The sequence below is a fragment of the Asterias rubens genome, chromosome 22 (genome assembly GCF_902459465.1).
Source record: "Asterias rubens chromosome 22, eAstRub1.3, whole genome shotgun sequence".
Classification (NCBI taxonomy): Eukaryota; Metazoa; Echinodermata; class Asteroidea; order Forcipulatida; family Asteriidae; genus Asterias; species Asterias rubens.
This window is the reverse complement of record NC_047083.1, coordinates 757,847-1,251,344: the sequence shown is the minus strand read 5'-3', so window position 1 is coordinate 1,251,344 and position 493,498 is coordinate 757,847. Positions and strand designations below refer to the sequence as shown.

At 38.0% G+C, this 493,498-nt stretch overlaps 28 protein-coding genes and 1 long non-coding RNA gene across 49 annotated transcripts; 7 read left to right on the top strand and 22 right to left on the bottom strand.

The window, feature by feature from the left end:
• Positions 1 to 12,150: 12,150 nt before the first annotated feature.
• Positions 12,151 to 95,019, bottom strand: LOC117305387 (leucine-rich repeat-containing G-protein coupled receptor 5-like). Its single transcript, XM_033790258.1, has 16 exons — positions 94,928 to 95,019; positions 94,277 to 94,381; positions 42,126 to 42,197; positions 38,549 to 38,620; positions 34,809 to 34,883; positions 33,637 to 33,852; positions 33,283 to 33,432; positions 31,638 to 31,706; positions 30,935 to 31,006; positions 30,106 to 30,171; positions 29,150 to 29,293; positions 28,629 to 28,700; positions 27,586 to 27,793; positions 26,526 to 26,577; positions 25,889 to 26,011; positions 12,151 to 15,684 (listed from the first exon to the last, which is right to left on the bottom strand). The coding sequence occupies exons 1-16, from the start codon at positions 95,017 to 95,019 to the stop codon at positions 13,502 to 13,504; spliced, it is 3,771 nt and encodes a 1,256-aa protein (XP_033646149.1). The 3' UTR covers positions 12,151 to 13,501.
• A 6,147-nt stretch (positions 95,020 to 101,166) lies between these two features.
• On the bottom strand, positions 101,167 to 143,582 carry LOC117305386 (ankyrin repeat and sterile alpha motif domain-containing protein 1B-like). Its single transcript, XM_033790257.1, has 24 exons — positions 143,377 to 143,582; positions 140,594 to 140,674; positions 133,330 to 133,486; positions 133,013 to 133,087; positions 132,194 to 132,415; positions 131,666 to 131,849; positions 130,062 to 130,523; positions 129,438 to 129,664; positions 128,637 to 128,879; positions 128,086 to 128,260; positions 127,334 to 127,617; positions 125,130 to 125,658; positions 109,672 to 109,895; positions 108,744 to 108,837; positions 108,178 to 108,281; positions 107,552 to 107,663; positions 106,632 to 106,771; positions 105,779 to 105,890; positions 105,302 to 105,318; positions 104,754 to 104,885; positions 103,812 to 104,180; positions 103,298 to 103,456; positions 102,776 to 102,913; positions 101,167 to 101,435 (listed from the first exon to the last, which is right to left on the bottom strand). Exons 1-24 carry the CDS (start codon positions 143,487 to 143,489, stop codon positions 101,292 to 101,294), a joined length of 4,497 nt encoding a protein of 1,498 aa, XP_033646148.1. The 5' UTR covers positions 143,490 to 143,582; the 3' UTR covers positions 101,167 to 101,291.
• Positions 143,583 to 144,742: 1,160 nt separating this feature from the next.
• LOC117305001 (liprin-beta-1-like) lies at positions 144,743 to 191,532 on the bottom strand. Of its 3 annotated transcripts, none has more exons than XM_033789676.1 (24): positions 191,486 to 191,532; positions 183,224 to 183,399; positions 180,785 to 181,032; positions 175,302 to 175,493; positions 171,551 to 171,682; positions 171,090 to 171,152; positions 170,617 to 170,679; positions 166,101 to 166,149; positions 164,908 to 164,969; positions 164,004 to 164,088; positions 163,688 to 163,806; positions 162,736 to 162,945; positions 162,091 to 162,325; positions 158,818 to 158,944; positions 157,991 to 158,125; positions 157,125 to 157,275; positions 156,557 to 156,757; positions 155,783 to 155,905; positions 154,223 to 154,270; positions 151,213 to 151,338; positions 150,517 to 150,705; positions 149,484 to 149,675; positions 148,789 to 148,872; positions 144,743 to 147,915 (listed from the first exon to the last, which is right to left on the bottom strand). In XM_033789676.1, exons 2-24 carry the CDS (start codon positions 183,303 to 183,305, stop codon positions 147,868 to 147,870), a joined length of 2,964 nt encoding a protein of 987 aa, XP_033645567.1. In that variant the 5' UTR covers positions 183,306 to 183,399; positions 191,486 to 191,532; the 3' UTR covers positions 144,743 to 147,867. The 3 variants fall into 3 exon arrangements, with proteins under 3 accessions (XP_033645567.1, XP_033645569.1, XP_033645568.1); XM_033789678.1 differs by having other exon boundaries at positions 162,196 to 162,325; XM_033789677.1 differs by lacking the exon at positions 154,223 to 154,270.
• A 1,319-nt stretch (positions 191,533 to 192,851) lies between these two features.
• LOC117305184 (probable methyltransferase-like protein 15) lies at positions 192,852 to 196,555 on the bottom strand. Of its 2 annotated transcripts, none has more exons than XM_033789991.1 (6): positions 196,494 to 196,555; positions 195,621 to 195,836; positions 195,214 to 195,308; positions 194,388 to 194,524; positions 194,012 to 194,203; positions 192,852 to 193,579 (listed from the first exon to the last, which is right to left on the bottom strand). In XM_033789991.1, the coding sequence occupies exons 2-6, from the start codon at positions 195,748 to 195,750 to the stop codon at positions 192,955 to 192,957; spliced, it is 1,179 nt and encodes a 392-aa protein (XP_033645882.1). In that variant the 5' UTR covers positions 195,751 to 195,836; positions 196,494 to 196,555; the 3' UTR covers positions 192,852 to 192,954. The 2 variants fall into 2 exon arrangements, with proteins under 2 accessions (XP_033645882.1, XP_033645883.1); XM_033789992.1 differs by lacking the exon at positions 196,494 to 196,555 and adding an exon at positions 196,468 to 196,486.
• A 198-nt stretch (positions 196,556 to 196,753) lies between these two features.
• Positions 196,754 to 209,151, top strand: LOC117305323 (kinesin-like protein KIF18A). The gene is made up of 19 exons (XM_033790183.1): positions 196,754 to 196,831; positions 197,466 to 197,691; positions 198,369 to 198,555; positions 199,173 to 199,330; positions 199,690 to 199,794; positions 200,272 to 200,583; positions 200,849 to 201,025; positions 201,460 to 201,534; positions 201,879 to 201,985; positions 202,212 to 202,377; positions 202,600 to 202,767; positions 203,381 to 203,502; positions 203,867 to 204,123; positions 204,589 to 205,482; positions 205,591 to 205,771; positions 205,987 to 206,153; positions 206,636 to 206,714; positions 207,418 to 207,516; positions 207,938 to 209,151. Exons 2-19 carry the CDS (start codon positions 197,479 to 197,481, stop codon positions 207,993 to 207,995), a joined length of 3,525 nt encoding a protein of 1,174 aa, XP_033646074.1. The 5' UTR covers positions 196,754 to 196,831; positions 197,466 to 197,478; the 3' UTR covers positions 207,996 to 209,151.
• Positions 209,152 to 211,956: 2,805 nt separating this feature from the next.
• On the bottom strand, positions 211,957 to 226,736 carry LOC117305340 (fatty acyl-CoA reductase 1-like). 3 transcript variants are annotated; one of them, XM_033790203.1, is made up of 14 exons: positions 226,607 to 226,736; positions 220,668 to 220,874; positions 219,531 to 219,706; positions 218,088 to 218,160; positions 217,041 to 217,147; positions 216,749 to 216,926; positions 216,455 to 216,499; positions 215,251 to 215,369; positions 214,685 to 214,752; positions 213,880 to 213,958; positions 213,483 to 213,572; positions 213,163 to 213,292; positions 212,485 to 212,612; positions 211,957 to 212,338 (listed from the first exon to the last, which is right to left on the bottom strand). In XM_033790203.1, the coding sequence occupies exons 2-14, from the start codon at positions 220,872 to 220,874 to the stop codon at positions 212,179 to 212,181; spliced, it is 1,560 nt and encodes a 519-aa protein (XP_033646094.1). In that variant the 5' UTR covers positions 226,607 to 226,736; the 3' UTR covers positions 211,957 to 212,178. The 3 variants fall into 3 exon arrangements, with proteins under 3 accessions (XP_033646094.1, XP_033646093.1, XP_033646092.1); XM_033790202.1 differs by having other exon boundaries at positions 226,623 to 226,736; XM_033790201.1 differs by lacking the exon at positions 226,607 to 226,736 and adding an exon at positions 221,239 to 221,946.
• A 953-nt stretch (positions 226,737 to 227,689) lies between these two features.
• Positions 227,690 to 236,052, top strand: LOC117305366 (coiled-coil domain-containing protein 91-like). Its single transcript, XM_033790235.1, has 11 exons — positions 227,690 to 227,980; positions 229,012 to 229,156; positions 229,769 to 229,938; positions 231,073 to 231,168; positions 231,585 to 231,800; positions 232,156 to 232,335; positions 232,464 to 232,571; positions 233,046 to 233,207; positions 233,489 to 233,665; positions 234,096 to 234,209; positions 235,015 to 236,052. Exons 1-11 carry the CDS (start codon positions 227,903 to 227,905, stop codon positions 235,135 to 235,137), a joined length of 1,569 nt encoding a protein of 522 aa, XP_033646126.1. The 5' UTR covers positions 227,690 to 227,902; the 3' UTR covers positions 235,138 to 236,052.
• Positions 236,053 to 236,284: 232 nt separating this feature from the next.
• LOC117305164 (oocyte zinc finger protein XlCOF15-like) lies at positions 236,285 to 239,785 on the bottom strand. Of its 2 annotated transcripts, none has more exons than XM_033789962.1 (2): positions 239,692 to 239,785; positions 236,285 to 238,854 (listed from the first exon to the last, which is right to left on the bottom strand). In XM_033789962.1, exon 2 carries the CDS (start codon positions 238,378 to 238,380, stop codon positions 237,592 to 237,594), a length of 789 nt encoding a protein of 262 aa, XP_033645853.1. In that variant the 5' UTR covers positions 238,381 to 238,854; positions 239,692 to 239,785; the 3' UTR covers positions 236,285 to 237,591. The 2 variants fall into 2 exon arrangements, with proteins under 2 accessions (XP_033645853.1, XP_033645854.1); XM_033789963.1 differs by lacking the exon at positions 239,692 to 239,785 and adding an exon at positions 239,287 to 239,684.
• A 1,529-nt stretch (positions 239,786 to 241,314) lies between these two features.
• LOC117305163 (zinc finger protein OZF-like) lies at positions 241,315 to 244,403 on the bottom strand. Its single transcript, XM_033789961.1, has 2 exons — positions 244,178 to 244,403; positions 241,315 to 243,005 (listed from the first exon to the last, which is right to left on the bottom strand). Exon 2 carries the CDS (start codon positions 242,964 to 242,966, stop codon positions 241,737 to 241,739), a length of 1,230 nt encoding a protein of 409 aa, XP_033645852.1. The 5' UTR covers positions 242,967 to 243,005; positions 244,178 to 244,403; the 3' UTR covers positions 241,315 to 241,736.
• A 1,236-nt stretch (positions 244,404 to 245,639) lies between these two features.
• On the bottom strand, positions 245,640 to 255,605 carry LOC117305385 (zinc finger protein 585A-like). Its single transcript, XM_033790256.1, has 4 exons — positions 253,041 to 255,605; positions 250,138 to 250,149; positions 249,697 to 249,778; positions 245,640 to 248,176 (listed from the first exon to the last, which is right to left on the bottom strand). Exons 1-4 carry the CDS (start codon positions 254,749 to 254,751, stop codon positions 246,679 to 246,681), a joined length of 3,303 nt encoding a protein of 1,100 aa, XP_033646147.1. The 5' UTR covers positions 254,752 to 255,605; the 3' UTR covers positions 245,640 to 246,678.
• Positions 255,606 to 257,808: 2,203 nt separating this feature from the next.
• LOC117305162 (zinc finger protein OZF-like) lies at positions 257,809 to 260,400 on the bottom strand. Its single transcript, XM_033789960.1, has 2 exons — positions 260,282 to 260,400; positions 257,809 to 259,048 (listed from the first exon to the last, which is right to left on the bottom strand). Exons 1-2 carry the CDS (start codon positions 260,345 to 260,347, stop codon positions 257,954 to 257,956), a joined length of 1,161 nt encoding a protein of 386 aa, XP_033645851.1. The 5' UTR covers positions 260,348 to 260,400; the 3' UTR covers positions 257,809 to 257,953.
• Positions 260,401 to 263,403: 3,003 nt separating this feature from the next.
• LOC117305160 (gastrula zinc finger protein XlCGF26.1-like) lies at positions 263,404 to 267,966 on the bottom strand. Of its 2 annotated transcripts, none has more exons than XM_033789958.1 (2): positions 266,172 to 266,259; positions 263,404 to 265,508 (listed from the first exon to the last, which is right to left on the bottom strand). In XM_033789958.1, the coding sequence occupies exon 2, from the start codon at positions 265,500 to 265,502 to the stop codon at positions 263,664 to 263,666; it is 1,839 nt and encodes a 612-aa protein (XP_033645849.1). In that variant the 5' UTR covers positions 265,503 to 265,508; positions 266,172 to 266,259; the 3' UTR covers positions 263,404 to 263,663. The 2 variants fall into 2 exon arrangements, with proteins under 2 accessions (XP_033645849.1, XP_033645850.1); XM_033789959.1 differs by having other exon boundaries at positions 265,423 to 265,508; positions 266,172 to 267,966.
• Positions 267,967 to 268,302: 336 nt separating this feature from the next.
• LOC117305384 (gastrula zinc finger protein XlCGF7.1-like) lies at positions 268,303 to 270,306 on the bottom strand. The gene is made up of 2 exons (XM_033790255.1): positions 270,283 to 270,306; positions 268,303 to 269,137 (listed from the first exon to the last, which is right to left on the bottom strand). Exons 1-2 carry the CDS (start codon positions 270,304 to 270,306, stop codon positions 268,328 to 268,330), a joined length of 834 nt encoding a protein of 277 aa, XP_033646146.1. The 3' UTR covers positions 268,303 to 268,327.
• Positions 270,307 to 272,689: 2,383 nt separating this feature from the next.
• On the bottom strand, positions 272,690 to 280,262 carry LOC117305158 (zinc finger protein 260-like). Of its 5 annotated transcripts, XM_033789953.1 has the most exons (5): positions 280,179 to 280,245; positions 277,930 to 278,061; positions 276,159 to 277,593; positions 274,614 to 275,806; positions 273,163 to 273,247 (listed from the first exon to the last, which is right to left on the bottom strand). In XM_033789953.1, the coding sequence occupies exons 1-4, from the start codon at positions 280,227 to 280,229 to the stop codon at positions 274,659 to 274,661; spliced, it is 2,766 nt and encodes a 921-aa protein (XP_033645844.1). In that variant the 5' UTR covers positions 280,230 to 280,245; the 3' UTR covers positions 273,163 to 273,247; positions 274,614 to 274,658. The 5 variants fall into 5 exon arrangements, with proteins under 5 accessions (XP_033645845.1, XP_033645844.1, XP_033645842.1 ...); XM_033789951.1 differs by having other exon boundaries at positions 276,159 to 278,075; positions 280,179 to 280,262; XM_033789949.1 differs by having other exon boundaries at positions 276,159 to 278,061.
• A 1,905-nt stretch (positions 280,263 to 282,167) lies between these two features.
• On the bottom strand, positions 282,168 to 286,069 carry LOC117305159 (zinc finger protein 260-like). Of its 3 annotated transcripts, none has more exons than XM_033789957.1 (3): positions 285,990 to 286,069; positions 284,190 to 284,571; positions 282,168 to 284,105 (listed from the first exon to the last, which is right to left on the bottom strand). In XM_033789957.1, the coding sequence occupies exons 2-3, from the start codon at positions 284,567 to 284,569 to the stop codon at positions 282,428 to 282,430; spliced, it is 2,058 nt and encodes a 685-aa protein (XP_033645848.1). In that variant the 5' UTR covers positions 284,570 to 284,571; positions 285,990 to 286,069; the 3' UTR covers positions 282,168 to 282,427. The 3 variants fall into 3 exon arrangements, with proteins under 3 accessions (XP_033645848.1, XP_033645847.1, XP_033645846.1); XM_033789956.1 differs by having other exon boundaries at positions 282,168 to 284,115; positions 284,200 to 284,571; XM_033789955.1 differs by having other exon boundaries at positions 282,168 to 284,571.
• Positions 286,070 to 289,832: 3,763 nt separating this feature from the next.
• On the bottom strand, positions 289,833 to 299,895 carry LOC117305378 (CD151 antigen-like). The gene is made up of 8 exons (XM_033790249.1): positions 299,742 to 299,895; positions 295,914 to 296,093; positions 295,373 to 295,570; positions 294,652 to 294,726; positions 293,759 to 293,863; positions 292,874 to 293,062; positions 291,277 to 291,360; positions 289,833 to 290,769 (listed from the first exon to the last, which is right to left on the bottom strand). Exons 2-8 carry the CDS (start codon positions 296,001 to 296,003, stop codon positions 290,725 to 290,727), a joined length of 786 nt encoding a protein of 261 aa, XP_033646140.1. The 5' UTR covers positions 296,004 to 296,093; positions 299,742 to 299,895; the 3' UTR covers positions 289,833 to 290,724.
• Positions 299,896 to 305,878: 5,983 nt separating this feature from the next.
• On the bottom strand, positions 305,879 to 336,901 carry LOC117305214 (tetraspanin-18-like). Its single transcript, XM_033790032.1, has 7 exons — positions 336,695 to 336,901; positions 310,630 to 310,739; positions 309,838 to 310,047; positions 308,668 to 308,856; positions 308,316 to 308,444; positions 307,265 to 307,348; positions 305,879 to 306,871 (listed from the first exon to the last, which is right to left on the bottom strand). Exons 2-7 carry the CDS (start codon positions 310,690 to 310,692, stop codon positions 306,815 to 306,817), a joined length of 732 nt encoding a protein of 243 aa, XP_033645923.1. The 5' UTR covers positions 310,693 to 310,739; positions 336,695 to 336,901; the 3' UTR covers positions 305,879 to 306,814.
• Positions 336,902 to 337,459: 558 nt separating this feature from the next.
• LOC117305085 (ER membrane protein complex subunit 10-like) lies at positions 337,460 to 344,055 on the top strand. Its single transcript, XM_033789816.1, has 7 exons — positions 337,460 to 337,548; positions 338,087 to 338,174; positions 338,474 to 338,589; positions 338,872 to 338,976; positions 339,594 to 339,775; positions 340,303 to 340,399; positions 340,895 to 344,055. The coding sequence occupies exons 1-7, from the start codon at positions 337,465 to 337,467 to the stop codon at positions 340,985 to 340,987; spliced, it is 765 nt and encodes a 254-aa protein (XP_033645707.1). The 5' UTR covers positions 337,460 to 337,464; the 3' UTR covers positions 340,988 to 344,055.
• Positions 344,056 to 345,200: 1,145 nt separating this feature from the next.
• On the bottom strand, positions 345,201 to 371,002 carry LOC117305282 (protein kinase C and casein kinase substrate in neurons protein 1-like). Of its 4 annotated transcripts, none has more exons than XM_033790123.1 (11): positions 370,884 to 371,002; positions 358,736 to 358,994; positions 357,468 to 357,670; positions 356,453 to 356,590; positions 355,755 to 355,981; positions 354,213 to 354,333; positions 353,676 to 353,839; positions 352,950 to 353,045; positions 350,475 to 350,513; positions 346,552 to 346,652; positions 345,201 to 346,023 (listed from the first exon to the last, which is right to left on the bottom strand). In XM_033790123.1, exons 2-11 carry the CDS (start codon positions 358,944 to 358,946, stop codon positions 345,917 to 345,919), a joined length of 1,407 nt encoding a protein of 468 aa, XP_033646014.1. In that variant the 5' UTR covers positions 358,947 to 358,994; positions 370,884 to 371,002; the 3' UTR covers positions 345,201 to 345,916. The 4 variants fall into 4 exon arrangements, with proteins under 4 accessions (XP_033646014.1, XP_033646015.1, XP_033646016.1 ...); XM_033790124.1 differs by having other exon boundaries at positions 352,950 to 353,042; XM_033790125.1 differs by lacking the exon at positions 352,950 to 353,045.
• An 877-nt stretch (positions 371,003 to 371,879) lies between these two features.
• On the top strand, positions 371,880 to 375,931 carry LOC117305093. Its single transcript, XM_033789834.1, has 6 exons — positions 371,880 to 372,307; positions 372,604 to 372,764; positions 372,914 to 373,098; positions 373,221 to 373,356; positions 373,606 to 373,735; positions 374,106 to 375,931. The coding sequence occupies exons 1-6, from the start codon at positions 371,941 to 371,943 to the stop codon at positions 374,189 to 374,191; spliced, it is 1,065 nt and encodes a 354-aa protein (XP_033645725.1). The 5' UTR covers positions 371,880 to 371,940; the 3' UTR covers positions 374,192 to 375,931.
• LOC117305094 (myotrophin-like) lies at positions 375,065 to 380,582 on the bottom strand. Its single transcript, XM_033789835.1, has 4 exons — positions 380,377 to 380,582; positions 379,032 to 379,145; positions 378,125 to 378,208; positions 375,065 to 377,661 (listed from the first exon to the last, which is right to left on the bottom strand). Exons 1-4 carry the CDS (start codon positions 380,440 to 380,442, stop codon positions 377,578 to 377,580), a joined length of 348 nt encoding a protein of 115 aa, XP_033645726.1. The 5' UTR covers positions 380,443 to 380,582; the 3' UTR covers positions 375,065 to 377,577.
• A 1,391-nt stretch (positions 380,583 to 381,973) lies between these two features.
• LOC117305122 (40S ribosomal protein S10-like) lies at positions 381,974 to 386,790 on the bottom strand. The gene is made up of 6 exons (XM_033789889.1): positions 386,686 to 386,790; positions 385,427 to 385,568; positions 384,996 to 385,170; positions 383,789 to 383,854; positions 383,029 to 383,093; positions 381,974 to 382,300 (listed from the first exon to the last, which is right to left on the bottom strand). Exons 2-6 carry the CDS (start codon positions 385,565 to 385,567, stop codon positions 382,262 to 382,264), a joined length of 486 nt encoding a protein of 161 aa, XP_033645780.1. The 5' UTR covers position 385,568; positions 386,686 to 386,790; the 3' UTR covers positions 381,974 to 382,261.
• Positions 386,791 to 387,676: 886 nt separating this feature from the next.
• LOC117305127 (lysoplasmalogenase-like protein TMEM86A) lies at positions 387,677 to 394,865 on the top strand. 2 transcript variants are annotated; one of them, XM_033789897.1, is made up of 2 exons: positions 387,677 to 387,850; positions 393,469 to 394,865. In XM_033789897.1, the coding sequence occupies exons 1-2, from the start codon at positions 387,833 to 387,835 to the stop codon at positions 394,213 to 394,215; spliced, it is 765 nt and encodes a 254-aa protein (XP_033645788.1). In that variant the 5' UTR covers positions 387,677 to 387,832; the 3' UTR covers positions 394,216 to 394,865. The 2 variants fall into 2 exon arrangements, with proteins under 2 accessions (XP_033645788.1, XP_033645789.1); XM_033789898.1 differs by lacking the exon at positions 393,469 to 394,865 and adding an exon at positions 390,101 to 391,696.
• Positions 394,866 to 397,722: 2,857 nt separating this feature from the next.
• Positions 397,723 to 401,910, bottom strand: LOC117305197. Its single transcript, XR_004520651.1, has 2 exons — positions 399,445 to 401,910; positions 397,723 to 398,825 (listed from the first exon to the last, which is right to left on the bottom strand). It is a non-coding gene; the product is annotated as an uncharacterized LOC117305197 (long non-coding RNA).
• Positions 401,911 to 402,920: 1,010 nt separating this feature from the next.
• On the bottom strand, positions 402,921 to 416,008 carry LOC117305370 (serine/threonine-protein kinase 38-like). Of its 2 annotated transcripts, none has more exons than XM_033790239.1 (11): positions 415,602 to 416,008; positions 411,620 to 411,828; positions 408,817 to 408,862; positions 407,270 to 407,476; positions 406,376 to 406,499; positions 406,032 to 406,186; positions 405,327 to 405,429; positions 405,090 to 405,163; positions 404,718 to 404,959; positions 404,385 to 404,569; positions 402,921 to 403,222 (listed from the first exon to the last, which is right to left on the bottom strand). In XM_033790239.1, exons 2-11 carry the CDS (start codon positions 411,760 to 411,762, stop codon positions 403,065 to 403,067), a joined length of 1,437 nt encoding a protein of 478 aa, XP_033646130.1. In that variant the 5' UTR covers positions 411,763 to 411,828; positions 415,602 to 416,008; the 3' UTR covers positions 402,921 to 403,064. The 2 variants fall into 2 exon arrangements, with proteins under 2 accessions (XP_033646130.1, XP_033646131.1); XM_033790240.1 differs by having other exon boundaries at positions 415,793 to 416,008.
• Positions 416,009 to 416,713: 705 nt separating this feature from the next.
• Positions 416,714 to 434,289, bottom strand: LOC117305210 (tetratricopeptide repeat protein 17-like). Of its 2 annotated transcripts, XR_004520653.1 has the most exons (23): positions 434,127 to 434,289; positions 432,486 to 432,745; positions 431,054 to 431,168; positions 430,430 to 430,546; positions 429,895 to 430,004; positions 429,349 to 429,496; positions 428,557 to 428,699; positions 428,080 to 428,237; positions 427,363 to 427,478; positions 427,084 to 427,143; positions 426,411 to 426,607; positions 425,541 to 425,727; positions 425,137 to 425,220; positions 424,547 to 424,771; positions 423,737 to 423,886; positions 423,106 to 423,426; positions 422,871 to 422,961; positions 422,214 to 422,340; positions 421,384 to 421,624; positions 420,869 to 420,988; positions 419,826 to 419,969; positions 418,453 to 418,663; positions 416,714 to 418,405 (listed from the first exon to the last, which is right to left on the bottom strand). XR_004520653.1 is itself a non-coding variant. In XM_033790027.1 (22 exons), the coding sequence occupies exons 1-22, from the start codon at positions 434,274 to 434,276 to the stop codon at positions 418,511 to 418,513; spliced, it is 3,417 nt and encodes a 1,138-aa protein (XP_033645918.1). In that variant the 5' UTR covers positions 434,277 to 434,289; the 3' UTR covers positions 416,714 to 418,510. The 2 variants fall into 2 exon arrangements, 1 of the variants encoding a protein (XP_033645918.1); XM_033790027.1 differs by having other exon boundaries at positions 416,714 to 418,663.
• Positions 434,290 to 436,369: 2,080 nt separating this feature from the next.
• LOC117305256 lies at positions 436,370 to 441,379 on the bottom strand. Its single transcript, XM_033790086.1, has 3 exons — positions 440,991 to 441,379; positions 438,523 to 438,683; positions 436,370 to 437,988 (listed from the first exon to the last, which is right to left on the bottom strand). Exons 2-3 carry the CDS (start codon positions 438,592 to 438,594, stop codon positions 436,492 to 436,494), a joined length of 1,569 nt encoding a protein of 522 aa, XP_033645977.1. The 5' UTR covers positions 438,595 to 438,683; positions 440,991 to 441,379; the 3' UTR covers positions 436,370 to 436,491.
• Positions 441,380 to 442,665: 1,286 nt separating this feature from the next.
• Positions 442,666 to 452,086, top strand: LOC117305257 (CD63 antigen-like). Its single transcript, XM_033790087.1, has 8 exons — positions 442,666 to 443,048; positions 446,833 to 446,949; positions 447,313 to 447,519; positions 448,135 to 448,209; positions 448,561 to 448,665; positions 449,086 to 449,304; positions 450,449 to 450,532; positions 451,204 to 452,086. The coding sequence occupies exons 2-8, from the start codon at positions 446,869 to 446,871 to the stop codon at positions 451,330 to 451,332; spliced, it is 900 nt and encodes a 299-aa protein (XP_033645978.1). The 5' UTR covers positions 442,666 to 443,048; positions 446,833 to 446,868; the 3' UTR covers positions 451,333 to 452,086.
• Positions 452,087 to 453,764: 1,678 nt separating this feature from the next.
• On the top strand, positions 453,765 to 493,277 carry LOC117305287 (CD151 antigen-like). 2 transcript variants are annotated; one of them, XM_033790134.1, is made up of 11 exons: positions 453,765 to 453,888; positions 469,808 to 469,930; positions 472,945 to 473,041; positions 486,036 to 486,202; positions 486,592 to 486,789; positions 488,342 to 488,416; positions 490,134 to 490,235; positions 490,629 to 490,832; positions 491,383 to 491,466; positions 491,585 to 491,682; positions 492,459 to 493,277. In XM_033790134.1, exons 4-10 carry the CDS (start codon positions 486,137 to 486,139, stop codon positions 491,642 to 491,644), a joined length of 789 nt encoding a protein of 262 aa, XP_033646025.1. In that variant the 5' UTR covers positions 453,765 to 453,888; positions 469,808 to 469,930; positions 472,945 to 473,041; positions 486,036 to 486,136; the 3' UTR covers positions 491,645 to 491,682; positions 492,459 to 493,277. The 2 variants fall into 2 exon arrangements, with proteins under 2 accessions (XP_033646025.1, XP_033646026.1); XM_033790135.1 differs by lacking the exon at positions 453,765 to 453,888 and adding an exon at positions 469,173 to 469,347.
• Positions 493,278 to 493,498: the final 221 nt, after the last annotated feature.

The window sequence follows — 493,498 nt, the reverse complement described above, 5'->3', positions numbered from 1 at the left end:
CTGACACAAAAAAAACAGTCAAAGACATTGAAGGCAAGTCTAGTCTGTAAAGATTTAATAAACTTGCCCAAGTCCAAAATCATGAAACCATCTGAATGACTTTGCTGTGCCAAGCAGAATGTTGCTGACAAAAAAACAGTCAAAGACATTGGAGGCAAGTCTAGTTTGATGTCAAAATTTAATCAACTTGTCCAAGTCCAGGTTTATGAAAATCATGAAAACCATCTGGATCTGCATGACTTTGATATATGCAAAGCAGTACTTTGCTGATAAATTTAAAAGTCAGATACTTTGAAGGCAAGTCTAGTTTGATGTAAGAATTTCACAATTCTGACCGACTTTCTAATAATGAATCTGATGACCGAAATAATTAATTTTTTTTCTGGAGCAGGACTTGAAATCTTGTTAGGGCCACTGATTTTCCGCGATCGCGGAAAACGGACGGAATTCGCGGAATCCGCCCTTTGAAACGGAAAACGGGATTTCAGAAAGTTTGATTTGTTTTTGTTTTTTCTTGACGCCAAAACTATTGAAATTGCATTCTTTATTAAGATTCTTTTTGTTAAACTAAAAAAGCATCAGAAATCAGACCATTAAAAAGTACGAGATCGTAACCGTGGATCATTCTGTTCTACTTCACACCATCCTCCATTGTTTACACACATGATGTACACACGTTGTTAACATGGTTAAGCGAAGGGCATTATTCGCGGCACGTTTTTAACTTTTTTTGTTCACCCAAATTGCATTTTCTCCCTCTCTTTTACCAACAATAATAGAAAAACTAGCTTACCTATGATCTATAAGAACACATACAATGTTTTTTCATCTCGGAGAGGTCTAAAATAAAACCGTAAACTGTCAACATTCTGTCGCCAAAGCGAAAATAAAATGGCTGACATTTTGTTTGTGGATGGAGAACGGTCACGTCCATAGACTTGTTCCCAAGTCTTTGATCATGCTGAAACAGCGCCCTCTTGTGGATACACTCCTGTCATTAGCATACAATGTGGCTGATGCAGATAATCAACTGCAGTTTTAGACGTGGAATCAAGTCTATCACATCATGTGCATTGATACTGCAGTCACAGTGCAACCTTTTTACCCTGACTACATGTTTTTGTTTCATCGAACAGCAGTATACAAAATAATCCACAATTATAAATATAAAAAAATTAAAGTTTTTTTTTGAAATTTGTCAGTTCAAATGAACATTTTACGAAGTCATCAGTGCAACTTATCTCAAATTGATTTTTATAAGTGTGTCCCTGGGTATTAAAAAACCTTTTATCTAATTAAAAAAACATGAAACGGAATTTTTTGTGCCTGAAACGGAATTCATGTTTTTGCCAAACGGAATTTGCACTTTTCTGAAACGGAAAATCAGTGGCCCTATCTTGTTATTTTCTCTCTGTTGTGTTTTGATGGTATCGCACATGTACTACAGTCGAATCTTGATAATATGAGGTCCACCGGATTGGACAATTTTCCTTGAATTATCCAAACCTTGTTTTAAGTGCAACACACTGTGTACTGTACACATGTCGTAGTGCATGCACTACACACGTGTCAAGGCTAGAAACGGAACTGTTTTGCTTCTTAGTACAGATCTTACAAGCATCCTGTTCACAAAAAAATATCAATGATAAATGCATTTTTATTCACTTCTTAATTAATGAAATTCAATATTTTGTATACCTCTGGCAAAAATCATTGCAAACCTTGTAATAAACAGGTGTCTCATATCTCCCGAGCTCATATTAACGAGAGGTAACTGTACAAGTACGTCACTTTACACATCATTCACGAACCATACTGGCAGTACGCACTCTCCGTGTCTTTATTTCTGTGATTTTTAATTTAATTTCTTGGTTTTTCCCCCTTTTTTGTGTGACGAGCAAAGATACTTGTAATTTGATAGAAAGGCAAGTTTAGTCTCTGTTCTTTGTCGTCTGTCGTTCTCTTTTATACACTTTTTACCAAAGTACATTTTGGGTGCCCAAAAACGAGTTCTTATACAAAAGAAAGATTCTGTCTCCAAGTTTCTTTCGACTTTTTCTTAAAGAATATCAACAAATGTAATAATAGATGTTACATTTGCATCAGGGAGAAAGAATATTCATTTTGGTTTTAACCAATATACACCGTTGTGTGTTTAAAGCACTGTATACTCAGTACTTTCCTGATTTCTGTGAAGAAAAAAACACAAAAAAATGGGCATATTACTTGGGTGGGATTCAATTCTAGGGCAATGTAATTAGTTGTGTATTAGCATTGGGTTTAATAATTAACAGATTATCAGATTACCTTACCAAATTAGAGCCCCATTTTTTTGTATGCAAAACATGCATTCTAAATCAAGCTATTTTGTGAATTACTCTCCTGTTGAAAGTTCTCTGAAGCAATGTGTGGTGTGTTTTTTTGTTTCTTTTTAATTTATGAAATTTGGCAATAAGAATTAAGTTGTAGTAGGAGAAACAATTGTAAACATATCTTAACCAGTAGGTCAGACCACCGAGCATACCAGGTGTAAAAAATCTAAAAGATGATAACATTTTTCACCAAATTTTTGATGGAATAATATGGTTTGTGTGCCCCCCATTTGTTGGATATATTATTAAATAAAGGGTATACGTTTTGTAATTACTCCAACAATTAATGACCATCAAAAATCACATTGGCTATCCTTGTTTATAAATTTACGTGTGCGGAGTGCGCGGAGACATGCAGTGATTGGTCCAGCAAACTCACCGCGCTTGAAATATGGGCTAGGCAGTTTGTGCACAATATTACAAGTCAATACACGATGTGTATGCATTCCAAATTCACCACGCACAGGCATGACTCCCCACATTGTCAAGTCAACAATATCTCAACACTGAAATTGAAATCCATTGGTTACAGGTTCGAATCTAGTGCTAATAATTATCCACACTCGTATGAATTATGTTGATGAATTTACTTATGAGGGATCAATTTCATACAGCTGCTTAAGCAGAATTGTGCTTAACACTTGCCTGCTTAGCAGAAATGAACAGGATACCAATTAAAAACTGTACCTGTGTTGAATAGTATCTTGGCTGGTAACCTTATTCTGGTAAGCAAAATTTTGTTGTGCTTAGCTACTTTTTGTGCTTAAGTGTCAGTATGAAATTGGATCCTGCTAAAGATTTGTTTGAATTATTATCTGTGGGTTGCATTTAATTTAATATTCACAAATTCTGTTAGTTGTCTTACGACTAGATTTTAATGGCCGTCAGACCAATGGTTTTTTTTCTTTCGAGTTTTATGTGTAAAAAATGTAGATATATAAATAACGGAACATTCTTATTTCAATTAAAATATTTGTGAAAAGAAGACTGAAAAATTGTTCATTTGATTGAAGTTTCATTTGCAAAAGTGTTTGTGGTTTTATGATCTTGAAGATTCCCATTTCTGTGGGGGTAGTTTCCTTAAATGGTGTCTGCAGAATTGAAACAGAGCTTACTTTGGCACTGCTCACATAGAATTCTACGTTTGTGGCCTTCAAGTAGAGTAGGCACTTAAAGGTCTGTCGGCGCAGAGTTTTGTGGTGAGCACAGCCAAACAATTGGACCTGACGAGGGCTTCAAGGGAAAACCTTTGCAGGCACCCAAGTCTGGTCACATCTTGTCCTGTGAAAACCATCTTGAAGAAAATTAGGCCAGCTGATAAAAAGATGATTTCAAACAGTGGACAGGCTTGGGTGGTTTTCAACTTGGAGTGATGGGCGATGATGAACAGACAAACTTGGAGAAAGCTGCCCTCATTAAAGCCCATGGGACACCTCTGTACGAGTTCTCCAACCAAGCTGTTGTAAAGGTTCTGTATTGTCGGAAGTGGTAAGTTTGTTTTCTTTATTCAGTCCAGATGAAGCCATTTAGGACAAGTGTTTGAGTGTGTCAAGATCTGCAACGACTTGCTCAATATAAATCTGTTGTTCATTTCTGCCTGGGTTTTGTTGCTCTACATGTAAAGGAAGGAAAAAAAGGAGGAGTTGTTTTGTCAATGTTAGAACAAATGTTAAAAATTTTGGAGGCTTATCCTTACTTGCAGCTGAGAAACTGAATTGTGAAGGAGGCAACTTCACCGACAACATGTTTAAACTACAGGCATGCAAGAGAGTGCTTTTGGCAGCCAGCCTCATTGACCCATTCATGACCACGGAGCGCAGCCAGAGATTAAAAGTGTTTGATTTTTCTAGAGGGAGGCAAACTGGTGGGCACGGAGAAATACATGAACCCTTGTGGCACAGGAGAGAAACAACGTTGGAATCTACTTAGCTGGGAATCGAACCAGGGATACATTGGTGAGAGGTGAGTGTTTTATGCACCAGCCACACGTCACCCAAGTTGTTAAATTTGTTTGCTGTAATAAAGGGTCAGGGGTCAAGTTCACAAAGAGTTAGGACTCGTCTTATTTCGAGTTAGGATGTGTAACTCGTCCTAACTTAGGATTAATCTCAAGGTCTGCATGCTACAGTGCAGGGTTGGGACTTGTCCCATTCCTAAGATTAATCTTAAGTTAGGAACAGTTTTGTGAAATCGACGGCTAGGTACTTTTTGGTATCATATGGCTGTTTTTGCAGGGAATGTTTCACAGTAGTTGAATACAGCTCAACTGTTGCAAATTTCTGACGTCAAAATTCTTATTTGCATTTTCAGGAAGTATGGACCGGGCTTAACTGGTCATGCTGTCCAATCAGAGCAAACCCTAGGCGCTATAGAAATGTGGTTGTTAGACACTGGACACTATTGGTAATTGTCAAAGACTACTCTTCACAGTTGGTGAATCTCAACATACGCATAAAATAACAAACCTGTGGAAATTTGAGCTCAATCGACCATCGAAGTTCCGAGATAAATATGAAAAAATAAACACCCTTGTCACACAAAGTTGTGTGCTTTCATCAGATGCATGATTTCGAGACTGCAAATTCTATATCTAAGGTCTCATCAAATTCGTGGAAAATTACTTCTTTCTCAAAAACTACTGCACTTCAGAGGGAGCTGTTTCTCACAATGTTTTATACTATCAATCTCTCCCCATAACTCGTTACCAAGAATGGTTTTATGCTAATTATTTTGAGTAATTACCAATAGTGTCCACTGCCTTTAAATAACGGAAGTGCGAAATAAAATGATCAGCTCACATGGGTCTCAATATATTATCTCCCTTTCACAGTTTTATTTCCAGAGATATAAATACTTCACACAATCACAATTATGCCTTTGTAATATAACATTTATTTGTAATACTGAGTCAAGAAAATATAGATAAAATACACTTTTCTGACAAAAACACCTCACAGCACCTTGTTATTTTGATTCTTACAGACGAGATACAACATTGGTGATGAAGACAAAGCGGCTGATATAGGTAGGAAAAGACTAAGCATTTGAATCAAAATACATTGATTAAATAGCCTGTTAGACTTTATTTCAAGCCTAATGTAGCAGTTATTGGTTTTCCTCCAAAAGATATGGTGAATTACCTCTCAGGCTTGAAACAAAGTCTATGCTTTACTTAAACATTTCAATGTAGAGCGCTTGAACGCTAATCCAGAGGTCGTTGGTTTAAATCCTACTTGTGTAAACTTTTCTGTGTTCAACCACAAATAATTTGTAAATTACTACACAATTCCAACAAATTAAGTCATAATTTCATTGGGTTAAAAAAGACCACCAAAACTTGATTCCTGATAACCATGATGGTTTATGTAGCCTGAGTAATTTTGGAATTCCAACCCCCCCCCCCAAAAAAAAAAAAAGCTAAACATATTCCTCCTCAACCAACTACCCTGTAGACCATATTGAATAACCCCTTCTTTGCTATGAAAGTAACAATCTTGTAGCGCGAACCGTATACGCGTCTCCTAAATGCGTACATCAATGAACCATGCAGCACGCAGCGTTCTCGGATTGATTTCAACAGCACATGCACGCACACCCCTACGCACACACTCACATAGCCCATGTTGTAGAGCAGATATTTGAATGGTGACGTCATATTCAATACGGTCTATAATAATGACATTCATGTAGACCCCACAGCCAGCCATGTCTGAAGTTCCAGCCCCCCGGCAGTCGACTCCTTGGCCATCAATAAGAGAGTCATTCACACAGGATCAATAACTCATTCTAAAAGCAGAGACACTTTTGATTCAGCTGCGAAACACTAGAGCCAGACAGATCGTTTATCTGGCTGAACCCTGTTAAACCAAAAACCTCTGATGACATTGGTCTCAAATTTCAACAGGTTACAAACCCTGATTAAAGACGCTGGACACCTTTGGTAATTGTCAAAGACCAGTCTTCTCACTTGGTGTATCTCAACATTACGCACAAAACAACAAACCTGTGAAAAATTTGAACTCCATTGATGCTGCTAGATAATAATGGAAGAAAAAAACACCCTTGTCACACATATTAAGTTGTGTGCATTTCAGATGCTTGATTTTGAGGCCTCATGTGCGAGGCCTCGAAATCAATTCAAATATTTTACTCAGAAATTACTTCTTTCTCAAAAACTACATTACTTCAAAGGGAGCTGTTTCTCACAATGTTTTATGCTATAAACAGCTCTCCATTGCTTGTTACCAAGTAATTTTTTATGCTAACAATTATTTTGAGTAATTACCAATAGTGTCCAGTGAAGTAATTTTTTATGCTAACAATTAATTACCAATAGTGTCCAGTGCCTTTAAATGGTCTGTATACGTTTGGTAATTTTCAGACTCTGGAAATTAATTGCAATTAAAATTTACTTGGTTAGACCATAGAGCAAGAAACCAAGTACAGCGGCTCTGGACACCGGTAGTATAATGTGAATCTGACATTAACAATTCTCAAGAGTAAGTTTGATCGTCCCTCCAGTCGGCATTTAACTCATATCACACTAGCACACAGCTGCACTGAGCGTTTAAAGGCAGTGGACACTATTGGTAATTACTCAAAATAATTATTAGCAAAAAAACTTATTTGGTTCCAAGTAATGGGGAAAGGTTGATAGTATAAAACATTGTGAGAAATGGCTCCCTCTGAAGTAACGTAGTTTTCGAGAAAGAAGTAACTTTCCACGAATTTGATTTTGAGACCTCAGATTTCAAATTTGAGGTCTCGAAACCAAGCATCTGAAAGCACACAACTTCGTGTGACAAGGGTGTTTTTTCTTTTATACTATCTCGAAACTTTGAAGACCAATTGAGCTCAAATTTCCACAGGTTTGTTATTTTGTGCATAATATTGAGATACACCAAGTGAGAAGACTGGTCTTCGACAATTACCAAACGTGTCCAGTGAAGACTTGTCTTCGACAATTACCAAACGTGTCCAGTGTCTTTAAAGGACACAAGAGGCCCTACTTATATATACATATATATAGAAAGGTTTGCGGTAACGCCATGTAATGATAATCTCTCAATGAGTTGGGGTGGTTCTGAAAAGAACCGTTGGGCCTACTAGTACTTAGTTTCCCCAAAGAAATTGGAGACACGATTTAAAACTTTGATAATGGTACTTGGGTACGATTCTCAACTGTGTTTTTCCTGTCTAGTCTCGATCCATTTTCTCCATCCCTCCTTCATCATCCTCCTTCAACTTCACTCTTTCTTCGACCCTTTACTTTGAAACCTCTCTCTCTTCTTTCAATCTTCCTTCTCTCTCTAAAACTCTTCAAAGCAATCATGATCTCAGGATGAAGAAACTTTGGGAAATAAATAAATAAATAAATAAATAAATTGAAACCACTTATTGATCTCTTTTGGCTCGATGACTTCCTTTCTATCTCTTCTTTCATACGTCTTTAACCTCCTCGCTCAACTCTCCTTAAAGTAACCATCAAATGTTGGCTAAGCAGCAGTGTCTCCGATTTGGCCTACTCTCTTTGGTTCAAGATAATGTACAGCAATGGTGTTAATGTATTTTGTCCAAATTTTTTTTATGTTGCGAAAATTGTTTGCACTGTTACTTGTAACATACGAGTGAAAAACAATGCAGGCGACCAAAATTTGTTTGACTCGTCCAGCCAGAAAGTGAAAAATAGTCAAGGGAAGCTCATTCCTTGTGTTCACCTCCGCGACATGACAAATTTTAATCTTTTTCATTTCTTCAGAATCACACCCCTGATTTCTGCTTTAGTAAACACATACACATTTACCAACTACTTCATAAAACTGGCCCTTGGTCATTTTCACCTTTCTGAAATCTCACAAATAATTTACTCTTGAATCGCTTTCATTCATCTTTCCAATTATTCTCATTCATGTACAGAGGCCGGGTTTCTTCAAGGAAGTCATAAAAACAATCTCAAGTGGTAGGAGCGTCTTGACAGAAATACCAGATCCTGTAAGCTCTCATCCTTCATTATGACCTTTGATGCCCTCTCCAGCTAACCATACCAGGAACATCTAGCTAAACCCCTTCACTTCAAGGTAAGGTCTTAGATTCGTTTTGTCTATCATTGCCTCCATGCCCCCCAGGTCAAAATTCCAGTTGAACCTAGTTAAACTGGGTTTAACTGGAACTAGTTGAAACCAGTTGATAAACTAGTTAAACACAGTTAAAACCAGTTGGTTTAATATGGAAAATGGACAGAAACCAACTGGTTTATAATTTCAACCTAGTTAAACACAGTTAAACCTAGTCCAAACCAGTTGGATAATATGGAAAATGGACGAGTTTGATCACTATCCAGTTGAACCAGTTGACCCCAGTTAACTAGGTTCAACTGGAATTTTGACCTGGGCCCTGTTCATTGCCTTGGTGCCCTTGAAATGCTAAGTAGCTGTAGAAATTTAAGATTTCCTCAGAGGGTGCATACCAAGGAGAAAATGCCTTGGTGCCCTTGCGACCCTTTCAAAAACAAAGCATACAGGCCAGGGTCCAATTTCATAGAGTTGCTTAAGCACAAAATTTTGCTTAAGCAAAAAAATCCTTGCTTAGTAAAATCAGATTACCGGCCAAGACTCCACTCAATTGTTATGCTAAGTAAACAACAGCTAAATACCAGTCACAAGCAATGTATGTGGCATGAAATTTTGGCCAGTAACATGTGTAAAATAAGCGAGCTATTTTCGTGCTAAAGCAAATTTTTTGCTTAAGCAGCTCTATGAAATTGGCCCCTCTATGTAATTGCTGATTTTCAGGCACGACAGACATCTCTGGCCGCAGCATTCGCAAACTAACATCAACCCTTAAAAATCTATGAGTATGAAACGAAGCATGGATGAATTGTTTCTAGGATTCCAATAATTACACTGGCATCACACTTTCAAACATACTCAGCCCTTATTCACAGTGGACCGTTCCGGCTTTCTACTAAGCTCCGCCCACCGCGCACGTGAGCAAGACACGTGTACAAGCACTCCCAATGACACTCTGCATGATTCTGCCGCGCGTGCCAAATATATGCACATGCATGACCGAGTTTGTCCGACCACAATCATTGCTGTGATTGGTCAAATGGGTAAACGCGCAGTTTGATTGACAGGCCGGATCGGTCCATAAACAAACATGAGAAATTTCAGACTTTTATCTAAATTCAGGCTTTTTAGTTCAGCAATTTTTCCCCACCATTTCACACGAACCATTCGTGACTGGTATCCTGCTCATTATATGTTTACTTAACAGCAATTTATTAAGAAATATTCAGCGCTTTAAGGAAATTTATTCTGTTTGGTCTGCTTTGTAGACTCAAGAAAAAAATAATTAAAGTCACCAAGCTACGTACGGCTCTGCTGTAGTTTTTTTAAAGGCAGTGGACACTAATGGTAATTACTCAAAACAATTATTAGCATAAAACCTTACTTGGTCACGAGTAATGGGTAGCTGTTGATAGTATTAAACATTGTGAGAAACGGCTCGCTCTGAAGTAACGTAGTTTTCAAGAAAAGAAGTAATTTTCCACGAATTTGATTTCAAGACCACAGATTTAGAATTTGAGGTCGAAATCAAGCATCTGAAAGCACACAACTTTGTGTCAAGGGTGTTTTTTCTTTCATTATTATCTTGCAACCTCCATGACCACTTGAGCTCAAATTTTCACAGATTTGTTATTTCATGCATGTGATGAGAAACAGCTGTCTTCAACATTTCTGTAATTTTGTTGTATCTAATTCTCTTTATTTTCATTCATAACTTTGCCTCCTCTCGTTTCACTCACTCCTCGCTCGTTTCAATCACCATTACTCTGAAACACCATCTCGTCTATCAATGGACTTGTCCCCTCAAAAATTAACTCTCAATCTGCAATATTTGATATTTAATTGAAAGTGGATTTTAAAACGATTTGGGGTTGAACAAAGACAAATTGACAAGAGCTGGATTTGAACCCGTGACCTCCAGATTAACATGCATGCGCTCAACCAACTGACCTATCTAGCCCTATACATATATATGTCAGAGACTTGTACCCCCCCCCTAAACTTTAATGATAGGACTCGTCTATTTAAAATGTGTGGTTTAGAAAAAATGGTTTGACCTTTGAACCCTTCATTGACACAGCTATCTGTTTGACATACAGAGAGTTACCGACCTTCAGTGTCTATTTGCAACAAAAGATTGAATGAAGATTTGAGACAAGAACGAGACGAAATCTACTTGCAGTTATCCAGTACAGAAATAAGAATAGTAAGTGAACAATTTCATTTTTAGGTACATTTTTTGAAACCTCTAACCATTTAAAGACCATTCATTTATTTTTGATCATCACAATACGATCAGACATGTCTAATCTTTTTGACACAATCTTTTTCTTGTAAAAGTGTCCGAAATAAATAAAATGAAACCGAAATTCGGTTTTGTTTCACAAACATAGATACTATGTTAAATTCAGTTAAGGACTTGACTCTATTTCTCTGACCTTTTTGTTTGAGTGTAAGTAGGTCAGATCTTGCAGGTGTTTGCAGCCGCTAAGGGCATTTTGGTACAAGCAGTTTCTGGCTGCAATGGTCTTTAAAGGGTTACACATTCTCCCCCAAAACTGCTTCCATTTAATAACCATGTTTATCATACAGAGAACTAAAGTTTCATTAACAACTTGAATAAAAAGGCACAAATATTACAAAATATAACGGCTGTTCTTTATAGATAGATGATATAGTTTGACCCTGTAGATTTAAATACTTTTTTGAACACTCATTCATTTTTAATAAACTTTGCTGCTTTTAAAGCAACATTTTCGACAATAATACAACATTTTCAAGCACTAAACTTTAATCTAAGATGCATGGCCCGATTTTCAGAACTTTTTTTTATATAATTTTTTTCTGAACAAATTTTTAAAGACAATGTTGATTAGTTATAAAAAACATCCACAAGTTTCACATTCGCTACAGACTTAAACAACATATATGTAACATGCAAACTGTTTGTACATAGCCGATAGAGGCAAGATAATGTTAAGTTCTCGACACTTAAGCCTGGTTCATACGTCACGTAAATGCAAATCAAAGCAGATTTTTGTGACGCAATAATCACTAAGCACGTTTCCAGTTGTGATGCAAAAAATTCTCTTCGCTTAATTCAGTTTTTCATTGACTACCACATATAATTGGTGGAATTTTTTTCGTACAATACTTTAAATGAAAGCTTAAAACTTTCCTGAATCTGATTCAAAATTTAAATCAAAACTTTCCGGCCAAAAAACGGACCTAGCATCTTGGTCTAAGTTTTCAGATTCCCCTCTAGCATGTCTAGTGCTAATACTACCCCCCCCCCCCACACACACTGTACAAGTAAAAAATATCGGTGGTGTTAAAATCTGAATAGTTGATTTTTTTAATCTTTTTAAATATACAATGGAATTACACCACGCCATTGGAATAGCATTTTTTATAAATAATTTATACAATTATTTGCTACACTTTATACATTATAACGATGCTTTAATCAAGATTAAGACAAACTTTGTTCCTATCAATTAACAATTTTCAAGCTCACCAAGTGAGGAACAGGGCCCAATTTCATAGAGCTGCTAAGCACCCAAATTTGCTTAGCAAGACATTTTTGCCTTGATAATAACAGGATTACCAACAAAATTTCCACATGATTTTCAAAATAAGCAAACAACAGCTGAATGCCAGTACCAAGCAATATGCAACAATTGGAAATTTAGTTGGTAATCCTGTTTTTATCAAGGATGAAATTTCATGCTTAGCAATTTTGTTGTACTTATATAAGCTCTATGAAATTGACCCCATGTCGGAAGCACAGGTGTATTTTCTCTGCAGTTAATGTAACGCAAGCCACCGGTGATTCTAACCAAAGACTATACAAAATTTACATTTCTTTTGAAGCCTCTTTAACTCAAAGCTCACAAAGCTTTAAGTTGCTTGGTACCTGGCAGCATCAGTTGGTGTCCAATATCACAACAATATTATCACATACATGTAATTATTTGCTAAAAAAACTAGGAGGTGACCAAAATTTGTTTGACTCGTCTAGCCAGAAAGTGAAAAATAGTTTAGGGAAGCTTAGATTACTTGTGTTCACCTCCCGCGACATGACAAATTTTTAGTCTTTTTCATTTCGTCAGAATCTCATCCCTGAATCTAGGAGGGCGTTTTGGCGACTCCAACCAAAGCCTTACCGAGTCAACAAGTCCGTTACCGGTTGGTCTGAACAGCATCTTCATTGCGCCAACTGAACACGCGAAAACGCTCAACCGATGACCAATGTTTCTGGTTGGGGTCGCCAAAACACATTCTAGGATTAATAATTCTGTAATTGATTAGTTTGTGTTGTCTTTTAAAAAACACTTAGCAAATAAGTCATTTTCGAGTTTGATTTGAACGATACCTGCAACCATGCTTAGTACGATTCAATGCTCAACTGGAATAGACCTATGGGCCTTGGCATTGTACCAGAGACATCATACAAATCTAACAGGCAAATAGCTTATTGTTATTGAATACCCTGTTTCCTTAAAAATTGTATAATTAACTGTGAAATAATATTAGACAATTCTGACCAAGAGTCAATTATGGTGTTTTTATCGTCAACAGATTTGCTATCACATTACCATTCTGTGCATGTGCTGCCAAACCTTGCCATCATCTGGACCGCCAACATCTTTGTGCAAGTGTCACCAACGCTTCAACCTTGTCATCGACTGAAGCGTCTTTGTGCAAGTGTCACCAACCCTTCTCACTTGCCATCAACTGATTCGCGAACATTTTCGTAGAAGTGTCGACAACCCACCTTGCCATCACCCGGATTTCTAATGTTTTTGTGGAAAAGATGCCAACCTTTGCCACCAGTTGGATCTTCCCCAAGTCACCTCACAAGAACAGAGCTTCTGTTGATCCAAGACCAAAGACAAGCAAGAAGCAACCTCCTGTAAATTGTGTAAGGTGTCTTGAGCAAGTGTCCAGGAAATCAGGTGAGTTAAGTTCTCCAAGAATTTTGAGTTTTTCATCAGGATCGGTGTTTCAAAGGAAAAGGTTGACGGAACAGAATATTTCAAGACTGCTGGTAATAAGAAGCTAAACAACACTCTCCTTAGGTCTGCAAATCTCTCTGGAGGCTTTTGTTGGGCTGTCTGGAACCTCGTTGTAACACCTGCTGGGTTCTGATCTTGTCAGGTGACCAAACAAGCCTCCCAACACCGACGGCTGACTTGTCACTCTCGATGAATGGTCATCAAGTTCCGAGTTACAAACCACCTCAGGGGTCTCAAGAGAGACTGGTAGGAATCTCATACTCTCTGTGGAGTCAGGTAGGGGTGAGGAGGCTGTACCTAGACCTGAATCATTATCAGGAACGTCTTTATCAGCAGGAACAACGGAATCGACAAGAACAAGTTTTTCAGGCCGATGAAGCTGCGGAGATGGTGTGGCCGAGGAAAGCTGGTCCCTTACAGGATTCTCATGAGCTGCTAGCATTCCTGGCGAATCGGTGTCATGAGGAGATCTGTTTTCAGAGAAATAATTGTTTGAGGCTCCGATCTCTAAGAGAGTTTGGGTCTCCATACCGGCCTGGTCGATGGGGAAATTTGATAAAGGGGGTTTCGGAGGCTCCTTGGGAACGTCAATGCTGTAAACTTTCTCATCGGCTTCTGTTTGTTTAACAGTTTTGTTCTGGTTCTGTTTGTCTGGAACTGTTATGCAGATACCAATTGAGATGCCATTGATGCCTTGATCAAGTTTCTCTGAGCTTCTTGAAATTGGTGATGAAATGCCTGGAGCACTCTTCATCGATGTCAAGGGCCTCTTCCTGTTCATTTTATGAAGAAGGCCTTCTGTAATAGAGTGGCTTCGTTTTTGACGCTGAGGGGTTGGACTTCTTCTGATGGAGGTGTTTGCCGAAGACGAGTGTGTTGGTTCTTTAGTGGGACTGCGAGTCGAGAAGAACGGGAAAGGAATGGAAAACTTCCGCCTGACCTTTGATTTAGGTTTAGCTTCTGGATCTTTGCTGGTCACCTGTGTCATGAGGTCAAGGAGTGGTGAAGTGGAGCCGCGACGCAGATCGTCCAGATCGGAGTTGGTCAGGAGCATTGGATCTAACATCGCAGAGGAATCCGAGTGTGAGTGGTCGTTTGAACAAGAGCCGTTCTGTTGGGGTGTGTGGGTCTCTGCCATGGTGGACATGGTGTAAACGTTAGAGGATGGTTCTCCGTTTTCAGTTTTGAAGGAAGAGACCATGCAGCCATCACCGGTGATGTCTTGACTGATGCTCCCGTTCGTCCGCCACGGGAGCTGCGATATCTGATGAGCTTGTGTGCTTCTCATTGATGGGTGGCGGCCGAGACTTGGGTTGGTGGACTTACGCGGTCGGAGCACCTGGTTACGTAGAGATCTTAGAATCATCTGACAGTCTTTCTTAAACTGTTTAGTAAGGATTGTGTATAGGAATGGGTTTGCACAGGAGTTGAGCGGCAGGACAAAGATTGTTAGGACCTTGGCACCTTCCATGGAGATTAGTTGAAGACCAAATGCTGATGTTAGGCTGAAAAAAGCAATTGGCGCCCAGCAGGCGAAATCAGTAAATACTAGCAAAGACATCCTTCTTGCTACTCTGGAGTCGTTGCAGTTCCATGCATGCGAACCCTGGATCGCCATGTATATATTGGCGTAACACAGCATTATTATCACAAACGCCGTCACATTAAGAAGTAAGATGGAGCTGCCGTATACTTTACCGATGGTGGTTGTTATGTCTAGCGGGAGACACACTGGGAACTTGTAGTAACTGCTGATGTGTACAAGTGGCATGATGGCAACCACAACGGCAAAGATCCAACCGAATGCCATCACGGCGACAGCATGTGGAAGCTTCATCCTCTTCTCTAGATGCAAGGCGTGTTTGATGGCGTAGAAACGCTCCAACGTGATCACCGATAAGGTGTAGATTGAAAACTCTGAGGAGAAAACAGCCAGGAATCCTGCGAGGCTACAGCCGGGGCTAAGCTGCCATTGTGCGCCGTACTTATGAAACACACCAAGCGTCGACGTATCAACCCCGGCAAGGAAACCTAGGTAAACACCTAAGAAGAAGTCTGCAAAAGCCAAATTGCAGATCAGGAATCTTGGGACATCCATCTTAGTGTGGCTGACTAAAATGACAAAGATGACGATTGCGTTTCCGATGACGGCGAGAAGAAAAACAAAGTAAACTCCGATTCGCAGAAACCATGAACCAAAGAGATCGACGCAAGGTAGGAATGGCCCTGAAAGAACAATAATGAACTTAGAATCAGAACTTTAATAAACTCGGCCTGTGAACATGCTCTACTTGTTTTGACAAAACTGTTAGAAAACTGTTTTGACAAAAGTGTTCAAAGTTTTTATTTTTTTATTTTTTAGCCTTGTGAACTTTTTTGCTTCAAAAAGTGTACAAGGCCTTGTGAACTTTGCATTTTTTGCTTGAAAAAGTGTACAAGGCTATATATAGCCTTGTGAACTTTGCATTTTGTGCTTGAAACAGTTTTTGCTTGAAACAGTGAACAAGGCCTTGTGAACTTTGCATTTTTTGCTTGAAAAAGTGTACAAGGCTATAGTCTTGTGAACTTTGCATTTTTTGCTTGAAACCGTGTACAAGGCTATAGCCTTGTGAACTTTGCATTTTTTGCTTGAAAAAGTGTACAAGGCTATAGCCTTGTGAACTTTGCATTTTTTGCTTGAAAAAGTGTATAAGGCTATAGCCTTGTGAACTTTGCATTTTTGCTTTAAAAGGTGTACAAGGCTATATCCTTGTGAACTTCGCATTTTTGCTTGAAAAAGTGTACAAGGCTATAGCCTTGTGAACTTTGCATTTTTTGCTTGAAAAAGTGTACAAGGCTATGAACTTTGCATTTTTTGCTTGAAAAAGTGTACAAGGCTATAGCCTTGTGAACTTTGCATTTTTTGCTTGAAACAGTGTACAAGGCTATAGCCTTGTGAACTTTGCATTTTTGCTTGAAAAAGTGTACAAGGCTATAGCCTTGTGAACTTTGCATTTTTTGCTTGAAAAAGTGTACAAGGCTATATAGCCTTGTGAACTTTGCATTTTTTGCTTGAAAAAGTGTACAAGGCTATAGCCTTGTGAACTTTGCATTTTTTGCTTGAAAAAGTGTACAAGGCTATAGCCTTGTGAACTTTGCATTTTTTTCTTGAAAAAGTGTACAAGGCTATAGCCTTGTGAACTTTGCATTTTTTGCTTGAAAAAGTGTACAAGGCTATAGCCTTGTGAACTTTGCATTTTTTGCTTGAAAAAGTGTACAAAGTGTAAAATGCAAAGTTCACAAGCCTTGTGAACTTTGCATTTTTTGCTTGAAAAAGTGTACAAGGCTATGAACTTTGCATTTTTTCCTTGAAAAAGTGTACAAGTCTATAGCCTTGTGAACTTTGCATTTTTTGCTTGAAACAGTATATAGCCTTGTGAACTTTGCATTTTTGCTTGAAAAAGTGTACAAGGCTATAGCCTTGTGAACTTTGCATTTTTTGCTTGAAAAAGTGTACAAGGCTATAGCCTTGTGAACTTTGCATTTTTTTCTTGAAAAAGTGTACAAGGCTATAGCCTTGTGAACTTTGCATTTTTTGCTTGAAAAAGTGTATAAGGCTATAGCCTTGTGAACTTTGCATTTTTGCTTTAAAAGGTGTACAAGGCTATATCCTTGTGAACTTCGCATTTTTGCTTGAAAAAGTGTACAAGGCTATAGCCTTGTGAACTTTGCATTTTTTGCTTGAAAAAGTGTACAAGGCTATGAACTTTGCATTTTTTGCTTGAAAAAGTGTACAAGGCTATAGCCTTGTGAACTTTGCATTTTTTGCTTGAAACAGTGTACAAGGCTATAGCCTTGTGAACTTTGCATTTTTGCTTGAAAAAGTGTACAAGGCTATAGCCTTGTGAACTTTGCATTTTTTGCTTGAAAAAGTGTACAAGGCTATATATATAGCCTTGTGAACTTTGCATTTTTTTCTTGAAAAAGTGTACAAGGCTATAGCCTTGTGAACTTTGCATTTTTTGCTTGAAAAAGTGTACAAGGCTATAGCCTTGTGAACTTTGCATTTTTTTCTTGAAAAAGTGTACAAGGCTATAGCCTTGTGAACTTTGCATTTTTTGCTTGAAAAAGTGTACAAGGCTATAGCCTTGTGAACTTTGCATTTTTTGCTTGAAAAAGTGTACAAAGTGTAAAATGCAAAGTTCACAAGCCTTGTGAACTTTGCATTTTTTGCTTGAAAAAGTGTACAAGGCTATGAACTTTGCATTTTTTCCTTGAAAAAGTGTACAAGTCTATAGCCTTGTGAACTTTGCATTTTTTGCTTGAAACAGTATATAGCCTTGTGAACTTTGCATTTTTGCTTGAAAAAGTGTACAAGGCTATAGCCTTGTGAACTTTGCATTTTTTGCTTGAAAAAGTGTACAAGGCTATAGCCTTGTGAACTTTGCATTTTTTTCTTGAAAAAGTGTACAAGGCTATAGCCTTGTGAACTTTGCATTTTTTGCTTGAAAAAGTGTACAAGGCTATGAACTTTGCATTTTTTCCTTGAAAAAGTGTACAAGTCTATAGCCTTGTGAACTTTGCATTTTTTGCTTGAAACAGTATATAGCCTTGTGAACTTTGCATTTTTGCTTGAAAAAGTGTACAAGGCTATAGCCTTGTGAACTTTGCATTTTTTGCTTGAAAAAGTGTACAAGGCTATAGTCTTGTGAACTTTGCATTTTTTGCTTGAAAAAGTGTACAAGGCTATGAACTTTGCATTTTTTGCTTGAAAAAGTGTACAAGGCTATAGCCTCGTGAACTTTGCATTTTTTGCTTGAAAAAGTGTACAAGGCTATAGCCTTGTGAACTTTGCATTTTTTGCTTGAAAAAGTGTATAAGGCTATAAGCCTTGTGAACTTTGCATTTTTGCTTTAAAAGGTGTACAAGGCTATATCCTTGTGAACTTTGCATTTTTTGCTTGAAAAGTGTACAAGGCTATAGCCTTGTGAACTTTGCATTTTTTGCTTGAAAAAGTGTACAAGGCTATGAACTTTGCATTTTTTGCTTGAAAAAGTGTACAAGGCTATAGCCTTGTGAACTTTGCATTTTTTGCTTGAAAAAGTGTACAAGGCTATGAACTTTGCATTTTTTGCTTGAAAAAGTGTACAAGGCTATAGCCTTGTGAACTTTGCATTTTTTGCTTGAAACAGTGTACAAGGCTATAGCCTTGTGAACTTTGCATTTTTGCTTGAAAAAGTGTACAAGGCTATAGCCTTGTGAACTTCGCATTTTTGCTTGAAAAAGTGTACAAGGCTATAGCCTCGTGAACTTTGCATTTTTTGCTTGAAAAAGTGTACAAGGCTATAGCCTTGTGAACTTTGCATTTTTTGCTTGAAAAAGTGTATAAGGCTATAAGCCTTGTGAACTTTGCATTTTTGCTTTAAAAGGTGTACAAGGCTATATCCTTGTGAACTTCGCATTTTTGCTTGAAAAAGTGTACAAGGCTATAGCCTTGTGAACTTTGCATTTTTTGCTTGAAAAAGTGTATAAGGCTATAGCCTTGTGAACTTTGCATTTTTTTCTTGAAAAAGTGTACAAGGCTATAGCCTTGTGAACTTTGCTATTGTTGCTTGAAAAAGTGTTCAAGGCTATGAACTTTGCATTTTTTGCTTGAAAAAGTGTACAAGGCTATAGCCTTGTGAACTTCGCATTTTTGCTTGAAAAAGTGTACAAGGCTATAGTCTTGTGAACTTTGCATTTTTTGCTCGAAAAAGTGTACAAGGCTATAGCCTTGTGAACTTTGCATTTTTTGCTTGAAAAAGTGTACAAGGCTATAGCCTTGTGAACTTTGCATTTTTTTCTTGAAAAAGTGTACAAGGCTATAGCCTTGTGAACTTTGCATTTTTTGCTTGAAAAAGTGTACAAGGCTATAGCCTTGTGAACTTTGCATTTTTTGCTTGAAAAAGTGTACAAAGTGTAAAATGCAAAGTTCACAAGCCTTGTGAACTTTGCATTTTTTGCTTGAAAAAGTGTACAAGGCTATGAACTTTGCATTTTTTCCTTGAAAAAGTGTACAAGGCTATAGCCTTGTGAACTTTGCATTTTTTGCTTGAAACAGTGTATAAGGCTATAGCCTTGTGAACTTTGCATTTTTGCTTGAAAAAGTGTACAAGGCTATAGCCTTGTGAACTTTGCATTTTTTGCTTGAAAAAGTGTACAAGGCTATAGTCTTGTGAACTTTGCATTTTTTTGCTTGAAAAAGTGTATAAGGCTACAGCCTTGTGAACTTTGCATTTTTGCTTTAAAAGGTGTACAAGGCTATATCCTTGTGAACTTCGCATTTTTGCTTGAAAAAGTGTACAAGGCTATAGCCTTGTGAACTTTGCATTTTTTTCTTGAAAAAGTGTACCAGGCTATAGCCTTGTGAACTTTGCATTTTTTGCTTGAAAAAGTGTACAAGGCTATGAACTTTGCATTTTTTGCTTGAAAAAGTGTACAAGGCTATAGCCTTGTGAACTTTGCATTTTTTGCTTGAAAAGTGTACAAGGCTATAGCCTTGTGAACTTTGCATTTTTTGCTTGAAAAAGTGTACAAGGCTATAGCCTTGTGAACTTTGCATTTTTTGCTTGAAAAAGTGTACAAGGCTATGAACTTTGCATTTTTTGCTTGAAAAAGTGTACAAGGCTATAGCCTTGTGAACTTTGCATTTTTGCTTGAAAAAGTGTACAAGGCCTTGTGAACTTTGCATTTTTTGCTTGAAAAAGTGTACAAGGCCTTGTGAACTTTGCATTTTTGCTTTAAAAGGTGTACAAGGCTATATCCTTGTGAACTTCGCATTTTTGCTTGAAAAAGTGTACAAGGCTATAGCCTTGTGAACTTTGCATTTTTTGCTTGAAAAAGTGTACCAGGCTATGAACTTTGCATTTTTTGCTTGAAAAAGTGTGCAAGGCTATGAACTTTGCATTTTTTGCTTGAAAAAGTGTACAAGGCTATAGCCTTGTGAACTTTGCATTTTTGCTTTAAAAGGTGTACAAGGCTATATCCTTGTGAACTTCGCATTTTTGCTTGAAAAAGTGTACAAGGCTATAGCCTTGTGAACTTTGCATTTTTTGCTTGAAAAAGTGTATAAGGCTATAGCCTTGTGAACTTTGCATTTTTTTCTTGAAAAAGTGTACAAGGCTATAGCCTTGTGAAGTTTGCAATTTTTGCTTGAAAAAGTGTACCAGGCTATGAACTTTGCATTTTTTGCTTGAAAAAGTGTGCAAGGCTATGAACTTTGCATTTTTTGCTTGAAAAAGTGTACAAGGCTATAGCCTTGTGAACTTTGCATTTTTGCTTTAAAAGGTGTACAAGGCTATATCCTTGTGAACTTCGCATTTTTGCTTGAAAAAGTGTACAAGGCTATAGCCTTGTGAACTTTGCATTTTTTGCTTGAAAAAGTGTATAAGGCTATAGCCTTGTGAACTTTGCATTTTTTTCTTAAAAAAGTGTACAAGGTTATAGCCTTGTGAACTTTGCAATTTTTGCTTGAAAAAGTGTACAAGGCTATGAACTTTGCATTTTTTGCTTGAAAAAGTGTACAAGGCTATAGCCTTGTGAACTTTGCATTTTTTGCTTGAAAAAGTGTACAAGGCTATAGCCTTGTGAACTTCGCATTTTTGCTTGAAAAAGTGTACAAGGCTATATAGTCTTGTGAACTTTGCATTTTTTGCTCGAAAAAGTGTACAAGGCTATAGCCTTGTGAACTTTGCATTTTTGCTTGAAAAAGTGTACAAGGCTATAGTCTTGTGAACTTTGCATTTTTTGCTTGAAAAAGTGTACAAGGCTATAGCCTTGTGAACTTTGCATTTTTTGCTTGAAAAAGTGTATAAGGCTTGTGAACTTCGCATTTTTTAGCCTTGTGAACTTTGCATTTTTTTCTTGAAAAAGTGTACAAGGCTATAGCCTTGTGAACTTTGCATTTTTTGCTTTAAAAAGTGTACAAGGCTATAGCCTTGTGAACTTTGCATTTTTTGCTTTAAAAAGTGTACAAGGCTATAGCCTTGTGAACTTTGCATTTTTTGCTTGAAAAAGTGTACAAGGCTATAGCCTTGTGAACTTTGCATTTTTTGCTTGAAAAAGTGTACAAGGCTATACCCTTGTGAACTTTGCATTTTTTGCTTGAAAAAGTGTATAAGGCTATAGCCTTGTGAACTTTGCATTTTTTGCTTGAAAAAGTGTATAAGGCTATAGTCTTGTGAACTTTGCTTTTTTGGCTTGAAACAGTGTACAAGGCTATAACCTTGTGAACTTCGCATTTTTTTTTGCTTGAAACAGTGTACAAGGCTATAGCCTTGTGAACTTTGCATTTTTGCTTGAAAAAGTGTACAAGCCTTGTGAACTCTGCATTTTTGCTTGAAAAAGTGTACAAGGCTATAGCCTTGTGAACTTTGCATTTTTTTCTTGAAAAAGTGTACAAGGCTATAGCCTTGTGAACTTTGCATTTTTTGCTTGAAAAAGTGTACAAGGCTATAGCCTTGTGAACTTTGCATTTTTTGCTTGAAAAAGTGTACAAAGTGTAAAATGCAAAGTTCACAAGCCTTGTGAACTTTGCATTTTTTGCTTGAAAAAGTGTACAAGGCTATGAACTTTGCATTTTTTCCTTGAAAAAGTGTACAAGGCTATAGCCTTGTGAACTTTGCATTTTTTGCTTGAAACAGTGTATAAGGCTATAGCCTTGTGAACTTTGCATTTTTGCTTGAAAAAGTGTACAAGGCTATAGCCTTGTGAACTTTGCATTTTTTGCTTGAAAAAGTGTACAAGGCTATAGTCTTGTGAACTTTGCATTTTTTGCTTGAAAAAGTGTATAAGGCTACAGCCTTGTGAACTTTGCATTTTTGCTTTAAAAGGTGTACAAGGCTATATCCTTGTGAACTTCGCATTTTTGCTTGAAAAAGTGTACAAGGCTATAGCCTTGTGAACTTTGCATTTTTTTCTTGAAAAAGTGTACCAGGCTATAGCCTTGTGAACTTTGCATTTTTTGCTTGAAAAAGTGTACAAGGCTATGAACTTTGCATTTTTTGCTTGAAAAAGTGTACAAGGCTATAGCCTTGTGAACTTTGCATTTTTTGCTTGAAAAGTGTACAAGGCTATAGCCTTGTGAACTTTGCATTTTTTGCTTGAAAAAGTGTACAAGGCTATAGCCTTGTGAACTTTGCATTTTTTGCTTGAAAAAGTGTACAAGGCTATGAACTTTGCATTTTTTGCTTGAAAAAGTGTACAAGGCTATAGCCTTGTGAACTTTGCATTTTTGCTTGAAAAAGTGTACAAGGCCTTGTGAACTTTGCATTTTTTGCTTGAAAAAGTGTACAAGGCCTTGTGAACTTTGCATTTTTGCTTTAAAAGGTGTACAAGGCTATATCCTTGTGAACTTCGCATTTTTGCTTGAAAAAGTGTACAAGGCTATAGCCTTGTGAACTTTGCATTTTTTGCTTGAAAAAGTGTACCAGGCTATGAACTTTGCATTTTTTGCTTGAAAAAGTGTGCAAGGCTATGAACTTTGCATTTTTTGCTTGAAAAAGTGTACAAGGCTATAGCCTTGTGAACTTTGCATTTTTGCTTTAAAAGGTGTACAAGGCTATATCCTTGTGAACTTCGCATTTTTGCTTGAAAAAGTGTACAAGGCTATAGCCTTGTGAACTTTGCATTTTTTGCTTGAAAAAGTGTATAAGGCTATAGCCTTGTGAACTTTGCATTTTTTTCTTGAAAAAGTGTACAAGGCTATAGCCTTGTGAAGTTTGCATTTTTTGCTTGAAAAAGTGTGCAAGGCTATGAACTTTGCATTTTTTGCTTGAAAAAGTGTACAAGGCTATAGCCTTGTGAACTTTGCATTTTTGCTTTAAAAGGTGTACAAGGCTATATCCTTGTGAACTTCGCATTTTTGCTTGAAAAAGTGTACAAGGCTATAGCCTTGTGAACTTTGCATTTTTTGCTTGAAAAAGTGTATAAGGCTATAGCCTTGTGAACTTTGCATTTTTTTCTTAAAAAAGTGTACAAGGTTATAGCCTTGTGAACTTTGCAATTTTTGCTTGAAAAAGTGTACAAGGCTATGAACTTTGCATTTTTTGCTTGAAAAAGTGTACAAGGCTATAGCCTTGTGAACTTTGCATTTTTTGCTTGAAAAAGTGTACAAGGCTATAGCCTTGTGAACTTCGCATTTTTGCTTGAAAAAGTGTACAAGGCTATAGTCTTGTGAACTTTGCATTTTTTGCTCGAAAAAGTGTACAAGGCTATAGCCTTGTGAACTTTGCATTTTTGCTTGAAAAAGTGTACAAGGCTATAGTCTTGTGAACTTTGCATTTTTTGCTTGAAAAAGTGTACAAGACTATAGCCTTGTGAACTTTGCATTTTTTGCTTGAAAAAGTGTATAAGGCTTGTGAACTTCGCATTTTTTAGCCTTGTGAACTTTGCATTTTTTGCTTGAAAAAGTGTACAAGGCTATAGCCTTGTGAACTTTGCATTTTTTGCTTTAAAAAGTGTACAAGGCTATAGCCTTGTGAACTTTGCATTTTTTGCTTTAAAAAGTGTACAAGGCTATAGCCTTGTGAACTTTGCATTTTTTGCTTGAAAAAGTGTACAAGGCTATAGCCTTGTGAACTTTGCATTTTTTGCTTGAAAAAGTGTACAAGGCTATACCCTTGTGAACTTTGCATTTTTTGCTTGAAAAAGTGTATAAGGCTATAGCCTTGTGAACTTTGCATTTTTTGCTTGAAAAAGTGTATAAGGCTATAGTCTTGTGAACTTTGCTTTTTTGGCTTGAAACAGTGTACAAGGCTATAACCTTGTGAACTTCGCATTTTTTTTTGCTTGAAACAGTGTACAAGGCTATAGCCTTGTGAACTTTGCATTTTTGCTTGAAAAAGTGTACAAGCCTTGTGAACTCTGCATTTTTGCTTGAAAAAGTGTACAAGGCTATAGCCTTGTGAACTTTGCATTTTTTGCTTGAAAAAGTGTATAAGGCTTGTGAACTTCGCATTTTTTAGCCTTGTGAACTTTGCATTTTGTGCTTGAAAAAGTGTACAAGGCTATAGCCTTGTGAACTTTGCATTTTTTGCTTGAAAAAGTGTATAAGGCTATAGCCTTGTGAACTTTGCATTTTTTGCTTTAAAAAGTGTACAAGGCTATAACCTTGTGAACTTCGCATTTTTTTTGCTTGAAACAGTGTACAAGGCTATAACCTTGTGAACTTCGCATTTTTTTTGCTTGAAACAGTGTACAAGGCTATAGCCTTGTGAACTTTGCATTTTTTGCTTGAAAAAGTGTACAAGGCTATAGCCTTGTGAACTTTGCATTTTTTGCTTGAAAAAGTGTACAAGGCTATAGCCTTATGAACTTTGCATTTTTTGCTTGAAAAAGTGTACAAGGCTATAGCCTTGTGAACTTTGCATTTTTTGCTTGAAAAATTGTACAAGGCTATAGTTTTGTGAACTTTGCATTTTTTTCATGAAAAAGTGTATAAGGCTATAGCCTTGTGAACTTTGCATTTTTGCTTGAAAAAGTGTACAAGCCTTGTGAACTCTGCATTTTTGCTTGAAAAAGTGTACAAGGCTATAGCCTTGTGAACTTTGCATTTTTTGCTTGAAAAAGTGTACAAGGCTATAACCTTGTGAACATCGCATTTTTTTTTGCTTCAAACAGTGTACAAGGCTATAGTCTTGTGAACTTTGCATTTTTTTCTTGAAAAAGTGTATAAGGCTTGTGAACTTCGCATTTTTTAGCCTTGTGAACTTTGCATTTTTTGTTTTAAAAAGTGTACAAGGCTATAGCCTTGTGAACTTTGCATTTTTTGCTTGAAAAAGTGTATAAGGCCTTGTGAACTTTGCATTTTTTGTTTTAAAAAGTGTACAAGGCTATAGCCTTGTGAACTTTGCATTTTTGCTTGAAAAAGTGTATAAGGCTATAGCCTTGTGAACTTTGCATTTTTTGCTTGAAAAAGTGTACAAGGCTATATAGCCTTGTGAACTTTGCATTTTTTGCTTGAAAAAGTGTACAAGGCTATAGCCTTGTGAACTTTGCATTTTTGCTTGAAAAAGTGTACAAGGCTATAGCCTTGTGAACTTTGCATTTTTTGCTTGAAAAAGTGTACAAGGCTATAGTCTTGTGAACTTTGCATTTTTGCTTGAAAAAGTGTACAAGGCTATGAACTGTGCATTTTTTGCTTGAAACAGTCACTTTTGGTTAGCCAAATTAGCGTTGATTTGTAGTGTTTTCCCTTCCGGGGTTAGTGACTATGGGTATTGATACAGGGCGCTGCCCATAGACCTTTTTGCAAGCAACCACTGCGCAAGCCCTAACTGATGAATGAGGTGCATGCTTGTCTAGCTTTGGATCAAACTTGAGTGCCAACTAGACCAGCTACACCTCTTCAACACCTACAGCGCGCAAACCGAGTATTTGTGATAAGTTCTATGGTAGCGAGGGTTTTGTTTACCTGGAACGGGGGAACAACTGATGTTTGAATGAATCTGAATCGGAACTCCGCTGAGGTTGTACTGTGGTTCCCAAGTACTATCATACCACTCCTCTGCCCAATCAGAGCTGCTGCCGTTACCTCCTGTAAGCAGATAAGTTAATCCAGAATAAAGACAGTGGACACTATTGGTTATTACTCAAAATATTTATCAGCTTAAAACCTTACTTGGTAACGAGTAGTTGGTTGCTAGTATAAAACATTGTGAGAAACTGCTCCCTCAGAAGTAATGTAGGTATTGAAAAAGCATTTTTTTTCCCATGAATTTGATTTTGAGACCTCGGAATTAGAGTTTAATGTCTCGAAATCAAGCAAGTGAAAGCACACAACTTCGTGTGACAAGGGTGTTTTTTCTTTCATTATCATCTTGTTAGTCCAGCTTAAAGGCACTGGAAACCTTTATTAATTGTCAAAGATCAGTCTCCTCACTTGGTGTATCTCAACATATACTTACTTCTACAAAACTACAGCACCTCATCAAGTAATTTTTAAGGGAAGCTTTCTACTATCATAATCTTCAAACTGTGTAAGTTCCATGTAAATCTGTGGACATTGTGTTTTGTGTTAGAAAAAAAGTACGTAGACCCTTTAAAGTTACCATTGTAATCGTAGGTTGAAGAAGATAACGTCCAAGTGTAAATCTCCTTGATCTGCATTAAGAAAGAAACAAAAGAACTCACTTAAAACATCTTTAAGGCAGTGGACACTATTGGTAATTAGGCCCTACACAAAATAATTACTAGCATTAAACCTTACTTGGTAACGAGTAATGAAGAGAGGTTAATAGTATATAACATTGTGAGAAACGGCTCCCTCTGAAGTGACATAGTTTTTGAGAAAGAAGTAATTTTTCCTCCGCGAATTCGATTTCGAGACCTCAGATTTAGAGTTTGAGGTCTCGAAAATCAAGCATAAAGCCCCTGTCTTGTCCCGGCTTTTTAATCTATCAAACGTCATCAGGCATTTGTACAACGCCATCATTTTACTTGCCTATTCTAAGGCACTTTAATATGTTTCTTTACTAAGCACTGGTTCCATTTCTTGGCACTGCAGCCACAGCCTTGTCTTTACGCACGCACCCCTACTTCTTCACACTACAAGCCATGTAGCAGGAATTGCGCATTCAAGAACTATCAGCTGAAATAACATGTGCATACAAAGTACAGCAAGATCAACACAGAATTTGTCCAACCTTAGACAGTGAGTCAACAATGTACATTACACTGAAGTAAACTCGGGCAGGCAGAAATCAAGCCCTGGTAGTGTAGCCCTGTTACCCAGGAATTTGCCAGGGTTAGCATTTCTAATGTGAACCAAACAAGCCAGGGAGTTTCCTGGGAATCTCCTGGGAGATTCCTGGGGTCAATTTAACAAAGATAGTCCTATGACTCTTTAGGAGCTATTAAAAACTTAAGGCTAGTCCTAAGTTAGGACAAGTAACTCATCCTAACTCGAGATAAGACTAGTCTTAGATCTTTGTGAAATCCACCCCTGGGAAGTACCAGTGAATTTCCTGGGGATTTTGTTGTTTTGTGAACCTGGCTTATGTTTGATTTCATATTCAATCTTAAGGTTGAAAAAGGAAACAGCTAATATTGATTTTTTTTTCATGACTGGTTCATTTGTGGAACTTTTCTTGCAAATAAAAATTGTCATACCTCTGGAGTATTTTTGACGGAGTTGACTTCGTTCAGACTGATGTAACTACAACAGTGGTAAGCATAGGATGAGATGATTATAATAATCTTGGGAAGTTCGGACGGTTTAGGGAAGGATTCAAGATGAATGTTATCGAAGGTATAAATGTTGAGAAGTCTTTCAAGTCCAGCTGTCGGGAAATCGGGAAACCTGTTCCCGTTTAAGCGTCTACAAAAAAAAGAAAAAAAGTGACAATTTCAATACAGTATCAAGAAGATTTAATCGTCCAATCTATTAAAGGGTTTGGGTCCACAGACTTACATTTAAATACCTTACACCATTTAAGATAATGATAGTAAAAACATCCAATAAAATATTAATTGCTGAGATGGTGTAGTTTTTTAGAGTTGAGTAAACAATTTCCCAAAAACTATTTGAGCAGGTGCAACGGATTTACATGAGTCTCCTGTTATGATTCCTCTGTGATTTTCACTTTTTTTTTCTCAAAAACTTGCCTTGAAATGGTCCCAAAAGTTCAAGGTCTACTTTACCTTTAATAACAACAGTGGTGTGTATTATTTTCATCAATTTCCTTGGAAAATCATTTGCTAAACTCTAGTGAAATTCAGTCATTATGAACGTGTGGGTATGATTCTAGGAACAAGGCATTAAAAATAGATTGTCTGTAGTTCTTATAAGTGCTTTATCACTCTTGTTGACAGTTCTCTCAAATTGATCATTATTTTTATGACAGGTCTGCAGAGCTATGTTTGAATTATGAGACTCTGAATATTGCATCTTGCAGAGAGTTAAACACAGTGATGTAGCACAATCTGCAGCCAACCGTGCCACACACACCGCGGCAAACCACTTATCTTAGAGGTCGTTAAAAATAGTACATAAATAGATTAAGGCAGTTTTTTACTCATTCGGTTTTAAATTTGTGTGTCTGAACGCTCTTAAAACTTTAACAAATCAAGTTTAAACCGAATTAAAAGAAAATACCCCATTTGACAATTTATTTAGATTTAAACAAACACGGGAATTATTGACCTTTACTTACAATGTTTCCAGTTGTTTCAAAGGCAAGAAAGCTTTCTCATCAATTTCAATGATGTCGTTGTTGCCAAGATCCCTACAAATTAAAAGTGGAAAATAATGTTTTGTCAACTCCGTCCACAATGATATGGTTTTTACTTTGAAGGGACACGTTGCCTTTGATTGGGCAGTTTGGGCTTTACAAAAAATGTGTGAATATGGTCGATTTGAAATTAATATGATTTGAAAGAAAAAAATTACTAGATCCAGATCAGAACCAACGGCGCTCTAGCAACTGAGCTATCAAGTCCTATGCTGGCAGTCTCCCTATTTTGTCAATACCTTTGTTCGGGGGTGCCAGGCAGAAGCCATGTAACCCTTATTGGCTGTGTAGCCAGGGATCACATGCAAAGTACGAAATAACCTGGGAAGGGATGCGACTTGTTATTTCAAATATCAATATAATAAACCATAAGGGAAACTGACTGGGTAAATTTTAAATGATTTGGGGTGGAACAAAGAAGTAATTCAAGCTAAAACACTTACAATTCATAAGCTGCAGATAGACCCTCAAAGCTGTCTGCTCTGATACGTTCAATGTTATTCTCTCCAAGGTAGAGATGTGACAGCTGATTTAGACCTTGGAAGGGTGTGCTTTCTAACGAGGAAAGCTTGTTGAGACCAAGATTCCTTTTGGTGATGGAGAATATGGAAGACATTTAAAGGCAGTGGACACTGTTGGTAGTTTACTCAAAATAAAATAATAGCATAAAACCTTACTTGGTAACAAGTAATGAGGAGAGGTTGATAGTATTAAACATTGTGTGAAACGGCTCCCTCTTAAGTGCTGTAGTTTTCAAGAGAGAAATAATTTTCCAAGAATTTGATTTTGAGACCTCAGATTTAGAATTTGAGGTCTTGAAATCAAGCAACTGAAAGCACACAACTTTGTGTGACAAGGGTGTTTTTTTCTTTCATAGTGACCTGTCAACTTCGACGACCAATTGAGCTGAAATTTTCACAGGTTGGTTATTTCATGCATATGTTGAGATACACCAAATGAGAAGCCTGGTCTTTGACAATTACCAATAGTGTCCACTGTCTTTAAGGAGAGGGCATACCTTTGGTAGTTACACAAATAAAAACTTACTTTGTGAAGAGCATGGGAAGCTGTTGATCTGAGCCTCGTAAAATGGAATCAGAGGTTCAATACTTTTGAAGTAAATTTTTGTGTGAGTATGGATGGGCGTTTTATAAGGCTTAATTTAGCCTTCATTATGCAGAGCCCGAATCTACAGGTATGTTCAGGTTTGTGTATAGACCAATCCGACGCGCACCCGGTGCGCAAGTGTGGAGCAACGCGCGCCATTTGCTGCAGTGTCTTCAATGCCTAGATTGTGCACAAAAAGACACCGCTGTTGGCAATTTTCAATAGAGGGCGCTACCAATTTTGTTTTGTCGGATTGGTCCATAGGACACAAAAATTACGTTTTAATACTTACAAATATTGGAGTTGAGAGCAATTTGAAAAACTAGGTATTGACTCGATCTTGTTATTGTGAAGATCTCTGAAATTAATATAAGTTTAAAATATGTAAATTTTAAGAGTTACATTTTTTATATTATGATTGAAATCTAGAGGATTGGATTGATTGTATTCTACCAATAAGTTACGCTTTACTCTCTAAATGTAAAAGAGTTAAAAACACCCCCCTTTACATTTCGAGTTGTCCCTCATATGGCTCTTTAAAAAGAGTGGTGGTTGATTTAGAGGGGTTTCACTCCAGGACAGAGTGAAAAATCACCTAAAAAGATGCAAACTTCAATCTAAAAGAGTGGGAGACCACTCGAAAAAGAGTTGTCCCTCATATGGCTCTTCAGAGAGAGCTTTTTCACTCCTTTGTTTTACAGAGTACCATCCCTGCATGATAAGTTTCCGGAAAACTAGATAATCGGAATGACTGCAATTCCAATAATTTGCCATCCCTTTTAATGTTTATTCTTGAATACTAGACGATTGGAATGAATGTACTCTAATTCTAAAAAAACAATTATGTGTCATCCCTCTATGATATGTTTCTTGAAAACTAGAGGATTGGAATGACTATACTCTTCAAATCACCAATTATGTTTTTTCCCTTTGACATGTTTCTTGAAAAACTAGAGGATTTGAATGAATATACATACAGTTCCAGTAATTTGCCATCCCTTTTTTATGATATTCTTGAAAACTACGGATTGGAATTAATGAACTCTTCCAATAACCAATGATGTTCAATCCCTTTATGATATGTTTCTTGATAACTAGAGAATTGGAATGAATATACTTACAATTCTTTAAGATGGTGCATTCCGTCACAAAAAGTTGTTGGTATGGCTGTTAGGGAACACCTATCTATAGTCCTGCAAAGGAATCAAATCATCATTTATTTTGCGGCACAAATATTTCACAACTTTTAAGACTAAAAATGTCTTAGAGATCATGATAAACAGTGTTTGTTTTAATTTATCAAATATTAAAGGAACGATTACACAGAACTGGTTTTCGCTATAAGAAATTGCTGGCAGTGTAAGCACTTTATGTAATCCACCATATACATAAACTGACAAACCTGTAGAAGTTTGAGATTGATCGGCCATCTGGGTCATGAGAAAGTAGTGAAAAACCGATAACACATTTTGCCTGACATCGATTAAAAAATATTGAATAAACTGCTCACTGAGTGATAAACTCCAAACAGGAAATTAGTTGTATTTATTTATTATCATAATATGACATTTCAGACAGAAATATTTCAAGGGATGTTTTCTAATATCATCATCATTAGACGCTGTAAGTTTTATGTGAATCTGTGATCTTAGACGATTTTTTCTTACCAATTCTGTAATATTCCTTTAAAAAAGGATCAATAGAGAGCAAAATAAATACTCCTGAGATCATAATTTTACAGAAGTCTGTGTTAATTTATCAAATATTAATTTGGATTACAATTTTTTAAATAACTTTTGACGAATCCAAAGTAATGAAGCTTACAATCTTTCTAGGCTGGTTGTTCCTGACAGGTCTGGAAACTCACTGAGGTTGTCGACGTCTGATATTGCTCTGAAGAAAGAAACAAAGGCAAAGCAAAATATTTACTGGAGAAAAAAAGACAAAAAACAATTTAATTGAGGAAATATGAAATCTAAACACTGAAAAACAGAGTTAGCAGTAGAGTATTTTAGATTCAAAGGTGTTCAACATCAGTAGTTTTCAGTGGCTTTTCCTGGCTTACACCAATTATTACTCATGGTTTATTAATTTTGGTTTTTACCCATACACCGATGTGTGTTAGCACTGTATACTCAGTACTTTCCCCGAGTCCTGTGAAAAAATATCACAGGCATATTACTCGGGTGGGATTCGAACCCACGACCCTTGCAATAGACTACCGAGGTTGCCCGGTAGCTAGAGGCAGTTCGAATCCTATGTTTTGGCAGCGGGTACCGCAACGATATAATAACATGCAAATTTAACATCTATTATACTCATGGTTTATTAAAACACTGCCATATAGCGGCCAAAAACCTGAAATGTACAGTTTACAAAGACAGTCATTAAAAATATTACACAAAAAAAGAAGGAAATATGAAACACACAGGCAACACATTTGTGACAGAAAAAAATTCAAAAGAGCACAAACATATTTTGATTAGATTACAATTCAACCATTGCTCATGATCCAAAGAGCAATTTTCAGTTAATTTCTTTTGAACCACCCACAATTTCTGAGAAAAATAAAATCAAAGTGCTAATCCCTTAGTGGCCCTTCTATGTGACATTAACCATTTTATGCCGGCAGAGAAGTCCATGCTCAATTGTAAACTAGAGATGTCTTCATCAGTAAAGGCACTGGACACTATAGGTAATTACTCAAAATATTTGTTAGCATAAAAACTTAGCTGGTAACAAGCAATGGAGAGCTGTTGATAGTGAAAAAAATTTTGAGAAACGGCTCCCTCTGAAGTAAGTTTTTGAGAAAGAGGTAATTTCTTACTCAAATATTTAAAGGCTTCAGGCCTGAAGTATTTTAATGTTTTGTTAGGCATCTGAAAGCACACAACTTGTGCAACATAGGTGTTTTTTCTTTCATTATTTTCTTGCAACTTTGATGACCAATTGAGTGAACATGATTAGTTATCTTATGCACTATGTTGGGATACACCAAGTGAGAATACTGGTCTTTGACAGTAACTACATGGTATCCAGCAGCCAATTTCCTGAAACGCTGGGATTAATCCTATCTCGAGTTAGGACAAGTAACTCGTCCTAACTTAGAATGGGTTCAATGCGTCCTAACGTCTATGGATATGGAACTTTACTCGTCCTAAGTCCTAAGATTAATCCTAAGTTAGGAAGAGTTCGGTGAAATCAACAGCAGAGCCTTTAAAGAAACCACAGCGATATAATCAGAGAAGATCAGATAATTAGAATAGAGAAGAGCAGGGCACTTAGCAAGAAAGGTAAACATATAAACCAAGAGGCTCACAGAATGGCAACCAAGGACAGGCAGAAGAAGAAGAGAAAAACAAGAAAGCTGGAGAGATGAAATAACCACATAATTACCAACATGGAGTAGAATGACAAAAAAAACAGTAGAAATTGTTTTTTAGACTATCTTTGAAAAAAAACTACTCACAGAGCGTTGAGGTTGGTAAGGTTCCGGAATGCCCCTTGTTTGATGTTTTTTATCCGATGGTAGTTGTACCTAAAGTCTAATCCTTTTAGATTGTACAGTCCTGAGAATGCATGAGTTGAAATCACTTGGATGCTGTTGTTATTCAAGCTCCTAAAAAAAATAACAAAAATAACAAGAAAATAGAATTAGCTGTTGGTAACGGCTTACAAATCAAAAGGACCTATCGTATAAATGCAAGTAATAGTTAACGGCCTGGCGTTTTGATTCGACCCTAGCAGACCCTAGACAAGTTACTCGTCCTATCTTAGCCTCAGCCTTAAGTTTTTAATATCTCCTGGGACTAGTTCTACTTACAGCTCAATCAGCTTAGTGTTATTCTGAAAGGCGTGATCCTGTACCATCGTGATGGCGTTGCTGCTAAGCAGAAGAACTGTAAGCTCTGGAACCAGGCTGATGGCTTCCGTTGGGATTCGGTTGAGTCTGTTCCCCTCAACATAAAGATGTCGGAGAGAGTGAAGGTTCAACAGGGCATGTCCTGGAAAGTCTTCGATGTAGTTGCTGTTCAAGTTTCTGTTGAGAGACGAAGAGAAGATGATGATTGGACAGAGAGAGAAAGTATCAGAACATTCAGGTCTGAGACCTGCAGCCGATTTAACGAAATGCTACCAAAATCGCGAGTTACTCGTCCTAACTTAGGACCAATCTTAAGGTTAACATATTACAGTGTAAGGCTGGGACTCGTCCCAAGTCCTAAGGTTAATCCTAAGTTAGCAAGAGTTTGGTGAAATCGACGGCTGGAGATCTTAAGACTGTGACCCAAAGGTACAACATAAAGTTCTGGGGGTCCAAAACCAAGTTCCGGAGGTGAAGTTTTAGCCCTGATGTATACTCAAGTTGGAAAGTGTGTAAAATTTTGTTAATGAAGGCTACGGTCGGCCACTTAAAGGTGAGGACAGTAGGACTACACTTTTAGTGTCACAAGGGCCATGTTGCCACCTTCTCCTTGGCCTGAAACAGGGTTATCAGCAGAATGCACTTCCTTCCCAACTTCTTACGAAGCAAAAGGTTAAGTTACTGCTCAATGGAACAAGTGTCATGACCAGGATTGGAACCCACACTCTGCTGCTGCCAACACCAGGGGTGGATTTCACAAAGAGTCTCATCTGGAATAAGGATGAGTTACTCGTCCTAACTTAGCCTCAGCCTTAAGTTTTTAATATCTCCTGGGACTAGAATCCCAGCCATATCTCGTTGGGGCCCCCCTGCCCCCTTTCAATGTTTTCATTGTTGCATGGTCTTCTACGTTCCAGTCAACATTGAGCAGGGATATGGGGGACAGGGGAGGGAATGTTTTTTGTCAGGGTAAGTGGACAGGGAATGGTTTTTGTAACGTTAGGAATGGGTGGCCCAAGCATTTAGGCCGTGATTATAGTCCTAAGTTAGGTTTGTCTTTGTGAAACTGACCCCAGAGCTTGGGTCTGGTGACCTAGACCGATGGGCCATGAATACTTTTACTTTCTACTTACAGCGTTCTTAGGTTGGCAAGGTCGGGATGGAAGGCCTTACTGGGAAGTTTCTGGAATATGTTTAGCTGAAGATCACTGTGAAAAAGGTCAAATAAATATTGCAATCAAAACATAAAACAAAATCATAAAATTAACGGGAAGGGAATATAGCCATTGTTTAAAGCTGGGGTTGGAAGAGTTGGGGGGGGGGGTGGGGTGGAGGAGATTTTACAAAATCAAACGACCAAACATCAAGGCTCTTTCCAATCATGAAATAGAAGCATAGAAGCATAGTTTCATAGGGCTGGTTTGACACAAAAAAAAGCTTAGCCCAACAACAAAATGCTTACCAGGCAGAGTAAGGTTACCGGCCAAAACACATTGCCACACCTTTTGTGACTGATATCCTGCTTGTTCCTGCTAAGCAGAGAATGATGAAGCTATATTTTCTGCTTAAGCAGCTCCATGAAACTGGGCCCAGGTGAGATAATTGTTCCCTTTAAACACCTTGGTATGAGCCTGGCTTTTGGTTAACAGAACCCCCACATGAGCTTGAGAACAAAATTAAGCAAACTACCCCCTGCTTATCCCCCTCCGCCATTCTTCATCAAATCAGACACCCTCTTTGCTTCTCACAAAAACCTTCTTTCTTCGGTCTCCGTATGAGTAAAAACTAACAAGTACAACCGCCTCCGCCATATTGGTGTTAAGCCGAGATTTTCTCCACACACGAACTATCTGACATTAACGATGAAATATTTCTCTTCACCGATGACGACGGTCTTTTTCTTTTTAAGTCCAAGATGGATGAGCCAGAGTCTTGAAGACCATCTGTCAAGTCTCTAAGATTAAATAGAGAATTCACGGCTGACTGGGATGCACTATGTGGCGTCTGACCCATGCCTAACTCTTTTAGGGTGTGTATTTCCGTTAATAATGCATTCTGTGGAGGAAAATCTTGGTAGGAATGAAAACCAAAATCAAATGTCATCTTTAAAGGAAAAGTATACCTTTTGTTTTTTGAGCCGATTGATTGTTTTAATCCAATGAAATGTAGATGTGTACAGTAAAACTAAAAGGAATTATGGTCGCATTTTTGAGAACGTACAGGAAACCTGGAGCGAATATGTCCATGCAGGAAGAATGCTCCCTAATAGCAAAGCCCAATCTTAGTAGCGGTACTGCAGTAATGCTTCTCAGATTTAAATTTCGGGGCGTTAATGCTCATATGCACGGGCACCGAGGCATTCTCTACTTGGTAAAGGGCAGCCTTTGAGGAAGTTGTAAACTTCTACTGGACCATTTCAAGGGCACCAAGGCAATGATCAAAGGCAAAGGGCATTGAGGCAATCAGGCCTGACATCCCTTTAAACAAATTGTTTGAACAAAGAGGGATAAAATGTTCAAAGTTTTTCTTGGAACAGAATTACTTTTTTTTCAAAAGGTCTCCCGCTTGAAAAAGTCAAGCCCACCTTGTTATTTGAGTTGATGCAAACTCATGCCTTCTAATTCTAGACAAAATGAAGTCTGCCGATGGCACTCTAAGACCCTTTCTCTTCTCACCTTGGGCGTGAATTTTAACGACCGTTCTTGTCGGGTTCTTGCCGGTGGTTTCTTCCAGTACGTTTGGCACTCAGCGAAAATTGCCAGACACGTTTAAGCCAACACGCTCGGTCGGCAAGAAGAATTAACTTCGGTGCATGCATTTATACTCTAGATTAAGTCTGATTAAGTCACTTTTTTTCAGCAGTGACAACCCGAACAGTCTACCCACATTTACAATCACTTAAAGGCAGTGGACACTATTGGTAATTACTCAAAACAATTATTGGCATAAAACCTTACTTGGTAACGAGTAATGGGGAGAGGTTGATGGTATAAAACATTGTGAGAAACAGCTCCCTCTGAAGTGCCATAGTTTTGGAGAAAGAAGAAATTTTCCACGAATTTGATTTCGAGACCTCAAGTTTAGAACTTGAGGTCTCGAAATCAACCATCTAAACGCACACAACTTTGTGTGACAAGGGTGTTTTCTTCTTTCATTATTATCTTGCAACTTTGATGACCGATTGAGCTCAAATTTCCACAGGTTTGTTATTTTATGCATATGTTGAGATACACCAAGTGAGAAGACTGGTCTTTGACAATTACCAATAGTGTCTGCTGTCTTTAAGTCACTTGTTTTTCAGCAGCGAAAACCCGAACAGTCTACCTGCATTTACAATCACTTAAAGATGAATTTTTTTCTAAAAAACTTCTAAAAAGGAGTTACATTTAAAAGTTTTAAGAAAAAATAAATAAAATCTGCTTCAAAAAAGGAAACAACAAAATCTTATAAAAGCAAAGATATTGACAAATATTATAGGGAGACCACTAACATAGTTCAGTTGGTAAACCACTGGTTCATTTATCCAGAGGTCGTTTGTTAAAATCCCCCAAGAGTTAATTTGTCATTGTTCAACACCAATGACAAATGTGTAAAATATTTTTGTCAGTGCATCTTTAAAGATGAATTGTTCATTGCCATTCTTGATCCCACAACTCAAAGAAAAATATTGAGCGATGATTTGTGGCAAGGCATTTACTGGAGTACTACCCCAGGATATTTTCCCAAGATTTCTTGTATTTCAGCTAAATTAAAGTCGGCAAGCTTTCTTGTTTTGTCGACGAAGTTACTCAACCTCCCAGCTTTGAGAGGACCCTCCCTCCTCCCTCAGGAGGAACACAAGTGGATTCAAAACGGATTGATTTCAACAAAAACACATAAAACGTTAAAAGTTTTTAACCAAAGTGGTAATAAATCATAATAAAGTTTTAATGAATAACGCTGTCAGTGGCAATACAGTAGCCATAAAAATTTCAATTAGCAATAAATGCACATTTTGATTTTATTTCTGTGGCTAAATTTCCGGTTGTTAAGAGCTTCGTCTAAACCATAAAAGTAGTTTTTTTTAATGTCAAGACTCAAAAGTTTTGCCTACTGTTGTTTCCTCCGGTGACAGAAATCCCCGTCTCTGAAATCCGACTGATTTCCCGACGGGGCTTCAAGCCAAATGTTTCGTAACAAGTGTTTCAGACTCGCAGTTTTCCGAAGGGGACTCTAACGATAAATTCAGGGAGTAATCTGCGCAACTATTTTCCTTATTTAGTGAAAGTTGTGAGACAAAATATGCTCTGGGAATTGTCTGAGACCATTTCTATAAAAGTATTGTGGAATTTATTTGTCCTCTCGCTACATTTTACTCAAGACCCTACAAGTGGGAACACTAACTCCTGTCGCTGGCGTTTACCGTTTATGCCCATACACCTGTCACAGCTCATTACACGTAATGTCATGTATTTCTTTTGAATCGCAGAGTGAAACATAGTGTGAGGGATTTTGTGCACTTGTTTGTCTCCTCAAGTTTGAGAAAGAGGACAACAAAGTAAAAGGGAGAACTTTAAATTAGCTCTGACAGATTTGAGGTGAGAGGGAGGGTGGGACGGGAGGGTGTAGGGTAGACAGTAAGGCCAACAATACAGACTCTTACCCACTATGGCTGATTTGCAGTTAGTTAAGGAGTTAGGAGAAGGGGGCGTAGGAATGGAAGTGTTTAGAGGTGAATGGGATGGGATGTTTGTCACTAACATAAAATACTTGTCTCATGCTACCCCCCCCCCCCCCCCCCACCTTGCAACTCAGTTTATAGTGAAAGGAGGTGACCCCCCTTTCTTCACCAAGCTAACTCAGCCCACCCCCCATCCCATCCTGGGCTACTCACAGTGAATGCAGCTCCTTGAGCCCTCGGAATACGTCTTCGTTTAGAGTCCGGATGCGGTTACCGACTAATTTCCTGATGAAACAAAAGAGAACGACCCGAAAAAGAGATAATTAGGAGGTTATTTCTTGAGAAGTCATTATTTTGTGGAAAGACGTCAGGATCAATTATGATTTCGAGGAAAAAGAGTTAATTGTAATGTTTTCCCAAGATGAAATGGAAATGAAATGAAATTGAAAGTCGAGGATGAATTTTCCCACGACATTCCTTCTCCTCAAAGGGTTTCACTTTGAGTTCAATATTTCTATTGAAACACATTTTGTTTTTTGTTTTTTGGGGGTTTTTTTTCTTCAAAATTTTATAGAAATGGAAAATGTGCAATTCCAGGACTGGAGTTTCATATTGGAGAGGGCAAGAACACCTTCCTTTTGCAAAGAGCGATTCTATTTGAAAATCTAAAAGTCTTCAAGAAAATTTTCAAGGGGCACCAAGGCCAAGACCAGGGGGTGGATTTCACAAAGAGTTAAGACTAGTCTTATCTTGAGTTGGGGTTAGGATGAGTTAATCGTCCTAACTTAGGACTAGCCTTAATTTTTTAATATCTCCTAAGACTAGTCCTAACTCTTTGTGAAATCGACCCCAGGAGAAATGGGGCCCATGGCCTCTGTGTCGTTTATGTTATTTGTGTCATTCATGTTATCAAGGCCTGCTATTCTTCTACCTCACTTGCATTTTAAACAGAGGCTAACATTTTTTTAATCACTTTTGCCCACAGATCTTTTCTCATATGCTGCACCATTTCTTACGCATAGTCTTCCTGTGCATTTTCGCCATGCTACTTCTTTACAATACTTTCAAGGCAGTGGACACTTTTGGTAATTATCAAAGACTAGCCGTCACAGTTGGTGTATCTCAACATATGCATAAAATAACAAACCTGTGATAATTTGAGCTCAATCGGTCATCAAAGTTGTGAGATAATAATGAAAGAAAAATAACCCTTGTCACACGAAATTGTGTGCATTTAGATGGTTGATTTCGAGACCTCAAGTTCTAAATCTGAGGTCTTGAAATCAAATTTGTTGAAAATTACTTCTTTCTTGAAAAACTATGGCACTTCAAAGGGAGCCATTTCTCACAATGTTTTCTTACCATCAACCTCTCCCCATTACCCGTCACCCAAACAAGTATTATGCCAATCATTATTTTGAGTAATTACCAATAGTGTCCACTGCCTTTAAGTCTCCGTTAAAAACTCATTTGTTTGAAGCTGCTCATTTGTAATCTGCTTATTTGTAATTTGCAGCTTGCTCTCATTGTATCTTGTTCTCTTTATGCGCTTAGAGGCTTTTCACATTAGGCGCTTTACAAATGTCTTTATTATTATTATTATTATTTTGGCTGGTCCATATTCATACGCTTATTCATAAATGCCCTTTATGGTAACAGGGGTACTAGCGTAGGAAAATCTGTAAAACTTTTCTCTAGAATTTCAACTCCTGTGTTCCTTTGCGAAGGTTCACAGTACGTGCGACACTTAATTGTTGTGCGTTCGTGCACCCACTAACATGTTTTATATTAAGTACCAGTATGTATTGATTGCATTATGCTAAAATGAACACATGCGTAAGCCTGCAGTCTAACACGCTCAAAGCAGAGTCAAATCGCTCGTTAAAATGGCGTTATTGGGAACTATTATGGTAAGAATCTTCCCACAGTACTTTTTCAAATAGATACTTTTTTTCTGCCAGATAATTTGTAGAGGTTATTTTAGAGCTATTTTTATTTTAGATTTCACAGAGTCTAGGAAAAGAGAAAGCGTTAAGATTTGAGGTTTAAACAAAATCTCATTATACTCTGATGGGTAAATTTTACACTTAATTTGTGGTAAGGTCTCTAATTTTACTGTTTCATTGGCAAAACCTACGCAAACCAACACAATCATGACATGGGGTGATTTTGTAAGTAATTTTTCCATCGCAATACAATATACCACTAATATATAGGGGAAAAGTCATAAACACTTCCATTTAGACAGAGTACAGCGTGGAACCACGACACCCAGCATGGGCCAAACTACATCAGTATGGAGTAATTTTGAGTCACTGAATCCAGCGAAAGGAGACCCCACAAAGTTCACAAGGTACCCACTCAATAAACGGTTACCATGGAAACTGGAACGTTCCATTCATCCCCGAGGAAAATTTATCATAACCTGTGGCATGTATTTATATATTTTGAGACCTACACTGTACAATTAATGAACTTTTTTTTCAGGAAAATTGTAGGGGAAAAAATATTGAAATGAAAAAAACACAATAGAGGAAACCCTGTTTCAGAAATGAGACGGTCCAAAGTTCTCCTCACAGTTGTGTGGTTATAGAGGGAGTTGTGGAGCCTGTAGCGCAGGCGGAAATGAGCCCTGGAGGGTATATTTTGACGAGCTATTTTTAAATATTTTGCCTGAAATCAACAAAAAGGTTTGCCTTTTTATTGTCTCAGTCGGTGTGAAAATGCTTAAAGAGAGGATGAGTCACATCGTACAACGGACTCCACTGTTTTCTAATTTTTACCTAGGATTTAAAACTTTGCATAGTGGGAGTATTAATCAGATGAGCTTTGTGGTACCACCGTGTGAGTAGTGTTGGTTCAGAAAAGAACCGGTAGTTGACAACTCAACATTTCGATCAGTGTGCTCTGATGGTCTTCAGGAGTTGGCAACTCGCACCTGCTCTTCTCAGAACTAACACTACTCAAAAGAGATTTACACATGATGCTACCGAAAAACCCACCTAAATTTTGTTAACCTAATTGAATTAACCACTTTGCGGAAATATCCAGAGGGTTTATGGGTATACCACTAACCAGATGCTAGTTACAATACAGCAACGACCCTGCAAGGTTTAAATCGGCCGTTTAAGAACGAGTCACTACTTTTTTATTCCCATTCATGAATGCCTTTTTGGTTAAAAGGCGTAATAAAGTAAGAAACTCTGTAAACCTTATCCGTTCCGACGTGCTTGAGCTCTGTACGTCCGTGTGTTCCATTGTTATGACTGAGACGACAGTTTCTGGATCCGTTAGTCGAATATTTAAAATATAATAGCTCGTCAAAATTTCGCAAAGAGTTAGGACTAGTTCTAACTTACTAGGAGATAAAAACGCATGCCAAGTCTTAAGTTAGGACGAGTTATGCGTCCTAACTCGAGTTAAGACAAGTCTTTAACTTATTGTGAAATCCACCACTTAGGCATAGTTTGATAGAGCTGCTTAAGCTTACAAAATTGCTTACACCTCTGTGGACCCCGGTTCGAATCCGACCTCAGACTACGTGTCTTGCGTGTGGATCTGGTTTTTCAGTCCCTGATTGCATGGGTTTCCCCCATTTGGGGTCTTTCTCCGACATCTAAAAAAAAATTCTTCTCATTTCCTATTTTTCATGATATATTGTTAGCTGAATGCGAAATAAAATAAATAAATCAGAAGTTTTTCTTTAAAAACTCAAGGAAACTGAATCTTGGCTTGTATGGTAAAAATAGTGCGGTGACTTATTAATGGCTGCACCCAAGTCAATACTTACAGATGGCGGAGTCTGGTTACATGACTAAAGGCATCTGCAGGGAGTGCGGTGAGATTGTTGAAACTCAAGTTTCTGAAGAGAAAAAACAAGAATGGGAAGTTTGGTTATTATTACAGTAAAATAACAAGTATCGATGTTGTAAGAATTAAATTATGGATGTGATCTTACATAATGACTGTCACCTATACATCTAAATTTCAAACAGTTTTAACTACCTAGAAGTACTACACACAGTAATTATTCTTCAGTTTTGTATTTGTGCAAAACATCAATAGAAATCAAAGCCTTTACGCAAGAAAAGGTGCATAAACACCAAAATACTATAAAAACAAAAAACCCAATGCAACTTAGGTACAAAAAAAACCACTGAAAAAGTTCACAGTCAAATAAACGGAATACAATGACAAAAAGTGATAACAATATTTAAGTTCTCCAAATAGCTTGAAAACTAAGTGTATTCTCAACAGCTGTTTTCCATTTAGGCAGTACCCACCCAAGTAAGATTAATCCAATTCCCTCCCAAAATGACAATGGTTTTCTAAATGTGACCTTTGACCCACAGACAGTGAAAAGGTCAGAGGTGACATATTTCAAAAGACTGTGATAGAGTACACATGCCTATAAGATGTGGCTGGCCACCTGTGTAAGTTGCTAAAATGATAATCGACAGCAGTGTTTTTGTTCTCACAATTTCTTGTCCCACCAACCCCATTCCTTAGAATTTAGTTGGCCAGAGTACCCCCCCCCAAAAAAAAGAGAACAAAGAAAAGAAAAAAAGGTGCACCCCTTGTGCCACCCCTCAAGGCGATTGTCAGATTGATGTTGTGGTAACCTTGCCTTGCCTTTCACCTCTCTGGACCTGGTTCGAATCCCACTGGGGACACTATGTGGATTGGGTTTTCAGTCCCTACTTGATGGTAAAGGAATAATTCTCGGAGGTTTTCCTCCCACATCTAAAACTGAGACGTCCCTTCCTTGTCCTCCCTCCAATTGGGTTCTTGGCTAGTACAACGATTAAGTTCTTGGAGACCTTGGCTTTATTACTAAAATAAATGAAATGAAACGGCAAGTTTACTTTATTCTTTGCTTTTGAGAAAATAATATTCTCATCTTAAAGTTGTCTAAGATAAACTTCCATCCTGTCCCACTCCCGCCCCCGCCCCCTACCCTAGGCATCTTCCATGCACCTTGACAAGTGCAACCTGACGCCAAAACAGGAAAAATACCCAACATCCCTTCAGCAACATGATCCTTAAACGTTACTGAAAGTCTTATTCTTGTTTCACATATTAAATAAAGCAACTATTCGATTTTTGTAAGTGATGATAAAATGTCAAAAATTGATATTTTGGTGTCAAACAATCTCTTTCCTTTTTTCAAGGACTTTTGCAAGTTTAAATTTCTCCAAACATATCATTTTCAAGAGTTTTCCCACTTTTTTGGGATGCATTTTGAATAAAAATAATATCTTATTTATAGCTGGATTAGATTATGTTTTGGGTCAGTGTTGGATGGAGTCACAGCATTCTTTAAAGGCAGTGGACACTATTGGTAATTACTCAAAATAATTATTAGCATCAAACCTTACTTGGTAATGAGTAATAGGGAGAGGTTGATGGTATAAAACATTGTGAGAAACGGCTCCCTCTGAAGTGACGTAGTTTTCGAGAAAGAAGTAATTTTCCACGAATTTGATTTTGAGACCTCAAGTTTAGAATTTGAGGTCTCAAAATCAAGCATCAGAAAGCACACAACTTCGTGTGACAAGGGTGTCTTTTTCTTTCATTAATATCTCGCAACTTCAATGACCGATTGAGCTCAAATTTACACAGGTTTGTTATTTTATGCATACGTTGAGATACACCAAGTGAGAAGACTGGTCTTTGACAATTACCAAGAGTGTCCAGGGTCTTTAAAGAGTAGAGGTTAAATTTGTGAGTGTTACTGTAACACCACAACTTACTCCAGATACTGAAATTGCTTTTGAAGAAAACAAATACTTACACCAGATATTAAAATTGCTTTAGAAGCAACAGAATAACAATGAAGCATCGGTTTGTCAGATGCCAAGTTTCATTTCCAAGCCAGTGATCTACTTTTAACTTTAAAGGGAAGGTAATTGCTCTTAAAATGATGATGACGAGAGCATCGGTTTGTCAGATGCCAAGTATAATTTCCAAGCCAGTGATCTACTTTCAAGTTTAAAGGGAAAGCAACCACTCTTAAAATGACGATGACTAGAGCAAGCTAGTCTAAACAATGAGACCAATTTATGAACTGACTCTGCAGTAGTGCAGTTAATAATGATCCTATAAGCTAAAGTCAAGTCCAAGCCAATTGTCTACCTTCCACCCGGGTAGTAGTATTAAAAAAAAGAAAAAGAAGGACAGTTCTTTTCAGAACTGAGAAGTCTCCCGAACAATCCAAAAAAATCTACTCCGCGGTAGTAGAATATATAGCAGACATTTCTCTAAAGAACAAACTCTCCCTGGCATTAGTAGATACACACGTGTTACCGCAAACCAAATATATATTGATACCTCACCATGCAATGCCTTAAACCACATACACTTACAAATTAAAGATGCCCTATGTCAGATGTTTTGCCCCAAACATTGAAAAACAGATTTTTTTTGAGTGAATGGTATTTCAAAGAGTATCACCCGCTCTAACAAAAAAAAGTGACTTGGTTAAAGTTACAACAACAACAGGACAGGTATAAGTTAGGTGGTTATTGAAAAGATATCACTTTTTATCCCCCGAAATTTGAATATGAGAACACTTTTCAGACTATATTTCAATTGCAGAAATATTTATCCTGCTAGGACATGTAAACTGCTAGAGATTTTCAGTGATATATCGAAGGCCAACCACCACTATTTAGATATAAAGAAATGATTCTCAAAATGCTTAATACTATCGAACAGCAGTACTTCTAGCCAAGTATGTTTTGATTGCCATTAATTTTGAGTGATAACCAAACACGGATGCACGAAAGTGAAATATAATGCTTTTTTTTGTTGAAATTGATTCCTGAATCTTCTTTTGCCACAAATGACACAAGAAATAATAAATCCAAATTGAGATGAAAATGTCATAAATCTTGCTCTCTAAAATCAAAAATGAAAATATTTTACACTTGGCAAAGATTTATAGTTTACATACAGCAGGAAAAATTAGGTGGAAATTGTGGTGATGTTGAATATTGGTGATGGTCGGTCGTAACGATTTGATGTTTTGATGTCTGTGCTACTGTGTCCAGGGGTAAAATATTTGCCTGTGTATGCCTTAAAGGCACTGGACACTATTGGTAATTATTCAAAATAATTATTAGCATAAAAACTTACTTTGTAACGTGCAATGAGCTATTGGTAGTATAAAACATTGTTAAAAACACCACTCTTTACATTTCGAGCTGTCCTCCATACAGCTCTTCAAAAAGAATGGTGATTATTTCACTCTTAAGAGGGGTTTCACTCCAGGACAGAGTGAAAAATCATTCAAAAAGATGCAAACTTCAATCTAAAAGAGTGGGAGACCACTCGAAAAAGAGTTGTCCCTCATATGGCTCTTCAAAGAGAGCTTTTTCACTCTTTTACATTAAGAGAGTAGTTTTTGAGAAAGAGGTAATTCTCACTCATATATTAAAAGACATTCAGGCCTGAAGCCTTTTTTAGGGATCTGAAAGCACCAACAACAAAAATCTTGATTTAAAAAAAAAAAAAATTAAAGATTTTTTTCCTGCAGGACAGACCAATAGTCACCGCTCAAGTTCTGGGTTTATAAAATCAGCTCAGTTCCATTTCTGATTTATGCCATTTGGGTTTTTATTCCATAGGGAGATAGTTGTGCACTGGTACTCCACAGAAGTTGTCAAAAAAGTAATAAATCTTGGACCATTAGCATCCAGTAAGAGGGCGGAGGTTTATTTTGTTCGTGGGGTGTTTTTAATTTAGGGGGGGGGGGTGGAAATAACAAAAAAGAGTGGAACACGCACATCCAGTCCGAACTTTAGAAGGAGCAACCAAAATATGAAATTTAAAAACAATTTTTAAAATATAGGATTTGAGGCATTGCATGGTGAGGTATCAATGTATATTTGGTTTGCGGTAACACCATGTGTGTATCTACTTGCCAGGTAGAGTTGTTCTTAGGGAACTGTCTTGCTTTATTCTACTGCCGTGGAGTAGATAATCGGAGGTTCGGGAGACTTCTCAAAAGAAGTTGAGCTCAAATTTTCACAGGTTTGTTATTTTATGCATATGTTGATATACACCAAGTGAGAAGACTGGTCTTTGACAATTACCAATAGTGTCCACTGCCTTTAAGAACAAGGATTTAAAAAAAACTTGGAATGCCTTCATAAAAAAGATAAGTTTTGAGGTTTTTCTTAAACTGGTTTAAAGAAACCAATTAGCGTGCGGGGAATTTGTTCCTTAACCCGATGCAGGGCGAGAAAAAGATCGGTCACCCCATGAACAATTAGATAAAGGCTGATTGAGGAGGTTAGGATCGTCAGAATAGAGTTTGCGTGGAGGATTGTAAGGGGCAAATCATTAATATGTGAAGGGGGGACTGTTCAACGATTGGTACTCAATCCTGCTACTTACTGGGGCCAATTTTATAGAGGTGCTAAGCACAAATTTCTTCCTTGATTAAAACAAGATTACCAACCAAATTTCCAGGTGATTTTCAGAAAAAAGCAAACAACAGCTAAATACCTGTACTACAAGCCATATGCAACAAATAGAAATTTGGTTGGTAATCCTGTTTTTATCAAAGGAAGACATTTTATGCTAAGCAATTTGTTGTGCTTAGCAGCTCTATGAAATTGGGCCTAGGTAACTAGTGCAACTCTTATAGACTAAAGCTATAATATCGAAGGACTTATTTGACAAATATGCGCAGTAGTGAGTTGCACATGTATAGTCAAGAAACTAGTGACAGAATGTATAATTTACTCTGCGGCATTGATTTAAAAAAAACAATTCTTATTTGCTGTATTTTTTATGTGAAAGAATGCTGCACAAGCAATAGTAATTAGAAACGCAGTACCATGACAGGGTATACTTTAGGTAATTACATGGACTCAACAAGTAAATGACCATAAAAATGTCCCCCCTTCACATATTAATGATTTGCCCCCCCCCCCTACTTGGTAAAGGGCATAGGAGAGCTGCCAATGTTCCACCCCCTTTGAAGTAAAGTAGTTATAGATCAGGAGGTAGTTTTTCATCCCAAAAATTTGAATCTGAGAAAGACATCAAGGTCATTTTTACTTTTCATTATTTTCTTGCATTTTTTTGACCCATTGAGCAAAAATTTGCTGATGTTTTTTTATTTTATGCATACAAGTATGAAGGGGGATACACAACGTTAGAATACTTGTCTTTGACAATTACCAGAAGTCTCTTTCATCGCAAACATTTTCCAGCCGCCAGGAATAGTTTTGTTCTCCTTCCACCATGTTCAAAATGTAACCAACGTTTCATAACAAACAAAAAAAGTGCACAAAAAAAGTTTGACTTTCGTGTGACACAAGACCAAAGGAGGATTTACAACTTGTCTTGAGCTTCTTGGCATGGGGTAAGGGGTGACAAAGCCACCCCCTGAGTGCGTGTAAAAATGCCAAATATGTCTCAAATCAGGGTGTTCTGAGACGCCAGTTGCTCCCTGTCATAAAATTATTTATTTATTTATGGTGCGTTTGGGTATTTTAACATCCCCTGCGTGAAACCAGGCAAGGAATACCTGGGGTCCATTTCTCAAAGAATTAGGACTAGTCCTGACTTAGGACTAGTCCTAGGAGATAGTAAAAACGTATGAATAGTCTTAAGTTAGGAAGAGTAATGCGTCCCAACTCGAGATAAGACTAGTCTCAACTCATTGTGAAATCCAACCAGAGGGACCTGGGAATTCTGAAATGTATTGTCTCTACTGCAAGGAGGAAATTTCCAAAGAAATGGGGATCGCCTTAAGGGAAGGGGATTTTTTTAATTTGATTAAGGATACGATCACTATTAAAATTAATGGCAATATAACTTTTGGTTAGAAACATACACTAGCTTTCAAAAAAATAAAATAAAATAAAATAAAGCATTTTTAGAATCATTTCACTCGAAATATTGTGGATATGTATGTATTAAAAGAATACCAGTAGTTTTTATGCCCCAAAACTTGAATTTTGGAAGAGTTTCTTAGATTTGTGTATTCCTTTTTGGGATTATTCTTCTTGCATGAACATAACCGCTCCAGATTATTCTTCTTGCATGAACATAATCGCTCCAGATTTTCGGCGAGTTGACCCCCTTTTGAGATGAACAGTAGCTTTCAATAGCATTTTGAGAATCATTTTACTTGAAGTGATGCGGTTACGGTAAATATAAAAAAGAATGTGCACCAAAATTTGAATGCCAGAGCGCTAAGCCCGGTTCATAGTCCTGCAAATGTGAATACGAAGCAAATTTGACGTAAATTTGACGTCACAACCCTCCTTTCGCAGCGATATTCGCAAGTGAGTTGAACAAAGTTGACCTGCTGCGAATTATTCGTTGCGAATTTGTGACGTCAACATTCGTATCGCATTCGCATTGGCAGGAAGTATGAACCGGGCTTTACTGACAGTTTTGTTTCTTGGATACAACGAAAGAAGTACCAATGTTTATCCTCAATGGGAGACTTAATGTAAATATAAGCATATATAAATGTCAGCATAAAAGTAAAGTTGGATAACCTAGTTAGGTCCCCGACACCCGATCTCTCAAACTCAGTTCAAGCCATATATCACAATTAATTGACAAATGATACATGATATATGAAGCAGACAACGTTGTCGTTTCATGTTTACTTTATGTTGTATTTCTTCAATAGGTCAATTGGTCGTCGAAGTTGCGGGAAAAAACACCCTTGTTGCATAAGTTGAGTGCTTTCAGATGCCTTGAATTCGAGACCTCTCAGTCAGCTGAGGTCTCAAACTCCATTCAAACATTTTAGTGAGGAATTACTTCTTTCTCGAAAACTACGTTAATTCACATGGAGCCGTTTTTGTCATAATGTTTTATACTATCAACAGCTCTCCATTGCTTGTTCCCAAGTAAGTTTTTATGCTAACAACTATTTTGAGTTACTACCAATAGTGTCCACTGCCTTTAAGAGAGGATCAAAGATCTTCTCGCAGCATACATGCCAACAAAAAACCTCCATTCAGCAAACAAAGACACCCTTGTTTTCCAATTATTGCCACCATAACATATGGTGAACATAGTTTTCAGTTCGCTGGACCTCATTTATGGAACAATCTCCCTCTTCACATAAAAACAAGCTCCTATTTCAAGACTCTTCTAAAAACATTTCTGTTCTCAAGTTTTCAGTTTGCTGGACCTCATTTATGGAACAATCTCCCTCTACATTACACACCAAACAAGCTACCACCATCTCACGTTTCAAGCCTCTTCTAAAAACATTTCTTTTCAAGTCATTGTAGTTCTTATTTTCGTTTCGTTCTTCTGAGCTCTACCTCCGTCTGAAGGTATTAGGCGCTATATAAATACAGTTGTTATTTTTTATTTCTCAGAAAGAAAAAGTCATACAATTTTATTTACATTACAAATGATACATCCAAATACACAAGGAATCCTATTATCACAAATTCACTTTATGCTCCTTTCCTTTAAGAGCAGAGCAAATAACTACTCAGAAAAAAAGAATAAAAAACAAACAACACCCCTTGTAATATATTTACTTTTCTTGTCAGGAATGAATAATGCACATGAAAGACAATCCAGGTATTAAGTAAACAGTCAATACCCGGTACTGGTGGATCAACCAGTGACATTCACCCGTCCGATCAACGGAGAGGCGGCCGGCCGCCTCCGATCAAAATCACAACAATACCGACACTGGAGATTCGAGTAAATTTGTTTGAACAAGACATTTTCCTGGGTCCGGGACTGGCGATGATTCTTGAGGGATGGTTTCGACGGTGTGATTTATGCCGAGCCATGAAAGCAAACAGACTCTCTGGAGGGAGAACGAGCCCACGATCCCAACCACGTTGAATGTGACTGACAATAAACCTCTCCTCAAGACTACTGATGATGGCACCGTGTTTCCTACCCCCCCCCCCCCCCCAGTGGGGGGTGTTGCACGACAATCTCCTAAAGGGAGGTTTCGGAAAAATCACTGCGATCACAAAATGATTTCTGTTAGGTCCGGACCTTCTGCAATCCACTCTTTACTTTCTCGTACAATACAGGTTTTTCCAGGCCAAACAAACTGGAAATAATGCCATGCCAAACTGATTACATTTCACTAACTCCCAAAAATTTCTTTTGATTCCCCTGTTATTCTAAAAAGGGGAAAGATCCTCGGCGCTTTTCTGTTTGTGTTTTTCGGTTGCTCTTGATAATCTTGTTTTGATACCCTAACGTTTAAAAGGAAATGTATTGATCTTTGGATATGAAGAACCCCCGTCTATCTTGACCGTGATGACAAAAACTCAGGTGCATCATGCTTAAAAAACGATTAGCTGCCCCACTTCATTTCAACGAAACATTAGTTTACTCAACCAAGAGGCGAAGAAACACACAAAAGACCCAATAAAAACACACAAAAGATCCAATAAAAACACCTAAAAGACCCAATAAAACCTCACAAAGGACCCAATAAAAACACATCATGGTTGAGAATTGGACCGTAATGGCCTAGTTTTCAAAATCAAGTTTAAAGGGCCACCTTCCCCCCCCCCCAACGTGTATTGACCAAGTTCATGCCTCGAGTCACTTCTCATGGTGACAAAGTGAGAAATTGCATCAACTGTTTACTCAAATCCTCTAAAGACTTTGACTAAGTCTTGGATAAGCTCCCATATAAGAACGGGATGCTGTCATCAATGACAAGATGCAAGCAGGAAATATTAACAAGTCAACAAGTTGTCTTCGATCTTGTTTGATATACTGACAGCTGATGCGCACAGACTTTGATACAAAGCAAACCAATTAACAATACATCGTTATACCCCTCCAAACATTCTCCTTTAAGTTTGGTTTGACATTCCTGAAGAAAAGTCAAAGGATATTTCTTTTGCCAGGGTACTAGTTTCAGAATGAGATTATCTAAGAAGCGTCATTTAAAAAAAAAAAAAATCTCTTGAAAAAAAAAAGTTTTTAGGAATGATGAATTCAAGGTAAGTTTTCCATAGGGCATCTAAGAGCTATGATGAAACAAGATAGGCCTAGAATTCCACAGAAGGCATGAAGGTCATTGACTCTGTTGCCTCTTGTCTTGGCCTTGATGTCTCTTCAAACATTCCCCATAGACTGAAAGATTTTCCAATGGAAGAATGAAAAATGGCTTTGCTCTCTCAAAAGACAAACTTTCAGGCCTGACGGGAAGTGCGGCCAGTATCCGAAGCGGCATCAAAGCAAAGAAGCCACCGGCAATTTAATAAATAGAGCATTATACCTCCTCTTCAAACCTTAGTTCCCTTAGCTACTAAGAGGGTCTGGCCAAGACTTGAAGAGGGTTTGCGAGACTTGAAGACAGAATCTGTCATCTGGTTTATCTCGCTGCTTTGAAATCACAACTAAAAGGTCCCTGACGATTCCGGTAAAACTATTCAAGAAAACAATTTGCAGGTTTTGGCGTTTGGGTTTTTGAGGGCTGTTTTTGTCCACTTCTTGTTCAAGAGCCATGTGAGCTCTGTGCAGAGAATACTAACTAATTCATCCAAGTTTTTCGAACAACTCTCGGATTTTAAATGAATGATTGCTTTGTTCACTGATTGAGGTTTGGGGTAAGAGATGGTACAATAATATCTTCCGCACTAACAACAACAAATAAAGTTGTTGGTTCGAATCCCACCCGAGTAATGATGGCCTTAGATTTGTCTTCACAGTGCTTCACAGGAAAGTGTGGAGAGTACTGAGTATACAGTGTGCTTAAGACACATCCGAAACAATTATGTCCACACAGGACGAATAATCCCTATTGGAATACACATTCTGAGAAATGTTACGGACATAACCGCTTCTCAAATTCAAATGTTGGCACATAAAATCTTCCATAACCGCATTACTTCGAAGTGAAATTTTTCTCAAAACGCTTTAAACTATCGAAAGGTAGTGTCGGCTTTCAAACAAAAGTGTTTTTAATGCTGTTTATCTTTAAAGTGTTTGCCAAGCATTATACCTTCCCTTTAAAGCCAGTGGACACTTTCAGTATTAATAGTATTTATTAACTTGTATATAAAATAACAAACCTGTGACAATTTAGGCTCAAACGGTAATTCTCAATCGGTAATTCTCGATGTCGAGAATTGATAATTGTTTTAATAGTTTTTCAAAAAGTAAAGCATTTTATGGAATAATATTTCCCGGAAGTCTTTACCATTACCTTCTGTAAACCCTGTAAGTTATTTGTAAATCTGTGAACTTTTTTTTTTTTTTTTTTTTTTTTCCCTGTTCAGAGAGTGTATAATGGCTTAAAGGTAGCTGTTATGAAACGGTGAAATTCACAACTGTCATACCCTAATGGACAATAATATATTGCTCATTTTGGACTGGTACTCTTTTTTTATCTCAATAAATCATTCCGTTGTAAATGATCAATACCTGTATTCGCAGTAATAAAAAAAAAAAAGTAAAAAAAAAACGAAAAAGAAAAACCAGTCAATTATTTATCAAAAGAGGAATTTGTACCAGCAGGTAATTTCCGAAGTCTGGTGTTGGACTCCTCACATAGTCTGGTGTTTTATTCGAGGGATGATATCTAGCCAATTAGGCGAGCAATGCTATAAAACAAAAGCTATCACCTTGCTCTCGCGCCAGCTACCGGAGACGAGAAGAATAATTGTCTGCTTGTAGATAAATTACAAGACCTCTCGGTGACTGTTAGCATTTTCTTTTACAAAACAACGCAGGATTCGGCAACAAATCAAGCACTTTCTTTCCTTGTCTCTTCCCTCTGGCAATGTCACAACCTGGTAGATTTGTTGTTAAAAAAAAACATTACACCTCTTTGGTTTCTGCTGGTAGAAATGAAGTCTTGAGCCAATTTTTTTTAAATCCTTTTAGTTTGGGAAAGCTCTAAAGTTTCAGGATTTTAATTGCGACTTGCAAAAATGTATACTCATGTGGAGTGGAAACAAACTTGATCTACTACCAGTAACTTCCACGGGGAATTGGTTTTATAGGTTACTGTAGCAGTCAGGACTTGGATTATTAATCTTTGTTGACATCGATGTAATGTTACACTCCTCTCTGGAGGAACACCATGACACGGAAAGATCCGATTTGAGGAAACATTTTGAGGGAAATATCGGTCTCTCTTATTAAATTATGTTTGAGAGTAGATAAATTTACTGTTCTAATCTTATTCTGACAAACATTAAAGGCATGGACACTGTTGGTTATTACTCAAAATAATTGTTAGCCTAAAAACTTATTTGGTAACGAGCAATGGGGAGCTGTTGATAGTATAAAACATTGTGAGAAACGGCTCCATCTGAAGTTTTTGAGAAGGAAGTAATTTCTCACTCAAATGTTTCAGTTGATTGATCAGCTGAGGACTCAAGAAAGTACTGATTACAGGCCTACAGTCCTTACACACATCGGTGTATGGGTAAAAAAAATATAATTCTCAGTGACGACAGGAATAAAGTAGCATCCTGTCCGATGTCTAAAAGCAGGGAGGGGCGGTTATTATCAGAGTGTCCTAACACTCACAGACCCACCACACTGTCAATTTTGACTTTCAATCCAAAACCATTAAAACAAACCGTCAGTTTCACGTTTCAAATATCCGCCAATATTTGGCCCTTCACTCTAGCAAAGAGCATAACCCTAAAGTATCTAATTCACAGAATGGTCGCACCGGCCGCGCCGTTTGTCAAGCTAGTCCTGATCAATTATTGCCAGCTAACTCTCTAATCATAAAAACGGTAAGGGCCATACTTCGGAGAAGCCTCAAGGCGTTCATCTCAAGCAGGTAACCAAACCTCCGGATCGGATAGATTAGCATTCTAGCTTCAGCTCGGCTTTAAAAAAGAAAATGCAACCATATTTTCTGCTGGTGGCCGCTACGATCGAACTTGCTGGATACTGTTTCGAGGACTGTGTTCACTTTCTTCAAAAAGGTTTATGGTGTATTTTTAAGAAGATGGAATGTAGAGATCTTATTTTGTTTCTTCTTCTTAAAGACAGAGGATGAAAAGGAGATTGTAAGGTCAAGAAATACGTGAAGCTATGGAGAGAGTTCTAGTTTCAGTAGTTTTTAAAATCTGGATGGATTTTGTAAAGCTGGAGAGATTTCTAGCTCTAGTGGTTTTTAACAACTGGATTTTTTTGGTGAAGTTTTAGAGGTTTTGTTTTCAAGTGGAGTTCTGTGCCCCCCATGACCTCCTCCAGCTAAAATTTTGGTTTTTAAGAAAACAAAACACTGGAGTAAAATTTTACATTTTATAAGCTTTATTATTATTATTATTATTATTATTATTTATTCGGCCAGTGTCAAAAACAAATACATACAAGTAAAACAAAGGATAATAAGACTTCAAAAAAGGTAACTTAAATACAGGGTAACTAGAGGAGCGGGATTAGACAAAAGGGTATAGGACAGGTACGGGATGTGGAGGAAGGAAGAGGAAGGGACAACAATCCATTCTAAGACGGCCAGGATAAACAAAAGCGTAAATGATATAACAAGAAAGCTGAAAAGGGGTTTGTTTATGAGAAATGTTTCTACAAACTTTGGTTTTAATTGGGCAGAGGCGCCCCCCCTAGAAAAAAAATTCTACACCCCCCTGCGCTCCCCTAATATTTTACCGGCGCTGGCTAGTTGTGCAGATAATTAAACAAAATTTAGTTAGATGGATTATTAATAGAAAAGGTAGGCAGAAATTGCAGCATTTGTTTGGTTTTCTAATAAAATAAAAAAATGTTTGTTTAATAAAAAACCATATTGCCTGCTCAACTCTATATGACTTTTCAGAGCTAATTTTAGAATCTTTGTGTTGGTTTATTGACAGGGATGGCCAATCCATTAGAGGTAAATATATCCGTGCGAGTCAAAAGCATCTTAATGCGTATTGTCCGTGATTTTAGACTGACATGTCTACGTGCAATCAAGCAAAAATACCCTCAGGGGAGGAGTTGGCAACCTTCTGCCGTCTTTGGAAGGTTTTTTTCTGAGTTGCTCCAGAAAGAAACCATGGAAACCTCTGAATAATTACTGCAGAAGCCGGACAGCAATTAACAAATTGACTGCCATGTTAAAATTGTTATCAATTTGTGAATAATCTCCTGAAATGAGTTGCTGAATGTTGAGGTATTTGTCGCCTGAATCCAGGATGGAGCTTTTAAAAGCATGAGCTATACCTCCCAACCCATTAGTGAGGCAAATTAAATGAACGGGAAAGAGTAAAAGACATAAATGGGACAAGATGACAAAAGACTGCATGGGGGGAGGGGGGAGGGGGGCGGTGGGGAGGGGGCGGGACGGGACTTGATTTTGAATAAAGAGGATCTAAACTGACATGAATTTAAAGACACTGGGCACTATTGGTAAGTGTCAATGACCAGTCTTCTCGATTGCTGTATCTCAACATATGCATAAAATAACAAACCTGTGAAAATTTGAGCTCAATCGGTCATCGAAGTTGCAAGATAATAATAAAAGAAAAAACACCCTTGTCACACGAAGTTGTGTGCTTTCAGATGCTTGATTTCGAGACATTAAATTCTAAATCTGAGGTTTTGATATCAAATTCGTGGAAAATAACTCCTTTCTCGAAAACTACGTCACTTCAGAGGGAGGTGTTTCTCACAATGTTTTATACTACCAACCTCTCCCCTTTACTCGTCACCAAGTAAGGTTTTATGCTAATAATTATTTTGAGTAATTACCAATAGTGTCCACTGCCTTTAAGGGGAAGGGGGTTAAGAATTAAACCTAGTGTGCCCTGGGAATGAGTAAGATGATTATTGTCTCTTCCTGTGTTACCGCACTGTCTTGGGATGGACGGATTTACAGACAACATTTTGTACTTGCATAAAATAGTTAATGGCCTGACGTTTTGATCCAAGCAGAGTGTTTCTTGGCTCAATAACAAAACAACACACTTATATAAGTGTTTATGTGTGTTGTGTTAGCCTTTGAGACAGACTCCTCTAGGGTCGAAATGTTATCAGACCATTAGACCCCTAACTACTTGGTAACGAGCAACTACTTTTTTGCATTTATACATGTACCATAATTATTTTTTGTTGGTAAGCAGTTTGAAACATCAGCTAATACTATTTTCAACATTTGCACTTGAGAAACTAAAGCTCCTTGAACAGTTATTTTACTCCAAAGGAATTAGAGCAATTTTTTGATGGATTTTTGGGTGACAATCAAAAAGGCTCCTGCCCTTGTCGCTCAAAATAATTACTTTATCAGAATTTTCTTTCACAATTTTTTTTCACGAGACCGGAAATAAAGTAAGAAATAAAATATTATAAAGTTACAATTTGAACCACTTTCCAGCGTAACTGAACATTTGAACGCAAACACAAGACTGCCAGACTTGTCCAGTCATGATTTTAATAGCCCAATGCTAAAATCACTACTAAGCTTGGGCGATATCACGATATTATCGAATATCGCGATATTAATTTGGACACGATTTCGATATCGTATTGGTTTTAATCGAAATATCGATATATCGCGATATATCGCGATAATCGCGATAATGGCGATATATCGATATATCGATTAAATATTTCGATGTATTTGCTAGCTGAGACATCTTGCTCCCCATAGGTTTGGAGTAAAACCAGAAGAATAGGTCATTAGAACACCTCTCTTATGCTAGGACTGTCTCTTCTACAACTTTCACTTGGAGTTTTAAGACTGATGATGTCAAATTTCATTAATCGCGATTATATCGAATATCGCGATATATTGTCGGCGATATATCGTGAATACAATAAATCGATATCGCCCAAGCTTAATCACTACTGTATATTTTGAGCCCTGCGTTTTGTACATGTAAATGTGTGCAAGTTAAACCCCCATACACGTATGTCTATAGCATTCACCTGATAAAAAAAACAAAAGACCATCGTCGGACTTGTCCATTCATGAGTTTATTGGCCGAATACTAAAACCTCCGACCTGCAGCCCAGTATGAAACTCAAGTCCTGCTTTACAACATACAAATATGTGTAATTCAGAGCCCCATACACGTCTAGCATTTGACTGAATTGAACAGCACAGCCAGACTTGTCCAGCCATGAGTTTACTGCCCTGATACTAAAACCGCAAGCCCGCAGTCAGCAGGCATGATATTTGGTCCAAGGAAAAACGTAGGAACATTTGATTGAGTAAAGGCTGACCTATGTATGGTATAGACTGTAATAGACTTTAAAGGCCTTATAAGCAACAATTCTTTCCAAGGGCAACACAAATTTGAAAACAGTCTAAAGTAGGAAGAATATTATGCATGAGTCAAGAGTAAAACTCAAACCCTGGAGTTTAAATTTTTCAAGAAGATGATGAGGTTGGAATTTAGTTACCAATCTCATCTTTCCTTTAAAAAATCATAGTCAAAATGCAAAATTCTCCTCTCAATATATTTTGGGGAAAAAAACAAAACAAAAACCCAGAGTTGTGAGGTTTGGAGTGATTATGAGACAAACCCATGGGACAAGGACGTTACTTCAAAATTGGTAAGTGAGAAATTGAGTAAAAACACCGTATTCAAGCTCTGGTGTTTGATCGGCGGAGTATGTGTTCGAGTCCAGGTCATTACACCCTGGTCCTTAAAGGCAGTGGACACTATTGGTAATTACTCAAAATAATTATCATCATATAGTCTTTCTTGATTACCAGTAATGGGGAGAGGTTGATAGTATAAAACATTGTGAGAAACAGCTCCCTCTGAAGTGACGTAGTTTTCGAGAAAGAAGTAATTTTCCACAAATTTGATTACGAGACCTCAAGTTTAGAATTTGAGGTCTCAAAATCAAACATCAGAAAGCACACAACTTCGTATGACGAGGGTGTTTTTTCTTTCATTATGATCTCGCAACTTCGACGACCGATTGAGCTAAAATTTTCACAGGTTTGTTATTTTATGCATATGTTGAGGTACACCAACTGTGAAGACTAGTCTTTGACAATTACCAATAGTGTCCAATGTTTTTAAGCAAGACACTTAATCATGATTGCTTTGTAAAATTGGGGGGTAGTGCTTTCTGCTCTACCAGCCAGGCTTCTGATTGATGATACCCAAGACAACATCCGTAAATTGACTGTAGAGGGGGTAACCTATTTCAGCCCCACGACTAGGTGACAAAGGCCCCCTGGAAAAACAAGTTGATTGTATCCCACACCTTCAAGTGGCCCTTTAGGCATTATGTGTTTCTTTGGACTTGCATAAAAAAAAACTTCTCTTAAATCAAGAAAAGTCCAGTGAGGAGTGGAGAGATGGTGTTGAGTCAATTAATTGATATCTCCAGAGTCTTGAGACGGGAAACTGTATTCTTAATGATTGCCGAGGGGGAATAAGGGAAGGGGGGGGGAGCAAAAATGAAGATTACAATTCTGGGAACAGTTATATTATTATTCATATATCAAATTATTATTTGTTATAATGATGTGGACAGACTGAAAAATTGATTTTGATGAATTTTGGTCAAAAAAACTAGCTCCCACCCCTTCCTTACACTGATCCAGCAAGGCTGTGATCAAAATGTTTTTTTTTTTTAGATTATAAAACCATTTCTATTGAGTTTTACTTAATGAAGTCATTACAGATTTGTTTACTTTTCTGCAACAAAAACCCAAATAATGTTAACTTCATTCAAGTTAATCTTTTAGACGATCGTCACATTAATTTGCCGACTCTCAATCTTCGAGCAAATACCAGAGGACCCCCCTCCACGGTAAACACGGTGTTTTCTCGGGCAATTGGCAAAACATTTCCCGAGTATCATCAAAAGTTATTCATGGCAGATCCAGGGAAGAAATTAATTGCTCGATACAAATTCATCAAGTCCTTTTTTCTTCCCCTGGCTGCGAGACCCGAGACGAGTCCCGAGACTTGATTGAGCAGAGTCGTTACATGTCACCGTTCACTTAAATACACATGTATGACACTCACCGTTTGATTTACAACAAAGTGGGATTAAATGTCACTTTGTTTTTATTGGTGCTACCTAGACAGTTTCTGAAGCTTCACTCTGCATGCCTGTGACAATAAGCCTTTTTGAGATATAGGCCTAATAATATAATATATTAATATTGAAGTCTTAAGTAGCGCACGTATCTACCAAACAAGGTACTCAAGGCACTGAGTATATACAAACTTTCAGAAAGATTATTACAGTGATGAATTCTGAGACCCAATTATTTAGCACCTTATGGGTTTACAAGGCGCTACGGCGCATACGGCAGCCACAGCCAGGAACACCCGGGTGAACCCCTTCTCTTTTCGATAAGTGCACTGGGTTCTTTTACATGTGTTACAAAACACATGGGACCAACGGCTTTACATCCCATCCGAAGGAATGGTTAAGTGTCTTGCTTAAAGGACACAAGTGTCACGGCTGGGGATTCAAACCCACACTCTGCTGATCAGAAACACCAGAGTTTGAATTCGGTGATCTTAACCGTTCGACCACAACAATGCTACAACACTATTAGGTTTGGGTAAATTTGTCTATATACAATGTACACCCATACAACAGTACATTCCTATCACGTCCGCCATACCTCAAAAAGGCTTATGGAGCAAAGGCTACGAAGCATAGGAGGATTTTCCAATAAAAAAATGCCCTGCAAAATTAAAATGGCTTTGCCCTCTCAAGGATGAAAATCCTTGTCCCAATTTCATAAAGCCTGTAAGCACAAAATTTTGCTAAGCATGAAATTTCTTCCTTGGTGAAAACAGGATTATCAACCAAATTTTCATTTGGTGCATATTGCTTGATACTGGTATTCAGCTGTTGTTTGCTAAATCCTGAAAATCATGTGGACATTTGGTTGGTAATCCTGTTTTTACCAAGGAAAAAATTTCAGGCTTTATGAAATTAGGCCCAGGCTTTAGGCACAATAAGCTCATAGAAGAAAAAATGAGCCCTTATTAGCAAAATAGTGTTAACACAAATAAGTTTCCAACAAAACTGACGTTTTGAGGTTTTTGTTTTATGTGCCATGAATTCCCTTTAAACTTGAAGGGTATTAAACTTGCATTATAGGTAGCATTGATTCCTAAGCCACATCAAATTTCAGCTGCATCTCCTAAAACCCGACGCGGGCTGAAGCGAATCGGTCTAATCATGACCAATGTATGTACGCCCTCGCCCCTTCACAGGCCAACCCCCGTAGATGACGTCCCTCCCTTTGCGCTATTGTATATGTTTAACTCTCAATCAATAAATCACATGATAAGATTCCTATAAATAAAACCCCTTTATTGCACAAGACGATTGAGCCAATATTTTTTTCTTTTTAATCGAGGAGATGGATGCGTAGGCATTTCAAGCTTGGATTAGATTCTACAATGAAGTGATCGTAGTTTTTTTAAAGAGGTGATTTTGGAGTTCCACGACATGGGGGCCACTTGAGATTGAATGCTGACGACGTTTTTCTTTTTTCACAAGAGACTAATCGAGTCATTCCCCCACAAAAATAAGTCACTGCTCTAGATTCTGATACCCGTATGCCCGTATGTTTTAGCACCTTGTAAAACATTCGAAGGTGCTACATAAATAAGTATCATCGTTCTTTGCTTATCCTGTTGGGAAAGACAAACAAATATTAAGCGCTTTGATAAGCTACTAGGGATATGATAAGGCACTATATAAGAACCCAGTATTATCATTATTTGCTTCTTCCAAAGTGCAGTTTCCATCGCCCACGGGCAACAAACTATCATCTAACAAAACGACTGTCGAAATCGCCACATTCGTTTCGCACCGATTTCCCCCTTGAATCCTATTTCGCACGCATGGCCAAACATTTCTCTCTCAAACCATTGTTGACGCCTCCGCAATCGGTACCTGTCAGTTTATCGAGAATACCTTCAATCACAACTCTTAGAGGTATGACCCATTTTCACGTTGTTGATAAGAAGTCCAGAAAATATCAGTTCATAGAAATTTGTCTCTAATTAAGGGACAAACACAGGATGGGTGCGGCATTTCTCTAAGATCCCAAATTTAATTGGCTACCCCCCTTCTCCTAACCCATCCATCAAAACAGTTAACCCCATAGGCAGCTGGCCAAGGGCTTCAAATACATTTTAAGGTTTATCTGCCAGAAAGTAGTAAAACAAATCAATTTTTTTTAATATTTCATAAATGTTACTCTGACATGAACAGGATATTGTTTTTCTACAAATGCCACATCCTCGAGCAAAACATTACCCGAAAACAGCAACATTATTAGATCCACACAGTGGGTCACAAACAAAAAACTTGTTTTCCCTTTTTTTTCTTTTCGGGATGGTACAGCAACACATGTCAAGACCCTCACCTAGACGCTAATTAACTTTTAAATATGAGCTTCCTTGTTCGTGTGAGGCCCTATTATGGTTTATTAATCAACATTCTTAAAGATGGTGTAATGAACTTTTAACCCTCTCCATAGTAGCACTAGCACCCTATGTATATTTTGATCAATATTGTAAAACAAAAGACCGAAATTCCAAATCTTGAAGAATCTGCCCCAGAGAAATGCTTGATTATGATGAATTTGGGCTGTACCCCCAAACCACCCAATCTTAGTATGAGGCCAGGCGTACCAATCTTATCACAGTCCAAACACTAATGATGGACCATCCCTTTTTAGTGTTTCTTAAAGTAAGGTTTTATGCTAATAATTATTTTGAATAATTACCAATAGTGTCCGCTGCCTTTAAAGTAAAAAAGCAATGACTTAAACTGACACTGAATCTTATCTAGAAGCTAGCAGACTACCTCCGAGCCTTCAACAAGTTGCAAAAACAAGAAAACATTTGAGCCTAGGACAAACAATTATCCACACTCTAGCAGCTGTCAAACACCTTGCATTAACTAGCTCCCTCCTATGGCGATCCAACGGCAAACTACCTTCCCCATGGCGATCCAACGGCAAACTACCTTCCCCATGGCAATCCAACAGCAAACTTTGACAAAAGGAATAAACATGATACTTTTTTTTTAATGTCAGATTTCTGCGCTGTAGTATGATTTCAGGTCTAAAAGAATGTGTGATTTTCAACAACAGAGTCCGGAGTAATAATCTATACAGGAAAAAAGGGAAATGGAGCTCTCCATACGGCATAAAAATAAAAATTAAAGTTACCTGGTAGTTTAGATGTCGAATACTAGAAAGACAGCTGTTTTGATGAACTAAATGATTGTCTGGTTTGGGAATTAGGAGTGTAACAGTTCTAAGAAACTTGCATCACACAAAACCATCAAACTGTGATTGGTTACTTCCTAAATCACCCAAGAAAAGTCAATGAGGTTATTTGTGATAATCTTGGATTATTTCTATTGCAGTGCTGCGAGATGTAATTGAAAAAAAGGTGTTGTTTTTTTTGCTGAAAATATATGAACAGTCTTGCATCTGAAACCAATGTACAAACAAGGTTTGTGAGGAAATAAGCGTTGTGAGCCAGGATTTTGAAGGTGAGGAAGGTTTCAGTGTGGTTGTGGGTGGTGGGTGGGGGGGGGGGGGGGTACAGGCAGGGCATGCATTTCAAGGAGGGACTTGACATGAGACCCAATCCTTGTAGCTCTGGTCCAAGGTAGGATTCAAACCAGAGTCCATAAGGCAAGACAAGATGATATGATATAATAAATACTTTGTTCTGATAGCACTTTACCGCATCCCTATTGGGGAATATTAAAGCTCTCATTATTGTTTTTCAATGGGATAAGCATAGAGCTATGCTTTTTGTTTATGGCTCTCATTAAGAGCAGTGCTGCGGCACATTCAGCAGCCGCTGCCAGAAACACAAGGGAAAACTCCCCTTGCGAACAGTGCATTCTTTTAAGGCATTGCACAACACACATGACCAACAGCTTTATGTCCCATCCGAAGGACGAATCAATAATTGCAAAGTGCTTGCTTAAGGACACAAGTGCCAAGGCAAAGATTCAAACCCACACTCTGCTGATCACAAACACCAGAGCTCTAGTCCGGTGCACTAAACCACTCGGCCACAACACGTCAAGACCAGGAGTCAAGACTAGGACTCAAACCCACACTCTGCTGATGATCACAAACACCAAAGCTCTGGTCCCATGCGCGTGACCGCTCTGCCACGACACACAAAGCTTACCAGATACCTAAAGGCCACTCCTTACGCTATCTCAGATCCACCTAAATAAAGGGTTTATTTTCCAATCCAGTTTTGTTTTGTTCTCTGGTGTAATGTCTACTGAACAGTCCCCATCTTCATTTGCAAATACAATCTGTCTGCATTCGGCTCTTTCCTTGGTTTCCTGCTGAGCACTATGTATAAATTATACTATTACTTACAATAGTAAGCGGTGGGTGCGCCTAAATAATCACCCAGGCAGATGTGTAAATTACCCCCACGGACATGAAGTCAATAGAAGTCCTTCCTGCTACAATTCTATCCCTGCTGCGAAGTAATTATATCAAGAAATAAACGATTTGAAGAAGAAGAAGACAAAAAAAAACCTAGATATCCTGGGGGTTGTATGTTTAAGAAGCTTCTACAATGAAATTGTGTTTAAAGACACTGGACATCTTTTGGTAATTGTCAAAGACCAGTATTCTCCCTTGGTGTATCCAACATAATGCACAAAATAACAAATCTGTGAAAACTAGGGCTCAATTTGGCATCGAATTCGCAGGAGAAAAATGAAAGAAAACACACCCTTGTTGCACACAAATGTGTGCTTTCAGATGCATAATAGGCTTCAGGCCCGAGGTATTTTATTAATTGAGTGAGAAATTACCTCTTTCTTAAAAACTACGTTACTTCAGAGGGAGCCATTTCTAACAACATTTTATAGACCTACTATCCAACAGCTCTTCATTGCTTGATACCAAGTAAGTTTTCATGCTAAATATTATTTTGAGTAATTGCCAATAGTGTTCAGTGCCTTTAAAGAGCTGGCCTGTGAGTGGAGAGTGACGATGGGAAATTACATCCGTGATTTGAACTAAAAGTGACACAGTTTGCAAACAGACACAAACAGGGTCCCAACGAAAGGCTTGCTTTACCCTATTGCAAGAAATATGTGCACAATGTTGCATTGCTTAATGTTAGCGAATTGTACAGGGCCCAACTTTATAAAGCCTGGGCCCAATTTCATAGAGCTGCTTAAGCACAAAATTTTGCTTAAGCAAAAAAAAAACTTGCTTAGTAAAATCAGATTACCGGCCAAGACTCCACTCAATTGGTATAATAAGTAAACAACAGCTAAATACCAGTCACAAGTAATGTACATAGTATGAAATTTTGGCCAGTAGTATGTGAAAATAAGCAAGCTATTTTCGTGCTTAAGCCAATTTTTTTGCTTAAACAGCTCTATGAAATGTTTTAGCACAAAAACTTGCTTAGTGCAGAAAAACAGAAACAGGTCACCAGCCAAAGTTACATTTATACTTAATTTGATTAGTGCCACACTTAATTTTTGCTTAGCAAGGAAATTTGTCAAGCAGTATTTTCTGCTTAAAGGCAGTGGACACTATTGGTAATTGTCAAAGACTAGCCTTCACAGTTGGTGTATCTCAACATATGCATAAAATAACTAACCTGTGAAAATTTGAGCTCAATCGGTCATCAAAGTTGTGATATAATAATGAAAGAAGAAAACTAGTCACACAAAGTTGTGTGCGTTTAGATGGTTGATTTCGAGACCTCAAGTTCCAAACTTGAGGTCTCGAAATCAAATTCGTGGAAAATTACTTCTATCTTGAAAACTACTCCACTTCAGAGGGAGCCGTTTCTCACAATGTTTTATACTGCCAACCTCTCCCCATTACTTGTTACCAAGTGAGGTTTAATGCTAATAATTATTTTGAGTAATTACCAATAGTGTCCTCTGCCTTTAACAGCCTCATGAAGTTTGGCCTAGGTAAGCACAGTCTATTTGCTAGTGTTTGCTTCAGATTTTGGAATCAGGATGGCTCACTGGTTTCTATCCCTGCCTTTCATTTCCGTGGACCCCTGTTCGAATCCCACCTCAGACCGTTGCCTTTGCATGTGGATTGGATTTTCAGTCCCTACCAGGGCCCAATTTCATAGAGCTGCTAAGCACAAAAATTTGCTTAGCATGACATTTCATCCTTGATAAAAACGGGATTACCAACAAAATTTCCATTTGTTTCATGTTGCTTGTACTGGTCTTCAGCTGTTGTTTGCTTATCCTAAAAATCATGTGGAAAATTGGTTGGTAATCCTGTTTTTATCAAGGGAGAAATTTCACGCTAAGCAAATTTTTTTGCTTAGCAGCGCTATGAAATTGGGCCCTGATTGTGTTGGTTATTCCCCCATTTGTGGTTTTCCTCCCACATCTAAAACTAAACATTTCTTCTCAAGTTATCTTTAACAACCTTTAAATTGCAAAGGAGAGAGACAAATACCTGCCACCAATAGCAACAAAAAAAGCAAGTTCAAAAAAACAAACTTGAACTGCAAATAGGAGAAATCTTTCCAAGAAAATTAATTCACCAATTTCAAACTCATCAGACTTGAAGATGCGCAAAAACTGCGACTTCACGTCCAGACGCTCACAATCATCTCAGAGGTCATCGACCCTGAGTTGATAATCCAAAAACTGGGGGATCTTTATGCATCCATCACCGATCGCCATCACAACCAATCACAACATTAATCAATCAGTTTATTAAAAACTGGTATGAGTTTTTTTTCTCCTTCTGGGAAATGAAAGCTTTGCACAAATTGTGAGGAATTATCATGATGGGCGATGCGACTCTGGAAGCTTAATGGAACATTCTCTGATGATAAGTAATTGATGATTAAGGATTAAAGGAACACGTTGCCTTGGATCGGACGAGTTGGTCTATAAAAAAACGTTTGAAACCGTTTGTTATGAAACGTATATGGTTGGAAAGATGTTTTAAAAGTAGAATATAATGATCCACACAAGTATCACTCAAAATTGCACGGTTTTCATTTTACGTTGCGAATTAACACGGTCGGCCATTTATGAGAGTCAACTTTTTTACTCCCATAAATGGCCGACCGTGTTAGTCAACGAGGTAAAACGAAAACCACGCAATTTTGAGGCATATTTGTGTAGGTCATTGTATCCTACTTTTACAACATATTTCTAACCAAATTAATTTTATAACAAACGGTTACAAACGCTTTTCAAAGACCAACTCGACCGATCCAAGGCAACGTGTTCCTTTAAGGACTGAACTCGACTCCTCAGACATGTCTGGGGGTAAAAACTCACCCTTTTGGGGTATACTACTACCTTGATTAGGTTACACTTTAAGGACTAGAACAAAACTATCCCGTTCAGATACAATTAATGACTGAAGTTTTTAGTAATTGATGATAACTGGCCAAGGAGGAAGTACTCTTCTCAAAGGAGACGTCTGTGTTTAAGTTAACCCTATTCGGGGTAGACCCATACAATCCTAACTAGGATATATCACAGCCTTGACTGGGTACCCATATGATCCTCATTGGGGTAAACCATTACTCTGATTTTACCTGTCCTCTTTTGATGCAGTACCTGGTCACACCAACCATTTAAAGATGCTACGTCAGATTTTTGGCCACTTTGACCCCAAAATTTTGATGGGGGTCGAGAAAGTTACAAGCTTTCATTTGAGCCATTGCTCAAAAAAGTCCGCCAATTATTAGTAGCAGTGAACTAAAGTGCTCAAAATTAGTTTTTGTCGGGATCCCGACATTATATCACGTGACCAATTCTTATGTGTTTTATAAGAAACGTTTTACATTTTTGTCATGGTTCCTGACCACTAAAAGTAAAAGTTGAACTTTTTTTCGTTAGAGCGGGTGATAATCTTTGAAATACCATTCACTCAAAACAAATCTATTTTTTCATGTTTGGGGCCAAAAATCTGACATAGCATCTTTAACCAAAACATAATCTAATTTCCTCCCAAAGACATAAATTATATAAATCAACTGAACTTAAAAGCATATCATATGTTTTTGGCTCTCATCACAATTTCTTCTGGATAGCTTATTTAACTTTCAAGACCTCCTAAGAGCGATCATGGAGTAAAAACAGAGTCTATGGAGCGATTAACCACAAAAGCTTGAAGGGACTCTTTTGGAATTTGTCCCATGGCATGATAGGACTATTCTACAGATGATCCGCATGTGTAATATGTGTGTATAACCTACATTCACACTGTCTGCTACAAAACCAACTTCATGATCAGTGTTAGTTTTGGATCAGGTTAAAGGGAAAGTACAAATTGTATAGTATTTTAACGATTTTTGGTTATCCGTCCATTTTGGGGGATTGCGCTGTGGATGTTGTATGAAACTAATAAATATATAAACAAAGAAATAAACTTTCGGTTTTTGGAATCGTTCCTTTCTTAACCCTACATAAGAGTACATAATTTAAAATAAAACAAACTGTAATAAAAAATAATACAGTCTAATATAGCACAAGTATCTAGTACGAAATGTTTTCCTATCCTAAGGGCCATGTCGATGTGGTAATTTATAGAAAACCAGTTCCAGGCAATCTCTGAACCCCCCCCCCCCCCAAAAAAAAAAAAAAAAACATTCACATTTCAATGTTCACATACTTTTCCTTTGGGACTGGAATACATTGTTTGAACAATGACTCACATGCTACCAACGTGATCCTGTAGCGTGCACTGCAGTTAGTTGCCTCCAAGTTTGCCTCTTGTGTTACGAGACCCTAACATGACTCCATCATCCTGTAAACTGAAATGCAGGTCGCTGACAACATAAAACCAAAACCACAACAACATTGCCCCATATTGGTTACCAGGAAGAGGTCAACGAACTGACAGGTGTAACCAGACCCTGCTATTAATAGAATTACGGTTGCCAAGGCTGATACTGATGCGCTGCTGCGCTGCTGGTAACCAGTGAAGTCCCCCCTGGTGGTGGCTAAGAATTTTTAAAGCTTCGGGGCAATCAGCCGGGCCTTGGAGGTCAAATCTGACCTCAGATGACACAAAAGCCTACCACAGAGGTCTACCGTCCGGCTTGCCAGCTGAAACCCTTTGGCACTTTCTTAAGATCTCCTTCTTAGAAATTAAGCTCTTTAAGGTGGAGGGCGTGACCTCTTGTGTACAGTTAAAGACAGAAAGGCATCTACAGCTGAAACATGCACGCTGGAGGAATGTCGTTAAAGAGCCAGCGAGACCACTTAAAAGCAGTGGACACTATTTGTAGTTACTCAAAATAATTATTAGCATAAAACCTTATTTGGTAACGAGTAATGAGGAGAGGATGATAGTATAAAACATTGTGAGAAACGGCTCCCTCCTGAAGTAACGTAGTTTTTGAGAAAGAAGTAATTTTCCACTATAATATTTGAATTTGATTTCGAGGCCTCAGAATTCAAGCATCTGAAAGCACACAACTTCGTGTGACAAGGTTTTTTTACTTAGAACTTCAATTATTATCTCGCAACTTCAACGACCAATTGAGTTCCAATTTTCGCAGGTTTGTTATTATGTGCTTTTGTTGAGATACACCAAGTGAGAAGACTGGTCTTTGACAATTACATGTACCAATAGTGTCTAGTGTCTTTAAAGAGGAAGCGAGACCACTTAAAGATGATGTCAGAGTTAGTCTCCGTCTCTCTGGCTGACAAGATGCTTGGCCTGCAACTACATGGTAGCATTTGAGGTCAATTCCTTGGTTGCTCATGGCCAACAGAGCCAACGACTCCGAAGAATAGTGGCCAAACAAAAACCTTTTGGCAATGACTCCGAAGAATAGTGGCAAAAATACCCTTACTTGTACGAACAGCTAAAGCAGTTTTTGATTAGCATTTTGAGAAATGTTTCACTTAGAAGTACTGTGGCTATACCCCAAAATTAAGTGTTACTGACAGTAGCATTTCGGAGGGGGGGGGGGGCTATTTATTGAACCATCATTCATTTGTGGAGTTTCACAGGGGTCCTGAGTATCGTAAGTTATAGGAATTCTTAGCGCTGGGTTTTACCCGGTAATTATAAAGGTTTACGTCTTCATTTGACAATTTTCTTCATATTAAGTTTACCAATGAGGGGTCCATGATTTGTACAATAATATTAAACAGGAGTTCGCAAACACACTATAAAAGCTCCAGGCTTCATCCAAGCACGGAGTTCCGACTGAAATCAAATCGTATAATTGGAGTGTTTACTAACCAAACAACCACCACGAAGATATGCAGAGGGCCTTAGGGTCGCCGCACTTCTAAGATTTCTTTATTTCTTCCAGACGACTCCGTGACTAAATGATTTTTTTTTTTACATTGGACCCACACCTTGCTATTATTGTTCCTAGGATAGTAATACAAAGAGCAGCTGACGCCTATGAACAATCAGCCTGATATTATTATGGGAGTGATTGGAAGAAACTGTTGCCGAACCAGTCATTTTAAGAACTAGGAGGAGAAGTATTCGCTACTCTCCTCAATTTTTTTGAGTAGAACTGCTTCAGCGTTTGCCTTTACTTTTTTTATTGAATTATTTAAAAGGGAAGTTTTGTTCTTAAAATGTGTCCTTTCAGAGCAAGACATCAATGATTAAATTGAATCACTACTCCAGATAATCTGACATCTATGAACACTCAGCCTGAAATTATAATAGGAGCCATTTGAAGAAACTTTTGCCGAATCAGCCAGTCATTTTAAAAACTTAGAGGAGAACTTAATGATACTCCTCTCCTTAAATTATTGAGGAGAGCTCTTTAATAATGGTTAGCTCTAACTTTTTTCAAGGACAAGTCAGTTTTTCAATCTACTGGTCTGCCAGCTTTTTCACTAGTTCACACTCATATTAAAATTAATCATTAAAATTAATCACTACTCCAAATTGTATCATTTCAACTTCTGCTGTTACAGTTTTACTTTCATTTAAAAAATAAATAAATAAAAATAAACATTTCCTTTAAAGACACTGGACACAACTTGGTTCTCACTTGGTGTATCTCAACAATGCATAAATTAACAAACCTGTGAAAATTTGAACTCAATTAGTCGTCAAAGTTGTGAGATAATAATGAAAGAAAAAACACCCTTGTCACATGAAGTTGTGTGCTTTTAGATGTTTGATTTCAAGACCTCAACATGTATTTCTGAGGTCTCAAAATCAAATCGTGGTCTGAGGTCTCAAAATCAAATTTCTCGAAAAACCACGTTACTTCAGAGGGAACCGTTTCTTATAATCTATAATACTATCAACCTGTCCCCATTACTCGTTACCAAGTAAGGTTTTATGCTAATAGTTATTTTTAGTAATTGCCTTAAAATCCAAACCAGCCTCTCTGCAGTATGCTTCACATCATCACAATCTGTTTACTCATGAAATTTTGATAATTTGGCCAAAACAATTTGCGGTAATCACCAATGGTGAAGAGCTCAACGTTTAACCGGGTGTGGCCCACCTGGGAGAAATTTGGGTTAATTGGCAAAATAATGCCTTCTTTCTTTCGTGAATGCAAGACCCTCGCTAAAAATACACCTGTGAGATATGAGAATCCGTTATGCGGTTTACTGAACAAATGTTGACAATAACAACACTTTACCCAGTGTTTAAATTACATGGTTAAAATGGCCAGGTAAAGAAAAGTCACGCTATAGGGGCCAAATTAGGCAATTAGCCCACAATCAAAGGCAAATTGTTTGTTACAAATACACCAAAAATAACAACATAAACTGTGACCTTGCCTCATTTTCAAACAGAGATAGGCATTTTCTCTAAGATGCTTAGAGTTTTATTAAAAATATTCATCCAAAATCAAACCATGCACACAATTAACTTTAAAAAAATATATTTAAAAAAAATCTAAGGAAAAAAATGTAAATAATTAAAAACAAAAATACAGCAAACCCATTTTTTTTATTTCGTCCTGGCCAAGAAACAGTATTATTACAGTGCGGTTTTATGCTATTTCTGTGCGGGTGGTATTTGGTTTTCCCCCCTATAGTGTTCTCAGTATGTGTTCCGCTTCTCTAGTTTTACCACGAGGAACTATTTTAAGTCTAAATAGAAACCTCTATTGTCGATGTCATCAACCTCAATTTCATAATTTTTCCCACATGTCGGACAAAGTGTCCATTATAGTTTTAAAGTCAACAGTTTTTGCTCACTCTGACAAATATTTTCTCAAAGTGAATACACTACTAATTTGTATAAGAGTTATTCATCCAAACAGTTTTGTTTTGGCAAAATATTTTCTCTCGTTTCTCTCCTGCTTCTTAAAAATAAATTCAGTCAACCACACTTTTATGATTCTTCCCAAATGAAGAACAAAGGGTCCATTTTACTTTTTAAGTCCATGGTTTTTGCTCAATTACAAATATTTTCTTAAAGTAATTATAGCCTATAAGACCTACTCATTCAATAAATTTGTTTTCTTGCTTTTTTGTTGTTTCTTTACAGTCAACCAGAACCTTATAATTCTTCTAAGATTAGGGACAAAAAGGCTCCATTTAACCTTTAGTCAATGGATTTTGCTCAATGACAAATACAGTAGGTCATCAAAATTTCAGTCTTCTACCTCAGGAAAAGAAGTAACCGAACAATTCTTCAACTATCAAAGACAATCCCAAATCCTGTCCCTGCTTTGATAGACTCACACGTTTTCATTTGATCTGTTTTAAAACATTTCCAAATCATAATTCATGGGAAACAACAATCATAGAAACTAACAAAGGGGTGTCAAACGCAGCAATCATCAACAGAAAAATGACACCAACCGTAAAAGAACCAACTTCTCGACCGACAGAAATTGCTTGAAAAACTCAATCAAACCTTCATAGCCTCGGTTCAATTCTCAATCTACACAAATCACTTCACACTCACTGACCCCCCCCCCCCCCCCCAATAAAATGATACCTATCCGCTTGAATGATCACATTCTATAAATAAATGTCAAATCAACACCTGAAGTGGACTTAAAATAAAGAAAGTAGGTTATTACATGCCAGCTTGGATCCTTTTGCTTGATGATGTCGACGGCACACACAAGAGATGAGAGAAGGTTTTTTCATGCATGGATTTGGCGAGCAATCTTATGGATATTTTTTTAAATTCTGAAATAGATTGGGAAAGGCTACACATAGCATACCAAATAATGGCTGCTGTTTTTACTCAACCTAATTCAAGGAAAGCAGTCAGGTGCTTTGTTTTCCTACTGCAGTATTCATTTAAAACACAGGGAACAAGACAAAAACAACTGGGCCCAATGTAATAGAGCTGCTTAAGCACAAAAAGCAGCTAAGCACAACACAAATTATGCTTACCAGAATTAGATTACCAGCCAAAGTACCATGTCACCTGTATAATTTGTGACTGATATCCTGCTAATTTCTGCTTAGCAGATAGTTGTTGAGCAATATCTTTGCTTAAGCAGCTCTATGAAATTCGGCCCTGCTGCTTTCTTGACTACACTTTGAACGAAAATTGACGATCCAGAGGTTCTGGAAAAGGGTTTTGTATAAAAGATTGCGTGCACTTCAGCTCTCATCAATAAAAAGTAGGTTAACGTGGGCATTGTGAATGAAAATCATTCATGACGTTCCCTGACGGCTTTGCCATTAACAGCCATCAATGTGAGTGAATTTCTCTTACTTCCCAACCTTGAGGCGGGGAGGTGCTAAGACTTTAATGTCTTGCAAATGAATGATGACAGAGATAAAGAAACAATCTAAATGAGGTTAGGAGTCAAGGGGAGGGGAGGGAAGGGGCAGAGTTGTTTGTACAGATGCCTACTAAGGTAGTATACCTGCCCCCCCCCCCTCCTTCAAACAAAAAAGACTGCTTCACAAATTTCTTTGATAAGCAAAAATTGAGTGCGCCACCAGCCACACCAATGCAAACTTAATATTATTTTGGCTGGTAACTTGTTTCTGCTAAGCAATACTACTCTGTGCTTAGCAAGTTTTAGCAAGTTGGACACAGGTCAGATCTTGCAGCTGTTTTCGGCAACATTTTGGTAGAAGCCGTATCCAGTCGCTGTGGCCTCTCTGAAGTCTTTAAAAATAAACTCACTACGAACCCCATAATTGAGAAAAAACAATCCCCATCCCAAAAGAGGGAATTCTGACCGCCTTTTTAGTATCACATGACCGATCGAGCGGCAAAAATAAAAAGGAACAGTTTGTAAAACCCTCCAAAGATCTTAATCTATCAATGATAGATGGAGAGGAAGAAAGGAATTGATGAAGAGAAGAAACGTAGAAGATAAAAACTACTTTATGGATGAAGTTGCAGATCTGTTAAAAGCTATTCTCCATCCTGGATATTAAAGGTGAACCATTCGGCCATTTGTTTGATTAGGCCATTGGGATATAAAGTTCTGTTTAAGGGGCTTGTTATTGTATGGGATTTGAGGCATTGCATAGTGAGGTACCAATATATATTTGGTTTGCGGTAACACCATGTGTGTATCTACTTGCCAGCTAAATTATGTTCTTTTAAGATCTTGTCTTGCTTTATATTCTACTTCCACTGAGTAGATTTTCGGAATTCTGGAGACTTCTTAGAACTGTCCTATTATAACAACTTAAAGACCTGCTTGAACGAAAATGTAAAGTCGTGAACTTTGCTGAATTCCATTTAAAATGTTTCCAATGAATAAGGAAATCGAGTCATATGATTATAAATAGATTTTGATTGTGTAAAAAAACAATCATTTTGAATACCCTTATCCAGTGCTTTTCTGAGAGATTTGCGAAAAGCCCCGTTACGTAACCACTCTTAAAACGTCATAGTTGGGAGCTCAAATTTGTAAAGCCGCTTTGTTGCAGCGTGGAGGTATAACAAAGCAAACTCCCACAAATGACGTCAGCGGCATTGTCCTTTGGCGCGCGCTCTCAACGGCAGAAGTGTTTTTAGTTTTTCAAAACCTTTAGGTTGGGGCCTGATTTTTTAATCGATAATTATGAAAAACTCAGAAGTGTAAACATATCAAAATTACATTAAAATGGTCAACAAGTGCATTATAAACAAGTCTAAATACCATTTCCGTTAAAAACCTTCCGCTCAGGTAGCTGTTTAAAGACACTGGACACAATTGGTAATTGTTAAACACCAGTCTTCTCACTTGGTGCATCTCAACATATGCATAAAATAACAAACCTGTGAAAATTTGAGCTCGATTGGTCGTCAGAGTTTCGATATAACTATGAAAGAAAAATATACACTTGTCACACGAAGTTGTGTGCTTTTAGGTGTTTGATTTTGAGACCTCAAATTCTAAACTTGAGGTCTCGAAATCAAATTCGTGGAAAATTACCTCTTTCTCGAAAACTACGTCATTTCAGAGGGAGACGTTTCTCACAATGTTTTATACTATCAACCTCTCCCCATTACTCGTTACCAAGTGAGGTTTTATGCTGATAATTATTTTGAGTAATTACCAATAGTGTCCATTGCTTTTAAAAAGAGGGAGACGAAACAGAAGATGGGGAGATGAACCAAGTACATAGGGGATTGCTTGGCAACAGACAGCGCAGGATAGAGTGAAATGGAGAATTGGTGAACCGTTCCTCATGCAGTGGAGTGAATTTAAGCTAGACAGAAGAAGGGGCCTGTGCTAGCAGGAATGTTGTTTTCCTTTAAAGGCACTTTTAAATGCTGGAACAAGTTGACTGTAATCATGGGCATCCCATAGAGTAGAAATCTTAAAAGATGTTTGTAAATGTTGATGGTAAAATAAATAACAGCTCTTTGAGTTTGTTTGCATAGTTCATTTTGAAGGACAATTGAGAAATGGTAAGAAAGCTTTTAAGAATGAGTCCTTTCTGTAGAAAAAGTATACAACTTGTAACCTTTGAGAAAGACTCTGCAAGGGTCGTAACATCGAGCAGTTTACTATTTTTTGCGTTTATACCATAGGTCCTTTCGGTTGGTAGGCAATTTGCTAATTCTATTTTCTCATTATTCATAAGAGTAGCATTTAACTTTAAGAAACTCTTAAGACATATTCTACAGTCCTACACAGAATCAATTGTACTAAACAACTTAAAAGTTTTTCAGTTCATTCTTTTCCCCAGATTTTGTATTTATTTTTCTTCCTCTTCAGAACTGCACCAGAGACAGAACAAAAAAATCCCTCAAGTGGAGTTTTTATTTCTCCATCCCCCGAAGAAAATGTCAACACTCTCTACTGGCACTAGTTACTTCAATAACATTATCGCACAACTGTCGCTGATATTACAGACCTATAAAACGACGGCTTTGTGGAAATCACCACGGGCTATACCCACACCACAACAATAATCCTTTTCATACACTAGAGATTCAATGAGATGGGAACGTTTAAAGATGATAGCATCAACGACTACAACATTTTCTCTCTCTTTTTCTAACCACCCTCCGGGCCGCATCCAGCATTTAAAGGCACCCGACACCTTTTGTAATTGTCAAAGACCAGTCTTCTCACTGTATCTACACGTATCTCAACAAATGCATAAAATAACAAACCTGTGACAAATTTTAACTCAATTGGTTGTCAAAGTTGCAAGAGAATAATGGAAGATAAAAAACACCCTTGTTGCACAAGTTGTGTGCTTTCAGATGCTTGAATTGGAGACCTCAGCTGGGGACTCGAATTCCATTCAAATATTTTAGCGAGAAATTACTTCTTTCTCAAAAACTACGTTACTTCAGAGTGAGCCGTTTCTCACAATGTTTTACACAATCAACAGCTCTCCATTGCCCGTTACCAAGTAAGTTTTTATGCTCACAATTATTTTGAGTAATAACCAAATAGTGTCCAGCGCCTTTAAAGATGATAGCGCTGACTAAAACATGTTCTCCTTTTTTTCTTCTAACCCCCCTCTAGGCCGCATGCAGCATTTAAAGTAAAAATTGCCTCGATTCCCCATTGACTGTTATTGTTAGACATTTATCAGGGACTGCCATCAGCAAAGCAGCCCTCTGATTACATTAATTCTCTGCTAGACCTCCACAAAACAAAACGAGAAAGAAATCTCTTTCTCTCGGGGGTTCTTATTCCACGATGACGAAAGTAGAAAACCCGGGGATTTTGATTGGCTTTATCAAAGTGTGTTCAGACGTTGGTTGATTTTGAATTAGTTCACCCTGTCCAACAAAACAGAGTTTATTTCCGCCAATAAAGACAAGATGTGATTTTTTAAATAAAAAAATAACAACTTTTGTACGAAACAAACATGAAATATAGCTAATCAAAAATTATCCATTTCCCCAGCCAACGAATAACACCTTGGTAGACCTACAATTTTTGAAACAAATTGCTACTTTTGGTTGGTCATCCTTTAATGTTTACTCTCTCAGACGAAGAGGTGGATACTAAAAGCTATTTTTATATATTTTTCGTCCCCCCACTTCGTCATAGATTCTGTAAAAAAGACGTAAATACACAATACACGTAAAATTTAAATCAAAATCAATCTCCTGAAAAATCGCAAACGTATTATGTCAACTCAATACACATCACTACTTGAGAAAAGTTGACACTCAGACAGAAATTCAGCCTACCCCACCCTTCATTACCCCCCCCCCCCCTCCCCCGGGCTACTGATGCCTGTTGTCACTTTACAGTGGCTGAACAGGGCCACACTGAAACAGACTACAACATGTTTACACTGGGGCAAATCCCTTTAATTGAATTAGCTCCACAGATCTGAACAAAAGCCATTTCTTCGTCTGTCAGTAATTTTTGATGTGTGATTCCGTGGGGAGGAGGTTGACTGACTCAGGTTGAGACCGAGTTTGAACACCCCCCCCCCCCCCTTCCTGGGTAAACTTATTGTATCAAGTCTTGCAAAACAAGTCATAAGATATTTTAAGATTTAATCTTGTTAATTTATTAAAGGCTTGTTATTCTGAACAGTTATCAAGAAAAACAAGCCAGAAAGTTTTTTAATTACATTCAGAAACGGTTCAGTCTAATTCGGCATGTGTGTCACATGGTTTTTTAGTTAAAAGAAAATTGTAACTTTAAAAAAAACCAAAGAGGGCACCTTTGATCGGAAGGATTTGAACAAAATTACACAAAGTTGGATAATGTTGTCGCTGTTTTAACAAAGCGACGATTTGAGCCCGCAGCCAAGTACGCTTAAAAAACAAGTCACTTTTTAAGTAGAACTATTTTCAAAAGTATTGTTTATGACACATCTCACTAATAATAATAATAATAATAATAATAAGACTTGTAATGCGCACGTATCCACCCTGCTGGTTGTTCAAGGCACTGAATAACATCGACATGGTACACTAAATTCCCAGAAAAATGCACAAGTTTTAAAATTGATAAGAAAGAGCTCCATTTCGTCACCCCTGGGGCAAAATCTTCAATTAAAAAGTTGGCTCATTTACAAGCCCTTTAGCAACAACCCTTTCCTTGAAATCGTCTCCCGGTGTCTCTAAAGGTCCCTCTTCCTTGAGAAGGTAAAGAGTTCTCCAGCCCCGATTTATAAAGTTATGTCTCAATATTCATTATAACTAGGTAAGGTGTCCCATTTGCCCTAACGAGAGGGTTTTAAAAGAAAATGGACCCGAAGGCCCGTCGCAGGTCTGATTTCAACGACCAAGTTTTCAGTTACAGAAATCTACCTTAATTCCTTGCAAATTCTGGTCCGATGTCGGTGTTTATTAAGCAGTGCAGAAGGTTCAGTTTCCAGTCGATTTGTTTGGTTAAAAGAAATCGTGCAAATGGTTCTGCCGTTCTATATTTAAACTTAAAGGTGTAGTTTTCAATATTTTAATTTGTGTACATTCACTGCCCCAAATTCAAATATCCAAATTGAAAAAAAAGTAATCAAAAGCTCTCTACTTTAAAGATTTTTCTCATTTAGTGTATCCCAACATATGCATTAATAACAAATCTGTGAAAATTTAGACTCAATTGGTCATCGAAGTTGCAAGAGAATACTGAAAGAAAAAACATCCTTGTTACAAAAAATTGTGTGCTTCAGATGCCTTAAAAAGGGCTTTAGGCCTTTTAAGATTTGTCTTTTAATATTTGAGTGAAAAATTACCTCTTTCTCAAAAACTATGTTACTTCAGAGGGAGCAGTTCCCCACAACGTTTTATACTTTCAACAGCTCTCCATTGCTTGTTTTCCATGTAAGTTTTTATGCTAACAATTATTTTGAGTGATAACCAAGAGTATCCAGTGCCTTTAAAAGTTAGTGTAAACATTTTACTTCAGATATTTGGAAGCACTCCTACAAAATTGTCCCACAAATCTTTCATGTTAGCCCACAAAGACATTCTCCAGGTACCGCATAAACCAGCAATCCTCACCAGGAAATTTCAATTAATTAAGTTGCCAAAATGGTTCCGCTAAATCCCTCAACAAATCGCAACCCTTTCTGTGTTTATTCAGGTTCCTCGACCAAATTTGAAGAGGCACGATGAAAGTTGGTCAAAGCAAATGTTGAAATTTTTTCTTTAATTACAAAGGGTGTGGTATGAAACAAGACAGTTTGTTTGTCACGACAAGGACAGAGCTGTTTCATGACTAGCAGTAACCGATACATAAACTCAGATATTACTTTAAGAAAGTTGCAAAGTAATCCTACGATGGTTTCTTTAAAGGAAGGGTCTAACTACGGTCACTTGTTTTGAAGATGGTTTTGGTAGTAAACATCCTGTGAAATTATTCTGCCAAAAATGCCCACATTGATTAAAAGTATGTGGACAATTTTGAATCGCCAATTTCGATAATTCTAATTCTATTCATAGGTGTCTATTTGTGAATGCTGCGGCTGTCCCCTTCCTAAACATGGATGGATTTTACGCCCCCGTTGAAAACATCGCGACAGTTGTTTTGCAAATTTGTAAATTAGAGAGCTTAAGTCCTTCACCCCAGACAGCTTGGCCTCGACAACCCACAATAATTACTAGGTATGTATCTCCTCTAAGCCGACTCTACATTTAATTATAAATAAGAAGCTCACATGATTGGGACCGCGGACAACTTTCAAGCCAAGTTGCGACAAGTTTCTAATCCCCCTGCAACCTTTTACTTAACAGCACCCTCCAGTCACTAGGAATACATCAGCCTATATACCCACTAATCAACACCCAATTCGGACTCAAGAATCTCTTTAATTAAATACCCCTCATCAGCAACGAGCAGTCTGTTGCAACCTAGATATCTAAGCGCTCCAATTTTCTACGACTAGCCAACATTCCTGTAAACAAGACTTGCCTGTTAATTAACTACAAGTAGCCCTCAAATGTTACCATGAAAATTGATCTGTGCATGCCTAAGCCAACCCCGGAAATGTTAGAAATTAACTGAATCATTCATGGGAATATGCAGATCTTAAAGGCAGTGGACACTATTGGTAATTACTCAAAATAGTTATTAGCATAAAACCTTTCTTGAGAGAAACGGCTCCCTCTGAAGTGCCATAGTTTCCGAAAAAGAAGTAATTTTCCACGAATTTGATTTCGAGACCTCAGATTTAGAACTTGAGGTTTCCAAATCAACCATCTAAACGCACACAACTTCTTGTGAGAAGGGTGTTTTTTTCTTTCATTATTATCTCGCAAGTTCAATGATCGACTGAGCTCAAATTTTCACAGGTTTGTTAATTTATGCATATGTTGAGATACACCAACTGTGAAGGCTAGTCTTTGACAATTACCAATAGTGTCCACTGCCTTTAAAAAAAAATTATTTGTCGAGAGGCCAGATGGTTGGTAACATTTTTTTCAACGACTTTCGATATTGTATTATTAATGTGAGATCACATTGGGTATAGCTGTTAAGATCAAAAACAAATCCCACGGAATGTGTTAGTGTTGTATTTCCTCGGCCCAATTTCATAGAGCTGCTTAAGCAGCAAATATTGCTTAACAAATGTCTGCTTAGCAGAAATGAGCAGGATACCAGTCACAAACTGTACATGTGACATGGTAGTTTAGCGGGTAACCTTATTCCGGTAAGAACAATTTTGTTATTGTGCTTAAGCAGCTCTATGAAATTGGACTCTGGTATAAGAATTGGTATAACAAAGGGCTTAAAAAAAGCCTCGCAGCAAAAAACCTGAGAGTAAACAGTTACTCTAGTAGACACGTCTTACAGATGAAAAAAACCTTTTACCACAATTAAGTTACACAGGGTCCTTGCTCTCTTAACTCCCCCCCCCTCCCTGAAACCGATTCATTCAATACATTGATCCAATTTGAGGTACTAAAGACATGAGGAGAATGAAAGGATCTACCAAGAAAGACTGACTACTTGCTTCTCTGTAGTTAAGAACCCCTTTTAAGACAATTAAGTTAGAAGATTTGTTTTGGTTAAGCTCACCCCCCCTCCCCTTCCTACCATGGAATGGCAGAGTTCACAAAACTGAAAGAAATGTGATTCCCAGTCACCAAAGAAGAGGGGCTTCACCTATCATATTTACAGCTGATAGAACCGCTCACAAAATGAATGAAAAATAGTTCAATGTCAGAATTTACATAATCACTGAGGGCCCTATTTCATAGAGTTGCTTAGTGGCAGATTTTTGTGCTTACTGTGTGATTTCCATTTCATAGCGCTGCTTACTGTAAGCACACAACAAGGCATGCTAACCTTAAGGTGCTTACTACACTAAAATGAAAGACGTCACAATGAAAACCCATGATGGACGTGCAAGATGGCCGCCTTAAGCCCGGCTCATACTTCCTGCGAATGGGAGTGCGAATGTTGCCGTCACAAATTCGCAACAAATAATTCTTAACAGTGGAGTTGTGCTCAACTCTCTGGTGAATATCGCAACTAAAACTGACTTGTAGCGTCAAATTTACGTCATATTCGCATCGCATACTCATTCGCAGGAAGTGTAAACTGGGCTTAATTCGCTTGCTAACCTGTGAAACACGTTTACACCTTTGCACATCTTTCTATGAAATCGGGCCCTGATCTTTTGAGTCGACAGTGAGATGACCAAGTGGTTTCACTCAACCTTTCTCACCTTTAAAATGGATCCTTCTTACGTTGTGTCAACGCAAAACAAGCCACTATTTATATACACCACTCCCTGTCTTCCATTACACAATCCATCGTGAACCTGTCGCTAACCGGAGTCCGGTTACCGACGACATTCTCACACATTGACAAACGCAAACCAGCCTGGTGGTCGGGGGAAACCGAAAACCCCACTGCGTAAAGCTTTTTCCCTTGTTCACCGGCAACCATCTACATCCTGCAATCCAATTACTAAAGAATCTACACGGTCCCCTTGTTCATAGGGACGATGCCGCTGCAGGCTTAAACCCGATAAAGCATTAATTAAATTTTTGTTGAGATCTGATCGGTTCGGTATTTTCTTGTCCTGTAGTGATACAGGTGTTCTCTTTATCGTGGATCTTAAAGTATTGCAATTTCGAAAGAAAGAAAAAATCCCCAGGGTAGAGAGTTAAAGATAGCCCACTGATAACAACTCCCCTCCCCCCTTAAAAAATCAATTCAATTATTTTCTCTTTTGAATAAATAGGATGGGATAAAAGAGCTGGGAAGCTGTTATTTACTTGAGGGGCGTTTGGATGATCAGAAGAAGGGTTGCTCGTAGGAGTAATTATCAACTAACCTTAAGCCTACAAAACAAAGCAATCCACAAACCCTGGTAATTTCAAGGTTTTAAAGAGGCTTGTAAGTCTGTATATATTCAAAAAAGGTCTATTTTCCCTTTAAAGGCACTGGACCTTATTGATAATTACTCAAAATAATGAGGTTTTTCCATTTTCATTATTCTTATTTATTTTGGCCATGCAAAAAATCCAGGCAGTCAAAGTAAGATAAAACTGTATTTGATAAAACACTTTCCTCTCCATCTTTTGTGCTTATTATTTTGCTTATGTGTTTAATATTTTGAATATATGTTTTTATTTTGAGAAGAGTAGTATAAAATAAATATTGATATGGATTGAATTTTTTTAAATTGTGATGCAAGGAAATTAGCCAATGAAAGCACCCCATATTGTCAACAAATGCAGCCAATTACTGATCATGTACTCTGTCTTTAAGTCTACGCAATCGATAACGAAACGTTCGCTGTGACGAGGGCATACTCTGTTCTACGCCACGCACTCCCATGGGTAGTCAAGTTTAATTAGTACGCCCTAAATAAATGGAAGACTTGGAGGGTGACAAGGGTGGACGTAACCTTACTCTTAAACTGTAAGACGAGTCTGTGTCCCTAAAACACACTTGTTAGCTTCAGATTTCAGCTAAAATGTAGACAATTTTAGGTAGCAGGGTTGGTAGAGCTGACTAAATAGTCGCAGACAGTGTTCATGTCTTGTGTGATCCACATACGACAAACCTGTGAACATTTTGGCTTAATTTTTTGTGTGACTGAGGAGAAAGTATCCAAAAAACAAACTCCAGTAAGTTAAAAAATATTGTTTTAGTTATGGTTGTTACAACTTTTTTCAAGGATTCCAGACAAGAGTTTTCTCAAAATATTCAGAGGAAAATGTTCCACAAGGGGGAAATGGTTCTCGTATGAACTTCTGGCAACCAACACTCTTAAAAAAACTGAACTATGAGCACACAGCGTGAAAGCTTGCAAGCGCAAAGCGTGAAAGCTTGCAAGAGCAAAAGCTTGCAAGCGCAAAGCGTGAAAGCTTCCAAGCGCGAAAGCTTCCGAGTGGCGAATTCTGCTTACATACATTTATCTTAGGTTTTGAAAGCCCTACTCTTTAATCTGGGGTGCTCATATGGTTTTTTTATCTTCACTTTCTTGTGAATTTGATCTTAGTTGTAAAATTAAACAGCTGGTGTTTAAAAACAGAGAAAACACAAACAGAGATTCTCACAACTTCCCCACAGTTTTCTCTTGTTATTGCACTACCTACACTGTCAGTTCAATAAAACAGCGTCAACCCATCCTGTTGCAAAGATCTCATCCATCATTCAAGCGACGCTGTGAAAAATCACACGCTGCGAAAAATCACACGCCGTGAAAAATCGCACGCCAGGAATCCGGCCAATCAAAAACTGAGTGAGGTACGTGTGACATTGTGTCCCTGATTGATTCACTTTTGGTTAAAAATCCGAGGGCAGGAATAACAATTCACACAAAAAATACAAGATCTAGGAAAAGTTAACAGGGTTGGTTTTTAGGTTGGGGAACAGTTCATACAAATTCTATTTAAATTTTGTTTTCAGTAAAAAAGTTAATACAATAATAACAGACAGTACATGTAGTCTCACCTGTAAAGTCTTTATCCTATACTAAAATTTAATGAAATTATTTTCTTGTTTTTTTCAAATTGCCAATTTTGCATCGTAAATTTTTTAAAGGAATTACAAACTCATTTAAGAATACCCATTTGTTAAAGGCAAAGTCTAACAATTTAACCCTTCATTTGTTGAAGTCCTATAAATGTATACAATAAAAATAAAAATGAAGGTCTTCAGAAACAGTCTTCTCTAATATGACTTCATTTCAGAAAAAAATATTTCACACAAAAATGGAGTTCTTGAATAAATTTTGTAATCAGTAAAGCTTTCAGACTTGCAACTAAACAATGATGCTTGTATCCTTACTAAATACCAACTATACAATACCTTTAACAAATAAAAGATCACAAAAAAAGTTCTTGAATAAATTTCACCATCAGCTTTCAGACTAGCAACTAAACAATGATGCTTTTATCCTAACTAAGTACAATACCTTGAATAATTACCCAAAAAATCAATGATAATTGATGCAGAATCATGAATATTTCAGAGTGACCATATAAACAAAAAAAGCTGGATCCCATTTCAAGTTTGTTTTTTTATATCTCCTATGAGGATGATTTTTTTTCTTGATCAATATCGGCCCGGCCAAGTTGCCAGAATGTGTAATTTAATGATAACCAGAATGTGCTTTATGAAAAATAAATATAGAAAAATCCACCGTCAATGACATGACAAAGGTCAAGTTACGGCAGAGCAATTGGTAATCAATTTTTTACCGAGAAAAACATTGTCAAGTTTCGCCCTTAAGTATGTCTTTTGTATGTTTGCCGGAAATGTCTTTTGTTACATCGTCTAAAAAAAGCTCGTAATTTAATTTTTGATGAGTTAATAGAATATCCTGTCCTGTGAATTATAGAACATGTTCCAATAAACACCCTCAAAATGCCCTAGATATGGGCCACTAGTGTGACTAGCGTTGAAGTTGCGACTATTCATTGTTTAGGCGGGCGCAACTATTGTTTTTTCAACTCTGCAGTTAATCGTGCCGCCCTGACTACTAGAAAAAAAATTACGACTTCCTGCTTGGTGAACCATTTGCCTGTTGGTAAACTTCAAATTTGAAAAGGCAAGACCATTTTCATTTTGCAGAGGGGATTTTTGAAGGGGCCTCAAAATCTTAGAATGAAAAAAGATCCATTGCTTCCCGGCCCCCCCAACAACACCAAAAAACAAAATAAATAAATAAATCTTGTTAAAAAAAATCCTAACAATAAAATCCAGAGGGGCTAGTGGGTTTTAAGAATCATCTCCTTCTCCCGGTGGAGTTGCAAACTCAAGTTATATTATCATGGCGAATGCTCCCCTCCCCTCTCCACTCTAGCCGCGTGTTTGTACACGCACGGCTAGTTTTCCCGAGGCTGGCACTTATGTTTAGGCTGTTCAAACGAGCGGGAAAGTACCCTGCACCGTGGCCCAAACCTTGTTGACCGTTTCCAATCTTCGACTGGAACTTGATTCCATGCTGATGACTTGAACCGCGTACATGAGACTTCTAAACTACATCTTAGGCCAAATTAAAAAAAATACCAGTTGATCGTCCCCTCCCTCATCCTTTTTTGAGACTGCATCCTTCTTCTTCTTTTTTTACATTTTTTTCATTTTATTTTTTTTTGAAAAAGAAAAATTTTCTGTGAATTTCTCAATAAATTTATTAAATTTTAAGAACTTGTAACTGCATGAAGTAAGTGGTGACTTAAACAGAAAAAATTGTGGCCAGTTTAAATTAAAATGCTTGGCAGCCACCTTTAACAGAAATAAAATATAACAAATAAAAATGCCCTCATCTTCCTCTTTTTGGGAAAACCAGGATGGTCAACTTGTTTTTTATTTTAATAGGCCTAATAAGGAGGGATCATCAAACGTCTTCTAGACTAGTGTACTTCTTGAGAGTACAGATACTTTGAGTGGAGTGCCTCATAATGGAGTACGAGTGCGTGGTTTTTTAGTTGAAGCCTGAAGACGAAGATCTTTAAGGAGTCGAATCTGTTGTGCAACTCAATTAACTTCCCTCTTTACGATGACCAAAATAACCCAGTAGATCGTGGGAGTCTGTTCTAATCTATTAGGGATTCTCTTGTTTTAAGTGTGGTTCGGAAAATATCCCTTTTTTGACGGTGGCTAAACATTCCGTATTGTCTGAGCATCCGTCATAGAGTTTTGAATAATTTAAAATAATCTGCACACCATGAGGTGAATGCATCTAGACTGTACACAGTTAACCCTCACACTGTTTGACCCGTCAATATCATCCACTGTGGTTTTTTGATTGATGAAACTATGCCAGTCTGTAAGATGATATCATGTGGTGAACGCATCTAGACAGTACACAGTCAACCCTCTAACTGTCTGACCACTTAACTTCATCCATTGGGTTTTTCAATTAGCCCTCAAAACAAAATTTGCTCATCAGGGTCGTCAACAATTGTTTTGCAAAAGTAATAAATAGTCAAAAATAGAAACAATAATCACAAAATCGAGGACAGCTTAGCCAGGCTTGAACCATCCCAGACAAAAAAAAAAAATATTTTCGATAGAAAACAATCTTTCCAAACTCGTGCCCAAGACGACTGTAATCATTCGACTGAGTTCATCCTTCAAGATGAAGCAGAGAGATGAAAAAAAAAAACATCGGACAAAAGGGCATCGGATTGAGCAATCAGTTTTACAAATACCCCCAAGTGGCCATCTCCGCTCTAATTGCTATAGTAGAGTGTTGCCAAACATTGACCAAATAGATAGTATCATTTAGCCTTCAAAACAAATGTTGCTCAGGGTCGATACATGGGGCAGCCTGATGATGCACCCAGGATAGGGTGTGAAACTGTCGTCAGTCACAAAAAAGTAAGTCCAGGACCCAATATTATAGAGCTGCTAAGCACAAAAATTTGCTTAGCATGAAATTTCTCCCTTGATAAAAATAGGAATGCCAACCAAATTTCAATGTGATTTTCAGGAAAAGCAAACAACAGCTGCATACAAGTGTAAGAACCAACATGCAACAAATGGAGTTTGGTTGGTAATCCTGTTTTTATCAAGGAAGAAATTTCATGCTAAGCAAATTTTTGTGCTTAGCAGCGCTATGAAATTGGGCCCAGTTGTTCAGTTTATAAAATCTTTCAAAATAATAGTCGCCTGGATGACAGAGAATATTCGTCAATGCATTGATAGTATCTTTCATCTCGGGTCAATATTGAACCATTCTTGAAGCTTGTTTGCCAGACGTGCTTGTCGGTAATAACTAAATAAATCATGGCAAGACTAAGTGTAAAAAAAAGTGAAATTTATAACTTCGCGATAACAAATTTTAAATGTTCTAGGGTTGCAGACTTTGGATACATTTTCGAGGTAATGGCCAAAATTTAGTTTTATGGTGACTAGATTGCTTGCAACTGAAAAGTAGGTCACCCGAATTGTTCAATTACAATACCCTTACACGTAAAAAGTGGAGCGTCAATGTTTAAAATCGGAACTCCTATGTACTCAATGATGCACTTGCATTGAATATCAGGGCTTGAATGTGGGGTAAAGCATCCAAGAGACCACGGGGCTTGAAATCTTGAACTTATTTTACACAAGACCATAACTTAAACGATGAGCACAAATGTTTCTCAGGAGTTGAGCACAATTCAACTGATACAAATAACTCTCTGCGAGTTTGTGACGTCAACATCTATCACTTTCGTAGGAAGTATGAACCGGGCTTTACACTATGACGTTTGCGCCATTTTAGAGTAAGATTCTCTACATGTTAGTACAGCGAACTTCCTTTTTAGCTCTCAAAGAATTGGCAGACCATGGAACAAGGAGCAGACTAAAGCCACATGTGAGGGGTGAGTGGTCCACAGGGATGGGAAACCACACAGGGATGGGAAACAAGTGACTAGGGCCGAGGGACAAATGATGGAAACAAAATCCATACAAAGAGGACCTGGACAAACACCACATAATTCTGATCATTGTGAACCGAAACCGAGAATGGGAGGCGGGAAATTAGTCTGGTCCCATTTTGGTAATATGAGAGTGAGTATTCAATCCTGCTATTGTAACACAGAGAACAGACCTGTGCTCCCATTGGAGTTTGTATTCCACTACCACGCGGAAAGTTACTGTGACTGGCTTATATAACACAACGTTCTCGCGGAGCGTTTTACAGCGTGGTGTCGGTAGGTTTACAGCACGGAGCTGTTCCCATTTAACTTTTTAGCAGCCCTGTTAAGTTACTGTGGCTGCGCTGAAGTCTTCCGCGACCTCTTTCCTGTTAGTTTTGCATCGAGGTCACAGTAAGTTGACAGGGAGGTCAGTTTACCCTGCGTCCTTCATGGATTTACAGAAAAGACGCAGTACTATAACCAAAAAAAGTCCATGGGAACCCAGCTCAAGATTCGTGGAGAATGAGAAAGTCCTTAGCAATGCACCCTCCCTTTTCTTATTATGACAGAGAGGAGAGGGCACATCTTATCTTATATCTCGTATTTACATCGAGCAAACATAAATCTCAATTTGGCTTGCAACTGGAGCCTAGACAAATTTGACAAGTTACGAGCATCAACCGACTGCCATTTTGCGGTCAATAATGCTCAACCCTCTGCTCTTTAGTACAACCCCCGACCCCTCTTAATTGCTTGTTAAACAAGTCGAGATCAATGAGCCAATATGTTTCTTTAAGTTCGGAAGCGCAATGATCACCGAAAAAAATTCTTCTTTGAAATAAAATGCGTACAAGCATTTTCAATTCAGTAAAGTGGTTTGAATGTATGCTTGTAATCTATATTTAGGAGAATAGCTTTTGTATAGTTTGATAATGAAGATCTCAAAACGACAAACGTGAACACGCCATGGAAGAGAAAGTTGGACATCTTTATTTCAAACTGCCATTGTTTCTTTCCACTTCCAAGCAAAATTTAAACAGGACAGCTGCATGCAGTCACAACATTATGAATTGCATAGCATTTTGGCTGGTAAACCATTTTCACTTAGCAAGCTCGTTCTCTTTTTGTCTGTTGTCTGGGATTTGAGGCATTGCATGGTGAGGTATCAATGTATATTTGGTTTGCGGTAACACTGTATACTCGCTGGGTAGATTATGTTTATTTGAGATCTTGTCTTCCTGTATATTCTTCTACCGCAGAGTAGATTCTGTTAAACACGGATAGTCTAACAATTTTTACACAAAAATAAAACAGGACCAGTCACAACAGTAAGAATTGCATAGCATCTTGGCTGGTAATCTATTTCTACTTAGCAAGATAGTTCTGTGCTTAGCAATGCCTAATGAAAAGACAAGCAGTCTAGTGCTGCTGATTATTAAGTCACTGAAAAAGTTAAAGGGAATCAAGGCATTTCCTCCATGGTAAAGGGCACCCTATGAGGTAATTGTAAATCTCTACTGGAGCATTTCAAGGGCATCAAGGCAATAACCAGGGGGCGATCGATGGAGGCAATCACCTTTCGATGCATCCGTGAAGTGTCATGCCTGTATTCCTTCACTTTAATAATAAAATTATATTTATTGTTTATTTCATAAAACACTACAAAGAAATGCACAGTAATGATATGGTTGAATTGCACATGAACATTTTGCTACCCAAGGCTCTGCAAAAATATCCTTAATCTCGCAAATAAAAAGTTGACTACAGAGTGAGACCAACATGGTATTTTAAAAAGGGTCATAATTATAGTCCGGTTGAAATATTTCCTAACACCACTCTGTTTAAAATAACAATAGTGGAAATAGTACAGCACAGTTACCATATTTGGAATCATAATAACACAAAACACATTTAAATTGCAATAAGTCAACAGATACAACGGACCACTGGATGGGACATCACTAACATGTATTATCCTTTAAAGGATTTGGGTACTTTTTCAAAATGTCCATAGATTTACATTAAACTTACAGGGTTTGAAGATAATGATAGTGGAAAGCTTCCCTTCAAATATTACTTACCGAGGTGCTGTAGTTTTTGAGATATGAGTAAAATAAATGTCATGAAAATACATTTGTAAATGATTAAAATAATTTTCGTCTCATGAGACGAAAGTTGTTTTCATGACATTGATTTACTAATTTCCCCAAAACTACAGCACCTCAGCACGTAATATTTTCAGGGAAGCTTTCTACTATCATTATCTTCAACCTGTGTAAGTTTAGTGTAAATCTGTAGACATTGTGTTTATTTGTCCTACAAAAGTTACATAGACCCTTTAAAAAACCATCTTGGTAACTTGTGTGTATCAGTTACAAGTGGAGCTTCTGGGTAATGGACATGGCTCTAGCATAACTCACCAGGGAGCAAGCTGTGAAACCACCGGGGTATACCCTAAAAATAACCCTCGCTAAATGAGGCCACAGGATGGTCTTAGTCTCTAACTGGCTTGGAATAATTGTAAAGACAACAACAAATATCAGCATATTTATATTGATTCAACTGTTGGCACTTGTTGCCGCGCTTTGAGACGCCCTTCGGAAGTATATTCAAATTTTTTAGTGAGAAATTTCTTCTTTCTCAAAAACTACGCTACTTCAGAGGTAGCCGTTTCTCACAATGTTGTACACTATCAACAGCTCTCCATTGCTTGTTACCAAGGAAGTTTTATGCTAAAAAATATTTGGAGTGTAAATTACCAATAGTGTCCAGTGTCTTTAAAGATGATAGCAAGAGGACTACAACATTTTCCCCTTTTTTTAACGACCCTCTGGGCCGCATATATATGGAATATATCTATTCTATTCTGTTCTCTGACATTCTATTTTATAATGTTCTATGTATGTTGTATTATTTTATATTCTGTTCTCTGACATTCCATTCTAAATTAATGTTGCAAAAATTTCAAGGAACTCAATGAATGCACCCCTCAAAGAAAGAACAAATATCCCCCCTCCTATTAAAATGTAGTGAGCTGAACATTACCTTACAAAACGAAGCTGTTGTTTTGGACAAATGAAGACTAACGATAATCTTGAAGTGTCAGTTGACAAAGAAACATTAGACAGGATTTCCTGAATGTCTTCGTTTGTTCTAACAAGAGCAAAGTCCGAATAAAAACATTCCGATGAGATACCCGACCATCTTCCATTAACAAAATGCTCCTCGCCTAAAAATTAAGCGCTGGCATTTCGGCAAAGATGAATTCGTGTCACATCCGTTGTGTAGGGCGTCAAGTGTTTTCTCAGCTATGCTTTCAGTGAGAGGCAAACTTTAACTGTTATTCTTACACTTGTTTTTTCTCCGAACGTTTTTATTATTTGCTATTGAATCTACGCAAATGGTATTTTGTACCAAATGCTTTTAGTGATTAAAGATGCTATGTCAGATTTTTGGCCAATTTGACCCAAAAATTTTGATTTAAAATTCAATAGGTATTTTGATGGGGGTCGAGAAAGTTTTAAGAGCTTTCATTTGAGCCATTGCTTTTTTTTGGGGGGGGTCCTTCCAGTTCATTTGGGTAAGACAACCGACTACCCACTGGCCTCCCCAACTATTTACATCACCATAATGTCACACAGTTTCACTTATAATTGACAACTTGAAAAAGTGGGTTAAGATGGGTTACCTAGATGCCAATAGAAGGAGCAAGTGGGATACAATGGGTTGCCAATGACTGAGAAGTTCCACAGTCAACAGAAGCTCAGCAGTTATCGCTCCACCAGTAAGAGTGGAGACGCTAAGGGTAAACGTTGCACTCTTTCTAGGTCTTAAAGTCACAGGTGTATTTTAGTCATGATTTATTTCCCCACCAGCAATTAATCAATCAGTTAGGCAAGTGTTGCATCAAAGAATGTAGCGCTCCGACGAATCTCAGTCAATTCAAAGGGAAAGTTCTTACCATTGTTATTTTGGAATATCAGACCCTTATGCTTGGTTTTCTGTCTAGGGCAAGGGCACCAAGGCATTTCTGTCTAGGGCAAGGGCACCAAGGCATTTCTGTCTAGGGCAAGGGCACCAAGGCATTTCTGTCTAGGGCAAGGGCACCAAGGCATTTCTGTCTAGGGCAAGGGCACCAAGGTATTTCTGTCTAGGGCAAGGGCACTAAGGCATTTCTGTCTAGGGCAAGGGCACCAAGGCATTTCTGTCTAGGGCAAGGGCACCAAGGCATTTCTGTCTAGGGCAAGGGCACCAAGGCATTTCTGTCTAGGGCAAGGGCACCAAGGCATTTCTCCTTGGGAAAGAGCACCCTATGACTGTATGAGGAAGTTGTAAATTTCTGCTGGAGCATTTCAAATTAGGGCACCAAGGCAATGACCAGGGGGCATGGAGGCATTAGCCCTCGTTGCATACATCATCAGGCCTGAAATATATTGGTAAACTGTATAAGAACATTTTATAAGGGAAAAGTGCGGAAAATGTCACCAAAAACAAAATGGATGAAGGAATTCCTCAAAAGTTCACACTGTCGAACTTGGACTAGATTAAAGTAACTAAAATCAACAGCTGTACTTTATTCCTTTCAAAAATGATGAACGTGATCATTCTAAACTGACAAGCTCCAACGCAGCCTGACACCCAGAGATTTATCACAAAACCCACCCCAAGAGGGATTTTTCAAAGTATATTTGCGTGCGTAATCTTGATGTAAACGGTCTTCAGGGAACGCAAAGGGGGCAAGTGGCTAAACTACACTTGTCACGCATGTATAACGTCTACCCAAAGTGTCAGAAATGCACGCTGTCATCCTGGCTCTCTGCTGACGAGCCTCCCACAATGAATGGGGCACAGGTTTGGTAATGGGGCAATATGGTTAGGTGGGGAGACTGGGGATTAGTGTACTTTGTAACACAATGTCCACAGATTTACATTGAACTTACAAAGTTTGAAGATACTGATAGAAGAAAGCGTACCTTCAAATATTAGTTGCTGATGTGCTGTAGTTTTTGAGTAAAACAATGTAATTAAAATACGTTTTTACATGCTAAAGTAATTTTCGTCTCACATGTCCACTGAGACGAAAATTATTTTCATGACATTGTTTTACTCATTTCTCAAAAACTACAGCACCTCAGCAAGTAATATTTTTCAGGGAACCTTTCTATCTTCATTATTAAACTGTGTAAGCTTTGTGTAAATCTGTGGACATTGTGTTTTTGTCCTACAAAATGTACCTAGACCCTTTAAAAAGGGTCTACCTCTGACAAGATAATATTCATTGGGGGAGGCCTCAGGGGATGAAATTTGTTTCTCTTCAAAAGGGACTTAAAGATGCAAGAGATAAATGATTTTAAATTTAAAGTCTATTAAAGGCAGTGGACACTATTGGTAATTACTCAAAATAATTATTATCATAAAATCTTTCTTGATTACGAGTAATGGGGAGAGGTTGATAGTATAAAACATTGTGAGAAACAGCTCCCTCTGAAGTGACGTAGTTTTCGAGAAAGAAGTAATTTTTCACGAATTTCATCTCGAGACCTCAGATGAGGTCTTCATGTGACCATGGTGCGACAAGGGTGTTTTTTTCTTTTATTAATATCTCGCAACTTCGACGACCGATTAAGCTCAAATTTTGACAGGTTTGTTATTCTTTGCATATGTTGAGATACACCAACTGTGAAGACTAGTCTTTGACAGTTACCAATAGTGTCCTGTGTCTTTAAAACAAGTCCAAACCCTAACAAGAACAAACCAGACCCCAAAATTAGGTTTACATGTTTTGCCCCCAAAACATCATGTAGTCTTCCCTCAGGGTGTTTGAGTCCAAATACAGTTCAATATTTATAACGGTAGTGTAATTAAGCTCCCAATGCTTGCTATTTCTGACCCTTGTTTTGATAACGAATGGAGAAAGACTAGACTGGATGGGTAGAGACAATCAGTATACTATCTCAGCGTGAAGGACGTTCACCGAAAGCATCGACATGAAATCTATAAAGACCCTTTTAGAGGGGAAAATCGGTCAAGCATGAAACCACGCATCACAAGTGACTCACAACATCCTTCAAGATTAGGATTTTACTTCATTACATTGATGTGCTTTCAGAGTTGTGCTAAAACAATAAACAATACCTCACAGGCTACTCGGGTGGATGTGAACCCCGCAACTATAAAGTTTGTACTTCCTGCGAATGTGAACGCAATACGAATTTTGTCGTCACAACTCCATTTTCGCTGCAAATATTTCGCAGGAGTTGAAAACAGCTCAACTTGTGTGAAGTATTTGTTGCGAATTTGTGACCTCAAAATTGGCGGAAGCATGAACCAGGATTATAAAAAGGGGCTCAAATTGAGGGGTGAATACTATTTGAAATATCATCCTTCCTTGCTCATGAGTTATATTATAACTTAGAAGCTGAATTGTGAAGGACGTAGGACGCAGCAGCTTCATATATAAATCTTTAATACTTCCTCGACCTACTTTACTCCAGTTGATCTCGTTTGTTTACATTATTCACATTTTACACGTTTACCTTTAAAACAATAACAACAACAACAATTACCGGCTCTTCCCCAGAGCCACCACTACTCATGAAGAGATTTTACTTGGTGTCACCTTACTTCTTAAGTTCTAGAAGCTATATAAGGCTCACGGGGGGGGGGGGAGCCTTGTTATAGTTTCTAGAGGTAGTGTCAACTGTCAACGCAAACCTTATACTATATTTACTATACTAACTTCTGACAACAACAACAACCACAGCAGCATCAACAACAACAACAACAACAACAACAAAACAGCCCCATACACCGACTTGACATATAACAAACAGCAATTTCTATGATACAACCATTCTCTACGACTACGTACGAGACGAGGTACTTACATCTCGACCGTGTTCGCTGGCAAATCTAGCGGGACCTCAGTGAGGTTTCTCCGGGTGCAGTCCACAGCTATGATGTCCACCGACCCACCGTTGGGATTTTTCGGCCTGTAACAGCAACATACACTCGAGCATAGAGAAGAGTTTCTATGACAGTTAAACTTCGTTGGGGTGGCAGGAAAAACAGGCAGCATCACCCCGTACACTGCAGCCCAAAACAACATCAAGATTAACTCCATTATTTCACTGAAAGTTTGACATATTTTGAAGACTAGTGTAGTGGTGGTCAGTTTTCAGCAACAACTTCGCCGCACGACATGGCAATCAGACAAACACTGGTTTTATGACAGTAGAACGCATGGTCAATGTATACGCACGTTTGTTGCACACACACACATAGAATGTTCCATTTAAAGAAGGGGATTTTTGAAAATACAAGAACATAACGGTTCATTCAAGAGGGGTCACAAAGCTTTATTTAAAAACTATATTATATAAAAAAGTAAATTTGTAATTAGGTGTATGAGATTTAGTGTTCTTAGTGAGAGTTGTATAGATTTAGTTTATTTTTTTCCAAACAGCCACTTTTAACTATTCGCGTAACAAGCTCTTAGACCCCTAAACTAAAATGTAATCGGCCACTCGGGTTAGTACCAATCAAAATAGTCCTGGCCACCTGCTGTAATCTTATGCGATGAAAAGTTTTGGAAGGTGCCGACAACTAAATAGACTTCACCAAGTCCCATTTTGAGGCGATTGTCGGTTTGATAAGGTTTAGAACGAGGGTTAATTCCCATTCTCTGAGTATAAGATACATAAAAACAATACAACTATAAGATGTTTAACAAAATTTGAAGAGCATTGGTTAGAGGCAGTGGACACTATTGGTAATTATACTCAAATTAATTATTAGCATAAAACCTCACTTGGTAACGAGTAATGGGGAGAGGTTGATGGTATAAAACATTGTGAGAAACGGCTCCCTCTGAAGTAATGTAGTTTTTGAGAAAGTAATTTCCCACATTCAAGACCTCAGAATTAGATTTTGAGGTACCGAAATCAAGCATCTGAAAGCACACAACTTTGTGTGACAAGGGTGTTTTTTCTTTCATTATTATCTTTATCTATTCATTATATTATTTATCTATTATCTGAGCTCAAATTTTCACAGGTTTGTTATTTTATGCATATGTTGAGATACAGCAAGTGAAAAGACTAGTCTTAGACAAATACCAATAGTGTCCACTGTCTTTAAAGTCACCTGGAAATAGAATTTTTTTCTTTCAAACATAAAAGTATATACTTACGAACAATAAAACAATTTTTTTAGTAATTGTTTGCCTTTAAAAAATATATAAAGTTGTTTTGGGGGGCTGACTCCGCCTACCCCTTTTGTGACGTCAATCGAGGCAGACTTTGCCTGCAATGCGTATAGTAAACACACGTGCAAAGTACATGTACGTCCAAGTCGTGAGTTGGTACATTTCAAAAAGTGTTTTTCTGCATTCAGCAGCAATACACCTGGTCGGCATTGCCGGAAAAAAAGTTAGCTCTTTGGTTTTGGGAATGCGAGGAATGCCTCATGGAAACTGGCAGCGAATTGGTCGGAACATCTTTTGACACGATTGAACACTTTGTTATCATTCGGCCGTCCATTCATGCCGACCTGTGTAATTTATTTATCGGCATGAAAGTTCTATAAAAAGCGCATTACAACAAGTAATGGTTTGTCAAGCTGCGTTGCGTTTAGACCCCTACTATACCCGACGTACGACGACAACCTCAACAGGTGTTTGTACGGAGACCAATACAGATACAGATACGCCCTAGCCCATCCCGGCGCCTTTGGTTTCGGTGTGGCAGAACATTATTTCCCCCTTATACGGTGAACTGTGTACAAACAACTTCTGATGGCGCCCTCTGTTGAATCATCCTCCTTCATTCAGTCCACGTTAATACTTTACCAAATCTCCGGCAAACGGATTTCCCTGGATTTTCCATGCTGGGGCAGACTACTAACGGAGATGCTATACAGCGCCCTCTGCTGATAAAATTTACTTACTGCGTTTGAGCGGCATTATATTCATGTTGAAGGGGTTAAAAAGGTTCATTTTAAAACTACGTTATTAGCATGTAGATGTTTTAATTTATTTGTATCAGTTTTTGTGTTTACAGTTTAAAATAAATTATAGACCCCTACTCTTGAATGTTTTCGTCCACCCTGGTGTACCAATCAAAACAGTCCTTGCTTCTCTAGTGTTACGTGATGAAAAGTTTCTAAACGTACCGACAACTAAATAGACTTCACCAAGTCCCATGTTAAGTAATGGTTTAACGCATGGCGTGGAGCAAAACTAAAAAAAATATAGAGGTATGTGGTAACACCATGTGAATGTTGTCTTTTTTTTTTTAATTTATCAAGAACCAGGCCTCAGCGGGTTTGAACCACTAGTTGAAAACCGATTCAACACACTTTGATTCCCATTCATAAATACCTTTTCGGTCAAAAACATCAACACTTTTTGGTCAAAAAGTAAATTAAATGCAAAAATTATAATTGTTCAATGATTTGTTTCAACACAACACCCCTCCAGCTATGAAATGGTAAGGCCCTCCACCGCCCTCGGGTAAACAACTCCTTATAAGGGAATCAAAGAAACTGTCTTTTAAAAACAAGTGCAAGCTCGCGGTCACGCCCATGCTTCAACACTTTTTACTGGTCATAAACAAAGGTTTATACACACCCACGCGACGCACTCGCCACCAATAGGAATAGCAAAACTGAGGCATTTATGAATATTTGTTTATAGTTTCTTCTTACCTTGTGTACCTTCCCTTTAAAAAGTTATGAATATAATATATGGGTGATTGTTCGCAAGATACAGATACAGTGTGCACACTCCACTTTGTAAAAGGGGAAGCATTAATTTATGTTAGCATTGAATGACCAAGTTTATATTAGGACGGGGTCCGCCATGCAATTCTGTCCACTCCGGACACTTTTGCATATGCAATCATGTCACGGCTATGCAAAAAACGTACGGTGGACATGTACATGACTGTGCATGTATGTGCGCGCGTAAGCGAGCGTGTATGCACTGAACCTATGCAGCATGAATAATTTACGTATTTTATGATCGCAGCGAATACCCAACGGCCGAATTTCCCATGTCATTCATGACATGCAGTTACCTTGTAAAAAACTGGCGAACGTGTTCCATCGACCAAGGGCGTAATTTACTGCAAGGACCATTTTGCACAGGGGCAGACACAACTGCATATGCAAATGTGTCCGCGCGGACACAATTGCATTATGCAGCAGCGTCCGGGCGGAAACGATTGCAAAACCGTCCGGTGGACATTACTGCATATGCAATCATGTCCTCCAGATACAGTATTGCATTGAGGACATTTGCACGCAACACCGTACGCCAAATGTAACTGTAGTGCGCACTCTATTGGCGAGATATGAACACTGAAAGTGAAATAAAAGACCAAGCAAAAATAAAAGTTCATAGTTTTTCTCATCATATTTATTCATTAAGTAATAGAGATGTTCTGTTAGTACAAATCAAAGCATTGACACGTGATTTTTCTTTTGTCAATGTCAAGAGGAAGAGGTACAAGTTTTTGATCACAAAAAGAAGAAGAAAAAAAAGGTTAATTGAAGGCTTTAAAAGGGCCAACGTTAGACCACTATAGACCTTTATCATAGTGCAGCCCATTGATATCAACAATTTCAACAATTTCACCCATTGATATCAGCGTTACCAAACCGAGGCTGAAAGAACAAAATGATTTTTAGCATATTGTTATTCGATACGAGGAACAAGTCTCTGTGTTAACTTTAACCAGGCAGACACAGCCCAAGCCTGTGCAAGGGTTAATAAGCTAGCCCAAGAAAAATTCCCATTGAATCCCATTGAGTCCCACTGATATTTTGAATGGGATTCAATGGGATCTACCGGGATCGACCCAGGGAAGCTAATCGCACGCACCCATGATGAGCTTCACTGCATAACCGACACGAGTGCTATAATAGGCAGCCACTATTTTACCATTTTACTTCCAAGGGAATCCTTTCTCAAAATAGTTGACCCTATCAACAGCTGCAGTGCTTCCCACCAAGTATGTTTCAATTAGGGAATAAATGAGTGATGACGAGTTCTTAAACAGACGTTTAAAACCGGCAGGGTCAATGCCACTCGATAAATAACCATGTCAAATTTGTGCGGATAGTAATGCATCCTCGCATCCATGGGCTTACCCGCACAAATGCTATCCGAAAACAACCACCTGGTCTTTATCAACCATTTAAACACCCCCCATGTGACGCAGTCTCCACCAATAGCAATAGCGAAACTGTCTAGGGTATTTATGAATGGTAATTAATTTTTACCAATCTATAACCCTACCTATAAAATACAAGGTCTCCTCATGGTACAACATTTTTGAAGATTAATTGCAGATAAAATAAAACTTGATAAATAACAAATATTAAGAGTTAAAATAATGATTGCGTTGAACAATTATACAAAGCACATACTGACAAATGGTAAAAATTATCAAATATATATATTCCTTTACATGTGTTTTGGTTTAGACTATTTACATATTTACAGAAGATTTTAGTTACACTTTAAGTGACATTTTCTGAACCCCCAACAATTAAAAAAAGTACAAAAATACAAAATTATACAAATAAAAAGAATTGTAATAAAATTTGTCAGCACTATTGACACAAAACACTGGTCTATTGGTACTTTTTAGGAGATAGTAACATTACCCTTAAAAAACACATGTAATGGGGAACCTCCTTATGTCCCTTTTGAAAAAAAAGTTTAAAACCAAAGGTTTAAATTGGTTTTTTTTTGGATTGGGGGAAATTGGATACAGGTCTGTTTTATTCAACACTCGCGTCTTTGAGCTCAGGGGAAAAAAATCACTGCAATAAGTGATCAAGAGACATTTTAGCTTCAACCAAAACAAAAAATAGGGTGACCAAAAATGGCAAAGGAACACAAACATGGAAAGGATTTTCATGATAAAAAAAAGAAAAGCATTTGAAAGTTGAGAAAGAAACTTTGGGTGAAGAATTTTTCTATCATTAGCTGTTTCACAGAGATAAATATTTACATGAACAAAAACAGTTTTAAAGGATGGCAAGGAAATTCTAGGTTTAAAAAATATTAATAAGTTGTTAATAATTTTAAAAGGTGAATGTAAAAGACGAACTGATTTGTTTTACCTGAGTTCAGGGAAAAGGTATGAGGTTGTTTTTATTAAAAAGGTTTTATTTTTAATAACATTTTGACGAAACTCTCGAGTATGAATTAAGAAAATGATTCAAATCATTAAATCTTTTTAAACCGCCATTTTCATGTTTCAAAAATTTTCTAAATTTTGTTTGGTTTTATTTTAGGCTCAGTCTAAGCCATCCCTAGAATGGGAGGGCAGCAGACTTACAATGTCAATCCATTCTTCTTTGAAGTGTATACATAGTCAGAATTACGTAAATGAACCTAGATCACTGATCTTTATTATACTGACTGGATAGGGAAAGCCATTTTTAAACACCAAAGACAACAACACAAACACCCCAGGGCATGCACATCGGTGCAACCTGTTTTTTTTTTATCCAAAATGCGCTCTTTTACAGATACTCCTGTGTTTGTGGAAAGATGTTCTATCTATGTTTATTTATTGCTGAAAACTTTGGGGGGAGGGGAAAGGAAAAACATGTTTATGTGACAAAATCCCTTCTGCAAATGAAAAAAAATTCATTGTGTTTTGTATACCCGCTAAGTGCAAGTGCAGCTTTTTCAAATTGACGTTTTCAAAATGGTGTTTCAAAATGGCCGCCGCTGTGTGTGCGTTGACTTCCTGTGCACATGGTAGGCCAGCCAGCTATCCAGTCAGTATAATAGAGATCAAGATCCAATATGTCTGAAGCCCGGTTCATTTGACGTCACAACTATACTTTTTGCAGCGATATTCGCAAGTGAGTTGAGCAGAGCTGAACTGCTGCAAATATTCGTTGCAAACTTTGTGACGTCAAAATTCGCTTCGCATTCGCGTAAGTATGAACTTAACTCTATCTTGCATTCCCTAGTAGTATTAATGCACCATATTCAAATGTCAAGGCAAATTGCTTTTAAGTAATACTGAAGATTCCTTATCAGTAATTTAAAGGCACTGGGCTCTATTGGTAATTACTAAAAATAATTATTAGCATAAAAACTTACTTGGTATTGAGAGCCATTGATAGTATAAAACATTGTGAGAAACGGCTCCCTCTGAAGTAATGCAGTTTTTTGAGAAAAAAGGTGAATTCTCACTCAATATAGTAAAAGTCTATAGGCCTGAAGACTTTTATTGGGCATCTGAAAGCACACTATACAATTGTTGTACGCTGTGACGGGGTCCATGGCGTTTTGTACACCCGAGGGGGAACGCCGAGGGTGCCATTTTCTATCGAGGGTGTACAAAACCCATGGACCCCAGTCACAGGGTGCAACAATTGTTTTGTTATACCTTTGTAACGATCTTATTCCTCTTCTCGAATTTCTGTTGTCATCTTCAAAAAATTTTACGACGGACTATTCATTGTTTAATAAGCAGACGAACAAGAAACAATTCCCTTGTTTCGTACACAGCGCTGGAAACCGACCACTGCTGGGAACGATCAAGGTGATGTACACCAGTGTACATCACTTTTCATGTTACCCGGTCCGTCGAGCCATGTAACATGCGTATTTGTTGCACAGCACGTGATTGGTTCTCGACCAATCAAATTCACAATTTGTACAGAGGTATAACAAAAATGTTTGCATGCAACAAGGGTGTTTTTCCTTTCACTATTCTCTGTAACTTCAATGACCAATTGAGCCAACATTTTCACAGATTTGTTATTTTATGCAAGTAGGAATATCATTCTTAGACATTTACCAAAAGTGTCCAGTGCCATTACAAGGTAAAATTTCTTCCACAATTCATTTCAGGAAAACTGAAGACAATCTCATAACTTTGTGTCGTGGTCGGTATCAGACGTATTCGAGGGATGCCTGGTTATTTCGTTAGACATCGGTCTTGACTTCAGAAGCATCTGGTATGCAATCTCGAAAGCTTGGCCCAGAGTTAAGATTATCTCCGTCGACGTCTCCTAAAAAAGAAAGATACAGAAAATTTAAAAACGTAATCATTGTAACAACAATAATGCATTTATAATGCGCCATCTATCTTATGTACAAGCCCCTTTTCCAAGGCGCAAAAAAACCCAAAAACCGATAGTAGTAGGTTTACATGATGTAAGATTTAGGCCTATCTAAAGTAAAATGTAAGTGAATAAGTTGGAACAAACATAAACTAAATACTAACACACAAGTAAAATATAGGCCTATCTAAGTAAAATGTGAGTGAACAAGTTGGAACAAAAATAAACTAAATACTAACACACAAGTAAACAACTGTTAAATAAAAATACACAGTCACTTCTAGGCACCATAAAATCTTTATGTATGGAATATCAACAAAAGTTTGGAGTTTCGAAGTTTTGAATTTTCAAACCCACAACAATCATCATTGCAGGACCTTTTCAAATCACAAGAGCAGTCAGAGGGTCAAAGTTATAGTGAAACAACATAAATTCAGATGGTACATAATAATAACAATAACAAGTTCTTATCAAGCGCATTTCACAATAACCAACTCAATGCCCTTCAGGCCTGTATGCTTCGTTTTTGAAAGGGCAAGGGCACCAAGGCATTTTCTCCTTGGTAAAGGGCACCCTATGAGGAATTTGTAAATTTCTAGGGCACCAAAAGGCATTGACCAGGGGGCAGCAGAGGCAATCGCCTTCGTTGCCTCCGTGAAGTAGCAGGCCTTACGCTTTACATGCCCCGGGGAAACCGTAACACTGCAAAGGCTTGTTTATTATACACAATATCAATTCCTCTACCTTCGCAGGTACCCATTTAAACCCCATTATGATCCCTAACCATTGATCACATGATACCAAAACACTCAAACTTTGGTATTGTCAACTTTCTCAAAAGATATTTTAAGAAATTTTGGGTGTCTAAACTTGGCAATAAATGAACCAAATAAAATGTACAAATAAGCATGTCTCACTACAAGTCAATCACAGTAAAATGAAATGAGCAAATAAAAAGCACAAACAATGAATTATTATTGATATATCATGTCTTCAGCTGCACCTTCACATACAAGAAAATATACAATTGGACAAAGGAGCAGATTTTAATATCACACTTTAGCAGAAGTAAAGAGTATTCCAACTGAAAACTTAAAAACGAGGCAAACACGAGTTTAGAAATCGCACAGAACAAATAAACAAATTATTAGTGGGTTTACATTGTTATATTGAATAAAAAACAGATTAGTATGAGAAATAAATACTTTGATCAATTGAGACACATATAGTTAAGGCCATAAGTTCATGATGTCATAAGGTCACAAGGTCATAAGGTCATACGATCTTACCTGTCCTTTCACGCTAAAGACATGACAATATAACTTCTCATTCTCACTGTCTTTTGTGATGTAAGCAAAGGTTCGAAGGTCGTCAGAGTCTTGCGTGACGCAGGAGATGTTGCAGATCTCGTGTTCCGTGATTATCAACTGCGAAACAAAGAACACAGAGAGGCCAAGTGATTGGGCGTCGAGAAGACTCTTCTAGGGTCGAAATGTCAGACCAAGTGGGAAAACTGGGGTGGATTTCACAAAGTGTTAAGACTAGTCTTATCTTGAGTTAGGTCGAGTCAGGACTTGCCATGCGTTTTTAATATCTCCTAGGAATAGTCCTAACACTTTGTGAAATCGACCCCATGGGTGGATTTCACAAAGAGCTAAGACAAGTCTTCTTTTGATTTAGGACGAGTTACCCGTCCTAAATTAGGACTAGCCTTAAGTTTGTAATACCTCCTAGGACTAGTCCTAACTTTTTGTGAAATCGACCCCTGGACTTTGATAATTATCAAAGGTGTCCAGTGCCTCTAAAGATACCTTGGATTTGAAGTCGATGAACTTTACGCCAACGTAGCTGATTGACAGAGTGATGGAAGGGACCTTCTGCAGATGGGAGGCGGACCTTCTCAACTTGGTACAAGACTCTTGAGTTGAGTCGATGCCTTTTACTTCCTTGACTAGTGTCGACCCAAGGTACTGAAACAACAACAAAAGACAAGTTCTCAAAAAGAACATAATCTACCCAGCAAGCAGATACACACCGGGGCTCAAGTTCATAGAGCTGCTTAAGCACAATAAAATCATGCTTACTAGAGAAAAGGTTACCAGCCAAACTACGTACCATGTCAAACATAAGACAAAATAGCACCTCGAAAGATAAACAAGAAACAAATGAAGAATAAACAGTACAGGAGATCTGGTGATATGTCTTTCTTTGACCTCAATGAGGGCGCTGTTTGCCATTTGCAAGGAGTCTGTTGCAAAAAGCTAAAGGAAACCCCTACCATAAAAGTGGAAGGAACATTCAAACGAAGCGGAAAAGCATACTCACAGACGCTGTGTAATTACAACAGCCTTTAATCAATGCTTCTGGTGGATGCATCCATTGTACCGTAGGGGTGTTTTCCTCACCCTCCTCCGACCCAGACCCCCTCCTCGTTGTTACCATATTATCATAGTCCTCAACTGTAGATATCTGCCTCGCAGCTCTCTGTCCGTTTTCTCCGCCAACTCTTGACGGCGGATGCTCTGCTGTTTCTTGCTCTACTGAGAGAGAAGTTTGAAAGTTTCTTGGTTTGGTAGGCGTGGTTACCTCCTTGGAGTAATCCTTGAAGAGGTCGATGTCTAAGGAGGCGGATTGCTCCGAGGCTGAGCTTGAAAGTTGCTTCCGCTTCTCGAAAGACGTTAACTTGATCTCCTGCTGGAACCGAGAAAGAACATTTAAGTTTTGTCATGCTACAGAGACTTCGGCTAATACTTTCTGGAAATGCGAGTGTGATATGAGTTCTGATGTCACAAATTTGCAACGAATAGTTCGCATCAGTTGACTTGTGCTCAACTCTTACAAGATATCACTGTGAAAACAGACGTGTGACGTCAAAACTCGCTTCGCATTTGCATTCTGTCTGAAACAGTCGTAAGTTTGATCTTAAGACAATAGCAATTTTAACACTTCATCTTATCAAGTCCTTGTGAAAATCAAAGTGTAGGCAATATATGAAGTGGCGGCTACAGCTACGACTGTTTCTAAGGGTGTTGCTACGGACGTCCTATACTTCAATGTATGATGACACAGAAATCTAGCCGTAGTCGTAGCCGCTAATAGCACCTTATAAGGTGCTTCATAATTGGGTCTCAGAATTCATCACTGCATTAAACCTATCTTTCTAAAAGTTTGTATATACTCAGCGCCTTGAGTACCTTGTTTGGTAAATACGTGCACTATCTAAGATTTTGATATTATATTATAATTCGGCGTCGGCTTTAGTCTTACCAGATCACTAGTGGTGAGTTCCAGAGAGTTTGGTCTTTGTAAGCTACCACTGCTGCTACTAAAACTCTGTCTTCTATCACCCAGCGAGGCTAAAATACGCTTCCTATGCCCCAACATATGAACCTCTAGGACCTGAAACAACAGCAAGAGGGGAAAATGGTTAATACAGAGGAAGTAGTGGATTGGTATGCTACCACTGCTGCTACTAAAACTCTGTCTTCTATCACCCAGCGAGGCTAAAATACGCTTCCTATGCCCCAGCATATGAACCTCTAGGACCTAAAACAACAGCAAGAGGGAAAATGGTTACAGAGGAAGAAGTGGATTGGTATGCTACCACTGCTGCTACTAAAACTCTGTCTTCTATCACCCAGCGAGGCTAAAATACGCTTCCTATGCCCCAGCGTATGAACCTCCAGGACCTAAAACAACAGCAAGAGGGAAAATGGTTACAGAGGAAGTAGTGGATTGGTATGCTACCACTGCTGCTACTAAAACTCTGTCTTCTATCACCCAGCGAGGCTAAAATACGCTTCCTATGCCCCAACATATGAACCTCCAGGACCTGAAACAACAGCAAGAGGGAAAATGGTTACAGAGGAAGTAGTGGATTGGTATGCTACCACTGCTGCTACTAAAACTCTGTCTTCTATCACCCAGCGAGGCTAAAATATGCTTCCTATGCCCCAACATATGAACCTCTAGGACCTAAAACAACAGCAAGAGGGAAAATGGTTACAGAGGAAGTAGTGGATTGGTATGCTACCACTGCTGCTACTAAAACTCTGTCTTCTATCACCCAGCGAGGCTAAAATACGCCTCCTATGCCCCAACATATGAACCTCCAGGACCTGAAACAACAGCAAGAGGGAAAATGGTTACAGAGGAAGTAGTGGATTGGTATGCTACCACTGCTGCTACTAAAACTCTGTCTTCTATCACCCAGCGAGGCTAAAATACGCTTCCTATGCCCCAGCATAGGCACATCTAGGACCTGAAACAACAGCAAGAGGGAAAATGGTTACAGAGGAAGTAGTGGATTGGTATGCTACCACTGCTGCTACTAAAACTCTGTCTTCTATCACCCAGCGAGGCTAAAATACGCTTCCTATGCCCCAGCATATGAACCTCTAGGACCTAAAACAACAGCAAGAGGGGAAAATGGTTACAGAGGAAGTAGTGGATTGGTATGCTACCACTGCTGCTACTAAAACTCTGTCTTCTATCACCCAGCGAGGCTAAAATACGCTTCCTATGCCCCCACATATGAACATCTAGGACCTGAAACAACAGCAAGAGGGGAACTGGTTAATTAGGTAGGTCTCAATATTCAAATACTTGTTTGAAGGCAGGGCATATTTTTGGTAATACTCAAAGACCAGTATCCTCACTTGGTGTATCTCAACAAATGCATAGAATGTCAGACGGTTACTTGTAAAAACTTTACTTTTTTACAGTTACACAAAATATAAACCACAAGGGAAACTGAGTGGGTAAATTTATTAATGATTTTTGGGGTTGAACAAAGAATTGACTAGAGTGGGATTCGAACCAACGACCTCCGGATTAACGTGCCGGCGCTCCACCAACTGAGCTATCTAGCCCTATGTTGGCGGTGTCCCTATTTTGTCAATAACTTTGTTCGGGGGTGCCAGTCAGAAGCCATACAACCGTTAACTGCCGTGTAGCCAGGGATCACACCCAAGTTACGATACAACCTGGGAAGCGGCAGCCAGGGGATCACCTTAAGGGGATGCGACTTTTGTTTCAGATATCAATATAAACCACAAGGGAAACTGACTTGGTAAATTTTGAAATGATTTTTGGGGGTAAACAAAGAATTGACTAGAGTGGGATTCGAACAAAATATGGGTTTACATTTTCCAGCTCCACCTCCCAGAGTTCCATGGCTCGGTCCATGGTGATGATTCCGTTGTCGATGAAGTTTGGTATGCAGTCACTGAGGAGTAGGCTTCTTAACCACTCGGAGACTGAACTTGAGCTGCGGCATTTAGCATCTTGGGTTGAAAATAGAAGAAAAATTTAACAATTGATGAGATGAACCGGTGAACAAATGGAAGATACAAAAAAAATTTTAAAAAAATAAAAAATTTAAGTAATTGATGCTGATTTATCATCTTGGGTTGAAAATATAAAAAAATAAACAATTGAAACAATTTATGAGATGAACAGGTGAACAAAATATTGAGGGGTTCAAAATACAAGAAATAAAAATAAAAAATTGAAATAATTGATGCTGATTAATTATCTTTGGTTGAAAATATAAAAACAAAAATTTTAATTAAAACAATTGAACAAATTGATGCTGCTTTTACCAACTCGGGTGAACAAATGGAAGGGCGAAACCTTGAGGCCATCTTAAAAAAGTAAAAAACAAACTAATCAGACAAAAGATTGGCACAAGTGGTTCCGATGTCACTGCAGTCTTATTTTACTGGGAAGCACCAAATCTATTCTCCCCAGGGAGCAGAGATAGTTGAAGGAATGAAATAATGCCCCAGTGACCAGGAGTAATAATGTACGAGCACCATGAGCGCCACTGACTGACGGCTTTGACCGCTATATATATTAGATGCGACTAATATTATTAATGGAATAAAAGAGTGGCCGAGTTCTCAAACGAATAATTAACACCGGTAGGGTCGTGGTCGTGAGATAAAGACCCGTTTGAAACAGCTTCAGCTATGTCTTTATCAGCCATTTAAACACCCCACGTGACGTGCTCTCCACCAATATGAAAAGCGAAACTGTCCAGATTCATTTACACAGGTACTCACCTATTGTCTTCATGATTGGAAGCGCATTTGTAGCTTGAAGGATTATCTTACGATGAAGTTCCTCCATGATGCCCATCTCAATCAAGTCATTCTCCTCAAGAATGTTCCCTCCCTGTCAGCGACAATAAGAAAAGATGAGGCAAGACAAAAAACACTGACAATTGAGATGGTTATCAATGTAGAAGTATATCAATGTTTTGGGGACCAGGGGTCCATTTCACAAAGAGTTAGGAACATAGGACTAGTCCTAGGAGATATTAAAAACGTATGGCTAGTCCTAAGTTAGGACGAGTAACTCATCCTTACTCGAGATAAGAATAAGAGTAGCCTTTTTCTTGTATAGCAGCGAAAAATGTTACACAACATGTTTAAATTGCTACTCAAACAAATCATAAGTTGCAACTAAATATCAGCACAAAACAAGTTCATTGTAAATCCCGCAATTATAAGGGAATGTATGGGCTCTTGAGGGCGCAATTGTGGTTGGGTAAAAAAGAATCTAGTGAAAGCCTATGGCTAGGGCAAATATGCAATTGTAGGTTTAACAGGTAAGGGAGTCCCTGAAGTGGACTTTCCCGATTTACAAAATTGCCGGACAAAATTTTACCCTGTTTTCCTCCACATACCATAAAATCCAAGTTATCGAATCCGTTGGCTATCATCATGTTCTCATATTGTCCCATTCCCAAATTCTCCAGCCAGGCGCCGACACTCTGCGGCCTTAGAGGACCTGTCACATAAACAAGAAAAAATTAATTAAAAACTATCACATTCATATTGGCCTGGGCTCAATTTCACAAAGCTGCTAAAGCAGAAAAATAATGCAGAAAAAAATTTCTGCTAAGCAAAAACAAGCAGGATACCAGTCACAGCCTGTACATGTGACATAGTATTTTGGCTGGTTACCTTATTCTTGTAAGCATAATTTTGTTTGTGCTCAGCTCTTAAATGTGCTGTCCTGAAGACCAGGCCTTATCCTACTCTCTGGAGGGGGGCACAACAATTTTTATCTGGTAGGGAGGGGGGGGGGGCACTTCTAGGAGGAAAATGTAAGTTTGTGTTGGCACTGCAGCAAAAGCACAAGGCACCACGGCAATTGCTGTTGTTGTCGTGGGTAATTTCAAAACTTGGAAGACCTTGCATGAAAAGTCCTGTCTCTATTCACTAAAAAATGTTCAGAAGAAGTGTTTACCTTCAAACATTTTTTCAAATTCTTTTTGGAAATCTCTGACATAGACCGACTCTCTGACAAGTCCAGCTCCAAATGATGCCATAATGCTTTCAATCTGCGAGATTAAAAAAAAAGTACAAAGCAAAGTAAAAAAAAAAGAAAAATTGAAAGAATTATTGGTTAACAAATTCTCTAACAAAGGAGTTTAGATGGTGTCAGGAATGCTTAAAGGTACTAGACACTGTTGGTAATTACTCAAAATAGTTGTTAGCATGAAAACTTACTTAATAACGAGTAATGGAGAGCTTTTGATGGTATACAACATTTTGAGAAATGGTTCACTCTGAAGCAACATAATTTTTGAGAAAGCCTCATAAAGGGCTTCAGGCCTGAAGTATTTTAACATTAAAGTGAGAAATTCCCTCTTTCTTAAAAACTATGTTACTTCAAAGGGAGCCTTTTCTCACAATGTTTTATACCATAAACAGCTCTCCATTGCTCGTAACCAAGTAAATTTTTATGCTATCAATTATTTTGAGTAATTACCAACAGTGTCCAGCAGTCGATTTCACCAAACTCTTCCTAACTTAGGATTAATCTTGTGACTTCGGACGAGTTAAAATTCTGCATCCAAAGACCTTAGGACGCATTGAACCCATCCTAAGTTAGGATGAGTCGCTCTTCCTAACTCAAGACAGGATTAATCCTAGCGTTTCGTGAAATTGGCTGCAATGCCTTTAAAGACACTGGACACTATTAGTAATTGTCAAAGACCAAAACTACGTTACTTCAGAGGAAGTTGTTCTCACAATGTTTTATACTATCAACCTTTCCCCATTACTCGCTACCAAGTAAGGTTTTATGCTAATAATTATTTTGAGTAATTACCAATAGTGTCCACTGCCTTTTTAAAGGGGCTCTGAAAAAAAAAGAGTAGAGTTCTTCTTACCTGCGCCCATTCTGATTTCTCATCGATCCCCGTCTCATCGGATCCTTTCTCATGCCCCCTGCTCACTCCCTCAGGTACATGGACATCTAACAATCCGTTCTCCATCAGCATACTGGTCCTGGTTGAGCTAGCGAGAGACCAGTCCGCCATGTGGGAGAACGAGAACCGAGATGAATTCTCTAGAGACAGGTTGCGACTGCCGCGGTTTGAGCCGTAGATTAAACCTGAAAAATTAGACAGATTATAACCAATTGTTAAAGGCAGGGTATACTTTTGGTCATTGTCAAAGACCAGCCGTCAATTTCACAAAACTCTTCCTAACTTAGGATTAATCTTAGGGATTCTTAGGTTTCAGATGATGTTAGGAAGTAATTTTCCATGAATTTGATTTCGAGACCTCAGATTTAGAAATTGAGGTCTCGAAATCAAGCATTTGAAAACACACAACTTCAAGTGACAAGGGTGTTTTTTCTTTCATTATTATCTCGCAACTTCGATGACCGATTGAGCTCAAATTTGCACAGGTTGGTTATTTTATGCATATGTTGAGATACAGCGAGTGAGAAGACTGGTCTTTGACAATTACCAATAGTGTCCACTGCCTTTAAGTGTATGGGTAATTCCACTGTGACTCATGTTACATTGACCTTATGTGACAACAACTTCCCGCCCTGAACCTCCACTCTATGGCCTGCCAACACCAACATGCTTGCGGACTGTGGTTTGTGTTTTCTCACTACCCTATTGCAAGTTATGAGAAAACTAAAATGCAAATGTCTGTTCTTTTCTCAGAGATCATCTTCAAGATTGTCTTTAAGATTGTCTAGCTAAGACATGTCCTCAAGTCTTGTTCAAATTCGTCTGTAAGTCTGCGATCAATATTGACACTAGCAACCCTAACGACGGGTGAGGAAGAAGATGTTGTGATTGGTTACAGCCTCAGGTTGGCACGGAAACGAAGGCCTCAGGTTGGCGCGGAAACGAAGGCCTTTGGCTCCAATCATGAATGGCTTATTGATTGAAGAGTGAACTCTACTGGCGCAGTAATGGATAAAGAGGAACTTGTTTATTCAACAGCAATGCATACTGTCAGTGAGTTGAAATTGGGTTGGCAAGGTAAATTATAAAGAACCAGGCCTCGGCGGGTTTAAACCACTAGTTGAAAACCGATTCAACACACTTTGATTACCATTTATAAATACCTTTTCGGTCAAAACCATCATCACTTTTTGGTCAAAAAGTAAAATAATTGCAAAAATTATAATTGTTCAATGATTTCTTTCAACACAACACCCCTCCAGCTATGAAATGATATGGCCCTCCGCCGCCCTCGGGTAAATAACTCCTTATAAGGGAATGCTGTGCGCGTCGCGTGTATCGCGTGATGTGGCACAACTGTCCCTAAGGTATATATGAATGTAAATTTAATGTATAATTTTGGCTGGTATCCTATTTCTGCTAAGCAGTTATTTTCTGTGCTAAGCAAGTCTTTGTTCTGAAAGGCTGTATGAAATTGGACCCTATACTACATGTAAATTTCATTACAGCGAGCGCATCCATGTATGCAGGAGACGAAAGACCATCATTAGAGGCAAATCATTGATGACTAACACTATGTCAAGTGTCTATTATATACAGATATTCATTGGAAAAGGTATGGACTTTGGACCTTTGTGTAAACCACATGGGCATCTCGGCCCCTTCAATGACAAAACAGTCTAAATCAGAAAATTTGGTTTGTTTTAAAAGGTCATTTCTGAGTAATGCTTTTGACAAGGGCCATCGGTTACCATGGTTACTGAGTGACGAATGCCTCCAATTTGAGAGGTGGTCCAGGCGAAAATTCTACGCGAATATTCTACGCAAATTTCTTGGTAACTTGAGGGAGCTTTTCCCATTTCAAAGTTTCAAAGGCATACTATTATATGAATGTGAATAGAACATGTGCTATCTCGGCCGCTTTTTACACTTTCATAAATGAAGTTCTGGAACTTTCAATTTCTATCTCCTCAATATACTCTGCCTAACGAAGACATTTCATCCAACGAGCTGTATTTTCCAAATTATATTTTGTACTGTCAATAACTAATTTAAACTACCTACTTTTCATTTACAGTTAATTTCGACATCCTACCGACAAATGCTGGGCTACAAATTGTATTTTTCAGCAACTAAAGATAAAGGCCTGTAAATGTTCTCTTCCGAAAAATATTTTAAGCCAAAAGCTGAAAATAGGAAGTTCCACCATCCCTTTAATTCCAACCTACAGGTGCAAATTAATGCGCAGGTAAAATTCAACTCTATCATCGTTATGGAAACAGGGGATTTTAAACAGTCAAATAAAAGCAGCTCTTCACAGTGTAAAATATTCGGCTGGACCGCCTCTCAAAGTGGAGGCATTCGTCACTCCGTAACCATGGTAACCAATTGCCCTTGTCAAAAGCATTACTCAGACTACATTACTGTTTACTCCTTTATCATGTAGTTGTAGTCAGTGAAGGTATTTATGTATTTTGTTCGTGCAGATATGATAATCGTACCATGGCGCGGACAAATTTGGCCCAATTTATGACTGGGAATTTACGGAGAGCGATTTCATCCATGAAATTTTGCATCAAAGTAAAATATTTAGACATTTTGAGTGTTCTGCACACTGAATGGAACAAAATTGAGAACAAGTAGCAGAAGATTTTTAAGTAGATTTTTGTTCACTCAGATATGATAGTTCAAGCCTGTAAGCATAAAAACTTGCTAAGCACAGAAAAATCTTGTTTTTAAGCAAGATTTTCAAACTGGTTACCAGCCAAAATTCCCTACCAAGTTTGCATTGTTGTAACTCGTGCCCCACTATGTAATGTTTGCTTGACAATGAAATTTGCTAAGAGCAGTTTTATCTGTTTAACAACTTTTTGAAATCGGGCTGCAGACTTATGTTCAAATGACAGAATACACAAACATTTCCAGAGGCAAAACACGACATGGAATGGGGATGGTTTACACTTCAGCTTTGACACTCGCAAATTTGACCACCTCTCTGATAATGTAGCTGACATTTCAGATATGCTGACCTGTCAACTGAATGTAGAGGGGGAGAGTTGAAGACAAACAGATCAAGAAAAAGATAAACAGACCAAGAAAAAGATAAACAGACCAAAAAAAAGATAAACAGGCTAAGAAAAAGATAAACAGGCTCAGAGAAGATAAACAGCACTTTGTTTTATACTTGGTTATTTAACTTTTACTTTCATTTTCTATGCTTCGTAAATGTGCAATTTTTCTGGGGACTTTTTTCTTGTCTTTTCGATCACACCATTTATTCAACATCACATGAATGTTGAGAATCTTTGAATAATATACAAATGCTACTTTAGAGATGTTGAAACTCTCTGTTTAGATTATAGCTGTAAAATACACAGCTCCATCTGATTTATGATTTCAGATCTTCACCTTTACATCGCAGAGATACCAACATACTCCAGGGGCCAATGTCATAGAGCTGCTTGAACACGAAAAGTAGCTAAGCACAATGAAAGTATGCTTACCAGAATAAGGTTACCAGTCAAACTACAAGTACATGTTGTGCCTGGCATCCTGCTCATTTCTACTTAGCGGGAAAATTTTAAACAGCAGCTCTATGAAATTTCCTATTTCACAAAGCTACTTAAGCAGAGAATATTGCTTAGCAGAAATGAGCAGGATACCAGTCACAGGTTGTAAATGTTATATGCTATTTTGGCTGGTAACCATATTCTGGTAAGCACCGTTTTGTTGTGCAGAAAAGTAGCTTAAATCAAAACCTAAGCTTCTTTGAATTTGAGCTAAGCTAAGTTACATGTTGAGGCTCCATTCCATAACACAAATAGTATTCTATCTGAAAGTATGCACAGACCCTTCTAAAATAAATAGTAAATTATATTCTAACTATTCTTAATTTAAATAATATATTTTTTTCTCTAATGAACAACAAAGCACATACCTGTAACATCACCAGTATGGTAAAAATTTTCAGCTGTTCCAAACTAGATCCTTGGACAATCTATTTAAAACACGACCATCAAAAACACAACTCCCTTGAAAATACCACCTCTCAAAATCCAGATGTGTACAAAACAAATCCTCCAAAACCACCATCTCCATACAACCCACAACTACAGACTGAAATCAACCGCATTGTTGCAACGAACACACACAGCAATCAATTGTGAAGGAAATATAATAATATCCACGACCCTGATGACATCACAAACAAACAACCTAACGATAACGTCTTAATTAAAGCTTCTCCTTCCCCCACTCGCACCATCCGAGGCTACGCACGTTGATATGTCCATTAATTTCCGGTTAATTGAACAGTGTCGTGCGGTACAGCTGAACCTACAATCAATTGCTGATTACGACTGCTACAAGTCCAAGGGAGCAGGGCCCTGTTCCATAGAGCTGCTAAGCACAAAACTTTGCTTAGCATGAAATTTCTTCCTTGATAAAAACAAGATTATCAACCGAATTTCCACGTGATTTTCAGAACAAGCAAACAACAGCTGAATACCAGTAACAAGCAATATGCAACAATGGAAATTTGGCTGGTAATCCTGTGTTAATCAAGGAAGATATTTCATGCTAAGTAAACTTGTGTGCTTAGCAGCTCTATGATGTTGGGCCCAGCTGTCAACACAATCAAACACTGATTATGGCTACTACAAGTCCAAGAGGGCAAGCAATAACTGGTTTTTGATAACAAAATTTCGTTGGCCAAGGTGATTTGAATATCAGTAAGGGCAGATGGTACTACTTTAAAGGGTAGGTTTGACGCTAGATTTCTTGAAAAATGGCATGACAGAGCCTCTGACATTCAGGGTGATTTTATACAACAAGCAGGGAGAATCATATTAATATGAATAATGATAATAATAATAATAAAATACTAATAACAAACTCTTATGTTTTACATTAACCGTATTAATGCGCTTTACATTAGTGCCCTGGTCATTGGGTCAATAACATTCCTTTAGTCTTTCTCAGCTCCCTGGTGGCGTATACAACCCCGGGCAACCAGTGATGTTTTCACCCCAGGGTTACGGAGAAGCAAACATAGTAAAGCATCCTGCTAAAAGTGTCACAACCAGGACCCGAACCCACACCCCAATGACTTAACCACCAGAACTTGAATACGGCGCTCTTAACCACTCGGCCATGACACCCTTATACTACAAATAATGAGATATTTATTTTACTAAAAACGTATCAGTACTTATGCATTTCCTCCAACGCTTTGAAATGCAAATAAACATCTCTTCTCAAGAAAATTCAAATAAACTTCCTACAAAAATAAATATTTCATACGTAAATATTTCAATATTTGTATCAGTAGAAGCAGTTTCACTTCCACAAACTCAATGAAAAATAGTTTACCATTTCAACATCAGATTATCTTTCCGCAGATTATTCCCACAGATGTCAAATACACGACTTCCAAAAAGAAGCCTCACATAGAAACATCAGGTCGTTGTTAACAACGATGCTCCTTGCTACCGCCTCCTCAAGACACAGCAAACGTCTTCATTCCCGATGTCAAACCGTTCTCTCCAACTCTAACCCTCCTTCAAAGATATCGATTCCTAGCGTATAATTCACGTCTCATAAATATTCACTGCATAACTAGGGACTGGTTGCCGAGGGCGTCTGGAATAGTCCAACCATTTGGGAATTCCGCTGGGGAGGCTCCTTAAAGGCACAGTTGTACCATTTCTTAAAGGCACTGGATACTAATGTAATTACTCAAAAATAATTACTCAAATTGTTAGCATAAAAATTTACTTGGTAACACGCAACTGAGAGCTGTTGACAGCATAAAACATTGTGAGAAACGGCTCCCTCTAAAGTAGTGTAGTTTTTGAGAAAGAGGTACAAATTTCTCACTCAAATATTTGAATATGATACGAGACTTCAGGCCTGAAGCCTATTTTAGGCATCTAAAATCACACAAATTTATTCTACAAGGGTGTTTTTCCTTTCCTTATTCTCTTGCAACTTCTATGACCGATCGAGCTCAAATTTTCACAGATCTGTTATTTGATGCATATGTTGAGATACACCAGGTGAGAAAACTGGTCTTTGACAATTGCCAAAGGTATCCAGCCGTCGATTTCACAAAACTCTTCCTAACTTAAGACTAATCTTAGGACTTAAGACGAGTCCCAACCCCGCACTGTAGCATGCAGACCTTAAGATTAATCCTAAGTTAGGACGAGTTACTCGTCCTAACTCGAGATAAGACGAGTCCTAACTCTTTGTGAAATCGACGGCAGTTCCTTTAAGATGACACTGTGTGGGTATTACACAGTGATTCACACACTCAAAGATATGGCTTTGCATTTGAGACTTTCGCTGTATCAACTTTCCTCTTGATCTCTCAAATTCATTTTAACGAAGTGTTGGTTTCGGAAGTATTAGTGTTGGTTGTCATTCTTGGTGAATTAGGAGGGGGGGGGGGGGGGGGTTGATCGATAAACATTGAGGTGAGGTTCTGACACCGGAGGATACTTATGGTACATAAGTAAGCTGTGATTTAATAGCTTCTGACTGGATTTGGATTTTCGATTTAGATATATATTCTCAACGCTCTTTTTAGAGCCAAACAAAAGAGAGAAGACAATGACGTAAATTCAGTTTAATATGTGGGAGAAAAACCCAAAGAAAATTATTTCAGGGAAAACCCACGCAGTGAAGTTGGGACTGATAACCCAATTTCACATAGTGCCCCCGGTAGGATTCAAACCAGGGTCCCAGAGGTGGAAGGCGAGGCAAGACAACACTACACTAACCTGATTGCCATTTGATTTGCAACCCAAACAAAAGCATTGTATTACTATTATATACAAGGCTATAGAGAGCTCAGTTGGTAGAGCGCAATCATGTTAATCTGGAGGTTGCAGGTTCAATAAAATGACATTTTCAGAAGTTTTACAATATCTTGAAAACCAACACCCAGCTCTCGAACTTACAATAATTCCCCAAATCAATGTTTTACCTTTGCCACCATACATCTTCTTTCACTCATGACGTTGAAATAAAACCCCCAACAAATCCAGAAAAACAGACAGTACAGAAAAAATAAATCCATGAGAATCGGAGTCTTGTGCTTCCAGGTCCAAGACACCATACAGTTTCGGTCACTCATGACGTTGAAAGAAAAAACCCACACAAATCCAGAAAAACAGCATTTTCAGAAAAATAAATCCATGAGAATCTGAGACTTGTGCTTCCAGGCTTTCAAAGAAAACAAAACTCTTCATGGTGGTTTAGAGTCCCCTTGGAAATCAAAAACCAGAGTTCTTTGTCCATAAACTGTATCCAGATTGAATGGAACACAACAGGTCTATAAGCCTCCTGTAGCAAAACCAAAACCTTTCTCACTTGTTCAGACTCAAAATGTCAGTGAATTCCCTGGGTAGGAACAATGCATTGGATGAAGCTCTTATTACAAGACTTTTCCAAATTACCCCTGGAGAAAATGCTAGGGACGTACAAGGCTTTTATCCCTTGGGGGGGGGGGAAGACCACAAGAAAACTGGGTGTAGGGGGTAGGGGGGACTTGTTGCCTCAGTGCATTGTATGAGGGCCTCGTGCTTAAAGGCACTGGACACCTTTGGTAATTGTTAAAGACCAGTCTTGTCACTTGGTGTGTCTCAATTCAAATATTTTAGTGAGAAATAACTTCTTTCTTAAAAACTATGTTACTTCATAGAGAGCCGTTTCTCACAATGTGTTGTACTATCAACAGGTCTCCATTGCTCGTTACCAAGAAAGTTTTTTTATGCTAACAATTATTTTGAGTAAAGTACAAATAAGTGTCTAGTGGCTTTAAAGGGAAGGTATATATTATGCTTAGTAATCACTCTCAAAATGAATCGCAATAAAATCTTACTAGGTAAGAAGTGCAACAGCTTTCGCTAGTTTATAAAGCATTCTAAGAATCTTTTCACTTTGAAGTAATGTGGATTATGGAAAAACATATCAGTTTTCATCCCCCAAAATTTGAATATAAGAAGTGTTACTGAGAGTAATGTTTCTCAGATTGTATATTCCCTTTACAAAACATTCTTCCTGTGTGGACATAATTGCACCAAAAGTTTGATAAAAATATCTCCAAAACAAATATTGGGGGGGGGGGAATTGTGAGTGGTAATATATAGAGCTGTCTGTAGCTGTTTGTTATTTCAGCTCAGTCTGCACTATTTAGTTAATCTTTATCTAGCCTTATTTTTTCAACCCCAATCTAAATGTAATTTGCACCTGTTTTTATCATAATCCAATTAGTCAATAATCCTAGCTATTAATTAAGAATCTGACCAATCACTGTCAATCAAGTGGATACAGATTAGGCTGATATCATCATCCAAGAGTACACTTTACTCTCAGTATTGCAAGAGAGTGTAGTCTTTCTACCAGCAGTGTTCAGCTGCAGTGCTTAAAGACAGTGGACACTATTGGTAATTGTCAAAGACCAGTCGTCTCACTTGGTGTATCTCAACATATGCATAAAATAATAAACCTGTGAAAATTTGAGCTCGATTGGTCAACGGAGTTGCGAGATAACTATGAAAGAAAAAAAACACCCTTGTCACACGAAGTTGTGTGCTTTTAGATGCTTGATTTCAAGACCTCAAATTCTAAACTTGAGGTCTCGAAATCAAATTCGTGGAAAATTACTTCTTTCTCGAAAACTATGTCACTTCAGAGGGAGCCGCTTCTCACAATGTTTTGTACTATCAACCTATCCCCATTGCTCGTTACCAAGTGAGGTTTTATGCTGATAATTATTTTGAGTAATGATCAATAGTGTCCACTGCCTTTAAGAGCAGGGCCCAATTTCATAGAGCTGCTTAAGCACAAAAAGTAGCTAAGCCCAACAATATTATGCTTACCAGACTAAGGTTACCAGTCAAAGTACCGTGTCATTTGTGACTGGTATCCTGCTCATTTTTCCTGCGTATGAAGCTTTGAAGCAGTAATTATTCTCTGCTTAAAGGAATGTTACAGAATTGATACAATGAAGAGGAAAGGTCTAGTCGCAACTACTGACTCAAGATATTCATCAAACTTCCATCAATAAAAGGAAAAACCGATGATCTGGCCTTGATAACCCATTATTAAATTGCTTAATTAAATTTTTACATTCACTCTGTTTATTGGAAATGGGGAGGGAGTTTTCATTACATGTAGGTCTGGGAGTGAAAGCTTCTAGACAAATGGATCTTCAGGGTCATTGTTACAGCAAACATATTAAATATTAATGTAATAAAATCAAGAGATATTTACAAGCTTACTACCCCCCCCCCCCCCCCAATCACCCCGTATTAACCACCACTTCTTTTTAGCACCATCACTATTTAACAAGAAATTGGCGAGCTCAGATAGTGTTTACCGCAAACCTCTCTCAGTAACCAAGAGTAAGCACCCCTCCCATTCCTCTTGGATTTGGCTGGAAAATACTTGATAATTCAAATCGAGGGAAGTCGATTTCAACTTACAATTCATGATTGTCACGCCATCAATTAAATCCAACACCCCAAGCTCCATGCTAAGTAAACATCTCGACACCATATACTCCAGTAAAAACTCCTCAACTTTTTTCACTCCTGTCATCTTGCGTCAACCTCCAAATCAACAATCCATTTGTCTAGCCTCACAGATCAGAACCGGCTTACAAGGACAAATTTGTTACCCCCCAAAAATAAAAAAAACTACATGCCGCGCTCCAGTCACCTGTTCCTTTGAAATGACTCACTGATCCAATCAGTCCGATTATTGTTATGCATAAATGACTGACAGGTATGCCATATTCTAGTTTGTTTAGCTTTTCAGTTTCTTTTATGCATTTGTTTTGTTGTGTTGGGGCAGTCGGAAAGTTACACAAACAGGGGTTAATGGAGCATACAGGGGCACTGAATGGATACCGGTGTGCGGGTTACCGATGAGTGTGCACATACAACGGATTCTGGGAATTAGCTTCTGCGGGTGTCGCAGTATAAAATTGTTTTGTCTAGGAAGCATAAGGGAATTTCTATTATACATGTATCCTAGAGCTGGTTGATAACGTGTTTGTATGGACTAGATCGTCACGGTTTGTTGGAGCAGACGGCATTCAAATGCTAATATTGAGTTCAACGACATTGATAGACGGGGCAATGTGAAAGGAATGCTTGATCACTGACAGTGGTTTTTCAGGCAATGTTTTCTTCGTATTCTTATTCAATGCAAACTCAACTTTTATTTTGGTATTTTTTAGGTATGCTTTTTATGATTGCTGTCAAGAGAATTCAAATTATAAAAGTTTGGGTTGAACAAAGAAAAAATTGACTATAGCAGGATTTGCACGAACGACCTCCGGATTAACGTGCCGCGCTATCCTACAAACTTAGTTATCTACCTCTTTATTGGCAATCTCCCTTTTTCATCAATATCTTTGTTCATTGGTGCCACTCAGAAACCATACAACATGTAGCTAGGGATCACACCAAAGTTTTCGATACAATCTGGGAAGTGGAAGCCAGGGATTACCAAACGGGACACAACTTTTGAAATTTCAAACATCAAATAATAAACCCAGAGAAATCTGACTAGGTCAATTTTAATTTTGTTACAATCTATGTACGAAGAACTTCATGGTAATTGTATGGAAGGATAAAGCTATTGACCACAAACAATTTCTAAGCCTAATATTTTGCTTAGGAAAAATAAGTTACCAGCCGAAATGTGTATTATAACTTGTGACTGGCACCCCGCTAATTCTAATCAGGAAAATTAGCTAAGCAAAATTTCCTGGAAAACAATGTGGCCCCTTTCGGTCCGAGTAAGAACCTGTATTCATTATCATTATTGAACACGAGGAACAAGACAGTTTTGCAGGTGAACCAGTATCACCTTTAAAAAACCCATTAATCTGTGCATGGAGGTCTATTTCTATCTCCATGATCCATGTCAATGTCAGACGTTTGAATTAAGTTCATGGAATGGGTATAAAGGCAGTCGATTAACGTGTTGGAATGTTGCTTGAATGACACACCTCCGCTTTCTTCACATGAATGAAATCCACTCATTATGGGCGTCAGTGGGCGACACTATTTTCTGGGTAGCTTGTGGAATGATTTTAACTATATTGTTACTGTTTGAACAAACAAAAAATAAGAAATACAATTATCTCTGCTGTTTATGTGTGGTATAAATCAGCAGGGTTTACAAATATTTTTGAGACTCAAGTTTAACATTTGAATAACATTTTTTTTTACAAAGATGTTGAATTGAAGGGAAAACACAAAAACCCCTGACTTGTCTTTTCTTGAGTAAACTCAAGAAAAGACAAGTTGATAAAACTGTGTTCTAATTTTAATTCTAGTCTAATCTCTGCTCCGGTAATGATTCTGAGCTCTTCCAAGTCCTGCGGTCTTTTAAATTTTTCCGCCGAACTGACCAAAAGATATTCATGAATTTAGGAACTGAAAACTTTGTACCTGTCCTTAGTTACTATTCACTGACTTTAAAGAAACAGATTGATGTGAAGAACACAGTTCTTAATCCTAACTAATGGACTCAAAAGAAAGCAGATTGACAAAGACAGTCCATAGTAACTATTTCCTGAAAGAAAGAGATTGGTGTGCAGAACACCAGTCCTTAAAGGCAGTGGACACTATTATTAGCATAAAACCTTTCTTGGTGACGAGTAATGGGGAGAGGTTGACGGTATAAAACATTGTTAGAAACGGCTCCCTCTGAAGTGCCATAGTTTTCGAGAAAGAAGTAATTTTCCACGAATTTGATTTCGAGACTTCAAGTTTAGAACTTGAGGTCTCGAAATCAACCATTTAAACGCACACAACTTCGTGTGACAAGGGTGTTTTTTCTTTCATTATTATCTCGCAAGTTTTATGACCGATTGAGCTCAAATTTTCACAGGTTTGTTATTCTATGCATATGTTGAGATATACCAACTGTGAAGGCTAGTCTTTGACAATTACCAATAGTGTCCACTGCCTTTAATCCTGATTAATGGATTTAAAAGAAAGCAGATTATCCCAGACAGTCCAGAGTAATGATTAACTGACTGACTTTCCATTCCAAGGTTTCTTAATATTGTCTTGTTAATCAAATCTTTCCGCCTCAGTAAGTTTCTTTCATAAAGTGTCACTGCTGGATTCTTAATTCCCTCTTGCATGACAAGACACGGCTGTAAAATATGCCACTTCATGCATGGAGAAGGAAATATGTAATGCGATCAAGCGGCACTAGGCAGTAGACATGTTTGGTAGCCGTCAAAGACCACGGGTGGATTTCACAAAGAGTTATTATTGACTAGTCTTTTTTTTAATCTTTTTTTTAAATGCAAGTTCGACCAAAACGAGGCTTAAAGCCATTCTAGGTAAAGGGCTACAAGAAAGAGAACATAGACATGCAGAAACTTGGTAGAGCTGAAGGTAGGAATTGATATTCTTCTTAAAAGATGGCAGATCATAGGATGAAGGGAAACATGCACCAGGCAAGGTGTTGCAAAGAGATGCAGTACGAGGGAAAAAGCTACTGGAGTAGCTCTTTATTCTACATATCTCGAGTTAGGACGATTTACTGGACCTAACTTAGGATTAGTCCTAACGACTAGTCCTACATGTAAGTCAGGACTGGTCATAACTCTTTGTGAAACCGACCCCTGTATTCTCACTTGGTGTAGCCCACCATACATGTAAGCACAAAATAACAAATCTGTGAAAATTTGGGCTCAATTGGTCGACAAAGTTGCCTGAGAATAATGAAGAAAAAAAAACGCTTTGTCGCACAAACTTGTCTGCTTTCAGATCAGATTTGAATATTTTAGTGAGAAATTACATTTTTCTCAAAAAATTTGTACTTCAGAGCGAGTCACTTCTCGAAAAAAGTTTTATACTATCAACAGCTCTCTGTTGCTCACTACCAAGTAAGTTTTTATGCTATTGTGTATACACAGGTAAACGTATGTATCATGCTTAGAAAATTTCCTCTTCATAAAATATTTTCTGTCCTTGAAATATAACGTCATACAAAAAATAATTTACCCTTGGAAAAAAATATCACCATGTACATCAATGTACAAACATGTGAAGGGTAAATGCCAAAACTTGATCTTTGGACCCTAGTTCAACCTTGATTTGATTTATAAAAAAATATATATATAAAAAAAAAAAAAAAAAAAAAAAAAAAATAATAATAATAATAATGGTTACATTTACAGGTAAACCGCCCAAGGTGGAGTCATATTTTGGCCCAGAAATTGTCAGGCTATTTTATAAAAAAGTAAACAAAAAACCAAGCCTGTTGTGTCAGCTTTTCATGTTTTCTCAAGAAGTAGACACCATATTCAACCGAAACTCTCACAGATGAAACTTATCCCAGAACATAGTTTTATCTGTTTTTAATCTGTTTTTAATGATACCTGTAAATAGCGGCTATCCGCTATTAGAGATCAATAATAAAAAATAATAAAAATAATAAAAAACATTCTTAATAATTATGCCTATAAATAAGCACAACGTTGACAAATAACAATCGATGACCCTACCTTTAGACTGAGCTGCTCAACACAGTATGTTACAGTAAATTCTAATACTCTTGCCAAGATACAAACGACACAGTAAAATAAACCCCATCTGGAATAAGAAGTAAACTGTGCAGGACTACTTGACACTGAGACATTTTAGGAAACAGGACAGGACGAGGGGCAAAACACAGATGTTACAATAATCAGCTTCCGGTCATTACGTTCTCAAAAGGTTAACTCTTCAAAAAAAAGAAGACAAAAAGGAACTGGAAGACGCTGAGAATTATGCTTGTATTTCGATTCAGAGAGAGCTAGAGCCAAGCTTCACAAAGCTCAGTAAAAAAGCCATGGATGTTTCAAAAGTGAACTTAAAGCAATTATAAATACAAGACCAGATTCAAAATTTGTTGAACAAGCAGATTTATCTCATTTGTCATGCTACTTCGATACCCAACAGAGTTTAAAGATACAAGTATCAGATTCATTGTAAACAGTTTTTACAAAAATCCTGGTGAGAATAAGCATATATATAATCACTTTATTATATAGCGCTTTTCACACCCAAAATTCCTTCTCAAAGTACTTCCAACACTATTACCCCATGGAACGATTTCACAAAGAGTTAGGACTAGTCCTAGCTTAGCACTTGTCCTAGTTGATATGGCTAGTCCTAAGTTAGGATGAGTACCTCGTCCTAGCTCGTTGATATAAGACTAGTCTTAACTCTTTGTGAAATCACTGGTCACTGGGACTGGGCCTTAGTGCGTTCCTGCAGCAGCCACTAAAGCCAGGACAGAGAGTCAAACCACAAACGTTCTCAGAAAAAAAAAACCCCAAAAAACCAATTCCCTAAACCAGTCACCAACAATTCTCACTTTTGTACAGTCATTAAATAGTCACTTTGCCCGTCGATTTTTACAAAGGGACTGAGCTCTTAAGTACCTCAGGCATATACCGCGTTGAAAATCAACATGGACACGAACAGTTTTTTAATTAAGGGAATATTGTCCTTGTGTCCCTGACTACCACAATAACGCCACCAGCTACGATCATTACATATTTACGCACACCCTCGAAATTAAAGTGTATTTATATTAAAGGTTTTACACAGGTTGGTAAAGCTGACAAAATAGTCCAAACAGTGTTAATGTTTTGTGTGAGCAACCATTCACAAAGAGGTCTGTATGCTTCGTTTTTGAAAGGGCAAGGGCACCGAGGCATTTTCTTCTTGGTAAAGGGCACCTGTGAGGAACTAGTAACTTTCTACCAAAGCATTTCAAGGGCACCAAGGTGATTTCTCCTATGAGGAATTAGTAAATTTCTACTGGAGCATTTCAAGGGCACCGAGGCAATGACCAGGGGGCATAGAGGCAATCGCCTTCGTTGCCTCCAGGAAGTACTGGCTTGCACATGAAAATTGTGGCTTAATCTATTGTGTGAGTCGGCACAAAAACAGTAACATACCGTGCATAGTTTTCAGCATGTAAACACATTGTCCTTAAAGCAACCAACATCAGGGGCCGATTTCACAAAGAGCTAAAATTGATCGTTACTGCAAATCAGTCGTCGTTGCTTAGTAAAGTGTGATGTCACAATGCAAATCACTATGGTGATACTGAAAATTTGTCTTATGATGGATTTTATTGCTTTGTGAAATCGAGCCCAGCTGTTTTCTTTTAATTTAAGCTTTTAAATAAATACAGGATTCTCAAATCTTTCAGTTTCAGACTTAAATTTACGAAAATTTTGTTATCAGGGAGAATTTCAATGAGCAAGAAAAGAATTACTTTTTAATTGTCCATGTTAAACTTTTAGCATTATTTTGTTGTTATTGTCTTTTAGCCCTTTTATGTTTTGTTTTGTGAATAAAGGCGAAATGAAATGTTGAACTTACCGGCAAAGGGGTCTTCCTCGTCTGGTCGGAGTAACTCTGTATCTCCGTTGCTACTCGTATCGGTACTCAAAAACTCATCGTTTGCCTGGTACCCGTCAGAATATCTCTCCGAATGATGGTAATGCTGTCCATTCACTGGTTCCTTATCAACGAATCTACGACCGTGTGCATTGTAGCGTGGCGATTGATGATTGGTGGGAGTCTTCTGCGAGATGGCGCTGCCGTTACTAGAAGTCCGATTTGTAAAACGATTCGGTTTCTCCGGATGGTGATATTTTCTCGCGTTTGCGTTTTTCTCGTAATGGCCTCGATTAGGCAACTCGCAAGACTCGTGATTATTTCCTCCCGGGATGAGACAGATCTCCTTGGAGTGTAAGTAAAGGTTGGACTCGGAGAGGTCTGCAGTCTCCGTGGTGCGTTGTCCGCCCGCTGACAAAGAGATGAAGGCTGATTTGTGGTCTGGTGATGCTGGCTGCATCCACGCTTCGTTTGACGACTCCCTCCGTGGTGTTCCGTGGAGCGGGAACGACTACAAAATTAAGAGAGAGGAAGTGCGTTGGAGTCAATTGAACGTGATTAACAGACGCACTCGTGAGCAGGGTACGAATTTGCTGATTTAGGAAACGGAAAACGGGGGAATGATGGCACGGCCGAGTTAACCATCCTGATAGGGCTTGGCTTTGATCAATTGGCTTAAGACGTGGTTGGCTGGCCCGACCACCTCTAAGACATATTTTGTTCTAATCTTAATTGACTGAAAAGTGCTCGGAGCATGGATTAAGAACCCACAGAGTCATATTAAATAGGTCTATTGTGCCGGATACAAGGCATTCTGGAGATATAATCAACATTTTCTGGTATTTCATTAAACTATGAATACAACACTTTAGGACACAGTGCATTTTGTTATGACAAAGTGACCAAATATGTCAGGGTACAGCGCTCTTTGTTAAAAAATAGTAGTATTATTAATTGAACCAGACATACAAAGTAGTACTTGGTAAATTTATAACCACACAGAGTTACTTTTGATGTACAAATTTACTACAAAATCCAAACAGAATTTTGTTGTTTGATGCATATTACTCACCCCCCCCCCCCCCACCTCTAAAAAAAAAAAAAGAAAAAAAAAAAAAAAGGATGACCTGTTTTAAACTAAATTACTTTTGATGACTAATAATAATAATAATAATAATAATAATAATAATAATATGGATTTATAATGCGCACTTCTCCAGAAAACTGATCAAGGCGCCTACACAAAATGAAAACATTATACAATAGAAAATGAAGAATAAACAAAACATAATGAAGCCCAATGAAAGTCTAAGTGAACAAGTGTGTTTTTAGTTCCCTCTTGAAGTTGTTGAGAGATGTTGTTTTGCGAAGTGAGACCGGGAGCTCCATAGAGTAGGAGCAGCATGGTCTTTGTAACAAATTGTTCTAGAAGAATAGTTTAACATTTTAACAAAAATTTACAAGTATTATTAATTTTATACCAAAGATCGAAAACGAAGGGAAACTGATTGGGTACATGTTTAAAGATGCTATGTCAGATTGTTGGCCGATTTGACCCCAAAATTTTGATTTAAAATTCAGGTATTTTAATGTGGTCGAGAAAGTTACAAGCTTTCATTTGAGTGTTAGTTCTTTGAACAGTTATTGTTAATCTATGACAAAACATCTGATTTTGTATAGTAATTTTCAGTTTTGAATGGAAAAACTGAGATTAAAAAAAGAAAGGGAATCAGCTAATCAGAGGAAAAGTTGTATGAAGAGATAGTTGATCATTAATATATCTCGCCAATAGAGGGCGGTAAAGCTAAAGACAAAAAATTATACTTGACTTTAATCCCCAACATACAACCAAGGCTGTGACTGAAAGGCGGCTGGCTACAGCTAAGGGTGTTGCTTAGGGTAGCCAATATTTATAGCAGCTCATCAATATTCATATCAGCTCATCAATATTCATGTCAGCTAGTGAATATGCATTAAAAAAACAAAACTACAGGGTTTCTGTGTGACAAAGAAGCATAAATATACACCTATTTTTGTGATTTTTTTTGCTGATATGTTCCCCTGGCCTGCTCACTTTTGCATTCATAGAACGATATTACTCACATGTGAGGCTTGTACTTGTATAGAAAGAAGAAGCAGAAGAGGAAGAAGAAGAAGAAGAAGAAGAAGAAAGATGAGTAACTTACTTGAGGAGATAGTTTAGCTTGAATCCCAAGCATCGCAGTGTGAGGGGACGGCGGAGGGTGATCCGGGGTAGGCAGCTGTGAGTAATAGCTCCCCGGGGAAGACGGCATGTCCGAATCATCCGTCTCTGAACTTGGGAAGTCCGAGTAGTAGGAGTTAGTCGCTGATACGGGTAGAGGGTAGGAACCGTTGTGCTCCTTTTGAGAGATGAGGACGGTGGGATGGTGGGAGGTTGGGGAGCTGCCTTGTTTGGAACGGCGGGGTGGAGGGATTGGAATTTCTCTCTCTGTTGGAGACACAAAAAAAGTATGTTGAAAGTTAAAGTTCCACATCAATGATTAAAGACACTGGACACTATTGGTAATTGTCAAAGACCAGTCTTCTCACTTGGTGTATATCAACATATGCATAAAATAACAAAGCTGTAAAAATTTAAGCTCAATCGGTCGTCCAAGTTGCGAGATAATAGCGAAAGAAAAATACCCATATCACACGAAGTTGTGTGCATTCAGATGCTTGATTTTGTGACCTCAAATTCTAAATCTGAGGTTTCGAAATCAAATTCGTGAAAAATTACCTCTTTCTCGAAAACTACTCCACTTCAGAGGGAGCCAATTCTCACACCATGTTATACTACCAACCTCTCCCCATTACTCGTTACCTAGTAAGGTTTTATGCTAATAATTATTTTGACTAATTACCAATAGTGTCCACTGCCTTTAAGAACAGAATGTTATGAAAAAACTAAACTCACTGATTTGCCGCTGTTCCACAGGGGGTGGTTCATCAGGGGAGTGGCTTAATCTCGGTGGGGGGATGTCGTAATCATCATTCTGACCTGTAGTTGCTTCTGAGAGTAACTCGTACACATCGATGTCAAGATCGCTTCCTGTGGACGAGCCTATGGTGCTGCAGTTTCTTACCACTTCCTAAAAAAAAATGATAATTCAGATGAAAATGGTATTTGTTTTAAGTATTGTTTAAAGCTTTGCATGGTGTGGATAAATAAGAAGAAACTATAAATAAATCGTAAACTTTTGGTGACTGTTTGTTATGAACTTTAGTTGCAAACAAAGTAAGCAATATGTTTCAATCAATAAACTTTTGGGTTTGAACAAAGACAAATTGACTGAAGCGGGACTTGAACAAACAACCCCTGGATCAACAGACCGGTGCTCTACCAACTGAGCTTTCTAGCTTTATGTTGGCGGTCTTCCTATTAGCTAATTTCTTTGTTCAGGGGTGCCAGTCAGTAGCCATACAACCGAACGGCTTATTCAAATGGGATAAGGTATCACTTCTTACCTCCTGGCGTAGCTTGTTGTTAACGTTCCCGCTATAGGCCTCAGACAAGTCTTCATAGACGCTCTCCGATTGCCGTGGGGTGACACTCGTAGACTGTCGAGGTGTGACACTTGACTGCCTAGGGGCTGGGGTAGGGACCTGGGTAGGGGCCAAGGTGGGGAGCTGTTCCAGGTTTAGGCTCTTCCTTATCTCATTGACATCCTCCTTGGTAGACAGAAAGGGCTCATCAGTTGGGTTAGATGCCTGGGGGTGGTGAGGATGAGAAGTGATGGTAACGAAAAAGAAGCAGGCATTTGGGTCTTAAAAGAAAATGGACGTGCGGGTTATGGTTGTTTGGGCCTTGGGAGGTTAAGGGTTAGATGCCTGGGGGTGGTGAGGAGGCGAAGTGATGGTAACAAAAAAGAAGCAGGCATTTGGGTCTTAAAAGAAAATGGGCGTGCGGGTTATGAGTTGTTTGGGCCTTGGGTGTTTAGGATTATATGCCTGGGGGAGGTGAGGATGAGAAGTGATGGGTACAAAAAAGAAGCAGGCATTTGGGTCTTAAAAGAAAATGGGCGTGCGGGTTATGGGTTGTTTGGGCCTTGGGAGGTTTAGGGTAAGATGCCTAGGGGTGGTGAGGATGAGAAGTGATGGTAACAAGAAAGAAGTGGGCGACTGGGTCTTAAAAAAAAGATGTGCGTGCAGGTTGTGGGTAAGTAATGAATATTTTATCTTCAAACTGTGTAAGTTTAATGTAAATCTGTGGACATTGTTTTTTTTTTGTGTTAAAAAAAGTACCCAGACCCTTTAAATGAGACTCACATAGACATTCCGATGTTTCGCAGATCCTGATCTTAACTTCACTTCAGAACCGGGCGGGGTGTAATTTGGTGGGGTGGGGCACTTGAAGGAAGCTATTCTACTCTTACTAGGTACTGCTGAGGCGTCTGGGAGGGAATTCTTGATAGCACTTACTCGGAGTTGGGTATACTCCCCTGCTAGATCTTCGTCGTAGTAGTTCCGCTCAGGCAGGGGTGGAGGTGATTTATCTGGGGAAATATTTAAGTAATTATAGTGCAGGATAAGGACAAATAATCAAAAAACATGTTTAGCGTCTGGCATTTTTGAAAAAAGGAAGGAGGTTTTTTTTAATTTTTTTTTTTTAAGACAAAATTTAAATCTAGACAAAATATAAATCTCTTTTCTAAACTTATCTTATGTCACAGGTTTCAAGGACTAATTCAGTTGTGTCTGTTTATCTTTATGGGGGGATTTGGTTCACTGTGCCATGATCACCTAGCAGGGTGGGGTATGTGCGCATTATAAGTCTTTTGTTATTATTATTATTATTATTATTATTCACGAAGGAAGAACATCATGCCTGCAAACAGCATAAAAACTAGGAAAAGCTGGTGCCACCTAGTGTTTGAAAGTCTGCCATAGTACCTGGACTTCTCAACTGAGGTGACGATTTACTCTGTTGCATAGACGATTTTTCAAACATTGAGGTACTGGAGTTAACTAGCGGTGATTCAGCCTTCGGGGACGATGACAAATCCACTTTGTCCATCAACATGATCCCGATGGATGACCGAGCCGGTTTTCTTGGTGGCACCTTAGCAGGTATCTCTAAGTTCTGATAGTTTGTGTTCCTTGTGTGTGCGCCGGCGGACGGTCGGTACTGGCGCCCTTGTTTCTTGGTAAGCGGTGGGGTGTAGGCAGAGTGGCGTGTCACCATGGCAGTCACTGGGGTGGGAGGCGTCCGTGGATGCTTTGGTGGGACGACGGAATCGGTGAGTGGTACGTTATCATATGTTGATCGCTGTTCTGCGTCGATGGGGTGGTTGGTTTTTCGAAGCAGGGTTGGGGTTGCCATTGATGGGGGTAGTGGGTCTCCCTTCATGAATGCTGAATTAAATTGTTTGAAGAGAAAAGACAAATTTATTCATACATTATTTTTAAAGACTAAATTCTCTATTCCTGATGAAATTTAATGAAATATATTGAATTTTCTACAAATATATCCAATTTATCATTCATTTTAACTGAGAAGAGAGTTCTGCTGAAATCATTTAGTGTAAAAACTGTAATTCTGTATGGCTAACAGGTTGTGAATTTGTGATTTTGGGGTGGATAAGATTGGCGAGTGTGGGTTGGTTTTGGTAAGCTTGCGGGTGGTGTGTGGTGCAGAGAATATTGTGAGGTGGGTAGGAGATGGTAGTGGGTTTTGGGGTGGACTGCGAAGGGGATTGTTAAGGTGTGGGGTGGGTTGGGGATTGTATTAGCAGTGGTTGGGGTAGGGTGTGTGGTAGGAAGGTATTTGTGGGTTTTGGAGTGGGGTGTACAGTAGCCTTTAATCAAGGCGAGATTGTTACTATGGAGGGTTGGAATGGTACTGGCAGGGTGTGGGGATGGAATTGGTAGAGTGTGGGGTAGGGTGGTGGGGTAGGGTGCAGGATGGGGAGGTATTTGTAGCTCTGGGGTGCGAAGGAGACTGTTACGGTGTGAGGTAGGTTGGGGATGGTATTGGCAGGGTATAGGGTAGGGTGGTGTTGGTAAGGTGTGGGGTAGGGTGGTGGGGTAGAGTGGTATTGGTAGGGTGGTGTTGTTACGGTGTGAGGTTGAGATGGGATTAGTAGGGTGTGGGGTAGGGTGTGTTTGGAGTTAGTAGTATTGGATATATATGACGAGGAATATTACCTTTGATCATTGCTGCAATCTCATAGTGTCTGGTTAGGGTGTGGCTGGGGATAAGATTGGTAGGGTGTGTGATGGGGATGGGATTGGTAGGGTGTGGGGTAGGGTGTGTTTGGAGTTAGTAGGATGCTATAGATGTCGAGGATTCTTACCTTTAATCATTGCTGCAATCTCATAGTGTCTGGTTGGGGCATGGGTGGGATTCAATTGGTAGACTATGGGGTGGGGATTGAAGTGTCTGGTTAGGGCGTAGGTGGGATTGGTAGGGTGTGTGATGGGGATGGGATTGGTAGGGTGTGGGGTAGGTTGTGTTTGGAGTTAGTATGGATGCTATAGATGTCGAGGATTCTTACCTTTAATCATTGCTGCAATCTCAATAGCTACTTTGGAAGGATAGCCTTCTACTTTCTGCAATGCTGTCTCACCAGCTACATCCTTGATGTGAAGACTAATAGGCGGATTATTCTGAAGTAGTACCCTGACTGCTTCCACTTTACCAAATAAAGCTGCTTCATGTAATGCTGATCCTGTCTTGAGCTGTTCAGACAGCATACATAAAGAAAAAACTTCAGTTGAGAAATGTTAGATGACACCAGAAATATTAGATGGGAGTCGCAGACCTGCCAACATTCGTATCCCAGAAAGAGGACAAACCTGGACTGATTTTGTTTTGACGCGGGAGGTGAACATACAGAAACTATTATTCCCCTTGACTCTGTCTTGGGGGGCAAACAAATTTTGGGTCCACTAGCCCACTTTTTTGTTGTTAATTAATTTTGGTATTTGATTTTCATTTCTTTAATTTTTTTTTATGGGGGGGGGAAATAAAAAATAAAAAGAATAATCGGTTATAAAAAGAGAAATCCCAATCCTGTATGTACCTTCTTATTGATATCACACCCTGCTTCCAAGAGAGCTTTGATGACAAGAGGATGACCGTTCCTAGAAGCGAGATGGAGAATGGATCTCTGTGGTGATATCTTGGCAAGAAGTTCTGGCCGTCTGTGTAGGAGTAACTCCGCTGTCTCGAGACGTCCGTATTGAGCAGCGAGATCTAACGGAGTCTCCTCCTTCTTGTTGTAAATTGTTGGATCTGCTCCGTTCTGGATGGAAATTAAAGAGACGCAAATTAGTAAGACACTTCTCTAGAATTGCAAAGGTTGTGGGTTTGAATGCCACCCGAGTAACATGCCTGTGATTTTGTTTACAGAACTTTGGGAATTACTGGCTATACAGTGCTAATGCACATCGATGTAGGGGTAAAACCAAAATTAAGACGCAAATTAGTACACAAAAATAAAAATCTTCTAGAAAGCACATGTTAAGTGTGATTTTGAAATCACATAACATAGCACTGGACACTATTGGTAATTATTAAAACAAAATTGTTAGCATAAAAACTTTCCTGGTATCGAGCAGTGGAGAGCTGTTAATAGTATAAAACATTGTGAGAAATGGCTCTCTCTCTGAAGTAACGTAGTTTTTGAGTAATTTTCCACGAATTTGATTTCGAGACCTTCGTGTGACAAGGGTGTTTTTTCTTCCATTATTATCTTGCAACTTCGACAACCAATTGAGTTCAAATTTTGTTATTTTGTGCATATGTTGAAATACACCAAGTGAGAAGACTGGTCTTTGTAAATTACCAATAGTGTCCAGTGTCTTTAAAAGGAATACAAAAAATAAAATAGTTTACTCACATCCAGTAGAGTAGAGACAACGTCTGTGTGGCCGTACTGAGCAGCAAAATGTAAAGGAGTATCCCAATCGTGGTTCTATTGTAAACAAATAAACAACAACAACAACGAATGATGAGGAGAGAATGTTTACTTTTGAAGTAACATGTTTGTTTGACATCAAATGTTCATTAAAGGAATCATTTGTAACGATAAGATATACACTATAAATAGTAAACTTGCAGGTACAGCCATGTGTAAAAATACTTTTGAAGTAGTTTTGGAATACAACGATTCTGGTAAGAGTAATTTTTTTATGCTTAGCTACTTTTTTTTCGCACCTGTTCGTTGACCTGACTGTAAGATCTCGGATGGTTCATAAGGATATGAATAATTTCAACATCGCCAGTCCAGGCCGCAAGGTGGAACGGTGTGCTCCCCTTAGCGTCAGGCATTCCTGGTGCCGCATCATACTTCAGAAGAATCTCCACTGCCATTCTGTAGTGGGGGATCAAAAACAGAAAGAGGGAAAACTGTAGTTGGGAAAACATCCTTAGTTGGGAAAAAGAACTTTAGTTGGGAAAACATCCGTAGTTGGGAAAACATCCGAAGTTGGGAAAACATCAGTAGTTGGGAAACATCTGTAGTTGGGGAAACATTGGTAGTTAGGTAAACATCCGTAGTTGGGAAAACATCTGTGATGATCCAAGGGTCTACACGGGGGAAGGGGGGAGGGGGAGGGGAGGAGGAAGGGGTACTTAAGAAAGTTGGGGGAGGACTATTTTATGGATTGCACAGCATTTTCAGGAGATTTAAAACATCAAGGGTGAGAGTAAAAATTATGGCTGACTAAAAACTCTGTAACTACATGTAGGCGTTGAATTTTACAAGATAAAAAAAATACAAACGATGCAAGGACATTTTGAGGTCAGTATCCTCAGCGATAGAGAAGAAAATCAAAGAGTAGGATTTCTTTATCTATATCCATCGAGAATATACGAGCAAGAGGTCAATAGAATATATTCCTAAGATATATACAGACCAAGAAAAATAACTAAACCATACTTCATGAAAAAAAATTTTTGAGAGAAACAAGCATTACATTTTCAGAAAGTCAATGGATTTTTTTCCTATTAAGAGAATATAGACCAAGAAAACAAACTAAACCGTACTTCAAAACAACAGAGAAACGTGACTTTTTTGCAGCTGGCCAGACAATTTAGAGATGATATCCCTAATTGAAATCCAATAATTCCTGTTTATCAGAGAGTGTGCTTTCTGCCAACCAGGAAATACAGCCTGGGGTACAGCTCTGTAGCGGAGTGATTGAATTAAAAGGATTCACAGCCAGTACAGACAAGTGTCAAGTTGAAAATGTATGTCTACAATACTACATGATATATATATGCTACTACATGTAAATAGTTCTACAGGTACAATGAACGGATGTTATGCAAGTTATTATTGACTTAATAACTGTGTTGGTACAGGGACTAAGGCCGTATCCGAATTGGCGGCTACGGCTGTTGCTAAGTGTGTTGCTAAGTACGGACCATACTTCAACACATGATGCAAGGAAATCTAGTCGTAGCCGTAGGTATAGCCGCTAATTCGGGCACGGCCTTACTGTACAAGCCTAATGTTGTGATTTCATGGCTCTGCTTACCACCCAATAGACCGATCCAGTAGGCTCAGCCCACAACGCACGTGTGAGCAAGAACATGTGGGGCTCTCCCATGCTTTTCTGCACAAGTCTGCTGCGCGCGCAAAGCATACGCGAACGCATGTCGGACCTTAGTGTCGACCTTCGTTGCGTTGTGAACTTGTGATTGGTCAATACGCAATGGGGCGACGCTTAATGGATCGGTCTATTCTGCGCTTAGAGTTGGGAGAGCGCCGGCACGTTTGAATCCTTGGTCCATGGTACAAATCCCGCTCTCAAGTCAATTTTGTTTGCTCAAACGCTGATTCATTTTTTTTTAAATACAATAATATACACTGTAACTTTTTACATTATTACTTCAAGTACTGTTTGACACTCCATGCCAAAACTAGGCACTTCCTGTCAAAACTCAAAACTGTGTTTATGTTTTTTTGCTCATCAAAAAAGGCGAGAAAATGAGCTCTAAAACAATACCTTATTTGGGCCTACATGTAAACACGATAAACTCAACAACATACTGCGTAATTATAGAATTTTAAAGAACGAAGCCTTTTTCCTCCAAGAGTACATTCCAGGCGGTACATTGTGAACCAATAATACTTACACAGTACAGAAAGTACAGCACAGACAAAACACTGTCAGATGTTTTTATGACTTTTTAACTTCCCTTGGAAATTGACACTAGATTGTTATTGATACAAGAAAGATAAACTAAACTAAACATCATGACAAAACAGTAACATGTAAACTATGATGGTATGTTTGTATGGTATTTACACAGTATTTTAAGGTTACCAACAGACTGTGTAACAAGGGGCCTTTCAGACCAGTCAATGTTAACAATTTTTTGTGTTTACGGTCATTATTTGACATGGCCCAGGGCCCAATTTCGTATATCCAAAAAGCACCTAGACACTTGCCTAGCAAAGAAAACTCTTGCTATGCAAAAGTAGGTTACCAGCCAAAATTCATGTACCATTGCTGTGACTGGTACCCCACTCATTTCTTGCTTAGCAAAGGAATTTGCCAAGCAGAATTTTAAGCTGTCAAATAGCTTTATGAAATGGAGCCCAGGTCTGCGCTTGATCCCTGGGCATGAGACACGTCTGTACGTCTACTGACTTGCAAATTATTTTCAAACACAATCATTCAATAACTCATATTTTCCCTGCAGAGCTCGTGCGAATCTTCTGTTGAAAGATTTATAAAATAAACAAACAGGAGAGATTCGGGTTTACAGTCTTGTTAAGCTGGTTTTATCCATGACGTTTTTCTGAATGTCAGTATGTGAAAGATGGACTGTGGAATTCCTTGTTAAAATGTAAGGGTCTGCAAAATGCATTACAAATCTTCTTAGATACAATGTTTCTGAATGTGGTTTTGAGATATTCTTAAAGGCAGTGGACACTATTGGTAATTACTCAAAATAATTGTTAGCATAAAACCTTACTTGGTAACAAGCAATGGAAAGCTTTTGATAGTATAAAACATTGTAAGAAACGGCTCCCTCTGAAGTAACATAGTTTTCGAGAAAGAAGTAGTTTTCCACTACAATATTTGAATTTGATTTTGAGACCTCAGAATTAGATTCCGAGTCCAGTGACTTTAAGGAGGAAATACAAGACGAACAGATACATTTTTAACTGTGGATTAATTTAAATAAGACAACTGGACACACAAGGCCAAAATTAAAATGAGAAAAAACCTGCCGGTACACAATTTAAATTTCATTTGTACCACTACATGAGTAAGTATGTTTCACTACTCAACAAAACTGTAAGGTATCATAAGACTGAAAGTATACAATTGAACAAAAATACAAGACAGCTGGACTTGTCCAGTCATATAATGAATAGTTCGATGCTAAAAGCACTGACCTCAGACCTGGGGTCCAGTGTAAATTTTGAGCTCTGATGTTTCTGATGTGGATAAAAGATCTTGAGATGAGCATCAGTTCTTTAACTGGTGAATCTTAGGAGATTGCGATGGGGTTTGTGAGATAAATGACGATGATGAAAGAGGAGTATGGATGCAGGAACTGGGTGAAGAAAGATGAGGAGGAGGACTAAGGTGGAAGGTGAAGATGCGAGAGGCAGTCTTTATTGATAGAAGACAAAAAAAACAAGAGACGACTTGGAGAGATTGGAGAGCTACAATGTCTTGAGATGATTGATGGGGCTGGGGAGATGGATGGATGATCTGAGGGCGGTTAAAGAGAAGATGACAGAAGATCTTCCAAGAAGGGAAAGAGTAGGGATGAAGGAGACTGAACTTTTTAAGGCCTTATTAATAATAGTTTTACCATTTTTTTCTGAGGAAAAAAATATCAAAAACAGACTCAAGTACGAAGACTAAATGTATCATGATTTAAACCTACTGGGAGGAGATGGAGAAAATGGAAGAAAAACCATGGAAGATTTCTGGGGAAAAAAGGAAAACACTATGGCTGCCACTTGAGTTGTACTTCAAATCAATTTAATCACTAGACAGAGGCTGGAGGGAAACATAGCCTGTGACTGACTTGTAGGATAAATATCAGCATGTAATATTGTTACTTCATCAGGGAATACGACCAAGAAAGGCTACTTTGTGTTGCAGACAGAGAGGAAATAAAGGTTGAAAATGCTGAACTCTTTTTGTCATTGGTCTTGGCAAAGTGCCACTAAACATCAGGCCTCATGTATTTTCCTTTAATAATACCAAAAAGAATGTCCCAATAGAAAACTCAGACTGATTAAAATCGGAACTCACAAAAGCTTTAAGTAGAAAATAATGATAAAAAAAAAAATTGCTGAGCGAAAATAATACAGGGGTACAAGTCTGAACATGGGTAAAGACATACCATTTTGGCTGGTAACCCATTTCTGCTGAGTGCTAAGCATTGCCAACATTCTCCCTTAACAGTGAGGACCAGTACAACATTCTTTCCAAGTGGTCTGGGCCCAATTTCATAGAGCTGCTTAAGCACACAATTTTGCTTAAGCAAAAAATCCTTGCTTAGTAAAATCAGATTACCAGCCAAGACTCCACTCAATTGTTATTCTAAGTAAACAACAGCTAAATACCAGTCACAAGCAATGTATATATGGCATGACATTTTTGCCAGTAACATGTGAAAAATAAGCGAGCTATTTTCGTGCTTAAGCAAATTTTTTGCTTAAGCAGCTCTATAAAATTGGCCCCTGGCTGCCAAGTTCAGTGTTGAAAAAGCTCCCTATTTTTTAAGAAATCATTCTGGTACAGTACTCTGGCCTTAAATACCAAAAAGAATGGCACAAACAAAAATCAGACTTATTCAAATTGGAGCTTTCAAAGGTAGAAAATACTAATCAGCAAATTAATGGCCGAGCAAAAATAAAAAAGGGGTACCATTTTTGCTGGTGACCCATTTCTGCTGAGCAACATTGTTCAGTGCTAAGCGCTGCCAGCATTCTCCCTAATATCAGTGAGGACGAGTAAGAAGTCTTTCCAAATACAAGTGGTCTGGCTGACAAGCTCAGTGTTGAAAGGCTCCATAGTTAATATGAAATATTGGCTAGAGAAAAAGCTGACGGACAAGTGAAATGACTTGTAAGCTAAACTGGTCCTGCTGGCTAGTAAGTCCCTAAAATAAGTTAAGCGCAAACCCTGATTCCGCTTACCAGCTTTACGACATTCTATTTCCAATCGAAACTCATGTTCTAATGCAAACCACAATACTTTTTCCGTCCAACCTCATTTCCATGGACACTAGAAGTGAGAAAGACAAGGTGTTAAACTACCATGATATTTGAGAGGAAATGAAGGCTTTGTTTTGGACTATCCCAAATCCCGCCAAAGGAAATATGAAAAGCTACAGGCGGATGTGGAGATTGTATCATACCCTTGAAATGTACATGGACTACATGTGAACAGTGCTTCCCACTCAATAGCAGAGCTCTACACTAGACTGCAGTGACAGAGACCAGTGATTTTAGCACAGGATCAGTAAACTCACGACTGCAGACAAATCTGGCACTCTTATGTTTTACTTTTTCCCGGCCTGTATGGTCGGGTTTTTTGAGAGGGCAAGGGCACCAAGGCATTTTCTCCTTGGTAAAGGGCACCTTATGAGGAAATTGTAAATTTCTACATACATCCACATGTAGCATTTCAAGGGCACCAAGGCACTGACCAGGGGCCAATTTCAATTTCTAAAATAGCCCCTAGGCAGTTCATGTATGCACATTGTACCCGGAGAACCCCTTCACCAGGGGTTAATTAGGGTCCACCCAGGCGCGAAGCCAGAAATACCTTACAAGGAGGAACAGGGAGTAAGACCAGAGGGGTGTCTGGGCGTCTTTTGTACATCCTGTTGTTGAATTTGACAATCTTTTTTTATCTTTCCTTTTTCACATAGATGCCCCGCTGTCTATTCGCCAAACTCTTCCTAACTTAGGATTAATCTAAGGACTTAGGACGAGTTAAGTTCCGTATCCATACTCGTTAGGACGCATTGAACACATCTTTAGTTTTTAGACGAGTTAGGACGAGTTGCTCGTCCTTATTCGAGACAGGATTAATCCTAGTGTTTTGATGAAATTGACCGGTCTCGTTTCAACTGACGGCACAATCTAGCATTTGGGTCAATACATGGAAATTTAAGGCAATTCCCGAAAGACACTTCTTCTTTTGTTTTTGTTTTACTTCAGATATCACATTCTCAAAAAGCATTTAAAAAAAAAAAACATGCTAGAATTCCCCAGATTGCACGGTAAAAACAAAAATACACACAAAGTAAAAAAAAAAACATCCTGAGGACCTCGTCTCTGTTCAGAATGCTTAGGCCATACTATGAATGGTTATGAATTTGTTATGAATGGTTTGTAAACCAATTCATTGACATAAAGTGTGAACACAGGCCTAGAATTTCATCATTGACAGGGCACGACCATTTTCATTTGCAAAGGGCAGTTCTATATGATGCCTAAAGGTCTATAGGAAACTTCTGAAGGGGCATCAAGGCCAAGAAAAAGGGGCAACAGGGGCCATGGCCTCCGTAGCCTCTCTGTAATTCCAGGCCAGGTGAAGATAATGCATCGAAAGAGGAAATCTAGTTTTATTTTCCACACAAAGTTCCCTTTTTGAAAGAATTCAATACGGTTGTTGTGAAAGATTGCTATCGAATGTTTAAAGGGAAGGTATACATTTTGTATAACCCTTAAAGCCATTGGACCCTTTCGGTAAACAGTGTTGTCCAAGGCCCACACTTCGTGTATCACAACTTCTATATCAAATAACAAACCTGTGAAAATTTAGGCTCAATCGGTCATCGGAGTCGGGAGAAAACATTGGAAAAACCCACTCTTGTTTCTGCGCGTTTCGCCGTGTCATGACATGTGTTTAAAAAAATACGTAATTCTCGTTAACGAGAATTTATATTGTTTTGCTGTTTTCTCAAAAAGTAAAGCATTTCATGAAATAACATTTCAAGAGAAGTCTTTCACCGTTGCCTTCTGTAAACCCTGTAAGTTATTTGTAAATCTGTGAACTTTTTTTTCTGAACCAAAAGGGTCCAATGGCTTTAAAAAACAACGGCAATAAAGACTTTTTTGTACTTGGTTAGAAATACAGTCAGCTTTCGATATTAAATTATTTTCTCTTCAAAGAAATGTGGTTATAGAAACAGATGTCAGTTTTGTATCCCCCAAAATTTGACTCTGAAAACATTACTGTCAGATACTTTTCTCAGAATGTGTATCCTTATTACTGGTTATTCTTCAAGCGTTAACATACATGTAACTACTCGGATTTTCAGCGAATCTCAAAAACGCCACTCACCTTTTGAAATGAAGTTGTCACAGGTTAGTTTGATTGTGTATTTAAAGTTTGTATTGGATTGAAACAATCGAACGGTTCCAAAAACCAAAGGTAGACATTCCCCACAAGAAACCAGATACATTAGAAGAGATAAATGATCTTACTTGTGGCCATTCAGCACTGCATGATGTAACGGTGTGTAGCCTGACCCATCTTGACAGTTTGGTGCGACACTTCGTCTAAAACTGGGAAAAAGAAGGTTTTTTGTTTGTTTATAAACATTGACTGAATTCAACGTCAACGAAAGTACCAAAGACCGTGTTCAGTTCTGGCTGAACAACTTAAACGTGGTGTGTGGACCAATAAGAACACTGGCATTTTATATTGCCATCCATAAATCTTGACCAAAATTCCTAGCCAGATATGGCATGCCATCAATCAATGTCCTGGAGAAGATGTTCCAAATTTGGATTAAACGTGTCCAATCATCATGTTCGTATTTTTTATTTTTTTGCTTCATTAATTTTGTTTCAATAAACAGGGTTCAGTTTCATAGTTACTTTAAAGTACAAAATACTGCTTTTAACAAATGTCTGCTAATGCTAAGAAGGGTCACAAACTTTTGCTAAGGCTGTGTCCAAATTGGCGACTACAGCTACATGTATGGCTACGGCTGGATTGTCGTGTCATCATGTGTTGAAGTAGAGGACATCCTCAGCAAAAGCCTTAGCAACAGTCGTAGCCGTTGTAGCACCAAATTAGACATGGCCTAATTCAGTGTAACAAACCAATCTTTTTACACATAAGTACAGTATAAAGACATTCTTGTACAAAACCACATTCCAGTTAGTCATAACAAAACAGGCTTTGATCATCTTGAAATTTAACAAGGAAGCATGGCCGTATAAAAATAATTAATTGTTTTTGGTAACATGCATGCTCTGAAAAATTGGGGGCAGTAGGCGGGGAAAATAATAAATATAAAAACAATACAACAAATTCTGGAAAAACAAAATGGTTCAGAGTTAACTGAGGTATAAAATGGAGTATCATATCAGGCTAAAAATAGTACAGCACCTGTTTATATTAATATTATCTCAAAATAGATGTTTAGACTGTTTTATTTCGCCACAAATGTTGATAACATGTTTACAGTCTCAAGGTTTTAGCACGTACACCCGGGTTACAAGAAACAAACAATCATTTTTATCAGGCCCAATTGTAACCTCTTAATGATGCATTCAAGTCCTTTGAGCTACTCCAAACACACAATGTGTAACACCTACCCATACTACCTTGGGGCAGGTCACCCAAGGTCAATCTTCCAATGATACTTAAAGACTGTTCAACAAATAACACATGTGACACAGCCAATATTTCATCACAGCACGGTTCAGTTATTAGAGGAATTTGAACATGCCGAGTAGAGCAACCCTTTGGGACTGGCGTTCGAGATTTGTCTTATCATTTTTCTGCCTGTAGCTTATAAACATTGTAGACATTAGATGTTTCTTTAATCTTTCTTGAAGATGTAAGAGTGTTGAAAAAGTCACTATTGATTTATTTTAAAGTGTTGTTTTAACTTAGTAATTTGTCTGAATCTTATCTGTGTACTTGTACATTGTATACCAAGTGATTAGCACATTTCTTTCTTTAACCTTTCTTAAAGGCATGGCACTGGCAAACAAGGACAACTTTGGTAAATTGTCAAAGACCAGTCTTCTCACTTGGTGTTTCAATTTCTACCTCTCTATCTCAACATATGCATAAAATAACAAACCTGTGAAATTTAAACATTGGTTGTCGAAGTTGCGCGAAAATAGTGGAAGAAAAAACACCCTTGTCGCACACCAAGTGTGCTTTCAGATGTTTGAACTCGAGACCTCATTTTAATAAAATTTGTCACTATATCATATTCGACTATAAAGATCTCCATTGGCATTGGACATATGCCGAAAAATCCCTTCCTACTTTTTTTTAGAAGTTTAAAACGACCCACTATAATAATTAGTGAAAGAGTGTCAATGTTGGATTCAGCATAGAACTTAATTATTTCTTTTTTGCATGCATGCGATAATGCAACCCTCCTGCCAACGGCGAAGCCGGCTTCGCCATCAGCAGGAGGGTTACATTATCGGTTGCTCTGTCATCTGTAAAGTTCAACTGATGGGTAGGAACAAAGTCAAACTAGGTAGGAAGTTCATTCCGCTATAGTCTCCATGTTCGTTCATGGAGTTGATAGAATAGAAGCAGAATAAGACTCATTCATAGGAAAGATGATAAAAAATCCCGGAAAACTTTCCGTATCCTGCCACCACTTTTTCACTCATTTAAAAAAAAAAGGAAATATCATTTGAGTTATTTAGACACTATTTTATTTCATAACGAATGAAAAAGTGGTGGCAGGATACAGAAACTTTTCAAAATTTTCCACAAACTGAACTCTTTTTGCCACTTTTTACTCTTCTTAAACTGTAAACAACTTAATATTAATCATAATAAAAATGACCCACATAATTTCAGAGAAAATAATTCTATGAAGCAGATGTATTGTTAATTTATGGAAAAATCAGTTAAAATACAAAAAAATATATACAAAAATCACCAGCCAGTCGTCATTGAGTCAATGCAACAAAAGTGAAAGTCAACAATTTTATTTTGATTAGGAGATAAAAACAAACAATGACCGAAACTGACAAGTGACAGTGACACACATGTCCATAGCATAAATCCATTCCAGAAATTTACAGCAGCAGTTGCTCTCCCTTTTAAAACTTAAAGTCAGCATGAAATTCCTAAACAAATACCACGAGGTCTTGGACCGTTGGACGAGAGGAGACCAGCCACTGCGGTCAGCCAGTCGGCCGTCTAATCTACCCTAACCACGGTAGAGCATGAGGCTGTGCTGTGCGGTCAAACCTCGTTTGTCAACCGTCTGCGTACTTACCCAATTGCAATCGCCTGTGACAGAACATTCTTAGGGCGAGCGGACAATAACTTCTCAATCATGTTAACATTCCCCGTCCTTGCCGCCTCTAGAAGGTCTTGATCCTTCCCCATGACTTCCCCTAAAAAACTTAAATTTAAACGAAGAAAAACCGGTAAAATCCGGCGAAAATAAAATCCGGAAGCTTTCTGTAAGTTACTTTCACGTCATCGCCATATTGCATAGTAAAAACAAGTCAACATACCACATACCCAGAATGCAACTTGATTGGTAGAAATCCGGCCAAGAAAGTTTAAAAAGTTGTTAGTGGTCTACTAACTGCATGAAGGGGGCCAAAAGATTTCATTATTTGGTTTGAACAACACTTTCATAAAACTATTTTTGAGAGGCATTTATAAACAAATTCTCATCAAGGAGAGGGTAAAGCCATAAGAAGGTGCAACTATGAAATGCAGTACCGCCCCAAACATCTGCCCACACAGACAAGGCTATTACATTTAGGCCAATGTCCCAATAGACCGTTCCGGCTTTTTACTAAGCTCCGCCCACCGCACACGTGAGCAAGACACGTGTACAAACACTCCCAATGACATTCTGCAAGATTCTGCCGCGCAGAAAATATACGCGCAGGCATGACCGAGTTTGTCCGACCACAATCAGTGCTGTGATTGGTCAAATGGGTGAACGCGCAGTTTGATTGATAGACCGGATCGGTCCATTGACGGCAACAGCTACAGTTAGCTATGGCTAGATTTCTGTGTCATTATGTGTTGAAGGAGAGAAAATCCTTAGCGAAACCCTTAGCAACAGTCGTAGCCAGAACCCTAGACGCCAATTCAAATACAGCATTATCACAAAAAGTGTTTGCAACTTTATCACAAGTTGTCCTGCGCTTTCTACAGTTACTCAAATTGAGTGTCCTCATGTTCAAATTAGGTCGCCATAATTTAAAAAAATACCTTAAAGAAAATAAAAAATTGAGGCTCGGATAAAAACAAAAAAAGTCTGGTTCTTTTTCAGGGGTATGAGTTGGTACTCATGTGATTGAAGGAATCAACAGATATGGGGCAATACAAAAGATACCGGTGTCATGAATTCTTTCAAGAGGAACATGCATAGTGTGTAAAAGTATTGGAACATTAATGATAATTATAACAATAACAACATTTATAACATGCTTACAATGCATTCAGAGAATGACCAAGAAAAAAACAAACAATGGGAATGGAATCAGAAACCAAGTGGTAAACTATTTTCTTGTTTTCCCTTCTTTTTTTTTTTTTTGGGGGGGGGGAGGTGGAATACCCTCTTACCCATATCAGGCATGGTATAAGGTATTAAAGACACAGACACAAATACTACAAAATAGTGTTTACAGTTTGGTTTAAACTTAGACCATTTTATTTGCGTTTATCTTAGTTGAGGTACAGTACATAGTCTTAGAAATACTACAAATGTTATTTAGGAAAGTTATACATAGCTATTTACAAATTTTAATTTTTTAAGATTACAATATTAGGTGTCTGTCTGAACACCTTTTTAAAGTTCCAGTTATTTCCCTTAAACTTGCTTTCATCAAGTTTATAATAACTTTGAAATCAAGATGTCAGAAATTGTTAGTAAACCTAAAATGGAAAATAATGATTCTGACAAAACTAAATAAATAGAAAGGATTGAAGAAAAAAAAGTGTATGCAGTGAAATATTTACACCCTAGAATTCCATAAAATGTGAACATTTGCAAGAAAAATTCACAAAGTTTTGTCATTGAAATCAAGTTACCCAGCGCTCTCTCCTTTCTTGAAAATAAACTCTGATGCGATGCGGGTATCCGTTTTTATCGGAGTATAATAATATCCAGATCCAGATCCAGAAGTTTGAACAACCATAACGTGTTTAAAATTTACCCAGTCAGTTTCCCTTGAGAATTATTACCTAAAATAAAACAATGAAACAACTTTTGGAAATTTACTGTTCTAAAAATGTGCTCAAAATTTCTTTACCAACTATACAGTTCTACTTTTCTACCAATACATATCCAAAAATAGATTGTGTTGTTGTTAAATGCTGATGAAAATAGAACGCTATTACTAAAAACCCTGTGTGCTAAATAGTTCCCTGTCTTCACTATGTCATCTACCATAAAGTTTTATCTACAGACTGCATATGAACACGTTCAAAATTAAGGCTGTGTTGGAATTTCTATCTCGAGTAAGGACAACTAACTCATCCTAACTTAGGATGGGTTCAATGTGTCCAACGTCTTCAGATATGAAACTTTACTTGTCCTAAGATTTAGCCTAAGTTAGGAAGAGTTTGGTGAAATCGCCGGTTGGACAAACACTGAAATTCAAACTATGAAAATGGATTCCTTAGTGAAATAATTCACATTAAATATTTGCTAAAAATGCATTTTTGGTTTGAAACGATTTGCATCCGTTTGAAAAGAAGTTTGACACTTTTATTTTCCAAAAAAAAAAAAAAATAAAAACATTTGGCACAAGAATAAGCAATATAAGACGAACAGCATCATTTTTTTTTGTTAAAAAGATTTTCTTTGAGCACAGTCGAGATCATTACAGGGTAAGAAAGGTAAAATGTTTAAAAGATATTAAAGGAAAATGTAAGGTACACTTTCTTAAAAAAGAAGTGGAATTTCAAAAAAATATATATTTACAAATTTGTCGCATTATTAACTAATGATTTTACAAAGGGTTATTTCATTTCTCAAGGTTTAAGGTATAAAGCTGCCACCACATTAGTCTTGTCCCCTGTGTGCAATACATACTGATTTCAGTTTGAAGAAATGGGCCAGACTTAAACTCTCAGAGCGATTTTTTTGCATTGGTTTCCCTCCATAAAGTTAATCATACTTAAAAAAAAATATATATAAAAAATGTCCAGCAGCAATTTGGGTTGCTTTTGGTGTGAGTACATTAACCTAACAAGTTTGTTAATATAAAATGTTGCTTAAGAAGAAAGATTCAAAGTCAGTTATCAATTCTTCCATATCTACCAAGTCAAAACTTGTGAAGTAATACTCTCTGGTGTATTTAAAAAAAAAATTACTCTGCATAAAATACTTTTTTCAGAGGTTCAAATTTGATTTTTGAAAGGGCGGGCATGATCAAGGGGTTGGTTTCCCCTTGCAATTTAAAACTATAAATACTAACAAATATGGTGACGGTTCTGCATAATACTATTTTACTGGGATTTTGCATATTGTTAAATACCGTAGTTGCTTGTTTATTTTGCTTGGATCTTATTTTATGAGGCACCTCAAATATCACTTTAAAAATAAGTTGTGATTATTTCATTACAAAAACTATCATTTGGAGATTATTTAAATGGACAGTTGTTAAATTCTTAGAACATCAATACACTTGTTACATCTGGCTATGCTTTTGAGCAATGATTTGTGAATTCAATAAAAAATCTAAAATTCACATTGATTTTGAAACATCGACTTTAGTAGAGAATATTCTTTCCAATAAAAAAATCATGTGTAGTTGTCTTTCAAAAATGCCTTATTAACAATAATTGTTTTTAATTAACTTAAAATAACAACAAAAACCATATTAATACACAAACGTACAAAATAATTTAACAATGGCTATGTATATACAATTGAAACATTTTACAAAGTGATTAAAAAACCAAAATGTGTTTAGGAGATGTAAAGACTGGAAGGGTAAAAGTACACTAAGAAAATTCTTTTGATTAAAAAAAATTTATTTTCGTTGCAATTTTAGTATTTTTATACCAACTTAGGGAGTCTAATTTATATCACTGCTTAAGAGAATATGCTTGATAAGCAATTGACTATGCAGGGTACCAGCCATAAGCAATGTATACATAACATGCTTGGCTGGTAAACCTACGTGTACTTAGCAAGTTTCCATGTATGTCTTAAGCAGCTCCAGGAAATAACTTTTTGTTTAGATTTTGGTCGACTCCTCAGTTGATTAAAAATCTGCATAAACTTTACTTTCTTTTATAGAGCAAAGTGTGCTTCGTTGTTTATTCACAGAATATGGGCACTTCAGACATTTATACCTAAGAAGGTATCAAATATGACAAAGCTAGGAGAAGGAAAATGGTGAAAGTCTTGGGGTGTAGTTGGAAAGAGGACCAGTCCAACTATAGACAGGTTTAAAAATCTGCCACAATTATTAGAGCCTTTTAGCTCTCCGAGAAAGACTCTGCCAGGGTTGAAACGTCAAGCCATTAACTTTTTTCCCAATTATTATAGAACATATGCTTTGTAATGAAACAAATTGCCTGTGCATTTGCTAAGCAGGTTAAGTAGAGTAGATCAGGGCTTACAGAAGAAGTGCCTTCTCCCATCAAGGGGGTCCTTGGGGGTGACCTACTATCAACAGCCACACATCCATACGCAGCAACGTACAGCACGTCAGCGTTTTTACTGGAAGCCCTGATAAAAAACTGTACATCATCTTGAAGATTTCCAAGTGTCTTAAAACAGCCTCCCTCAGACGTTTGTTCCACCGTTCTCAGTCTTGTCATCGTTCAGCATGCTCTATTTGAACAGAAATAAAAAAAAATTAAAATTTAAAAAAGAGGAAAAAAAGTGATTTGGGACGCCCTTTGGGTGTGAAAAGCGCTATATAAAAACTTACAACTATTATTATATTACACATCATCATCACAACATCTAGAAAACTGAACTGTGAGGGAGTTGTCATCGTTCAGCATGCTCTATTTGAACAGAAATAAAAAAATTAAAAAATTTAAAAAAGAGGAAAAAAAAGTGATTTGGGACGCCCTTTGGGTGTGAAAAGCGCTATATAAAAACTTACAACTATTATTATATTACACATCATCATCACAACATCTAGAAAACTGAACTGTGAGGGAGTTGTCATTGTTCAGCATGCTCTATTTGAACAGAAATAAAAAAGAGAAAAAAAGTGATTTGGGATGCCCTTTGGGTGTAAAAGGGCTATATGAAAACGGACTATTATTATATTAAAGGAACACGTTGCCTTGGATCGGACGAGTTGGTCTATAAAAAGCGTTTGTAACCGTTTTTTTTATAGAATGCATATGGTTGGAAAGATGTTTTAAAAGTAGAATACAATGATCCACACAAGTTTGCTTCGAAATTGCGTGGTTTTCCTTTTACAGTGCGAACTAACACGGTCGGCCATTTCCATAAATGGCCGACCGTGTTAGTCGACGAAGTAAAAAGAAAACCGTGCAATTTCGAGGCATGTTTGTGTGGATCATTGTATTCTACTTTTACAACATCTTTCTACCCGTATGCATTTTATTAAAAACGGTTTCAAACGCTTTTCAAAGACCAACTCGACCGATCCAAGGAAACGTGTTCCTTTAAACATCATCATGACAACATCTAGAAAACTGAAGAGAAGATGATGGCAAGATTTACCGTGAGGGAGTTAATCTCCTGTGAGAAGGCTCCGATCTGACTAGGGGCATTGCCGTCTGCTGAATCAGGGGAACTAACGCTGCTCTGAAAACCAAAACAACAAAAACAGCATTGATCAAAACAGTCCTGCTAAAGATCATAACAGTTGCAAGCAGGTTTTGAAATTAGCGGTTACCCGGTGGCGAAATGCGAGTAAAAACCGGGCCGGGCGAGGCAAATCACATCTTGACTCCGGTGGGCGAGTTAAAAAAGTTAAGCTGGTCGATATAAGGGACCCAAAACGCCCCCAAATTATCCAAAAACACCAACATCGTTGTCGTTCTTGTTGACCAAACAAAACCACCCCTCATCTTCCCGTTTGTGGACCTTTTCAGCACCCTGTACCTTAATCCTATAGCTAGCCCCAAAACACCCCAAATAACCCCAAAACACCATAATAAGTTCCCCTTACTAACCCACAGACAGCCTTCCAACACCCAAATTACTCCCAAAACACCTTCCACATCTTCCTGTTTGTGGACCTTATCAGCACTGCATACCTCAAGCCTATAGCTTGCCCCCCCCCCCCCCAAAAAAAAACCCTAAAAACCCCAAACCACCCTAATTCCCCTCATCAACCCATAGACAACCCTCCCAAACCCTAATTCCTCCCAAAACACCCAAGTTATACATAAGTATAAGTATATAGTTATTACCTCATCTTCCTGTTTGTGGACCTTATCAGCACCGCGTACCTCAATCCTATAGTTGCTACCCTTGGTGCCGTTCTGTAACCCATCCCTCATCCCTTGGACGGCTAGAGGAGCCTCTAGGTTCATGGGGCAAACATAGTCCTCCTCCTCCATGCCTCTCTTCTTAGGACGACCTCCAAATGGTCGCTTCTTGGGCTGACGAGTGAAAACAAAATAAGATTTGAAGCTTCACATAAAAGAAACAGAAATAAGTTTAGAAAAGTAAATATATTTATCGAGGGGTAGTTCCAAGCACACTTATTACAATGAAAACTAAATAACTGTTTTCAGTTATTGAAAAGACAGACGTGCGACAAAACAAAATTATTCAGAAGGCTGTCCTGATGATTGGTTCTTTTTTGCATAAAGACTGCGTGCAGATTTGGTAATTCTCAAAACAAAACAAAATTATTTGATTATCTTCAAACTGAGCCCCATTATATTAAGCCTGCAAGCACAACTGTTTGCTTACCACAAAATAATCTTGTCGAGCAGAATCGGCTTCGAGTCAGAATTTACTAGAGCTGGGCCAATTTCATAGAGCTGCTTAAGCACAAAATTATGCTTAAGCAAAAACAATCATGCTTAGTAAAATCAGATTACCGGCCAGGACTCCACTCAATTGTTATGCTAAGTAAACAACAGCTAACTACCAGTCACAAGCAATGTATATGGCATGAAATTTTGTCCAGTAACATGTGTAAAATAAGCAAGCTATTTTCGTGCTTAAGCAATTTTTTTGCTTAAGCAGCTCTACGAAATTGGCCCCTGGACTTGAATGGATAAACGTTCTGGCGTTAGTTTAATCTAGCCCTACATGTACATGTATGTTGTCTCCCTATTTTGTCAATATCTTTGTTCGGGAGTGCTAGTCTTTTTTGCTTAAGACCTTCATAAAATTTGGCCCTGTTTGCTAAGCACTTTTTTTAAAACTTCTTTATAGTCATCTTCAGCAGTCTTCCAAACTAGTTGATATTGCTTTTGATTATTGGTTTACCTTGATTTTGGAGAGGGCACTGAGTGGCACATACCCAGAAGCTTTTTCTGATTCTCTTTTCTGTGCTTGGATCTGACTGCCAACCAGCGAGACAAAGTGTGTACTGAGATGCCTCCTGAGGAGGGATTTAGAGTTAGGGATGCAGAGGGTTGCAGCGAGGGTCTCAGCGGAGAAACGAGGCTCAAGGACCTGAGGAAATAAGAAGACGGGTGTTGAAGATGTACAATGTTAGCCGTATCTTGGCGTATTGTGATGATTATACAGAAATGAATGGTCTCTAAAATAGTCCAATGCGTGCCATACCTGCACAAGTCAAACAAGTCAAGTAGAGCTAAATTCTACTTCATAGCAGTAAATTAACATCAGGAAAAGTTTTTTCAGAAGTCAGTTTTTCAGAACTAATTTTGTTCAGAACTAAGGATGATGGGTTCCTACCTGTGTAGTACTCTTAAAGAATGCTTTTAAAATGAACTGTTCTTTTAAAATTGGAATAGTTCCTTTTTTAGTTTTTCGAAATCTTTCTTGAAATATAGAGCATTGCTCCAGGGGTGGATTTCACAAAGAGTAAAGACTAGTCTTATCTCGAGTAAGGACGAGTTACTCGTCCAAACTTAGGACTAGCCATACACTTTTAGTATCACCTAGAACTAGTCCTAACTCTTTGTGAAATCGACCCCGGAATCGTTGCATTCTTACCATTAAAGCACCGTGAATACCACTTCCTCTGAGGTTCGGTGCATACTCTGACAGATCTACTGTACGCAACCATTCCATAACTCGATGGTTTGTCCATAACATCACTTCTCGACACGCTTCATAAGGCTGTAAAGGTACCATGAGAAACCAAGAGTAATTAATTACCATAAAGACACTCAGGGAACAGGTGTTAAGACGGGTGTATCTAAAGCAGAGCTGCAAATAAAGAACTGTTATGCAGGTTTGTTAACGAGGGGCTCCGAGGTCAAAATCATTTTGGATGAAGATGATGAGAGAGTTAGGTTGATGATAGCAAGAGGATGAGAAGGTTCTTAAGATTAAGATGAAAACAGTTGCGGAGGAATAGCAATTACATACATGTACATGTAGGCGGTAAACCTAATTGCAAATACTCTGTACGCGCGCGTTAGGCCTGTATAAATGAGGTGCATGCTTGTCTAGCTAGCAATCAAGTTTGATCGCTAGCAAGACCAGCATGCACCTCATTCAAGAATTAGAGCTTGCGCAATGGGTATTTGCGAAAAGTTCTATGGAGGCCGTAGCCTCTGTTGCCTATGCTGCTGATTAGAATGATAAGACAATTACAATAATAACAGAGAATATAAGGAAGAAGCAGACAGATATAAAGATCATCATCATGGTGCCGCCATCTTGTTTTTTGTCCCATTCAAACCCATGTAATATGCCGAGTCTGAGTAGGTCGCTATTGCTTTGGCTACAGGCTAGATTGCCGCATCATCATGTGTTGAAGTATAGGGTGACCTTATCAACACCCTTAGCAACAGCCATAGCCGTAGCCACCTACTCACATTCGGCTTAACCAAACCAAGACTGGAAAGTAAAAATAGTCTGGCCCCTTTTTTGCATGAGGAGAATCAGTATACATGATTGCCAATGGATACAGGGTACACAACAAAGATGGCAGCAGGAATGATGTTTATCAATACAATAAAGCAGCCTTGGCAATCCCGACTCTCAACCATCAAATGAAATCCAAAGGCAAATAAAATCATCTAGTGATGACAAAAGAAATGACAAAAGATAGATAGAAACTTTCTCTACACCAACACCAAATACAACATCTACTCCACAATAAAGCATACCAACTCCACAACCACATGGTCACTCAATCCTGTCAGGAGAAAAGAGTGCCCTCTATAGTTCATGCATGGTAAGGTGACTGAAATGCAGTTTCCTTTCAAAGTGAACACCTTTATAGATTGGATCTGAATCTCCTTAAATCCATGAATCAAATGGACTTCACCCTCTCAAAAAGCGCAATCCCCAAGACCGAAAGGAGGCAGATCATTGGACGATAGCTGTGCCTAAAAACGTGCACGTGACCTCGGTAAACCTAGTAGGGTCTCTTGTTATGCAAGGTGGTCTAGTGATGTCTATAGACACTTTACATAACACGCCTGTCGCCTGCAATGCGCGCTTTCCATTTCCATCATTTTGGGAGTCAAATCTTTTGTGATCATCGTTCAAAACTTTGACTTCCAAAATGGCAGACAGGATAGGCGCGTGTGAGTGCGCTGCTCAATGCGCAAGGGTTTACTTACACCCTGTTCTTTCTGTTGAATACAAGGTCATGTCCTAATCAAGGGGCTTTGGCTATGGCTGCAGCGACAACATTAATAAATAATACTTTTGAGCAATCCAGCCATAGCCACAGCCTAACTGTCACTGTGTCAAATAAGGGGATGCTTTGGCCATAAAGAAAGAAAAAAGTGTTTCTGCACTTTTGAAAAGTCACAAACACTGGATTCTAATTAATTTGTGGGCAGTTTGGGTTCAAGGAGATCACATACCCACAACCACTTAACAGACTAAAAACAAACATGCTTCTCCTTTAAAACCACAAAATCACACACTCTACCATACCACGTGAAATTAACATCAGCATTAGAAATCATATAAGGATGAGAGATTAAAGGGGCTGTCTGCATCCAGTTTAAATCACCATATCTGATAAGTAAACGCTCTACCCTAATAATGTGCTATAAACCCACCAATACAATCACAGATTTTCAAGTACAAATGAATAGATTGGTCATGCGGCAAAACCTTGTTCTAACCTCTACAATCGCAGACGCTGTAGGCGTTTGAAGAACTTGCCAGTAGGGGCTGACTGTGAAACAGCCGTTTGCGTGCAAGATTTGAATATTGTCTGGTACCATGGTTGACTACATGTTATCACTTAAATTTGAATTCATCAGACTAAAGAGACAGTTGATATGTCACATGATTAGGGGCAAGCTTTTGTTACAAGAGACGGGGAACACCCAAAAACAATTCTGAATTAATGTTTATGCCACAATGGTACCAGGGTTTGCTCATCTGGGCCCAATTTCATAGAGCTGCTAAGCACAAAAATTTGCTTAGCATGAAATTTATTTCATGATAAAAACAAGGTTACCAACCAAATTTCCATTTGCTGTATGTTACTTCTTACTGGTATTCAGCTGGTGTATTCTTCTCCTGAAAAAGTCACGTGGAAATTTGGTTGGCATTCCTGTTTTTATAAAGGAAGAAATTTCATGCTAAGCAAATTTTCGTGCTTAGCAGCTCTATGAAATTGGGCCCTGGAGGTACAAATGCTTGTATGAAACCATGTGACAAAGTAACTGTCTCTATAGTCTGAGGAACTCAAACATAAGCAGTTACATGTACTTGTGACCAAGCAAGTCATTGTATCACAGACATTATTCAAATAAAACTCCCAAATGGCTTATTGAATATCACATGACCAATCTAACTGGTAGACTCTAATGGGTAGCTGTGACCTCTCTTGACCTCGTTGATGAGGTCAAGTGAGGTCATAGCTAGAGTTTACCCTTTAGAATCTAATCATTTGAGTATGAGATCTGTTGATACAGCCATGCAGCAAAAGAATAAATGAAAGAAAAACAAAATAACTGAAGAATATACGTAAACACCACACTGAGCATGCCCCATTGATCGCTGGTTGGTTTGTTTGTTTGTTTACCAGTTCTGAACTCCAGGGGGGCATTGTTTTAACCTCATGAAACCAGTTCTGTGAAAGGAAACAAATGGTATTGAGCTCTGGAAGACTTGTATCAAGTCTAATGTTATTGGTCAAAACTGCTGGACACAATGGAAGACTGGAAGCAAGTTTAATATCCCAAGTCAACTGTCGGACACAACCGAAGGCCATGTCTGAAACGGCGACATTTCGGCAACAGCTACAACTAGATGAGTGCGTCTGCTAGTTTTGAAGAATAGGCGGACATAGTTGTAGCCTAAGTCTTAGTTTCAGACATGGCCTAAGACTGGTATTAAAATTTAATATCGTTAAACTCAATTCATTAAACTCACCTAGTTTAAAGTTGTTTTTATAAATTCATCACTGTAACTATCTGATGTAAGTAACCCCCCCCCCTTTTTTCCCACAGGTCCCTCATACCTATTTTTAAAATCATCATACCTTTGATCTTGCTATTCTTATTAATTGACCATTGTTAGTTGCATCATGATGCAACTTGCTCTCTAATCCTACCCTTTCATGTCTCCCTCCATTGTTGTCGAACAATACATTTACCACTTTTATGGTCCAGTAACCCTTCCTTTCATTCTAAACATCCTTTGTCCTCGCCACTTCACTCCTATTGGTTCATAGCCCCCAATATTGTTTCTGAAATAGGAACTTTGATTGGCTGTTATTTTCCCGCTTCTTTCTGGATCCTTTCCTTAATCCCTTTCCCCCTCTCTTTTTCTATAAATGGATATGTATTTATTTGTACTTGTCTTATGCCTCTGAAGAAGGTCCGGATTGGATCGAAAGCTAAGGCCATCTACCCTATTCATTAAACTCAATTCATTTTATAATATATGTTAAACTTGCAAATATTCAATTCATTTTATCATGACATAAAGGTACTGTACACTGGCCCCTTTTGACACCTTGTCAAATACTTTTGATACAGGGCTATTATAACCTGGGCCCAATTTCATAGCGCTGCTTAACAGTAAGCAAATTTGCGTGCTTACTGTAGCAGAAAAATTTGCTTAAGCCTTAGCGTATTTCACAGGTTAGCAGAAAAATTGGGCGGTCATGTTGCGTGTTTATCGTGGATTTACATTGTGACGTCATTTATTTCCGTGCGGTAAGCACCGGAAGGTTAGCATGCCTTTTCGTGTACTTACGGTTAGCAGCGCTATGAAGCACAAAATCGGCCGCTAAGCAGTGCTATGAAATTGGGCCCAGACAGAGTCCAAGGCGGAGACAGAGACACGATTTCAAAAAGGGGATACAATTAACAAAATCTTGAAATTAGGTTAATGAAGGTTATGAAGGGATTTTATACCCCAAATCAACAACTTTGAACAGAACTTTGAAACAAATTTGACAAACTTTTCACTGGGCCGTTCCATCTTCCATATATTTATCTTTAGTTTAAAAAGCTCTACTCTGGGGTGTTCCATATGGTTTTATCTGCGTTTTCTTATGAATCCAAGTTATTGGGGGGGGGGGTTAAAAAAAAAAAAATTCTGGTTAAAACTGGAGAAATCATATCCATGGACTTACTTCATCTGTAGGTCGGCGACGGAGGCAGTTAGGCTGGAAATGATGAAGACGCAGGCATTGGATTCCTCTCATTATACTGACATGGTGCATGCCACTGGTAACCCGCATCAACAAAAGATCATCCTGTTAAAAATCAATGAAATAAATCTTGTCTTATATCCTGTCTGCAGTAATGATTACAATACTCATACTCAGAAAGGGCCCAGACTACTTCACACTGGTAACCCGATCACCAAAAAATGAATTTGTATATATACGAATTCATAATGATGCACACATCTTGTCTTTTACCCTGTGTAATGTAATGGTTAAAGCACTCACACGAGCAAAGGGACCACACTAAGTCAACCTGTCACCCAAAAAAATTTAAATCTGGAAAAAAAACCACAATTTCTTGTCTGATTCAATGACTTAATCATGTTTATAGCAGTGATAAAAGAAAACGGTGCCAGACTACTTAGGTAACAAGAACCATGTTATAACCAAAAGATCATTCTTTAACCAAAAACTAAAAATAATGCAGGCAACATTGGTTCCCTATCCCTGTATCACCAGTTACAGCACTATCACACACAGGCACCAGCCTATTCTCACCTCCAACCCCCTTTACTTACCACAGTCAGATAGTGCAGCATTCTCCCATCAACCTTTGCTTCACTAAAGGCATCCTTGTACTGAGGTAACCCTGTATTGTTCCCCATCCCTGTATCACCAGTTACATCACTATCACACACAGGCACCAGCCTATTCTCACCTCCAACCCCCTTTACTTACCACAGTCAGATAGTGCAGCATTCTCCCATCAACCTTTGCTTCACTGAAGGCATCCTTGTACTGAGGTAAACCCGCATCGTCCAACCACCTCAAGACCCAGTTGTGATCAAGGAGACTGAATTTATCTTCCTCTTCAGAACCGATGGCTTGGAGGGCGAGCTGAATCTTCTTACGATGGAGGACGTTCTTGACGCCCAGTTCCTATGGTAACCACAGAAAATACAACCAGTGATATTGAGGGAAAGTTTCTACTTTTTGTAACACAAAACACAAAGTCCACAGATTTACATTAAACCTACACCATTTGAAGATAATGATAGTAGAAAGCTTACCTTAAAATATTAGTAGCCGAGGCGCTGTAGTTTTTGAAACAGTGTTACAAAAATACGTTTTACATGCTAAAATAATTTTCGTCTTTAGGGACGAAAATAATTTTGGTGACTTGTTTTACTCATTTCTCAAAAACTACAGCACCTCAGCAACTAGTATTTTAAAGGAAGATTTATACTATCATTATTTATTCAACCCACCAAGAGTTGAAGAGGGTAGAATGATAGAGGTGACTTACCCTTTCTAGGTCAAGTGGTGAAGCTTTGAGTAGAGTAGCTCCATTCTTGACCCACACCCGACACATTGACATGTACTGACCAAGCCCCATGTCATGAAGCCACGCTGCAACCTGGTCACTTTCCCACTTAGCAAAGGGTGCGTCGGAGTCCCTAGGTAAACAAAGAATCAAAATATGTCATGTAAAAACGTAAAGACAAAGAAAGTACTTCAATTCTCTGCTCAACTTCAATGCATTCTCCTAAAGACCAGCAGAGTATACTATTTGGAATGTTGAAACCACACCGGCTCTTTTCAGAGCAAACACTCCTTCCAAAAGAGATTTACACATGGCTGTACCCACAAGTTTAATAGTTATCATCATCATCCTTCGGCTGCAGAGTAGAAAACTACAACAATCCTGGGAAATTTGGTCAGGTCCCACCAAACCAAATAAGTAGCAGACCAGACTGGCAGCAGACCAAGGGTAGATTTCACAAAGAGTTAAGACTAGTCTTATCTCGAGTTAGGCTTAGGACTACCGTTAAGTTTTTAATATATGTTCTTTGTGAAATCGACCACAGTAACTAGTAATAGTAACTTCTCATTTACCACACCTGGGCCCAATTTCATAGAGCTGCTAAGCACACAAATTTGCTTAGCATGAAATGTCCTCTGTGATAAAAACAGAATTACCAACCAAATTTACATTTGTTGCACATTGCTTGTTACTGGTATTCAGCTGTTGTTTGTTCTTCTGAAAATCACATGGAAATTTGGCTGGTAATCTTGTTTTTATCAAGGACAAAATATCATGCTAAGCAAATTGTTGTGCTAAGCAGCTCTATGAAATTGGGCCCTGCAAAGCTTCAAACTTCACTGACTTACTTATTGGTTCTAAATCCAGCCCAACCAATCCTAGGGCCAGCAGTAGCTCTTAATCGTCCTCCACGTTGGAACCCAATAGACGAATCTTCATCCTCTTCTGCAAAGGTCAAAGTGGCTGAATTACTCCTTTTCAACCTGTAAGACAAGAAGCCAAAAACCTTTGTAGACCTTCTCGCAAATACCGTTGCGCAAGCGCAGACTGTTGAATGAGGTGCATTGTGGGATAGATATGGATCAAATTTGATCACCAGCTAGACCACAATGCACCTAATTTCAAGCTTTACGCGCACACGCCCCAGTATTTGCGAAAAGGTCTATGTACATGATGTCATTTGAGTAGAGTGCCCTCACCTAGAGGTCAACAGGAGGTTGTTCATGAATTTGTTTGATTTGATTTGGATACGTTTTCAGGATACTTTCCATCGCACTTAAAGGCTGAATTGCGTAATCTATAACAATTGTTATGAATAACAGATTCTTAACAAACAGCAAATATAATAGATGTTAAATTTGGATTTGGGGATATAGAATATTAATTTGGGTTTTTACCCATAAGTTAGCTCTGTATACTCAGTACTTTCCTGAGAGGCATATTACTAGGGTGGGATTCGAACCCTTGCAATTCTAGAGCACGTACAAAATCAAATACAAGAAAGCAAATCTATATATGTAGATGAAGTATCAATAGCTTGCTTACACAAAAAGGTTGAAAAAGAGGAACGGATTTGTTTCTGAAGTTATGAAATTGAGCACAGAACTACAACATGCTACAAATATAAGATTAATTTTCCTCTAAAAATAATTTATTTTTGTTTAAAGTCACTCACTTGCCGAAGAGTTTCTTAATCCCAACTTTCTTTTTCCGTCTCTCAGCCGGTGGGGTATCCGGTTGATCGGCAAAGTTGACACGACGATTCCTCCTAATGATGTCCTCGTTATCGGATTCTGTGGAGGCTGTGGTTACCATGGAAACATTAACATAAAGGATAACCAAATGTAAGCGATACAATTCTCAGTTCTTGTTTGTGTTTCTTTGAAGAAGAACTACAGACAAATATAAGTAGAAAAAGGTTCATCATATTTTCAGTGAAAATCTTAATGTTTCAGTTTGGTTTACTTTAAAAAAAAAATTCTGATTATAATTATGAGAAGTTTATAGCAATCTTTCAAAATATATTGGTTAGTTTCTTGTTTTGGATTTTTATTTGCCAAAACTCATTTTCACAATCTTTTGGAAAAAATATTTGTATTTGTTCTCAGGAATCCGAGGACTTAAGTCAACATAAAATGGAAATATAAATCCAGGTTTACGCCATAACACAAAGTTCACCAATGACCTACTTTATCTTGACTTTAGTGAGGGCACTATAACATTTAAAAACGTTCAGTTTTCGTTATATTATTCTTGATTTTGTACAAACCCGAATGTAGAACAATTTATAACATACAAAATAAACAATTGTTTACATATCACCATCATCATACAGACTTGGGGTAAGGGGATGTGGTGGGGAAGGTATGAGGTTGGTAAGGAGTAGGTGCGGGGTAAGGGTGAGGTAGGCACTGGGTAGGTGCGGGGTAGGTACATGGTAGGTATAGGGTAGGAAGGAGTAGGTATGGAATTGGGTGCAGGTGGGTATGGAAAGGGTGAGGGGTAGTTTTGGGGAAGGTGTGTACTAGGTATGGGTCGGGTATGAGGTAGGTATTGGGTAGGTATGGGTTAGGTATGGGCATGGTACGGGTTAGGTACAGGGTACATTAGGTACAGGGTACATTAGGTACAGGGTAGGGGGAATTAGGGGTCACTCTGTGGGATAAACAGGACTGCAGCATAGCCTTTTTTGCAACTTTATTTTGGCTTTTCGTGCATAGAAGCAAAGCAGGTGCAGCACATGCAAGGCACTACAAGCAGTACATGAATCATGCAAAAGATGCAAATAACATGAATAAATCTACATAAATTAATCCTTAAACAAAAGGAGGAAACTTCACAAATGGACTGGAGGATTGAATTTAAGCTCTATGCTGTATAAACTAAAAGTGCAAATAGACTTAGTAAAAAATTGCGCTAATGCAGCTTTGAAGTTGAGGGTTTAACTCCTCCTCCTCGCTGAATATGCATGAAGTCTTGGAGCTCTGCATGAGCACTAAGCATGTGAAAGTGCAATGAATGAAACTCATCTCCTATTGAATATGCAAAATTATGCAAATTTGCATTGCAGTGCATGTGAATGTGCAGGGCTACAATATTTCAGACTGATAGTTCAGCTTTGACTCTTCCCCCCGTTGAATATGCATGTCTGAATATGCAAAGTGTGCATGTGCAAGGTGCAGGTGATGTGCCCGTGATTCAAAGTGGAGCTGAAAAGTGTAAAGTGTGAGATGAGATTTGTGAATATTCATTTTAAAATTTCTATAAATATTCATAACGGTAGTTGAAGAGAATGTGTGGTTTACATGTGACACTGCAAGGAAAGTAGTGATAGTGCCAATTGACTATCTCTTCAAAGACGAACCACCACTTTTACCTAGTACTGGTTTAATTGTCTACAAGCACGCTGCAATTTATCTTTAAAAAAACTGCTTGGAATTATAAGGATACACCTCGTTGACAAATTTGTTTAAAAGTTCTAATAAAATTGGTATAATCTTTATCGCCAACAATAAGTAAAAAAAAAAAAAAAAAAAAAAATGTATAAATTCTGCTAGTTTTAAATTTGGTTAATTCATGCAGTGCAACTTCAAACAACTTGACAAATACTTACCAAGACAGATTCTTCAAGTGCTGTTAATTATTTTATAAACCAAGCAAACCTTTTTTTGGTATTTTAGTAAATGGAATCATACATACCTTCAAGCAGTTTGACAGCATCATGCTAAAAACTAATCATTCACTATCCAATTGTTGGATGAATAAGAAATCCTCTTTTAGGATTTTACCCCAGTTTTTAAACTCTTGTGGATTTATTTTTTGGGTTGCGCCAAAACTGGATTTAGTCAAAAGGGGATCAGGTTTATTTTCATGCCTTTTACCTCTGTGGACACTAGTTCGAATCCCACCTCAAACCAGAGTCTTGCTTGTGGATTGGGGTTTCAGTCCCTTCCTGATTGCGTGGCTGGTGGGTTTCCCTATTTGGAGTTTGTCCTCCCAATTCAAAAACTGAACATTAATTGCTTGCGCTGTTGAAAATGTAACAAAAATATTGATTCCTTTTTTGTTTGGCTTTTTCGTCTTCTTTTGTTGAAAAAAACACATCACCCCAAGTGGAAAGTGACTTCATCAAAACAAATGATTTTTGAACAAATGATTTTGTTTTTTTATTAGACTTGAAACATACATACCCACAGGCCGTGCGTGGTCAACCATGCCACATTGACATCACTACATTCATGTAAACTGTACACAGAAAAACGTCTCCAATGACAGCGTATAAATATAAAACATCAGGCAAACAACTCACAAACATAAAAATATTAATGTGTTAACATGGCCGAGGCTATCCTAAAAGGAGACTTTAGCAGGAATTTAGATAAGATCTAAGACTGTGACTAGCTTGGTAAAGAAAACAACGGGTGTTCTTAATCTTTACCCTTGTGAAGAAAGCTTCATTTTTAGTGGATTTTTTTATCTTGAAGACATTTTTGGTCAAGAGGAGTACTTGCCTGAAGCTTAATGAGGCAAATATTTGCAAAACCAAGAAATTTATTTGTACATCACATGAAAATTAAATGTAGACATTGGACAAAATGACAGAAGAATTATGAAATTGTCCAATGTCAATTTGACTTTTGGAAAGGAAAGTTGTCACAAGACGTCACAGGTGTCAACAACTGTCACCAAGTTACATCAAGTTACACCAAGTGTCACATGCATTTCAAAATGTCACACAGTGTCACCAAATGTCACCAACTGTAAGTGTCACTAAAAGTAACAGTGTAACCACAAAATGTAAGTGTCACCAAATCTCACATAGCGTCACCAAATGTCACATAGTGCCACCAAGTGTCACAAACTGACAAGTCAACCCCTTTACGATAGCCTAGGCCAGTCAGGAAATGCCACATGAAATGAGTGCAAGCATGCAGAGCGAGACCCTCACCCAGGTTAGGTGCGCTGGACGTCTTCTTTGAGCCCCGCACCTTAAAGAGCCCCCTACCGAAGGACCCCGAGCGGTCCTTACGTTCACGCCTAGATTCTGGGCTACCTTGTGTCATGGTTTGGTGTTGCGTCATTGTCACCGGGTTGGGCTGGGTAAACTGGAACTCTTTACTCTTGCTGCGGGGGGATGGGAGGGTGCTATAACCCTGATGATGGGCAGCGGTTGTTGAGTCATTCTGAGAAATAACAAACAAATAAGGAGTGTTTGTGAAATGAAATGGTTAAATTTGTAACTACCAAGATCGCTTGTTTATTTTTAAAAAGATAGCTTAGTTGGTAGAGCCGGCACAATAATCCTGAGGTCATTGGTTCAAATCTTGCTCAGGTAAATTTGTTTTGGAAACTTTTTTTTTTGACTTAGATTGCAAACAATGATGTTTCCATTTTAAAAGCGAGCCTTGTGAATTTTTTATCTTTTCTTGGTATCAAACGTTCCTTTATTAAAGGAAGTATTTTTAAACCCTGCAATAAAATACTTTCTGATAAAAAGTCAAAAAATTAGAGAGTTCAATGGATGCTTCATTCACAAACTCAAAACTTTTTTCATTATCCTTTTTTTTTGAAAGACAAACAAACAACTTCTCACCGTAAATGACAACGTTCCAGGCTTAAGATCCTCGAGGCTTGCAGATTTTCTCTTCTGAAACTTAATATCATCTTCTGTCGACCCCTTTCCTACTAATGGCACCTCCCGATTAAGTGAGTTATTCCTATCTGTATCTGTTGGTGAATGAAGGGGTGATCCCACTCTCAGGATAACCTCGGGGGTGGATTTAGTTGCAACATCTGGTTGGTTCTGTCAGTAAAGGAGAAGAGGTCAAAACTTACATACTTTCCCAGTGTCAAAACTGGCAAAAGTTTTTGATTGAAAGTTTTACAAAGATGGGTGTTCTTCCTTAACTGTAGGCCACTACACGACTGAGGGACTTGCCAAAGATTTCAACATTTCAGAGAGAACTACTTTTGACGACTCCCCTCCCTCCCCGAAGGTGGTATTTATCAACATTTTCTTTGAAATTTGATGCAAAGTATTTTATAATCAACATTTGACAAACCTTTTAGAGTCATAATTTTTAGAGACCAACCAATTTCTTGATTTGTGCAATTTATAATCACAGACGTTAAACCAATGTTTGTATGGAGAGATTGGCCGTTACCATCTTGGTGTTTATATCCCCTTGGGAGCTTTGCCGAGTTCCCTTGACAGGGAAGATCATCTAAACCGTGTTTATTTACGATTGCTACCAAAAGGACCAAGGGTATTAATGCAAAAAATAGTTAATGAGGTTTATTATTTTTATTTTTATTAAACAAACAAACAAATGAGAGAGATTGGCTGTTGCCAGCTTGGTGTTTATATCCTCTTACGGGAGCTTTCCCGATTTCCCTTGACGGAGAAAACCATCTAAACAAACAAACAAACAAACAAACAAACAAACAAACAAACAAACAAACAAACAAACAAACAAACAAACAAACAAACAAACAAACAAACAAACAAACAAACAAACAAACAAAGAAGGATAAGTAAACAATACCTCCATTCTAGGCTCCCTCCTATTGGTTGAGCTCTCGTCAGTGTCGGCCATACTCACTGAGCTACTCGTTGAGAAGCTATCGGAGCGAATCGGGTCATCATCCATCATGCTTCCATCAGCTGAAACAAAGTTTGAAGATTAAGAGGTAAGTTACTGATGCAACATCCCAGGGCTGGATTTCACAAAGAGTTAAGGCTAGTCTCATCTTGAGTTAGAACGAGTTACTTGTTCTAACTTAGGACTAGCCATACACTTTCAACATCTCCTAGGACTAGTCTTAAGTAAGGACTAGTAAGGGCCAGTAAGTGTTACTAACCTCTTCTACCCTGGGCAGTCAGCATGAGTTCCTGCACCTTCTTATAACGGGAGACACTCTTCTTCAGATCGTCAATCTTTTTATCCTAAATATAAACCGGGAAAAAAAAGTCAGAATTTTCAGTCATTCCACAAATTTGGGTTTTCTTTCCACAAACTTAAATCTCAATAACTTAATGCACATAATTTTTTAGATAGCGTACAGCCTTCCTGGGCTCAAGAGATTATTTGGGTGATTTCCAATTCATTTAATCTCTTAATCCTTTCAAGCCATTAATATCCCCCTTTAACCTGATAATCGCTAAGGTTCACTGAAGGCTGCCTAGCAACAAAATTTAATATTTTGCGTCTAGAATAAATGCCAGCTTGAGAGCAGCCAAGCAACTACACTATACAGCTGCAGCCGAGTAGAAATTTAAAATATCCTTGAGAGCTGAACTATATCAACAAGAGGGTTATCAACCTCGTTCTTGTATGTTAAAAGCATGCGCATAGAAGTAGTCATTTTTAGGAGTCAATCAGCGTTGTTTCTCAGAACATTCTTACCAGGGGTTAGTGACGAGAGGTATTGATACGGCGCGCTGCCCATAGCGCAGCCGATTTCCCGAAACGCTAGGATTAGTCCTATCTCCAGTTAGGACGAGAGTCCTATCTCCAGTTAGGACGAGTAACCCGTACTAATTTAGGATGGGTTCAATGCGTCCTACGTCAACGGATATAGAACTTAACTCGCCCTAAGTCCTAAGATTAATCTAAGTTAGGAAGAGTTTGGTGAAATCGACGGCTGGGCTGGATTATTTATTTATTTTTTTTTTTTTCAATGTGCAGTCTTCTGAATGAATCTGAGAAGTTCTTCATGGAAACTTGAGGCTTTATACTTTTATAAGAAGTGAGTACATCTTTACCTTCTCATTGTTTGCGGCCAGCAGGGACTCGACTGCTCTTTTTAACTTCTCAATCTCGGTGGCTGGAAATTAAGAAAATGTAAAACAGAGAAACATATAAATATATGCCTTGGCCAAAGGTGGCTCATCATCATATAAGTCGTTTTGGGATTCACAGCTTCGGCTTTGGATTCGGCTTCAGGCTCCATTCTCACGTCTGAAATCCTGAGCATGTACATATAAAGCACACGCAATTGACAAATCAACCATGGGGCCAAGCTAGCCTGAGCCGAATCTGGAGCCGAAGCCATGGTTTCGAAAAGGGCCACAGTCTACAACCTCCATGTTTGACTTCACTGTTCATCAACCAACATCATATTAACAAAGTCCACAAGCTTTTGAACAATAACATCTGTATCACTTAATCTAACTCCAGAACTTAAATCTTTTCCTACACTCTGGCTACCGGCCACACTCCAGCCAGTGGCCAGCCAAATTGGCCTCTTACCGGATGGCTCGTCCTCATATTCTACATACACAAAGTCCATATTTGACTCCATTGTTCCACAACCAAAGTCACTCAACCGTAGTGTACAAGTCTGTATACATGTACAATGACATTTGTATGGACTTTGTCTCAAGCCCCAAATATCATGTATCTTTTTCCTGTGCGTGCAATCACTTCCTGTATAGTGTTCACCCCATATCCTTTAGTCTGACTTTGTAAACAACTTGTGAGTATTTATATATCAAAGGTTAGAATAACCATGACTACAGAGTGACTACAGTGGTTCCAGAACCATCTGACCTGGGCCCTGGGCTGCTTAAGCAAAAACTTATGCTTACAAAATTCCTGCTTAGCAGAAACGAGTAGGAAACCAGTCACTAATTGTACATGTGACATGGTAGTTTAGCTGGTAACCTTATTCTGGTAAGCAGAAGTCTGCTGTGCTTAGCTACTTTTGTGCTTAAGCAGCTCTATAATATAAAATTCGGCCCTAGCTGCTTAAAGGTTGTGTCATAGGTCATGTAGGTTGTTTTTGTCAAGGTAATGCTGAAAGTCTAGGATTTAAAATGTCCATTTGAAGAGATGAGTTTTAACCTGTCGTTTAAAGACTCAAAGGATTGTTCTATGTTCCGGGGTCAAGCTGCAAAGAATTCCATAGACGAGGTGCAATGTAACTCTGTACATGTACAAGGCTTAGAATATTTACCATAATCCACTTCTTTGTAGTGAGCCGCCTGAAGTCTCTCATTCTCCCCCTGTCCAATCATCAAAAAAAGAAAACAACAAAGTTAGAAAAGGATTTCAGAAAAGGATTTCAGAAAAGGATTTCAGAAAAGGATTTTATTTTTGCTGAATTTGAAGTGTTTAATCTTGCTTCTGACTGGCAACCTGAACAACGATACTGACAAAATACAGAGAACGCAAAAATTAGTTACTTAAATGTTTTCTTAATGTCAGAAAGGGATTTCAGCTTTGTGGAGTATGTAACAGCACTTGATCGATTTTGCTTATGACCAGCACCCCCGAACAAAGATACTGACGAAATTAGGAGATCGCCAACATTAGGGCTAGATGGCTCAGTTGGTAGAGCCGGGTTAATCAGGTCGCAGGTTCAAATCCTGCACTTGTCAATGTTTAATTGTTCAAACAAAAAGTATTTTTCATTTCCTTTCCTAAATTATTCATTTCCTAAAATTTAACAGAGCTTTCTTGCCTCCACTTGAGGAGTTTGTGGACATCCTCTGACAAACATTCTTCTGCAGTACGAAATTTGTTTTCACTTTGATTTTGTAAGGATGCCAGGTAATAGGGAAATCTCATACCTATTTACATGAAGTACATTATGTGGTATTTCTCAAGCATGAGAAAATTCAGCAAAGGACCCTTGCTTTTTGCTTTCTTGTGAAAAGGGCTATAAATCTAAAGTGGTTCTAGTATATTCAAGAGAGAAAGTTTGTGAAACTTGAAAGTGCAAGAAAGTTTGACTTAACACAAGTAAAAGAATAGCTCAGTGCAGTTTGTGAAAAAAAACACCTGGTAGTGCATATTTCCATGACAACATCAACCAACAGTCTGGACTATGGACTCTTGACATGCTTAATGTAAGTGCTATGTATCAAATCTCATGAAGCTTAACTGAAACCATGCTAAAATCTACTACCAATGTCACAAATTTCTCTTACAAGAAAATGTGTTAAAAACATTAGACACACAATCTTGTTTTGTCTTTGATTTGCAGAGAAGTGTTCAACTCCGCTATTTATTGTATAAAAACAAAGCAACAGGTTCACACTGTAATTAAATGCCGATCAGTGTGTTTTCTTTGATAACACATCAAACCATGCAGAATGTTTTCTTGTGTGTTAGTTTCCGGTTTTACCGATCCCACATATTCATTTAGTTTACTTAAAAAACTAAGAAATTCCACGACATTGGCCAAACTTCATTCATCATGCATAAAAATAATAATCACAACCGATGCAATTCATTCTGCCAAAACACACAAAAAAAAGAACATAACTGTGCCTTAAAGTCTCAACAAAGACCTCAAGTCAAATATGACCAGTAACCCATATTTACTAAGCAATATTTCAGCGCTTAGTAAATTTGTATGATTAACTCTTTGAAATTTCCCTCGAGTTTGTTGGGGTTAATGGCAGACTTTTGGTGACTCTAGGTGGCAGCAGACTTTACCAGGTTAATCCATTCTTCTTGGAAACGGAGCATGCTCAGAATTGTGTAAACAAAGAAAATGTTCTGCTGCCATCTAGTGTTCAACTGTCTCCAATTAAGTTAAAGGCATTTGACACTATTGGTAATTATTCAAAATAATTGTTAACTGTGGCTATGCCCTCAGCTTCGCTTCGGGCATAGTCATGGTTTTGACATCACCTTGGGCCTTTAATTTCAACTATGCCCCTCATACCAGTCAATATTTCCATATTATATTTATAGTTACTCTTATTGGAAACTCTAGCTTGACTTGTGCTTGACAATGTAACATGAGAAGACATGAGTTTGTTGTTAAGTCCTGCAGGTAGTTTTCATGTCTGTCATCTGATTCTAATTTAAAGGGTGGCGTCTATGGTGAGTATTTATGATCCTGAGGTATTTTCATTCCAACAGGGAATTTCAGTTCTGATTTATTAATCTCGAGAGGCAATTTGGAATTAATTCGAGAAGGATGAGAAATAGTTTGTTGAAAATGGACCTTATGCACATGATTTCTTTTGAGAAGAGCGCCCTCAGATAGAGTTGAAAAGAAGGTTGCTCATTGGTTCATCCTATACGCTGCGCATCAGGGATATGCAGTTACCGTTGTTTTATCCTTGTTTTACCTCTAAGATGGCGAAGTGATGACACCAACACATAAGGTCCATTGGAATATTTACTATTTTTTATTTTTTTTATTAACACAGAAATGCTCTTTCATTCGTATCTTTTCAAGCAGCAAACCTGACTTAACCAATACCACTAAGCATGCACAAACCTCTGCAGGCACTTAAGTAAAATGGCAAAGTGCCCTCACAGACCAACGGCAAAAGCGCCCTCTTGCTACAACTTACACTACACTGTCTTAGTCGACATTTAACCTCTGCACATTCAGATTGCGTACGGACAAGCTTCACCTACGTTTTGGCACGTTCGTTTGCATAAAAGGTCAAAGGTGAAAATGAACAATGGATGGAGGAACACGGGGGAGAAAACATCTTCTACGGAATTTTTTGCAAATGAAAAATAACATGAAATGGAGAGGGCAACCACCTGCATATAGAATGATTTATAACACTAGTCTAAACAACAACAGAAGGTAAATATTGTACTACAAATATTGCAAAAAAGCAACAACAAACAAACAAACAAACACCGCAACAAACACCTCAACAAACAAAGTTGGAGTAATGGCTTTGCTTTTTTAAATATTTTTAATTATTTTTTTTGCTTGCACCTAAGCAGGAAATGGGGGTCGTAAGCGCAGAGTTTAACGGTAAGTTGAACCATGAAATTGGGTCCTGATGTTGAACGCCTTTAAAGACACTGGACACTATTGGTAATTGTCAAAGACCAGTCTTCTCACTTGGTGTATCTCAACATATGCACAAAATAACAAACCTGTGAAAATTTGAGCTCAATTAGTCGCCGAAGTTGCGAGATAATATTATAATGAAAAAAAAAACACCCTTGTCACACAAAGGTGTGTGCTTTCAGATGCTTGATTTCGGGACCTCAAAATCTAATTCTGAGGTCTTGAAATCAAATTTGTGGAAAATTACTTCTTTCTCAAAAACAACGTTACTTCAGAGGGAGCCGTTTCTCACAATGTTTTATACTATCAACACCTCTCTATTGCTCATTACCAAGTAAGTTTTTATGCTAACAATTATTTTGAGTAATTACCAATAGTGTCCACTGCCTTTAACCTCATGAAGCATTTCAAAGTCTATGGCTGACAAACTTTGTAATGTTTCAAACAGACTGTATGACTTGTATCTTCACTTTACAGTCAACATGGGGTCATATACATATACATGTAATTAAAGAGGGGCTCCAAGGTTTAATTAAGTTGTGTATGAACTCATTTTCTAATAGATAAAGACCTAATAAAGGTCTTCAACCTCAGATTAAAATAGTGTTCAAGTAGGTGTTGCTGCAAAGCTCATGTTAATTTTTCATTTAATTATTAGGGGGGCCTAAGTGCTACCACCACTATTATCTTTGTTTTATCTATCAGATTAACACAGCTATTTTTATTATCGCTTTTCAGAGCGAAATTTCAAAATTACAGACAGCCCCCAAAATGGGTCTGTAAATTTCAAAGAGGAATTTCTGAGTCAGGCATAAACTCAAAATTCAATGTGGATTTTAAATATCATCAGAATTTAGAAAGTAATTCAAAATTTTCTGAACAAAAAAATACAAGTCATATTTTTTAAATGTGACGCCATTAACAAAAATTACACTTGAAGTGTCTTTATGTGGCATTTGAAGAAGAGTCAATGTAAGGTTAGCGACTTTTAGATTTCCCTATTTTTAAATAAGGATTCACTTTGGAAAATGAGTGAATCACAACACTTAATTTGACAATGGAGCCCTGCTTTAACTTCATTTGAGGCCAGATAATTTGTACAAAATATTCAAAACACCTCAAAACTTGTAAAACAAAATTAAAGCAAAAACCAATTTAAATATTTAACAATTATCAACAACCAACTGGCATGCAAAAAAATAACTTTTTAAAAATAAGCTCAACCAAACATTTCACCAATGGAACGCAAAACTCAAGATTAACACCCCTTCAAAATAATCATCAATTTTTTAAAAATTCATGACCCTTAACGTCACGCTAGACAAACTCTGGCTTTTTTGAAAGTGCCGAGTTCCACACAATCCTTTGCATTGCTAGAGCAGACTGTCTTACCCTTATACCAACAAGCTTGCCCAGTGGCTGGGGGGGGGGGGGTGTTCTAAAGACTAAGTCACTGTCAAAGGAAATGAAGACAATGGCCTCTTTAAAAAGTCTACAACAGCCTTTAAATGCATCTGTGACAGAAATAACTCCTTACAAAAGGATAATGACAGTTCAGGAAACCAAACTAAATTATTTAAACCCCTCTTGACAAGGTTTCCAAGGTCTTCCCCCGCTCGTATATAAATGATCTAAATGTCAACGTCAATTGAGCGTGACTAAAAACACAACAAGAATTAAATATTGACGCTCTCACCTGACTCTGCATGTATTTCTCTTGCCACGTGTTTGATTCCCCCTGAAGCTCTGAGATCTTGTTCTGTTGAAAAACGGCACAAGAAAAAAGTTTGTGAGTAAAGACCGGGTTAGAGTCATGGAAATCTTGACGCGGTGGTCATAAAAAACAGAGTTAATATGACTCAGCGATGACTATAAACTGTGTTTTTTTTTAGGATCGCGCACCACGATTTCCATCGCGGGACCAATGCGCCACCGGCTATAAACCAGCCTTTAAGGCACTGGACACTATTGGTAATTGTCAAAGACAGTCTTCTCACTTGGTGTATCTCAACATATGCATAAAATAACAAACCTGTGAAATTTTGAGCTCAATCGGTCGTTGAAGTTGCGAGAAAATAATGAAAGAAAAAACACCCTTGTCACACAAAGTTGTGTGCGTTTTAGATGCGTTTTGAATAGTCCCAACTCTTTGTGAAATCCACCCCTTACCTGACTCTTTTGATACTTCACAGAGAGCTCGCCCGATTCTTTCTGCTTTTCTTCCAAGAGTGACTGTAAGAAAAACAAAATTTGTAAAATTAAATATAAGCCTAAATTACTTATCAATTCAAAGTTCAATGCTACTCAATTTGTGTTCTACTCACTTCAAAGTCAAGCATAAACAAATAAGTAAAAATTCTACTAATTTATGCTTTTGCCTATGACTTAAAATTCACCATTTAAAAAAGGCCCTGGAAAAAAATGCTACAAATTGTTGGTCTTACATGTAACTAAGGAATTCAAAGTTCATTGCTACATAAATCTAATTTGTGTTCATCTCACTTCAAAGTCAAACATAAACAAATAAGTAAAAATGCGACTAATTAATGCTTTCACTTACAACTTAAAATTTGCCATTATAAAATTCCTTGAAAAAAAAATTCTAAAAATTAATAAAATTGTGGTCTTACCTCTGCTTTTAACGTCCTTTCCCTGTAGTTACTTAAGTCATTTTCCACGGTGCTCAGACGTATCCTAAGGTTGGAGACTTCTGTCATCTGGTTCAGCTTGGTTGACTCTAACTCCGCACGAGCCATCATCTCCTATAACCCATGGAGACAAAAATAATAATCAAAACTCTGCGGGAACTTTAAAGGGAATGTATCCATTTAGTAATCACTCTTGAATGAAGTGAATGGCAATAAACCTACAGGCCTGTAAGCTTCGTTTTTAAGAGGGCAAGGGCACCAAGGCATTTTCTTCTCCTTGGTAGGGAAGCACCCTATGAAGAAATTGTAAATTTCTACTGGGGCATTTCAAGGGCACAAAGGCATTGACCAGGGGGCATGGAGGCAATCACTTTCATCGCCTCGGTGTCGCATCAGGCCTGAACCTACTTGGTTAAGAAGTACAGCAATTTTTGATAGTATAAAGCAATTGATAAGTACTTTCACTTTGAAGTAATGTGGTTATATGGAAAAAGATATCAGTTTTATCCCCAAGAATATTTTAATTCAGGAAACTCTACTTATAGAGTATTCTTATAACAGATTATTCTTCCTGCATTAGACATAACCGCTACGGATTTTTGGCGCTATCCCCAAAAATGCAACCACCTTTTGAAATTAAATTTCACAGTTTAGTTTTATTGTATTTTTATACCAACATTTATATAGGATAAAAACAATCAAAGGACTAAAAAAAAAAAAAAGGTATAATGTAAGTTCCCTTTAAAGGGATTGTGCAGTATAAATATTTTTTGTTTTTGGGAATGTGATATCCAAAAGATAGGACAAGATAAGCTGTTGAGGTTTAGTTGCAGTGATTGGTAGTTTTTCCGCAAAGCATAATAATCATAATGATTTGTGAGGGTAGAGGTTTTGAGCAACTCTAGAAAAAATGGTGCCTGTGCCTAATTTCATGAAGCTGTTTAATACTGCTTAGCAAATTTCTTTTTGCTAGGCAAAAAAAAAAGTGTGAAACAAGTGGCAACAATGTTCTGTAAACACTGTCAGTTTTGGCTAGTAATCAGTTTCAGCTCAGCAAAATTGTTCTTTGCTGACCAAATTTAAACGCTTGTAGGTTTTATGAAATTGTGCCATGGTCTTTTCATTGGTACCCTCTTAAAAAGCTCCCATAGTTTTTGTTCTGATTTTTTTTATTTGAATTGAAGTGCTCTTAATTTTCTCCAGAAATATTGCTTAGCAACTTTTTCAGGCATCAGATCCTTGCTTTAAGCACCTCATAAACAACTGTGTCCATATGTCCAGTACAAAGTGCTATGCTCTAATTATAAAGGAAACAATATTTAGGCCACAGGGTTAGAGAGGATGTCATTAAAATTCCGGAATATTTCTTGAAGCTCTTCCAAGACTTGCAACACTGGGGGCGAGCATTGGTAGGAATATTTGCTCCTTTATGCCTAACGTGAAGAATGATTTGGTGAAAGATGAACATGTAGAGCACAGATGTACATGTGCGATGTCTAAAGGTTAATGCAGTTGTGAACGTCACTGAGGTTTATGATAGTGAGAGGGTTTTTGTCAAACTCAGTATCTGCACTCAGTGAGTTTCTGTAAGACTTGGTGGATTTTTTTATTCAAACTCAGTGAAATTCTGCAAGTTCAGTGATTTTCTGTAAACTCAGCAGGACTCGAAATAACCCCCGGCACCCACATCAACTGATCCTTCAAGAGCGAAGTTCAAGCTCTGCTCATGTAACATCTGTAAACTTATTGAGTTTTTTGCAAACTCAACGACTCTAAAAACTCAAATTAAGTTGTGTGTAACCCGGATACATAAATTACACCATTGTTACATCTTCCAGAAAGCACAGCTTTTTCATTTGCGCGCCAGAATACAGTCATCTATCAATTAATGTCAAATGTACGTATACTGTACTGATGTACTTAACTTGAGAGAATTTGTAAAATTTTATTTCAAATTTTATAACTAAAGCTCTTGATGGTAATTTTCTACCACCGCTCGAAGAGTATTGACATTAAACGCTTAAGGGATAGAGGGGGTGATGGCCAAGATAATTCATCAACAATATTGCGTTTTTATTAGCGTCAGGGATTTGGGTGTTAAACCTGCCATCTGTCATAAAATATAAACCATCTTAAAGGGACTGTCAGGCTTGAAAAAAATATCTTAAAGGAAATGTCTGGACTTCCCTCATAAGATCAGAAAGTATTTGAGGTGTTTACGTTGTAAGGGGCATCGAGGCCAACACCAGGTCAACTTGAACTTAAAGGGAATGTGACAGATGTGTTGTGGCTGAGCGATCTATTGCATCGGACTCAAGTTCTGATTGCACAACAGTCTGGACTAGCAGAAACAGGTTACCAGCCAAAATTACATTAAGTGTGCATTGGGTGACTGGTGCCTCACTCAATTTTTGCTTAGCAGTATTTTCTGCTTATCAGCTTTATGATATGGGCCCTGGAGGGGATGTTATAAGTTCTTCTTGAGAAGAGCAAATACTCCTTGAAATGAGTTACTCAGATTTCAAGATGCTTGGCAAAGAAATTTGTCAACAGTGTTTTCTGCTCAGCTTTATGTTCAGCTTTATGACATTTGGGCCCTGCTGGGGATATTAAAAGCTCCTCTTCAGGGAAGATAAAATACTCCTTGAAATGAGTGTCTCAGATTTCAAGACGCTGCCCTTGAATCTTGACTGAAGCCCAACACCTCTGCTAAGAGACATCACTCCAAAAGCCAGCTGCTGGTTTCACAGGAAAGCACTAAGTGTTGAATGTAATTGACTTAAATCTTGGCAAATTTGTTACTCATCTTCCAATGTCGCATTTCAGAACATTTTCATGTGAAAACATTAAGGGGAGATGTGTGGCCAAGGTAAGAAGAAAAAAGTTATGTTTCTCATCATTACAAGTAGACTAACCAAAATAAAAATGATACAGTAATTATTGTGGCCAAGGAAATAATAAAAAAGTTATTTTTTCATTATTTATAAGTAAACTTCCCAAAATAAAAATGATACAGTAATTATTGTGGCTAAGGTTTCTCAAAATGTTTTATACTATCAACAGCTCTCAAGTAAGTTTTTACGCTTACAATAAATCTGAGTAATTACCAACAGTGTCCAGGGCCCAATTTCGTAAAGCTGTTAAGCAGAAATTACCGATAGACAAACTTATTTGCTAAGCAAGAATTTTGTGGGCCACCAGTCAAACTTAATGGAACTTTGGCTGGTACCCTGTTTCGATTAGGCAATATTTTTCTGTGCTTAGCAGGTTTTTGTACTTACAGGCTTTATGAAATTTGGCCCAGCGCCTTTCCATTCATCCATTCATTCATTCATTCATTCATTCATTCATTCATTCATATTCAAGGGGTCGTTTGTAGACCGCAATAATCAAAAGTTTGCTTTAAAGCCATTGGACACTTTCGTAACAGAAAACAAAAAAAAGTTCACAGATTTACAAATAACTTACAGGGTTTACAGAAGGTAATGGTGAAAGACTTCTATTGCAATATTATTCCATGAAATGCTTTACTTTTTGAGAAAACATTAAAACAATTATTACGGATTTATTTTAAACACATGACATGGCGAAACGTGCAGAAACAATGGTGGGTTTTCCCGTTATTTTATATATATGTTGTGATACACGAATTGGGGCCTTTGGACAACACTGTTAACCGAAAGTGTCCAATGGCTTTAAGGCACTGAGGCACTTTAATGGCAAATTTGTTTACCTCTTGTAGCATGGCTTCTGTTTTGGTCAGCTTGACCGCCTCATCGGCCAGACCTCGTTCCATTTCTTGAATGGCCTCTGATTGTGCCTCCACCTGGTCATTTAGGACGGCTAGCTGGAGCACCAGGGACTCTTTATCTCCTTCTAGACGTTGGACCTGCTCCGAGGAGACCACCGGTGTGGGCCCATTCACCTGGAATTGAAAGAAGAAAAAAATAATAATAATTACATCATTGGAGTAAACTATTTATTGATTTTTTTTTTTTTTTCTTTTTTTGATTTGGATTTTGAAATAAATTTTTGCATATATTTTTATATATATTATTTTGATTTTGATTTTGATATTAATTTTTGCATATATATTTTTTTTATATTTGCGATATCACCGAAAATCCGGAACGAATATGTCCACGCAGAACGATAATCCTTAACACACAATCTGAGGAATATACTGTACAATGTGAGAAATGTTAATCCCAGATTCAAATTTGGGGGGATAAAAAGTAAATTCTTTTTCCATCACCGCAGTACTTAGAGGTAACAAAATTCGCAAAATGTACTGTGTACTATCCTAAGTCAGTTAATATTGCCATTAATTTTCAGAGTCGTTACCACCAAGTACAGACCCTTTAAAAAACACCCTTAGAATAAAATGTCAAATGTCAACTCCAAGTATCTGTAGCTTTACATACCACGCTCAGTCTGTACTGGAATTTCTCTGGTCTCCCTGGGGACACTGTGGTCTTTATAAGAGAAAAAGTTTTCCTTCGCCTGATTTGAACTTTTGTCGATGGCACTTGACCCATTATTATTCCAGTGAGTTTATCAGGTGACTAGATAGACAATTCCTTCCTGGGAACAAGTGGTTTCAAAACAAAGTCGCTGCCCAGACATTGGACTGCAAAGACGAGGAAGTGTCTAAACACCTAATAAAACGTTTACAAACTTTGTCAGAGTTGCTTCCACCGTCGTTACACAAATATCTTTAGAGTGAACAGAGATTTCAAAGCTTTTCACCAAGTGCACTCAAAAAATGTTCACAAGCACACTTTGTCACGCTTGCACCGTCGTAATAAACAAATGTCTTCTGAGTTTCAGAGAGTTGGAGTCATGTTGATATACAATTGTCTTCTGAGTTTCAGAAAGTTGGAGTCTTGTCATCACCTGCACTCACAGTTCTCTGAAGACCAGACTGCTTATCACCTGATATAATGTTCACAGACACACTTTGTCATGCTGTACCATCTCATTACAGAAATGTCTTCAGAGTTTTAGAGAGTTGAAGTCTCGTCATCCACTGTACTCACGGTAAACCCAGACATTCATGGTCATATTCATGTCCAGTTACGTCAACTCCAACAAATTATACAATCCAAAGTCTGGATTCCTGAAACCTGGGAGTGGTTAAAGTCAAACTTGAAAACTCTTTCTTTCCTCCAAAGCTGATTTGAACTTCAAAAAGGCAACATTTCAAAATTCTGCACATAAACGAAAAGCACTCAGTAAAACTGTGAAATATTGGCTTTGGTTTTTAAAATAAACACAGACACTCATGGTCAATTGTCCACCTCATATCCTGGTAACGGAAATCTGTTGATCTTGAAATCTTCACAAATCCCACAAGGATTCCTTGAAGATAATCTGGAGATCACCGTTTATGACAGCGTAAAAAATGACATCACATTTTAGCACCTGGTTTAAAAATCCCAAGAGAATATCATCAGGTAAGGCATTTGACTTCAAGACTTTGCCGCAATTGTCCCGCTTAAAAAAATCTACTAAAACTTGTCCAGTAAAGTTTTAAGTTAAAAGCCTGAAAGTTGCACAAAATTGTTTACACGTCCAAACAAATCACAGAAGAAGGTCACTTTATGTATATCCAGTGTTGTTTTATTTCCAGTTCAAAAATATCGGTTTCTGATAAATTTTTGAACAAAATCCAGCGTCGTCTTGCTCGTCAAGTGATACTCCCAACTACATAGCTGTGAATGGAGATTATTGATTCAAGCCCAACCGAAGTCTTTGGTTTACGCCTTACAAGGAACTTTATATCTGGAGATCCTCAGATCAGTTATAGCCAACTCAACTCTGCATGTCCGCCTAATGATCAGCTGCTAGAATTAATCCCCAATTTCCGTCGAATCTCACTAAATCCCTCGTTAGTCCTTCTTAGCCCAAAATATTAATCCTCATTTTGTGGAATATCCGTGTTAAACAAGGCACCTTTGCGAAACTGACTTCCATCCAAGACGGCACGTGAATTGAAAATGAGACAAATCAGCACATTATTACTCATACTCCACCGGGTGCTTTCTCAAAGAGCCCAACTTGTTCCCCTACCACCCCTCCCCCCCTGACTCCTCACCATATTGATGATTGTCCCCAATGAGACAAGATTTGGGCTACTGAAATAGCAGGATTGGGCTTGTTTGACTGCAGTGTTTGTAATGAAAGGTAATGAGACCTTCCTACAAACGCTACATTGTGGTTTGCAGGTTACTAGGTCAGGATCAAGTTCTTCTCGAGACAGAAGAAAATAAAAACAAGTTTCTCTTTTTCTTGATGAGCATTTTTTTAAACTCCAACTCCACATAGTTTTATTTGAAAAGTTTTTACTTTTTTTGACAGAAGGTCATGCATGGAATTTTTTCTTTTAGAGGGCAAGGCCATGTTCATTTTGCAAAGGGCAGCAAGTCAATGGGCAACTTTTGAAGGGGCACAAAGGCCAAGACCAGGGGCCAATAAAGGCCATGGCCTCAGTTTAAATCCAGACCTGAACTTTGAAAGTCCAAGTGCCAAGAAAGATGAAAGTATTTAAGTTTCCCTGCAAATCTTTGTTTCTGCCTACTTTTTCCTCCTCAAGTAAAGCCCGGTTCATACTTCCTGCGTATGCTATACGAATTTTGAAGTCACAAATTCGCAGACGACGAATCCGCAACAGTTGGGCTGTGTGCAACTCCTGCAAAACATTCACTCGGGCTTAACATGAAAGAAGAAACGACTCTTGTTCTCTGGTTTCCACCCAGCCTAAGGGACAGGATGTCACAGTCGGTGACATTAAATCACGCCAGCTGTCCCGAAGTGTGTGACTAACCATTAAAGGGAAGGTATACATTTGGTATATACTCTTAAAAATAATGGCAATAAAAAACCATTGGTTAGATAGAAGCCTACACCAGCTTTCGATAGTATAAAACATTTGGAGAAACATTTCACTTCAAGTAATGTCAGAAAGTGGTTTATGTAAGAAGAAAACAAAAATATGTCAGCTTTTATGACAACTTGAATCTGAGAAGCGTAACTGTCAGTAAGGCTTCTCAGATTAAGTATTCCAATAAGGAATTATTCTTCCTGCATGGACATATTTGCTCCAGATTTTCAGCATCTCAAAACCCTGACCCCCTTTTGAAATGAAAAAGTTTATAGGTTACGTTTTAATGTATCCTACACCTACATTTATCCATAGGCTTAATACAATCGAATGGTTCCAAAACCTAAGGTATACTTTGCCTTTAAGATGACAGCGAGAGGTATGACTGCAATCAGCATGTACTGTATCTATGTTTGTATTGACAAGTAAATCTACACACCCTGCCGGTCTAGATCTTAGATCACAGGGGGGTGTCTGGCTAGGGGTAAGAGGGGAGATCCCCAGGGTGAAGATCCCAAGGGTGAAAAGAGGGTAAACTTCTGGATTGAATATCAAGCTTGAGTAAAAGGAATTCAGGAAAAGTTGGGAGGGGGGAAAGGCGTGTTTAACTAAATCAGACCGCCAACAGGCGCTAATGTCTAATTCAGGACACATTGTAGACATAGCACCAGAGGGTTGCCTGACTTGAGAAACTGAGCAAAGGAAAAATCAATACAGCAAAGGAAGAGTAGATTTGGGGTAAAACTGTGTAACCTGGGCCCAATTTCATAGAGCTGCTAAGCACAAAAATTTGCTTAGCATGAAATTTACTTGATAAAAACGGGATTACCAACAAAATTTCCTATTGTTTCATGTTGCTTGTTACTGGTATACAGCTGTTGTTTGCTTATCCTAAAAAATCACGTGGAAAATTGGTTGGTAATCCTGTTTTTATCAAGGGAGAAATTTCACTTAGCAGCGCTATGAAATTGGGCCCTGATTATCGGCATGGTGTAAAGAGTACAGTCTGCTGGTATTCATGATGAAAACAAAAAGAGGAAATCTTAAAGGACGGAAAACTTTCAAGTATCATCTGTGCAATGCAAATACATGGTGAACGCGCAAGCTGGTCGCCTAGTTTTATTACTAACCTGTGAAACACCTACAGTACAAATTTAGCAAACTTTTGTGGATAGGTAGCACAAAAATGTGCTTACCATCAAGCTGCGCTATTAAATTGGCCCCCGGGTGTATGTCTGTACGAAGTTGACCAGTGAGGTATGACCAATTATACCAGTCAAATCTAATCTACTTGGCTGACGTACAAGTAGGAGTAATTCACTTTCAGAATAACTTATTGATGGGCTTAGTTTCCTCCTAATTACCAGGTTTTTAAAGGGAAGGTTTACGTTTGTTAATCACTCTCAAAATTAATGGTAATAACCACTATTGGTAAGAAGCCTACTGCAGCTTTAAATAGTTATAGCATTTTGATAACCAGTTTACTTCGAAGTAATGTGGTCATGGAAAAAGATATAATTTTTTGTGCCAAAAATTGTGAGGATTCAAACAATAAAACAGTTACAAAAACCAAAGGTAAACGTCCCTTTAATTTCCCCCTAATAACCAGCTTGGTAAGATACGTTGACCGTCCTTGGCATGACAGACCAGGCACTGTCATGGTTACCACACTCATGCATGACTTGTTTCTAAAGTAAAGGTAATTTGCACTTTTTTGTGATAATTGGGTCAACAGAGGGCGACAAACTTTCAGACAAATGGGCCTGGAGTTATACACTGAAAAGGACCCTAACAACTATTTTACCATTTGTGAAGTATTTTTGCTACTTTATTATTTTGGTGTTGGGCTGAAATTTTATAGAGATGCTTCAGTGTAGCTGTCTCTTTAATTGTGAAATTTCTTTAAGATGGATCTGAAAAGAACTGGTGGTTTTATAAGAACCAAAGGTACTCAAAAGGGATTTTCACTACCGCAATCCTCTCTTAGAATCAACCCTACTCAAAATGGATTTTAAAAAAGTGTTACCTGGGCCTTATTTCATGGCTCTGCTTAACGTTAGCAAACAATCGACGCTTGCAGTTAGGCAAGGAATTCTGTGCTTGCGTCACAAGTGCTTCACGAGTTCGCAGGGAATTTTGGCTTGTGCGCGTGCATACTGCACGTTACTAGGCATTCTACGCTTACAAGGCTAGTGCAGAAATTCAGCACTTGCATGTAAGCGGAGAATGGTGATTGTAAGCGCAGAATTCGGCAGTAAGCAGAGCCATGAAATTGGGCCCAGGTTACTGCAAACCTCACCTTATTGAAAAGTTATTGTTTATTGTTTACATACCGGATAGGAGTTTCCCTGCAGCCAACGTGTCAAGACTCGTCTCGTACTCTCTGGGATTCCTTCTCTTGAGATCCCTGCCTCTCCTCGATCTAGAGCCATCTCCACGGACTGCTTGAGGTCGTCAGCCTGCTGGGAGATTCCAAAATGGTTGACTGAGATTGAGGTGGATGAAGAGGAAAAGTTGGCATTGTGAGAATCCATTGTCCCGTTGTGAAGGCTTGAGACTTCAGACGACTGGTATCGAGTTCCTGCGGAATTAGAAAAAATTACTACTTTATTCTCCTGTTTCGCTAAGATGGTAAGATGGGCTCAATTTCATAAAGTTGCCTCAGCAGAAATTATTGCTTAAAAGGTTTTTGCTAAGCATCAATAAGCACGATACCAGTCACAGCTTGTACATGAGAATATTTATGAATTTTTTTTTGTGACTGGACAAGTCTTTTGTGTCTGACAAATATCTTTCAATTCTGTTGAGTATTGAAGAATACTTTCCGATAATACAAATGAGATAAATCTCCCCCCCAACCCCGGGCCCCAGGTCTTTTAAAAAGAATTCCGGTCCAGTTAACTCTTCTTGCTACAAGCCAAGCAGTTTTGTGGATTTTCACCCTAAGTTCAAGCCCTGCATACCGGACTGAGAATTTAAATTGTTACTTGAAGGCAGTGTTGATTTTGTCTTCATTTATCCTAACCCCAAAGGGTCCTTACCCAGCAGTGGTCTGCAAATACATCAACATATTCCACTCTTAAAACAACACCCCAAAACATTCTTAAGACCAGCCCCTCAACTATGCATCTTAAAGGAAGGGTCGTAGATTGGTAAATGCTCCAAAAATTTGACCACAAAAAACTTAATTGATGAGAAGCACTTAAGATGTTGATGGTATTTAACTTTTATTGAGAACGAATCCCTTCGAAGTAATATGGTTTGGATAATTTTTCACCCCTTTAAAAAAAAACTAAATCTAATTTTTCACCCTTTAAAAAAAAATTAAATCTACTTTTTCACCCCTCAAAAAAAACCTTAATCTTAGAAATGATTCAGGCATGAATCATTTCTCAGATTTCTGAGGGAAGGCGTTTGTTTGCAAATGCTTCAGCCAGAGATACCCACCGTCACATAGTTAAATGTGGATGATATGACATTCTGTGCAAATACTGTGTCAATTTTCTCAGCAAGTATACACTGAATTCAGCTGAAACTATGACTTTTATTGTATTTTCTACATAATCTTGCTTATAAATCAGCATTACCATGAAACAAAATTAATAACCCTACCTTTAAGAGACCATCTGAGCGCCTTACTTCTATTTACAGAAACAACAACAAGACCCTCAATCTTCCTCCAGGGATGTATCCATGTGTTTTTATCGTACAGTGTGTGTCTGCTCCGTTTCAGAGCAGAGCATAAGAGGCGGACAAAATTAATAATCGTAACTCATGTAAATTTTATCAAATAAATTGATTAATTCCAAGAACATCCTCTCCGAGGGTTTTTTAATTATTTCATAGAAGGACTTCCCTTATGATGTCAGCGCGAGTTGGTTATAAAAAGCAGAGGGAATCTTGGCGGTCAAATTTGACGTAATCAAAACAACTCTAATCAAATCAATTGATTAACTGTAAAAGTCTTATTGTTCAGTTTTGCCTTGAGGTAGTTTCTTAAAATGTCGTCCTCGTGAGTTTTTTATAATGTAGGAGAAAGAATCTTGGTCACACTGACGGTCAAGATTGACGTAATCAAAACAATTTGTAACCTAATCAATCGATCACTTTTAAAGTCTTATTTCATTTGTATTAAAGGCACATTACAGATAGAACTAACAATGTGTATTCTACATTCACTTGGTTTTTTTTAAGAGTAACTTAATTTTCATCCTCTAGTTTTCTATAAAAACTCATCCTGTGGGATCAGGTTCGTTGGCTCAGTGCTTTCAGTCTTGGCCTTTCATGCGGGTTTTTAAAGGATTTGGGTACTTTTTGCATCACAAATCACTATGTCGATAGATTTACATTAAACTTACACAGTTTGAAGATAATGATAGTAGAAGGCCTCCCTTAAAATATTACTTGCTGAGGTGCGATAGTTTTAAGAAATGCGTAAATTAATGTCACGTAAATACTTTTTACTTGCTAAAATAATTTTCATCTTAATAAGACAAAACATTTTTTTGGGGGGAGATTGTGTTCAATTTGTGTAGGCTGTCTATACGTAATAAAGGGGCAGGACCCAATTTCATATAGCTGTAAGAAGAAAATACTGCTTAGCAAATTTTTTTACCAAGCAAAATAATTAGCAGGGCACCAATTGCAACAATGTAAACTTTATGAAATTTTGCCTGGTAACAAGTTTCTGTTAAGCAACATTTTTTGTACTTAGCAAGCTTTCAGGCTTTTATGAAACTGGGTCCACGAGACAACTTCATTAAATTACATACCTGCAATTATGTCATCCATTTGCTCTAGCGCTGCAGCCAGCATCTGAGTGGCATCAGAGGCCAGGTTTGACGAAGTCGTCATCTTGTTATCCAATAAAATTTCTCTCAGCTTGTTAGAAACCAACCGTCTTAAATGTTTGCGTCGCTGAAGGTCTTTGGAGTCTCAGAAGGGTGGTCTGTGTGGGAAGAAATAGAGAGACAAGAAGAGGCCATCAATCATACAATTGGGACAAATTTATACTACAGTTGTGGTTTGTAAACGGTTGCCCTCTAATTAGGCACATTAGAGATGATGTACTGCTTTTGAGAAAATTTACTTAAACAATTCAAAAACAAGTTCACATACGTAGGAGAAACAATGGGTTGTTACATGGCGATTCATTTATGTCACATTTGTTGTAACAAATAACAATCATCAGGTCCCAATTTCATAATGTGGATCTGCTTACATGTACATAGTGTGTAAGCCCAATAAAATTATGCTTAGCAGAATAAGTTACCAGCAAAAATACCATGTCACATATACAATTTATGACTGGTATACTGCTTATTTTTGCTTAGTTATGATTCCAGCTAGCTATATCAGGAAGAGACTATATTTAGGCTTCAAGACCTACAATGTAATAGAACCCTTTTAAACACGAGAACTATACATATCGTTGTGCCATCCCTTTAAAGGGACAAGTTGGTCTTTGAAAAGCGTTTCAAATTGTTTGTTTTGAAATACATGGTTAGAAAGATATTTTAAAAGTAGAATATAATGATCTACACAAGTATCACTTGAAATTGCATATTTTTCCTTTTACGTCACGAACTAACACGGTCGGCCATTTTATGGAGTCAAAATTTTGTCTCCACAAATGGGCGACCATGTTTCTTCGCAACGTACATGTATAAGGAAAACCGTGTGATTTCGAGGCATGTTTGTGTGGATCATTATATTCTACGTTTAAATTATCTATCTAATTGGCATTGGTTTCAAACGGTTTCAAATGCTTTTCAAAGACCAACTCGCCCTATCCAGGGCAACGTATCCCTTTAAACACAAGAACTCTACACAATTTTGTACAGTGAAGCAGCTGCTGAGTCAAGCCATGCTCTCACATTCCACACCGTCACTCATCCTGCATTTTCACCCTACACCTTCTCTTCACTTCAAAAAAACATTCCAGACACACATGCATGGCACAAATTATGTTCACGTCGTTTGTACGATACATGTGTAAGAGTTATAATTTACGTTTCTCAAATTGAATAACGAGGATGTAACGTGTTGTCAAAGTGCCGCATTCACGACGGTGGTCGCTCACGGCATGAGTGCGTTACTTAGTTCCAGTTGCAATATTTTGTTAGGATATATTGATCAAATATTGGGTCAAGCTATTAGGATGACACAGCATTTTAACCTCCATCTCTCTGTGTTCCGATGTTTGTAGCCAATGTCACGGAGATCCGACATAGGCCTGGATATTAATTTTCAAGAAGGCAAGGCCATTTTCCTTCAAGTTCTAAAGGGCAATTCCATTCGGAAAATCTGAAAGTCTATGGGAAACTTCTGAAGGGGCATCAGGGCCAAGACCAGGGCAATGGAGGCCATGGATCCATGTAAGTCCAGGCCTGAACACCATCTTGGTCATGTTCCCTACTGCAATGAATACTTATTCCTATTGTACAAGAGAGGCGTCAGACTACATGTGTATTTTGTCCTTCCAGCCTCAATTTGAAAGCCCTTTTTGTGCGATATGGGTGGTTTTATCTGTGCATGATTTTTGCAAATTAGATTAAATTTACAAATTACCAAAAGTATACCCGTTAAGCAGCTCATGAAATTGGGCCCTGGCCCACATGTAGTACTTATCAGTGACAGAGCTATAGTCAGGATATGTAGTACTTATCAGTGACAGAGCTATAGTCAGGATATGTAGTACTTATCAGTGACAGAGCTATAGTCAGGATATGTAGTACTTATCAGTGACAGAGCTATAGTCAGGATATGTAGTACTTATCAGTGACAGAGCTATAGTCAGGATATGTAGTACTTATCAGTGACAGAGCTATAGTCAGGATATGTAGTATTTATCAGTGACAGAGCTATAGTCAGGATATGTAGTACTTATCAGTGACAGAGCTATAGTCAGAATATGTAGTACTTATCAGTGACAGAGCTATAGTCAGAATATGTAGTACTTATCAGTGACAGAGCTATAGTCAGAATATGCCGGAACAAGTATTTTATCAGTCACATAATACTTCACTATTAATACACACCTAAAAAATATCATAAAATTGACTCGTTCAAATTTTATCTTCAGCTGACTGACCGTAAATTCATTGAAGCGTGGCGATTTTAATCCATCATACTTGAATGCACACCACGGCTGATGGTTTTGTACATAACTAATGAACAGTGTGCTACTATTAACTAGATGAACACGACCCACATCTAGTGGTTTCAAATGAGGCTAAAAAATACCAGTGACTTGTTCACAGCTAGCATTTCCTTTTCTACATTTAATTAATGTCGTTGTGTAGAGTTGCGTTTACAAAAAGTGCTCATAAATTATCGACACTGTATGTATGAGGTTATGTTTTTTCACAGGACTCGGGAAAGTACTGAGTATACAGTGCTAACACACATCGGTGTATGGGTAAAAACCAAAATTAATATTCTTTATCCCCGATGCAAAATTAACATCTATTATACCGTTGCGTTACCCGCTGCCAAAACATAGGGTTCGACCTGCCTCTAGCTGCCGGGCAACCTCAGTAGTCTAGTTGGTAAGACACTGCTCTAGAATTGCAAGGGTCGTGCGTTCGAATCCCACCCGAGTAACATGCCTGTGATATTTTTTCACAGGACTCGGGAAAGTACTGAGTATGCAGTGCTAACACACATCGGTGTATGGGTAAAAACCAAAGTTAATATTCTTTATCCCCGATGCAAAATTAACATCTATTATATGTATGAGGTTGTTATTCAACCAAAACATCAACATTGTTTGTTTGTTATATTTACATATTTTGAACAGTGATGATACTACAAATAATTTTGTTTTAAAACAACAATGATACATTAATAATTTAGGTTTTGTTGGTACTGTACTGTACATACGGGTAAAATTATCTCGATGTAAATTTCCATCTATTAAATAAAATATTTTTTAAATAAACCATTTTTCAATTAAAATTTGAAAGAATGTGAGGTCAATTTATAATTACTGAGAGAGAGAGAGAGATTCATGAACTAAGCCGTGTCCTAAACGGCGTCTTCGGCTACAGCTACGGCTAGATCGCGCGCGTCTGCTATTCTTCAACACTGGTAGACGCGCTGATCTAGACGTAGCTGTAGACGAAGTCGTCGTTTCGGACACGGCCCTAATTAGTTATTGGTTGTCCTGAGACAGTATTCTGTACAAGTACTTCCCAAGAGGATTCCTATAGTAATAGATATATTGAGTAGACAGACTGCAGATGGCATTGATGTTCACTACAGTCTAAATATTTGCTTTGTGCCAGCAGACCAACAGTTAACCACAACTAAAGACCCAAGGTCAACCAGTCTAGGTGTGTTGTATCATTCAATTCTCAAATACAAATTCTCACCACTTCACTGATGATGTGTACATTGTGGTGTGTGTTTACATCCATGAACTTTCTGAGAAAGTTCCCAACCTTTGTGTGGAGGTACTGTGGTTGTGTTGCATTGAAACGCCTTCGAAAACGGTTGATTTAAGAGTTTTATGGCTTCAGTTGTTTCCTTGATTTGTCCACTGTCTAGTAAGCCTACCCTCGCCTCTAGCTCTACGTGTACGTGCTTGATCGTAATTTTGTAGCTAGTGTACACCAGCAATGGCACACACTTAGTGTAAAAAGGGCAAAATGAATTGAACACCTATGGGCCAGCAGCCAATTTCACGAAACTTAACGCAAATCTGCATAAGTTCACTGCGAGTTCCGCCAATTTCACGAAAGTTACGTCACACGCCTGAAAGTGGCGCAACATTTACATGCGTAATTTATGACATGGCGCAAATTATGACTACTTTCGTAAAATCGGCTGCAGCAGTTACAAAAATCATATTTTAAAATCAAGGTATTGTAATGTTTACACCATTGGTTTTGTTTGTGACCTTCCTGATGGTTTGCACAGGCATCAAGGCATTTCCTCCTTATTAATAGGAGCCAAGAGGAGATTGATAATAAATAATATACTATTGGAACATTTCAAAGGGCACCAAGGCAATAAAATGGGGCAACAGAGGCAATTGCCATCCTGAAGTACAAGGCCAGCAATGATGAATACTTAAAATTCAAAGTATTTTTACTGACGGTTTAAAGCCATTGGACCCTTTCGGTACAGAAAAAAAAAAAAAAAAAGTTCACAGATTTACAAATAACTTGCAGGGTTTACAGAAGGCAGTGGTGAAAGACTTCTCTTGAAACATTATTCCATGAAATGCTTTACTCTTTGAGAAAACATTAAAACAATATCAATTCTCGATATCGAGAATTACGGATTTATTTTAAACACATGTCATGACACGGCGAAACCTGCGGATACAAGGATGGGTTTTCCCGTTATTTTCTCCCGACTCCGATGACCGATTGAGCCTAAATTTCCACAGGTTTGTTATTTTATATAGAAGTTGTGATACACGAAGTGTGGGCCTTGGAAAATACTGTTTGCCGAAAGGGTCCAATGGCTTTAAAGACCGACAATGTTCAGAATACAGCTCCCTTTTAAGCTGCCATTACAATGGGTAACAATAGCTACACATGTTTGTTGAAAAAATAAAGTCAGCATGAGCAGCCAGCTTTATTACTTTGATATTCACAATAAATCACAACTGTTAGTTTCAAAAGGTACATGGAGTTCATGATAACATCACTCAGCACTCAATGGAGTCTTTAAAACTGGATTCGGAATCAGCAGCCAACCTTCCAAAGCGATACTGGGTGCGGAGTGTGTTTTCAATGAGTTTGTATCCAAATGTCATGCCCTTTACAATCGTACAATAATAAAGAACTTGTGCTTTGTAGTTTGAGGTTAATGCAGGGTTATCCTGGATATTTTGGGGGATATGACCTCTGTCTGATAAGTACCCATTGTAAATTGTACTATCAATCCGTAACCATGACAACATCCTGTTTCCACTCAGGATTTCCCCAATAATTTCCTCAGTTCAACAAATTAAAACTGGAAATTTGTAATAATCCCAAGAAACCTGGATAGACTGATCGTTACAAGAGTCTACTGTTTGAGTTGCCAGACAATGTATGAAAATTTTGGGTGCAGCAAAAAAGGAAAAGTGTCTAGCAACTCAACTTCTTCAGATTCGTCCAAAATGGTGGTAATCGTATAATATGCAAATTGTGCCTGTGCTTTCTGCACGGTGCAAAGAGTCACTAAAATGTCTTATCCAACATTATGGAAGTGTCGTGGCCGAGCGGTTAAGATCACCGAATTCAAACTGTGGCGTTTCTGATCAGCAGAGTGTGGGTTCGAATCCCCAGCCGTGACACTTGTGTCCTTTTAAAAGCAAGACCCTTAACCATTGCTTCGTCCTTCGGATGGGACGTAAAGCCGTTGGTCCCATGCGTTATGTAACGCATGTATAAGAACCCAGTGCACTTATCGAAAAGAGATGGGGTTTGCCCCGGTGTTCTGGTTGTAGCTGCTTAATGCGCCGTAGCACCTTGTAAACCCTTATAAGGTGCTAACTAGTTGGGTCTCAAAATTCATCACTGCAATAACCTATCTTTCTGAAAGTTTGTATATATACTCAGCACCTTGAGTACCATGTTTGGTAGATACATGCGCTATAAGACTTCGATATTATTATTATATTATTATATTATTATATTATTAAGCATTTATCAGTACAGTCCTCAGTCCACCAGAATCAGACAAAAACATGCAGTGGATTTTAATGGGTTGGGGACGACCAGTGCCAAACAAAATGTCAAACTTACCATCAAATCCGATTCAGTGCTAGACCATTGTTGAAATTGCTTTAATTTGCAATAAAATATCACAAAGGCGCACTCGAAATGAATATATTTCTTTGTTTTAAAAGAGGAAGTTAATTATAAATGCATTCGTCCACGCCAATGTGGAGCCTAAATTTATCCGGAAAATGTTTTGGTTTCATTCCACAAAATAATACCATACTGTACTGGTGCTGTCTCTCTTGAGCTCCATGCAGTTTCTTTTTATCCAAATTTAGATTTCTGATTTTAAGCCCTATCAATGAAAAAAATTCCTCTGCGACGCCTGCCGACAGATGGCCCCTCAAATATCACCAATTAGCCTAGGGGCAGAAATGATTTCAGTTTTGAGGGTGTAAATTACAACCGTTAAAGGGAAGGTAACATTTTCTATTTTAATTAGTTTCCATTCCATGGCATACATGTAATGATGAAATTCCATGACGTAGAAATTATACAGATACATGTATACCTGGTTGACAATTGTTTTTCATATTAAAAACTGCTTTTCCCTCAAAAAAAGGAAGTAATTTTGTCTTCAAAGTACAGATAAGGTATGACTATTGAAATATAATTCAGGGAAAATTTTGAACAAAAATCATTGAAGCATCGAACATCGGTCATAAGCTTTGACTTTGTGAACTTGCTTTCCTGAATTATTTTCTGGATAAAATAATTGCGTTTCAAATAACATCTTCCACATCAAAAATTCAATGAAAACTCTGTTTAAATTCTAAATCAAGTGAGCTCATAATTTAAAAACCGAATTTTACTACTTGTTTTTTCCTATAAATATAAAATTAAATTTATCTGTTTTGCTTGTGATAGTCTCGGTGTGTCACAGCATTTCAGGAAATGCTGTAGGTATTATTTACAAGGAAACTATGATTCAAACTTTCTAAACAAGAAGTCTTAATTTACAGTTGGCTTGGGAATACAAAATGTCATAAATAACCTTTTGGATTGGATGTCCATAGAGGAAGCCAAGGATGCTGATTCAACTTCAATTAAAAACATCGGAAAGGACTCCGTATCACGCCACCACATTTTCATTTGATACAAAAATAATATAGTATCTAATTTACCTCAATGAGATATCTCTTCGTGTAAAAATGAGTGAAAAAGGGGTGGCAGGATACGGAAAGTAATCCAAAACATCTAATGTTTAAATGCTCTTTTTAGTTTTTCTGAATCTGGATCGATACTGCAGTCAATCTCCCAACGTAGGGATGTATAGGTTGCAGGTTTTACATTGCAGACTACCTTATTCTAGATCCAGAAAATTGTTTTTTTTGATAGTGTCGTGATGGTGACCTACCAGCTTTAGTTTGACGAAACGCTATATTAGTATTATGCCAGCAAATCTTAGCGTCTCCTGTGACGCATACACAAGTGAAGTAGCCAACATTGATACACAATACAATTTTAGCTCAGTACCCAGAGTCAGACAGCACACTCCGCATTTGAATCTCGTTTTTTGGGGGGTCATCCACAAAAATATTAAGAGTCTGAGTCTTTCACCATTTTTTTTTAGAATAAAAGTTTACTCCGGACACCAAAATGTTTTTTTTCTTCTAATTTGTGGCTTACAAGGCCTGATATTTTCTTTAGTAGGCCTAATCATTATTTTGGTATTTTGTTGAAAATTTTTTGGGGAAAATTGCATCTGATTATAAGACTCTGCCAGCATTGTTGAAAACAAATTGGGTTGTAAATGTTTGTATTACAATGTTGTGCCACATTTTATTGATGACTGAATGTATGGGGGGGGGGGGGCAAACAGTACAATTTTTTTAAATAGACAACAAAACAACATTCTCTTTAATTATTTATCGATTGAAAAATCAAGTTGCATGATAACTGGTGATGAGATAGTGGGCGGTCGGTAAGACAGTACATTTTTTGACCAACATTTTTTGTTCTAAGAGTGTGAACAAGATTTGTCTAAATAAACGGTAAATTCCATCTAAAAAAACTACACCACCAGCGATGCAAAATCAGTGCGCTGTCACAACCGCGATTGTTTCTTGTCAACCGTGCCGTGCCGCAAGCGCCCCCAGTTTATGGTAGTAAGCCAATGGCTACTCGGTAAACTTACATTTTGTACGAAGATGTTCGTACGTCCACGTTTCACGTCAGATAACTAACACAAAACAAGCTAATTAGAAGTTATAATTACCAACTATCACGTGCTTCCTCTACGTGTTAAAAATAGTCTCTTAAAAATATTATTTCCGGGATTAAAATCTGACAGGAAATGGTTTTAATTCTTACCACATTCTTTCACCGAACTTCTGTCGTTTGAAGCTCCTCCATTCAGTTGTGAATACTAGAATCGACTCTCTAGTTGTGAGCATTATTCGCTAAAACTATAGTAGAATCGATACTGCTGATTCGCCTAGTGTTAGCGTTGGAAGGTTTATTCGATACTATTTGATCGTCCAGTTTTAATGTTTCATAGAGTGAGCTCATGCGGTTAATCGGATTTATAACAGTCATCATGTCGTCACTGTTGTAATAGAATGACCGCACATTGACATATCAAAACAATGAGAGTTTGGAATGTAGAAACTTTAAAGGGGCTCTTTTTTTCGATGATCATTAAATTGTTCAAAATGACTTGCAAACTCCTAAGTATTTTCAAATTATTAATTATTTGTGATAATAGTAAGCCTATTATTTTTCCCTGAAAATAATTTAAAAACTATTTTACTTGTTAAATAGACTTTTTGTCAAAGAAATTTAAAAGTTAAAAACAATATTTTTTTTTTTGGAACAGTAGGTTGCAGCAGATCATCAATTGTTTTCCATTTGAAAAAAAGAATGTGAAAATTTGGTCACCTAATTTCATCTGGTATGTGAATAAAAGCAGCAAGCGCCCCGGCCACCCAAGCGAAAAAGAAAAACAAATTATGTCCAGAATAGACACACACCCTTAAAACACAAAACTTGATTGAAAGTTTATAGTAACTTAAACCAAAAAAAACACAGAAAGCAAACAAATACGATACACAGAGTAAGTTTGCGTTTATTAATTTGACATTAATGATAATTGATATCAACAATTGAAAAAGCTCATTAGGACTGCAGGATAATAAACTTACTTTAAATGTATGGTCATCGATTCGTTTTTGTTATTTCTCAAATCCAACTGTTTTGGGGTTGAAAATTATCCAAACCTTTTAACTTGGAAGGTAATCCTTTCTAACAAATACTTTATTCCAACAGCTGCAGTTCTTCTCACCAAGTAAGTTTTTATGGTCATTTATTTTACGGAGTATTAACCAATCTATGACCCTTCCTTTAAAGGCAGTGGACACTGTAGGTAATTGTTCAAAATAATTATTAGCATAAAACCTTACTTTACTTGGTAACGAGTAGTTAGGAGCTGTTGATGGTATAAAACATTGTGAGAAACGGCTCCCTCTGAAGTGACATAGTTTTTGAGAAAGAAGTTATTTTCCACAAATTTTGTTTCGAGACCTCAGAATTGAATTGGAGGTCTGAAAATCAAGCATCTGAAAGCACACAACTTTGTGCGATCAGGGTTTTTTTTCTTTCATTATTATCTCGCAACTCCGAAGACCAATCGAGCTCAATTTTTCACAGTTTTTTTTTTATATGCATATGTTGAGATACAGCAATGAATATCAGCATCCATTACTGTCGTTGGATAAAGGGAACATGACCAAGATGGTGGCAGAATGATAAAGGTCTATTGATGCAGGTGATGAAACTGGAGACTATTGTCCGAGTTTAACAGCAACTCTAAGTTTAGCCGATCGTGACCTTGGATTCCTTTCTACTTCTTCCTCGCTTGGTAAGATGACTTTATTCCGATTGAGAGGATCCCAAAGCCTAGCGTCCTCCTCATCATTGTCTGTTATTGAACTCTTCAAGATGTCTCCACTTGATTGTCGCTTCTGATGGATGCTTCTTCCTTTCTCATTAACCTCACGACCCTGGAAGAACCTCTTGACGATTCGATCTTCCAATGAGTGGAACGACAGAATAGCGAGTTTCCCACCAGGTCTTAAAAACTTTCCGGCCATCTCTAAGCCGCTACTGAGCTCATTGAGTTCATTATTCACAAATATCCTCAAACCTTGGAAGGTCTTTGTCGCAACGTGAGCAGATCGACCGATCTTATCCCTTTTGATGCGAGACTCGGTGTGGCTGAATGCGCAAGAGATGACGGTCGCGAGTTCCATCGTTGTCGTGATCGGACGATACTTCTGGCGGTATTCCACGATGGCCGTTGCGATTCTTTTAGCATGGGATTCTTCACCGTAGGTCTTGAAGAGTTTGGCAAGAGTCGTTGAATCGAGTGAGTTTACAACGTCGGCTGCTGTTGGCTGGTTCGGATACCTAGAACACCAAAGTAAAAAATCATACCCATAAGTTCAGGAGACATAAACTTTCCTTTGTGAGACTTTTAAACCATCTCGATAAAAACAATTCAGGGCCATTTTTCTGACAACCGGTTCCAACATTATGATAATTTAATTTTTCTATTTTATATTTATATGCTTTTTTTTTCATAGAGCTGCTAAGCACAACAATTTACTTAGCATGAAATGTTTGCCTTGATAAAAACAGGATTACCAACCAGATTTCCACGTGATTTTCAGGATAAGCAAACAACAGCTGAATACTAGTAACAAGCAATTTGCAACAAAGAGAAATTTGTTTGGTAATCCTGTTTTTATATAGGAAGACATTTCATGCTTAGCAAATTGTTGTGCTTAGCAGCGTTATGAAATTGGTGGCAGCAGTTACCATAAAGATAGACACTCATACCTGTCTTGGTCCATTCTCATGTCCAATGGTCCGTCTTTGCTGAGTGCAAAGCCTCTCTCTGGAGTATCAAACTGAACAGATGAACAACCAGCATCTATAAGAATCCCATCAACTGAGTTGGGGCCAAGACCCTCATCTTGAAGGAGTGTTTCCAACTCGCTGAAACGACCTAGAAGAGGGTGAAGTCTCCCTCTACAAATGATATTAATATAAATTAAAAAATCTCAATGGCAACAACAAAGTATACATCAGGCAAATCCACTGAAATTCAAGATCTTCAATTTCAAAGCTCAAAAATAAAAACGAGAAATACTGTTTTATTTTTTATTTAAAAAAAAACAGGATACAAAACATCCATAACCGGCTGTACACTTACTTGAACTTCTCAGCCATTCTTTGAGCAAGATCAAACGCAACCGGGTCTCGATCCAGTCCATACACCTGTGTATCAACGCCTTGCTTAAGAAGCGCCCTCGTGTGGCCACCTGCTCCAAAGGTCATATCTACAAAGATCTGCAAAGGGATGATAACACATTGCAGAACTTTTTTAACTTGGGGGTTGAACAAGAATGGACTAGAGCGGGATTTGAACCAACGACTCTAGCTCTACACCAATCAGGCTTGGAATTTCATCTTTGAGAGGGCAAGGCCATTCTCATTTCGTAAAGGGCACATCCATAAGGAAAATCTTGATGTCTATGTGAAACATTTGATGGGCCACCAAGGCCAAGACCAAGGCAACAGAGTTCATAAGTCAATGGGAAACTTTTGATGGGCCACCAAGGCCAAAACCAGGGCAACAGAGGTCATGGCTTCCATGCAATTACATGCCTGACCAACTGAGCTATCTAGCCCTGTGTTTGCCGTCTTCCCGTTTGTAAATATATTTTTGACTTTAAAAGACAAACCTGGGTTTGAACTGCCTCCAGCCATCGTGCTAGCAAGATGGTCTAGTAATAAGACATCTGCTCTAGAAATGCAAAGGTCGTGGATTTGAATCCCACCCGAGTGATTTTCCTATGGATTTTTTTCGCAGAACTTGGGAAAGTACTGAGTATACAGTGCTTAATACACATCAGTGTGGGGGTAAAAACCAAAATATTAGTAAATTATTACTAGAAATGCAAATGTTGTGGATTTGAATCCCAGCCGAGTGATTTTCCTGTGGATCTGTTTCGCAGAACTCCGCAAAAATTGTTTACCCGATTGTGTTGCGGAGACAATGCAGCTATGACTTCCTCCCTCATGACTGGAATATGAAGCTCACTGTCTTCATCTTCTTGTTTGTCTTGGATCTCTGAGAAGAAAAATAAAGTGAACAAACAATCATCATTGATTTTTTTTACTATGTATGGATTTGTGACAATACAGGAGTTGTTCACTTAGCAGGCGCGCAATCGCGCCTGCATCACGCATTCAATAGCCATGTACAAAACAGCGCGATGTTCCCTCATTTTGCCAAGCAAAATGTAAGTGCGCACGCACTTTGTGCAATTTACATATTTCATGGGAAGGGAAGGGTCCATTGCTGCTGTAGGTGCATTTGTTTACTTTTCTAACAAACTGGTCTAAATTCTAAGCGGCTAGCAAAGATCCATACAAGACCTACTTGATATCCTTGTCCTTGTTCCTCTTGGGTTAAACAATGAAGCGGACACAGAGAGGGGCCTCCCGTGAAGTGTCAACAGAGAGGGCAGCAGACTACTAGTAGGGCAACGGTGGAAGAAAACTCTCCCCATCTTCAATGAAGAATTCACGGCAGCCTGTAGGCTATCACTTTGTTTTGCTTGTAGTTTTTACATTTGGTTGAAACTCGAAGAAGAGGCTGTTGATAAAAACATCCAATTTTGTTTACTATACTAGTATTAGGCCTATTATTATTAATTAATTATATATAGACCTTATGCACATGACGTCATTTCAGTACGGCGCCCCCGCATTGAGGTCAAAAGGAGATTGTTCATTGGTCAATCTATCATTAGAATCTATGTGCATTTTGATTGTTTCGTCACCGTTTGACCTCAAAGATGGCGGCTGGATGACGTCAATGCATAAGGTCTATAATAAGGCTAGCTGTTTTAGTTGCGATAACGTTACCAACTTTTTTTTTCGCATTGGGGTTATCAGGTTAATTATACACCGAAAATACTTTAAAATACCAGTAAATATCAGAAAATACCAAAAAACTATTGGAAACTCCTGTAAAATGTTACAGTGCAGATTGCAACAAACACTAACAAATTATTGGTAGATTGTACTGTAGAGTGTAGAGTGTGCAAAAACCAACAAATCATGCAAATTCATGAAACAAAAATGCAAAGCAAAGCCATTTCTGATGGGCAGTTTTGAATGTACCAATCCTAACCTTCTTTAAATTATTGGTTGTAGGATATGGCATTTTCCCCTATTTACATTTTCATTCAAATTAACATTTCCCAATCAACAAGTTTCACTACCGGTTTTATCAGAAGAAAGTGTTTACCTTTTCTCAACCCCGTGCAGCATGCATGCATGCCATGTGGGAGTGATGATCTCTCGAGGGCGCCCTTTCAAAACTGCGGTGCTTTTTAATTTAATACAAGTGGCGTTCCATACTTTGATGTGCTCGCCAGTGATGAGAGTTTGGCCAATCAGCAAGAAGCAATGAAACGAATGACCAATCAGTGAACGATAACACAACGGCAATATTCGAATGACTGAAAATAAATGCCGAGAAGTAGTGGGCATTTAAATAATGTGAGAGAAAACTTTCGTGCTATAAAGAGTGGAAATCAAGAAGCAGATCGTCGAAGTTAAACCGAATTAACGATTCCTTCAAAGGTAATATTAATTCTTTCATAATTTAGAGCAATAATCTCAGAGTTTCAGACCTTAAAAAGATGACTTTTGTTAATTGTTGACATTGTTAATTTTTAACGTTTACGTTTTTGATTTTACGAACCCGGAACTTGGCTACCACGGCGAAACGCCGGATGATGATGGGATCGAGTAACGACTATGATTGACTGACTGAGCACACTCAGCATTATTCGGGTTGTTGAATATTTTGGCGTAGGTTAAAAACGGATGAAAACGTCATGACCATTCTTTAATTTTAATTTAAAAAAGATAAATTTTAAAAATTGAGATTCACACACAAAAAGACAGTAAAAAAGACAAAAAGTTGGAAAAAAGAGATTTTATAAATAAGTTTGAAAGTTTGTTATCTCCCACCAAAATAGTACTTCCTTGGTTTGGTAGTTGCGATAACGTCAGGAGGATCAAGGAGGGTTACGTTATATCGCAACTATTTGGTTTGGATGATTTTACAGTGAAGCCGTCAACGGTAAGTCGGTAGAAACAAAAACAAATTTTTATCAAAATTTGCCATGTTTTTGTTAAGTCTTATTATTTCTATTAGATTTTGATCTAATTATAATTTTAATCTTTACTTTTACGTCATAAACTTTTGCAGTTCATGTTTTAAGATGTCAACAGCACGTCGGCGGAGTAGTCGAGGTGGACGTCGACAATCATCAGGCACAGCATCATTAGGAAACAACAATGATCAGAACAACAGTACCAACATCCGTGTGGTTGTTCGGATACGACCTCCAAATGCTGCTGAGCTAGAAAATGGATCAGGATCAAGACCTGTTGTTCAAATGCTGGATGAAAAACTTCTGGTCTTTGATCCAAAAGTAAGGAACTCGTGATTTAGCCTCCGACTCTGAGCGATTGAGCACACTGAACATGGAGGAACTCCATGACTGAACTAAAAGCATTTAGTGGCTGACGCCGAGTCATCTCAATGTGGGTCTAAGTCTCAGTCCTGGCACTTGTGTCCTTGATAGAGCAAGACACTGAAATAAACTCTTAAATAAATGCTTCTTGGTGTTTACTTCCTGGCTTAAATTCCAAATGGAAATGGACTCTGCCAAGTGTAGCAAAGTAAAACTTTGGGCCAATTTCTTGGGTGAATGATTGCTGTGTGTTCCGACACCCCATAGATGTTCTTACAACTCTGTTTTGATAAGCCCCTCATTGTGCTCATTGGTTTTCACAACTGTTCATAATTCGCGTGAAAGTGAAGCAAATTTGCTTGGGTCACAATTGCAAAAACAGCGCATATTGATTCAATGTGTCACAAAATTTCGCTTGTGCATTTGTGTAAAGTATGAACAAGGCTTAGTTTAGGATGAGGACAATTCAATCGGATGTCGAAACACTACAGGGGTGTCAAAGTGTAACCCACTTAACTGGCACTGTATATCCACTAATCAAGAGTTCAAGTGCAATAGATTAGCCATGAAAAGTTACCTTCTATAGCCATTGACTTCTAAATCAATTTTGCAAAATATTTTTTTGTGAAACACAGGAAGAATCTCTCCCCAGCTACTTCCATGGACGCCGTGTCGCTAAGAGGAACTTCATGCGTAGGAAGAACAAGGATATCAAGTTTGCGTTTGATCACGTCTTTGGTGAGAGAGTAACGCAGGAGTTCGTGTACGAGAACACTACTAAAACCATCGTTGATAACGTTCTAGCTGGGTACAATGCTAGCGGTGAGTTGAAAAGAAAAATTGAATAAGTCTACTCCAATTGGGGAATATTAGACAATTAAAAAAAAAACATTTCCAGTGACGAGCCAACAGGACCAAGGCTCGATTTCACAAAGAGCTGAGGCCGTATCCGAATTGGCAGCTACGGCTGCGGCCGAATCGCCGCGTCGTCATGCATTGAAGTATAGGACGCCCTTAGCAACACCCCAGGCAACGGTCGTAGCTGCAGGCAGAGCCACTTATGCGGAAACGGCCTAAGATTGATCTCAACTGCAAATCCATCTTTGTGAACTTGAGCCCAGTTAACTTGCCATTCTAGTGGTCCATATTTCATATTCAACAGGGATGCTTTGCAACAATGAATTAACCAGCCGGACCACTTGGAGAGAATTTTGACTGGTCCTCTCTGGTTTTTAACTGGCATTTGGCGAGCAGACCACTGTTGGTGTTATAAAGGGAGAACACAAAGTGTTACTAAGTAATTTTCTGTTGTTTATTTACTCCCAAGTATTTTCAGCAGACAGAACTAATTTGCCTTCAACTTAATAATCTTGACCTTATTTGGGCTCAGACTCCCTTATTACTAGTATTTTGAAAACCTTTCTCTGATTCATACATAGTGTTTGCATATGGAGCCACCGGAGCAGGCAAGACTTTCACCATGCTAGGGGCCCCTGACTGCCCAGGGGTCATCTTTCTAACCATGGTTGATCTCTACAGACGTATTGGAGAGATCAGCAATGAGAAGCTGTGTGATGTCGCAGTGTCGTATCTGGAGGTAATTTTGAGGTGTATCTCAACATATGCATTAAATAACAAACCTGTGGAAATTTGAGCTCAATCGGTCGTCAAAGTTGCGTGATAATAATGAAAGAAAAAACACCCCTGTCACACCCTTAAAACAACTAGGCTTTCAATTTACAGGCAATCAGTTGCAGGCAATCTCCAAGAAGACAAGGCAGTCACATTTGAATATTTTTTCTTAGGGATCATCAGACATTGTTTGAAGAATTACTCTGTGCTGTTGCCAACTTATTGCCAATTAAGTCCGGTAGCATACACTGCAGATATGGTTGCCTCAAAATTGCCTCGTACAACAAGGCCCTGAGTTTGTCGCTCTTTATATTTTACTTCTAGGTCTACAATGAGAATATTCGTGACCTTCTGGCACCATCTGGTCTCCTTGCCGTCCGGGAAGATCCAGAGAAAGGAGTCGTAGTCAGCGGTCTTTCCCTCCACAAGGTAATTTTTCACTATGCTGAAGAAACTATTTTTCTTTTAACGCAGAAACAAACCAACCTTTAGAACAATGCTGTTTAAAGGCTTTTGTTTTTGCAACAGTTTGATTGTTTTAGTCATATTGTAAGTGTAGCATACAATAAAACTATAACAAATTGCATTTCAAAAGGTGGTCATGTTTTTGAGATATCGCCAGAGCGGTTATGTCTTCTTTGCGTTCCTTGCACAAAGAATAATTTGTAACTGGAATACCCAATCTGAGAAATGCTGACAGGAGTACGTCTCAGATTCAAATTCGGAGGGCTAAGCAATTTTGTTTAAAGATGACTACACTTCTTGGGAAATATCATTCTCAAAATGCCTATCGAAAGCTGCTGTAAGCTTCTATATCAAAAGTTATTGTCATTCATTTCAAGAGTGATTGTCAAACACAAACCTAACGTTTCCTTAAAACTTTTGGGGTGCCTTTTTTTTTCGTAGCCAAGAAGTGCAGATGAATTACTTCGCATGTTGGAATACGGGAACAGAAACCGGACTCAGCATCCCACCGACGCCAACGCCCAGTCCTCGCGATCGCACGCCGTCTTCCAGGTTTTCGTCCGACAAAAAGACCGTACGGCGAACATCAGCACGGACTTCCGCATCGCAAAGATGTCGCTGATTGATCTGGCGGGTTCAGAGAGGGCCACCGTGACGACAAACAGAGGCGCGAGGTTTCGTGAGGGCGCTAATATTAATCGGTCCCTGTTGGCTCTTGGAAATTGCATTAATGCTTTAGCCGACTCCACAAGGGTAAGAAAAGACTTCACTTGAACGCATTTTTTATTATCAGTAGGGGGAAAAAAACACCCACAAATTCCTTTGCTTAGCAAAAAATGTGTGGGACACCATTTGCAAGAATGTTAACCATGGAATTTTGGCTGGTAACCAGTTTCTGTTTTTTCCTGTGCTGAGCAAGTTTTTATGCTTACTGGGTTGATGAAATTGGGCCCTGGAGAAAGGAATGTCTAAATCTTTTCATTTTTCTAATTTCATGTTTCATTCCTTTCCCTTGTAGGCGAAAGGCCAGCACATTCCATACCGAAACAGCAAACTGACAAGGTTACTGAAGGACTCCCTCGGAGGTAACTGCCGGACGGTCATGATCGCAGCCATCAGTCCGTCTAGTCTCACCTATGAAGACACTCTCAACACGCTCAAATACGCCAACAGAGCTAAAAACATACGCACCACTGTAAGTACTAGAAGTGTCTCCGTTTGTTGTTTCATTCGGTGTTTTTGATTTGTAGACTTAAAATATGACATCACAAGATCAAACAGCGCCCTCACTGAGTTTGAAGGATGACTATAATTGACTACAGGGATTGCCCCATATACACAAGCTAGTATATCAGGCCGAGATACGCGCAAATTATTGCGCAATACGCTAAAACATTTTTATTTTATTTTTTACTTTTGATTAAATACCGGTACACAAACAATCTTCAGGATAAATGCCATTATTAAGAATTCACCAGAGTGCATAGTAGTGCTTTTAAAACCAAGATGAAAAGACGAACCCATTATTGCGTCGCCAAAATTTGCTCCGCATTCGCAGGATGTAAGAGCCAACCCTCAATTGAGTAGTTTGATAAGTTAATGTTGTTTCTGTTTTCATTTCTTTGACAGCTGAAACAGAATGTAGTCAGTGTGGACCTTCACATCAGTCGGTATGCACAGATCGTTGAAGAATTAAGAACAGAGGTATGGAGAACGTTTTTTGATAGTTTAGTTTTTCTTTCAAAATAATTGTTATGCAAAATAAAGTAGGTGAAGGTCTGACGTTTCGACTCTAGAGAGTCTTTCTCAAAGACATTTTAGCTTTCTAGAATTTACTGACTCATTCTCTTTGGAATGTTCGAATTGTACTGAGACAATTGTTCCGAGACAAATGTCAAAATATGAGACAACTGAATTAACAAAACTTGTCTAACATATTTTATTTTAAGATAGTAACTCATATAAATCAAGGATTTGCTTGTCTATTGTTGGAAGAAAACACCAAATAAATAAATAAATTCCTAAATAAATAATGTTTGATTTTGTAGGTTTCTGAGTTGAAGGTTAAACTTCAACGCTACGAGTCAGGTGCACTGAAAGTGAGCAATCCACAACCTTCTCCCCGTAATGATGCAAATGATGAGCAAGTCCACAGGTAAGCACAAAAAAGCAGCAGAGCACAACATAATTTATGCTTACCAAGATAAGGTTTCAAGCCAAACTACCACGTCACATGTACGTGACTGCTCATTTTTGCCTTTCAGAAATGCGCCAAACAATATTTTCTGCTTAAGCAGCTCTATGAAATGAGGCCTGTGTGGTCAAGTATGTTCTGTGAATCTCAACCAATCTGTCCACTTTGATTCTTCTAACCATCTCAGATTGCAGTTAGAGCTTCACAAGGTGTTCGTCCAGCGTGGCAGCATCCGTAAGGAGCTCCTAGAGCTTGAGTCGTCGGATCGTGACCTGACGATAAAGATCAGTCGCAAACATCTAATGGTGGAGAGGTTGAGGTTAATACATGGAGGGTCTGCTCAGGGGGATAAGGTAAGGGGCAACAAACCTCGTTTTAATACTCGTTAACAAATTGACCACCACAATGGTGAGCATGGCACATCGCCATGTGTGACAAGCGTGCACAGGGTCAATAGTCAATTAATGTTACTGATTTTTTTTTAAATGTGAACATTTTATTTAAAAAAAATTTGTCCACAAAAATTAAGATTCGGAAGAATAAATGTTCTTCATCTGTCAATGTTTGTTTCCTAGACAATGGGACGTTTTGAGAGAGTCATCGCAGCGTCAGAGGCCAGACAAGCTCGACTCCGACAACGGAAACCCGCAGTGGAGGAAAGATTCAAGAACAACGAGGCAGAGCTGGAGAAAGTTCAATTAGAGATAAGAGGGGAGGAGCAAGGAGACGGGCAGACCTCTGAGGTTTGAGAAACTTTCGTTTTCTTAGAGATTTGTTTTTGTCACTGTCAAATTCCTTAGAATTCACCTTTGAAAAGTAACTTTGAGGCCAGCAAGGGTTTAAAAACCCTTGCTGGCCTCAAAGTTCAAGAGGTGAGCTTATGTTAATCAGAACAGGAGTCCGAGTTCTCCTCAAAACATGGCTTGAACTGCCATTTTTTACACTTGCCAATATACTGCAAAGAATCAAACGCTTTTTGATATTTGCAAATTCTTTCATCTGGCTTAAGATCCTTTCACGGAACAACACCTAAATAGGTTATGGAGTCAAAGATATTATGTTAACTTGACTTCTATTCAGGGCCCAGAATGGGTCCCAAGACAATGTGATGGCGTGTTCTTAAGAACAAATAGTACAGGCGATTTTAGATATAATAATGATAAGAAGATTGATAAGACTTGTAATGCGCACCCTCCTGGGTGTTCAAAAAAAAAAAAAAAAAAAACAGACACAACAAAATTAAACACATATGGGTGTTCTGTTATTCCAGTTACTACCGAGTTTATATATGGCGAGGCAGACTAGCATTAAAATCAACTTGTAAAATTTAACTGTTTCCAAAAAATATGTTTTCAGGTGTTACAGGAGTGTTTGCGGACAAGACATCTTGAGATTGAGTTGAAGGATTGCAGACGGCAGATTAAACATCTGAAGAGGTTTGCCAGACATCAGGACAGCCATCAACAAAGCTCTGAGAGGTAGACCCAAAACAAAATACTCAAACAGTTTTTTTAAACATGGAAAGTTCTTTATACGCTTGTAGAAAAAGGGTTTGAAAAAGGGTCTGTCTAAAAGACAGACAGACCGCAGGAGAGATGCAGAAGCATTTTCGATCAGATAATAAAGATCGTGTTGAAAACTGCTAATTCCTGAGCTTACTGTGTTTGTCATTAGAACAATTGTCTGCTTTAATGGTTGTCTTCATAAGATTGGTGTCTTCTCGTCTTGAGTTAAGATGTCTTCCCTTTTTTTCAAAACTCTTGGATGACAACAGTTTGGAGGACACCATACAGTTAAAATGTTCATGCCAACAACAAATCTTTCGTTCCCTTGTGATCACAGATTGATTGTCAACCTCATTTCCATGGTTCGTAAGCAGTACTTCCTCCTGAAGGGTTCCGGACTCGCCACCACCGACGTCACAACAGACTTCGAAGCCTTACAGAAACAAGTTGAGGGAGACCGAGAAGTCGCCTGGGCTGACCAGAGCATGTCAGAGGTCGCAGACTCTAACCCCAACTCTGCCGCCGCAGCAGGGGTTGATTTGAACTACCTACTACTCCTCCCTGTCATGAAATGTGTTGACTCTACTCCAAAAGGTAGAACTCTTTAGTTCTAGTTCACTGGAGCAATCTTGGTTTGGTTCCTTGTGTATTTCAGTGCAAACAAAGTGCTTATAATCAGATTAAAGGAGCCAGGCTAATTCTCTGTCAGAGACCTACGACTTATACCAAGCCCGATTTTGGCTGAGGGTATCCTACACACTATTTCATCTTTAAGAAGTATACTTCCCTGAAAACCTCTAAACAATTTCTCTGAGATTCCAAGCATACAATAAAGACACGAAAGAGTGCCTCATCGAGAACCAAATGCTCCAGTTTCACAACTATACCAAATAATGTTTCATTCACTTTTTGACAAATTTTTGTCTCCTGTGGTTGATATTTTAGATAAGATGTCCATCTACCCTCAAGGCTCGAAGCCCCAAAATCATCACAACACATTTGCTCTTTTGATTTTCTAAATATCCATTTTGCTCGTTTTTTTGTTATTCATTGATAAAGCACCCTCAAGGTCGCCAAGGAAGAAGAAAAGACGGAGTTCCGTCGGACACCACACCCCTGCGAAGGGAGTCAACACTCCAATACGTCCGGAAGGTACTGGCGGACACCTTGGCACCCCTGCTAAGAGAGTCAACACTCCAATACGTCCGGAAGGTACTGGCGGACACCGTGGCACCCCTGCTAAGAGAGTCAACACACCAATGCTTCCAGAAGGTACTGGCGGACACCACACCCCTGCTAAGAGAGTGAAGACACCAATTCAATCTGAAGGATTACACATGCCGACACAGAACAGCACACCGGCTCAACGGGGATCGGCTGTTAAAATCAGCGACACACACCCTCCTTCCCGCCTCCCAACGCCGAGTAGGCACACCCCTGGCACACCAGCTAGGAGGACCATTACTGAATGTGACAACAACAGCTTTAATCCAATCCCAACAAACGGACTATCGACAAATGTTGGACTTACTTCCAACACTAGCAGCCTGGTGTCAATATCAGAGGTTGTGGGGGAGGAAGGTTCTGTCCCCTTCGTCAGAAATGAAGAGGATGTTGTAGGACGGCTAGGTGAGACTGTGACCAAGAAACAATCAAACCAAAGTGGTGAGGATATAACAGAAACAGAGGGCCTAAGAGTGAACCTTGCGGGCACCTTTGAAATGGAGGGCATCTCTCCGCTGACGTCTCCGCCCACTTGCGGTCAACCTCAGCTGGACAATAACGACCATGACACGATGAACAGGGTCATCGAATCACCATCTCTTGCTGTTACATTGCCAGAGGGAACATCCAACTCTGACATGCGTCCGGACTCTCAGAAGCCTGTTGCCCGGGTGATAACCTTTGACCAAGAGAACGTAATACCCAATCAGAAGATCAGTCCAGTCACAGGTAAAGATGAAGCCTTTACAACAAAGAAAACGCAACCTTCCCTTATTAGAATAAAAGTTAAATAATTGCTCATTTGTTAATTTGTCTTTCTTTTCCTCGCATTCCCAGGTCGAGTGATGTCATATGCCGAAATCCTAACCACACCCCAGAGATTGGATGCAAAGGCCCAACAGAGGGCTCCCTTTACCGTCATCACGAACAATTCACCCCAGCTTCAGAACAGACCAAACACAATGGGTAATGAGAACAAGTGTAATGGGAGCCAGTCTACTTCCAAACCTACAAAGAGGTACGATCTCATTTCAATGACAATCATTTCCAAACTACGTTAGCAGTAGACTCAAAAATCTCTTCTTTAAAGTGAAAACATGATTACGTCAAGAGCAAAACACAATGACACTGTCAACACAGGTGCTTGCTAGTATATTCTAAACCCTGAACTAAAGAAAACACACTTTGTGACTGTCACCTTATTTTTGTAAAAAAAAATTTCTACATCATCAGGGGTCTACAGAGATCGGGTACTTTCACCAAACGCAACGCACCCCTGCATCACAGACGCAGTAAGTCTCATGGCGTCATTGGCGAGGTGCCATTCTCATTCCAGGAGGCGAAACACGCCGATACCCTTCACCGGTTTGGACTCCCCTCAATGGCGGATCAGCCAGCAGGTTAGTAATCCGATGGACACAGAATAATAAAGACTTGTTTAAGGTTTTATTCAAGGGGAATTAAAATTTCTTTTCCCTCCACGAAATAGTCCAAATGAACCTTGATGTCATTTCAGGGTTTGGTTACCTGTATGCTACAAAACACAAATGTCCACAGATTTACATTAAACTTACATGGTTTAAAGATAATGATGGTAGAAAGCTTCCATTAAAATATTACTTGCTGGGATGCTGTAGTTTTTGAGAAATGACTAAAACAATTTCACAAAAATATTTGTTGTATCTATTAGCGAGACGAAAGTAACTTCAAGCGTACACGGGATTTACGCGATTCTCCTGAAAACATTGCTATCTGATTTTCAATTTGTTTTTCTCTCAAAAACTTGACATCTAATGAGGCTGAAACATCTACAGGTTAATTTTATTACATTATATCGCGGGGAAAAAACTTAAAAGACTGGATTTATTTTGTTTTATTCCAGCTTCAGTGAGAAAGGCAGCACCAGCTTACATGTCCCTGACAGCCTCAGCTGCAAATAAACGAAGGAATTACGGAAGAGGGTAAGTCTAAAATATATTACCAAAATAACAACCCAATGTTAAACACAATAATATACGCAGCGCAGAGAGATCTTGCTTTGCAGAATTAGGTTGTCGACAACAATACAACATAAGCTTACATTACTTGGGATAAACCAAATTCCTGTAAGTTAATGGTCGTGGAGAAGTGTTGATAAAAATAAAACATTGATAGAAAAATGACCCCATTTAAAGTAAAGTAGTTTCTAAAGAAAGAGGGAATTTTTCACAAAAAAATTTGATTCCTTCTTGGGCACCTGGGGCCGATTTCACAAAGGTCTCAAATTGATCGCAACTTCAAATCAATCGTAGTTGCTAAGTAAAGTGTGATGTCACAATACAAATCTCTATGGTGATACTGAAAATTTGTCTTGCGATGAATTTTATTGCTTTGTAAAATCGGCCCCGGAACGCAAACAATTCTCTCCAACAAGGGTGTTTTGGGTTTGTTTGTTTGTTTGTTTGTTTGTTTGTTTGTTTCAGTTTTGCATCATTTTCTTGCAACTTTGATAACAAATTGACCCAACATTTCCGTAACAATACGAAAAACTGTGAATAATTAGTTAGAAAAATCCTACATTAAGGGTCAGCTCTTGTACTTGATAGAAAATAAATTAAGGGCTTAATAACCTGCCTGCAATGTAGAGTATGGGGTTGAAATAAAATTGTTCTCCTTCTCGGACAGGTTACCATCCTCCCAGGAGAACCAACCCCCGGCAGGCCACAAGGGTCCGATACGGCTCCAAAGAGCAGAGAGCCTCAAACGACCACCACTCAGAATACCGTAAGTATTTACTTTGAAGTTTGAGTTAGGGTTGATTGACCTGTGACCTCCAGATTGACGTGCCATCGCTGCAACAACTGAGCTATCAACATTAGCAGTCTCTGTTTTTTACAATGTCTTTGTTCGTGGTGCAAGTCACTGCCATTTTGTTTTTCTTTCTTTTCTTTTTTCAAATATAAATTTCTCTTTGAAAAAAACAGTAAACAAACTTTGTGATCTTTTCAAAAAGTTTCTGGAAAGTGTCATTGAAAAAGATGGGTAGAATCCAAGGGGATGAAATCAGCTGAACAGTCGAGAACTCCACACCTAAAAAATTAAATTTTCTCTTACTAGAAATTTTCAAAAGCCCTACTTTTGTTTAAACACTTTAATATTCTAACATACGATATTCTAACAAAAGTTTGTTTTTTGTATCTGTCAGGTCGTTCAACATCAAGAGCCGATCAGTGAGCAACCTACATGAAAAAGCCAATCCGTGATGGAGTTATACTGCCCTCTATTGGTCATCTTTGAAAGTGACAAAAGCTGTGTGCCTTGCATCAATGCCCATGTATCATTGACTGTAAGCAGCTCTGAGCGGACAAGATCGTTTTTTGCCCCTCGCCAATTTCTTTTTTTTTTAAACACACATAAATAAAATATGCAAACAAAATGAAAGGACCATGTGATCCAAGGAAATAAAACAAGTCCTTAAGCAAACACATTACAGCCTCCTATATTTAAGCCTATAGTAAAGCCTATACTTCACTGCAAAAAAATGGTACCTGCTGTTTTTTCAATTTGCGATGCAAAAACAGTCACTTCGCTTCCGCTTGAAGTATGTACCAGGATTAATCAAGATTCTCCAAACAAAGTCTGTTTACAATTCACAGTATTTTTGAATGTGTGTGGGTGTGTGTGCATCAAAGTAACATCTCCCAAAACAAGTAAAATTGTCCGTTTTAAATTTTGTTTCCTTGGATGTTAATGTTATTTATTTGGCCATTGATACAATAAACAGGCAGTCAACAAAGATGAATATACAAATTCTGAATTCGGTATGTAAAATAGTCCATTTTAGTGTTTGTAAATAACCCACAAAAAAAAGGCCTTTTGTAAAAACAGAAAAATGCCAAATGTATAATAATTTCACTAATGACTGGAACTGCCGCCAAGTCTCAATGAAACCTCAGCTTTTATAATATTTGTAAACTTGGTGTAAAAAGCTCAGAGTTTTTTAATTGTTTCCAAAATTACAAATTGTATGATTTTCAGTGCACATATATCATAGTCATCGGCTCACCTTTAACTGAAACATTTTTAAATGCACACATGATGTAAGGAACATGGCTGTAAATATGCATGACAAACTTTCACTTGAAACTGTAAATCATAGTAAAAAATTCTGTCGATGTTGATCGTGAATAAATGAAAATGTTTTAATGTGGAAAGATTCATTGTACCCTGGAGGTCTTTTTTCGACCTCTATGATTATTCTTTTGTATGTTTTTTTGCCGGGGGGTTTGGTGGTGTTGTTTATTTTGATTTACTGATGACGGTTTTAATTACAGTGCAATGCCAGCTTGACTTCTTGTTAATTAAAGGATTCGGGTACTTTTTCAAAATGTCCATAGATTTACATTAAACTTACACCGTTTAAAGACAATGATAGTGGAAAGCTTCCCTTCAAATATTACTTACTGAGGTGCTGTAGTATTTGAGAAATGAGTAAAACAATGTATTGAAAATACGTTTGTAAATGCTTAAAATAATTTTGGTCTATTTTCATGACATTGTTTTACTCATTACCCAAAAACTACAGCACCTCAGCACGTAATATTTTCAGGGAAGCTTTCTACTATCATTATCTTCAAACTGTGTAAGTTTAGTGAAAATCTGTAGACATTGTGTTTTTTGTCCTACAAAAAGTACATACACTCTTTAAGGCTACATGAATGACATTTTTGAAAGCATGTATCATGGTTGTATAAAAAAAACACTCACTGAATTGCAAATAAATTGCTGTAGCATGCAAAAGAAGATGTTTTGATTTTCATTATTTAAGGGCCAGGTGACACAACAAGACAATTTACAAACTAGTTGCGAGAAACCTAAAAAAAATAAAACACTAAAATTTCACAAATCACCTGTCTTAATCTTCCCATCAAGGGACGTCAGCAAACTCCCAAACAAGGAAATAACCACCAAACTGGCAATGGGCAATCTCTCTTCTACAAACATTGGTTTAACATTCATGGTTATGTATGGCACAAATCAAGAGGTTGTGACTCACGAACTAGACGACAATACTTATTCTAGTCGTTGTGAAATCAGCGGTTAGCTTGGTAGGATTCGAACCCACAACGTTGTTATTGCAAGTCCTGCAGTCTAACCACTAACCCTATAACGGTACAGTTGCTTGTGGAAAATGCCAGGAGGGACAAAAGGCTTTGAAAATTAACAGCTCGGGCAGGATTTTACAATTGCACATTAAAAAAAAACAGTCTCAATCGACACTTTCATTTCTAATTCTGTTTTATAATTTTAAATAAAAGTATTTGACATCATACTCCGAGCTCAAGAAAGACAAAAATGTACTTTTTACATTTTGTGACAATATATTAACTTTGGTATAATTTCAGAGCTGCCAACACGCTCTGATTTGCAGAAAAATCCCTGAAAATAAACAAATTGTCCATGTTTTGATGAATTTGAAATCCCTGATTTATGAAAACTTTCCCCCTATTATGTTAAATGTAATTGCAGAAAAATCTCTGAAAATAAACAAATTGTCCATATTTTGGTGAATAAATTCGAAATTCTCTCATTATGGAAACTTTCCCCCTATTACGTTGAATGCAATTTAGTTAATATCTCTATAATTTTTACACAAAAGCTATGTGGTTGCAAAATGCTAATGATGGCAGCGCTGTAATTGTTGAGTAAAAAATTGAACATGCCTAGTTTTATAGACGTCTTCACAGGCAAATATCTAAGCACAAGGCAATCTGCTTACAATATGTATTAGAATTCCAAAAACATGCTTTGAATTTTCATGATAAACTTTTCAGAAATTACGTTTACTTTGATTCTTCATCCAAGACTATAGCTGCTGACAGAAGCTGTATTTGTTTTTTAAAAATAGTGAAGTACTTACCAAAAAAATCTGTGAACATTACACATTACCATGACGATACTATTATAAAAGAGTCTAGTTACAAAGACGCTATCACCATTTTGAATATCACGAAACAAATCTTAACAAAGTAATTGCCACATTCTGCAACACCGAAAAAACAAAATTCACGTCCAGTTTAGAGTCGTCCAGAGACTGCTACGTAAAGTCAATATTGTTCAGTGAAATTGAAATCCGTTAATAATTTTACAGAATATCACTAATATACATCAAATTTAACACTTTGACATAATCTGGAGCTAATTATAATTTCATTTATAAAATGTTAAACCTGGTTTGCACTCTCAGCAAATGCAAACACGAAGCGAATTTGGCGTTAGAAAGTCGGAACAAACTATTCGCTTTTGTGACCAAATCTTTGTGCAAAACATTCACCTTAATATACAAATTTAAGGTCAAGTTCGCTTCCCATTCACTTTTGCAATAAACATGAACCCAACTTAAGGCTTTATATGAGTTGGTAGAGAGCGTAGTGAGACAGACAACGGGTTCAACTTGCCGCCTTTAGGTATACAAGCAGAACAGCCTATTGTAAGGTGCAAATATCAAGGATTTTGTATTGAAAAAGTTCATTAAATATATATTTTGAGCAGAAATAAAGTTAATCTTGATCTTTTTAGTTTAACAAACAAAATTTTGTTTCCAAATTTACAAAATTGTGGCTCTTCGTGGGAGGAGTTAGCTTTTTATGGGTGGAGCTATGCTAAATTAGAGTTAAACCACTCCTATAGTGGGCGGAGTCAAGCGCTATGCAAATGATGGGCAAAGCCACTCCAGGTATATTTACTCATTTGAATATACTCTTGTTAGCAATGTTGGCGGGTCAACATTCATTGAATGTTTGTAACTATTCCTACTAACAAAGCCACTCCCAAAAAGGGTGGGGTTACATTCTTTGAATGTATTAGACTAGTACGATCTCTCTCCAGCAAAGACCACACCCACATTGGGTGTGGTCGACATTCATTTGAAATCAAAGCAAAGGCCATTCGGAAAAGAAAGTGGAGTCAACGTCTTTAGACAAAGCCTCTGACACAATGGTCTGTACATACATCAAAGCAGCTTCAAAATCAAGCATATTTGTTTTTGATTGTTTGTTGAGATGATCTACCCAACCCGTGACCTTGGCAAAAGTCCCACAAGGGGATATAAACGCCAAGCTGGCAAAACCCAATATCTCACATACAAACATTGGTTAAGATGATCTTCCCATCAAGGGAACTCGGCAAACTCCCACAAGGGGGGTATAAAAACCAAGCTGGCAACAGCCCAACTTTCCCATACAAACATTGGTCTCACATTTACGATTGTGAATTGCACAAATCAATTAATTTTGATTTAGTAACAAGACGCCGTGTGAAATCAGCCGTGAGCTTGGTTGGATTCAAACCCACAACTTTGTGATTTCAAGTCCTGTAGTTCAACCACTTGACCGCAAAAGCATGCGAGGGGGTAAATATAAATGTTGAAAGGGCGTGGCAATTTTTCTATTGGGTGGAGCTTGTGGCGCGACAATACCGGAGGAACTTGAAGAAGAGGTTTAAGACAAAATACCAGAGGTTACGAGCAATTTGTGATCGAGCGATGAGAACTCGCCAGAAGACGACCAACAAGACGGTGTTGAACATCCAACGAAGATTGCGAAGCCTGAAGAAAAACACACATTAAAATAAAAATGAATAATCTTAACTTTAAAAAAAATAAAGCTACTATTTTACAACCCTAATAACTTAAATCTGTGAACACATTTAAAAACTTAAAAAGTAAAAGGACTATAATTAAGATTTTCTTACATTCTGATGTGTCGTCTTGCAATGTGTATGGAGTTTAGGTCTTCTTTGAGCACGTACTGCTTTGTCCCAACGCAATACGCCTCAATATAGCTCTGCCAGTCTAGAGGACGAACATCGGTGTAAAACACCTGTTGAAGGAGATACAGAGTACAATGAATGCTTCATTAATCCTATTAAAGCCCACTTTAACCCATCTACAACTCAACTAACTCACACCCAAACCAGTTGTACCCAATTGAATCCATACCTTCACCTCACTGTCTTCTACTGAAAAAATACATCATAACAGCTTACATAGCTTCCATATAGTGAAACCCTGAAAGACCCATGACAACCCAATTTAACCCACTAGAACCACTCTACACACAACCACATCCCAAGTGTACCAAATTGAGCCTAAACCCTCACCTTCTTGTCCTCTGACAAAAAGTTTGCATAGCTTCCAAATGGTGAATCCCTGAAACACCCACGACAACCCAATTTAAGCCACTAGAACCACTCTACACACAACCATTTAACCCAATTACGCCTAATCCCTCACCTTCTTGTCCTCCTCTGACATAACAGCTTGCAAAGCTTCCAAATGGTGAATCCCTGAAACACCCACGACAACCCAATTTAACCCACTAGAACCACTCTACACACAACCATTTAACCCAATTACGCCTAATCCCTCACCTTCTTGTCCTCCTCTGACATAACAGCTTGCAAAGCTTCCAAATTGTGATTACTCCATTCCCAGTGATTGAATGTGAAATACTTCAATGTATCCACACTCTTGTAGATTCTGTTGCACATTTTCACCATCCTACAAAACAAGAAGATAAACCCTTTTTAAAAGTCATGGACAATTATTTTTAAAAACTTTTGTTTTTTTAACAAAATGTTATCATAATCATAATCATAGTAAAAACTTTGGACAAGTTTGGGGCGAACTCGCAAAATAAAAAATAAAAATTGTAATGATGATAAAAGACTGAAGCGCGCCCTCAACTTACCTGGGCTTCTTTCCTTTCAGCTGAAGAAGCATGTCAATGAAATAACTTGGAATCTTCGCACCGACCGTTTGTGCGTAATTGTAGATGAATCTGCAAAAAGAAAACAATTCAAATACTCCAATCCAATTTCAAGTACAATCTTTAAAGGGTCTTGAAGACGAGCAGAATATAGACGATGTGACCTATGACATCACTTGTTTATAAAAGAGCCACCAGAGCCTGGACTTCCTGCAGGCACGACAGCTCAATGGAAGAATCGTAAAATCTTATGTGTTTATAATTTAAGGTTGAATTATGATTATCTAGCAAAAAAAGATAATTACAAGTGCTATCTGTGAGGATTATAAGAAGGGGAACATCTGGTGTCCCCTGTGGTAGAGAATGGAATAATCCTTACGGGTTCTGTGTGAAGAAGGCACTGGGTCGTCTCACTGTCATCTCAAGGGGTGTTTTTGTGTAGTATTCAGCAATATCCTCTGCAAGAGAAAAATCAACAACTCATGGTAAGTTTGAAGATCTTATTTTTCTCATCTTTTACTACAACTCAAACTTAACACGTTTTTATACAATTATTTCAATTTTTTTTCAAACAGTAGGGCGGTTTTTTAATACTTTTACGGGAAATTTAGGTGGCAACAGACTTATCGAGTCATTTCCTAAAGAGTATGTTATTCTATAGGTGCACTAAGTAAACTCCCATACTATCCAATACAAAATACTAAATATTAGAAAAATACACACACAAATACTTAGAAGCCTCAAAGCTTTTTACAGTAAAGGGGATATTATTCAGCGACTCTTGAACTTTTATCCTCTGCTCAGTCTGCTTTGGGAAGTCCCAAGGCTTGTTGAGTTATTCTCACTCCAAATAAAAACACCCCTACACCGATGGAAGTTTCCAAACGTCCAAGAATCTTGAAAACTGTCCCTACACCTCTCCGAAAATAGGACCATTTATTTCTTCTTCTTCTTCTTCTTCCATAAAAGTACAGTCCAACGTCTGGTGTATCGGCACCGAGGTTGTTGTGTGCATGCGAGGGTGTGAATATATACAGTGCAGGAGGGAACACAGAGTGCGGCCAAAAACAGCTCAGGCTGACCTAGCGTGCTGGACTGACTGTACACCCTGCTTGAAACTAGCAACAGTCAGGGTAAATGAATCCAAAAAAAAGAGAAGAAACACAACAAGAGGATAATCTCACCTACGACGTTCCATCTTGAGGGGTTGGTTGTACTCGTTACGCAGTTGTAGATCGGAGGTGAAGCTGGTCTAATTGGATAAAGGTAACAATGAATGAGCAGAGTTAGCATAGATTTCATTTCATTTATTAATTTCACAATATAAGAGGACATTAGATGGACATTATTAAACATGGCTTACAGTATAAATATGTAGAACTATACATGCAATTGTGACTATAAAAGCTCAAAATGGCATTAAAGGCAGTAGACACTATTGGTAATTACTCAAAATAATTTTAGGCATAAAAATTTACTTGGCTACAAGTAATGGAGAGCTGTTGATAGTACAAAACATTGCGAGAAACGGCTCCCTCTAAAGTAAATGTAGTTTTCGAGAGAGAAGTAATTTTACACGAATTTGATTTTGAGGCCTCAGATTTAGAATTTGATGTCTCGAAATCAAGGAAAATGTAAATGTGTATCGGAAGCTTCCAGAGCAGTTGCTGTGTGTGCTGTGGGTTGAGCTAGTCATCAATGTATCAAACGAATAAAAGAGCGCCCTCACGGGGCAAATGATGGTTCATACCTGTGTACTCCTGTATGCCAAGACGCAGCGATAAGCAGGTTGCAGACGTAATCTACTGGGGAGATGTCCGCAAGACCGTCTATGTTACCTAACATGGATCGGAGCATTCCAATCCCAGTCTAGGGGTGTGGCGGGGAAGGGGGGGGGGGGGGGAGAGGGAGAAGTGAAAAAGAAAATTAAAACCTCAAAAAGACATGATCATTTCCAAACATTATAAATTGAAAAACATTAGAATTAAACAGTTTGTTTTTTAAACTCATTCAATACATATTTCAATGATTAAGAAAAAGGTGTTCCCATAAAAATATATAAATAAATAGTTAATTAATTAGTTAATAAATACCAACAAACAGTTGATGGGCCTTCATTTTGACCCTGGTCTTTCTCAAAGACTACAATTTTTAAGCCTGCTATGGTCGACAACGTCAGACCATTACCTAGTTTTTGCACTTATACTGTATGTCCTGGATGGTAAGCAATTTGCAAAAGCTACTTAAATTTTGTTTTGTTGTAGTAAAAAGTTAAATACAGGAATATGAACTACAATCTGACCCCCTTTAAGGCCAATAATTATGTGATAACACATGCAGGTAAAACCCTAGAAAAAGTAGAATTAAAATAGAAGTAAAAATTAGGCCAGTCTTCGATAGAAGAAAGTTATTTATTAAATATTAAAAAATTAAAAATAGGAAATACAAATTAAAAATACCAGTTGTTATAACATCATCCAATAAAGATTTTAGGAAAACAACACATAAAGAGGAGAATATTAAGAAGAAGTGAAATTCAAATAGAAGTAGAAATGCAGACATGGATTATAACAATCAATTATAAACATATCAAACATTATTAATAAAACAACATTTTTTTAAAACAGTTTTTTTTTAAATTCATTCAATACAAAATTCAATGATAAGTAGCCATGGATTACAACAATCAATTGTGAACATTACAAACATTTATATAAATAGAAAAACATTTGAATAAAAAAGTTTTTAAATCCAATCAAAACAAATTTCCATGATAAAGAAAAGGGTGTTCCCAAAAAATGGTTTGTTTTGGTACAGAAAATGAATACTTTCTGAGATCTAATGCATTCACAATTTATTTAACATTTCCAACACTATAAATAGAAAAACATTTAAAAAACCAGTTTATTTAAATTCATTTTTTTTTTAACAGAATTTTATAATAAAATACTCACTGCAATGAAGAGACCGCTTGGTCCATTAAAGTTGTCTATCCATCCCTGATTGACGAAAAAGAAAGAAATTTAAAGTAATTTTTGGCTTTTACCCATACACCGATGTGTGTTAGCACTGTATACCCAGTACTTTCCCCGAGTCCTGTGAAAAAATATCACAGGCTTATACTCGGATGGGATTCGAACCCACAAACAAAAATCGTTTACAAAATATTTTTTCTGATGCTGACTAGAGCAGGCTAGTCGAAAAATTTGCGACCAATAAACATTTTAGGTTGAATAATATTTCTTTACCGGCAGTGGTTCTTTCCAGGCAGCTCCGACGATGGACGGTCTGACGATGCAGAAGGGTAGGCCCTCACCTTCTTGCATCAAGACATACTCAGCTAGTGCCTTGGTGAAGGTGTACGTGTTGGGTCGGTTCCCTATGATCTTAGTTGTAATAGATGTGATCATTTCTTCACTCATCCATCTGGAAGAAAAAAAATTAGAAGAAAAATGTAAACTCAAACAATGATAAGGTTGGGTCTTACATTCTTCCTTCTGAGACAAAATGAGAAGAAGAAAAGTTGCCATGGTTACTTACTCAGTTGTGTTCATGAGTTTATAGGGGTCCATAGGTGGTGGGTAGACTACCTCTTCTATGTGCTTTCGGTCACAGTTTGCGTAGGCCGTGGACACATGGACCAAAACCTTTAGTTTATCAAAAAAACAGAAAGGATTATAAGAAGAAAAAACTCAAGCCCATTTCCCCTGACAAGTCATTGACATAGTATCGGCAACTCTTGAGCCCAAACATCACAAACATTTGGTTTAAGTTTATTGAGACAAAGGAGTGTGTTTGGGTTTGAATCTTGGCAATAGATATTTATCACCCGGCCACCATCTTGTCGTGTTTCTTGTATCCTATAGCATTATAAATGATGCAACATTCATTGTACAAAAAGGAACCAGACGTTTTCTCCTTCCAACCTTGGTTTGGTTACACTGATTTGAATGGGAAAAAATCAAGATGGTCGCATCATGATAAAGGTCTAATATGCTTCTTCCTTTGGGCAAGATACAGCATTAATTGCTTATCTTCGCCTAGGAGTACACAGGTGCCTCAAAAAGCAAAATAAGGAACTCTTCAAGATGCAAATTTGAAGCTAAAAAAAAAAGCTTAATGTAATTATTAACCAAAGATGTTTTTTCTTGTAGTGGCTTTTACCAATAGTGGCCTAAGCAAAAACAGAATGAGGGCAAAAATAGAAAAGTTCAAGCCATGAATTCTTTAGTGCACCAATTTTTTCTCTTAAGTAGGATTTGAAACTTTGCATGGTGGAAATACCATATAGAAAGGTTTGCGGTAACATCATGTAATGACTATCTCTAATGAGTTGGGGTGGTTCTGAAAAGAATTGTTGGTTTCAACTCGACGTTTCGATCAGTATGCTCTGATCGTCTTCTGGAGATTTTTCTCTTGTAGTCTTACCACGAGTGACTTTTAGTATACAAAAAGAAAGAGTTAAATCGAAAAGATTCAGTCGTGAATTCTAAAGTGAATTCTAAAGTGAATCCTTGAGTAGAAGGGTAAACCTAAAAGGGGAGAAATCACTCAAGGATTACAGAAATAAAACTTGGAAATAGCTACCTCAAGTTTCTTCATGCCGTGACAAAGCGCAACCATCTTCTGAACAGAACCAACGTTCAATTTCAAAGCAAGGCTGTAAAGAGAAAGCAGAAAACTCTATTAAGCAAAAAGTTGAACTTCCAAAACAGAACTAAGAGTCAATTTTTTCCTCTCGACTTCTACAACAAGTAAACTAAAAATCGGAACAACTGTTTATGATGATCATTTGAACAACAGGCAATTGGTTACAAATATGTTATTATGGCTCTTGTGCAGGGGGGGGGGTTAAAGGAGAATCTGGAATTAAAGTTTAAAATCCCTGCCTAATTTACAGCTGCTTAAGAACAACCTTTTACAGAAACATTTCAAAAAACAAAACTTTAGAAGCTTTTGAGCAACTCAACTAAACAAGATACATACAGGCTTGATACTTCAACGAGGCAACGAAGACGATTGCCTCCATGCCCCCTGGTCCTTGCCTTGGTGCCCTTGAAATGCTACAGTAGAAATTTAAACTTTCCTTATAGGGTGCCCTTTACCAAGGAAAAAATGCCTTGGTGCCCTTGCCCTTTCAAAAAGGAAGCTCACACGCCTGTACATAGTCATCAGTTAAGCAGCGGTGATGGCTTTATGAGATAACTATTTGAGATATTGTTTTTAATCCCATAGATTAAAGTAAAAAAACCACTGATAACCAAATTTGTTTAATGTTACCCGGCTTCTAAATATAGGACTGACAATCAATAATTTTATCCTAATCTAGAAGCCAAACATTGATAGGCTCATTTTGGGAAATAACTTTTTCGAGGTTACGTCTTGTCTTTCAGGGTTGTTGGGTGCACGGTAGACTGAAGTGAGAAACAACCCCCCCCCCCCAAAAAAAAAAAAAACCCAAAAACATAAAAATCCCAGACATCAATTACAAGATGTTAAACTTGCATCAGGATAAAGAATGTTGTTTGGTTTTTGAGTGTAGATTAAAAGAACTGCAAGTTTTGACAGGTCAATGAAAGCTTAAATATCTTTCATTAGTTAATGGCAGTGGACACTATTGGTAATTACTCAAAATAATTATTAGCATAAAACCTTACTTGGTAACGAGTAATGGGGAGAAGTTGATGGTATAAAACATTGTGAGAAACGGCTCCCTCTGAAAAGACATAGTTTTCAATAAAGATGTAATTTTCCACGAAGATTTAGAACTTGAGGTCTCGAAATCAAGCATCTGAAAGCACACAACTTTGTGTGATGAGGGTATTTTATTCTTCCATAGTTATCTCGCAACATCAACGACCAATTGAGCTGAAATTTTCACAGGTTGGTTATTTTATGCATATGTTGAGATACATTAAGTGAGAAGACTGGTCTTTAACAATTACCAATAGTGTCCAGTGTCTTTAAAAAATTTCTATTTTGCAATCTAATTTTTGGGTCAAATCAGCCAAAAATCGGACTAAAACTCACCTTAGTTTTTCATCAAATTTGACGGTTGCGGCGCTGTGATATACGACAGATACTTCATTATGAAGTCTTGCAGTATCCTCCTCTGAAATACCGAGATTCGGCTCCTGAATGTCGCCCTCTACAACCACCAGCTTTTTCAAGCTGTCCGGCTGTTCATTTTTCAATTTGTCGAACATCTGAAAAATTACACAATCAAAATAAATCAAATTTGTATTGTCTCAATTTTTTTCTTCCTGGGGAATGGTTACATGTACAACAATAACAAAAATTAAATTTATAACACAACAAAGAAGGAAAGGTTAGCAAGAACAAATATTAATTTATGTTTGGCTTTCATTTAACTTAAAAGCAGAAAATATGTACTTCGCAACACAAATCATGTAATGTCATTCTCCGTTAGCATACTAAAATCTGTGTAACTTTGACCCATGGTATCATACAATTTCTTTCTTAAAGCCACTGAACACTACTGGTAATTCTCAAAGACTAGTCTTCACAGTTGGTGTATCTCAACATATGCATAAAATAACAAACCTGTGAAAATTTGAGCTCAATCGGTCATCGAAGTTGCGAGAAATAATGAAAGAAAAAAAACCCTTGTCACACGAAGTTGTGTGCTTTCAGATGCTTGATTTTAAGTCTTCAAGTTCTAAATCAAGACCTAAAGTTCTAAATCTTCGTGAAAATTACGTCTTTATTGAAAACTACATCTTTTCAGAGGGAGCTGTTTCTCACAATGTTTTATACTATCAACCTCTCCCCATTACTCGTTACCAAGAAAGGTTTTATGCTAATAATTATTTTGAGTAATTACCAATAGTGTCCACAGCCTTTAATACAGTAAACATTAGCAAAAACAAGTGAAATTAACTTCCCCTTCAACATCCTCCAAGCAGTGAATACATACACGATCCTTAAATTCTACACTCAATTATTCTACATTAATATCAAATGTGGTTTTATCCGCAACCCAAGGGATGTGTACAAAAACTTGTATCAATTTTGATTTGTTTTGTCTTTCTTTGCCAGCGTCAATAGGAGGTCGTGGTTCAAGTCCCGTTCCACTCAACTTTCCTTTGTTCAAACCGAAAATATTGATTCTTGAAAAAAAATGAATGTGCTAGTTTACTTTCTTACCTTGCAAGAAGTGATATCTTCAATTCTTGATTTAGCAGCCTGCCCCGCCTTCGGCCGGACCAGGAGGAAGATTTCTTTCACCGCTGGGCAAGATCTAAGAAGCTTCTCAACCAAGACTTTCCCGATAAAACCGGTAGCTCCCGTGACGAAGATGGACTTGTCAGCAAAGAACTCCGCAATGGAGGGCATTGTGTTGTTATTTGCCATCTGTAAAAATTGGAATAAAAAGAAATTTAAGCATAAAATTCAACTTAGGCCTGGGGTCGGTTTCACAAAGAGCTAAGATTGATCTTAACTGCTAATCAATCATAGTTGCTTAGTAAAGTGTGATGTCACAATACAATTCACTATATGGTGATACTGAAAATTTGTCTTACGACAGATTTTATTGCTTTGTAAAATAGAGCACCAATACTTCTTGGAGGCAATAAAGGTGATTGCCTCCATACCCCCAAAGTCATTGCCTTATATTCTGAAGATTGGTTTGGTGTGAAATGGTCCGAGATCCTCTCATAATTTCCCAACCAAACTCACGCAACAAAACTTCACAGCTGCTCGTAGCACCACTTACCATGTCCCAACTGCTATTAATCTCCTTTTTTCGCACGGAAACGTCTTTACTCCCAACCGAACCATCTCCCTCAGCAAATGCAGGCATTATTCTCAAAGAACTGTCTCCACAAAGTTCAGAAAGAAAGTTCAAGCAAAGTTGTACCTTGCTCGCAAAACAGTTCGTTGATAGAAATTGATCAGACGACTACTAGACTTTCTAGGATGATGACCAAGTCAAGTCTATTGATACTTTACAAGCTTCATCAACGGACCAAAAGGCAACTTCACCGTTCTGTTGAAAATTGTTTACTGATGATCAAGTTCTTCCGACGATAACAAAATCCCGTTGACGAAAAGTCAAGTTAACACCACCAAAGTCTCTCTCGCGAAAAACCGTACACAATCACCTCACATATGAATTCACTAGCTGTGTCTACAAACAGCCTTGCAACACAATCACCTCATCATACTTTTGAAACGTTGTGTCGTAACTATTTCAATATCGGTCAAGTGATCCGTACCAAGCTAGAACAATGGCGTACCCCCAAGCGGCTAGACAAACTGGTTTAAAGACCCTTGCTTCCTAGGTTCGGGTTTTATAGTCAGAGCCCTCCCTCCAGCTGTCTATCAATCACATTTAGACCAATAGAAATATAAAGCACCATATTACATCCATGAAAAAAACATAGACTTGACCAAGTCACTGCAGTGTTTGTTTGCATACACAGCTCAGCTGACAAGCCCTTGAGTCCAATGTAAGGTTGTCAAATTGCAGCAATGGGTTTTCAGCTGTTTTTATGATTTTTTTATGAATACCAGCAATTTAGTTGACAGATCTAGAATGTAGAGTCAAGAAGTCAAGTATTAGTCATTAGAAAAAAAAAAAAGTGGACAAGGTACATAAGTTTTTATAGGCTTTTCCGGCTATTAAAAATGAAGTTTGATGGTTTTTAGAAAATCCGACTTACGAATAAAAGGTGTTGATTCCTTATACGCTTCTCTTAATATTCATGCATGATAATTCTTACCCAAAATGAGGCTATAGGTGCAAGCCCACCACCACTTGCAGGGGCTGCGCCTAAAACCTGTGACCTAACTCAATTAAGAGACATATTGCACAAAGTTTCTGGCCACGACATCATGCATCCCTACTAATTTTGAATCAAGAATATAATGTATTTGCCTGTAGAAGTTTCAGCTTAAGTTTTTATGGGGGAAAAAAGTGAATATCACAAAGCAATACTTTCAGGAGAGTTTCACGTTTTTTATAGGTTTTATTGGCTGTTAAAAAAATGTTTTAATACCTCATTGCATATAAAAAAGTTTTTGGACAATACATGAATCCCTATTACAGGCCCCCCTATACTTTTTACCTGTAGAACGTAAAAGCTTAGCCGTCAAGTTTTCATGGGGAAAAAAGTGAAAATCACAGGAGAGTTATATGTTTTGTATAGGCTTTTCCGGCTGATAAATAAATGTCTGATTTGCTATGTAAAGAGTTTTGATACGTCATTGCATACGTAAAGTTTTGGGCCAATACATGATTCCCTGTAATAAATGTTTACAAGTAAAACGTTTAAAGGCAGTGGACACTATTGGTAACTTCTCAAAATAATTATTAGCATAAACCCTTAATTTGTAAGTAGTAATAGGGAGAGGTTAATAGTATAAAACCTTGTGAGAAAAGGCTCCCTCTGAAGTGATGTAGTTTTCAATAAAGAAGGAATTTGATTTCGAGACCTCAAGTTGAGAACTTGAGGTCTCGAAATCAAGCATCTGAAAGTACACAACTTCGTGTGACAAGGGTGTTTTTTCTTTCATAGTTATCTCGCAACTCCGACGACCAATTGAGCTCAAATTTTCACAGGTTTGTTATTTTATGTACATGTTGAGATACACCAAATGAGAAGACTGGATTTTGACGATTACCAATAGTGTCCACTGCCTTTAAGCTTAGCCGTCAAGTTTTTATGGGGGAAAAAAAAAAGTGCAAATCACATAGCAATATTTTCACAAAAAGTGCGAATCACATAGCAATATTTTCAGGAGAGTTGCTGTACATGTATTTTATAGGTTTTTCCCGCTATTAAATAAATATCTGATTTTCTGTGCAATAGGGTTTTGATACCTCATTGCATAAACTTACAAGTAGAACGTTTAAGCTAAATCGTCAAGTTTTTATGGGGGGAAAAAAAAGTGCAAATCACATAGCAATATTTTCAGGAGAGTTGCGGTACATGTATTTTATAGGTTTTTCCGGCTATTAAATAAATATCTGATTTGCTGTGCAATAGGGTTTTGATACCTCATTGCATATACTTACAAGTAGAACGTTTAAGCTAAATCGTCAAGTTTTTATGGGGGAAAAAAAGTGCAAATCTTAGCAATATTTTCAGGAGAATTGCATAAATCCAACCCCTGTACCTCGACCGATTGAGCCTAAATTTTCACATGTTTGCTATTTTATGTATAAGTTGTGATACACGAAGTGTGGGACTTGGACAATACTGTTTACCGAAAGTGTCCAATGGCTTTAAAGACACTTTCGGAACAGAAAAAAAAAAAAAAAAAGTTCACAGATTTACAAATAACTTACAGGGTTTACAGAAGGTAATTGTGAAAGACTTCTCTTGAAATATTATTCCATGAAATGCTTTACTTTTTAAGAAAACAGTAAAACAATATCAATTCTCAATATCGAGGATAACGGATTTGTTTTAAACACATGTCATGACACTGCGAAACGTGCGGAAACAAGGGTGGGTTTTCCCGTTATTTTCTCCCGACTCCGATGACCGATTGAGCCTAAATTTTCGCAGATTTGTTATTTAATATATAAGTTGTGATACACGAAGTATGGGCCTTTGGACAATACTAATTACCGAAAGTGTCCAATGGCTTTAACATAGTTTATTTAAAAATTATATCTTCTTGTTAGGAAAGTAACGTTTTGCTTTGCAACATATTACGGTAAAATAGGTAAGTGGCATATGGGATTCCTAAATCTTCGTCTGAAGTGTTAAGTTTGCTTCAACGTTAATTTGTTCACAAATAATTTATTACTGTATTATGTATTACCGAAGAATTGTCGCAAGCTCAGAATCATAAAAAAAAAACAGGAAACAACATGCTATTAAACCATGGAGGTAGCTGGCAGGTCAAACTAACAAAAATTAGACAAGTCTATGTTTTTGTATTTGTGCTAGTAATTAATTCACATGGGAGGGCGGCTACTTCAGTGGATTAAGTTTTCAATACCCAACAATACCTGATTGATAATGTATCTTGGTAATATTTGCGTTAACTTTTGTGGGTCAGTCATTGCGACACAGGATATAACAGTACAATCAATTGACAGCTTGTTCAGAGTCCAACTTGAATGTGTCACTAAAAAAAAAATGAAAAGCCACCCCAAAAAACAGTACACATTTGGTAACTACTCAAAACAAATACTAACTTAAAAACCGACTTGGTTACGAGCATTGGAGAGCTGTTGATAGTATAAAACATTAAGAGAAACGGCTCCCTTTGAAGTAGCATAGATTTTGAGACAGATGTAATTTTTCACTAAAATAATAAATGACTTCTAGCCAGAAGTCTTAATTCGTCCAACAAGTGTGTTTTTTCTCTCATCATTTTCTCGCAACTTCGATTTAACCAATTTAGCAAAAATTTTCAGTCTTGTTATTTTATGCTTAAATGTTGGGATAGACCAAGTGAGAAGACTGGTCTTTGACAATTACCAAAGGTGTACCTTTCCTTTAACGGCCTGACGTTTCGACCCCGACGTTTTTTAGGCCAAGATGATAATTGTTCCACCAGACTACTTGATGTACACTTAAGATCCTGTTCAGGTGTGTTGTGGCGCCATGTATCCCAAAAGAAGGTTTATTCTATGGTCAATGTCTGGCCTTGGCATTCTGGCAGGCAAGCATTTTTCAACAGCTACTTTTACTGCTTTTATTAAAAGAATATGCAAAATTTACCAGCAGATCACGGGGGGCTGCTGAGCATTGTGTTTGACTACCCTCATGTTTTTGATGACCATCAAAAATAAAACAATTTTATACTGGTAGCAACCTTCATTTATTTTAAAAGTTTATCAACCCGCCAATTTGCTGAAAATATTAAGAAGCTTTATTTAAAACATTATATTTACAATTCTCAATTTAGATCCTAGACGCTCTAAATTTAGCTGCGAATATTCTTTTTATAGTAACAATGTTAGATAAAATACATTGTTTAATTCCTAAGTCATGTTCTTTCTTTGACCCATAGATAAGTATTGATTATTTAGAGATGTTTGATTAAAGTTATGTAACAATGCTGAAGCTTAAAAAAGGATGAAGTTTCTTAAGCTTGGGCTAAATATGATAAGATCTTAATCTGTATTTAGGAACGGAAAAAGATAATAATGCAAATGATTTGCTCAAACTCAAGGTGGCGATCCCACAGGTTTCTCAATTCGTGAATAGAACATGTGACCTCTGTAAGTTTGACATCACATTATTAAATATTACAAAGAAAGCCCACTGAGTCCATGATTTGTACGTGCAGCACAACCATGAAGAGGGGTGGCTCAATTCTAGACCCAGTAAAATAGTTTTTTAAATATTTTTTTTATCCATCTTTTCAAAAGGACTGGCCTAGGAGCTTTTCCCAAATCTAACTTGATGCTCTCGAACACTTGTAATCGTCTGTTTCATCTACCAGCAAATCTTTTGAGTGTTATCCGACCCTGTTAGTGTTATTGTTAACACATCCTCATGAAATAAGTTTGCGGTTGATTCAAACTGAAGAATTGGTGGCCTGTTTGATTTGAAATACTTAGCGGCCATCTTGAAAAAAATAGTAAATAGTAAATAGTAAATAGTAAGGTCCTCATCCTCCTCTTTTTTGAAAAATCCGGACGATCAACTGGTATTTTGGGTTATTAGGTCTTAGTTTCCTTACTGTAGTCATGGAGAAGTGTAAGTCTTAGTAAGTGTAAGTTGTGGAAAAGTTTCCGTATCCGTATGGCGCCACCACTTTTTCATACGATATGAAATAATATAGTATCTAATTTACCTCAATGAGATATCCCTTTTTGTAAAAATTAGCGAAAAAGTGGTGGCCTCGTACGGAAAGTTACCCGTTATCCCTTTTGAAACTTCCAAATGCCATTGTCTGTGTCACCAGTCTGTGTGTGGGTACGGTCACCGGTCATGTGGACACGTCAAGCAATCCCTATTTTTTTATTTTTTTATATACTCATACTGTCTGTATGTACCCCTCTACTCTAGCTATCTATCCACCCACTGCGTATTCTGCATTTTGCACACTATGTCACATGTGCATTTCATTCTAATAATTACACATACGTTATCATTATTTATAATAAAACTCACAAAACTGGAAAATTACCGTGTCTTTCCACTCTGTCTCCACACACGTACGTCCGTACGAGCGTCTACCAAAATATTAACGGTGAATACATATTACCACAATACACGAAAGGGTGACACCAAAGATACTGGCGACACACACGGAGCTAGCTAGACGATGATGGATGGAGAGTGCGTGCAACGTGCGTGCTCCGTTAAAATACAATGCTGAATTTTACATCAGGTGTTCATCTGGTACCTAGCAACCTACCGGTTTATCTGAGGAAGTCAAAGCGTTGAATTTCCATGTGGCAGAGACATCATCATTGGTATCAGACTACACTATGTCAGACTTAATAAACTTGCAACAGTCATTTGGCGTTTTCTTGTTTTATTTTTGCAAGTTTATTCATTTGAATAATAGTGTAAACAATAATGGTTTTAATTACGGTGGGAAGTTCTGAATTGGAAAACAAAAGGAATGTATTGTGACTGTAAAAATCACTTTGAAGGAATCGGTTGAATGACAAACAATAAATAAATCATAAAGAGATAGCGCCATCTACCTTTTTTGCCCCCCCCCCAAAAAAAAACACATACTAAATTTGGAAAGGGAAGTGACCACTCCTGCAATGAATAATTAGAAAGCAATAGAAAAAATCTACACTATTTTTAGAGACCTACTCTATCAATGCAAACTGTAGTTTGTTACGTTAAAGTCAATTACCATAAATTAGAAAAATGTACAAAACAAAATTGAGCACAAATTTATGTGCAAAACCAGACATTGACAGCTAGTTCCAGCAAAAACATGATAAAAACAAATGTGGGTTGACCCATTCGGGTTTTTGTTTTGTTTTGTTGTGTCTCAAGTTTTTGTTTTACTAAGTTAAAATGAAATTGCAACATTGATTACAATCTATCCACAGCAAAGCTAAAGCTCTAAAAATTGCAAAGTCTGCTTTGTTAAAAAAAATAAACAAACAATTTATTGCCCATGCTAAAATCCACGCCAAGATGCCGGGCCGGGCGCGCGGGTGCGCGGGTGCGCGGGCGCATAGCCCAGCTGGCCTGTGACGGCAATTAGTTGAGTTTTGAAACAACACACACACCCACAAAAAAAAATGGCTGCTTCCATGGACATGGCAAATGTACATTTTAAATAGTGGCACTGGGAAACTTTGCGTCGCAGGAATTTCGAAGCTTATCCAGTGTCACGCTTGACATCTTTCGACACCCTGGGTGTGTGGAATTTGTTAATTGGCCGTCGAGACGGTACTATCGGCTGAGAAAGAAAGGGAAGTTTGATTTGAAGTAGACATGGCGGACAACTGGGCAAACTTCCCGAATGCTGCGGCCGAGGCTGCAGCGGCGGCCGCGGCCCAGGCGCAAGTTCAGGTAGGCTACTCTCCTGGTCCTGGTCCGTCATGGTCCGTCAGATGTGGTTAAGTTGTAATGTTTCAGGGTAATATTTTTCAGGAACAATGAGGAAAGGAATGAACTAACCTTGTGGAATTCGTATTTATTTATGTATCGTTATATTGGAATAATAATATAAGAATTATAAATAACATGAATAACGTTAACTTTAACTAATATCTTTCTTAAAATCAATTTCTTTGAAAATAAAATGTTAATTTTTAATACTAGTAGTTTTTAGGTACAACTTCAATTATAACGTTTTCTACCTCCTTGACTCAATCAATCAATATCAATCAACCATTGTATGTAAATTGTGTTTTTTTATGTCTCAAGTTACTTTTGTGAACTAGCAATGAACTTTGAAGGTAGTTGCGATAACGTAACACTCCTCCTTCGCCGTCGGGAGGAATTTGCGGTGTATGCATTTTAATAGTAATACAATTACAATCTATATTTTACATTGAAGGGAAGCTACCTTCCTTTTTTAGCAGTCCCCATTTGGGGAATCCGAATGTCACAATGATGTTCCGAGCCGTTCCAATAATTCCCTAAACCTGATCCTAGCATGTAGATCACTAGTTGCGATAACGTTACCCTCCTCCCGACGGCCGCAAGGAGGAGGGTTACGTTATCACAACTAGTAGATCACAAGTGGAAATAAGGGGAATATTGTCAAAACTAGGGGTGTCTGAACATGGGATGTTGGAACATAGGGATGTTAGATAGATCATAGAGCAGTCAACATCAAGAAGGCAGGTTAAAATTGTGACAACTATAATAATTATAGGGAACTTTCGGGACGCTTGGTGCCAGCAGACTTACCACATAAAAACAATCGTTCTTGATAATGTGCACATGCTCAGAACTACGTAAACAATGGAAATTTACCTGGTAAGTCTGCTGCTAACTAGCGTTCCGAAGTCTCATATTGATTTGTTCATTCTTCTAAATTGTCACAGTTTAGTTTTCAATTGTAATTTGATGTTTTCTTATCATTTGGACTTCAGGGTGCAGCAGGAGGAGAGATTGACGATGACTGGGGTGACTTTGGGGGGTTTGAGGAGGCAGCACCACCCCCTCCAGAGCTTGGCCACCAGGTGCCTGGTCCAGGGGTAGAGGCCAGCCCTTCACCATGGGCCTCCTTTGCTATCGGTAACTCATACTTCACCCGTCTCCGTCCCATTCCCAATAGAGGGTTTTTGTTTTCAATGACGGATTGTTCTGTGACGATATTAGTAGTTTTCAGCCAAACTTTGTCGTTTTCGCAGATTCATCCCAAGTACTGTCTTAGAAATTAAAGGATGACCATCCTCAAAGCTGACGCATGCGCAGATGACACCTATTGTCATCATTACCGTCACAGCATCCGTCGCTGAAACAAAAACACTCAAATATTTCAGAAGGGTTGATAATTCTCATATTGGCTCAGAAGTTTTGTATGGAATTTAGGGCCCCCAATCTATGCAAAGGGGTCTATATAGTCTAAATATTTTGAATCCCGTGTAGAAAAAAAGTACAGTATTTAATTAAAGTACAGCTTTTTCATCAGTTCCCAATTGTGAAAAGCTGTTCATCGGCAAATATTGATCTACTTAATACTCTGCTTTATAGCATAAAATATTGCAGAGAGGCATTTGGCAACGAAACTACTACATGATGTCACACTTGGTATTCTGTTTCTGCTCAGCAACGTTGGGGCATAATGCATGTTTCCCCTTGTTACATATTTCATATTGTTCGAAACAATACCTGTTTTTCCCGCAGCTTCCGTTCAAAACCCAGCAGCTGGGCAACCAGACCTCCTAATGGCCCAGACCCAGCCGCCCCTCCAGCCACAAATTGACCCCCCTTTTGCCGACCCTGTACCCCAGATGGTTGCTGCCGCACCCCCTGAACTGACGTCACAAGCAGAGGCTTCCAGACAGCAAGCTCAGGTAAATGTAGCTTGCAGGTCCCCCAACCCCCTCAACCAACTTCTAACGGCTTAATTAACTCACCCAATGAGCTAACTTTACCATAGACTGGGCCCCAAATACAAATACTAATGCCCGTATTCACTTGTGTAGGATTGCTCCATCTCCTGTACTTCAGCACAATGATGCAGTCTTTCTCTCTTAAGTAATAGGCACCTCTATGAAGGCACATCTATGCCTCTAGCTATCAGGCAACCTCGGTAGTCTAGTTGGTAAGACACTGCTCTCAAATTGCAAAAGTCGTTGGTTCGAATCAAACCTGAGTAACATGCATGTGATATTTTTGCACAGGATTCGGGAAAGTACCGAGTATACAGTGCTAACACACATCGGTGTATGGGTAAAAAACAAAATTAATATGAGTAAATTGTAAATTTCTATTTGAATTTTCAAAGTGCACCAAGGCAATGACAAGGGGCACTTGCCTCCATTGCCTGTGTGAAGGCCTAGCGTGCATACAAATATTTAGGCCCAATTTGTTAAGCGAACGCGAGGAACCTTGAAGCGTCTCTATGCTCTTAAGTGCCCTGGGGTGGATTTCAAAAAGAGTTCATGTAAGACTAGTCTTTTTATCTCAAATAAGGACGAATCACTTGTCCTAACTAGCCTTAAAGACAGTGGACACTATTGGTAATTGTCAAAGACTAGCCTTCACAGTTGGTGTATCTCAACATATGCATAAAATAACAAACCTGTGAAAATTTGAGCAAAATCGGTCATCGAATTTGCGAGATAATAATGAAAGAAAAAAACACCCTTGTCACACGAAGTTGTGTGCGTTTAAATGGTTGATTTCGACACCTCAAGTTCTAAACCTGAGGTCTTGAAATCAAATTCGTGGAAAATTACTTCTTTCTAGAAAACTATGGCACTTCAGAGGGAGCCGTTTTTCACAATGTTTTATACCATCAACCTCTCCCCATTACTTGTCACCAAGAAAGCTTTTATGCAAATAATTATTTTGAGTAATTACCAATAGTGTCCCCTGCCTTTAAGTTTTTAATAACTCTCAGGACTAGTCCTAAGTTAGGACTATCTTTGTGAAATAAACCCCAGAGTCAAGAAATATTACTGAATATCATACTTTTCTTCTAGGCACAGCAGGCTGTGGCCCCTTTGCAGAATCAGTCTATCAATAATAATCTAGATGATGTTGATGTTAACCTACATGATGGCTTGGCCGGAGTAGAGGTAAGTCTCTTCAATTTCAGGGACTCAAGAACCTTGGCCGAGCGGTTGTGAACACCGGACGGAAGTTCTTGTGTTTCTGATCGGCAGAGTGTGGATTTGAATCCCGGTCGTAGCGTTTGTGTCCTTTACCATCGTTGCTTTGTCCTTTAGTCGAAGCATTAAAGCCAAAGGTACTGTGTAAAAGGATTGGTAGATCACGTAAAAGAACCCACAACACTTGTCAAGGAAGAGTAGTGGTTAACCCTGATGTTCATGGCAAGCACCCTTGTTACAAATCCTCAGGCTTGCAAGCTACAGTGATCATGTTCACTTATAACGCATCCTTGATTTCATTACAGAAATATTCAATATAATAGTAACGCATGGAACACTCTCGCATTACGACTTCATCAACAGCATTTTTTCTTTTTCTTTAGGGTGCTGTCGGGCCTCTCCCTGTTGAGAATCACAACGCAGCGTCATCAGCAGAGGGCGACCGTTTCCAGGACCCAGCAGACTCTCCAGCAGGTCAACGCCTTGTCCAACGCTCTTCATCATCGGTGGAAGTCTTCGCAGCAGAGATGACAGGAAAAGTTGGAAGGTTGGAAGATCGCCTGTCAGCCGCAGACAGAGAAAAAAGTCGCTTACAGAGGGTCAGTGAAAACTTTTCTAAAGCAAGTTTAGGTGTTTAAAATACTAGAATGAAGAAATTAATAGTGGTCAAAATGAGTCGCTTATTGTTGATCTGTAAAGATGGTTCAAATCAACCAAGTTTTGATGGATTATTGCTAGGCTTTTTATTTAAATTACTTTGATTGCTTGTTGACTTCACTTGAATGTTTTACCATAAATTGCTTCCCTTCAAAGAGTACAACTAACAAGCAGGCAGCTACAGATGGTGGTAATTCAGGTCTTTTGCCTGAAGGAAAGTTTTAAAAAAAGTTGTGGAACATTGCCGAGTTATTGGGTATAATCTTAATTCAAAGGCGATACAATTTATATATTCAGATCAGAGATGAACTGACCCAGAAACTAGAAGCCCTGGAACAAGAGGTTGAAGGTCACCGTCAAGAAACAGCCGAGCAGAAGCAACGCTACGAGCAAGTCCAAGCCAGGCATGCTTTAGAAATGGACGAGATACGCAAGGCTGGGCATGATGCATTGGCCATCATTGTTGAAGAGTACAAGGTATTATTCTCTATTGGGGGGCAAACATGGAAGATTAAAAAAAAACAAAAAAAAACCAGCAGAATGCCCCTGTACGCTTTGCTCTTTCTTTGTTGAAATTCTTTTATTACGTATTCAAATTTATGCAGGAATTATGCAAATGTGCAGTCCTCCAGCAACAAGAGGCAAGTGAGAAACAACTGCAGGTGGCCATCACCAAGGAAACGGAACGCTGTCAAGAAATCCTCAAAAGTCAGGTAAAGAGAAGTGTCTCACTTTATAACCCCCCCCCCCCCCCCCCGAAAAAAAACCCCCAAAAACAACAAGATGTATTGTGCTGTATCAAAATAATTATGTCGCCTGGCAGCAGGCGGAACGTCCTTCCACAAATCCACTCTTCTCTGTTCAGAGACAGACAGCTCTCTTAATGGTCTCTACACCAGCATAAATCCTTGGGACTCTGACAAAGCTCATTCTCTTTCTGTCCATAACCCTCACCCCATGAGTTGGTTCCCACAGAACCAGTTGGCTTGCCGGCAATTCTGGATGTCCAATCTTCTGTATTCCATATTAAGGCATACAGCTCTGATGGTCCTTGCACCAGCATCAATCCAGAGAACACTGACATAGCTCGTTCTCTGTCCTGCCCATCACCGTCCATCACCCCATGAGTTGGTTCCCACAGGACTAGAAAACAATAATAAATGTTGTTGATGTTATTCATTTTACAGCACGACAGATTAGCAAATGTTCTAGACGAGGAGAGACAGAAGAACGAGGACAGATTAAAAGAAGCGTTGCAAGAACAACTAGAAACTCAGAAGACAATGCTTCAGACGTGTTTACGAGAAGAGCAAGATAAGAATAAATCGGAACTCAAAAAAGCAACTGAGGTATGTTTTGTAGCGGCCACAAGGCAACCATTTTTGTTTTCTAGAATGCAAGTTTATTAGGCCGAAAGTGAGGCTTGGTATAAAATAGTCTGGTTTCACATTCACTCCTCAGGGCTACTAAAACTTCTGAGTTACTAGCCCTGCTGACAACCATGAAAATAAACTTAATTTGCCAACCATCCTCAGGTCATCCGTGATGAACCAATGTATTACAACTTTCCTGAAGGGCACCAGGCTCAAATATACAAAGAGTGCTATCACCAAATCTCTTCTTTCGACAGGAAATGCAAACTACTAATCAGGAAGCACTCCAGAGGGCGCTAGAAGAGGAGAGGTCAAAGGGCAAGGAGATGCTAGAAATACAGAGATCCGAGGCGGCAAGATCACTGGAGGAAGAACAGAAGTGCCATCGGGAAACGTTACAAACGGAGTTAGAGAGGGAACGACAAAACAGCAAAGTAAAGATCACCTCACAAAATAACGAATAATTAAAAAATCAACTGATGAATTAAATGCAATGCGGAAAAAACATAGTAGTTTTCCCTTAGCCTTGGTAAAGGTAAAACCTAACAATGCTAACAAAAGCAGTAACAGAACGGCTCAAAAGTCTCAGCAAAAAAGAAAAACATTCCTGTTGGCACACTGGTGTAACCTTATGTACCTCAGAAGAATCTGCTAGAATGAAACCATTTTAAATGCAGAATAACTTTAAAGCAAAATCTTCAAGGCCAGTTATTTGTATAACACTGTTTCAACAAGATGCTTCTCTTGAACATCGAGTGTTTTCCTGTACCCTGTTCACTTTCTTTTTTCCATAATTTGATGTTCGATTTTCTTATCCCCTTTAAAGTAATGAGTCAGTATTTCTTTCTGATTCATTTATGAAAGGTCGCGATAAAAAATGCACTTGAGGAAGAGAGAAAGCGCCACCTAGAGGCCATCGAAGAAGCCTCTGTCAATTCTAGGAAAGCAATGGAAGAATACAACGCAGAGCAAAAGAGGGTGAGGTTTTATAATTTATTCATGGTTTGTGCATATATTATGCAGACAGTTCTTTTCAAAACTGAGAAATCTCCCGTAAAATCCTATAGATCTACTCCGCAGTAGTAAAATATATAGCAAGACAATTCTCTGAAGAACTAACTCTACCTGGCAAGTAGATACACAAATGGTGTTACCTCAAACCAACTTATACTGTGTTGTTAATTTTGGGGGATTTGAATATAATTATATTCTCAAAAAAGTCTCCAAAAGTGGAGATGGGCAGGAAGGAGGTATGGCAACAGGTGGGCAAGAAAAGAAAAACAAAGCAACAAAACAGAAGATGGAGAGATGAACTAAGTACATACAGGGGCATTGCTTGGCAACAGACAGTGCAGCATAGAGTGAGATGGAGAATTAGTAAAGAGGCTTTCCTCCTGCAGTGGAGTGAAATAGGCTAGAAAAACAGAAATTTTCAACTCCCTTATAAAATCCAAGAAACCAGACAAAATAAAGAGGGAGAAAAAAACATAAGACGGAGAGATGAACTTAGACTAAGTTCATCTCTCCGTCTTATGTTTTTTACTAAGTCTTAGTACATAGGGGCATTGCTTGGCAACAGACAACGCAGGATAGAGTGAAACAGTGAAGAGGCTTCCTCCTGCAGTGGGGTGAAATAGGCTAGAAAAACAGATATTCTCAACACTATTAGAGCCAAACGAGAAGGAAGAAGACAATGTAGCAATTTCAGTTTTAGTAAAATAACTCTTAAATGTTGTGGTTAGTGGTTTTCAAATAAACTGAACATTTTTCTCTTTTCTTACAGTTGGACTCCGTTTCGAGACATCGTTCGTTTGCGAGTTTGGATTTATTCCTAGAAAGCGCCAGACAGCAGCTGAAATCATTAATGGACGATAAACCTGTAGAAATGCCAAAAAGCTCTTCCTAAAATTAATCTTTTTAGATTTGTGTGTGTTAAATATTTCAGTAAGTTGTCAATGTAGAGAGGTGCGGCCAATTTGTTTTTTCTTCTATTCATGTCAATGTAACCAAACCCAAGTGTTGATTTACTCGATGGCCGTAGATTCAGTGGGCCCTAGCCTCTGTGCTCCTACAGAAGTTTCCTTATAGACTTCAAGATTTGGCAACAGAGGTACCAGGCTTTGCAAAATGCAAATGGCCTTGCACGCAATCATCATCATCTTCCTTCGTCCGTGGACAGAATAATAGAAGTAGCATTGATGAAGTGGTGCCAGGTTGCTTTGTCCCTCATGAGTTGTTGAGTCTCGTTTGGACCGAGATAAGTGTCTCTGGTGATGGTGTCTGCGTAGTTTATTTTCCTCCTGCCGCGGTTTGGATGTCCGCCAGGAGGATTCCAGAAGACCAGGTGCGATATAGGTTGATCATAGGTACGTAAACAGTTCCCGGCAAATATGGAAATAACAAATATTGTTCTTCATCAAAGAGGCCAGAAACACTTGTTTGAAAATGTGCAGCGTGGTTGGACTCATTTGTGAAACGTTCAAAGCAATTTTATTTTATCTTGATTGCATTACAATATTTTTAACAAATGAAAGTGTAAATGCCTTTGGTATGTTCTAGACTGAGATTTCATGGCATTAGAGATTTTTCAACTTAAATTTAGGCCTATATTATGAATAGATACATGTAGCAATAAAATTAGAGAAAAAATGTGGTGTACAAAAATATCAAATATTTTTCATTTATGGGTATATTTAAAGGACCTTTAAGACAGTACAGTACATCATTGTTTTGGAATAGCATCTTTCTCTAGTTAAAGGCAGTGGACACTTGATAATAACTCAAAATAATTATTAGCATAAAGCCTTACTTTGTTACAAGTAGTGGGGAGAGGTTGATAGTATAAAACGTTGTGAGAACTGGCTCCCTCTGAAGTTATGTGAGAAAGAAGTAATTACCCACAAATTTAAATTTAGAATTTGAGGTCCTGAAATCAAGCATCTGAAAGCACACAACTTTGTGTGCCAAGGGTGTTTTTTCTTTCATTAGTATCTCGCAACTTTCGACGACCAATTGAGCTCAAATTTTCACAGGTTTGTTATTTTATGCATTTGTGCGATACACCAAGTGAGAAACTCGGTGAGAAGACTGGTTTTTGACAAATACTAATAGTGTCCAGAGTCTTTAAGATAAATGCACAATCCTGAGGGCTACAACAAGTGTTATAGCTACACAAGAATCATGTCTAAAATAAACTCCTTCAAGAGAGGGCGACATACAAAAACAGCTTGGCGCAGTAGAACCTTTTGGTGTATGGATTATGATGGAAACAAATTATACAAACTTTTGCATTGACAGCAATTTATACATGGTAGAGAGGTTTTTAGTAATAATTTTGTTTTCTTTCCAAATGGGCAATTTGTAAACTTTCAGTTACTAAAAACAGGAGCCATTATCCGCAAAGAAAACAGGAGGGGACGAGAATCATCATTTTTGTCACATGGGCTAATGGTTATTAATGTACTTGATTCATGCCACCATGCAAAGCTTAAAAACACATACAGTACTCTTTGCAAAAAATATATAATCCATTACAACCAAATAATAGTGGGGGAAATTTGTTGTCGCCCCTCACAAATTTCTTTGATACATTCATCAAAATGGTTGGATTATAAGGAAGATTTGTTAATATTTTGTATTCAACTGTACTCTGCAATAAAAATGTGGAATATTACACATATGTAATCTGTGATTTTGGTTCCAATTGGGTAGTTTGTATATTCTTGTCACCCATCAGCGTTTTGCCCAGGACTTCTTTAATCAGTTAGGGAGTGTTGAAAAATGTTTCCCGGGACACCATTGCGAGGTCGATCAGTTTTATGGTAGATCATAAAGATAGACTAAATGATCAGAAGCGCTCAAAATTAATGGCTTTGGATACAATGCAATTTCTAACTGAAAGTACACGAAATGGCGTGCTAACCTTGCGGTGCTTAGTGCTTACTGCAACAACAATGCAAATTCTTTGTGAACGCGCAATATGGCGGCGTAATTTTTCTTTGAACCTGTGCAATATACGCTAGCAGTGTAGCAAATTGTTTAGCTACGGTAAGCACAAAAAGTTGCTTACCAATAAACACCGCTATGAAATTGGGCCCTAGTACTGCCTTGTCTGGTTTTATTTGAGAATGCTTTGCCGCAAAAGTCACAAATAAACGGCTCTTCTCTCTCTTTCTCATGGGTTAACGGATGACCATTTAAATCAGTTTTGAGTGAGAAGGCCTTTCCACAAAGGTCACACAGTTGATGTCTCGAAGTGTTTTCCTACAACAGAGTTTTTGAAAGTCACTGAGCTGAACGACCAGATCAGTGCTTCTTCCTTTACAAAGAAGGGTAGGTAGTAAGTTCAAAAGTAACACTCTTAATCAGTACCAAGGCTTTTCAAATCTGCAGGGTGGACTCTTTGATGTTGTTCCAGATAAGCCATCAATACGAAGGATTTTCCACAAATACCACAAACAAAACGTTTCACTTCTGTGTGGATCTTTTGGTGTTTCTTTAGGGTGTATATTTGAGTAAAAGCCCGCCCACAAATCTCACAAACGCAGGTTTTCTCTGTCACATAAGAACCCGTATGGTTTCTCTGATGATCTGCAAGGATGGATTTGCGCTGGAAGGCTTTTCCGCAAATGCCGCAAACAAATCGTTTCTCACCAGTGTGCACAACCTGGTGTTGGACGAGATTGGTTTTATGTGAAAAAAATGTCCCACAAATGTCACACTCGAATGGTTTCTCTCCAGTGTGGACCCGTTGATGTTGAGACAGGTTGTTTTTCTGTGAAAAACCTTTTCCACAAGTACCACAAATAAATGGTTTCTCTCCAGTATGGACTCGCCTATGTTTTACCAAAGCATCTTTAAAACAGAATGCTTTTCCACAAATATCACAAGCAAATGGTCTTTCTCCGCTATGAACACTGTTATGTTGTGTAAGTATAGTGTTACTTGAGAAGGCTTTCCCACATACTTCACAAACAAAAGTTTTCTCTCCACTGTGGACGTTCTGGTGCCTCCTTAAGGAGCTGCTCTGAGCGAAGGATTTCCCACAAGTGTTGCAAACATACGGTTTCTCTCCAGTGTGGACTCGTTGATGGTTTGTTAGGTTGTTTCTGCATGCAAAGTCTTTTTTACAAATGTCACAGTGAAACATCTTGCCGTCTGAGTGAAGATGCTCCTTAAGACTTCTTTGCTATGGGTGATCTATGATCTATACCGATGTCACAAACAAACGTGGACTCATTCATGCTATTTTGGTTTATTTTATAATGTCTAAATCTCTCACGCAGATTGGCAGCGTTGTTTTTCGATTTCTTCTTAACAATTTTCACTGAAAGGAATAGGATCAACTCCTTTCAAAAAACTCTTCCAGTTGAAAGTTTATTTCCATGCAGGCCACAGACACGAATTTTCGATCGAATGGAAATAAATCTGAGTTGGTTGACATTGCACAAAAAATAGTTTTTCTCGAGTCGTTTCCTGCAGTGCAAAAACTTCTAGATTCAAATTTTCTGTCAGTAAGTTCAATTTTATCACAACATTTGTAAAGATTAAGCAAAAAGAAGGAGTGTTACCAAAACTTTCTTGCACAAACTTTCTTCTTCAATGTGGAGTCGTTTACTTCCAGCTGTGTAAGTAAAATAAAATGGATGGGAAATAGTTATAAACAGTTGAGCGTCTGTATAAAAACCTAGTTTACTCTATCTAGTTCTAACACCAACAGTCAAACAGAGTGAAGCCCAGGTTATACTTCATGAGAATGCTAAGAAAATTTAGCATGAATTTGACGAAACAACTCTGTTTTCGCTGCGAATATTCGAAAGTGTTGAGCACAGCTCTCAACTGCTGCAAATTATTCCTTGACGAATTATTTGTGACGTCAACATTCGCTTCACATTCTCATTAGTCATTGGATACTTAAATAAGGCTTACCGCTACAGACTCTTAAAAACAGATTCATTAGGAAGGCCCATTGTGAAACTTCAGTTAAGAAGGTGTTTATTTGTAACTATTCTAAGTTATCAGGTTATGGATAAAAAAGAGAGCACAAAATACTCACAAATTTTTCAGTGACATTTCACCACATTTCATTGACAACTCTTAACAGCTAGTCGATTTTTCTCCTTTTTACAACTGGAAGTGGTCTAGAAAGTGATCCCACAAATAAAGTCATGGACCATGCATGGCTGTGATGTTCACGAACAACAATGACATGATGATGATGGAAGGTAACCTAAAGTTCACAATTCACTAAACCAAAAATGGAGGTAGAAACCCGAAATATCTACCTAGTACCAATGGAGGAAGAAATAGATTGCATGACCATGATCTGACGACTAATCCGTAAACGTGGTCTTGGGTAAAAAATAAATAAGGAAACAAATCCAACATTTCCAATGCCATGCAACCAATGGAAACTGGAAAAGTTATGCACTATAAATAAATGTGGAGAAACTGAACTTACCTTTCTGGTAGACTTGAAGGAACAAGTTTCTCGACCACAAAGTGGTGCAAATAATAAGGACGTCTTCTGCTAAAAATTTGAGCTATTGTTTTTTTTCTTCTAGGGGTTTTGCAGCGCCCTCATGCGTTTATGTAAACCTGACAACAAACGGCGCGCAGCATGCAGGGGCCGCGGGTTTGGAGGGGGGTTGGATGTGGGTGGCGGGGGGTGGGGGGATTGGATATGGGGTCGCACAGCATATGAAGCATATATGTTTACGGGGATAACTAATACCTTGTGAATCTTGGTTTCTGACAGGAATTTAGAGAATAATTTCCAATCAAAAGTCGACTGCTATTGTGTTTTCAAATTTTGGGGCAGAGCGATTTTTTGGAGCTTGAACCCATGGTTGAACAAAAGTAATTAAATGGGTAACCCTTCATATCATAAACAAAAGTAATTAAATGGGTAACCGTTCATATCATATCCAGACCCTTCCAGAGATCCAGGCATCTGACCTTTCATCATTGCTGGCAACTTTAACCCACGATGAAGACTGGCAATGACAAAATTTACTTTTAACTTCCAAGTTCATCATGTCCCCCATGTGCTACATCAAAGATGATGATGCCGTATGCTATGTAGATCTCGTTTTAAAGTCCATAAGCCAGTTTACGGCCAAGTCCTCAGCCAGGTGAAGGGCTTTGATGCCACCATCAAGGTGAGAGAGTGGGCAGTCATCTATCATGTGGCGCATCGTCTGTGGTGCTCCACAATCACAAAGTGGAGATGCAAGGTAGCCCCATTTGTGTAGGCTGCTGCGGCACGGCCCTGCGTCTGTACTGAACCGGTTTAAGACGCACCAATGGCCGCGGGACATCAAAGATAAATACTCGTTTTAAAAGCACAAAATAATAAAGACCAGAATACCCCCACTTCAACAGCCTCATTTAAAGCTTGGTGAAAAAATAAACACAATGAAAATCTTTTTAAAAAAGTATAAGGTTGATTCCCAATTGTTTATTTATTTTGTGAAATCATCAAATGTTCTCCAATCTATAACAAAATACTTTCTCTTTAAAGTTAATCATCTTACTATTTTTACAAAGTTTACAAGTTCAAAACAACACAAATGGAATACGTTGGCACTGGAGTCTATAGTGCCTTTAACTAACTCTATTTGCGTTGTGGACACTGTTGGTAACTACACAAAATAATTGTTAGCATAAACACTTCCCAGCAATGGAGAGCTGTTCATAGTATAAAACATTGTGAGAAACGGCTCCTTCTGAAGTAACGTATTTTTTTGAAAAGTAATTTCGCACTAAAAATAATTGAATTGATTTTGAGACCTCAGCTGAAAACATGTGTGACTTTGGTGTGAAGGGCTGAATACAAATGGCTTTCTCAAATGGGGACTCGAAGACATCACAGTAGAAATTACAATTTGTTAATAAAGTTTTTTTTACAAAGAAAACAATACAAAATTGTTTCTCTCAAATGCTGATGAAAGGTTTGGGGAGTTGTTACATAAGAGTGGACTAACCACTAGGACCTGGTCGGCACGCTCGGTGTGTGTGTGTGTTCGGGGGGGGGGGGGGGGGGGGGGGGTTGTAGGGGGCGATTGGATGGGTTGGGGGGGGGAGAGTAATAGGGGAATGTTATACGTGAATTGTGGCGTCGGATTTTCAGGCAGGCTTTAAATTAATAACTAGTGGATCTTTATGTCCCCCATGTGCTACATCAATGATAAATATTGGTTTTCAAAACACCAGAAAGCTGATGAAAGAAGTTATTTTCATTTGACAAGTCGTTTCCACCAAGCGATATCCACATGATTTTTTCTGAGAGTGGACTTGGTGATGGTGTTGGCAAACTCAAACTCTTTCTTTAAAGTGCTGACGTGCTATAAGTGATCATGTGATTTCTAAATGAGAAGAATTCTCTTCACACCTCACAATCAGATAGTTCACAATCTGTGGATACGCTGATGGATTGTCGAATAACTTTTACTCAACTCGTAAAGGCTTTTCCAACAAAAGTCACAAACGAATGGCTTAAATATCTCAATGTGTGTGGACCAGCTGATGGCGTGTTAGATTATATTTATTTGCTAAGGATTTTCCACAAATATCACAAACATATGGCTTCTCTCCTGTATGGACCAGCTGATGGCGTGTTAGGTTACGTTTAATTGAGAAGGATTTTCCACAAATATCGCAAACAAATGGCTGCTCTCCAGAGTGAAGCAGCTTATGGCATGTCAGGTGACTTTTTCGTGGGAAGGATTTTCCACAAATGTCGCACACAAATGGCTTCTCTCCAGTGTGAACCAGCTTATGGCGTGTCATGTTACTTTGTCGTGAGAAGGATTTTCCACATTTATCGCAAAAAAATGGCTTCTCTCCAGTGTGGACCAGCTTATGGCATGTCAGGTTACTTTCATGTGAGAAAGATTGTCCACAAATATCGCAAACAAATGGCTGCTCTCCAGTGTGCAGCAGCTTATGGCATGTAAGGTGACTTTTTCGTGCGAAGGATTTTCCACAAATGTCGCACACAAATGGCTTCTCTCCAGTGTGAACCAGCTTATGGTATGTCAGGTTACTTTTTCGTGAGAAGGATTTTCCACAAATGACGCAAACAAAAGGTTTCTCGCTAGTGTGGACCACGTGATGGCTGGTCAGGTAACATTTACGCGAGAAGGATTTTCCACAAACATCACAAACAAAAGGATTCTCGTTCTCGCCAGTGTGGACCAGCTGATGGCGTGTCAGGTTACATTTTTTAAAGAAGGATTTTCCACAAATATCGCAAAAAAATTTCTCTCCAGTGTGAACTAGCTTATGGTATGACAGGCGAATTTTTTGTGGGAAGGATTTTCCACAAATGTCACAAACAAAAGGTTTCTCGCCAGTGTGAATCAGCTGATGGGTGGTCAGGTTACATTTTTGTGAGAAGAATCTTCCACAAATGTCACAAACAAAAGGTTTCTTATTAGTGTGGACCAGATGATGTTGTGTTAGATTACTATTGCGTGAGAAGGATTTCCCACAAAAATCACAAACAAATGGCTTCTCTCCAGTGTGGATTTGCTGATGGACTGTCCTCTTAGCCTCAGTTGGGAAAGCTTTTCCACACAGATCACCAACAAAGGGTCCAGTTTGGTCATGCTGTTGGTCTGTCTGATTTATTTTTCTACAAAGTTCAGACACGGTCAATTTTGTTCCTAAGCTCACGGACAGACAACGCCTTTGAATGCTTTCTAGCAAGATGTCACTTGCTAACTTCTCCATCACGTTTGTCTCAAGCAACACCTGGACTATACCATTAACCTGCAGAGGGGTAGACAAAGGGATTTAAAAGTTCAAAAGCCTTTTCTTTTGACAGACTTAAATTGCTTCATGGCAATTCACGCCTGCAGGTTAAATAATGACCATAACCTTAGAGCAAGATGGACCAAGGAAGAGATAACAGTTACAGGTTAAGCCAAATAAAATAAAAAACAGTTGATCGTCCCCGTTCCCTGTCTGCATCCTTTTTTTTTTATTATGTGTTATCTTTCGTTTTTTGTAAAACAAAAGAAAATCTAACGCAATGCTCTCAAACACTTGTAACCGTCTGTTTCATGAAACAATATTTAGTGAACGCCTACTTCTAGAAAATATCAAGGCTCCCCGTGAGGAGCCTTTATAGTTTCTAGAAGTAGTGAATGCCTACCAGCATGACCAGCAAATCTTTTTTAGTGTAATCCGACCCTGGTGTAGTCAGGTTTTTAGTGTTAACACAGCTCCTCGGGTATAAAACAAGTTTGCGATGGGTTCAAACTAAATAATTGGACTGGTGGCATGTTTGATTTGAAATACTAAGCAGCCATCTTGAAAATAGTAAATAGGCTAGACCCAGGCACCCAGTATTACTGGGGCGCTGTACTCCTTTTTTTGAATTTTGACATTTTCGGTCATACAACAGATAATGTCAAAATTTTGAAAAAGGAGTACAGCGCCCCATCCCAGTGACTGCACTTTTACTGGGTCTATAAATAGGCCTAGGTAAGGGCTTAAGGCCCTCATCCTCCTCTTTTCTGAAAAGTTTCCATAAGGCGCCACCACTTTTTCATCCGATATGAAATAATATAGGGTGCGTTCGTTTAGCTTCCCCAGGTCGAATCCGGTGTGTGGCGGTTTTTTTCAGGACGAACGTGTGCAGATAATATTAACAACCCACGTTCGTCCTAGAAAAAAAAACCGCTACACACCGGGGTCGACCCAGGGAAGCTGAACGAACAAACCCAGTATCTAATTTACCTCAATGAGATATCCCTTTTTGTAAAAAAGAGTGAAAAAGTGGTGGCGCCATTGGCATACGGAAAGTTATCCCTTTCTTTAGAAACTTTAGTTCTACCTCCCTTGCTAGGACTAGATAGATAGGATAAAAGGATGACAACAGTATCAAACTTTCAAAGGGTTTTATGCTATGCACCAAGTTGTTGAGAAACTGAACTTACCCTTAGATGTTTATACACTGTATCCCGAATTGTGTCTTTCAAGGGAAAAGGAGACTGCTAATATTATAAGTTGAGCTCACTGAAACAAGATCTTGCTTCTTGATTTGCAGCGCCCTCTATATATGGTATATGCTGACGTGACGACACGGACGACATGGCGTGCGGCAACCTCGTCCACATGGAGGGTCGAGCAGTACTGCAATATCTGTTTCATGCATGGTTAAAAATAAAGTTAACCATGGTGACGAGGTTGGTTGCACGGTAGATGAGAGAGGTTTTAGGATCGGTGGAGGGGGCGTGTCAGGACATGTTTAGAAAATAATTGCCCCAGCTTAAATAAGCCCAAGGGACAGTTTTTTTGACAAAGTTGTTTGGTTTAATTATGGGGTTTGTTTGGTTCTTGCTCTATGGTTTGATCCCGGGAAACATTCCAGCCAGTATCCAGCCACCATTTTCACAAAATTGTTATAAAAATTAATATCAATTAAACACTTTTTTCATTTCAAAACAAATGAAAAAAGTCAAGACAGGATACAGGAACTTTTCTGTGATCCCTCCTAGTGCCTGGGGTGGATTTCACAAAGAGTTTGGACTAGTCCAAACTTAGACTAGTCATAACTTAAGACTAGTCCTAGGAGATATACAAATTGCATGGATAGTCCTAAGTTAGGACAAGTAATTGGTCCCAACTCAAGATAAGACTAGTCCTAACTCTTTGTGAAATCCACCCCTGCAGCCGATTTCACGAAACGCTAGGATCAATCCTAATTCTAGTTAGGACGAGTAACCCGTCCTAACTTGGGATGAGTTCAATGCGTCCTACGTATTTGGATACGGAACTGAACCCGTCCTAAGTCCTAAGATTAATCCTAAGTTAGGAAGAGTTTGGTGAAATTGACGGCTGGACCCATAAACCTGGACGCTATAAAAGAAAGAAAAACATTGCTACGGCCTATGTTTTTCAATTACCAGGGGATGCATGACTCGACTCCTTCTCCCCATCCAACCAAAGTTTAAGAGAAGCATCTGACAACGCTAAGCCCGGTTTTTAACTTCACGCAAATACAGATGCGCATCAAATTTGACGTGAAAGTGACGTCAAAACTCTGTTTTCGATGCGAATTCCCAAGAGAGTTGAGCAACACTCAATCTAGCAAAATATGACTAATTGCGAGTTAGTGACATCCAACATTTGCTTCGCGTTTGCAGGATGTATAAACCAGGCTTCACTTTTCAGAAAAAGTTCATGTTTATATGCTCTGTAAGAATCATGTTCCCCGTTTGGTACATCAATGATGAATACTGGTTTTCAAAACACAACTAGAGACCAGACTAGTCCATGCTTTCAGAATCCAACCAAGCAACATCCAAACAAAAGTTTTTTCTGTTGATTCCCATTGGTTTTATTTCCGACTCATTATTTATCAACTCATCCAAAATAACTTCATTTTATAACAAATAATGTTTTTTCACTATTATTATTAGAACAACTTTTTATCATTGATACAAGAGCGTTACATGTACGCACCCGGTAGTATCTGAATGAGCCATTTGCACGTTAATCTTGAATGACTTGTTTAAACACAATGTATATCTTACATCTTGAGTTCCTCAGACTATAGAGACATTTGCTATGTCAAATGTTTTGGGGCAAGCTTTGTATAGCAACCTCCAGATAAGCAGACCATGGTACCGCTGTGCCATACGCATCAATTCAGAATCATCCATAGGTGTTCACGGTCTCTTACGCAACTAAGCAAAAGCTTGCGCCTAATCATGCAACATGTATCTCGATAGTCTGAGGAATTCAAATTTGTTGTAACCAAACATTCATTGTAACAAACATTTTAAAATATGTAACATGCAAAAATGGCTTATTGGTAGCTACCAGAGTGGCTTTGACTGTTGTTATAAGAATTCACATTACTGCAGAATGCCATGTCATCTAGCCAGAGCCATAATGCAGCTCTAGCTACAAATATTCAGAAGCACTCCAGTAGTTTGCTTTTGAAAATACAAAGAGCCCTCGTGTGTCCAAAATACAAACATTGGTTTTTACAAATCTTACACACTACATGCAAATGGAGAACATAAATTAAATATCATTTAAAAGTTGAAACATTTCAGTGCATTAATTGTGAACTACAATGTATGTACAAGCAGCCAAAAGTTTGATGCAAGAATTTTAACTGTCTCTTAATGATGATTTACTTACTCTAAATGATGGTTTGTTCATAAACTGTAATTTTGTCTTGGCTTCAGTTTGGGTTTTTATATGCAGGGGTGAGAGTCATCACTTACAAAAAAGTCTTAAACTTGGATACAAATTTAAGGTATAAAATGTCGAAATGATGCCATTTCTAACACTTGGTGGGTTTTATACCTAGCTGAAAAAGAGCATACAACAAGATTTATTTATTGGTTCAAAAGTTATGACCTTTTGAAACGTAGATTACGTCACAATCTGAAAATAAACCATGTAGAAGAGAGGTCTAGTTTATTTATAAAGGCGGAGGCTCTTCTCCAATCACAAAAAGCAATGTTTTCTCTGAAGTGTGGATACGCTGATGGCTCGTCATGTTACTTTTTTTTGCAAAGAATTTTCCACAAATATCGCACACAAATGGCTTCTCTCCAGTGTGGACCAGCTTATGGCCAATCAGGTTACTTTTTCGTGAGTAGTGTTTTCCACAAACATCGCAAAGAAATGGTTTCTCCCCCGTGTGGAAACGCTGATGGCGTACCAAGTTAGGATGAACGGAGAATGATTTTCCACAGATGTCACATTTAAATGGTTTCTCTCCAGTGTGGGAACGCTGATGGCGTTTCAGATCTGATTTAGCTGAAAAAGTTTTTTCGCAAAAGCTACAGTTAAATGGTTTGGGTTTTTCTCTATGACTGTGGACTTGCTGATGCCGTGTTAAGTCACTTTTCATTGAAAAAGGTTTTCCACAAAGGTCACAAACAAATGGTTTTTCTCCAGTGTGGATACGCTGATGGCTTTTCAAGCTACTTTTGGCCGAGAAGTGTGTACCACAATGTTCACAAACAAATGGTTTTTCTCCAGTGTGGATATGCTGATGGCGTGCCAGCTTGTACTTAAGGAGGAAAGCTTTTCCACAAATATCACAAGCAAAGGGTCTCAGCCCAGTGTGGGTACCCTGATGGACTGTCAGATCATCTTTTCGTGTGAAGGCTTTTCCACAAATATCACAAACAAATGGTTTCTCTGCAGTGTGAATACGCTGATGGCGTCTCAGGACACGTTTACTTGAATAGGCTTTTCCACAAACATCACAAACAGGTGGTTTCGCTCCAGTTTCGACATCCTGATGATTGTTTGTCTGATCTTCTTTGGTCTCTCCAGTGTGGACCAGCTGATGGCGCCTCAGATCCGATTTAGCTGAAAAAGCTTTTTCACAAAAGCTACAGTTCAATGCTTTTTTTCTACCCTGACTATGGACTTTCTGATGCTGTGTCAAGTAGTTTTTCTTTGAGAAGGCTTTACCACAAAGTTCACAAACAATTTTTGTTTCTCCAATGTGGATACCCTGATGACGTGCCAGGCTGTTCTTATTTGAAAAAGCTTTACCACATACATCACAAACAAATGGTCTCTCTCCAGTGTGGATACGCTGATGGACTGTCAGGTTACCTTTTCGTAAGAAAGCTTTTCCACATTCATCACAAACAAACGATTTTTCTCCAGTGTGGATACGATGATGGTTTATCAGGACAGCTTTGAGTGAAAAGGTTTTTCCACAAAAACGACAAACAAATGGTTTCTCTCCAGGCAAATTATTCATTTTCTCCTCTTTTTTGCAAAGGTCAGAAACGTTCAATTTGGTTCCCAAGTTCACAACCAGACAACGCCTTGATTCGCTTTCTAGCAGGATGTCACTTTCTAACTTGTCCATCCTTTCATTATTGTTCATAACTCTTAGTCTTACAGACTCAGTGTCAAGCCAGGCTCTAAAGTCTGAGGAAAAGTATTGCCAGCTGTACAAATGAAAGGAAATTTAAAATAGTAATTAATATTAAAAATATTAAAAATGATGTCATCAAGGTACACTATACAAAATGGAATATGTTGGTACAGTATAAACCTAGTTTAGTTTTGATAATTTTACATGTTTTTGTAACCTGTAATCTTCTTTGTAATAAAATAAAATGTTCATCTTAGAATTTGTTGAGAATAGACCTTATGCGTTGACGTCATCCAGCTGACATCTTAGAGGTAAAACGGTGACATAACAATCGAAACAAACAGATTTGTACGCGCGGCGCACAGACTTGGCCAATGAACAACCTGCTTTTGACCTCTAGGTGAGGGCGCCCTTCTGAAATGACGTCCTGTGCATAAGGTCTATTGAATCATAGAGTAATCAACCAGTCCGGAACTGGTCAAATGGGTGACAAATAATTTTCTGGAAGCCACTTGTAAAGTTTTTTTTTTTCAATGGAAACTTGATGACTGTATTGTCATGTTTAGGTAGACAGGGACGGGTTTCACAAAGACCCGACGAAGGAGGAGGGCAACAACTACTACTAGAACTATTTCGGTTTCGTCCGGCTATCGTCTCCCGTACGGGAGACGATAGCCGGACAAAACCAGAAGTTCTAGGAGTAGGCAACAATTAACTAGTGATATTGGACCCCCTAGCCCCATTTGTGTGGGCAAGGATCTAAGGATTCAGCTATCCTTGGCCACACAAGTGGGGCTATGGACCCCCAAGTCTCTGGCAAAAAACATGATTGGTCCAGTAAATATTTAAACAAACTGCAGTCTTACTTTAACTTGTATTGTAGAATTTCTCCCCAAATTTGAACAAATGACAATGTCAAGCTATTAAGCCTTTGGTATGGTTTGGAGTTGTTGAATGTTGGTTGGATCATGGACCCTCCATCATGTCCGACCATGGTTGGATGTGGACTGTTTTCAGTTTCACGTCAAAAATGAGTGCTTGACCTTGAGAGATTTAGATGAGTTTTTGAGCTCTTGAATAATTCTGATTAATTTGAGGAGGTTCACGCAAAAATTAAATCATGACATATATATTATTATAGGCCCTAATATTTATAATACTAATAATAATTATTAAATAATGTAAATAAATGTAAACTTTAATTAACTAAGCACATTGACTCGAGTCTGACATGAGATTAATTTTTTACTGGAAACTAGTCTAGCTAGGCTAGGACTCTATCTATCAATATTATGTGATGACGTAACTAATATACACACGTCGAGTTGTATCGAAGGTCGAGTTGTCTAAACCGTCGAGTTGTCCGCCGACTGACCGCTCCATGGACTGACGAGTTGTCTTTACACAAGTGACAATACAGTCCTTCCTCTATGGAATATGATGTACAGCATATTCCCACCGTACAAAAAAAAAACGGTTCATATTTTTACGTTCTTCTTCAAATCAAAGTCAACTGATTACGCCTATCAACGAGTAGAAACCACGGTTTTAAAATTTTTAAAGTTATGCACTTCATTGTAAAATATAACTTACCATTCTTGTCGACAGACGTGTGAAAAATACAAGTTTTCAAGTCCACCAATCACTTTCTCGACGCACACACAAAAAGAACGTTCTAATCAATTGAGCTCTTTGCAGCAGCGCCCTCTATGCATTTCTGCGTTTAGTGAGAAATTAATAAAAGGGGCGGAGACAGTGCATACGCCCAATGGGTAACTTTTGTGTTATGAATCGATTTAAAACATCGGGAACATTTTGTTTGAGGATGGTACATAATATGTACAGGAAAAAACACCATCCGATGATGATATATCCTGGTGGAGACTCTGGAGTTTGGAAAATACATGCAGTTTTTATCTTTGAGCCAACAATTTTACTTGACAGATTTTTGACAAAGCTGTTTGTGTTTAGTGCATAATTATTTCTTAATTATGTGGACTCCCATCTAAAGGCCTGAGGTTCTTTACAACTGACCAATAAAGAGTGCTAGAAAAACAAAACAATGAAGGCTGATAATGACATTGCATTGTCCACTAAAACTTCAAATTCATCATTACATCGTAAACTCTTTAAGTTGATTTCTATACCTTACTCTGTGTCACGTTCCCTGTATGCTATAAGTGATGAGTACTGGTTTTCAAATCACAAAATAGAGACCAGAGGGCACATTTTCAAAGAGCTGCTTAGCACAAAAAATGTCCTTAGCATGACATTCCTTCCTTGATAAAAACAAAATTACCCATCAAATTTCTATATGTTGCATATCTGTGGGAAATTTGGTTGGTAATTCTTTTTTTATCAAGGAAGAAATTTCATGCTAGGCAAACTTTTGTGTGCTTAGCAGCTCTTTGAAATTGGGGCAAGCAAGATTAGTCTTCCCTTCCCACCTCATACTGAGGTTTGTCTAAATCATCAAAACAAATCAAAGTCCGAACAAAGGTCAGTCCTGATCCTATTGTTTTTATTTCTGTCTCCTTTGTCAAAATTACTGACATCTTTTATATTACAAATAATTTCTCTTCAAAACAAATCCTCACAGGATAACTAGACTACTATTGTTTTTGGTTCACTCAAAAAAGTATTTCTAGTACAAAAGTTAAATTGCTACAAATGTTATCAGTTAAAACGACACATCAAATTACCCGAAAGCACTTAAAGCTAAACTAAAATACAAGTTAACACAAATAACACAGTACTCCTTTAAAAAAAGAAAAGAAAACAGATTTAGTTATTGCAAACCGCTTACCCTTAACCAAAATGACATTTTACATTTATAAAGCAAATAAAAGTTTAAGGCTTGATGTTTTGACCCTTGCAGAGGTTTGTGTCCTAGCTCTCTAGTTTCAGTAGTCTTGAAGTCAAGACGGTAATTGTTTAGCGCGGAGTGGTTACGGGGACGGTACACACACCCTCGATCCCAGTATGTGTGTGAGTCAGTCGCAACATGTGTTTGGGGGGAGGGGGGGGGGGCAGTGATAATTTCTTGTCATCAAGTCTATTGTTTCAGCTACTTTTCTCACTCTTCCCTTGTGCTTCCAAATTCCTACTAGATGTACATGTAGACTGTAGCCGTCAGTTCGGACAGGCCTTTAGATAAAACTACCATCAAAAAGCACAGAAATTCATTGAAAGCGCCCTCATGGGGTCAAAAATACAGTCAATGGTTTCCACAAATCTTACACACTACATATAAAAATAGAGCTCATTAAAATAAAGTCACACATGATTTCACTTAAAGGCAGTGGACACTATTGGTTATTACTGAATATATTTGTTGGCATAAAAACCTACTTGGTAACGAGCAATTGAGAGTTTCTAGTATAAATCTTTGTGAGAAACGGCTCCCTGTGAAGAAACGTATTTTTCGAGAAAGAAGTTATTTTCCACAAATTTGATTTAAAGACCACTGAAAGCACAAAGCTTACTGTGACAAGCATTTTGTTTGAAACTTCGATGACCACTTGAGTTCAAATTTTCACAGGTTTGTTATTTTGTGTATAATGTTGAGATACACCATGTGAGAAGACTGGTCTTTGACAATTACCAAAAGGGTGTCCAGTGTGTTTAAGAAAATGTGATGTGATCAAGCTAAATGAGTCTTTGAAATACAGGCCAACACAGTTTAAACTGAGAAAGAAAAAAATGTACAGTTAGGCCTAAATGACAAAATTATTATTTTATACCAAAACCTAATACATATTTAAAAAAAAGGGTTAAAATTAACAAATAATGAAAAGGTGTTGATGTGGTCAATTAACAGTGACTTCAAAACCTCTTTTCCCAGTTTAATTCACTTGCACATCTAGATTGTCTACAACTTTAGTAACCAAAAGTGGTATCAGCACAGGGTTTAAACGAATTAAAGCATAGATTATGCCATTTTGTTGAAATGTATCAACAAACAAAAAATTACTGTGGTCAACAAACACCTTTTTTTATTTGATCGGATCAAAACTTTGCTTCTGTTTGGATCCTTTGCTGGTCTTCATTGTGTTTTAATGTGTAAAAGCTTTTAAAGTCACAAAGACATTATCTCTCCCCAGTGAAAAAATAATACAGTATTTGTTCACGAAAGGTTTGACTTCGGTATGAACTCTCCTTTGTGGTCGTCAAGAGAAGGCTTTTCCACAAATGTCACATCGAACAAAAAGACTCTCTTGACTGTATTGGATTTTTTTTTTTTTTTTTTTAACTCAAAGAAAATATCAATATGACAATATTTCTGGACAATAATGGCCTCCTGACTGGTTGGTAGTTGCAACAATTCTTCCTGTAAAAGCTTAGCCCACAAATGTCAAAAATTGTCTCTGTTTTGGGGTTGCCTTTTAAGTTTCCTGAAATTCTTAAATTGTGAGTTACGGTCTGCTAAAGGGGTTTCCAGAAAATGTCAGAAAGAAATTATCTCTCAGAAGTGTAGACTTGTGAATAAATTTTATTTATACAACAACCAAAAACTTGGATTTGACACCATTATCCAATCTCAGAGTTCTGTGTGTCTATGCCGAATTTCTGCACTAGCCTTGTAAGCGTAGAATGCCTAGTAATGTTTAGTACACATGCGCAGAAGCCAAAAATCGCCACTAGCTGCTTGTGAAATACGCTTGCATGTATACAAAATTCTCTGCTTCCATTAGCGCTGGTTCTGTGCTAACGGCAAGCAGAGCCATGAAATTGGACCCAGGTGTGGACAAGCTGCTGATGACATGTTAGGTTACACTATCAACAAGAAAAGGTTTCTCCACTAAATGGTCAAAATCATAATGTTTTCTTTCTAGTGTGGACACGCCGATGAGACCCCAAGTAACCACTAGTTGCCAACCCTCTTCCACAAACGTCACAACAACAGAGACCATAATTTTTTTTATTTAACAAAAATTATGGTCTCTTTTTAGCGTGGATTTTGTGATGGGTGTTCCTGGAAATTTTACTTCCAAAACATTTCCCACAAATTTCACAAGCAAAAGCTTTCTCTTCACTGTGGACACGCTCTTGATGGGCGATTACATAAGCTTGTGTTTTGAAGAATTGTCCACAAACATCACAATCAAAAGGCTTCTCTTCTGTGTGGACACGCTGATGATTTACCAGAGCATCTTGCCGTGAAAAAGCTTTTCCACAAACATCGCAACCAAATGGTTTCTCTCCAGTGTGGATACGCTGATGGCGTCTTAGATGTAATTTTATCGAGAAGGCTTTACCACAAACGTCGCAGTCAAATGGTTTTTCTCCAGTGTGGACAAGCTGATGGGTGTTCAAGGAACCACTTTGTCTGAAAGCTTTTCCACAAACATTACAAATATATGGTTTCTCTCCAGTGTGGATATGCTGATGTATTCTCAAAGCTTTAGATTCAGCGAATGCTTTTCCACAAACATCACAACTAAACAGTTTCTCTCCAGTGCGAACACGCTGATGTCTAACAAGTTGGGTTTTATCAGCAAAACATTTCCCACAAATTTCACAAGCAAAACCTTTCTCTTCACTGTGGACACGCTCTTGATGGGCGATTACATAAGCTTGTGTTTTGAAGAATTGTCCACAAACATCACAATCAAAAGGCTTCTCTTCTGTGTGGACACGCTGATGAGAGATCAAATTACCTTTGATTGGGAAGGCTTTTCCGCAAACGTTACAACAATATGGTTTCTCTCCGGTGTGAAGACGCAGATGGATGTCCCTGTAACTTTTACTCCCGAAACATTTCCCACAAAATTCACAAGCAAAATCTTTCTCTCCATTGTGGACTAGCTGCTGATGGGTGGTCACATAAGCTTTACATTTGAAGAATTGTCCACAAAGATCACAACCAAATGGTTTCTCTCCAGTGTGGACACGCTGATGATTTACCAGAGCATCTTGCCGTGGAAAAGCTTTTCCACAAACATCGCAACCAAATGGTTTCTCTCCAGTGTGGATACGCTGATGGCGTCTTAGATGTAATTTTATCGAGAAGGCTTTACCACAAACGTCGCAGTCAAATGGTTTTTCTCCAGTGTGGACAAGCTGATGGGTGTTCAAGGAACCACTTTGTCTGAAAGCTTTTCCACAAACATTACAAATATATGGTTTCTCTCCAGTGTGGATACGCTGATGTATTCTCAAAGCTTTAGATTCAGCGAATGCTTTTCCACAAACATCACAACTAAACAGTTTCTCTCCAGTGCGAACACGCTGATGTCTAACAAGTTGGATTTTTTCAGCAAAGGATTTGCCACAAGTAACACAAACAAACGGTTTCTCTGAAGTATGGTTACGCGTATGATGAAGTTGCAGGTTACCTTTCGTCGCAAAACCTTGTCCACAAAGATCACAAGCATACGGTCTCTCTCCAGTGTGAACACGACGATGGGTTGTCACATGAGATTTTACCGCGAAGGCTTTTCCACATATGTCACAGTCAAATGGTTTCTCTCCAGTGTGGACACGTTGATGAACTGTCACTGACCCTTTCGATGCGAAGCTTTTACCACAAACTTCACAGTCAAATGGTTTCGCTTTAGTGTGGACACGCTGATGGGTGATCAGTTTGGATTCATATGAGAAGGCTTTTCCACAAACATCACAAACAAATTCTTTTCCAGTCTCCATATTTTTCAAAACTGAAGTCGTCAATAGTCGACAAATTTTCCAGAAATGGCCCCAAAAATTTAAAACCTTTTTTCTTGCTGTTAAGCAATTTTAGGTTTGAAACTTTCAGTCAGTTTTTATTTTGGAGGGGCAGGGAAATACCTGTCTGCCCAAATTTCCTAAAAATCCGTCACAGTAATCCCATAAATGCAATTAAAAAGCAGGGAGAATAAGATCTCTATCATATCATGTCTATCTGAGACCGTGAAGATATGCTGACAGAACAGTGATGAGATTGGGAGAGGAGTGAAAAGCTCTACATCAGTGAAGTCCACTGTGTGCGTATGCCACTCAGCATAATAGCACACCCAGCCCAGGATTGTTTCTATTAATTTGTGTACTCTCACCACGGAGTTCCCTCAATGGTACCAGAGATCATCCAGAGATCATCCACTGATCCACCACGAAGCTCAAACCGGACGGTGTAACTTGGCACTTAATATTTATAGTCGCACCTTGCTCTGAAACAAGACGAGTGAATGTAGGAAATATCTAACCGTTTTCCTCTCCCCGGTCTACTTGGGTCACCACGTGTACTTTACGTACCTTTAGTGTCTTTTATTGTTTTAGCAGGATGATGGTCGGCCGGCGATCAACGGCGCTGTAGGATCGACTGAAATATTGCTTGTCATGTCGGTCATGAATGTGTTCCCAGCATAGAAGGGGAAACTGCTCCGACTACAAAATGCAAGTCAAAACACACCACTCCCGCCAAAACATTATAAACCATTGAGTCACACAGGGTCGATAATCCAATTAAAATCCTCTGTACGTATGTGGATAAGCTCGCATAGAAGTTGGTACTATAATACAATGCATGCAAATGAACTGGCGTAAAGTAATAGAGGTTTAGTAGTAAGCACTTTGTGCATTATTGATAGCTCTATGACTTTTTGTGCGGCGAGGGATCGGGGGGGGGGGGGGGGGGTGCATTAAGAGTCCTTAGCAACAACCGGAAGACGAAGAAGAAAAGAGCGTCAACGAAATATCCGGGGGGGGGGGGGGGTGCCAAAGACAACCATCAAAGAAAGGAAATTTAAAAGACCCCTTTTAAAAGCTACCTATTGCATGCATAAAGTGGAACCATTCAGAAACCGCTGATGCCGCCATGAACGCCTTGAAGACAGGCAAACACCCCCAATGGGGCGAGGTGCACCCGCCGCTACCAATAAATCAACTCGCAAATAGTAAATAATGCAAAATGCTAAAAAAAAAAACTTTGGACATAAAAATATACACACTTTAAAAGTTTTTGGAAGAAATTGAACGTTTGTCCCTGCTCAAAATTATATGGGGAACATTGCTCCAAAAAAAAACCAAAAACACAAATTTACAAAAAACATAAAGACCATTTGTTTTTTGCTAATGATATTCTGATTTATTAGCAAAAATATCAAGTAAAAATACAAGTCACATGTGGAAGGTTCAACCGAAAACAGTGTTGATTTGCTGAGAACACAGAGAGAAAAAAGTCCCGGTATTTTCATATTTAGCAAGGTAAAAGAGTGTACAAACTGCATCAGTAGCCACAGCATTAATGCCTGGACCTCAATCCTCAGAAATCTGAAAAAGAATTCATGCATGAATTGTTTCTCAGATTCAAATAAAGTATAAGAATAAGAAATGTTTTCAAGATTTCTAATCAATGGGAAATTTAGGATGAGATCAAGTGTGCATTTGGCAGCCAGCCGCAACTACCCATGACCACTGAGCACAACCCGACATAAAAAACGTGTAAATTTTCCAGTAGGAAAACCCATCTTGACCATTTAACATCTTGGATCTTGTTGTACTCCAATCCAATTAAGTGTAATCAAACTGAGACTGAAAGAACAAAGAGTCTGGTTCTTTTTTTGTGAAATGAGTATTATCATTTATTACTGGTACTGAATACCGGAAACATGGCAAAGATTGTGGCAGAAATTAAGTTTAGTGACAGAGGGCAAATTTTTCTGCACCATAGACTTTGTTTTGTTTACAAAAAACAACACTTTGTAGTATTTAGTAAAAATTTAAAACTGTGAAGATTAAGTCTACTAATGATAGCAAAATACTACTAAGCAATTCATGAAGAATGACATATAAAAACATGTGTAATAATAAAATAGATGCATCACTCTGCAACCAGTTTAAAGAAAAAAATCAAAACTAAATAAAGACATATTATGTTGGTTCTTTTAAACACAAAGGTTACTGTTTCAATGGCTGATAAATTTAGAACGTCTTGCAAAGATGTAGGCATATAACTCAGAGTTTACAAGCAAGAACTTTGGGCAAATACCACAGCTGGTGCGGTCTTGATGTTTCATTCCAGACTTATACTCTGCTCGTCTTCAGGAGAAGTAGATTCAACTGTTCAAAACAATTGAGACCACACAGGCTCTTTTCAGACCACACACTCCTCTCGAAAGAGGCTAAACTTATGGTTGTATAAGCCTGCAAGTTTACTAGTTATAGTAATTTCTATGCACACCATGCATAGATTCAAGCATCATCATTTCTGTTTAAATTGTCGCTTAAAGGCACTGAACACTATTGGTAATTACTCAAAATAATGGTGGCATTAAAATTTACTTTGTAACAAGCAATGGAGAGCTGTTGATAAAAGTTTGTGACAACAGCTAAAAGCTGTTTATTATGCATCTGAAAGCACACAAAGTTCTGTAATGTTTTTTGTCTTCTTTCATTATTCTCTAGCAACTTACTTTGATGCCCAATTGAATCAAAATTTTCACAGATTTGTTATTTTTATGCATTTCATATGTTAGGATACACCAAGTGAGAATACTGGTCTTTTTGACAATTACCAATAGTTTCCAGTGCCTTTAAAGGAAGCTTTCGAACATTATTTGCTTCAAACTGTGTGAGTTTGATGTAAATCTGTGGACATTGTGTTTTGTGTCCTACAAAAAGTACCCAGCCGTTGATTTCACCAAACTCTTCCTAACTTAGGATTAATCTTAGGACTGAGGATGAGTTAAGTTCCCAATCCATAGACGCTACGACGCATTGAACCCATCCAAAGTTAGGACGAGTTACTTGTCCTAACTCAAGATAGGATTAATCCTAGCGTTTCGTGAAACCAGCTGCAGACCCTTTAAAACGAAGGGTTTCTCTCAAGAGTGGATGCTCTCTGCATAGAATGATTTGATGAGTTAGAAGCCTATCCTACAAATGTCACAAACAATGGTTTGGCTGCAGTATGCATACGCTGATGAACAGTTAACTGGCCATTGCGTTTAAAAGCTTTTCCACATGTGTTACAAACAAACCGCTTCATTTCCGTGTGGACAAGCTGATGGGTGGTTAGGTTAGTCTTATTTAAGAAGGCTTTTCCGCAAAGGTCACAAACGAATCTTTTCTCTCCAGTGTGTATTCGCTGATGAATTGTTAAATGGCCTTTACGTTTGAAGGCTTTTCCACAAATATTACAAGCAAAACGCTTCAGTTCAGAATGGACAAGTTGATGGGCAATAAGGTTCGGTTTATTTGAGAAGTTTTTCCTGCAAACATTACAAACAAATGGTCTCTCTCCAGTGTGAAATCTCTGGTGATTTTTTAAATCTCCTTTTTGTTTGTAACTATTTCCGCAAATATCACAAACGAAGGGTCTCTCTGCAGTGTGCACGCCTTGATGATGGTTCGTCAAGTGATGTTTATGCGTGAAAGCTTTCCCGCAAATATCACAAACAAAAGATTTCTCTCCAGTGTGGACACTTTGATGGATTGTCCTTTGCCCTTTGCGCTTAAAGGCTTTCCCACAAACGTCACAAACAAATGGTTTCTCTTCAGTGTGGACATCCTTATGACTAGTAAGGGTCTTCTTACGTGAAAAGGCTTTTCCACACACGTCACATGCGAATGGTTTCTCTCCAATGTGGGCACGCTGATGACCGGTCAGGGTATGTTTATGAGAGAAAGCTCTTCCACAAATGTCACAAACAAATGGTTTCTCTCCAGTGTGGACCAGCTGATGAGTGCTTAGGTTCTTTTTTTGTGAAAAATCTTTGCCACAAATATTGCAAACAAATGGTTTCTCGCCCGTGTGGACTCGCTGATGATATGTCAAGCTGTGTTTTTGTGAGAAGGCTTTTCCACAAAGATCACAGGCAAATGGTTTCTCTCCAGTGTGGACACGCTGGTGATTGGTCATTTGAACTTGACGCTGAAAGGATTTGCCACAAATATCACAAACAAAAGATTTCTCTTTTGGACGTTCTTCCGTTTGATGCTTCATCTTTTCTATGTTTTGAACGTCCTGTTTTAAAAAGAAAAAAATCAGAAAGCAAATCTTTTAATTGCACTTTTTAAGGTTTAAAATTAACTACCCTTCCAATCACAAAAATATTTGTACTCTTACGTAAATACCCCCTTCATAGAATGGTTGGTCTGATCATTCAGATTCGTCAACTGTTGCGCTTCATGTGTAGCCTCAAGTGTTTCTAGTGGCACTAGCTAGAGCAAGCAGCGACCACTTTCATTCAACCATGACCTTAGTCAAATGGTTTTTTTTAAATGATTTTGAGACTAATGTCTGTGCCACAGTCCCTGTAGTACATTCTGACAACCCTTGGCCCATTTATGGTAGAACGTCAGTCAGTGCCTGGGCTAGGGGCTGCTGTAATCTGCATTTTTGTTGCTGAAATGTTGACATGTGGTCGTACTATAACTACAGAAGAGCCCCTAGACTTGTGGACAAGTCGTTTTGCCACGGTGAGACAGTCGAGTTGTGGCGGTGCTCTCGCAAGAGCTGGATGCCGGCTTCTACTCCCCATTAAATGGGACTGTAGTCGTGAGAGCAGTAGGCACACAGGGTCAGCAGTCTTGTGGGAATCGCGGGGAGATTCGGAATAGAGTTGGAACGCTATCAGCAGGAACAGAAATTTAACAACCTGTCCACAAGACTCAAGTCCACGAGGAATACGTAGCCCAGGTCTGAGGTTTTGACTCCTCCGTTGCAGAGTGTGACACTGACTGACGACAATTACGTCCTTTCCCAGCAGGGCTAGACTCTAGAGGGATACGTTATCGCAACTTTATAGTTTCTAGAAGTACACAACCATCATCCCCTCATATTTCTCTATTTTATGGAACCTGGTGATTTCTAGACCCAGTAAGTAACTGGGGCGCTGTACTCCTTTTTTCGAAATTTTGACATTCTCTGTCTGTCAGTGTCGTACCAACTAGTTCGACGGAGAATGTCAAATTTTCGAAAAAAGGAGTACAGCGCCCCAGTTACTGGGTCTAGGTGATTTCCATCCCCATGCATAACTACATATTTTCTACCTCCACATTACAAACAATGAATGATGACAAAATAATGAACAATTACTGAACAAAAACAAAAGAGAATCAATCATTTTCATCCCATACAATTTAATTACAATGACAGTTTATCATCAACGACTTAATTATTACTGGGTAGAGGCCTGGCAAACCTAGACAATATGAAATCTATAGACACGATAAAATAAAGAAAAACTGTACGTACCCCTTCAACAACAGACGAGTTCACTTCATCACATTTTCGACTCGTTTTTATATCGTCTTCTTCCATTTTCCCCGGTGCATGTTTTTGTATGCGCGGCGAGCTAGCGATGGAGATGTCACTGTGTTTTTGTCATTTTTTTTGTAGACTGCACACACGCGCCCTCTACGGTCCAACAGGCGAGGGCGGGGCGGGGTCGAAGGGGGGGGGGGGTAGGATTAGGGATAGGGCATGGAGGAATAAATAGGGTTAGGATTGACAATTGTGGGTGGGGGAAGGTTGGGGTTGGGTTAGGGTAAACAACATTCCTCCTCCCCTTTCACCTTGGATGAACCCAACCACGGCGAGAGCACGTAATGCGTATATGCCTCCTATGCAATACTATCCAGAGGACATTATTGCATATATTGCATATGCAATAACGTCCGCCGGATGGTTTTGCATATATGCCTCCTATGCAATACTATCCGGAGGACATTATTGCATATGCAATAATGTCCGCCGGATGGTTTTGCATATGCAATCGTGTCCACCCGAACGCTGCTGCAAGATCAATTGTGTCCGCCCGGACACATTTGCGTATGCAGTTGTGTCCGCCCCCGTGCAAAACCGTCCTTGCAGTAATTTAAACGCCCTTGGTCGACGGAACACATTCGCCATTTTTTTTACAAGCTCAGTGCATGTCATGAATGACATGGGAAATGTTCGGCCGTTGGGTATTCGCTGCAATCATACGCTACATGAATATTCATGCTGCATATAAGTAGGTTCAGTGCATGCACCTCGCCTATACGCGGGCACATACATGTACAGTCATGTACCACGCATAAACATGTACAGTCATGTACATGTCCGTCGGACGGTTTTGCATAGCCCCGCACCCGATTGCATATGCAAAAGTGTCCAGAGCGGACGGTATTGCATGGCGGACACAATCGCATCTGACACCGGCCGTGCGTCAAATTTGATCGATTATGAAGGGGGGGGGGGCATAGGGGGGGCGGTTTGGTAGGGGGGGGGGCGTAGATGTGACCTTGATTCAGAATACAACAAGTGCGCTGTACATGTTCACATTTTATTATACAGTATTTCGAGTGTGGATAAAACGATCCCACTAGTTACGTAAGGCGCGATTACTAGTTTGAAAAATATTTGTGCAAGAGGATCATGATGGCACTGAAAAAGGGGTGTTTTTGGACTAGGGGAAGTGTAATTTTGTTTTTAAGGCCATATCCGAATTTGCAGTTACAGCTACGGCTGCGACTGTTGCTATGAGTGTTGCTAAGGACATTCTATACTTCAATGCATGATGACTCAACAATCTAGCCTTAGCCGTAGCTGTAGCCGCTGTTCCGACACAGCCACCTTCGAGAGGGGCACACCAAGACAGGGGCGGAGCAACAGAGACAATGCCCTCTGTGCACAACGCATGGTGTTTTGGCTGATAGCCCTTATCAAGAGTAAGCACATTCATATGGTGCTTAGTAGCTCAATGATTGGGCCCAGGAATTTAACAACTAAAACCAAAACAAAGAAGCTTCCATTTTTTTAATCCATGAATTTTATTTTACTTGTACATCCTCTCTTACTGGAATCACAGATGGCTTTCCTTGAAGTTCTACGCAAAATAGAAATATTTACATATTACATTTATTAAAGACACTGGACATTTTTTGTAATTGTCAGAGACCAGTCGTCTCACTTGGTGTATCTCAACGTATGCACACACAAACTGTGAAAATTTGAACTCAATTAGTCGCAAAGTTGTGCGAAAATAATGGAAGAAGGGCACCCTTATCACATTTAAAGTTGTGTGCTTTCAGATGCTTGATTTCGAAACCTCAAAATCTGATTTTGAGGTCTCGAAATCAAATTAAAAAACTACGTTACTTCCGAGGGAGCCATTTCCCACAATGTTATATACTATTAGCAGCTCTCCATTGATTGCTAACAAGTAAGTTTTTTATGCCAACAATTATTTCAGGTGATTACCAGATGTGTCCAGTGCCTTTAAAGGCAGTGGACACTATTGGTAATTACTCAAAATAATTATTAGCATAAAACTTTACTTGGTAACGAGTAAAGGGGGGAGGTTGGTAGTATAAAACATTGTGAGAAACGACTCCCTCTGAAGTGGAGTACTTTTCGAGAAAGAAGTAATTTTCCAAGAATTTGATTTCGAGACCTCAGATTTAGAAACTGAGGTCTCAAAATCAAGCATCCGAAAGCACACAACTTTGTGTGACAAAGGTGTTTTTTTCTTTCATTATTGCATTAAAAAAATGAAATAAATGCCAATACAGATGGCAGACTTTACTTCCAAGATGTCAAGTCAATTTTTTAAAGGCACTGCAGCCGATTTCATGAAACGCTAGGATTAATCCTATCGCGTCCTAACTTAGGATGGGTTCAATGTGCCGACGTCTTTGGATACGGAACTGAACTGAAATTAGAAAGATTTTGATGAAATCGATGACTGGACACCTTTTGTAATTGTCATAGACCAGTGTGCTTACTTCTTGTATCCCACAAGATGCATACAAATTTTGCCTCAATTGATCATTGAAGTTGCAAGAAAATAATGAAAGAAAAACATCATTGTTTTGGTGCATAAACTTGTGTGCGTCCAGCTGCAAAAACTAACCAAACACAAAATATTTATGAGTCAGTTTATAAGCTTTAAGTACCAAGTAAAAAGTACACTTTGTTTCCTAATCAATTTTACTTAGCAGAACATTGATAAGCAACATCTGCTTAAGCAGCTCTAAGAAATGTGTTACAGAGCTCAAGTTCATACAGCTGCTTAAACGAACATGTTGCCTTGGATCGGTCGAGTTGGTCTTTGAAAAGCGTTTGTAACCGTTTGTTGTAAAATGCATATGATTAGAAAGATATTTTAAAAGTAGAATATAATAATCCACACAAGTATCACTCGAATTTGCATGGTTTTCCTTTTACCTTGTCAACTAACACGGTCGGCCATTTATGGATAAATGGCCGACCGTGTTAGTTCGCAAAGTAAAAGGAAAACCACGCAATTTCGAGGCAAATTTGTGTGGATCATTGTATTCTACTTTGAAATCATTTTTTTAATCATATGCTTTTTATAGCAAACGATTACAAACGCTTTTCAAAGACCAACTCGACCTATCCAAGGCAACGTGTTCCTTTAAAGCACAAAAACTAATTAACACAAAACAATCGTAGCACATTTTTCAATGACATCTGAAAGTGAGTTGTTTGATGTTTTTTCAGGTTTGCCCTTTTCCCGAGTGTAGGTTGTTCCGGATCTTACATTTTTAAAACATGGTTATGTACACGACACTGAAACAAAACCATCATATAAAAAAAAATTCCAGACTGTCGAAAAAATACACAGGTCCATTTAGACAGCCTCTTCTTGTGTACACTTTCTAAAAAACCCAGAAACATTTGCTTTCTCTTCAGAGTGAGTTTGTTGATGATCAATAAGACTACGCACATAAGTAAAACGTTCACCACAAATGTCACAAATAAATCGCTTCTCTTTGGCATGGATTTTCTGGTGCGCATTTAGACCTCCTTTTTGAGGAAATGCTTTTCCACAAGTGTCACAAACATACGGTCTTACACCAGTGTGGACTCTTTGATGGCATGTTAGGGTGGTTTTCAGTGAAAATGCTTTCCCACAAACGTCACAACCATATGGTTTCTCTCCAGTGTGGGTTCTCTTGTGTCCGGTTAGGGTAGTTTTGATTGTAAATGCTTTCCCACAAACGTCACAAACATATGGTTTCTCTCCAGTGTGGATACGCTGATGGCTGACCAGGCGATGTTTTCGTGAGAAAGCTTTTCCGCAAAAGCCACAAGCGAAGGGCTTATGTAAAGTGTGGACGCGCTGATGAACACTTAGGTTACGCTTACTTGCAAATGATTTGTCGCAAATAGCACAAACCAATGAATTCTCTACAGTGTGGACATGTTGATGGTTGGTCAGGAGAAATTTTTGTGAAAACGCTTTCCCACAAATGTCACAAACAAACACTACGTTTTCTCTAGTGTGCACATGCTCATGTTCTCGTAAGTTCTGTTCAAAATTAAAAACTTTCCCACAAATGTCACAAACAAACGCTTTTTCTATAGTGTGGACAAGCTCATGTTCTCGAAAGTTCTTTACACAATTAAAAACTTTCCCACAAATGTCACAAACAAACACTTTTTCTCTAGTGTGGACAAGCTCGTGTTCTCTAAAGTCCTCTTCACAATTGAATACTTTCCCACAAATGTTACAAACAAAAGGTTTTACTTCAGTGGGGGCAGGCTTAAGGATCGGGTTACACCTCATTGCCAGCGTTTTTTCACAAATGTCGCAAACAAGAGGGTTTTCTCCAAGGTAGCCACTCTGATTGGTGTCCAGTTTGTTTTTTTGCGAGAAGGCTTTTCCACACATGTCACAGACAGATGTTTTTTCTCCAGTGTGGACATGCCGATGCTTGGATAAAGTCTTTTTAGAAGGGCAGGCTTTCCCACAAATTGGACAGACATAGCATTTCTTTCCAGTGTGAGTTCGCTGGTGGCCGGTGAGGGTCGTCATGAGAGAAAATGCTTTCCCACAAACATCACAAACGAATGGTTTCTCTCCAGTGTGAATTCTCTTGTGGCCTATAAGGGAGGGTTTAAGTGAAAATGCTTTCCCACAAACGTCACAAACATATGGTTTCTCTCCTGTGTGGATACGCTGATGGCTGACCAAGCGATGTTTTCGTGAAAAGGCTCTTCCACAAAAGCCACAAGCAAACGGCTTGTATAATGTGTGTACACGCTGATGGATGCTTAGATTACGTTTACTTGCATACGATTTGTCACAAATATCACAGACAAACGAAGTTTCTTTAGAGTGGGTACGTTTATGGGCAGTCAACAAATTTCTTTGTGAAAAAACTTGTCCACAAATGTCACAACCATATAGCGTTTGCATATTGTGAGTATTGTGATGGTCACTAAGTACTTGCTTATCAGTAAAACGTTCTCCACAAATGTCACAAACAAATAAGTTCTCTTCAGTGTGGACTTTTTGGTTCTCAGTCGGTCTGCAATCATGCGGGAAAGATTTATTACATATGGGACAGACACATTCTCCCAGTGACTTCCAATTATGGGTCGTTCGATGTTTGTCCAGTTGCAGTTTTTCAGAGTAGGTTTCCCCGCAAAGTTCACAAATAAATCTCTCCTCAACAGAATTCATTTCAGTCTGGAAAGAAAAACAAATGTACAATAAATTACCATTATTCTAAAGGCACAGAACACTTTTGTCAAAGACCAGTCTTTCCACTTGGTGTATCCCAACATATGCATAAAATAACAAGGCTGTGAAAATTTGGGCTCAATTGGTCATCAAAGTTTTGAGAAAACGATGAAAGAAAAAACACCCATGTTGGACGAATTTGTGGGCTTTCAGATGGGAATCAAAGACTTCTGGCTAAATTTTTTCAATATTTTAGTGAAAATATTTTAGTGAGAAATGACCTCTTTCTCAAAATCTACGCTATAGTATGCTACTTAATATTAGTGTATTCTCAAGAAGCCGACAATGGTGTTTTGATGTGAAAATATTTTTTGTTTCACAAACCTCACGCTGATTGGCTTTCAATTTTCAACCACAAAAGAAGGGCTTTCCCATATAAAGGTCACAAAAGAGTTTCTTTCCAGTAGAGTTTCACTGGTGTTTTGAAACACTACTCTTAAGTTTCTAGATGTGTCCATAAAATTAATGGTCTCTCTCCAGGTGTCTATTTAGACTTCCCTTTTGATAAAATGCTTCGCTACAAAGTTTAAAGGTATGTCCTTACTATTGATTTGCTCCACAAATGTCACAAAAGAACAAATAAAACAAATCTGTGGCAGATACATGTACCTTTAAGTGTGTTCTTGATTATGATGAATAATTTCGCTAATGTTGCTGAAGACTTCTCCACACAGGTCACAAACTAATGGTTTCTCTTCAGAGCTGTCATGCGGATGGGTAGTCAGTGCATTGCCGTCTGAGAAAGCTTGTCCACAAATGTCACTAACGAATGGTCCCTCTTCAATGTGGACACGCCGATGGGTCTCTACACTTGACTCACAACTGAAGGCTTCTCCACAGATGCCAAAAACGAGTGGTTTCTTTCCAGTGTGGACTCTCTGGTGGCATTTCAGTGACCATCTATGCGAGAAAGCTTTTCCACAAATGTTACAAACAAATGGTTTCTTTCCAGTGTGGACACGCATGTGGGTAGTTAAGGCACTTTTTTGTGTGTAGGCTTTTCCACATATGCCACATTCAAATGGTTTCTCTCCAGTGTGGGTACGCTGATGATCTGTAAGGGCTGATTTCTTCGTGAAAGCTTTTTCACATAAGTCACAAGAGAATGGTTTCTCACCAGTGTGAATACGCTGATGTTCCGTCAGGGATGATTTCTTTGTGAAAGCTTTTTCACATAAGTCACAAGCGTAAGGTTTCTCTCCAGTGTGGACACGCCGATGGGTCTCTACACTTGACTTACAACTGAAGTTTTTTCCACAGATGTCACAAAAGAATGGTTTCGTTTCAGCGTGGACTCCTTTATGGCATTTCAGTGTCCATCTATGCGAGAAAGCTTTTCCACAAATGTTACAAACAAATGGTTTCTCTCCAGTGTGGACACGTTGATGGGTTTCTACTTTTGATTTACGACTGAATGCTTTTCCACAGATGTCACAAACAAATGGTTTTTCTCCAGTGTGGACATGCTGATGGACTGTCAGTGTGGAACTATGTGAAAAAGCTTTTCCACAAATACCACAAACAAATGGTTTCTCTCCGGTGTGGACACGCTGATGGAGTTCTAATTTTGATTTAGTTAAGAAAACTTTTCCACAAGTGTCGCATTCACTTGGTTTCTTTTCGATGTGGACATGCTGATGGTTGATCATGTGTTGCTTTTGTGAGAAGGTTTTGTCACAAGTTTCACAAACAAAAGGTCTCTCTTCAGTGTTGAAACACTTATGGGTGGTTAGGCCATTTTTTTGTGAAAAGGATTTTCCACAAATGTCACATCCAAATGGTTTCTCACCGGTGTGGACACGCTGATGTGTGCTCAGTGACGAACTATTGAAGAAAGCTTTTCCACAAGTGTTACAAGCAAAAGGTTTCTCTCCAGTGTGGACACGCTGATGCTCCGTCAGGGATGATTTCTTAGTGAAAGTTTTGTCACATAAGTCACAAGCGTATGGTTTCTCTCCAGTATGGACACGCTGATGAGTGTTTAGGTAATATTTCAACAAAAATTGTTTCCCACAAACATCACAAACAAATTGTTTCTCTCCAGTGTGGACAAGCTGATGATTGGTCAGCCCTTGCTTTCTTGAATAGGCATTTCCACAAATATTACAAACAAATGGTTTTTCTCCAGTGTGGCCTCGCTGATGCACTTTTAAGTGTGATTCTCGGAGGAAAGCTTTTCCACAAGTACTACAAACGAATTGTTTCTCTCTGGTGTGGACGCGTTGATGGTTGGTAAGACAATTTTGTCCGGAAAATGTTTTTCCACAAATGTCACAAACAACTGGTTTCTCCTCAAAGTGATCTCTCTGCGTCTTTTGTTTATGGGAGATAGATTTATGACCAACGTTGCACACAATTTCAAAAGTATTTTCCCCACAATTCATATTCTATTGAAGAATTGTTTTCTTTTTAATGCCATACCAGAATCTCAAAGGCAGCTATGCTCATGGCAAGTTAGTAGACAGGTGTTCTTTGTTAAGTTTTGTTTTCTTTCCAAGAGATATTACAGGTCATGACCTCTGTTGCCCTCGTCGTGGTGCCTCTTCACTAGTTCCCATAGACTTTAAGGACATTCAAACACCCTTAACCCCTAGCTGTCACAGATGAAATTTTAGGCCTGGAAACACTATTTTTATAGCAATCTTCAAAATACACCATTAATAAGTTCTGTGCCAAGTTTCCAGAGCACAAAGCTTTTGTGGGTCCAAAAGAATGTCACGCCTTAAAGAAGGAGAACAAAAGAAGTCTTCCCCCAAAAAGTGGTTTTAATTGATAAGGCCACTCTGCAAACGCTGCAAACATGGTTTCTCATCAGTCATGTCAGTATTTACATTCTGATGGCTTTTCAGAAAGGTTTCATGTGACACAAAATGTTTCTCTCCAGTGTGATTTCTTTGGTGAATTCTTAAATTGCCATTATGAGAAAACGCTTTCCCACAAATGTCACAAACAAATGGTTTCTCTCCAGTGTGGGTTCTCTGGTGACTTCTTAAATTGCTATTATGAGAAAATGCTTTCCCACAAATGTCGCAAACAAATGGTTTCTCTCCAGTGTGGACTCTGTGATGGTCAGTTAGACTGTTTTTCTGAGAAAAGACCTTTCCACAGCTGTCACAAACAAATGGTTTCTCTCCAGTGTGGACTCTCAGGTGACGAATAAGGCTGGTGTTCCTTGAAAAATCTGTTCCACAAATGTCACAAACAAATGGTTTCTCTCCTGTGTGGTTTTTTTTGTGACTTTTTAAATTGCTCTTGTCAGAAAACGCTTTCCCACAAATGTCACAAATAAATGGTTTCTCTCCAGTGTGGAATCTCAGGTGACGGGTAAGATGGGCTTTCCTTGAAAAATCTGTTCCACAAAGGTCACAAACAAATGGTCTCTCTCCAGTGTGGACTCTCTGATGGTCAGTTAGGATGCTTTTATGAGAAAATGCTTTTCTACAAACGCCACAAACAAATGGTTTTTCTCCAGTGTGGGTTCTCATGTGGCGGATAAGGCTGGCTTTACTTGAAAAATCTGTTCCACAAATGTCACAAACAAAATGGTCTTTCTCCAGTGTGGACACACTTATGGTCTTTCATTTGACGTTTACTTGAATAGGCATTTCCTAAAACGTCACAAACAAATGGTTTTCCTCAAGTGTGATTTCTTTGGCGACTTCTTAAATTGCTCTTTTTAGAAAATGCTTTCCCACAAATGTCTGAACAAATGTTTTTTTTCCAGTGTGGACAAGTCACTATCTGGTGTATATTTAGAGTAACCTTTTTGAGAAAAAGCTTTTCCCCAAACGTCAGAATCAAATGATTTTTCTCCAGTGCGGACGCGCTGATGGATAGTCAAATGAAGTGCTTGTGAGAAATACAATCCACAAGATCGCTAACAAATGGTTTCTCTCCAGTGCAGACTCTTCGGTGCTTTCTCACTGTGTTAATGGGAGAAATTTTTTACAAGTGTCACTCATAAATTTATAAATAAGTAGTTTTTTTCTAGAACTTCTGGTAAATAGTAAAACAAATTTGTTCTCTTATTTGCCAAATTGCTGTGTTTTAATGGTGAACACACTCATGATCACCAAAAGACAGGGTATACTTTTGGTAATTCCCAACTTCAAAGAGCTGCTACAGCAAACGTATTGCTTTAAACAACCCTCTGCTAGTGCTAGAGAGTTTAAAATGAGGCAATGATTTTCTAGACCCATGCATTTAAAATGAGGCATGGATTTTCTAGACCCATGCACATGCAGTGTTCAATGCCAGACTGAAGAACACACTTAAATTTGTGACGATGACTAGAGCAAGCTAGTCGAAACGTTGAGACCAATTTCAGAACTGACTCCGTGGCAGTACAGTTAATTACGATCCTATAAGCTAAAGTAGTAGTCTAGTCTAATTTCTATACCATCCGCCCTGGTAACAGTTAAAAAACAGGACAGTTATTTTCAGAACTGAGAAGTCTCCCGAACCTCCAACAATATACTCCACGGCAGTAGAGTAAAGCAAGACAGTTCCCCAAGAACAACTCTACCTGGCAAGTAGATACACACATGGTGTTACCGCAAACCAAATATACATCAAGAACACACTTACTTACGTGTAATTTTAGCTAACTTCAAAGTTCAACTTGGAAAGTTTCCGTATGGCATGTATGGCGCCCCCACTTTTTCATTTGATATGATTCCCCTGGCTAGCGTAGCTACATGTGGGTAGAATACTAATTTACCTCAATGACAACGAGATATCCCATTTTGTTAAAAATAAAATGAGTAAAAACGTGGTGGCGCCATATGGAAATTTATCCTTCAACTCAACTCAAGAGTTTACAAATGTCACTACTCACTCACAAATTTAAATGTCTTCTTTCTTAATTCTAGAACTACTTTGAGCATTTGGTTCAGATTTTAAGACGAGGATTTCTCTTATGTTTTGAAAAACGTGTCAGACAACAACATACCATCTTATATCGACAACATCTCATGTGAGTTCAAAGTCAATTTACAGAGGTCTTTGATGGATTATGGTGCAGTTTTTGGTTGACCGTTTCTAAATTTTGATTGAAAGTTAATCATTTGCTGATGCTCAGCTTAGTCCGAAATGGTCCATAGTTTACCAACTCTCAGAAAGCGTACGAGACTAAAGAACATGTAATGTCTGGCCTCTAATAAGACTGTGGCAAATGCACTGTTAATTAACAAACAAACTAAAATAAAAACATACCTGGAAGTGTTTTGATGGGAATTTGTCGAACGGTCCGTCTAATGTTGACAAAAATCACTCACATCATCACACGTACGCTTTCTTTATTGACGAACGATTAACAAACGCCCTCTATCGTTCATTATTAATAAGAAAGGCCAGTCATCTCGCCCATTATTAATAAGAACGCCAGTCATCTCGCCCCTGGCAAAGTTGCTCCCTACAAAGTCGCCCCCAGCAAGCTCGCCCCCTCCGTGTACAAACTCGCCTTCTCACAATGTCTCCCCTACAAAGTCGCCCCAGACACAGTCGCCCCATGGTCGCCCCCTGACAAAGTCACCCCTATGCATTTTTGGCTATTGTTTCATTGTTTCAAGGATTTTGTAAGGGGAATTTTTTATTGTTTTCAACTTGAATCAATTCATACATTTTTGCTGAGGATAACCTTTTTTTTTTTTTTTTTTTTTTTTTTGGGGGGGGGGGGGGGGGGGAGTTGCGGGAGACGATAGCCGGACGAAACCGAAATAGTTCTAGGAGTGGGAGGGGGGGGGGGGTTGTTTTTAACTTGACTCAAGACAGGTGATCCTAGGCCTAACTAATTGAAAAACAACAAAGTTGTACAAAAATTCTCCTGTTGTAACGAAGTATTTAATAGAAAATGTAGTTCTAGAAATATTTTCTTAAACAAACTTAATAAAAGCCAACTTAGGCTAATGAACATAAAAGACTAAAATGAATTAACAAATAACATGAAACATATCTTACAGAAATATCATTGCAATCACCAGAAAAAGTGATGGAAATAAGCCCCAAGTATTTTTGCTGTTTTCAAACATTGAGTTTTCGACTCATGGGATCAAAACTAATTGTTTTACTAATTTCTAAAAAGGATAGCAATTTTCAAACAAAAATATTTCAAAGGGAGTTACCCATCATGTTGAAATGGATCTTTATCTATTTACAGTAACTTCGGTTTTCGGCATGACATCCTTTAGAAACCCTTTTTCGAGCCTGGTCACTAAATTGTTCTTTACTCAATATTCCAAACTAACAAGACGTTCTAACCATATAGGAGAAGTATTTGTAGCCCGTTCATACTTCATGCAAATGCTAAGCGAATTTGATGTGAATTTAATGTCACAAACCCTCCTCTCGCAGCAATATTCGCAAGTAGAGCAGAGTTGAACTGCTGTGATTTATTCGTTGCTAATTTGTGACGTCAACATTCACTTTGCATTCGCATTCGCAGAAAGTGCTTAAAAAGGCAGTGGACACTATTGGTAATTACTCAAAATATTATTAGCATAAAACCTGACATGGAAACAAGTAATGGGGAGAGGTTGATAGTATAAAACATTCTGAGAAACAGCTCCCTCTGAAGTGACGTAGTTTTTGAGAAAGAAAAAATTTCCACAAATTTGATTTCGATACCTCAGATTTAGAATTTTTTTTGAGGTCTCGAAATCAAGGATCTGAAAACACACAACTATGTGTGACAAAAGTGTTTTTTCTTTCATATTTATCTTGCAACTCCGACGACCAATCAAGCTCAAATTTTTACATGTTTATTATTTTATGCATATGTTGAGATACACCAAGTAAGAAGACTGGTCTTTGACAATTACCAATATTGTCCACTGTCTTTAACAAGTCGAGAGAACCCCGAGCGTTATAGTTGAGCTTGCCAAAAGAAAACCACAGGGCTAGAAACCACAGGCCTTATAAGCGATGCTTCCGTCAGTGACCGAAGCAACTTGAAGGAATTGCACACCAGACAACCACCAAGTTTCTTTGGGTCTAAAAGAATGTCAAGCCTTAAAGAACAAAAGAAGTCTTTCCCAATAAAGTGGTTTTCTCTGCAAAATTGTACATTTTCTCGCCCCCTCATCAGTATTTACATTCTGATAGGACTTTCAGAAAGGTTTCATCTGACACAAAATGTTTCTCTCCAGTGTGACTTCTCTGGTGACTTCTTAAATTGGTTTTTTTAGAAAACGCTTTCCCACAAATGTAACAAACAAATGGTTTCTCTCCTTTGTGGACTCTGTGATGGTCAGTTAAACTGTTTTTATGAGAAAAGGCTTTTCAACAAATGTCACAAACAAATGATTTCTCTCCAGTATGGACTCTCAGGTGACGGGTAAGGCTGGTTTTACTTGGAAAATCTGTTCCACAAATGTCACAAACAAATGGTCTTTCTCCAGTGTGGACTCTGTGATGGTCAGTTAGGCTGCTTTTATGAGAGAACGCTTTTCCGCAAATGTCACAAGCAAATGGTTTCTCTCCAGTGTGGACTCTCAGGTGACGGGTAAGGCTGGTTTTACTTGAAAAATCTGTTCCACAAATGCCACAAACAAATGGTCTTTCTCCAGTGTGGACTCTGTGATGGTCAGTTAGGCTGCATTTATGAGAAAACGATTTTCCGCAAATGTCACAAACAAAAGTTTTGTTCGCCAGAGTGTACATGCTGACGGTTGTCTTAGAATTCAAATCTGTAATCATCCAAATCAAAGTGAAATACAAGTTAAATGCCACTTGAGAATGATTATTACATTTTGAAAACCAATTTGTTTTGTACATCATCCCAACCTGGGAAAGTCATAACAACCACAAAACAATCCTGCTGAGCTAAAATGTGTTCCCAAGTTGTATTCACAAATGCCAGAAATGCTTCTCCAGTGTTTTCTTATAAAAATGCAGTTGCAAATATACGTGTACTTTTCCGTAGACAAGTTGTTAATGGTCTGCCGCGGTGAGATAGTCGAGTTGTTATGTTGCTCTCACAAGATCACTGTTCTCGCATGAACTGCTGGTGGCCAACTTCTACTCCCCATTAAATGGGACCGTAGGAGTGAGAGCAATAGGAGTGAGAGCAGCTTATCTCTTAAACCTTTAACCACTTCATGCTTTATATCTAAGAGCCAGTGGTTAAGAAAATTTCTTCGACAGGATTTGCAAGCAATTAAAAATAACAAAATCGTGGCAATACCCGATGCTAAAAATACAGGATTTGAACTGCCTCTATCTAGCGGGGCAATCTTGGTGGTCTAATTGATAAGACGCTTAGAATTGCATAAGTCGTGGGTTCTAATCCCACCCATGTACAATGTAATATATCTGTGATTATTTTCACAGAGCTCAAGAAAATACTCAGTATTCAATGCTAACACACATTGTGTATACATGTATTATATGGGTCAAAACCAAAATTATATTTTTTTTTTCCAGAGGCAAATTTCCATCAATACATAAATATAACAAAAAATAAATAAATGATGTTTTCCAGCGTGAGTACGCTGATTATGTCAAGGGTCATTTGTATAAAAAGGCTGTTCAATTATGTCACAAAACATACTTTGTAAGTGGTTTATTCTAGTGTGTTGGTGAACAGGCTGATTAAATAGGCATTCTAGTGAAGTTTTCATAGAAAAACGGTTCTCAAAAAAAAAGTATTAAAAATAGGGTTCACTTCAGTGACATAATCATGCTCCCTATAAGCCCAGCTCAAGGCAGTCGAATTATTCACTCCGAAAAAGACCGTCGCTGTAAAAACCCACCCATATACTGTGCATAACGGGTGTGATCAAATCAACTGACACGACATGTCGCGATACCTACGTTCGTACACTATTCACTTGGGGGAAGTGGTATGAGTGCAGATGACTTGTTTACAGTAGTAGTCATACGATGGGCGTTGCGCGATGTGACAGTGTATACGGATGTGTCGTGCGGTTACATTACACACACTACGCACAAAAAACGTGCGGGTTTACAGGAGAGTCTTTTTAAGAGTGAACATTGCAACTGTGTTTGTGTGAGACATTTCCAACAAATATCACAAACAAAATGGTTTCTCACCAGTGTGGAATCTCTGACGGCTGGCAAACTTCTCACAAATGTCACTCACAATGACTTTCCTCCAGAGTGGATTCTCTGGTGAAGACTTAAACAGTCCTTTCGAGAAAATGCTTTCCCACAGATGTCACAAACAAATGGTTTCTCTCCAGTGTGGACTCTGTGATGGTTAGTTAGACTGTTTTTGTGAGAAAAGGCTTTTCCACAAATGTCACAAGCAAATGGTTTCTCTCCAGTGTGGACTCTGTAATGGTTCATTAGAATGTTTTTATGAGAAAATGTTTTCCCACAAATGTCACAAGCAAATGGTTTCTCTCCAGTGTGGCCTGTCAGGTGACGAATAAGGCTGGTGTTCCTTGAAAAATCTACTCCACAAATGTCACAAACAAATAGTTTCTCTCCAGTGTGGACTCTATGATGGTCAGTTAGACTTTTTTTGTTAGAAAAGGCTTTTCCACAACTGTCACAAGCAAATGGTTTTTCTCCAGTGTGGACTCTGTGATGGTCCGTTAGACTACTTTTATAAGAAAAGGCTTTCCCACAAATTTCACAAGCAAAAGGTTTCTTTCCAGTGTGGGTTCTCATGTGGCGAATCAGGGTGTTTTTACTTGAAAAATCTAATCCACAAATAACACAAACAAATGGTCTTTCTCCAGTGTGGACACGCTTATGGTCTATCATTCCACGTTTAGTCGAATAAGCTTTTCCACAAACGTCACAAACAAATGGTTTCTCTCCAGTGTGACTTCTTTGGTGACTACTTAAATTGCTCTTTTTAGAAAATGCTTTCCCACAAATTTTACAAACAATTGTTTTTTCTCCAGTGTGGAATCTGTGATGGTCAGTTAGACTGCATTTATGAGAAAACGCTTTTCCGCAAATGTCACAAGCAAATGGTTTCTCTCCAGTGTGACTTCTTTGGTGACTACTTAAATTGCTCTTTTTAAAAAATGCTTTTCCACAAATGTCACAAACAAATGGTGTCTCTCCAGTGTGGACTCTCAGGTGGCAGATGAGGCTGGTTTTCTGTGAAAAATCTGCCCCACAAATGTCACAAACAAATGGTTTCTCTCCAGTGTGGACAGGCTTATGGTCTGCCATTTCATGCTGCTGTGAAAAGGTTTCTTCGCAAATGTCACAAACAATCCTTCTGTTCTCCAGTGTGGATATGCCGATGGTCTTCTGAAAATTCAAATCTGTAATCATCAAAATCAAATTGAAATACAAAATAAACGCCTGTTCCACTTATGTCACAAACAACATACTTTGTAAGTGGTTATATCCAGTGTCCAGTGAACAGGCTAGAGACGTTCTCATAGAAAAACGCTTCTCCAAAAACAGTATTTAAAAAAGGGTTCTTTACAGTGACAAGCTCATGGTCCCTTTAAGCCTTGCTCAAGGCAGTCAAATTAAATCAACGCACGGCAGTCCCTTATACACTGTCACATCGCTCAACGTCCTTCGTACTACTAGTTTACACAAATGGTTTCTCTCCAGTGTGGGTTCTCATGTGTCGGGTAAAAGAGGATTTAACAGGAAATGCTTTACCACAAAAGTCACAACAAAATGGTTTCTCTCCCGTGTGGACACTGTGATGGTCAGTAAGACTGCTCTTCTGTGAAAAGGCTTCCCCACAAGTGTCACAAACAAATGGTTTCTCTCGGGTGTGGGTTCTCATGTGTCGGGTAAGAGAGGATTTAACAGGAAATGCTTTCCCACAAAAGTCACAACAAAATGGTTTCTCTCCGGTGTGGACACTGTGATGGTCAGTAAGACTGCTCTTCTGTGAAAAGGCTTCCCCACAAGTGTCACAAACAAATGGTTTCTCTCCAGTGTGGGTTCTCATGTGTCGAGTAAGAGAGGATTTAACAGGAAATGCTTTCCCACAAAAGTCGCAACAAAATGGTTTCTCTCCGGTGTGGACACTGTGATGGTCAGTAAGACTGCTCTTGTGTGAAAAGGCTTCCCCACAAGTGTCACAAACAAATGGTTTCTCTCCAGTGTGGGTTCTCATGTGTCGGGTAAGGGAGGAATTAACAGGAAATGCTTTCCCACAAAAGTCACAACAAAATGGTTTCTCTCCAGTGTGGGTTCTCATGTGTCGAGTAAGGGAGGATATAACAGGAAATGCTTTCCCACAAAAATCACAACAAAATGGTTTCTCTCCAGTGTGGACTCTGTGATGGTCAGTAAGACTGCTCTTATTTGAAAAGGCTTTTCCGCAAATGTCACATACAAATGGTTTCTCTCCAGTGTGGACTCTGTGATGGTCAGTAACACTGTTCTTATTTGAACAGGCTTTTCCGCAAATGTCACAAACAGATGGTTTCTCTCCAGTGTGAACTCTGTGATGGTCAGTAAGACTGCTCTTATGTGAACAGGCTTTTCTCCAAATGTCACAAGCAAATGGTTTCTCTCCAGTGTGAACTCTCAGGTGACAGATGAGGCTGGTTTTCCTTGAAAAATCTGTTCCACAAATGTCACAAGCAAATGAATTCTCTCCATTGTGGACTCTGTGATGACCAGTTAGAATGCTTTTATGAGAAAATGCTTTCCCACAAATTTCACAAGCAAATGGTTTCTCTCCAGTGTGGACTCTCAGGTGACGGATAAGGCTGGTTTTCTGTGAAAAATTTGCCCCACAAATGTCACAAGCAAATGGTTTCTCTCCAGTGTGGATTCTGTGATGGCCAGTTAGACTGTTTTTCTGAGAAAAGGCTTTTCCGCAAATGTCACAAGCAAATGGTTTTTCTCCAGTGTGGACTCTCAGGTGGGAGATGAGGCTGGTTTTCCTTGAAAAAACTGTTCCACAAATGTCACAAGCAAATGGTTTCTCTCCATTGTGGACTCTGTGATGGTTCATTAGAATGTTTTTATGAGAAAATGCTTTCCCACAAATTTCACAAGCAAATGGTTTCTCTCCAGTGTGGACTCTCAGGTGACGGATAAGGCTGGTTTTCTGTGAAAAATCTGTCCCACAAATGTCACAAGCAAATGGTTTCTCTCCAGTGTGGACTCTGTGATGGTCAGTTAGACTGTTTCTCTGAGAAAAGGCTTTTCCGCAAATGTCACAAGCAAATGGTTTCTCTCCAGTGTGGACTCTCAGGTGGCAGATGAGGCTGGTTTTCCTTGAAAAATCTGTTCCACAAATGTCACAAGCAAATGGTTTCTCTCCAGTGTGGACTCTGTGATGGTTCATTAGAATGTTTTTATGAGAAAATGCTTTCCCACAAATTTCACAAGCAAATGGTTTCTCTCCAGTGTGGACTCTCAGGTGACGGATAAGGCTGGTTTTCTGTGAAAAATCTGTCCCACAAATGTCACAAACAAATGGTTTCTCTCCAGTGTGGACAGGCTTATGGTCTGCCATTTCATGCTGCTGTGAAAAGGTTTCTTCGCAAATGTCACAAACAATCCTTCTGTTCTCCAGTGTGGATATGCCGATGGTCTTCTGAAAATTCAAATCTGTAATCATCAAAATCAAATTGAAATACAAAATAAACGCCTGTTCCACTTATGTCACAAACAACATACTTTGTAAGTGGTTATATCCAGTGTCCAGTGAACAGGCTAGAGACGTTCTCATAGAAAAACGCTTCTCCAAAAACAGTATTTAAAAAAGGGTTCTTTACAGTGACAAGCTCATGGTCCCTTTAAGCCTTGCTTAAGGCAGTCAAATTAAATCAACGCACGGCAGTCCCTTATACACTGTCACATCGCTCAACGTCCTTCGTACTACTAGTTTACACAAATGGTTTCTCTCCAGTGTGGGTTCTCATGTGTCAGGTAAGGGGGGACTTAACAGGAACTGCTTTCCCACAAAAGTCACAACAAAATGGTTTCTCTCCAGTGTGGACTCTTTGATGGTCTGTAAGACTGTTCTTATATGTGAAAAGGCTTTTCCGCAAATGTCACATACAAATGGTTTCTCTCCAGTGTGGACTCTGTGATGGTCAGTAAGACTGTTCTTATGTGAAAAGTCTTTCCCGCAAATGTCACAGACAAATGATCTCTTCCAAGTCATGCCAGTGTGGACTCTGTGACAGTTAGTTAGACTTTTTTTCTGAGAAAAGGCTTTTCCGCAAATGTCACAAGCAAAATGGTTTCTCTCCAGTGTGGACTCTCAGGTGGCAGATGAGGCTGGTTTTACTTGAAAATCTGTTCCACAAATGTCACTAACAAATGGTTTTTCTCCAGTGTGGTTTCTTTGGTGACTTCTTAAATTGCTCTTTTTAGAAAACGCTTGTCCACAAATGTCACAAATAAATGGTGTCTCTCCAAGTGTGGACTCATTGGTCAGTTAAACTTTTTTTTTTTATGAGAAAATGCTTTTCCACAAGTAAATGGTTTCTCTCAAGTGTGGGTTCTCATTAGTTGCAATAACGTAACCCTCCTCCCGACGGCCACCAGCCTCCGGCCGTCGGGAGGAGGGTTACATTATCGCAACTAGGTTCTCATGTGACGAATAAGGCTGTTTCAGTTGAAAAATCTGGTCCACAAATGTCACAAACCAATTGTATCTCTCCAGTGTTATTTCTTTGGTGACTTCTTAAAGTTGCTCATTTTAGAAATGCTTTCCCACAAATGTCACAAACAAATGGTTTTTCTCCAGTTTGAACTCTCAGGTGGCGGGTATTTAAGGCAAGGGTGTATTTTATGCACAAAAGCTTTTCCACAAAATGTTACAATCAAAAGTTGTTTCAGCTCCCGTGTCTGAACTGAATGAAGATAGGTTTGAAGTTTAAAACTAAACTTTCTTTTACCACAAACTTGTCACTAACCATGGAGGTCGTTTCTCTCCAGTGTGGACAAGCTGAGTGATGCTCCTATCGATCATCAGAAGACATGTTCGTGAAAGTACTTTTCCACAACAATGTCAATGGACAATAGATAGCAAACTGTATAATAATTATTATTATTAATTAGTCAAACAGTTATATGCTATATGGCAGTTTGTCAAGTTGTCTCACCCTCCAACCATGGTCTCACCATCCATGGAGGCCATGAGTGCGTTTTGGCGACCCCAACCAAAAACTGTTTCTGACGTCATAACCAAAACGGTAACCGAGCTCACAACTCGGTTATCATTCAGTCTGAACGAAAAATTTCTGTATGGCGCCACCACTTTTTCATTTGATATGAAATAATATAGTAAAAAATAGTATCTAATTTATCTCAAGCTCAATGAGATATCCCTTTTTGTACAAATTAGTGAAAAAGTGGTGGCGCCATATGGAAAGTTATCCAGCAGAACCAACGCAACGACCAACAACCGAAACAGTTTTTGGTTGGGGTGGCCAAAACGCACTCCATGATGGACGTCACTGATAACTGTGTCGAGTTGTCTCACACTGGATCGGACGAGTTGTCAAACCCATCCAGTAAGACTAAGAGAGTAAACCGAACAAGTCATATTGAAGTCGAGTACCAAACAAAAGCGTCTCTGAAAACAGAGTAGTTTTATATTTTTAACGAAACGAAACAAAATTTGTCAAATGTTGCCAACAACAGACTGTGAAAAGTACACACTTCATTGTTACTAAAAAAGCAATATACATGTAAACATACCCTTCTAAAAATCAAGAACTTCAGGTTAATTTCTGCTTCCAAATCACCCATCGAGAGTACGATCCCGACGAACTCTCCGTTTTGCATTAAACAGCGCCCTCTACAGTTCAGATTAAAATAATAATAACAAGTAGGGGATGGGCGGGGTTACTGTTGTCTGTTTCGTGGGGTGACTAAAACACCTAGTTACAATTTTCTTTTAACAACAACACACCACCCTGTTTTGGGGACCTTAGGGGCTAACTCTAGGATTGCTGCACCTCCAGATATTGCAAAGTTGTAAACAACAGTCACATGATCAGTTTTATTTTAGCCCCTCAATTTTTTGTTTTAAAGGCACTGGACACTATTGGTAATTACTCAAAATAGTTATTAGCATTAAACCTTACTTGCGTGATGAGTAATGGAGAGAGGTTACCAGTTTGAAACACTGTGAGAAATGGCTCCCTCTTAGTTTTTGGGAAAGAAATAATTTTCCACGAATTTGATTTCGAGACCTCAGATTTAGAATTTGAAGTCTTGAAATCAAGCATAAAGCACACAACTTCCTGTGACAAGGGTGTTTTTTTCATTATTATCTCGCAACTTTGATGACCGATTGAGTAAATTTTCACAGGTTTATTATTTTATGCATATGTTGAGATACAGCAAGTGAGAAGACTTGACAATTACCAATAGTGTCCAGATCTTTAAGACTCCCCTTTTCCATGTTAATTTCTTTCTAGTGCGCTATGATGTTGATGGAATTGTGCATAATAAATGTTAAGGTGTTTTCAATTAAATCAATGGTGACAACTTTTGAAAATCTGTTTGTTTTCCTAATTTTGCACAATAGACCTTTTCACAAATGCCCCTTTGAGGTGTATGCTGGTGTGGTTAGCGATCAAACATGAACGCTAGCTACCAGGGTCCAATTTCATAGAGCTACTGAAGCACAAAATTTTGCTCAAGCAAAAAAATCCTTGCTTAGTAAAATCAGATTAGCGGCCAAGACTCCACTCAATTGTTATGCTAAGTTAACAACAGCTAAATACCAGTTACAAGCAATGTATATGGCATGAAATTGTTGCCAGTAACATGTGTAAAAGTTAGCAGCTCTATGAACTTGACCCCGGCAGGCATGTCATTCCATGCCTAACAAGCACACATCAAGTATTTTGTGATAAGGTCTACGAAAATGTGGTTCTTACTTGCCCTCAGGTGGTAATAAAACTACACTTTGAATAACAACTTGCTTGACTGTGCCTCAAAATTAATGAGCTAACTTTTATTTTCCAATCTTAATCAATGTACACAAATTTCACAGCTATGTATGAACAACTTTTGAAAAAAAGTTAACATGTACACAAGTGAACGAAGTGGTCTTAAAATATATATAAAAAATGAGTCAGGCACCAGCCAGAATGACGTTTGGGTTGATATCCTGTTTTTGCTAAGCAATAATATTCTGTGCTTAGTAAGTTTTTGTGCTATCAGGCTTTTGGGCCCTAGAACTTCCTATCTGGGCCCAATTTCATGGCTAACCACAGCAAAATGTTGACTTCTGGAATAAGGTTACCAGCTGAAATCATATCTCTAATGTACTATCAGTGGCTGGTATCTTGTTATTTTGGCTAAGCAGGAATTTTTTAAGCAGTATTTTCTGCTTAAATGCAGTGGACACTATTGGGTAATTACTCAAAATATGATTATAAGAATAAAACCTTACTTCGTATTGAGTAATGGGGAGCTTTTGGTAGTATAAAACATTGTGACAAACACCTCCCTCTGAATTGACGTAATTTTTGAGAATTAAGTACACCAATTTGATTTCAAGACCTCAGATTTAGAATTTGAGGTCTCGAGATCGAGCATGTGAAAGCACATAACAACTTGTGACAAGGGGGTGTTTTTTCTTTCATTATTATCACGAACTTCGACGACCAACAATTGAGCTCAAATTTTCACAGGTTTGTTATTTTATGCATATGTTGAGATACACTAAGTGAGAAGACTGGTCTTTGACAATTACCAATAGTGTCCAGTAGTGTCTTTAAAAGCACAAAAGAGGCTAAGCACAACAATAGTGTACATTGTCTTTGAGCAGCTTCATGAGTGTAGGCCCACGGCTTTTTACTCAAAATTTGTTATCAAATTGTAGTGAGGAATCAACCACATGCACAAATTGCTCAGCGTTTTTTTAAATTTAACATTTTAACAATGATGAGAGTAAAATAAAGGAATGTTTTTATATAATGGTTATTTCAATATTATTGTTTTTGTTTATTGTTTGTATTCATCACAAACAAAACTTTTTCTCCAGCATGGATTAGCTGGTGTTTAGTTAGAGTCCCTTTTTGAGAAAATTCTTTTCCACAAATGTCGCAACTAAAAGGTTTCTTTCGTGTGTGGATTCTACAATGAGTACTTAGACTGCTCTTTTGAACAAATGTTTTTCCACAAATGTGACAAATAAAAGGTTTCTCTAAAGTGTGAGATCTGTGATGTTCGGTTAAATAACGCTTACAAGTATATGCTTTTCCACAAATGTCGCAAACAAATGACCTCTCTACAGTGTGAGTTTTTTTATGTCCATTAAGATAAGCTATATAAGTAAATGCTTTCCCACAAATTTCACAAACATATGGCTGTTCTCCACTGTGGACTTGTTGGTGTCTCTTAAACAAGCGTTTGAAAAAATATGCTTTTCCACAAATGTCACAAACAAATGGTTTCTCTAGAGTGTGCATTTTGTGATGTTCGTTAAGATAACGCTTGGAAGTAAATGCTTTTCCACAAAAGTCACAAACAAATGATTTCTCTAGAGTGTGAATTTTGAGATGTTCCGTAAGATTCCCCTTACGAGTAAATGCTTTCCCGCAAATATCACAAACAGATGGTTTATTTTTAGAGTGAGTTTGGTGATGTTTCAGAAGGTTATTCTCAAAAACAAATGCTTTTCCACAAACGTCGCAAACAAATGGTCTTTCTCTAGTGTGGACTTGCTGCTTGTGTTCCTTTAGAACCCCTTTTTCAGCAAATACTTTTCCACAAATGGCACAAACAAATGATTTCTCTCCAGTGTGGACTCGCATATGTAAAATTAGACCGTAATTTCTAGCAAATGCTTTTCCACAAATGTCACAAAGAAAAGATTTCTCTCCAGTGTGAACTCGCATGTGTACATTTAGACGGCATTGTTTATTAAATGCTTTTCCACAACTGTCGCAAACAAAAGGTTTCTGACAACCGAATGGTTTCTCTCCAGTGTTGACACCCATGTGCCTATTTAGTACGCCTTTTTGAGCAAATGCTTTTCCACAAATTTTACAAACAAATGGTTTCTCTCCAGTGTGAACTTGCTGGTGTACCTTTAGAACTCTCTTTAAAGCAAATGCTTTTCCACAAATGTCACAAACAAAAGATTTCTCTACAGTGTGAACTCGCATGTGTACATTTAGACGGCATTGTTTATTAAATGCTTTTCCACAACTGTCACAAACAAAAGGTTTCTGACAACCGAATGGTTTCTCTCCAGTGTTGACACCCATGTGCCTATTTAGTACGCCTTTTTGAGCAAATGCTTTTCCACAAATTTTACAAACAAATGGTTTCTCTCCAGTGTGAACTTGCTGGTGTACCTTTAGAACTCTCTTTAAAGCAAATGCTTTTCCACAAATGTCACAAACAAAAGATTTCTCTACAGTGTGAACTCGCATGTGTACATTTAGACGGCATTGTTTATTAAATGCTTTTCCACAACTGTCACAAACAAAAGGTTTCTGACAACCGAATGGTTTCTCTCCAGTGTTGACACCCATGTGCCTATTTAGAACACCTTTTTGAGCAAACGCTTTTCCACAAATGTCACAAACAAATGGTTTCTCTCCAGTGTGAACTCGCATGTGCCTATTTAAGGCACCTTTTCGAGCAAACGCTTTTCCACAAATTTCACAACCACGTTGTTTCTCTCCTTTGTGAACTCGCATGTGCCTATTTAAGGCACCTTTTCGAGCAAACGCTTTTCCACAAATTTCACAACCAAGTTGTTTCTCTCCTTTGTGACTTCTCAGCCACTGTGTCTTAAGAGGTTTTTTTCGAACAAGAGTTTTTTTACAAATGTCGCTAACAAATGGTTTCTCTTCGGTACCAACACCATCATGAGCTTCCAATTTAGGTTCAATGAAAAAGAATTCTCCAGTGTGGACCCGTTGATGATCTTTCAGCGACTCTTTGAGAGAGAAGATCTTTCCACAAATATCACAAATGAATGGTTTCTCTTCGGTGAGGACTGTTTGGTGCTTTCTTAGCTCAGACTCAACTGGGAAGGCTGTGTGGGTTATTTGAGGTTTTTCCATTTCTTCCAAGTAGTTTGCTCCATGTGGGTCACATGTCTTTTCTTGAGAATCCATATCTGTAATACAAAAAATGACAAAACAATTTCACGAAAAATGCAATAAAATCTTTACTCTTCAGCATCTTGCTAATGACGATCTAGAATTCCTCTTCTAACAAATGCTTTCTGAAAAAAAAGACCAACAAAACTAAAAACAGTTTCTCTTTAGTGTCAGTTCTGTGAATGAAAGTCAGTAAGATTATGCTGGCAAGTAAAACCTTCTCCTAGAATTATGAGGGTCGTTCCGCTATGGTCTCCCTGTTAAGATGATAGCGGACTGAACCTATACATGTAGCATAGTTCTTGGAGTAAGTAAAACCATGGAGGAAGGACGTTCTCAACAAATGTTAAAGCTAAATTATTACTCTAGTTGGACTCCATACATTTATGTACTTTTTCCCTTAAAGGAACACGTTGGATTGGATCGGTCGAGTTGGTCTTTGAAAAGCGTGTGTAACCATTTGTTATGAAATCGACATGGGTAAAAAGATATTGTAAAAGTAGAATACAATGATCCACACAAACATGCCTCGAAATTGCACGGTTTTCCTTTTACCTCGTCGACTAACACGGTCGGCCATTTATGGGAGTCAAAATTTTGACTTCCATAAATGGCCGACCGTGTTGGTTCGCACAGTAAAAGGCAAACCTCGCAATTTCGAGGCAAACTTGTGTGGATCATTGTATTCTACTTTTAAAACATCTTTTTAACCAATGCATTTGATAAAATTTGTGTACAAACCCTTTTTATAGACCAACTCGCCGGATCCAAGGCAACATGTTCATTTAAATGTCCTTAAGTAAATGGGTTCGATCTGGTCTCGCTTTTGATAACATTTCCAGGAAGAATATTAAATAATCTATCCATGTATACTATTTTTGGACTGTTGCTGACATTCATAACGGGACAATCTTGAATCTGTCGTGTTTTTGTGACTTGTTTTCTTTCTTTTTGAAGCAATTTTTTACGTACAAATTTCTCTTTTAAAAATTTGAGTTGCACCGTTTTTTGTCATACAAAACGACAGATTAGATATGCTCTTTGGTCTTTTTGGAAGTTTATTTCAGTGTCACCGCTACATTATTCCTTTCTGTCAATACTTTTCAGATAATGCCGAAAAAGCCTGAATTTCAGAAGCCCTTTCTCAAACCATACCGAGGTCACGCATGAAAAACCACACACACCAACCCCTCCTGCAGATAAAAGCGGGCAAAAGCTGATTAAAACGCATCGGCAACGCATCGGCAACGCATCGGAGTTGCGGGTAGACTCGGGAAGCAAGTGGTGAGTGACGAAAAAGGAAAATTTATTTACATTGTACTAAAATTAAAAACTGCCTCTACTAAAAATGGTTTTGCGTACCCGACATTATGTACAATCTTAACAGCCTGTAAGAAATACACATATAACTCATTAACAAAAAGCAGAAACATACCTTTTTTTATGTGTAAATTCAATCAAAAAACTAGTCTATGTCACGCCGTTCGAGAATTGACCCGCCACACAGAGAATAACACAATGACCATTTTAGCAAATCCCGCCCTCTACAGTTTAGGTTTAACAAGTGGGTGGGCGGGGTAGCTGTTGATACCGTGGGGGTGACCATGAAAGTGTTTTTGTTTTGCTTAGCATGAAATTCTTCCTTAATTAAAAACAGGATTACCAATCAAATTTGCATTGTTGCATATTGCTTGTTAAAGGTACTCAGCTGTTGTTTGCTTACCCTGAAAATCACATGAAAATTTGGTTGCTAATCTTTTTTTTATCTAGGCAAAAATGTCATGCTAAGCAAATGTTTGTGCTTAGCAGCTCTATGAAACTGGATCCAGGTCTCAGATGATGTGCTAGGGGATGGTATAGGAATTTGAAAACAGAACTTATATGAAAAAGTCATGAAAGTTTTTTGAATTACCTGTTGTCAGAGTTTAGTATATTTATGTATAACCCCCAGGACCTGTTTCTTGACATGGGGATGGATATAGGTGAAAACAAAACTTTCAGATGCTTTGAATTTGAGACCTCAGCTGGTTAAAATATTTAATTGGGAAATTTTACTTTAGAGGGATCCGTCTCTCACAATGTTATTTTTTACTAACAACAGCTCTCCATTGCTTGTATGCTACTTAATATGTTTTAATGCTAACAATTATTTTGAGTAATTTCCAATAGTGTCCAGTGCCAAAAATATCCACAAAACAATTTATTGGTTTGAACAAACTAACACATTTTTGAAACATTGATTTTTTAATCTCTCAAACAATAGCAGCAAACATTCTATACCTTGTATTAATGCAAGACATTTACATAATCATACAGAGTTATGCCAAATTACAAAAACTATAATAGTTGTAAAAAAAAAACCTAAAAAAAAAAACTGAAATAAAACATACTAACAAACACATAAATTTGAATGAGAATTTAAAAACGTTTACTGGCAACAATACATTTGTGAAGAGTTTGAAATAATTCTCCACGTTCTGGAATGTACTTTCAGCAAGTTTAACTGTGATAAAAACCATTTGTATAACTAAAATAGTTTTTTATTTATTTTTTAAACTAAGTAGCAATCTAGTTAAATTCGCACCAAATATTACTTCCTTCTCTTAAACTTCGGATGACATTTAAAAGCAGTTTGGAATTTTTAGTTATGATTCTTATGAAGTGTCAGATTTTAAACATTAGTATGCTTTGCAAAAAAATTCTCTTGGCTGCATTTGTGTTTTTTAGCTTATAATATCCCAAACCCCAAAACTTCTCACCCTACCCCCCCCCCCCAAAAAAATGGTTACAAACCTAAAATTGTAGAAGAATTTGGAAGAAAACAACTGCTTAAAGCGCTTTTATTATTTGAATATTTAAAGCAAAAGAAGGTATAAATCCTGACCACAAATATAAGCGAATATAAAATAAAAAAATTCAACTTTGAAAAATAATATTGTTTAAAATATCACATCCTGCATAGCCTATTGTTGTTAATGCCTTAAATTTACTTATTCAGCATAAGTACATGCTTTTTAAAACTTGATACATGCGTTAAATAAAGATCACACAATTTACAACAATATTAAAACAAAACTTATTCTGCAAATTATTTCGTGTTTTTATACAATTATTCTAAGGCACAAAAGGAGGATGGCTGCACCATTTCCCTCCTATAGAGTATGGTGGAAGTCTTATTTGCATTTTTTATTAATTTTGTTTTTTCTTTCATGATTTTGTTAATTTAGCTATGTATGAACACTAGCCTTGTGATCCTTTGACCTTGTGATGTTACATGTCACATGGTTTTAAGGTAAAGTATACATTTTTTTTTGGAACAGTTCAATTGGTTTAATCCGATGTATGTAAATTTAAAATATAATATTATTATGTATACAATACAACTTATTGCCTCTGAAGAAGGTCCGGTTTGGATCAAAAGCTAAGGCCATCTTACTGACTCATTACATGTGAAAATTCGTTCACGTTTTTCAGATATCGCAAAAATCCGATGCGGTTGTGTCCACACAGGAAACATAATCCCAAATAGGAATACATAATCCCAAATAGGAATACATAATCCCGAATAGGAATACAAAATCCCAAATAGGAAAACATAATCCCAAATAGGAATACATAATCCCAAATAGGATAGGAATACATAATCCCAAATAGGAATACATAATCTGATAAGAATTACCGCAGTAACGCTTCCAGATTCAAGTGTTCAGGAATTAAAACTGATATCTTTTTACAAACCACATTACTTTTTGAAAGGTTTCCCATGATACTTCATACTATCACAAGCTTATGTAGGCTTGTAGTACAAACTTTTATTGCCAATAATTTCTAGAGTGATTACCAAATGTTTACCTTCCCTTTAAAGACAGTGGACACTATTGGTAATTGTCAAAGACCAGTCTTCTCATATGCATTAAATAACAAGCCTGTGAAAATGTGAGCTCAATTGGTCATCGAAGTTGCGAGATAACTATGAGAGAAAAAACACCCTTGTCACACGAAGCTGTGTGCTTTCAGATGCTTGATTTCGAGACCTCAAATTCAAAATCTGAGGTCTCGAAATCAAATTCGTGGAAAATTACTTTTTTCTCAAAAACAATGTTACTTCAGAGGGAGCCATTTCTCACAATGTTTTATTCTATCAACCTCTCCCGATAACTCGTTACCAAGTAAGGTTTTATGCTTATAATTATTATGAGTAATTACCAATAGTGTCCACTGCCTTTAAAAGAGGAATTCCTGTTTATTATAAATTTCATACAGACTTAGTAAGGCACTGCTAAATAATTTCAAATTTTACATTATTTACATTTAAAAATCTCAGCCTATTTAATATTTCATCCCCCACCCCAAAACAATTCTAAACTCACCGTTTTTCAGAACCTCAGGTTCTTTTCAGAACCCAATGTTCTTATCAGAACCCCAGGTTCTTTTCAAAACCCCAAGTTCTTTTCAGAACCCCAGGTTCTTTTCAGAACCCCAAGTTCTTTTCAGAACCCCAGGTTCTTTTCAGAGCAAAACACAACTCCCAGAAAGACATGTGTATGAACATGACATTATTTCAAACCCTACAAGATTAAGTGTGTATTTTTTTGTTAAGTAACTTGCCAATAAATTAACATTATTGATATTTCAAAGGAGATAACCCTTTAAAATCAAATCATCAATAAATGTATCAGGAACATCTGTTTTAAAAATCAACATCAGTTTGAAATTGATTCTTGCTTCAAAATTTATTTGTTAACAGGTGAGAACAAAAACAAAATTTTAGAAAAACAAGGCCTTAGGCCCCCCAAAAACTAAAACATGTTTAGCGTCATCGCCAACATCCTATTCAGAGGCCGCCTCCCTTTTTAAAAAGGGATAAGTTTATACAAACTCAGAAAAAAGAATAAAAAAGTTTGAAAAAAAAAAAAAAAAAAAACCGAGTCAGTTGTCTTATAAAAAGAAGAGGAAAAAAAACCTCCTCGTTTTTTTCTTTTTCCAAAAGGCAGGATGTTAAACATATTTTTATTTTATTTAGCCTTATAATAAATACATTGCACCACACAGTAAAAAAAGGCAATATGAAACCAGCTTAGTGTTAGTAATAAAATATAAACCAAGGATAACGAACAATTGCACTGCAAGTTGAAAGACAGTAATATAACAAATAAACATTGAAAATAACACAAGTCATATGAGACAAAACTGGGTTGTAATAATTAGGTGCAAACATTTAAATCCCTTTTCACACTACTCCTTTCCCTGGGAATAGGCACCCCGGGGGGGGGGGGGGGGGGGGGGGGTCATAAAGCTTTATAATTAATCTTATCTCCAGTAATCAATCTTATCATTGATCAATCAATCTTTGGGTTTGGTCTGCCAGCGGTACCTTCGAACAGCTTTGACCTCATTCCAGGGGCTCACCTAGGTCAGCCAAGAGCCCTGCTTTTGGGACGGGTCACTTGGGGATGGCCCGAGGTGCACAACGTCACCACGAGAGGGTGAGTGATCATTCTATAAGCTCTTGTCAGGGGCTCATCCGAGTGAGCAGGGGACACAGGGAAGCTTATTGAACGCACCGCACCCTTAAACTCCGCAATTTGTCAACCAATCTTATCTCTGTGTCATCAAAAGCAAGTTAGGATTAATACCAATCGATCGTAGCCAAACACTTGAGTAGGGGTGTAAGCGATAAAACCCTGGGGTATTCTTGAAACATGGTGCATATATAGAACCTCTGTGATCTCATCCAGCCATATGTACCAGCACGTGATCACCTACGTTCAGCTGCTGACAAGTTTCGTTTTGTGGATTGTGCTGGAAGTAATTCATGTGGATCCCATTCTTTCCAGGTAGCTGCAGGGAAGGTGAGGAATGGTCTACCACATTCCATCAGAGCCATCCAGATAATAAACACTTTCAAATCAACCCTGAAGACCCATTTTTTTCCAAAAACATTTCAGTAACATTCACTAGACATTGGAATTTTTCTTGATCTTTGCACTGCTGGAAAACAACCAAGGGGGAACGTTTTTATTCGAGCAAGTGCCATGAGCACTTTGTTGTGGATACCGGTGCTATAGAAGATGTCATTATTACTATTATTATTATTATTAGGGACATAGTTGAACATTTCATGCTGATGAATTTTTTTAAATATATTTTTAATTCAAATTTGGTTTTGGTCAGATCTGTCGATACAAGCAGAAAGCCAGGATCATTCCAAACAGCTGTGAATAAAAAAATAAAAAAAATACAAGAATATTAAAAATAAATTTAACAAAACAACATTGTTTGAACGTTGTTATAAAAATTATAGTCACAATCCGGGCCCAATTTCATGTAGCTGCTTAATCAGAAAAAGTTGCTTAATAACATAAATCTGCTAAGCAGAAATGAGCAGGATACCAGTCATAAATTCTACACAAGACATAGTAGTTTGGTAACCTTGTTCTAAGCAGAATTTTGTTGTGCTTAGCTTTTTTGTGTGCTTAAGCAGCTCTATGAAATTGTGCCCCTTCTGCTAACATAATACAAATGTATTTATACTGCGCCAATTCGAGGCTAAAGCTGTTCAAAGGCGCATGACAATGAACAATAAAAATATTAAACCATTAAACGATCTAGGAAGTAAACAATAAAATATAAAAATACACAGTGTTTAAAATGCAGATAACCATGAAAACTAGAAAAAGAGACAACCAAAATTAAAGGCTCAAAAGTCTCAATTGACCAACCTGAAACAGAGAGATGCCTATACCAACACCAGCTAAAATCGTTGCGAATTTGTAGGCCTGCTGAACAACCATAGGGTGACAGCCCTGCAGAAATAAAACAAGGAGACAGAGAATATCAGAGACACCGCTTATGAAAGACACTGGACAGTCACTATTGGTATTTGTCAAAGACTACTCTTTTCACTTGCTGTATCTCAACATACCTGTATGTATAAAATAACAAACCTGTGAAAATTTGAGCTCAATCGGTCGTCGAAGTTGCGACATAATAATAAAAGAAAAAACACCACTGCCTACTGAAGTTGTGTGCTTTCAGATGCTTGATTTCAAGACCTCAAATTCTAAATCTAAAGTCTCAAAATCAAATTCGTGGAAAATTACTTCTTTCTCGAAAACGACTCCACTTCAGAGGGAGCCATTTCTCAGGATGTTTTATACTACCAACCTCTCCCCATTACTCGTTACCAAGTAAGGTTTTATGCTAACAGTTATTTTGAGTAATTACCAATAGTGTCCACTGCCTTTAAAACACACCCATACACCAATGTCTCTAAAGCACTGTATCGACCCCTTGCACGCACGGCACACGCGACGACTGTGTTACGCTCACCATTTTGGTGGCCAAAATGTGTAAATGCCTAAAATGCACACTTCATTTCAACAGTGACATTGCCCACCAAAATGGCGCATCAAAGATTATTCTGATGATGACGTCAGTGAATTGGGTTAATGCTCAGTACGCTACCTCATCCACCTAACTGCATGCCAGACATGTGGAAGTTTGAACACCCCCATAATGAAATAAACAATCGGCCACATTAAATCTAGCGCAAATCAAGACTTGTCAAATCATTTTGCAAACTACAAAGCAATCTCTCCTTAAGAATTTACCACCATACCCTTCATTTATCGTGCCAATGAAAACTTATTTGACTCGCCTGGCAGACTAGTAAAGAAAGGGTATGACTCACTCGCCGATTCAAAGGTCAATTTCACAGAGTCCCAGATCTTAAAAAGACAGAGCTGAACAATTTCTCAAAGTCAAGAAAGTCAGAATTACACCCAAAGGCAATAATATAATCTTTTCCCTGAGAATGGTAAATGGGTTACTCATCCCACCCAATTACAAACCCTTTTTTGTAACAAACACTTTATTTACAAGATTTTAGGAAAGATTAAAGTACAACTTCAATGTTATATTTCAATCTAAAGAATTACTTTATACTTGTTAACCAAAAGTTTGATGGCCTTTACAAGTCAAATTAACTTGTGCCGTATTTAGCCAAGGATAATTATGACTTACATAATCCTTATGCTCGTGTTTAATGACCAATCAGAGTAGTGCAAGAGGCATTTTGTTGTGAGACGCTAGCTCCTTGCATTGTTTGCGCACCCTAAAAACTATTTTGGACGAGTAACTTGATATCTGAGTGCATGTTCTGCTGAGTCAGGCGGTTTCCAGCTCCATTACAGTAGGATGTTTTACACACATCGGTATTAGGGTTAAACAAAAATATAATTGTCTTTATCCCGATACTCTCCCCCCATCCGCCCCCCGCCCCCCAAAAAAACAAAACAAAGGAGAGCAGACACTTACCACGTTGTTGACCCAAGTCATGTCATTATTAAACTCGTTCTGACAACTCTTCAGATTAATGGGGTCACCTTCTGCATCACGTTTACAGCAAGAAGGAGGAACTTTAAGATAAGTATTTTTAAACCAAACAGTGGCTTGAAACAGCATTGCTGCGTCGTGGGTTTCACCAGTCCAACCACAACACTCAAACTGTCAATGACAAGACAATACAATACAATAAAAGTTTTAAGTTTTATGTCCCTGCATGGTAAAACATTTTTTGGGGCCTTTTTTGCTCACATAAGAACCACACCAATAAAAAATACACAAGCTTGCACCTGTGCTTTTAAGGCAGTTTCTTCATTCCTATTGGTCGGGAAAAAAAACACGGCTGAAACAGTTGTGCCACATCATGCGACTACACAGGATCTCAGTTATAAGGAGTTGTTTACCCAAGGGCCTTACCATTTCATAGCTGGAGGGGTGTTGTATTGAAAGAAATCCTTGAATAACTAAAGTTTTTGCATTTATTTTACCTTTTGACCAAAAAGTGTTGATGTTTTTTTGACCTAAAAGGTATTTATTTATGAAAAGGTATTTATTTTACCTCGATCTACGTCTCGGTAAAATTATCAAGTCCAGGCCTCGGCAAGGGTTTAAACCACTCCTTGAAGACCTCTTCACCACACATTGATTCCCTTAATTTTTTTCATCTGAGATTGTTAAAAAATGTAAAAATGGGGGGGGGGGAAAGATAAAATAAAGGTGTCAGCCTCTAAAAAGGCAGCGGGCAGTTTTATTTGGCCTAAGGGTGTGAGATAGGAACTAACTATTATTAGTAAACATGGGTGCAACCGTGTGTAAAAATCTCTTCAGAAGGAAAAAGAATATTGTGGAGTGTCTTACATTTCGTTGAATATAGTTCCAGGCATCTGTTGCTTCTACTTCATTTCCCTGTCCGTACTTATAAATCAGGGAATCTCTCATTTCTCTATTGGCAAGGGTTGAGGCCTGAAAAAAAAGTGAAAAGAAGGTTCAAAGGTTACGACCTTAAAGTGTCTTGGTATTTTTTGTATGTACAAAACACAATGTCCACAGATTTATATTAAACTCACCGTACAGTTAAAACAATGGTAGAAAGTTTCTCCAAAAAATTACTTTCTGATGTGCTGTTGTTGTTTTTTAAAATGAGTAAAATGGTTTCATGAAAATTCTCAAAGTAAGATCAAAACCATTGATCTGTGATTTTTTTTTGTAATCAAAAACTTGACAACTCATGAAGCTGAAACTTCTACAGGTAAACTATATACATGTACTGTACGTTTTCATTCACAGTGAGTAGGGAACAATGTAATGGCTGGAAATTTGATCAGAGCCCAATTTCATAGAGCTGCTTAGCATAAAAACTTGCTTAGCACGAAATTTCTTCCTTGATAAAAACAGGATTACCAATCAAATTTCCACGTGATTTTCAGGATAAGCAAACAACAGCTGAGTACCAGTAACAAGCAATATATGCAACAAATGGAAACTTGGTTGGTAATCCTGTTTTTATCAAGGAAGAAGTTTCATGCTTAGAAAATTTTTGTGCTAAGCAGCTCTATGAAATTGGGCCCTGGAAAGGGTATCAAAACTCTAAAAAGGTTACAGTATGAAAATGAGTGACGTAAAAATACAAAAGATAGAAGTACCAACATTTTTCTACGAGTTAGTACAAAAAATTTGAAATTGGGCTCAGATAAATTGGACTAAAAAGAGAAATTTCTGCTTAATTTTACATGATTTCGGTTGATACTTACTTGAGTGTAGAGCGCCACTGAAATAACACCAGCCGCAAACTCAGCAATGAACACCACAAGAAGGCTCACTGTATACTGTGGATAACAAATATCACAAGAAAAATGGGTTAAAGGCAGTGGACACTATTGGTAATTACTCACAATAATTATTAGCATAAAACCTTTCTTGGTGACGAGTAATACGGAGAGGTTGATGGTATAAAACATTGTGAGAAATGGCTCCCTCTGAAGTGCCATAGTTTTCGGGAAAAAAATTTTTTTTTCACGAATTTGATATAGAGACCTCAGATTTAGAACTTGAGGTCTCGAAATCGACTATCTAAACGCACACAACTTCTTTGTGACAAGGGTGTTTTTTTCTTTCATTATTATCTTGCAACTTTGATGATCGATTGAGCTCAAATTTTCACAGGTTAGTTATTTTATGCATACTGTTGAGATACACCAACTGCGAAGGCTAGTCTTTGGAATTACCAAAAGTGTCCACTGCCTTTAACATTTTAAAATATCACAAATAGGTAAAATAAAACAAAGCACTTCAAAATCCCTTTTCACACTCCTCTATAAAGCTAAGTAGCAGTCAACACTGCTTAGCAAATACATGTAAACTGAGTGGGGCACCTGTTTCAACAATGTAAACCTTAATGGATTTTTAGCATTTTTCTGTGCTTAGTAAGTTTTTTATGCTTACAGGTTTTGTGAAATTTGGTCCTGTACTTACCAAAGCAATGAGACACTTGCTCTCGTATCGCACCCCACAGCATCCAATAACACCGACAAAGGATGCGGCAATACCTGCTCCAATCAGTATCAAAGCGGAGAAGACGTACAGTTTAGAGTTGAGAAGAACAACGATACGAACACTCGTTGGATCCGCTATGGCCCAAATCCCTACGGTAGCGGCACCTACTCCACTTATCTACAATAATACAAAGAAAAATCTACTGTTTTGTGTTCGTGTGTAAATACTGTTGATTACAGTTAAGGCCCGGTCCCAATGCAGCGATAACGAGAACGGCAACGATCACGACCAGAGAGAACGCGAATTGCTCCACATAGAATACGCACATGCTCATTTAACCAATAGAATGCGTTATCTTGCGTCGTTATCGTTCGCGTTATCTTTGCAGAGGGAACAGTCCTTTACACTGCTCAGACGGCTAGTTCTTGGGACACTTTAAACCGCTTCTTTTTTTAGTGTCCTCAACGACAACTGTAGTGGGGGAAATAAAAATAAGTTAAATAGTTGACTTACAACTTACCATAAATAATATATTGAAGACCAAGAGCAATATCTTGCAGCACTTTCCAAAGCAGGACAAACTGGACACGGGGGCTTCAAAGCTCACCATGGTGCTGTCTTTCAAATCAAGTCAAATCAAACTTTTCAAAGTTGTCTTTAGTTTTTACAGGATCCGTTTCTTTCGAGTCTGCAGCTCATGCTGAGGGAAGACAAATTATGTAATGAAAAGTTAAGAACTTTCTCAATAACCGTTGAAGGAAGGGCTCTGTTAGTACTAAATTGGATACTCGACTAGCCCCGAGTTTATTCATGTTTAGATATGGGGGCCATCATTGCAGTGCAATCTGAGGGAAATCTGTGGTGGACAGAACAGTGTATTTCGCTCAGAGTTCTGGGCAGGCCTGCCCGGTGACGCCCACCGTGGCAACAACTTACCAAAGGTGTCCTGTGCCTTAAAGCAATTCAATGCATTCATTTGTGGGAGTTTGGGGGAAGTCTGGAGTTTTAAACTATTGACACACAAGTAGTTGACCTTCAGTAGTTGAGGTCAAAAGTCATAATAACCTATTAGTCACTCAACTATTTCCTGTGTCTGACGCTATTAACCCTTGGTCTACAAATACAGTGAAGAAGTTCCGTCCTTTTGGGCTGAGAAATAATAGTTTTGTGAGACTGCAAAAAAAAAAAAAAGATTTTAAAACCAAACATGAACACCATCTTAAAAAAACCAGGACCTTGTTTCAAGTTGATAATCTTGTAAAATTTGGTTCAAGATTTTCCCCTCTTATGAAAAATCACGTGAAGAACTTGCGTCAGTCCCTGATTCAAGTTCACAGAGCAATGACTCAAATCATATTGAGTCACTGAGAAGCCATGGCCAAGTATAGTATGAAACAGTGTTCAATAAACCATAAACCATGCAAAAACTCATCTCTAAGTAATTGATTAACATTGGGTAAATTTGAGTGTAAAATTGTTGTTTTTCTCACACATTCAAAGGAAGGTAGAGGCCTATTCATTTGGGAATCACTCTTAAAATTAATGACAATAACAGGCCTGGGGTCGATTTCACAAAGAGTTAGGTTAGGACTAGTCCTAGGAGATATACAAATTGCATGGATAGTCCTAAGTTAGGACGAGTAACTGGTCCTAACTCGAGATAAGACTAGTCCTAACTCTTTGTGAAATCCACCCCTGGTATTTCATCTTTGAATATGTTGAATGGACTAGGCCATTTTCATTTTGCAAAGGGCACTTCTATTGGAAAATCTTAAAGTCAATGGGAAACTTTTGAAGGGGCACCAAGACCAACTCCAGGGGCATCGGAAGCCATGGCCTCCGTGGCACAAATTAGTTTTGCTGGTCAGTCAGCACAGGGAAATAATTGCTTAGCAGAATTATTGCCACCTGTGCTCTGTTAGTTTTCTTGGTAGCAAACAATATACATAGCAGTATTTTCTGCTTAACTAATTTTAAATACTCTGAAAATACTTTATTATATATAATTGCTTAGCAGAATTATTACCTCCCTATAAACTTTCTGGGTAGAAAACAATACCTAGTGATATTTTCTGCTTTTAAATTAAGTTTAAATACCTAACAAATTCTTAGTTATTATACTTAAAAGAAAAGAAGTCCAAAGTCTAGACATGCACACCAAGTCTCTTAAATCAAAACAGTGGAAGGGGTTGCTCCCAATCTGCCATGAAGGTTAAATTGCGACTCCTGTATCTGAGGGAAATACTCCATTAAAATGTGCCCCCTCAGAGCAGGAACATTTAATAACTCATTGACCTTTCTGGAGTTCCGACCTGAGTGAGACAATGAATGGTAGCCTTGAGTTTAAAGGTATTATGCAGGCCAGATACTTCACGGAGGCAACGAAGGCGATTGCCTCCGTGTCCCCTGGTCATTGCCTTGGTGCCCTTAAAATGCTCCAATACAAATTTGCAATTTCATCATAGGGTGCCCTTAACCAAGAAGAAAATGCCTTGGTGCCCTTGCCTTTTCAAAAACAAAGCATACAGCCCTGATTATGCATAGGACTGCCGGGCTTGAACTAAACACTGGACCACAGGGTAAAGGCTAGGGCTTTAGTGTATTGGGCCAATAAACTTATGGCCCAAGAAGTCCAGCAGCCGATTTCACAATACGCTAGGAATACTCCTATCTCGATAACTTAGAATGGGTTCAATGCGTCCTGACGTCTATGGATACGGAACTTAACTCGTCCTAAGTCCTAAGATTAATCCTAAGTCAGGAAGAGTTTGGTGAAATCGACAGCAGTAAACTGTCGGGTGGTCTTGTGTTTTTGAATAATACATCACTGGTTTTGATTATAGTCTTGTAACATATTCTCTGATCAAGTAAAGGTTTTGGGCTAACAGCTCTTTAGGTTTGTGTTTTTTCCCCAAAACTTGTGCCCTGGACTTGTATAGCTGACAAATAGTCGCAGACAGTTCATTTAATGTTTTAACTTTGTGTTGAACAAAGTAAAATTGACTAAAGCGTAATTTGAAGTTTTGAACCATTGTTTTGAAATTTGTTTTCTCCAATATGACTTTATTTTAAGGAAATTGTTTCACAGGGTAAACAGCTCTATATTAGAGTAAACGTGGAAACTTCTTAATCTTAATCTTACTCGGCAAGCTTTCAGATTAAAATAAAACAACGATCAGATGACACTTTTATTTCTAGGTAGTACGTAGGAGCAATCCTGTATAAATACAACTAACAACATAAGAGGTATATTCTGACATTTACGCAATCAGGTTTGGCTAAAAAAAAAACGTGTTTTTTGGTAATTTTCCATATTAAGTTTCCCGGTACAAAAGTTAAGTCTGGTTGAAGTAACTCTGAAACCAACGATGCTTTTTTAAAAATACATTTTTGAATTTGCTTCTGGCCAGTCGTCATCATCATGAAATAATTCATAAAAAATTAAATGTCCAGCAGGATTTTAACTTTGGAAAAGTTTCTGTATGGCGCCACCACTTTTTCATTCGAGATGAAATAATTATAGTATCTAATTTACCTCAACAAAGGCTCAATGAGTTATCCCTTTTTGTAAAAAAAGGGTGAAAAAGTGGTGGAGCCATAACGGAAAGTTATCCTTAACTTTATAAAGTTTAAAAAACAAGGATTTTTGTTGTTGCATTCTCTCAATCTCATACTCACAAGTGTAAGCAACTCAACTGTATTAATTAACTCGGACTAGGATAAAGGATGCAAAAGGAAAGACAATTTTTATACATCGGCAACTTAACCGTTGAAAGCCATGAAAACTAGTGCACTTAAAGCCATTATACACTTTCGGTAAACAGTATTGTCCAAGTCCCACACTTCGTGTATCACAACTTATACATAAAATAACAATCCTGTGGAAATTTAGGCTCAATCGGACATCAGAGTCGGGAGAAAGTAACGGGAAAACCCACTCCTGTTTTCGCGCGTTTCGCCGTGTCATGACATGTGTTTATAAAACAAATCCGTAATTATCGCTAATGAGAATTTATATTGTTTTACCGTTTTCTCAAAAAGTAAAGCATTTCATGGACTAATAGTAATATTTAAAGAGAAGTCTTTCACCATTACCTTCTGTAAACCCTGTAAATTATTTGTAAATCTGTGAACTTTTGTTTTGTTTTCTGTACTGAAAGGGTCCAATGGCTTTAAACATAAACCATGTAAACAAGACACAACAACCTAGACTCACATCCACGTCCTTTCTGCACTCACTTTCATCAATATATCACACTCACAATCACGCGCGCACACCCAAACCACAACAATATTTGAATGGCTACTTCCAAACTCAACACACGAAATTGATTGAACGTTCTCCTACCTTTCTGCAGCATTTTTTCAGCAACAGCGAATGTTTAACAGTTCGCCCATGAAGCTTCGGCAAATCCGTCTTTAATATATTCCCTGGGAACTACAAAAACGTGATATTCCCACCAAATACTGGCAGAGTAGTAGTTAACGTTCACTTTGCGATACAACACACTGAAGCCATAAACTGATATGCCATTCACACTTTCACTACCAGTCTTGTACCTGTGTACACTCAATGTAAAATACCAAACGCGAGTGAAACCATTGTATGGGAACCAGTCTTTTTTTGTGACCTTTAACCTGAAGTCACAAGCCTAAAACTGGCCACGCCCATAAATTGACTAATTGCTTCTTCCCTTGTTATTTTTAAATAATTAAATGACATAAATTTACGACCAGCGCATTACGTCACAATCCAATTTGTTCATTGGGGGCGGCAGACTCAATGTTTATAGGCATTTTTTTTCCTACATTTTTTTAGTTTGTTTTTTAGTAAACGATTAAATTTTAAATATAATTAGGCCTATACTTCATACTTGTAAACATGTGGAAGCATTATTATTTAAATGTTTCCATAGATTCTCTTTTCTTGATAAAAAAAAACAGTAAACAAAACAATTCCACACAGATGCAAGCAGCAATTTGTTAATTTGTTTACCAGTTTAATCCTAAATAAAAGAATTAAAAAAAGGTGTTCGGAATTCAAAGGTCAGTTCTAATCCATATCAACACCTGTTTGTCATAGGCTACAAGGAAAGCACCTCGAGTGATTTGCCGTTAGAAAGTGCGCTTAATAAATTTGTATTATTGAAAAGAAAGCACCAAGTTACACTTCCCACCCCAAGTTTAGATGTTGGGTGCAATGGTCATAATACTTAGAGATGGTCCAAAACTTGTTTTAGAGCTACTTATTTTCCAATAAATCAACAAATATGAAACTTTAAAAAAAGTCAAATTCTCAAACCGCAAAGGGGTCAAATCAAAACTCTCCAGGAAAGCTTAATTTGTTTAAATCTTTATTTTGATCAAAATTTTACATTTCAATGTTTAGCGTTGTGTGTTGCTCTTGCATAAAAATGTCTTGTCTTATTTTTAATACATAAATATAGGGGTGAGAGTCGATCATTACTAACAAAAAAAGTTTGAAACCTGGATGCAAATTCAAAGTTATGTTAAACTGATAGTTTTTCCACCTGTCGGTAACCTCTGTAGTTATAGATGCCAAGAAGCTTTTTGGGATTGTTGTCTACAGCACTAGAGAAAGTAGACCAAAGAGCAGGATTTCTGTACTTGTGGAAAAAATACTGCCTGATTTTTCGTCACCAGGCCGACATAAAAAGTCTGAATTCAGCCAGAAGTCTGAAAAATCTCATCCCTGATAAATAATATTCTTGATCCTCGGTGTAAATTTAGCATCAATTATAAGAAGTTAACAAGAAAACAACCACCTTGGTTTTCCACTGTTATTATTGAGACACCATTGATACAAGATTACATAGACAAGTCTACAGCATGATACATGTTAACCTTTTAAAGACAATAAACATTAATAATTTCATTTAAGTCAAAACAACACTTCCCAGTTGACAATATTACAGGGGGAATTTAATTACTTCCATTGTTATAACACACTTTTTGTATAATTATAATTAACCAAATGTTATCCATGCCAAGAAAAAAACTAAATAAAACAAAAAAGTTGTCTTTGTACAGTTTTTGTTTTATATTTTCATAAAAAGCACCAAAATTACATAACTCTTTATACCATCAAATAATATAAATTTGTTTTTCAGTTTGATCATTCAGATCTCTTGTTTGCACGCCAAATTGAGTACCAGTAAATGTAAACAACAATAAGCCACTTCGGAATGTCTGTTACTGCTGATAATGGATTTTGTCCATCTCCCGTAACCTTTGACAATAACTGCTGGTATTGTCAAAAGGTTTATTCAGTTCCAAGAACTTAACATCATTCAAAGAAAGGTCAAAGTTTAACGAACTTATAGTTCAAAGTTTGTTAAGCTTTAAAAAAAAATTTATGGAGTCTATTCTGGCTTTTTGACCCAATTCACCTGACGTCATCATCAGAATAATCTTGGATGCGCCATTTTGGTGGTCAATGTCAACGTGTGTTATTCAGAGAAGTGCGTATTTTAGGCGATGCGGCGTTTACACATAAACCTATTGACCACCATCATGGTGAGCGTGGCTTCAGTTGCCGCGTGTGACACTCGTGCAAGAGGTCAAAACAAGTTCTGGCTGCTTGCATGTTAGCATTCAAACGGAGCAGCTATCAAATGAGATTGCGACACCAAACAAGCAATTAAACCAGCCAGTGAACCAGCCAGTAAACCAGACAGTAAACTAGCTAGTTATGACTATGGGTTACCAGCCTAAGATGTGATTGGTCAGAGTACCACGAGGCGGGGCTTTGTAAATTCAAAGATTGACCTTTCATCAAAGAATAAAGAATTTTTCAAAGTCCATTTTTTAAGTGTCTTTAGTTTTTTTATTTTACATGATAACTTTCCTACTATGGTACTGTCAAATATTCCGTTTAAATAAAAGTAAAAAAAATACTTCAGACAAAATTTCAAAAGCCACAAAACATACATTATTACAGGGAAATAAAAAGAATAAACAAAATATAAAAGTACATTTGTTTAAATAGTACGCCTACAAAATGTAACCCTGCAACAAATTGACATAAAATATAGAGAAGTAGTTGATAAGTATTTCAAGAGATGTCGGTAAAAGTTAAAAAGTATTTAAAGCAACCATAGAAGAAGGGGATCCAAAGTCAATCTTTCCGAGTAATACAACCCCCCTCCCAATAACATTTCATGAGCCTGCGAAGGCAGTCTTAAATAGCTCAGAACAACCTCATCTGATTGAAACTGGAAAGGTACCTGGAAAAGTGACATAATTGGGCAAAAAAGCAATTTGTGAATTTCGATTGGACATAATCTCAGGATCATTTGAATGACAGCAATAGTAAACACTGAAGAAGCCATACACATTGGCCTCAGTTGGAGAGCTTTAACCCTAGCCAGAGCCTTAACTCTAGCCACAGCCAGAACCCTAGCCAAGATCAAAGCCATAACCTGTTAGAGCCTTAGGCCCTAGCCAACATAGATCTCACAGATTTCAAAGGGCCTCGTTTCCTTGCATTTTACCAAAAGACACCACAGTCGTGGGCGTTACTTTCAAACTCAATTATTCAAAATAATATTCTGACTAAAAAACACCATTTCATGGGTGAAAGTTTGCTTGGATAATTTGTCTTAGTCAGCGGACCAGGCATAGCCCCCATTTATAAAAAAGTACAAAATATACAGTTAAATAGTTTTACCTAATTTCAGGGCATTATTTCTCTACAACTCCTACTGGATAAGATTAAACACAAGTCCCGACAGGTCTATTATATACATACAAAATCTTGTACACACTCATGCAAAGTTTAGCCCCTTTCACACGACAGCAATCTAGCAAGGGTTCCTTGCTAAATTGTAGCATGGTTGTAAAATTTAAAAAAATGTATCTTGTGTGAAAGGACAACAATTTTTTTTCTACTGTCAAAGTTCTCTTGCAAAATCTTGTCAAACATTGCTACATTTTACAGCCTTGCTAAAATTAAGCTAGGGACCCCAGTTAAACGGCTGTTGTGTGAATAGCACTTTAGTCTACGGTTTCGAGAATGAATAAACACCAGACATTTTGGAAAGACTGTACAAATGGCTTAACAGACACACAGGTTCTTACTGTTAAAATAGTAACGAGTACACATAGTATATAAGTACATTGAAATTCAATTGTTTGTGTCATTAATTTAATTACCACTAAGTCGCTTCTAATTTCTAGTACGCACTTTTTATAATTTCTTTCCTGACCTTTTTCAATTGTTTGGAAATAATATTATTACATTTTCAAACCGTGTCTTAGTACATGATTCTATTTGACTGTTAATGTTGTTTTCTTTTCAACCATTCGCATATTCAATTGATCACACAGCCTGTACATAAACCACCCCTTTTTTACACAAATGGAACCTTCCAACGTATTAGTATTTATAAAGGATAGTCGCAAGAACTCTGTTCAACAGGGGTGTCAGCTTTAGGCACAACCACCTTCTTAATATCTTTATTTGTTTTATTTTTTGTGGGTTTTTTTTCGTACTGAATCGCGAAAAATTCCATTCCCGTAACTCACAAAAAAACATAAAAATACTTGTTGAAAGATAAAATCTACAAAGCCTCAACAATTATTAACAATATACACTAGAGAAAGCTACTACTTTAAACTTCATGAGTAAAACATATTTTTCTTTGTAAAAGATGATTATTAATATTCATAAAAAAATGTCCCACAGCTCATCAATATGCAGAATATTTAATACAGTATGCAAATTTAAAGCACACTACCACAGCCAACATCAGAGCACAAACCCTTCAAATGTCCACAAACAACCTCGTCAATAATTTAAGTCAAAATACTGGAACTGTAAAGTACTTTTTTTTCTTCTTCAAATTTTGAACCAGGAATGATCTTAGTTTGAATGTCAAAATCTGTATCTAGGAATACTTTCCTCAAACAATACCAATCTCCTTTCTTTGAAGTCCTGATACTGACAATCACGCGATGCTTTGTCCATTTTGAACAACCCAACTACCATAACTTGTTCCAAACTAAACCCCTACAGTATACACAAGTCTTCACATAAATTCTACTTTCTAGATCTGGACAGTTGCTTTCTGCAAAAGTTCTTAGAACTATTTCACATCAGCCCACGAAAAATATATTTGAACAGCGCTTAAAGGCAGTGGACACTATTGGTAATTACTCAAAATAATTGTTGGCATAAAACCTGACATGGTAATGAGTAATGGGGAGTGGTTGATAGTATAAAACCTTGTGAGAAACAGCTCCCTCTGAAGTGCAGAGTTTTGGAGAAAGAAGTAATTTTCCACGAATTTAATTTCGAGACCTCAAGTTTAGAACTTGATGTGTCTAAATCAAGCATCTGAAAGCACACAACTTCGTGTGACAAGGGTGTTTTTTTCTTTCATAGTTATCTCGCAACTCCGACGACCGATCGCACTCAAATTTTCACAGGTTTATTTTATGCATATGTTGAGATACACCAAGTGAGAAGACTGATCGTTGACAACTACCAATAGTGTCCACTGGCTTTAAATGTGTAGGCATGTATTATTTCATATGCACAATAAGCCAATCAAATGAGCCGAGCCCTGCATGAACCATGGCCCTTTTCTGACCAATCATTATTGATGTTTCAGGCAGCTAGTCACATATCAAGAAATAGAAGCCTTTTCATTGGTCCAACCACAACTGCCTAGTATGTAAACTTTTATCAACCACCCAATCAGAGTCAGTTATGCTAATTCTATACTTCTAGCCCAACCATTATAATCCTTATTCATGAAAGACTGATATTTGTATATGTGTTTTTTTTTCCGTCTCTTTCTTGGCGCATGGCAGCATCCCTCACAAAATCTCATAGACGTGACCGAGGTAGAACACACATAAATAATTTGTTTTCGTAAACCATTCTGGGAAAATAATGCAATTTTGTTTTCCTTGTTAAGAAAATATGTTTAAAAGGGAAAAAAAAAATAAATAAAAATGTTCCAATCCTGATATCATTGTTACCATGTTTGATGGCCCCTCACTCAGGATATGAAACGACTATCACATAACACCCATTAGCACTTAACATTTGAATCACCTTTATCCATGGCGCAGGGCCACTAACATCATTTTGTGTCCATTTTTTTCCCAGAACGTTGATAACATCACAGCAATTTGTTTTCCAAGACAAATATTTTTTTTACAGAGATGCAAAACTTGATACAACAGTTTTACTCTAAAACTCACACCTTACATTTAGGCTACACAGGAATAGAAAAGAAGAAATAGTTTTTTTTGCGTACACAACGTTTACTTTTATATTTTATAAGTTCTCGAACGGTGAGTTTAATCTTCAAGCATCCAAAATATGCAGATTTCCATTGTGTGCAACCACTGTGTACAATTTCCGAGCCTCGTTCAACTACGGTCGACCAGCTAAGCTGTGTAATACTGTACAAGCAAAAAGCTTTTATTCTACAAGGCCATTTTTTTTAGCAATACCAGACGTTCTTGACGTTTCTTTACTTAATTAATTTGTTTTCTTCAAAATTGTTTCCCTGTTGTACCTTTCTAGAGAACTATTTACATCATCTTTCTTTTAACTCTCTATGATTATTTCTGGAGGGGTGAACGTACCAAATTAAAGCATGAATCGCCGCCGTATGTTTTGAATAAAATCTCAATTTAAAGTAATAGGCCATGATCAACATGGCGACTTCGGCTAACCTGGATAGCCGCATCAGCATGCATTGAAGTATAGGGTGTCCATACCAACATTCTTAGAAACTGTCCTAGCCACAGCCGCCAAATGGAATACGGCTCCAACAGTTGAGCAACCATGGAGCAAGTTCGAAAGTTGACTATTGTCGACCATTGGGCGATTTTGCCTGGTACCCAGGATGTTCATCATGCATAGTTAACCATGGAACATTGACTAGTGGTTGACAAATGGTCGCTGATCAAACTTGCTCATGGTTGTGTTAATAAAAAAACTAAAGCACGCCCTCTGGAGGCCATAATGAGACAGGCACTCAGTACTGTATATAATATATTTCTGTTGTCTCATCAGGAACCTTGCTTATCTACAAAAAAACTTCTGAAATCCAAACTTTTTACAGATTTTGTTTATGATCGTACTTTGCATACACCAGGGTGTACATTAAAGGTCGTTAAAAATGCTAGAAAATCATACTTTTTACCTTATTGTTTTGGACAAAACCTGGGGAAATTTTATCAAGTCTACGAAGTTGACTGAAACGACTGTTTGGATTATTTCTAGTTGACACAGAAACTTAGCTGAAATGTTATGTAACTCTCAAGCCAAGCACACTTCACATTCTATTTTTTTAAACCGCTGACGAAACTGGTGATGTGATGACATTGAGCTGTTTAGCTAGGTAGCTAGCTGCCTGACTAAATGAGGAGGAAACAAGTCTACAAGTCGTCACCGATATTCCTACAGACGCAGATTGCCAGAAGCATGCAGCACAACTGTATAACAAACAAAAAAACACGATTCATTAGAAAATGACTGATATCAAATAATGAGTACCCTATTGTCAGCGCGGGTCGTTAGTGCAGTTTTTTGTGGATTTATTAATTTGAGAAAATAGAATTAGCTGTTGCAAACAACTTACCAACCAAATGGACCGAGAGTATAAATGCAAAAAATAGTTAATGGCCTGACGTTTCGACCCTAGCAGAGTCTTTCTCGAAGGCTATTAATTTCACAGGTAAAAATGCGAAGTAAAGAAACTAAGAACAGATACATAAGAAACCGTAAAACAGAAACAAAAAGTAGCATCCCTAATGGATTTAAAATAAGTAAACATAATTATCAAGTAAAACTTGACAAAGTGGCTTGACAATAGAGGGCGCTCTTACCTCAAAGAAAGCAACACCAACCGCAGTAGCTCCGATGATTGTACCGTAATCTGCAATCAGGAGTTTAAGTGCAGTCCCGCAGTTCTGTAAAATTTTAACCACAAAAATGTTATGATAAAAGTGTGTATATGCCTACAATCGTGGACCTCCTAATGTCTCCTTTTTATTTATACTCTACTGTTTTATTTAACTTTTTTATGCAACAGCTCCTGTTGATTTTGTAAACGTTTTCCGACTGTGGACCTTCCATGAACCTCGGACTCCATTGTCCTCTTTTGTTATAGGTTCCCGGTTTGAATGTGTATACCTACTCACACCCACCCAAGCTTGTATATTCCTGCAACCATGTACATTCTAGTCCCTCTTTTGTTTGTACTTTTTTTTACAACAGCTCCTGTTGGTTTTGTACACATTTTCCAACTGTAGACCTTTCCTGAAACGTGGACCCTATACATGTATTGCCCTCTTTTGTTTGGGGTCCCTGATTTGAATGTGTGTTTCCCTACTCACATGCACTATACACACTCAGAAGGGCATGGCAAACACTGAATGCCCCTCTGGCTTGCTACACCGGTGGGACATAAAAATGATTCTAAAAGTACAGTCGACGCTCACTATAACTAGGTCGTTGGGACTGGCAAAATTACCTCTTCATAACAGTGGTCTTAGCAACATGCTCTTTATATTGGGTGCGTTCGATTAGCTTCCCCAGGTCGACCCTGCGCTACTCATTCGGGTGAGCCCCAGACAAGAGCTAATCTCGTGGTGATGCCATGCACCTCAGGCCAGCCCCAAGTGACTTGTCCACAAGCAGGGCACTTGGGGCTGACCTGGGTGAGCCCCTGGAATGACGTCAAAGCTATTCGGACGCACCGGGGGCAGATCGGGGACGACCCGAGGAAGCTAATCGTACACATGCATTATAGTTGTCGAAATAACAGCGATCTTTATAACGAGAGTTGACCATAATACAAAAGTAATTTATCATTGTTCACCAAAAATGTACACACAACTTTGTTTCCAACTTGTACCTTCGCCACTTCTTACTTACCCTAGTCTTGACGGCATTCAGTTTGCATGGTATTTCAGTACAGCAGGAAACTGGATAGTCTCCTGCAGTGTTGTTGACATTGTTATTTCCTAAGTAGTCTCCTTTACCATTCACACCGCAGCAGTTCAACTGAGAATAGACAGAAAAACTTCACATTATATTTCTAGTTTTTCAGCGTTTTATAGTTTAATGGTGTTCATGCACCTTTCTTGCCTGTAAGCTCAAATTTTCACAGGTTTGATATTTTATGCATATGTTGAGATGCACCAAGTGAGAAGACTGGTCTTTGACAATTACCAATAGTGTCCAGTGTCTATGAGACAAAAATACAGTGGTTATTATTTCCTGTTACCTTCTCCTGGACGAGGTCCCATGCAGCGGTGCCCAACTCATTCTTGGTGCTGTTCATTAGGCCGTAGCTGTTTTTCAAGAAGTCGACGCCCTCAACCTCCAAGTAGCTCTCAATCTGCCGGGTGTACAGAGCGGCAAAGATGCCGGCAGCGATCTGGGCGGCAAACACGATGAACAGCAGCAAGAAATACTAGCGGGATAAACCAGAAATACAGACAAATTAAGCATAATAATTTTTACAAAAATTCATTCTTAAGTAGCGCGTATCACCGTGAGGTTCCTAAAGCGCTGCCAACAATTGTACTAAGTAAACAGATAAGTACTAGGTACACAGACAGTAAACAGAAGTTAACAGATGTTTTCCCCCAGGATTTTGAATTCTTCTGGGCCCAACTTCATGGAGCTGTTCAGGCACAAAAAGTAGCTAAGCACATGCTAACCAGAAAAAGGTTACCAGCCTACATGTACAATTGGCGACTGGTATCCTGCTCATTTTCGCTTAGCAGAAAATTGTTAAGCACAGACTGAAGCACAAAACTGCTGCTTACATGTTTCATAAACAGGGGTGAGAGTCATTACTAACGAAAAAGTTTGAAACTTGGATACAAATTCAAAGGTATGTTGAAATGATGGCATTTCTACCATTTGGTACCCCCTGGGGTTATAGATTTCAAGGAGCTTTTGGAAACAGTATTAGAGCACTAGAGAAGTAGACCAATGAGCAGGATTTCTTTATTTGTGGACAAAATATTGTCTGATCTTCTTCATCAAGCCAACATCAAAGTCTTAATTCAGCCAAAAGTCTGAACAATCTCATCCCTGATAAAAATCGCTCCCAGGCGCTCCGTGTTTGCCGTCGGTGGACTCTCTTCACCAAGTCTGTTTCGTCGTATTTTAGACGATGATAGCCACCCGCTTCATGGAGAACTTACTGATCACATTATTCCTAGAAGTGGTAGGATGAGACTGCCGGCTGCTCGCACTAACTGTCATCTTTGCTCTTTTGTCCCCATGGGTATTACGTTTTCTAACGCTTTGTATAAAAGATAAGTGCTGGTTCACAATTTTTGCATATTTTTAGCAAAAATTATTCTGTAAAAACTTGTGTGAGCAATGCAATTTCTTCTTTTGCAGATCAATAAAGTTTTCTTATGTCTTATGTCTTACTTACCAGTACCAGGAGGCACTTGTTCTCACACATCGCTCCCAAGCATCCACATACTGACACCAAGAATACAAAGCCACCTGCAGCGATGATCATGTAGACGGCGCTCCTAAGCAGTTGACTGTCCAGCAGTGCAGCGATCTCGTCGATGGGTATCCAGTCTGAGATGCCAAACTTGATTATCAAACCGGTTGCTATCAAACCGAGTCCACTTAGCTGATGAAAGTAGAGGTTCAAGAATTTATTTATTTATTTTTTCCTTGGAGGGGGAATTTTATTTAGTTTTTCTAAATGTACAACACTACACAAACTACTTGTAAAACCAACGTACTTTTAGTACTATTGTAAAGAAAAAACAGCATTCAACAAAAACAGGAAATTTTATGAAATGGAATAAATTAGTTAGTACATAGCAATAGAAAAGGCTCCCATTTGGTATTGAAATTATCTAAGTTGTTATTCTTAACAAAGATCATTTTCAGATTCAAGAAATAGATCGACCCTAGCAGACTCTCACTCAAAGCCTAAAAAATAGAGGTTCACAAAGACAGGGGGGTGTTATTAAATTCTTCACAGAGTAATAATTTTTTGTTTTGTTTAAGTGGATTACACACGTAGTCCAAACGCGCTGTACAGACTCCAGAGATTTAAAACAAAGTTTTCTTCCTCCATGGTTCAAACAAATATGTTGTGAGAGGTTAACAAATGGGTTTTGGATTTATACCGAAGGTCCGTTTGGTTGGTAAGCAGTAGGCAAAAGCAAATTCTATTTTCTCTTTATTAAAATACGGTACTTACTGCGACAATAAAGTTGATAACAATAAGCAAGAATTTCATACACTTGCCGCCACAACCTTCCATCTTAACTCAAGGCAAGTCAACTTTCCAACACGTCAAGATAAAGAAACCTGCAAGAACAAGAACAAACAGAGGGTGATTAAAAGGTGATGTTTTATTCACTGCTTGGTGTACCTTGTAAGGCCAAATAAATAAAATACCAGTTGATCGTCCCCGCCCACATCCCTTTTTTTAATCCATCCTTTCAAAAGGACTGACTGGCCTAGGGGCTTTTCCCGAATCTAACGTGGTGCTCTCGAACCGACGTAACTGTCCGTTTCATAAAACAAAATTAGTGAATGCCTACCAGCAAATCTTTTTAGTGTAATAATCCGACCCTGTTAACCTGGGTCCTCATGCAACAAATCGATATAAAATAAGTTTGCGGTGGGTTCAAACTGAAGAATTGGTGGCCTGTTTGATTTGAAATACTAAGCGGCCATCTTGAAAAAATAAAATTAAAATAAATAAATAAAAAGGCCCTCATCCTCCTCTTTTTGGAAAAATCCGGACGATCAACTGGTATTTTTTATTATTTGGCCTTGAAGTAAGTAAGGTTTGCGGTGACGGTAAGATATCTCGTTAGTGAGCAGTGGTTGCTCGGAGAAGAGCTGGCTGGTTTGCACTACTCCACGTTTCTGTCAGTGTGCTCTGACTATCTTCTCGAGAATGCATTGGTGTACATTTTGTACAATAATCAGCAAAGATATTGAGTAGGATTTGAAACTTTGTATGGTTGGAGTATAATTAGGAGAGGTTTAGGATAGCACCATGTAAACATTTGTGCTAATTAGAACTACATTGTAATTAGAAAAGACAATAATGAAAGTAAAAACACAATTCTGAGCAACCAGGATGTGATACGCTGGTTGCTCAGAATTGTGTGTTTTCACTCAGATGTTCGAACAAGGCTGTTCATGTCTGAAGCTTTTCCATGATTCAATTTTTTTTTTTTGGGGGGGGGGGTGAAAATACCTTTCTCCAAACCAACATCACTTCAATGGGAGTGATATGGTTCATTACCAAACTAATTTTTTCGGTCTATAAAGTCCGTAGAGCAATCACGAAAAGTTAATTTTGCCTTAAAAGTTAATTTTTTTGATCAAACTTCACATATTCTTGTTTATCTGTGTTATATCAGCATGTTATCCCATAGCTACAACCAAACATCATTTCCAACAGGCCATTTATTGATTTTCCCTTGGACTTAATTGGCGTTTGCCATGGCAACATGTTGGAAGGGACCCTAGAGCTGGGCATGTAAACATCATGCTCAATATCACAAAAAGGCAATTTACAGTTTCTATAGTCACCAAGGCCGTGTTGCGTTATAAGAATCACTTGCTCAGAATTGTTGAGTATGAAGCAAAAAACTTCAATACAAAATAATTTTGTTACGAAATAAAATAGTATTGAATTCAGGTATTCCATTTTGTAAAAATTATTGAAAAAGTGGTGGTACACAAATGTAGGATACGGATATTTTTCCGCTTTTGGTAACATCATGGGTAACATTGAGTGAAAAAGTGATACAGAAATTTTTCCAAAAAAAATGTTTCTGGACATCACTGTGCCATTCGGCTGTCATCTTGCTAAAAGTAGATGGATTTGACGTTCTTGACAAAAAACTTTGACATTTATTTGCTGTTTTCTAAATAAGTAAGCAATGTATTCAAACGTTCACAGGTAACCTTTAATGTATCTTTGGAAAAATTTGTGGGAAAAGTTTCCGTATGGCGCCACCACTTTTTCATTCAAAATAAAATAATATAGTATCTAATTTACCTGATTGATATATCCCTTTTTGTAAAAATGAGTGAAAAAGTGGTGGCGCCATACGGAAAGTTATCCAATTTGTGTATCCTGCCACCACTTTTTCATTCTTTATGAAATAAAACAGAATCTAATTTTCTGATCAAATGAGAATGGGAATTTTTCTGTTGGTAAAAATGGTGGCAGTGATACAGAAAGTGTTTCAGATCAATACAGCATTACACCATTTACACAGACAAAAACAGTCTATGACCCTACCATAAAATTTAAATCAACACCCTGCCAAATAAGGCCAACAAATCAGAAGTTACATCAATCATGGAGGAATAAATTTATTCCTCCATGCATCAATTGACAAAACCAAACAAAAGCAAGGTGTCCTTTTAAACTCACAGAAGTAAAAAAAACAAAAAAAAACACAGACACCCCCATCGGGCGACTACCTGAAAATTTATGGTTCACCCCAAAATAAAAATACTTACAATTAAAAAAAAAAAAAGACGGTAAAAGAAAAGCAAGATAGTTCACAACAATCCTCTTAACTGAAACACACACAGGATCAATGGCAAGACAGTATAAAAATCACAAACAGCTACTTCGTCAGATCAGATTAAACACAGTGAGAGAACTCCTTCTGGTCACTTCTGGATACAATTTGGTTCTTTAGTTTACACCACACCCATACTCTCACAACTCATGCACATGTGACTGAGCAAGCCCACTGGCCTTGCTGTAACAGAACAGCATGGCCTTGTCCAAATAAAACTATGTTACTCGTCTTTTAAAGCCACTAAATGTACCCTACATGACATTTTTTTTTTTTTTTGGGGGGGGGGGTGTTTCACATAACCACCACAATGGGCCTACTACAGTCTACCCCCATGCTACAGTGATTCCGCTACAGTATACAGCAAAATGATCTTTGGTTTGTTTTGTAAAAAAAAAAAAGTAAACCGTCCTTGAACTTTATTCGTGAAGGGGCATACAAATTTTTCACTTCTATGGGGAGCATGTAAGTTTTGTATTGAAACTTTGCAGAGGGCACCACAGCAAAAGCACAGGGCACCACACACAGCAATTGATGGGGGTGCTATGGAGTTTTCCGAGGCCCGGAAATGCATTTTAGTTTACAGCTTAAAAACCAAATCCCCATACCAAGTTTTTGGTTCTTGATGGCCCTCCCACAATGACATTCCAGTTGTATTGTGCAGTCAACCTTTCTCCAGGTTCACTGAACCATCCAGAAAACTTTACTCAGTGAAAATAAATCCTTTCCACACACAAAATACACCCTCCCTTTCAGCTCCCCTACACCTACCAGACTTCCTTTTGTTCAAGAGAGACCGGTGTAGAGAAAAGAGGGGTTCTGGGCTGAATTAGTCATAAGTTACTCAGTTCACAAAAACTTCATGGGTGTGGGAACAAACTGGGACATGCCCAAAAGTTAGCCCCCTATAAAGTTCATGTAAACACTTGACCAGTTTTGAAGTTGGGCCTATCCATTCTGCCTACATGTATATTATTCCCTATTTACGTGTATGTTGTGTGTTGTCATTTAGCCTTTCGATTCGAGAAAGACTTTGCTGGGGTCAAGGGGTCAAAACCTCAGGACACACATGATTTTTTTCAATACATTGAGGTGATTTGTGCAGAAAAATATCAAGATTAGGCCCTACCATCTTAAAGTTATCACATTAAAATCAATGTAACCAAAACCAACGCTAAACAACATACTTCAGATTGGTTTTGTTACAAATTTTGTTTTAAATTTTTTGATATAATAGTAATTTTTTTATTTTAATGTGCAACTTTTTGGGTGAAAAGAACATTATTCCAATTCTGTAACTTACTTTTTCAAGATTAAACTGAACAGTTCTGCAATTTTTTGTGGCCCCTTTTCTGAGAGAAATATAGCTGGTTGTCAGCATATAATGTAATAAAATTACATTACAGAGTATCCCCCTACATAGAAATTAATACACATGGTTGGTTGCCTCTCTGTACACTGGATCCTCCTAGTTTGTAACAATAGAGCAAGGTGTAACACAGTAGCAATAGGAAATGTTTGTTCTGTATTTATCTAAAACCATTAAAGGGACAGTGTCATCATGAACAAAGAAGGCGTGTGACTATACATAGAATTATGAACTATCACCCAGTTACTGCAAGTGCGCCCTCCCTCCACATAAAATATATGGCAAATGCGCGTACATGAGCAGTAACCGAGTGAGAGTTTACAATTTCACGTACAACCACAGACCTGCTTGGCTTATGACAACATTGCCCCTTTAATCTGGAATATAAAAAAAATCAGAGTGCAATTTTTCTAGGACATATCAAACAAAGGTTTATTTATGACAAAACATCAGTTTTCCAGGTTGTGATACCCAACTCTTGTAAAGGCAATAGACATTTTTCCTTAGTAAAGAGAATCTCTAAATATGGGCAATGTAGACAACATTTGAATGGGCACCATGGCAATGACATGGGGCAATTTTCTCTATAGAGTGAAGTATTTGCTCCAGTTTCAAAAACCAAAATCAAAACACACACCTATCTCTTTAAAGCTAGGAAGAAGAAAAACAGCCCTGAACATTTGCTGCGCTTGCTTTTCAGACTAATGGGACCATCTCCCTAATGAAGAAATGCATTCCCCCAAAAGACATTCCTCTGTCACATGATCCTTAGAGATCGTTCTTCTCAAAGGTTAGTCTTGGTACAAGACGTTATACATTTGGTATTCACTCTTTAAATTAATGGCAATATAAACCATTGATTTGAAGCCTACAACAGCTTTCGATGGTATAACAATTTTGAAAAACATTCCACTTCGAAATTATGTCGTTATATAAAAATATAACATGTTTTATGGCCCTAAATTTGATTCTAAGAAGCATTACTGCAGTAAAGCTTCTCAGATTGTGTGTTCCTTTTATATGGAATTATTCTTCCTGCATGGGCATATTCGCTCCAGATTTTAGGCAATATCTAAAAAATGCGACCACCTTTTGAAACAAAATTTTCACAAGCTACTTATACAATGTCATACAAGAATCATGTAAAAGATAAACACAATAGAACGTTCAAAAAAACAAAAGGTCTACTTTGCCTTTAGAGGCTTAAACACACAACTATTCATGATCTGAGAATAACAAGGATGAATGACTTGTCAATCTGGAAGATTACTTTATAGTAAATGTTTCCCTGAGAAATAGTTTCATCTGGAATTCCAATAACCAAGGGTGTAAGTCAATCCTGATAAAAAAACTTGGATTCCGATGAAACTTAGAGCAATGGTTATAATGTAGGTCTACAATCTTTCTAATGATAAACTCAACGAGGAAGATGGATAACCAATGGGATTGTACAAATTCCAATGAGCTTTTGAGAAGTAGATCAAATTGCACGATTCATTTTTATCGTGAGAAAATTAGAGCTTTTTGTAACAACAGGCACGGTGATCTCAGATTCAAATTATTAAGGAATATGATTCTTACCAAAAGTTGTTATTGCCATTTAGGCCTATTTGAAGAGTGACTACCAAAAATATTCCTTTTAAATTCCTAGTGTTAATCCACAACTCGTGGCCGAGTGGATAAGAGCACCGAACTCAAGCTCTGATGCTTCTGTTCAGCAGAGTGTGGGTTCGAATCCCGGTCGTGACACTTGTGTCCCTGAGCAAGACACTTAACTATAATTGCTTCTCTCCACCCAGGGGTAAATGGGTACCTGTGAGGGCAGAGATGGTTCTTGTGATTGATTTAGCCATGTAGCGCATATAATTGACGCACAGGCTGTATACTCCCCAGGGAGCTGAGATGGTTTAAGGAATGATTTAAGGCCCAGTGACCAGGGGTAATAATGTCGGAAGCGCTTTGAGACACCCCGTGAAAAAGCGCTATATAAAAACCGTGTATTATTATTATTATTATTACGTGAGAGATATTTTCCAATTCTACTGGGTACCTCTTGTGGGATTTTCTCATAACATAACATAACATGACAATTAAAATCAAGATCATAGCGCACTAGGAAAAAGGTAACTCTTAAGGAATTTTAGAAAGCAGTCTTATTTTCCGGCCTCAGATCTAACAATTTTAGGAATAAGGTTCTTACTTGAAGAGTAATTACCAGAAAATAAATATTCCCTTTAATATTCCTAGTGTTTATAAATTGTGAGTCCACATTACGTGAGAGATATTTTCCGGTTCTACTTTGTGCATCTTGTTGGACTTCCCCGCCCCCCCCCATGTTTTTTTTGGGCCAGCCTTAATTTCATCTTCTGCCAGAGCATGGTGAGTAGCTGACTACCCAAGCACATCCACTGAGTTATGAATTTAGCTGGGAATGCGGGAGTCTCTCCAGAGATGGAAATCTGGTCTGGAACGTTGACAGATTGTTGTATTGTCCTGGGTTGCTTCCAGGCTTCAAGCAATACATGGATCAAGTAGGGGGTTTGTTATTCAAAGCATGCAGTGCTGTATTAACTAAAGATTTCTGCCTCTCTGTGTGTGGCGCAGCATTGGGCAACCATTAAAGCCCTGTTTATACTTCCTGCGAATGCGAAATCGAATGTTGACGTCACAAATTTGCAACGAATAATACGCAGCAGTTGAGTTGTGTTCAACTCTCTTGCGAATATCGCAGTGAAAACGGACATCAAATTCACGCCAACTTCGCATCGCATTTGCAGGAAGTATGAACTGGGCTTTACAGGGCGAAATTTGGGGGAAGGGGGGGGGAACTCACAGTCACAAGACCAAATAGGCTTGTTGCTAAAAATGATCAGTTATCAATAAAACATTTTGCCATTTTCTTTAAATTTTACTTTCATTATTTTTTAATCCTGCTAGGTAATGGTTACAATAATTATTTCTGTAGAGATATTTTTATGGATTGAAGATTCTGGTTTCTTGGCAAATACTGCTGAAGTACCAGATGGGCTAGATACAAGTGACTGTTGCCAAACACTTCTTGCTAAGCAGGAGAACAATTTCTGCTAAGCATCTTACTATAATTGGCCCCCTGATGGAACTGGCCCCTCGGAATTTAATTGCAAAGTCTCTGCACTTTACCTACAGAAACTAAATACATTGCCGTGTATTGTTCATGTGAATGATATGAAAGAGGCATCCTGTTAAATTTAAAGGCACTGGGTTACTGAGCACGGCTGGCTCGTCAAGGCTTGAATTATTAAAGAGTTGCTGTAAAATTGCTTCCCAAGCTGGGTAACGAGTCAGACTGTCGGAATAAATAGCATCAGAGAGATTCATGGCGCCATTGTAGGAGGGTCGTACGATATCGTCGAGCGTGTCGTTGATCAGAGCACCATTAAGCGATTGCTTGCATTTTTGTTGAAATCATTTTTTTTTTTACCGATTCCAAATGTTACCCAAGTCTGAATTCACTTTACAGAATTTGAAGTTTCAGACTTTAAAACATGATTACATCAAATTACAAATCAAAACTGTTGATGGATAAAATACCGGGTAAGAGTTTCCTAAACTGTCAATTCATTTATTCAGAAAGTCACTCTGCCAAATTCAGAAAGTTACTCTGCAAAAACCAGAAACCTCAAACTCTTGTTGCACAAAATATGAGCAAAATGTCACAAAGGTGACTTTACATGGCTGAAGGCGCTTTAAATACAAACATAGATCTTCAACAAAGCACACAAAAGATTCTGAGTCTTTTTTCTTTTATATGATTGTAAAAAAAAAAATATATGATTGTCAATTGTAGATAGCAGAGTTGATGGAGTGCCTGTATGCTAATGTCTGTCTCTGTTCACCCCAAAATAGATTGTGAAATTTCTCAAGTAAAACAATTTCTGCACACATGAACATTTTGTTATGACTCTTCGGACTTAAGATAAAAATAAAAATTGCGAAAATTCACACAGGAAATGATTTCACCCAGCAATTTTTATGCAAAATATGTACATTTTGCTATGCCATAAAACGGAAATCATTCACTGGCAAGAACAATTAAAAGTACAGTTTAAAGATTTTTCCTCCGATAAAACCAAGTCTGCTTATCAAAAACGCTTAGCAAGTAAGTGTTACTGCTTAGTAGCTCTGCCTATAAATGTCCAGCAGCAGATTCGGTGGAACACCACAGCTCGAGATGATATATTTATAAGCATTGTGTTTGTACAGCATTAGAGCAAGCTGACCCACCCCTGGCCATATTAATATCACGCTGCAAAACTGCATCATGTTACACGCTGCATCGTCCATATTCTCACTCAAGATATAATTCATCTTGTCACACAATATAAATTGCTATTTGGGTTTGGGGGGGGGGGAGGAGAGATATTAAAGATGGCGCGGCAACTAGCGGTCGTTTTTCACCAGTAAACTTCACGATGCATCAGTACCAGGTCTGTTTGTTCGTTTTTGAAAGGGAAAGGGCATCAAGGCATTTTCTCCTCAAGGAGAAAATGCCTTGATGCCAAGTTGTAAAAGGGCAGCCTATGAGGAAGATTGTAAACTTCAACTGGAGCATTTCAAGGGCACTAGGACCAAGGCAATGACAAGAGGGCATGGAGGCAATCACCTTTGTTGCCTCCATTAAGTATCAGACCTGCAGTACAACCCATTGCTTATTTTAGTTTCTCACGCATAATTTTAAAAATATTATTAGAAGCATGAATGCAGTGAAAATGTTTGTTAGTCCATTTTGACTGGGGCAATAATATTAGCGCAACCCTAAAAACAGATGTTTTCACAGAAGAGAATCTACTTTGAATTTTTTATTTTTTTTTCTGCCCTCGCACCCCACCCCGCCGAGCTACCTAACATGTAGACGCATGACGACATGTATTCTATTGTGCGTACTATACAATGTACATGCACTGAGGATATTATTACAAACTTCATATGCCAAGTCACTGCTGCTATGGCAACCTGTTGTTTCTATGGCAATTGCGAGTATTCAGGCATTACAGGGACACACCTTTTGAAGTGAAACTCGAGCGCTCTATAAAAAGACTTGTCCCGTCCCTAACACATTTCCGATTGTGCAATTTAACGCATTTAAAAAACAAACTACTTTCATTAGTGTATTTCAAAATAATGGAATAATTACATTCTGAGCTCACAATCGCCAAGTGTGCTATTTATAGCACAGATGTGGGGCAATGATTTAAAGTTAGCATCATGCTCTTAACAGACCTAATCCATTTTTAGATGTGTTTTAAATTCCTGATGACAACAATTCAATCATGGAAGAAAATTCAGTTTGTTGTTAATTTTTATGAGAGGTAATTTATGTACCATTGTTAACATTTACAAAAGCAAAAAATAGTTCATGGCCCGATGTTTCGACCCTAGCCGAGTTTTTCTCAAAGACCTTAATTTTCACCATGCGAAGATTCAATTCCTACTTAAAAAATAACTTACTCCTTCATAAGAATATTTTTTTACACACATCGTTGACGGAATGTGTTTGACGGAATGTTATGAACTCTCTACCCATCTTCTCCGTCCGAATCGATCAATTATTCAAATAACCTGCAACGGTGAGTCACTGACCTCTTCAACGTGACCTCATTTGCATATATCAGCCTTGCGCTATCTATGAACTGCATGTATACGCTGGTGGACATTGATCGAGGAGAGATGGCATGCGTCATTGTGTTTGCTTAACGAGTAGCAGTAGTCACAGGGGTTAACATTGAATAAAAGGGAGGGACGTACGTGTGCGAGCCACTGTATGGTTGAGGCGGGGTCGGTTTGAAAAAACACACTGAGGTTAGGTTCTTTGTTGTTGGAAATTAAATTTTAATGTGCTCGGTCAACCTACATTTTAGGTGTGTTGTGTACATACACGTATTGTTTGTATTGTTCAATGTACATGTTGGCCCTACAATTTCAATACATTAAACAGTATTATACTTATATTGTACACACTTATATTGTACACACTTACATTGTACGCAACGATGTGTGCTTTTAGCACTGTATACTCAGTACTTTCTTGAGTTATAAATCTCAGATTAGATTATGTCATCTTAAGAATAGTTTGTAAAAATTAAATAAAAAAACAAAAACATCAAACAATATTCTCTTGTAACTACCTAAACACAAAAACAAAAATATTTAACCGAATACAAAAATTGACAATGACAGATTGCATGAGCGTTGAAAGTTTGTAAACATCATCAAGTTTGTAAACATTATCATACATCGTGGACTACATGTAACAGATGTGTACCAATACTTAATCCAGTATTCAAGTTGAATGCATACAAATCAATAATAAAACATCCCTTCCTGTTTGGTTATGGATCGCACAGTAGTGAAACGCCCTAGTTTCAGTCAGCTGTTTCCCAGAAAATATAGATTCAGTGGGGTCAGACTTCATCACAATTATGAAACCAATAAATGTGGTAGCTCAGTTACAGTTCTACATCTATTGACCCCCTCGCACCATTATCTGCCACATTTGCTTTTTCAGATGTCATACTAGTAGGCCTAAGACTTGTGAGTAAAGCAATATTTCATTCAAATTATTAGAGTAACTATAAATATAAATATGAACAGTAAACCTGCGGGTACTACCATGGGTAAAATCTCTTTTGAAGGTGTGGTGGCTCTGAAAAGAGCCGGTTTGGTCTTGACGTTTCGAACAGTATACTCTGCTTGTCTTCCAGGAGGAACAAACAAAACATTTGTGTTTGTTTCTCCTGAAGACGAGCAGAGTGTACCGTGTTCGAAACGTCAAGACCAAACCGCTCCTTCAAAAGAGATTTTACTCATGGTTGTACGTGCAAGTTTACTACTCATATTTAAATACATGTAGTTACTCTTATTCTCCACACCATGCAAAGCTTCAAACACCATTCATTTTTTTTTTTTTTTTTTTTAAGTACTACATGTGTACTAGTTACCAGACACAACAACCCATCCAGATAACAACTGTTTCTTATTAAACATTTGAAGAGGACCCCGAACATAATTCCAACAAATGATGAACTGTGCCTGACCCAATGTATACACAGACTAAACATTCATCACGCAACGTACTCAAGACTCACAGAGAAATTTAGTAACAACTGTTCCCCTTTTTTTGCCGGGATGGCGGCCGCCGTCACGACAGCAAAGAGAGTCAACAAAGAGAGAGAGAGTGCATGGTGCCGCATTTGTTCTGGATGTGTCATGACATTTTTTAATTCATCCACATACAGACCTTTACTGTTTAAGAGAATTTCCTTGGAAGTGTTGTGAGAATACAGGTCTCAAATAAACCCATGCCACCTACACTGTACATCAGTTGATGTAGTGCCCTGGCTTTTGCTGTGGTGCCCTTTGAAATGTTTCAATACAAATTTACATTTTTCTCCTAGAAAACCCCCAAACCAGAGGAAAATTTATGTGCTCGTTCAAGAGTAAAAGTTTAAGGCCTTAAGAATATCTTTATTGGGGCCAATGATTATAAAAACGGATACCAGCCAAACTACCAATGTGATAATGTTGTTAAGCACTGGTTGCCGTAAACTAGTTTTTCTTATTTATAGAAACAAAGGGTTTGCTCAAGCCATCCGTGCTAATTCACTGCCTAACATTTGAACTTTGTTTGTTTTAATTGAAAAATAATGAAAACTGCATACTAAGCATCTTGTATTTTCATCCATAAATTCTCAATCTCGGTCTGGAAATACGAGAGGATTGCTCTTTCAAAACACACCCTGACATTTATCGAAGCAACTCTAAAAAAAAAATAAAGCCTTTTTCACTCATAAGATTGTAGCCATCTTCCAAGAATTGTCTTCAATTTATCTTTAAAGGCAGTGGACACTATCGGTAAATACTCAAAACAATTATTAGCATAAAACGTTACTTGGTAACGAGTAATGGGGAGCTGTTGAGAGTATAAAGCATTGTGAGAAATGGCTCCCTCTGAAGTAACGTAGTTTTCGAGAAAGAAGTATTTTTCCACGAATTTGATTTCGAGACCTCAATTTTAGAATTTGAGGTCTCGAAATCAAGCATCTGAAAGCACACAACTTTGTGTGACAATGGTGTTTTTTAAATATTATTATCTCGCAACTACCAATGACCGATTGACCTCAACTTTTCACACTTTACTTTATACAGCAAGTGAGAAGACTGGTCTTTGACAAATACCATTAGTGTCCAGTGTCTTTAAAAATTACACATATTTTACTAAGATCTGCTACAATGTACTTTAAGAAGGTCACTTCAAACATCTGTTCCTCAGATTCATTTTATTAAACAGTCTTTAGTTTTTAAAAGGTCACATTCCCTTTAAGGTCATTTTTGTGAACGTCATATTTTCCTTCAAGATGGTCATTTTTATAAACAGCTGTTCCTCTAAGCATGCTCTAAGAAGCTTTCATTTTGTTAACTGCATTTGTTCCTTTATAATAAGGAGCTATTTTTTTACAGCGTTTGCTCCTTTAAAACGGTTCTTTTTGTAAACTGCATTTGTTCCTTTTAGGAGTTTTTTTAAACAGCGTTTGCTCCTTTGTAAGAACCTTTTTTTTCCCCGTATTTATTCCCTTAAGGAACCATTTTTTGTACATACAGCATTTCCTTTAAGTAGCTTTTTTGTTTTAAAACAGTGCCAGATAGGCCAGAGCATGTTTGTGAATTTGAATTCAGAAGGACATGTTTTATGGAGGAGAAGTCTAAGTGTTTGCAATTTGAGGTCTTGCACAAGGTTTCTCCTTTCTTGCCAGTGTTTTTAACATTTTATAGCCAGGGACAGAATGTTTATGTCAGCCCTTGGCAAGGTCAATTTGACAAACAAAAACTCTGAAAATGTCAAGAGAGAAATAATGGCCCTATTAAAAAAAATGGCTGAGTTGTTGTAAGTGGACCAACATCCTTGAAGGAGGAGGATGGTTGTTAATGATGTGATAACAGACCTGGGAGAGATTTATTTAAAGATAACACTGGTCTAAAGTAGTTAAAGAATTGTGGTATTTTTTGTAACACAAAACACAATGTTTACAGATGTAAATTAAACTTACACCATTTGAAGACAATTATAGAAAGCTTATCTTAAATATTACTTGTTGGGGTGCTGTAGTTTTAAGGAATGGGTAAAACAAGGACACAAAATCTGTAGACATTGTGTTTTGTGTCCTGCAAAAAGTACAGACCCTTTAATTGCAAAGGCATGTGCAAAGTTATAATGACTGATCAGAGTGATGATGGCCCCCGGGATAAGGCAAAATTTGACAATAAAGACTCTGAAACATGCATGTATGATGGTCAATACATGGTCAATATAAGACACTTTGATATTAGCCCTGAGAAAGGTTTATAACAGACTGGAAATTATACAAGACAGATGAGGGTGTGGCTGAGTGTTATAATGGCCCCCGAGGGCATTATCAAATACTATCTGACTATTGATCTTGCAGTAGAAGAAAATAAAGAATGTTGAGAGAGAAAGAATAATAGCTCTGGGACAGTAGGGGTAGAAAGCAAAATAATAGCTTTAGGGAATTTGGAGACGCTGCATACTGCTGTGATGGAGCCACCATACATGTAGCTCATGTAATAATAACAACACACATTTATACTGCGCACTGAATACTCCCATTACAATAAGTTCCCCCTCAAAATCAGAGAAAAAATACAAAGAACGCTGTAGCAAGAATGAATCGTAAAAAATTTTGTTCACTTGGATTGAAACACATAACATGTACGTTATCTTAAAGGAACATTACAGAATTGGTTTTGCTAGTAAAAAAGTTGCTGGCAGTATAAGCCCATTATGTAATCCACCATATACATAAACTGACAAACCTGTAGAAGTTTGAGATCGATAGGCCATCTGGGTCACAAGAGAATAGTGAAAAACCAATTGCAAATTTTGCATTGCATCAATGCCAAAACAAAAATGAATAGGCCTAAAACGCTCACTGAGCGATTAACTCCAAACACGAAATTAGATTATTTTGTTTCTCATCAAATATGACATTTCAGACAGAAATATTTCAAGGGATGTTTTTTCTACTCTCATCATCATTAGACCATGTAAGTTTTATGTAAATCTGTGATCTTCACGATTTTTGGTTCTTACCAATTCTGTAATGTTCCTTTAAATAAGGAGGAAGGTTATTCTATAGTTTAGGAGTAGGGTACACAAATGCCTGATCAGCTACACTTCATAGGATAGCCTTTGATGTTCTTGAAGGATAGCCTTTAATATTTAAAACAGTTTGCGAACGCCTATTTGATGGAACTAAAGTAGATTGCATTATTCAGTGAACAATTTCCCTTGTTGAAATAGCAGAGCAAAAAGCAGCAGAATGTTACAGTTTGCTACTCAAAATTCATGATTGCTACACAATATTGGCATTCAGAGTGCACATTATACATAAGTTTGTTGCTACACAAAAATGTTTGACGACATCGTTCCTCGTTATTTCTCGAAACTGTAATTTATGTTTTGTTTATCAACAATCTTGAGTCGCTTGAGTTGTCATGGAGAACACCAGAAGCATTCGCCCCAGAAACAAACACCCAAGCTTCCCAACCCAACATCAGCACAACAATACATGATTCATATCCCACACCTGTACAGCAGTGGAATGGAATGTCAATTATAATGCAATCAAATTACAACCCTGTTTCCTTGTGTCCCATTGGACCAGTCCGAAGCAAACAAACTGCCAGGGTAGGGCTCTGGCAGGTAGAATGAGGTCAAGCTGTGAGGCCTAAAGACAGGGAGGTGTTTTTCAGAATAAGGATCCTCAACACTAATTGTAAAAAATTTACTCCACAGTAGTAGTACCTTAGCAAGACAAGATCTAAAAAGAACATAGCCTACTCAGCTGGTACTTAGATTAATTAGCATATAAGCCTATTCCCAATTGCAGCTGCGCATGTCTGTTACTGCTGACAATGCAATTTGTATACTTCTCGTGACCTTTTGACAATACCCGCTGGTATTGTCAAAAGGTCACGGGGGATATACAAATTGCGTTGTCGTCGGTAACAGACATGCGCAGCTGCGATTCCGAATAGGCTTATTTCCAACAACCAAGTCCTCCTGGCTCAATTTCATTCATGTATAATTTAGCTACAGTTTGCAAATAACAGGCATGTTATTCGGTCGTTTGAAAAAAGTAGGAATATTTTATGGAGTATGGCCTGACCTATAGACGATGTGACCTCTGACGTCACACGAAAACCATAACATGATTCGCACGCATACCGCCGGGCAAAACCTTTGTGTTTTGGCAGCCATCTAGAAAGTGTACGTAATCTCACTATGACTACGCAACTCAGTGCCCGGCGAAACATGACGTATATAGTGTTTTGTCAACAGAGGGCGGTTTGAATGTAAACATAGGTCACATCGTCTATACATTGTTCACAACGCTTTCAGTCTATTTATTCAAAACAATTTCCAACATCTACTAATAATAAACAAAAACCGGCAATCAGAAGAATATCATGCCGGTTATAAACCAACATTCTCCCACCCTCTTTCTCTGCAGAATAGTTTAAGACAGGGTCATCTTCAAGTGAACGCTTCAGATATTATTGTTTCACGATAATAATCAGAAGACCATGTCTTGCAACACTTCAAGTGTGGAGCTCTTCATTATAATTCCATATGGGTTGTCTATAAACACATTGTAATGTGAAGAGGTGACGATTGAGAATAACCATCCAGAGACCTCAGCATCGCTGCCTGGGTTTGGGGAAAATATGGTTTGAATAATGAGAAGGGTAGATGTCCTTAGCTTTCGATCCAAACCGGACCTTCTTCAGAGGCATAAAACATGTACTAACATATATCCATTTATAGAAAAAGAGAGGAGAAAGGGATTAAGGGAGGGATCCAGAAAGAAGCGGGAAAATTATAGCCAATCAAAATTTTCTATTTCAGAAACAATGTGGAATAAATGCAAATACAAGTACTGACTACAATCCAAATTGACTGCAGGCCTCGAATTAACCCACGGCATCCACAGCATTTGCCGTGGTGCCCTGTGATTGTGCTGTGGTACCCTTTGGGAAAATCCTCTATAAATCTCAGGGCTGTACATGTATGCTTCGTTTTTGAAAGGGCAAGGGCACCAAGGCATTTTCTTTTTGGTAAAGGGCACCAAGGCAATTACCAGGGGACACGGAGGCAATCGCCTTCGTTGACTCCGTGAAGTATCAGGCCTGAAATCTGAATTTTCCTCTAGAAGTGTCCATTATCAGATCGGAGAAATGAAAATTAAATGAAATTAAAGGCCTGTGACTGTGTGGTGTCTTGTTTTTGAGCAGTGCCGGTTAAAGGCACATGACTCAAGCTGTAGTGTTTCTGTTGAGCAGAGTATGGGTTCGAGTCCCGGTCATGACTTAAGCAAGACACTTGACCATTACAGCTAGGATCCATGTTGTAATGCATGAAAAAGAACCCATTACCCATTTCTCCAGAAGACGATTAGAGCATACTGATCGAAACGTCAAGTTGAAACCAACCCCCCAACTCATTAGAGATAGTCATTACATGGTGTTACCGCAAACCTTTCCATATCATATTTCCACCATGCAAAGTTTCAAATCCTACCCATTACACATCCCAAAGAGAAATTAATGTTTTGATTAGACCTAATGTTTCCCTGTCCTTGACTGAACTAAATTGAGTTTACAGTTACACAGTTAAAGCCATTGGACCCTTTCGGTAAACAGTATTGTCCAAGGCCCACACTTCATGTACATCACAACTTCTATATAAAATAACAAACCTGTGAAAATTTAGGCTCAATCGGTCATCAGAGTCGGGGGAAAATAACGGGAAAACCCACCCTTGTTTCCGCACGTTTCCTCGTGTCATGACATGTGTTCAAAATAAATTTGTAATTCTCGCTTCCGAGAATTGATATTGTTTTAATGTTTTCTCAAAAAGTAAAGCATTTCATTGAATACTATTTCAAGGGAAGTCTTTCACCATACCAGTACCTTCTGTAAACCCTGTAAGTTATTTGTATATCTGTGAATTTTTTTTTTTCTGTTCCGAAAGTGTCCAATGGCTTTAACACACATTATGATACCTCTGTACATTGTTGACATTGTGATTATAATAATATATATCAAGATTTATGGTGGGTCTTGATAGCTCCGAGCAAACAAGCCTTTATCAAAGGACAAACACATTATGCAGAGATCAGTACAAGTGCAAGACACTTTTAGTTTCAAAGCTGTTACTATCCAGGGTTGCAGAAAGAAATCATGAGTTATTCAGTGTGCAGTACATAAATGTACATGAAGCACATGGATGGTAATTAGTTCATGTATTGACTTCTTGAAGGCAGGGAAGCAGGCCATGAAGTTTGTTCTTTCATGAAGGGGCACAGCAATGTTTCTCTCTGGTGTGGTGGGGCACTGCAAGGACTCTGAGGAAAGTTTCAATTTTTATTGGCCTCAAGTGAAAAGGGCACCACATCAATTGCTGTGGGTTATTTCATGGCCTTGTGGAATCAACAAAATGCGCATTGTACTTTTTCCACCATTTACTGCAGTCAGTTATAATGTGTAGCCTACACTTTGTCTCCCAAAATGGAGGACAGCAAAGGTGCATTGAATTCAATCGAACAGTATGCAATTTAATAGAGGCCTGTATGCTTTGTTTTTGTAAGGGCAAGGGCACCAAGGCATTAGTAAAGGGCACCCTATCAGAAAAATTGAAAACTTATGGAGTATTTGAAGTGTACACAGGCATTGTATGTATGAGGAACGTCAGATGAAACAAATGGCCACACCCCTCAAAGAGTCTCCCTTAACAAGACCTTTGGATAACATGATATCCGGTCACAGCTGAGTGCAATTGTCCGAAGCTCCGAGCATCTTGAAAGTTAAGATTGCTCAGAGGGATCCAGGGTTCATCTGTTTATACGTCAGTTGCTCGTCTTGCTTCGAGGAGCGTCGATAGCTTGTGCCCATTGATTAGAGTCAAGCAAGCGGTTTGAATTTACAATGAGATGAAAGCAGAGAGAGGCCGTTTTGGGTTCCTCGAATCGTCTAAATTGTTCAGTTAGTCAGCTATAGGTTTTTAAAGACACAGCTATTACACATGTTGTATGTCTTCCTTCAAGGACAAGGTGTATACCTCTGATGTTAATTAACAACTGATTTAAAAAATTTGTTAACGAGGTCAGTAACCTTGTTAAAAAATTCTTGTGTTTCTAAATTGATGCCAGGAAATGTCCTGGAATGTACTTGTAATGCTACAAATTATTTTGGTTTTTAAATGGTTACAGGGTTTCCATTATCCATACATTATACCACCATGGAGGTAGAAACCTCCATGATTATACCATGTATACAGTCACAAGATTGTAGTCTGTTATCATTCTGAAAGCAAATTTGTCTTGAATGAAACCCTTATCGAATTTACAGTGTGATTTATCAACCTACAAACATTTCATATCAAGTTGTGCTACTGATATCGCTTCTAATCTCATTACTTCACTCATCACATATAAATCAATACAAACTCTATCTAATGGGACAATGTGCACTTGACTGACACCATCCAAATACTAGACCAAATTGACACCATCTGCCATTCAATGGAGAGTTGTTTTTGGTTTTTGGACAACTACAAATTTCAAAGCGTCCTAATTCTTCATGGAGGCAATTGCATTTATGGTGGTCATGCGGTCATTGCCTTGGTGCCCCGTAAAATGTTTCAGCAGGAACTTCAACTTCAATCAAAGAGATGCCCCTTGCCATTGCAAAAACAAAATATCAGACCTGCAACTGATTGTTTATTTGTTTGTTTTATTGTGTTTTTTTCATTTTTCATTTTTTTCATTTAGCCTTTGAGGAAGACTCTGCTATGGTCGAAACATCAGGCCATTAACTATTTTGGATTATTTGCAATTATTTTTTCCTGAACTACCCTAAACTACACTTCATGCTTAATCCACCTCATAGGCCTAAGTATGTGTCCCTTAGTATAAACTCAAGGGTTTAATTGCATTATTTTGTTCAATACAAAAAAACTTGTGTACAGAAGGTGAGTTCTGCTCGCCTCTCTGTTTATTTTGGGTCAAATCTATGTTTGTGACTGTCTATATTGACATCAAACAACAAGGACACATGACGTCTGTAAGACTCCTAATAGAGACGATTTAAAACAGACATGGGCCAGCGAACGATTTTGTCACAACAAAAAAACTTAAGACTTAAATAACCAAATCCAAATGTCAAGTAGTGAAATAGTTCACGGGACCACAACACAACATTCACAACTAGGCCTATAGACATTGTTCTTTGTCAATTGCTTTGTCACGATTTCTATTCAAAATGTCCCAAAATACTTGAGTGCTTGCCCGCCAGTGGAATTTGCAAGCCGTTTTATGAATTCATTTCCGTGAAAACCTTCATACAATCATGGAGCTATATGGGGGATAAAGGCCTATTATCAGGGTACAATGATAATGACATGCCATTTGTGCCTTGCCTGTTGTTCACTACACAAAATAGACTGCATGTAATAAAAATAAACACTGCAATGGCAATTAACATAAACCTTCAATTACAAGATATTGATCTACATGTACATTATACAGTTGCTGATGCCTGTCCTATTCCACTCTCTACAGACTGTAGTGTAATGCCATGACAGCGTTATTAATGGCATCCTAGGCCTCTAGTACATAATTCATACAGTGCCATAGAAGTTGGCCTACATATGTTTAGGCAGATTTTAAATAATATGCAGGCCAGGTCCTGCAACTTCACAAGAAGCAACAGAGGCAATTGCCTCCGTTGGTGTCGCTTGAAATGTGTCCAACAGATATTTACAATTTCCGCAAATAGTTGCCTAAAGAGAACATGCCTCGGTGCCCTTGCCCTTTTAAGAATGAATCAGGCCCGATGGAGGCTCTCTGTGTTCTTTTCTATGCTTTTTATATGCATTTGGGAAAAAACTATCATCTGCTTGTATTGCACACCTGTAGGCCCGCATACCTACACAGAGTGTTTAAAACACCCCGTTTTCCACAAGACATGCATGACCTCTTCAGCAGAATTGGACACTCCCATCTCAGCATGATGAACAAACCAATTTATTCACAGCATGGCAGTGGCACTATTCACTGTGAACCCATCATTCTTTAATGTGACAAAATTGTAATCTTAAACCACAGTGCAATACTACACACTTTGCAAAAAGAACACACACTGAGTCGCTGACACTGACAGCCTGTAGCTAGCTCTGCATTTCTACCTCCATGCTGCAACTAAGGCCTGGATGAGGTTTTGTAGCTTGTTTAATATACACCCAGGGCTCGATTTCACCAGAAAAAGGTTCATTCTAAAATTTCACAAAGCACTAAAATTACTTTTAAAGGGAGGGTGTAATTTTATAAATTACTCGTTGGGCATTTCTGGTTAAAAAGCTCTGGACCCGAACGGCTTAAAATGTTTTTTTCACCGAATTTTGAAAAGCCGAGTCGACTCAGGACAGAATCTTTTCTTCAGCAGAGACCCGGAACAGAATCCGGACATCCTGGGACCGCCCAAGTTTAATTGAGTGTACCTGTAATTAATTTGATCATGTGTGAGTCTGTAAAAATATACCAGACTGTTACTACAGATGTTCAGCCTCAGGATGGCCGAGGCTAGTCTTGAAAACAGTTTTTTTGACAAACACCACAGCATCACTGCCTCCAGCTCTAGAAATACATCAGCACTGAGGTTAACATTATTACGCTCCAATAAATGAATATTTCCAGTCCTTGTGACATTTAATCACTTGTTCTTCACAACCAACAACTGTTTACTTGAGACAAAATTGAATTAGTACAGTACGACTACAATATGATGACTTGATGTTAAATTTGCATCCGGATAAAATATTTATTTTGGTTTTACCATTGTTACACCGATGTGTGTTGTAACAAAAGTAAACCAGAGTCTGTGTTTTTCAACTATTCTACTACGTACTTTTAAGTACGAATAATTAAAACTATTCCACTTGTGCGCGATGATTACAGAGAAAAATTAACCATCGTCCACAATTGTATAAAAAATCGATTGGAACGGAAGTATCCCATTCAGAGAGTCTGCCTACCTACAATGTACATTTAGTCCCAGCGCAATTATGTAAAAAATAATATCAATTGTGTGATTAGACATTGGCCCTGCTGCATGTCAAGTCAGCATTAGCGAATCCAGTCCACATTGCCAACCATAGCCAGACATTCCCTCTGTATAATTCACCCTATATTGCCACGGTAATATATTACCATAATGAGTCCTTTTCTTGACAGCCAGGCAGTAAGGTAGAGAGAGAGGATGAAATCCCAGGGTGGTGGATAATTGAGATGTGAGTGATGGAGCATCGTGCTGCAGGGTTGAATGAGCGTCTGCCATGATGGATGTCTTTATACAATGGAACTCCTTGAGAGGAGACTAACTAGGGTGGGGACAGCTTATGTATGCTGAATGTGAACATAATTTACAAGCTAGAGGTGAAGACAAGAAAGGTAGCATATGGGTTATGGTTGGGGTAAGGGTGATGGATGTCTTTATACAATGGAACTCCTTGAGAGGACACTAACTAGGGTTGGGACAGCAGTTTTAACATTATGTATGCTGAATGTTAACCTAGTTTACACGCTTGAGGCGAAGACTAGAAAGGTAGCATATGGGTAGAATCCATGTGTTTGCCTGCAACGTCTGTTGGAAATGGATCTACTCCACATGTGGATAGGAACAAAATTAGTAACTAAAAAATGGACAACCATTTTAATTTTTAACTGTGCACAGATTGTAAACTTGTATATTTTAAGATTGATGTGATATTTGGAGGAAATAAACAAACAAACAAACAAACAAACAAACAAATAAACAAACAAACAAACGAGGGGGAAAATGTGCTGCTTAACGATTAAGCAATTTTTGTGCTATTATCACTGGAAATGTTTTTTTTTTTAAAGGCAAATATTTCACAGCTTAGAAAGAGAATTAGGCAGACAGCTTAAGTGTTCGATATGAATTTGCATTAAAAAAAATAGGCCTTTCTCATTTTCACACGCTGGAAGGTTAGCATGATCGATGACCGATTGAGCTCAAATTTTCACAGGTTTGTTAGTTTATGCATATGTTGAGATACACCAACTGTGAAGGCTAGTCTTTGACAATTACCAATAGTGGCCACTGCCTTTAAGCCGCTATGAAAGGGAAACTCATGCAGCAAGCACAATATTGGCTGTTGTTAGGCAGCTCTATGAAAATGACCCATATGGAGTGTCTTGAGGCGAGGCTAAGCTAGAGCTGGCATCAGTCGTACCTAGGCTTCAGTTTACTTCAAGATCACACAGATTCATCTTTACAAAGATGAGTTGTCGAGATCACCATAGTGATTTGTTTCAGATTGAAGTAACACATTGCTTGTGATGGATACACATCTTAGCTTCTGTGTGAAGTGGAGACAGGGTCCGATTTCACAATTGCACTTTCATTAAATATTAAATCTAGAAATCAAATCAATCTTTATTGCTAGAGCTTGATATTGCTCCGCAAATGACTAAACCACATGTACGAACATTCTTCTCACGAAACTGGACCCCGGGTAAAACAACTCTTTTACAGAATTTTACACAACCACTGTGAGATCAAGTTCAATCACTGAGGAAGAAAATGTAAACATAGAGCAGGCATGACGTCGATCTAACATTCTTTTCTGGTTAATTTACAAAGCAGTCAAGTGAGAAGGAAGCGTGTCATGGTCCAGTGAACGGTTTCATCTTAAGACATTTCAAGCTCTGCTGATGAGTTATATACTCAGTGAAGGCCAACGAGGAGAATGATGGACAAGACAATATAAACACATCCAAATTCATCTTAATTGAACACCATCTTGATCGTAGACATGTGGTAGTACTTATAATAATAATAATAAGAAGAAATTGGGAGACTAATCATCCTTACTCGCAGCTTAGAACTGAATTGCGAAGGACGCGGCTACAAGCTACAACATGTTCAAGAAGCAGGCATGCAAGGGCACCTTTTGCAGCGGAGCACAGCCAGAGATCAAAAGTGTTTAATTTTTCCCGAGGGAGCAAAACTGGATGGTCTGGAAAACCCTCTTGGCATAGCAGAGAACCATTGCTGCACAACTCAACTCACATGCAGCCCTGGCAGTGTATCGAACCAGGGTCACCTTGGTGAGAGGCGAGCACTTTAGGCACAAGCCAACCAAGCCAACCATGCCACCAAAAGTACATTCTTTGACAACACACCCATTCTAATGTATGACCCTACGTTTAAAGCAATCGCACAACATCGGTAAACAGGATTGTCCAAAGGCCCACACTTCGTGTATCAAAACTTATAAAATAACAAACCTGTGAAAATTTAGGCTAAAAGTAAAGCATTTCATGGAATAATATTTCAAGGGAAGTCTTTCACCGTTACCTTCTGTAAACCCTGTAAGTTATTTGTAAATCGGTGAACTTCTATTTTTTATTCTGTTCAGAAAGTGTCCATTCAATGGCTATAAGCAGAAAAATGTCTGCCTACTTGTTTGATGAACCCTAAAAGGCGTATTCCAGAACCCAACTGGTGACAAAATATGACTAAACATCTCTTCTCTACTGGAAAACAATCTTATAAAGCTCCATGCTGACACCAGTCATGCATGATTTACATGCTCTTTAATTATGCGTGTACTCATGTATGATAATGGGCTGTACTTTGTAATGAACAATGAATCATCAAGTTAATGTTGAACCATCGAATGGCCAACCTGTATACAGGGTGCAATATTTTAAATTTTGGGGATGGGGCATCATGCGAGTAACATTTTCTGAACTCAAATTGTAAGATTTTTTTTCTTTTCTTTTAATTTTTAAAAACTTCCTTCTAAGAGCAAGGTGATCTTGCATGTAAAGTAGAGGGCGGGACAAATTGGAAAAATATGTGGGAGGCAAGTGATTTCTGAGCCGGGCCAGTAACTCTTGACAGGACAAGTTTGGATGTTTAAAAAAAAACATTTTGTTCAACAACTTAAATGAATCAAAAGAATGATGTTAAAATTTGAGTTATTGTGGCCTGGAGTGTATTCTGGGGCAAGAACTTAGATGTTCAAAGTTTAGTTTCAACCTTGAAGACTGTTATTTATGAAGTAAGTAAAATAAAATTAAATTAAAAAAAACTGCCTCACACTGTTAGCTTTTAGTAGGCCAATAGTTTTTTTAAATAAGGAAACAGCATTGTTTTATTACAAAATAATAATCAATTACCACTTCCCACATGTACCCTATATTTATGCAGACATTCACTACAGCGCTACTATCCGAAAACTTGATTAGTGTTCATCAAATTAAATCAAACTTAAACTAATTATTAATTAGTGCTTCATTTTATTTGTCCTCATTGCAATTGCCTGATTAACGCGACTAGCTACCAATTATTTTTATTTATACTTGGGAAATTAATGTCACTAAAGTATCCCTGAAGCGAATTAGCAAACCATTAAAAATTATTCTATTTCCTTCTTCCTTAACAAATTTGTTGACCGTGTCAACGAGAATAAAAGTTGGTTGATATTTTTATAATTTAGCAGTGAAAAAATGCTATAACAAGTTGCTACACAAAAATCATCATTGCCTACTTTCCAAAATCAGGGTGTGATTCTCGAATTTGGTGTAAATATCTACAAGGCTTAAAGGCCTGTTGCTCGAAATGTTTACTGGACCAGAATTAATTTTAGAAGACCGGATTTAAAATGAGTTGAACAAACACCATAATTTGTCTTATAATGCGTACATTCTTCATTCAATACTCAACAGAATTATCAGATTCATAATGAATAGTCAACTCTTGTTCACATTGATGTTTTACGCAATGAGGTAGCCCAGTGAGCGATTTCCCTTGTATAGCATAGCAAAATGCTTCACAAAACGCATCAATTTGCTACTCAAGCATTCACTGTGTCTATATTTTTTGTTAATTATGCAAAATTGCTGAATGAAATCGTTCCCTGTAGCCTCATTATTTAATTGAAAAACACAATACTGCCCAGTTTATCCAGTGTCCAGTCATCATGAGTTAACTGGCCCAAAGCTTGAATCACTGGTCTCTGCCTGTGGTCCAGTGTTTATTCCATGCCCTGCTATCCTGTGTGCACAAAATGTGTTTTTGGTTGCTATATTATTATTATTTCCTTTATTTACCAAGGGTGAGCCAAATCAGTAAAAAACTGGTTTCCATTTGGGCCCTGCGAACAAACTAACATGTTAAAAGTAAACATAAAATCACATGATAAAATTACGATATAAAAATTACGTAAAAATTTAAGAATGTTACGGAAAATTAAAAGCATAAACAAAAAATAAGAGTTAAAAAATATTACAAGATAATAAAGTGCTGGAAGAAATCGTTCCCTGTTTCCTAGTAGTTGTGTAACCTTGATCAACAATCAAAGAAGGAAATGTTTTTTCAAGCTATGTCATATGATTTGGTTGTGTAAATTGTAATTCACACTCCTTTGTTAATTAATCATCGACTATCAACACTTCCTCTACATGTATTTCCTTTGACATTAATACAGGATTCTAAAAAATGATAAGATCTTTTCATCTGATGTTGACGAACTACACTTTCCAATGTTTCATAACATTGTCAGTGTCATCACTGGCAATGATTGTGAAAGGTTACTTTTTTTTTTTAACCTTAACAAGTTTGCAATTTGCAACAAAGAGTTTAACTTACACATTACCATTTAAAACAAAGATGATCAACAAGCAATTGATAAACATGGCAATATGACAATCAAGAATCAGGGAAAATACTACAATTTATGCAGATGGATACACCGTCTATCAACGCGCAAGACAAACTAAATCTTTCTTTGGATAACTTCCCTTTCTTTAGTCATAATCCAAAAATTCCATCGAGGCTCGAGTGTCGACTTGTGAGTGTTGGTCAACAACTAAGTCGATTTTTTGCACCGATACACATGCTCAAAAAAACCTGCAAAATATCCTATGAATATGATGATTCTATTTCTAGTCTATGAAGAAAATGTTGAAATTTCGAAGCAGGTCATAATAATTAGGTGATTGTTATTAATTTCAACAAGTCAGTCAGGCAAAAAAACACACAAAAAAACTCGGATTCCCGGGCATTTTGTTTTTGGCGACCAGTCAGTCGGTTGTGGTCTTCCCCCGGAAAATATCAGCATACCACCGCTCTTTGAGAACACAACGCACTCCAACTTTCTCGGTGCATAAAAACAATCAACATTCTGAACTTACCAATTAAATTCCAGTAGTTTGGTAACAGATTTTGAAGCCTCTGGTCAATCTTATGTGTCTCATAGAATCCAACAGTCCTGTGGTTGTAGTTTTAAAAGTGAAATCGCGGGCGTGGCAGTTTTTAACGCTGTCAAAAATTCCCGTTTTCTGAATAGATTTTACTGACGCTGCTCTTCGTGTGGAAGGGCGCCATGCATTTGAGAAAATTTGTATTAAATGAAAATGAATTATTCATGAGATTTAGGTAGGTGTAGTGTGTGCGCGCTTTCGATTTCACGTTGCTGGCACAATCCATTAACACAAATGGGGGATCTCATTTGAGTTTCTAAATGTTTTGCAAATTAATAAGAAAAGTTAAAAATTTATCCGACTTTTGACTTTTTTGAAATAAAAGATTTGCTGTTTTATAAAGAAAAATAACAAACGTCATTTTTTAAGCACACATTATTATTTTTTGAACACTGAATTTTCAAATACATGTACACAATATTTATCCCAAAATAATGGTTTGTCTTTTCTAACCTTTTAAATTGTTTTTAACATTCTCCTGTAATGTTATTTGCAGAGCAAAGGAAAGGTTATTGAAGTGACAAAATAATAAACTATTATATATCTTCCTTGCTGCTTCGTTATTTTTGTTTACAGATATTGCAAAAAAACTTTTAATGAAAAACAGTATTTTGTTGACATCATTTCTCACAATCGCTAGATTCGTCCAAAAATCTTGCTGATACACTACCCCCTCAATCGTTAAAAAATGCCCATTTAAAATGGCGGCCCACAGGTCGAGCCAAATTTTGTCATTCTTGTTGGTTATATTTGTGTGTTTTCAGACCATAGGAGGAACAAGAAAGGTAAAATTTCTTCAAAATTCTAATTAAATGATAGGTGTCGTGCTCCACGGCAAGCCAGCAGACTTTCCAATGTGATTTTCGTTGTGGTTTAAACGATTTAGCCTACGTTTGTTCATTCATGTTTTTAAATTATTTTTTAATCAGCAAAAATTCATGAAGACATTTGCATAATATTACTATTAGATACAAGAAAATGAACTTGCCAATCAAGTGTCTTTTTCAGTACTTTGTTCCAATCTTATATCTGGAAAAGTTTCCGTATCCTGCCACCACTTTGTCATTTGTTATTATGCAATTTGGATAACTTTCCGTACGGCGCCACCACTTTTTCACTCATTTTTACAAAAAGGGATATCTCATTGAACTTGATTGAGGTAAATAAGATACTATATTATTTCATATCGAATGAAAAAGTGGTGGCGCCATACAGAAACTTTTCCGTATAGGGTATATATAATAGTAAAGTTTTCTTAGGATAGTCGTTAATTATGCAAAGTGAAATCTAATATTACACATTTCTCAAATCCATCTAACACAGGGAGATCAAAGGTCAAATGGAGATGAGTTTTCAGGGTCTGTATACTCATCAGACAACTCGCTGACAATTGAACACTCTTTCGAGTCAGGTTAGTATTTTCTTCTTTTTCTTGATCATCATACTAATAAATGAGTCTTTTAAATGAAAGGGTGGTGATCCATCCAGAGCATCTTCTTTTTATTTTACTGCACCTTTCTTTCTCTCCTTTGTTCTTTCATTCTTCCAATTTGTTTATCACCTTTATTTTAAATACTTTCACAATGGACCACACTGCACCGCTATACATCTGGAGAAGCAGGTTTTGCTTATAAAGATAAACAAGTATCATCAAGTATCAATGTTTGGTTGACATATTTTTGATCTTAGTACCATTTTAAATTTGTACAGGATCCAACAGTAAGTTCACCACTAGGGGTACCCTCAACTTCCGATCACTGAAGTCTGGTCCTGGAGCATTCGTTCAAACCACAGTACTCACAGCGGGAGAGAAAAGGAAGCTAAAGGTATTAAAGAGTTTTAGAATCCAAGATGAACCCTTGCAATTGGAGTCGGTCTGCGGTCACAAAATCATGTATCTGTAAACATTTCTTTTACCATTTTCTTTTTTAGCCTTCGGTCAAAGCGCCATTTTTGGCATTTTTAGGGATGAGAAAACGGGGGATTTATATTAAAAGGTTGAAATGCAATCATTTCAACAAACTCCAAAAATGTTGATCCTAGTTTTAGACTTCATCAGCAATGATTCTCACCCCTGCATTTTGTCCTATATTTATTTTTGTATCCAGGAGTTATCAAGAACTGAAGGTCTCTACAAAATCAGAGTTCCCTCTAAGCTAGGAGCTCCAGCAGACAATGAAGAGATACAGTACGTCTCCACCTTTACAAAAGCTGTAAGTTTGGGCAATATTTGTTTTTTTAAATGACCCACGGCACCTACAGCAATTGCCGTGGTGCCCTGTGCTTTTGCTATGGTGCCCTTTGCAAAGTTCCGAGACAAACTTACAGTTTCCTTATCGAAGTGCCCCTTACCAGAGGAAGATGCTGTGCCCCTTCAAGAGAGAAGTTCAAAACCTAATTTAGTGTTTTAAATTCATAGCGCTGCTTAGCACAAAAATTTGCTTAGCATGATATTTCTTCCTTGATAAAAACAAGATAACCATCAAAATTTCCACATGATTTTCAGGATAAGCAAACAACAGCTAAATACTAGTAACAAGCAAAATGCAACAAACGGAAATTTGGTTGGTAATCCTGTTTTTATCAAGGAAGAAATTTCATGCTTAGCAAATTTTTGTGCTTAGCAGCGCCATGAAATTGGGCCCTGGTCTGATACTTCAGAAAACAGATTTCCTTGCAGTAAAGGCTCCTCTATGAGGATAATTTTAAGTTGTAGTCGGACATTTTAATGCGATATTGTGATTTTTTCACTACATGTATATACATATATATATATATTTGCTTTTCTTTTTCTCGCATACTATTTCAAGTTTATTTTATCTACTTGCAGTGCGCTCTTGTGGAGTCACGCCTCTCCGATCATGTGACAGTCCATGCTGACCAATCAGGGAATGTTATGGGCGTCAGTGTCCTAACACTCAAGGGGTCATGTGATCAAATTGAGATGGAATCAACCTCCCTGAATTACTTCAATACGACGGTTTCTTTAGAAATGACAGTATCAGCACCAGTGTGAGTTGCTCCCTGTGTACTAAATTACAAATTATGCACTAATTTCATACATGTCAAAGGATCCTGACTATATGAAGCCTGAGTTTGGTTTGTTTTTATCAGAGCACAATTAATCAATTGCTTAGCAAAGAGAGATCTAGCTTAGCAGAAATAGGTTATCAGGGAAAATATCAGGTTATGTATACTGTTGCTAACTGGTTCCCTTCTGTTTTTTTCTTATTGGACAAATTAATTTGCAAAGCACATTTTTGGCACCAAGGCTGGTAACCAGGGCAACAGAGGGCATGTCCTTGGCCATGAGGTGTTCTTTTTGAAAACCTAATTGATGTATGTGAATTACATGCAAACCCTGTTTAACACAAGCATGAATACAAGAAATAATCATATAAAGAACAGATGCCTTAAACAGATATATAAGACCGTAATTTCCTGCGTACAAGACGCAACATATCTGACTTTCAAAGGTACATTTGTACGCTTTTGAAAATGTTGATACCTGTGAACGATCCTTAATCTTCATTGTACAGGCCAGAGACTCAAGTCTACGTTCAAAGGATGGAAGAGGAGAAAGTACAGAAAGAAAAGGGTTCCTCGGCTGACAATCGCTCCTTCTTTGCAAAATATGTAAGTACCAGAAGTAGTTAGAACTAAACCATCAGGAGTAAATCATATTTATCACCAAATGTACCATGAACATGTAGCTTGAAATTTATCATCTAGAATTTTGTATCAAATCTAATAAAAAAAGAGAAAAGTAAATTGTTGGCCGAGGACTTTATGGTCAGTACTTATTGCAGTTTGTACGAAAATTTGTATGAAACAAGTATGAAATTGCAATTACTGCCGTCGATTTCACAAAGAGTTAGGACTCGTCTTATCTCGCGTTAGGCAAGTAACTCGTCCTAACTTAGGAATAATCTTTAGGTCTGCATGCTACAGTGCAGGGTTGGGACTCGTCCTAAGTCCTAAGATTAGTCTCAAGTTAGGAAGAGTTTTGTGAAATCGATGGCTGATCTTATAGCATTGAGACGAAAAAATGTGGGTTGTTTGTCTAGCTATTGGTTCAAGTTTCAATAATAAAAATACATGCATGTATTTTGTCTGTTTTCTTGATTGCAGTGGATGTACATCGTCCCAGTTGTTATATTTGTCATGATGTCCAGCGGGCAACAGGATTCTGGTGGTAGAGGAGGGGGCGGAGGAGGAAGTTAATCATAGAAAATACGCCTTCACAACTGAATTGTAACCTGGAGAGCACCAAGTACATCTGTGTAAATCCTCAAGGTGTTTTCCAGGTTGTCCTGCTATGGGGGTTCATTTTCCTGTATAAGGAATTTAAAACTAGAAAAGTAATTGTTGATTTTGGTGATCGTTGTGGTTTAGTAAAATTGTGATAATGGTTATTTATAAAATTTATGTGTAGATTTCATGAAGTCTGCACAGTGGGAACTTTCTAATTGGACCGGACAAGTAGTTTTGATTAAGTATTTCTTGCACGCACATGGACCACTGGAATGTTCTAACTGAGCGCTCAAAATACTTGTGTAGGATTACTGTAATACTTTAAGCACAAGGATGAAGTCTAGCAGAATACAGCGCACAAACATTAGTATCCTGGTCATTGGGCAAATAACATTCCTGTAATCCTTCTCAGCTCCCTGGGGAGTATACAGCCTCGGACTGCCATGGCGCTCCAGTGGTTTTTTCAAACACAATATCAACCTCTACCCTCGCAGGTAACCATATAACCCTGGGTGAAGAGAAGTCAAGGATAAGAGTCATGACCAGGATTCTCTGTTAGAATATTTGTTGACTTTGTACTTTTAAAGATGAAAATAAAACATAATTTTTACCCACATCTCTATAAATCTTGCATTATTTTATTTGAATAATCACACAAGGCATTTGCCTGAATGTTTATGTATGGAATTAATTAAAGGTGAATGACAAAGCTGCTAAGCAGAGATGATGAGAACAATGGTAATCATCTATTGATGCTTCTCCAAACTGTGCTTAGCAGGTTTTTCAAATGAATCCCTGGCCCCAAATTCATAGAGATGCTTAAGCAAAACACATTGCATAACAATCTTGGTAGAAACGCACAGGATACCAGTCACAAATGTTATTTGCAACAAAGTATTTTTGATTGTGCTTAGCTACTTTTTATGCTTAAGCAGCTCTATTAAATTGTGTCCTGGATATGCCGACATAAAACCACCATGCACATACATGTATCGAGCACCAAATGTTCCTGTTACCTTTTTCTGCTTAGTAGATTGTTATATGCTTAGCAGCTTTGTGACATTCTTCCCTATTATGTGATATGTTTCAATTTATATACATTATTACCAATTTAAGTTATCTCCATAACGGGTGAATTCTTCTAAATATGTGGAGGAATAAACTCTGCACCAACAAACACCTCGGACATGTACAGCAACAGATGGTTATCAAACTAAATCAAAATAAGCGAGGAACCAGTAAGAAACAGTTCGCACAACATGGTATTTTGGCTGGTAACGAATTTCAACCAGTGTGTGTTTTTGTGTCGGAATTGGCGACTACGGCTGTTGCTATGGTTGTTGCTATGGGCAACCTGTGCTTTAAATTAAGTTTCGATGACGATCAACCCAAAGCCACTAATCCAGACCTGACCATAGCTCTATAAACATTTTTGTATCAATTTTTGGTGGATATTTGTAACATCTAATCAAAGTTCCTATAAAAACGGCCCATACTGATACAACAACATCTCAGTTACCTCTAAAATAATTTACAATGAATTAATTCACATGACATGCCTTTTTAAATACATGTAAAATTATACAATTTAACTCGCTGATTCATCCAGACTATATATATATATATACATAGATCTATATCATATATAGGGATAGGTACCATTTAACCAAAGTGAGGACAGTATCTAATAACCAATCTAACAAAACTAATAAATGGAAGATGACTAAATAGTATTGATTGTTAAATATTAAAATCATAATAACACAGACTCTGAAAACTCAATTGCGTGTATTCTGCAGTGATGTGCAGATACATGTTTCAACTCACAGAAGAAACTACCATGGAGAAAATCATATTAATATCAATATCCTGTTGAAATTCACAAGTCATCAATATCCACAAATTATCAAAAACAACAAATCATCAATATTGGCAAATTATCAATATCGGCAACTGATCAATATCGGCAGATTATTGACATCCCTAAATTATTGATCGGCAAATAATTGATATCTGTGGCATATAATTATTCATAATATACCAACATCCATAATTTATCAATATCCACAACTCATTAAATCCACTAATATTGTTTGAATTCAACAATTTGTTTGATAATCCTGACGTCCAATCTTATTCCTACTTTCTTGTAAAACCACGGAAGCACATCCTACGCAAAAACAGAAGCCCTCTACCACAAAACGTGAGACAAAACAAAAGTAAGTTGAATAAAAAACATAAATAAATACAACGCTCATGATTAGAACATTCTGAACTTTGGTTAAATATTCCTGTGTTTGGTATGAACAACAAATATAACAACAAATATAACAGTTTGAATTCTCTTCAGGAATTTTGAGACCTGCTGAATATTCATGAGATAATTATACATGCAAAATATAAAGCTTCTGATTTACATAAATTATAATACCTCTTTTAGCATTGAAGTATTCAGTACATTAGTTATGTGAGATTATTTATCTGAGATTAATACAAAAAGTGTTTTACATACAGTTCGAATCTGACTAGGTTTCATTATTTTAAATTGCATTTAAATAAACTCAATAAATTCATGTCATCAAACAAAGAAAACAAAATACTTGTTTATATTCCCTTAACAGATGATTTATAAGAAGTATATGTACTGCACCACATAATACTCATGATTAGTTTACTAATGTGTAACCGTGGCCCAATTTCATAAACCTGCTTAAGCTGGGACTGATGCTTAACAATGTTATGCTGAGCAAAAACAAGCAGGGTACCAGTCACATTATACACGTGACGTGGTATTCAAGCGGCTGGTAACCTTATTCTGGTAGGCATTACTATGTTGTGCTTAGCTACTTAGTGTGCTTAAGCAACTCTATGAAATTGGGGCCATGGCTTTATCAGAAGAAGCTAATGCAAAAAGAATTATTTGATGTTTATTCCAACTCTGCAATGTAACAAGCAATAATGCAATCAATAAAACAAATTGTTGAAATGAAATGCCCATTTTTTGGTAATAAAATGAAAACAACAGATGAATACAACAATGCAAAGGGGATCAAGAGTGTCAGCTTTCCGTCTATCTTCGAGTGAGACGGCCAGAAATCTCCAACTAAATAAGTTGAAACCTATGACAGAACTTTCTTACAAATATACAACTCCAACTACAAGTCCAGCCAAAATGCTAGGCCCACGTGACAATAAACACACCCTCCCCCCCTCCTCCGCTCAATGTTGTTAACCCTAGCTGGTGCGCAGACCGCGCAATAAGAGCCAAAAATAAACCGGGGCAGGGCCAAACAAAATATGGCCGGATTGTTGTACCATTAATTGGTATATTGTTCTCTTGAAATAACTTCAGAAATTCAAAACTTTATTTACAATTCCACAAATTCAAGCTTAGTCTAAATTTGTCTTTCTATTTTTACAGGTGAGCGCAGAAAATCACTATAAAAATATCCTTCTGCCGACAAATTCATAGTATTGGTCAAGAATTCAAAATAACTTTACAGGCTTTTAATACCTGCAGTTACGTTTAGCATTGAGATTATAACGGATCCTTTGTAGAAATGATCTAGTTGATGTTTCTTCATGATGTGTTGGCTTAAAAAATTGATATCAAATAGTTTTTATACAAAATATAAACTGATGCTTGATAAGTCTCATTATGACAGACTCTAGAGAGTTTTTTTTTATAGTCGACAAATTAGTGGATCCACGATCAAGTTCAAAAGGAATGAAATAAAACCCAGGGATGCTTCAATAAATTTATAACAATTCATTTTTAGTGAATCAACTAAAATTTCCTAGTTGATCAACACATTTACAAAAAGAAATTGAACTGGCACGCTGATACAGTACGTAGTTTGCTTTGATTTAAAGGCAGTGGACACTATTGGTAATTACTCAAAATAATTATTAGCATAAAACCTTACTTGGTGACGGTTTATGGTATAAAACATTGTGAGAAACGGCTCCCTCTGAAGTGCCATAGTTTTAGAGAAAGACGTAATTTTCCACGAATTTGATTTCGAGACCTCAGATTTAGAACTTGAGGTCTCGAAATCAACCATCTAAACGCACACAACTTCGTGTGACAAGGGTGTTTTTTTCTTTCATTATTATCTCGCAAGTTCGATGACCGATTGAGCTCAAATTTTCACAGGTTTGTTATTTTATGCTTATGGTGAGAAACACCTATTGTGAAGTCTAGTCTTTGACAACTACCAATAGTGTCCACTGCCTTTAGGATTTAATAGATGTTAACTTTGCATTGGGGACAGAGAATATTAATTTACTCAGTACTGTGTGTACGTTGCTAACACACATGGGTGAGGGTAAAACCAATAGTAATATTGATTTGGAAAGATCTTGAATGCAAATCCAATGTTTTTTTCTTTAGAACTCGGAGTAGAATTCTCTCATTTATAAATCGTTGTTGAATTAGTTGATCAACATCTGCTTTTGATCAATGAGTTGATTAATAGACAGTACAGCTACTTGCTTTGACCATTTGATGATTGTGAACTTTGCGAGGACGACTTCTCATTAGATGGAGATACAATCTTGCATCATCCACAATCTAATCTTAGTTGATCCACAATCTAAGTTTAGTTGATCCACAATCTAAGTTTAGTTGATCCACAATCTAAGTTTAGTTGATCCACAATCTAAGTTTAGTTTATCCACAATCTAAGTTTAGTTGATCCACATTCTAAGTTTAGTTGATCCATGCCGGAGTACGAGTTGATGGAAACACAGTACAGTCTCCAAGTTTGTTGAAGTTGATGGGTGTATGCCCTGACCTTTGACCTTAACACGGCTTATCTTGCATATTCAATCCACACTATAATGTTGTTGATCCACACAGTGGAAGAGTTGATGATTAAGGAAACAAGTTGAGGGAGTCTAGAGGTTCTCAGCATAGTTACTGGGGTACAGACCTTCTCTTCCTTTGTACCGTCCCCTACACCAACCTTGTTCATCTTCCTCTTCCAACTTCAATAAAATATCACCTGTTGAAGAAGAACAAATTTAAATTTAAAGTATCAGGAAAAAATTACATAATAATAATAACAATAATAATAATAATACAGAGCATTTATAAAGCCCTATACGTAGAACAGAGCGCTGTACAGGAGACGAGGACAAAAGAAAAACAAACAAATTAGGATTGCAAAATATCAGCAACAATTTACATATCAAAACAGAATTTAATATTAACAAAATATTAGCGAAACAATAAATATCAACAGCAATTTACATCGTGGCAAAAAATTCCAAATCAGCAAAATATCAGCAAAAAATTACATATCACTAACAAAAAGTTGCATACCAACAAACATTTTAATATCAGCAAAATATCAGCAAAATTAATATAAACAATTTATTTACATATCAACAAAAATCCAGAAGATTGTGGATCAACGCAAGATTTAATTTAGGCTGATTTAATTTAGGCTGAAATGTGAAGTATGCATTGCAATGGACGCCATTGCAAACTCTTTATGATTAAAAATGTTGGTTTACTTTGCTGGACTTACCCGCATCAAAGGACAACTCATCATCTTCAAGTCCTTCATACTTGTACAACGCTCTGACCTCTACTCCACCGCCATTCTCTTGAGACTCCTGTGATGTTTGTCTGTAAACAAAAACAAGTAAACAACAACAAATCAACAAAGTATTGTAATCATATAGTAATGTTCCCCGACTGTTCACATCATTATCAATAATTTTTAATGCACTGACTGTTTTACTTTGAGCCTCCATTTAATGAAATAGCGATACCATTCTCTGTCAACTCCTATAGTATAAACTCTTTATAATGGTTTCCTTTTTAAAAGTATTCAAGCTCTTCTTTTTCTCAAGCCATGCACATAACAAAACAAAATCGTTCTTTGTTGAAGACAAAATAAAATGGTTGTAACATGGTAATGGTGTATTGCGCAATAAAGGAGCTTCCCCATTACCATAGCAACCATTTACCAATAACACATCACTTCAAACACAATGCCACAAACCATGCATACCTCACATCCAGCTATAACCAATCAAAATACATTTTACATCCAACAATTTCCACAACTGTAAAAAAAATCTTGCAAAAAATGAAGTTTATAAATTGAGAAAACACTTGGCAGGCCAGATACTTCCCAGTAGGCATTAGGGGGTCTTTGACAGCAAGGTGGCAGCAGACCTACCGGGCAGTGTTGTAGCCACGATGGGCAGTGCCAGGCGGGCCTGCCCAGAACTAACAAATTTTACCCAGCACTCTGAGCAAAATACACTGTGACTGGGTACATTTGCAACAGTTTGGGGTGTAACAAAGACAAACTTATTGTAGATGGGATTTGAACCAATGACCTCTGGATTAACGAGCTGTCGCTCTACCAACTGAGCTATCTAGCCCTTAGTTGGCAGTCTCCCTGGGGTCGATTTCACAAATAGTTAGGACCAGGACTAGTCCTAGGAGATATACAAATTGCATTGATAGTCCTAAGTTAGGCTGAGTAGCTGGTCCTAACTCGAGATAAGACTACGTAGTCCTAACTGTGAAATCCAATGCTGGTTTGTTAGTATCTGTGTTTGGGGTGCCAGTCAGAAGCCATTCAACCTGTCATAGAATGATCCATTAAGCTCCGCCCCATTGCGTATTGACCAATCACAACCCATTGCACAACCAAAAGTCTGACACTATAAAGTCTGACATGCCTGCACGTATCCTTGCGCGCGTGGCAGAGTTGTGCAAAATGGCATCGGAGAGGCTCACGGGTTCTTGCTCACACGTGCACCGTGGGCGGAGCCTAATGGATCGGTGTATTGCCATGTAGCCAGGGATCACTCCTAAGTTTATGCTACAACCCGGAAGTGGCAGCCAGGGGATCACCTTAAGGAGATGAATTCTGACTGGCACCCCTGAACAAAGATACTAACAAAATAGGGAGACCGCCGACATTAGGGATAGATAGCTCAGTTGAAAGAGCACTGGCACATTAATCCAACGGTCGCTCTAGTAAACTTTTCTTTGTTAAACCCCAAATAACATCTAGAAGAAATACATCTATTTGACTCAGATTAATTGACTATCATTAATAATTGACTACTATTCTGACAAAAATATTACATGATCAGGGGTGGATTTCACAAAGATTTAAGACTAGTCTACTTGTCCAAAGATTTAAGACCAGTCTACTCGTCCTAACTTAGGACTAGCCATACGTTTTTAATATCTCCTAGGACTAGTCCTAACTCTTTGTGAACTCGACCCCAGGCCTGTCAGAAGGAAAGGTGTAAAACACCCTCGATGAACTTTTTAAAACATGAACTTTTTAAAACATGTACAATCTAATAGATGTACAATCTAGTAAAGAAAACAATCTCAGAGATCCACTTGTCAGAAACAGAAAGATATTTCAGTAGCATTTTAAGACAGTTAATTATTAGTCAAGTGTTAGATATAAGACAAGGTGGTGTTATTTGGGGAAACAGAGATGCAAGCAGCAAGTAACTCATGGCTTGAATTTCAAGAAAACCTCACTAGACAAAAGGTCTTTAAAAGCAAATATTTTCTAGAAGTATTTTTTAGAATTCGAGGCATTGCATGGTGAGGTATCAATATATATTTGGTTTGCGGTAACACCATGTGTGTATCTATTTGCCAGGTAGAGTTTGTTCTTTAGAGAACTGTCTTTCTATATTCTACTACCGCGGAGTAGATTTTTCAGATTTTTCGGGAGACTTCTCAGTTCTGAAAAGAACTATTCTGCTTTTTAACTACTAACCGGGCGGAAGGTAGAAAATCGGCAGGGACTACTATAGCTTACAATTGATTGTTTATAACTGCACTTCCACAGATTGAGGTCTTGGATTGGTCTCAACGTTTCGACTAGCTTGCTCTAGTCATTGCCAGGAAACTTCTATTTTTTAGAAGTTAAGAACTTTAAACATTTTCTTTTCCTTTTTTTTTTAATCAATGGGTGAACTTTGAGGAGGAGGTTTGGAATTCAAGAACTTCTCTGTTTGAGCCAAAATATATTTTTGAACAAATGTTAGACTGTAAGACTTGTTGGGTTGAGGGGGTACTGGCCTCAATGTTTAATTTGGAGTCTGACAAGTGGTACATATTTCATTCTTTGCACTAGAATAAATGTGCAGAACTTGTTGGGTTGTTGGGATACTGGCACAAGGTTTTAACTTGACTATGGCCAGTGGTCTAGTTGGTATTTTAATCAAGCCATGGCTTTATTAAGATAGCTTATTATTTATCTACAGAGAAATCTACTTTAGATTTTTATCATGGTGTAGCCATCTTGTTCTATTCCATTCTAATACATGTAACCAAACCGAGGCCGACAGGGAAACGTAGTCTGGTTCCCTTTTGATACAATGCGTATCATAAGTCATATCAGTTGTTGCATATTAGAACCAAGACTAGATGGCATCATCATGATAATGATCTTTTGTTAATAAGGCTGTTTCCGATTTGGTGACACATGCTGAAGTGGCAATCAAGCCGCAGCCACTCAATTGGACACGGCTTACATGCAAAGTCACTGCTGTTAATTTTTCACACAAAGTTTGAAAGCAACACACGGATTAATAATACCAACAATCATGGACAAAACTGTAAGAATTCCTGATCGATAAACAGAGGCCAATGTTCTCCGGTTCTAGATTTTTAAAAACCATTACATGTGAAGATCTTATCTGAGTTGTCTTTAGGGTGTTACGATCTGGGGTAGCAAGGTTTGTCCCAAACATACTCTGCTGGGGTAGAAACATCAGGCCATTAACTTATTTTTGCACTTACAGCCGTCGATTTCACAAAGAGTTAGGACTCGTCTTATCTCGAGTTAGGACGAGTCCTAACTTAGGAGTAATCTTAAGGTCTGCATGCTACAGCGCAGGGTTGGGACTCGTCCTAAGTCCTAAGATTAGTCTTAAGTTAGGAAGAGTTTTGTGAAATCGACGGCTGGTCCTTTTGGTTGGTAAGCTGCTTGCAACAGCTAATATTATATTCCAATTTATCTACCTAATACATTAATCCCCTTTTCATTCAAATCTATATTTGTATAAATTTTCACGACAGACAAACAAATAAAAAAAAATCTTTAGGAGACAAGCAACTTGTTAATCACATTGAGCCAAGTAGAATAAATCAGTGGTTTCTGGTGTACCTATTCAATCGATTTACAAATTAATTTTTTTAATTTTTTTTTGTATCAACTTCAAAAGATAACATAAAATAAATCTCCTTCCCAGTATGCGAACATGCATTCATGTAACAAAACTTCATTTGTATCATACAGAACACACATGCACATTACCAACCAAAACAGAAGACTTTGAACATAAACCCAAGACCAGAAACCAAATTTATTTTTCTTCTGGCCTTTCACAAGGAACACCTGTTATTATTATTAGTCACACCTACCCCAAGCAGGCTAATTACTACCTCACTTACCCATCGTTATCATCATACTGGGTATACCCGGGAAAGTTACTGTTGATGATTTGCAGGAGGGTATAAGGGGAGAGAACATACCAAAGGAAAACAGCCGGTGGTTAATGCCAAAGTGGTTTATTAATGATAGTGTGAATAGGGATAGGGTTGACACTGGTGATAGTTATGATAGTGTGAACAGGGGTGAGTTGACCCTGGTGATATTAATGATAATGTGAATGGTAGACTGACACACAAGTGTGAACAGCCAGAAAGTCGAGCACAGACAGACAAACATGCGAAGTGTTTGGAGTTGGGACATTAACAGTCTCTTTTTAGAGCTACTACGGGTTTCAATTTCACAAAGATTCTTCTTAAGATGAGTTGTCAATATTGCCATAGTGATTTGTATTGTGACATCACACTTTGCTTAGCGATTAAGATTGGCACACCATTACAGGCCTGTATGCTTCATTTTTGAAAGGCATTTTATCCTTGGTAAAGGGCACCTTATGAGAAAATTTCTACTGGGTCATTTCAAGGGCACCAAGGCAATGACCAGGGGGCATGGAGGCATTCGCCTCCGTTGCCTCCGTGAAGTATCAGGCCTGTCATTACATTCAATCTTTGCTCTTTGTGAAATAGGCCACAGGGGTCGATTTAACAAAGCTTTAAGATTCATCGTAAGATGAGTTGGCAATGCTGGCATAGTGATTTGTATTATCACATCCCACTTTGCTTGAGTAATTATGATTGCTGCACTGTTAAGACCAATCTTAGCTTTTTGTGAAATAGAACCCAGTTCTTCTAAACGTCATCCCAAACCTCTTAAGAACGTTGGATGCAAACAAGATGTTAAATAAAAACAGTAAGACATCAAGAACACATACAGATTAAACCCACATGTAGATGATTATTATGAAGCAGAAAATGGTTACAAACGAATGAAAGATGCAAAAGACAAAACACGCAACACTGTGAATAGACAAATTGAATAGACGACTGGATATTTGCAAACTTTATCAGTAGGATTTAAAACTTTGCATGGTGGAAATATGATAGAGAAAGGTTTGCGGTAACACCTTGTAATGACAATCTCTGTGAGTTGGTGTGGTTCTGTTTCGATCAGTATGCTCTGATCGTCTTCAGGAGAAAGTTTTCTCCAGAAGACGATCAGAGCATACTGATCGAAATGGGAGTTGAAATCAACGGTGCTTTTCAGAACCACCCAATCTCATTTAGGGATTATCATTACATGGTTTTACCGTGAACCTTTCTGTATCAAACTTCATCATTCAATAAAGTCAATGGCACAAAATGGTGATGACAAGATGAACAAGGAGGGCCGGGCCGTCAATTGGTCATAAAATTATTCAAAATCCCAAATTGGAAATCTGATTTGCAAGCACGATTTGCACACAGCTCACTCGTAGAAAACATTACCTCTCATATTTCATTGAGATAGCACTATAATTATGAATTTGATCAAATTTTGACATGAAGAATAAGGGCACATCTCATAATGTATTTGTATTAAGGCCGAGTCACACTGCAGCGATAACGAAAACGATAACGATCACAACGCAAAGAGAACACATTGTATTGGTTGAATTGCTCTACGCAGAATATGCACACGCTCATTCAACCAATAGAATGCGTTCTCTTTGCATCGTTATCGTTATCTCGTTATCGCTGCAGTGGGACCAGGCCTTTACTCTTGAATTATTGCTTTTCTCTTGACACATGTCAAATTTCCCATATGCCCAGCATTCTCAGCACTATAAAGTTCAAGCTAAGCAAGATCAACTCCTGCTAAGCACATTAACATCACATAATGTACACGACCAGCATTCTCAGCACTATAAAATTCAAGCTAAGCAAGATCAACTCCTGCTAAGCACATTAACATTACACGATGTACAAATGTACTATCCTGCTACCATCCTCGACAATAATATTCACCTGAAAATAAAACTATATTTTGATATCTGTACATATGTACACTCCATTAACTTACTTGTTATACCATACAAGGCAACACAAATTACTTGAACACTTCCACAATATTATTTGGGGGAAAGATACACATTTTGCAGCACCCAAGAAAATCAATGTAAGTTATTACTGTATTTTTTGGTGCATGGAGATTTTATCAATGTTTTGGCATGTAAATTTTCCATTTCTATCTTTCAAATAAATTAATTGAATTGAAGAGAAAAAAGTGAGTTGTTCAACAAGGAAGAAAAATAAACACGACACTACTAAATATGTCAGGCAGTAAATATAACAGAAGTACTACAGCTCTCTATCTCTCTAGAAAATTATAACATGACACTCAAACACTACGAACATCTAGTCCCTAAAACTAGTTTTTATACTTTAGTGGCAGAACAAAATTGCTAGGCATCATTTTCTGCTAAACAGCTTGATAAAATTGGTAGTCGGTTATAAAAACAGAGCATGCAACAGTTCCACGTCATAGGTACGAAATTATACCTTGTGAACAGTGACTCGGGCTCCGTAGTATCGCTGTAATGCGGCCACTTAAATGCATTGGAGTTTAAAGAGGGGCTAGGGGTGTCATAACTACTACTGGGGTGACCCGTATAGGGGGTTCAGAGAGGGTGAAGGGAGATTTTGGGGACAATGAACGTGGTAGGGTGTCATGTCACAGTAAGAAAGGGGTAAAATGGACCAAATTTGGGATGAATTGGATTGTGAAGGGCGATAATGGGTAGATTTATAAATTGAGTTGGTGGGAGAATGAGGGAAGGTGGGTGTTGTTGACAAAGAATTTGGGTTTATCATGGAGAACAGACATTCAAAGAGGTAGCATTCAACCATACATTCCCAGTAAGGGATGAGGAACATAAGTTGGTTGCAGGAACAGGATTCCACAAAGGGGACATTGTTACCATGGAAAATAAAGTCACAGGGATACCAAGTTGTGAGTTTGGAGGCCAGATGGGTAAGCAGTTGGAAAAGTGAAAATAGAAAGAATTTATTCAATATTTATTTTTTACAATAATATTTATTGACAGCAAATATATTACAGTCCAGAGAACCTTGTGCATATTCCTTAACAAAAAGAGTTTACAAAATAACACCACTAAACTAAAAAACCACTTTCTGCAATTCAATAGTTTAGTTGCATTTATTATTGTTTAAATTTTTAAAGTCAAGTGAAAGGTTTGAGAGGAGAACTGATCAAAGGTCACTTACCGGTCACTGAAAGCGTTGAGCGTGGGGTCGTTATAGTCACTGTTATTATAATCATCGTTCAAAGACCGTACCGTCTTTACTGTTATACTGTCCCCTCCACCGCTCACCGAATTCTTCATCGTTGCTCGTTTACTTCCGATTGCATGGAGTTCCTCTTTGTATTCCTAGGGTGGACAAGGGAGATGTGTTTACAATCCCAAGACTTTTTTTGTATTATGGGAAAGGCAGTTTTTTTGTCAGTAAGGGAATCGCTTTGATTGAAATGGAAATTCTAGTTTCTACTGCCAGCACATTTCAAGCTTGGAAGTGATTGCCTCTGTACTTAGTTAATTCATGGGGCACCATGGCAAAGATCAGGGGCACCATGGCAAAGACCAGGGGCACCATGACAACGACCAGGGGCACCAAGGCAAAGACAAGAAGCATGCATGTAGTTGCCAAGATTCAAGCCTGTGTTTTGTAAAGATGTTGCTTATTTATTTATATAAAAAAAAAAAATTACAAAAAAATTAAGACAAATTCCTGGAGGAAGCTAACCTCGAAGTCCGGCCAATGCATGGTCATTCCTGTCCCATGATTTGATTTCCACCACTTCAGATCCTTCTCAGCATCAGCGTTTTCTATCGTCGCGATGAAATCTGTATACACCTGGCCAAAACTGAAAATCAAGAGAGAAAAAAACAAGAGAACCATTTAAAATTGTTCAGTGTTTTCTTTTGTTGAAATTAAATCTGTATACACCTTGAAAAATAATGAAAATCCAGAGAGACAAAAATTATCGTTTAGTTTTTGCGTCCGTACAAGAAATTAAATGTTTTCTAAGCCTATCAATGGGTAATAAAACAACCCAATCCTACCCCTACCCTTCACTGTATTTCCCCAGACTGGAATCAGGGTCGAGATTTTATGAACATGAATATTCTTGAGGATGACTAGGGCCTTGGCCTTGGGCTTCCCCCTTCTGCCACTTTGACAACGTACAGGCTTTAACTTCGCCCTTGAGGATGACTAGGGCCTTGGCCCTGTGCTTCCCCCTTCTGCCACTTTGACAACGTACGGGCTTTAACTTTGCCCTTGAGGATGACTAGGGCCTTGGCCCTGGGTTTCCCCCTTCTGCCACTTTGACAATGTACAGGCTTTAACTTCGCCCTTGAGGATGACTAGGGCCTTGGCCCTGTGCTTCCCCCTTCTGCCACTTTGACAACGTACAGGCTTTAACTTCGCCCTTGAGGATGACTAGGGCCTTGGCCCTGTGCTTCCCCCTTCTGCCACTTTGACAACGTACAGGCTTTAACTTCGCCCTTGAGGATGACTAGGGCCTTGGCCCTGTGCTTCCCCCTTCTGCCACTTTGACAACGTACAGGCTTTAACTTCGCCCTTGAGGATGACTAGGGCCTTGGCCCTGGGTTTCCCCCTTCTGCCACTTTGACAACGTACAGGCTTTAACTTCGGCCTTGAGGATGACTAGGGCCTTGGCCCTGGGTTTCCTCCTTCTGCCACTTTGACGACGTACAGGCTTTATCTTCGCCCTTGAGGATGACTAGGGCCTTGGCCTTGGGCTTCCCCCTTCTGCCACTTTGACAACGTACAGGCTTTAACTTCGCCCTTGAGGATGACTAGGGCCTTGGCCCTGGGTTTCCCCCTTCTGCCACTTTGACAACGTACGGGCTTTAACTTCGCCCTTGAGGATGACTAGGGCCTTGGCCCTGGGTTTCCCCCTTCTGCCACTTTGACAACGTACGGGCTTTAACTTCGCCCTTGAGGATGACTAGGGCCTTGGCCCTGGGTTTCCCCCTTCTGCCACTTTGACAACGTACAGGCTTTAACTTCGCCCTTGAGGATGACTAGGGCCTTGGCCCTGGGCTTCCCCCTTCTGCCACTTTGACAACGTACAGGCTTTAACTTCGCCCTTTAACGGATTCAGCAATTTTCCTCTAGTCAGGGGCACTTCTATGGAAAACATTTAAGTTTGTATTGGAACCTTGCAGAGGGCACCTAAGAAAAAGCACAGGGCACCTGAGAAAAAGCACAGGGCACCCCGGCTATTTGTACCATGGGTATTTACAGGCCTGAACGTACCTTGGACTGATGGAAAGATCCAGCACTTTATGCATATCCTTCAGTGAATTCTTAAAGAATTTGATTCTCGTCTTCTCAAAGACTTGTGTCTTGTCAAACTGGATGCCCATGTCTTCCATGTAGCGGGGATTAAGAGCCTTCAGCTCCTCCAGAGATTTGTTGTATCTTTCTTCCATCTTTTCTTTCTCTGACTGACATCTCTCCACCTTCTCCTTCATCTTCTTAACCTGAAGAAGGCAAAAAAGGAAAGCGAATCTTAGATGGATGACTTAACTTCTTCATCCCTGTCTGCCAGAGGTAGTGCAGAAAAGAACAGCCCATATTAAAGCAACTATGATACTATGCTCAAAGACACAATAGTTGCGTCTGACAAGGCCTGGATTTGAACCCACATTCTTTAAATAACACAACTTGAGTCCACCAGGAGTACACCAGGAGTCCACTGCCCTAGGCTACTCGGCCATGACATCCCATCTGGCAAAATTTGACAGACTACTAAAATGGCTGAGGTGAAGGGGTTGGGGATAAAAGATTATTAATATTAAGGGCTTAGTGATGACCAACCTGATCTTGTGAGAGTGAGGTATCTCTTGGCTAACGGCTTAATTGTCAGCCTTAAAGAGATTCAAATTCATATTACTAAATGGATGGGATTAAGGGATTGGGGATATTAGATTAAGGGCTTAGTGATGACCAACCTGATCTGGTGAGAGTGAGGTATCTCTATTGGCTGTGGTCTCTTGGCTAACGGCTTGTTTCTCTGCCTTACAGGCCGTGTGGTAAGCAGCTTTCTTGGCATTCACAGCTTTCATTGCCTTGCCCCATGGTTTCTGAGCCTGTCATTAAGAAACAATACAAAGATTACTGGCAACAAATTAACCAGAAATAATAAGCTGTTGCAAACTGGGCCCAATTTCAAAGACCTGCTTAAGCAGAAAATATTGCTTAACAATTTGTCTGCTGCTAAGCAGACATGAGCAGGATACAGTCACAAATAGACATGTAGTAGTTTGGCTGGTAACCCTACTCTGGTAGGCATACTTTCAATATGCTTAGATTTTTTTGTTTGTGCTTTAGCAGCACTATGGAATTGGGCCCTAATTAAGAACCAGGGGTGGATTTCACAAAGAGTTAAGACTAGTCTTATCTCAAGTTAGAACGAGTTACTTATCCTTACTTAGGACTAGCCTTACGTTGTTTTTTTAGTATATAGGACTGGTCCTAAGTTAGGACTATCTTTGTGAAATCAACCCAAGTCCCTATATGGTGCACATAATTGTTAATGGCCTAGGTCTAATTTCTTAAAGCCTGAAAGCACAAAAATTGCTTAGCATGAAATTTCTTCCTTAATAAAACAGGATTACCAATCAATTTTTCATTTGTTGCACATTTCTTGTTACTTGTATTCAGCTGTTGCTTGCTTATCCTGAAAATCATGATGAAATTTGGTTGGTAATCCTGTTTTTATCAAGGAAGAAATTTCATGCTTAGCAAATGTTTGTGCTTACAGGCCGTGATGTTTCAATCCAAGCAGAGTCTTTCTCAAAGGCTAATTGACAACACAACACTGAGCATAAGCCGTGGTTTTGAAAAACAGCCCAAGTTTCCAATTGCACCATTCCATAGAACTTACCAACCAAAGATGTTAATGCATATATGCAAGAAAATAAAAGCATATTTTATTAGAAACTTTCTTAACGATAATCGCCGAACCTTTGTAAATCCCTCCATTGCTTCCGTCGTCTCCTTGAATCCGTTCATCATCTTTTTATGATAGTTTTCCTTCTGCCACGTCTTAACCGCTCCATGGACGTCTTGCATCAGGTTCTTGGCAATCTCTTGGTGGATTTCTGATTTACGATCTGCCTCGGTCAATGTTGATTTCCACGCTGATTTAATGGTGCCGTATTCTGGACCTGTTGGTGTTACAAGTTTGAAATGATTATAAGGCAGTGGACACTATTCGTAATTACTCATAATAATTATTGGCATAAAACCTTTCTTCGTGAAGAGTAATGGGGAGAAGTTGATGGTACAAAACATTGTGAGATACGGCTCCCTCTGAAGTGACGTAGTTTTCGAAAAAGAAGTAATTTTCCACGAATTTGATTTCGAGACCTCAGATTTAGAACTTGAGGTCTCAAAATCAACCATCTAAACGCACACAACTTGGTGTGACATTGGTTATTTTTCTTTCGTTATTATCTCGCAAGTTCGATGACTGCTTGAGCTCAAATTTTCACAGTTTGTTATTTTATGCATATGTTGAGATACACCAACTATGAAGGCTAGTCTTTGACAATTACCAATAGTGTCCACTGCTTTTAAATAACCTTAAAATGTCAAAACGAGGTCAATCTCCTAAAGACGAAACGTCAAGACCAAACCAGCTCTTTTCAGAGCCACCACACCTTCAAAAGAGATTTTACCCATGGTAGTACCCGCAAGTTTACTATTCATATTTATATTTATAGTTACTCTTTTGAGGTTAATCTCGTTCATAGGGTGATCGATCTTGCCGCATTATCTTTATAAATGCAGTTTAGGGTGACTGTGTAAAAACATGATTCATTTGAAATGAAATTGCGTCAGAATACTTGCATCTTGACATATGTGCATTCTAGTTTTTCTAGTTCTGAGACCAATTCCTTTGGTTAGTACTGGTCAATGGTGAACATGGTGCTGTGGCCCAATATGCAGCCAATCAAACCAGGAATACTGGGCGTACCCCTTCTCTAAACGATAAGAGTGCTCTGGATTCTTTTCGCAAATTCCACAACACACAGGACCAATGGCTTTACGTCCCATCCAAAGGGCGCAGTAATGATGGTCAAGTGTCTTGCTTAAAAGGACACAAAGGTCACGACCGGAAATCGAACCCGCATTTTGCTAAACAGAAACATCAGAGCTTGAGTCTGGTGCTTGTATCTGCTCAGTAACGATACGCCATGGGATAGGTGAAAACGATTGTCCATTCCTACCTTTATCAATGAGTTCATTCCATCTCTTGGACCAGTGCTTTAGGGACTTTGAGTATTTCCGTTCGATCTCACTCCGTTCTTGTAGAAGCAACATAAGATCGTTGCACAGTCGGTGACCGTCGTCAACTCGCTTAACCGTTCGCCTGAACTGACCAATCTCCCAGAAACTGCCCTCTGATGAGAGCATGCTCTCCTCGCTGTACTCCGACATGATTGATGTGTCAAAGATCACCTATGTGTCAAAGGTCACCAGTATGTTCTGTAAACAAACAAAGGTAGATATTATATTAGGCATTGCGTTTGCGTTTTTTGTTAAGTAGCCCACCGGCTAGTAAACTGTGTGTTTAACGAAGTTACCCCCTGGGAAGTTTTAGTAGCCCAGATTTAAAAAAATGTATTATCATAAATGTTTCTTTCTGATGTATTAACGGTAGCGATCACAATAAGTTAATGGTCAATTGAAGTTACATTCACACATTCAAAAATAAATTAACCCATTCATTTTTGTTATTATTCATCTGAAAAGGAACAAATGAGCATTTTAAACAAGTAGTATGTAGGTTGGACAGGGTTTAGTAGCCTACAGGTACAGGCAAGGGCAAGTTGAGAAGTTCATGTACTGTTTATAACCTGTAGTTTTTACTAGACAATGTATGATCACCAGGCTAGAGTTGAGGATGAGCCCTGGTTTTGTATCAATAGATAGAGACATGGTTCAAAGTTCAAAAGGTTACTTTTCTTCTCTGTCTCATCCTACAAAGTTATAACACAGTTCATGGAAAAAGATAATACACTGTGGCAATGTAGGGCCACTGATTTTCCGCGATCGCGGAAAACGGACGGAATTCGCGGAATCCGCCCTTTGAAACGGAAAACGGGATTTCAGAAAATTTGATTTTTTTTTTTTTTTTTTTTTCTTGACGCCAAAACTATTGAAATTGCATTCTTTATTAAGATTCTTTTTGTTAAACTAAAAATGCATCAGAAATCGACCATTAAAAAGTACGAGATCGTAACCGTGGATCATTCTGTTCTACTTCACACCATCCTCAATGTTTACACACATGATGTACACACGTTGTTAACATGGTTAAGCGAAGGGCATTATTCGCGGCACGTTTTAAACATTTTTTGTTCACCCAAATTGCACTTTCTCCCTCTCTTTTACCAACAATAATACACAAACTAGCTTACCTATGATCTATAAGAACACATACAATGTTTTTTCATCTTGGAAAGGTCTAAAATAAAACCGTAAACTGTCAACATTCTGTCGCCAAAGCGAAAACAAAATGGCTGACATTTTGTTTGTGGATGGAGAATGGTCACGTCCATAGACTTGTTCCCAAGTCTTTGATCATGCTGAAACAGCGCCCTCTTGTGGATACACTCCTGTCATTAGCCTACAATGTGGCTGATGCAGAGAATCAACTGCAGTTTTAGACTTGGAATCAAGTCTATTACATCATGTGCATTGATACTGCAGTCACAGTGCAACCTTTTTAGAACAGCAGTATACAAAATAATCCACAATTATAAAAAAAAGTATTTTTTTGAAATTTGTCAGTTCAAATGAACATTTTACGAAGTCAACAGTGCAACTTATCTCAAATTGATTTTTATAAGTGTGTCCCTGGGTATTAAACAACCTTTTATCTAATTAAAAAAACATGAAACGGAATTTTTTGTGCCTGAAACGGAATTCATGTTTTTGCCAAACGGAATTTGCACTTTTCTGAAACGGAAAATCAGTGGCCCTAGCAATGTTAGTGGGAGTCATATCTGATAAAAGAGTCATATAATCTAACAATGAATGCAAACAATTCTTGAGGCATGCACTCACTGCAAATCCAAATGCAAATTTTAAACCAAGGACGAAAGAGCAAAATATCCAAAGGCCAAATATCAAGACACAGTGTCTTGATTTCTGGGCCTCTTGGGAAACCGGAAGGAATATTTGGAAGAGTAGCACCACTTGACTTCTCATGTGACATGAGTATAACCTGGGCCCAATTTCATCGCAGAAAATATTGCTTAATTTTCTGTGTTTTTTTTTAAACTAAAAGCCTCATGGAGTTGTTGTACACAGATGGCAGTGGTTTGTTTATAAATGTGTTCAAGAGACACGGCATCTGTATTTAAAGCACAGAGCTAAGAGGGTGTGGCTCTCAAAACCTTCCAAGGTCCATGTACTCACTGGGTCAAAAAAGGCCATTACTCTTCTATCATACCTTATCTTTGTTCAATATTGTACTGAATGGTTGCCAAGCAATTCGCCTGGTCAATTGCCAAGATGAAAACGTACAAAGAACTATGAAGAGATAAACATGCAGTTCATGTCACCGTACAAATGCGCATGTAGCTTGGCTTAGATTTTAAAGTTTGCAAACACTTGAGTCAAGAAATTATTGATAACACATCATGTATCAGTATTACATGGTGTTACCGCAAACCTATTCATACCTATCAGTATATTGTGTTGTCATTTACATAGCCTTTGAGAAAGTCTATGCTATTAACTAGGATCGAAATGTCAGACCACAAACTATTTTTATGCAAATTGATTGTCAAAAGTGAAAAAAATTGTGGAACTAAATGCAGAAATACAGTTATAATACATTTATTAGTACAATTATGTAATGATTTTCCAAGGCAAAAAATTATGACATGTGTGCAACTAAGACTTTTGCTCCAACATAAAGTCTACCAAAGCTTGTACAGTTTGTGTAATGTAGCGCAGTCATTGGGCTTCAGAATATTCTCATAATTTCCCTCAAGGTTCAAATAATGTGTCATTGTTTTGACTGGATGACAAGTAAAGTATGTACACAGGATTTGTCCATCATTATTCAGTGACTAGCCAGCAGGACTAGTCATTTCACCAGTCTGCCCAGCTTTTTCACAAGTCCAGGGCCATGTGTCATTGTTTTGACTGGATGACAAGTAAAGTATGTACACAGGATTTGTCCATCATTATTCAATAACTAGCCAGCAGGACTAGTCTTTTCACCAGTCTGCCCAGCTTTTTCATCATTATTCAGTGACTAGCCAGCAGGACTAGTCTTTTCACCAGTCTGCCCAGCTTTTTCATCATTATTCAGTGACTAGCCAGCAGGACTAGTCTTTTCACCAGTCTGCCCAGCTTTTTCATCATTATTCAGTGACTAGCCAGCAGGACTAGTCTTTTCACCAGTCTGCCCAGCTTTTTCATCATTATTCAGTGACTAGCCAGCAGGACTAGTCTTTTCACCAGTCTGCCCAGCTTTATCACAAGTCCATGGCCCAATTTCATAGCGCTGCTTAACGGTAAGCAATTTTCCGTGCCTACTGTAGCAGACAAATTGGCTAAGGTGCAAGCGTGTTTCACAAGTTAGCAGAAAAAATAGGCGGCCATATTGCGCATTCACCATGGATTTGCATTGTAACATCTTTTATTTTCAAGCAGTAAGCACCGGAAGGTTTATAACAAAGCCAGGTTTTAAAAGCCATTGAAAACTACTGATGTTGGGAACCATTGATCCAAAATGTCTGGTTCATTTGATTCATAACTTTGTTCTTCTGTGTATAGATTTATATGAAGCCATTTAGTTAACCATGCTAGAAGTCCATGTAACCATGGAGGAATACATTTATTCCTCCTTGATGTAACCATCAAAATTTGGGGTGGGAGGGTGGGTCAAAATGTTTTGAAATGGCCCCTAAGCTTCCAGTGAGATTAACTATGGGGCTATTAATCTCCGATAAGAGTCTGTGCTTACTTTGATATTATACAAATATGTTCCAATTCTAGTCATAGTCTAGCGTGGTTCATACACGTGTACTTCATGTGAAAGCGAAGCGAATTGCCCAACGCAAATAATCAAGTACGCGCTGTTTTGTAGGCCTAATTCTACCGCAAGGAAGTTCCCTTCACTTTCACAATTGATGTGATGAGTATATTAAAACCAGGCTTCTATTGATGATAAACTGAGAACATTATCTGTCCAAATGTATGCATCAGTCCTCCAATTACACAGGGCCTCGTTGCCCTGGTCTTCGCCTTGGTGCCCCTTTAAAAATATCCCCTTTAAAAAGGAAATTCCCTGTGCAATATGAAAGTGGCCTCGCCCTCTTCAAAATAAAATTCCAGTAACCTCAAGAGATTTGAGTTATTGATAATATATAAATGCAAAGGTGACATTCAAAAATGTTTCTGTTTCGTACTTTCCTTCCAATTATCAGCAATATGACATTCTCAAGGTATTCCTTATTAGCGATGATTCATCACCCAAAATAGCAAAACTGTTAAGTTGCATTTAACAATCTTGTTCCCTCCCATTATAATTAATTATCTTTTAAAACAATCAATACCTAAATAGCTTTGTGACATTAAGAGACACACACGGAAATGTGTTGAACAGAAATAATCTTTCCATAAGTTGTTTATTAATGCAAGCAGTTCCCATGTATTGTTCTGTACTGTGTATCTCAATAACCGAAGGTCTTGCGTAATGCGTACCTATCGGTTACATTTTACTCGCACTCACAAACTGAATTACAAGACACGACTTCCAGTTAATTAAAATGGATTCCCTCAGGTACTACGTAATTCTACCTCCATGGTAATAGTATTACACTACACCAAAGAACTACTCCTTGCTCTATGGTGTGTACATATATATAAACTTACTCACAGTACATACATATGGTAGGAGTATCTACACACCTGAGTATTCTTGGGCGATATCGATTTATTTTATTCACGCTATATCGCTGACAATAAATCGCGATATTCGATATAATCGCGATTAATTAAATTTGACATCATCAGTCTTCAAACTCCCAGTGAAAGTTGTAGAAGAGACAGTCATAGCATAAGAGAGGTGTTCTAATGACCTATTCTTCTGGTTTTACTCCAAACCTATGGGGTGCAAGATGTTTTAGCTAGGAAATACATCGTGATATTGCGATATTTAATCGATATCGCGATATATCACGATATATCGCATGTTTGGGGAAGTTGTTTCCTCATTGTATACAATTATGTAAATCTGTTCATAGTCTGTAGTATTTGAGTGGGGCTCACTTCTTATTCGATGTTTACATTGCTGTGTGCATTGTCCTCTAAATCCATCGAGTGTTTGTTGAACAAGTAGTATCAACATCTGCATACACAAAGTACTACAGATATGTCAGCATTCGCCCTTAACCCTTTTGTGCACAGATTATATAATATTTTAAAAAGGACATATTCAACCGTTTTTATTCTAGATTTTTTCAAAACCAGCCCCTATTGAACAACACACCAAACGAGAGCTCAACAATCGCTCTTCTAAGGTCATGTTATTGTTCAAGTTCATAGTGCCCTTTTGTATTCACTGTATGTCTCAATAGTTTTTATATCCCCCCGCAATAGTATTTCCAGTGGAATGCTTCGTCATTTCTTTTGTGCATCGGTTAATAATGCTAAAAAGAGCAGGTAACATATTTCAGGACTTTAAATCATCGGAATGCACGCTGTTCTTGTTTGTAAAGTAAAAGTGAGATGAAACTTATCTCAGGTTGAATCGTTATAATGTAATTTAACCATTCATTACAATAATACCGATCTCAAGAAAACCGAGCAGTTAACCAGCACTACTAATTACATAGGCACTGGAGTACGTCAAGTTGAACATTGACATGCCTCCAGCGTAAGGCCGTTCACTCATGCGTATTGGGCAAGTATTAAGTTTCATCAATGTATGATATTTATCCACAACATAATATTCGTTGGACGACTGTGCTTATTAACCCACACAGCAAAAGTATGATCAAAGGATTTAGTCAAGTCTACCCAAAGAGCGAAACCTGAAATGGAAAGTTGATCTTGAAACCAAACCTTCTTTTGGTTTTAGGTAAACCTCATTATGTTTAATTTAAAATTCCATGAATAATAGAGCAAAGGTCCAGGAGATCTGTGTACATCCGAAGGGAAAGCAGCATTTTGTTCAAACAACTTCCAAATAGCGTTCAGGATTCTCCCTTAAAAGGCAGGGGACACTATTGGTAATTACTCAAAATATTTATTAGCATAAAACCTTTCTTGGTGATGGTAATGGGGAGAGGTTGATGGTATAAAACATTGTGAGAAACGGCTCCCTCTGAAGTGCCATAGTTTTCGAGAAAAAAGTAATTTTCCACGAATTTGATTTCGAGACCTCGGATTTTGAACTTGAGGTCTCGAAATCAACCATCTAAATGCACACAACTTCGTGTGACAAGGGTTATTTTTCTTTCATTATTATCTCGCAACTTTGATGACCAATTGAGCTCAAATTTTCACAGGTTTGTTATTTTATGCATATGTTGAGATACACCAACTGTGAAGGCTAGTCTTTGACAATTACCAATAGTGTCCACTGCCTTTAACAGCACTCAAATAATCATTAAATTTAGGCCTATTCTTACTAAGCATACAGGAATTCTGACCTTCAACCACCACTGCACAATCACAAAACACAATGGAATGCCATTCCCTCTGATTTATCAAGTACAATATCCAAATAAGGCTCTCTGGGTACCAAACAGAGTGCATTGAGTTGCCAAATAAGGTGTGTTGGGTACCATATAAGGTGTGTTGGGTACCATTTAAAACCCTAACCTCCTAAGTATATTTTATAGTATCAGTCCTCATCCCATCAAATCCCAACACCAAGGAATAACACTGCTAGTACACAGAACACAACCCATCAAATCCCAACAGCACACATTCTGCATTAGTACCCATCCCATCAAATCCCAACAGGCTCATACCTGTTGGGATTTGATGGGTTGTGTACTCTTGGCTTACTACAAAGTATGAAGAGTGTGGGCCTGCAGTGCCTTACCCATCAAATCCCAACACCTGTTTTAGTGCAGATATTTTTATAAATTTCTAATCCATTGAAATAACTACCCAAAACTACAACTTCACCTCACCCACTCCATCAAATCCCAACACTGTTACCCAAGGCCTGCAGACCTCATCCCATCATATCCCAACACCATATCAGAGATGCACAGTACACATCCCATCAAATCCCAACAAAACCTGCTGTTGGAGTTTGATGGGATGGGGGTTGTTAGGGTGAGCATACTATTTTCAATGAATGGGTTGGTGAAGGAAGTCATCCAACCCTGATTGTCGACACCCAGTAATGACACCAGGAAGTGCTTCTGTCAGTCTGATGTACTTCATGACTTGTGTATTTAAAATGTTTTCTGCTAACTGAATATTCTGCAGTTGCAACAAAGTGCTTTTCACACGACATCAATTTAACAGGGGTTCCTTGCTAAAATTTAGCATGGTTGTAAAATTTAGCAATGCTTGACATTTTCCAAGAGACCTTGGTCAGTAAAAAAAATTGTTCTCCTTTCACACGAGGTACATTTTGTAAAATTGTACAACCATGGTAAAATGTAACAAGGGACCCTCGCTAAATTACTCTCGTGTGAAATGGGCTGAGTAGCAACTGATACAATTTGTGTAGCATTTTGCTCAGTTATACAAGGGAAATGGTTCACTGTATTCCAAATGAAAATAACAGCAAGTAAAACATGAGGGTGCAAACTCTCCTCTCAAAGTAAAATGGGGAAAAAAAAAACCCCCAGTTTACTAGCCTAGGCCCATTTCAAAAACAAAATTAAACTTACTGAATAAGGTTACCAGCCAAATGACCATGTTGGCTATAGTATGATTTGTGACCATTATTATCCTGCTCATTTTAAGCAGAAATTTGTTAAGCAATTTCTTCTGCTTTTGCTTAAAAGGATAAGGCCTGATATCCTCCCTCCCATTAAGATGTTTTCCTCTTGTAATAAAGCTGAAATCCAACTCATCTGCATCACACTTCATCTGTCAACAACTCATCTGCTGCTAGACTTGCTAACCAGTCCTTACACTAACACAGAGTCAATAGAAACGACACACACACTGCATTAGAATATGAGCCAAACAAACCAAGACTATTGGATTGACTTGCAAAGCCAGTCTATTGAGCCAATGGGCAAGAATTGTATTCATTATGTTTGGAATGGATTTCACCGGTGCCAGAATGGCCAAGTACCAAGCGAATTTAGTGGCTGATCAATGTATATTCCGTAACCACCAGCCGGACTAGCAATCACAATGTAATTACTAGCTCAGGGGAAAATGCATTGGGATTGATTTTTGTCCCTTGCGAGTTTCCTGTTCAATACTACTGGACAAAACGGTGAGTATAAAAAAGAGTCTTAGAAAAAGCATTATGCAAAGCTTGATTTAGACACTAGCCTGACGTGGAAACACAAGAGCACTCCAAGCTGGTAAAAAAAATAAAATAAACAAATTAAGCAACACATCTATCAAAATGAAGCATGATCAGGTCTCGAGATAACCCACAGCACCCAAAGCAATTGCTGTGGTGCTCAGGTGCTTTTGCTTTGTTGCCCTTTGCAAAGTTCCAATACAAATTAAAATTTTCCTTGCATGAAAGAAGTGCCCCTTAACAGACAAAAAAAAATTCAAGGCCTGTGTGTTCAGTATTGGAGCAGGATTGTATGATTATGACTTTTATAATTATAGGCATACAGTGTATGTGATTGAAGTAGATATAATACTTTTGGGTTGAGAAAAGAAAAATTTACTACAGTGGGACTTGGATCTGTGACCTACGGATTAACAAGCCCGGTGCTCTTCAAACTGAGCCATTTTTTTTTATAAGATGTTAAATTTGCATTGTGGATTTTTTTTACTTACAGCTGGCAGGCCGTATGTTGGCCGTCTCTCTATTTTGTCCATGTCTCTGAGTGGCAAAGACGATCAAGGACACCATTTTTATTTGTCATAAAATATATTAATAATTTTAATTGTTGGCTTTTAATTCAATTAAGATTGCTTGTTTATGACCCAAAACGTCAATCTGCTTACGACAATATCTATGATACAATCTGCTTACGACAATATCAATGATAAAAATGGTCAAGAGTTCTGCTGACCAGCCCAAGGGTTTCGCCCTAGAGGCTAACGATGGGGGCCTACATACGCAGCAGGGAACACATTAGTGCACAAGGCTTGAAAAGGATAGTGTCAAAACTTGTGCATTGCTCAGCACATGCTCAGTATGATCTTATCCAGGAAATAGTAATTAATTTCTAATAACTAATTTGTGTTTTGAGCTCATTAATCATTGATCAATGTATAGCAAAAACACAAACTCAAACCACAAAACGCCACAATGGTGACATTTGAAGGCATACATGTACACACATGCCTAAGTATGAGCGACAACAACACAGTGGTTGTTGATGTTGAATGGTCAGACAGTAGGAGGATTGACTGTGTAAGCATGCATTCACCACAAGATGATTTTGATTTTTGCAGGATGGCATAGTCATATAATTTGAACATCATTCAAAACCAGGGCCAAATTATAATAATTGCTGAACAAAGTCTGCTAAAATAGTAAGCAGAAAAATAGTCACAACCTATTCAAATTGGTGCTACATGTATTTTCCTCCTTTTCCAGTAAGAAACTTTGGGTACGTTCAGACGTGGGGTTAAACTAGTCCTTAATCCAAAAGTGCTAAACTAACCCTGCGTGTGAACGCAATATTCTGGTCCGCGAGGGTTAATTTGACCCACTGAGCTGGGCTAAACTAAACCCAAAAAATTGGTGGACTAGACTAACTTAGCCCAGGTTTTACGACCAACCCCCCGCTGCGAGGCCCAGTAAACCATCGTTGGAACGCAACTGACCTGCTACTTCCGGTCTATTTTAGCCCAAATGACCGCGGCAACAAACGTGACGTCATTCCACGTGTATGGATGGATCGGCAGCGAGTATTGGGTGGTGTCTTCATGAATCCATGGAGCTATACTATAATATCTCCTTGCGTCTCTCCGCTGCCTTCCCTTTATGTAATACCATTAAGTGTTGGGGCCCCGGTATTCCCCTTCGCCGAAAATGTTTGAAATGGACGTCGCACGAAAACAAGTTCTCATTTTTAGTAGCACTATTTAGTTTTTAAATTCACTTCTGTTCGCAACGCAACTTTATGATAACGAACGGGTTTTGCTTTGAAGAAAGTGGCATCTAATCACAGCTAAGCCACACACACGGGATCGACAATTTAGACCAAAGTTTGGGTTCGAAAACTAGGTTGTATCTGGTTCCTGCCCTCAACAACTTTACGTAACAGTTATACGAGTAGCAGACTAATGTTGAATTGAAAAACAATTTTTAACGTAACATGAGAATGTGTGTAGGCTACGACTTCTCAATGACTAAGTTGTGATATATTTACAAAAGTTCACACTCGAAAATAATTTGAAGCTTTCAACAACAACGTGTAATGTTTCGTTCATCGAGGGCAGTGCGAAACAGAAACTTCAGCGGGCACAATAGAATTGCGTTTGTGCTGGGGCCAAGCAAGGATATGAAGTGATTTAGCCGTCTTTAATGATGGAATACATGATGACCATGAGGTTCGTAGAGACGATAGCGGATCGAAACCCTGTGGAAAACGCATGGACAATGTAACAAACCGGAACCAGCAATGGTAAGGTTCGCCGATGCATGACCCAATAATCAACATCGTGGGCTAGTTTAGTCCGCTTGACCAGAATAAACTCACTGTGTGAACGCAAGCCAATTTTGGACTAAGTCATGTTTATCTTTTGGACACCCGCGGTGCTCGGTTTAAGGACTAGTTTAACCCCACGTCTGAACGTACCCTTTGTTTGGTGCTTAGGGCCCAGGCTAATTAACATGTACATGTACTGTAGGAGGGTTGACTGGGTACTGTGCACTAATTGCTGTGCACACATCACAATTATACCATTTTGCCGGCACATGAAAAGTATGTGAGGGAGGGGTCTTACTTTTTTCAATGCAAAAAATATCACATACATGTAGTTTCTTGTTGTATTGGTACAAATAAATAGTGATTTGCATTTATAATGATTAATTAAACTTGCATTAATATATTAAAAATGCAGAAAACTTTCCGTATTCTGCCACCACTTTTCCACTTATTTTTACAAAAAGGAATGAGGAGTTACTACTATTGCATACATCATAAAACGAATGAAAAAGTGGTGACAGGATTCAGAAACTTGTCAAAAGTTGCCCATCTGCCCTCGACCTCGTCGTGCATTCAATAAAAACATCCAAGAACTCTAGGTCTAACTGACTAAAACTTTATGATGAGACTGGGAGGAATACGATGATCCGATGCCCAACTAACGGATAACTTTCCGTATGGCGCCACCACTTTTTCACTCATTTTTAGAAAAAAGGATATCTCATTGTGGTAAATTAGATTATTTCATATCGAATGAAAAAGTGGTGGCGCCATACGGAAACTTTTCCCAATTAACTACTAATTAGCTGCTAATTTTTCACTCATGTGATGAGCTTTAATTGCTGCATTGACAATGGTTACAAACATGTTTTACAAAAGCGATCTCATTTTTAAATAAATAGATTTATAATAAGTAAATCATCATCATCATTTCATTATAATGATTATGGAAAAGTTTCCGTATGGCGCCACCACTTTTTCATTCGATATGAAATAATCTAATTTACCTCAATGAGATATCCCTTTTTCTAAAAATGAGTAAAAAAGTGGTGTCGCCATACGGAAAGTTATCCATGATTATTTCAACTTCAAGAAGACGTCGAGTGAACCATCCCCATGGCCATGGAGGTAGAAAGTCAAAGTGTGTCACTGTCACTAGTGTCAGTGTCAGTGTCAGTGACTCAGTCTTGCACTCTTTGCAGTATCTAGTCGATATGTACATTTCAGACATTCATTGGGCCCTTCATCTAAAATTTTTAAAAAGTGCAAGATTTAACAAGGATTCGTGCACCAATTCCACCTTCATGCTGCAGCCAACTTATTCAACTAATTGTCAACAGCACGTCGGCCATTCCAAACTTGGGCGGCTACCGCATAGCAGCAGCACGGGAGGTGCAAGGAACAAATTGTTTTATGTTGACTAAATAAAAAAAAGTGTGTCGTGTTGTGTGGTGTGGGGCCGACGACCACTGCCTGACGTGTGATCGGGGAGGCTGCAGCATGAACATTTTATGGCACACTAATTCTTCTATTGGAAGCAAAGTCATCTAAACTATAATTAACAAAATGACTTTTAAATACTGACCTTTCAGAAAAGTTCTTCTTTTGGGCGTGACTCTACCCCGTTTTCAACAAATCTGGTTTTTAAACCTGGGGAAAAACTACGGCCATCGAAGATTCAACGTTGAAAGTTGGTGTGCATTATAACGGGCGGGGCTACTGAAATGGGTTTGTCTGTCAGAGACGAGTTTTCATTGGTCGATCGTAAAACAACCATTTTGAGCAATTAATTTAACAGAAGTTATACAACATAACTTACTAGTCTAATTAAATCACTTATAGTACAATTTTATTAAGAATACAAGTTAAACTACCTATTACAACTTTTCAAATACCAATGAGCTATTTAACGTAAGCTAATCGTCACTGTCGTTCATCCAATCACAATTGTTCTTATGAATGTGTGGGTTGAAACATCTCCAACCAAATATAATTTTGTCTGCTAAATAGAGGGCGCACTCTTTGAAAAACGAAAAACAATTAGATCTAAAATGGTTTTCACTTAGAAGTTTATAGCAGGTGTTTTGTGATTATTTCTCGTTTCGGAGAAAACTAAAATAACTGCACCCACAAATCTACCAGAGTAACTGGGAACCAAACAGTGTCTTTCAAATTGTAATAAACATGTGCTGTCGCATTTATATCGACATTATTTAATTGTTATTGTAAATAAAAATAGCTGAAACAAAAAAGATGAGTTTACATGAAGAATCGAACTTTAAAAACATAACTGGAAGTTAGCTATGAACAAATGTTGAGGAAAGAAGTAAAATTGTTTTTCTTAATTTTATCAATAAATTATCCTCGAACAAAACAAAGACAAAATTCAAGAAAGTGGGCGGGTTCAGGCGCGCGGGCAAGCAACGGCGACTGAAATAGTAAACTAGCCATCGACCTTACAGCGTATTTATTTTTACGCAATGTGATACCATCATAAGGCATAATGTGAATCGGCGCTCGTATTAGAGCAGACTGGTTTGGCTAGTTTAAAATTAGTGGTTGCATAATACATGAGCTTAATGCGGAAGTGAGGACACATAAATCATAATATTATTTTTTTTCACCGCATATTTTCAGACAAAATGGCACCCAAGGATGAAGATATGTACGATGCTTTGGTAGAAGATGTGCAAAATCTCCGTCAACTCGGAAAAACATGGGGTTTGGACGACGCAGAAATCGATAGTTGCTTTGAGAGAGCTGTGAAAGGCGAGGAAAACGGAGCAAGAAAACCGGCCCAGCCTCGTAAAAAAAGAGGACGGGCATGCCGTTGTTTCGGGGTTTCAGTTTTCTGTTTTGTTGCATTGCTTGCTACGGGGTATTGCTTAGTGAATCTGCACAAACCAACGGAGCTTTTCATGATGCGACAGGCGCAGAAGTTCATGTATCCTATAATGAGGTCAATTCGCCATTATTCTATGCCGTTGAGAGATGCATTTGATTTGTCTGGTGAGTTTGAAGAAGGAAGATGTCAATGAGTGGGTTGCCATGGATGTAGATGATGGGTTGCCATGGGCAGATGGGTGTGGTCGTTGGGCTGAAGGGCTAGAGTGGGTGGGGCTGGCACTGCTGCGTGAGCGAACTGATATTGAAGTAGAAGTCTAAAGAGTTATTGGAAGAAATTCTGTATATTTTGCCACCACCAAAACTATTTACTTTTGTTAGTTGTCACTATTCTGTTTATATTTCATTTTGATGTTTTTAATTTTTTTATAATGACCATAATAATTTTTTTCTTATCCTAGGCCTTCATGAAATGGAATGCATCCTCTCCAATCCATTCTATGGAATCTTTGCTCAAGTGGACTGTTGGCCATGTGAAAATGTCAAAGCTGTTCGTGTATTCAGTAACTTGACCAATTATACCAGATACTACTACCATTCTGGAATACCTCTTGTTGTCAAGGTAAACAAAAAATATGTCAAACCATGCCTAAATTCTTGGAACTATTTTTTTTCTTCAATCTTCTGTAAAGATGTAGAAAATGTCTTTGATTTGCAACTTTGATTGACTTGGAATCTGATTTGACTAATTTATTCCTTCTTAATTTTTAGGATTCAAACCTGAGCACAGTGACCTTTGATGATCTCAAGTCAGTGTATCTTGACAATAAGGATCTCCTGCACTACAGCGCCAACAACATTCAGAGCAGCAACCACTTTATCACCAGCATTGGTGAATTGTTCAACCCTACAAGGACAGTTGAGGATGTCCTGGAAACTGATCTCCATGTACAATGGTTAGTATCAAGGGTCGATGCATTATTGTTTGGGGGTGATTCATATCTTGAGGGTGAGTGCAGGGGATTTGTAACAGCCTGCTTCATGAAGTATTCCCCCTTTTTGTTTATTTCTTTTTCAGGAAAGTTTTGAAACCTGGAGGTGTCCGACTTATCCGAGACGTTTCTCCAAAACCTTACTTTGTTCCCAAGAAGGCAGAAGTAGCAACGGAAATGTTTGTCCTCATTCATGCTCCTGCTGCAGAGGCTCATTCCTTGGTGAGTGCACTCATTCATTTAGACTAGGTCTAGGCAGCTGGGTCTAGGTAATTGTATAAATCAAATATTTTAGCCAAAAGTCTACGTTTTGTGTTCGTCTTCTTTTCGGTCTTTCAATTGTGGGGCCTTCAAAGCTGGTGATCCACAAGTCTTATTTTTGTATCTTTTTGCGTTTTGATCTTCCGACTGTGGGGTCCTGTTTTTAACGCAAGTCTTTAAAAAGAGTTTTGTTATTTCTTTTCTTTATAGCCAATGCCTGTACATCCAAATGCTTGGTTGACCCAGGCCTACGGTTCACAGGAAGTCACCTTGACCCCTGTGACCCCATGCAAGTATAACTGCACAGAGGTCAGTGTTGTGCTCCAACCTTCAGATGTGTGTAAGTATAAAAGTCTTCAACAAAGATTGATGTTAAGATGTGCAACAATCTTAATAAATTGTGTGACGTCACAATACTATGGCAATGTCAACAACTCATCTTAAGATAAATCTTAGTGCTTTATGAAACTAACCCTTGACCTTACAGATTCATCTTAGGATGAGTTTCTTTCGTTACCATAGTGATTTATGTTGTGACATCACACTTTGCCTAGCAATTAAGATCAATTCATTACCAAAACCCATCTTCCGATGAGTCTCATAAAAGGGTTGTCAAGTCAGTCTTAAAATGGTGACCTGACAATACTCTGTAGAAGAAAACCAAAACCGAGGTATCTTGTAAAAAATTGTCTTTGCGTTCTTCTTTGCAGTGTACTATGCTCCGAGGTACTGGCAGGTGAATACCTTCTCTATTGGAGATGAAATAAGTATTGCATTCTTAGGATCCTTCTTTTGAGACCTTTAAAGGCTTCTTGTATTTACCCTTCTTGTCGAGTTCAAACTTCACAGGCGAAAATAATAAGAAAACATGTATTTATTGTGTTGTGGCCATTCAAATCAATGTAACCAGACTGAAACTGGAGTGGAAAAAGACAGGTTCCACTTTGGTGGAATCTTAATCAGTACTTAAAGTTGCATTTGAACACTGGGATCATAACAAAGATGGTGGTAACTTAATTGGGGTATTTGTGTAATATTTATGTTTTTTGTGTGACTTGTTTGTATATTTTTGTAAACCTGAAATAACTATTTGAAATTCAAACTGGAACTTGAATCATAAACATTATTAATTATCAAAGATTGAAGTATTTCAAAAAGTTATCAGTGAAATTCGTTAAAAAAGGGCTTTTATTTTTTACAGGTTTTATCAAGTACAAGGTCTGACCTACAGTGTAGGCTGTAATAGATTTTGCAGGCTCTATACCCCAATTTTCCAGATTTTTCCAAATGCAAATTATCAGAAAACAGACTTTCAAAAGTGGGAAGAGCATCATACATGTAACCAGCAAAGTCGGACGAATTTCTGGATAGCTTGGTGGATTTCAAACTGATGAGTTTACGTGCAGGATAATTTTTTTTCTGAAATCCGAATTAGGTTTCTGCTTTGGCAGACTAATTATAAATGTGTTATGTTAATTGAATAAAAGTACATGTCTATAAAGCAAGTTCGTTTCAAGAGTCTTGTTGTCTCATGTCGAAAGAGTTTTAGAAGAAGATCTTGTACAATAATAATTCAGTCCAGAGGCAACCATTTTGTTAAGACACATATTAAGACATTTTTAACAAAATGAATAGTGCCCAAAGAATGTGAAAGTGAAACAACTAGATGTAATTATCAATACATTTTTTGGTTTTAATAAATTCATAATGATGATACATAAAATTAAAAGTGTTCCTCACTTTAAGTTCACTACCCTTGCTCTGATCACGACTCTTGAATTCTTAACAAACTAAGAAACAAGTGTTAAAGGAAGAAATTTATAACCCTCTTTCAAAAATTACCAAAATGCACCCAAACCACTTTGCTAAGTATCCTATTGCTCTAATTATTGATACTCGCATGTCACCCAACATTCCCAAACAAGTGTGTAAACCTAAAAATGATCACTTATCAATGAAATATTATGCAAATCGTACCACTAAAGTTATGCAAATCCATAATCAAACAACTATCTCAATTATTAAAAAATACAGGTATTTGATGTACGAATTGGGCGGTTTTACACCAATTAACGTACTTTAAGCAAAATTTTAAACAATATTTTTTAGTGGTTAACTGAAATTGAAATTGTCAGTAATTTTATCGAAAAGGGGTATGACAGAAAGACAAATATTAAAATATTTTTTAAAGACAAATACATTTCATGTATACGGCAAGTTTTCTAAATGCGTAAATTTCATGTTTCCACATAAAACTTTTAAGATGTGGCCATTTATCTCTGTAAAGCATACATTCACAGGTCCTGGGGAAAAAAACCTCTTTAAAGTGGCCATTTACCTACGCAAAAAGACCACTGAAAACCAAACACATTTGTTCACACAGAAACCAAGAGAAACCTATCTATTGCAGCCATAAACCTGCGTAAAATGACCACTGAAAAACATAAGTGAATTGACGATGATTTAAATAAGTTTTCGCCCAAACCTGGGAAAGCCCAGGGCCTTAACCTTCATCTTTAAGAAAAAGAAAAAAAAACGCAAACTAGTAAAAAATAAATATCTGCATGCACTTTTATACAACAAGTTCATCATTTGTCTCCGAGAAGTAGTTGTTGCTTTGAAATCTCATAGAGATAATTATTTATTACCAGTAAGTCCATTAAACTGCAACATTATATTCTCCTTTTTGCAACTACTTGCTAACCAACACTCATCTTTGATGGGGCAATGTCATTTCAATTTGCAAAGGGCATTTCCGCTGGCAAAACCTTGGGGTTTTGGTGTTTCGCATTTCTGATCTACCGGCCAATGGTAAATAACATTTCTATAATTAATCCACTAAACAGCTAGAATTTGTCCACCGATACATTTTCTCAGCCTCTTAAAAGTCTTTCTTTTTCTCTAGAATTAGCTTTTTTAAAACATCTTCCACCGAAGCAGAAGGTGTAGTCGTGACTAAAGGATTTAAAACCAATGAAAATATCATCAAAATAGGAGTTCATTTTCAAGAAACATTGATTTCAACTTTCAAATAGTTTTGATATATTTGACTGAAATTTCAAACATTATTTCCTTGAAGACGAAAGCATTTCAGATCGAAAAAAGTTTTCTCAAACTATTTTAATTGTCTAATTAAATCAGAAACAATGTCTTATCAAAGCAAATAACAAGAATTTTAAACAATTAACTTTCCTGACTAGCTCCGAGATATTTTAACAAATTAGTCATAATTATTATCGATTGCAATTACATTTAAAGATCATGATGAGTTAATAATTTTAAACCAACGATTATTTTTTTATACACGTTTTAAGCATATGCTGCAAATAGATATCTAACTAGTAATACAAAATTCAGTGAGTTCTTTTAAAAAAACACAAGTGTCATACTACAATTTGATGACTTTCTTACATGAAATGAATTTTAATAATGTAGGATTCCTTTGTCTTTATTTTGAGTAATGTCAACACAGCAGACTTTTTAAACTGCAGAGTGATTGAAACGACTTGCCAATACTACTCACATAAAACACTCGTACTCAACAAACCAATTTATCAACTGAGAGTTCACTTAGGTTCAAAGCAGATGTATCCTCGAGATCCATCATTGGATCGTGAAGGAAATTAAAGTTTAAAATATATGAAATCTTAAGATTTGTTGTTCTGAAAGCATTTTGAGAAGGAAAAATAACAAAGAATCTTAGATTGTACTTGGTGTAAGACACTGTATGTTAAGAGATTATGACGTGAAACATTTAGGGATACGTCTATTGTTTGCAATGTTTACGGAAACTTTGACAGTTTGAGAAGTTTACAAAGACGTTTCCGGTATGAGACATTTACGAAGAGGCTCTTGTTTGAGAAGTTTAGGGAGACATCAAAGGTATGAGAAGTTTACAGAGATGTGTCCAAGTTTATGGAAATGTCTCCGGTTTGAGAAGTTAAGGGACTTTTTCGGTTTGAGAAGTTTGAAAGACTTCTTTTGTTTGAGAAGTTTCAAAGACTTCTTTGGTTTGAGAAGTTAAAAGAGATGTTCCAATTTGAAAAGTTTTTGGAAATGTCTCTGGATTGAGAAGTTTTCGAGACTGCTTCGGTTTAAGAAGTTTACAAAAATGTCTACAATTTGAGACTTTTGACTCATTTCATGCGAGAAAGACACAGTGTACACACAGTTCTGAAACAGTTACTTCAGTAGTTCCTTGATTTCATTTTTGTCTGCCAACTCAATATAGCTTTGGCCATCAAAAGTTCCATCCTTCCTTGCACCCTGCAAGATGAAAAAAACAGAGACATTTTTCAGATAAAGTTCACAATCTGTCTAGCCCGAGTCCATTGCCAACTTTTACTTAAAAAACACACTTAATGCACAAATTTGTGTGATTTCAGAAGTCTTTCCCAGATTCAAATATTTAAGTGAGTAACTACCTCTTTCTCAAAAAGTAAGTTACTCCAGAGGGAGCCATTTCTCACAATGTTTTTTACTATCAACAGCTCTCAGTTGCCCGTTACCAAGTATTTTTTATCCTAATATATATTTTGAGCATAAAGTTACACTTCCTGTTTTCTCAAGTTGAAAAGTTGACATTGCAATTAGTTATGCAAGAAGAAGTACTGTGATTAATCTTTTCCCTTGATGACCAACTGAAAGTTTTATTTTTCAAGCAGAGTTCTGTACGTAAAAAAGATTGTCTGCATTTTTATTGGGAACAAATTATAAATTAAGCTCTCACCTTTTCAAGTAAAAGTTGAACGCTTGACGTGTGACCTTCGAATATTGCAGCAAGTAGGACACTAATGTTATTTTTGTCTATAGCCTACAAAAGGAAATATAAACAATAGTTTTTATCCTGTTTAAACATTTTCTAGTTTTGTAAAGTTATGTTGAGCCCTGTGTGGAGATTTTCTTGAATTTCAAATAGAATGTACATCTCACAATAGTCAATTTATCCCATCCTCTAACTTACAACAACAAAAACTCCATAAACCCCGGAAAATGTCATTCAACAAGAAATTAAAAACTGTGAGGGTATTTTAAAGGGAAATTCTTTTTCTAGAGGATTTGGCACTGGTATGAACTTGATTGATAATCAGTGAGCTTTCTGATGAAATGTTAGCTCTGGAGGATTGGTACTGGTATGAACTTTATAATCAGTAAGCATTTAGAAGGAGGATTAGCTGGTATGAGTTTGATATTCATTGAGACTCAGAGTGAAACTAATTAATTTTTATTTCAATTATTGTTTGTAATAATTTTCAATCAAGTACTTTGTTTTTAAAGCCATTGGACACTTACTGAACAGAACACAAGTTGAAAGTTCACAGATTTACAAATATCTTACAGGGTTTACAGAAGGTAACAATGAAAGACTTCCCTTGAAATATTATTCCATGAAATGCTTTACTTTTTGAGAAAACATTAAAAACAATTATAAATTCTCGATATCGAGAATAATGGATTTATTTTAAACACATATCATGACATGGCGAAACAAGGGTGGGTTTTCACGTTATTTTCTCCCAACTCCGATGACTGATTTAGCCTAAGTTTTCACAGGTTTGTTATTTTATATAGAAGTTGTGATACACGAAGTGTGGGCCTATTACCGATGTTGTGCGATTGCTTTAAGCCATACTTACATTGACATCTGCACCATTTTCGATTAACTTGCTGATGATCTCTGTTTGGCCGTAGTCAGCTGCAAAATGCAGTGGTCTTCTTCCCATTGAAAGAGTTTGGTTGACATTAGCTCCCTAGATCAAGAATAACATGCATCAATTATTATTACACTAATCATAACAGATCATTTGAAGGTATACAATTGGTAATCACTCTTAAAATGAATGAAAACAACTTCTGGAATAGTAGAAGCCTGCAGTAACTTTTGATGGTATAAAGCATTTTGGTCTTTTTCTTATTGAAGTTCTGGTTGACATTAGCTCCCTAGACTAAGAACAATGTGCCAACAATTAAACTAATCATAATAGAGATCATTTAAAGAGAAGATACACACATATGTACATTTGGTAATCATCACTCTTAAAATGACTGACAATAAAACTTTTGGCTTTATAGACCTTATTATCCTGCCTACTAGCTGATTTTTCTCAATTGTCGGAAGGCATTGTGGGAAGGAAGAGGAGGCATCGTTAGCCCCCTTTTCCTTTCCACAACACCTTTCAACAATTGAGAAAAAATCAACCAGGTGGTCCGTCTGAAGCGGGATGAGGTCTATTGTATGGTTGCGTTATCTCAAAACACTATCACCTTTTGAAATGAAATTTTCACATAACAGTTTTATAAATAAATAATATCTACATTTTAATTGTATAGAGGAAATTAAAACAATGGAACGGTTCCAAAAGCCAAAGGTATAGCAAAATATCAAGAGAGGGCGCTGTTGAACCCACACAAAGATATAGGCGATGCGTGCGCAAGTCGTGCACATCACATAGCAAACTGCCCCATCTGCTTTCCCACAACGCATTGCGGTTCTGAATCGCGATAAACCTTATTAAACTTATCATAAAATAACAATTCAGAAAACCAAGAAAAATTGTGATGGGATATAAACTTTATAATGATAATGGCAAATAATACAAAAAATACATGTTTTGCGTCACTCCTGACCGCTATTTTTGGGGGGCCAAATGGATGCAAAAACAGTTGCCTAGTTAAACTGAACTTATTTATTTTATACAAACAAATTCATGTTTGCATAAAAAAAATCTTAACAATTCTTCTTAACATCATCATATATTCCTATCTTTATAATGTACAAAATAAACAACAAGAAACAACACGTTTCCAACATTAACAAAGCTGGCATTCTACAGTGATAATCTTGGGAAAACGCCAACCTTTTCATGGATATGATGACTACACTTTAAATGCAAGTTCGTAATACTAGTAATAGTTGACAATAATGACAGGAGTTTGACTCCGAGCCAAATAATAAAATAAAAAATAAAAAGGTATACTCACTTTCCCAATTAGTTCTTTTAGCTTCTCTATCTCACCATTTTGGCACACCCACTGAAGATCGGTCATTGTTGTTATATATGCTACCAAAGTACTTTAAATAATTTAAATATTTAACCAAACATTCGACAAAACTTTAGTTACAAAAGTCCTCGAATCAGTTCAACTATCGAAAAGTGCTGAATAAAAATAAGGAAGTAATCCAAAGTACGTGCATGGCACCTCAGCGTGTTCATTGCCGGAAGTGATGCTTTTTATCTGACAAACGGTGCCAGTCTAAATTTGCGTGGTTCCCATCATTACGTTTATGAAGCCGTTTGAATGTCGCTGAGTACCAGTTCACAATCAGTGACATTACTCGTGGGTTTTGAAATTACGTAAATGGGTGTAGTGTTTTGGGAACGGTAAACACATGAAATCTTGGAGGGCGTGGTTCAAACCAATTTGTATAAGGGTCAAACAAAAAAACAATCGAGAAAATTTATCGACACAGACATATTCAAGTTGTCTGCATCAAAACACAATAATAACTTGCATTTATTTATTGATTTCCTTTATTTTACCCAGGGTGAGTCAAATCAGTAAAAAATAACTGTTTTTTGGGCCCTGCATAATTACATTGCATAAGTTTCGTTTCCTGTAATGGATTTGCTTTGTTCATCAGCTGATAATGAATTGATTTATGGCAGGTTGTCAGGGTTATTTTTTTCTTTTTCTTCACCGATTCTCTAGACAATTTAATTCAAACATCCCATTTTGTACAAAAGAGCCTGGATTTCTTGCAAATGCAAGCTTAATTTGTACACGCTCAAGGGAAGAAAACATAGGCCTACCATTCATTTCATGGAGACTGCATCGTCTGATTTGTATAAACTTTTGTTTTGAAAAGAAAGAGGGGCAGGTCTCAAAACTTGTACAGTTGCTATTTTCACAACTCTTGAATATTATGCCAAATGTGAACTTTCTCATATAATGACAAGTGTGTACCATGGCGCACATGTGGCTGACAGGTGCTTAACTTCCCCCCCCCCCCCTCAAAATTTGTACAGCTGCTATTATCACGAGTCTTGAATTTATGATGCCATAATGTATAACTTTTCTAATTTATGACGAGACGAGTGTATACCAAACGTGTGGCAGAGGTTGCCCCCCCCCCCAACAAATGTCCGTACTTCAACACACTATTTTCACCCGTTACTGAAGCACCCTCTCCTTAAAATCCTCCAATGAATTCTGAGATTCTCTCAAGACAAAGTGAAGACACCATGCAAGTTAGTTTTCTAAAACAAAGTTTTCAAAGACTATTGGTGTATCAGGAGGGAGGGGTTAGAACCCGATCCCATCAACCAAAGGCCATTTTATAGTCTTGTTTTTTATTTGGGGGTTTGGAGTAGTGATGTAACGGGTGGAATTGTTACATTTAGAAGGGAACATTGAAGGGGTGGGATTGTTGCATGACGTTCAACCAGGAGTTAGCTCGTGTTTATTTTCACATTCCTCCTCCACTTACAACTCTCGGGTTGAAAAAACGTGGACATTTCTTTTGAATTAAAAAGGATTTCTCAACTCTGAACCAGAACAAAAAACTACATTCACACAATTTCTTTTTTCCACTTCTAGGTAAATGAATACCCTTTTTATTTATTTGTTATAACTTCACATATTTAAAATCCCATTTCTGTTGTTTGGTACGCACGAAAGCTGCTGCCATCTTGTGTGTAGCTCCACGAAGAACCATTATGGAGTGTGTACCCTTCAACAGCAGGCACCAGTCTACTTCAGTTAACGGCGCCTCATTTTAAAGTCTCATTGCGAGGTGTGTATGAAAACAAAGATGGCGGATGCCAGATGGAGATCATTCTTACGACATTTGATGCTCGTTGGTTTTCTATTGTTGCTGTGATTGACCTCGCCCGAACCCTCCTCTCTGAAAAAGATTTAAGAAAGAAAAGTCAGAATTAATTCATTGCTGTACCAGCTGCAGACGGATATGATTAAAAATGCCTCAAAGCCACCGGGCTAGGTTGGTGGTCTAGTCATAAGACATCCGCTCTAGCAATTCAAAGGTCATGGGTTCGAATCCCACCAGAGTGATTTGTCTGTGGATTTTTTGTGCACTGAACTAAATTGGAGTATACAGTACTGAATCAGATCAGTGTATGGGTAAAAACAAAATCATATTTATGAAAAAATTTGTGATGTCTTCCAGCCTATGTGTAACTTTTCTCCATACAGTCAAGTAAACTAAACCTGGAAGTAACGAAGCACAAAGCCTGGCTCCTTTTCCTTGACATTACTAATAACCATTAATGATAGACAAGGAATATGACAGACCGGGCCTTGAACTTCATTCTTGAAGAGCCACAGCAGTTTCCCTCTGGAAAGGGGCACTTGTATGAGAAAAATATAATTTTGGATTTTCGCAAGGGGCATCATGGCAAAAGCAAAGGGCACAATGACAATGGGAGACTTTCTGGGACGATAGAGGGCAGCAGACTTACCGGGTAAATCCATTGTTCTCAGAATTATGCGCATGTTCAGAACTACGTAAACAATGGAAATTTACCCGGTATGTCTGCTGCCACCTAGCGTTGGAAAGTCTCCTATTGCGATGGGTTCCGGTGGTTTATTTGAGGCCTAATTGGCGATACTTACAAACTCAAAGCTCTGTGTTGTTCCAGCACCAACATCTCCCTTCTTGTCTGGGCCACCTGCTCCAGCTGATATTCGAACAAAAAATCGTTAGGAATTTTAGAAATATTTTAAGTGTAGCACAATCTTTGAATTTTTTTTTCAATGGTCTCAAATTTTGGCCCTAGAAGATACTTTCTCAAAGTATTACATGTTTTTGAATCCATCTCTCTAAAACTACAATCTTTTGAAGGGATTTCTTTCTCAAAATGTTATATATTATCAACAGTCATCTACAGAACTTCTTACCAAGTAAGTTTTCATGGTAAATAATTTTTGAGTAATTTACAAAGGTTTACCCTCGCTATAAGTGCAAAATGGTGGGCTGAAGCCCAGTAAAGCCTGGTTCATACTACCTGCAAATGCAATTACAAAGTGAATTTGAAGTGAACTCTCCTTTTGCAGCGATATTCACAAGTGAATTGAGCAGAGTTCAACTGCTGCGAATTATTCGTTGCGAATTTGTGACGTCAACATATGCTTTACTTTTGCATTCGCAGGAAGTATGAACCAGGCTTTAAGCACAGTTTTGCCTGTACCGTGTAATTCAGTGTCCAGCTCCAGCTGCGAATTGGTTTAATAAAATATGCATATAAGAATACACGAATATAAGCAGTCATTACTTTGGGCCAAGGCTGAACAACAATTTGGTAGAGTGTAAGAGGGGTGTGTGGGGGGGGGGGGGGGGGGGCGGGTAAGATAAGAATCTTGGAATGAAACTTACGTGGTCCTCGTCTGTAGGTATCACGCTGAGCATCACCACCGGTCTGTGGTCCTCTTTGCTCCATGGCTGTAGAGAAAAACACATCAGAAAGCTAAATGAGATTTGAAGGATCAGCAACTTAATGAAACATTTACTTCCAGGTACACTTGAAAACACTTTGAGAGAAGTTGTAAGAATTATGATATAACTGGAACAGAATTTTTTTCGCAAGACCACAATCAAAATGTCAGCTTTTTTTCATTTGAACCATAACTAAAAGACCTAATTTGTATGCTGGGAAGAACACATTTATATCAAACACAAAATCAACATTTTAAAATTATTTAGTTATGAATTAGTTGTTGTAAAGACACTATACACAGTGAGGTATTATTATTTAATTATTTAAGTTTAGACAAAGTATAAGTAATTAAATCAGGAGAAACAGCGAACCACACTCATCACATTAACATGCTTCATCCATTTCTTTTAAGACTACATCAAATAACTCAGTGCTTCTTAAATAAAGATAGTTTAGGGATCTTGAAAAAAAATTGTTTGAAGGATCTACAGAAACCCAGGGGTCGATTAAGACTAGTCCTAAAGTTAGGAGGAGTAAACTCACTCACTCATGGCCGAGTGGTTAAGAGCATCACATTCAAGTTCTGGTGCTAAGTCACCAGAGTGTGGGTTCGAATCCCGGTCGTGACACTTGTGTCCTTGAGCAAGATATTTTACTATAATTGCTTCTCTTCACCCAGGGGTATAAATGGGTACCTGCGAGGGTAGAGTTTGATATTGTGAATGAAAAAGCCTTTGGAGCGATATAAACTGTTGCCCAGGTTGTCTAATCCCAAGGGAGCTGAGAAACATTAAAAAAGGGATGTTATTTGCCCTATGACCAGCCGTCGATTTTACAAAACTCTTCCTAACTTAGGATTAATCTTAGGACTTAGGACGGGTTCAGTTCCGTATCCAAATACGTAGGACGCATTGAACTCATCCTAAGTTAGGACGGGTTACTCGTTCTAACTAGAGTTAGGATTGATCCTAGCGTTTCGTGAAATCGGCTGCAGGGCACTAATTTAAAGCGCCTTGATACGGTTATTGTGAAATGCGCTATATAAGAATTGTTATTATTTATTATTTTACTTATTTGTGAAATCCACCCCTGGTCTGGACAACAGACAAAGAAACAAAGAAGCATCACAATAAGAAAGCATCTAACCTTTGGGTCTTGGTCTTGCAGTCTCAGGGCGGGCCTGTCTCTTGAGGGTGGAGGGAACAATCTCTGGGGGGAGATGAAGATAATCTCTCAGGTACTGGATACCTTCATTGGTCAAGTACCAGTAATAGTGACGCCAGGCGAACTGCTCCTTCACGTAGCCGCGGGACCTCAGCGACTGAAGAAAAAAGGGGATAAATTAATTGATGAATTGAAGTCACTGTCAAACCTTGAACTTAATTCCTACTGGCTGTGTGCGTTGAAACTTACCAGAGAAAGAGCATGAGCAATTGATGTGTAAATTGTCAAAATGCTGTAATGCAGACGGAATGTTTACGACCACATGCACCATTGTGTTAACGTTTTGTTAAATGAAAATTGTCAAAAAAATGGGCGGAATGGCCCCAAGCAACCGATGACAACGATATACTTACTTTCAAGGCATTGATAACGAAGAGGTTGCTGACTTCCAAGTCTGGGTGTTTTGGTAGATTCCAATCCTTCTTGGCTACCATAACCCCCTCCTTGAAGAGGTTTTCATAGATAGCGATGCGGCTCTTCTTGGGCATCAACATTCTAAAATAGAAAAATAAATACCATTATTAAATGTCTGGTAATGAAACAAAGGATGCATTGTAAATGTAAGTGAACTTATTAATCATTGTATTTGTAGCTGGCAAGCCCAACGAGAAAACCTGTAACAAGGAGTTTTGAACAAAAAAGTTAAACCCAGGGTTAATACTCTTCGATTACAAATGTTCTGGGTTCTTGCATGCACGACCATTTAGTAGGTACACAACTTACAACAAGTAGTTTTGTTTCTTACTCTTTCTTCTGTCATCTGAATTTTTTTTTAATAAAATAAATGTTGTGTCAGTCACAGAATTTATTATCCATTTCTCAGTAAATATAAAGATACATCATTTTAGGCATACATACGATTTTACTAAACACAGTTCCTGTGTCTACATTTTTACAAGGCCTGGAATTTCATCTTTTTAAAGATGAAGGCAAGGCCATTTGTTTGTTTTTCAAAGGGCCTACTCCCAATTTAATTCATTACACTTCACACTACTAAACCCTACATCAGGCACACTATTTTTTTGTGTGGTGATGAACATGTCGAACACCTTTTAAATGTTATATTTTTTTGCATAACAACACCGAACATTTTTGCAGTAAGAAGAAAAAGATAAGGAGTTAACAATGCCTAACCCTGACGGATATGTTACAAATAAATGTATTTTTGTATTAATTGTCAATTGACTTATTTTATTGACAGCAACTTGGAGGTGCAACACTGCAAAGTGAAATTTTGTAAGGTTTTGAGTTGATTTATTAGTTGAATTACATACATTACAAGCAATATATCAAAATGTGTCATATTTGTTCTTCGCTATATTATAAATAGTTAAACAGCTTCAGTTTAGTTCGCGATAATTCCGCCATGGACATGATCATGATGGAACAGAACGACATTATTGTACACAACATTGAATAGGGAAATGTTTAATTTACGCCGATCCCAACGATGTGGTATTTTATTGTTTTCATATATTTCCAGATGATAAAATAACTAAATACTTAAATATATGTATTAAGTGATCAATAAACTTTAGATAACAGAAAACTAGGATGTTTAAAAATATTGGATCGTTTTGATTTTAGAAGATTAAATGTATAGCTTTCTCACTTCGGTTCGGTACGGCGATCGCCTTCCAATGCAAAAGGCCGTTCATTAACAATTCATTGGTTCACCTGCCACAGGCAAATGCATGATTTGTTACCGCATACGACAGGGAACCAGCGTTGAACTTCTGAGCGCAAAATGCAGAGTGAGCCCTCAAGTGTTTGTTGTTACTTAGTTATTTTCTTGTGTAACCCATAGAGGAATAAAATCAGTCATGTTTTAAAAAACTCCACTTTCCTAAACACTATTTTGCACGGTTCCTCATCGTAAGTCTGGTCTGAGAATAGGATGTTTTACTGAGGATAAAATTGACATGAATTGTCACCCACGAGAAATTCCCTGCATTGATTGGTTTATTAAAAAGTAATAATTTTGTTTAAATCCATCAACCAAAAAACTAACAAACATGGCAATGCATGGGATGGTGTAAACTAAAACTATGAAAAAGTCACCCATGACATGATCTTGAAATAATCTACTCCCCTTCTCAAAATGGTGTGTAAATCTTCCTCCCCTCCCTACCTCCATGGTCAACCAATGATTTATTTTGTTTATTTTTTTACTTATTTTTGCATTATGCAAAATATACATAATATCAATAATAATTCACATCATTCATTATCTTCCTCTATTTTTTTCCAGTCGCACACTGCATGCTTTCATTGCTAGCTGATGTTGCTGTTGCTGATGTTCTTGTTGCGAATGTTTAGTGATCAACAAAATAAAATGGAATGCTAAAAGAAATATTCCTCCAAAAGTCATACCATACCATACCATACCATACCATAATGGTAAAATAGGCGAAGCAACCCAAAAAAGGATAACCAACTCTACAAAATTACGTAGGTTTTATGCTAATGATTAGCTAGAAAAGATCCAATGAAATTCGACGGATATAATGATGTCAGAATAATTAGTGATATCAACAAAGTCACGTGCATTTTGTATGATGTATGAGTGCTTCTGCGCGCGGCACACACAGTTGTATGTCGTATGTAAACACACACACACAAAAACGTCTGCGCAATCACGTGCATTATACTATAGTAAAAAGAAAACGAAAAGAGCAACGCCGATTGAATTTGTATACATTTAAACCCTTAGTTTGACAAGATATTTCAACCCGCTGAACCAACAGAATTATACCAACATGGGCATAACAGGATTGGTAAGTATTATTGTGCAATATTATTGTTAAAAATTAACATTTTCGGCATGATTTTGAGCCTCTTGTGGTCCGTAACTTTGAAGAAAATTGTTGTTTGTAAATTTTGTATAACTCGGATTGACAAGAAACACGGGAGCCGAAGCACGAACTGTGTTTCTGTTGTTTACTGCTGAGCTGGCGTGTTTTGTGTTGTGATGTTTTATAGTCAGATAGTGCATGGAGGAAGGTTCGTCCCATGATTAGTGTTTGTAGTGTTAGTCAGAGCATTTTCAGTTGCAGGCCCTAGGATGTGGAATTCCCTTCCAAACTCAACCAAAAGTTCTAGCTCTGTTACCATGTTCAAAAGGTCTCTGAAAACATTCATTTTCAATCAGTAAATTTTGCTTTGCTTGGCCTGCTGTTCTAGTCTATAAAGAGACAGGCTTTGCGCGGGTCTTTCTTGGCTAAATGCTGCTAGCTTTGCCTAGTCGTGGTTTTCCTCTTGGTTTTTGTTTGCATTCCTTTTTTGTTTTTTTCCTGTCATTCTCTGAGCGCTTTGTAACCTTTGGAAAAGGCGCTTTATAAATTAATGGTATTATTATTATTATTATTATTAATGATTATGTACTTTGCTTGTTTTTGTACTAAGTATGGTCCACACACTGAATTGGCAACTGGCATTTGATAAAACTGTGTTTGCACGATAATTGTTTCAGATTAAAACAAATTGCAGTATTCGACTTCCACTTTATAATTAAGTGTATGTTTATCAACGGAGGTAGAGATTCTACCTCCATGGTTTATCCATGTTCCCTTCCTCCATGACCAGATGACAAGGCAAAGTTTTTATCCTTGCCTCGTCCTCGTCCGTCCGTCCAGAGAGTGCCGAAAATACATATATTCCGAAAGAGGAACAAGCACTTTCTTTTTGATTTGAACTATTGAAATCATGAATGAAACTAAAGCCATTGTGAGGGCATTGGTTTTGGGTCAGAAGCCTTTTTGGGTCTTGACAACGCTACTCACTAATAAAGAACGTTTTACCTTCTTTGTAAATTATCGGTCTTACGACCGATAATTACAAATTTCGAAAAAAAGGAGCACAGCCCCCAGTTATTGGGTCTAGTTTACCACCAATTTCTTGAGGGGAATAATTTTTTAAGGAAAAAAATAAGATCAAATATCCCTCAATAAATCTAAATTCCCTTTGGGATATGAATAATTATGCTTCTCAGTGTTTGTGAAGTGGCTCACATTGGGCTACTTTACAAACCCGCAAGCGTAAGTCATGCAGTTATACCTCTCTAAAGGCCTTGCTATGACGCTACAACAAGGCCTTGAATTTTGCACTGAAGGGGCACAGCTATTTTGCTCTGGTAACTGGCACCTCTTGAAAACTGTCATGTATTGGAACTTTGCAAAGGGCACCACAGGCATTATGCTTCGTTTTTTAAAGGGCAAGGGCACCAAGTCATATTCTCCTTGGTAAAGGGAACCCTAAGATGACTATGAGGAAATTGTAAATTTCTGTTGGAGCATTTCGAGGGCACCAAGTCATTGACATGGGGCAATCGCCACTATTTCATCCGTGAAATATCAGGCCTGGCACCACAGCAACAGCACAGGGCACCAAGGCAATAGCTTTAGGTGATGTGAGTTATTTCGAGGCCTGCAAATTTTGTGTAGCATTTTGCTACGCTTCATCGGGGGGAAATCATTCACTATCTGCTTTTTAAAAACACAACACTTTGAGGCTCCACACATCGCTGAGTATTCTGACCTCATTGCTTTCATCACCATTGGGTTCATTGTCTGTCCACTGTATCAGAAAATCGTTGGTGAGTACTTCTTCTTTTTGTTTAACTTCATAACATAAGTTTAGCTCATAATAGTCCCAGAGATCACTCAAACTTTTCCGTGTTGAGATTTTGTTGAGACCATGATTCATTACTGTGGCTCTGTCCTGACTACAATTTATCTGCTCTTTGCTCATTATTCTAAAGGAATTCACTGGCCTTAAACTTTGCTCTTCAAGGAGCACCGCAGTTTCCCTCTGGTAAGGGGCACCTCATTAGGAAAATATTAACTTGGAACTTTGTAAAGGGCACCACACAAAGCAAAAGCACAGGGCACCACGGCAATTTCTGTAGCCATTGGCTATTTTGAGGCCTGAATTAATTTGTCAGCTTTTTGTTAATTGAATGTTTTCATGAAAATTACTAACTGTAATTGTTTTGCTGCATTGTTAAATGATTTTGTTTTTATTTGCAGTTAAGGTCGGATTTTCTACTCCTGTGTCCTTGTGTGACGTCATCTCTACTCTACCTCCTTCACTGGATACCTCAGGAAAACGAGCCGTCCCCTCTTGGAATCTTCCTCAAGTGTCTCCCGATAGTCTTCTTGTGTCTCTACGTCTTGATTCAAATCCATCACTACGGTTTCTCAAGATACTCTCTAGCGATTCTCCTGGGATTGTTATTCTCCGGGGTGGGTGATGCCTGCCTCGTCTACGCTAAGGATTACTTCATCTTCGGGTTAGCTTCCTTTGCCGTAGCTCATCTCCTCTACATTGTAGCGTTCCATGAGCGCCCGATGTGGTGGACTTTCATGTTTTTCTTTCTCCCGTACTACATTGTCATGTGGCAGTACCTTATACCCGGTGTGAGTGCTAAGAAGCTGTTCTACCCTGGCATGGTCTATGGCGTCCTCATTCTAACGATGCTCTGGCGTGCCATGGCTAGGATCACCATCTCTAACAAAATGTCTTGGACCAGACTTTATGCTTTCTTCGGTGCAGCACTCTTCTTAGTTTCTGATACGGTGCTTTCTGTCAATCTATTTGCGGTTCCAGTACCCAATGCTCAGTATATTATAATGACCACATATTATCTAGCCCAACTTCTAATCGCTGTGTCGGTCGTCAAGGAACTGGGACAGACGGAGAAACTAGATAATTCGTTACCGTCTGATAAACTTAAAAGTCTATAATGACCAAACGTGCAGATAATTGAAATAGGTTCTTCTATATAGTGCACAAATCAATCATGTCGACCAAGGCACCGTGAAGAGTTTGATTTGATACAGTTCTGTTTTGAGCAATTTCTTGAGCATAACAGCTGATTTTAAGTATAGAAACCTTTAAAATAAATCAACTTCTTCTTCACACTCAGAGGTAACTTTGTCCAATTCTCAGGATTTGTCTTTTTTATTCAATGACAACCCAGCACCCAGCAAAAAGTTTCTTACAGTAAATGATGTTTGTTTGCATGGTTTTGTTTTGCATTTTATGCACAGGTAATGGTTCATTGACTTTTATAATAGATTTGGTAACAGTTTTAACAAATTTCAAAAGTTATTAAACTAAAAATGAACCCACAAAGATAACAGGCTGTATGTGTGTTATCGGTTGTTTATTTTCTATCGCTTAAAAATATTACAAATAAATCAACAAGATTAATTTGTTGACTTGGTTATTTTTTATATTGAATGCATGATTGTACAATTGGACTGATATGGTACTGTTTAACAACAGATAAAACGGATCCAGTTCCGTAATTGGTGGATTGGAAAAGTTTAAAAGGCAGACGAACTTTAAAAAAAAAATTTTTTTTAAATTTTGACAAAAGACATAAAAAGTTCTTTGATGTGATATTAAACCTTTGGATTTTGGAACATTAAGAATAATCTGTGAAAATTTATGTCCACAGGAAGAATATCACGACGTTGGAATACACAATTTGAAAAACGCTACTGTCAGTAACGTTTTAAACTTTGGGGTTAAAAACTTTATTTGTCCATTTACCACCTTACTTCAAAGTGAAATGATTCTCAAAATTATTGAAAGCTGCTGTACTTCTAAGCAAGTAAGTTTTGATCACAATTATTTTTATTAGTGTTAAAGCCATTGGACCCTTTCGGTTCAGAAAACAAAATAAAAGTTCACAGATTTACAAATAACTTACAGGGTTTTCAGAAGGCAATGGTGAAAGACTTTTCTTGAAATATTATTCCATGAAATGCTTTACTTTTTGAGAAAACAGCAAAACAATATAAATTCTCGTTAACGAGAATTACGGATTTATTTTAAACACATGTCATGACACGGCGAAACGCGCGGAAACAAGGGTGGGTTTTTCCGTTGTTTTCTCCCGACTCCGATGACCGATTGAGCCTAAACTTTCACAGGTTTGTTATTTGATATAGAAGTTGTGGTACACAAAGTGTGGGCCTTGGACAACACTGTTTACCGAAAGGGTCCAATGGCTTTAACCAAACGTTTACCTAAATCCAAGTTAAGAACCAGTAGAAAGACGCGCTAATCCTCCAATCAGATTCGCAGAATGGAGTGGTGATAAAAACCTATACTGCAAGGCTAATATCACTACCTGCGTCTAGTGTGTTCTATGGTCATGCACAAAGTTTGCTTGAAGATAAATACGTTATCACATGCGCGCTTGTAGAAATACGGAAAATATAGCGCGTCTGCGTCCCACATCCAACACAGCTTTCAACCTTGTTGAATATGGGACGCAGAAGCCCTATATTTTTCCGTATTCCACTCGCGCTTGTGTGATAACTTATATTGTTTCAATGCCATGTGCTAAAACACTGAAGCTCAAGAAGTCATCTTTTTATGATTTTCTGGGACATTTATCCGCAAGTACAATTATGTCTAGAATTGCTGGCTAGATTGTGTAGAATCAATGTGTAATGCGTGTATTGTATACCATCAACTTATACCTCAAATTTAGCGTGACTTTCAAGGGCCGGGTAGCAATTAATCTTTTACTGTCCTACCAGGATTGTTTCATCCCACACAGGACAGGAAGTAAAATCTCAAGTCCTACAAATTAATAAAACTTAGCGACTTGTTTCCTTTTATAAATGTCATGTATTTTAAAGTTCATGACATGTAGATATACAAGCACTTTAAAATTCAGTCTTTTGGGCTACAAGTAGTGTTTGAATAAACCAATTATATTAGTAACAGGTGGAAAGCATAAATGCATTATGTATGAAAGCGTACAAGGTGTTTGTTTTGTTTTTGTTTTTCGTTATAATCAGATTGATTTCAGTTGACCTAAGGACAACTTTTTAGACAATCTGTTGTGTAAGAAATAATAAAACGTACCTTGCACTCTTAATAGGTGCGTAATTGATTCGATCAAAAAATACAAGAGTTTGTTTGGACTTTGAACTTTCAATTTTTTTAATATAGGGCTGTTTTATCAATTTTGATAACTTGACCCGTGTTCAAAGAGAGATGGTTAAAAGATGGCAAGATTTGTAATTAAACAAACTTTCATCGTGGCTTGGTGATATTTATTCCTTCAAAGAAAAATGTTAAACATTTATCTCTCTGTGTTCTTTCCAATGATAGGATTCAAACTGCCTCTAGCTACCGAGCGTCTAGTTGGTATGACACTGCTCTAGATATGCGAAGGTCGTGGGTTTGAACCCCACTCGAGTAATGTGCCCTTTTTTTTTTTTTTTTCACAGGACTCGGGAAAGTACTGAGTATACAGTGCTAACAGACTCGGTATATAATATGGGTAAAACCAAAATTAATATTCTTTATCCCCTATGCAAATTTAACATCTATTAAAAATCTTAAAGTTGTTTTTGATTTGATTCCACAGTTGCAGTCTACAGGTCTGCGTCTTCTACCGTTCATCAATTCATCTTTGATCTACCTCATCCATTGGATTCCTCAAGCGGCTGAACCGTCACCATGGGGAATCCTCCTCAAGTGTCTACCCATCATCTTCCTTTGCCTCTTCGTTGGTAGCTACATGTACCGCAGTGGCTTCAGCCGTAAGCAACGCTACTCCATCTGCATCCTAACGGGTCTCATCTGCTCTGGAATCGGCGATGCCTGCCTGGTCTACAAGAAGCAATTCTTCGTCCATGGGTTGCTCTTCTTTGCTTTCGCTCACTTCTTATACAGCATCGCCTTCCACGGTAGACCCTACCGTTGGGGTTTTCTCCTGGTGTTGTTGCCGCTCTTCGCCTGTTTGTATGCCGCCCTCTACCCGGGTCTTAAAGGCCCTCTGATCTACTTATCAATCTTCTACGGGCTTCTGATCGTCACGATGCTGTGGCGCGCTGTCGCTCGTATGAATATCGCAGCTCTCTCCTGGACCAAGAGCTGTGCGTGTATCGGGGCGCTGCTCTTCGTCATCTCCGACACGGTCCTGGCGATTAACAAGTGGACTGTTCCAGTTCCGTACGGGCAACACATCATCATGATCACTTACTACACTGCGCAACTTGGAATTGCCCTCTCAGTCGTTCCCGAGCTGGAAAAGATCGCGGAGGTCCAAACCGAAGAAGAATGTATTAAGCCCAAGACGTGCAACAACAGGAAGATCGTGAAGTCAGACTAAACAAAAAACTTAGTAAAAAACTCTTCTAAAGTTGATTAAAATATCAGCTGCTAAGTTTTGTTAACTTTTTGGAGTTTGGTTGAAATACAAATTTGTTTGTTAAATTCAATATAAATTCTATTTATTATTAATAGTTGTTTTTAATCTCTTGTGTTTTTAAAAAAGATTTTATTGGCTGAAATTTTACAATTTATTCAAGAACTTTGTTTACTTTGTGGCTGAAAATTTGATAATGAACGTCAAAGATACAGTTTTCATTGTACAGATACATTTGAATCCAAAGATAAAAGCAAACGATTGACCAACACAAGTCTTTGCTTTATAAATAAATAGTTTATTACATATCCAGAAAGTTTTTTTATTAATTAACTGCTTTAAAGTGAATTTTCTGAAAGACAGTTTAAGTCAGGTAAAAAAGATGTGGATTTTTTGTTTAAAAATCTTAATAAAAGACCTCAAAGCATCAGTCTGTTGCCGAATCTACATTGTAAAGCCTGGTTCATACTTGGTGCTAAGCGAATTTGACTGCACAGCTCTGTTTTTGCTGCGAATCTTGCCAAACTGTTTGTTACGGCTACATGTATAGCCATAGCGGCTATGGTTGTTATGGCTATGGTTGTTATGGATATGGCTACAGACGACTATGGCTACAGCAACAATGCTGAAGATGAGAACTTATGAGTAAATACGATCATAAAATGTAGCCACTGCCAAAACCAAAATTCAATTCGGTCTTGGCCCAATTTCTCGAAATACCCAAAATACTTGGCATCTTCCATGGTTTCGTGGCAGTATATATGTACAGCAGGCCTGATACTTCACGGAGGCAACTAAGGTGATTGCCTGTGTGCCCTCAGATCATTGCCTTGGTGCCCTTAAATTGCTCCAGTAGAAATTTATAATTTCCTCATAGGGTGCCCTTTACCAATTACCAAGGAGAAATACCTTGGTGCCCTTGCCCTTTCAAAAACGAAGAATACAGGCTTAACGTAGCTCTACATGTTTACACTGTGTATTTTTGGAGACCAAAGTGGTCAGATTAGGCTTTGAAGCTTTTAGGGAGTTCACTTTCTGTGTATGATATTTAGTATTTTAAAGCATTAAATGTCGCTGATATTATAAAAGTACACAATAGTAATGTATTTTGCAAGGTACAAGTTTGTTATTTAAATTGATCTTACTACACTTTGTAAAGTAATGCCATTTAAAACACATGAGGGACTGAAGGGACAGTCAGAGTGTTCTCCAAGTGGTTCGGCTGGCTAGTTTAGTGTTCAGAATCATCCCTAGTTCATTTGAAATAATATTGACTTGTGAAAAAGCTGACGAACTAGTGAATTGGCCTCCTGGCCAGGTCACTGAAAATATTCTTGGGGAATAGTTGTTTTTGAATAAAAATTATTCAATGTATTTATTTTATGTATTATAGAAATGTCTATCAATGCACTAAATGTATCAGAATATATGAACTGTTTAGAGTTATTAAATTTAAGTAATGTTTGCCAGTATTATAAGTTTGGTTGTACGACAATAACATTTTGTATAAAAAAAATTAAATTTTAAAGTAATGGTTCATCAATGGTTACAAACAAAGTTTCAATCTGAAATTTTACTGATAACAAAGTTCATACCAGTACCAATTTTGACTTGTTGACAAGTTGTTAAATGTTTTTTGCATTGCATGATCTCTTTGCGGTTTGACCACTCCTGACTACTGCCGTAGTTACAGGAGCAATTGTCTTGCGTGGTGCAAGAGGAAAGTTTGATGTGAGCAGGTAACACTTTCACGGTGATAAACATTTAACAACTTGTCCACAAATCAAGTACCAGTCTTGCAGAGAAATATTTCTGTGTGAAACAATGCTGAGAACCTTAAAACTTAAGTGAACTATTTCTCTTGTGTAGAAGATCAAAAATCTGTCCAAAATGTGTAAGTTGCTACAACATTCAGTGTGCGTAGAACTCGTTAAAAGGAACGCGTTGCCATGGATCGGTCCAGTTGGTCTTTGAAAAGCGTTTGTAACCGTTTGTTTTTAAATGCATATGGTTAGAAAGATGCTTAAAAGTAGAATACAATGATCCACACACATTTGCCTCGAAATTGTGTGGTTTTCCTTTTACTTTGCGAACTAACACAGTCAGCCATTTATGGGAGTCAAAAATTTGACTCCCATAAATGGCCGACCGTGATTGTCGACGAGGTAAAAGGAAAACCGCGCAATTTCGAGTGATACTTGTGTGGATTATTATACTCTACTTTTAAAATATCTTTCTAATCATATGCATTTTATAACAAACGGTTACAAACGCTTTTCGAAGACCAACTCGACCGATCCAAGGCAACGCGTTCCTTTAAGTCTTTGAACATTGTTGGATGAGAAATCGTTCCCTGACGACTATTGCTTGTTTTGATTGCTGCATTCAAGTAAACCGTGCACAAAATCACCGTAAACTTTTCCTCTTTTTTTCTTCTCTCTTTTCTCTGAAATTTGACCACCCAATTTGATGACTTTTTCACGAGTATGAATGTTGTTATAATTGTAACCTAGAAAATGGGAATTAATTTGTTCCCAAACGTTAAAGTTTAAATAGTTGATTTGATTACAAATGACTCTCTTTACTGGAGCTGCATTCTATTTTATTCTGTCAAACCAAAAGATCTGTTAGTGTTACTTTTCTTTTGAGTGAATATTTTGTTTTAATTTCTTAATTTCTTGAATTTCTGTTCACTTGTAGTTACTTTAGTTAAATTAGGTTTTCTTTGCTTTGTTACCTTTTTTTGTTTTCTTTTAGACCTGTTGCCCCCATTGCTTGTTTGTCATTGCTGTTGTAGTTTTGGGGGATTTTTTCTTTCTGGGGGGGGGGGGGGGGGGGGGGTTACTTGAGAGATTTGAAATCGATTTAAACTTGTACTTAGCGTTATTAATGTCGTATATTTTATAGCTCCTTTGCATTTGATGTAACCAGCTCAAACAGCACCCTCGTTGGAATAGACAAGAACACTCTCCTATTGACCGGGTCTTGCTAAGGTGGCATACGCATTGGGGCCTAATGTTTTGTTTAATTAGCGCAGTATCAACGCACACTTTATTGAAGAATAGCAGAAACAATGCAAAGATGTTATTTTATTGTGTCAGTAAACCACGAATAAAAATAGTTTGTGAAAAATTATACTTTGTCTTTTGACTTTGTTGATTATTTGGGAGATTTTAATTGTTTTCATCACAACACAGAAACATTAGTTTCTTTTCAGGAAACTCCGGGAGAGTATGGCAGCTCTGCCGTTGATTTCACCAAACTCTTCATATAACTTGGAATTAATCTTACTTATGACAAAATAAGTTCCGTATCCTGAGACGTTATGACACAATGAACCCAGTACGAAATATGATTAATCCTAGCGTATCGGGAAATCGGCTGCAAATGACTTGAGCGCGATGCCTTCATCCACTGTTGTGGATTGGCTCGGGTAAACAACATAAAAATATGAGACAAAGAACAAAATAATTTATTATTTTTCCTGGTAGTAATATAGTTGGAGTCACTCCAATTTTAATATATCACGCTCTAGTAAATACATGTTGATTTTTTACTGAAGCTTTTAAACTTTCACTTAAAATATTTTCACAATTTCTCCTACATTATATTTACTTTACACTTTGATAATAAAATTATTAAATTACATAAAGGAAACTAAAAAAACGAAAAAAACAAAAACAACCAACAACAACAAAAATGACAATGTTTAGGAATTTTGTGTTGTTGGCTATGACTTATGGCGTCCATGTTTGAATATAATCAGATCCAGTAGCCACACCGTAGCCACTTAAATACAACTACATGCAGTTTTTTCTGTGCACAATGTAAGTCGCTTGGAAGTGAAACAAAATGTGGTATTGAAAAAGAAAACCATCTTAAAGTTCATGTCAAGCTGCGTCGTATTTTCTACTTTTTCTTTGGCAAAACAATAGCATAAAACCAAAGCAGAAGTGGACCCTTCAGAACATACTTCTTGAGCCGACAGAATTGTGCGCTGGTATTTGTTGACCCAATTTATTTGAAACAGCAATGTCGCAAATGAAAAGAAAACACTGGCAACAACGCAAGGAAGCAGCATTATCTACAACAATCTGATATTAAAGTAAATAACTAAATCGTTAAAGATGGAATCGGCTATCCCAATTATCTCATTGCGACTCTGTATTTTTGGTTTTCTGCAAAACATAATAACTAAATGGGGGCTACATTTTCACAAATATGTTTTAAACATGCTTTGAAAATTTTAACATTAATTGCCAACTTTACTTAAGACCAAAACGACCACAAAGTAATTCATCGTATAGTCCCCTACACTCAATTTGTACCTGTTCCCACCAGATACAAAACACTCAACTTGCACCTGTTCCTAGAAGGTCACAAAACACTCAATTTGCACCTGTTCCTATCAGGTACAAAACACTCAGTGTGCACCTGTTCCTATCAGGTACAAAACACTCAGTGTGCACCTGTTCCTATCAGGTACAAAACACTCAGTTTGTACCTGTTCCTATCAGGTACAAAACACTCAGTTTGTACCTGTTCCTATCAGGTACAAAACACTCAGTTTGTACCTGGGGTGCGTTCCACTCGCGCAAACGTTGCCAACAGTTGCGCACGTTCGCCAACAATTTCAAGTGGAACGAGTTGTTCGCCGCCACCGTTGGCGAACGTTGGCAACTTTAGGCGAACATACTTCGGAGGTGTTGGCGAGTGATGTTTAAAATGGCGGACAAGCATACGGTAGTATTTCTTTGTCACAAACATAATTACATTGTATTTTCGGTGGATGATAATGCAGATTTGGAATAACAAAGTTAATTAGTTGATGTAATGATGTCAAAAAGAGGACTATTGCAGCAAAAAACGAAGTTAAAAAAAAACCTACGTATGGTGCGCGCCATCTTCATTTCAGGGCGCCGCCATATTGACATCGCGTATACGCACAAATCGTTCATACGATAAAAAAACGTTTGCGCGAACAGTTGCGAGTCGTTTGCGCGAGTGGAACGCACCCCTGTTCCTAGAAGGTCACAAAACACTCAATTTGCACCTGTTCCTAGCAGGTACAAAACACTCAGTTTGTACCTGTTCCTATCAGGTACAAAACACTCAATTTGCACCAGTTCCTAGCAGGTACAAAACACTCAGTTTGTACCTGTTCCTATCAGGTACAAAACACTCAATTTGCACCTGTTCCTATCAGGTACAAAACACTCAGTGTGCACCTGTTCCTATCAGGTACAAAACACTCAATGTGCTCATGTTCCTACCAGGTCAAAAAACACTCAGTTTGTACCTGTTCCTACCAGGTCAAAAAACACTCAATATGTGCACATTACATTATACACATACCTCTAACCAACATAAGACGGACATGCCTAATAGCATGTCACTAAACACAGGTTCCAACATTCATATCTACTATTTACTGTAATGAAGTTAAAGAAATTAAGGCTTCAATGCCTCCAACTGACGCTTCCCAATCTAGGTCAAAAGTCACTGACATGGGTCATAGGTCAAGTCATTCTGTGACCTCTCAAAACTTGGTTACAGTCATAATGGGCTCCGCCTACATGCAAACTACATTTTAGTTTCATAAAACTTTTTATTTTGTTAATAATATAATATTTACAGAGGAAAAGCTTTTCTTTAACTTCATGATTTCTAGAAATTGAATAAGAAAAAATATCTAGACAAGACTTTAGGCTGAAAAGACAAATTCAACGAGGAAGGCAATTGGAAAATAAATAAGTGAATATAATATTCAAGAGGTATAGAGATATCTAAGAAAACTTACACATAATAAGTTTTTTATATTTTGTTTTTCACGCAAAACTAAAACGTCATGAGTTTATGTAGAAACTATAGAAAGCTCTAAAGAACAGCCCAAGTTAAAACAAAAACCCAATTGAGAAACAGCTGCAAAAGAGCAGTAGCTCAAGTTGAGAAATAGCTCAATTTATACAACAGTCCATATTGAGTCAATGACCCAAGTTGAGTCACAAACTTCAGTCAACAGCAAAAAGAGCAACAGAAAACTCCACTGCACAAAGATTCATTAAATGAAAGGTCTTCTCCAATTCCTCAACTAATGAAGACAAGAGGTTTTAGTCAAGCATGGTACCACCATAGCAACAAAGCCACCAAGTGTCTCCATTAGGCAAACAATTAATGCAAGACAAGGTGCCAGACATTAATGGCCGCCACAAGTAAACTCAGGCCATCTTTATGTACATATTCAATGCTCTAATGTTTTTTTTTAATGTATTTAATTACACAAAAAGTGAAAACGAAACTGCTTTATTGTTATATTTGAATCCACTATATATTTACAATATGTTATAAGTTATCAACTGAACAATCCAACTTCCCAGCACTTCAAATATTTCTGCAAGGTCCGAGGCTGAATCACTGAAATCCACAAAGTGGAAGGCAATGTGCCCTTAACTCATACATTTTTTCCACATTCTATCATGGAATTTTTAATAAATTGAGTCGAGAAATTCATGGGAATTCAGAATAGCTACTTTTTCCCGTTGACGAAAAAAAAAAAAATATTCAACACCGATGGATGTGGTAACCACATATTCCTGAAAATCTCACTGGAATTTGAATGAAATTTGACAACGGAGTGACCAGGAACTGTATGTTATTGTTTGTTTTCTCAGTAGCACAACTCTACCATTTATAGAAATGGTGACAGTTTTGCAGGCCATTATCTGCTTACTCAGGATCGGAAACGGGAAGAAACTTTTCCGGACCAAAGGAAGTGTTTAAAGCGGAGTCATTTCCTGTGGCTACTAAGCAGGAAAAAAAGTGGTAGGGTACCATTCCAAGGCAACATATGCCATTTCAGCTGGTAACCAAGACTCATTTTGTGCTTTGTATGCACGCAGCACAATATGTGCTAAGCACAGACAAATCTTGCTAAGCAGAATCTAGGTACCATGTTTCTATGACCAACAAACCATTTGATACAATTTGTTCAATGTTCAAACAAGTTTTGACCCCAATGAATGTAAAACAGATCAAGTTTTCATCTGCCATTATTTCAAATTAGAGAAATCAGTAAATTCTTATTGAGGACCTTGTCAAACAGGAAGCACATCCGAGTAGTATAGTTGTCATGGATATATGTTTTTTTGACTATCTTCACATTTACAGCAAGAGTTACGTGATTGAGGTAATTTTTCAAGCTTTCCAAATATTTCACAACTAATTGTATATATTTTGCAGATACATATATGGCATTATTTTTTTACCAATCCATTGCGATAATTTGAGCAATCATGTTTATTGAATTACATGTTCATAGTTAGAGCACGGAGGAAAACAATTTCCATCCTCCATGGTTAGAGATTTAGGCTGTTTCTGAATTGGTTGCTATAGCTACGGCTATGCCTGTAAACGTGGATTTTCCTACCTCTCACCTCTCACGCACAGCACGGCCGTCTCACCAATAGTGCCCGCAACGACCGCCCGTATACACTAACCTGACTGCGATTCGTGGGCTAAGTCAGGTTTACGGGCAGTCGTTGGGGGGACTGTTGGTGAGATGGCTGCGCTGTGCGTGAAAGGTAAACGAGAAACGTCTTGCACCAAGACTAGCCCTGGTCCTGCTGGCTAGTCACTGGAAAAGTAAAAGGTACTGGACACTACTGGTAATTGTCTAAGACTAGTCTTCTCACATGGTGCATCTCAACATATACATAAAATAACAAACCTGTGATAATCTGAGCGCAATTGGTCGTCGAAGTTGCGAGATAATAATGAAAGAAAAAACACCCTGGTCACACAAAGTTGTGTGTATTCAGATGCTTGATTTCAAGACCTCAAATTCTAAATCTGAGGTCTCGAAACCAAATACGTGGAAAATTAGTCGTTTCTCACAATGTTTTATACTATTAACCTCTCCCCATTACTCGTTACCAGGTAAGGTTTTATGCTAATAATTATTTTGAGTAATTACCAATAGTGTCCATGGCCTTTAAGGGCAAAACCCTGTTTGTTGTTACGGGTGGAACATTTACAGCAATTGTTTGTAAGTTAGAGTTAAAAAGGGGGAATGTTATCTACATTGTAGAGAGCTAAGTTTAACTGTTGGTTATAAGTAAACATTTAGAGTTAGTTAAAGTTTCTGCAACTTTCACTTTTTTAAAGTATTATAGTTTTTTTTTATTCACACACAACTATTTCCTCTTTGGGCAGTGAGCTAATCCATTACATAAACAAATAAACACAGCATTGAGATGTTCCATTTTTGGAAATAGGGGTGCTTCTAAAAAAAATAAAAATAAAAAAATAAAACAAGCATTAAAACCACACAAGACAATAAACGGACTTAGATATACTATCTTTGCATTTTTAACGTTGCTTTAAGTCACTACGGCAACACCGGTCAAAAGACTTTTGACGGATCTGGGCCCATTTTCATAAAGCCTGTAAGCACAAAAACTTGCTAAGCACAGAAATCTCTTGCTTAGCAAAAATAGGTTACCAGCCAAAATAGTGTACATTTGACATTGTTGTGACTGGTAACCCCACTTATTTCTTGTAGCAAAGGAATAGACCTTATGCATTGACGTCATCCAGCGGCCATCTTAGACGAAAAACGGTGATGAAACAATCGAAACGCACAGATTTGTACGTGTGGCGCACAGGATTGGCCAATGAACAACCTCCTTTTGACCTCTAGGTGAGGGCGCCCTTCTGAAATGACGTCATGTGCATAAGGTCTATTTGCCAGTCAAGCAGAACTGACCGCTACACAGCTTTATGTTATTGGGCCGTAGTGGTTCACCGTTTAGTTCTTACATTCCTTTATCCTGGATGAGCTGTCGTGTGATCATGTGGGCTGGCGTCCTTTGAGGCACCCCCCTCTGGGTTAGTCCTTCAAACCGCTTGAAGGTGTAGTTGATGAACACCCAGTCCTTGTAGTTTTCTTCACCTTCACCAGGAGGAGGCGCGACTGTTGGAAGAGCAAATTAGACAGTGTCAAAACAATGGAGGAGCAATATTTTAATAAGGTTGTTAAACCCATCTTTAAAATTGAAATTTATTTATTTACTTGAATTCAACCAAATTAACTTTATTTCTAAATCAAATCATTAATAATAATAATAGTAATAATAATAATAATAATATTTCTACTACTTCTACATGGATAAAACCAAAAATGAATAATAATAATTATATTAACTTGTGGAATTTATAATGTGCTCCCTCCAGGACCAGCCTGTTCGAGGGCACACAACAGTAAAACTACAAATTACACAAGAAAAGTTGAAGCAAAAACACACCGGTACAAACAAGCAATATTGAAATCAATATAAAAGACCACTACAATGTAAAACATCAACATAGTCACATGTTCAATGGTACAAATTGAAAACAAAATAGGGACCATGTAAAAAAATAGCAAAACAAATCACAACATTTCGGCAATAACGAGGAGGGGGTAGCAAGAAGCAGAGAGAGGCGAGGGCACCCCCCCCCCCCATATAAAGATACTTCTTGCTCTGGTTTGTTCAGCCATGAGACTTAATAAAATAGAACTGAATAATGGATAATGCAGTAAACAGCAAGGCTGCGTTATATCAACAAGAATTAGAGAAAACACAAATTATAAACAAAGTGATGAAGAGTTAATAACAATGTCCTTTTTTTTTACAAGAAGGCTGCGCGAATGCTTCTTGTTCAATGACATTAATGAAATATTTTAGAAGAATTTACAGTAAAATAGCTACAAACACTGGTAAGTTATCTTAAACATACTGGAAATCAGAAAATGTGGACATGATAAAAATATTCATGTTATTCAAAATTGGGAGTAATTCCTTTTTGTAAAGAGAGAACCACCTAAGAAAGAAACGACAATAAAAACCATTTGTAATGAAAGAGAAGTTCAAGGCACAGAGAAGCAGAGACAATGTAAATAAAACAATACATCCAGTAAAAAGAAAGCAAAATAACATCCTTATGGACTGTATTGGGGGTAACCCAGTTTCAGCCCATGGACTAGGTGGAAACAGCCCCTGGAAAATAGTTGATTGTAGCCCCCACCTTGAAGTGGCCCTCAGGCCTTATGTGTCTGCGCGACTTGCATAAAAATAAAATATAAAAAAACTCACTTGGTTTGAGCTCAATGTCCGGAAACTCATCAAAGTTAGACGTGTCGTCAAAACTCTTGACTGTTACTGGGATAGCGGCAGGTCGCTCACGGATGTGCTCCCAGTCCACCCCCTTGAAGAATGGATGAGCCTTAATCTCCTCAATGTCATTACGACCGATACGATGCTCGCTGTCACAACAGAACCTAACATTTAGGGAGAAATGGGGGTGAGGAATCAGTACAGTTTCAGATGTTGTCAAATTAACGTTAAATGAGTAGTGGGCCTGGGTCTCCCCTTGGTCTAGAGGATTCAAATTCTGGCAAATAAAATTAAACCAAATAAAGTATTTACTTTTGAATGAGGTCCCTGGCCTCAGCAGAGATTGGAACCTCCTCAGGGAACAGTAGTGTGTCTCTCCAAGTCATGACCTTACGATACGTCTCCTGGGGTGTCTCCGAGCAGAACGGAGGGTAGCCAATCAGCATCTCATACATAATCACGCCTAGCGACCACCAATCACAGACGTGAGTGTAACCCGTTTGAACGAAGACTTCGGGTGCGATATAGTCGGGGGTGCCAACTGTTGAATACGCCTTTGAAAAAAAATGATGAAAAAGAAAAATTAAAATTTTGGGTTGAACAAAGACAAATTTACTAAATAATGATAATAATAACAACCAGTTTTCACACCCGAAAGGCGTCTCAACTGGATTAATTTCTTACCAAAGCTCTTCTGTTCTTCTTCCAACTCTCCATTTTCCTCTTGGAATCTTTGGCGTCCATGGGTTTTATACTCGCTACAAAAACAAAAATCAAGAAATTCAAGCTGATTTTGGTTGTTATAACTGAAAATAGGCAAAGTTTTTCACTACTTACTCCTGACTAACCCAGCGGATTAGGCCCAAATTTTCACAGGTTTGTTAGTTCATACATAAATTTACTTAATTTTTTTGTACTCACAGAAATCTCTAGGATGTGCTCTGGAGAGATCTCTGTAGAAGTCGGTTCGATGAGCTTTCTTCAGACCCGTGCACAGACCAAAATCAGACAGCTTAATGTGACCCTAAAAATGATAAAACAAGACAAATTATTATTTGACCAAGGCATTGTAGGTAGATTGTGGAGTAGTCAGCAGTGCTTGGCAAAGCGCTTAGCTAAGACACTTAGCCAAGACACTTAGCTTAGACACTTGGCTCAGACACTTAGCTTAGATGCTTAGCTGAGATGCTTATCCAAGACACTTGGCTAAGACACTTTGTTAAAAACAGGATCCAACAAACTCACTTTTAGATCAAGTATAAGTAGAACGGTAAGGAATCAAAGTTTTTTTAGTCGAGTATTAAGCCAACGTTAAGGAATCAAAGTTTTTTTAGTCGAGTATTAAGCCAAGTAGCAAGTAGAACTGGTAAGGAACCCTCAAAAACTCACTTTGAGTCAAGAAGTGGACACGCAAAACAACCACTAGACTCAAAGAAACCGGAAAAGAAAAAGAGGGCGACAAAACAGAAGATAGAGAGATGAACTAAGTACATACAGGGGCATTGCTTGGCAACAGACAGCACAGGATAAAGTGAAATGGAGAATTGGTGAAGAGGCTTTCCTCCTGCAGTGGAATGAAGACTGGACAGACAGTGAGTAGAAAGATAAGGAGTCTGAAGAACTCACCTTTGAATCGAGTAGTAAGTTATCAGGTTTGATGTCTCGATGAATAAACATCAATTTGTGGATGGAATGGATGGCTAGGACGGTTTCTGCCACGTAGAACTGAGTACATTCCTCAGACAGTGTTTCTTTACTCATGAGTAACGTCATCATGTCGCCTGCGATTTAAGACAAAAACTCTGTTTTTAAGTCGATGTTTGAGTAACTAATCACTCAGAGAATGTTTACTCAAATCTTAAGTTCGAGAATCTAAGCTTTAGAAATTATCTTGTAATATCAGTTTGTACAAACAGTTCTTTGTTTAGAAAATCAAGAAGAGATAATGAAGACACAATGATGTGAAATACCTCCTGGTAAGAACTCCATGATCAAGTAAAGATTGTGCGGATCTTGAAAGGAATAATACATCTTGACAACCCAAGAGTTATCTGCTTCAACCAGGATGTCTCGCTCAGCTCTCACATGGGCAACCTGAAATCACCAATTAGAAACTGTTTACATTTATATTTATCGGGAATAAAAAGTACAATAATGCACATTAATTAGGTTAAAAACATTGAAAAATACAGCAAAGAGCAATTTAAATACAGTTAAGAAAAAGAAACAGCTGGAGCCCAAAGGATTGCCTAAAAGAAACACAGTTCCTGTCGAGAGGCTTTCCTCTAAAACCGTGAATACACTCTCAAGGATCTCGTCAGCTGGCGTATTGGGGGATTAAAGAGTGAATTGCAGGCTGATATACACAACCCAACAAAAATAAATAAATAAATACAAATAAATAACGCCAATTCAAATATTAAACAAATATTTGAAAAGTACATTTTTAAAACAATTTTTCAAAAATATTTTTTTTACTAAGGTCACACACACAGAAAACCTAAATTCAAACTATTAAAAATCCTCCAATTTAAACAGTAAAGCCTGGTTCATACTTCACGCGAATGCAAATTTTTATGACACAGTAATCGATACACGTCACTTTTCCAATTGTGACTTAAGAAAATTTGCATAGCATTTGCATTCACAGGAAGTATGAACCTGGCTTAAGGTTTCTGTAAACAAACATCAGCATCAAATATAAAATAATTTCCTTTCAATTTAGCATGCTTCAGACAAAATTGCACAATTTGGGTCCGGTATGAATCACCAGTTTTGTAAAATCTTGATAGAGAACCCCGTAATTCATTGATTGGCTTGATTTAGTCGCAATGGTTGATTATCTTCCCCTAACGAGCACCAACCTGTTCCTTTTCATGCATATCGGCTTTCCTGAGTATCTTCATGGCATATATATGACCCGTGTCCTTTTTCTGAACAAGCCGCACCTCTCCAAATGCCCCTCGACCTATGACCTTGATTGAATCAAAGTCATCGACCCCAAGCCTTGACCTCTTGAGTCGAAGGAACTCCGTCTCCTTGAGGGCATGCTGGTTTCTTTTCTCTCGTTTCTGGAAAAAGAAAAGAAAAGGAAAGGAAAATCGTTTTGACCGGAAGGATGTTGTTATGAACTCAATACCTGAAACAGCTCAGTCTTTTTGTTAGGGGGGTTAGGTTTTGAAACATTTCATAGTGGGAGTTTAATCAGGTGAGGTTTGCGGTAGTACCTTGTGTGAATCTCTTTTCAGTTATGTTAGTTCTGAAAAAAGAACAGTTGACAACTCAATGTTTTGATAATCAGTATGCTCTAATTTTCTTTAGGAGGAAGAAGCGAAACCACCAGTTTCTTTTTTCAGAACCGACACTTCTTAATAGAGATTTAAACATTATGTTACCACAAACATGTATTTTTGTTAATACAAATCTAAAAGAAAAATTCAAGTTGTCATTTTATTTTTTTCTTGACATAATGTTTACAAAATCAGCTATTTAATCACTCCAATGCAGCAGGTATTTGTAAGCATTTCAATATGAAACTAATCTCAAAACTTCTTCATATTTCCCTAATATTTCCCTAAGGTATACAAGAATATGTTACAAAACCAGCAATTATGCAACTGTGTTAAGTGGATATATTTTTTTCTTTTTTCTTTTGAAATTTAAGCTCTCCATCCTGCCAGCATATGACCTGTTTTTATTTGTATCGGTTTTAATTTACCAATGAGTGATCCAAGGTTATTTATTGATCCAATAAAAAATTACATATTAACAGCAACAACTTGATTGTGCGGCGGGTTACCATGTTATTTTGACCGATTTTAGAGAGGGGAGCTGGTCGATTTGAAGTGCCAACCTGAATTGCATCAATGGCTGTACATCCAGTCAGAATTAACATCAACACAAAGGTAAATAGTTTTACCGACAAATAGATAGTGCAAATCTACCACCCCCCCCCCCCCCAAAAAAAAAAGAGAAAAAAAAGAAAGACCAAACAAAAAGAATAATAATAAAAAAATTAAATGACCCATTTCTCAGACAAATTTTCTGATTCAATGGTTGATTGCTGGGGACCAAAGTTCTGTCGTTCCAATTATTTGTGCCTTTATTTATTTGTTTCACTTTATGTACTTCCACTTGTAAAGCGCTGTGTTGCCCAGTGTAAGAGCACTGTATGAATGCCTGTTGTTATTGTTATTGTAATTTTTCGTCATTTAAGTTTGCCAAAAACCAAACCTGAGATGACAATCTTTGTTTGCGAGGCCTAATTTTTATGTTTTCAGCAAATCTGTGTGGATACATGAAGCTTTTAAGGCAATATATTCTATGAAATTAGACACTAGATGGCAGTTTGAGCCTTTGAGGTCTCAGAATTATTCAAATGAGATGCAAATTCTCAGTCTGTTTTCCTTACCTCTTCCTCAGAAAGACCCGAGATTGACTCTTCCAGCTTCTGTTGTCTGTTGAAAAAAAAAGACAAAAAAAAATAAAACTTGAAAATTCTATCTTGATGGCAATGTTATGAACAGCTGCAGCGCTTCTGACTATTATACCAAGTAAGTTTTTATGATCATTAGGCCTAATTGTTGGAGTATTTATCAATGACCCTACCTTTAAATGATGGTCTCTGACCAAGGACTCAAGAGAGTTCGCGTTAATCATTCAGTTGGAATAATTTAAAGGCTTTTACTTCATTAATCACGAATTAACCTCACACTACCGCTGTATATAATACCCAGCATTAAATATTAAATCTCTAAGACAAATATAGTCAAACTTCCCAAACATCATTTAAAATCCAAAACTTAATTGACATTTTCTCATAAAGGCACTTAAACCTATTAACAACAAGGCATTCCAAATATTCGTCTGAAGACATAATATCTTCACCCTGAAAGAACTTGGATGATCACGATCTTATCTGCATATGGCAACCTCTTAATTCTCTACACAGATGAAAAGGTCATCGCAGCATAGTGACCTTTGCCCTTTGTGGTGGAGGGGTCGAAAGCAAATAATTACATATTGGCATAGCGTCATTCGGAGAAAAGAAAAATGATTTTGTCATAACAAATCTGTATCCATAATGGATTATGAATGAGTCACGAGTGGACATCCTGCTGGTTTGCACAGTGTGGGATCGCCCTCTGAGGGGATGTTGGGTTGGATTGTCAAAACAACAAGCTATGAATAGACGCAAGCATTGTACAGTGTATGTACATGTAGTCTACTAAACCATACGTGCTTTCAAGGTTTTTAGCAAGAGTTCCGCAATAAGGTGAATAATCTTGCTGTAAATTAAAAAACTTGGGTGTCCAAAGTTCACTTTAAAAGTACATGTAAAAATATATAGATAACAGGGTGCCCAAATTTACAACAGGGTGTCCATAAGACACCCAGACACCCCTCTGTCAAAACACTGCATGTCATGAATAGACACGGGCATGTAGTCTTAACCATACGTGCTTTCAAGGTTTTAGCAAGAATTCTGCAAAAAGGTGAATAATCTTGCTGTAAATAAAAAAAAATGTATGTAAATTGCACATAGCGCGCGCTCACTTACATTTTGGTTGGCAAAATAAGGGAATATCTTACTGTTTTGTACACGGCTAATGGCTGCGTGACGCAGATGTAATTGCGCATCTGCGTAGTGCACAACTCTATGGCGTTTGCCAACCAATAGGGTATGTATGCATGCGTGAATGTAATTCACATATTTTATGGGAAGGGTCCATTCAAATGCATGCAACATAATACTTTGTTTTAAACTTGAAATTGGCCCCTAAAATAGGAAACTTTGCTTAACAGAAACAGACTACCAGCTAAAATGCAACATAACACATCATTTTTTAACTGGTTCTCTGCTAGCACTAACCATGGAGCTTCCACCATGCAGTAACCATCTAGCTAAGCACCTCTAATTAAACTGATCTTATCAGCAGGTCAATGTATTAAATCACTGCTCAGAGCATTGTGTTTCAAGTCAAGTCATCCTCACATAATGCCACACTGTCTTGAGAAGCGAGGTCACAAGTATTAAGTAAAGCTATTTTTATTTCTTAGTCTCAGAGCTGATTTCATTTCGGCTGTCTTGGCTTCGTGGGAGGGGTTCAATGGAGGGCAGCTTTAAAAAACTATTTCGCCAAAGGGTCCGATATGTCACTTGAAGAAATTGATATTTAACACTGTTGACTTACTGTATAGGTGTGTGGCGAAACCAAATAGGACTGGTGTATATTAAGACAAAATTCAATAAGAAAATTCTTGATTATTTTGTAGTCTTTTGTGAAACACCCACCCACCTCTTCTTGGACAGCTAAAATTCTTTTAATAAGACATATTATTGACCGGTCACTCAATCACCAAAATTCTTTCTTTTTTTCAACTCAGCTATTTTCAGAGCCATTACTCCCACTGTATACGTAAGAGATTTAATACATGGCTGTACCCACAAATTAACTATATATTTATTTATGCTTAAAATTAGCTTATTTCCTTTAGTTCACTTAATTGTACAAGTGGTGACACGTTTCTGCTAAGCAATAATTCCCTGCTTAGTAGTTTATTGTGCCCATCATCTTAGCTTATTGCCTTTAGTTCACTTAATTATACAAGTGGTAACACGTTTCTGCTAAGCAATAATTCCCTGCTTAGCAATTTATTGTGCCCATCATCTTTATGACACATGGGTTCCTGTTTCGGTATACATGTATGACCATAACTCAAGTGAACTGCAACACTTTCGACATACAATTACATCACCATCCTAGACGTTATTTACCCATGCATAAAATCTTATTGAACGCCACACAATGAAGTCTACGATAACAAAAATCCAAAAAGAGGTTATCCATCCATGCTGAACAATAACTTGATTCCAGGTTTTGATTATCATACAAATGGGCTAACGACTCCACCCACCAACCCCCCCCCCCCCCCCCCTTAAATACTTTGTGTTTGTGCTCCAGACTTGAGCATACATGTCCCAACGATGACGGTGAAACATTGAGCAAGCTAGTCGAAACGTTGATGCCAATTTACGAACCGACTCCACGGGAGTACAGTTAACACCAGAGTCCGAGTTCGGTGTTCATATCCGCTCGGCTACAACACGCCACATGATAACGATAAGCCATCATTGTAGACGGCAACACTACCTTCTTAAAAACCATTCATACTTAAATAAATTGAGAGACAAAAGTGTCTTTGTTTCTTACCTGTTAAGTCGTTCCTCTTTCTGAAACCAGAGATTTGTGTAGAAGTTTTCTAGCGTCACTTTTGCCTTTGTCACTTTGTCATATGTATGAGGAGAAAACCGAACCCCACCAGTGGTCGTTGTCATGGTTGCAGTTGTAATCATTTCATTCCATCCAAATCATTGATGGTGGTTTCTCTTCACTTTCTCTCGCCGTCAAATTGTAGAAATCTGGAGAAATGTAAAAATCAAACTCAAATTAAAATTCTTGTGCATCAGGCCTTATTCAGGTATTTCACTCGTGTAAGGGTAAGAAAAGACTGCATAGAGGATGCCACATTTCTGGCACATTTTATGGGACATCAAGGCTGCCGAGGTTGAACTGGGGAATCAAAGCTGACTTGGGGCATCGAGGCTGGCAGCCAGCACCAAGGCTGATCAAGGGCACAAAGGCTGGCTAGGGAGAATAGGACTTTGGCATCATGGCCTTAGCCACTCCAGAAAAAGCAGAAGATATTAGTTCAGACAAAGCCATACAGTTTGATTACATACATGGTCGACAGTATATCCAGATCTACAGATCCTTCTGTAAGTCTAGCATAAGCGTCGTCGCAGGGAGATCTAACTGAACAAGTGGACAGTCTGTCTGTATATTTTTTACCACAGACGTTTATAAACAACAAACTCACAGTAACCAGTGGGCTTGTTACCTGGACAGGAAACGGGTTGCCTTCGTCATTGTCTGCTATTGTTGTTGAAAAGGAATACATGTTTGTTTATTTTGAATCTATAGTGAGACCTTTGTTTATCCGCTTGAGTAAAACAAGCTTTGTCATTGTTAATATTCTAAACATCCAAGTTATAAATATGCAGGAACTTGAGTTCCTTGTTACAATTCCTCACTTAGATCGTTGAAGGGCAACTAAAAAGTTTATTTATGTATTTATTTATTCATGTATTAAACCTTATAATAATTTATTTACTAATCTATTCATCTTCTTATTTGTTTATTTATTAATTTATTTATGTATACATTTATCTTATAATTTATTTATTTATTTATAAATTGTGTTGTAAAGTTTAGGATTCTCAGAAAAGAGAGCTTAATCAGAGAAGACAACGAAGGAAGTTTCAGTTTTGGATCATGGGAAGAAAACCCCAGAGAATTATTCCATGGAAAACTCAAGCAGTCAAAGGCTATTAAGAAGTTTTAAGATCAGTGTTATGGTTGTCCAACCCCATGTTTATTGTCCACTAGGGTGATAAAATCTATTTGTTCAATCCACCATTAATCTTATAGTAGCATCAAGGATGTCACACCTTAGGTAAATAAATTGTACATTGAAACAAACTTCAGATCCCCAAGGTAGGGTTTATATACATGCCAACTAACTCAGGGATTCAGGGAAAGGTCAAGATTATACTTTGTAGTTTATAATATTTTTAATTTAAAGCCAGTGGACACTTTCGGTAAACAGTATTGTCCAAAGGCCCACACTTCGTGTATCACAAAATAACAAACCTGTGAAAGTTTAGGCTCAATCGGTCATCGGAGTCGGGAGAAAACAACGGAAAAACCCACCCTTGTTTCCGCACGTTTCGCCGTGTCATGACATGTGTTTACTATAATCCGTAATTCTCGTTGTCGAGAATTGATAATTGTTTTAATGTTTTCTCAAAAAGTAAAGCATTTCATGGATTTCAAGAGAAGTCTTTTACCATTACCTTCTGTACGCCCTGTAAGTTATTTGTAAATCTGTGAACTTTTATTTCTTTTTCTGTTCCGAAAGTGTATAATGGCTTTAAGGATAACCTCAACATGAAAAGTTTGAACTCTCTGCAGAATGCAGAATTGAAAACGTTTGGTTTAATAAAGTGCAAGCACCCTCTATCTACAGCTTCCACAGGGAGGCAATTTTCACAGTTTTTCTTGGCTGTGGCGTAACCAGACTTTTTTATTTTTTTGGGGGGGGGGAAGATGTACATGTGAATTTTCAAATAGGACCCAACAAGTTAACCCCTTTAAGTTGGTCTATCAGTAAACACAATGACAAAGCATTACAGTAGATTAAATCCTAATCCTTCCATTAGTAACTGTCTTGAGAAGCAAATTAAAACCACACCCATTACAGAAAGCTATTTGTCAATTGCTCAAGCTTAAAAAAGAGGGGCTCTAAGGTCAATTTCAGTTTTGTGATGTAGGGTCTACTCATTATCCTATCCTTATGGGGACAATTCCATCCAGCAAGTTTTAACAGCACAAAATTTAGACTGAAATTATTTTGTACACAGAATGCTAATTGGGTAGCCATTGCCAATGATTTCCGAGTAGTAACTGATACAGTACATTTTGTGTAGCATTTATCTCTGCTTTACAAGGGAAATCTTTCACTGAAGTGGAAATAAAATTACTCCGCTTCATCAATCATTCTGAAAAACATAACACTTTTGGCAGTGTACATTTTTAGAATGACTCACTGAGCTCGAGTCAGTGCTGACGGTGGAGCTGTGGTTTAAAAAAGGGCCTACATGTGTGTACATGTATGGTTTAGCCATCTTGGATTTCTTTCCCCATTCAAATCAGAGATAGGCCATGTTCGAATTGGTGGCTTTGGCAACGGCTGGATTGCCACAATATCATTATGTGTTAGGACAAGTATAGGACATTCTTCGCAACACCTTTAACAACAGTGATAGCTGTAGTCAGAGCCGCCAATTTGGATGCAGCAATTTATTGTATTACCATCGAAGCTGCAAGTCTAAAATAGTCTGGTACCTTTTTTGTGTGGATGAATCAGTGGCTACTTATGCCTTATGTGCACATGGGGAACATGTCCAAATTTAAGTACATGTCAACTATTAACCTCTACAAACAATGGGTAATTAGGTCAGACCTGGTTTAGTGGCTATGGCTACAACTGTTTCTGAGACTGTTGCTAATGACATCTTATACATGTACTTCAATGCAATATGACATGGAGAGCAAGCCAAAGCCATGGCCGTGGCCAAATTTGTGACTCACAAAGGCGAAGTTTGAGTTACGAGTGAGCAAGTCACGTTGAACTACGAGTACATTTTTCCAGGGGGTTTGTAATTTCATCAGGCACTGACTAATGCCTGAATTCTGGGTGTGTTCCAATTAGAAGAAATTGATCCTCTTCGTTGATTGGTTGCCGAGACAAAGAAACAGGTGTTGTGCAGGTGCATGAAACACAATGACCTTCAGTGACTACAGTATTGTTTATTGCCTTTAAATGCCAATGTGTAACAGGAACTACATACAATTTACATGTAGGTAGGTCAGCTTTATAGCAGTCAATTCTGCAGTGTAATACCATAGAGCAATACATATACATGTAGATGAATTTACTTTTATCATGGAGCTTTTATACAGAATAAATATAAATTTGTTGATGAGCAAAATCATCAGCTTTCTCCCTTAATTGCAATGGTCCGCTGGCCAACAAATGCTATTGCTAGATGTTCTTTTCAGAACTGAGAAGTCTCCCGAACATAAAAAAAAAGCAAGACAGTTCTCTTAGAACAAGGTCTACCTGGCAAGTAGATACACACATGGTGTTACCGCAAACCAAATATACATTGATACCACCATGCAATGCCTCGAATCATATTAAAAAAAAGTCATGTTCACCTTATGTCCGTCTTTCTCAAATTAAATACGTGAAAAAAGTGAGGTCAGTAAGTGAGGTTCGGCATCTTTAAAAACAGGACCTTGACGAAGCTCAAGAAATGTAGTCCTTGAGTTGATGCCAGCCTTACTCAAGTCAAGATTACCCCTCATGCCTCACCCCCCCCCAAGGTGTCAATGCCCCTCCCCTTCGATCCTACCCAACCCCCTCACTACAACAAAACCACAGGACAGGGTTAGTTAGACAGCAAGACAGGTCAGAGAATTTATCTCATGAAACAAACACAACTTCACAAAATGCCACTGTCACACAAAAAATAACAACAAGTCAGACAAAGACGAGCAGAATATTTACCAAGTTTCAAGCCAGTACGAACTGCGTTGTGTTGAGAAAATCTGCCTACATAGCGCACTACCTAGGCCTCAAAATACTGTTTTTTTCACCGTCGGAAAAAAGAACAGCTGCCGCCTACTACTACGTCGTCATCGTTCGATGCCAAACTTTTCACACAATTTCTGAACAGCTATTTTGTTTCAAGAACTCACCACTCAGCACAACAAAATGGTAGAATATGGAGCAACAGATTACCAGGGAAAACACAGTTATGGTGTTTTTATTGCGTGAGCAGACGTTTGGACCGTCTGTTGTTTGTTGTTCCAAACCAATTCATTGAGGAGTCTTTTGTACATTTAGTATGGCGTGATTTTGTGAGCTATTTTTGTCGACACACAGCAAGCTAGTAAGTGCACCCCGCGCGCATGTCATTTCAGTAGGTCATCGTAAAAACAACAGTAGAGTGAAATAATAGCGCCACCTCGCGGCTAAAGTTCGATACAAATAATTGTGTATATCTTTATTACCATTTTAAAAAGATATTCTCTCCAAACAATATGCTGTGCACTGTTCGAAAGTGTTAACCAGGGCATCTTGTTCAATAAAATACCTTTAAGAACATCATTTGAGAGAGGCTGGACCCGTGACATGGGGGGGGGGTGTCTCCAAAATAAAACAATATTTTTGGACAAAGTTCCCCCTTTCCATAATTTTTTGATTTTTAAAGGTACTCCTGCCCAAACTCTTTAACACCAAAAGAATTGAACTTGGTAAAAGCAGCATGCCTAGTCATTCAGACACTTGGTTTGTGTTTTCCCGTAAAACATCCCATACCCCTTCAATTAGACTTTGAAAGAAGTTTCTCGTAATCTCAAGGAGTAAGAAATTAGGAACCTATTATTGGTGTGTAGATTCAACAGTAGATAGTTGTGCTGAGCAAATATATTTGCTAAGCAAGAATTGGATGGGGTACCAGTCACAGCAATGTTAACTGTATTGTATTTTGGATGCTAACCTATTTCTGCTAAGCAATATATTTCAGTGCTTAGCAAGTTTTTATGCTTACATGCTTTATGAAACTGGTCCCAGAATAATATTCGGACAAATAAACAGAAAAGGAAAGCAAAACGATGTTGTGAGCATTAATGGCATGTTCTCTTCCCATACTTTCTTATAAAGTTGTACAAAAAGAAAATAATAAGCTAAATACATGATTAGCAATCGAACAAAAGTTTTGACTGTAATAATAAGTACAACGATGTGTTTCATGACGAATAAATTTGACTCAGGAATCAAGAATATTACTGCGTTTTACCCATACACGATGTGTGTTAAGCTCTAAACTTTCCCAAGTCCTGTGGACAAAATATTTATACATTACCCCAAGTAGGATTAGAACCCTTGACATCTGTTTTAGAATGGCAAAGATCGTGGGTTTGAATCCAACCCGAGTAATAGAATACTAACAATATCAAAGTCTTATAATTATAGCAAACCTATCTACCAAACAAGGTACTCAAGGCGCTGAATGGATTTTTTCTTTTCGATCCACACTGGACTCAGGAAAGTACCGAGTATACAGTGCATACATCAGTGTATGGGTAAAATCAAATAAACAAGTGCTTCAAGCTAACATTAAAAAAACATTACTAGATAACAAAAATTGGTGACCACAGCACAATTTCACAAAGAACTAAGATTGATTTTAAGATGTTTGTCAATCTTAATTGCTAAGCAAAGTGTGACAACACAATTGATAACTCATCTTAAGACAATAGTGGTTCATGACATTGAGACCACCAACTTGTGATGTTTAATCAAGATCTGACAAAAATACAGGTCTGATTTTTTTTCCTTCAAAAATAAGGGCATATTTTTTTTTCAAAACCAATTTTCTTACTTTGATAGAAAAAAAGTATTTATTTGTTAATAAATCTATATGATTATCCATTTCATATTTGTATTAGAATAAAGTGTCAGAAAATAGTGATGATTTATTACAATAATTGTGCTGGTTTTAAAGGAGAAAATAGACTGAATCACTGTGAAGAACAGTGCCCTAAAATCTTTTAGTTTTTCATAGAAATATCATTGTTTGTAAAATCACACATTTGTTACTGTAAACTTTGAACAAGGAAAATTACACATAGATGATTGGTTATCATCATCTAGTTATAATAAAACAGTCAAGTTTAACATAACCTGGTTATGATAACTAGTTATGATAATCAAAACCCAGTTATCAAAAACTAGTTATGAAATAACCAAACTGACAATCCAGTAATAAGATACAACAACAGGATTAACTGGTAGTTACCAGTACCTTACATAAACCTGGTTACAATAAACCTGTTAATTAAAAAACAGTTCTAAATTGAAGCAGTTCATCTGAGTAGCAATCAAGCTATCATAATCATGATTTTGGCAAGGGCGTCACATTTGAAAAGTGATATACTGCCAACTAATATGTAGTACTGCTTAAAGAATGGGCGGATCATTTCAATCCAGGTCCTCCTTATTCAAATGGCTTGAACATTTTCATTCACTTTGAAGACTGTGGTCTTCAAAATCTCCCCCCCCCCCCAAAAAAAAAAAAAAAAAAAAAAAAAAAAAAAAGGTTAAAAGGCTCTGGGTGGAAACCAATGCACACAACAGTTAATATAAATGGCTTTTGGTTACAAAGTACTAGCCATGACCTATGACCCTGTTATGTTAATTTGGCCAAAATAAGGACAGGGTGGACCTATGACCCTATGATGTTAACCTGCCAACCATTGAGGGTTTACCTATTATGTTAGATTACCAAACATTGAGGTGGAGTTGACCTATGACCCTATTATGTTAATTTACCAAACATTGAGGTGGAGTTAACCTATGACCCTATTATGTTAATTTACCAAACATTGAGGTGGAGTTGACCTATGACCCTATTATGTTAATTTGCCAAACATGGAGGCGGGGTTGCCGTTCGTCTTCTGGAGAACGGCGCATTTGATGGTCTTGAGTCGTTCAATGGCTGGGCTGAATGAGGTATGAGCTATGACCATGGTTTCATACAGTTGAATGGCTTTATCAAACTGGCCCTGGAATAAAACATTAAAATCACTTTAAATTTCTAAAAAGTAAAACAAGATGTTTGTAAAAAAATAAACAACAACAAATTATTTCCCAACATCATATGGCCGGACAGCCACTTCATGGCGAGGACTACACTGAACTGATTTGGGCTTTCGACCCTAATCAACTGCCACCAGGGGCACGTTGCTGTCTAAACCTGGGGCTGAAACAGGGTTACCCCCTTCACAGTCTGTAAGGATATAGGCATGGGTATCATCCACTAGGAGCCACCTACTCCTAGGGCTGAAACAGGGTTACCCCCTTCACAGTCTGTAAGGATGTAGGCATGGGTATCATCCACTAGGAGCCACCTACTCCTTGGGCTGAAACAGGGTTACCCCCTTCACAGTCTGTAAGGATGTATGCATGGGTACCATCCACTAGGAGCCACCTACTCCTAAGGCTGAAACAGGGTTACCCCCTTCACAGTCTGTAAGGATGTAGGCATGGGTATCATCCACTAGGAGCCACCTACTCCTGGGGCTGAAACAGGGTTACCCCCTTCACAGTCTGTAAGGATGTAGGTATGGGTATCATCCACTAGGAGCCACCTACTCCTGGGGCTGAAACAGGGTTACCCCCTTCACAGTCTGTAAGGATGTAGGCATGGGTATCATCCACTAGGAGCCACCTACTCATGGGGCTGAAACAGGGTTACCCCCTTCACAGTCTGTAAGGATGTAGGCATGGGTATCATCCACTAGGAGCCACCTACTCATGGGGCTGAAACAGGGTTACCCCCTTCACAGTCTGTAAGGATATAGGCATGGGTATCATCCACTAGGAGTCTGGCTGGTGGAGCAGAATGACTAAGAGAGGGCTACTGCCACCAGGGGCATGTTGCCACCTATTCCTAGGGCTGAAACAGGGTTACCCCCTTCACATTCTGTGAGGATGTAGGCATGGGTATCATAAACTAGGAGTCTGGCTGGTGGAGCAGAATGCAATACCTTCCCAACTTTGAACCAAGCCTTGTTCAAGGACATCGTGTCCACATTTCAAACCTACACTTTGCTGCTGCCAACACCAAAGCAAGGTGCTGTGTTGAACACAAAACGCCCTCAAATTTGAAAAACCCTGTCAATAATGGATTGTGTATCGTCACTCCTACACCGGTTCCCTTTTTACCTTAGCTGCGTAAAGGTTGGCAAGAGTGAATTGACAGAGTACCAGCTCACTAGAGATCTCCCAGGCCATCTGGGCGACTACTATCCCGTCATCGATAAAACCCGTCCGATGGAAAATATTGGCTATGCTGATTAACGCGAGGTCCTGAGGAATAACAAAATAACATGAATTAAAAAAACCAACATATTTATTGACAACGTAACGTTGGTATGACACTGCTGTAGGTGCAAAGGTCATGGGTTCTAATCCCACCTGAGTAATATGGCTGTGATTTTTTTTCAAAGAACTTGTCAGTGCTAACACGTAAAACCAAAATGAATAACATCGGCTCTACAAGAGAGTAAGAAAACACCACCCCTTTTTACACTACTCTATTACCTGGGTTTGCCCCGGGGAGTAACAACCTTTTTCATATTATGATCGCTTTACCCCTGGGGCCAATTTCATAGCGCTGCTAAGCACACAAATTTGCTTAGCATGAAATTTTGGCCTCGATAAAAACAGAATTACCAACCAAATTTCCACGTGGTTTTGAGGATAAACAAACAACAGCTGTATACCAGTGAGAAGCAACATGCAACAAATGGAAATTTGGTTGGTAATCCTGTTTTTTTCAAGAAAGAAATTTCATGCTAAGCAAATTTTTGTGCTTAGCAGCTCTATGAAATTGGGCCCTGGTCTGCCCTCTGTATTAGGGTAGGGGTTAAGAGGTAAAACCCGGGGGTATTCTTGAAACGTGGAACCAGAACCCAATGGAATAGGAACTCTGCCCTGCAAATGGGCATACCCCGGGGGAATAGCCACCCCTGATCTGGAGCAGAAGTAAGAGGTAAAACCCGGGGGTATTCTTGAAACGTGGAACCGGAGCCCTGTGGAATAGGGACACAGTGTGAATGTGTGCCGGGGTAACCGTTGGGTGAACAAAGGTCTTGGGGCCTCCCCAGGTATTTTGACTGGTGACCTTGTTATGGTTAGCATAACTTATGCTGTGCTTAGCTACTTTTGTGTCTTGAATAGAATCAAAGACTGTAGAATTTACATACCTTGACCATGTGATCCGAATAATGGAGAGCAACTCGGAGACAGTTCAAGGCGTTGACAGCGTTTCCAGAGCGACGCCAGTAAACAGCAGCCATGTTTGTAAGAACCCAAGATGTAGTATTCTACAAGTAGAAAAAAATAACTCACACATTTCATTTCATTTATTCTGGGTGTGGGCCCAAGGACTCTCAGAAAAGCAAACTAAATCACTGTGCTAGCCAAGATCCCAAATGGAGAGAAGACAAAGAAGGAGGAATGCAACCCGGCAGTGACTAAAAAACCTATTCCGAGTAGGGGCACATTTCCAGATAGTGTCCCTAGCGTGCTTAGAACCAGGTCGTAGAGGTTGTAGTGAGGAAAGAGACCACTGCACCAACCAGACCACATTCAAACAATAACAACAATATTTATTTATTATGCGCCTTTTTGAGCCAACATGACATTTGAAAAAAATGTGAAAACTCATCAAAAATGGACTGGGGTAAGTTTTAAAAGAAATTTGTTTTTATTAAATTACTTTTTGCAATGCTAGAGCAATCCTAGTCCCAGCCGATTCCACCGTCATAGACGACTCGTTCCACTGTAGAGACTCCAGGGCTTCATCTAACCCTAGCTCAGCCATGTATTCCATGTTGGCCCGGTGCGCCATTCCCTGAAGGTGATCCAACGTATGCATACTGGTACCCACCTCGGCATTGCAAACCGGTTCCAAGTGACTGGTTAGTAGCGGAGACTGCAAGTCTATGTGGTCCTCGATTCTAGAACATCAAGGGAAACGCCTCTGTTACAACTACCCATGTAAGCAATAAATGGTAACGGCCAGATTTCATTGAGCTGCTTTAGCAGAAAATATTGCTTATAACTATTTTTCTGCTAGGCAGAAATGAGCAAGATACCAGTCGCAGTTTGTGAAATGGTAGTTTGGCTGGTAACCTTATTCTGGTAGCAAGTATATTTGTTATGCTTAGCTCTATGAAATTGGACCCTGATGTTTCCACACTAGCAGTTACGACACAGTTAAAGGTTGAACGGCTTCTGGTGCATTGACCTGTGGGTTCAGAGGTCACGGATTCAAATTCAACTTTTCTTTGCTCAATGCAAGAATTGTTTAAATCATTTCATCTGCCTGTGTTTGGATCAGGGGAGTTGGTCTATAAAAAGTGTTTAAAACCGTCTGATATGAAATGAAAACGATTAGAAAGATGTTTTAAAAAGAGAATATAATGATACAAATGTCTTGAAATTGCGTAGTTTCCTATCAAGGGGTGCTATTTTGTGGAGTCAAATTTTTGACTCCACAAAATGGCCGACCGTGTTATAAGACAATTTTGGGCTATTCTGACATACCTGATACTCTTGGCCGTGACAGAGACCCACGTTGTATATAACATCTTGAGGTTCACCTTCTTATACTGTTTACAATCATCTAGCGTCGGCCATGGCAACCTCGTCAAATTATCAAAATCACTAGAATCTAAAATATAAATAATAATAAAGAATAGTAATAAGAATAAGGTTTGTCTGTTTTCATCCAAGACACAAAGTATGGTTATCACAACCAGAGACATGATATTTAATGAAAACATTTTGTTGGAGGTCCATTACATTCAAAAAAAGAAAAAGAAAGATTAACTTGGGATTAAACTCAGACAAACTAACAAGAGCTGGACTTGAGCTCTAAGGTTTTGTTGCGATCCCTGGCTACAACTGTGGTTACAGGTTGAGAAACGGCTCCCTTTGAAGTAACCTAGTGTTTGAGAAAGAGGTTATTTCTCACTCAAATAATAAAATACTTCAGGCCTGAAGCCTTTTATTAGGAATCTGAAAGCACACGTTTCCACAACAAGGGTGTTTTTGCTTTCATTATTCTCTTGTAAACTTCAAAGACCAATTGAGTCAAAATGTTCACAGATTTGTTTTATGTTGGGATACACCAAGTTAGAATGCTAGTCTTTGATAATTACCAAAGGTGTCCAGTGCCTTTACAGCAATAACTAAACTTACCGACATTAGGCGATGGTTTGATGGCAGGAATGTTTGGACCAGAGGCTGGTGGAGGAACCGTTTCACTCTCTCTGTTTAAACTTACTCTCACCTGGATGAGAAATATGAAAATAAATTCAATACATCTTTGCCTAAAACAGTTATCGAGCACCTTTTTAAGGTTTTATTACCCAATCTGACTATCTCCTATAAATTACTCTTTATCTAAATTTGATCATCAATCAGTCAGACTCACCGGTTCACCATTTTGCGCAGGTCTTCGTATATTAACAACGTGAGACTTATCCACTTTAGGAAGGTGGTCAACACTAGAGGGCGCTTCATGGTTACGTCCCGCCTCACCATTGGACGTCCAGCAGTCCGTTTCACCTCGTTCGTTGCACGAGGGGTCATCCTTGGAACACGTCTCCGTGTCTCTAGGTACAAACTCTCTGGTACGCGTCTCCGTCTGGCAACGCTCTTCCCCGTTGCTGTTGTGCGAGCAAACCGTACGACTCTCACGTTGGTGTAACCTCTGACCTTTGACTTCGTCCTCGTTTTGATGCCTCGTAAAATCCTGTAATTATTGATGATTAATTTGGATTGGGAGTGATCAAGAAGAAATTAACAATCCTGAAACGTGTAAAGTGCATGTTGAATGGATTTTGAAACTTACAATCGATAATAAATTCTCAAACAAAAGCTGTGATGGATGGTTGTGATTGATCCAGCTTGACTCCCTACATGCTTGAAAGTACAGGCTGTTTACTCCCCAGCGGTCACCAAATGCGTTGAAAGCGTTTTTTTTATATACAAGATTTCACGGATGGCAGACAATGTCTTTTAATAAATCTCCAATTTCATCTTTTCTTATCTCCAAACCTTACCTCCCATTTCAAGAAGCACTTGAGTTGCTTGAGTGAGTTGAGATATTGGTCCTTTGGGTCAGAGTTCAAAGCGACTATGAACTCATTGGCAGCAGAATCCAGGTTTCCGCTGGCAGCCATTGCATTGGCCAGGACGAAGTGCGTGATTGGCTGCGAGGGCAATGAAAGGAAAAATGTTATACATTTATGATGGGATGAAAATGGGAGACTTTTGGATGGTACTTTTTAACATTTCTTGCCAGTAGTTCGCGTGCTTAGACCTACGCCCACAATACTGAGCATGTCCACACATGCTCAAAAGCCGCAAATAAGGATCGTTATGTCTTCTGCCACTTGGATCTCAAAAGTCTCCCATTGCAGGCCCCCTTTAAAAACCTCCTAGTATACCATCGTCCACCTCAGACTAGGGTAACTTTTTGAGTGGGTATTTGATTGGTGTGTGATGGATAGGTGATTGGTCGTAGGCTTTACAAACAACCTCAGAGGATTAAGGAAGGGTTGTCGAGAGGTCAGTCACTATAACCAAGAAAGAGTTTTGGCACTTGACCACTGGACACCGACAGAGGAAAGTTGTACGATTTAACCTCCCTGGTGCATGCCGTGAGACACCCGTGAGACACAGTCTTCCTAACAACATCAGACAATCACCTACATTACAGATCTTTAAGAGGTCACTCAAATCTTACCTTTTTACAAGAGCTTATTGTACGGCGCTATGAGCAATGATCGTTGGAATATGGCACCATATAAATGTTACGATGGAATGATTGATTGATTTGGTTGGAGTAAATTGTACAAAAATATACAAACCTCTGTTTTGTTGACGACAAGAGCCATGCGTAGCAATTGTACAGCATCTTCAGCCTTCCCAGCATGCAGTAGCACACTGGCGGCATTAACAAGCGGCACATCCGCATACTCAACCGGAGCGTGAACGAGGGCTCGACGTAAACACTCCACACCGTGGAAGTTATTGCCAATCATAAGCCAGTAGAAGCCACCTAAGTTATATAGAAGCCATTTCTCATCTGCATTCTGTCAAAAGAAACAAATCATGTTAATTTTTTTGTGAGTGTAAAGCCACATTTTTTGTACAGTTTCGCTGTAGAAGGGGCAAGGGTATTTTAAAAGAACTTCATTGAGATAATTTGAATCAGACATGTAATTTGTCCAATTCCATAATCGTTTATGAGGTATGGCGGACGTGGTAAGAGTGCACTGTTTGGTTTTGGTGTACACACACAAATTTACCCAAATTTGCCCAAACCTTAGTGTTGTAGCATATCTCAAAAAGGCTTACAGAGTTACTGCTTATGGCATACTGTAAAACAAGTCATTTTGTGGGCAGTAAGCACAGAATTATGCGTTAAGTAGCATCTTAAGATTTGAAGCAGCCCTACCTTGGGTTCTTCAAACGCTGTAAGAATACGTTGGGATAGCTCCTCTTCACTAGCCTGGTTACTGTTGACAAGAGCTAGTAGTTGCTGTGTAACAGATAGATGAAAAGGGGTTCAGACATTATAAATGAAGTCAAGACATCCAGGTATCCGCTCCAGACCAATTGACATAAAGCTGGTAAGCACCAATATAAATGCTTAGCAAAAAATTACCTTGCTTTATAGCAGTAAACAGATTACCAGCCAGAACCACATGTAGTTCACCTTGTTGGTGACCAGTGTCTCACTAAAAAAATTGCTAAGGAATATTCTCCTAAACTTGCTAGGCCGTATTTCTCAAAAATGCTAAGCAGATGTTAACCACCTTGAGGTCTTAATGCAATGATTTCATCTATTATAGAACTTACTGGGCTGAGACTCTTGATCGTATCAGTAAGTGGCAAAGACGCTCTCTGTGTAATACTCTCTACAAAGTCCATCGCTGTGTTGCCATCTGTTAGTGTTTCCACGGTAACGCAGACAGGTGGGAACCATGGCAACGGATGGACATCATTCTCAAACAGGTTCAGGTTCTCGTTGACGAGATGCTTGACTCTGCCGGAGCATGAAAATAAAAGGTGACACAAAACTAAAATCATCCAGGAGAATTACTTGTTCAGCAGTGAGAAAAAACTGGATGATAAGAATGGAGCAAAAATTAAAAATGTCAAGATTACTACAGGTTTGAAAGTTTGTAAACCTGTGAGACACTTTAAAAGACATCTGCTCTAGAATGGCGAAGGTCAGGGGTTCGAATCCCACCAGAGTATTGGGTGGATTTTTCTCATAGGACTATGTTTTTGAAGTTTGAGACCGATTCCTTCAAATAGCACCATGTAATGGTCTACAGGGTGCTGCGGCGCAATATGCAGCCAATGGGAGACTTTCTGGGACGATAGAGGGCAGCAGACTTACCGGGTAAATCCATTGTTCTCAGAATTATGCGCATGTTCAGAACTACGTAAACAATGGAAATTTACCCGGTATGTCTGCTGCCACCTAGCGTTGGAAAGTCTCCTATTGTTTACAAGGTGCTGGGATGCAGCCAATTAAACCAGGAACATCAGGGCGAATCCCGTAACTGAGTATACAGTGTTCCACAATGACACACAGAATCCCGTAACTGAGTATACAGTGTTCCACAATGACACACAGAATCCCGTAACTGAGTATACAGTGTTCCACAATGACACACATCAGTGTGAGAGTAACACCAAATAAAACTGTGAAACGCTTACCTCAAACCTTTACTTTCCGGGGGCAAGTACGTTGGTGCATATTTACTCCACTCAGGGAGCTCATGCGGGACATTCCGGCAATCATTCTCGCTGGGCCAGTCTATTCTGTTCCAGGGGGGAGGTGGGATATTACCAGGGTTGAAATAAGCCGTGTAGCTCCGACGAAGACCGGCACTCAAATTGAAGCAACTCTCCTCCTGAGGGGAAGAAAAAGGAGGTCATTTTTTTGTCTTCAAAGAGTATTCTTCAAAGAGTATTTTGGATGTTTGAAGATAAACAACTCATCTAGGGATGAGATTTGCTTATAACAATTCCTGGAAATGGCTTGCTACCCCTTATTCTGGGGTCGAATTTCACAAAGAGTTAGGACTAGTCCTAACTTAGGACTAATCCTAGGAGATATGAAAAACGTATGGCTAGTCCTACGTTAGGATGAGTAACTCATCCTAACTCGAGATAAGACTAGTCTTAACTCTTTGTGAAATCCACCCCTGGACCCAGAAGCTCCCAGATGTTACAATTCAGTAGGTTTATGGAATCTATTGCGTCACAAGAAATACAAAAACTAAAGGTTCGGACACAATGTGGGACAATTCCTCCCTCTGGTGTCTGTTTCTCTTTTTAAAAGAACATTTGAAGGTTCAAGGAGATTTTGAAAACAATCCCGACTCACCCCATTCGGAAGTTGTAGACAGTTATTTCTTATAGATGCTGTGTCAACCATCTCAACATCCTACCAAGAAAAACAAACATTTGACAAATTTTAAGAATATTTCTTTATCAGAAAGGAAAAAATACACAAGATTCCAACTTAATTGCTCTGCATAGTGTAGAGCTGTTAGCCCAAAAAGTAGCTCTATGAAATTGGGCCCTGGCCATTTTCCCCTCAGCCTCATTATGAATACACTTATTCCAATGGAAGAAATCCCAAGATGGTTTGTCTTAAACTTACCTGATCATCTTGAAGAGGGATTCCAAAGATGCTTAGATCGGGTTGAGTACCCCGGGTGCACACCACTGATTGAGATCCGTCTCCCATATCTTTCATTTGACAATGAGGATTATCGGCTAAACAAATATATAAACAAATACAAAATAATTTTTGTAAACAACATCAACAGACTGAGCAAGTCTTAAGCCTGATTCATACTTCCTGCGAATATGATACAAATGTTAAAGAAAAAGTGATGTTGAATTTATTTCAACTGAAGATTCATCACAATGCCTTCAACAAACAGTATTACTTAAAGGAACATTACAGAATTGGTATCAAACAAAAATGGTGAAAATCACAGCTTTACATAAAACTTACACGGTCAAATGATGATGATAGTAGAAAACATCCCTTGAAATATGTCTGTCTGAAATGTCATACTTGATGAGAAATAAATAATCTAACTTTGCGTTTGGAGTTTATCGCTCAGTGAGCGTTTTATTCATTTTTATTTTGGCATCGATGCAATGCAAAATTTGTAATAGGTTTTTCACTAGTCTCTCGTGACCCAGATGGCTGATCGATCTCAAATTTCTACAGGTTTGTCAGTTTATGTATATGGTGGATTACATAAAGTGCTTACACTGCCAGCAACTTTAATACACATTCAAAGGATTAATGAAAAGACAAATGAAGATTTGGACAGAATAATTTGATGAAAGTTTATTTTCTTACCCAGTCCTCTGTTGAGTCGATGTCGATGGTAACTTAGATTAGATTCAAATTGATCCTCCACTCTACATTGAGCAACCTTCATTTTCTTCTGAACTTTTTCAAACTCATCTTGTTTTATCTTAAAGTCTTGAAGCTCGGACAGAGTCCGCTTCAAAGACCTGAAATCAAACACAAAACTTAAATGTTCTTTAAAGTTTTCAAAAATACATGTTCTTTTTAATGTTTTATAGGTGCCTCCATTAACTCCCTGTATTACCCTTCAAAGGCAAAGGATACATTTCGTTTTTGGAACCCTTTGGTATGATTAGACATTTACAATAAAACTAACCTGTGAAATTTTCTTTCGAAAGGTGGTACCGTTTTTGAGATATCGCCAAAGCGTTTCTCAGATTGAAATGATAAAATATGTTTGGTAAAAAACCTCTTGAAATATGATTGAAAATGCTATTGATTATTGATAACAAAATTGATACTCACAAATGTTGTGCCTCCAAGGCTTGTTCAAGCTTCTGATGACATCGCACAGCATGAATACGGCGTTGTGCCCAACACGAATCAGTTATACCAAGATTTATCGATTGTTCAAAGTGGGAGACAGATCGATCATACTCTCCAATCGTCTGAAAAAGAAGAAATAATAAAGTGTTGATGGAGTACAGACATAACTTATAATACCTAGTATACACGTACTTCCTCATTTGAAGGGAGCTTTTCCATTGGGTTTGTAGATCTTGTAGATATTTACAATAATAAAAACAAAACTGTCAAAATCTCCTTTCAAAAGGTTGGAGCACTTTTGAGAATTATTGCCGAACATTATGAGCAATTAAGTCCATTCAGGAGGAATAATCGGTTACTGGAATACACAATCTGAGAGAGGATACTGTCAGTAAAGCTTCTAAAATCCAAATTGAGGGGGATAAAAACTTCACTTTTGAAGCCATTTCACTATTTTACTAGAACTGCCTGATTTTGGCGAGGGCGTCACATTTGATAAGTGGAATACTGCCAACTAATATGTAGTACTGCTTAAAATTATAGGGGGAGTATAAAATCTAGGCCCTGGGGTCGATTTCACAAAGAGTAAGGACTAGTCCTAACTTAGGACTAATCCTAGGAGATATGAAAAGCGTATGGCTAGTCCTAAGTTAGGACGAGTAACTCGTCCTAACTCGAGATAAGACTAGTCTTAACTCTTTGTGAAATCAACCCCGGGTATACCAACTGAATATATATCTTGTGGCCCCTGAACATGGATAATACACATACCGCATATATACTGCCAAGTAGTAGATGCAGTTTAGCCAACTCTTCTCCAGACTCCAGGGCCGCTTCAGCCAAGATGGCCGCCGATGTTGAATAATGGCTACGATGGAGTACACTAGCCATGTTCACCAAAACTATGTTCTTGTCTTTGCTACAAAAAAAACCCAAATAAAAATACATCTTTAAAACCACAACTTCTTGAATGTTCCAGTGAGGTACTACTACCAAAACACTCCACTCTAAAGTAACTCAACACCCTAATGTTTGGACTTCGATAAGATTAGTGTGCCTGGCCTCATGCTAAGAGTGGGTGGTTTGGAGATACAGAACAGTAAACCTTAAAATTCAAACATTTTCAGGTGATGGATTTTGGAGGACCAGGGATGGCTTTAGGCTATTATACAAAACAGACCACATCTGTAAACACTGTAGTCCTGCCCTCCTGGCCTTCGTTTAGTAAAGTAAATTCTCTGTCCAACAAAATTTCCCCCAAAAACTTCTTTTGGATCCAGGGAGAGTATTACCTCTTGATTTTATGATTTTACTTACCGAGGAGCGAAATGAAGAGCTCGTCTTCCACATTCTATCACTTGCTCTGAGTTGCCGACTGATCGCCAGTAGAAAGTAGCTATTGTGTAGAGTTGCCAGGACGTTTTATTCTAAATGTATGACAACAGATAATTATTCAGTACACTTTCAGTAGGGGTTATTTATCTAATACTCATCCAATAGCACAATGTTAGCCAAAAACAGGATTTTCACAGTTCTTTTGTCATTTGCAGATCGCTCATTCTCCTGTTTTGAACCAAAAGAATGGGACACTCTCCCTAACTTCATCAAGGATGCTATTAAACACTATTCACATTTTCAAGAAGCTCCTCAAAATGTTATATATCCCAACAAGTGTATCAATATTAATTTCATCCAACTGTCTTGAACGCCTTTGAACAACTTTGGATGATTTTGGCGCTATATAAATTCCCTCTAATTGATTTGATTGTAAGGGGATCAAGTTCTTACAAAGGAGGGACCTCCTCTACATATTTACTTTCTTTTTAATTGATTTTTTGTATATTAACTTTACCTCTTCAAGGGCATTGTAGATTCCTGGCCCACTCCCTTCAAAAACACACGTCCCTTTGACCTCCTCACCAATAATTGACTCGGCAAAATCTGTGAGGTTGTTTTTTCCTTGTATGCCCTGTAAATATTAAAAAATAGAATTACACCTGTTTCAAACAAATCGCCAGAGTTGCGCCGAACCAAATAGATTAGGAGCGACTCTAGGTCGACTCAAATAAATGTTGGTTTCATACGGGCGAACTTAAAATGACATTTACATTGGTTTAACTCATGACAAGATTGACGTCTGAAACCAAGGCACTCCAGAATCGTTCCGAAAGACTGCAACAGTCGATCTTTCGGCTTCTAGGGCGTCCACTCGCTCCTAAATGTTTCAGATGTCGAACTTTCCCTGTACTTAAATTAGAATTTGGTTTGGTGCGACTCTGGAGCGCCTGTCTGAAATGGGTGCTAGATGACAGCAGACTGTTTACCACCCAAAAGGACCAAATGTACAATTGTAAAAAAAAATAGTGGCCTGATGACGTTTCGACCCTAGCAGAGTCTTTCTCAAAGGCTAAAGATATTAGTTATGAATAAACATAAATAAATTGATTACAAGCAAATGCTCAATACATTTATTTACCTGTAGATGATCATATGCATGCATGCTAAAGGGCAATGGCAAGACTTTGGTGCAGTTTGGCTCAATAGTTTTCTTACTTTCTGAAGTTGCGGACAAATCCACATAATCTGATACCCTGTTGAACAAAAAAGAAAACCTTCAGTTTTTGTCATTTTTTTAATTTTTTACTTTAAGTTGTTATGCTCTATCTTGATTGACTTGCATAAATGAGTCCTGAGTAAGATTTGAATACAGCTCGTACAATAATGTGCTTTGTCAAAATTTACAGCTTAAATTTGAATTTCTCACTCTGGATACAGTTTGCCTTCTTAAAGGCACCTGGAAATAGATTTTTGTTTTTCTTCAAACATTAGAGTATATGTTCCTGAACAATAAAATAATTTTTTGAGTAATTGTTTTTGAAGATTTATATGTTTAACAAATTAAATAAAGTTGTGTGTGGGGTGACTCCGCCTACCCCTTTTGTGACGTCAATCGAGGAAGACTTTGCCTCGATCGAACATCGAACACACGTACGTGCAAGTACATTCAAGGCCTGGACGTGAGTTTGTACGTTTGAAAAAGTTTTTTTCTTGCATTTTTCCGGCAATGTCAACCAGGTGTATTGCTGCTGGATGCAGCAAAACAACTAAAGATGGTGTCAGTTTGCCGACGTCGGTCCGACGTCTTTTCCAGCGCTGTACAGCAAACACTTCGAGCCGTCGTGCTTCGAGAATCCGAAATACACTACACATTTTGACATGAAGAGAAAAGTTCTTTTCTAAAACATGACGCCATCCCAATAATTTTTCCAGCTAGTGGGGAAGTCGAAGAAGGTACCTGAAAGATGTAACGAACCTAAAGGAGCATTTGCCTAACGTGAAAAAAATCAGGTATTGTTTCAACTTTGAGGGCATGTTTTTAGCTTGCGCCAAGCGTCACTATGCTGTGTTGGCACTGCATGCGATTCATCGCGCCTCGATTGACGTCACGAACAGCGCCCTCTCGGGTCGGGCTTTTTTTCCAATTTGTAAATAACATGGAAACTAATTTATGTAAACCTTAGTTAGTTGTTTATTCATATTCCACTCATCAAAACACATATTTTAGTGACAAAAGCTTTATTTTGACAAAATACCACTTCCAGGTGACTTTAAACGGTTCAGAGCAAGTTTGGCCGAAGCACGCTTTATTGAAAGTTTGGCCGAAGCACGCTATATTGAAACAAGGTCTTCGGAAAGTTTACTACTTGGTGTTTATCTTAATTCTAATAAAATGCCAGAATTTACATCTAGGAGCATAAAAAATGGTTTAAAGTGAGGATTTTTGTAAAGTTATGCATATAGGCACGTAATTCCTGCATAACGGCCCGATACGCTAGCTTATAATGCATCGGGGGAACCCTGCCATAAATAAAATGGCGTTGAAGAACATTTTCTACTGTTGATCTTACTTGATATTCTTGAGACTAAAGGGGATGGTCATCGTAGGGTAAAGATTATGCTGAGCCAGGGGCTCTTGTGCTGAGATGCAGTCTGCGTCAGTGCTAAGAAACCTTTGCTCCAAGTCAAGATCTTTGTCCTCATTGGCTTCGATCTCTCTCTTTTGATGCTCAAGCTCCACTTCAAGCTCTCGGATGTGATTGCTGCGTCGCCCTTGCTTCAGAAATGCAATCAAGTTGTAAGGCTCCCTCATATTGAAATCTGAGTTTAGCTGTTGGTGTGGATTAAAAGAACAGAATGTGAATTAGTTGGCTACGCCCTTTCCAAATCTACGGTATTGTCTTTGGATTCGCCTCAGGGTAGCTAAGCCCCTCAGTTGTTTTGAGTATACTTCTCAAGGATTCATACCAGAGAACGGCGCCTGAAGCCGAATCCAAATACAAAGCTGTGGATTTTAAAAAGGGCGTAAGTCTTAAATAATAATAATAATAATAATAATAAGAAATGCTTATATAGCGCAATTCAGTACTGCAAGTACTCTCAATGCGCTTTACAAAACAAATAAACAAATTAATTTATACAAGAGAAAGCAACAATTTAACTAAACAATACAATATTACAAAAAAGATTTAGTGAATAAGTGAGTTTTGAGATGGGATTTGAAGAGATCCGGGTTTATCTGGGAACGGAGAGTAGCAGGAAGAGAGTTCCAAAGTGTGGGTGCGCTGAAAGCAAAGGTTCTTTTACCGTACGTTTTTGTTCTGTATGGGGGAACTTGTAGGAGAAGCTGTGAAGAGGATCTAAGTGACCTTGTTGGGGTGTATGGCGTTATCAGTTCAGAAATGTAATGAGGGGAGAGACCATGGACAGCATTGAACGTGAGGAGCAGGACTTTTAATATTACTTATTAGCATTGGCTACCTGGAAAGGCAAAATGATACAATCCATTTAAATGTAGGGGTATATTTGCAATAAGTATGAGGAGAATATACTTATTTTTAATTTTAGGAATGACAAAAATTAGAATGCGGAGTGTGTAGGTTAATAAGTAGGAGCTACCAAGCAGATGCGCTAAATGAGGCTTTAAGTTTAAGATTTGTTTATATACCCTTCCTTTTCCAGGCTTCCTTTTTAAACTTCTTTCAGATCCAGGTTCCCCCTTTTTCCAAAAATACCCACACTATTTTATAATAAAAACAATATCTAATAAGTTAACTTATTTAAATCAGATCAGAAAAAAATACAAATAGAATTAAGATTAGAAATTAGAAAATAATAAATACAATTAAAATACAAATCAAATCAAATCAAATGTTACTTGTTACAAAAATACAATACACACAAAATAATTAAAGAACAAGAAGGGACAAAAAGGCAATTTAGAATTGGAGGTTCCAGTTGTTAAGTGTATTCCCCTTGTCTTAACCTCGATCAATTGAGTCATGGAGCGGAGGAACACATTTTTGAGTCAAGTGAATTATTATGATCAGAACAATGGGGCGAAATCACATGCAAACAGTAGATCTTACTGTATAGACTGTCAGGGGGCGAAATGACCAACCAAAATCCCATCCCACCAGCAGGAAAACGAAATGTAAAAACAGAAGCTAAAGTTTTAGCGTTAATTATAGTCTACCACCCCAGTCTCTTACCTGTTGCGTTATCATGCCTTGTTCTGTAACCAGCCAGTGTGTGGTTGCTTCAGAGCAAGTAAAACACAGCAAAAGCATGACGATAAGCAAAGCAAACGTCCTTGTTTTGGTTTCCTTTACAATCATTTTACGCACAGTGTGGGCCACCATCTTGGATGGAATGAAGCTTTTTACACGACGGTATACAGGGGGAGTAAGCGACTAACCTATGACAAATTTATCATAATTTTACCTCCAAAACTATACCTTTTTGTGTTAAGTTTAAGCTGAAATAATAACATAGTTTGTGTTTACCTCATCGAAAATTTAATTTTGATACAAAGCAAAAATACACAGTTATTTTGATTGAAACACCTTTTAGGTATCGTCGAATTGTCAATTCATTCATGACTCTGTGCTGTCACAATCGGGAGCCTTTACGTGTGGATGTCACGTGATACTTAAAGGCAGTGGACACTATTGATAACTACTCAAAATATATAAGCATACTTGGTAACGAGTATAACTGGGGAGAGGTTGATAGTATAAAACAATGTGAGAAACGGCTCCCTCTGAAGTAACGTAGTTTTCGAGATTTTCCACGAATGTTATTTCGAGCTAGACCCCCAGAATTAGATTGGAGGTCTCGAAATCAAGCATCAACTTAGTGTGACAAGGGTGTTTTTTCTTCCAGAGTTAACTCGCAACTTCGACGACCAATTAATTGAGCTCAGATTTTCACAGGTTTGTTTTGTATGCATATGTTGAGATACACCAAGTGAGAAGACTGGTCTTTGACAATTACCAATAGTGTCCACTGTCTTTAACAGGTGGGAGGCATTTAGCTGTAAAATTTTAAAACCGACCCCGCAAAATGAGGAATAATTATTGCATTGTTTTATGCTTGGATGGTTGGTATTAATGTTTCAGCTATCAACAGTAGTTTACCTAAAAAATAAGCAATACACTAACAGGGATTTTTTTTTTAAATATTAATAATATTCAAAATTAAATATTACAGAACACAAAAAAGCTGGAACACTCATTGGATATTTTTGTTTTATTCAGAACAATACAAATAATTAACGCATTTAATTATTATCAATAAAAAAAAATATTTTAGGAGACAGATCAAAATATTAATACTGCAATTTCCGCATTGGAAATATTAACCAAGTGTTATGAATGTCAAGATTCTGTTCCCCAATGGAAAATTCATGGGCTTGAAGGAGGATGATTCAAAAGAGGGCACTATACTTTTTTACACACTTTGTCGTAGAGGGTGGGGTGGGGTGGGGGGGGGGGGGGTGGCGGAATGTCCTGCCGCGCCGGACGGCCTCTTCTCGAACCAGAATTCACAGCAATTTTTTCTACTACAAAATGCAGTTAGCCCTAATGTTTGTTTCATAGATTATAACTCAATCATATGTCTTTAAATCATTTGAATTTAGTTCACAAAATAAACGCAAAATAGACACAGAAAGTATGACTTCATAATATAATATAACCTTGTCCCACCGGGCGGACACGACATTGCCTCGTCTCGTCTGGACGAACGGATGGGGAACGATTGTTTTGGGAACGAAGTTGTGAAGCGTCCAATAACCCATATTATAATATTGGACTTTAATTCAAGTTTGGAGCGTAACGGCAGCATACATTTCAAAGGATGACACGTGACGAGTGTTCAACCAATCAAATTGACAAGAGAACGATAATTTGATTATGACAGTCTGAGCAAATAAAGTTGTATGGACAGTTCCATTCCTCTACGAAGGGGGGGGGGGGGGCTTTGGGAGTTATCATTAATTGAGGGACTGCCAATGGAAACATACACACATTCTCGTAAAAACATTAATATACAATTTATAAACAACAATAATAGTACCTTTAACTTTTATAATTATTTTCTTTAGTAATAAAAAAAACCCCAAAAACGTCATTATCGGCAAACAGTTTGACTGCAAGTTTACTTTTGTAATTAATATTATTTTTTATAACAAATCGATTTCAACAAAATGGTACAATGTAGCGTAATAATTATAACATTTTAGGCATGGTACAAGCAATGAATGATGAGAGGGGACCAGCTTGAGCTCTATGAAATACAGGTCGCGTTCGTTAAGCTTCCCTTGGTCGACCCGGTCTGCCCCCGGTGCGTTCGAATAGCTTTGACGTCATTCCAGGGGTTCACCCGGGTCAGCCCCCAGTGCCCTGCCTGTGGAGTGGGTCACTAGGGGGTGACCCGAGGTGTGATCGTTCGATTAGCTCTTGTCAGGGGCTCACCCATCCGAGTGAGCACCGTGGGGTCGACCCAGGGAAGCTAATCGAACGAGCCCGGCGACTGGTCCCCTGTAAGGACAGGTAATTGATTTAGAAATACTCGTCACCAGTTAAGCTTCCAATGTTTTGCCCTATGCTTCAAAGGAGGGAGATAATTTGGGCTCAAGTCGTTCCCTTTCAGAAGTCTACACGATTTGTAAAACGGAAACTCCGAAAACGCCTTTCTTTTTACACCCCCTTTTTCAACTTTGGTAATAAAAGGTATAAGTGAACAAAACAATCTGGGTCGTAGGGACTCCCCGGCCCTCTTTGGTACCTCGATGTGACCCATGTATCTCCACTCGAAGTACTTGGCGTACAATGTTGGATTCTTATCTAACATCTTTAAGTAGTCAGCGAGCGCCTTGGTAGAGTTAAAATCCCCGACGTATATGTACGAGTTAGGGGGAGCTTGTCTTAGGTAGGTCGACTTTGACGCTCCGTAGACCACGGGGACGATGCCGTTAGCCAACGCAGTCTCCCACATTTTCTCCGTTACATAATCCTCACATTCAGCGCTCTCCAGCGCAAGGTAGAATTTGTATCTACTCAACCTATTTCTGCATTCCTTAATTGGTACAAAGGGACATGGCAAATTACCACAAGTTCCATAAATATCAACAGGGATGTGTACATTTAAACTTTCGACGAATTTTGTTCTCGGCCAAAAAGTTTGAAGGCAATTTCTCGCCATCCATGCCACGAGTTTGTTCTTACCACGTGACCAGAAACTGGCGGGCTGATTTGTCGAAGTCATTTGTGTTGTTTGGACAAATGAACCATATGCCATGCGCACTTCAGAATGACGTTGGAAAGACCAGATCCCATGCAGTGGAAGGTTGCCACAGCCTCTGAAGAGTCGCCTCATGCGAACAGCTGGTTCCCGTCCATAGTAAATCCACGCCTGTTTGGAGGATGTTTGCATGGATACCAGCGTCTCAGACTCTTTTGCAACTGCTGTCTCATCCATATTAAACACAACTGCGTTTTGTCTTTCAAAATTAGCACTTGCATTGCCAACATGTACATTGATTGTAACATTTTCTCCGCAACTAATTGTTCTCCCCCATGAACCATTTTGCATTATTAGAAAATCCAGCCTCTGTGCTAACCTACCTTTAAAACCAAATATTAAAATGTTATATTGCTTTTCCTTTGAACTGTTCACCTTGAACGATTGCGATAAAACTAATGGAAAATCTGACCGAGCCGACGACGCTGGTTTGGTGTAAGCTTGCTTTAGTGAAGTTAGTTCTGAGAAGGTGGGCTTTGAAATAATAAAACCATCCGTTTTGTTTGAAAAAATAACATTATCGCCCAGGGCGTCCTCTTTTGATCCTGGTCCGTGGTTAATGTTAGTTACAGCAGTCCGTAAGCTTGCATTTCTGTACACTAGCTTTTCGACCACCGTCCCCACATTTTTAACTCTGGTTCTGCCATTTACCCCATTGGTGTTGGGTCGAGTCAGCTCTGGAAATCTGTAGGGGTTTGTAAACCTTTTGGTGACGAAGACGACGAACTGTAAGCTAATGGACACGCAGATAACAAACAGAACTACCCACTGAAACAAAGAGGACAAAGAAAGTCATTGTTAAAAAAATATCACAGAAGTAATCTTCGATTTTTTTTTATTTAATTATTAGCAATGAGCAAACTACAACCATGGCGCACAGGGCTTCATATTATACGTAGTGTAGTGTCACAACCGTGTACAATGAGCATTATTAATAATTATTCAACCCGCACAAGGCTTCATCCACGTAGTGTATAGTGAGTGTCACAACCATGCATGGTAGAAAGTTTTTTTATAAAACCCTTTTTTCTCATCATCTATAAGTTGTTTGCCATTTTCTTGTCAATTAATCTGAGGTCACACTGCCATTTTAGGGGATACGTTCCCCGATACAGACCCTTTTTGTTTACATTAGATTGTTTTGTCCGGGAGGATTCTGGTGTAATGTATAAGCTCACACTGGCTTATGTACGTCAGTGAAGTGGCTAAAAGGTGCACCGAGTTCAACATCCTTTAAAGCAAACTTATACAATATAAAGTAAACAAAACTTTATAAATGTTTAAATTTGAGCAAAAATATACCTTCGCATTAAATTTCCAAAAAGACTGTTTGTCAGGCGACGCATTGCGGGCGGTTTTCACATCGGTAATCATCCTGAAGCCAGCTCTCAGTTTAAATCAAATAAATAGTTTATAAAGTTGTTACTTTATAAGAAATGTATATGCTCTTTTATTATCAGCACCTGCAGACAAAACAAATAAAGTCAGATTATCATAAACTTCATTTTGTTCAACCCAAAATCGTAAGTTTCCCATGTGGTTTATTACTTGATATCATAAACATCCATGTTATACACATTTTACACTGGCGGGATGTGACACCATGTGATACGATGTCAATATAAATAGAGATCAATATTGCCAAAAGTATTTGCCTTTGCCCCTTTTGACTAACATTAATAATAATAACGGACAATGAGAGATTTCTAACCCCCAAAGTACCGTTTAAAATGCTATTTACATAAAAAGTCAAACTGTATTTCCGTGTGGGTTTTTTAAGGTTCGAGTCACCATTAACTACATACTTCTGTCTAAAAACAAGGTATGGGGCATGGTGTCAAGGGAGTACCCGGCGCACTTTCCTCAACAGACTGTTGAGAGTAAATGCGGTCAAAGGTCACGACCCTAGACTGAGGTGAAACCAGTTGACAACTGTACGTACTTGCTATAGTGTTTTTCCCCCATTCAAGTCTGTCTTGTTTCCCTGAATACAACGGTGAGTATGGTCAGTGTATTCTTAACAAAAGAGAACCAGACTATTTCTCCCTCGAGCTTATGGATTGATGCGCGATTTGGGCAAACAATAGCCCTAATTTTCCCCTAAATTTATTTCAGTAGAACCCGTAGTAAGAAAACCTAGAAAGAAATCATGAGGTTCGAAGACGCAATGAAGACACAGTGTGGTGGGGTAGGGGTACACCAAGCTCCACATCAAGCGCCAGGGCCCATCTCATAAAGCTGTTAAGCAGAAAATACTGCTTAACAAATTTCTATGTTAAGCGAAAAATATATGGGAAACCAGTCACAACTATACTTTATGGACTTTTGGCATGTACATGTAACCAGTTTCTGCTAAGCTTTGTATTTAGCAAGTTTTGGTGCTTAGAAGCTTTTGAAATTGAGACTGTCTCGCACACCAATTAATGCTCGATGATGAGTAAAGACATGTTGAGGCGTGCATGGTCACTTTAAAAACATGTTCGAAATCAACTTCCCCTCATGGAAACGAAAATACTTTGAAAAGAGGAACAACACGCACAAGTAAATAAGTTTGTTGGATGACTGCCGAAGCACGCAGCTCTTCAAATAAAAAAACATGGTTCGATCATTATCTTCATTGGTCTTCGTGACAAGCACACAATACTTCAAAACAAAGCTTTTAAAAATACCGAAATGAATTCACCCAAGGTCCGCCAACACTTCCTTCTAAAATCAAAGTGTAATGGCATTGGTGATTATTCAAAACAATCGTTAGCATGGTACTAACTTGGTACTAAAATGAGTAATGGGGAGCCGTTGATAGTATATTAAACATTGTAAGAAACGGCTCTCTCTGGAGTAACGTAGTTTTTGAGAAAGAAGTAATTTCCCACTAAAATATATTAATTCGAAAACTCAGCTGAGCTCTCGAAATAAAGTATCTGAAACCACACAACTTGTGGGACAAGGGTGTTTTTCTTCCATTCTCTCGCAACTTCGTGTTTTCTTCCATTATTCTCTCGCAATTTCGACGACCGATTGGGGTCAATTGTTCACGGTTTTTTGTATATGCATGTTGAGACACATCAAGTGAGAAGAGTCAAGACTGGTCTTTGCGATTACCAAAGGTGTCAATGTGTGGAATTTAGAAAACAACATGACTGTACAGTGTGTTTAGATGATCTTTCTGAGAAGGAACGTTTATATTTGGCAAATTTCCAAAAGTGGGATCTATCGCCACGCTGGCAGTATTGGCCAATGTATGTCACAAACGATTATCTATGGTTATAAGAATTGCTTTACAAATCATGAAAATTGTGATTCAGTAACAAGACAATTCTTATTCTAGTCATTGTGTAATCAGTTGTTAGCTTGGTAGGATTCGAACCCACCACCTTGTTAACATTGTTTTATGCACTTTAGTCAACCCGAATGTATCATTCGTTTCGTGAGTGTTTGTTTGTTTAAAATGATCTTCCCACAAGTGAACTCAGCAACATTCCACAAGGGGATATTATAACCACCAAGCTGGCAAACAACCAATCTCTCACATACAAACATTGGTTTATCGTCTATGAATACGAACTGCACAAAATAAAATGATCACTTTACACGACAATACTTTGTTCTAGTCATTGTGAAATCGGTGCTTTCAAGTGCATTCTGCGAGTTAACTATACTTCCTTGATTTGTCCTTGCCACAATATTACTGATAAAGCATGGTTAAGGTCAGCTTAAAACCATGTCTAGACCCTGATATAACCACCCCCGGAAAATAGACCAATACATACCCTGTCCTCACGCCGTATAATTCATCCATTACACCGGCTGGTGGCACCCGTCAAACACCGCGTTCTACTCGCTAAACACTCATCGGTGATTATCCCAATTTCGTCTGTAGCATGACACTCGTCGAGAAGTCAGGCCTAGCGATCTGCGTCACTGTGACCCTGACTAGTAAAGTGACAATCAAAGCAGGTACATGAGATTGAATTACGGTGAATCGAAAGCCACAACTTGTAAGACGGGCTATTTAATTGTACAATTGAAAACACGTCTTCACTTGGTTGAAATTATGGGTTTGTTTGCCCAGTGCTCAACGGCATATACAGCCTCTACGCTTCTCGAATATCGTCCTCAGTAGACTTGAACTTGGTCGCGCCTTGACGTCAAAGGCCTAGACATGCACATCGATCAATCAAAATGCACTTTGCATGTACATTCCCGGCACAGTACTATTTACATCCTGCTTAGAGGGTTCAAGGTTTAAAGACAGTGTACACTGTCAAAGACTAGTCTTCTCACTTGGTGTATCTCAACATGCACAAAATAACACACTTGAGAAAATTTGAGCTCAATTGGTCAACTAGGTCACTTCAGAAGGAGCTGTTTCTCACAATGTTTTATACCATCAACCTCTCCCCATTACTCGTTTCCAAGTAAGGTTTTATGCCAATAATTATTTTGAGTAATTACCACTGCCTTTAAATCATGTGTAAATAATAAAAATTGTCTGATAGAAACATACATGTACACATGGAAAGTTTTGTGTGATACCAAATCTTTACAATAATATTAGACAATATAAATAGCTGTCAACGGCTTATACCAACCAATGAGGACCTATGATTATACATGTTTGTGTTTGATTGTGTTGTAATTTTAGTCTTTGAAAAAGACTCTGCTAGGGTCAGACCACCATGAAATAATATTTTGTCTTCAGATATAGGGGCATAAAATTGATATCTTTTTACTTAGCCACATTACTTCGGAGACCGTGATATGTGCCGATCTGTACAGTGCATCTGAAAGCACACAACTTGTGTGACAAGTGTTTGTGTTTCTATTCTCTCGCAACAACCAGTTGAGTCAAAATTTTCACAGGTTTGTTATGTTATACATAATGTTGAGATACACTAAGTGAGAATTCTTGTGTCCAGTGTGCCATTTTTACCATTAAGAACTATTCACTCCGACACTTCACTCATGACACTTTGCTGTAGTCGACTATATAATTATAGCAAAGTGACTAGTCCCACATACCGTTTTTACGCAAAACCCTTATTAGCAACACCCACTACTGACACAAGAGGGCGCTGTTCACCCGCGGTTTTTGATACGGTTGGGTGCACACGCTTCCCCTCTTTGGTTTGTAAGCTTCATTTTTATAAAATGTTGAACAAACAACAGAAAAAACCTTACTAATATTAATGGCCATTATTAATTGATATTTTAGCTATGAATTTTGAGAGAGTTTATTGTTTAAAATGTTAATAAAACTGGAAAAGCAAAAGTATTTTTGTTTGTTTTTCTCCACTAAACACCTTGGTGCAGGTGTACATGTACGTGTGCTGTAAATGATGAGTCAGGGCACAGTGCATAAATTGTGACGTATTGTACACAATACAATGTGTCCGTTGGGCTGGTACCTATTGTGTATTGTTTGCATGGGTGTTTCCAAAAAAACGTAACCGCACTTTATTTTCGTCACGGTCAACAAGCAAAGTTGTCCTTTCTTTGATTTTAACTCCTCCTTTTAAAAAGCAAAACATGGAGGAAGGGTAATGATTGTATAGCTGCACTACTTACTGTATACATTCAGTTACCGATAAAAACTAAATTATCTGTTGGAATCTACCTGGAATCTACGGTCAAAAGAGACGTTTCGCTAGTATTGGGACAACTCTCTCTCTCGCCCTTCGTCGTATGGAAGTTCTATCCACCATGAGTCATGACCATGAAAAAACTGATGGATTTCAGCGATGTGGAATGAAACTTGAAAGTCCGTCAGTGGAGTTGTAATGCTACACACCCGTCGAACTCAACTGCTTGACAACAATCAGCAAAAGGTGGGTCCACCATTGTCCCACAAGTTTGTCGAAAACTGACTCTGTTTTTTAAAGTTCTTTTTTAAAAACAAAAACATAATGTTAATAATTGAAATTAAATTTATAATTTAGAATGATCATTCATGATTATTAAGGGAACATTTTCCAAATTATACTGCCACCATTTTTATTTGTTTGAAATAAAAAAGTAAAAGGAAAAGTTTCCGTATGGCGCCACCACTTTTTCATTCGATATGAAATAATAAATAGTATCTTATTTACCTCAATGAGATATCCCTTTTTGTAAAAAAGAGTGAAAAAGTGGTGGCGCCATACGGAAAGTTATCCAAGTAAAATAGTGTATAATTTACTCCAATGAGATATTCCTTTTGGTAGAAATGAGTGAAAAAGTTGTGGTAGGATCGAAACACACAGTTTTAATAAAATAATAAAACACACAGTTTTAATAAAATAATAAAAAATTATTATTCAATTGTATTGTATTTAAAAGCGCATTCCATCTATGACAATACCCCAATGGGCTGTACATGAATGAAATCCATTAGATTTAGTGGAGTGGACCAAAAGTATATTTAATGGACAAATTTGTATTTAATGGAGGATAATTAATTGTTAATGGGCCATATTTTTGACCGCGTGAGGGCGCTCTCAATCACTTCCGGGGGTATATTCATTCATACGCAAAACAGTTTTTAAAGATTGGAACACATTATAACCACAGACATCTAATCCATCACAGACAATAAGACTTTAAAAGGAGCCGTTATAATCCACCTCTAAAGCAAATTGAAACTACGGCGCAACAAAAGTGACAGAACGCCTATTAATTTGTGCAGGGCGAATCGCGTGTACCCCCGGAAGTGATCAAAATACTATTTATAGCGCCCCCGCGCGGTCAAAAATAAGGGGCATTTATTGTTTACTAGCAATGCCAATAGCAACTGTGGTATACAACATTAAGAATGTTTATGATTGATTAGCATTACAATTAATATTTAGGATGAGAGTGCTGGTGTCAAGTCAAAAAGAGTCCGCTTCCAAATAGTGTCCATTGAGCATGTGCACCGCACGCATTATTTGTTCCAAAAAGTGTCTGGGAATTACAATACATAATAACAACACAATGAAAAATAAAATACAATAATATACAGTTTCGCTAGATAAATTAAGAGAAAACAAAAGTACAAATAAAATAAATAATAAAAAATTAGTTCAAGAATTTTGATTATCGCCACGAAATTGAAAAGTATGGTAAGATTCTATTCCAGTTTATGTACTGTATTCACACTTGGTGTCTTTTGTTGGTGTCAATGTCCCATGCAAAATAGCATGGCAAGTAATTGGCAACCTTGACTACACATAGTACAATCTTTGTGGCCAGTTCTATTGTACCATGACAAAAGAACACTTGTGGGCAAAGCTTTCTTTGAAGTCATGGAGTTTTTTGCTAAACCCACGTTTAAGTGGAATTTAATTTTAGTGACAGCATTGGTCCGTGGTGTGAAGCATTGCATTCCAGGTGACTTAATGCCATAAATATTTGCTCATTGAACTTTCTTTTCATCAAGTACAAAACTGGTTGGTCAGGGTTCCTTTGGTTATAGCGGTCCCTTCCTATGGACCAAACTCCCTCCAGAAGTCCGCCAGTCGGACTCAATGGACCAAACAGTACATTTATTTCAATGCTGTCATACAAAACAATAATACAATAGCGTACATTTATGTCAAAATTAAAACAAGCAATATAGTATGAGGTATGATTAGGTACACAATACTTCAAAAAAAATAAACAAGAAGTAATTTAAAGACAACATTTAGGTGTTAGGTTAAGCAAAATGCTTTTGTGCCCTAACCTATTGACAGACAAACATGATACTAAGGAACACAAACAAAGACAAAGACAAGGGACAACATGGTCAGACGATAGGTGTAGGCCTACAAACAACACAAAGGCGAGTCATCATTAAATGGACTCGTACTATTAAAGTCATGAATTATAGGGTTATAAGGAATATGCTTTCGTGAAGTAAGACGCCGATTACTACTAGTGTACCGAAGTATTCCCTATTTGAGAGACACAGACACACAGGTACACAAGCTGACAGCTGAGACCAAACAAAGCAAACGATTAAAAAGAACAACATTAGAGTTTGATGGCATTACAGATAAGTATCTAGCAAGTAGTGTTTAAGTTTTCTTGAAAATGTACTGATTGTAGAAGGTTGCTTAAAATTCCCTCCAGAAGTCCGCCAGTCGGACTCAATGATGAAATTAAAAAACCTATTGAAGACTAAACTGTTCAGAGCTCATAATTTGTTAAATGATAATTAGTTACTAATGATTTGTTTTAATCTGAATAAAAAACAACAAAAAAAGGTTGAAATTGACAAAGTTTTTACAAATTTAAGAAAGGTTGAATTAACAATAAACAGGCAAAATCTATACATCAACACAAAAACTATACATGAATTCGCAAAAGCTTGTTGGATTTTTATTCTTAGTTGTTCATTTGCTCATCAGTAGAGCATCTCTTACACAGATATTGTTTAGTTTTGGAGCTTCATCAAAACAACTGGCCTACTACTCATTCAGCCTATTGTCTACACATCTGTTGCAATCTGTTCTAGGCAAATCAATATATTATGCAATCTGCACAAATCAATATTATGAATTGAATTTGATTACTAGTAATTACCAATGGGCCAGAAATTTATAATTTTGTCTGTTCATTATGTGTCAATTTGTCCTGTTTACATCTTGTGTTCATGCATAAAATTATAGGGGAAAAAGTCTTGATTAATTTACTTATAAAGTAAGTTTTGTTTTTTGTAGCGTGTAGGCTGGTGTTGAACAAAAAAACAACTGGCTTGATACTTTATAAAAGCAATGGAAACAGTTGCCTCCATTTGCCCTGTATAATTGCCTTGGTGCCCCTTAGGCCAAGTAAAAAAAACATGTTTCGCGTCCCCGCCCGCTTCCTTTTTACAGGACGCCTCCTTTTTTATTTTATTTTTTATTTTATTTTTTTATGCACTTTTTTAAAATATTTTTTTTATATTATTATTATTTTTTTAAATAGGGTTATTTGAAATGATCTCGGAAAAACAATTTATGAATGTCTTGTCTAAATGCCTCGACTAAATTGTTTCATTTATGTTTTGTGTATTTCAGCAGTAAAAAAAACAACGGATATTTGACATTTTAAGAAAGAATGGCGGCCATCTTGAAATAAAAAATAAAAAATAAAAAGCCCCTCTTCCTCCTTTTTTTGAAAAACGCGGACGTGAAACATGTTTGTTTTTTTACTCGGCCTTATAGAGCTACAATAGAATTTTACAATATTCCATAGAGAAAATGCTTTAGTGCCCTTGATCTTTCAAAAACGAAGCAGGCAATTTTCCTATAGTGAGGGGGCCGCTGTGAGGAAAATGTAAATTTGTAGTGGAACTTTGCAAATGGAACCACAGCTAAAGCAAAGGGCACCATGCCATTTGCTGTAGCTGCCTTGGTTTTATTTTCGAGGCCTGGACATCTGATGGGACTCACCTTTTACAACAAAATGAAATTAAATAAATCAAAATATAAATTGCTTTAGACAAAATAAAAATGTATTTAAGGCTTGCAAACAGTTCCCAGAAACTCAATATTTATTCTAACTCATGGAAATCGGTAATAAACACTGGCCTGATGAGCTATTTGCTCAGAATGAGCTATTTGCTCAGACCTGTCTTGTCTTAAAATGTACACCATATTAATGTTACATTTATTCCATTTTCATCTACAGTTTCAAGCGAAATAAACTCTCTAGTCATCAACAGCTATGGCATCCGGGATCGATAAGCGATATAAAGGTGTCACTCGTGCAAAGTGCTGCGCCCATTTCTTCAACCTCGTACTCATGGTAGGTTTATTTGTTTGTTTATATGATCTTCCCCTCAAGGGAACACCAAGGGGATATAAATACCAAGCTGACAACAGCCAATCTCTCTCAAACAAACATTGGTTGTTAAACAAATTGCGCAAATCACTAGGTGAAAATACTTGTTTTAGTCATTGTGAAATCAGCAGTTAGTATTTCTTGCTGTATCAACTAAATTTTGCTTTTGTAATTACTTCACATCTTTATTAACTTTTACTTCTCTTTTGTTTTCATCTCAAAGCGCATGAGACTTCTCTGTGATTGCGCTATACAAAAATTGATCATTATATTCATTATTTTTATTTGGGATTAATTGATTGAATTGAATTGAATTGGACATTTCAGATCATTGCTTCAGCTGCTATCGGGGTCAGCGTTTGGATCTTTATCACAATCTGGCAACACCCAGCCAGAGAGGGCGCTCTTCACATTGTCGGCATATTCTACTACGTGTGTAACATTGTGCCAGCAGGAGTGGGCATCATCGTACTGTTGATTGCTTTTATTGGCGTGTGTGGACTGTGTTCCATGCACAGATGTACCCTACTGTGGGTGAGTTGACCCTAACCCTAACCCTAACCCTAACCCTAACCCTAACCCTAACCCTAACCCTAACCCTAACCCTAACCCTAACCCTTACCCTAACCCTTTTCACACTTCCCCCCAGGTTGCCCTGGCAAATGGGCTACCCCCAGGGATAGCATCCCCTGCTCTGGTAAGCGGTAAAACTCTGGGGTATGTGCAGCCGGAACCCCATCAAGGAATAGGTCCCTATTGTAGACGGGGACAGTTTGAAAGTGCGTGGGGGGTTAAGCCCAGCGCCCAGCTCATACTTTCTGCGAATGCAAAGCGAATGTTGACGTCACAAATTCGCAACGAATAATTCGCAGCAGTTCACCTCTGGGCAACTCACTTGCGAATATCGCTGTGAAAGGAGAGTTGTTACGTCAAATTCATGTCAAATTCGATTCGCATGAAGTATGAACTGGGCTTTACTGGAGGATATACGACTCCTGGGGCTTCCCCTGGACTGTATTCCCCATGGATGAGAAATAATACCACTTTACTCTGGTAATTTGTAATCCAAAAAGTCCAGATTTATGCCTCAAAAAAACTTTATACTTACTGGTCTGATTGATGTTTTCTATTTTTCTTTGGTATTTTCAGTATTTCAGTCTCATCATCGTGGCGTTTGTTCTCACAATTGGAGGCGGTATTTTCAATTTCATATTTTATTTTCAGGTAAGAACAAATCACACTATTTAAATCAATAGTCTAGGCCAATTAATAATAATAGTAGTAATTATTAAATAGACCTGTAATCCGCACATATCCACCCTGATGGGTGTTCAAGGCGCAGTAGAAACACACAAAAAACACCAGACACAACAAAATTACTTCTTGAAAACCTATGACATAAGATAAGTTTTGAGAAGAGATGAATTTTGTATTACAAAGACAGGATCTTAGATTAAGTTGTAGATTGTTGCAGATGCGTGGCACAGCTGAAGAACAAGATCTGTCACCCCTGAGTGTCGAGACTTGGACTTACTATTTTGTTGTATTTTTTGTTGTTTTCAAATCTTGATGCAGCTGCAGGGAAATATTGCCAGTAGTCTTCTGACGAATGTTAAGGAGGAGTATGGATTGTACGGGTTTGAAGAACTGACCAAAAGCATCGATTCCGTTCAGATTCAGGTACTTCTTACTAGGACCCTCTCTCACTGAAACAAAACCCAACACTATTCACAAACTCCACACACAAACTGTTGGACTCTGATTATGGTGGAATGTTTTTCCTTTCAAAAGACGGTCGTGTTTTTGAGATATCGCTCAAAAACTTTGGAGCAAATATCACCACGCAGGAAGCATAATCCCTAATAGGAATACGAATTCAGAGAAATGTTACTGACAGTCACAATTCTCAGATTCAAAATTTGTGGCATGAAAATTGACATCTTTTTCCAAAACCACATTACTTCAAAATGAAATGTTACTCAAAATGCTTTATACTATCGAAAGCTGCTGTAGGATTCTTACCAAACGTTCTTATTGCCATTGATGAGTGATTACAAAGCGTAAACCTTCACTTTAACCATTTGATAATTTGTTTTTTAGTTTGAGTGTTGTGGAAGCCTGTCATACACAGAGTGGATAACAAGCGAATGGCATCGTATTGAAGGGTTGTCACATTTTAGGGACAGGGACGTCCCGACCATTCCACCGTCCTGCTGTACGATGACGTCCAATAACATGAACGCGCCGATGCCAATGAACTTAAGTCTTTGCTCGGACCGTGATTTGACGACCTATCCCAATAAGTACATGCATAGTCAGGTAAACAAACCAACCGAGTCCTGGGATGGATTTCACAAAGAGTTGGGACTAGTCTTTATCTCGAGTGTCGACCATTTACATCGTCCTAACTTAGTACATATCCATGCAATTTGTATATCTCCTAGGACTAGTCCTAAGTTAGGACTAGTCCTAACTCTTTGTGAAATCAACCCCTGATATCTTAGAGCTGTTTAAGCAGAAAAAATTGCTTGTTGCTAATCAGAAATGAGCAGGATACCAGTCAGAGATTGTACACATCGAATGATAGTTTGGCTGGTAACTTTAATTGTAAGCATACTTTTTGTTGTGCTTGGCTACTTTTCATGCTTAAACAGCTACATGTATGAAGTTGGGCCCATGACCCAAGTTCATAGAGCTGCTTAAGTAGAAACATGTGTTGAATAATTTTTTGCTAAGCAAAATTTTGCCGGAAACCAGTCACTTACTGTACATGTGGAGCAGTATTGGCCTGGTAACCTTACTCTAGTAACCAATATGTTTTATGCTTAGCTAGTTTTTGTGCTTAAGCAGCCCTGTGAAAGTGTGCCCTGTCGGTGGCCCTGCCTTGCCTTTTCACTTCAGGGGATTGTGGCATCAGTTCAAGTCTGACCTTGTATAAAATATTTTTTTTGTTATCCTAAAACTATACTTTATACGAGTCAAGCCTTCAGATATTTGTTTCCAGTTCTTAAAATCACCAACGCTGTAGCAAGTTGTGTTTATTTAAAGGCAGTGGACACTATTGGTAATTGTCCAAGACTAGCCTTCACAGTTGGTGTATCTCAACATATGCATAAAATAACAAGCCTGTGAAAATTTGAGCTCAATCGGTCTTCGAACTTGCGAGATAATAATGAAAGAAAAAACACCCTTGTCACACAAAGTTTTGTGCGTTTAGATGGTTGATTTCGAGACCTCAAGTTCTAAATCTGAGGTCTCGTAATCAAATTCATGGAAAATTACTTCTTTCTCGAAAACTATGGCACTTCAGAGGGAGCCGTTTCTCACAATGTTTTATACTACCAACCTCTCCCCACTACTCGTTACCAAGTGAGGTTTTATGCTAATAAATATTTTGAGTAATTACCAGTAGTGTCCACTGCCTTTAAATATAAAAAATGCTTATTACCGTCTTACTTTACAGAACTGCAGCGAGTTGTTATACAAGTGGTTGGAACTCTTCACAAAAATACTTGCTATTGCTTGTGCTGCTCTGTTTTTAGCGGAGGTAAGTTCAGTAGCTTCCATTCTCCATTTCACTTCCTTCCTCTGCCCTTAACCCACCCTTGGCAGCAGGCTGTATCAATACCTTGCGTCACCAACCCCTGGTAGGGATGTGCCAGTCAAATCAATAGACCGATCCATTAAGCTCTGCCCCATTGCGTATTGACCAATCACAATGCAACAAAGATCCGACAAAGTCCGACATGCGTGTGCGTATGGTTGGCGTGCGCAGCAGATTTGTACAGAAATTCATTGGAGAGGCTCACGTGTTCTTGCTCACACATGCGTTGTGGGCAGAGCCTAATGGATTGGTCTATTGCCGATTGACTCCCAAGGGTGACTACTTTGCATGCACGCTTTTGGGTACTTTAATGATTCTTTTAATACGCTGTGTGTGTCAAAATGCAAGTATTTTGACGTGATGACAGTTACACAGGATCATTGAAGAATGAGAGAGGATTGGGTGCTCTTTGTCTGGATGCCTATTTTACGGGGCACCATGAGTGCAAGCGTAGGCCCAATTAAACGTTCGACTTGGCCTTAGGTGTTTTATCTTGCTTTGGGCTGGCGGATAACTGTTAATGGAGAATTTTAGTGCAGGTTCAAACACCTGTATCGTGTACAAGATAAGTTAATTAAAATAATTGTAACTTTGAAAATTCTTTTTTTTTGCAGTTGATGACAGTCGTGGCTTTAGCTGTGCTCTTTCGGCGTCTTGGACCCGTCCGTTATGAAGAGAAGAAATTGATGAACCGATTACAAGGGGATCCTGACTGGGAGAAAAGACACAAGAGGAGGCGGTGAAATAATCTATCTTTACCTAAAGAAACTATAGGACTAGCTTCAGAGCCGAACAACACCTGCTGGAGAAACAAACTATTACTGCCGGATGCGGTTATGTTATTAAGAACCAAACAATACCTGCAAGATTTGGATGTGTTTACAATTAAACAGTACCTGCTAGTGCTAGATGTGGCTATGTGAAGAACCAAACAATACCTGCTGGATTTGGATATGTTAAGAACCAAACAATACCTTCTACATGTAGATGTGGATACGTTAAGAACCAAGCAATACAGGCTGCTGGATGTGGATATGTTAAAGAAACAGCATTATTTCTGCTGGATGTGGATACGTTAAGAACCGAACAATACCTGCTTGAATGTGGATATGTTAAGAAACAAATTATTTCGGCTAGATGCGAGTATGGTAAGAACCGAACAATTCTGGTTCCAACATCAGTTTCTTGTTATTTGTGAAAGTGCCAAAATGTGTACGGAGGTGATGACTCAATGTTTATCAGTGTTTGAGAAGCAGAAATGAGAAAGGATTACCCTTTTTGTTTTACCCCAGAAAAAACATCAAGTTTGTCATTCAATAGCTGGAAAGTGAAAAGCAATCAAAGCTACCATATATATATCAGCCACTGCACTCATTATCATTTTCCTACAGTTTCCAACTGCCAAACATCATGCCTGTTGTGAAGGCACCAGGGCCCAATTTTATAGAGCTGCTTAGCACCAAAATTTGCTTAGCATGAAACATCTTCCTTCATAAAACAGGATTATCAACTAAATTTCCATTTGTTACATATTGCTTGTTACTGGTATTCAGCTGTTGTTTGCTTATCCTGAAAATCACTTGGAAATTTGGCAGGTAATCTTGTTTTTATCAAGGAAGAAATTTCATGCTAAGCACATTTTTGTGCTTAGCAGCTCTATGAAATTGGGCCCTGAATTCTTCTGAAAAAAAATTTTCTATAAGTAATTTGACACCAAGAAATTTAGAAACTGCTTATCTAGTTAAAAATATTGTTCTACCAAAGAATAGCAGTTTCTAGAAACTATCATAAAAAGATTCTTGAAATGAATATTTGTCTCTTAATTATGCTGTCCTTTTAAATGAATATTCCAGAGCCTTTTTTAAAATATGTGTTTATTCAAGCTGCTTCTGAGGTATTAAGTGAGTTAATTGGCCACACATGTGACCCTGTTGGTTGGCAAACGCCATAGAGTTGTGCACTGAGCAGACGCGCAATCGCATCTGCGTCACGCAGCCATTAGTCGTGTACAAAACAGCGCGATGTTCCCTCATTTTGCCAACCAAAACGTTAGTGCGCACGCGCTGAGTGCAATTTACATATTTCATGGGAAGGGTCTATTGCTTTTGGTTCTTATCCGTTAATGACATGCCTTCAACTTTGCTTTTGACGGGGCGCAGCAATGCTCCTCTGGTAACGGCACTTCGATGAGGAAAATATAAATAAATTACTACTGAAACTTTGCAAAGGCATAACAGAAAAAGCACAGGGCACTACGACAATTGCTGTGGGTGCCAAGGTTTTTTTTTGAGGGCCTGAAATGGTGAGTGTGGCAAAGTTGCTTCACCAGAGTTTCCTTGCAGTCCCGAGGTTCTAAGGTTGCTCTTGAATTTTTGTATCTATTCTGGAAATTCTTTATTCTTAAAATGTAACAGTTTATAACTAAAATATTTTTGAAAAGTGTCAAACAGTACCTCAGTGCCTTCTTAATATTAGGATACATATTTATATAGTGTTTGAATTTTTTTTTTTGAAAGGTAGACACTTGTATCTCAATCACGGTATACAAGTAAAAAAAATGTATCACCTTTTTATATTTATCCACAGTAACTGATACACGCACTGCTTATTTTACACATATTCAGTATTAAGTAGAAATATTTAAATTTTGTGTCATCATGAGTAGTTTTGAAAGTTTGTAAATATCTGTCATTTATTTCTTATCTTTGGGCATAACTGAGTACTGTAAAACACAAATAATATATACACCTGTATTTTCAAGTTTAGGTAAATTTGTTCATGTACTTACACACTTGACAGTGCTTTTATCCAATTTCCTAATTTTTAAATTAGAAATTATTTTAAGAATTATTTTACACAATGTAATGTTTTATTACAATATGATGTTATAAAACCATAAACTGTATAAAGCAATACTTTATTTTCAATAAACACAGTACACAATTTATTGGTCATTTATGTGTTTGTTATTATTTTTTTATTATTCATTTATTATTATAGATATTATTTATCAATCTGATAAAACCTTGTATTTATCTTTCTGTGACAAAACATCAAAATGCTATAGCGCCCTCTCGTGGGTGAAAGTGATTGCCCGCAAATTGGGACACCCCTACTAATAAATAGTATCGTCCAATTAATTATTTTCTTCTTTTATGCGTTCAAATGGATATTTTTCGCGGTGCTGGAAGATCGCACACTCTCAAGCACGAAAAATTTACACCACAATAATGTGAGATCGTCTGTCACCACAAAGGAGACCCACTTCATTCTGGCTGGAAAATAATTAAGCGAACCTGGTAAGTAACCTATATACGTATTTTTAAACACCCAATGAATTTCTACATGCATGTGGATTTTTTGATAGACTTCTTTCTCTGAATCTTCGGTGGAAGTAAGAGTGAAATTTGTAAGATTTTAGATGACGAGTTGGTGTCCGGGAAAATTTCCTCCGCTGAGCGGAGATTAGTGAATTCGCAGGCCGTGTTGGTACGGTTGACTGACTTAGACAATCACGGTAAATTGAACATGTGCATGGAGGTTGTGTCGAGACAGTTGGAGGTCTTGTTAATGGTATAATGGCTTGGGAGTAGACTGATGAATAACACTATTTATTTAACCTTATTCTCAATGACACTGCTTTTAAAAATTATGATTTGTGTCCGGGCAAATGCATTTTTAACAATGGCAATTTACAAGAAGAAGTTGTAACTGTGACTATCGAAATTTGTTTTTCATATTGGAGCATGAGAAATCTGGAATTGGACAAAGAATTATGATATATTTATCATAAAACTGTTCAGTGGGAAAGCCTTATGAAAAATTAGTTTATGACTGCAACTTTTTCACATTTTGGTGTTAGGTATGGATAACTTTCCGTATGGCGCCACCACCTTTTCACTCATTTTTAAAAAAAAGGGATACCTCATTGAGGTAAATTAGATACTATATTATTTCATATCGAATGAAAAAGTGGTGGCGCCATACGGAAACTTTTCCTTAGGTTGTCGATGAAGTTGTAATTGAAGGAATTGTTGAATTTTGCTGTAATTTTAGAAACTTACCTCTCAGGAGTGAAAGTTTAAAAGCTTTTTTGAAGAAAATAATATTGATAGAACCTTTGGGCCAGCTTCATTGTGACTCCTTATTTTCTTCCCTGAATATACTGTACTGTGCTATCCCACTCCCCCTCCCCACCCACCCACACCAACTAATAAACAAACAAACAAATAAACAAACAAACAATAAAAAACCCTCTTGGACTAGGTAGTTTGGCTAGCGTGTGGCCTCAATCATTGATTCATCCAATATCTTCCTGGTTTGTGATGGTCTGTGTGTCACCACACCCCACACCAAGTTGTTTGGACAAGTTTCTAAGATAAGAATGGAATGTCTGACCAAGTGATAAGCAAATTGACCAAGCCTACCATTCCTCCTCCAGTAACCTACCATTACCAATCCCACCTATCTTAGTTTACGCTACACAATTAAATTGATAGGCCTAAATTTTACATTTTGTAAACGAATAATTTGAAATCAGGGTGTATGAACATGTTCAAACTAATGTCACTCATCCCTTCAAAATGATACAAAAATTATTTAAATTTAACAGCACCTGGCGAACAATTTCACTTGGTGCTTTGGAACGATAATGGTGCAAGCCCTATTTACTCCTTCTTCAACAGGCTCTCAGTCTCAGTCATGATTTTTCTAATAACACAACACCTACGTTTAATATCCACGGATTTCCTGTTTATATAGCTCCATGGAAACATGAAGTGTGTAATTTATTTGTTGTTTATTCCCTTAACCACAAGCATAGTGTTAGTCAGAGCATGGATAAAGGACCACAGATGGAGAAAGGAAATTTGGTTAGAGCATTGAGGAAGAAAATTCCCTTTCTCCATTGTTAGAGCATAGAGAAAGGACCAGAGGGTACCCTATTTTAAAGGCAGTGGACACTATAATTACTCAAAATAATTATTAGCATAAAACCTTACTTGGTAAAATTCATGGTATAAATCATTGTGAGAAACGGCTCCCTCTGAAGTGACATAGTTTTCGAGAAAGAAGTAATTTTCCGCGAATTTGATTTCGAGACCTCAGATTGAGAATTTGAGGTCTCGAAATCAAGCATCTGAAAGTACACAACTTCGTGTCACAAGTTGTTTTTTTCTTTCATTATTATCTCGCAACTTCGATGACCAATTGAGCTCAAATTTTTACAGGTGTGTTATTTTATGGATATGTTGAGACACCCCAAGTGAGAAGACTGGTCTTTGACAATTACCAATAGTACTGTCCACTGCCTTTAAATATGGACACCCTGTTCTTATCTGTCACTATTGTACGCGTGACTACATTTGGACATCCACTGAACCCTTGACCACAATAGCTCAAAAAGCCAAAAGACGTGAATGGACTAATCTTAGGATTAGTTGGATTTGTGTGTTGTTTAATATCTCCAATAAATGGATCTGAAAAGGATCAAACTATAGCACTTGCAAAGTGAGGAGGTCGCATGTTCAGTCTGCTCAAGTAATATTTCTTCATTCAACCCAAATTAAATGTAAAAACCTGCTCTAGAAATGTTTTCTTTGTTCAGCACAAATTATTTACAATTTACCAGTCAGTTTTACTTGTTGTTTACTTCTAAGTTCTTGATTCAACTGTGAATTTTACAACCCTCACAGATTCAAAGGGTTCAAATTAAGGTGACTGGTGCAGTGAGGGTTTGTTTATTCATTATTTTATTTATTGACCAAACCAAGAGTAGATGAGCCGCAAATTCCTACTGTACAGGAAGGGGTAATTAGACCTACCAAATTACCATGGAGGTAGAAATGGCCTACGTGCATTGCTCAAAGTTGAGGGGAAATGAAAAGGACCCTAGCCTGACTCGATGCGGGATGTGATTTAAAAGACCAGAATCAAAATGAAAATGATTAGAGTCAAAATGAGAACACAGTTTTATCTAGGTGCGATTTAACGGTACCCTCCAGCCGACTTCGCCGTCTCCACCGTCTGGAGGAGGGTTATGTTATTGCAACTAAGTCTTATCATCATTCAATATTGTTCCATTTAAACATAATAAGAGAAGATTTTTCTCTTCTGTTTAAAGCGATACTCAGCAGGATTGAAAGGTAATTGTGAGACTCAAACTCAACATTAAAACATCATTCCTTTTGAGATAGAGATGTTAAATTAAAAAAAACACACCTAAAACAAGACCACTGAACTTGTCCTGTCTTGAGCTTACTGGCCCGACACTGAAATAAAATTCAAGCCTTGCCTACTAGTGTATGCTATAACGATGAGGACATCGTATTGAGATTTTTCTAAAAGCAAAGGGGGCAACAGATCTAGGGCAATTTCAGGGCTGAATCACCTCTGACCTCACCACACTTTCACGTCTGTCGTTCATTAACCATAACCTTGAGATCACTTCCACAATAAGACATACTACGGAGGCAGTTATATTGCACAGCATACCAAAGGTGAAGTTTGCACCGTGTCGTTGTCTTTATTTGACTCACTGTATTTTTGTTAAATCCTCAGCTGTTTTTTGCGAGGATCAAAATAGCTCCTGAAACTTAAAAGATTGACTTTAAAACCTGTGATGCAAAATGAGTACTTTCCCACAAGCACGTGTGTCAAGCTAGGGTTAAAAAACAATTCTTGAGTTCATCCATGGGTTCACTTATAGTATTATAAAGTTGATCTCTCCTTATTCACTGGACTTGTCTGGTTGTTAAGTTTTCTGGCCAGTGCCCAAATTCAGAGCTGTTTAAGCACAAAAAGTAGCTAAGCACAATAAAACTTGGCTTACAAAAACAAGGATATATTTGAGGTTACCACAGGGCCTGATTTCATGCTCCGCTTTACCGCCAAATTCTGTGCAAGCTTACAATCACCATTCTCTGCTCCCTGCTAACCATAAGCGCTGATTCTTTGCTTATGGTAAGCAAAGAAGAGCCAATAAATTGAACCCAGATACAATGCGATCATGCAATGGTGACTTTTCTCACGCCTGGGTAGGTTTTGTGGCAGTTCAACAGCTGTCCAGCAATTGCCCAGTGGAAACATTCCTGAAATTTATTTAGATTGAAGGACCATCCTCCCCTGGTACACATGAACATTGTAGGCCTTGTTTTAGAAGTGCATTTATGCAGGTTTTATCTGGTTTGTGTACTCTTGGAAAAGGAAGTTTTCTTTGCTTAAAAAAAATATCACATTTTGGAAGTTGCTATCACTTTGGAAAGATACCCAGGCCTGATACTTCACGGAGGCAACGGAGGCGATTGCCTCCATGCCCCCTTGTCATTGCCTTGGTGCCCTTAAAATGCTCCAGTAGAAATTTACAATTCCCTCATAGGGTGCCCTTTGCCAAAGAAAAAATTCCTTGGTGCCCTTGCATACAGCCCTGGATACCATTTTTGATTGTTGGATTAGGTGCAAATGGTTTTTGGCATTCAGTGGGTTTGGAGGCACACCTTTTAGCCTGAAGTCATTTGCAACTGGGAGAGGAGTACCATCTGGTGAAATAATCAGATTTGGAAAATGGTAAAGTCAGACATGAATGGACCTTGGGTAACACCCAATGCACGGGTAGACCACTAAGGGACCAACTGTGTAAACTTGTAATTTTTAAGTTTGTTTTCAAAGACTGTTTTTCACTTCTATGGTTTTATATAAACATTTGGTTTGGCTTAAAGCCCTTTTAGTTTGCAAGAAATCGTAGCCTTCAAGAAAGACTCTGCTAGGGTTGAAATGTCAGGCTGTTGAACTATTTTTTGCATTTATACCATAGGTTTTGTTGTTGGTAGGTAAGAAGTTTGCATCAGCTTTTATTCTGTTTTCTCAAGAAGAAAAAGTGTCTTGCTACAAAATTGGGCGATGTTTGAGAAGGTTTCATTGAGGACCTATACAGTAAGTTTACAGTGTTGACCTTTCACATGAAGTGCAATTAATTTAAGTTCACAACCTTGTTAAAATTAAACAAGGGACTTTTGCTAAATTGCTGTTGTGTGAAAAGTGCTTCTCTGTCTGAGAGATAATGTTATGGACAATGTGTGATAAAAAAAACCATTTAACAAAATCCATCAGCAGGATACCTGCTGAATCATCTCATTCAACTTTATCCCCCATGCCTGTTCCTAAACAAATCCAAACTTCAAGACACCGGCCAATTCGGCCCAAAGCATTTTTAGTCTTGGATTTCTAGATCACATTGCAGCAAAAAAACAATTGCAGTAACACCTTGCCCTAAAATATGTTATCTACCAGTGACATTTTGACCACAGGTTGTAAATTGTTGACTAATTGATTTGACCCTTGACCTGACATTGATATAGCGGGGTTATTCCACCTTGACAATAGGGTTGCAGGGTGTTGTTTCATTGAGAGGGACTTTGTGTTGATTGATTGTCTTTCTGAAGTGGAATACAATACAAGTGGTTTGTGGGTGGGACCCTGTGACATGACAAGACGGAGTACGAGGGTGTAGTATACTCAAGCTTGAGTATACCATTTCATTGAACAGAGGTCTTCAATTTTCCAAAAAGTATTTTTTGCTTGTAATTTTTTGAAGGAATTTATGCAACTTTTCCCTGATAATGGCTGCAATCATCAAAGTACATGGAGGCCTGGTCTCTGTTGCCCGTGGTCTTGGCCTTGATGCCCATTCAAATCAAAGCTTTCCCCATTCACTTCAAGAATATTGCAATAGCCTATAGGCTATTAAAGTGACCTTTGTAAAAAAAAAATGGCCTTGCCCTCTCATGGCGCCTATGCCTTATTGCTTAGGGTGTTGCTTAGGACATCCTATACTTCAATCAATGCTCGTCCACAGACGTCCTGCGACACAGCCTCTTTTCAGACAAAATAACATTTTAGGAGTACCAAAAAGACCAGGGGTCGATTTCACAAAGAGTTGGGACTAGTCCTAACTTGGGACAAGTCCTTGGAGATATGAAAAACTCATGGCTTGTCCTAATTTAGGACAAGTAACTTGTCCTAACCCGACATAAGACTAGTCCTAACTCATTGTGAAATCCACTGCAGGGCCCATGCATGCAGAATTCCGCGCTTACAATGTACGTCTCATAAAATTATGCGCTTTACAAGGCGCCGTCGACGTGAGATACTGTTGAAAGCCTCATAAGAGATTGGTAGCTGTCAGCAAACTGCCACTCAGAGCTTGACCCTTCCTTACACCTTGAAGATGTTTCTCATCTTCTTCCCTGAGAATCCTTAGCCCTATTACAGACTCGTTCCCAATCCTCACGTCGCCACTGAGTCAGTGTCTGGTACCCTGTCTGTCCTCACTTTGTTACAGCTGTGCAGCCTGCTTTTACAATCCCAACAATTAGATGACACCAAAGCCGCTGTTAAAAAATGTCTTTACTCATTCTCCAATTGGGGACTTTTTTATGAACACACATCGAAAGGAAAGAAGACATGGCCTAGAGCTCCTTTTAGGAAATTAATTAGATCCTTGGTGACTCTGTCTGGGCAAAAATGTATTTATTATTATCATTTTATTTCCCTGTGCAAATTCAATCAAATTACACACCAAAGAGATGCAAAATACTAGATATAAATGAAGAAGGCTAGACTGAGGAGGAAAATGCAAATTTTTCTGTAACCGAAAAGTTCAGTCTGCGAAAAAAACAAAACTCTTGAGCAATAACAAAGAGACTTGAGACAAGGTGTGATGAAAATCAGCAAAACCAAAACTCTTGAGCAATAACAAAGAGACTTGAGACAAGGTGTGATAAAAATCAGCACACGGTTAATTTAACTGCTTTGTTCAACTGTTCACAATAACTTTTATCATTTTACCTCACAGACTCAGTTATATTGTCATTTGCCAAACTGCCCCCACATATGTATCAGCCACTTTTACAAATAAATACAATGTGAGCCACATGCATCCTTTTGGAGCCTCTTGGCCATAAATTTATTCCTCCAGGGTGTGAAGCAGTCACCCCCCCCCCCCCAAATGAACAGCTTTCCCCTATCTTCCAATATCCCTTCCAATCTCTTCCCAGCTTTTCATAAGTTTTTTTTTAATAATGTAGACAGGTATAAGCTTGTGAACAAGATTATAGACTAAGCTGCTGATAAGAGAAACTCATATTTGTAGAGGCTGGGCTTTATCAGAACGCAAACACTGGCTGTAGTGTGTTTGAATTTACAATCTAAACATTGAAGTACTTGGAAAAGCACTGAGCAAATTTGTATAAAATGGTAGCAGACAAATTAAGATTAAACCTTGTAAAATAATTGTACAAGTTTGAAGAAAGTGTAGGTCTGTATTGTACTATTTAAGTTATCTGAAATGTGCTTAGTATATAATGTTCCTCTTTTCTTGAAATGTTTTTAAATCCCTTTCTCTAAAACCACATCATTTGAAGGGAATTGTTTCTTAAAAATGTTATACCATAGCATCAGCTGCAGTGCTTCTTACGAGTAAATTTGTATGGTCATTATTTGTTGAGTAAATACCAAAGGTATATTCCCCTTCATTTAAGTCCCAAAGCTAAAGACAACAATTCCCAATGATACAGATATCATGTATAACTAAATAAATTCACACCTCCAAGCTACCTTCATTTGGGGAAGGTAGAAAACACTCAATTGCTCTCACTGCCAAAACATTACCAGGACAAACAATAACATGTTGTTTCCTGGACATGATGAGGTTTGGGGGGGGGGGTTGAAAAAAGTGTTGGCAATATTAATTTGATGCTACACATTGAAGTTTTTTCTTTTTTCACATACAGGCATGATAACTTTCTTTTTCACTGCGGTCTCCAAAGAATGTGTCTTTAAAATCATTTAAATACTCTGGACACTATTGTTAATTGTAAAAGACCAGTCTTCTCACTCTGCGTATCCTTGAGGTCTCGAAATAAAATTCATGGAAAATTACCTCTTTCTCGAAAACTACGTCACTTCAGAGGGAGCCGTTTCTCAGAATGTTTTATACTATCAACCTCTACCCATTACTCGTCACCAAGTAAGGTTTTATGCTAATAATTATTTTGAGTAATTACCAAACGTGTCCACTGCCTTTAAATACTGTCTAACCCTGTTGTACATGATGATGTAGGCTTCCAACCAAAGGTTTTTATTGCCATTAATTTTAAGAGTGATTACCCAACGTAAAGGGCTACCTTCCCATTAATTACCCAACGTAAAGGGCTACCTTCCCATTAATTACCCAACGTAAAGGGCTACCTTCCCATTAATTACCCAACGTAAAGGGCTACCTTCCCATTAATTACCCAACGTAAAGGGCTACCTTCCCATTAATTACCCAACGTAAAGGGCTACCTTCCCATTAACGAGCATGTTTGCCAGTGTTGTTTACCATGATGGGAAAAATTAACATAAATCAGCAAGGAAAATTACTCTTCGTAAATTGAAAATGCCCTTGTCTCGTCAAAGATTTCATTCCAGACCAAATAAAATAAAAATTCAATTGTATATTAAAATGTTGAATATTTTCTCAGAAATAATTGATGCATAACAGGTGCATTTAAGTTGAGGAATGAATATTCTGAAGGTTAAACACTTGTTTCCGGGGGGGAAAGGCAGGATTTTGTGTCTTAAAATTTTTTTGTTTTCCAAGTGTTTTGATTTATTCACTTTGCATGACTCTCTGTCATTAAATCTGGAAAGTCTGAAAGTCTGTGGGAAACTTTTGAAGGAGCACCAAGGCACTGTGTAATGCCACAGCCCCAAAGCAACCTTTAAAGGATTGCTTCAAGTAGGTTTAACAAATACTAAACCAATAATTTGACATCCAGAAAGTAACAGATTAACCAGTAACTTGTAGCAAAAGATTGTAAAATTGAATGAGTGTTGTCTGTTGCAATTTACTGCATTCAGCCAGTCGATAAACAAGTATGGAAGTCAACCAAGTGTTATAGCTAAAGACCATGTCTTAATTAATGGCTTTGGCAGTTGCTGTGGCCTGAAAGACAGCAAGTCATATTCTTTAACATTGCTTGCCCTAGCAGCCGTAGTTAAAGACATAGCCAATGAAGCTGAATTTGGACACATTCTGACATCTCACTCCCTCAAAAGAAACCAATTCACTTTTTGCATTGCTCCAAGATTGGTGTGTATGCGCATTGAGACTACACCCTTCAGCCAAATTGGTTGCCTAGCAACCAATAATGATGTCATCAGCGAAAAAGGATGCCTATACGCATACCATTACATTTGGTACATCCCTATACAAGAGCAAATATAGCTTGGTTTCTAAAACACTGCTGCTATAATGAATTTTGAACAAGATTTTTTAAATATATACAAACAAGAATTTTTTTCTTATTTTTGTATTTTTAATTTTGTTTTAATTTGATATATTTGTTTTGATTACAGGGACACTGGTGTAAAGTATCTTCTGCTGATCTTTTTATCACGTATAAAGATGTCTAAAGTAGTCAATAAATAATAAATAAATATTATCACCTATGTGACACTTTGCACTAGGATTCCAATTTCATAATAATTAACTTGAGATTTTGTTTTTCATCAAACATGTTTGATAAATCCTAAGTAAGGATCATATATTTGAAACGTAAACCTCAAAAGAATGCTACAAAGAAACCAGACGCAGTTAATTAGCAATTCCGACGCAAAACCCAGTAATCCGAGCGATTGAAATTTGAGAATTTGTTTACTGTACCCTTACTCCCGCAAATATTACCTCCTGACCAACAAATTTATTCACTCAGTCAACAATATACACTCTCGATCCGACCGGAGGAGAAAATAAATACGTCTTACATTTCTCTAGATTTCTGACACATCCCGACACCTAGCGTACATTTGGAATAAATTTATTTTTCCGTGCGGCTGTAAGCGCTATTCCATGAAACCCCTAACACCCCAACCCCTTCTTCTTCTGAAACGAAGAACGCTAAGGCTGGTGTAATTAAATTATCACCTCTACAACAAATGGACTTTTCCGAAGCAATGCTCTTAGAAAGATTACTAAAATGTCCGTCAACTCACACATGGACTGGATTTTTTTTCTTCCTCAATCTCTCTGAGGTTTTGTCTCCATCATCGTCTGCTCTGGTCTTGTAAAGGTTTTCTGCTCCCACCGCCCTGGCTGGCTCTGGTCGTGGTGGTTTGCGTTGGTGGACGCTGAATGTGTGCATGAGAAAAGACCGTAATGACTCTTATCTATTTATAGGAAAGCAGATGTTTTGAATTCATTTCTTGCCCTTAGTTTTAGTTGTCTAGGAATAAGGGGGTGAAAAGAGCAGTTGATTTTGTGTCTGCTACAAACATTAGTATTACTCAATGTTTTGAATTCATTTCTTGTCCTGACTATAATAGTCTGAGAAAAGGAGGGTAAAAGGAGCAGTTCAGTTTTGTCTGCTACAATTTGTATTATTCAATATTTTGAATTAATATATTGGACTGACTTCAAAAATTTTAAGAACAAGTTCACTTTTCTGAGAGTCCTTGGTGCCACAACTAGAATATACAAAATGCAAATTATTCGTGCAGAGAAAACCACTCACCAACTCGTATACTTTCTCTTTATTGACTCTGCTACCCCTGACTGATCTGATAGAACACTATCCCATACTTAGGGTTCAAGGACGAAACTGTTGGGGCGCAAAAATTAAATCAAGACGTCTGAAAAAAAAAATCCAGAGGATGGGATCAATAGACTTGACATTGATATCGACATTTCGTGTTTCAGCGAAGAGTTTACTGTAGCTGTCCAAAAAGGGTATTGGCAAAACCCTGGAGCAACGGACCCTGCAGAGAAAAAGGCTTGATTTGAATGTAGTGTTGTCTGGGTAGTTTTTTGACACCCGGTTGCAATGTGGACACCCTTTCATTTAAATGTACTGGTTCTTCAGTGAACAATTTGGAGTTAGGACACCCAGTTTTTAAATTTCCAGCAAAGTTTGATTTCCTTTCCTTTGCTATTAAACCTTGCTACAAGGGTGCATGCAGCAGCGACAGATCGCTTTTATTTAAAACGTGGGGATGGGGGAGGGGTAATGTCACCCTGTACTATGCAGGCCTGGAATTACATGCAGACCATACAGTTAGCCTCCGTTGCCCCTGGTCTTTGCCTTTGTGCCCCTTCAAAAGTTTCCTGTTAACTTTAAGATTGTGCAATGGAAGTGCCCTTTGCAAAATGAAAATGGCCATGCCCTTTCGAAGTTTCAAGGCCAGATCATATGCCAAAAGAATGTCTTATCAATAGGGGACTTTCGGGACGCTTGGTGGCAGCAGACTTACCAGATAAAATCCATTGTACTTGGTAATGTGCGCATGCTCAGAACTATGATAACAATGGAAAATTACCTGGTAAGTCTGCTGCCACCTAAGCGTTCAACAGTCTCCAATTGTTAGGAAAATATTTGATAGTTTGGGGTTTCTGTTTATCCTAGGCATTTCCTGTCCCCTCCTCAACTTATACTGGGCTTGAATTGCTGGTAGTGGTACCGTCCCCACAACAGCCCAGCTTTCCTAAATGTCCTTGTAGTTCCCCAGCCAACAGACATAACACATTTTAAATATGTATTCTGGTAAATGTCTATTCAATCCTCAAAAGTGTAAACGAATTTTTTGCAATGGTTTTCCACCCACTTCAGAAATGGTATTGCATAATTTGGTTTACAAAATTTTATCACCAAACAGTTATCACTAAATATTTTTTGTGAAAAAAACAAAAACATTCTGTACAATTTCAAATTAGTTTGATACGTCTCCATCTACCATTGTTTTTTTTACTAGCAATCAATTTCCAGTTTTTAGTTTCAGATTCTTACCGCATCCATAAAAACACAATGAATCCTTTCGCTAAAGAAAACAAACATTGGTCTCACAGTGGGGGCGAATGATGCTAGTATGTTCCTGGGGAAATTAATTCTCTTTTTTCGTTGGACAGGGAGCATCAATCTATGGTTCGACATCACGCTTCATCGCACATTGAATGTCCCCAGGCACTGGCTGTGATCTGAAATACATCTGTCTGCGTTTTATATTATTCATAGTATATCTTGTACAAACAAGAATACATCGACGACGAACCTTCCCTCCTCACCCATGAATTTTTTAAAACTGTACGGGAATTTAGGACTAGGGTTAATTTATAAACGCACAGATTTTTCTTTGCATTGGTTGTGTAAGAATGTTTGTAATGAGAGGGTTTATGTTGTGTTCCATGCATTTTTATACATAAATATACACTTTGTATGCGTGGATAAGGGCTGGTTTATGAATTGGTCCTCTCTTTTTTTCTTCAAATTTTATTTTCAGACTATTTTCTTGAAGGGAAGGTACACAATGTATGTTTCGTAGTCACTCTTATAAAAACTTTTGGTTGGAAGCGAACGTCAGCGTTCGATAGAAACATTTCACCTTGAAATAATGTGGTTATGTACAAAGATATTAATTTTTATGTCCAATAAAATGTTGAGGGGAACTTTAAAGGGAATGTAACGCTTCTCAGATTGAGTATTCCAATAATAGATTATTCTTCCTGCACGGACATATTTGCTCCGAAGTTTCGACTCAAAAATCCAACCACCTTTTGAAATGAAATTTTCACATGTCAGTTTTATGGTAAACATGCAGGCCCTACATCTACAATGTACAACTATAGGATTAAAACAATTAGTGGGTTCGTGTTTACAGTCCCTTTAAAGAGTTTATGTTATCACACAAACATTTTGCCCGTTAAGCTTCCTCCGTCATTAATAATTTTCCATCACTCAGATTTCAGCACATAATTTTCTCGATAACACTTGCCCTTTAAAGTCCACTCAACATTAAACCCCAAGGTATACTTCAGTTAACATCGCCACACCTGCCCTTTAAGCTCCTATTGGCATAAAAATACAAGATCCCCCCAGCAGGGGAGAGTTTTGCTCAGCGATCGGTGGCGTGTATTTTTAAGCTGATAAAAATTCATGCAACCCCGGCGTTTGACGAGATCCATGGCGAATTCTAACAGCGGCACTTAAACCATTAGGGTACTGTCTGCGTTGCGCCCGAAGATACTTGCTGTATACGACCAAGTGGTTGATTTAAAGGGCAGGTTGGGATAGAGGTTGTTGTTGTTTTTGTTACCAGGTGGACGCTTTTTAAAGGTAGTGTTGTTGTTGGCTCGAGTCTGGGTTTTGAGTCCGACTCGATTCTTGGTATTTAGTGATTCGTGACCAAAATGCTGAACAATCTACTAGTTTTCTCTGAAGCTACTTTATATCTGAGGCGGCCACTTTTCAAAATCTTCCAGGTGTTCCTGGGTGGTGCTACCCGTAAGGTGCCTCTAGGAGTGGGCCCTGAACCAGGTGCGGTTGATTGTAGGCTGTCATCTAGTGCATCCCAAACCCCTGTCAGGCCTGTATGCTTCCCCTAGGAGGAAATTGTAATTTTCTACTGGAGCATTTCAAGGGCACCAAGGCAATGATCAGGGGGCATGGAGGCAATCACCTATGTTGCTTTCGTGAAGTATCATGCCTGTTCTGTGGATAATATTGGATGGTCACACAGTGGGAGGGTTGACAGTGAACTATGTAGCGCTCTGCATTTACCACATAATACTGCTAACATTCAAAACCACTGTGGATAATTGAATGGTCAGACAGTAGGAGGGTTGACTGTGTACTTCACCACACCATGTAATCACACACCACACCATATAATCACACAAGCCATTTTTAGTAATGGCAGACAACACGATACTAAAACACTAGTAGGTTTGGGTAAATCTGATCACATCCACCCAAACTAGACAGTGCAACGCAATTACCATTTTTATAAAAGGCTAATTGCAGGCTGGCATATAATGCATTCACTTACACCTGTCTGTCAAAACAATGATGGATGATGTTGATGGGTCAGACAAAACCTATAGAAGAATGCCAATATGTCATAAAATTAATTGTCCTGGGTATTAATTTGGTATTGTATCTATTTTTGTGGCAGTTAATTGCATAGATGTGAATGATTTATATAGCAAAACCAGACCTGCATATTTAAAAAACCTATTGCACAACTTATGTTCTAGAATATTTGCATATATGTTAAGATCAGCAATAGAAGAAAATTCCAGTCATTCGAACACAGGGATGTGATTTCTCTGTTTTTAAACGGAATTCAGTTTGTTTTTGCCTCAAGAAGAAGAAGAAAATTCTGGTTTTTTTTCATAATTTTTTTTAAAGAACAAACTTTAAAAGCAATGGAGATATAACCATGTAATTGCGCCCCAGATTGTAGAGTAGGACTTATAAAACCAAAGATAAATGTTAATATTGGGCTTCGTGCTCACGTTTTTGAGCTCGCATGCTTTCACGCATGCTTTCACAGCCTATCACATCCATGCAAACAACACATTTTTAGCCTGTAATTTTTGCTTAAATATTCCCGTAGAATATGTAACCTTAATAGCAAACTAAACAATACATAATGTCTTTTTGACTATCAGTGATTGTGAGTGCACGATCCTAAGACATATGTTTGTCTTCTATTGAGTAAACCAAACCCCATTTACGTAATCACGTCCACGACCGTCGTTTAACCAGTCCCCCGCTTTCACTGGTAAAGGAGGACTCTATGAACGATTAATTTCCTGTCATGATGAATTGAGTTGAGGAAGGGAGGGCAGGGGATAAGGAGTCAATTTGTCATCTTAAGGAATGGATATCAATGGATTTAGCTCGACAGATTAACATTTCCTGTTAATTTTATATTAGGAAATTATCGTTAATTTCATAATCCCATTGAGTGGATGGAGGAGCTTTGACGTCTCTTTGTCATACACTGTTTGACAAAGAAGTGACGCATTGGCTCTAGAAAGACAATAAACCAGGTAGATACAGATATCTGGTGAACAGGTAGAGTTTAAACATGTATACGTTACCTACATGTATGTAAAGTGAGTAATCTGAGAGTTGTAGATTTACTCTAATGTTCAGCTGTTTCAAACAGAACAGTCTCGCACACCATCTTGTCTACACAACCATCTTCAAACAAGGGCTAGTCATAATCCAGCTAACCACCCACTACTTAAAATAGAAATGATTCAGATTCAGGCCTGATACTTCTAAAGGTATCAGAGGTGATTGCCTCCATGCCCCCTGGTCATTGCCTTGGTGCCCTTGAAAATGCTACAGTAAAAATTACTAATTCCTCATAGGGTGCCCTCCAAGCAGAAGAAGCCTTGTTGCCCTTGCCCTTTCAAAAACAAAGCATACAGGCATGATGCAGGTTCTTCTAGATATTTAATTCTTAGTTCTGATCATCAGGAAGATTTTAAATTCAACCAATTATACAAATTATCAAATTTAGGTTAACATTTATAAATAAAAACCCATTTATCCTCTTGCTCTAAATCGCGATCTGCAAACAAGACACGGTGAATCATAGTGTGTGTTGTCACAACGTCTGTTGGTACTTCGCCTTCATTGGTGTCCCAATGAATAATGAGGTTTATTGAGCCAAGGACATACAATATTCTATACCTAGATGACTTATCTGTACGGGTCTTAGTTTTGCCGATGCTTTTGTGTCTAGCAGCTGCCCGACTATTGAGCGAGGTTTCTCGGGAAATCCGACATCTTGACGTTGGATGCTGGTGGAGAAATCCGGTATTGATGTTTAAAGGCATTAGACATCATGAGTGACATCGTCGATGACATCATGTCAAATGAATAATTATGACATTTCGTTTGGAAATTTGAGAATTGGACTGAATGCTCTTCCAGGTAAAAACAAATGAATTGATTTGTTAACCATGAAGAATAGAAACAGTACAACATTTGAGAGTCTTGACTTTAAAGGATGTGTAAAGGCTGTGTCACACAGCGAGGCGATAAGTTCCTGGCAGTCTTAGAGAAGCAAGAACTCAAACATTATTTTTTTACTGGAAGACAGTAAGAGACTCTTCAGAGAAATACTTTTTGTTAAATCGATTGGATCTAGACGAGTTTCCATTTCAAAGTTTCAAAGGCATGCTGTGTATGGATGTGAATATAAACATGTCCTATCTCAGCCTCTTTATGCATTTCTGTCCCATTTGTTTGGTTTGGGCCAAGTTGGTTTCCCTGTTGTGTTAAAAAGTTGGCACATTAGAGAAATAAATGTATGAAAGAGAAATATATGTATGATGAGCATCGATTTTTCATTTTCTTATTATCTTTTCTTCTGTTTATTTTTCTCTCTTAGATTCTGATGTTCCACAGCCATCTAAGACGCTGTCAAAACAGAGTTGGTCGTTTTTGACAGAATTCTGTGGAGCTGTGGAAGGAGACGGGAGAAACCTTCTAAAATTTTCTCTCAACATAAAAGGTAAAATTCTATATAAAAAAATTGACATATTTTCTTACATAACCACATTATTTTGAGTTGAAATATTTCTGAAAATGCTTTATACTTTCAAAAGCTGCTGTATGTTTCTTACCAGTGTTTTATTATTTATTATTAATTTTAAGAACGATTACAAATTAATTTGTAAACTGTACCTCAAAGTCTCTGAAGATGTCTTGCTCTAAGTAAACTCAGAGGTCTGGATCCCCGCAGGATCAAAACGAAATCCTTGGAAGAGAATCTTAATTAAGTAGGGACCCCTGTATAATAAAAACATGCCTTGGATGTAATTTCCAGTAACACAACTCTCCTTAATACTGCAGGAAATTGTCCTGAAAATAAACCAACCGTCCCATTTTCCGATGAACAAAATTGAAAATCTCCCTGAACGTGGAACCTTTATCCATATTATATTGAATGTAATTCTAAATATTTCCCAGTCAGTTTCCCTTGTGGTTTATTACTAGATATCTAAATAATTATTTCCCTGATTGCAAGACAAAATGTTAGCAGCTCGTTTCTATGAGAGGGAGTTGGGAAGAGAAAACACAAACTAAGAAAGAAAAAAGAAATATGACACCCACCTATCTGTTTAAATTGATGTTATTGCAGTCGGACCATACAAATGTAAACGCTATAACTTCCAGCTCAACCTCGTATTGCTTGTTTACTCAGCTTTTCAAACTCCCTGTGACGGAACTAATAATTTGTGATATTGCCGAATTCTAATCGGCCGCTGTCGGCCAAGTTTCCTCGGAATTATTACATGTGCACTTGTTAAAGTTATAGGTGTAAAATTGTAAGTGCTTTGACATTAAGAAAGATGTCTGTAATTTTAATTTGTCTGAGGAACGCTTGAAATAAAAATACTGTCAGGCTTGTTCATGTGTAGCTGAAGATTTGTCTTAAAATTTGACAGGAAACCCCAAAATGCGATTAACAGTGATACTCTTGGTTATGGCTGCCTCAACTTTAAGGAGATGGTTTTAATTTTTAAAGGCAGTGGACACTATTGGTAATTGTCAAAGACTAGCCTTCACAGTTGGTGTATCTCAACACATGCATAAAATAACAAACCTGTGAAAATTTGAGCTCAATCGGTCATCGAAGTTGCGAGATAATACATGAAATGAAAGAAAAATAACCCTTGCAACACGAAGTTGTGTGCGTTTAGATGGTTGATTTTGAGACCTCAAATTCTAAACTTGAGGTCTCAAAATCAAATTCGTCGAAAATTACTTCTTTCTCGAAAACTATGGCGCTTAAGAGGGAGCTGTTTCTCACAATGTTTTATACCATCAACCTCTCCCCATTACTCGTCACCAAGAAAGGTTTTATGCCAATAATTATTTTGAGAAATTACCAATAGTGTCCACTGCCTTTTAAGATTGATTCAAGTTTTGAAGACGAAAATATTGTCTTCTATTTAATGTACGTGTAGCTCTTTATGTACACTGACAAACAACTTTAAAAATTCTCACTGAATTTATGCAGCCCCGAAACAAAATGATACAAAAAAACAGTCGAAGGGATTACTTCAAATGAAAACACTTCTGAGAAAAACTAAATTGCACAATCCACCCCTCCATTCGACGACACGGCGGCAATTTGTTCATGCATTAAGATAAAAACTGAGTCAGAAAATGACAATTAAATAATGGAGCGTTCTTGAAGATTACAAAATGATCCTCGGGCCGTTTCACAATGACTCACCAAAGGAACGGTCGTTAGATTTGGTCATCGCAGAAGCACCGCGATGATCAGTCGTATTTATTGCTTTCTTATATCTCGGATGATATTTAAAGGGCCAACTCACTGGAGTTACAATGTACCACAGACCATAAGATCCTCGCCAACAGTGGATGCTTTCAAGCGCAATTTCAAAACCTATTTATTCCTAATGTGATCAAATTGCTGATGTTTTTTTTGTTTGTTTGTGAGGCACAGGGATCATTTTCAGAACTATTATTATTTTTATGAAAGGAATGCGTACATTTATTCAGTCTCAATATATTGTTTTTCCTTTTTGTGGAGATGAAAATATGAAAAGGTGTCGTGTGATACTAACAACAATAATAATAATAATAATAATAATAATAATATCAAAGTCTCTTAAAGCGTACGTATCTACCAAACAAGGTACTCAAGGCGCTGAGTATATACAAACTTTCAGAGAGATAGGTTATTGCAGTGATGAATTCTGAGACCCAATTATTTAACATTTTATAAAAGTTTACAAGGTGCTACCGCGCATACAGCAGCCACAGCCAGGAACACTGGGGCGAACCCCTTCTCTTTTCGATAAGTGCACTGGGTTCTATTTACATGCGTTAGGCCTACTCAACACATGGGACGAACGGCTTTACGTCCCATCCGAAGGATGAAGCAATTGTTAAGTGTCTTGCTTAAAGACACAAGTGTCACGGCTGGGGATTCAAACCCTCCGTGCTCTTAACCGCTCGGCCACGACACTACCCAACCATTTATTTGATCAGGGGTGGATAGATAGAAGGTTAGGGTTGTGTAACATGATATAACAGCAAAGTTGTTGTTAAATTTCTGTGAAATGTCTATACATGCTGGTACCATGTACTGTACATATAGGTCAGCCCTTGCTGTTGTACTCAGTAAAAAGGCCCAGCGTTTTTTCCAAGGGCAATAAAAGTCAACACTTGCAACAATAAAGGCCAAGACCGCTGCCACCCGAGACCAGGGCCTAGTTTCATAGAGCTGCTATTAAACAGAAAAAATGCTTAACAATTGACTGCTAAGCAGAGTAGAGCAGGATACCAGTCACAAATTATACATGTGAAATAGTAGTTTGGCTGGTAACCTTATTCTGGTAAGCATAATTTTGTTGTGCTTAGCTACTTTTTGTGCTTAAGCAGCTCTATGAAATTGAGCCCTGGTCTTACATGTGTATGTACATTTTATGTTCGTAAGTATACAATTTTTAATCCACCATTTGATAAGAAAATACTTCTGAAATCTTTCAGGGTACGCTGTGGATGTGAAGCCGTTGCTTAGGGGAGATCGTCGTCTCCATGAGGAACTGAAAGTCATCTTTATTTAGAGTACTACAATTTTTGTCAGGTAAGTCATCTTTTGAAAAAAAAAATAGCTGTTGAATTACTTACCAAAATTATTCACATGATCATAACCGTAATGCACAAATTGGTAATGACCTCCTGTTGTGATGTCAGGCCTTCATCAATTTGTTTTCGTTAACTTTGTCTAGGGTAAAAACCAAAATGAGTAAGAAAGAAATACACTATGTCTTTGTTATTCATTTTGGTTTTTACCCATATACACCGATGTGTGTAAGCACTATATACTCAGTACTTACCCAAGTTCTTCTGTGAAAAACTCAAAGGCATATTACTCCGGTGGGATTCAAACCAACGACCTTTGTTATTTTGAACCATTTCTCTTTTGAATTTGTTGGGGTACTTAGTCAAAACTGTCTCACTAAGGAAGGTTGAGTGGAAGATATGGGTCGAGATCTTGTCTAGAATTACAACAAGGACATTTTGAAGGATTAATTTATCAAATATCGTTTCAGAGACATTGTTTTAGTGTATATGACATCTCCCAGTGGAGTAGCGAAGCTGGTAGCTCTTAAAGGCACTGGACACTATTGGTAATTGATCAAATTATATATTACCATAAAAAACTTACTGGTACTTGGTAGCGAGCAACAGAGAGCTGTTGGCAGTTTAAAAAATTGTGAGAAACAATTCTGAAGTAACAAAGTTTTTTGAGAAAGAGGAAATTTCTCACTAAAATATTTCAATCTGTGAGAAAGACTTCATGCCTGAAGCTATTTCACAGGCATCTGAAAGCGAACAAATTTGTGAAACAAGGGTGTTTTTTCTGTCATTATTTTCTTGCAACTTTGATGACCAATTGAGCCTACGTTTTCACATGTTTGTTATTTTATGCACAAGTTGAGAAGACTGGTCTTTGACTTTTACCAAACATGTCAAGGGCCTTTAAACTTTGCTCAAACTTTCATGCCACAAATTTCTACAGGCCGTTTTGAAACTGAATATGATGCCCTGGTTCCGAGAAGGCTCAAACAGATAAGCCTAGCGTTTCTAAAATCATACAATTTCACCTTCGGACTTGAATCTTTTAGGAAATTATAGGTCAACGACTAGTCCCAATTGTTTGGTGTTCAGAAATACACACATGAAACCACGGGAGGTGAAAATGGTAGGCAGCTAAATTCAGAACCGTCTTAAAGGAGTGGTGGAAGGAAGGTCAGGATTTTTAAAATCTTGACTTGGCGAAAAAGACTTTGTCCCGGCTTTGTCTTGTGTCTGGCTGTCATAAGGCTTACATGCCTCCATGCCCTTGTTTATTGCCTTTGTGCTTATTGGCCTTGATTTATGAAAAACGAAACCACCTTTTGAAATGAAAGTTTCACAGGTTAGTTTTATTGTATTATACAGGTCTCTAAATGACCCATGACCCAATGCACCCACTGCAAGTGCCATTGTGCCCTGTGCTTTTGCTGTCCTCTGCAAGGTTCCTATACAAATTTACATTTTCCCCAACAGAAGTGGCCCTTATCAGAGGGAAATTACTGTGCCCTTTCAGGAGTCTGGAGTGTCTATATTATTTATATAGGATTAAAACAATCATACAGCTCCCAAAACAAACGTACACTTTTCATTAGGAAGTAACTATAAATCGAAGTAAACTTGCGAGTACAACCATGGGACAACTCTTTTGTGGGAGTGTTGGCTCTGAAAAGAGCCGGTGTGGTCTTGACGTTTCAAACAGTATACTCTGCTCGTCTTCAGGAGAAAGTGTATACTTACCCTTTAATGCCGTGTTTTAACTGAACCACGGTCTGCACTGTCCCTTTAAACACACCCTATCCTCTCCAAGTGGATCCCTCTTGCACAGTACACTCTGCTCGTCTTTAGGAGAAAGTGTATACTTTCCCTTTAATGCCGCGTTTTAACTGAACCACGGTCTGCACTGTCCCTTTAAACACACCCTCTCCTCTTGGAGTGCATCCCGCTTCTTACACAGCCTGGAGGTCCACCCCTCGCTAAACAGATAATCTGCCTGAAAGGTTAGGGCTGTTGGAGGCTAATAGAGAGAAATGATCAGATGCTAAGATTATTATGCCGAGATGGAATTCCATTCAGGGAAGAGGGAAGCTGGTCTGGAGTGTCTGGTGAACGGTGTAAGTGGACACTGTGGCCAATTTGTATTGGTTTTAAGTTAGAGTGGTCATCTCAGGGGTCAGCGGAGATCTGCTTAGATCATTGAAATTTCTTGATGAGCGTCTCAGAAAGAGACCAACACTGTTTCCTTCTGTGTTACCTTTTGATGAGAGAGTTCAGTTGAATTGAAAGATTTCGTTTGAAAGTGATATTTTATCTAGACCAGTAAAATTTCTTGATGATTCTTCTTAGCTCATTCAAATTTCTTGGTGAGCATCTCAGACAGACTAATGATTGTGCTGTTGCCTCTAAGCTAGTTGACTTCTGTTTTGGTTTTTGGTAGTTTGGTGACTGTTTATTTAATGGGGGAATTCATTCTATAGGTTTCTTTTTTGAGCGTGTTCATTTCTAGATGTTCTTAGCTAATTAAAATATCTTGGTGAGCATCTCAGACCATGGAGCAATTGTCCAATGCTATACATGTAGACCAGTACTAATTGTGCTGTTGTCTTAAAGCTAGTTGCCTCTGTATTGTTTTTGTTGTGTTTGATTGGTTTGTTTCTTGGGAAAGCTCATTTGGTAGATTCATTTGAGAGCGGCCACTCTAGAGGTTCTTAGACCATTGAAATGTCTTGATGACTAAGAGTAAGAGTCTCAGACCAAGCCCTTTCTGTTGCCTTTTTCTTAATTAGCTCATGGTAGCTTTTTATATGATGGGTTTATTGGGTGTTGTCATTTTTGTGGAGACAGCTCTCAACGTTTGACCATGGAGGTAGGAAATTAGATTTTGAATTAATTTTCTTCATGGTTAAAGAAGGTTTTATTTAGGTTACTCGTCAAGGCTCAAATTGTACACTGGAGGACAGACAGGCCACAAGGCTTATGTGTTAGACGATAAATTTGTGACTGGACAAGACCAGTGTTTTTCAATTGAATAAAAGGCTTCATGAACCCCAAAATCTGCCTCTCAGATTTCTAAGAAACCCCCCAAATCTGCCTCTCAGATATCTAAGAAAGCCCTCAAATCTGCCTCTCAAATTTGTTTAAGGAACCCCCAAATCTGCCTCTCAGATTTGTTTAAGGAACCCCCAAATCTGCCTCTCAGATTTGTTTAAGGAACCCCCAAATCTGTCTCTCAGATTTGTTTAAGGAACCCCCAAATCTGCCACTCAGATTTGTTTAAGGAACCCCAAGTAAGAAATCCCCAAATCTGCCTCTCAGATTTGTTTAAGGAACCCCAAAATCTGCCTCTCAGATTTGTTTAAGGAACCCCCAAATCTGCCTCTCAGATTTGTTTAAGGAACCCCCAAATCTGCCACTCAGATTTGTTTAAGGAACCCCAAGTAAGAAATCCCCAAATCTGCCTCTCAGATTTGTTTAAGGAACCCCCAAATCTGCCTCTCAGATTTGTTTAAGGAACCCCCAAATCTGCCACTCAGATTTGTTTAAGGAACCCCAAGTAAGAAATCCCCAAATCTGCCTTTCAGATTTGTTTAAGGAACCCCCAAATCTGCCACTCAGATTTGTTTAAGGAACCCCAAGTAAGAAATCCCCAAATCTGCCTCTCAGATTTGTTTAAGGAACCCCCAAATCTGCCTCTCAGATTTGTTTAAGGAACCCCCAAATCTGCCACTCAGATTTGTTCATGGAACCCCAAGTAAGAAATCCCCAAATCTGCCTCTCAGAATTGTTTAAGGAACCCCCAAATCTGCCTCTCAGATTTGTTTAAGGAACCCCTAAATTGGACTCTTTGATTTGTTCCAGGTCAGTTAACTTCAGTAATGTGCCATGTAATTAGGCCATCTTGCTCAGAAGGAAACAAGAACAGTATCTAATTGTTCTACTTTCATACATTACCAGTCCGTCAGCACTTGATGATTTGCTGCAATTTACTTTGATTTAAGTACATTCCTGCCACAGGATAAATTTACATGGGGGGAATATTCTTCTGCTGTGCCAACATAGACATTTACTTGAGTAATATAGTGTGACTGGAAATCCATTCTGACTTTTAAGGTAGACTGATACATAGTCTTGGAATGGAGGAATTGTGTTTGTAATGAAATTTTTTACTCCATTTGCTTCTTTTTTCAACTGTTGTGTATTCTAAATCAAATTGCTGTTTCTGCTCGTGTTTTTATTCTGTATTATAATGTATTTTTTACTGTACAGCGTTTGAAACGGTGTAAACGCGCAATTAAAGGGACACGTTGCCGTGGATAGGGCATGGATCGGGCGAGTTGGTCTATGAAAAGTGTTCAAAACCGTTTGTTATGAAATGCATATGGTTAGATTATAGATAGTTGTTTTAGAAGTAGAATATAATGATCCAAACAAATATGCCTGGAAATTGAATGGTTTTCCTTTTATTTTGCGAAGTAACATAGTCGGCCAATTTGTGGAGTCAATTCATGACACCTTTGGAAGCAGAAGGATACAAGAAAGGTTGAGGACATTTTAATAACTCCTTATAAAACCCCATCCAGGTGGTCCAATAAGAGAGTCACTGAACTCTACCCAAGATGATCAATCAAAATGACTAATATCTAGCCTTGATATGTACCAGCACTGCTACATGTTTATTGACACGCAATGTTGATAACCAGCACTTGATTGGGTTAGTCACGCTCCAGCGATTTCTGGAATCACTAATGAGTAAGATGGTCATTAGGCATCTGAAGTATCAAGTTTTATGGGGAGGAGTCATGGCCAGTACATGTATGTGGGAAGGTAGGCTAAATAAGTAGGGTCCTGGCAACAGAATGGGCGATGCTGAAATGAAATTTAATGAATGTTTTTTTGGGTTTGGGTAGGGAGCAGTGAGAGAGTTTGTGACTCTGGCTATTGAAACTGAACGCTGGTAGGGTCCTGGCAACGGAATTGGCGTTACTGAATGTTTTTTTGGGTTGGGTAGGGAGCAGTGAGATGGATTGTGACTCTGCTGGGCTACCCGAAGGCTGGTAGGGTCCTGGTAGGCATAGGAATGGGCGCTCCTGAAATGAAATTTACTGAATGTTTTTGGGGGTTGGGTAGGGAGCAGTGAGAGAGTTTGTGACTCGGGCTACTGATACCCTAGGCTGGTACTGGTAGGCACTGTTTTTGGGGCAAATCATTGACGTTATGTGGGTAGGTAGCCTGGTATGGTCCTGGTAGGGTAGCCTGGCATGGTCCTGGTAGTAGGTTGTTTCTATGAAGGCTGCTGAAATGAAATGCACTGGATGTTTTTTGGAAGGATAGGGAGAAGTCAGAGAATTTGGACGGATGCTACTGAGGCCAAAGGCTGGTAGGGTCCTGGTAGGCAGTGTTTAAGGTGGCGAGTCATCCACATTATGTGGGTATGGTCTCTGGTAGGATTGGCATGGGGATGAGCTTCCAGGAAAAATTTCAAAAGAAACATTCACAAAATCGGCAAGAAATCAAACTCTTTCTTTTTGATACAATCTTTCTCCGCAAAACAAATTTTCAAAGAAATAAAAAAAACTCACTCATTTAAAATATGTGAGTTACTTAAAGGGCAATCCAAGCAAAGACGATTGGAAATAATCCTCTCTTCAGAAAATTGTACCATCCCTTTAAGATGGTAAATTGGTATGTGTGCCACGTCCAAACATCAGACATAAATCGCCGTGATCTTCACTTTGCCCACTACGGGGGAAACTACGTCAACAAGAAAGTATAAAAATAGACACGGCAGACATATGTATGTGACGTACAACGTGCGTATGTAAATGTTTATGATTGCATTACACTTGCTGTAGAGCAATTTGTCAAGTTATTTTAACTCTACGTGTTATCGTTTGTTGGTATTACAAATCGTTTCCTATATTAGAAATGACAACCAATTCCTTGTGTGGTGTTTAGATTGGTACCTAGGTATCAAGATTTTCAAGTATTTTTTCCTGGAGAAACCTGTGAAGAGGGGGAAAAAAATGGAAGTCAAGTCTTAGATGTCGGGGAAAACCTAAAAACACAAATTTGCTCAACACGAAATTCTTGCCTTGATAAAAAGAGGGTTACCAACCAAATTTCCACATGATTTTCAGCTGAATACCAGTAACAAGCAATATGCAACAAATAGAAATTTGGTTGATAATCCTGTTTTTATCAAAGAAGAAATTTCATGCTAAGCAAATTTATGTGCTTAGCAGCTCTATGAAATTAGGGACAGGTAGGGACTGAAAACCAGTGCCACTGATGGGATTCAAACCAGGGTCCTAGAGGTTGAAAGAAAGCACTACGCCAACCTGACCACCAAGTTTGAGTCATCCTTTCGCAAGACTCCGGAAGTCCACCAAAGCCCAACTCCGATTTGGAATTTGGCAATTTCCTCACGGTGAACTGAGCATTCTGATCAAAATGATGAGTAAATCACAAGTTCTTCTCAAAACTGTTCTACTCAATAGAGAAATTTACCCAAGCGTTGATCGTATTCAGTCACCTCCTTCATTGGCTCGGATTCTTACTAAATCGTACAACAGTTTACCTTTGGTTTATTATTTGGTCTGAAATAAAAAGTTGCATCCTCTTAAAGGCAGTGGACACTATTGGTAATTACTCAAAATAATTGTTAGCATAAAAACTTCTTTGGTAACGAGCAATGGAGAGCTGTTGATAGTTTAAAACATTGTGAGAAACGGCTTCCTCTGAAGTAAAGTAGTTTTTGAGAAAGAAGTAATTTTTCACAAAAAATATTTGAATCGAATTTGATACCGTGAATGCTACAACAAAACAAGTATTTGGATTAAGATCAACTTAAGATTTCTAGGAGACATTTCGCAACTATTGCATCACAGAACAACAAACCTTCAGACTTAGTCGCCACACGTTGCCACGGTGATATGACGTCACATGTTTGTACTCTTGACTCCTACATTCTCCAAAGCTTTTGATCCAATTGAATTCCTCTTACTCTTTCCCTCTTTCTACCAGTGCCGTTCCTAATGCCCAAAACATCCGTTGACATTCTCCGAAAGCCGAGTCGTAATTTTGATAAAGTTCTGCTGTCTCATTTAATGTTGTCATTTTTTACTCACTATGTGAACTTTTGTCATGAGTAAAAGAAAAAAGTTTGTCGACCCATCAAATGGTCAGTGCACTCTCTCTTGGAAATTAGAAACTTATTCCTGGCAAATCTTGAAAGTATTTCCAGCAAGCATTTAATTGATTTGTATACTTATAAATAATCACTTATGATCTAAGAATAGACCGGCTCATGGTCTAGTGATAAAAAAACATTTTTAAATATTTCTAAAAGTAGAATAGATTTATAAAAATGGAATCTACTTTTTGTACCCTTATTTTACCATCTGGCTTGGGGTTACATCAGCCATGGCTACTGTTGCTCTGGTCTTGGCCTTGGTGCCCCTTCAAAAGATTTATCACAAGAAATAGATTTTACCTTTAGTTATAGTTTTAAAATTTTATGTTTGTGTGTTTTTGTTTTTTTGAAAAACCTCTTGAGACTGAGATTCTAAAAAAAAATGCCCCTTCACTTCAAACTATCTGGGAAAACATTTAGGGCAAAATTTATTATGATGTGCTGTAAGCCACTTGACCTAGAACCTCAAGCCAAACTTTGATGGATTTCTTTTTAAGAAAGAAACTTCTTGACTTCAAGGTGAAGGCCAGTAATGTAAAAAATTATGTTTTTCTGAGGTGTAAAAAAAAAGTAAAAAAGAAAAGAAAAAAAAAGTATCTTTGGTTACTTTGAACAAGGAGGAAAGGAATTTGAACGAGCTGAAAAAGTAATGGACCTCAGTGAAATTTGTGGTTGTTATACAAAAAAGGGGTGTAAATGTCATTGTAAACCTTTAATTAGGACAAAAGTAGATTTTTAGCTGGGATGGTAATTTTCATTTGAGAGAAAGGTTACCCGACATGTCTGGAATTACTCCTTGGTTGCCCTGGTCTTGACCTTGGTTCCCTCATCAAAATTGTCAAACAGACTTTAAGATTTTTGAAATGGAAGCGCCCTTTTCAAACTGAAAAATGCCTTGCCCTCTCCATAAAAAAGTTCTTGGCTCTATGCCCTCTCCGAAATTATATTCCACATCTGGATTTGTCATTCTTTTTTTTTCTTTGAAAGGGGGGGGGGAGGCAGGTGGGAGGGGTTTAGTAGTACCAGTTGTCACATGCTGGTGACTTGGTCTTAGTAAGCATTTTAACAGGTTTTATGTTTACACACCCTCTTCATTTGGCCCAGGCAGTGCTCCTCTGCACATGACCCCAGTGCTTTAGAGGTCAAACCACTTGGAGGTAAATTGTCCTTTTAGTAACACTAACAACCAGTTGTTGATTACTGGCTGGTTCTGGTGTTTGGGCAAAGCGGAAATCCTTGACGTTGGTCGGACAGTAAATCATCAGAAAGGGTAATTCTTCACGATGTTTATTTTATTTTAAAGACTTTTCTGTTTTGTTGTCAGGGATCTGATAGCTTGTTCATGCTGTAATAAATGTATGAGTTAAACAAGGTGTCACACAGAAATGATAAGTGAAAGTTTCAGCATGTTGTCTTGTGTTTTATTGAGAACTTTGAAGCCGTTCAACTTCTTCTTCTTACGAGTCCATCATCTAGCTACTCTTGAAATGTTTGGCTAGGATTAGGCACATCTCACAGCCTTCTTGTTTGCTGCCGTCAGGTCTACCAGCACTGCTCCCTTTTTACCGATTTAGTTTATTAAGTTATTGCCATTGTTGTTTCCTTTCCTACTCGGTAGAAACATCAAAATCATCAGGGTTTTCCAGGTTCAGAAGCTAGGTTATTGGGCCAATACATATAGTCCCCTCCCCCTTTTTTACAATTTTTAAATTTGTTAATATTTAATGCCCCAAAGCTTTGACAAATCCTTGGGAGAACAAATACCCAACCCCTTACCCCTTCCCAATATTATATCAAGATTATTACTCAGATTAACAGTCATAACTCAACCAGTGATCCCAAATAATCTTGTCTTACCTCAAAAACACTACTCACAGCTTGGTAAACCCACCCAGAATGCTCCCTCGGGGGTGAGTCTGTTGATCATCATCCACCCTTCATCCATCTTGCCACACCTAACACAATTCCTGTTAATTAATTGGCTTCAATGACCAGGATGTTTCTTATTTAAGAGGTTTTAAAAAGAAAAACATCCTCCAGAATGCAACTACTTATTTCATGAGGTCCCTGGGGTCAATGAACTGTTCCAAAGCAGATCCCTAAATTTGTAATGCTATATTTTCATAACTTTGTGTTGAGCAAACAAAAATTAACTAGAGTGGGACTTGAACCGAACCTCCAGATTAACAAGCTGTCACTCTACCAACTGAGCAATTAAGCTTAAATGTTGTCCCTTGGCTCAATTTCATAGGATGCCTGTCAAAGAGTAGACGGTGCATTAGACATTGTTTTTTGGCTCGTTTCCTTATTCTGGTAAGTATAATGTTTTTGTGATGAAGTACTTTTTCAGCTCCGAGGCTCTATAAAATTGGAACCTGGTATGAAATAGAAACCTGCTTAGCGCTGTTCTTCAAGCAGAAAAACATATGCTAACAGGCTTTATTAAATTACCCCTCAACATTTTTGAGAATTATTCCCAAAGATGGATTCTGGCCATTTGCCAGCGACTGGAATTGGTTTTAAGAGTCACTGCCAGAATTAAACGGGCAATAAATTTAAGTCGTCCTTTAAGATCAGAAATTCTGCATCTCTTTTGTGACCTCTGACATTTGTGGTTGTAAACTACAAGGTATTTAACATACCAACAATCCTTAGTGGATTTAAAAACAGTAGATTAAAGACACTGAACACTATTGGTTTATTGTCAAAGACCGACTTCTCACTTGGTGTGTCTCAACATATGCATAAAATAACAAATCTGTAAAAATTTTTGACTCAATTGGTCATCGAAGTTGAAAGAAAATAGTGAAAGAAAAAACACCGTTGTTACACAACTTTGTGTGCTTTCAAATGCCTAACAATAGGCTTCAGGCCTGAAATTTGAAGCCATTTATTATTTGAGTGAGAAATTACCTCTGTCTCAAAAACTATGTTACTTCAGAGTCAGCTATTTCTCACAATATTTATACTATCAGCAGCTCCCCATTACTTGTTACCAAGTAAGTTTTTATGCTAACATTTATTTTGAGTAATTACCAATAGTGTCCACTGCCGTCAAGGATTTGACCACAGATCTTAGATCCACATCTGTTATCAAACTATCCCTTGTGCATTTGTGGTTGGATTGGTTTAAAGGCAGTGGACACTATTGGTAATTACTCAAAATAATTATTAGCATAAAACCTTACTTGGTGACGAGTAATGGGGAGAGGTTGATGGTATAAAACATTGTGAGAAACAGCTCCCTCTGAAGTGCCATAGTTTTCGAGAAAGAAGTTATTTTCCACGAATTTGATTTCGAGACATCAGATTTAGAACTTGAGGCCTCGAAATCAACCATCTAAACGCACACAACTTCGTGTGACAAGGGCGTTTTTTCTTTCATTATTATCTCGCAAGTTCGATAACCGATTGAGCTCAAATTTTCACAGGTTAGTTATTTTATGCATATGTTGAGATACACCAACTGTGAAGGCTAGTCTTTGACAATTACCAATAGTGTCCAATGCCTTTAAAACCATCTTGCTGTACAGTAACCTTCCTCGCCCAATATAACAATTTAACCTTCCCCTACGGCTGTGAAATCAATTTTTTTTCTTTTTTTTCTCGAAACTGAAATGATACAAATGGACTCCAATTTCAATATGCAATATAACACTCCATATGAGTTCCAGCTGTGTAGGGAACCAGCCATTACCGTCAACCTTGTTCTCGATGACTCTTGAAAATGCATTCTCAAGGGTACTTAACACTGCATGGGGTCCCTGGCAGGACTGTCTGAGAACAAGTCTGCAATACTTTAAAGGGGCAGCAGACTGAGGTTGTTTTCAAATTAGTGGATGTGACTGCGGCTGTGGCTTGATCACCATGGTTACATTTGTTGAAGCATAGGCTGGCTATACCAATATCAGCCACAGCCATTAACATTGACATGGCTAAAAGGCAAAGTATACCTTTGGTTTTTGGAATCTTTTGATTGTTTCAATAAGACTTAAGATTTATATGAAAATCTCTTTTCAAAATGTGGTAGCGTTTTTGAGATATTGCTGAAAATCTGGAGCGGTTTTGTCCATGCAGGAAGAAAAATCCATAATTGCGATACACAATCTGAGAAACAGGAAATATTTCTCAGATTGAAATGTTTTTGAATCCCTCTCTCTAAAATCACATTCCTTTCAAGGCAATTGTTTCTGAAAATGTTTTTAAAGCTTCAGTGCTTCTAACAAGCGCACTAATTTTTGGAGTAATTCCCAAATGTTTATGGTACCCTAACGGAGAACATCCCTAAATGTGTTGTTGGGATCACACAGCTGGGTTGGATTTGTTAAAGAGCTGAGATTGATCTTAATTGTGTATCAATCCTCATCCCTAAGGAAAGTGTGATGTCACAATACAAATCACTATGGCGATACTGACAAACTCATCTTAAGATGAATCTTAGTGTTTTGTGAGATTATAGGGAAGGTACACTTTTGGTAATTGTCTAAGACCAGCCCTCTCACTTGGTGTATCTCAACATATGCATAAAATAACAAACCTGTGTAAGTTTGAGCTCAATTGGTCATCGGAGTTGGGAGAAAATGATGAAAGAAAAAACACCCTTGTTGGCCATTTTGTGTGCTTTCAGATAAAAGACTACTGAGAAATTACCTCTATTTCAAAACCTTTGCTACTTCAGAGGGAGCCGTTTCTCACAATGTGTTATACCATCAACAGCTCTCAAATGCTCGTTACCAAGTCAGTTTTTAAGTTAATATTTGTTTTGAGTAATTACCAAATGTGTACCTTCCCTTTAAGCCGAGGTATTACAGCTCTATTTTTGCACTATTGACTCTCTTCTGACAAATATTTGATTCTTTCAATTTACAAGAACAATAAACATTTCCTGTGTTGTTTGTTGCTTGTACATTCAGTCTGTATTTGAACTTGAGAAACCTTTCCCTCTAGCGGGCTTCTAAACTCTGCTGCAATTAAAAAAAAAAGTTCAAAGTTCTTGTGAACTCTCTCGCAGAGCCTTGTTTGTCTCAAGAGTGATGCGATTTAGTCGAAATGAGAAATTTCCGGGGGCTAGTTGTTGTCGAGGTGTGAGGGTCTGACAAATTGAAACACTTAGGCTGTGTTCCTCTATCACTGGGCGCACCTGTCCTGTATTGTACACCGGTTATCACCAGTCACTATGTAACACATGTCTCTTTTTATGGATGGTAAACGCTCAGACCCAGGTTCATAGAGCTGCTAAAGCAGAGGAAGTATAGCTAAGCGCAACAAAATTGTGGTTACCAGCCAAACTACCATCTCACATGTACAATTTGTGACTGGTCACCCATTCATTTCTGCTTAGCAGAAACTTGTCAAGCAATATGTTTCGCTTTAAGCAGGTCTATGAAATTTTGCCAAAGGCATCTTGTTCCAAGAAGATGAGGTCAGACCTAGGACTTGAAGTTTGTTCTTGAAGAGATACAGCTCTTTATCTCTGGTAAAGGGCTCTTAAGTGAGCACAAATTAAATTTCTATTGGAACTTTGCAAAGGGCACCCCAGCAAAAGCACAGGGCACCATGTTGCCGTAGGTGACGTGAGTTATCGAGGCCTGGGAACATATAGCATGTCAAATGTTGAAGAAATAACTGTTATAATCATCATCATTAAATCAAGCAAATGCGGACATTTCTGACAACGGCTCTCCACTGGTCTCTTTGCTCCAAAGAAAACTTTATTTTCTATCTAGCAGGTTTATGTTTTTGAAGTTCTTCCATCTTACAAGCAAGGTTTAACCATAATGTTTGTTTCTTTCTGTTCTTTTTTCTACAGAGACTTGAAGCGACAAGAGTGCAATATCACACCTTGGGGAAGACTCGTTCCTCCCTTAGTAACTATTTCCATAGCAACAGTAACAGGGTCACAACTTCACCATGGCAACTACAACATGTGGTACATGCTCAAAGATAGTACTTTTCATAGTCAACTTTGTTTTTTGGGTGAGTATATTATTAAAAATTATAATTTGCTGATGTTGAATGTTTGATAATTTTGTGTGTAATATTTTTTTGATTAAAAAAGGAATTGCGCTGTTTTAAGCTAAGTATGCGCAAAAAGTAAAGCTGTTCTTACACCGCGTTTTGCGTAAATCTGTGCGTCAAGTTTGCTTGAATATAAATCTGTTTTCACACATGCTCTTAATGGAGAGGACGCAGAAGGATTTTGTTCTGTATTCCTTTCGCTATCTTGTTGGGTAGGGGACGCAAAAGCGCTACATTTCTCCGTAACCCATTTTCGCTGATGGGAGAGCTAGTATTGATCCAAGTTAACATCTGTTGTACTTTTATGTTCCCGTTTTTTTGATTATTCTTGTTGTTTTTCCACGCAGCTGAGCGGCATCGCAGTACTAGGGCTTGGAATTTGGGTCAGCATCGACCGGAACACATTGGACTTTCTTAGATTGTTTGACTTTCCCATCTTACGCAACTTGGGCTTCGCTATGATTGGTATCGGATTCTTCGTCACGATACTTGGGTTTATAGGATGCTTCGGGGCTTGTCATGAGTCAAAATGTATGCTGTGGACTGTAAGTATGACGTTTGTAACCCGCTACCCTTTACGACCCCCCCCCCCCTTATCCCTCAAACCTCACCCTCAAGCCCCTCCCTCAAACCTCTCCCTTCTCTTCAGAAATGTATTTTTTAATGATTTTCTCAAACTTGCATATATCTGTCTTGTATAACTTGTCCTGATTTTATGTAACTCAATAACTTTGTTTTACATTATTGTGCATATTTATGTTGATTTTGCTTATAATTATTTACATGTATTTTTCATAACTTATAAATTCAAATTTTCATATCATTGCATATGTGTGTGTTAACTTTGCATAAATTTACATTGTTTTGCATACCTCAATATTTCCATTTTTGTACTGCATATTTATGATGATTTTGCATATATTTACATGTATTTTGCATAATTTACAGTATCTTGATTTGATATACTATGTATATGCTAAGATTGTCTTGATCCTTTGTGTTTGCATCATTTTATTTTATCAATCTTGTCTGCATAACATTTCTTCCATTTGTCATCACAGTCTTAGAATTGAAAAACATTTATAATGCTGAATTTTTTATCAGCATGATTTCGTTTATATTATTTTGTACATTTTTGTGATTTTGTAATGTTGAAACTAGTTTGTTGCTATTCTATGACTTGTTTCACTTGTATTTCCTTGTTTATAAGTAAATTTAACCCATTGTTTGTAGGCCTACTCTATATTTAGAAAAACCAAGACCTTTTCTTCATGAACCAAATTACTCAATAATACTTCCTTTTTTTGGTGGGCTTAGAAAAACAAAAACCAGCGCAATATCGTGATGGTTTTGCTGCGTATTCCAGAATTTAACTTCCAGTTGGGAAGTATTTGAAATTTAATTTGAAGTACTGATCTGGAATCAGGAATTTACTTTGAAAACGTTTGCTTTGAAAGTTTTTGCAGAATACAGAAATTGTTTACTTGGCATCAAAATAAAGGAAGTCTGAAATAACAAAGGGATATTATATCACAAACAGTTTATTCCTGTCGGAGGAAAATGTGAAAAACTGACAGTGTTAGCTCAGGTCAGGGTTTTTGTTTTGTCTTTGGGAAAAATCAGATTTTTTTTATCAAAGCCTTCATCTCCTGAATAAGTAGGTCAGCCCTTGTACTACTTTTTTTCTTTCCAAGGAACAAACATCATGCCTGTTGTAAATATTCCCACAGATTTTATTATTTTCTAATAGAATGCTATTTTCATATCACATGTTAGGGAAAACATTTTTTGTAAATTTTATTAGATGTGTCTGTTTTCTGTTTATCTATTTCGAAATGTTCCCATAGATTTTCTTATTTGTAATCAAAGACCCTTTCCATTTCAAGAAGGGAAAACCCTTTAGTGTTAAACACTTGTGTTTTTTACACATGTCTGTTTTCTGTATTTTTAGGCCTAGTATTTCAAGTATTCAAAACATTTTAAAGCATTGTTTTTTTTGAACTTCTCACCTCCGTAGGATGTGGCTTCACACCGAGGGAGGTGGGGAGGGAAATATTAAAATGATAATTACTGATAACTTCCTTTTCTTTATGACAGTATTTTGTCTGCGTTTTGTTCCTGATACTGGCTGAAATAGTCTGCATAGCTTTAACCTTCTCTTATACCCAAGAGGTAAGTATGTATAAAAAATATTAAAAAATTATAATAAAATAAAAAAAGTTTTTTTTCTTGCATTTTTCCGGCAATGTCGGCCAGGTGTATTGCTGCTGGATGTTGTAAATGCCATGGAAACTAATTTTTTAAAACCTTTAGTTAATTGTTTATTCATATTCCTCTCATCAAAACACATATTTTAGTGACAAAGGCTTTATATTGACAAAATACCACTTCCAGGTGACTTTAAAGGCAGGTTGGTTATTACTCAAAATAATTATTAGCATAAAACCTTATTTGGTGACAAGTGATGGGGAGAGGTTGATAAAACATTGTGAGAAACGGCTCCCTCTGAAGTAATGTAGATTTCCAGAAAGAAGTAATTTTCCACGAATTTGATCTCAAGACCTCAGAATTAGATTTTGGGGTTTCAAATTCAAGCATCTGAAAGCACACACTTCGTGTGAAAAGGGTGTTTTTTCTTTCATTATTCTCTCCCAACTTTGACGACAAATTGAGCTCAAATTTTCACAGGTGTGTTATTTTATGCATATTTTGAGATACACCAAGGGAGAAGACTGGTCATTGACAATTACCAATAGTGTTCAATCCAAAAGAATTCCTAATTGTTTTACTGCACTGTGCATCCGAAATCTCCCCATCAATACACTTCTTTATATTTAGTTTTTTTTTCTCTCCATTATTCTAATGATTTTATGATAATAGTCCTCAGGATTCACTGAAACTTAATGTTCCTGCTCTTGAGTTTATGGGAAAGAATTTAATGTGCTGCCATAAAAACGTCGTTAAGTCATTATCGTATCCGGTCTATTTTCATGCTCTCTTGTCTCCAATATTTTTCCCGCCTAAAATTAGCTTTTATCAGCCTTGCAGAAAAAGAAATTCTTTTGAATTATGGTGTTGATTCTGTTCCATAGCCTTGATGTGGTGAACTATAATTCTATCTTTGCCTGGCGACCTTTATTGATATGCATTATTTATTATCTGTGTAATTTTTCTGTTGTCTTGAGAAAAGCTGGTTCATGCTAAGCAATTTTGTGTGTGTGTATACATGCTTTATGATTTTGGGACCGGGTCACGAACATTCCAAATTGATAACAGTGTACCCCTATGTATGATTGAATGTTTCCTTCCGTTGCAGTGCGTTAAGATTGTGCCTGCAGGAACTCCAGGCCCTGCTGCGACCCTTTTGTTTACTTTGCATTCACATTGTGCAAAGAGAATTCAGAACAAAAACTTTTCAACTGTAAGATTGGCAAACTTAGTGGTTTTCTTGGTGTGACTGTCTGCTGCCCCCTAGTGTCGGATAATAAAGAGGTGCACAGCCTTTAATCATGGATACATTTTCTGTTACAAAGACAACAAACATACAACAGATAAATATTAAGTAACTCTCTGAAGATCTTGAATTCGACAAACTCAATAACTTTTTATTCCCCATTGACACAGAATGGACTTGAAAAAAAAAAAGTATAACCATGATTGTGGCTGTGCACAGAGGCGTAAAAACCTTAAAGTATAACCCCCTTAAATCTAAAAAATTGAGAAATATTTTTTTATTCAGAAACAATTTGAACCTGTGTTTTCTCTTAGGTTTTAATTAATAACTGTAGGATTTTAATGGTTTTTTTTTTTTCAGTTGTAAAGCGCCCCGGAGCATGTTTCATTATTGGGCGCTCTATAAATTGTCATTATTTTTCTTTTCTTTTCTAAGGTGAAAGATTTTGTGAAGGGGCAAATGCATAGCTCACTTATACAAGAATATAGCACTACTCGAAATGGTTTTGTCAAATCAGTGGATGGTATGCAAGCTCAGGTAAGAGGTTTGGTTTGATAGTAGGTGTTAAATCTTCCTCAGGTATTGGGTTAGACAGTTACAGCTTATGATTGGTCAGTTGTGGGGTGTGTGTTAATATTGAACAATGAGGGCGCTATTCTCTGATATCACAAGAAGTCCATGAAAATCTACCATGGAATGAAAACCATAAACTTGCTTTCCTTATTTCAACATCCTTTAAGCTTTTTGTTTATACAAGTATGATTATTTGTGGATGTAAATTTAATTGAAACTAAATTGAAATAAAAACAAAGAAATGGAAACTTGTAGACAACTTTTTTTGCTGTAATAAACTAAACTAAAACTTATTTTCTACTTGTAGTTGACGGTTTGCTTTCTACTTGTAGTTGATGCTATGTTTTCTACTTGTAGTTAATGTGTTGCGGAAACTCTAACCATCTTGACTGGCAACAAAGTCAATGGTACAACGAAGTGAAAAATGCTGAGAACCGAGGCTATAACACCACAGTCCCAGATTCCTGCTGCGTACGAGACCTCACAGATGATGGAGAGTACACTTATAAGGACCGGCAAAAATGCCAAGGTTCTGAACCATCTGAATTCAGATTCCAACAGGTAAGAACAAGAAGGAAACCAAACTAGAGCTTAGTGTTCTGAAACTGCTTCCTTTAAAGGGTTTGGGTACTTTTTGTATGACACAAAAAACAAGCATCTACAGTTTTTCATTTTACTTATATGGTTTACCGAAAATGATAGCAGAAAGCTACCCTTGAAATTTTCTTTCTAAGGTGTTGTACTTTTTGAGAAATAAGTAATACCCAACAAATAATATTTGTGCATGTACAACAGACTTAAATGTGACTCTTCTGAAAACATTGTTCTATGATTTTCACTTTTGTCTCAAAAACATAAAGATGAATGAAGCTAAAACTTCTTCAGGTAAATTAAATTACATACATCTTCATTCCAGTGAGTGGGGATGAGTGTTAAGGCCCGGTCCCACTGCAGCAATAACGATAACGATAACGACGCCAAGAGAACACATTCTATTGGTTGAATGAGCGTGTGCGTATTCTGCGTGGAGCAATTCAACCAACAGAACGCGTTCTCTTTGTTCAGCTAAATTGGGTCAATTGTTAAACTATTGTTTGTTTCTTCTTTATAGGGTTGCTATGACGCCCTGTATGGGACTTTTTTTGAGTACATCTGGTTATTAGGAGGAATCTGTATCGGGATTGCAGTATTACAGGTCAGTAACTATGGTAACCCTTTCTTAAAACAGTATTAAAATAGTGTCGAAACGTGAGGCCATTAACAATTTTAATGCAATAATTTAATTTACGTCTGTTTTTCTTTTCTGTTGACAGGTTCTTATTTTGATAGTCACCGTTTTCTTGTTAAGAAACCTCACCGATGACTATGACTAATGCACAATTTGAACGCAGATTACAAAAAGATTTAAAAGGTAAATTGATGTAAGATTAGAAAAAAGATAAAAAGGTAAATTAATTAAAGATTAAAAAAGATTAAAAGTTAAGTATTGTATGACTACCTTACAATAAATATATCTTTTAATAAATTCAATATTTGTGTTGTATGGTCTAGGGTGGATGCATTGTGCCATTCTGCAATAATAATGGAAGACTTGGAGGGTCCCTTTTTTCAAAGTTCTCAGCAGTATTGCCTAGCTCAGACCTACGCGAGCAGTACTGAGGATGCGCGCGCATGCTCAGAGCCTAAAAAGGATCGTTATGTTTGCTGACGCTAGCGTCTCAAAAGTATCCACACCATACACACCTAGTTTCGTGAACAGTGTGAACAGTTATGCCACCCTACAAAACCTGTCAAGTTGACTGGTTTCAAAGGGTTAGTCAACTCAATGGAAAATGTGGCCGAGTGTAGGTTGTTGAAGTGGATATGAATTATTACTCCTAATTGATATGGTTTCTGCAACAATGTCATAACTTGGTTGCAGAAAAGGTCGTTTCCCAACCCTTTGCAATGACCTCTCCATCTCCAACAAGGTCATTGCAACAAGGTCATCACTCAGTTGTAGAAAAGGTCACTCTTCTGGTGACCCCTTCAGCGAGGTCATGTTGCTGTCATCGATAAAGATTGATTTTTTAAACATTTATCGTTATACGACTTTAATTCGTAGTTGTGTAGATTCTGCCAATTTTATCCCCCAAAAAAAGTGTTACAAGTGGTATTAATTTTTTTCCCCATTTTTTTTTCTTCCAGATAAAACCTAAAACAACAGAAAGTTTGACAACTGAGTGACAAAGTACCTTTGTGTACTGTGCATTATAACAAGAATACCTGCTGCAATAAAGAGATGTGTATATTGTTTATCAGTGAGCGTGTACAAACAAATCGTCAACAAAGAAGAAGAAAAAACGGTGGTGCGAAAAAAAAGTTGCGTCCAACAATTCAGATGACCAATTTGTGGAGTTGACGTTTGTTTTAGATTTAAGTCCTGATCATCGATTGGACGTTTTTTTTTAGAATTTGTTAGCACCTCGTTTCCCATTGGCTAGTTTGGACTGTAATTATGCTGTTGTGTGGTTTGGTAGAACCAGTTGACTTCATTGCAGTTACATTCAGTGGGTTGATATTAGGTAAACAAAAGTGTTCGGGTGACTCATTGTTAGTAATGAGAAGTCACGAATGATAATGCTAAGTCATGAATATTAATGAGTTGTCATTAATATTCATGACTCAAAACTAAACTGTGCCAAACTTGAGGCTCTATATTGTATGAGTGAGCTTGAAATCTAGAAAACGAAAGTTATTCGTACCATTTTTGCTCAAAAGCCTTCTCCCTTGGCTTAAAACTACCAATGCTTAAAACTACCAATACAGTAGTTGGCGTCAGAAATAAAACGCATCCAAAGTAGATAGGTTTCATTGGATGAAATTCTGCACAAACTACAAGTTTGAAATTGCACATTCCCTAAGTATTCAGCTTGATTGTTGTATACAGATTTTTAAACAAAATAGTGAACAGGCAGTTTTTTTTCCTGCGGTGACGAGACTTCTTATTTGGAGTAAATATCTCAGAACCTTCACAAATCCCTTACAGATCGGTGGTCACATGGAAATCAAATTTACAGATGAAAGAAATTTCACTTGAAATTTTACTTCCGTATGCTTTTTTGTGTAATTTGCTTCAGTATGCTACGACTGTTTCTCATCTTAGATGATTCATTGTGACAAAGAGGGCGCTATTTACAGGGGAAAGAAACGGTGAGCATTTTCAAGCTATGATTTCAGCTGCGGCA

Excerpts from the sequence above, each read along its gene's own strand:
- LOC117305387 (XM_033790258.1), bottom strand. The coding sequence starts at position 95,019 with ATGGGACTTGGTGAAGTCTATTTAGTTGTCGGCACCTTCCAAAACTTT. Across the intron at positions 38,621-42,125 it reads GTAACCAGACTCCGCCATCT|GAAATTAGTCGGTAACCGCA; the intron begins GTAAGTATTGAC and ends TTGTTTCATCAG. Across the intron at positions 30,172-30,934 it reads ATGCACCATCTTAAAGAATT|AGATCTTCACAATAACAAGA; the intron begins GTAAGTATATTC and ends TATTAATTTCAG.
- LOC117305386 (XM_033790257.1), bottom strand. The coding sequence starts at position 143,489 with ATGGGGAAGGATCAAGACCTTCTAGAGGCGGCAAGGACGGGGAATGTT. Across the intron at positions 127,618-128,085 it reads TGTGGAACAGCGGCAAATCA|AGAGAGAAATTCCAATCCCT; the intron begins GTGAGTTTAGTT and ends TGTCTCCAACAG. Across the intron at positions 102,914-103,297 it reads TCATCGACTTCAAATCCAAG|TTGATAATCACGGAACACGA; the intron begins GTATCTTTAGAG and ends TTTGTTTCGCAG.
- LOC117305001 (XM_033789676.1), bottom strand. The coding sequence starts at position 183,305 with ATGACGACTTCGTCAAACCTGGCCTCTGATGCCACTCAGATGCTGGCT. Across the intron at positions 181,033-183,223 it reads AATGGATGACATAATTGCAG|GAACTCGATACCAGTCGTCT; the intron begins GTATGTAATTTA and ends CTAATTCCGCAG. Across the intron at positions 164,089-164,907 it reads TGGCCGCAAACAATGAGAAG|GATAAAAAGATTGACGATCT; the intron begins GTAAAGATGTAC and ends GTTTATATTTAG.
- LOC117305184 (XM_033789991.1), bottom strand. The coding sequence starts at position 195,750 with ATGGGGAGAGTTTTCTTCCACCGTTGCCCTACTAGTAGTCTGCTGCCC. Across the intron at positions 195,309-195,620 it reads AACAAGGACAAGGATATCAA|AGATCCAAGACAAACAAGAA; the intron begins GTAGGTCTTGTA and ends TTTTCTTCTCAG. Across the intron at positions 194,204-194,387 it reads AGAATGGCTGAGAAGTTCAA|AGGGAGACTTCACCCTCTTC; the intron begins GTAAGTGTACAG and ends TATCATTTGTAG.
- LOC117305323 (XM_033790183.1), top strand. The coding sequence starts at position 197,479 with ATGTCAACAGCACGTCGGCGGAGTAGTCGAGGTGGACGTCGACAATCA. Across the intron at positions 199,795-200,271 it reads GCGGTCTTTCCCTCCACAAG|CCAAGAAGTGCAGATGAATT; the intron begins GTAATTTTTCAC and ends TTTTTTTCGTAG. Across the intron at positions 206,715-207,417 it reads CGAAGGAATTACGGAAGAGG|GTTACCATCCTCCCAGGAGA; the intron begins GTAAGTCTAAAA and ends CTTCTCGGACAG.
- LOC117305340 (XM_033790201.1), bottom strand. The coding sequence starts at position 221,325 with ATGCCTGCATTTGCTGAGGGAGATGGTTCGGTTGGGAGTAAAGACGTT. Across the intron at positions 220,875-221,238 it reads TTAATAGCAGTTGGGACATG|ATGGCAAATAACAACACAAT; the intron begins GTAAGTGGTGCT and ends CAATTTTTACAG. Across the intron at positions 215,370-216,454 it reads CAAGCGGTCTCTTCATTGCA|ACTGGGATTGGAATGCTCCG; the intron begins GTGAGTATTTTA and ends CCACACCCCTAG.
- LOC117305366 (XM_033790235.1), top strand. The coding sequence starts at position 227,903 with ATGGCGGACAACTGGGCAAACTTCCCGAATGCTGCGGCCGAGGCTGCA. Across the intron at positions 233,208-233,488 it reads AACTCAAAAAAGCAACTGAG|GAAATGCAAACTACTAATCA; the intron begins GTATGTTTTGTA and ends TTCTTTCGACAG. Across the intron at positions 234,210-235,014 it reads ACAACGCAGAGCAAAAGAGG|TTGGACTCCGTTTCGAGACA; the intron begins GTGAGGTTTTAT and ends CTTTTCTTACAG.
- LOC117305164 (XM_033789962.1), bottom strand. The coding sequence starts at position 238,380 with ATGTTTCACTGTGACATTTGTAAAAAAGACTTTGCATGCAGAAACAAC.
- LOC117305163 (XM_033789961.1), bottom strand. The coding sequence starts at position 242,966 with ATGGAGAAGTTAGCAAGTGACATCTTGCTAGAAAGCATTCAAAGGCGT.
- LOC117305385 (XM_033790256.1), bottom strand. The coding sequence starts at position 254,751 with ATGGAGACTGGAAAAGAATTTGTTTGTGATGTTTGTGGAAAAGCCTTC. Across the intron at positions 248,177-249,696 it reads CACGTCTGTCGACAAGAATG|CTGGCAATACTTTTCCTCAG; the intron begins GTAAGTTATATT and ends TCATTTGTACAG.
- LOC117305162 (XM_033789960.1), bottom strand. The coding sequence starts at position 260,347 with ATGGAAGAAGACGATATAAAAACGAGTCGAAAATGTGATGAAGTGAAC. Across the intron at positions 259,049-260,281 it reads ACTCGTCTGTTGTTGAAGGG|GACGTTCAAAACATAGAAAA; the intron begins GTACGTACAGTT and ends TTTTTAAAACAG.
- LOC117305160 (XM_033789958.1), bottom strand. The coding sequence starts at position 265,502 with ATGAATTCTGTTGAGGAGAGATTTATTTGTGAACTTTGCGGGGAAACC.
- LOC117305384 (XM_033790255.1), bottom strand. The coding sequence starts at position 270,306 with ATGGGATATCTCGTTGTCATTGAG. Across the intron at positions 269,138-270,282 it reads GATATCTCGTTGTCATTGAG|ACCATAAGTGTGTCCACACT; the intron begins GTAAATTAGTAT and ends GTCAAATGAAAG.
- LOC117305158 (XM_033789949.1), bottom strand. The coding sequence starts at position 280,229 with ATGGGTGATTTGGAAGCAGAAATTAACCTGAAGTTCTTGATTTTTAGA. Across the intron at positions 278,062-280,178 it reads AGTTCTTGATTTTTAGAAGG|AAGACCATCGGCATATCCAC; the intron begins GTATGTTTACAT and ends TTGAATTTTCAG. Across the intron at positions 275,807-276,158 it reads ATTTTGTTGTGACTTTTGTG|ATTTGAATTTTCAGAAGACC; the intron begins GTAAAGCATTTC and ends TGATGATTACAG.
- LOC117305159 (XM_033789955.1), bottom strand. The coding sequence starts at position 284,569 with ATGGATTCTCAAGAAAAGACATGTGACCCACATGGAGCAAACTACTTG.
- LOC117305378 (XM_033790249.1), bottom strand. The coding sequence starts at position 296,003 with ATGGTGAGCTTTGAAGCCCCCGTGTCCAGTTTGTCCTGCTTTGGAAAG. Across the intron at positions 293,864-294,651 it reads CAGTGGCGCTCTACACTCAA|GCCTCAACCCTTGCCAATAG; the intron begins GTAAGTATCAAC and ends CTTTTTTTTCAG. Across the intron at positions 290,770-291,276 it reads TAGGCATCTCTCTGTTTCAG|CTGTTTGGAATGATCCTGGC; the intron begins GTTGGTCAATTG and ends TTTTATTCACAG.
- LOC117305214 (XM_033790032.1), bottom strand. The coding sequence starts at position 310,692 with ATGGAAGGTTGTGGCGGCAAGTGTATGAAATTCTTGCTTATTGTTATC. Across the intron at positions 308,445-308,667 it reads GGGACCTCGTCCAGGAGAAG|TTGAACTGCTGCGGTGTGAA; the intron begins GTAACAGGAAAT and ends GTCTATTCTCAG. Across the intron at positions 307,349-308,315 it reads TGAATGCCGTCAAGACTAGG|AACTGCGGGACTGCACTTAA; the intron begins GTAAGTAAGAAG and ends AAAATTTTACAG.
- LOC117305085 (XM_033789816.1), top strand. The coding sequence starts at position 337,465 with ATGGCGGCCCACAGGTCGAGCCAAATTTTGTCATTCTTGTTGGTTATA. Across the intron at positions 337,549-338,086 it reads CCATAGGAGGAACAAGAAAG|GGAGATCAAAGGTCAAATGG; the intron begins GTAAAATTTCTT and ends CATCTAACACAG. Across the intron at positions 338,175-338,473 it reads TGAACACTCTTTCGAGTCAG|GATCCAACAGTAAGTTCACC; the intron begins GTTAGTATTTTC and ends AAATTTGTACAG.
- LOC117305282 (XM_033790123.1), bottom strand. The coding sequence starts at position 358,946 with ATGTCGGAGTACAGCGAGGAGAGCATGCTCTCATCAGAGGGCAGTTTC. Across the intron at positions 354,334-355,754 it reads GATCTTTCCATCAGTCCAAG|TTTTGGCCAGGTGTATACAG; the intron begins GTACGTTCAGGC and ends CTTGATTTTCAG. Across the intron at positions 346,024-346,551 it reads TGAGTTGTCCTTTGATGCGG|GTGATATTTTATTGAAGTTG; the intron begins GTAAGTCCAGCA and ends CTTCTTCAACAG.
- LOC117305093 (XM_033789834.1), top strand. The coding sequence starts at position 371,941 with ATGGCACCCAAGGATGAAGATATGTACGATGCTTTGGTAGAAGATGTG. Across the intron at positions 372,308-372,603 it reads AGATGCATTTGATTTGTCTG|GCCTTCATGAAATGGAATGC; the intron begins GTGAGTTTGAAG and ends TTCTTATCCTAG. Across the intron at positions 373,099-373,220 it reads ACTGATCTCCATGTACAATG|GAAAGTTTTGAAACCTGGAG; the intron begins GTTAGTATCAAG and ends TTTCTTTTTCAG.
- LOC117305094 (XM_033789835.1), bottom strand. The coding sequence starts at position 380,442 with ATGACCGATCTTCAGTGGGTGTGCCAAAATGGTGAGATAGAGAAGCTA. Across the intron at positions 379,146-380,376 it reads TAAAAGAACTAATTGGGAAA|GGAGCTAATGTCAACCAAAC; the intron begins GTGAGTATACCT and ends TTCTTGATCTAG. Across the intron at positions 377,662-378,124 it reads TTCAACTTTTACTTGAAAAG|GGTGCAAGGAAGGATGGAAC; the intron begins GTGAGAGCTTAA and ends TTCATCTTGCAG.
- LOC117305122 (XM_033789889.1), bottom strand. The coding sequence starts at position 385,567 with ATGTTGATGCCCAAGAAGAGCCGCATCGCTATCTATGAAAACCTCTTC. Across the intron at positions 385,171-385,426 it reads TCGTTATCAATGCCTTGAAA|TCGCTGAGGTCCCGCGGCTA; the intron begins GTAAGTATATCG and ends TTTTTTCTTCAG. Across the intron at positions 383,855-384,995 it reads TGCAAGACCAAGACCCAAAG|CCATGGAGCAAAGAGGACCA; the intron begins GTTAGATGCTTT and ends TTTTCTCTACAG.
- LOC117305370 (XM_033790239.1), bottom strand. The coding sequence starts at position 411,762 with ATGATTACAACTGCAACCATGACAACGACCACTGGTGGGGTTCGGTTT. Across the intron at positions 406,187-406,375 it reads CATGGAGTTCTTACCAGGAG|GCGACATGATGACGTTACTC; the intron begins GTATTTCACATC and ends CTTAAATCGCAG. Across the intron at positions 404,960-405,089 it reads AGAAGAACAGAAGAGCTTTG|GCGTATTCAACAGTTGGCAC; the intron begins GTAAGAAATTAA and ends TTTTTTTCAAAG.
- LOC117305210 (XM_033790027.1), bottom strand. The coding sequence starts at position 434,276 with ATGGTGGCCCACACTGTGCGTAAAATGATTGTAAAGGAAACCAAAACA. Across the intron at positions 431,169-432,485 it reads TTTAGTCTCAAGAATATCAA|GGTATCAGATTATGTGGATT; the intron begins GTAAGATCAACA and ends TTTGTTCAACAG. Across the intron at positions 427,144-427,362 it reads TCCCTCTTCAAGATGATCAG|GATGTTGAGATGGTTGACAC; the intron begins GTAAGTTTAAGA and ends TTTTCTTGGTAG.
- LOC117305256 (XM_033790086.1), bottom strand. The coding sequence starts at position 438,594 with ATGATTACCGATGTGAAAACCGCCCGCAATGCGTCGCCTGACAAACAG. Across the intron at positions 437,989-438,522 it reads TTTGGAAATTTAATGCGAAG|TGGGTAGTTCTGTTTGTTAT; the intron begins GTATATTTTTGC and ends TCTTTGTTTCAG.
- LOC117305257 (XM_033790087.1), top strand. The coding sequence starts at position 446,869 with ATGGCATCCGGGATCGATAAGCGATATAAAGGTGTCACTCGTGCAAAG. Across the intron at positions 447,520-448,134 it reads ACAGATGTACCCTACTGTGG|TATTTCAGTCTCATCATCGT; the intron begins GTGAGTTGACCC and ends TGGTATTTTCAG. Across the intron at positions 449,305-450,448 it reads ATAAGTACATGCATAGTCAG|AACTGCAGCGAGTTGTTATA; the intron begins GTAAACAAACCA and ends CTTACTTTACAG.
- LOC117305287 (XM_033790134.1), top strand. The coding sequence starts at position 486,137 with ATGGCAACTACAACATGTGGTACATGCTCAAAGATAGTACTTTTCATA. Across the intron at positions 490,236-490,628 it reads TGGATGGTATGCAAGCTCAG|TTAATGTGTTGCGGAAACTC; the intron begins GTAAGAGGTTTG and ends TTCTACTTGTAG. Across the intron at positions 490,833-491,382 it reads CTGAATTCAGATTCCAACAG|GGTTGCTATGACGCCCTGTA; the intron begins GTAAGAACAAGA and ends TCTTCTTTATAG.